Source organism: Hyaena hyaena, unplaced genomic scaffold, assembly GCF_003009895.1.
Source record: "Hyaena hyaena isolate Hyena2069 unplaced genomic scaffold, ASM300989v1 scaffold_271, whole genome shotgun sequence".
Lineage (NCBI taxonomy): Eukaryota > Metazoa > Chordata > Mammalia > Carnivora > Hyaenidae > Hyaena > Hyaena hyaena.
The window spans coordinates 1,690,498-2,267,213 of record NW_024080902.1 but is presented as its reverse complement, the minus strand read 5'-3'; the positions used below and the strand labels follow the sequence as shown (position 1 = coordinate 2,267,213).

General features: G+C 38.1%; 2 protein-coding genes and 2 pseudogenes across 3 annotated transcripts; 2 read left to right on the top strand and 2 right to left on the bottom strand.

The window, feature by feature from the left end:
* Positions 1-156,882: 156,882 nt before the first annotated feature.
* On the bottom strand, positions 156,883-160,545 carry LOC120240925 (annotated as a pseudogene).
* Positions 160,546-233,589: 73,044 nt separating this feature from the next.
* On the top strand, positions 233,590-334,552 carry B3GAT2 (beta-1,3-glucuronyltransferase 2). Its single transcript, XM_039245812.1, has 4 exons — positions 233,590-234,280; positions 303,887-304,031; positions 333,769-333,917; positions 334,003-334,552. The coding sequence occupies exons 1-4, from the start codon at positions 233,672-233,674 to the stop codon at positions 334,087-334,089; spliced, it is 990 nt and encodes a 329-aa protein (XP_039101743.1). The 5' UTR covers positions 233,590-233,671; the 3' UTR covers positions 334,090-334,552.
* A 4-nt stretch (positions 334,553-334,556) lies between these two features.
* SMAP1 (small ArfGAP 1) lies at positions 334,557-516,219 on the bottom strand. 2 transcript variants are annotated; one of them, XM_039245811.1, is made up of 11 exons: positions 515,908-516,219; positions 470,888-471,021; positions 449,258-449,343; positions 442,078-442,153; positions 429,549-429,629; positions 407,742-407,822; positions 363,066-363,156; positions 346,185-346,312; positions 339,227-339,398; positions 338,063-338,376; positions 334,557-335,517 (listed from the first exon to the last, which is right to left on the bottom strand). In XM_039245811.1, the coding sequence occupies exons 1-11, from the start codon at positions 516,023-516,025 to the stop codon at positions 335,383-335,385; spliced, it is 1,416 nt and encodes a 471-aa protein (XP_039101742.1). In that variant the 5' UTR covers positions 516,026-516,219; the 3' UTR covers positions 334,557-335,382. The 2 variants fall into 2 exon arrangements, with proteins under 2 accessions (XP_039101742.1, XP_039101741.1); XM_039245810.1 differs by lacking the exon at positions 429,549-429,629 and having other exon boundaries at positions 515,908-516,218.
* On the top strand, positions 483,445-483,789 carry LOC120240933 (annotated as a pseudogene).
* Positions 516,220-576,716: the final 60,497 nt, after the last annotated feature.

Below are 576,716 nucleotides of genomic sequence, written 5' to 3'. Positions count from 1 at the left end.
CTAAGGCCTATTCAAGAATCACTTATTCAGTAGTTTTCATTTCTACTCAGCTTCCTTTAGACTAGGATATTCTCCTTCACTTTTTGTTTTGTTTTGTTTTGTTTTCTTTTGTTTTTTTTTTTTGCCTTTGATGACATTGACTTAAAAAACTTGGGCCAATTGTCTTCTGTAAGTGTCCCAAATTTCAGTGTGATTGGTTTTTTTAATGATATAATTCATGTTAAACATTTTTGGCAAGAATGCTATTTAGATATATTTCCCACCGCTTCATATCAGGAAATATAGTTATTGGTAATGCTAATGTTGGTCATTTGGTTATGGTGGTATTCCCCAGATGTCTACATTGTAAAGAAATCTCTTACACTTTGAAATTAATATGTAATCTGTGAGATAATAAGTTGGAAGGTCTATGTTAATATTCCGTGCCCAACAAATCTTTACTCAGTGGTTTTGCCATCCATTCGTGATTTTTGCCTGAATGAATTATTATATTGATGTCTGAAAAATCTCAAAATTTCTAATTCTATTATTATTTCTACACTAATTAGAGGGCATTCCTTTGCAAAGAATTGCCTTTCATACCCTTCTGCCTTTTTATACGTATTACTATGGATTCATGGGTTCTTCTTTTGTTAGCTATGTTATAATCCAATACCTACACTATTCTTTTTGATGCTCTAATTGTCCCAGACATGACAAGTGGGATTCTATTAAGACAGCTATTAGATCCTTTTAATAAGCCTCCATGATTCTGGTGAAAAAATGTCCCAGGCTTACCCTGCAGTTTCTTGATCCCTTCTCATAATCAGGTATTTCTGCAGGAAGTCATCTTGATGCCTTTTAGCTGGGAATGTATTTAGAAACTGAAATCAGGATGTTAGGTGTGTTGACGGCTAATGGGAGGTCATTCTTTAAACCCATTCAGTGGACAAAACTGAGAAATATATGTATATGTTTAAGTCAGGAGTTCGCACTGATAGCTGCAATCCAAATCCAAACACTTAAACCCATTTCAAATTAGTATCTTTTTTCTTTCACATTGAAAATGTTGGATCCCAACCACATCAATATATTCATTAATTTTCCCTTTTCTGCAATATACACAAAATATGTCCAGTATTACTACATCAGTACCATTATCAATGACAAAACAAAGTTCAGTATTTCTTGGCAGTTTTTCTTGTACTTAGAGAAAACCCCGTTTATGATATACAGTCAAGGTAATATGTTTAAAATTTACTTGAATGAATTTCTTTTTTCCATATGACTATATCATCAATTTGTTATAACATTAGGTTCATGTGTTTCTATTTGTACCCATTTGTAGAGTACTCTTTTTAAAATTATTTTAAATTTTATTTTATTTCTGAATATGCAAAGCATTTGTGTTGTTCAAAAGTTTAAACTATATATCCTGAGGAGGATCACATCCTTTCACTGCATTCCCATCTACCTTCTATGGGTAAAATTTTTTATTAATTTTTGCCTTCTTCTTCCTGTATTTGTTTTACAATACATACATCTATATTAATATAAAAATGTATGTATATAGCCTCTTTTCTCTTTCTTACGCAAAAGATAGTATACTATACATACTTAGGTTTTTTTTCCAAATTGCAATGTGGCCTCAAAATCATTACATACTGTTTCATAGAATTATTTCTCAATCTTTTGTTTTCACAGTAAATAGTATTCCATGTGAGAATGCACCATAATTTATTCCAGCACTTTCCTGTGGTTGGGCATTTGGGATGTTTCTAGTAGCTTGCTATTACAAATAATGCTTCAATGAATAACATTGTGCATAATTTTTCTCTCACATTTGTGAAAGTGTATCTTCAGGTTTAATTCCTACTTGTAGGAATTGCGGCTATGTCAAGAGTAAACCATATGTAATTTTGCTAGATAATACCAAATGCCTTCCAAAGAGGTTATATCATTTTGAATTCTCATCAGCAATATTTGGGAACTCGTTTCTTGTACTCTTGTATACAAAATATGTTATTGAGATTTTGAAGCCTTATTCTAATAGATAAGAAATAGTATTTCAATGTAGTTTCAATTTGCATTTTTCTTAGAGAAGTTATTAAACTTTTTATATATATGAGGGATATATCTGTATATCTTTTTTCCATTAACTGATTGTTTATATGTTTGCTTACTTTGTATTAGGTTGTAGGGTTTTTTAAAAATCTATTTTAAGAAAATTTTACATATTAGAGAGGTTAGCCCTTTATCTACAATAAGGTAGCAAACATTTTCTGCTCATCTGCCATTTGTCATTTGCCTTTCTTTATGGTAGTTTTGGTAATTTAGAAGTATTTCTTATTGTATTCGAATGTTATCCGTCTTTTATTGTATCTGGATTTGAGTCAAAACTCACCCAGAGGTTATTTAAAACCTTCACCTGTTCTTTTCTCGTTGTTGTGTGGCTTCATAGTTTACAGTAGCTCTCTGCCCTACTTGGAGTTTATTCTGGTCTGTGATGTGAAGTAGGGGTAGTTTCCCAGGTGTTAAATCATTGTGCATTAAAAAGCCTACGTTTTTCCTAGTGATTTGAGATGCCACCTTCATCACCTGTTGAATTTTTTTCTTCTTTTTAAAATTTTTATAACTACTTCAGTATAGTTAATGTCCAGTGTTATATTTGTTTCAGGTGTAAAATATCATGATTTCAAGAACCCCATATATTACTTAGTGTTACTCAAGATAAGTGTGTTCAATCCCCTTCACCTATTTGTTTATCGCCCCACCCACCTCCTCTCTGGTAATCATGTTCTCTATAGTTAACGATAGTCTGTTTTTAGGTTTGTCTCTATTTTTTTCCTTTGTTCATTTGTTTTAAGTTCCATATATGAGTAAAATCATGGTATTTATATTTGTCTTTTCTTACTGACTTCTTTTGCTTAGCATTATACTCTCTAGATCCATCCATGTTGTTGCAAATGGCAAGATTTCATTTTTTTTTGCCTGAATAATATTACATCATACACACACACACACACACACATATGGTATGTATGTATATATATATATGTATATATATACACACATATATCACATCTTCTTTATCCATTCATCTATCAGTGAACACTTAGGTTGTTGCTTCCATAATTTGACTATGATAAATAACACTTCAATAAACATAGGAATGCATGAATTCCTTTGAATTAGTGTTTTTGTATTCTTTGAGTAAATACCAATAGTGTGATTGTTGGATCCTAGGATAATTCTACTTTTAATTTTTTAAAACCTTCATAGTCTCTTACACAGTGTCTGCACCAGTTTGCATTACCACCAACGAAGGTTCTTACTTCATCACATTATCACCAACATCTGTTTCTTGGGTTTTTGGTTATAGCTATATGACAGTGTGAGGATATCGCATTGTGGTTTTGACTTCCCTGATGCTGAGTTATGTTGAGCATATTTTCATGTGTCTGTTGGCCATCAGGATGTCTTTGAACAAATGTCTGTGTCTTCTGACCATTTTTAATTGGATTATTTGTGGGGAAGGGGGGGAATTTGGTGTTAAAGTTATAGAAGTTCTTTTTAGTTTGTTTTTATTTAAATTCCACTTAACATACAGTGTATAATATTAGTTTCAGGTGTACAGTATAGTGATTTATTACTTCCATACAATACTCATTGCTCATCACAATAAGTGCAGTCCTTATACTCCATCACTTATTAAACCTGTATTCCTACCCACCTCCCCTCTGGTAACCATCAGGATGTTTTCTATAGTGAAAAGTCTGTTCCTTGGTTTGCCTCTCTTTTTTTTTCCTTTAGTTACTTGTTTTGTTTTTTAAATTCCAAATGTGAGTGAAATCATATGTTATTTGTCTTTCTCTGACTTATTTCACTCAACATTATACTCTCTAGCTCCATCCATGTCATTGCAGGGGGAAAGATTTCATTCTTTTTTATGGCTGAGTAATATTCCATTGTATATATGTACCACATCTTCTTTATCCATTCATCAATCAATGGACACTTGGGCTGTTTCCATAGTTTGGTTATTGTGGATAATGATGCTGTAAGCATCAGGGTGCATGTGTCTCTTTGAATTAATGTTTTGTATTCTTTAGGTGGTGCACTTGCTGGATCATAGGGTAGTTCTATTTTTAGTTTTTGAGGAAACTCTATGCTGTTTCCAAAGTGGCTGCACCAGTTTCCATTTCTACCAACAGTGAAAGAGTGTTCCCCTTTCTCCACATACTCGCCAATACTTACTGTTTCTTGTGTTGTTGATTTTAGCCATGCTAATAAGGTGTGAAGTGATATCTCATTGTAGTTTGATTTGTATTTCCCTGATGATCAGTAACGTTGAGCATGTTTTCACATGTCTGTTCTCCAAAGTGGGAAAGAACTTACAAAACTCAATACCCCAAAAATGAATAATCTAATTAAAAATGGGCAGAAGACATGAAAAATTGTATAAAGTTCTTTATATATTTTGAATACTAATATTTTATCATAGATGTCATTTGCAAATATCTTCTCCCATTCAGTAGGTTGTCTTTAGTTTGGGCAGTAGTTTTCTTTTTTATGCGGAAGCCTTTGCTTTGATGTAGTCCCAATAATATATTTTTGCTTTTGTTTCCCTAGCTTCAGGAAACATATTTAGAAATATGCTGATATGATTGATGTCAGATAAATTACTGCCTATACTATCTTCCAGGATTTTTATGGTTTCAGATCTCATATTTAGATCCTTAATCCATTTTGAGTTTATTTTTGTGTATGCTGTAAAGAAGTGTTCCAGTTTCATTCTTTTGCATGTAGTTGTCTAATTTTCCAAACACAGTTTGTTGAAGAGACTCTTTTTCCCATCACATATTCTTGTCTCCTTTTTTGAAGATTAATCAAACATATAATTGTAGGCTTATTTCTGGGGTTTCTGTTCTGTTTCATTGATCTATGTAGGTATTTATTACCAGTACTGTACTATTTTGATTATTACCACTTTATTATATAACTTGAAATCTGGGATTATGTTACCTTCAGTTTTGTTTTTATTTTCAAGACTGCTTTGGCTATTCAGAGTCTCTTGTGGTTTCATACAAATTTTAGGATTGGTTTTTCTAGCTCTGTGAAAAATCCTGGTGATATTTTGAAAGGAATTGCATTAAATCTATTGATTACTTTGGATAGTATAGACATCTTAAATATTCTTCTAATCCATGAGCATGGAATGTCTTTCCATTTCTTGATGTTGTCTTCAATTTCTTCCATCAGTGTTTTATAGTCTTAAGAGTACAGGTCTTTCATCCCTTCGGTTAGGTTTTTTCTTAGGTGTTTGAATATTTTGGTTCAATTGTAAATTTGATTGTTTTCTTAATTTCTCTTCCTGCTTCATTGTTACTGTATAGAAATGCAATGGTTTCTGTATATTCATTTGGTATCCTGCAACCTTACTGAATTTATTTGTCAGTGCTAGTGGTTTTTTGGTAAAATTCTTCAGGTTTTCTATATATGGTAACTTGTCATCTTCAAATAGTGAAAGTTTTACATCTTCCTTACTATTTTGGATGGCTTTTATTTCTTTTTGTTGTCTGATTGCTATGGCTAGGACTTCCAGGACTATGTTGGATAACAGTAGTGAGAATGGACATCTTTGTCTTCTTCCTGACCTTAGGGGAAAAGCTGTCCATTTTTTACCATTAAGTATGATATTAGTTGTGGATATTTCATGACCTTTATTATGTTGAGATATCTTCCCTCTAAACCTACTGTGGTGAGTATTTTTATCATGAATAGATATTATACTTTGTCAGGTGCTTTCTCTGCATCTATTGAAAAGATCATATCGTTTTTATCCTTTTTCTTACTGATATGGTGTGTCACATTGATTTGCAAATATTTAACCACCTTTGCATCCTGGGAATAAATCCCACCTGATTGTGGTGAATGATTTTTTAACGTATTGTTTGATTTGGTTTGCTATTTCTTTATCTGATATTGGAATCAAAGTAACACTGGCAACATAGAATAAATTTGGAAGCTTTCCTTTCTCTTCTAGTTTTTGGAGAAGATTCAGGAAAACAGGGATTAACTCTTCTTTAAATACTTGGTAAAATTCACTTGTAAATTCTTCTTGTCTTGGACTTTGATTTCTTGTGAGTTTTAAAATTTCTGATTCAATTTCATTTCTGGTAATCAATCTATTCAAATTTTCTATTTATTCCTGATCCATTTTTTAGGCTATATGTTTCTGGTTAATTTATCCATCTCTTCTAGGTTGTCTAGTTTGTTGACATATAATTTTCCATAATATTCTCTTACAATCCTTTGAATTTTTCTGGATTTGGTTATTATTTCTCCTCTTACATTTCTGATTTTGTTTATTTGAGTCATCTTTTTAAAAACTTTTTGACACATTTGGCTAACAGTTTATCAATTTTGTTGATCTTTTCAAAGGATCAGCTCCTGTTTTCCTGATCTGTTCTGTTGTTGTTTTAGTTATTATTTATTTATTTATGCTCTACTCTTTATTATTTCCTTCCTTCTACTGGTTTTGGGTTTTGTTTGTTCTTTTTCTAGCTTCCTTAGCTGTAAGATTAAGTTTTAGATTTTTCTGCTTCTTAAGGAAGATCTTTATTGCTATGAACTTCCCTCTTAGAACCACTTTACTACATCCCAAAGATTTTGGACTATGATGTTTTCATTTTCATTTGTCTCCATGTAGTTTTTATTTCCTCTTTGATTTCTTGATTGACCCATTCATCTATTTCTCCTTGTATTCTGAATGATATTTAACCTCCATGTATTTGTGCTCCTTCCAGATTTTTTCTTATGATTGATTTCTAGTTTCATTGAGTTTTGGTCAGAAAAGATGCATAGTATAAACTTGATCTTTTTGAAATTGTTGAAACTTGTTTTGTGACCTAATATGTGATCTCTTCTGGAGAATGTTTCATGTGCACTTGAAAACAATATGCATTCTGCTGTTTTAGGTTGGAATGTTCTGAATGTATCTGCCAGATCCATCTGATCCAGTGTGTCATTCAAAGCCACAGTTTCCTTGTTGATTTCTGTTTAGATTATCTGCTGTTGTAATAGTAGTGGGGTGTTAATTTCCCCTAATATTATTGTATCACTGTGAATTATTTCCTATTATTATTAACTATTTTATGTATTTCAGTGCTCCCATTTGGGCATATAAATGTTTACAATTTATGTCTTCTTGGTCATTTGTCCCTTAATGATTATATAAAGTCCTTCTTTGTCTCTTGTTATAGTTTTTATTTTAAAGTCAATTTTGTCTGATACAGGTAATGCAACCCTGGCTTTCTTTTGATGTCCATTTGCATGATCAATGTTTCTCCATTCCCCTACTTTTTTAAAAAAAATTATTTATTTATTTTTGAGACAGAGAGAGACAGAGTGAGAGCAGGGAGGGGCAGAGAGAGAGAGAGCAACACAGAAACCAAACAAGCTTCAGGGTCTGAGCTGTCAGCACAGATCCTGATGCAGAGCCAGAATTCACAAACTGCAATCTTGACCTGAGCCAAAATAGGATGCTCAACCAACTAAGCCACCGAGGCACACCATTCATCCCCTCACTTTCAATTTGCAGGCATCTTTAGGTCTGAAGTGAGTCTCTAATAAGAAGCATAAGATGGGTCCTGTTTGATTTTTACCCCATTCTATCACCCTATTCTTTAGTTTGGTGTGTTTAGTCCATTTACATCCAAAGTATATAATTATTACCATTTTGTTATTTGTTTTGTTTTTGTCTTTATGGATCTTTTCTGTTCCTTTCTTCCCTTACTCTCTTATCTCACCGTAAGTTGACTTTCTTTAGTGACATACTTTGATTTCTCTTTATTTTTTTGGCAAATCTATCACTAGTTTTGATTTATGGTTACAACTATGTTTGTATGTAACATCTTCTTTACATACCATTCTATCTTAAGTTGATGGTCACTAAATTTTAACCCATTCTTTACTCCTCTTTTCCTCACATTTTAGGTATATTGTGTCACACTTTACATCATTTTATTTTGTGATTCCCTTGACTGAATTTTACAGGTATACTTATTTTTACATCTTTTGTGCTTCCGACTTTTCTTACTCTTATTTATGGTTTTTTCTTTCACTCACGGAGTTTCCTTTAACATTTCTTGTAGAGCTGGTTTAGTGGTCATGAATCCTTTAATTTTTGTTTGTCTGGGAAACTCTCTCTTTCCTTGTATTTTGAATGATAGTTTTTCTGGATAAAATATTCTTGGCTTCAGGTTTCTTCCTTTTAGTATTTTGAATATATCATGCCACCCCTTTCTGGACTGCAAAATTTCTGTTGAAAAATCTGTTGATATTCTAATGAGGTTTCCCTTGTATGTAACTTTTCTTTTCTCTTGCTGCTTTTTGCCATTTAAATTGCTATGTGTTTTGGTATTGACCTTCTTTTTTTTTTTTTTAACATTTTTATTTATTTCTAGGGGAGAGAGAGACAGAGAGACAGAGAGACAGCGTGAGCAGGGGAGGGTCAGAGAGAGAGGGAGATACAGACTCTGAAATAGGCTCCAGGCTCCGAGCTGGCAGTCAGCACAGAGCCCGATGCGGGGCTCGAACCCACGAACCGCGAGATCATGACCTAAGCAAAAGTCGGACGCTTAACCTTAACAGACTAAGCCACCCAGGAGCCCTGGTATTGACCTTCTTGAGTTGATTTTTTTGGGCAACCTGTGCCTCCTGGATCTGAATTCCTTTTTTTAAAATTTTTAAAAATTTATTATCGAGAAACAGAGATAGAGCATGAGAAGGGGAGACACAGAATTTGAAGCAGGCTCCAGGCTCTGAGCTGTCAGTACAGAGCCTGACGTGGGGCTCGAACCTACAAACTGCAAGATCAAGATCTGAGCTGAAATCGGACACTTAACTGACTGAGCCACCCAGGTGACCCCTGAATTTCCATTTCTTTCTTCAGATTCAGGAAGTTTTTAGCTATTATTTCTTAAAACAAATTTCCTGTCCCCTTTTCTTTCTCTTCTTCCTCTGGGATCCCTATAATGCAAATGTTGTTAATGCTTGATGGAGTTACTGAGTTCCCAAAATGAGTTCTTATTTTGCATATTTTTTTCCTCACCTGCTCAGCTTGATTACTTTCCATTACTCTCTCCTCTAGGTCACTGATTCATTCTTCTGCTTCTTCTATCCTGCCCTTTATTCTATCTAGTGGGTTTTTAATTTGTTGTGTTCTTCGTCTCTGATTGGTTATCTCTGTGTTAAGGATCTCATTAATGTCCTCCATTCTTTTCTCAAGTCCAGTGAGCATATGTATGATCATTACTTTAAATTCTCTATCAGATATATTACTTACCTCTGTTTCATTTATGTCTTTTGCTGTGATTTTGTCCCATTCTCTCATTTGGGACATATTCCACTGCCTCCTCATTTGCCCAACTCTGTGTGTGTTTCTGTGTGTTAGGAAGTCATTGATGTCTTGCTCCTGAAGTAGTGGGTGGGGCACACACTTCATCAAGGTGGCTTGTGGGGAGATAGGTTCTACTTACATAAATGTGTTAGGAAAAAAGATTAGGGCAGAAAGCTACCACCACAGGGTGAGAAAGTGCCTAAGTCTAGTTAGCAAGATATTGTAATAGGATCATGAGAAACTTGTTATATCACCTGCAGGAAGTTACTTTCCATCTGGTGCCAATGTACCTTGATCACAAACTCCACTTGCCTCCCAGACCCTTTGCTTTTTACACATACAAGTTAATGTTACTGTCTGATTTTTTTTTTCACATTCATGTGTGTAAGATCTTGTTTTCTTCATGTTCACCATGTCGGTAATATCTTATGAGCTCAATAAATATGGAAATGAAACCCCTGTTTGGGGCTCTTGTCTCCTCCTCAGCATTAGCCCCTCTTATATTCAATTCTGCACGCATTCTCTTGCTGGACAAGAGACAACTCCAGCTCATAGTCTGTGACAGTGGCTCTTTTCCTCTTCCACAGGGGCTACACATCTCCTGCCAATATCATGGTGGATGGGGGCCACTCTGCAAAGTGCATGAGGGTGGGAGATGCAGTTTCAAAAAGGTGCACTGTCATCCCCATGAGGTGACTAGCTACAGCTGCTGGGACCAAAGCGTTGCCAAACACACAGTCTTATGATGCAGGTTTGCACTGGTCTTTGATGGAGAGACATGAAGGGGTGAGTGGTGAGGAACCTGCAGTGCCAGAACTGAGGCAGGCCTGGCTGGAAGGGGCAGATCCACCGAATTACAGGGGGAGGAACATGATGTAAGTCAGTCAGATACTGAAATCTGGTGTTGGACTGATTCCTGCAGGGGAGGAGGCAATAGAGGAGAATGGTGCCTTCTAACTCCTTTGTTCCTGGAGAATTCCTTCATTGGACTCTGAGTTTATAGTAACTATCCCTGTCATATGCCCCAGGAATTTTTCAAACTACTCCTTCTACACTGTATCTCCATGGATTGTTTGCCATGCTATATTTTTAAGGGCAGGGACTCAATTTCCTATCACCCTCTGGGCTCTCCCAGAGCCATGCCACTGATTTTTAAAGTTCCAGGCTTTGGGTAACCCTGGTGTCTCAGTCAGGCAAGCATCTGATTTTGGCTTAGGTCATGATCTCACAGTTTGTGAATTCAAGCCCTACTTCAGGCTCTGTGATGACAGCTTAGAGCATGGAGCCTGCTTCAGATTCTGTGTCTTCCTCTCTGTCCCTCTGCTGCCTGTGCTCTGTCTCTCCCTCTTTTAAAAATAAATAAACATTAAAAAAATAATAATAAAATTCCAGGCTTCAAGTTCCACTTTTTAATTTTTTTTTAATGTTTGTTTATTTTTGAGAGAGAGAGACAGACAGACAGAGCACCAGTAGGGGAAGGGCAGAGAGAGAGGGATACAGAATCCAAAGTAGCTCCAGGCTCTGAGCCGTCAACACAGAGCCTGATGCAGGGCTGTAACTCGCGAACTGTGAGATCATGACCCGAGCTGAAGTCAGATGCTTAACTGACTGAGTCACCCAGGTGGCTTTAAGTCTCCCTTTTTGTAGGAACCCATGAAATCCATCCCTTCTAATTTTCAAAGCCAAAGGCTGTGGGGTTTTCTCTTCCCCATACAGGCTTCTAGGAATGATAGACTGTTTCCTTATCTTCTCTGCACCCCCAGCTCCTCCCCTCTGATGGGCAGATCTAGAGAGTACAGCTCACCACTGCATCTCCACCCTTCCTACCTTCTTCAGTGTGGCCTCTTCCCTGAATTTAATTGTAGAGTTTGTTCTCCCCGTCTTCAGGTAGTTTTCTGGGTTACTTAAACTGATGTATTATCTAGTTGTTTCAATGGGATGAGGTGATTTTAGGTCCTCTTACTCCACCATCTTCCCAGGAAGTCTTCATATGTTAAAGTTTTATATGTTTTATAAAATTGCTGTTATTTCTTTTACAGATCTGTCTTTTCATGCAATGGTGCCCCCTATTTTAATTATAGAAATATGTATATGTTTAATAATTGGTAAAACTAATTCTTTCTCAGAATTTTTCCTAGCTTCTCTTGTATATTTTTAAGTGTGAACTTTAGAATGAAATTCTCTAGCTCTAGCAATAAAATTTGTTGTATTTTTATCATATCACATATTTTTTAAAAATAAGAAAAAACATTTTTTAATTTTAAAAATTTATTTAAATCCAAGTTAGTTAACATATAATGTAATAATGATTTCAGGAGTAGAATTTAGTGATTCATCACTTACATATAACAGCCAGTGCTCATCCCAACAAGTGCCCTCCTTAATGCCCATCACCCATTTAGCCCATCCCCCACCCAATGCCCCTCCAGCAAACACATTTAATTTACATAATAACTTAGGGAGAATTAACTCTTTTATGTTTATTCTATTCAAAAATGAAGAATGTCGGGGCGCCTGGGTGACTTAGTCGGTTAGGCGTCCGACTTTCGCTTAGGTCATGATCTCGTGGTTTGTGGGTTCGAGCCCCGCGTCGGGCTCTGTACTGACTGCCAGCTCGGAGCCTGGAGCCTATTTCAGAGTCTGTATCTCCCTCTCTCTGACCCTCCCCTGCTCACGCTCTCTCTTTCTCTCTCTCTCCTAGAAATAAATAAAACATTAAAAAAAAATTTTTTTTTAAAAATGAATGTCTTTTCATTTATTAAAATCTTCTATTGTGCCTTTCAGGTATATTTTAAAGTTTTCCTCACATAGATTTTGCACATTTCTTTTTAAGTTTATGCCTAAGTATTTTACACTTTTTGTTGTTATAAATGGAGTTTTTCTTCCATTATGTCTTCTAAATGGTTATTGATTTTTGTAGGTTAAAATTATATCCTATTACTTCACAGAATTTATGTATGTGTTAATTTTATTTTTTTGATTCTCTCAGGTTTTCCAAGAATACTGTCTCATAAATTGCAAACAGATAGTTTCATTTATTTTTCTAATTCTTGTGCCTCTACTTCTTTTGTTATGACTGGATGCATTGTCCAACACTCCCAATTCAATATGAAATAATAGTGGAGATAGTGGGCACCCTTCTTAGGGCAGATTTTGAGACAAATAAATGTAGTGATAGTTCCATTTTCCATAGTATCATAAGTGCAATCCGCTAGAGCAATAGGCAAGAGTCCCCAGGCAGGAAACCTGCTTTATTTGTGATACTTCAAAAGATGTGTTTCTATGGAGTTAAATTTAAGATCCAATTTTCTTTTAAGGTAGATATCAAGGGAACTTTCTGATATTACCTCAAAGAAATCTTAGAAAAATTCTTTTGAATTACAGTACCAAATTACTATCTTTCTCCTTGTGTTGATGACATACTCTAATAAAAGCCAACTAAGTGCTCTAATAAAAGCCAACGAGGCCCTGGTAATAGAAATAGGATATGTCTTTGTGAGAGCAAGTCTTAGGGCAAAAGCCAGATTCCAGTTAATGGGGATAATGGAAAATTAAATTCGCCTGTGGTTTTATGATTTTAAGGTATTTGCTTCACTCTCTGCTTAAATTTGTACGTGATTGGAAATTATTTGGTGTAGGAAATCTTGAAAAAGATTTTAGTCATAGGACAGCAGAGAATGTATCTTTTATAATATGTTCTGAATAAAATGCATGTGATACCAAACCTGTCATCTTGTTTCAAACTGCTATCACATACAAGCAAACATAAAACATAAAAAATAATATATTGGGATCCTTTGAATCACAAGGACTTTGATAATAAGCACGTAGTAGATTTTCTGAAAATTTTATTTAGTAAGACTTAATTCTTAGGAGTATTTTGAAAAAAAATTATATTACACTGAGGTAGCACATTTTCAAAAGTAGTAATCAAATTTATAGGAAAAATTGCTACAAGATAATGATATTTATACATATAAAGCAACTCAAAGAGAAGTCTTTTTATATCAACTCCAGGAAAACGCTAGCTTAAGAAAAATGCTAGAGTTTTTTCTTATGGATATACTTATAAAAGACAAGTATTTTCCAGGAAGTTGGTCAATAATAAAATTTTGCAGCAATCAAATATAGAAAAAACTGTTCTTGAATGGGAATGTTTCCATCAAAATTTCTCTGTTGAATTCTCCTACTTATTTTGATGGCATATAAAAGAAGTTCCATGCACAAGGGGAAGTCACTATTTTGACAAAGAAAACACTGAAAAGTGAATAGGATAAAATAATTGTTTTATACAACTTTAAAAACCTTTAGTGGTTTAGTGGTATCATTGTGTTTATATTTGCCATGTTAAAATAAATTTTTGCCCAATAAGATTTTAAGTTTTGAGGCAAAGGATTTAGTTTACTGCTTTCATTTTAATCTTGTATTATCTACATAATTGCCTTAGTACTTTACTTTTCACATGTAAACAGTTGTTGCAGTGTTTATCACGTATCATGATGGTGGTTAGATAGAAAATGGTTCCTATTTTTAAAAAGCTCACAAACTACTGGCAGGAACAGAAAAGTAAACAAATAATTGCAATTCAGAGGTTAAAAAAGAGAGCACAGTGATCTGAGAGAGGAAGACAGGATCAATACTGCAGGGAGATACCAGAGAAAGCTTTGTGATTGTGGAGACCTACATAGTAAGAAATGGGTCAAGAAAAGAGCAGGCAAGGTAAAGAGAAAGGAGAAATTCCTAAAAAACCATATGTTTGAGAATGGCAAGTCATTGAGAGTGGTAACTATTTGTTTAACGTTTATCTTCCCAGATAGGTTTTAAGGTCTATAAAACTAAAAACTTTGTCTTTCTTGCTCAGCATATGATATTCCCTTCCAGTGTCAAGAAGTGCCTGGAACTTTTAAGAAATTTAACTAATGTATTTCTATTTTTCTAACTGTTTTTATTAAAAGTTTATTATTAATGTTACTAATCTTAATAACTTTTAAATTAATTTTAATAATAAAATTTATAATATGTAAATGTTCTATAATATAAATATCCATGCACCCACCACTCAGATTAAGAAACAAAATACCTCCAACTCATTTATTGCTTGTTATGAACATACCCACATCTGTCCAACCCATAACTACTATTCTGAATTTTACATTTTACATTCCAGTGCATTTCTTTATAATTTTGTTATATATATTTATGGAAGTGCTTAAACTTTATGTAAATATATAAATATTACTATAATGTATATTTATTATATGTTTTCATTTCTTTCCTCAATATTATGTTTATGAGATTCATCCATGTTGATATTTGTGATTGTAGTTATAACTTTTGAGTGCTTGATAGTAATCTATTGTGTGATTATATACAACTGTTCTTCTTCAGTTTTGCTTATGATGGACATTTGTTTTCATTATTTTGTTCATATAAACAAGGATGCTATGAATGTTCTTGTATACATCCCTTCTGTAAATGTGATAAGAGTTTCTGTATATCCTTTGTTCTATAGGTAAATGCCAAGAAGTAGATTTGCTGGTCAAGGTACTCAGCCTCCTCAATTCCAGATACTTGGAATTGAGATTTTTGTTAATCTCACATGTGTGAATGGTATCTCGTTATTTTATGTTGAATTTGTGGAACTATTTTTGAGGTTTTGTCTTCTATGAGTTACTAGTTCAAATCTTTGGCTTATACATAATTGTGTGTTTTTAATTGATTGAGTTTTCCAGGTTATTGATTCAGTTATCAGTAATATGTGTTGGAAGTATAATCCTTTTTTGTTTTGATAATAGATATAATTGTCAAATCTAATCAAACTTTCTCCTTTTTGGTTTTGGGGTTTTTTGGTCTTGTTTAAAAAACCCTTTAATATCCAGAATTTATCATATAATATCATATCATATATTATTGTTCCTTTCAGGTTTTTAATCCACTTGGAGTTCATTTTTCATATGAAATAGGGATCTGGAATCTGATTTTATTTTATTGTTCCAAATTAATTCCCTAAATAGTCTATTCTTTATGAATTGTTCATCATTTTCTTGCCAACCTATAATGATATATTTATCATCTTTAAGTAATATATATGGGAATGTTTCTTCACTCTATTCTGCTATTTTAATTGTCATCTAAGGAAATTTACTTTTCTTTTCAAGTTGTCTTTATGCTCTTTCACTCCTACTCTTCCATATAAACCTTAACACTGGCTTTTACGTAGTAGTAAGTAAAACTGTCTTATTTTGTGCTTCCTGTTTCCCCTGAATTTGCCACATTTTTCTTTCTTTTCTGACTTATTTATAATTGATGAGACTTTAAAAAAACTAGGTATGAGTTACATGGGAATGCCTATGCTAGTAAATACAGTAATTTTTTATTCTATCACCCTGTGAAGTAGGGATTATTATTGCGTTTAACTTTTGTATCACAGAATTTTCAAACATTTCTAAAACTAGAAAGAATAAATAACCACATATGCCAATAACCCAGCTTTGATAATTACCAGTACATGGCCAATTATTCTCTAGAACTTTATTCATTCCTCCCAAACAGCACAACATCCACCACCATCATCACAGATTATTTTAAAGTGCTCTTCTTTTGATGTAACCACATCATTATTGGGTCTTTAAATTTTTAAAGTGAATATTTAGTATTATAAAATGTTCACTCAATATTCCTATTTCCCTGATGATTTTATACATCTTTTTACTTAAAAAATTAAATATCTAAATAATGTCTATACCTCTTGATTACCATGTGTTCTAAATATCATCTAATCTGTATTTTTTCTCTTCTATTTTATTTATTTTTTTTTATTATTTTATCTCATTTTAATGTGCTGAATGTGCTAGGTCATCTGTCCTATGGTTTCCTATAGTCTGGTTTTGTTGATTGTATTCACATGGTGGTATTAGGCACATTTTTTTCCCCTTGTATTTCCTAAAAATTATTAACTAGACTAGGGCCTTGATCAATTTTGGGTTAGATTTTTTTAAAACTCAGTCTCATAGGTAGTGTCTTGTATTTCATCTAGGACATATATAACATTTTATTTCTCTCTTTTTTTATGGTCTTATATGATAATTGGTGTTTATCATCTAAGTCTATTAATTTATCAGGAATGTTTAAAATAGTGATATTTGAATTTTTTGAAACTTCTGCATTTCTTTTCTGGAATAGGTCTATAAAAAGAAACTCTCAAGACATATAGTTGCCTAGAATGAGGACTCAAAATATCTTTCGGGAAATCTAGGATTAATTCTTTATTTTTAATTCGAGTATAAATAACATACAGTATTGTATTACTTTCAGGTGTACAATATACAATATACACCTGAGAGTGTATATTGTTAAATTCTCTGTATTACTCAGTGCTCATCACCAGAAGTATACTCTTAATCCTCTTCAACTATTTCACCCATTCCCCTACCCATCTCCCCTCAGGTAACTATCAGTTTGTTCTCTAGAGTTAAGAGTGTGCTTTTGCTTTGTCTCTTTTTTCTTTTGCTCATTTGTTTTCTCCTTTTTAAAAAATGTTTATGTATTTATTTAGAGAGAGAAAGTGCACCAACAGGGGCAGGGCAGAGAGAGAAAGAGGGAAAGAGAAAATCCCAAGCAAACTTCAAGCTAGCAACATGGAGCCTGAAATGAAGTTTGATCCCATGAACTGTGAAATCATGACCTGAGCTGAAATCAAGAGTCAGATGACAAATTGACTGAGCTACCCAGGCACCCTACATTTGTTTTATTTCTTAAATCCATGTATGAGTGAGATCGCATGGTATTTGTCTTTCTTTGATGGCTTATTTCACTTACCATTATACCCTTTAGATCCATCCATGTTGTTTCTTTTATTATTTATTTATTTTTCTTAAATAGTTTATTGTCAAGTTAGTTTCCATATAACACCCAGTGCTCATCCCAACAAGTACCCTCCTTCATGCCCATCACCCCCTTTCCCCTCTCCCCCACCCCATCAGCCCTCACTTTGTTCTCAGCATTCTAGAGTCTCTCATGGTTTGCCTCCCTCCCTCTCCCATCCATATTATTTCAAATGATAAGATTTTATTCTTGTTTTCAACTGCATAATATTCCATTGTGTGTGTATATGTGTATATATCACATCTTCTTTAATCATTCATCTATTTATGAACACTTGGGTTGCTTCCATAATTTGCTATTTTAAATAATGCTGCAGTAAACATAGGGGTGCATATTTCATTTCAAATTAGTGTTTTTGTATTTTTTTGGTAAATACCCAGTAGTGGAATTGCTGGATCATATAGGAATTCTACTTATAATTTTTTGAAGAATTTCCATACTGTTTCCCACAATGGCTGCATAAGTTTGCATTCCCACCAGCAATGCAAGAATTCCTTTTTCTCCACATCCTCGCCAACACTTGCTGTTTCTTAGGATTTTTGTTTTAGCCATTCTGACAGGAGCAAGGTGATATCTCATTGTGGTTCTATTTGCATTTCCTTGGTGATGAGTGATTAACATTTCTTCATGTGTCTTTTGGTCATCTGTATGTCTTCTTTGGAGAAATGTCTGTTCATGTCTTCTGCCCATTTTTTAATGGGATTATTTGGGTTTTGGGTATTGAGTTGTATCAGTTCTTTATGTATTTTGGTTACTAATCCTTTATCATACTTGTCATTTGCAAATATCCTCTTCTATTCATTTGCTTGCCTTTTAGTTTTGTTGGTGGTTTCATTCACTGTACAGAAACATTATTTTGATGTAGTCCCAATCATTTGTTTTTGTTTTTATTTCCCTTGCCTCATAAGACATATGTAGAAAAATGTTGCTATGGCTGATGTCAGGGAAATTACTGCTTGGATTTTTATGGTTTCGGGACTCACATTTAGGTCGTTAATCCATTTTGAGTTTTTGTGTGTGTGGTGTAAGAAGGTGGTCTGCTTTTATTCTTTTGCATGTAGCTGTCTTGTTTTCCCCAAACCATTTGTTGAAGAGATTATCTTTATCCCCATTGCATATTCTTGCCTACTTTGTTGAAGATTAATCAAACATATCATTGTGGGTTTATTTCTGGGGTTTCTGTTCTGTTCCATTGATTTATATGTCTATTTTTTTTTCTTAAATAGTTTATTGTCAAGTTGGTTTCCATATAAAACCCAGTGCTCATCCCAACAACTGCCCTCCCCAAGCCCATTACCCTACTTCCCATCTCCTCCACCCCCATCAGCCCTCACTTTGTTCTCAGCATTCAAGAGTCTCTCATAGTTTGCCTCCCTCCCTCTCCCCAATTGTTTTTCTCCTTCTTATCCCTCATGGTCCTCCATTAGCTTCCTCCTAATCCACCTATATATGCAAACATATGGTTCTGTCCTTGTCTGCATGACTTATTTCACTCAGCTTAACACCCTCTAGTTCCATCCATGTTGCTACACATGGCCAGATTTCATTCTTTTTCATTGCCATGTAGTCTTCCGTTGTATAGATAAACCACATCTTCTTGATCCATTCATCAGTTGATGGACACTTAGGTCCTTTCCATATTTTGGCTATTGTTGAGAGTGCTGCTATGAACATTGGGGTACATGTGCCCCTATGCATCAGCACTCCTGTATCCCTTGGATAAATTCCTAGCAGTGCTATTGCTGGGTCATAGGGGAGTTCTATTGTTAATTTTTTGAGGAACCTCCACACTGTTTTCCAGAGGGGCTGCACCAGTTTACATTCCCACAAACAGTGTAGGAGGGTGCCCATTTCTCCACATCCTCGCCAGCATCTATAGTCTCCTGATTTTTTCATTTTAGCCACTCTGACTGGTGTGAGGTGGTATCTCAGTTTGGTTTTGATTTGTATTTCTCTGATGAGGAGGGATGCTGAGCATCATTTAATGTGTCTGTTGTCCATCTGGATGTCCTCTTTGGATTAGTGTCTGTTCACATCTTCTGCCCATTTCTTCACTGGATTATTTGTTTTTCAGGTGTGGAGTTGGGTGAGTTCCTTATAGATTTTGGATACTAGCCCTTTATCTGATATGTCATTTACAACTGTCTTTTCCCATTCTGTCAGTTGCCTATTAGTTTTATGGGCTGTTTCCTTTGCCATGCATAAGCTTTTAATATTGATGAGGTCCCAGTAGTTGATTTTTGCTCTTGATTCCCTTCCCTTTGGGAATGTGTCAAGTAAGAAGTTGCTGCGATGGACGTCAAGGAGGTTGTTTCCTACTTTCTCTTCTTGGGTTTTGATGGTTTCCTGTCTCACATTCAGGTCCTTTATCCATTTTGAAGTTTTTTTTGTGTGTATGGTATGAGAAAATGATCTAGTTTCATTATTCTGCATGTTGCTGTCCATTTCTCCCAGCACCATCTGTTAAAGAGGCTGTCTTTTTTCCATTGGATACTCTTTCCTGCTTTGTCAAAGATTAGTTGGCTGTACATTTTTGGGTCCAGTTCTGAGTTCTCAATTCTGTTCCATTGGTCTATGTGTCTATTTTTGTGCCAATAGCATACTGTCTTGATGATGACAGCTTTGTAGTAGAGGCTAAAGTCTGGGATGGTGATGCTTCCCATTTTGGTTTTCTTCTTCAATATTACTTTGGCTATTTGGGGTCTTTTGTGGTTCTATACAAATTTTAGGATAGTTCTAGTTTTGAGAAGAATGCTAGTGCAATTTTGATTAGAATTACGTTGAATGTGTAGATTGCTTTGGGTAGTAATGACATTTTAATTATATTTATCCTTCCGACCCATGAGCATGGAATGTTTTTCCATTTCTTTGTGTCTTCTTCAATTTCCTTCATAAGTTTTCTATAGTTTTCATCCTACAGATCTCCTAGATCTTTGGTTAGGTTTATTCCTAGGTATTTTATGTTTTTTTGTGTCTATATGTCTATTTTTATGCCAGCACCATATTGTTTTGATTACTACTGCTTTGTAATATCACTTAAAATCTGGGATTGTGATACCTCCAGTTTGTTTTTCTTTTTCAAGATTGCTTTAGCTATTCAAGGTCTTTTGCAGTTTCATACAAATTTTAGGATTGGGTCTTCTAGTTCTGTGTAAAATGCTGTTGGTATTTTGATAGGGATTGCATTTAATCTCTTCATTGCTTTGGAAACTATAGACATTTTCACAATATTTTTTTCTTCCAATCCATGATCATGGAATATCTTTCCATTTATTGGTGTTGTCTTCAAATTCCTTCATGTTTTATAGTCTTTCACCTCATCAGTTAAGATTAATTAAGATGTTTTGTTATTTTGATACAATTGTAAATGATGTTTTCTTAATTTCTCTTTCTGCTGCTTCATTACTAGTGTATAGAAATGCAACAGATTGCTATGCATTGATTTTGTACCCTATGACTTTACTGAATTCATGTATCAGTTCTAGAAGTTTTTTGGTGAAATCTATAGAGTTTTCTATATATAGAAACTTGTCATCTGCAAATAGCGTAAGATTTACTTTTTCCTTACCAATTTGGATGTCTTTTATTTCTTTCTGTTGTCTAATTGCTGTGGCTAGGACATCCAGAACTATTTTGGATAACAGTAGTGAGGGTGGACGTCCTGTCTTGCTCCTGACCATATAGGAAAAGCTTTCAGTTTTTCTCCATTAAATATGATGTTAGCTGTGGGTTTGTTCATATGGCTTTTATTATGTTGAGATATGTTCCCTCTAAACCTACTTTCGTGAGGCTTTTTATCATGAATGGATGCTGTACTTTGGTCAAGTGTTTTTTCTGAATTTATTGAAACAATCATATGGTTTTTATCCTTTCTCTTATTGATGTGATATATCACAGTGATTGCTTTGCAAATATTGAACCACCTTTGCATCCCAGGAATAAATCTCACTTGACCATGGTGATTGATTTTTTTCAATGTATTGTTGGATTTGGTGTGCTATTATTTTGTTAAGGATTTTTGCATTGATGTTCATCAGAGAAAATGGCCAATGGTTGTTTTTTGGTTTTTGGTTTTAGTTTCTTTCTCTGTTTTTGGAATCAGAGGAATGTTGGCCTCATAGAATGAATTTGGAGGTTTTCTTTCTTCTTCTAGTTTTGAAATAGTTTGAGAAGATTAAATATTAACTTTCCTATAATTACTTGGTAGAATTCACCTGTAAAACCTTCTTGTCCTGGACTTTTGTTTGTCTATTGGGAGTTTTTATTATTACTTATTCAATTTTATTGCTGGTATGCAGTCTTCAAATTTTCTATTTCTTCCTGATTCAGTTTTGGTAGGTTATAGTTTCCATCCATTTCTTCTAGGTTGTCCAGCTTACTGGCATATAATTTTCCATAATATTCTCTTATAATCTTTTATATTTCTATGGTATCAGTTACTATTTTTCCTCTTTCATTTCTGATTTTTAGTCCTCTCCTTTTTAAAAATTTTTGATGCATCTGGCTAAAGTTTATTAGTTTTGTTGATGTTTTTAAAGAATCCTGGTTTTAGGGTGCCTGGGTGGCTCAGTTAAATGTCTTATTAATTTCAGCTCAGGTCATGACCTCAGAGTTCGTGAGATCGAGCCCTACATCAGGCTCTGGACTGGCAGTATGGAGCCTGCTTGATTTTCTCTCTCACCTCTCTCTGTCTGCCCCTCCCAACCCGTGTTTTCTCTCTCTCAAAATAAATAAACTTAAAAAAAGTATCCTGGTGGCCAACAGACACATGAAACGATGCTCAGCATCCCTCCTCATCAGGGAAATACAAATCAAAACCACACTGAGATACCACCTCACGCCAGTCAGAGTGGCTAAAATGAGCAAATCAGAGAACTCTAGATGCTGGCGAGGATGTGGAGAAATGGGCACCCTCCTACACTGTTGGTGGGAATGTAAACTGGTACAGCCCCTCTGGAAAACAGTGTGGAGGTTCCTCAGGAAACTAACAGTAGAACTCCCCTATGACCCAGCCATAGCTCTGCTAGGAATTTATCCAAGGGATACAGGAGTGCTGATGCATAGGAGCACATGTACCCCAATGTTCATAGCAGCACTCTCCACAATAGCTAAAACATGGAAAGAGCCTAAGTGTCCATCAACAGATGAATGGATCAAGAAGATGTGGTTTATCTATACCATGGAATACTACATGGCAATGAGAAACAATGAAATCTGGCCATGTGTAGCAACATGGATGGACCTTGAGGGTGTTATGCTAAGTGAAATAAGTCAGGCAGAGAAGGTCAGATGCCATATGTTTGCATGTACAGGAGGATTAGGAGGAACTTGACGGAGGACCAAGGGGGAGAAGAAGGGGGGAAATGGTGGGGGAAAGGGAGAGAGGCAAACCATGAGAGACTCTCGAATGCTGACAAAAACTGAGGACTGATGGATGTGGGGGGGAGGGAGGGAGGGGCATGGAGGAGGGCACTTTGGGGATGAGCACTGAGTGTTATGTGGAAACTAATTTGACAATAAACTATTTGTAAAAAAAATAATAAAAAAATAAAAGTAAAAAAAAAAAAAGTATCCTGGTTTCATTGATCTGTTCTATTGTTTTGTTGTTGATGTTTGTTTTGTTTTAGTTTCTATTCCATTTATTTCTGCTCTCTGCATCTGTCCTCCTTCCCATGCATCATTTTGATTCCCAACCATGTCTCTGCCCTTCTTACCCTCTTTAATGTGGCCTCTTCTCTACATTTAGCCATGGAGAGTATGTTGTGCCTGCCTTTGGGTCATTTTCTGGGCCATTTACGCTGATGTGGGTGTTATCTAGGTGCATTCATGTGATGAGGTGAGACTAGAATCCTCCTACTCCACCATTTTCCCAGAAGACCCTGGGGTTAATTTTTGCTATATTTTAATTTCGAAAATAGTGCGATCATCCTCAGAACCTTCCAAAAGTAACTAATGATTTATTTATTTATAAATCATAAATAATTAGCATCATTTTGAACTTCTGGATTTAATTATACTCATAAATTTTAATCCATTGCAGTTGTTATCCTTATTGATATATAATATAAATTTTCCTTTCCTGGCCAATACAGCCTAATCAGATTAGTTATGAGTCTGTTAGTAATAATTTTACTCCAAAATAAATGTTGCTATTTTTTAAATAAAGTCCATCTTAGTTTAGATTTTCCCTCATGTTTACCTTTTTTTGTTTTTACATACCATTTTTTCTTGAATCTTAGACCTTAGATCTGAGATCATTTTACTTGTGCCTTCAGTACATCCTTTCAAAATTCCTTTAGTGAGATCCATTGGTGGTTAACTCCTTTAATTTGTTTGCCTGAAAATGTCTTTAATCCTCAGTCTTAAAGATAGTTTAACTAAGTTTCTAATTTTGGGTAAACCTCTATTTTCTTTCAGCACATTGAAGATGTGTTTGTATTCTCTGTCTTCCATTTTTGCTGCTGTCACATCAACCTAACTTTTATCTGAAGATAGGTTCTTGCCTATTTTAACAAGTTACTTTTTATCTTCTCATTGATCTCACTTTGACTATAGTGTGACTAGGTTAAGATTAGTTTTGTATTTGTCTGTCTTGGATTTGTTGTTTTCCTAAATCTGAGAATCTGTGTCTTTCCTCAATTGTGGAAAATTCTCATTATAAAAAATATTAATATTTCAAAATAAGCTTTCTCTCTCTATTTCAGTATTCTTTTTATTCTGGAACTCCCATTTAGCATGTGTTAGACCTTTTCATTTTGTCCTCCATATCTCTTAACCTGTTCTCTATATTTATTTATTTAATCTCTACATGCTAAATTCTGCATAATTCTTAAGATTCCTCTTTAGCTTGTCTACTTTAATGTTTAGCCCATCCACGGAGTTTTAAATTAAATAAATATATCTTATTTCTATAGATTCTACTTAGTTCCTTTCCAAAGTTATATAATTGCTAAAATATTATCAGTCTTGGTCTTTAGTCAGATTTATAATATTCTTTTTTTTTTAAATATTTATTTACTTTTGAGAAAGAGTGTGTCAGGGAGGGGCAGAGAGAAAGAGGGAGACAGAGTATCCTAAGCAGGCTTTGTGCTGTCAGCACAGAGCCTTATGTGGGCTTAAACTCAAGAATTGAGAGATTTTGGGGTGCCTGGGTAGCTTAGTCGGTTAAGTGTCCAACTTTGGCTCAGGTCATGATCTTGCAGTTTGTGAGTTCAAGCGCCGCATCAAGCTGTGTGCTGACAGCTCAGAAGCTCAGAGTCTGCTTCTGAATATGTCTCTCTCTCTCTCTCTCCCCTCAAAAAAAAAAATAAATAAATAAAACATTAAAAAGAAAAAGAAAAAAGAATCTGAGGTTTCCACCTGAGCTGAAATCAAGAGTCAGTCAGATGCTTAACCAACTGAGCCACCCAGGTACCCCTATGATATATTTTTTTATTTATAGAAACATTTTAAGCATATTTATTTTATATTTTGCATTAATTACTTTCAACATTCCAGATCCCATGCCAGATCCTAGGACAAGTCTATCTAATTCATTGTTTACTTTTTTGATGACTCTGCTTACTGTAGCTTTTCTTTTTTTTTAAAGGAACCAGTAATCCTTTTAAAAATTTCTTTTTAATATTTTATTTATTTCTGAAAGAGAGAGAGAGAGAGAGAGACAGCTGAGCAGGGGAGGGTCAGAGAGAGAGGAAGACACAGAATCTGAAACAGACTCCAGGCTCTGAGCTGGCTGTCGAACCCGTAAACTGCGAGATCATGACTTGAGCCTAAGTCGGATGCTTAACCAACTGAGCCAACCAGGTGCCCCTGTGGCTTGTTTTCTTATGTGTGAGAGCTTTTATTTGGTTGACCTTAATTTAAAGGAAACAATTGGGGAATGACTTTCACCAAATAAATATGTATTACTTCTGGTAGGTGCTTTACCAATCTGGTACCATACCCACCTGCAATACTATGTATTAAATTGTTAGCATGGTTTTTCTGGAACTGTGCAGATTTTATAAATTCAAACCCTGAGCTCATGTTTAGATAGGCTAGTAATTAAATTTCAGGCAATAATTAGTCCCTACATGAAGCCAAGGCTAAGATTTTTAAAGTTTCCTTTTGACTTCTTTCACCACGACGTGATTTTTTCCTCTAGTTCAAATATTCACTGAAGGGCTAGCCCTTTGAGCATCCTACCTTTATGCATGAGTGTTAGCTATTTGCACATCTTGTTAGACGAAAGGTCTTATCTCCTCTCCTCCATGAAGCTGTCAAAACCCTGGCCTCTATTTCTGATATTACAGACACTCCAGGAAAATCAGGAAATTAGTGCTAGCTTACCACTCTAGTTTCCATTTTTTCTTTGTTTTGAAGATATTCATCTCATAATTTCTACATGCTATTAGTGGGAGAATTTACATAATATCTAATCCAACATAAGTGGAATTTTCTCTAAATCTCTTAAAATTAAAAAAAAGTCCCAACTCCAGAATTAAAGAGCACAGCATAGGGAATATAGTCCATGATATTGCAATAGCATCATATGGTAACAGACAGTAGGTACACTGTGGTGAGCACTGCATAGTGTATAGATAAGTTGAATCACTATGTTATACACCTAAAGCCAATGTAACATTTTATGTCAACTATATTCAAATTAAAAAATAATAATTTTTAAAAGTTTCCTAACTCCATTCTAGCAAGGCTATTTCAATAAATGTTAAAACTTTAGAAGACTAAACCTAAATTCTGTATTTAAACACATGAAATAATCTTTAAAGTGAAATTTGGGTTAATGTTGAGGTAATATCAAGAAATAAAATTTAAGGAATATCAAGATTATCAAGACTAATATCAACATTTTATTTAATAAAGTATCTGCCTTCCTAACCAATATCCTTAAAATATTAGACAAATTATATAGTTCTGATGCAAATTTGAAACTTATCTGTAGAACTGATCAGCCAAATAGCTGATATTAATCATATAGAACTCTTAGAAAACAATAGTAACCTATTTATTCAACTTGATTTAATCTTCATTTTTTATCTCTTAACTGCAATATATGTAATGTTCTGAAAGTTAAGTCATATACTAAAACTACTTTAGTTTAAGCATAAATATGTATTTTTAAAAATCTTTTGGCATTTTATGGGTTTTGGTGTAATTGTAAATGGGATCAATTCCTTGATTTCTCTTTCTTTTGCTTCATTATTGGTGTATAGAAATGCAACTAATTTCTGTGCACTGATTTTATATCCTGTGCCTTTGCTGAATACATGGATCAGTTCTAGCAGTTCTTTGGTGGAATCTTTTGGATTTTCCATATAGAGTATCGTGTTGTCTGTGAAGAGTGAATGTTTGACTTCTTCTTTGCGAATTCTGATGCCTTTGATGTTCTTTTGTTGTCTGATGGCTGATGCTAGGACTCCCAGCACTATGTTAAACAACAGTGGCGAGAGTGGACATCCTTTTCATGTTCCTGACCTTAGGGGGAATGCTCTCAGTTTTTCTCCATTGAGGATGATATTAGCAGTGGGTCTTTCATATGTAGTTTTTATGATCTTGAGGTATGATCCTTCTACCCCTACTCTCTTGAAGGTTTTTATCAAGAAAATATACTATACTTTGTTAAAAGCTTTCTCTGCATCTATTGAGAGGATCATGTGGTTTTTGTCCTTTCTTTTATTAATGTGATGTATCAAACTGATTGATTTGCAGATATGGAACAAGCCCTGCATCTCAGGTATAGATTCCACTTGATTGTGATGAATAATTCTTTTAATGTATTGTTGGCTAGTATCTTGTTGAGAATCTTTGCATCCATATTCATGAGGGAAATTGGTCTGTAGTATTCCTTTTTCGTAGGGCATTTGTCTGGTTTTGGAATCAAGCTAATGCTGGCCTCATAGAATGAGTTTGGAAATTTTCCTTCCATTTCTATTTTTTGGAACAGCTTCAAAAGAATAGGTGTTAACTCTTCATTAAATGTTTGATAGAATTCCCCTGGAAAGCCGTTCAGCCCTGGTCTCTTCATTTTGGGAGATTTTTGATTACTAATTCAATTTATTTACCGGTTATTGGTCTGTTCCAATTTTCTATTTCTTCCTGTTTCAGTTTTGTTAGTTTATATGTTTCTAGAAATTTGATCATTTCTTCCAGATTGCCCAATTTATTGGCATATAATTGCTCATAATATTCTCTTATTATTGTTTGTATTTCTGCTGTGTTGGTTGTGATCTCTCTTCATTCATTCTTGATTTTATTTATTTGGATCATTTCCTTTTTTTTCTGATCAAACTGCCTAGGGGGTTATCAATTTTGTTAATTGTTTCAGAAAACCAGCTCCTGGCTTCATTGGTCTGTTCTACTGTTTTTTGGTTTCAATAGCATTGATTTCTGCTCTAATCTTTATTATTTCCCTTCTGCTGGTTTTGGTTTTTATTTGCTGTTATTTTTCCAGTTCCTTAAGGTTTAATGTTAGGTTGTGTATCTGAGACTTTTATTCCTTCTTTAGGACTGCTTCTTTAGGATCCTTTTATGAGATTGTTCTATACTTCCCTCTTATGACCATCTTTGCTGTGTCCCAGAGGTTTTGGGCTGTAGTGTTACCATTTTCATTGACTTCCATGTGCTTTTTAATTTACTCTTTAACTCCTTGGTTAACCCATTCATTCTTTAATAGGATGTTTTTAATTTCCAAGTATTTGTCGTGTTTCCAAATTTTTTCTTGTCGTTGAGTTTGAATTTCATAGCATTGTGGTCTGAAAATATGCACGGTATGATCACAATCTTTTTGTACTTCTTGAGGGCTGATTTGTTTCCCAGTATGTGGCCTATTCTGAATAATGTTCCATGCTCACTCGAGAAGAATGTGTATTCTGCTGCTTTAGGATTAAATTTTCTGAATATATATCTATTAAGTCCATCTGGTCCAGTGTGTCATTCAAAGCCACTGTTTCCTTTGATTTTTTACTTAGATGCTCTGTCCGTTGCTGTAAGTGCTGAAAACTATAGAAAGCTTATGAAAGAAATTGAAGGATACACACACACACATACACACACAAAGGAAAAGTATTCCATGTCCATGAATTGGAAGAACAAATACTGTTAAAATGTTGATACTACCCAAAGCAATCTATATATTCAATGCAATCCCTATCAAAATAACACCATCATTCTTCATAGAGCTAGAACAAACAATTCTAAAACTTGTATGGAACCAGAAAAGACCCCAAATAGCTAAAGCAACCCTGAAAAAGAAAAACAAACCTGTATGCATCACAATTCTGGACTTCAGGAGGCAGTACAAAGCTATAATCATTAAGACAGTATGGTACTGTCACAAAAGCAGACACTTAGATCAATGGAACAGAATAGAGAACCCAGAAATGGACCCACAAAAGTATGCCCAACTAATCTTTGACATAGAAGGAAAGAATATACAATAAAAGCAGTCTCTTCAGCAAATAATGTTGGGAAAACTGGACAGTGACATGTAGAAGATTGAACGTGGACCACTTTATTACACCATAGACAAATATAAACTCAAAATGAATGAAACTCCTAAACAGAAGATAGGAAGCCATCAAAATCCTAGAGGAGAAAGCAGGCAAAAACCTCTTTGACCTTGGCTACAGCGACTTATTACTCAACACATCTCTGGAGACCAGGGAAACAAAAGCAAAAATGAACCATTGGGACCTCATCAAGATAAAAAGCAAAGGAAACTATCAGCAAAATAAAAAGACAACCAACAGAATGGGAGAAGGTATTTGCAAATGACATATGAGATAAAAGGGTTAGTATCCAAAATCTATAAAGAACTTATCAAACTCAACACCCCCCAAAAAACAAATAATCCAGTGAAGAAATGGGCAGAAGACCCATGAAATGTCTTCCAAGGAAGACGTCCAAATGGCTGACAGACAGACGAAAATATACCCAACATCATTCACCATCAGGGAAATACAAACCAAAACCACAGTGAAATACCACATGACACCAGTCATAATGACTAATATTAACAACTCAGGCAACAACAGATGTTGGCAAGGATGTGAAGAAAGGAACCTTTTTGCACTGCTGGTGGGAATGCAAACTGGTGCATTATTCTGGAAAACACTACGGAGCTTCCTCAAAAAAATTAATAATAGAATTACCCTATGACCCAATAAATGTACTACTAGGTATTTATCCAAAGGTTACAGGCATGCTGTTTCAAAGGGGCACATGCACCCCAATATTTATAGCAGCACTGTCGACAATAGCCGAAATATGGAAAGAGGCCGAATGGATCAAGAAGATGTGTGTGTGTGTGTGTGTGTGTGTGTGTACACAATGGAGTATCACTCGGCAATCAAAAAGAATGAAATCTTGCCATTTGCAAAAGGTGGATAGAACTAGAATGTATTATGCTAGGCGAAATTAGAGAAAGACAAATATCATATGACTTCACTCATATGCGGATTAAGATACAAAACAGATGAACATAAGGGAAGGGAAGCAAAACATAATATAAAAACAGGGAGAGGGACAAAACATCAGAGACTCTTAAATATAGAGAACAAAAAGAGGGTTGCTGGAGAGGTTATGGTAGTGGGGTGGGCTAAATGGGCCAGGGGCATTAAGGTGGGCAATTGTTGGGATAAGCACTGGTGTTATGTGTAAGGGATGAATCACTGAATTCTACTCCTGAAATTATTATTGCACTATATTCTAACTAACTTGCATGTAAATTTAAAAAAATAAATGAAATAATTAAATCCTCTTAAAAATAAAATAAATTTTAAAAAATTAAAAATATTTTCTAAAAGGCCTTTGGAATTAAATAGAAAAGATAATCTTGATATAACATAACCATTTAACTATCTTTCAACAAAATTTTGCCAAAACCCCAATTCTATGATTAGGATCTCTACAATTTCTCTTATAACCTTCTCTAAGAACAAAACTTTTCTGTATCAAAATATTTCTTTATATTTAAGCTAATTTAATCATCTTCAAGTTCAGTGGATGATCACAATGCATTATAGATTTTATTATAAAAATGCTATCCTAGATTCCTCATGTTTAGTTAATTTTACATGCTTTAAGCTAGTTGTAATCATCAAACGGTATTCAATCTCTAATATCTAAAAAGTCTTCTTAAGCTTTTTTTCTATTGGCATTAGCACAGTGTTTACCTTGACAATAAGGAAAGTACAAAAGGAAGAAAAGCCAAAAGGACATAAAGCACCAGGTAGCATTTTCGATATCTTTGGCAAAAATTTCTGGCAATAGCAGTATATAAGCTAGCATTCAAAAAGTGCATTAGCTCTGGTTTTGAACAGATTCCTACAAAGAGAGGGGGAAAGGCAAATTATGGTTGGCAAATTAAGAACTACTGAACTATGGGTCAAATTTTGCCCCACTCAATAAATTATTAAACTCCGTCAAACTCAGCTTACTACTGCATGATCAGCAGTGACCTTCATCAGCATGGTTTCACTGGATTGGTACAAATAAGTGAAGAATTATCTTTTAAAAATATAAATCAGATCAATGCTCATGTTTAAATGCTTGAAGCAATTATATTACTATCCAAATGAAATCCAAATTTCTTATCAAGACCTCATAAAGTTTGGCCCCTACTTTTCTCCCCAACATCACTGCATAACATTCTCCTCCTTTTTCACTACATTCAGGCTACACTGACCTCCTTTCTATTCTCAGAATATGCCAAGTCCTTTCCTACGACAAGGTAATTCCATGGGGGAAAAGTAGTCTTTAACTTGTGCTGGAACAATTGGATTTCTGTATAAAAACTTAGCCTTAATTCATATATTACATCATACATAAAAATTAACTCAAATGGATCATAGACCTAAACATAAATAAAACCACAAAGCATCTAGAAAAAAACAAAAAAAAACAGAAAGAAATGTGACTCGTGTCAAAGATTTCTTAAAATACTATAAACATGACCTATAAAAGAAAAAACTGAGAAAATGTATTTTCTCAAAATTAAAACTTTTATTCTTAGACACAGTTAAGGGAAACAAAAAAGGCAAATTTAGACTAGGAAAAATATTTCCAAAATACGTTTGACAAAGTCTCTATCTAAATATAAAAGAAGACTCTTTCAACTCAATAATTGAAAGAAGGCAAACAAGCTGTTAATAGACAAACATGATTAGAATAGACACTTCCCAAAAGAAGATAAACAAATGACAAATAGGAACATGGAAAGATTCTCAACATCACAAGCCATCAGAGAAATGAAATCAAAACCATGGTGAGGTAACACTACACACTACAACAGCCTAAGTTAAAATATCAGCAGTAGCAAGAATTTATGATGGTGTAGTACAATGACATCTCTCCAACATTGCTGGTGGAAAGTAAAATGGCAGCACCACCTTGGAAGTCATTATTGCATATTTTATAAAGTTAAATATGTGATCCATTCAATCCTACTTTTAGGCATTTATCCAAAAGAAGTGAAAATGTATGTCCACATGAAGACTTATACCAAATGTTCACAGCAGCATTATCCCACAATTGCCCCAAATTGGAATAACCTAACATGGAATGGATAAACAAAGTGTGATATATTCATATAATAGAATACTACTCAGCATTAAAAAAGAATACTAATATACACAACAATATGAATAAATCTCAAAAACTTCTTAAGTGAACGAAAACAAACACAAAAAACCACATATTATTTGATTTCATTATATGCAATTTTTAAAGAAGGTAGAAAGAGGGGCACCTGGGTGGCTCAGTCCGTTAAGCATCCAACTTCAGCTCAGGTCAGATCTCACGGTTCGTGAGTTCGAGCCCCGCATTGGGCTCTGAGCCTGGAGCCTGTTTCGGATTCTGTGTCTCCCTCTTTCTCTGCCCCCTCCCCCCACTCACGCTGTCTCTCTCTGTCTCAAAAATAAATAAACTATATAAAAAAAAAAGAGGTAGAAAGTATAGTGAGATACCAGATCCATGGTTGTCTGGGACTATAAGTTGGATCAGAGTATCAATTGCAAAGGGACTTTTTAGAGTGATGGGACAGTACTATATCTTGAATACAGTTCCCCAAATTCATCAGAAATTTAATTACCAATATTCATCAAATGTACACTTACTATAGGGGACTTTTATTATATGTAAGCTAAATCTCAATAAAGTTGAAAAATTAGCAACCATAATTGTTTAGAACCAGAGCAACTTAATTTTTGAAGGTTGAAAAGTATCTAATTACTTTTAGATAGTTTAGAATTATTACTGCAAGGTGACAATAAAAAATAGATCATCTTTTAGTCATCCCCAGAGGGCAAAGGGAATGAGATGTAGAAATGAAAACAAGATTTAACAGCACTCGACTGCTTCTGTCACAACTGCTTCTAAAACACTAGAAGTTTTCATTCTCTGGGCTTTTGAAGGATTCCTTTCTATCAAAATAACTCCAGAGACAAGTTCTTCAAATATGGACATAGGACTTCACCCAGTGAAATAGGCTTACATTCAACCTCCCTAGAGAAAAGCCCTATAAAGGGCAACAGCACCCAATACGAACAGCTTCCTAGCATCTCATGCAGAAATGCTCAGCCCAGGATCAAGATATGATGAGACCTTGCACTGTGAGTGAGAGACTGAGAAAAATGCACCAAGGACACAGAAATAATGTATGAAACAGGAGGAACTTCAGGAATGACTTCATTAATTCACTCAACAAATGTTTGCAGCATTCTTCCTGCAGTTACACTGTGTTGGGCTTTATACTGTTAGTTAAATTAGATGGAATTAACTTAGTGGAAAAGCACTGAAGTCAGCAGCGTAAGAACTTGTTTCATGTTCTCACTAGTAATTTGCTTTCAGGCTAATAAAATCATTTATCCGATGTGGACCTCAGTTTGCTCATTCCTCAGCTGGATATAGAAATATCTGACTGGGTTGTCCTGTGTGGGCTCTGATATCAAGGGGTGCAAAGGGTCTCGTGCAGTTTGGGTAATGCTTCGTTTCTCTGCTGGAGTGGATGTGTTTACTGTATACTTAAGACTTGTGCACTTTCCAGTATGTATGTTATACTTCAGTGAAAAGGATACCAAAAACATGAATTTTAGTGCCTTTTCCCAAACTGAGTGAAATTCTATGATTCTATGACTGTCTTCAGTTAAGTATTATGATAGAGAAAAGTCTGAACAGGAAATCTTAAAACATGATCCTAGACCCTTTCTGCCAGCTAGTTGTGATCCTTAGCCAAACATCCTACCACAAAGAAACCCCATTTTCTCATATATACATTGAGAGGTGGAATCAATTTAGGTTTTTCTCATGTTTCTCACTCTCTAAAAGACTATGATTATTATTATTATAAACATTTAACTCCAACTGATGATTTATCAAAGCATTGTTAAGTAGGATTGTTTCCAACCTTTCTGTTATAAACACATACTCATCAAGTGAGACATTTTTGGTTTGCAAACTGTGCTGTTAATGACAAGCATGACTTAGTCTTATAATTAAGTTCTGGATCCTACCTGGAATCTTCTTTATGCCATTAATTTGCTTAGGGAACCATTCTCTTAGTAATAAAAAGTTGAGATTAAATTGTTTTACTATACTCTGTAAATATCTTTTAGTGGGCTGCCTCAAAATATTTTTCTTCCCTCCTGCTTGGCTTTTATATTCTTTCCACTCTACCATTTTTTTTTTAATCCAGAGGAAAAGCCTGACCCTCTACCTTTATTCCTCTGCTTGAAAGTCTCATAAAACTTTTTAATTTAAAAATCATTACTGTTTATGTCTGCCTATGAATCTTTATTTGAAACAGAGAAATAACGGGAGTTATTTTGAGTTTTTGACAAAGATTGTAAATTCTTTAATTCTTTTCTCTATAAACCATTTCATTTATAGGCCTAGTTCAGGGATTAATGGATCATTCTAGTGTGAGCTGTTTCTTGCCTCTGGATAAGTGGGTTCTTTCCCCAAAAGTTTAGTAGATGGAAAGTACTTCTTAAAGGCTTAATGTTACTAACGCTAAGAAAGTTGAATTATTCTGGAAAAAAATGTTATAGGCATCTCTCTCTAAGGAAGCCTCTTTGAAACTGTCTGAGGCTATTGTTTGGGTCAGTTATTTATATGCTTCTTTTGAACTCTATTGCTTTCTCTTGGAGAAATATGGACAGTATGATGTTGGCAATTTCCTTCTAAGACCCTGAGAATTTGGACAAAGTATTCCTTCAAGTATGAAATTATCTGTGTCTCAGAGATATTTGGCTTTTCATCATTACCACCCTCTTTAGAGATAGCATTTGGGAAATGCTGTAAGTTAACACTTAAGATGACTAACCTAATGGGAAACTATATAACAGCTTGACAATTAGTTACTGATGTATTTTCATAAACTATGACTCAAATTTTAATATTATTCTTCATTTCTAGAATTCTCAGCACTAAAAAATAAAAATTTCTAAGGAGCTAGAGTTTACTGTAAAAGATAACTTGTCACATTATTCTTGAAGTGGACACACATTTCTGTTTTCCTTCACAAAGTTTATAGACTCAGCAAAGAAATTGAAGAGGCCTTGAAAAGAAATGCCCTTAAGTCATCTCAGAAAGGTAATTACCTTTATTTTTCTTAAAAATACCCAGAAGTCCACCCAGGCCTCTACTGGTAATGGACTGTGTTACCTCCAACCCTTAAACAGACACAAAACTCTTCCCTTTCTCTCTCTACTGTCACAGTATTCTTTCCTTGAGAAAAACCACCCTTACCCCTCTTTGCTGAATAGTGCCCCCTTTGTAATTTTAAGTCCATTTTTCTCAGTTCTCTCCTTCCAAAAGAAGACTGGCCCATGGAAAAACAAGCATTTATCTCTTAGTGCATCTAGAGATTTCTTCTTTTAAGGAGAGTTACTCAGATAGAAGTCTTGTCCGTAGCTGTGTTTCCTTCTGGACCCTTTCCTCATGATCTGGAATAAAAGCCTCTAGGTCCATACATCAGAATTTGCAAATTCAACCTAAGGGGAACCAAAGTTTACCTCATAAGAATACCTTGCTCTCCTTGATTAGCCCATCTCTGTCTCCAGTGAATTGATAGCACTCACCAGCACAGCACACCCTGCACTCGACTGCCTCCTCTGTGCAGGCCACCCTGCCAGGCACTGGGAAGACCACCAGGTCCAGAAGGGTCTACTGTAGTCAAGAAAGCCATTTTTTTTTTTTACTTATGCTTACTCTGAATCTTTAAACCCATAAGGATCTTTCACAAATATTATCACATATGATCTTTACAACAACTTTCTGTGAAAGAAGGACAGAAAAAATAGGTGTTTCCCCCATTTTATAGAAGAAAGAGACACGGCCACCTTTGCGGTTGAGAAAGATGAAGAATCAGAACCCAGGTGTCATTCCTCCAAGTTCAGTTCCTCATTCACAGCCTCTACCTGTGTCCTCCAATCTAAATGCTGGAATATCCCACAATGATTTCACTTGTGTGATTTACCCCTCTCCTTTAATCCTTTCACTGCAGATACGTTACAGTGTCTGAGCACAGTGCCTTTGCTTTTCAACTCAGAACCTAATTAAGCATTTTTTCAAAAAGCTGCTCCCAATTTTTAAGTGGTTAATGGTGTTAAATTCTTCTCTCCAAGAAAAATGATGTGACATTGAACTTACTAATGACACTTGTGCCACCTTTCATTCTATTACTGGTCAATAGTAATTAAAGTCAAAGTGCATGGTGTCAAGAAACTTACCAATCAATTAAATGGCCAAATCCAAAATTATTCAGTGAAGAAAGGAGGCTGCCATTACAAGTGAAGCAGGAGTCTGAAATACTGTGGAGTGACTCTCAGCTTCCTGCTGGCTGAGTCCCAGATGACATCTTTTTTCCTGAGCTAATTGGAAAGCAGATTTTTATTGTGGCCATTGTTATTTCTAACCACTACTGCAAGTAAGTCTAAGGACATCATTAATAAGGAACATCGTCCCAGGACACCTGCCACCTGCCACATCCTACATAATCCCTAGGATGGTTAATAAGTGTTTTTGTCTGCCTTGGCATTCGTCCTTGCCAATGCACCATCAACAAGGGAAATGAACTCTGGGCTGAGCAAATTCATTAGAGTTTCTGGGACAGTAATGTTTGATTTTTAGAATAAATGAGATGATCACTCATCCTAACAATAAAAATAAGCATTTACAATGTATCTGGCATATGCAGGGCATTGGGCTAGGCTTGGGAGTTACAAGGTGGTACCAGGCACAGATTTTTACTGAAAGGAACTGATGATATAGCTGGAAATGTACGACATGGATCTAAAAATGGAAATGACAGTTGCACTATAGTATCTTTAAGTCTGAAATGAGAGTATAGAGAATAAGTATTATGGGGGCTCATAGGATAGAGTGATTCAAAGGAATTATTCTATACCAAGGCAGGGAAGGGAGCCCAATAACTCTGGGCTACAAAACTTTCTGGTCACACTTACTTCTAATTTAGTCCTCATCATGACCATACAAGGCAAAATACTGCTATTGCCTGCATTCCTCCCTCACCTTTCAGATGAAGAAATGGAGGCTTAGAGCTAAGTAACTTTCCTAAGCCACATACCTGGTGTCTAGGTGCTCTCACACCAGAATGCTAACTCTTAATCTGGATGAGGAAACCACCCTCCCTGAACATGAAATTCATTGAGAGAGTGACTCATCTCAGGGAGAAAGACCAGTGTAGTCAGTGGACTCTGCTGACTGGAGTCGATGATAAAACACCAGAGGCCATCTAGGCCAGTAGTTGGCTTTGCCAACCCAACTGCAGGTGGCAGGGTGACTCCATAGAAGACACAGCATCAAGAGAGGAAACTTAAGGTGGCAACACCAACAAATTAAGCAGGCAGCACCCTCTAGGACACATGTCAGAGAGCCACCTAGAATTTAGGGAGAGAGCCCTGGCTCATGGGCAGGGCAAGGCAAATGTCTTAACAGACACCAAGAGAGTGACTCCCATATAAAACATGACATGGATCATGAAGTAATTGACTTAACCAATGCAGGATAGAGAAGGATGGACACCAAGAGTCATCCACTCCTGGGATAGGGTAGGCACTGTGAGGACAGTCAGTGGCAGCTACCAGAAGGAAGGTCAGCATGGCAAGCAGAACTTGATATTCAGAATGATGGCATGACCTTTAAAGCACAAAAACAAATAAGATGCACCCCACCTTCACCTGGCGGGGAAAGGTGCTAGATTTATCATCAGAGTTGGATGCACTCTGAAGGCCAATAAAAAAGTGGGATGCCAATGTCCAGAGATAAGACCCAAGGACAGGGCCCAAGTAGCATCAAAATTAATTTGATGCCAAATTGTATCTTTTCCTGGCAAGAGCCCTGACAACTCTTGTGTTGGGTCACAACCAAGCAAAGAGTCTAAGATAGGATTGAGCCCACAGGTGAGGATCAAGGACTCCTAATTCTTAAGGCTTCCAAAGATGGGAACCAAGCAGCACCTATAATCTTTTGGATTCATTATTGAGTATCTACTTAATAATATACCAAGCACAATTCCAAGATGAGGACCTACTACAGCAAACAGAACAGAGAAGTCTTTCTTTCCTTGGCACCCACATTTCAGAGGGGGCATAATCAAGTCACTTAGGATGAGGCAAGAGAAAAAGAAATGGCTTTGCAAAGGTGCAGAGGCAGGAAATGTCATAGGTTGTTTGAAAGAGAAACAATTCATCTAGTTGCTGCAAAAGGTTTATCAAAGGAGTATAGGGAATTCAGTTATGCACTGTATCCAAGGTCACCAAAGTGCCGTATGTTTGGGCTAGAAGAGCCCATTTGCCCCATCTGTCCCTCTAGTCTGCTAAGGAGACCTCTAGGCACAGAGAAGTGGAAAAAGTAGAAGCATAAAGTACACCAGTCTGAAGAAGGATGAGCTCTGTTGTGGTTACTTTGACAGGAAGTCTCTGAATCAACAGTTCACTGATTTGGAGCGGTTTAAAGAAATACAGATGACCCAGAATTCAGTCAGGAAAGCTATGTCCAAGCCCTCTGTATCCTATTTACTCTTATCCTTGACATGAGCTAGTTCCAGAGCTTCACAGGGTTGAGGTTGACCTTAAAGCCCCCTCATATTCTGAAGCCTTTTAATGCTTTAAAGAATCCCCTCCTGGTTACCAGAAATGAGAATTCCATGACATCAGAGAGGTGGGGAAAAAAGGGAGGCGGCAGGCAAGCAGACACCAGGGTCCAGATTCTGGTCAGGATTCTGGGCTCTGCTATGGCCTGGAACACATAACCCCTCAATGTTCCCATCTGTAAAATGGGGGCGGGGGGGGGGAGGTTGCCAAGCCACCTCTCAGCTCAGTATTCTTTGAGCCTAGAATCTCAGTTTCCTTTGACAGTGAAAGACAAAGACACAGTTCATATACTTTTTAAAAAAAAAGGGGTATCGGCCCTCAATGAAAACATCCTAAGATAGCATTAATTCCCAGCTCCTTTACCCCTCATCTTCCCCACCATGGTTTGTAGTTTTGCAGTCAGTGGTGTGAAGCTTGAGTTTCAATGCTTGCTTTCACTGCTCAGGCAGCTTTTAAGTAAATGCTTTTCTAAGTAAAATGCAAAGGACTGCGTTGTCTTTCTAGAAAGAAGACAAAAGTCAACAAATTATTAAATTTATTTTTCACAAATTAAACTCATTGCACTGTATACACTGAATTCTCATGCACCCAGGACTCCTCAGGCGTCTCCCCACATGACTATAAATGCCATCAGCATGCTCAGCAAGTTTTATAGCGCATAATGAAACATGCTTGTTCTAACAATACCATCAACTGTTTCTGAACCAAAGGCTGTCAAGATTTTCCTTTTCCTTTATTCTACGTGGGAAAAATGGCTCTAAGAGAGACTTGTAATCAGAGAGAAAAGTGACAGGATGTTGACTAATTTGCTTCCCTCAGGCCTCTTGGAAGTCCTCACTTATGGTCTTTTATTATCCATTTTTCTAATCATAGCTAAAATCATAGTGAGAGTTCAAGTTAAATCTTGCAGGTATAAGAATATGTTTTGTTTCTTTCAGGAAAAAGAACCCAAGTGTACTAACAAGGGTGAGAAAATATAATATGCACATTTCTACATACATTCATGGCCGACATGTCTTAGCATTACACTTAAAATACTGCACTTCAACCTCCAGAGTGCATGGATGACATTAGCTGCCATATATTGAGAACTGTGCCAGGCACTGTGCTAAGTGATTTGCATATAGTATCTCATCCAGTCCTCCCAGCAACCACATCTGGGAAGCTGTAAATGTGTTGTCCTCTCAAAGCCAGCTCCTACCTCAAGGTGTTGCTATTTTTGTAAGTAGTACCATTATTCCACCTGCTACTTGAGTCTGAGAACTCAGTTATTCTTCCTAAATGCACAGCCTTATATCAAGAAAGATTTAGGAACTGACCTTCTTGGCTAATGTCTCTCACAAGTGTCTCTTCCCTTCCCTTGCTCACACAGTTCCCACCTGCTCCACTGACCTTTCTTTATCACAGTGCTCTTGGTGCTTAGTCCAGAGACCCTCCTCACTGCTCACTTTCTCTCCACACTCCATATCTGTCCCCTCCATATGCACACCTGCTTTCTAACAGACATAGTCCTGGGTCTTCTCTACCATTAGAACCCACTCATCCCCCACCCTTCTAGCAAGCATTGACTCGATTATGCGATTGGCATTTTTACTTATGCTCATTGTGTATTATCTTTTCATAGGTATAGCTCTTGCCTTTCCAAATAATGTGAAATTCCTTGAGAGTAGGACCATCCTCTGTGCAGCCACTAGCCTCAGACAGGCAAATCGGTAATAACCAAATAAGTCAGGTATATGGGATACCAATAAACTTTGCAGCATTGATAGTATTAATACTTACATATCGTTTCCTATGGGCCAGACATTGTTTTAAGCATTTTAGATACATTAAGAACAATCATAAGAAATATCCACATTTCATTGGTGAGACTATGATACAGAAAGGTTAGATTACTTTCCTGAGGTCACAAACTAGTAGGCAGCGGGGTACGGATTTAAACCAAGCTGTCTCATTGAAATATCTGTGCCCTTATGCCCAAAGAAATGATATTTGGTCTTTCTACCTCCAAAACACCAATATGTTTTCTATTCCTTTTCATTACATTTTCAATATCTGATAAAATAAGAAAAAACAGTTGGCTAGACAATCACAAACACACTAGGGTCTCTTGTTTCCTTGTCAGCAAAATTCTAGCTTTTCATGAGTGAAAGGGGAATTGAAATGTATTCTGATATGGTCAGGCATCTCTCCATTTGACTAATTCTCATTTATTAGTTTGAATCCAAGAGAATGCCCAGTACACAGGCAGAGGGTGCTCAGACCTTGGAGGAAGCTGATACTCTCTAGTGTAGTATACCTTCAGGCCTATTAGGACTTGGCTGGCATCCAAAATTCCACCATGGTAGCATCATCCTTTGGAGGAAGGCTTTGATGTCTGTTAAAACTCAAATTCCCATGGAGAGCAAAGCACCTCACCAGTTGCAGAAATTATCTAGCTAAGGAGCTGAGATTTCACTTCAATTAGTGGGAAAAGGAAGGAGGGCATTAAGTGCCTAATGTGTCTAGAGAGGCAGCCTGGGTTGGGTAAACAGAAGTATTTCAGAATGCCTGAATTCAGTTTCTAACTTTATTACTCACATTTAAAATTTTGGGCAGCCAAGTGGGCCCTCAGGTCCTTAGTGTCAGCTCTACAGGGAGGATATTGGAGTAAGTTATTGGAGGCATCCCACTTGACTGTGTGCTCCCCGAGGCTGAGACCATGAATGTGCTGAGTTGGTTCTAAATACCAACACCCAGATACTAGACACTGAATGTGCCTCTGAGCTGTAAGTGAATAATTAATCTTAATTTAGAGCTCTGAGGATGACTCCCCCCAGAGCTTCAGACCTTTATACTCAACTGCCTTCCAGACATTTTCACCCAGATATCTCATTATCATTTAAAACCTAAAATGTCTCAGACCCAAATCATCACCTTCCTCCCAACAAGATCCATCTCCTGGTGTCCTTATCAGTATTCTTGGCCTAAAATGATCATTTCGATACGTTGAAATCCTACGGCTTAAAATTTTCAGCATGTCCTTCTCTTTTCTCTCTGAAGAGTCCTAAATCCAATTCTTCCCTTAGATTTTCTCAGCTCTGTACCTTCCTTTTTGTCTTCTCTGCCAACACCCTGAATCACTCTTTTTACCTCTTACTGGCGCATCTTACCTCCTGGCTTTCCCTCTTCCAAAGAGTCAGCCGCATTTAACTTTCTGACACAATGTTTTAAGAGCATCTTTGGTGGGGCGCCTGGGTGGCTTAGTCGGTTAAGCGTCCGACTTTCGCTTAGGTCATGATCTCGCGGTTCGTGGGTTTGAGCCCCGTGTCGGGCTCTGTGCTGACTGCCAGCTCAGAGCCTGGAGTCTGTTTCAGTCTGTGACTCCCTCTCTCTCTGACCCTCCCCTGCTCACGCTATCTCTCTCTCTCTCTCTCTCTCCTAGAAATAAATTTAAAAAAATATATAAAAAAAAAAATAAGAGCATCTTTGGCTTCCTCAGAAACCTCCAGCAGTTCACCACAGTGCATGTACGTGTGTGATTCTATTCCATAGGCTCAGGTACAAGCACTGCCTGCATCAGCCAGCGTCCAATCAACAGACAGAAAACATACTAGTCATTGGAGCTGGTAAAATTTAGTATAAAGAATTGTTAACTAGGTAAAGATGGTTAACTACTAAAAGGTATAAATGAGAACTCTTACGTGTACAAAGGTAGCAACTTCACAAAGCAGCTACTACCCTAAGGACTAAATGAATGAGGAGGGAACCTGGCAACTTAGATATCGTATCTATTATTCTTTCCTATAGAATATATGCCTCTTTCCTAGCTTCGTCCATTATATCCATAATAATTCTATATAATTATATGTATAATATAATATATAATAATTACTTATATGACAACTATATAATATATAAAACTAAATATAAATATGTACAATTTATTATTTAAAGATAAAATCCCTCATGTGTTCTTACCAATACTTCCAATTCAAGTTCCATATTTACTTAAACTCTTCTTTCATCCAGATCTCCTTTTGTCCACAGCAAGAATCCTAGATCTCAAAGACAATGGGGACAAATGAATGTTTTTTTTCCATGTCCCAAAACATTCTCAGAATTGCAATATCAGAACTATTACCGCTATAATTACTGATAAGCTATTTTAAATGTTTTTCATATGCTATTCCCATTCTCTCACTTTTTAGAAAATTAGCATGTCTATATTTTCAGAGCAAAGAGCCATTACATGCTACATACATTCTATCCGTTTTGCCCTTTGCTTGTTCTCCACGTAAATATACTCTAATGCTCACTATCAATTTCTACCGCAATGTCTCTCCAGTTACTTTGGTTGTCTGAAGCTCTAGTAAATCCCCAAGGAAAAGCTCATGAAAACAGCATTCCCCAAGTTTCTGCATGTTGATGGCAATTTGCTCCTTTATACTTAAGTCAGTTTAGTTGAATATAAAATCCTTCGTTTCTTTCCTTCAACATCTTCAATATGTTACTCTGTTTTCTTCAGGATAAGGCACTGTTATTGAAAAGCTGATAATCTACTTTTCTTGCCCTCTTAAATCACTAGGTCTATTGCTCAGATATTTGTTCTGGGTTGATATTCTCAGATACACACACACGCACACACACACGCACACACACATGCACACACACAGGATCCTCTCTGCCTGTCTTTTGAATTAATCACACACTTGCTGATACTCTTCATTTCTTTTCTCACTTTTCCTTTCAATTTTTTTATTGTGATAAAATACACATAACATAAATTTTACCATCTTAACCATTTTTAAGCCTACAGTTAAGTGGCATCAAGTACATTCACATTGTTGTACCACCATCACCTGCATCCTTCTCCAGAATTCTTCTCATCTCACAAAAATGAATCTCTGTACCCATCAAGCACTAGATACCCAGTGTACCACACACTCCCAGCCCCAGCCCCCGGCATCTTCCTTTCTTTCTGAGCTTCAATTTTTTCCCTCCTTTTTATCCTGTCTTTATTATAAGATATTACCCATTGTGTATATTTTTTTCTTGTGTTATATTTCTAGTTAGTCGATTTCTGAAACGTTTTCTTTTTTGTCTTATTCTTTCTTGGGTTTTACTACCTTATTCCTGAGTTTTCTTCATTCGGGTTCATCTTTTGAATCTTATATCTTTTTTTTAAAGTTTATTTATTTTTGAGAGAGAGAGAGAGAGAGAACAAACAAGCAGGGGAGGGGTAGAGAGACAGAGATACAGAATCCAAAGCAGGCTCTAAGCTCTGAGCTGTCAGCCCAGAGCCGGACGGGAGGCCCAAACCCAGGAACCGTGAGATCATGATATGATACAAAGTCAGATGCTTAATCCACTGAACCACGCAGGCTCCCCTCATATCTTCTTTTATCTCATTTTGAAATATTAAGTTAGGGTTTTTTTTTTTAATTTTTCAAGAACATTTATATCATATTCCCTCATTATAGGGATTCTACTTCTTATTCTTTCATTTACTCCTATAATAAATTTAAGTGTGATTTGAACTCTATCCTTTTCTGTTGCTCATTTTGACAAAAAATTGGATTTTCTGAACTTTTATGAAGGCGGCTTGGCTTAGATGGTTTTTCCAATTTAATGTGTCTAGGCCACCCTCTCCTGGTTGTCTTTGTAAAGTATTCAACAATATGAACACTTAAATTCTAAGATCTTCTGTTTCTATTCTCCCTTAACACTTTGATCTGGACTTTATATTTCTATGTTCTCTATTGTCCCTGACCTGTTCAATTTAGATTCTCTTCTCAGCAGTTTTTTCTGTTTGGAGTATCACCTAGCTTTGTTCGGGGGTGGGGGTGGTTGGGGGGAGGGACTTTTGTTTGGTAGCTTTGAGAGTGAATGGCACTCATTTTCCTTCAGTCTTATCACAGACCATGCCTCACCACGGACACTTTTGGATCATGAAAATCCACGTCAGTTCCAGTTGCTATTCTTAGCTTGGCTGGCTGAGTTTTTCAGGTAAATGCTTGTTTGCTATTTAGAAGTCATAGATTTGTCAGACATCCCATTCCCGCCTTCTCTTGGACAGGTGCTAATACCCAGGAGGTTCTTCAACTGTTGGTAATTTGTCAGTAGTGCTCATAATTTGGGGTTTGTGGGGATACTTTGTTGCCTAGTTTTGCAATGATTGTGGCCCACTTTTTAATCCTGGTTGTCCTGTGTGTTTTATAGAGGAATTTGGGGAGATGCCACTGCGTTTCTTAAAGAATCCTCACAGCGTACTTTGTAATTTTCTAGTTCAATATACCTTGTACACAGAAGGGGCTTAATAAATATATGAATAAACAAATTTAAAAGTTTGAGGTATTTCCCTCACACATTTTTTAAAGTTAGAGCAAGAAGTGCCAAAATTGTAAAGGAAGTGAAGCTTATTTTTAGTATCAACCCACTAACTTTCCTGATTCTATGCTTTTGACGTCTTTCTCTTGTCTTCTTTTTCTTCTTCTTTCTAAGACACATTCCTCTCCTTCCCTACTTACCTATTTATACATTAGAGGACTCATGTTGCTAATATTTGCTCAAGAGTTTTTCTTCTAAGTTCACGAGTTAGTTTTCTTTCCTAAACTGTCCTCATTAGATTTGATATCAAGATTATGATAACTAAACTCCTACAGTGATTTGTCAAGTGTTCCTCTTTCTCTGTATTGTGGAATAGTCTGTGTAAGAATGTGATTACTTGTTCTTTGAGTATCTGTTTACTATATTGGAAAAACAATCTGTGCCTACACATTTTGAGTAGGAAGACTTAACTACAAAGTAATTAATTTACTGGATATAAGAATATGTTACAAGATAAACAGGGATATTAAAAATCTTAAGTGTGGGAGACCTGGGGTGCTCAGTCAGTTAAGTGTCTGTCTTTGGCTCAGGTCATGACCTTGCATTCGTAAGTTTAAGCCCTGCATCAGGCTCTGTGCAGACAGCTTAGAGCCTGGAGCCCCCTTCAGATTCTGTGTCTCCTTCTCTCTCTGCTTCTCCCCTGCTTGCTCTCTGCCTCTCTTTCTCTCAAAAATAAATAAACAAACATTAAAAACATTTTTGGGGCCCTGGGTGGCTCAGTTGGTTGGGTGTCCAACCTCAGCTCAGGTCGTGATGTCACAGCTGCTGAGTTCGAGTCCTCTATCAGGCTCTGTGCTGACAGCTCGGAGCCTGGAGACTGCTTCCAGTTCTGTGTCTCCCTCTCTGTCTGCCCTTCTACCGCTGACGCTCTGTTGCTTTCTCTCAAAAATAAATAAATGTTAAAAAAACATTTTTAAAAATCTTGAATGTTTATTTGGGTAAAAATAAATTTTTACTTAATTCAAATGAGGCAGCATCCAGTCTAGCAAAAGAACCCCAAAGAGTTATACAATATGAAAGACTACTTTTTAAGATTTTATTTTATTTTTTTAGTAATCTCTGTACCCAACATGAGGCTCAAACTCATGACCCCAAGATCAAGAGCCACATGGTCTTCCAACTAAGCCAGACAGGCACCCCAAAATGAAAGTCTTTTAAGCAACAATAAAGTCATACTGGCAAAAAAGCAGGTTGGTTATTGCAAAGTTAATTCCTTTAGAGGATAGCAGGGGTTATTAGGAAGATTACTTAACTGTTGTCTATCAGGTGATTTCTGATGGATTCATTTAAGATTCCATTTCTGGGAAAGCCAAAACTGTAGTTAAGTTTCAGTTTGATGGCATGGGGCTTAGCATAAACAACTCCATTATTTCTCCCTTGGTCAATTATATTTTTCTAGGAATGTGTCCAAGCCTGTTATAAACAATGCTGCTTATCATATCCTCTTATAATCATTTTTTTCTGTAGCTTTTATAGATATGTCCTTTTTTCCTAATGTTTGCCGTCTCCTTTTTTATTAAGTTCACTGAGGCTTCTCAAGTGTCCTGTTCAAATAATCAACTTTTGCCTTTGCTGGGCCTCTCTGTTAAGTGTTGGTATTATATTTCACCAAATTCATATTCCTTATTATTCTTTCTACTTTCTTTGGTTAATTTTGTTGGTTTGGTTTTTTTCCCCTTAACTTTTGAATAGACATGATTAATGTATTCATTTTTATTTTTCTTCTTATTTGACAGAAGTCCTTAAGGCTAAAAGCTTTCCTCTGAGCACTGCCTTAACTCCAGTAAGCATCCGATAAGTTTTAATAAAAGAATTTCCAAGTCATTTAGTTCTAAATATTTCCTGACTTGTTATGATATGTTCTGATCATAAGTTATTTAGAACTGTGTTCCTTAAATTTCAAACATACAGACTTTTCTTTTTGTTTTTATCAATAATAACTAAAGTTTTAGTGATAGAAAAGATATTTTAGATTCCTTCAATACTTTTTCTCTTTGTTATTAAATTCTAACATAATAGTAATATGGTCAGAAAGTACAGTCTCTATGATAACAATCCTTTGAAATATGTTGAAATTTGCTTCATGGACCAATATTGATCAATTTGTGTAAATGTTTCATGAGTCCTTGAAAGGAGTGAAATGTGTATTCCACAGCTGTTAAGTACAATATTCTTTCTATGTCCATCAGATCAAGCTTGTTAATTGTGCTATTGAAATATTTTATATTCCTATTGAGTTTTTTATCTATATAAAATAGCTCTGAAAGGGTACACTGGAGACTAGTAATATTTGTTGGTTTGAGAGGAGAAACCAGATGGCCATGGAGGAATGTAAATAGGGCCCTCCAAGCTGTGTCCATTTCAGTTAATGTCACATTACTCCAGGCCTGGATCCTGCCATTAAAAGGACCACAGAGGAGACCCCCAGACCACCTCCTGGTCCGGAAAATATTTCCCACCCCAGACATACAACACTCCCCCACCTCACTACAACAGGCTGCTGCTCCAAAGCAGCAATCTTATACTATTCTTGTAAGGAAGACTAGAATTGGAATTTGTGGTACATTTTCTCCTCAGAGAGCATCAGAAGTAAATCCATCCCTCCTCACATCTGTGTTTATCTCAATCACCAGGAGCAGTTCAAAGTGCCAGGTCATCCTCATTGTTTGTCTACCTTTTTCATAAATTCTGTACATCCCCTCTTCGATCCAATCTCACACACTTCCCCACCCCAAATACTTACACTGTGACCTCAGGAACTCAGCAAATTGCCTATATCTTTAGTCTCTTCTCAGAATGTTCCTGCAAATTCTTACTCTGACTGAAACCTGCCACCCCGTTTTGTATTCCCACCTCACAAACAGAAGCTGTTTGTTCTCCTACACCACTAAGTCCATAGAGTCTGGAGTATAAGCATCCTCATTATTGATTCTAGACCATTACCTCCAAATGTGGTCTGCAGACCAGCAATAACCACATTGCCTGAGAGCTTGTTGGAAATACAGAATCTCAAGCTTCTCCTGAGACTTACTGAATCATAATCTGCATTTTTAAAAATATAATTTATTGTCAAGTTAGCTAACATAAGAGCATATACAGTGTGTTCTTGGTTTCGGGGATGGGTTCCCATGAATCATCGCTTACGTACAACACCAGTGCTGCATTTTAATAAGATCTTCTTTTCATGTCTTGCATTTATGTCATAACCCCATTTTGAAGCAAACCACTGAAAGTTAGGAGAAAATCTGAAGTCTACAAAGCTATAGACCTTCTGTCACCTCTATAGGACCAATACTTGTCTCTCCCACTTCTTTCCTTAGCTCCACTTAGTCTCCTCTCATAGTTCCTCAAGCACACCACCATGTTGCTGATCAGAGCCTTTCTACTTGCTGCCCCCACTACCTGGGACACTCTTCCATAAACTAACCTCTTAGCACATTCTGTACCACATTCGGTACTCTACTCAAACCCATTTCTCAGATCACCTTGCATACAGAATTTGCCTACCTCCCCATAATTAGTACCTGCTTTATTTTCATCAGAGAACTTTAATATATTATATTGTATTATATCATACTATACTATACTGTATTATATTTATTATATTATTCTCTCTCTCTGTCTCTCTCTCTCTCTCTCTCTCTCTCTCTCTCACACACACACACACACACACACACACACACACACAAGCATCATGTCGGCAGAAACCGCTTCCGTTTTGTTTACTGTGGTGTCTCCAGCATGGGAAACAGTACCTCCATACTGCAGGTGTTCACTAAAGTGTTTTCTAAGAAGGGAATAAATGAAAAGCAGGAATGCAGAGAACATTTTTTGTTGTATACCTTTCAAATTTTGAGCCATAGGATAGTATTATCTCAAAAAATTTTTTTACTTAAATGTTTTTTAAAGTTGCCCCAATATCTCTTGCTTTCTTCTAGTCAATCTCAGGGAAAGACTTGTCACTTTTCTCACTGAAAGACAACTCATCAGAATGGAATCTTTATCATAGTCCGTTGTAAATTTACATGAACATGGCTCTAGTGATAGTCCTTCTTCATTTCCACAAACACCCACCATCAGCCTTTAAATATTCTTGGGGCTCTCCCACAGAGAAAACAAATAAGCTCCCTGAAGCCACTTGGTCCATTTATACTTGTCCAAATTTCATGTGAATTGACTACACTTAATTCCCACTTGCTTCTCAACTGACTACAATCTGGCTCTTGTTCCCACTAATCCATCAATGTTTTAATATTTCTCTCCTAATGGTGAGATGCAATTTCTGGTTTAATCTTACTGGACTTCTCTGGTGCTCTTCCCAGCTTCTATGACAGGACGGTATCTTGTTGTCCTCCTATGTCATTTTTTCTTATCCTTTTTAAGGACTCTTACTTGTTGGGGTTTTCCAGGATTGTCTCTCCAGTCTACTCTTTTACAGACACTCCTTGAGTGGCCACATTCATTTTACAGTTTCTGCCTACATGTTCATGACCTCCAAAGCTCTCATTCTTCCCCAAACTTCTCCTACATGTTTTTTTCTCATAAGCAGATAAAGATATAGGATAAAATCCAGGCTCCTTAGTTAGCATGGTGTATGAGGTCTTCCATGTAATGCAACATGGACCCCGTTTGTCTCTTCAGCCACACAGCTTCTTATCCCAGCAATTCTCAAATGCAGGGTGCTATTTCTAGCCCCATGCTTTTTGTTCATGCGGGCACATGTGCTGGGAGCACCCTCATGCATCACACTGCATCCTTTTCTTTGACTGACTAAGCATTTCTCTCTCTGCAGGCTGTGCTTAGTGCCTTCTCATGTTTGGCATACTCTTTGCAAACTTCTCTCAAATTGTCAGCTTCACTATGTCAAAATCATATCCTTATGAATCAGTTCTTGCCCTTTACCAGTGAGGTTCCTGAAGGCAGATGTTGGGTTTATTCATCTTAGTTGCCCCAGAACAGGGCCTGCTATATAAAAGGTGCTCAACAAATAGGTGTTGAACTGAGCTAATAATTGTACGGACTGTATCAGGCTCTGAGAAAAACTGGTGTAAAGAGATATAGTTTCCCCTTATTCTTTTGCAGGAACAAAACCATTACAATTAAAGACCTACCAGGTATTTTCACATGGAAGTCCATCTGTTTTATGAGTACTCTTAGAAGTTGTTTGCTGAGGATAAAGTCAGGCTATAAAAAGGGAGACCACGATCAGGGGTAGCCAGAGTATGGCCTTCCTTAGAAATAATGGACAATTCTGGTTATAGATTATTTTTTTTAAGGAAAGGCAATGTTGTTGTTGCACTGTATTACCATAAGAAAGTTGTGTGAGAAAATATATGAATGTTCATTCTTTCCCTCTCAGCATGAAAATGACTTGTGCTTCAAAGAGAGATAGTCTGAGTTTATTAATGAAAATGAAATTCTTCAGAAGACCCCAATAGTACCTTAAAAATGAATAAATGGTAACTGCAATGACAGATAAGATAAATTTTATCCAAATTGTCCTGGAGCTATTTTCTATATATTTTGAAGGATATAAAATAACTAAATACGTGGCTTAGTGTATTTTGTAAAAAAATATTGAAGACACATATTTCTTTACCCTGATTTCCTTATGTCTATTTCATTCTTAAGTTACACAATTTAAAATTACTGTTCTGAGAAGTGGTTTCACATTTTCCCAATGAGAAATAAAAATGAGGTCTTAAACCAGACATAAAACCTTCATTATGTCTCTTTAAATTTTTATACTGTTCCCACCAGCAACTTTCAGTTAGTGGATTGCATGTTTAACATTAATATCCATGTTTAAAGTGATCTCTGGTTACCTAACACAATTTCTCTATTGCTTTTAGCAACTCATTTAAATTTTTAAAATATCAGCATTATTAAAAGCATCTCAAATATTTTCTTGCCTTGCTTTTCTTCTAGTACAATGTTATAAACTTGAAAGCACCAAATTGCTAATATATCTTCCGCTTTTACTTCTTGGAGTTAGAATGCAGTGTATTACTTCCTAGGAAGTAAATACCTTTGAAATACATACCTTGGTCGTAAGATTGGTAACATCGCCTAAATTTAGAGGTTATTCGTAGGGAGGAACATGTTATGCTTCCCTATTAAAGAAAAAAAAGGCATTGTATTCTAACTTACTACCTTGTCATGACCACATCAAATATGAAAGTACAAGATACACAACATACAAATATTGTTTTCAATAATAGAGAATGACTTGAGCTGTTTAGAATCTGTCCTCATCTCATGAGAGTATGCCTTTTCCAACAGATGTTTTAGAACAACAATGACTATGTGTGCAGAGATTCTGAGGCATTATTTATAATGCCTTAAAATGAAATTAGATTCTTTCGACACTAAGCATTTTTAAATAAGAGTCCATCAGTGAATTTCAGAGACTATTGTTACCCAAAATTGTTAGCAAAAATATTTCTATGTGCATTCTCTTGAGGAGAGGATCCATGGCTTACACCAAGAATGTCATTAGGATTAATAAAAGGCTAAATTCCAGTGAAATAAATAGCACCTAGTTATGGGTATTCCTTCTTCATTTTTAAGTTCTATTTATATTTATTTTGAGAAAGAGAGAGAGAGAAAGAGCATGAGCAGGGGAGGGGCAGAGACAGGGAGAGAGAGAATCCCAAGCAGGTTCCTCACATGGGGCTCCAACTCATGAACCATGAGATCATGACCTGAGCTGGCACCAAAAATCAAACGCTAGACTGAGCCACCCAGACACCTCTGGGTATTCCTCCTTCTCTTGCTTCTTTCTTTTCTTCCAGTGTATTCTAAACTCAAAACTCATGGGAAACTGGTAGAACTAGAAGTCCCCAAACCCAGGTTTTACTTCCAATTCTATTATTTACTATAAACCATGTGGCTTTGGGCAAATAGCATTTCTCTGAGATTCAGTTTTATTTATTTGTGAGAGAGAGAGAGTGCAAGCTGGAAAGAGGAGCAGAGAAGGAGAAAGAGAGATAGAGAAGGCGAATCTCAAGCAGACTCCATGCTCAATGTGGAGCATTACACAGGGCTTGATCTTATGACCCTGGGATTATGACCTGAGCTGAAATCAAGAGTTAGCGGCTCAACCAACTAAGCTACCCAGGCGCCCCAGAGATTTAGTTTTCTTATCCTAAAAAGTGAAGAGTAATGCCTGAAGATTCCCCCATAATGGTGAGGGCGTGGCCTGAGTTTCCATAGCCAAGAGCCCCCATCTGATTCTCCTTCACCAAGTAAAAATAGACATATCAATAAGTCAGAATAACAATCTGAATATAAAGAAGGAAATCATTTTCAGGATTAAGGCATTAAAAAATTTTTTTAATGTTTTATTTATTTCTGAGAGAGAGAGAGAGACAGTATGAGCAGGGGAGGGTCAGAGAGAGAGGGAGACACAGAATTTGAAGCAGGTTCCAGGCTCTGAACTGGCAGCACAGAGCCCGACATGGGACTCGAACTCATGAACTGTGAGATTATGACCTGAGCCAAAGTCGGACACTTAACCAATTGAGTCACCCAGGTGCCCCGGATTAAGACATTTTTTTAAATTTCACTCATCATCTCTGTGTTGAAAAAGATGTCAAACCAGGAGAGAAAAGTGTGATCTATTTTGTCATTGCAGACTCAGCCTGGTTGCCAACCATTCTGGCTCAGAGTGACATCAATGGAAGACTGCTCTTAGATAAAGTCCTTCTTGTCAGCATCCTTATAAGATACATTTTGTCACAATTGCATTGAATTTAATTTATATTATAAATGATAGTAAGTCTGTTGTCTTAAAACTTGTCACTTCATCTATATTCTAAAGTTACTCTATTTTATTGCCATTGTTTGTTGTGCTGTCTTGATGAGGCACTGTAATTAATCCCATACGAGGCACATCAGAATAGCAGCCCCCTGGTTTTTTTTTTCATGTGTCACATTGCTATTTAAATTCTAATTAGTTTGGGTGCCTGGGTGGCTCAGTAGGCTAAGCATTTGACTTGGCTCAGGTAATGATCTCACAGTTCATAGGTTTTAGCCCTGCATTGGGCTCTGTGCTGACAGCTCAGAGCCTGGAGCCTGCTTCATATTCTGTGTCTCCCTCTCTCTCTGCCCCTCCTCTGCTCTGCCTCCCTCCCTTTCTCTCTCTCTCTCAAAAATAAATAAACATTAAAAATTTTTAATATAGATTCTAGTTAGTTAACATGTGTAATATTGGCTCCAGGAGTATAATTTAGTGTCCCTCACTTACATATAACACCCGGGGCTCATCATGAGTGTCCTCTTTAATGCCCATCGCCCATTTAGCCCATTCCCCAACCACATCCCTCCGGCAACGCTGTTTGTTGTCTATTGTTAAGACTCTCTTGTGGTTTGCTTCCCTCTCTTTAGCCCTTTTGATGGTTAAAAATGTGAAATAAAATAACAGATCCATAAATATCCCTAAAGTGTTCATTTTAAATAATCATGCACAAAATTCAATTCTTCCTACTAAAGTAGTGGGGGTTTTTTTTGCCTCATTTTCTTATTTGTTTCTTTTTCTCATTCCTTGTCTTAATAAAAGACAAAACTGCAAATTCAATATAATGATAGCTACTACACAGAACTTACTCTCTGCCATCTAGTGTACTTAGCACTAATAACCGTATAAATTCATTTAATGCCCATTGCAACCCTATGAGGTAGATATTATTGATACCTCATTTTAAAGATAGGAAAACTGAGGCACAGAGAAATTAAACCACCCTTGACATAAATGTTAAGTGACAAAGCCAGAATTTAAGCTGTAGTATCAGGTTTCTGAGTCTCAGCTATCAAACAAAATATGATAGTGAAATAAATACAGAACACTGACATTCATTAAATCATCTACAGGTTCTTCTTGAGTGTATAGAAAGTGTTGGGATTCTGTCTTCCAGTACTGTAAATATAAAGGCAAATGAGTTGTAATCCCAGCCATCAAGAGGTTTATAGTCTATTTCAATGCTGTCCAATATGGTGGCCATAAGCCGTGTGACTATTTAAATTTAAATTTTAATAAACAATTTGAATAAATCATTTATTTGTAACTTATACATAGAATTTATATACACTTTATAATCTAAGTTTAAAGAATTTAAATAAATATAGTTAAAATTAAATAAAAACTTCAGTTTCCCAGTCACATTTGCCATATTTTGAGTGCTTAATAGCCACATGCGACTAGTGGCTGCTCCCACACTGGACAGCATAGATTAGAACATTTCCATCACCACAGAAAGTTTTACTGGGCAGTGCTTCTTGTGCTTGAGTGGGAACTGAGGGGAAAATAAAAAGGTTAATTTAAGGGAAGTTGAAGAGCCTTGTGTAAGTGTTCTGTATGGTACCTAGGAGCACAGAAAAGGGAACCTGACTCAGGTCACAGGGTCTAGAATTGCTTTCCATTATAGGCGGCATCTAAGCCAAAACCCAGAAGGTTAACTGGGAATTAGGCAAGCAAAGAGAGAAAACAGACACTCGAGTCAGAGGGAAGGTGTTTCTTGGCATTTTCTAGCATGACTTTCACAACAAACATTTGGTCCTGAAATTCCATCCTCAAAGAACATAAAATATTCATTATACATACCAGGAACCCAGAAGGGAAATGGGCCATGGGATGGGGAGAGGACATGGCCATCTTCATCTAGATGGTTCATGCCCTGCACTGCAGTGACACTGCCACATCACACAGTGCAGGCTCGACTCAACCTTTGATCTGACATCCCCATTAATCAGAGATTTTCTTTTTTTTTTAATTTTTAAATGTTTATTAAATTTTGAGAGAGAGAGAGACAGCACACGAACAGGGGAGGGACAGAGGGAGAAGGAGACACAGAATTCAAAGCAGGCTCTAGGCTCTGAGCTGTCGGCATAGAGCCTGACCCGGGCTCAAATTCACAGACTGCGAGATCATGACCTGAGCTGAAGGCATGATCTCAGGCACCCCATCAGAGATTTTCAACTATCATTTCAAATCACATGAACATGAAATGTTACAAGCTGTGACTCATCCCTTTTAGAATAAGTTCTCTTTATTTTGCCTTAGTCCTCTTTCTTAAAATGGAGAGAATGTCAGAAAGCAGTGACAATTATGAGAATTTTAAAGGTATCTTTGCCCACCAAGCCAGGCTGATAGATTTGTATTGCTTACTGTGTTTACAGGAAAAAATATCATAGCATGGTGCTTTTGCAAGAAAGATTATTGAACACTGAAATGATAATCTTATAACTTCTACGTTTCAAGGGCATAAGTTTGATGCTTTTATTAATATGGCAAAATCATAGATATTAGAAAGGACTTAATAAGCTATACACACAAAAATCCATTCTCAAAGGAAACCACTTAGAAGAATATTATTCATTAATTCGTTGGCAAAGGACTGTATGATTTCACAAAGGAATTAGAACTGAATGACTTCTGAAACAAGATAGAAGGATATACACACTTTCACTTCTAGGTCATCAGTTTTCATTTTTCTGAGTTGAATAAGGATAAGGGAATTTCTGACTAAAAATAAGCTTTAGCATATGAATATGTCTTCACCTAAATTGGCCCCATCTTTTCTTTAATCTTTATTTACCTGGAGAGCCCCACGACTGTTATTTTTTAAAATTAGTTTCTTATGCTTTTTCCTTCTTACATAAAAACACAACAGGAGAGAAAAGACAGGGAGAAAGTCTAGAATTGAATTTTCAAACTTCATTATCTCCTGAAATTTTTTTTTTCATAAATAGCCTCAGCATGTGCATCTCTGGTTATTGTTTCAACCTACTATTCTGTAAACTGCAAGTAGCCTCAATCACAAAACTCATCATTCGCCTTTCACAAGGCAAATAGACCAGGATCCACACAGGAGCTCTGTACTGTAGGTGCAATAATTAACATCACTACTGCTTTAGATAGAGGAAACTAACTGAGAATCTGAGGCTAAAATGGGGACCCAAGATCATTCAACTGGCCCTCAAACCCAGCCTTCTGCCTCCAAACTCAGTGAGTGCTCTTTTCAGTTTAAGACAGTAAACCTAGGAAAATAGAGCAGAGACTAAATGATTCCTGTTGCTCAAGGTCAGTCTGTCTATCTTATGAACACAGGCAGGGAAGGTGCAATCATATGTGAGTTCTTCCCATTGCACTCACATCATTGGTCTAGCTGGTTGTGATAGTGATTGAAAAAATGAAAACTAGCTCTGAAGAGGAATATTCAATCCAGGTACAAAGTAGGAGGGGATGATAGAAAGAAATTCCAATAAAGGCAGTTCTTCTGTAGTGTAAAGCATGAGAGCAGAGTGCAGAAGAGGTGAGGAACACTGTAAGCCTGGAAGCATTGAGTACACACTTCTTTTTTTTTAATGTTTATTTATTTTTGAGAGGGCTAGGGAGCTAGTACAAGTGGGGGTGGGACAGAGAGAGGGAGACAGAGGGTCCAAAGCAGGCTTTGCACTGTGAGCCCAGAGGCTAATGCCATGCTAGAACTCATGAACCGTGAGATCATGACCTGAGCTGAAATCAGTAGTCAGCCACTTAACTGACCTGGCCACCCATGCACCCAGAGCACACACTTCTAATACTATTCCACAGCTCTCATCCTTATACTATACAGTCATTGATTGAGAGAAAATAATGATAGAGCTCAAAAGCACTCTAGAAACCATTTCCTTTAACCTCTTTATAAAGAAAGAAATAGATTCAAGCAGGTTATACACTCACCCAATGTCCTACAGCTCAACAAAGCCAGGACTAAGCACCTGTATCTCCTCATTCTCAGTGGACTGCTTCCAAACAGAGACTCTAAATCAGCACTCTCCAAACTGTTTCACAGAACTCTACTGTCCTGTGGGATGTGAGTAAATAGTCCCAATTGATTAATTAATTATTAATTAAGATGTGAGATTCCACATTCAAGTAATTTGGGAAATCCAGGGTTAATCACAGTTTTAAAGTTTTATTTACTGCATAAATTCTCAGAAGTTTTAACATGATAATATGCACTATGTGTTCCTAAGAACAGAAGATACAGTATACATGATTTATCCAAAATTTTTTTACCATGAAATGTTAACTTATTTCGAGGAAAATCTATTACCGCTTATGTCACATGATATTAAATCTCCACAGAATATGGTTTGAGAAAAGTAGCTCTAATATTGTGAGATGTTCTCAATGGCCTTTTGAGAATAAGTGTTAGTGGGAATTGTTTTGATTGTTTGAAAAAGGTAAAAAAATATAGCTTTGGATTCTGGCAGTACAGTTCTTTTTCTACAAAAGAGCTGGATCTCATAAAATATAATTTATTTACTTTCTAGACTCAAAGAAAGTAAGAAAACTCTGCAAGATGGTTCCTGACCTCTAAAAAGAACCCCTGAACTAAAACCTGAGTGCATGTACACACATCCTTAGATACATGGCCGGAGAGAAGGCAGGTTTATATGTTTGTATATAAAACAAATATAAGAAGAAAGATGCTGGGGCCCGGATGCCTTGGACATTTGAACTTCCAACTCTTGATTTCAGCTCAGGTCATGATCTCACATTTCGGGGAATAGAGCCCCACATCGAGCTAGCAATGATAATGGAGAGCCTGCTTGGATTCTCTCCCTCCTCTCTCTCTGACCCTACCTCCACTCATGTGTGTTCTCTCTCTCTCTCTCTCAAAAATAAACATTAAAAAATCTTTTTTTATGGTATGTGGTATGGTTTGTGGCTCAAACCCAAAGACCAAATGTGAGATCATGACCTAAGCCAAAGTCAGGCACCCAACCAAATGAGCCACGCAGGCTCTCCCACCAAAATCTTAAAAAAAAAAAAAAAAAGGAAGGAAATCAGGAGACTAAGCCTGAGAAAGAGGCAATGAGGAAGAGGTGAACCTGAGCCTAAATTAAACCGAATTAAAATACAGATTGGGTGAATGCTGAAGTGATTCCAGGTAGCATGTCTTGGCATCTAGTAGAAGCTAAAGAAAATTCTCTAAGGAGATAAACATTGTAATTATAAGTCCTAGTCTCAGCTCAAATGAAGATTACTCAACATAAGGAAACAAATGGCAATGAGTGAAAGTCACCATGGGGAAAAAGAGATTTAGCCCTCTAAGAATTTCAAATACAATGTAAGATAAAATTATGAAGAAATTATGTAGTAATATATTTTTAAAAATATTAAAAGAATGGACTTCCAGGAAGATGGTGTCGACATACTTTTTCCTATCCTTCCTCTAATTACAACTTAAGTTTTGGTCATTGTATAAAATAAACATAAGACAAGTGTAGAGAGAAGAAGGCAAACTGTCTAGTAACCTCAGGAATAAGGATTACTATGGTGGTAAGCCCCTTGGGTTTTCTTTTTGCCTCATATATCCCAGTTTTGGAGCTAAAGAATCTAGCACCCAGAGATGCTGATGAGTATGGGGCAAGAGTAGGAAGGGGTAATCTCCTACAAAAGCCTGCTCTCTACAGCAAAAGGCCAATAAAGAGGAAGTTTAGCAAGACAGAAAATTTTAGATAATAGCTGCACTATTCCTGCCAAACACCACAGGGAAAATGTGGTATCACTCCCACCATGCCAGCAAAAGCCAAGTAGGGAGCCTAGACTTCAACATTTCTACTGCCATTATGAGACATTGAAACACCCCTACCGGGATAGTGTCAGAGAAGGCTAAGTCAGGGTCCAGAACTTTTGTCTCAGTTAGCTAGTAACAACTCCCCAAACCTGTGGTATTAGAGAGAAACAAAAGCACTGTTGATAAATCAAAATGGAATTTTAAATTATGTTTTAGTAACCCACAGGAAGGAGGAGTAAAGCAGATAAACAGAAAATAAAATATTAAAATGATAAATCCTAACATAACAATTACATAAAATATAAATTGTCTAAGTACACCAATTAAAATAGAAATTGGCAGAGTAGATTTAAAAACATGATCTATATATGTGTTATCTACATGAAACTTCAAATATAACAATATAGGTGGGTTGAAACTAAAGAAAGCTGGAAGGTATATATTATATAAGCATTAATCAAGGAAAGCAGAAGTAGATTTATTAGTATTATATAAAGTAGACATCAGAGTAAAGAAATTTATTAGAGATGGAGAGGAACATGATATAATAATAAAAGAGTTCAATCCACTAAGAAGACATAAAAAATCTTAAATGTTCATATACCAATGGTAAAAATTATTTAACTATAATAATTACTGTAAATGTAAATGGTCTAAATACTGGTTTATGTCTGGGTTCTTTGCTCTCTTGATCTGTGTGTGTGTTTGTGCTGGTACCATAGTGTTTTGATTATTATAACATTGTAGTATATCTTGAAACCTGGGATTGTGATACCTCCAACTTTGTTTTTTTCTCAAGATTTCTTTGGCTATTTGGTGTCTTTTGTGGTGCCATACAAATTTTAGGATTATTTTTTCTAGTTCTGTGAATAATGCCATTAGAATTTTGATAGGGATTGTGTTGAATCTGTAGATTACTTTGGAGAGTATGGACATTTTATCAATATTAATTCTTCCAGTCCACACACAAAAAAATAAAGACATAAAAAAGTTTAAATCTTCCATTCCATGAGCATGGTATGTCTTCCTATTTGTTTTGTGTCATATTCAGGTTTTTTTTTTAATCAATGTCTTATAGTGTTAAGAGTACAAGTCTTTCACTTTCTTAGTTAAATTTATTTGTGTGTATTTTAATCTTTTCGGTGCAATTGTAAATGGAATTGTTTTCTTAATTTCTCTTTCAGTTACTCATTATTACAGTATAGAAATGTAACAGATTTTTGTATATTAGTCTTGTATCGTATAACTTTATTGAATTCACTTATTAGTTTTAATAATTTTTTGGTGGAGTCTTTATCATGTATAGTATCATGACATCTGCAAATATTGACAGATTTGCTTCTTCCTTATCAATTTGGATACCTTTTATTTATTTTTCTTATATGATTACTATGGCTAAAACCTCCAATACTATGCTGAATAAAAGTGGTAATAGTTGATATCCTTGTCTTTTTCCTGACCTTAGCAAAAAAGCTCTTGGTATTTTCCCCATTGAGGGTGATGTTACCTGCAGGTTTGTAATATATGGCCTTTATTATGTTGAGGTATATCCCATCTAAACCCACTTTGTTGAAAGTTTTTGTCATGAATAGATGTTGAATTTGGTCAAATACTTTACTGCATCTATTGAGATGGTTTTTATCCTTTTTATTAATGTATTGTATCACACTGATTGATTTGTAGACATTGAACCATCCTTGCATCCCTGGAGTAAATCCCAGTTGATTGTGGTAAATGATCCTCTTAATGTGTTGTTGAATGTAGTTTGATAATATTTTGTTCAGGATTTTTGCATCTATGTTCATTAGGGATATTGGCCTGTAGTCTCTTTTTTTGTAGTGTCTTTGTTTGGTTTAATGCTGACCTCCCAGAATGTAGAGGCAACTTCAGTGTCCATTGGTAGATGAATGGATAAAGAAGGTGTGGTATATATACAATGGAAAATTACTCAGCCATAAAATAGAATGAGATCTTGCCATTTGCAATAACATGGATGGACTTGGAAGATATTATGCTAAGAAAAATGAATCAGAAAAGACAAGTAATGTATATTCCACTTATATGTGGAATCTACAAAAGCAACCAACAAAGAAAAAAGTAGAAACAGTCCCACAATGCAGAGAACAAACTAGTGGTTGACAGAGAGTAGAAAAATGGGAGAATGGGCAAAAAGGAGTGAAGGGAAATGGGTGGTACAGACTTCCAGTTATAGAATGAATAAGTCATGAGGATGAAAGGTACAGCATAGAGAATATAGTCAATGATATTGTAATAGCATTATATAATGACAGATGGTGAACATAGTATAACATATAGAGTTTTCAAATCATCATATTTTATGCCTGAAGCTAATGTCACATTGTGTTTCAACTATACATCAATAAATATATAAATAAATAAAGTAATAAAAAAGTGTATGCACCAAACAACAAAAAAGTGAGAAAATGGTAAAGTAAAAACTAATAGAACTAAAGGAGAAATAGATAATCCACACTTACAGTACTTCTACTATAGTATATAGAGCTTATATAGTACTTCTACTATAGTACTTCAGTGCTCCCTTACAACAATTAATAGAACAATTAGATAGAAATCAGCAAGGAAATTGAACTGAACAGCATTATCATCCAACACAACCTAATCAACATTTGTAGAGCACTACACCCAACAATAGCAGAATACACATTTTCAAGGGCTCATAGAACACAGGTTGATATAGACCATGTATAGGGGCACCTTGATGGCTCAGTCGGTTAAGTGTTCAACTTCAGCTCAGGTCATGATCTCATGGTTCATGGGTTTGAGCCTCATGTCAGGCTCAGTGCTGACAGCTCAGAGCCTGAAGCTTACTTCAGTTTCTGTCTCCCTCTCTTTCTACACCTCTCCTGCTTGTGCTCTGCCTCTCTGTCTCTAAAATAAATAAACATTAAAAAAAAATTTTAATATAGACCATATATATAATATGCACCATTCCCTGGGGCCATAAAAACCCCCAACAAATCTAACATGACTGAAATCATATAAAGTGTGTCTTCCAACCACAATGGAATCAATCTAAAAACTGATAACAGATAAGAAAATCTCCAAGCACTTGGAAAGTAACCAATATATTTCTTAATAATCCTTGGGTAATGAGGCCTGTTGGTGGCTCAGTCAGTTAAGTGTCCAACTCTTCATTTTGGCTCAGGTCATGATCTCACAGTTTGTGAGTTCGAGCCCTGTGTTGGACTCTGTGCTGATAATGCAAAGCCTGCTTGGGATTCTCTGTCTCCCTCTGTCTCTCCCCCTTCTCTTCTCACACTCTATCTCTCTCAAATAAATAAGCATTAAAAAAAATAATCTGTGGTTTAAAAAGTCTTGGGGGAATATTTTTTTAAAAATTTTTAATGTTTTATTTATTTCTGAGAGACAGCGTGAGCAGGGCAGGGTCAGAGAGAGAAGGAGACACAGAATCCGAAGCAGCCTCCAGGCTCTGAGCTAGCTGTCAGCAGAGAGCTCAACGTGGGGCTCGAACCCATGAACCTTGAGATCATGAACTGAGCCCAAGTCAGACGCTCAATGGACTGAGCCACCCAGGCACCCATTGAGGGAATATTTTTTAAGTTATGTTGAATGAAAATGAAAATATATCAAAATATATGTGACATAGGTAAAGGAGTGCTAAAAAGGACAGTTACAGCACTAACTAAAGAACTAAAGGAACAAAGGTCTAAAATCAGTCCTTTAAACTTCCACCTCAAGAAACTAAAAAAAAAAAAAAAAAAAGAGGAAAGCAAAACAAAACAAACCCAATGCAAATAGAAGAAAAGAAAAACTAAAGGTAGAGCAGAAATCAGTGAAATTGAGAACAGTAAATGTATCAAAGGACTTGGAAAGATCAATAAAATTGCCAAACTTATAGCAAAAGTGAAAAAAAAATTGAAGACATTTATACAAAAGCTTGCCCACAAATGCTCATAGCAGATTTGCTCATGATAGCCCAAACCTAGAGTAAATCAAGATGTCTTTCCACAGGTGAATGGGTAAACAAATTGTGATACATCCATATCATGGAATACTACTCAGAAATAAAAACAAATAAACTGCTGATAGGTGCAACAATCTGGATGAATTCTCAGACAATTATAGAGTGAAAAAGCTAATCCCAAAGGTTGCATAACATATGATTCCATTTATGTAAAATTCTTGAAAGTGACAAAATTACAAAATCAAGAACAGAGTAGTGTTTTCCAGGAGCCAAGGAGGAGATGAGGTGGTAAGGAAGTGGGTATGGCTAGTAAAAGGGCAACACGAGTGATATTTGTGGTGAAGGAAATGTCGTATATTTTGACAGTATCAATGTCAATATCCTATTGTGATATTGTACTATAATTCTGCAAGATGTTATGATTGGAGAAAACTGGGAGTCTCCTTGTATTCTTTCTCACAACTATATGTGAATTTGTAATTTTTAATTGTAATTTTTATTTCTAGGAGAGAGAGAGAGACAGCGTGAGCAGGGGAGGGTCAGAGAGAGAGGGAGACACAGACTCTGAAATAGGCTCCAGGCCCTGAGCTGGCAGTCAGCACAGAGCCCGACGCGGGGCTCGAACCCACGAACCGCAAGATCATGACCTAAGCAAAGTCGGACGCCCAACTGACTAAGACACCCAGGCGCCCCTGTAATTTTTAAAAAATAATTCAATAGAATAAAATATAGATGATAAAATGATCAAGAATGTTTAAAAATTAAATGGAATTTTAAAAACTATATAAAATTTCTGGGTAAAAATGAAGAATATAATATAAGCATCTACTCTTGCTCCTTCTTTAATCACCAAAATTCCACCTCTGAAAAGTAAGACCTGGAAATTGCTACTAGAGCTTTGCCTGAAGGGACAAGAAGAGCAGAAGAGCTAAGCTACCTCTTCACTTTAACAATTAGAACATATTCTTCTCCTTATAGTTCTAATGTAAATACTTGGTGTACACTTAAGGGCAAAGCCTTCAGCAATGATTTCTTGAACTCAGTTCTCAAAACACTATGCCACTTACAATCTGTCCTAGTTGCTTCTTGGGATTGCTGGGAACATGTGGGATTTAAAAAATATATATGTGTTTGTTTATTTGTTTTTTGTTTATTGAGAGAGAGAGAGAGAGATCAAGTGGGAGAAGGGCAGAGAGAGAGAGAGGGATAGAGAGAATCCCAAGCAGGCTCTGCATTGTCAGCACAAACCCCTTGTGGGGCTCAATCCCATGAACCATGAGATCATGACCTGACCTGAAATTAATGCTTAACTGACTCAGCCACCCAGGTGCCCCAACATGTGGGATTCTTAAACCTCTCACAGACTTAAGCCCCAAAGAACAATTTCTGAAAATTCTCCCCATGTTCTGTAGTGCTACAAGCAATCTGCAGTGGCCCAGACCTGCAATGTCACCAGCAGCAGTTAGTTTATTAGAGACGCAGGGTCACACAGCAGCAGTAGCAGAGGGCTTGATGTTCAGGTTGGGCCCTACTTCTTGCCATCTTCTTCATTTGTGCACATTTAAAAATGTCCCACGGGCTATTCAGCAAGCAGCAGAATGAGAAGTCCATCCAAAGGCACAAAATACAGTTCTCACCATAAATAACCTGGCCAGCCCATTCTCTGTCAGATGGTTCTCTTAGGCACAGAAATCATTCCCACATTACCAGCTTCTCCATCTCCATCCCATGCCTGTTCAAGCCAAACCTCTAGAATTTTTCTACATTAGGAACTAACCAAACCTCTTTTCATTACTATAGGCCCAGAGATGTTATGAACAACATTTACCAGACATTGGAGCCAACATCCATTCTTCTCTGGTGCAGTAGACAGGACCTGGGTCTCAAAAAGAGTAAGGTATAGTGGAAATCATGTGAAAGCACAAGAAATATAAGTATTGTCTATAATACTACAGCGTAAAAAGGGAGGGATTGAATTATTTTAGCATCTTTCATACTCACATTTTTTCCTGATGGTACTTGACCTGAATCAATATCTATTGTAGAGGATGGGGCGCCTGGGTGGCTTAGTCGGTTAAGCTTCCGACTTTCGCTTTGGTCATGATCTCGCGGTTCGTGGGTTTGAGCCCCGCTTTGGGCTCTGTGCTGACTGCCAGCTCAGAGCCTGGAGGCTGTTTCGGTCTGTGACTCCCTCTCTCTCTGACCCTCCCCTGCTCACGCTGTCTCTCTCTCTCCTAGAAATAAAACATTAAAAAAAAATTTTTTTTTAAAAAAATATCTATTGTAGAGAAGTTGAAATGTAAGACCAAAAGGTAAAATCTTATGATTTAGAATGTTTTGCTTTCAGAATATAATTATCTATAAAGGAATCTTCCTTTTGTTCCTGGGGAAAAGAAACCCCACAGAAGGAGGCAGCATCTTCTATTTTTTTAAAATAACATATTAGTAAGCAAAGTAGGGAATAATGAGTTTTATCGTGTAAATAATAATTCACAATTGGATGTATAACCCTTTTAAAATGCTCTTGTTAGAAGTCAGAACTTTCTCTTCATTATATTCTCCAGTGGAAAGTTTAATATTTATTCACGGAGCCACCAAAGAGCATTAACAAGTACATTAGCTGTGTGAACATCTATTACCTGTATGATCACTTATTAGCTCCATGGCCTGAGCAAATTACTTTTCCTCTCTGTCAGAATTTCCAATTGAGTAATATCTGCCCCTTCCTACTTCGTGACGATTATCATCAGGCAAGTCTCCATTTCACACTGATAACACTGAATTTCATATTTCAACCCATTCTATTCCACTCCATAATAGGAGTTAATTGATTTATGACCCAATTCAAAAAACGATAAGAAAAATAAATACATATTCCTTAAACTCGAATTTTGATAAATTATGTCTACTTGAGATAAAATCATGGTAGTTAAGGTTTCAATTTGAAATCATCTCTTTAATTTTAAATAGATTGCAAGGAAATATGGTGCGTGGGTAGAATTTGCAGAGATAAATGACTAACAAGGGAGAAATTCATTTAACGGTAGATTCCTAGGAACTTGGATTTGGAAAAAGACCTTAACATATATTTGGTCCAATTGAAGAATTTGTCTCCAGCAGCTAGAAGAGATAGTTTTCTGGGGGGTTGATGAGTACTTCTTTGTTGGCATAGTTCAAGACCATGTTAAGCAGTTATTTTATTCCTGAGAAGCTTACCTAGAAATGTTTTCCTTGGGATGAACAAATTTCCCCCATTCTAAACACCAAATTCTAATCCTTATTCTGCCTTGAGTTGTAAAATAGAAGGGTTTTCTCCCTTTCGTACATAACAGCCCTTCCAATATTTGCAGACATTCAGTCTTTCTTTCCTGGTCCTCCTAACTGCTTACATAATCTCTGTATGAAAGCCCTGGCATATGCAGACTGCTCATAACAAAATCGACCTAACCACTACACACCATATGCTACTTTGAAAATACCCTCCAGAGGATCAGGGTAAGACCTCAGGGAAGGCATATAATTAGATGTCAGAAAATTTGGAGTTGGGTCGTGGCTCCCAACCTGTTTCTAAATGTGGGGCCTTGAGGAAGTCCTCTTCCTTCTAACTTTTGTACTGCTTTTGTAAGGTTTTGTTATTGAAATTAAGCTAATTTTATCAAATGAGTTCAGTAGTGTTCCCTTTTTTCTAGAATCTGGAAGGGCTTGTGTATGAATTTTGCCTCAAGTGATAAAATAAAGTTCCATAAAGTGACAAAAATATTTTGACAAATTCCTATAGATAAGAGAACATTTCCTTTCAAACCCTCCTTCACATCAATATTAACCAAGAATTATTAGTTAAATTTCTAGACTAATTGGATTTTTGTATGTCCTTGTTAGGCACAGGGAAAATACAAAGTAATTATATGGGGATTTTAATGGAAAGAATTAAACTGTAAGGAAAGCATTTTAAACCATCATCCAACCTGAATGTGAGAAGGAACCATCAAAACCCTAGAGGAGAAATCAGGAAACAACCTCTTTGACCTCAGCTTCAGTAGTTTCTTACTAGACACATCTCTAAAGGCACAGTAATTAAAAGCAACAATGAACTATTGGGACCCCATCAAGATAAAAAGCTTCTGCAAAGGAAACAATCAACAAAACTAAAAGGCAACCAACAGAATGGGAAAAGATTTGCAAATGACATATCACATAAAGGGCTAGTATCCAAAATCTACAAAGAACTCACCAAAATCCACACCCAAAAAACAAATAATCCAGTGAAGAAATGGACATGAATAGACACTTTTCCAAAGAAGACATCCAGATGGCCAACAAACACATGAAATGATGCTCAACATCACTCATCATCAGGGAAATACAAATCAAAGCCACACTGAAATACCACCTCACACCAGTCAGAGTGGCTAAAATGAACAGATCAGAAGACTCTAGATGCTGGCGAGGATGTGGAGAAATGGGAACCCTCTCGCACTTTTGTGAATGCAAACTGGTGCAGCCCCTCTGGAAAAGTGTGGAGGTTCCTCAAAAATTAACAATAGAACTCCCCTATGACCCAGCAAAAGCACTGCTAGGAATTTACCCAAGGGATACAGGAGTGCTGATGCATAGGGGCACATGTATCCCAATGTTTATAGCAGCACTTTCAACAATAGCCAAATTATGGAAAGAGCCTAAATGTCCATCAGCTGACGAATGGATCAAGAAGGTGTGGCTTATCTATACAATGAAATACTACATGGCAATGAGAAAGAATGAAATCTAGCCATTTGTAGCAATGTGGATGGAACTTGAGGGTGTTATGTTGAGTGAAATAAGTCAGGCAGAGAAAGACAGATATCATATGTTTCACTCATATATGGATCTGGAGAAACTTAACAGTTTCTGCAGAAAAAATGTGACATTTTTGAAATTACAAAATTTAGGAATGGAAGACAGATGAATGGCTGCCAGCGTAGAGCTGGAGGAATGGAGGGAGGCTAGTTCCAAAAGGGTAACGAGGCAGTCCTCGTGTTGATGGAACTGTTCTGTATTTTCCCTGTGGCCATGGGCACACAAACCTACACATTTGAAAAACGTATAGAGACATATACAAAAATGAGTACATGTTAACCTAGGGAAATCGGAAGATTAGTGGTTTGAATCAACGCAAATATCACGGTTGTGGTACTTGAGTATAGCTTTGTAACATCTGACCAGTGAGGGAAGCTGCATAAATGGTATATGGGATCTCTCTCTGTATTATTGCTTACATCCAGATGTGAATCAATAATTTTCTCAATAAAAGTTTATTTAAGACTATGCACAAATTGCATGATCTTCATACAATTCTCCATAAATCTCTTCTCCATACACACACACACACACACACACACACACACACACACACACACACGCCTCTTCAAATCAGAGCTAAACTCTCCCCTAAGGCCATCACTTATGCAGTCCTAAAGACCCCAGGTTAAGAATCCTTGTCCCTACTATACCCCTTACACCACTACCCGTGTTTGTTGTGTATACAGTGGCTTGCTCCCTGCCCCCCTCATCCCTTGACTAAAAGCATTCCATGTTTCTTCCCCACCAAATTCATTAGTTACTCATTAATTAAAATAAGCAATCCATTTGAAAAAATAAAGCAAATAGAGAGCAGTATTTGTGGTTCAGTATGTTATAGGCAATCTGGATATCAATGAAGCCAAGTCTAGTGAACAGAGGTTGCTTTCTAGCTGTGTGCTGAGGACTTACCAGGAAAGGAAGAGAACCACAGAGAAGACTGAGGTTGGTGGCTGAGACACAGGGTGAATGTTGTCAGAAGTTGAAGAATCTTGAGCTATGGGATGATGAGTAGGGATTTCATTTCAGAAAGTGTATTTTAGGGAGACATCCAGGATGGCATGGGAAATGGGCAGAGATAGCGGACTCTGGAACAGGACCCTAGAACCCCCCAACTGTGGTCCATATGCCAGTGCCAGTCTTCCAGCTCCTGTTTCTAGTCAGTAAGGAAATTAGTATGGGAATAGAGAGTTCAGATTTAGAAACTTGCCCTTCACCACAGATTGTCTGAGAAGGTCTGCTCTATAAGGCTACCATGGATATCCAGTGGTGAGGTGATGTGTGTCTGGGAATTGGTCAATCTAAAAGAAAAAAAATTATTTGTGATGAAAGTTTGAGCATCTGTTTTGAAGTAGTGCTAAAAATTTGCAGTACAATATAACATCATGAGCTATTATCAGAATACTGGATGAAAAAGAGGATTAACTTTATCACTGAGAAAACATTTCCCCCATAACTACTATAGAAATTTCTGAGAAGAAAACCACTAAGAAAACCACTAAACAATTTGTCTCTCCATTCCAGACAGAGCTGCTATTATTTTTCAAGAGAACATTAACTGAACAAGGAGTTTTTCAAATAAACACTCAGTGAAGGAGGGAACAGGCATAACTGATTTTCTTCAGCCTTTTATATTTCAAAAAAGCCATTAAAAGATTTGGATGCTTGAGGTGTTACATAAATTATCTTATTATTGTAGCAATGAAAGGATTTCACACCCATCCATTTATTTCTGATTTGATTTCCCTCCGTGAAAATTCTTTGTTTTTGGAAAATATTTGTCATGCTGCAGTTATAATTTACATGAACCAGGGAGTATATTTAAAAGGTAAGATTTTTAGTGCTTTATTAGAAGGAAAAAAAAACTTGGCCCTACATAAGCACTTAACAGTTCACTTCTTTGCAGAGTATACTTGCCAGGCACCTAAAATTAATTGTCCTTAGAAACTTATCAGAGAAAGGCAATTTCACTGCATAGCTTACAATTTGTGTCTCTTCTACCAAATGGCCTGTTTGGTAAGTGACAGGGAGCAGATGAATACTTGCTGGTTCCTCAATGCTTGCACACTCTGAAGCTTGAAGGAAAGGCTATCAGCATAGTGCTCTGGAATGGGTCTTAAAAAATGAAGTACACATAAATAAATCCCAGAACTGTACAGAAATGATACTTAGAGGTGTTCTCCCTCTATTTGAGATAGCTCTCTGTGTCTGCCCCTTTGTCACCAACTCCCTTCCCCTCCCATTCAGGTCATGTTCAGTGCCTTAGGGAAGGGCAGGAATGGGCTCTCCAGCATAAATCCAACTTTCATTTCCAAAAGTCTAAGATGATGGGATTGAACAGACATAAATATGAAAAAAGATGGAATTCTCTACGACTAGGAGGATTCCTCAAGGTTGGAAGGAGGAAAAAAGACAATGAGAGTGTGATTCCCAAGAACAAAAAGAAATGGCCAGACCCCAGAGATTATCAGCTGTGCTGTATGTCTAGGAAGACAAGATCATAGACAGACCAGGGAAGGATTTCCATGACCAAGGAATAACACCAAATAGCAGAAAGTTGGATCTAAAGAGGACATGGGCACCAGGACTAATGGAAATATGGGCACCAGTAACCATTCCCTGTCTACCACCTCAACACCTTAAAACTATGCAGAATCTTGGAATTATGGAGCAACACCAGGAACATTGTATGGGGAAGGGGGAACTCCTTGAAAAGCTAACATCAGGACTTTTCTGCCCACTCCCAGCTGGCCAAAACCTCAAAATCCAAATATAAAGTTACATTTCTTGCCCACCTGAGTTTACAAATTGAGATTCAGCCCACCACAAATAAACACAGACGCACGGTATTAGTGTATACTGTGTAATATTGGTGCCACATGACAGACCATCACTTTTCACATTTCATTGTGTGACGGGTGCAATGTGCTATGTCGTTAAAGTAATTGCCATAGATGTCCAAATTCAAAGTGTCTATAAAATAACTTGTATTAACCATAAAGCAGTGTATGTACAACTATATGAATATGTTTATAAGAGAATAGGTACCCATGGGAGCTGAGGAAGGAAAGATGTCAGGGGAAGAAATATCAGCCTTTGAGTTCTTTAATTCAGAATACGAATGCACACCAAACAAGAACTAGTTCTCTCTATTTCTTCATTATCATGGCCTAGAACATCTTTGTTCACAAAAAATCCTTGGAACCAGAATACCAGATTTGCCTGAGTCTCTCATATTTACCAATGGCATGCTTTCTCTGTTATTACACTTTAGTCCTTAATAAATGACTTTCCAAATTGACCTAGAATGGGGGAAGCAAATGATTTTTCATGCCTCACACCTATCCAAGCATACCTGCAAAATATTACCTTCTTCCACAACATTATGCTCTCCCCAACACCATGACACACTTGGAAAACCTAAATAGACAAATCAAAATATAAATAACTACAGGAAAAAGAAGAATGAAAAGCAATTGGACACCTAACCTGCTTTCCTCCAGAGTTCTGAATTCATTATCTGGGAAGTTATCTTGGTCCAAGAGACAAAACCATAGCATAAACAAAAATTTTAAATAAAAGCTCCAGTTTTATATGAAGCTATCAAGTCAAAACAGACCTAAAGAGAATCAGCAAGCTCATTCAATTCCTATTAACAAATATGCAAAAAAGAAATTAAATCAATCAGTGCCCATGAGGTGAGAAACAGGGGCAAACTGAAAAGCACCTCAAGTTTAGGTATAAAGCAATTAAGATTAAGACATATAGCTAAACCTACAGCCTGTTAGATTGTTTCTAAAAACTTGAAAGCAAAATCAGAAAGAAGAATCCAACTTTAATTTATAAGTGGCATAATCAGGGTGAGATAATCAACTGTTCATCTATACCTCTGGCCCCCAAATCATGTTCCTTCCATGTTCTGGACTTTGCTGGTTGAACTTCAGAGCCACAGTCCAGATATTCTTATTACCTTTCTTCTCCTTGCCCTCCCACTTTCATTTGTGATTTGATTTTTCCAGATAGAAACCTCTCTCCAAAATCTGGCCTTCTGTAAGTCTCACCCAAGTCTTACACATGAAGTGAATGTTTACCAAGTGTTGGGATTAAGGGATGCCCAGAGAGATCTCCACAGTCCACAGCCATTGCCGCCACCACACACACACACACACACACACACACACACGTGTCCTAAAATATATCCTCACCAATCCTACAAAATCTAGACTTCTCTCTAGACTTTTCTTGAGCAAAAGATTACATTCAGAAAACTCTGATTAAAGCAAATGCCTCTGGGAAGATGAACATAGCACATGACCTTCATTTGAACCTTATTGGAATATAACTGTGCAGGACAAGGAACTGGTGGTACATTGATTGGCAAAAAGCACATTGGACTTTCAACAATAAGTTGAAAGCCCGAGCACCTGAGGGATAAAGGAGAGCTGAAGGAGAGGTGAGAGGCACCAAGGCCCTTACTACTCAAGAGATTCACTTTCCTTTTGGGAAAAGATTTGTAATATTAATGGCACAGGTTTTGGAATAAAAAAAATCTAGGTTTCAATCTTAGCCCTGTTACTGTGTTACAGTCTTCTCACCTGTTAAATGGGAAGAAAAATGTAAGTAATTCATATGGTTTTAAGAACTCAAGGGGTAATGGCTAGCATCCATTGAACACTTAGTATGCACCAATTACTCCATCCAGATTATATCCATGCTTCTCAAACTTTAATGTGCACGCAGACATCTCAGCATCATATTAAATGCAGATGAGTTGGTCAGTCCAGAGTAGGGACTGAGTTTCTCTAATTCTAATAAGTTCCCAAGTGACTGCTGCTGCTACTGGCTTATAGATCATACTTGGAATAGTAAGGGCTTGTATCATTGAATCCTCACACTAACCCTAGGAAGATAGACTGTTATTGCCTATGCAAAGCCCACCCTAGATGGGCTAAAAAAAAAAAAAAAAAAAAAAAAAGCCAACAAAACCCCAAAAAACCCAAAAGTACTAAAGCTGGCATAATAATGAAGTGTTTTAAAAAGTAAAGAGTTAGGCTGCCTTGAGGGTGGATTCTTATCTCTCAAAGTACAGAGGCAGAGGCAGCAGCAGCAGCAGCCTCCCCTGGAGCTTGTTAGAAAAAATGCAGAATCACAGGCTCCTTACTGGACCCACTGACTCCAGAGCTGCCCTGAAACAAGATCCCATGTGATCCACATCAATAGTAAATAGTTTGAGAAGCCTGAATGATAGGATTAGTCTTCCTTTTCTTCAACAGTTTATTTATTTATTCTGAGAGAGAGAGAGAGAGAGAGAGCAGGGGAGGGGCAGAGAGAGGAAGGGAGAGAGAGAATCCCAAGCAGGCTCTGAGTTGTCAGTGCAGACCCTGATGCAGGGCTCAATCTCATGAACCATGAGATCACGGCCTGAGTCGAAACCAAGAGTCAGACAAAACTGACTGGGCCAACCAGGCACCCCCTTCATTTTTTAATAGGTATGCCTATTGCTACCAAGAAAATTTCTTTATGTAAAGTTAAATTTTATACAAAATAATTATAATTTTAAATAATCAAGGGAAATGATTAAATAAGTTCACACCCTCACCACCCCACCCCACCCCACCCCATTCACACATTCCTAGTGGCAAGTAAAAAACATGTTTCTTGTCACACCCTCTCAGAATAGCTGAGGAGCACTCCTTCCTAAGGTCAACAATCTTGACAAAAAACAAACAAAAAATTATGCTGCCCCAAATAAAAATTTTTTTAACTTTCAAGATAATTTAATTTCCTGCAAGTTATCAAATATGGGGAAAGTTAGTAAAGAAATTTTGTTCCATTAGTAGTACTTGAAAATTCATAGTTGGGAACTATATATGTTCCATCCTACACTTCTGCAAGGATGTTTCTTTCTAGGAGAGCCTCTCCCACAAAGGACACATGAGAAAAATTAATAAGCTCAGACCCTGCGTTCAGGGGTGTTTATTTTATCTAAGGAGATATAATTTGAGAGGAACTACTAACAGAGGTAGAAGAACAGGAATGTAGTCAAATACCAGTTAAAGAAAAGAAACTTTACTACTTATTTATTGTGGAGTCTGGATAGTACTCTAGAAGCAGCCATTTCCTAGCACAATGGTAGCTGACTGTTACACAGGGTCTATGGACCGGTTAAGCCTAGCCAAGTGCCTCAGCAAGCCTCTGCCCAAAGGGCTCCTGAGTGAAGGAGAAAGGGAACGTGAGTCAGAGACAAAGGATATGAAGCACGTGGTCTCTCCCATGCAGAGAAGAACCTATAGCTATTAATTCCATTGTTGTGTTCAACAGATGGGACTCAATAAATACATTTCAGCTTTATAAGGAAAGGAAGGGGCTGAGATTCAGACCATCAATTTGATGTGAGAAAACTGCCCTCCCAAATCCACTGCCAACTTCCCAAGGTCACCTGCCTTTCTTCACCCTGGAAATTGCTGATTTCAAGAGCAGAGAGAAGCAAATTAGACCTACCAACATGCCAGGCTTTAGACACACATACACATTTTTGGCTTTTGAACAAAGTGTGTCAGGCAGGAACTGAGCAAGAGATGCCATCTTTGCCCATTTTGACTCTCTCTATTTTTACCCCTGAAAAACCACTGGAAGTTTATGTATGAGAATGTATGTGTGTTTTTATTTATATTTATGCCCTCATATTTATAATTAATACTATTAGGGTGGCCAATGGAAATTTGCTGTGAAAGTGCAATTTCTACATATAAAAGAAGAATAGGCAAATCTTTCTAGTGCCACATTTCAGTGCTGAGCACTTTTAAAGTGATCTGTCACATACAGTATTAAAATTGCCAATCTGCATTTATTTTGAATACAGAATATATACTAAATTTCCATTTTAATAAATAATAGAAATGAAACCATGGCAGTTCAAATCATCATAGTTCTCAACTTTAATTCAAGTCAATGAATATCTAACACTATGCATAAAGCATAAGTAGTAGTAGGTGCATAAGGTAACCCCAAAAAGTGACCATTCCAAAGTCCACCTGGGGTCCTGCTCTGGAGTACTGGTCTCGTGATCTTCAAGTCTACCACAAAGTGAAAGCTACTTATTTTTAAGAGAAAAATAAGATTCTGGCCTATCTCCAATGAGGGAATGTCTGAATTAGGGGAAAATGTGCATATGCACACGGATAATTTTCAGTGAAGACAGTAGGTGACAGATGCCAAATGAATTCTGCCAATTAAAAGAACTCTGTAAATCCGAAGATGAGATGACTGGGACCCGTGTAGCCATGGGAGGCTTTGTAGAAGAGAGCAGAACTTGGTTTCAGCCTTACAGGATAAGTGGGATTTAAAGTGGGGGAAGAGCACATTCTCCATCAGAGAGAGCAAAGCTGCAATAAAGCACTATCTAGGTGAGTTTGGAGGGCAGTTGGGCAGCCAGAGATGTGATGGTGAAGAGCCCAGACTCAGGAGCCAGACTGGGTTTGAGTCCTGACTCCACCACCTCCTAGCTGATGATCTGGGGCAGGTCACTTACCTATGTGTACCTCAGTACCTCACAGACATGTGTGCAGATTAAATGAGCTAATATCTGTAAAGTGCTCAGATTAGATAGGGTTGGAGCAGACCATTCCTGCAAGTGAGTTCTGGGAAACAGGTTTGAAAAGGCAGACGGGTGTCGGCTTGTGGAGGTCCTTGAATGACTCACTTTGAGCTTGTTCTTCAAAATGACAGGAAGCCATTGAGGGCTTTGAATGGCATAAAAGTCTGAACACCACAGAATATCTCCCCTGATGTGCAATGCAAGGGTTTCTTTCTGTACCCTCTTCTCTAAATCCACTTTTTCTGTGTATCTTAAAAAAATGCTCATTTTCCTCACTTACCATATCTTTTCAGCCTGCCTTTTCATTCCTCTTTGCATCTTTATAATTGTTTTGTTCAAATTTGTGAGGGATTTGCATTCATATTGTATTAATGACCCTATAATTACTAAGCTACAGTATAAGGAAGCCTGAAAATAAAGATGGACCATAACAAAGGACATTTTCCCTAACCTAATTGCTATTAAAAAGAGTTTCTGTTTAAAGCAACCAAGCCTTAATGTATTATATACACATTATCAGCAAAATATTAGGTTCATTGGGTTCATAATTTATAAATGTAAGAATAAAGTGCCCCAGGGGTGTGTTCCAAATGAGGCCAGATTCAGGAATGCACAATTAATCACCCTACCTAATGTTAAAACATCAGATTTATTATATTTAATTAAGTCACTCAATGATCTCTCCAACTCAAATAAGTTGTCTTTATACCAAGTAAAGAAATACAGATATGAGCAGTCAAAGAAAGTGTTCAATCTTCAAATAGGATTATTTTCTTTAAGAATAATTTTTGTCCTGTTTGATCTGAATTTTTTTCTCAACTATACACTGGTAGCCCATGTTGGACATTCTGGAATCTGGCCCCACAGCCTCCTCAGTCTCCTCTGAGTGCAGTCACAATCGTGGGGACAGTTCTTCAGGGACTGCCCACTTCCACCTAACCAGTACTTCTCCTCCAGCATGTACCCCGTGTCTGGTTCTGGTGCCCACTCATGAGAAATCCACAGGGGATTTAATGCCCCGTGGGCAAGCCTCAACCAACGGGGGCTGGGATAATCAAATGCTTCTCCCATCCTTTCCGCAGGTGGAAATACTGATAAGTATCCTGCATGATGCCAAAAGGACCAGGTGGCATCGAGCCTCAGCCACCCACAGCAGTGCTGACTCAGGGATGCATTCTCTCCTGGGTTTTCCCATTTCACTCCTAAGCTCACTTCCCACATTAACTACCTAAACAAGCGTTTTTCTCAGACTCTGCTCTAGGGGCTCCCTGACTACAACAGCCTGAAAACACAAATCCAAATAGATTTGTGGGAAATAGAGTCTATTTTGTAAATTAAAGTGAAGTCAAGTAGCTATAAAAATCCATAACTAAGACCTATAATATAGAAGAGACATGTATTTTAATTTAAAAAATGAATAGTGTTATATAAATATTCCCAGCAGCAGCTTGACTTTATTTCATTCTTTTATATTTTAAAGGCTAATTTGGGAAGCTTTGAATATACAACTGCCATCAACATTTCCCCAGATTCTGCCTGGAAATTCCGTATTAAATCCAAGAATATGCTAGATTGGGTGATAAGGCAGAAAGCTGAGCTTATGTCAGATATAATGGCTCTGTTTTATATCGGGACATGTCAAAGATGACTTTTTTATGAGGATTCTATGATTCTTAAGCAGTACCTTACTATCTTGGCAAACTGATTTTTATACAAGAATGTCTTCTTTTATTGATGTATAATTGACCTACAATATTATATTAGATTCAGGTGTACAAGATAGTGATTTAATATTTTTATACATTATGAAATGATCACAATAGGTCTAGCCACCATCTGTCTCCATACAATGCTATTATGATATTATTGACTAGATTCTCTATGCTGTATTTTACATCCCTGTGACTATTTATTGTTTATCTGGAAGTTTGTACATCTTAATCCCCTTCAACTATTTTGGCCATCTCCTAAACCCTCCTTGCCCAGTGTGTTCTCTATATCTATAAGTCTGTCTCTGTTTTGTTTTGTTTGTTTGTTTTGTTTTTTATATTCCACATAAAAGTGAAATCATATAATATTTGTCTTTCAGGAATACCTTTTAGTAAGAATGTTCAATATAGCATTGTGAGAAGCTTCACTATCACAGGCAGAAATAATACAGAAGGCACAGGAATGAGGTCTAAGATATGAGGACAAAGATCTTTGTTTTAGAAAAATACCATCAAATAGGACTGTGTGTGTATATATATATATATAAGACATATATGTATACAGTTAAAATACCATTAAATAGGACTATATATGTATATATCTTATATATATCATATAAAATACCATTAAATAGGACTGTATATATATATCATGTATATATCATATATATTAAATACCATTATAGGACTGTATATATATATATATAAGACATATATATATATATACAGTCCTATTTAATGGTATTTCTCTAAAGTAGAGATCATATTATATAATATATTGTATATATATAATTGTATTATATATACATTGCTGATAAGTCCCACACAAAAGCAGTTACATTGCTGATAAGTCATCAAGGTGAACCTGAGGGCTGGCTCTGCTAATATTGTAGAACCACAGCATCCGCTATGGCGTACACGGATAAAAGTATCTTACTGATGCCTAAAATGCCTTTAATGGGAAAAGGTTTTAATCCCAAATTAGAGATTAAATGCTTAAAAAGAAAATACTTAGTGGAGATAACCATGCACTGAAAGTAATTGCATATTATACTAGTCCATCATATTATGAGTATAAATGACTGATATAGTGTTTTCTGTAATTTCACTATTTTGTTATGGTTCAAGCTGTCAGTTAGCCATAGATATCACACTGAATGGCCTCTATGAGAGATAAGGCAGTTATCAAATTGGGGAAAGGAGACAGAAAAAAGATATGCAACATGAAGAAATCAGACAGTGAGTTTACCTTAAAGTAGGCCACAGAATAAACAATCAACTCATGGCCGATTTTCTATCAAGCATGGCTTTAAAGACCCACAGCTCTATCTGATGAACTTATGAAGGGTCTTCTGTTTTTCCTAACCTAACATGGTTAGCTTCATTATAAACAAGACTCTTTTTCTACAAGTTTCATTACCTGAAGATGTCAATCAGTTTCCATCCAGGGAAAAATAAAGTTTTCTGGTTATTTGGATGCCGTGATTAATAAAAACAATGTTAAAACAGGATTGTAACAGAAAATTGGTTGCAAAAATGTTGGAAAGACTGGGACGCCTGGGTGGCTCAGTCAATTAACCTTCTGATTTTGGCCTAGGTCATGATCTTGCCATTCCCAAGTTCCATTATGGCATGGGGCTCTATGCTGACAGCTCAGAGCCTGGAGCCAGCTTCAGATTCTCTCTCTCTCAAAAATAAAATAAACATTAAATTTTTTTTTAATGTTGGACAAACTAAAGAAGCAAAATGGGATAGAGGTAGTACCCAGGCTGCAGAACTCCTCTTTCCAAATTGGCACTGTCAGGGAGCAGGGACCCAATACTTGTCATACTCTTGCTGACTCTGCAGGCCTGGGAGTGCACGGTACCACTGATTCTTCAGAATCTATTATGGATTCTGCTTACACCTACCACCATGCTACACAGCACAGAGGTCATCTTGCTATTACATACACACTCTCTCTCTTTTTTTTTTAAATGTTTTATTTATTTTTGAGAAAGAGAGAGAGGCAGCGTGAGCAGGGGAGGGTCAGAGAGAGAGGGAGACACAGAATTGGAAACAGGTTCCAGGCTCTGAGCTGGCTGTCAGGACAGAGCCCAACACAGGGCTCAAACCCACCAACCGTGAGATCATGACCAGAGCCAAAGTCGGATGCTTAACTGACTCAGCCACCCAGGCACCCCTACATATACACTCTCTTAAGTGCTGTCACTCTCAGTTGGTGGGGGCTTCACAACCAGAGAAGGAATCATAGTTAGGTCTGGTGATTGTGAAGTTGATAATTAATTGGGGTATGTTAAAGAAACACTTGTGGGAAAATGGGTAAACAGTGACAACCTGTATTTAAGACAAAGACGTATTGACTTAACAAAGTTTATAATCACTGGTTACTATGTTTGCTGCAGACAGTAATAGCATGTCTATTACTGGCACTACACTGTGGTGAAAGAATCAGATTCTATGCTTAAAGCACCGTTGTAAGTATTCTCTATTTTTAGCCCTAGTAAGGTGACAGGCAAGATTAGGGAGTAGCTTCTGAAGAAGCGACTAGTGTGTTTCTAGTATTACACTGTATAGTTGTATTGTGCTGGGCAGAATATGGCCTTGTTGTTGTCTTTATTTGGAGATTGAGCATAGGTTTAGAAGATGCAAACTGGTGCCAAGTTCATGGCCCTTATAAGGATAATTTTACTTATCATTTGACTGGGTCATGGAGTACCTAGATATTTGGTTAAACATTATTTCTGGATGTTTCTGTGAGCGTGTTTCTGAAGGCAATTAATATTTTAATCAGTAGACTAAGTAAAGCAGATTGCCTTCTTCAGTGTGAATGGGCCTCATCCAATGCTGTGAAGGCCTGAATAGAATGAAAGCCTGAGTAAGGAAGGAAGAATTCTCTCTCTGCCTTACTACCTTCAAGCTGGGACATCAGTCTTCTCCTGTCTTCAGACTCTCACTGGAAATTACACATTGGCTCTCCTGGTGATCAGGCCTTCAGACTCAGGCTGAAACTGTACCATCAGCTGTCCTCGGGCTCCATGTTGCCAACTGCAGATCTTAGACTTCTCAGCCTCCATAATCACATGAACCAATTCCTTCTTGTAAACATATATGCTAGATATATGATTATTATAGAGACAGAGATAGTAAAGGACTAAAACATTCAGTAGATGAATTAAAGACAAGAAGATTCCTATGGAGAACCAAACTAGTGAAATACAAAATGAAGTGGAAGAAATATCTCAAAGGCCAGTGAAAACATATAAAGGCATGGAAATAATAAGGGAAAAGATAAACCACTTGAAAAATAAATACAGGGGACCTAAATCTAAATGTCTAGTTACCAGACTGAAAGACAGGACCAGAATAGAAGGTAGTGAGACAATATAATTACCAGCCCTACTCTGATTAAAAATCTTGGTACAGAAAGAGTGAAAACAGATGAATGGACTTTGGAAGTGCTAAAAAGAGACTGAGTTGAATAGCCAAAGAGAAGATGGAGTTCAGGGAACTCTGTAAGGTGATTAAAATGTTGAGGGAAAGAATTGGAGAAAGGTGTATCAAAGGCAGCGAGAAAACTCAAAAGGTCTTGGATGTGTGTACCTATCTGTGTGCACTTCTGGGCACTTATTCACAAATGATGCAAATCATGTGCTCTCTAATGATGTTGGCCATTACAATGGTGAGTGATGTAAAAAGAAAACTGGAGTCAAGCATGCATGGATTCTGGTCCCTGTTCTGTTACTACCAAACCCTTGGACAAATCATTTAATTCAATTAAAGTTCTTTTATTCAATTAAATATATTTTATTCATGACACACAATCCACAGTCTCTCTAGACTTCTGTGACATACAGATGTAAGACCAGACCACTGATCCCCAAACCAGAATCAACAGGGGAAATTGCCATTCCCTCTACTTTGCTAAATCTAGAGTGAGTTCTGATATGAGTTTTTAACAAGCTCCTCTGGTGACTCTAAAACAGCTAGTTTGGGGAACCACTGGTCTGTATGATCTTTATGATTTTCTCCAGCTCTAAATTCCCACAATGGTCCCTGAGTCACCGAGAACAAGGGACTGAGATGCCCATCATTCATACTTGGTGTCTGATTCACATGAGTCACAGAAATAACAGGGCTGTTCAGTTTTCAAATAGCCTCACATACCAGGCACTGTTAATTTTGTTTTATTATTTGGTTGTGGGGAAGAGCGAGCAGTTGGCATAAACTGTCTGCCTTTGTGTCAACAATGCACCTCCAAACTAAATGATTTAAAGAATTGAAGGGGGCTGAGCACAGATTAATAGATAAGCATATTACAAGATCTAGAAAAAAAATTATACTTTCCCAAGAGACGAAATGAAAGTTGTAAGTATAGAAAGAGCAAATGTTTTCATTTAATATTAACTTCATTTCCTAAAAACCCACTGTGGGCTGTGCAGTGGGCTGGCACAAGCAATGATACACACGAGTGAGAATCTGATTATACTATATCTGAGGGGGAAATATCTCATTTAGGACTGCTCTCATTCTTCAGTTAGTTATATTTACTGTGTACCATATTGTTGAGCTCATACCTCTTTTAGGGGCTTCTTAAAACCACAAACCTGCACTATTCTGACTTATCTAGATTGAAAATTTTATTTTGCAACTAAAAAAATCATTTAAAATATTTTGAAACCTCTACTTGATTTAAAAAATTTTTATATTGTGTTTTCTCATGTAATATCACTTAGGACATAATTCATTATGAAACATACCTAGAACATTTTGAATGTTTAGGAACTCACACTATGTTGATTCTATTTTCATTTATAAGAGTGTGTATTACTAACTAGTCATCCCCATTTCCTAGGAAGCCCTCTTTCTACTCTTAAATTAGAAGACAGGTATGAATTTTAACATTTTTGGTCTGTGATAAAGGTATTTTAAAGGTTTATTTTAACAAACAATATCATTATTTCATTGCTTTATCTAATTTTGCAAGGTATCCAGGGTAATAGAGTATCTGTGGAAAACAAATTAACAACATTTGCTGCCATATATATTTGACAGCTAACTCCTCCCACACCCATTTGGCTCCCCAGTAGCACTACAGCTTCATAGCACCCAATACTCATCCAAATCCAGGGAGCTAAAATGGCAAATCATGAGAGGAGGTCACCAAAAGCAAATTCTTCCATTTTTGGAAGTCAATCTATATTTCTTTTTTAAAATTAATTTATTTTTTAATTTACATCCAAGCATATAGTGCAGCGATGATTTCAAGAGTAGATTCCTTAATGCCCCTTATCCATTTAGCCCAGCCCTCCCCCCACAACCCCTCCAACAACGCTCAGTTTGTTCTCTATATTTAAGTCTCTTACGTTTTGTCCCCCTCCCTGTTTTTATATTATTTTTGCTTCCTTTCCCTTATGTTCATCTGTTTTGTATCTTAATCCACATATGAGTGAAGTCATATGATATTTGTCTGTCTCTGGTTGATTTCACTTACCCTCTAGTTCCATCCACATAGTTGCAAATGCCAAGATTTCATTCTTTTTGATTGCCAAGTAATACTCCATTGTGTATATATACCACATCTTCTTGATCCATTCATCCATCGATGGACATTTGGGAACTTTCCATACTTTGGCTAGTGTTGCTAGTGCTGCTATAAACATTGAAGTGCATGTGCCCCTTCGAATCAGCACGCTGGTATCCCTTGGATAAATACCTAGTAGACCAATTGCTACATCATGGTGTAGTTCTATTTTTAATTTTTTGAGTAATCTCCATACTGGTTTCTGGAGTGGCTGCACCAGTTTGCATTCCCACCAGCAGTGCAAAAAAGATCCTCTTTCTCCACATCCTCACCAACATCTGTTGTTGCCTGAGTTGTAGCCTTTCTGACAAGTGTGAGGTGGTATCTCATTGTGGTTTTGATTTGTATTTCCCTGATGATGAGTGATGTTGAGCATTTTTTCATGTGCCAATTGACCATCTGGATGTCTTCTTTGGAGAAGTGTCTATTCATGTCTTTTGCCTGTTTCTTCATTGGATTATTTGTTTTTTGGGTGTTGAGTTTGATAAGTTCTTGATAGATTTTGAATACTAACCCTTTATCTCATATGCCATTTGCAAATATCTTCTCCCATTCCATCAGTTGCCTTTTAGTTTTGCTGATTGTTTCTTTTGCTGTGCTGAAGCTTTTTACTTTGATGAGATCCCAAATAGTTCATTTTTTCTTTTGTTTCCCTTGCCTCCGGAGATGTGTTGAGTAAGAAGTTGCTGCAGCCAAAGTCAAAGATGTTTTTGCCTGATTTGTCCTCTAGGATTTTGATGGCTTCCTGTCTTACGTTTAGGTCTTTCATCCATTTTGAGTTTACTTTTGTGTATGGTGTAAAAAAGTGGCCCAGGTTCATTTTTCTGCATGTTGCTGTCCAGTTTTCCCAGCACAATTTGCTGAAGAGACAGTCTTTATTCCATTGGATATTCTTTCTTGCTTTTCCAAAGATGAGTTGGCCATACGCTTGTGGGTCCATTTCTGGATTCTCTATTCTGTTCCATTGATCTGAGTGTCTGCTTTTGTGCCAGTGCCATACTGTTTTGATGATTACAGCTTTGTAATACAGCTTGAAGTCCAGGATTGTGATACCTTTAACTTCAGTTTTCTTTTTCAAGATTGCTTTGGCTATTCAGAGTCATTTATGGTTCCATACAACTTTTAGGATTGTTTGTTCTATCTCTGTGAAGAATGCTGGTGTTATTTTGATAGGGATTGCACCAATCTATATTTCTACCTGAAACACAGGTATCAGCTCCTTGTCCTCCTGGGACAAGGAGGGAGCCAGGATTAATGTTGGTAACTCCACCTCTACTTGAAAACATCACTGTGACATGGAGCTGTTCACTCCTAACTTTAAGATCTGTCACCCGAGGTTTCTTGACCTGTTATAATTCCAGAATAGGAATGTTTTGTTTATGGAGAAGAAATATTTTTTGTAAAGTAGTATTGATGTATTTTTTAGAATTTAAAATTTAATGTTCACTGGGGCGCCTGGGTGGCTTAGTCGGTTAAGCGTCCGACTTTCGTTTAGGTCATGATCTCGCGGTTCGTGGGTTCGAGCCCCACGTCTGGCTCTGTGCTGACTGCCAGCTCAGAGCCTGGAGCCTGTTTCAGTCTGCGACTCCCTCTCTCTCTGACCCTCCCCTGCTCACGCTGTCTCTCTCTTTCCTAGAAATAAATAAAACATTAAAAAAATTTTTTTTAATTTAATGTTCACTACAGAAAAACCAAAGATTTTGTTTCACACTATGTTAGTATGTACTGCACATCACATGTTCTTTTTTATGAGCTTTCAAGTCAATGGATTACTGCTTTCCAGCAAAGACAATCTCATATTTGTCTTGAGTCCTCAGCAACTAGCAAATGGCTAGCACATGATGAGTATTCAATAAATGTTTGCCTTAATTAATGACATCTAAGACACCTAAGTAAAACTTTTAGAAACCTTGTCATCCTTAATTAATTGCATAATAAACACTTCTCTAGCCCAAGATCCACCAATGAAAGAAAGTCCAGCTATTTGCATGGAACAAAGGGGTCTTGTGAATATAGCATGGAAGTTCTGTGCTAGTATTATTTCCTCAATAACTTTCCTTTTGTATAAAATCCATTCTTTTTCAGGATAGTATTATTTTTGCTATTCTTTTGATCATTTGTAAAGCCAAGGGCCTCCATCTAAAATACTACAATAGAGGTATATTTGCTTTTAAAGTCCATTTTAAAAATTCTTTTATTAATCAACATATTAATCATTAATTACAATAACAGAAAAATCTTGCAGTTAGACACCTTGCATCTTAAACATTTAGCACTTCTAAAATATATGAAATAATCATCAGCCAGTCTTTATGAGGTCTGTGTAATTCTCTAGCTTTCCTTCCTTTTTTAAAGAGAAGTTACACAATCGCCTTAAAAAAAATTCTTTGACCTAAGAAATACCCCTTGACCTAAGAAATACCTCTTTAACCCACAGTTGCCACACCCAAAACTCCACTGCTATTTCCCGAACTATAGGGAGCTCTGGAGCAAACTTATCTCTGAGATCAAGGCTACTTTGCACCCAAAGATTTAAGAGTGGCTTAGCCAGCCCCACAGAAACCCAAATAGTAACCCCTCATTTCTGTAACCTGTTTATCCATGCTGCAGAGACCATCCTCTACCCTGTCCAACTTTAACAATGAAATTAGGGTAACTTTTGGGTTTATGCAAACTTCAGATCTCTTCAAAACAGGTCAAGCAAACTCTCAAAGTGATGAGCCACAGGAGAAAGTACCCAAGGACAGCCTATTATAACTCCAGCTGATGATCCAGTCCCATCTATTGAAAGGCCTGGCAACTACGAAGGCCTTCAGAATAAGAGCACTCAACTCTAGCCCCAGTGAAGTGATTTGACTAGTGTTGCTGGAAACATGGAAAAAAAGTAGCCACCAGGAATAACTTCATTCCCTTAGTAATATACTCTGCTCCCCCCATGTAACAGGCTTAAATAATTTTTTTAAATTTAATTTTGAGCAAATTAACTTCCTTGCATCTTTCCTCATAGTATGATATTTCTTAGAACCAGAGGAGAATGAAGTAGACTTGTCTCAGGGAAGAAGAAGTATCAGTTTTCAAAATATCTTTTTGTTGTTTCCAGTCTTTTTTGTTTCATCTTCCTCGTATCATATGATTTGGTTAAATCCTTGAACCAAAACTCCTCCCAGGTTATGTTTTTATCAGTTGATATGGATGTTCTTTTCAACTGCCCAGCATGTTATAGACAGTGTGTTTTTTTCATTAAAGATCCCATATTTCTCTTTAAATATAACCAGATTTTGAAACTCATTTGAAAACATTTTAAAATAAAACTGTATAGGTTCTTACTTATAGTGATAAGGGGACCTCAGTGCCACAGTAAATCCAAGGTTCAAACATAAATACTAGGGATAAGTACTAAATTAAGCTATGCTTCATCAAATGGACTTCTATCAACTAAATGTCACAATTTATTGACAGGGAGAAACTGTAAATATGACTTAAAGAAAATTATTGTGCAGAGGTAGAATTGTTAAACACATTACAAATAGCCCCTCTAATGTTTTAGATGTTAAAAGAATAAAAAGTTTCATACACAGATCAAAAAGAATGTATGATAGATTTTCCCTGGAGTTTCTATTTCTATATTTGTTTACCAAAAATTTAGTAATTTAAAATGGTATTTGTATGAACTCATTGCATAGTTATCTTTAGAGAAAGTCAAATAATAAATTTTAGAAGACAGAAGAAAGAAAATAAAGACACAACATAATAAAATTAATGCATAAGAAGAAATAAACAATAGACAATCATTTCCCTTTCCAAATTGGTTCCCAGAAGGGATCTCAAATCAGCTACAAAGTTTGTGTGATAGTCAACAATTTTTTACCTTGAAGCTTACTACACTTCTTACATTTGTGCCAGTCCTGAAGATTATTGGAAGTTATTTCCATTATAAAAATTATTGCATGGTATGGTATAGCCAGTCCATAATTACATAATATATTTATTCAAAACATATTTACTGTTTACCTATGAAGAGCATGGCACTGGACTAGATGCTAGAGATACAACTGAAGGCAAAACAGACCACTATCTATGCCCTAGTGGATCTTTTAGTCTAGATGTAAAGTTAGACATTAATTTCATAAGTATATCATTGCAACTGTGCTTAAGTGTCAAGAGGCAAAAATCCAGGGTATTATGAAAATGGGTACCCAGAGGGACATGATCTGAAGTGAAATGATGACAAAAAGGCTGTTTGTCTTCTGGGTTTGTAGGGAAATAGTACTGAGGGATGCAAATAAAGTCCTAATGGCTTATTTTGTTTTATTTGTTTCTTAATGGTCTGATAGCCTGGTGGATTGGATTTAATCGATTTAATGTTATATTATACTGCCTACACCAGGGAAAGAAAAAATATTTTTAAAATCTTGGTGCTCTCTTGACCTCTTGCAAAATTAGACCTTCAGGTAAAGTATCATGGTGTAGATCTCTTCCTTGAGATTTCTCCATAACTGTACCATGTTTATATAATTGTTAAATTCTTATCACATCATAAAAGAAGGGCTAAAGAGAACAAGGAAAGTGGATGTTGCAAAATAATCACCTCTTGTTTTATATTATAAACTATTCTGATAAATAATCTTGATTTGGCAAAGCACATTAAAGAGAGACATAATTCATATATAGCATAGATTTACATACTGCAGAAACAGCATTACTAATGTCAACCATCATTGACAAAAGGATGGCATCATTTTTCTTGTAGATCTGTATGCCAAAGTAAGAGTGTTCAGATATCCAAAAGTTTCCAATTCTGCTCAACACTACTTAGAAGTTTAAAGATAAACTTAACTTATAAAAATACATAAGGTAAATTCACCCTGAAATTTTCTGCATTTGTTAACTAAAGTGTGTGGATTTGAAAGTTTAAATATTTTACAAATCTAAGATAAGATGTACTCAACTTCCTTCCCTTGTCTTATACCTTGTGTTGACTACTAAGCAACATTGGCGGGGTGGGGGGGAGGTCAGTGTAGTTTCATGTATATTCAGAGAAATGTTGCTTTTGCTTCTATGGTCAGAATGGCTTCACCTTGAGGGAATGTCAACACCTTCCTGGTTCCCTGATCCCCTAGTCCAATTCCTCTTTCCTATTTTGTTTCAGAGTTTGCCAACTCCCACATCTTTTCACTTTCCTAGAAATAAGCCCTGAGAGTACTGACTCACCTTCTGGCTAAGACAAGTATAATCAACCCCAGCTCCATCTCTGAATACCAAGGAAAGGGAGTAGATCTTATTTCTCCTTTACGTGGTCAGAAATCAAGAAATACAGAAAAATTAGGAAATCTCTGACAACATGGCAAACTGTGTAAATGCATACCCTAAAATTCTGGATAAAAAAATAATATCAATGAATGAAATCAAATAACTAAATAAATGAAAATATATCCCATGTTCATGAATACAAAGCCTCAATATTGTCAAGATATCAGTTCTTCCTAATTTGATCTATACTGTCAATGCAATCCCAGTCGAAATCCCAGCAATTTATGTTCTGGATATTCTCAAACAGATTCTAAAGTTTATAAGGAGAGGCAAAAGACACAACATAGCCAACACAATATTGAAGAACAATGTTGGAAGACTGTTGCTGCCTGACTTTAAGAATTACCATAAAGTTACAATAATCACGGTGGTATGGAATTAGTGAAAGACTAAACAAATAGAGCAATGGAACAGAATAGACAGCCAAGACATAGACCCCCTTAAAGATAACCAACTGATCTTTGACATAGGAGCAAAGGCAATACAATGGAGCAGACATATCTCTTCAACAAATGGTGCTGGAAAAACTGGATATCCAAATTCAAAAAAAAAAAAAAAAAAGAATTCTAGACACATATTTTACACCCTTCACAAAAATAACCCAAATAGATCATATACTTAAATGTACAATGAAAAACTATAAAATTCTTAGAAGACAACATAGGAGAAAGTCTAGATGAACTTGGCTATGGTGATACCGTTCTATGTACAACACAAAAGATATGATCCATGAAGAAACTAATTGATAAACTGGATTTCATTAACATTAGAAAATTATGCTCTTCAAAAGATACTTCAAGAGAATAAAAAGACAAGCTGCAGAATGGGAGAAAATATTTACAAAAGACACATCTGATAAAGGACTGTTATCCAAAATTTAGAAAAAAACACTTAATATTCAACAGTAAGAAAACAACTCTATTGAAAAATGAGCCAAAGGCCTTAACAGACACCTCACTAAAGGAGATAGACAGATGGCAAATAAGCATATGAAAAGATGCTCTACATTGTAAATTTTGAGGGAAATACAAATTTAAATGACAATTAAATACCACTACTCACCTGTTAGACTGGCCAAAATCTGGAACATTGACAACACCAAGTGCTGACGAGAATATGGAGCAACAGACACTCATCTATTGCTGGTGGTAATGTACAACAACTTTGGAAAATGATACAGACCTTTGGAAGACAGTTTGGTGGCTTCTTGAAGTAAGCACACCTTTAACATATAATCTAGCAATCATGCTCTTTGGTGTTTACCCAAAGGAGTTGAAAACTAATGTCCACACAAAAACCTGGACAAGTATGTTTATAGCAGCTTTATTCATAATTGTCAAAACTTGGAAACAACCAAAACATGTCCTTTAGTAGGTGAATGAATAAACTGTTACATTCAAACAATGGGATCTTATTCAGTGCTAAAAAGAAATGAGCTGTCAAGCTATGAAAAAGAGGAGCCTTAAATGCGTATTCTAGGTAAAAGAAATCAATCTGAAAAGGCTGCATATTGTATCATTCCAACTATATAACATTCTGGAAAAGGTAAAATTATGAAGATGACAGATCCGTGGTTGCCGGCAATGGGGACAGGGATGGAGGGAGAGATGAATAGGCAGAGCACAGATAATTTTTAGGGCAGTGAAACTACTCTGCATGATATAATAATGATGGGTATATGTCATTATACATTTGTCCAAACCCATAGAGTATAAAACAGCAAGAGTGAGCCCTAAGGTAAACTAAGAACTTTGAGTGGTTACAATGTGTCAATGTAGTTTCATCTTTTGAAGATGTTTGGCTTTGGTGAGTAATGATACCAGGGGAGACTAAGGCATGTCTGGGGGCAGAGGAGTATATGAGAAATCCCTGTACTTCCTTTTCAATCTTGTTATAAACTTAACACTGCTCTTAAAGAAAAAACTATCTTACAAATATTATATCCCAAAACATAGCTTAGGTAGAAAGACAGAAAGGGAATCCCTGAGTGATCAGAAATTATAAAAGAATTCAAAGCCAAGACGTAAAGCAAGAGCTGATAATACGCAGAGACATGAATCCAAAGGAATTCATGGTCATGGTTTTCCTTGACATTTATCTTAAATTTCACCTGTTTTTATACGAACCAGTATTTTCTGTTCTTATCACAAAGCTATTTTTATTTTATGTACCCAAATAATTTTTAAAACATTTGTATTGCTTTGCATGAGAAATGTATTAAGTTTGCTCTTAATATTTTGTAGAAGTTAATCAGAAGAAACATGATTCTGAAAAGAATGAGAGATCTTGTATATTTTCTTTTTATAAGCAATATCATTAACTGGCATGTGTAGGAGAACACACTTTAATAATCATTACAACCATACAAATATAAATTAAAATCCACAGGTTCCAATTTCCACTGACTTGACTATAATCCTGGGAAATTCACTTGATATTTGCTGTCTCAATTTAGACATTTGTAAAACCAACTTAATAATATTCTTAATTTACTTCTAATGGCAGTAAGAGACTTAATTAATGTTAGTAAACTAATTTTCTTTGGTTAAAAAGGCTATATAATTATGCATTACTTTAGTGTTCTTTGAAATTATTTTAAGGTGTCTAAATGATTAAATCTGTGAAATTTTAATTTTTTTAATGTTTATTTTTGAGAGACAGAATGAGAGTGGGGGAGGGGCAAAGAGAGAGGGAGACACAGAATCTGAAGCAGGCTCTATGCTCTGAGCTAGCAGCACAGAGGCCCAACGCAGGGCTCAAACTCACTAACTGTGAGATCATGACCTGAGGCAAAGTCAGATACTTAACTGACTGAACCACATAGCTGCCCCTAAATTTATGAAAATTTTAATGACCTTTATTTTAATTCAATTAATCACCACATACCTTAATTTTTTGTCCTTTTTCTCCTTTTTTTATTAAACTCTAATTGACATATCATATATTTCAGGTGTATAACATAGTGATTTAATGCTTTTTATATGTTACAAAATTATCACCCTAATAAATCTAGTTACCATATGTATTATTAATCATAGTCCCTATGCTGTATATTATATCCCTATGAATTAGTTATCTTATACCTGGAAGTTTGCATACTTTAATTTTCAAAATATATATGTGACTTTTCAGAATGATAAAATTTCTTCCATTCAATTAGATACAAACTACACCAAAATACCCTCTCCTAAAGATAAAACTCTTGGTACTTCATTTCTTACATGTAACCCTTCTTTTTGCTTTTCATTTTATTCAAAGACAATATGATTAAACTAAAAGGATTCACTGTGAATTAAAAATATATACCTGAAACTTATGCAACACTATGTGTTAACTATACTGCCATTAAAATACAAAACTTAAATGTAAAAAACAAAAAATAAATAAAACCATTAATTAAAAAAAAATATATATATCAGTGGACTTTAGATGAGCTTTAAATGCTGACTTCATTCATCTTATTTCTTCAGATATGTTGTGACTATGTGTGGTCATGTGTTTGTGTATATAATGAGTAGAAAGAATATGATCTCAACATAAGTTTGTTAGAAGTAAGCTTTATTACAAATGTATAATTGGTATAAATAGGTCAGGTAAAGCAAAATAGGAATTGGGCATTTAAGAGCAAGAATATATATATCATATCTCTTCTTCTAATAAGTTAACAAAAAAATGTAAAGAAAGTGATTTTTGTCTCTGTTTTATCAGTGTCATTTTTTTCTAATATCTTAGCCTTAGTTTTGCCTAATGCATTTTCCTCGCTTCCTTTTATGTCCCCAAATAATCAGACCTTCTTCTGAGAAAAAGTAATGTGGAGAAAACTGCCTTAAAATTAGCTTTTCACAAAGGATGACATAAAATATCAGTGCAAAGAAAGAGATAATAGATCTAGGAAAACATGTCAGGTTAGGTATTCCAGAGCATTTCCCTGTCTTTCAGGAAGAAAGGTAGAGATTGTCAGTCTGCCAGTAATAATTTTTATGAGATTTTGGTGTTCCAGGAACAGTGCTGAGGGACATTTGCAAAACCTGCCTCACTAACCGAAGAGTTGCTTTTTCCAAGGGCTTTACCCATTCCATGGGTGAGGCCAGCCTATGTATCCAGCTTGTTCCATTTAAGAGCATCTGTGCTCATCACTGGCCCAGTCCCTCTGTTCATTTCCTTAGCCATTAACCTAGCTACATGTCCTTTCTCATTAAATCTCTCATCAAAACATTTGTTGGTGCTTTGAGGAAAATACAAATTTTGGTCAGCTCTCAATTATCCACATAGAGGCTCTGTCTTGTACATTCTCTTTTTATTCCTCCTCTTCTACAGCAAAGGATGAATGAGGAAGAGTTGTATGATATAATACTGGAAAGATGTGTGAAAGTCAATTAGGAAAAATCCCAAATGTTGTACCAAGGAATGTTGTACTTTATGAAGGATGCCAGTGGGAGCTATGGAAGGTGTTTGAGAGTAGAGTGTAATATTCTAATTGTAATGAAAGGAAGTATTTAGAAGATTATAATGATTTCATCTTATCCTACTAAAATAAATAGGTTAAAAGGATAGGGGCTGAAGCAGAGAGAATAATTAAGAGATTATTTTAATCAGTGAAGCAATGATGAGGTTCTACCCTAAAATAATGCTATTGGAGATGGACAGGAAAAGGACAGTTGAGAGGGAGATGTTAGGAATAGAAGTTGGAAGAGTAGAGATGACCCAAGGCATTGACAAAAGTGGCCAGGAAGAGTGGAGAGACAGAAAGAGAAGGATGATCTTGGGTATGCTGAAGTTATAAAAGCCACTGGGTCCCTCAGGTAAGACTAGAAGGGAAAGGAATGAAGGCTGGAGTGCAAGAATCCACAGAAAGTACCCATGAGGTTGAGAGAGGGTGGGAGAGCACAGTGAGAACACAGAGAACAGAAGGAGGTGGAGGGAACAGAACATTCACCATCAGAGGAGTTAAGATGAGTGTGGAGAAGGTAAAGTCAAAGAAAGAGAGTTCAAGAAGAGTTCAACAGTCTCAGAGGTACTGAGAGCACCTCTATAAAAAATGGATAAGGGTTAAAGGGAGGCCATGGAATTTGCCCCAGAGAGTGAGGTCTCTGAGAGTGATGCCCCAGAGAGTGATGGCCCTGATCAGCTGATTAGGTTACCCCGTGTTCAGCTGTCCATGTTACTGCTCCTTTCTCTGGCACAAAGAATTGAAAGTTGACTCTAAAGACACTTTCAACATGGCAGCCTATCATTATAGTCTCTTCTCTTTGTTTATAGCCTATTGTCTTGTTTGTCTTTCAAACCTGGATTATAAAGCCAATGTTTGAGAAGCACATCCACTATTTTGCTCTAAGAAATGCTGGGTACCTGATATCTAAATGACATGAAGGGAATTGCCAAATTAAGTCTTTTTCCAAGATGCAATCCTTGGTTTTTAGCATTTTGGTCCTTTAGAGGAATGAGTAAAATAATTCTTTTCAGACTAGGACTTTAGTTTTCAGGGAAACACTTTTTGTAATAAATCTGCAAGCACCTTTCTAGGAGTAAATGCCAAATGATCTGTTCAGAAGTGGCCATTTATTTCAAATAATTGTGAGTAAGCTATTTTCATCCATCTTACTCTACAGCATCATTGCCCATCAGGCCATTGTTGTCTGCTTTAATACCTAAATGGTAACATGTACCAAAAAACCATGGAAGTCTAGCCAGCAGCCCTTGCCTTGTGGAATGTAAAAGTCACTTGTCCTCTAACAAAGATAATAACCACCATTTGCCCAGCTTATATTATAGTCAGCTCCATAGCTCTGCTTTGTGGCTGGCATAATATTTTACTCTATTTGGATAGATTGCCAGATGCCAGTGTGTTGCATTTTACTATCAGAAGTAGTTTTACTAAGAGACTAATGAGGGTTAAGCTTGCATAGGGCCTTTCCATGTCACACATTATTATAAAATTTGCAAAAATGAGATATTTTAATGATAATCAGCTGTGGGCACTATCTCTTTCCACCTTGACTCTCACCCTTCCCCAAACTCAGTCACATTTTTCCTCCTGTCTGTTGGTGTTCGGGAGCATGTGTGTCTTTGGAATCAGCCAAAAGGAACTTGAATTTAGGACTCAATTAGTTTGAGATATCACTTTCATGTTATTGCTAGCAGTTCTAATAAAGGAATGACTTCAACACCCACTCTTACCAACTCCCCCAGGGGTCATACTGTAAAGTGAATGTGTCCTAGGGAGCCTGGCACCAGAAGCGTGCAGGTGGTACAAAGTCTGTCTGTGGAAAACAAATCTCACAGCTCCTATGAGAAAGAAACTTAACAATAGTTTTCCCAAAATTGACAACAGTTTTAAAAACATGAACAATAATGGGTTATGATGCTGAAAGAACATTTTCTAAGCTGCCAATTAAAAAAAGACAAATTCCTGGGTTCAAGCCCTGCATCAGGCTCCATGCTGACAGCATGGAGTCTGCTTGGAAGTCTCTCTCTCCCTCTCTCTCTGCCCTCCCCTGCTAGCTTTGTCTGTCTCTCTCTCAAAATAAATAAACTTAGAAGAAAGAAATTTTAAAAAGGACAAATTCCAATCAAACATTCTAAAACAAAGACAGAATTATCTTTAAAATCTACCTCCTTGAAAAGATATCACAAAACAGTCATCATATGAAGTGTCAATCCAAGCTTAGACAGCAAAAAATGTAGGAAAAACCTATCACAGAAGGTGGTCCATAACTAATAAAACTATTGCATTATTTTCCCCTGTATTTTGCAGTGCTCTTAGGGCCTGCTTTATGTAATATGATGTGTGCAGTCACATAGGACCACACACGCAGTTGGACCCAGCAGTTGGTTTAATGCTTTGCTGTCTCCATCTTGAAATTCTTAATCTTTGGCCAAGCATCCGTGGAGTTTTCTTTTGCACGATACCTCACAGATTATGTACCTGTCCTGATAATAGCTTCCCCAGTGATGATAAGGATAGAAAAAATTAGCTCAGTAATTGAAACAAGAAACAACACATCCTAGATGTGGAACTATTTCTCAACTTTTAAAAATTTATAATTCTTTGTGATTTCTCATTCTGAATAATTGTACACTCTTGTGCCTATTATTGATTTCATAAATGGGTCTTCTTTTTCATAAAAAATGCTCTTCCCCAACCCTCTGCAATTATATAAGCTTCAGGCCCCACAAGACCTCTACCATGTATGTGTCCTTCAGGCTCTACTTATCCAGAACTGAATAACAGCTGGTAAATTATTCAGACTCCATTCCTTGCCTTCTGTCCAACTTGTGATCATTTCTCAGCTTTTTAGCTTTTATGTTTGGCAGAGGCTAGGAAGAAGTAAAGGAAGGAAAAACACAATTTGGCCGATTCTCATCATTTGTTAAGAACTCCAGAAAGCCAATAGGAAGTAGAGAAATTGAAAAAAAAGATTTTGGTACTGTTTGCCACTTTCTTTTTGAGGCTAACTCTATACCTTCGTTTCTGAGCTCCACCATTGAAGGGAGATGTGTCTAAGAATATCCTTATCTTGTCTTGCCTACAGAGCGCCTTTCAAGTTATGGGAGGACATGTCTCAGTTGTGAATTTCCCTTGCTCTTTTCCTTCACTACACTGTGAACTTGTTATGGACAGAAAGCTGGAGACAGTAGCCAACTCATTAATTCAGTTTTAGAAAGGAGTTGGTGTGGGTGAGCAGAGCCAAAGCTTGGATCTGTGTGACCTTTCTCATACATGTCGTTCTCTCCATCTATGGGAGTGACAGTCCCTATATTCATTCTCACTTTGGTGCAACACTCTCATACCAGTCAATTTTAAGGCCGAATCCACATAAATTTTTCACTTTTATTAATAGGCAAAATTGTTTTCCTACGCTGGCAAAATTTGAAAGCATTCATTTCTTTGGATAATGTGATGAATTGTTTCTTAATATGGACGATGAACCTTCACCCATATTTACCACAGTTAGTATACTCAAAATAAAGGAATCTGAGAAACAGTGATTAAACCCCAACTAATTTTCTTGAAAATTGATTACCCATACATTTTAAGGAATTTGGGGGTGAGCTAGCTAAGTAATACAGGGAATTTCTTCAACATATTAATTTTCATTTTTTAGATGAGGTTTGAAATTAGATTCAGATTGCAAATTATAGCTTTGTATGTGCTTCCCACTGCTAGCTAGTGAAATCCTCTGGCTTCTGGGGATGAAGCAATTTGGCTTCCTGTAATAGGACTGCGAGAATCTTATTTCCCACTGGTAGAATAATATGTCTGCAGCCTGAAATGTAGGAATCCAACATTTGCTCTTCAACTGGGTCACCAGTAGGGCTACATAAACGCAAAGAAAACAGGCAAGGTAAAACAGCGATCTCCCTGTGCATTTCAAATTTATTCTAAAGCCCACCCTCCAACTCATTTTATTCAATTCCTTGGATGTGGTTCACAAAATTGTATTTTCCTTTCTATGAAAAGAATTAACCTTCTGGTGGTTTCTGAGAGTGTGACACATATACAGTTGGCACTTCTCATGCCCCAGATACACAGTGGTAGATACTCCAATTTTTTTTTTCCGGGCATAAAGTAAAGGTTCATTCAGTTGAGGTGTCCAAAACCTATTGCAGACTGCTTGATGACAAAATACATGGTGATTAACTGCTGTAAATGCACCTTATTGGGCCCTTAGGAAGAGCTTAGAAGCTGGTTAACAGGACACAGCTTCCATCTTTACAAGTTAAATATATACAATTGACTGCCTGACTTCACACTCAATCACAAATTTCCCTCTCTCTAGGGGATATTTCCCCAACAGGGACTGTTGATTCAGTCATAGCATCTAGTTTTCAAATACACCTGCTTCCTCAGAGTTTCTTGGAACTTCCTGCACAGTTTCCATTAATTTTACTTCTTCTTTGGTTACTTGGGGCCAGAAGGGGGTGGGGCACTGAGGGATGCAAAAAAAGAGAATAGATTCCATAAGTTTATCAAAATTGTTTTGCCTCATGTGGTTTTCTGTTGCCCTTTCTGCTGTGTCTTTGAGTGTTTGGAAGCAATTTATGTTGCACTAAGACTGTTTTTCTTTCAGAAGTTCCTGCATTTGAAATTCAAATCTCAACTGTCAGCAGGCTGTTTGTTCCAACTGTGCCTTTTCATAAGGCCCTTAGCAGGGTCCCTTATGGCATATTCCTCAAACCAGAAGCTTTCATACTCCAAAGGTCCAGAAGGCTCCTATTCAAGCTGGTGGGAAGATAGAGGTTTAAAATACTGGGCTAATCCTTCTTGCTTTCATTTGTCAGCTACTACTGGGAGTTCTTTGCCTCAAATCCAAGTCATATCCTCTATAGCTTCATACATCTATATGGCTGCATACACTAGTTTTGTCTTGTTCATCCCTGTGTCTGTGTTGGCAGTGTCTAGCTAGAATGAGGACGCAGGCCTGGAAACAGTTCTCAGTCTCCTTCTCTCTCTCTCAGAATCATTCTTCCATTGGCAGAAGGCTCACAGTATTTTCTAACAATAAAAAATATGATATTTCTAAATTTTAAGTAATCACAACTTTAATTAAACTTACCAGTCTACATTATTATATTTGTAACAGTCTCTTGAACTATTCAAATTTGTATAAAACTGGAATTTTCTGTTATATTTGTTCATCCAAAAGAATCATATTTAATACATTCCTCAGGCCTGGAGGCCTGGGGAAGAGGCATGGGGTTGCCTTATGGCACTGGGCACGGAGTAGGGAGATTTTTGTGTCACATATTAACATTATCAGAGAGCACTCACCACAGAAGAGGCAGTAAATAACTAAGAGGACAAAATGACCCAGCCAGTTGCCATTAGCCAGTTTTCATCATTGGCCACCCTGGCTATGAAGAGGACATGAATGGGGGCACCTGGGTGGCTCAGTCAGTTAAGCGTCCGACTTCGGCTCAGATCATTATCTCACGGTTCGTGGGTTTGAGCCCTGTGTCAGGCTCTGTGTAGACAGCTAGCTCAGAGCCTGGAGCCTGCTTCAGATTCTATGTCTCCCTCTCTCTCTGACCCTCCCCTGCTCACACTGTCTCTCTCTCTCTCAGAAATAAATAAAACATTAAAAAATTAGAGAGTACATGAATGGAGTGCAAGATGCACATGGACACAGCAGCATAGACTTCCACTACCAAATCCAAAGCAGTTCTTGCTGCTTCTAAATGCCCACCAGCTAGCAGGAGAAGCCAATTTGAATCCCCAATATGGTTTATCTCTAAAAGACACCAATAGGTCACTTGTGACAAGTTGACTACTTTGGACCCCTTACATCCTGGAAAGGCCAGTGGTTCACCTTCACAGTAATAAATACCTATTCGATGTATGGTTTTGCCTTTTCTGTCCTCAGAACCACAGCAAGCACCGCAATCTGGAGGCTTACATGATACCTGGTCAACAGGCTTGGAACCCACACAACATAGTATCCAACTTGAGGCAAGCGTGAGGAAATGTTAAGAGGAACTGTTACCACCCCCTAGGAAATACTGAAACTATGGATCCCAATGAGGGAAAGAGCTATGGAAGCACATAAACAGATATAGTCATGCATAATTACACCAAAGCAGGAAAGTCTGGCAGAAAAAAAAATGTCCTAAATGTTTTCTCACCTTCCCTTCAATTTTATACTTCTCCTCACACTATCTCTCTCCATTGCCTAAATCCAACCTCGTGATGCCATCTCAAAGGGTAAACCTCCTGGGACATGGAGCAAGGTGTGGCAGAACAGAAAATGGATCTGGACAGAGGGGTAAATGGAGACTACCACACTCCCTTCACAGGGAAATCGGAGTATATGCCCAGGACCAGTGGTTATATCACATATCAGACCTTCCAGAAGTAATCAGCTTCATAGAGTGCAAGAATGACTTTCTAAGAGCAAGTCTGAAGTGCCAGCTCAGAGGCAATACTGACAGATAGGGTGCCATCTTCCATGATACAGCATATACATTAAATCAGAGACCTCAATATGGTACTCCTGCATCCACAGGAGGAATACATTGGTTTGAGAATCAAAAGATAATTCTCTCTTGTTCCATTATACCGTGAGTGCCAGTATAACCCAGTCTAAGAAGGGTGTGATTACCAAGGATTCAGTCCCCTCAAGAATAAAGATTTGGGGTGCCTGGGTGGCTCAGTCAGTTCAGCGTCTGACTCTAGATTTCAGCTCAGGTCATGATCCCAGGGTCTTGGGATCAAGCTCCATATTAGCCTCTGAGCTGAGTGTGGAGCCTCCTTGAGATTCTCTCTCTCTCTCTCTCTCTCTCTCTCTGCTCCTCCCCCCACCCATTCATGCTCTCTTTTTCTCTCTGAAAGGAAGGAAGGAAGGAAGGAAGGAAGGAAGGAAGGAAGGAAGGAAGGAAGGAAGGAAGGAAGAAAGATTAGAGGAGGGGAGGATGAGTCCCAGATGTGGCCTTGAAACCAACTACAGTAGCAGGGTCTTAATGTATCTTTAAGACAAACCTTACCCACCCCTCTTAATTTCTCCTCAGGGAGAGGTCCACTGGAATCATGGAGTTTTCTATTCCCAAACCTGGGTGGAAAAGTAAATCTTGATTTCAGATTTCTGGCCTCCAGAACTACAGAAAGTAAATTTCTGTTGTTTTAGGTCACCAGCTTTGTGGTAATTTGTTACAGCAGCCCAAGGAAATCAATACAAGTGGGGAGAGCCTTCAGGTTACGATGCAGGTTAGACTGTACGAAGAAAAGGATGAAGGATGATTTGGGTAGGAAGAGTCACAACTGCAGTGCAGCTCCAAGTAAGTTTTTGCTAAGCTGGTAGAGAATCCTTACAACCAGGAAAGGAGTCTCCACTTTCTTTCATAGGTGGCTCTACCAGTGAACCAGCACACACAATGCTAAGCAGAATGAGCTAGACATAGGAGAAAACATGCAGTTCTATTTTGTTCATATACTGTTCAAATACAGGCAAACAAGCCTCTGTTGTTCAGGAATGTCCACAGGAGTGGCACAGCTACAAAGCCAGCAAGGTCCTAGTTAGTATAAAAGTTATGATGGGAGTGAGTGCTTCAACTAGGTGAGGTACAGAGAGACTGGCAAAGTTCTGTTTCTTTAACCAACATTGGCCAGAACTCAACCAAATCTGTGGTTAAACCTAAACTTTAGCTTACATGTGGCCAAAAACATTTGACCAAAGAAGTCAACCTCACTAGTAAGCAAATAAATGTAAATTAAACCAAGAAGTACTATTTTTCACTTAACAACTTGAAAAAGATGCAAAAGAATAATTCCTTCAGGTAAGACTAATGATGTGAGGAAATGGGTAAGCTTATACATGCCATTTGGGAGGTGAGTGTACACTGGCACAGTTTTTCTACACAAGCTTTTGGCACTAGGTATCAAAACTTAGAACATATATCCTTATGACCAAAAGACCACAACTCTAAATTTTAAAAAAAGTACTTTAAGATAATTTTATTATTTTCATTTTTAAATTATTTCAATTATTATTTATATACTCTTTATATTTATTTAAGATAATAATTAGACAAATATTCAAATATATGTCTAAATTCATAAATACATTTATAATAATAAATATATCATTATACATCCATATAAAGGGATAATATTTAATCATTATAATTATTGTGTACAAATAAAGTTACCCATTCACAAGGAAAGATGACCACAGTAAATTAAGAATAGAAACTAGGATATGGAGAACAGAGGGTCACTGAAGGGGTGTAGGAGGGGAGGATGGGCTGAAGGGGCATTAAGGAATCTACTTCTGAAATCACTGTTGCACTATATGGTAACTAACCTGGATGTAAATTTTAAAAAATAATAATAAAATTAAAATTAAAACAATATATATATAAATAAAAAATAAAAAAATAGAAACTAGGTCTGAAAGCAATAGATGAAGATGGTGTTTTTGTACAGATATGTGCGTGTATAAGCACATATACTCACACATAACACTGAAAAAGCAAAAGAACAGAAAATACACATAGTTATCTCATGGTGAGACTATGGTCATTTTAATACTTTCCCATATATTATAACTGTCTTAAAATGAACAACTACTGTATTTATAATCATGAAAAAAGTAACCAAAAGTTTGGAAATAGTCATGAGTTCAGACCTGGCTGCACATGAGCCAAAATAAGTTGTCAACTAAATTCTCAGATTTCATTTACTGTAGGAACACCAGCAGATCTACTGTGTAAGTATTTTTAGATGAATATTATTTCTCTTTTCTTGGAAGTTCTCTGTATATCTACCTACCACTTCTAAACATTGGAGAGGAGTTCATATTATTTTCCTTTTCTATGTTATCATAACAAAGACAATTAAAAAGTTCTAGAAACTAAAAATGTTTTAAGGAAGAGCCATATTAATATTCATTCATTTATTCAATAACTAAACATTTATATAGTCCAGTGGGGAGAGAGATGAGCACATGTGACATGATAATAAGGAATGACGAAGTGATGATGCATACAGTATAGCTACTCAGAAGGTATCTGACCTAGGCTTGTGGCTTGCCCATTCCCTCCCCCCTCAGGACTCCTAGCAGAAACTCATAGTTTAGGCTTCCTCCAAATGAAGGAAGAGACTGTTTTCAAGTAACTTCTGATGTAGACCTACAAACAACCCTGTTGTATGAGAGGGAGTAAGAGAGAAATGAAGAGACCGTCAAACCCAAGTAACCTACAGTCTTCCTGATTCTTCATCAGAAGTGAATACACATTGTAATATGAATAACTTATCTTGCCACATGGCTTAAAGGGATCCATGGATGCAGTGCAGAGAGTGAAGAATTTCAGCACATCTGGCTGCTTGATGTATAGAAGTTTTGAGTGCCTTGTTGTATAGATAGATATGTTTTCAATCTATTGACCAACAAGGAAGTTCAGGGAAAGTAACAACTCTTGATTTGTAACAGTCATCTATCTTTCTTCCTACAGCCTACACACTACACTGCATTCTGTAAAATGGATGGATTTTAGCATATGCATATTCATGAGTATTTCTCTAATTACTGCAAAATCTCAAATGTAAATCTTACTGCAGCCTGCCTGGGTGATTATATTAAAAAGCTTCCATGCTCTTTGCAGACTTTCTCACATTGACATTAGTGGTTCATTAATATTAAAGAGACCTGCAGTACTGTGAGTATTAGCTAATCATACTAAAGACTATCTTTGGAATCTGTCAAGCATAGACCTGGCTTCTATTTTTATAGCTTGACATGCACAATAGGCTGATCTATTTTTAAAACTATCTATCAATCTCACGTTGACTAAAAGAAAATTTTCTGCTTTAAGATGCATGCTTTAACCAAAGTAAATATCACCTAAGAATGAAACCACTTAAATTGCTACTTTTGAGAAATAAAAATAGCAAACACATATTCTGTCCAGTTCAGGCTACTGGGCCAACTTTTGTAAATTTAAAGGAATAGGTCTTCTAGAAGTATTTGTATAACATAACTAGGAAGAAGAACATTTACCACCCATCATGCAAACCAGGTAGCTCTGCTTCCACTCACCACTGGGTACAAGTACATCTGAACGTGCACCTGAATATTCTTCTGGGCATAGGGTTAGATCCTGTGCTCCTCCATTTGGCCATGTCCAGAGGATTTTAATAACTGAATAGAAAAATGTCAAAGTCGGGGTACAGAGAATAACATTATATTCTTGATTTTGCCCTCTGGTCAATGTCTAGACATAGAAAAGATATTAAAATTTTCTCATTTGGGGGACCTAGCTGGCTCAGTCTGTAGAACGAGTGACTCTTGATCTCGAGGTTGTGAGTTCAAGCCCCATGTTGGGTGTGGAGTCTATTTAAAAACAAAAATAAAACTCAATTAACATTCAGTATTTACTATGTAAGTGATCTTTGCCAGTTATCTACAATAGTGAGTCGACCATTATCATTTCCCTGTTTTATAAAAGACACCCTGCTGGACCATGTGAGAAAATCAAAACCATGAAGAGGGAACCTGCCCACAAGCCCCTACAACCTGGTTAGGGAGACAAGAGAGATGCTGAATGTGGGCTGATAACCAGTAAAAGGAGACATATGTGGGTGACATTTATAGACACTGGGGCAGGCTTTGTGAGGAAAATCTTTTAAAAGCTGTTTATTTGAGACTAGGCAAAAAGTCCAAATTTTGGTGTTATCTTACACTGTTTCATTCTCCTTGAGTCTTAAGTTTCCCCCATCGGAGGCTAACTACCCTGAACTTTGTTGCATCAATCGACTCAGTGATTTCTCAGATCCTATGCACTCCTTAGTGACTGCCAGGACTACTGTCTGCAATGTGACATTTCACCTAAGTCCAAAAGTGTATGGCCAGCCAGTGCAGGAAAGAAGGAAGAGGCATTATTGCAGAAGTCATGCAAGATTTCTGTCTGGTGATGATGCTTTATACAACACAATTTTCATTTCTCTTAGCATCTTTCATAATATTTGACATAATACCCTTTAAACAGTAAGTACTCTGTAGCTATTGGCTCAGAGAATTAAAAAGACGTATATCTGCAAGATGGTAGCGTAGGAAGATCCTGAACTCACCTCCTCCCACAGACGTAACCAAATCTATAGCTGCTATGGATCATTTTCCTCTGAAAAATATCTGAAAACTAGATGAACCGCTTCCTCTACAACAAATGATAAAAGACCACATCACACTTTTTAGTCTCAGCAAACCGCACCCCCACCCTCCACCTTAACACACAGCAGGGAGGGGTCTCACAAGTACAGCGCTGCTATCCGAGAAGCAGGGGTGTTGCCCCACATCAGGAACACTGACCCCTGGGATCTTCACCAGAGGTATGAGCCCCCAAAATTACTGGCTTAGAAAGCCAACAGCACTAACATCCAAGGGACCCAAAGGGCTGTCGCAAACTGAGATTCCTCCTTTAAAGGGTTTGCATACAATCTCACTCACCTTAAGACCCAGCAAAAATAAATAAATAATAAATAAATAAATAAATAAATAAGACAAAGAAAAAATAGCATTTTGAAGAGCACCTAAACTATATGCGAGAAGAATTCATTTGCTAATATAAAAGCATCTTCTGGAGGGCCAAGGGACACCTGACAACCTCCCTGGAGATGGAAGCACTGGTAGACACCATTTTTGTACTCTGCACCAAACTCAGTGGAAGCACCTTTTTGCCACCTTGCTAAGACAGGACAGGGCCAGCAGTGGTGGTCCACTGCCTTGTTGAACCAGGAGAAGACAGACAGGAAGTTCCAGCACTCCCTGCTCCTTAGCTGGGGCAGCTGAGCACAAATGGTTGCAGCATTCTCCCACTACCTAGTGAAGTCAGTATGTATAGGCAATTGATGAGCACCTGTGGTAGATGCATCTTTCTACTCCCAGCTTAAAGCTGGCTTGTACACGCACACCAGGCATCTCGCACTGCATTCCTGCTGCAGCTGTGGGCTGTACACAGTCAAAATATTTTCTGTTTGCCTTTCTTTTTTTTAAAAAAATTTTTTTTAATATTTTATTTATTTCTGATAGAGAAAGAGACAGCATGAGCAGGGGAGGGTCAGAGAGAGAGGGAGACACAGAATCTGAAACAGGCTTCAGGTTCTGAGCTAGCTGTCAGCACAGAGCCTGACGTGGGGATCGAACCCATGAACCGTGAGATCATGACCTGAGCCGAAGTTGGACTTTTAACTGACTGAGCCATCCAGGCGCTCCCCGCCCCCTTTGCCATTCTGAAGCCATGGACAATCTCCACCCCTTACACTATCCAGCTGTGTGGGTAAAGCCAACAGGTGGCGGCAGTCCACATAGGGGATGCCCTTTCATTGCCTGGCTCTGATGGCCAACGAGGCTGACATTCCGGAGCTCCCTGAGAATGTAATAATCAAAATGACAGTTCTTCACAGGCCACCCCTCCCCCAGAACACTACACAAAGAGCACACTGAAACACAACTCCAGGTTTCCTGTGAAAAAAGCCTATTGACTTAGCCTGGAGCATCAGCCTTAGGCACAGGTTTCAGGTTTCCCATACATCTAAAGGTTAAGGAGGTGCTCCCAGGAAATATAAGCAGGGAGACACCATTCTGTGGACTCCCTTGGCCTATATTTCAATGATACTTCCCAGAAAGGAACTTACAAACTCATCTGGAGCTCCAATTTCTGTAACTGTCACCTATGGGCACCTACAGATCTGGTCTGGAGGCCAACAGAGATTACAGCTGCAGGCCCAAAGGACTGTATATATTTACATATTTTAAAAGCTGCTGTCTGAGGGTCTGACTTCTAATCATCCTGAATCTAGATGCTAAATGAGGTTCCTCCCTTTGGATCACTGACAAGTCTTGGCACATCCTCAACAACGAGGGCATATCAAGAATAAATCAAGGGGTTTAGAGAATCACAAAGGTTCCAAGACAACCAAGAGCTACAACAAAGTTGAACAAGAAGGTTCATCACCTGCATAAGGCTCCAAGACTAAACTTTAAGACTAAGAAAGTTAGCTGTTTCACCTAATTTATAGAAATAAACACAGAGGGTCAAGCAAAATGAAACAGAAAAATATATCCAAACAAAAGACCAAGACAAAAACCTCAGAAAAAGACCTTAATGATTACAGAGAAAAATAATCTACCTGATAAAGAATTCAGAGCAGAAGGTAAGGCTTAAGTTTCTAACAGTTTGGGAAGTACAAGCCCAGGGCAGGGAGTGCAAAGGGCAGAGGATAAAGGAAAGGAAAAGAAAAGATTGAGATGCTATCTGGACTCAGGAAAAGAATGGATGAACACAATGGGAACTTGAACAAAGTGATAGAAAAAAGTACCAAACAGAAGTTACAGAACTGATGAATATAACAACTGAAAAATACACTAGAGGGCTCAACAGCAGACTGTATGAAGCAGAAGAATTAGCAATCTGGGGGACAAAGCAATGGCACCCACCCAGACAGAGCAGCAAAAAGAAAAGAATTTTTAAAAATGATTACTTAAGTTCCAAAAGAAGAAGAGAAAAAAGGAGCAGAATCTTATTTGGAAAAATAATAGTGGAAAACTTCCCTAAGCTGGAGAAGAAGACAGACATCTAGGTTCAGGAATAAAGTTCCAACTAAGGTGAACCTAAAGAGATCCACATTCAGATATGTTATAATTAAAATGTCAAAAGTTAAAGATTTTCTCTTAAAAGCAGCAAGAGAAAAACAAATTGTTAGTTACAAAGGAAACTCCATAAGGCTATCAGAGTTCTCTGAAGAAACTTTGGAAGCCAGAAAAGGAAGCCAGTGACATACTCAAAGTGCTAAAAGGAAAGTACTTCCAATGAAGAATACTCTACCTGGCAAGATTATCATTCAGAATTAAAGGAGAGAGGCACTTAGGTGGCTCAGTTGGTTAAGTGTCCAACTCTTGGCTTCAGCTCAGGTCATGATCTCAGTCGTGAGGTCAAGCCCTGCATCTGGCTCTGCACTGACAGTGTGGAGCCTGCTTGTGATTTTCTCTCTCTCCCTCCCTCTCTCTCTCTCTCTCTCTGTCCCTTCTCCACTCATGCTTTCTCTCTCTCTCAAAATGAATAAACATTAAAATAAATTGAAGGAGAGATGAAAAGTTTTCCAGACAACCAAAAGCTAAAGAAGTTCATCATTACTAAATAGGCCTCACAAAGAAATGTTAAAGGGACTTTTTAACAAGAGTGCCACAAAACAAAAACGAAAACAAACAAAACAATATCAAATTGGTAATTACCAGTTACCAATATTACCAAGAAAAGGTCAATATACCTATTGAACATAGATGCAAAAATAATATTAGCAAACCATATTCTGCATTAGATTAAAAGGAATATACACCATGTTTACATGAAATTTATTTCAAGGATGGAAGAATAGTCAGTATCTACAAGTCAAACAATATGATATACCACATTAACAAAATAAAAGATAAAAACATATGATCTTCATCATAGATATGAGAAAATATTTGACAAAATATAACATCTATTTGTGATAAAAACTGTCAACAAAGTGAGTATAAAGGGAACATACCTCAACATAATAAGGGCCATATATGACATACTGACAACTAATATCTAAAAATTAAAAGCTTTTCCTCTAAGATTGGAAACAAGACAAGGATGCCCACGCTCACCACTTTTATTCAACATAGTATTGCAAATCTTAGCCATAGCAATTAGTCAACTAGTCAAGTCAATTAGCATCCAAATTGGTAAGAGAGAAGTAAAACTTTTGCTATTTGCAAATGACATGATACTATATATAGAAAACCTTAAAGACTGCACCAAAAAAGCTATTAGAACTAATAAATGAATTCACTAAAGTCACAGGATACAAAATTAACATACAGAAATCCATTGCATTTCTATAGACTAATAATGAGGAATCAGAAAAAAAATTTTTTTAAATCCCATTTATGATTACATCAAAAAATTCCTAGCAATAAATTTAACGAAGAAGGTGAAAGACCTGTATTCTGGAAACTATAAGACACTGAGAAAAGAAATTGAAGATGGCACAAATAAATGGAAATATATTCTATGCTCATGGATTGGAAGAATTGTTTAAATGTCCATACTACCCAAAACAATCTACAGATTCAATGCAATCAATCCTTATCAAAATTCCAATGGCGTTTTTCACAGAAGAACAAAGAGCTATAAAATTTATGGGGAACCACAAAAGACCCTGAAGAGTCAAAACAATCTTGAGAAAAAAGAAAACAAAAGCTGGAGATAAGACACTCCCTGATTTCAAACCAGACTACAAATTGATAATAATCAAAACAGTATGGTATTGGCATAAAAACAGATGTATAGATCAATGGAAGAAAATAGCTCAGAAATAAACCCACACATGCATATTAAGTAATCTCTGATAGAGGAGGCAAGAATATACAATGGAGAAAGGACAAGTATGTTCAGTAAATGGTATTGGGAAAACTAGATAGCTACATGCAAAAGAACGAAACTGGACCACTACCTTACGCCATACACAAAAATTAACTCAGAGTGTAAGACAAGAAACTATGAAACATCTAGAAGAAATTTAGAGGCAGCCTCTACAAACTGAAAAAGTTAAGGACTGAGATCTCATCCACAGCCTACAAAAAGGAACATATCCCTGCTGATGTCTTGATTTTAGCCCAATAAGACCCATAACAGATTTCTGACTACAGAACTGTAAGAAAATGAATTTTGTGTTAAGTTTCTAAGTTTGTGCTAATTTATTTATTTATCCATTATTTTGAGAGAGAAAGAGTAAAAGGGGGGAGGAGCAGAGAGGGAGAATCCCAAGCAGGCTCCACGCTGGCAGTGTGGAACATGATGCAGAGCTCACACCCATAAACCATGAAATCATGACCTGAGCCAAAATCAGACCCTCAACCAAGTGAGCCACCCAGGCAACCCTGTGCCAATTTATTATGATAGCAGCAAAACACTAATACAGTGTCTGGTGGGGAAAATCGTGCAGTTTATACAAGGCTCTTCTGTTTACCCATAACAAACCTTAATTCATTCTTGCCATACAATCACTTCTTCCAAGAAATATGACTTGAATGGATATTTTTATATGATTCTGGTTTTACAACCTTTTAGTTTTTTAGAAATATTATATAACTTAGTTTAATGATACAAATTAAAAATGTTCATTAAAAGAGGGAGAAGGAGTAGGTGAATTTTTGAAATAGGAAAGGAGCCTTTTACAAGAACCAAAAGAAAAAGAATATTTGCAAACAGCATCATTATTCTTCAGACATGTTAAATATTGAGGAAAGGGTACTTACTGAGAGGGCAAAGAAAGGAAGTAATTTGGTATAATACAGATTTGACCCAATGTAAGGAAAAATTTTCTAAAATCAAGCTGTTCATGTAGGAAACCAAACTTGGGAGATAGTGAATGTTCAAACATAGTTGGAATAAACTTTTGGTAGATATATCAAAGAAATGCAAGCTTCCAATGAGTTATGAGCTGGATGACCTTTATCATTCCTCCAATCTTGAAATCCTTTGATTAACCTAGGAAGTAAGTTTATGGACTTTATTTATATAAATGATGTAAAAGTGAGAAATATAGAAAAATAGAACCTAAATACCTGGAATGTATCTTTAGGCAAAGGAAGAATAAAAAGAAAAGTCAAGCTGAGATAAGAAGAAAAAAGTAAACTTCCAAATGAAATGTCTATTATACTAACCATTGCTAAAAATATATATTAAGATTGATTCCTATAAGATCTCTTTCTCAAAGAAAAACAAAAATGTTCTATATCCTTGGTATTACAGAGACATAGTTAAAATAAGGAAATGGTAGCAGGGAGGATTGAAAATATCAAAGAGCTGTGTATACAAGAAAGACATAAACATGATAAAGAGGAGATGGGTGACGTTAATGATGATGGATGACATAATATTATAAGAGAAATGATATTAGAGCTCTGGCTGACAAAAGGAAATGGTTTTGGCAAAATTTGCAATTTGGACAAAAATAGTAGAAAGGTAATTCTTAGATATGAATGCATGGCAAGAAATTCCTTTATGGATAGATTTTTCTGAGAATTATAAAAGATGGAAGTGACAATACCATTGATCACAAGAGGTTTTAATTGACCAGAAATTGTTTAGAGACTATGCTACAGAAAAAAAATAAGGAAAATCTGTTTCCTAAATGTGCTGAAATGTGTTTACAGCCTTACATAAATTATTGAACAGTCAACATCCTGAAAGCACATTTACACTTTCGTCCTTGGAAATGAATCAAATGTGTAATGAGGAAGACTGGAGCAGAGATGTTGTAAAATGATTCCAGGCTGTCTACATTTACAGTCTAATGGGCTTAGCAGGATTAAGATGTGGCTTAAAGGTTGGCATCACTAACCTTTTTATGCCTCATCTTTCTCTTTGTGCAATAAAGGGTCTGACTAAGTGGGCTCTGTGTTTCTTGTAGCTCCAGAGTTGAAGGTGATGCTTGTCAGTAATGGCTCTGTAATATTCTATTGATCCCAATCTAATTTTTTTAACTTAAGCCTCAGTATGATAACTCATCATGCTTGTATCTTTAAGCTTCCATTTATAATGATTTGAAACTTTCCTCCTTTCAACATATTAATGTTTACTTATTCCTTGGCCTATACCTACAAATCTCATATTTCACAGATTGTTGTTAGGGTCCTATCTAGTAATAATACACTAAACTAGCCTAAAATTGTTTTCCATCTCAGCTATTCATCCCATCACTCTCAATTCTTTACATTGGATTCTGGACCACAAGTAGATCTTTGAACATATGTGAGTTTTCTGTTGGTGCATAGAACACAAGAGTGAGAGATAACGGTGGGGTGGGAGGAAGGGTTCATTAAAAGTTGCTGTAGGGTCCACTGTGCCCTCCTGATTCCCCAGCCTGACCCTCACTCTTTATCCCCACTCCAGCACTAACACACAGTGAGAACTTTTTACCCTCAGTCAAAATAGAGGGCTCCTTTCCAAAAATATTGAGTTAACCACATGGAAAATCTTAAGGCTTTAGGTGTGGTTACTGGGGTTCAAAAGAAAGCCATCCTCTTTCTGGAATTGAGACAACCTAAAGTTTTCAACCAGTCTGTCGGTGGGCACACCCTACCCCCTCAAGATTTGAGTACACACAGTGTGCCCAGAGTGATACCCTACTTGCCAGAAATCTCCTCCACTGTCAGGAAGCAGGTGTGACACACCAGAAGCGAGAATCACCTGACATCAGCATTAACATAAAAGAAAGACCATGGTAAGCCATCAGGAAGAAAAAGGAGTCTGACAGGAATGTTATTCAGAAGGCAGAAGAGCATTTAAAAAATAAAAACTACTCAACACTGGAGTAAGGTGATAGGAAGCAGAGAGAAATCAGGAAATATCGTCTAAAGTAAAAAACGGAAAACCAAGAGAGATGGATGCTTAACGTGGTGCTATAGGGAATGACTAAAGCAGAAAATGGTGTGAAACAGGGTTACTTCTATAAATTGGAATGTGAAGCAGGACAAATGGAGCAAGAAACTTTCTTTCATCATAATTATTTCTATGCAATTTGACTTACTATGTTGTTTAAATTTTTAAAAATTGTTTTTCAATTAGAAAAAATACTTCTTACAGAAGGATACTCGTGAGGTAGATAGAGGCTCCCAGTTTCTTAGAAAAAGCAAATGGCCCTCTCTGGACAAGGTGGGCATGAGCCACTGTCTTCATTTGCAAGCAGAGACCCTCAGAGGACATATTCGGAGAGAATCCAGCCCATATCTGGGGCCCACTTCAACCAAAGAACACCATCCACTTCAAAGGCCCTGAGTTGAAGGTGGAGGTTCCTCAGAAGGGAACAGAGATGACCAGCTCCTGAGATGTCCGTGGGGGATAGTTGAGACTGGAGGTTTTAGTGGGCTGCTGAGCCTAGGGCGAGATGGCGAATCACAACTATCTAGGCCTTACAGTAAGCCAAGCCTGGTGCTCAAACATTAGAAATAAAGTGAGAAACAGGACAGAACCAATCCTTATCCTTGCTGGGCTAACCCTAAGCCAGGTGGTGTTCTAAATTTCTATACACACTAACCCTATGAGGTAAGTATCTCATTATCCACAAGTCACTTGTCCAAAATAACATGCTAGTGAGGGGCAGAGATTTAAAACAGTCAGGTAAAGGCAGACACAAAACAATGACTTAGGGGTTTGGTAGGTGTCATGAAGAGTTACAGGATATGGACACAGTTGGCAAGGGGACACCCTGTGTGAACAGCCAAGAGAGGCTAATTTGCTCACTTCATTTTTCCTTTTGAATCATCTCGTTCAGCTTCCCCCTCTCTCTCTCCCTCTGCTTTGACAGATTCATTCGGCTATAACCAAAGGGTCTGCAGGGACCAGGAAAATTCTGTATCCCTTAGTACGTCTTACTTTGGAACTCAAATCTTTTCTCCCTGGTCAGTACTTGATAGATCTCTTCCTTGTTACACTATCATCTTCACTGGCTTTTAGTTACTTGGTATCTATTTATTTAAATGATCCCTACAAAATTAGTAAAGCTTGATGATACCTCTTCACCTTACATATTAGCTACTGATTGCCAGAAGAATGTGACTTGTCAGCACAGACTGAAGTCAACCAAATTGGCGAATAAGCCCACCACACAAGTTGGGCAGGGGAAGAGTACCACCCCCCTGAGAATATGGGTTTCTTTGCCCTTCAAATGTTTCATCTTCCCCCAAACTGATCTTTTGCATTGTTAAGAGGCTATAACTAAAGGTTTATAGGTCTGAAATTGCCTTTGGTCAGTTCAGCAGATTTTATGACAAATGTAATTTATTTTCCTTCTTCTCTTCATAATCAGGAAATAGCACATGAAATAAGAGACATCAAGTAAACAGACTCTGAAAGAACTGGTTTGACATAAAGCAGCACTTTACATGCAACGAATAATTAAAATTATCTAAGTGTAGACCCTGCTGCTAAAACGTATGACGCTAAGAAAATTGAGATGTTAGTAATATCCTTTGAGGAAAAAACAACTGTGTACACTAAAAATTATGTTTGCAAAAAAAACCTTACTTTTTTAAAAAAAGGGATAACAGTAAGTCAGGCAGAGAAGGACAGATACCATATGTTTGCACGTATAGGTGGATTAGGAGGAACTTAACGGAGGACCACGGGGGAGAAGAAGAGAAAAAATAGTTGCAGAGAGGGAGGGAGGCAAACCATGAGAGACTCTTGAATGCTGAGAACAAACTGAAGTCTGATCGGGTGGAGGAAAGCGGAAGGGGGGTGATGGGCATGGAGGAGGGCACTTGTTGGGTTGAGCACTGGGTGTTATATGGAAACCAACTTGACAATAAACTATTATTAAAAAAAGAATGATGAAAAATAAATAAATAAATGTTTAAGTTTAACTAAATCTAAAAGAGTTTTTGTAATAAGTATTAACTGAACTTCAAAAGTACAAGATGTGTCATATTTAATTGGCAATGTTTTTCCTTCTATGCATATGATGCATGGAAGGAAATATGATGCATTTTATAAACAATGGAAGTTGCAATGTTTTCTTCTATCACCTAAGTGAATCATCTTTGTGCCCCATTTTGGAGATTGGGATTAAATTAAGAGGGAGGGGTCAATAGAGTGGAATACCTTGAACAGATTAAATAAAATATCATCTTAAAACAATGAAACAAATAGATATAAAGGGATAAGATGTATCCCTTACTTAAAAATACTGATTTAATATTCAGAAATCATATATATATATCCACCATAAACATCTCCAGCAAAAAGAATATCATTTTCCATTAAGCTTTGTAGAAGTGAATCTATTCTTTTCCTAACTGTTATGCAGAGAGGGGGAAACTGCATTCTAAGTGGAAACAGATGTCATCCCCGGATGGGGATGTCAAGTCCTCTTTCTAGGTCTACTCCAGCATGATCCAGAAAGAGTGAAGTTGAGTCAGGGAAACATGGATTCTGATGTGTCTCAGTCAGTAATTACTGAGCAACATTAAACTGTTTAATAGTTATGGGCCTTGTTCTCTTCATCTGGAAAATAAGACCTTTTAATTACATGATCCAATGTAGCCCACTCCAGGTATGCATCAATTCTATCAGATCAGGTCTCTAGTGTTAGGACTTCATTTGACCTCATCTCCTCCTTAGAGAACATTTCTCTAAATATAGCTACAGTGGGAGATAGGGCTTCAACATATGAGTTTGGAGAGGGCACAAATACTTGGTCCACACCAGTAGATTAGATAGATGGATGGATTGATAAATAGATCCATGTCTCTCCCTTCTGTACCTGGCTGACCCCTAACTAATCTTCCTCCTAACCACATCACAGACTTCACTCATCAGTAAAGCCCTCTTTGTCCACCATTTCAGCTGAGCCCCTCCCCTGTACCTCTCTCTATATATGCTCAATACATAATATACTGTATTATGTATATATTGTTGGTTGCTGGGTCTGTCTCACTTTCTAGTGAAGGAGTTCTTTGGGTGAAGAGATGCTTACTGGTTCATTATTTAACTCTATGTCTGTTACAAGCTATGTAGCCACTGAATATTCAATGATCAGATGAATGAGAAGACATAGGACTCAGAATCAGACAAACATGTATGGCATCCCTTTGCCATTATGTCTTAGCTGGGGATCTTGAGCTATTTTTTTAATTTTTATTTATTTATTTTGAGAGAGAAAGAACAAGTGGGGCAGGGACAGAGAGACAGATAAGAGAGAGAGAGGGAGAAAGAGAGAGAGAGAAAGAGAGAGAGAGGGAGAAAGAGAGAGAGAGAGTTCCAGGCAGGCTCCACACTGTCAGCACAGAGCTCGATGTGGGGTTGGAACTCATGAACTGTGAGATCATGACTTGAGCCAAAGTCAGACACTTAACCAACTGAGCCATGCAGGTGCCCCGAGATAATTTTATTTTTTAAACAAACTGAATCTCAGATCATTGTCTATAAAGTGAAGATAATGCTATATAATGTTCAGGGTTGCTAAGAGGATTACATGAAGAGTGTATGAAAGTGCTGAGAGAGGGCAGGGGCAGGAGAGAGTGCCTGGGTCATTCATTTGGCTAAGCATCTGACTCTGAATTTCAGCTCAGGTCATGATCTCCAAGTCATGGGGTCAAGTCCTGCTTCAGGCTCTGTCTTGACAGTGCAGAATCTGCTTGGGATTCTCTCTCTTCCTCTTTATCAACCTTTCCCCAGACATTTTTTTTTTCTCTCTCTCTCTTTCCCTCTCTCTCTCTTTTTCTTCTCTCTTCCCCTCTCTCTCAGAATAAATAAATAAACATTTTTTAAAAAGTGCCCAGCACAGAGCCTGGTGTATCATAGGAGTTCAATAATGCTGCTTTTCCCTTCCTCATAATTTTGAGATTAAATGAATCACCAAATAGGTATTGACTACCAAAACAGTACCAAAATTAGTTCTTATTCAAATTCAGTAAAAATAAATAGAATGTATTTTACTAGCTATGGCTAATCAGGAGAGGGACATAATTTCATATTTGATACTTTCAAGAACTGTGCTAGTCTATTGCCTGCAGAAATAACAGCTTTACATTCAGCAAAGATGAACTTTGTGGTAGTTAGTTAAAGGCATTCTAAAGCATCACTATTTGTTGCCACTAGGTAACCCAGACAACTGAGGCACACCCCGAAGGAGTCATTTAATGAAGTGACTAAAGATTCCCAAGCAGCATTTTAAATGCCTGTAAAAATGAACATCCCAAAGGGATGGATTTTTAACACTTAAGGATGTATGAATGGTGCATAGCACAAAATGAAGTAGAGATTTGGCAACTGTCCAACACGAGCAGCTTCCTGCTGCTGAGCCTCTCTCTGCAGCACAAGCAGAAAGCAGGACACAGGCCTTCCTAGACAGAGGGTCTGAGTGACATGCAGTGTATCCTTTACCCCACTGCCCCCACCAGTGCTAATTAGAATTCTCTGTTACAAATATCAGACATTCACCCTAGTACACCATGATGACCATAGTTAAGAATATTGAATTGTATATTTGAAAGTTGCCAAGAGAGTAGATCTTAAAAGTTCTCCTAAAAAAGCTGCTCAATATCACTCATCACTAGGGAAATGCAAATCAAAACCACCGTAAGATATCACCTCACACCTGTCTGATTGGCTAAAATCAAAAACTCAATGTTTAACAGTGCTAGAAGTCCTAGCATCAGCCATCAGACAACAAAAGGAAATAAAAGGCATCAGAATTGGCAAAGAAGTCGAACTTCACTTTTCACAGATGACATGATACTCTACATAGAAAACCCAATAGACTCCAACAGAAGCCTTCTAGAACTGATCCATCAATTCAGCAAAGTCGCAGGGTACAAAATCAATGTACAGAAATTGGTTGCATTATACAACAATAATGAAGCAACAGAAAGAGAAATAAAGACACTGGTCCCATTCACAATTGCACCGAAAACCATAAAATACCTAGGAATAAACCTACCAAAGATACAAAAATATGTATGATGAAAACTATAGAAAACTTATGGAGGAAATTGAAGAAGACACAAAGAAATGGAAAAACATTCTATGCTCATGGATTGAAGAATAAATATAGTTAAAAAGTCATTACTACCTAAAGCAATCTGCACATTCAATGCAATCCCAATCAAAATTGCACCAGCATTCTTCTCAAAGCTAGGATAGAACAAACAATCCTAAAATGTGTATAGAACCACAAAAGACCCCAAATAGCAACATAATATTGAAGAAGAAATAAAAAACAAGAGGCATCACAATCCCAGATTTTAGCCTCTACTACAAAGCTGTCATCATCAAGACAGTATGCTATTGGCACAAAAACAGACACATAGACCAATCAAATAGAATAGAGAACCCAGAATTAGGCCCATAAATGTATGGCCAATTAATCTTTGACAAAGCAGAAAGAGTATCCAATGGAAAAAAGACAGCCTCTTTAACAGATGGTGCCTGGACAACTGGACAGCAACATGCAGAAGAATGAAACTAGACCACTTTGTTACACCATACACAAAAATAAACTCAAATGGTTGAAGGACCTGAATGTGAGATATGAAACCATCAAAACCCTAGAGGACAAAGCAGGAAACAACCTCCTTGACCTCAACCACAGCAAATTCTTATGTGACACATCCCCAAAGGCAAGGAAATCAAGAGCAAAAATGAACTACTGGGACCTCATCAAGACAAAAAGCTTCTGCACAGCAAAGGAAGCAATCAATAAAACTAATAGGCAACTGACGGAATGGGAAAAGGTAATTGCAAATGACATCAGAAAAAGGGCTAGTATCCAAAATCTATAAGGAACTCACCAAAATCCACACCTGAAAACCAAATAATCCAGTGAAGAAATGGGCAGAAGACATGAACAGACACTTCTCTAAAGCCACTCCTCCAAAGACAGATGAAACGATGCTCAGCGTCCCTCCTCATCAGGGAAATACAAATCAAAACCACCCTGAGATACCACCTCACGCTGGTCAGAGTAGCTAAAATGAACAAATCAGGAGACCTTAGATGGTGGCGAGGATGTGGAGAAACGGGCACCCTCCCACACTCTTGGTGGGAATGTAAACTGGTGCAGCCCCTCTGGAAAACAGTGTGGAGATTACTCAAAAACTTAACAGTAGAATTCCCCTATGACCCAGCAAAAGCACAGCTAGGAATTTACCCAAGGGATACCAGAGTGCTGATGCATAGGGGGTCATGTACCCCAGTGTTCACAGCAGCACTTTCAACAATAGCCAAATCATGGAAAGAGACTAAATGTCTATCAACTGACGAATGGATCAAGAAGATGTGGTTTATCTATACAGTGCAATACTACATGGCAATGAGAAAGAATGAAATCTGGCCATTTGTAGCAACATGGATGGAACTCAAGGGTGTTATGCTGAGTGAAATAACTCAGGCAGAGAAGGACAGATGCCATATGTGTTCACTTATGGAGATCAGGAGAAACTTAACAGAGGACCACGGAGGAGGAGAAGGGGAAAAATTAGTCAAGGAGGGGGAGGGAGGCAAACCATGAGAGACTCTTAAATACTGAGAACAAACTGAAGGCTGATGAGGGTTGGGGAGAGGGAAAGGAGGTGATGGGCATGGAGGAGGGCACTTGTTGGGATGAGCACTGGGTGTTACATAGAAACCAACTTGACAATAAACTATGAAAGAAAAAAACTCAAAAAATAAAAAGTGCTGGCAAGGATGTGGGAAAAAAGGAACCCTCTTGCACTGTTGGTATGAATGCAAACTGGTGCAGCCACTGTGGAAAATGGTGATGGACCTCTTAAAAAAATAAAAACGGAACTATTCTATGATCCAGGAATCACACTACTGGATATTTACCCAAAGAATATGGAAACACTCATTTGAAGGGATTCATGCACCCCTATGTTTATTGGAACATTGTTTACAGTAGCCAAACTATGGAAACCACTCAAGTGTTCATCGATAAACAAATGGTTAAAGAGGTACTATGCACACACACACACACACACACACACACACTGGAATATTACTCACCCATAAAAAGAACAAAAATCTTGCCACTTGCAACAACATGCATGGATCTAGAGAGTATTATGGTAAGTGAAATAAATCACTAAGAGAAAGACAAACACCATATGATCTCATTCATGTGTGGAATTTAAGAAACAAAACAAATGAGCAAAAGGAAAAAAAGAGACGAATCAAAAACCAGACTCTTCACTGTAGAGAACAAACAGATAGTTACCAGAGGAGAGGTAAGTGGGAGTATGAGTGAAGTGGGTGAAGGAAATGAAGACTACTCTTACCTTGATGAGTGCTGAGTAATATACAGAACTGTTGGAATCAGTATATTGTGCACAAAACTAATATAACACTGTAGGTTAACTACAATGGAATTGAAAATAAAATATACTAAAAAATATTAAGTGTAAAAAAAGTTCTCATCCCAAGAACAAAAATTTTGGTAACTATGTAGTGATGGATGTTAACTACACTTATTGTGGTGATCATTTTGCAATATGTACACACAGCAAATCAGTAGGTTGTATGCCTGAAAATAATATAATGTTATGTGTTATATGAAATTATATACTAATAAAAATAATGAAAGAAACTCATACAGCAAGTAGATATTTGGGAAGACTCTACCTGAAGCCCAGGGAACCAGGAACAAAGCAAGGAAAGACACGGCTGAGACTCTACCACCCAAACTGCCCATGTAACGGCTGCCCCTGGACACTGGCCCACCTGGACTCTACACTATACCTCAACCCCTTTCAAAACTATTGTCTAACTGATCTTTGAGCCTCTTTCTCAAGAACTGGCTGTGCTCTTAGGAAGCAATTCATGATGATTTTCAGCAAAATCTCTTTGCTGCCTGGGGTTCTGGCTTCTACACGATGAAAAGAGGAAATATTTTCCCTTTTGTGGAAGAAATATTTCCCCATGGCTCTCACCTATTTTGGGGATCCCTTTGAATTTAAGGGGTATTTGGCTGCTGTTTATCCAATGTCAACTGTCCAGTACAGTACCTTTTATTATCCTTACTTTACAGTTGAGGGACCTTGCCAAGAGAACACAGCAAGCGGAGTAGGTTGGGCTAACATCTCACTTCACACTTTCTACTGCATTCAACTGACTAATCAGTTTTGATTTTTAAAAATTGGTGAAATTTATTAGCTTCCTGCCAAATCACTTCCATTGTTCTATAAGGACATCGCCTAGGATTTATAATTGTTACAGTTCTCGCCACTTAACTGCTTTTCCTTTCCCTTTTAAAGGTATTTCCAGATACTATAAAATCTGGAGTCTGCATCTTCTTTTCCATCCAAGAATAAATCACAGGGACAATACCCTAAAGTTACATGAAAATACACAAGCTGAGGTTCAGCCAAAGAGCCCAACTCACTCAGAAGCAATTGCACTTCTGCGTCAGGATGCTTTATTACATAGTTAAGTGAAGCCAACTACCTCACCCTCTCAAGTACAGAGATCATTTAAATGGATGGCTGTGTGTGTGACTCTAATCACTGAAATCTGGGATCAATTATGAAAGTTAGTCAATCCTAAAATTTTATTTACTACCTGATGCAGATGTTTACCTTCACTTTCAAATTTCATAGTCAGCTGTAAAATTTATTTAACTATCTCTCAAGATAACTATTTCCAGCTGTAATTTTTCATGCCAGGAGTTTGCCGCAGTTCACTACGTGCTATAGATCTTGTTACTGCTAGGGGGAACTAAGTTTCTGAGATAACCCTGCTGTGAAAAAGAACATAGGTTGGCTCACTCAAACCTATTTCAACCTCATTTCCTTTTCTTCCTCTACCATAGCTGCTAAAAACTAAAACCTCACCTTCTCTAATAAAAGTAACCCCGTGACAAAGTTCAAGCCAAAGAGGTACAAGTAGACTTCTGTGCATGTCTGACTTCCTGAATCAAGCACCACCCTTTCCTCTCACCCCTTTCTTCTGGCGTGCGGTCTAAATGTGATGCTAGGAGCTGTAGCAACCCTCTAGGAACCATGAGAGAAGAAATCAAGGAATTGCAAAGAAGTGGACTCTGATATAACTTGAGCCTCTGAACCACCACCTACTCTGGACTTGTTGCATGAAGCAAAAATAATTATAATAACAAATAAGCCAATATATGTTTAAGGCTGTATTTGTCTACTTTTATGCTATTCACAACTAAAAGCAACCCCTCACTTTTAGGTCTGAAAAATAAGAAGTTACTAATCTTTACTGCAGGGCACACTGCAGTGAGATTAAATGTCCTAGGATGGCATAAACAATGTGGTGGTTTTTGCCTAAACCAATAATATGGATTTAAAATGCATTGATTCCCCAAAGCAAAAAGTCATCTAAGTCTAGCATACCAAAGTTAAATACTACATTTAATTAAGGTCCTAATGGCAAACAGATTTATTTTGGAAGCTGGTCTAAAGCCACACAAATCTGCTAATTGAACAAAATAATTTATTGTAGATTAATTGTTTATTACTTATACTTGTCTGGAAAGGCCTTTGGCATATATAATTAAATATTCTATATTGCTTTCTTTGATCTCTTTCCTAAACAAACTGCTTCAAAGTTTTCTTGATACTCATGGAATAAAATCCAACCCCATGTCGTGATCTCAACAGTTTCATATGAACTAACCCCTTTCTCCAACTGTATTGAATACTTCCTACCATTCACACTGTGTTCCAGCGGGTCCACCCCTTTCCATCCCCAAGTCTGTAAGCCCCTACCCTCCTTAGTATTTTGTCTCAGCATTCTCTTCACATGCTTTTCCTATAATAGGTTATTTCTCATCCTTCAGGCATTGGCATGAACATCCCCTCCTCCAAGCAGCCCTCTCTGACCACATGATTATAGCAGCTTTGACACACTGTTCATTACATTCATAGCACCTTATGAATCCACCATTTTAGTCACTTCCTAATGTATTTCTATCTTTGTTTATTCATTTTCTCTCCCCATCCTATTTATATATCAGTTCAGGAAGCCAGGGACCTTGCTGATATCCCTAAAAATGTAACCTATAGATCAGAAAATGATTGTTTAATGGGTTATTTCATTCTTCAGCCAGGTGTTTCTCAGCATATCGACGACATCTCAAACTACCTGTTATTTTTACATCATGCATGAAATAATTAGCAATCATAATAGCTAATGGCAATGTATAGATTACTATGTATGAGGCAGTGCTAGTGCTTTTTATGTGTTATTTTCTTTAATCTCCACAGTTGTGTGAGTTATGTGCTATTATTATAATCCCATTTCACAGATGAGAAAATGAGAAGGTTGCTGAGTCCATACAGCTGTGAAGTGGAGAGTTGGGGTTAACATCCAGACCACTTGGCTGTAGAGTATTTCCTCATAAGCACATCCCTGCTACTGATTTAGGCCCCTAGTAAGGACTCCCTTGCACTGCTATGGTACTTAGCTAATTATAAAGCTGTTTTAAATGTGTTATATTAGATGTATAAGGTTAAATATTTGCCAGGGATGGTATTAATAGTCTTGTTCTACAGATAAGAAAACTAAGATGCATAGATTTTAAATGATTTCTTCAAGATCATAACAGCAATTGATAGAAGTGAGAGATGGCCCAGGAGCTCTGATTCCTTATCCAGGCTTCTTACCTTGGTTCCATGCTGCCCATGGGCCTAACACAAATTCCACATGACCCATTATTCCTCCATAGGAGTCTCTTTAAAGAAGCCATTTCCAGTGGCTGGCTGATTTCTTACTTACATTATGCTAATCAATAGTATATATTTTCTTGTGTGTGGACCTTAAAAAAAATCTTTTAAAGGCAATCTTATCACTACAGGCTTATGTGATATCACCCCACATATAATCATTTTCTTAATGAAATATGAAAGGAATTGGAAGCTATAAGTCATTTTACACAAATTTGAGTATATTAGAAGCCACTGATTTTACATCAACAATTATTTTGATGTGTAACTGTCCTCTATCCCCATTTACAAGTTCTTAAGGACCATGAATTGTGTATAATACTTGTTTGTGCTAAGAGGTCAAGATATGTTCATTGGTACTTATTTAGAAAGGCAGAGAAGGCAATTTTTCTACATGAACAGGTTTTTTTTATGAATCAGAGTCAAAATCCTACAGGTTTTGAGTGATTTCAATTTTTTATAAATTGATTAATTCTGTCAAATAACAAATGGGTTACCAGGCACCCAATACAGTCCAGGCCCATGCCAGGCACCAAAAAATACAAAGGACTGGAAAACACTGGACTTAACCCTGCCACCCTCAGAAAGCTAACTCAAGTTGTGGAGACAAAATTAATGCATTTGAAAATATAAGCAACAACAACACAACATATAATTTATGATAAATGCTGTGGTATAAACAACATAAGAATTTAGAAATATCTGTTTACTATATGGAGAGGGTCCAAGATTGCAACATAGGAAGATCCTGAACTCACCTCCTCCATGAACACAGCAAATCCACACCCATGTAGAGAGCAATTCCTACTGCAGAAGAACTGAGAGCTCACTGAATAGCTTCTGCACAACAGAGCATAGAGGGACCACTCAGAGAATGGCAGGGAGGCAGAGACGTAGTAATGATGAGAACCCCCACCCCCTATACTATGAATTGTGGGGAGAGATAGTACTGAGGGACCAGGAACTGATTTGTCTGCCCTGGGACATGGAAAAAAAGCCACAGTTTAAAAGGACAACTAGAATATAAAGGAGCTAGCCCTCCACCAAATGATTGGCTTCCTACTGGAACTCTGGGTCAGAGAGGCTGGCAAGCACCACTGTTTATAGTCCACATCCACCTTCACAGCACAGGTGGGAACAGTGTCTTGGCCCCCTAACTGGACTACCACGTGGGTGAGCTCTAGCCCCTATCCCACACCAGCCCTTGATGCCTGAGGCACAGCCCTTGGTTTAAAAGACCGAATGGAATATGAAAGAACCAGCCCTCGAAGTCTGCCAAATGGTAGAGGAGCTGCTGCAATTCTCTCCTGGGTGGAAGAGTCAGGAGTTCTTCTGCACCTTGACAATGCAGACAGGAGGAGCATCAGGATGCTCTAGCAGGCTGGCTGTCTTAGTAACCCCCTGGCCATGAGTCCACCCCAGCCCCAGCCTTCCCAGTGAGGCACCCCTAGTACAACACACACCAAACAGTCCTGGACAGCTGCAGGTTCAGTCATCTCACTAAGGCCACACAGACACAATGCATTCCAGGACACACTAGGATCTCACCCACTTCAGCTCCAGATGACTCAGCAGGGTACCCTCTGCATGGAGTACCCATGGATCTCTTGGCCTTTGCCCACTTCAGCTCTAACTGTCCCACAAAGGAATCCCTTGCACAGAATGCCCCAGGATCCCCTAGTTGCACTAATTTCAGCGTCAGCTGTCCTGCCATGGCACTCTATGCATAGAGAGTCCTGGGATACCCCACAGCCTGTGCTCAGTTTTGTTCCAGCCATCCCACAAGTGTGGCCACAGCACAAGGTGCCCCAAAATGCAACCAATGCCTGCTGTAGCACCAGGCAGACAGCCAAAGTTGCCAGGCACACATGGTCTACACAGGGGATATCCCTACACAAGGCCACTCCTTCAAATTTAGGAGAAGTAGCTATTCTGCCCAATTTATAGTCACAAACACAGAAAATCAAACAAAAAGGAATATGCTCAAAACAAAAGAACAACACAAAACCTCAGAAAAAGAACTAAACACAACACAAACTGAAAAAAGACACAAACACATAGATACAACATGATACTAAAAAACCAATATATTTTTAAAATTTTTTAAATATTTATTTATTTTCACAAATAGTTTATTGTTAAGTTGGTTTCCATATAACACCCAGTGCTCATCCCCACAAGTGTCCTCCTCCATGCCCTCTCCCCCCCTCCTCCCCCACACCCATCAGTCCTCAGTTTGTTCTCAGCATTCAAGAGTCTCTCATGGTTTGCCTCTCTCCCTTTCCCCCACCATTTCCCCCTTTCTTCTCCCCCATGGTCCTCCATTAAGTTCCTCCTAATCCTCTTATATGTGCAAACATAGGATATTTGTCCTTCTCTGCCTGACTTATTTCACTCAGCATAACGCCCTCAAGGTCCATCCATGTTGCTCACACGGCCAGATTTCATTTTTTCTCATTGCCATGTAGTATTCCATGGTATAGATAAACCACATCTTCTTGATCCATTCATCAGCTGATGGACACTTAGGCTCTTTCCATGTTTTGGCTATTGTTGAGAGTACTGCTATGAACATTGGGGTACATGTGCTCCTATGCCTCAGCACTTCTATATCCTTTGGGTAAATTCCTAGCAGTGCTATTGCTGGGTCATAGGGGAGTTCTATTGTTAATTTTTTGAGGAACCTCCACACTGTTTTCCAGAGGGTCTGCACCAGTTTACATTCCCACCAATAGTGTAGGAGGGTGCCCATTTCTCCTCATCCTTGCCAGCATGTAGAGTCCTCTGATTTGCTTATTTTAGCCACTCTGACTGGCGTGAGGTGGTATCTCAGTGTGGTAAAAAAAACAATACATTAAACAACATGATACTAAAAAACCAATAGGCCCATGGAGAAATCAAAAAGAAAATCATAAAATACATGGAAACTAACAAAAATGAAAGCACACTGGTCCAAAATCTATGGGACTCAGTGAAAGCAATTCTGAGACAGTTTTATAGCAATATAGGTCTACTTCAAGCAACAAGAAATATCTCAAATTAGCAATCTAACCATACACGTAAAGAAACTAGAAAAAGAACAAGCAAAGCCCAAAGTTAGTAGAAGGAAAGAAATAATAAAGATCAGGGCAGAAATAAATGAAAAATAGACTTTAGAAAAAGCAATAGCAAAGAGCAAACCAATGACTGGTTCTTTGAAAAGATAATAAAATTGATGAGGCTTTAGACTCATCAAGGAAAAAAAAGGACTCAGAAAAATAAAATCAGAAATAAAAGAGGGGAAGTAGCAAACACCTCAGAAATACAAAGGATTGTAAGAAACTACTACAAAAAGTTACATGCCTACAAATTGGACACCTAAGAGAAATGGATAAATTTCTGGAAACATATAACCTTCCAAAACTGAATCAAGAAGAAATAGAGAGGGGCAAGATGGCGGAGAAGTAGGGAGCTTCGTACCTACACTCACGCCCAGGCATCACACGGAAAAGATCTGAAGCCATCAGAAACCACACCACACCCAAGAGATTGGGAGAGAAAGGACACAGACTCCACTGAGAAAGCCTTCCTAACAGCTACCTTGAGAAACAAGCCAGAGTACACAGGGTGGAGAGTCCCAAATATCACTACGAATAGAAAAATAAAATAACCAAGGTCCCAACAAGAGAGACTAAGAGATACTATTCAAAAAACACTCTCAGAAAGGATAGGCTCTGGACAGTCAAAGAGTCTTCTTGGATATAGCAGCGCTCATAGATACAGAGAGATAACAGGTTTTTAAAACCAACAAGAGCCGGAAAGCTAACTAAAATGACGAAACGAAAGACCTCTCCTCCAAAGAAACTCCAAGAAGAAATGACAGCTAATGAACTGCTCAAAAAAGATATCAGCAGCATAACTGAACAAGATTTTAGAATAATAATGGTAAAATTAATAGCTGGGCTTGAAAAAACCATAGGGGCCATCAAAGAAACTATGGCTACAGACAGAATGGAAAATAAAAATAGGCATGAAGAATTTAAAAAATGCGAGAAATGAGATACATAATAAATTAGAGGCCTCCAATGCACGGATTGAAGAGGCAGAAAGGAGAATAAGTGATTTAGAAGACACCATTATAGAAAAACAAGAAGCTGACAAAAAAAGAGACAAACTGATCCAGGAACAGGAAAGAAGAATTCGAGAGCTCAGCGATACGGTCAAACGCAACAATATCCGTATCATAGGAATCCCAGAAGAGGAAGAGAGAGGGAAAGGTGCTGAAGGAGTCCTGGAACAAATTATAGCAGAGAACTTCCCCGACCTGGGGAAGGAAGTAAATGTGGAAATACAAGAGGCTCAGAGGACTCCCCTCAGACGTAACTTGAATCGATCTTCTGCACGACATATCATAGTAAAAATGGCCAAATACAAGGACAAAGAGAGAATTTTGAAAGCAGCTAGGGAGAAAAGGGCCCTAACATACAAAGGGAAACCTATCAGAGTGGTGACAGACCTATCTACTGAAACTTGGCAGGCTAGAAAGGAATGGCAGGAAATCTTCAATGTGATGAACAGTAAAAATATGCAGCCAAGAATCCTCTATCCAGCAAGCCTGTCATTCAAAATAGAAGGAGAGATAAAAACCTTTCCAAATAAACAGAAATTGAAAGAATTTGTCACCACGAAGCCAGCCCTACAAGAAATCCTGAGGGGGATGCTCTGAAGGAAAGGTTGCAAGGAACAAAGATACCAGAGACACCACCACAAACATGAACCCTACAAAAGATACAAAGACTCTAAACCCACATATTTCAATAATAACACTGAATGTAAATGGGCTGAATGCTCCAATCAAAAGACATAGGGTAGCAGAATGGATTAAAAAACAAAATCCATCAATATGCTGTCTACAAGAAACTCATTTTAGACGGGAAGATACCTTCAGATTAAAAGTAAGGGGATGGAGAAATATATATCATGCTACAGGAAATCAAAAGAAAGCCGGAGTAGCGATACTTATATCAGACAAACTGGACTTTAAATTAAAGACAATCACAAGAGATGAAGAAGGGCACTACATAATAATTACAGGGTCCATCCATCAGGAAGAACTAACAATCATAAATGTCTACGCACCGAATATGGGAGCACCTAAATATCTAAAACAATTAATCACAAACAGAAACAAGCTTATAGATAAGAATGTGCTAATAGCAGGGGACTTTAATACTCCGCTTACAGCAATGGATAGGTCAACCAGACAGAAAATCACTAAAGAAATAATGGACTTGAAAGACACATTGGACCAGATGGATCTGACGGATATATTTAGAACTTTACATCCTGAGGCCAGGGAATTTACTTTCTTCTCAAGTGCGCATGGCACATTCTCCAAGATAGATCACATACTGGGACATAAAGCAGCCCTCAATAAATATAAAAGAATAGAGATCATACCATGCACACTGTCAGATCACAATGCTTTGAAACTTGAAATCAATTACAGGAAGAAGTCTGGAAAACCGCCAAAAACATGGAGGTTAAAGAACACCCTTCTAAAGAATGAATGGGCCAATCAGGCAATTAGAGAGGAAATTAAAAAATATATGGAAACAAATGAAAATGAAAACACAACAATTCAAAATCTATGGGATGCGGCCAAGGCAGTCCTAAGAGGAAAGTACATTGCTCTCCAGGCCTATTTCAAGAGATTAGAAAAAGCACAAGTCCAAAATCTAACAGCTCACCTAAAGGAGCTAGAGGCAGAGCAACAAGAACGCCCTAAACCCAGTAGAAGAAGAGAAATAGTAAAAATTAGAGCAGAAATAAACAACATAGAGACCAAAGAAACAATTGAACAGATCAATGAAACCAAGAGTTGGTTTTTTGAAAAAGTAAACAAAATTGACAAACCTCTAGCCAGGCTTATCAAAAAGAAAAGAGAGAGCACCCAAATAGACAAAATTATGAATGAAAATGGACTTATTACAACCAACCCCTCAGAAATACAAGCAATTATCAGGGAATACTATGAAAAATTATATGCCAACAAATTGGACAACTTAGAAGAAATGGACAAATTCCTAAACACACACTCACTACCAAAATTCACACGGGAAGAAATAGAAAACCTGAACAGACCCATAACGAGTGAAGAAATCGAATCAGTGATCAAAAATCTCCCAACAAATAAGAGCCCTGGACCTGATGGTTTCCCTGGGGAATTCTACCAGACATTTAAAACAGAATTAATCCCAATTCTTCTCAAGCTATTCCAAAAAATAGAAGTCGAAGGAAAACTCCCGGACTCATTTTATGAAGCCAGCATCACTCTGATTCCCAAGCCAGACAGAGATCCAGCAAAAAAAGAGAACTATAGGCCAATATCCTTGATGAATACGGATGCAAAAATTCTCAACAAGATCCTTGCAAATCGAATCCAGCAGCATATCAAAAGAATCATCCACCAAGATCAAGTGGGATTCATTCCTGGGTTACAGGGCTGGTTCAACATTCGCAAATCAATCAATGTGATCCATCATATCAATAAAAGAAAAGATAAAAACCATATGATCCTGTCAATAGATGCAGAAAAAGCATTTGACAAAATACAGCATCCCTTCTTAATAAAGACTCTCGAGAAAGTTGGGATAGAAGGAACCTACTTAAACATCATCAAAGCCATCTATGAGAAGCCTTCAGCTAACATCATCCTCAACGGGGAAAAACTGAGAGCTTTCCCCCTGAGATCAGGAACACGACAGGGATGTCCACTCTCACCACTGTTGTTTAACATAGTGCTGGAAGTCCTAGCATCAGCCATCAGACAACAAAAGGAAATCAAAGGCATCAGAATTGGCAAAGAGGAAGTCAAACTTTCACTCTTCGCAGATGACATGATACTCTACATAGAAAACCCGACAGACTCCACCAGAAGCCTACTAGAACTGATCCAAGAATTCAGCCAAGTTGCAGGGTACAAAATCAACGTACAGAAATCGGTTGCATTTTTATACACCAATGATGAAGCAACAGAAAGAGAAATCAAGAAACTGATCCCATTCACAATTGCACAAAAAACCATAAAATACCTCGGAATAAACCTAACCAAGGATACAAGAGATCTGTATGATGAAAACTATAGAAAACTTATGAAGGAAATTGAAGAAGACACAAAGAAATGGAAAAACATTCCATGCTCATGGATAGGAAGAATAAATATAGTTAAGATGTCATTACTACCTAAAGCACTCTACACATTCAATGCAATTCCAATCAAAATTGCACCAGCATACTTCTCAAAACTAGAACAAACTATCCAAAAATTTGTATGGAACCACAAAAGACCCCGAATAGCCAAAGTAATACTGAAAAATAAAACCAAAACGGGAGGTATCACCATCCCAGACTTCAGCCTCTACTACAAAGCTGTCATCCTCAAGACAGTATGGTATTGGCACAAAAACAGACACATAGACCAATGGAACAGAATTGAGAACTCAGAAGTGGACCCAAAAGTATACAGCCAACTGATCTTTGACAAAGCAGGAAAGAATATCCAATGGAAAAAAGACAGCCTTTTTAACAGATGGTGTTGGGAGAACTGGACAGCAACATGCAGAAGAATGAAACTAGATCATTTTCTCACACCATGCACAAAAATCAACTCAAAATGGATAAAGGACCTGAACGTGAGACAGGAAACTATCAACACCCTAGAGGAGAAAGCAGGAAACAACCTCCTTGACCTCCACCGCAGCAACTTCTTACTTGACACATCCCCAAAAGCAAGGGAATCAAGAGCAAAAATAAACTGTTGGGACCTCATCAAGATTAAAAGCTTCTGCACAGCCAAGGAAACAACCCAGAAAATTAATAGGCAACCAACGGAATGGGAAAAGATAGTTGCAAATGACATATCAGATAAAGGGTTAATATCCAGAATCTATAAGGAACTCACCAAACTACACGCCCGAAAAACAAACAACCCAGTGAAGAAATGGGCAGAAGACATGAACAGACACTTCTCCAAAGAGGACATCCAGATGGCCAACAGACACATGAAACGATGCTCAGCATCCCTCCTCATCAGGGAAATACAAATCAAAACCACACTGAGATACCACCTCACACCAGTCAGAGTGGCTAAAATAAGCAAATCAGAGAACACGAGATGCTGGCAAGGATGTGGAGAAACGGGCACCCTCTTACACTGTTGGTGGGAATGTAAACTGGTACAGCCCCTCTGGAAAACAGTGTGGAGGTTCCTCAAAAAATTAACAGTAGAACTCCCCTATGACCCAGCCATAGCTCTGCTAGGAATTTACCCAAGGGATATAGAAATGCTGAGGCATAGGAGCACATGTACCCCAATGTTCATAGCAGTACTCTCAACAATAGCCAAAACATGGAAAGAGCCTAAGTGTCCATCAACGGACGAATGGATCAAGAAGATGTGGTTTATCTATACCATGGAATACTACATGGCAATGAGAAGAAATGAAATCTGGCCATGTGTAGCAACATGGATGGACCTTGAGGGTGTTATGCTGAGGGAAATAAGTCAGGCAGAGAAGGACAAATATCCTATGTTTGCACGTATAAGAGGATTAGGAGGAACTTAACAGAGGACCAAGGGGGAGAAGAAGGGGGGAAATGGTGGGGGAAAGGGAGAGAGGCAAATCATGAGAGACTCCTGAATGCTGACAAAAACTGAGAACTGATGGATGTAGGGGGAAGGGGGGATGGGCATGGAGGAGGACACTTGTGGGGATGAGCACTGGGTGTTATGTGGAAACTAAATTGACAATAAACTATTTGTAAAAAAAAAAAAAAAAAAAAAAAAGAAGAGGAAGAAATAGAAAGTCTGAACAGACTCATTACTAGTAACAAAATTGAACCAGTAATCAAAAACTCCCAGCAAACAAACGTCTAGGACCAGATGATTTCACAGGTGAATGCTACAAAACATTCAAAGAAGAATTAATACCTATTCTCCTCAAACTATTCAAAAATATAGAAGAGGAAGGAAGCCTTCCGAACTCATTCTACAAAGTGAGCATTACCCTGATTACCCAAACCAGACAAAATAATATTTTATTTTTATATTTTATTATTTTTATTTATAATATAAAATATTTTTAAATTATTATTATTATACAGGCCAATATCTGATGATAATAGATTCAAATATCCTTAACATAATATTGGCAAATGGCATTTAATAACACATTATAAAAATCTCTCACTACCATTAAGAGGGATGTATTCCAGGGACGCAAGGTGGTTCAATATCAGCAAATCAATAAACATGATAGACCATATTAACAACATTAAGGATAAAAACCAGATAATCATCCCATTACATGAGCAAAAATCATTTGACAAAATTCAAAATCTGTCCATTATAAAACTTTTAACAAAGTGAGTTTAAAGGGAACATACTTCAACATGAGAAACTCCATTTATGACAAACCCACAGATAACATCATACTCAGTGGTGAAAAACTCAGAGCTTTTCCTCTAAGATCAGGAACAAGATAAGGATGTTCACTCTCACCACTTTTATTCTAAATAGTTCTGGAAGTCCTAGCTGCAATAGTTAGGACTTGTTTATTTCTTAGACAAGAAAAAGAAATAAAATGCATCCAAATTGATAAGGAAGAAGTAAAACTGTCACTATACATATGACATGATACTATACAGAGAAAATCCTAAAGACCCCACCAAAAACTATTGGAACTAATAAATGAATTCAGTAAAGTTGCAGGATAAAAAATTAATATACAGAAATCTGTTGCATTCCTATAGGCTAGTAACAAAGTAGGAGAAAGAGAAACTAAGAAAACAGTCCCATTTACAATTATACCAAAAATGACAAAATACCTAAGAATAAATTAAACCAAGGAGGTGGAAGATCTGTAGTCTAAAAAACTGTAAGACATTGATGAAAGAAATTTAAGATGACACAAGCAAATGGAAAGATATACAATGCTCATTGGTTAGAAGAATTAGTATTGTCAAAATTGGATATTACCCAAAGCATACTACCCAAAGCAATCTACAGATTCAGTGCAAACCATATCAAAATACCAACAGTATTTTTCACAGTACTGTAACAAATAATCCTAAAATTTGTATGGAACCACCAAAGGTCCCAAACAGCGAAAGCAATCTTGAGAAAGAAAAACAAAACTGGATGTATCACAGTCTCATATTTTAAAATATACTATGAAATTATAATAAAGCAGTATGGTACTGGCACAAAAATAGACACATATATTTATGGAACAAGATAGAGAGCCTAGAAATAAACCCACACTTATATGGTCATTTAATCTACAAAAAAGGAGGCTAAAACAATAGGGAAAACAGTCTCTTCAATAAATGATGTTGGGACACCTGGACAGCTATATGCAAAAGAATTAAATGGGACCACTTTCTTACCTCAAACACAGAAATAAACTCAAAGTGGATTGAAAACCCTAAATATGAGACCTGAGGCCATAAAACGCTTAAAACAAAACATACCCAATAATCTCTTGGACATCAGCCTTAGCAACATATTTATGGATATGTCTCTCAGGCAAGGGAAACAAAAGCAAAAGTAAGCTATCAGAATTAAAACAAAAAAGAAAGCTTTTACACAGTGGAAGAAACCATCAACAAAACAAAAAGGCAACCTCCCTATATGGCAACATATTTGCAAATGATACACCTGAGAAGACGTTAATGTTCAAAATATATGAAGAACATATATAACTTAACACCAAAAGAACAAACAATCCAATTAAAAAATGGGCAGAGGGCCTAAAAAGACATTTTTCCAAAGAAGACATACAGATGGTCAACAGGTACATGAAAAGATACTGAACATCACTAATTACCAAGGAAATTAAAGTCAAAATCATAATGAGATATTACCTTACACCTGTCAGAGTGGTCAGTATCAAAACGAGAAGAAATATAAGTATTGGCAAGGATGTGGAGAAAGAGGAATGTTGGCATATTGTTGGTGGGAATGTATATTGGTACAGCCACTATGGAAAACAGTATAGAGTTTGCTCAAAAAATTAAAAATAGAAATGTCATACAATCCAGTAATTACTGGGTATTTACTCAAAGAAAATGAAAACGCCAATTCAAAAAAATATATGCACCCCTATATTTACTTCAGCATTATTTACAGTAGCTAAGATATGGAAGCAATCTAAGTAGCCATCAATAGATGGATGGATAAAGAAGATGTGTGTGTATGTGTGTGTGTGCACGCGCGCGCGCACGCGCATGTGTGTGTGTACACACTCCCTAATATATTAGGGAAATTAGGGAATATTACTCAGCCATAGAATAGAATGAGATCTTGTCATTTGTGGCAACATGGGTTGACCTAGAAGGTATAATGTAAGTGAAATAAGTCAGAGAAAGACAAATGCCTATGATTTCACTTATATGTGGAATCTAAAAAATAAATAACTGACACAAACAAGCATCAATAAAAACAGAATCATAATTACAGAAAACAATCTGGTGGTTGCCAGAGAGGAAGGGGTTATAGGAAGATGGGCAAAATATGTGGAGGGGATAAAGAGATACAAAATTCTAGTTATAAAATAAATAAGCTATAAGTATGAAAAGTAAAGCATGGGGAATATAGTCAATGATATTATAATAACTTTGTATGGTGACAGATGGGAACTATAGTGAGCATACCTTAATGTATAGGATTCTCAGATGACTATGTTGTACAACTGAAAGTAATATAACATTATGCATCAACTACAATTAAAAAACAAATTTAGGAAAAGTAAAGGAGAAATAGAGGAAGAATTCATCAACATACAGCTACCTTCTGCATATAGATCTATAAGTTGTATATAAATTGTTATTTTCAGGCTTTAAAATATACTTTTCATTTAGTTGGTGACTCAAATGGGATGAACAATAAGAATAATGTATGCCTAGGAGATGGGTATGTATTTTAATAGAGCATGTAAGCAGGAGGATAGGGAAAGTGTCTGGCCCTTTGACTAGATACTAAAGAGCAGCATTCTGAGAGGTTCAGTATAGTGTGAGCAATTCCATGGCTACAAAACTCTCACAGACTCCCATCCTTGCAGTCTGAATATGTCCCAAGTATTTTCTTATTTGTTTTATTGTTTTGTGAATCTCATAGCCAAACATGTAGTATTTGAGCTCAAATATTTCTTTAAACATAAAGTTGCATGTGGATTTAAAGCCAAAACTATAGAATTGGAGACTGATGGAATAAGGGAAAGAAGAAAGGAGTTTAAGATGACTTCCTGATTTGGACAGTTAAGGAGATAGTGGGACCATTTCCTGAAATGGCATCTGTAATTAGAAGAGTTGACAGAAATACCGAGTTTTGTTTTGGACACATTGAGTTTGAAACTCCATAGGACACCTACTGGAAACATACAAGAAGCAGGAGATGGGGCGCCTGAGTGGCTTAGTCGGTTAAGCGTCCTTAGGTCATGATCTCGTAGTTTGTGGGTTCAAGCCCCGCGTAGGGATATGTGCTGACTGCCAGCTCAGAGCCTGGAGCCTGTTTCAGTCTGTGACTCCCTCTCTCTCTGACCCTCCCCTGCGCATGCTGTCTCTCTCTCTCTCCTAGAAATAAATAAAACATTAAAAAAAGAAAGAAAGAAAGAAAGAAAGAAAGAAAGAAAGAAAGAAAGAAAAGAAAAAAAAAAGAAAGAAAGAAAGAAAGAAAGAAAGAAAGAAAGAAAAGAAAGAAAGAAAGAAAGAAGCAGGAGAAAATACTGCTCTGGAGTTTAGAAGAAAGGATCTTGAAAACTTGAGCATATTGACGGCAGTTGAAGTCATGAACATGGCTCACCCACAGAAAACATAGAAGATTGAGATTTTAAGGAGTAAAACATTTAAGGGAAGGCATTAAAAGAGAAAACTGAGACACGGTAACCAGAGAAGTAGCATGCAACCAGAAATGAGCCAGTCGAGGAATAAAAAGCAAAAAAGAGAGAGTTTTAGGAAGGAGAGTTCTGTGGGATCAGGTGTGGAGGGCTAACATTGAGTTAGGACTCAGAAGCCAACACTCTAAACACCAGAGTGACCCAGTCATGGACAGGCCCTTACAGGGACAGCACCTCAGCCTAGCATCATTCCTATTTCTTAGATTAAGGTTGTTCTAGGCAGAAGTAAATGCAAATTTTCTATAGAGAATGACACTTATAACATCCTAAGTGTCAATTTTTTCTATAATTTTGCTAATACAGGACCTAGCAATCAAAAGTAACTAGGCAGTTCATATATTCATATATATGAATTCATATATATATATATCTCATATATGAATATATAAGAGAAAGAGAGAGAGAGACCAATATTTTTAGCCACACTGTTTGTTAAAGATCCAAGCTGAAAACTATAAACAATTGAATGCTAAATAAATTATGACATAATCACACAAAAGAATACTAAATAGCAGTGGAAATGAACAAGAGACAGCTACTATAGAAAATAATATTGATAAAGCTCACACACATAATGTTAAGTGAAAAGAAAAGCAAATCCAACAAAAATATATACTTCATTATTTCATTCAGACACAGTCCAAAATTCAGAAAAAACCCCATCTGTGCCATGAGACAACAGAATAATAGTTATTCTTGGGTGGATGGAGGAGAAAAGGAAGAAACCATTTCTAGAAAGGTTCAAAGAGGGTTTCTGGATGTTGATAATGATGATTCTTAATCTATGTATCAGTTACATAGATGTGTTTAGTTTGTAGGATTTTTTTTTAATTTCTTTAATGTTTTATTTATTTTTTGAGAGAGAGAGAGCATGAGCAGGGGAGGGTCAGAGAGAGAGGGAGATACAGAATTGGAAGCAGGCTCCAGGCTCCAAGCTAGCTGTCAGCACAGAGCCCGACACGGGGCTCGAACCCATGAACCATGAGATCATGACCTGAACTGAAGTCGGACACTTAACCAACTAAGCCACCCAGACGTCCCAATTTGTAGGAAATTAACATGCTGTGTATATATATGTACACTTTTCTGCTTGAATATTATACTTCAATAATTTTTTAAAAAATAACATGGTTCACAGGAAATAAAGCAACATGATTGACATGTGCAGGAAAAAAGGGGGGGGTGGTAATATTTGTACCCACAGAGGCTCCAATCAAATATTTTTGTTATCAGACATAGACTTTAAAATAACTAAGGTTGCTTACTTATTAATTTAATTTTGAGAGAAAGAGAGAGAGAGCACAAGCTGGGGAGGGATGGAGAGAGAGAGGGAGACACAGAATCCAAATCAGACTCCAGGCTCTGAGTTGTCAGCAAAGAGCCAGATAAAGGGCTCAAACTCAAAAACTGTGAGATCATAACCTAAACCAAAGTTGACTGTTTAACTGACTGAGTCACCCACTTGCCCCTAAAATAACTAAGGTTTAAGGTTTAATAACTAAGTTGGCTCAGTTGGTTAATTGTCCAACTCTTGATTTCAGCTCAGGTCATGATCTCACAGTTTATGAGTTTGAGCCCAGAATCAGGCTCTGCACTAACAGTGCAGTGCCTCCTTGAGATTCTCTTTCTCTCCCTCTCTCTCTGCCCCTCTCCTGCTCACACTCTCTGTCTCTCTCTCTGAAAATGAACAAATAAATTTTTAAAAACTAAGGTTTTTATTGAAATAGATGAAAGATAAAACTGAGAATTTTTGTAGAGTTCTGGAAACTATACAAAAAAAGAAAGAAATGAGCATTCTGGCCTTCAAAATACAAAACCAAAATGAAGAATTTAGTGAATGGGTTTAGTAGAAGATTGAGCACAGTTGAAAAAGGAATTAATGAACTGGAAAATAAGTAAGAAGAAATTATTCAGAATAAACCATAGAAACTCAGGAAGGATGAAAAATTATAGAAGAGAGGGAAGAGACATAAAAGACACTTTGGGGGTTCATAAATGGGTCCTATTAGGAAAGAAGACGGAGAGTGAGTTAAAAACAGTATTTGAAGAAGTGGTGAAGAGAATTTTCTAAAACTGATTAAAAACGCCAAGCCAAAAACTCAAGAAGAACTACAAATCTGAAACAGGATAAATAGAAAAAGGTTTTTTTTTCAACACATCATAATAAAAACCCCAAAGGCAAAGAGAAAAATCCTAAAAGCAGCCAAAGACAAAAGACTGATTATCTTTTTAAAAGCCGCAATTCACCTGGCAGTTCAGTTCTTAATATAAGAACTGGCAATAAGAAGCCAGAAGAACATAAAATGATGTGTTTAAGTGCTAAAAGAAAATAAATGTGAGCCTATAATTCTATACACTATAAAAATGTCTTTCACAAATGAATATAAAATTAAAATGTTTTCAAACAAATGAGACCAGAAGACCAGTCATCAGCAAATAAAGTAGCAAATAAAATACTAAGAGTTGTTCTTCAGGCACAATAAAAAAGTTCCCAATGAAAGATCAGAGATGTAAGAAGCAACATGAAACAACAAATGGCTTCAACAACGTTCTCTTCAGATAAGACTCATCTCTTCTTTGGGCACCAGTCATGCCTCTGTCCTCATCGGTTGTATAGGGCAAACAATGACCAAGCTCACCTTTCTAAACCACTGCGGACTGCCAGGACAGCCTCCATCATTCAGTCAAATATGTGTCCAAGAAAAATTTTGAGTCTCTAGAATGATTCAAAGCCATGTCAAAAATTCTAAATAAGAGCAATTTCTATATGGAACAAATCAATATCTCTCTGAAATTTCAATCCCATTTTATTGAACAAGTCTTGAACAACAAAGTTGTCTGCCTCCAAGCATGTTAATCTCATTCCAGCTAACTCCATCAATGGGGAGGAGAAGCCTGAAGCTGCTGCTGATGCCCAAGAGACCATGATGCCAGATGCCAAGCATCTCATCAAAGAGGTTGGTTTTCTCAAGCAAGTCCAGCTAGATCTGTGCCTAATGCAGTTGACTTTCTTCACTCTGCAGCCCAGCACCCACTTCTAGCTGTTATGATTTAAATTCTTCATATTCCTTCCAGTATGCTTTTCCTCCTGGTTCAGCTTTTCAGTTTCTACCCAAAGTTCTCAAAATTGCCTGTCACTTTTCTTAGTTTATTTTGACTTTCTCCAGTTCCCAAATCAATCCCAAATCCTCACCCATTCAACTGCATCCATAGATTCTACTTCGCCTACTCATCCCTTAGCATCTTGAGCTCCAAAACACATTTGTAGCTCTGATGCTCACCTTCAACCGCAAGAAGCTGGATGTCTAATCACTCTAAAAAGTTATCAGAGCATTCCTCACATAGTGGATCATTCACATATCTTTGTTTTCACCAGAAGTCAGGGTGTTCCCAGTAACCTTCAGAATGGAGTTACAGACATTAATGGTGCATATCTCTGATTAGTGAGGCTGTTGAGAATTTCTCAAGCACTATCCCCCAACCCCATCCCCATCCCATCTGAGGCCCCACACCCTGTAGGCATCTGGGTTCTCCTGTGCTGCACTGAATAGCAGAGCTGGGAGCTCTTGACATATTGTAAAATCAGTCTTTTGAAGCAAGCATCCAATTTCAGTAGCTGACTATAGCACCAACCAATGCCATGCTCCGAGGACACAGCAATCTCACCTAGACTAACTGCAATCTCACCTAGACCCCAAGCGTCCACTGTCTCCTCAATTCCTGACCATTTTTCTCTGTTTCTAAAGCACAGATCTTCATAGCAGCACTCTCAACAATAGCTAAAACATGGAAAGAGCCGAAGTGTCCATCCACGGACAAATGGATCAAGAAGATGTGGTTTATCTATACCATGGAATACCACATGGCAATGAGAAAGAATGAAATCTGGCCTTGTGTAGCAACATGGATGAACCTTGAGGGTGTTATGCTGAGCGAAATAAGTCAGGCAGAGGACAAATATCATATGTTTGCACGTATAGGAGGATTAGGAGGAACTTAACGGAGGACCGTGGGGGAAAAGAAGGGGGGAAATGGTAGGGAAAAGGCAGAGAGGCAAACCATGGGAGACTCTTGAATGCTGAGAACAAACTGAGGACTGATGGGTGTGGGGGGGAGGCGGGTGATGGGCATGGAGGAGGGCACTTGTGGGGATGAGCACTGGGTGTTATACGGAAACCAACTTGACAGTAAACTACTTGTAAATTTTAAAAATTTAAAAAAAAATAAAGCACAGATCTTCTTTTAAAGCACTGAACCACAATCACACAAATATTATCTCAACACTTTCCCTTAAAACTATCAATGACGCCTAGTTCTCTACACTTTTATATCCTCCTTTACTCCTTCTAATCTGGGGATATTTCTAAAAGGAAAATCTGACCACTTTACTGGCCTTCAAACTTTCTATGGCACTTCTTCTTGACTCAGAGTGATCTTATTTTAAAATGGACATCTGTGATAGCACTCCCAGTATCTGCCTCCCCAGTGCCCTCAAGTTCAAGTACAATTTTTGTCATAATTTGTCATACAGGCTCCTACTTGCCTTTCCAGCCCCATCTCTCTCCACTTAGTCTCCTCTATGCCTCATCCGTACTGAATTGTATTTTAGTTCTTCAAAGACTCCATAGTGTTTCATCGATCTGGAATATTCTTTCCACTCCTTAGCATAGCTTACTCCCACTTATCCTTCACTTAGATGTCACCTCCTCCAGGAAGTTTTCCTTTCCCTCTAAATCTACTTTAGTTACCAGCAAGATTTCTTACAACACACTGTATCTCACTAACACACTGAATTTTTTAAATTAATGAGAGAAAAAAAGAATGAATTAGAAGTAAGGAAGCAAAAAGACTAAGTCTAAATTTTCTTTTCTAAAAGAAAATCCTTTTTATAAAAGGATGGGGAAGGCATTAAAAGTGAATGCAAGGAATATAAGATCACAGGCATGGCAGACTGAAGTTACCAGGGAAAAGGGCTGTTATTGATGGCTTCAGGTCCCTGAGGAACAGGGAAGGGAGCAGATCCAGAGCTCAGAGAGGAGGGTTAGTTTTGAATATTATAATAGCCAACATTATTAACTACTTACCACTAGACGCTATTTTAAGTCATTTACAGATAAAGAAATGCAAGTACAAGATCTCACCCCTGAAAATTGCACAGCTTATAGAGAAAAAACACCAGGGCCTAAATCTTGGCAGGCTGGCTCCAGAGAAAATGTTCTTAATCATTCTATCAAATTAGATTTGAGAAAGGACACCTCCTCTTTAAAGCTGAGGGAGGATATTTATCTAGAAGTTTATTTTGTTCTCTGGAAAAATAGTCTGGGGTTTGGGAGCATGAAGAGAAAGCAGCTCCCTACCTGGTAGCCCCTGCTTTTTCAGGGAGAAATTAATACTATATGATGAGCACAGAGTGAGGGTGGAGAGGAACTTGGTGCGATAGAGAATGCTGAAGTCCCTGCTGTGTTTTTTGCAGACATCTTTTTTACAGGTGCATCTCTTAGACCTGTGATACCCAAAGTGTGGTCCTGGGCAGGCCTGGCTTGCAAACTATTTGTTGCTTTCCCCAGATTGTTAAGTGCAGAAGTTGAGGGCAAACATTCAGAGACTTTTGTAGCAAGTTCACGTTGCTACATAGCCAAGTGCACGATTGGTGGCCTTTCCTCCTTAAAGAGGATATAAACAAGTTCAAATGTCAAAGAACTCACATATGTGGCAAGAACACTGGCGATTTAAAAATTAACAACAATAATAATAACCAGAGAGTTTGAGAAGCACTGATTAAGGAGAGAAGAAAAATAAAGCTCCGGAGGACCACACAGCCAAGTAATTCTTATGATGATCCCACAGGACTTCTAACATCTGAACTACACTCCATGAAAAAAGGAAATGCAACATCTCTGGAAACGGCTCTGCATGCTCTGGGGAATAACATAAATGAGCATGTGCGATTCATACGAAAACCCTGCCTAGAAGTGCTGCTGTGTGTGCTGTGAGCTGCATTACTGGAGCAGAGAGTCCTAAGGAGAGGGCCTGGCCTCAGAATGAGAAGACCTTGGTTCTAGTTTCAGCACTGCTTCTGACAACCTCTGTAATCTTGAGAAAATCGCTTAATCCCTTTAATCCCTGCAAGCCTCAGTGTGCTCATCTGAAAAAAAAAAAAAAGTGTAGTAAAGTGTGTGTGAGGAAGAGAAAGAAGGGAGAGGGGTGTAGCCCTAGATAATACCTAAAGCTTCTTCAAGCTTTTGTATTATATTATTGTCAGCTGTCGATGATTCCAAAAATTTCACCCTTAAGCACTAAAGTACACTTAACCTGTAGCTTCTCAAGAAACTATCATAGAAACACGAATTTTATTTTTTTATTTTGTTTATTTATTTTTATTTCTAGGAGAGAGAGAGAGAGAGAGACAGCGTGAGCAGGGGAGGGTCAGAGAGAGAGGGAGTCACAGACTGAAACAGGCTCCAGGCTCTGAGCTGGCAGTCAGCACATATCCCTACGCGGGGCTCGAACCCACGAACCGTGAGATCATGACCTAAGCGAAACTCGGACGCTTAACCGACTAAGCCACCCAAGCGCCCCAGAAACACAAATTTTAAATAGTTATTGTATCAGGTGGGACCCCACCTAACTAGGATACACGTGTTCCTTACAAATGAGTTGAAGAAATCACTAAGAATTTTCCTAATATTTCTTGAAGTCATAGTAAAGAGTGTGGCATGTAAAATTGTTATCTTCCATATAAGATAGTGTACTGATGCATTTAGTTCATGAGGAGTCTTGCTTACATTTAAGCATATGCATTTTCAACTTCAGTGAAAATCATCATCAAAAAAATAATAATGGCTCCTAATTGTCCTAAATTCCATGTCTAACTGTTACTATATTAAGCCCTACTTAAGCCCATCCAGCTCTTTAAGAACTGGAAGCTAAATATAATATTCGCCTAATAAATACATGGTATATTCACTTAAATATATAGCATCTTTTGTTTAATGATGGTGTTCAGATATTTCTCTACTCTGCATCATCTGCTGCTCTGTAATTTGACAGTTTATTCTTTGTGTATACTTATATAGGAACTGAAGGGCTCTGAGAGCATGCATTATGCTCATTAAAAAGCATGAGATAATGAAGGACCAAACTTGGGTCAGAGCCCAAGTGTTTCTATTTTGGTGAGAACACTTCATTATCTTCTGGTGGGACCTAATAAAGTGATATTATTTAAATATTTCTGAGCAGTTCTTATAGACTATCCTGTGCACCTCCTGTTTTGCTTGATATTTTGAAAGAATGTCTCCGAATGAATAGTGATGAATAGCTACCCAAGACTGGTTCTACAGAACAAAATAATAATCCCATAAGTGAAAATGCTTCCCTTTGTAATCCTGTGTCTTGGCAGGTATTACTAAAACTCTTTGGTTTGCATTTAAATAAGATGCTAATTTAATTCCTTTTCATAATTTTTATGAGAAATAATAACCCTAGAATTTTCAAGATCATTTTCTAATCTGTGGTTTAATATTTGCAGACTTGCAGAAATGCTATTTTGTTGCCAGCATCTGGTCAATGACATACTATTCATTTCCGGATACACTGTCAAGCACAGTTTTAAATGACGAAAGGTCGATTATGTCCATTCTTTTTTAATAAAAGCAAATTGCATAGTTCTTGCTCAGTAATCGTCTTAGAAAAACTGAAATATAATGAAAAGAAATTAATCAATCTTACCATTTACTTTTCTACAGATTATTGTTAATTATACTTAAATGAGATGTCTCTGCTGAGAATTTCTTCCCTAAAAACATATTACCTATGAGACTTTTTTTTCTGGTTTTATTTGGATAATCAGAGGACTAAATTTAATTTTAAAAAAACACTATAATTATTATAGTGACTTGGCAGAGAAGGACAAATATCATATGTTTGCACGTATAGGAGGATTAGGAGGAACTTGACGGAGGAACAAGCGGGAGAAGAAGGGCGGAAATGGTGGGGGAAAGGGAGAGAGGCAAACCATGAGAGACTCTTGAATGCTGACAAAAACTGAGGACTGATGGATGTGGGGGGGAGGGGGGGTGGGCATGGAGGAGGGCACTTTGGGGATGAGCACTGAGTGTTATGTAGAAAATAATTTGACAATAAACTATTTGTAAAAAAAAAAAAAATTATTATAGTGACTCAATATGTTTTATCTGAGACTGTGATTTTACCAAGGCAAGAAGAAACAATCTTAGCTTCTTTCTAATCATTTGATCTATAGCCCTCATTGCCAATTGCCCCTACTTCTTTTAAAAAGGTAAAAAGGACTCTTTCCATAATTTGGCTATTACTGATAGTGCTGCTATAAACATTGGGGTACATTTGCCCCTTCAAATCAGCATTTTTGTATCCTTTGGATAAATAGCTAGTAGTGAAATTGCTGGGTGGTAGGGTAGTTCTATTTTTTATTTTTTAAGGAACCTCCATACTGTTCTCCAGAGTGACTGATGAATGTATATATATCCATGATGGAATATTACTCAGCAATCAAAAAATGAAATCTTGCCATTTGCAACAATGTGGATGGAACTAGAGTGTAATATGCTAAACGAAATTAAGTCAGAGAAAGACAAATACCATATGATTTCAGTCATATGTGGCATTTAAGAAACACAACAGATGAACATAGGGAAAGGAAGGAAAAATAAGAGAAAAACAGAGAGGGAGACAAACCATAAGAGACTTTTGAATACAGAGAGCAAACTGAGGGTTGCTGGAGGGGAAGTGAGTGGGGGGGGATAGGCTAAATGGGGGATAGGCATTAAGGAGGGCACCTGTTGTGATCAGCACTGGGTGTTGTATGTAAATAATGAATCATTGAATTCTACTCCTGAAACCAATACTATACTGTATGCTAACTACTCAAATTTAAATTAAAAATCAAATAAAAGAAAAAGAAAAAGGTAAAAAGGAGACCTTGAAAGCCGGCAGCCGGGGAAAACAAAATACTGAAAAGGAAAAGTTAAGGAAATAATTAAAAAATAAAATAAGGAGAAAAATTGTAACATTCACCAACCTCTGAAAATCTAGCTCATTTTATTTCTACAGCGTTTCTGCTTGATCTCAAATATGTGACCATTAAGTTGTTTTGAACATTTATGACTAAAACTCTAAATGCACCTCATTTTACATTAACTTGGAGCAACACGAAGTTCAACTGCTAGAGTTACTGAGTTTGCCTTTTATATCACAGCTTTTCAGAAGTTTGATTATCCATGATGGCCATATTTTAAGGGAAAAGTTTTGTAAACTAAAGGACCCATAGGATTTGACCAACCCCAGTGCTCACTGCCTGCCTGAGAGGGAAAGCAGGGATTTTACCAACTTGTAGATGAAAAGCCTAGAGTATCAGAGACCAACTTACTGTTTTACCAAAGGTCACACCATCTGTGACAGTGCTAGGACCAGAAAACCAAGCTGGTTTTCCCACCCACATATACTTCCTACCCATTCCCTGGTTTGGGTTTATAAGCTTCTTTCAGTCTTCAACACGATTTGGAGGACATGTAATGATGAGAAAAACATATGCCGTCTTGATCAATGAAAAGGCACCATGGTTGTGCTCAGACAATCAAGTCATTTCAGTGTTTGTGAATCTCTTTTCTCCTCTGCTCCCTGCAGAAGAGGGAGGTATTTAATACCAATTAAAGATGCATTTAATACCTTCCACTGATGCTGAGCCATCTGTTACCAGTTCTGTTCCACTTACATTTCTAGAACAAATCTTCTTTAATACCTGAATTGTGCACCATTTCAAAGTTCATAGTCACTTGCTATCATCTTAAAAATATTACAAGTTTACCTATATTACAATATAGAAAATTATTTTATTTCTCAAATTTAGATTATCATCTAGCCAAATAGCCTCTTGGTTTTAAAAAGGAGCTGAGGGGATAGATTCGAAGAAGATTGCAAAGATGAGAAGGAGCAAAGCCAGTCTGTGGAATTAGCTGAGAGACTAATAAAATGAAAAGCACACCCCTTCCTCTCCATATCCTTAATATCAATCTCCTTTATATTTATATATTTTATTTAATAGTTTGAGTCACTGATTCTTAATTTTTTTCATTGCTCATTTTACTCCAACTTCAATATCCTTTTACAGTGTCTCATCGCCTGTGCTGCTGCCTCATCCCTATTAAACATTTGCTCATATCATCATTTAATATCATTTTAAATGCCTTAGTAAGAAGGGAATACTTAGACTAATCCCTGAAGGTTGAAGTGGATTTCAAATCCTACTTCTAAGGTAAAACCATCCCTAACTCACAAGGAGACATACTGACATAACCCTTAAGGGAGCTGGAATGTGCAAAGAATGTGCGTGACAGGGAAGAAAAAAAAGGTTTTTTTCCAGTTGCACCAAAGAAGAGGGGGGAGGGAGAACCAAGGAGATAGTAGGAAACTGAACACTCCCTAATTAGACCCTTCCTTGCAACCTCAATTCTCAAGAGAGTTACTAAAATCTCTGCAATGTTTGAAATCAGAGGATTTTAAAAATGAATAACTAGAACAGGACTGAGCTTTGCACCCAAGCTAATGTGGCTGTGGCCAAGACTGAGGCAGCACGTGTGGACCCTATAGGAGGGAAGAAGCACAGAGAGAATTAGAAGAACTAAGCCAAAACTGTGGGCCTCACAAAGTCTGCAGAATTGGGTTTGGACCAGGTACAACCAGATTTACAGAAGATGGTGGCTGGCGGGAGACATGATCCCTTCCCCAGCATGGCCCAGCTGCTGTTGTCAACATTAGCTCCACGCTTTTCTCCTCCCTGTCACATAGCTGTTGCTTTCTCCTGTTTTTGAAGCATTTAGCTCAAATGCACTTGTTGACACTCCACTAATTCTTTTCCCTTGGACTTGCAAACATTAATGTGAGAGGGTCCTGCGAGTCATAGGGAAAGGTCAGGAAGGAATAAGGAAGAGAAAGGCAACAGTAAAATCCACAATACTTCATGGATGTCTGCCCTACTTATGTCTAGGTGCCCATGGGGTTAGTATTATTATTACTTAGTTAACATCATCTTTTAGATAATAATTTTAAATACTTTAAGGACATGTATGTGTCTTTAGGAAAAAAATTATATGTGCATATATATTACAATAATAAAGAAATATATTTGCCAAGAAAATGCCCTTTAAATCATGATTTATAACTAGAGAAGGAATGAAATACAGTAGATAATCATCCCAGAATAACCAAGCCTCTGAGTTCTCTCCACCTCCATGCCTTCTAATTGTAGCCACCCCCCCACAACTGGCTTTTGTTAAGGACAATTGTCCTTGGTCACTTCACACATACATAGGGCTATGTTCTAAACCATATGAGTTGGTGCCTTCACCAAGATGTTTGGACCACAAAAACACTAAGGAAAAGCAAATAGTCTGTAAGGCTCCCAACCACCTAGAAAGAAGACTGGTATGAAAGTTCTTCCTAAATCAACAAAACAAGAATATGGAGTTTAGATGAGCCTATCAGAGTCCCTCTCACAGTAATTTAATTTCAATTATAGGGAAAAGGGTGGGCAGTAGGTAGGGGCAAGTAGAAATCAAGGCACACAAGAACAGAAAGCAATGTGCAGACTCCTGCTATAAGGAAAAGATATCTAACAGGGAATAAAAGGTCAAGTGGATGTACAAAATAAGGAAGAGTAAAATCCAATATATCAAAACTAAATAGCAATGTGTTCAGTGAGTCTTCTTTCTAAACTTGTCTTCAATTCTTTCCTACATACCATGATGTGATATTCCGGGTGGTAGATTGCTTCTGCTTCTTAAGCTACATATTTTAAAGAGGTGGAGTGATTAGGCATACCATGGGCTAATAAATGAGAGCCTAAATCTCCCTTTAGAAAATGAGCAGTTTAATTATTTCCATTGTTACTGTTAATCTTACAAGGAAATAAACAACTTTATTTGGACATTTCTCAATGAAATTTTAAATAAGATGCTTTGTAGCTAATCAGTTTTGTATGATTGTGCCCATATGCAACACAGAAAAATAGATGATTGTCCAAAATTTAATTATTGTTCCCACATTCAAATTATCATCTTCCTTAAGGGTCTCACTAAACTGCTCCTGCAATATTATTGAGTGTTCAAAGTCAAGTATAAACCTGACAATGTTTTCTTGTATATGAGACTGCCTACTCCTCTTCCATGGGGAGTTGAATTTACTTAACAGATATTTACTGAGCATGCATATGTGAAAGGCACTCTGCTCAGGGCTTTAGAGGTTTCCCAAATTTATCTGATATTAAGAATCATCCAGGGGCACCTGGGTGGCTCAGTCAGATAAATGTCCAACTTTGGCTCAGGCCATGATCATGTGGGTTCATGAGTTTGAGCCCTGCGACGGGTTCTGAGCTGACAGCTTGGAGCCTGCTTTAGAATCTGTGACTCCCTTTTTCTCTGCCACTCTCCTGCTCACACTATGTCTCTCTCTGTCTCTCAAAAAATAAATAGATGTTAAAAAAATAAAATAAAGAATAATCCATAACACTTTTTTCAGAGTCCTTGAAGTCCAATCCCAACTCACTGAATCAAAATTCCAGATAACAAGAGCCCCACATTTATTTTTATCTCCAGGAATTTGGAAGACAGAGGATACAAAGATAAGCAAAGCTCAATCCCTAGATCCCAGTAATTCAAGAATGAGAAGAATGAGATAAGTATATAAGAAGCTGCAACATAAGGCAGAGGAGGAAGAGATCACATGCAGTGGGGAGGAGGTAGTGGTGATGAAAGACATCACAAATGAGTTGATGGATTTCATGTGGCAGACACTATGCGATTTCACTAAGCATGATGCAGACAGCGACAGGTGTGCATGCAGGAAGGTGTGATACTTGCCTAGCAAATGGGGACATAGCCAGCCTAATTGGACCATAGGATCTGAGTTTTGCAGAGAGCAGGAAAACAGAAACAGTGGGGGATATATTGCAGAGGCTCTGAGTGGCAAGGTGAGGGAAACCTTTTTATGCAGGATAGTAATGTGATTACATCTGTTCCTTAGAAATATTAATCTACCAAAGGCTATTAGAACAGGTTGAAGTAATTCAAGACAGTAAACCAGAAGCCCCAGAAGGATCTCATTTCAAAAGATCAAAGGACAGGTAGTGAAGAGTGGTGAGAGGGCACTGGAAAGATTATCATTTATGTGAGGTTATTAGAGCAATGTTTATATTTCATTTTCTCTGTCCTATTTCTTTTTTTAAAAATGCAAACGTATTCAATATTTACTCAACAAATATTTAGTGAACAGGTACTATGTGTCAGACACTTTTTAAGGCCCTGGGATCCCAGCCTTCACCACACTACTAATAGGTTAATGTGGCAGACAGAGAAATAAATCAACCACCGCAAGCGCACTGAGAGGAGCTGGGGCAATGGTTAGGGGGAGCAGAAGCAATTACTTTATAACATTCTTGTTGTGAATGTACTGCATAGGTGTTTTCTGCACTCTGACTTGCAGTAAGAATGTCTTAGCTCTTTTCACTGAACATATTAGTCTCAATTCACTGAAGCTGAAAGTCAAGAGAGAAGCTTTACCAGAAAGAACCTTGGAGAATGACTTTGCAGTTTGTGGCATTTCCAGAGAACACTACTGTCTTCAGACACCAATTTATAAGGGCTGCAGCTTACCTGGTCTGTCCATGCTGGGCTCACATTGACCACAACTGTATTTAAATTCCCATGATCCACACATACTTCTGAGCCACACATGAGTGTATTTTAATCCTGATCTTGAAAACAACAAACCAAACAAAAATAAGGGATGGGTTGAATCCATGAAAAATGTCAAATGTACTAAAATTCTCCATGTATGCGTTTACATGCGTGCGCGCGCACGCACACACACACACACACACACACACACACACACACAGTAACCACATCTTCTATCCCAACATATTTATACAGGGGGTAGGGTATAAATTACCAGTCCCTCTAATTAGAACACTAATAAAGCCCCTAGCTTGAAGTAACCCTTAGTTTAAAAAAAAAAAAAATAAAACTAAAACTAAGATTCAGTTTGGGTCAGTATGCTGTTTCTGTCATTGTGCAAAGCTCACCACTGATCATCGCTCCATTTCATACCAGCATATATCACCACATAGACTCAGAGTTTTCATTTATTAGAGCTGACAGGCTAACCATACAGTGTTCTCAGTCTCTGCATACAACTGTTCAAATCTCCATCCTTCCAGATTTAATAAAATTCTGCACAAGTCCCCCTCAAGGTGCCTATAGTAAAATACTTAACTGTCTCTTCCATGTCCTTATCCTGCCATGGTTTGTGTCAAAAACCAAGAACCTTCAGTCCCTAGAAGTCACCATTTTATAGTGACCTCCTATGTGTGACCATAAGATGTCCCCCCTACTGCAGTGGCCAGAGTTAGAAAGTTTCCAGTCAAAACTTTACCAGAGTGTGCTGTTTAACCATTCCTAGGTAACAAGGAGTTAGACTTACAGTTAAGAATAAGCAGCATGAAGTGGTGTAACTAAAGGTAGCTAACAATTCCATAGATGGGAAAATTACTCCAAAATGTTTCTTATGGATTATCTAGATATTAGATCTTTTTTTTTTTTTTTTTTACTTTTCTAACATGGTTCAAAATTTTTAAAAGCCTTCACATCTTCATAATATGTTTTTAAGAATCAGACTATAGAGGTGTCTGGGTGGCTCAGTGGGTTAAGCCTTTGGCTCTTGGTTTTGGCTCAGGTCATGATCTCACAGATTAGGAATTCAAGCCCCACATTGGGCTCTGTGCTGAAAGTGTGGATCCTGTTTGGGATTCTCTTTCTTTCCCTCTCTTTCTTTGCCCTCTCCTGCTCATTCATTCTCTCTTTCTCTCTCTCTCTCTCTCTCTCTCTCAAAATAAATAAGTAAACTTTAAAAATTAAAAAAAAAAAAAGACTGTGTGGGGCACCTCAGTGGCTCAGTCAGTTAAGCATCAAACTATTGATTTTGGCTCAAGTCAAGATCACACGGTTTGTGGGATTGAGCCCCCCGTCTGGGCTCAGTGTTGACAGCATGAAGCCTGTTTGGGATTCTCTCTCTCTTGATCCCTCTGCCCCTCCCCTGCTCACTTTTTTTCTCTCTAATAAATAAAAAAACAAACATTTTTAAAAAAGCATCAGACTGTGTTAAAAGGATACATATTGATTTTTGCTTAAATATGCTTGAAATTTATGCATAAATACATAAGAAAGCAATAATATGATTGCCTATGGAGAGGGAAGCTGGGTAGATGGAATATACTGCATACTCTTCCTGTGTCTTTTGAATTTTGAACCATGTTAATGTATTACTAGTCAAAAAATAAATTAAAAACCAAATCAATTATATAAGTAGGAGGATATGAAAAAAACAAAAGAGGATAATGAAGAGAGAATGTATTAATTCACACATTCATTCAGCAGACATCACTGACTATATATGCCAGGCACTGTGCTAGATGCTAGGAACATAAAGATGAATGAAACAGTGGCTGTCCCCACAGCTCACGGTAACCCAGACTTGAATATGATGCTGCCATAGCACCTTTTTTATTACTGTTTGAAAATTAATGAAGAAAGAAAGCTTGGAGAATTTCGATGTCACTGGTATAGAAATAGTAATGCTTTTTCCCTCAATGCTAAATTGCCTGCTTAAAGGCAACTTGCCCTTGAAAGATTAAGCTAACTTCTCTATGACCAAAGAGAATTGTATTTAAGATCCTGGTCTTTGAAATCAGATGAGATTTGTGTCAGACTCTCAACTTTGTTTCTCACTACTAGCTGCTATGTAACCTTGGGTAAGTTACTGAACATTTCTAAGCCTCATATTATCTGCAGAACAACGATTCTAATGTTACCTACTTCATCAAGTTGTTATGAAGATTACATTTTAAGTATATGCAATGCACTTTTTATAGTTAGCGTTATTATTACCTGGAGAGGAATCTTGGTTTTTCAACAAAGGTTTTTGTTAAAGAAAATAAGATTCCATTTCTGCTGGCAGATTCCTCTTTAAACTGCCTATTTTTGTTCTCCTACATCTTTTGCTCCCCAAAAACGAACATTTTGCTGAAAGCTTAGCCATAATGCAGAATGGCTCCCAGGGAGGGGAGGAGCACCTTCCAAAAATCCATGATAAATATCTTTTGGCTTTCTAACTCTACAGGCTTAAATCCCACTTTGTAGCCAAGGCCGAGGGCATTAACCTTCTTGGCAGTTTCAAGTCACACACTGTGCGGAAATCAATTTCTTTGGGGAAAATATAATACACATTGGAGCAGCTTAAAATCTATGATTTTTATGCATCTTCTGCCCAACTGTCTTTTCATACGTTTTAAGTGTACATTAAAGGAAGTCCATGTGCCATAAAATAAAAGATCCACGTATTTTATTGCATAGCACCCCAAAAAAGCACACCTGCGTAGCAAAAGAAAATATGAAGCCAACTCAAAAGATAAATTGAGAAAATATTTGCCACAAACATAACTTACAAAACTAATCTTAACATATAAAGAATTCCCACAAACTGAGAAGAAAAACCTGAATCCAGAAGTAAAAAGGAAAGAACCTGAGCAGGCAATTCACAAAAAAGAAATACAAATCACTCTTAATATGAAAAGATGAGCAACCTAAATTGGCGTATGAATTTTCATTTACGATATGGACAAGATCACTATGACACTCACTTCATAAGATTGCTCTGAGGATGATACCATAGTACATGCAGAGCACCAGATGAGAGCCTGCACTTCAGAAGCCACAGAAAGCACTTCCTAGGCACAACAGAATTCCAGGCCAACCCAGAGCCAAGAGGTGGCATGACCAGAACAAAAGAAACTCAATACTAAAGCAGGATGTGATTCTTTTTTTTTTTTTAATGTTTTATTTATTTCTAGGAGAGAGAGAGAGAGACAGCGTGAGCAGGGGAGGGTCAGAGAGAGAGGGAGTCACAGACTGAAACAGGCTCCAGGCTCTGAGCTGGCAGTCAGCATAGAGCCCAACGCAGGGCTCGAACCCACGAACTGCAAGATCAAAGTCAGATGCTTAACTGACTAAGCCACCCAGGCGCCCCAAGCGGTATGTGATTCTAATTAAGGTGTCTATACACCCTCTTTGTTTTCACAGTGATGGAAGCATGTGTTCACTTACTGCTGTAAAAAACAATGCAATATGTGGTCATCATATCCTATTTAAGGTAAAAACACCTAACTCTCCTCAAGCAATATTACTCTCTCCATCCTAGCAAAGTCATCACTGCTCATGTTTTAAATGGAAAGTAGAAGTACAAGAATAGAGATGATTCAGAATAGTGACTAATCCATCATCTTTCCATCCACTTGCCTCAGGACACAGAGACTCAACGGGGAAACCTAAAACAAGACTGAGGACAACTTCATATTTTGGACCCAGAGGAACTAAAAGGATCTAGTTGCTCAAGTAGGAGACACTTCACCTGCCCATTCTCATCGGTGAGTGCACGTTCATAGTCTTTGCTCTCAGCAGTGTCTGCAGTTTTTAGTCCTGCAGATGCCAATGTTCAGGTCGAGCGTTGATATAGCTGATATATGACTGACTATGAAAACAAAATGGGAGGCCATTTTTTGGGGGGGCCTTTCAAATTACACAAAATTCTGACTCATACTTTTGTTTTAATGTGTACAACTTTTACTGTTTTAATGTTCTGTGAGTTATATATCACATGCAGATTATAATAAAGGTCGAGCCAAACTAGTATATCAAAATTGCCATAATAATACAGTGAATAATATGCATTCACATAAATAAAGTTACAAACAGAAGTTGCAAAAAAGTCTGAATATCATTTGGAAGTGCACTGCAGCAGCTGTGGCATCAAGATACTCTCCAGAGAATAATATCTCTGGATGAACTCTGTAACCTTATATGCAGCTAATGATACCTAATGGAAAGTCATTCAAATGGTCCCACATTCTGTTATATATTGAAATCAATAATCAGAGACAGTATGGGAAACAAGTAAGTGGTTTTTAAATTACTGTGTAGGAAGATATTATTTAGATTTACCCTGCTTAGATTTTCTGATCAATTAACAGGTCATAACCAAGCAGAGCTAACATCATTCCAAGTGCTGCAATGAACCATTTCCCTCATTAATAAAATGCAACAGTCCTAAGTTCATTCAAGCAGCTGTTGCATTTATCATACTTATATTTACAAATGACTATAATGATCACGTAATGTTGTTGTTATCACTTTTTGGAAATGGTCCAGGATTTGTTTTCTGAGAACTCATGTGGGTCCTTCCGTTTCAAACATAGAATATATAAAATATTTAGTGCATTTAAATTGAGGAGTGGAAGTACATCTCACCAATTATTTTAGATGTAATAAATATACAACAAGCCAGACATAGAAGCTCAGTCCTTTCAAGTTCCATTTATCCCAATATAGTGTCATAAGAAAGATTGAGAGCCAAAATTGGAGAAAAGATATTCACTATTATACTTTCTGATAGCTAGTGATCAATAATTTCAAGCAGTTTAGATCAATCCAAACCTCACAAGTGAATTTATCTTATATCATGATTCTTTTTTTAAGTTTATTTATTTATTTTGAGAAAGAGTGCATGCAAGTGGGAGAGGGGCAGAGAGAGAGAGAATCCCAAGCAGGCTCTGCACTGTCAAACCCACCAACTATAAAATCATGATGTGAGCTGAAATCAAGAGTCAGACGCTCAACCAACTGAGCCACCCATATTCCCTTCTTCCATCAAAATTCTTGACCCTAAGTGTTTATCCCTAAGGAAATGCAGTTTATCACTCTCCTTCACTTCCTCCCCACCCCGGAGCAACTTTTGTTTTCTTCTTGTGAACTGACTGAATTAAATGATTCTAAGCAAACCCTGAGAATTTCAACACTATCATAGTCAATTTCACCAGGAAACTGGAAATGTACAATAGCACATTATGCATATCTTCACCTCACCCCCCCCACATTAACATCTCTACAGCCTGAATCCATGAATCAACATTTCCTCTTTAAACTAAAACAAAGAAACTTCAAAGATAATGGAGCAATCAGCATTCAAAGCCTTCTTTCTAAGTCTTAAATAATTATCTCTTGTGTGGCTTTAAATTAAATTGTGATGTGCTTTTACACCTACAGTGTAAAAAAAATAGCTTTATTGTAGTAAATACAGCAATTCAAGAAGAGAGGAAAGAAGGTTTAAAGTGTTGTTTGTTTGGGGGAAACAGAGGGTGGCAGTGAGAGTCCCAGAATTCCTACAAGAATTAACAAGATATAAATTCCTTCCATAGTGGTACTATGTCTCTTTCCTGTTCCTCTTCCCTTCAGCCCCTCAACCACCAGCAGCGTATTCTCTCGTATTCCTCCATATGTTCAGACAGCTGTTCAAGACAGGCTATTTTGGATTTATTGATTTCTTCATAAATTAATCACTCTGAAACAAGAATATATCAGATTAGATTATTCAATCCATATAGGCTTCTGTGATAGAAAAAAATATACAAAAAGAGAGGGAGTGAGAGAGAAGCATCCTCTTTCTCTCTAGGGTTTCCTTCCTATGTAATGAATTATTTGTAATTATGCATCAGTCAAGACACTTCAATAATGAAAATGCCTAAGCAATGGTATTCCAAAAAGTGTTTATGGTAGTTTTTTTTACCAGAATGGTTTTTACCAGAAAGATGGCTTTTGGCCCTTGTGTATGTAGTGCATTATAAATACCTCTATTTCAAGGCTTTCTAACTTGGGACACTTCACATGTATGTAGTATTAATCCGAAAAGAAAATGTTTGAGAGATGGTCAGAGTAGTATTGCTTTCCCAAAAAACAACTCATCAAAGCTGATTTTTGAAAGCCAAGGTACATATGCATTTGTTTATTCATAATTTTTTCACAGTTGGGACATGATTTTAAGCTAGTAATTAAGTAGTGACTTGTTCTTCAGTCTGGGTTCCTCAATGACATTTTATTATTCAAATTTATTATTGGTCTTACCTTTAGAGTTAGGGAAAATTAAGGCTACAGAACAAAAAGGCTGGTGCCAGCTTAAGGGTACCAGATGCACTTGGAAAGTAAGCACCAGTATTTAATTTATAGAATGTTACACAATTCATGTGAGAAAACTGATATAAAAGGGAGATAAGTTATTTTTGTCTCCATAGTGCCTCTATGGGATACTAACATGTCTTTAAAAAGCTAGTGCCTAAGAAAAGTAGATCAGTTATTTTGTAATCATTTGAAATACAAGAAATGGGGAGAAAAGAATATACCCAGAAAAAACAAACTTTGATTTGTTTCATTTTGTTTCTAGGTACTGCCCAAAATGTGAAAAAATGAAAAATAGTAACATTATGAAAATGGCATTATAAATGACTTAAACACCAACTGTTACTTTGACCTACAAAATGTACAGATTCAAATTTCTTACGATTTTATTCAACTATTATTGTAGTTACTATAAGTACTATTCTGTTAAAAAATTCTATATTCCTAGTTACAATGAATAAGTTTTAACATAAGACCCTGTTGAGTTGTAGAAATGCAAAATTTTATAGCAATGTTGGGAATATGCATACATGAATGAAAGCTGTAAATAGAAGTTGCAAAATAGGATCTCAAAATCATATGAAAACTTGCTCCACTGGCTATCTATACCTACATGTTGTTCATTTATCCTCAAGGAATAAATGAATACTCCTGAGGAAATTCCATACCCCATACAGTGCTGATGATACATAAATGAATGCTTAGATATAGCCCCTTCTCCCTCCACACGGCCACTCTGAAACAGTGGAGGCATGTATATTATGTTCCCACACACATAGAAACAAGGAGCTCTAGCAGGTTGGCACATTGGTTGGTTCGTTGTTTGGTTGTTGGTTTTGATGGGTTTCTAATAGAATGTTTTTCCTTTATGGAAACTTGTCAGTAAAGTCTCCAAGAAAGGAAATATAAATAATTACCTGAGGAAAAAAAAGCCACCAACTTTTGCCTTTGAGCAGATGTCCTCTCTGTGGCCTTGAGCAGGCCCCCTAATGTCTTGGAGCCTCAGTTACTTTGTTTAGTATAAGGAGTTGGACTTTAATCTTTAAGCTTCCCTCCAGTTCTGCGGTGCTAAATCTAGATCTCTTGCCTCCTTAAATGTGTAGATGGCCTAATTACTTGCTCAAGACCTAAAAGAAGATCAGAATTCTTTCAGAACTCTGATTTCTCATTTTATACCCAAGGGACTACTTTGTCCCATCTTTGGTGGAATGTAGCGGTGAGTAGCATATGCCTGTGAGTGCTGTAAGGAGCCACTTGGGTCCTAGGATTTACAACTAAGCTCTACTTTTTAGATGAGCAAAGGGGCTGAGAGAAGACTCCCTTTAATTATCTGAGACTGTGATAATTTCCAAGAACCTACATTCATCAGTGCACATATTGGAAAGCAGGACTTCCTACTTTCCAGATGGCACAGAGGGTGATTGGGGATAATTCTAGAGAATAACACAAGTTACACTCAAATGGGGCCCTTCCAAAGACGGGAGGGGGCAAAGTAATATTTTTCCTCAATTATAGCTCTATATGCCAATTCCTGTATTTTACATACCACAAGTATGCAAATGCTCCTTTAGGGAGAAATGTTATTAAACATTTTGGCAAGAAAGGATGACAAAGCTGGGATGTAGATTAGCTATTTTAATAATACAGAGAGCCAATTGCTTATTCTTTGGAGAGTGACTATAGCGGCAATTAAATTGCAGAAGTGTCAATAAAACAAATGTTGATTACACCCAACCTAAGAATCTGTAATAAAACAGAAACAACTTTTTTTCTAGCATATATTTTCAAGCCTGTGGCTTTGGAATTACATATACTTATTTTCTATTTTCATAGGATAGACTTGTTTTCAATTATTAGTGTGAAAATTTTAATTCTGGTTTCAAAAGAATTATCTTCAAAGATGCTGAGTTTCCTCTGAAATAGTTGTAGTTTTGCTTTCTCTTTTTAAATTTTTTAAAGTTTATTTTATTTATTTTGATAATGAGAGAGAGAGAGTCCCAAGTAGGCTCCTCACTATCAGCACAGTGTTCGATATGGGGCTTGAACTCATGAACTGTGAGATCATGACCTAAGCTGAAATCAAGAATTGGATGCTTAATCAACTGAGCTACCCAGGCACCCTGTAGTTTTGCTTTCTATCCCCCAACTCTTAATGTTTTATAAACATGGCTGAGACTTGTTTTACCCAATGTTCCAAGTCAGAATTTCTACACTTAGTACTTGAATCAGTCACCTGAGACACGTCAATTTATTTTGAAGGGATCTAAGAATTTTGCAAATGTTTCATGACTCAAAAATGAGGTAAGATATAATACTACATATTTCATCCTACTCGCTCCAAAAATGTCCGTCTAAATGCATGTTTGTGTGACACTCCAAATTAAGCTATGTGGGTAATTTTGAAAATAAAAATGTCTTGTGAGACCAGAAATAATAGTTAAGGGACAATTATTACAACCCTAAGAAATCCTAAAAAGCCTGGAGTACTTTCCTATTAACTTATTGGCTGATGTTGAAGAGAACTGCCAGCTAAATCTCCAAAGTCAATATCCAAAATATGGACATATGAAGCAGAAGCTTTGAATTCCCATGAACACACTAAATATAGTGACTGTCCCATACAGGGACTCAAGGGTGCATGAATCGCAGCCACCTGGAAATTTGGTGGTGGTGGTGGTGGTGGTGGTGGTGATTGTTATTGTTGTTGTTGTTGTTTTCTTAAAAAAAAAAAAGTGGCCTGAGATTGAAAAAGTTTTTTCAGTAAGCATAATATGAACACCATAAGTGACAATTGTTGTTTTTAATGGTGGCACTAGAGTTTATTAAGCTGTGCCTTAGTTCAGGTGCTGTGGCTTGCCCATGGTGCTCTTGATGTATAAAGCCCAGATATTCTGCTGATTCTTCCAGAGCAATGACACCAGGAAATTGACAGCCAAGTAGATATTGTACACAAGCTCATCATCTATCATCTTCACAGACGGCCAACGGCCACTGCCAGACACAGCACCTTCTTCATCTGGGGTTAGATCGTGGGCTTCGCTTCATCCACTCTGGCCACCATGTTCTCATTGTGGGTCAGCAAGAAGGGAACTTGCCAACCTTATTCAGGCCAGGGTCCAGGATTCATGGGATCTGCCTGATCAGAGATTCTGAAGCCAAAAAGGCATTATACTTCTTGGCCAGCTTCCTGACCAATTTTCTTATTTTTGAGTTTCTTTAGCACCTCAGTCTCCATGTGGGCAATATCCACAGCCTTGGCCTCATCACAATACTGCTGGTTCTCCAAAACACATACAGAGACCTTGGGGTGGGGAGTGGACTTAAGCCTGAGGGTGCCCAAGGAGTGTTGGTCCTTCTGAGGGTCATAGCTCTTCAAGCTGATCTGCAACTCCACCATCTCCAAAAACTTGCCACACTTATGCTGGTTCCCATGCAGGACTTCCAGCACTGCCTAGAACAGGGCACCTCAGAAAACTGCTGCTCATGGTGCCTTGTGCCACAATAACCAGGACAGAGAACTGGAAGTTTGCATTAAGGCAATGAAATGAATTTTGTTTGACCTGAGCTTTTATTAATGTCAACATAGTCTCTGTGTACTGATCTTAGAGTTTGGATATTTTAAGAATCTTTCACAGAGCAATACAAGTATGATAACACACAAATGACTTTGCAGTGCTAATAACATTCATTCTGTGTTATAGGGCAGAGTGTTCAGATCTTTATAGGCATTCTCTCTTCAATTTTCAAAATCCCATGAGGTGGACAGGAAGGGTACTCTCACCTTTGTTTTACAGATCAGGATGCTGAGAAGCATCAAAGTTAAGAAACTAGCTCCAAGTGACAGGACTAGTAATAAGTAGACCAGCAGTCTCCTGTTTCCACTCCAAAGTACTTTTCATCACCCTTCCTTGCTTCCAAATGTCTCAAAGGAGTCATTCTCACCTTCTCCACAAACAGAAAGCTCTAAAAGAACCAATGTATGTGGGGAAAGGTAGGAGTTGGAACATCCCAGATTCTCACTCCCTTTTACATTCAAGCCATTTGTCTAAGAAGCAACTTGAGCTCCGTTTCCAGTGACCTGATTCCAACCAACAAGAGAATTACAGTTCTGTTTCACAGCGTTATGTTTTATAATATTTTCATTTCAAAAGCTTTTCTCCGTGGTCAGGTATAAGCCCTGGTGGTAAATAAATGATATATTTCTCTGTGTCTTCTTAAAGGTAGACCCATTCAATGCGTTTCCCAGCGGCTTATTAGCCAAGAAAGACTGTAAGGCTGGGGGGCTTGTATGACCTCATTTTCAGGATGCACTGCCTTCTAACTCATTAGCTATCTAAGCCATCTCATTGTAAGACTAACTCGGGGCATGGGTTGGGCATGAGTGTGTTAGGCAGAGTGTGTTAGGCAGCTGCATCCTACCAGTACACGTGCTGGTTAGGAAACCAACAGGTCAGTGCAAGGTGGATCTGAGCAGATGGCATCTTTGGCAGAGCTTATGGCAGGAATCTATAAAATGCTTGGTAATTGGTTCCAGCAGGATTATCTGGGGTAGGTGTCTAAGGGTTGAAATAGCCAAGGCTCTCATTTCTCTGTGCTTGTTCCAGCAAGAGCCAGCACTGTCAGAATCAAAGCTTGCTCTGTATCAAAAGGTGCTCTGTCTTTCAGTAACTTATTTTTATCACTTGCCATTAGTTTTCAAAGAGCGATTCCTTTTATTCTCACCCTTTACATTCCTCCTTTGCTCCTGAAACTTGTTATGCTTTATACCTGAGGACAAAAGCAGCTGGAAATGAGTCATTTCCACTCTTCCACATCCCTCCTTTTCAGACATAAAACACAAAAAATGTTAAAGCTCTGTGAGTTGTTGCCACAGGAGTGTGATAGTGATGATTCCCTTGGTCATAATTATAACAACACAGGGATTTGATGACACACATGCACACATACCTACACTCCCACAAATATATGTTCCCTGTAAGTAATACCCTCTAAAATGACTGCCAGTAGATAACACATAACCTTTTCAAGAAGAAGATGAGACATTTTTAAATGGAGCATTTTCAATACCTCTTTGACATCTCTGAAGCAGATTTTGTCAAAAAGATTGAGAGTCAGCCTAAAAGCACCCTTCTACACATGCATGTCCTCCAAAAGTCTTCCTGGTTCTGTTTATTCTCTTGCATATTCATAAAAAGCACTATTGTCCTACTTCAGGGAATTTTCTTTGCTTCATTAAATCCCTGTATGTCAGAGCTGAAAGAGAACAGATTAACCATCTTATTTTCCACACAAGGAAACTACAGCCCAGAGGGGAAATGACTTTGCCAAGGCCATGCTTTGGTGGCAGCTGGGCTTGGATCTCAATCCAGTTCTTTTTTCCATCAGGCCATCTTGCTTCCTAGGGACTAGAGTCTGAAACATGTCATTCCTTCCTTGGAAACTTATTGGCCACTATTGGGTGTCTGGACCAAGACAAGGCTGTGGGAAAGATACAAAAAGAATAAGAAAAGAGCTAGTCCTTGAGGGTTACTCAATTCTTAATTTTTTTTTAGTATGTAAAGACAGACACTAAGTAATAAATACTTTGTGTTAGGTGAAAATTTTGAGGTTATGCTTTTCTTTCCTATGTTTATTATTGTTAGGGAAAATGAACATTTAATATCCTTATAGACAACACCCATCATGTAGCTACTGTTGAAACAAAATGAAGGGCTTTGAAGGTCAGAAAGATTAATTTGACATCTTAGAGAGTTTGCATAAATTTAAAAAAAAACTTTCACATTCTATTTGGAAATCTACCACTAAATTCACTCAACCTCATTCAAGCGTCTTCCATTTTATAACCCCATTATATCTTAAAATATATTGACATAAAATGTTAACAGATTTAACTTGCCATGTTGTTTCCTGTTCCAATGTATGGAAAAGTAGAATGCGTTAAGCCCATTAAATTTAGAGGAAAAAAGGTAGATGAAACAAGTTTTTCTTTCTTCTCTCTTTTTGCATTTTTAAGTCCCTTATAAACAGATATGCTTTCACTGTTAGAGATGATGTCCAAAGCCTTGCAAAATGGAGGCGTTCATTCTCCTCAGGTCTGGCAAACAGAGACCGCCAATGGAGTCAGGTTTGAAAGACATATCTTGTGACTTCCCTTTTATCTGTATACTCCACTTTTTGATCATCTGTAGTTTCAGCTTCACTTTTGAGTGGCCTTGGGTTCAGGGAGATAGGCAGAGCATTAAATTCAAAACGGGAACAGAATCTGAATAGGCCTTGGGTGACTGACACATAACCTAGGGATGCAATCTATTTCACTGCAGAAAAAAAATGGCACTCACTCTATCTCCAGGCTCTCCGAAGGTTTTCCCATGAATAAAATCTGGCTACTGAGTACCTGTGATATCTGGTGACCCGCAGCAAAAGCTTACATATAAATGCATTTTCCCCTGTTCATGCTTTGCTTTTTTCTCCTTCTTTCTATCATGGTCCTTTACCATCCTCACAGCCTTTCCTTTTTTTATTAGAATAATAATAATAGTGACTATTCATTAGATATTTGCTCTGTGCTGGACACTGCTAAAACACAGCATTTCACTAAACTGCACATCAAGTATACAAAGAAAATATTTGTCTTTCAGTTTCAAAAAAAAGCTTAAGTAACTTACCCAATGTCCCTTAAGTAGCAGAGTGGCAGATTCAGATCCTGGTGTCCATGCGCATAATCTCTGCTTGTCTAATAGTAAAGCTTTTTTAGGTGTTTCAAGTCCCAGGTTTACTTTCTACGTAACAGCTATGTTTTAAGACTGCCTCATCCACTAGTGGGCTCAGAGTAATATTAAATGAACCTAAGGAAAATCCAATTAATTTAGGAAGTCTAGGAAAAATCCTAGAACACACTTGAATTTATTTTCTATTGCTATATAACAAATTACAAATTTAGCAGCTTACAATAACACAGGTTTATTTTCTCATCATTTCCAAGGGGTCAGCAGTCTGGCACATTTTAGTTGGGTCCTCTGGTCAGGGTCTCATAAGCCTCAAATCAAGGTGTCAGCTAGATATGTCCTCATCTAGAATCCCAACTAGGGAATGGTTTCTTCCAAGCTCCCTTGGGTTGTCAGCAGAATTAATTTCCCTGTGGTTGTAGGACTGAGGTTCCCACTGTCTTATTGGCTATCCACCAAGGAACACTCTCACCTCCTACAGGCTACTCTCAGGTCCTTGCTATATGTCCCCCACCCCCACCTATCTCAGCAATGGAAAACATCCCTCAGAGATATTCTACCTGCCACAGCAGTCAGCTTACTTCTTAATCTAGTCTATTATTTTCTTTCATTATTTGAAGAGCCAGTAAGTACTAAAGAAGAAAAATTGACCATAATGGAATGTTCACTCATATATTTTAAAGAAAAAGGTAGATTTGCATCCAAGAGGAGTGAGGAGAGCCTTTCTCTCCTGGCACTTCAGTCATACCCCTGTATGTATATCATCCAACAGGATTTTATCTTCCTGCACATACCTCTAGGTCCTCTACAAGGATCAGCCTCAGATGAACCTGATTACTCCTTTTGTGAAAGACAACAAGAAAATATCTCTATTGTGAAATCAGTACCTCTATCATTTGGTACTTGTCCATGTTTTACATCAATCATAGGACACATCCTCTGAGAAAGGTTTTACATCTCCCATTTGCTAATAGATGTGTTTTATGGAAGGCCATATTTTTAAAGGTACATGATTTTAGAATAAAATAACAAATTGTTATGTCTGTATTTAGCTATGTTTTTATTTCAAGCTGAATTTTTTAAAGAATGGATTTTTCTAGGGCTATCTTATCACTTTACTTCATAAATTCTCATGAAGGCAATGGGACCATTGTCTCATGTCTTATGTCCCAATTATGCCAAAACCTATGCCAACACACTATCTTTACTATTTTCCTCAATCTTTGAGTGTTACGTTTGGTTTTCTACATACTGTGAGATAGACTTGGAAAGTAAAGTTCTTTAAAGGAGAAAGAACTAGAATATGCTTTTTTTTTTAATTTTTTTAAATGTTTTATTTATTTCTAGGAGAGAGAGAGACGGCATGAGCAGGGGAGGGTCAGAAAGAGAGGGAGTCACAGACTCCGAAACAGGCTTCAGGCTCTAGCTGGCAGTCAGCACAGAGCCCGACACGGGGCCGAACCTACGAACCGCGAGATCATGACCTAAGCGAAAGTCAGACGCTCAACCGACTAAGCCACCCAGGCGCCCCAGAACTAGAATATGCTTTAAAGATCTAGAGTCTTGGGGTGCCTGGGTGGCTCCGTTGGTTAAGCGACAGACTTCAGCTTAGCTCATGATCTTGTAGTTGACGAGTTAGAGCCCTGCGTCGGGTTCTGTGTCTCCCTCTTTCTCTGCCCCTCCCCAGTTCATGCGCTCTCTCTCTCTCTCTCTCTCTCTCTCTCTCTCTCTCAAAACTAAATAAACAGTAAGAAACTGATCCCATTCACAATTGCACAAAAAACCATAAAATACCTCGGAATAAACCTAACCAAGGATACAAGAGATCTGTATGATGAAAACTATAGAAAACTTACAAAGGAAATTGAAGAAGACACAAAGAAATGGAAGAACATTCCATGCTCATGGATAGGAAGAATAAATATAGTTAAGATGTCATTACTACCTAAAGCACTCTACACATTCAATGCAATTCCAATCAAAATTGCACCAGCATATTTCTCAAAACTAGAACAAACTATCCAAAAATTTGTATGGAACCACAAAAGACCCCGAATAGCCAAAGTAATCCTGAAAAATAAAACCAATACGGGAGGGATCACCATCCCAGACTTTAGCCTCTACGACAAAGCTGTCATCATCAAGACAGTATGGTATTGGCACAAAAACAGACACATAGACCAATGGAACAGAATGAGAACTCAGAAGTGGACCCAAAAGTATACAGCCAACTGATCTTTGACAAAGCAGGAAAGAATATCCAATGGAAAAAAGACAGCCTTTTTAACAGATGGTGTTGGGAGAACTGGACAGCAACATGCAGAAGAATGAAACTAGATCATTTTCTCACACCATGCACAAAAATCAACTCAAAATGGATAAAGGACCTGAATGTGAGACAGGAAACTATCAACACCCTAGAGGAGAAAGCAGGAAACAACCTCCTTGACCTCTACCGCAGCAACTTCTTACTTGACACATCCCCAAAAGCAAGGGAATCAAGAGCAAAAATAAACTGTTGGGACCTCATCAAGATTAAAAGCTTCTGCACAGCCAAGGAAACAACCCAGAAAATTAATAGGCAACCAACGGAATGGGAAAAGATAGTTGCAAATGACATATCAGATAAAGGGTTAATATCCAGAATCTATAAGGAACTCACCAAACTACATGTCCGAAAAACAAACAACCCAGTGAAGAAATGGGCAGAAGACATGAACAGACACTTCTCCAAAGAGGACATCCAGATGGCCAACAGACACATGAAACGATGCTCAGCATCCCTCCTCATCAGGGAAATACAAATCAAAACCACACTGAGATACCACCTCACGCCAGTCAGAGTGGCTAAAATGAGCAAATCAGAGAACTCTAGATGCTGGCGAGGATGTGGAGAAACGGGCACCCTCCTACACTGTTGGTGGGAATGTAAACTGGTACAGCCCCTCTGGAAAACAGTGTGGAGGTTCCTCAGGAAACTAACAATAGAACTCCCCTAGGACCCAGCAATAGCACTGCTAGGAATTTACCCAAGGGATACAGAAATGCTGATGCATAGGAGCACGTGTACCCCAATGTTCATAGCAGCACTCTCCACAATAGCTAAAACATGGAAAGAGCCTAAGTGTCCATCAACAGATGAATGGATCAAGAAGATGTGGTTTATCTATACCATGGAATACTACATGGCAATGAGAAACAATGAAATCTGGCCATGTGTAGCTACATGGATGGACCTTGAGGGTGTTATGCTGAGTGAAATAAGTCAGGCAGAGAAGGACAAATATCATATGTGTGCACGTATAGGAGGATTAGGAGGAACTTAACGGAGGACCAAGGGGGAGAAGAAGGGCGGAAATGGTGGGGGAAAGGGAGAGAGGCAAACCATGAGAGACTCTTGAATGCTGACAAAAACTGAGGACTGATGGATGTGGGGGGGAGGAGGGATGGGCATGGAGGAGGACACTTGTGGGGATGAGCACTGGGTGTTATGTGGAAACTAATTTGACAATAAACTATTTGAAAAAAAAACTAAATAAACAGTAAAAATTTTTTTTTAAGATCTTAAGTCTCAAATGTATCTAATCTGTTTGATCTGTTTAGAGAGTTTGAGAACCTATTAGTAAAACCTAACTTAAAAAAAAGAAAAAGTGGGTAGGCTGGGAGTCAAGAAACCTGGATTTTATTTCTGGTTATTGTCAGTTACCTCAGCTATAAACTAAAAGCATAAACTTTGATAGCCTCCAGGGGTTAAATGCAAATTATCAATTTGGGATGCATGATGCAGTACTGCTGGATGACCAAATGCCAGCCCTCAACTTTAGGCTTCTCTGTCAATGAGAATGATCTTCAGACCCAACAAAGATAGAACAAATGTTGTAAGAGGGGCTGGAAGCTTTAGACAGACAAAGAGATTTTCAGATAGCCCCTGTCTGCTCTAGACAGGTTTAGGTCTCAGGCCTTGACAAGTAACATCCCAGAACATGGAAAGACTTGCAGACAAAGGTCCCTGATGCACTGCCTGGGCTGGAGCTCTGACAATAGGGAAATATTGTTTTAATATCTGTCAAAACTAGAAATTCTATAAATTTATATACTTTTTTATTTATAGATTTATATAATCTATATAATAGATTTTATATATATCTATAATAAATAGATTTATATAATCTATATAATAGATTTTATACATATCTATAATAAATAGATTTATATAATCTATTTATATAGATTCTGTAGATTAATATCTGTAGACATTAATCCTATAAACTGCAGATAGATTCTAGGATTAACTCCCAAAAAGATGATTTGGGAAGGCTTAGGAAAGGAAGCTTGGATCACTAGGATCCAGTATGGGTTCAGAGTAAGAACAATTATTGACTGGCTGATCACATTTCTTTTGCAGATTGGGTACTAGACTGATAAGGAAATAATATATAGTCAAATCTTCCTTCTGTGTAACAAGAGTCCCAGAGAAGGGTGGGATGAGAAGGGTAGTGAATAGAGAGACAAAGAAAGAGACTGAGAAAGACAGAAACAGGGACGGGGATACTGGTAGAAGTGGTATAAGTAGAAGACAAGAGAGAAGACTCAACCCTAGAGAAAAGGAGCATAAGAACAGCTCCCTCTTCAGAGACCATATGACTTTTCCCAGCACCAGGACCAAGATTGCAGCAAGGAGAAAGCCCCACTCTCTCAGCTGGTGGGTGACCCAGTAGTTTTCCCAAATGGAGGTGTCAGTCCTGGCACCTGGGCACAACCACACTGCACGGAAAGGAGAGGCACTTTTAGAGAATTCAGGAGCCACCACAGCCCAAGGAGCTATGCAGCTGTGGGCCAGGCTGCAGGCAGCAATCAATGCTGTGGCACCTGGGTCTCCAGTAGAACACCTTTGGGCTTAAGGGAAGAACAGAGCACTTTTTTATCTGAAGACATACATTCCCATTTGTACCCTCCCAGGAAGTGTAAAGCTCCTCAGTGGAATGAGCAAGGACAAGGTTTCTGAAGTCCTGCCTAGGATCGAATCTCGCTCTTCTATATGCTAGCTGACCTTCTGCAAGTTACATCTCTCCATAAGCTTTACGCTAAGACAGTGATACTAAAATACCTCTCTAATAGGGATGTCCAGAGGATTAAATGACAATTATCCATCTAAAGCACTTAATATTAGATATTAATACATTAACACATTAGCTCAAGCTAATGGTGTCTGAGGAATCTTCAACAAAGCCTCTCATGACATATTTGTGGACAAGACAGAGAAATGAGGAATAGGCATAAATACAATTTTGTGATTTATAACTGGTTAAGTGACAAAGCAAAAGAATGCAAATTAATTTAAGGATATTCAGTCAGGAGAATTGCTGTGAATTACAAAAGACCTCCTGAGGGGCGCCTGGGTGGCTTAGTCGGTTAGGCGTCCGACTTTCGCTTGGGTCATGATTTCGCGGTTCGTGGGTTCGAGCCCCGCGTCGGGCTCTGTGCTGACTGCCAGCTCAGAGCCTGGAGCCTGTTTCGGAGTCTGTGTCTCCCTCTCTCTCTCTGACCTTCCCCTGCTCACACTGTCTCTCTCTCCCTCTCTCTCCTAGAAATAAATAAAAATATTAAAAACAAACAAACAAAAAAACAAAACAAAAGACCTCCTGAGAGTCTTGAAAGTCTTCCCAAATTGCAGGGCCCTGCTTTGACGCTCAGAGACAAATAAATGACAAGCAATTCCATAGACCTTCCTTTTAATATTCTCCAAAATGTTACTTAGAGTAACTTGCTAAATTAGTTACTGAAGATTACTAAAATTTGATATTCACAAGCTAACTGAAATGAGCCCAATACTAAACTTACTGAGGGAGCTCATTCATCATTCTCCAGGAGGCCTAGAGCTGGCTAATACGAGGCTATACTGAAACAGTGTGTCACCTGAGCACATGTGCAAATTTCTGAAATGTTGCATCTTTATTACCACGTCATCAGGTTTATTCTGACTTGGTCGTAGTTTTCAAGAGCTGCTATATGTTGAATCAATTGATATATCACATTACATGTTAACAAAACCCATCCATCTCCAGTCACTTCATGAGTATTCTCTGTATGTCCTGGCCCTCCTGGATTTCTCCAGAGGACACAGACTCCCTGCTCCAGGAGATCCCTCAAGTACAAGCTGCACTCTTTGCAATACCTCACAAACCTGGGACTCAAAAGACAGGGTGGGCACTTTCTTTGCTCCGGTATCTCATCAAGAACATGATTCATCTATCTTGAATAAAATTCCAAGCAGGTTCCATTAGGGCACCTGCCTTCTGGCTCTATCACCCTGAACACTCTGCATCTTCCTACCCTTCACCTGTTATCTCCCTTCACTTCCCCTTGATTCCTTGAGGACTCTGGCATCTGATTCACATTCTTCCTCTTTGCACAATCACCCAGGGAGATTGCAATGTTCATGTGGGTAACCCAGCCACAACCCTAGTCTCTCACTTCCTTCATCTCCTCAACTCCATCTCTGAAATTTAGATTCTTCCTGACTACAACCACCTCTCCAACCAGATTTCTCTCTCTCTTGCTCTTGTATTCCCAGGACCTCACAAAGGACACCATTTCCTTCCATTATAGCCAACATCTCCTTACCTCTGCCATCTTCTATATGTAACTGAGGCTCCATGTCCCCCACTTCAGCTACCCTCTCATTGTATTAATTTCCTGTGGCTGCTATAACAAATACCACAAACCTCGAGTCTTAGAAGAAGGGAAATTTATAATCTCACAGTTTTGGAGACAGAAATCTGAAATTAAGGTGCCACACTCCCTCCAGAGTCTCTGGAAGAGCATCTACTCAGTGCTTCTCTCCTTGTTTCTGGTGTTCCAGGCCTTCCTTGACTTGTAGCCACATAACTCCAATGTCTGCCTTCATCTTTATGCTGCCTTCTCTTCTGTGTTCATATCAGAATTTCCTGTGCCCTTTTGTTATAAGGATACATGTGATGACACCAGGGCCCATCTGGATAATCTAAGATAAGCACCTCAAGACACTTGCCCACATTTTTGCCATATAAAATAATACTTACAGATTTCAAAGATTCGAAAGTGAATATGTTTTATGGGGCGCCTGGGTGGCTTAGTCGGTTAAGCGTCCGACTTTCGCTTAGGTCATGATTTCGCGGTTCGTGGGTTCGAGCCCTGCGTCGGGCTCTGTTGCTGACTGCCAGCTCAGAGCCTGGAGCCTGTTTCAGTCTGTGACTCCCTCTCTCTCTGACCCTCCCCTGCTCACGCTGTCTCTCTCTCTCTCCTAGAAATAAATAAAAACCTTAAAAAAAATTTAATAAAAAAAAAGGAAGTGAATATGTTTTTGAGGGCACTATTTTTTTTAGCCTACTATGCTCATCAATATTCTCAACATCTTTGCCTCTCTGGTCCTTCTCTATTATCCATCAACCTTCTTGCCATTACCTGGGCCATTGATTTCTGCTGAACAATATCATACACTCTTATGGATAGATGCCACTACAGATGTACAGTTTCCAATCCAAGAAATCAGATTTCTCACTTCCCTTCTGGATTAGTCCATACTATACAGTCAAGTCCAGAGTTATAAATGGGCAAGAATGAAACCTTGAATTGAGTTTGAAGTTATTTTTACTTCGATATATTCCCACAAGCAGTGTAAAAGATACAGATAATATCCACTAGATGTGGGAAAACATGGTTCCTACTTCCTTTTACCTCACGGAGGCATACCAGTATTATGGTTTCAGTGGCTTATGTAGAAGGAGAAGACCACGGGGCTGGAGGGCCAAAGAACTATGGACTCACATGCCTTTCAGATGCCCAATGAAGTCAAGACCAAAAACAGTTTGTATTACCATATAAAGCTGTCTGAGGAAGCTCCACAGGAAGCCATGTCACCCAGACCCAATGTCTGTGCTCTGGGTCTTATCTCTGCTGCACTAACACAGGGGTCTGGGAGTTTTCCATTTCTGCTCTCCTAGAGGCTTTCTCTTTATGCTCAGAAGAAAATCCAACCCCTTGGCAGGAGTATGTTTATTCCTTTCAAGCCTCTTCTTTCATCTCTCAGCACTCCCCACCATTAACATTTAAATACTTGGAGTCCTGTGCAGATATTTATTTTTCTCTCTTGCCTCTGAGTCTTGGCACTTGCTAATCTCCCTGCCTGAAATGCCATTCTTCCCTCCCGCCTTTCCCCTGCTTACTCCTATCATTCATCAGGAGCCAAGCCCAGCTCCAGGTCTTCCCAGAAGCCCCACCCACCCCCCTGGTCCTCTCATAACACAGTTTCCATCACCACTACCGCCCCAGGCTGGTTTAGGTGCCCTCTTTGTCTGACTAAACCCCTACCCTTTTCCCTGTCATAGCCTTTTTCAACCACTATCTCATTAGCCATATTTATAGTAATCTGTCCTATTATATGTTACAGTCCTTGCAGGCAATGTATGTATTCCCAGCACCTAGCACAGTGCCTGACGCATAATGAGTGCTCAATAAGTATTGGATGAATAATATTAATGATAATGATAATCATTTCATCGGTACGAATCATCTGTAGGGTTTAGAAGCCAAAGCTGTTCACTATTCACACAAAATGAAATACCGGGAGTGAGGAAGCTATTAGTTCGACTTTACTCCTCAGTGTTCAGGCTGACCATATTTCATGTGTGGGCACCACCCTTCAAGAAGGACATGAATAGCAGACTGTGTCTGACAAAGGCCAAACAGAAAAGTGAAGGGTTTGAAACCATGAAATCAGAGGAACAACTGGAGAAAGTAATGGTGTTTACTGTGGAGAAGGGAAGATTCAGGACCTGCCTACATGAAGGTAATCTTCACTACTTAAGATGACGCTATGTGGCTACAATGGAACTGAACTGTTTCAGAACTGCCTTCCAGTCATGAATGGAATGGCTGCTTTCCTCAGATCAGAATGGGCTGCCTTGCTGGAGAGGGATTCTGAGCCCAAGCATGCAGGAATTGGGGTTGCAGAAGAGTTGAGAGCATCATGGGAGTGGTCACACTAACTGTTTTCTGCAGACACTCCAACCCTGGCATTCCAAGTCTCAAATTAATTAGCATGTCAGGCACTTTGCTACTTAGCAGTTCTGGAACATTCTTTGCTCTACGTGCTGCGTGGGAGTACACGGCATTGACAAATGCACTCCCAGCCAGGCCAATCTCTGTTCGTTGAGTGGAGACAATTCTAGCCAAATCTTTCAGCATGATTGGATTTCTTCTCCCTTCCAACTGTCTGTCAATGATTACAAAATTGTATATTCTGCTTTGTAAGACTGTAACAAACTGCCTTAAGAGGGATGCAAAGAAACAAACAAACAAACAAAATGGAATTACTTTTCCTCAGAAACCCTGGGATAAGTTTCTGACCACTTCCTCAGCTGATAGCATGCTTTCTTGTTCATATATAACATCATCATTATTCTTCAGCTGACATGTTTGATTTATGGCTCTTAATATCTTTGAAGTAATGCACTTGGTAATTATAGTCACTCTATCGATTTTCATAAAACTACTTTATTCACTATGAAGCCACCTCTAAATCCAGTGAATCATGCACTCTCTATCTCCAGCTGTTTGGGTGGTAATATGGGTATTCAAATAGGACTTTTTGCCAGCTTTGGACACCATTTATTCTGGAACTATATATTTAAATTCCTAATGAGTCTATCCCTTAATAACTGGGTATTGCTAACCAATCCATTCAAACTTGTTTTTAACTATCTCTAGTATTTTATGTACATCAAAGGTTTCCAAATAAAAATGATCATATGGAGCAAGGAAAGAAATAGCTTGCTTTCCAAAACACACATATAATTATTAACTATGTTATGAAGGGAAGGCCAAAACTGCTAAGAGAAGAAAATGATAAAACAGACACGACATTTAGCCTCTTTCTGATAGAGGCCATAATCCTTGCTTCAGGTAGGTTTTCTTGATGGGTTTCTAAGGTACTAAGCTGTTGGGTTTGGGTTTCCTTTTATCCATGTGTGTGTTTTTCCTGCGAGGCCCATAAACTGCTTTTAAAAGTGATCATTTTACTCATGCTTAATGGGCCTGGTGTATTTGCTGCTCTCTGTCCTGTAATTTGCTTTGCTTACCACCATCAATATTCAAACACAGTTTTAAGGACTGTGAAGAACAGATCATTGATCAGTTCTGCTAAGTGGAGATGACTGGATCCCTATGGTTATGTTACAGAAATCCTGTCCAGGTTAGGCATTTTCCAGTCTCTGCAGCTTCGCTCAAAGCTTGTTGATTTGTTTTGCTCTGCAGTGCCATGAATGGAGCCATGCTTTAGGAGTCAGAAGGATGAGGTTTGAGTCCAGCTCTACCACAGACCAGCTGGGTAATAATGATAAAGCCAACACTTCCCTAAACCTCTGCCTCCTCTCTGTAAAACAGAGGTAATAATTCTTGTATCTGCCTCACCAAATCATCATGAGAATTAGGTAATACAGATAAACAAAAGCACTTGATAAGTAATGTCACTGATCAAATAAATGGTCATGGTATCATCCAAGATGACTATAAGGAAATAGTTCATATTATTCAAAGTAGCTAATGAAAATGTACATACACACGGGAGAAAAAGTTTCGCATGTAAACACATATAGGTCTATGTTAAGTTTATAGGAATTTAATGTAATTTAAAGCACAAATTGGGTCATAAAATAGAGCAGAGGCGCTTGGGTGTCTCAGTCAGTTAAGTGTCCGACTTCAGCTCAGGTCATGATCTTGCAGTTTGTGAGTTCGAGCCCTGCGTTGGGCTCTGTGCTGACAGCTCAGAGCCTGGAGCCTCCTTCAGATTCTGTGTCTCCCCCTCTCTCTGCCCCTCCCATGTCATGGTCTGTCTGTCTCTCAATAATAAATAAACATGTTAAAATTTAAAAAAAATAGAGCAGTCTAATATGAGACCTTCATAAGCAGAGAATTAGATAAGCTTCTCCCAGATTGTGCTAATGACAAATATAGGAATATGTGTATGTAACTACACACAAGCAAAAACATAAAAGGGGAAGGATCAAAATGGGAGTATTCTCCAGATGAATTTAATAGTCCCATTACACTGTGTGACATTGGATTGTTTACTCATCCATTTCTCACACTTGTTTGTGAACTCCATGAAGGCAATGATTATATCTGTTTTACTTATCCTTGCTCCTTGGAAAGTGTAATTTCTTAGGCACCTGTGAACAGAAAGTGTAATTTCCTAGGCTACCTGTGAACAGAATCACCTGACTCTGTGTTTAATGAAACTAAGAGGTGTGCATGAGGCCAAAGTATAGTCTTAGAGGAAGGGTGGCCAAATGTAGTGAAGGTCAGATTGGGACCCTAGAAGATGCTGATGGACATGTGGGTCTACTGAAATGGCAGAATTCCCAGGCCTCAGACTCTCTAGTAGTGGGATCTAAGAATCCCTATTTTTTAACTGAAGTGTAGCTGACAAAATATTATATTAGTTTCAGTAATCTTTGACAAAGGAAGCAAGAATATGCAACTGGGAAAAGATAGACTCTTCAGTAAATGGTGTTGGGAAAACTGGACAGCTACATGCAAAAGAATGAAAGTGGACCACTTTCTTGCACCATATACAAAATTTAACTCAAAATGGATTAAAAACCTAAATGTGAGATTGGAAACCATAAAACTACAAGAAGTAAACATAGACAGCAAGCTCTCTGATCAGTCTTAGCAACATATTTATGGATCTGTCTCCTCAGGCAAGGGCAACAAAAGCAAAACTAAACAAAGGGAATTACACCAAACTAAAAAGCTTTTGCCCAGTGAAGAAGCTACATTTTAAAAGTACATTTTTAAAGGTCATCCTCACAAACCCTGAAGTTTGAGAAGCACGTTGGAGAGTATGTTTTAGAGGCTGTTGTAGTCAATTTCCAAACAACTGAATAGTCACCTCAGTAGAGTGAGCACAGAAGAAAGGGAAAGACTTGGGTTGAGAAAAGCTTCCACTTCTTACCAGTAGCACAACTTCGGGTGAGTCACATAAGTCTCATTTGTAAAATGGGAGTGACAAGGCCCTTACCACAAAGTTGTTGGAAGGGGCAAAGAGAAAACTGTATATGAAAGTGCTACATAAATTACAAGAGTTAGAGCAAACGCAGGTGCAGCTGTTTTTGATTGTTGGTGGTGTGGCTCTCTGAGCCTTCAGACACCGGCTGGCAGAGAAAGGCCAGACAACTGAGACACTGCAAATCTGTGAGATCAGATCTGCTTACAGCTGTGTGACAGCTCTTGCAAGTTCCTCTCACCTGTGCATCTTCCTCTTGAGCCTCAGTATTAAGAACGGGACCCTCCTCATTAATATTTCATTAACATGATAAGATTAAGCTTTATCATAACATTAACAACATGTATTTACTAAGTACTACCTGCCAGACACTATGTACATTATTGGCTTTATTCCTCAAAAACAAAATTTTATCACCATATTCTAGGCATCTTTATCCCCTTTTTAGAGAATACAAAAGCAGGGACACCTGGGTGGCTCAGTCAGTTGAGTGTCTGATGTCAGCTCAAGTCATGATCTCATGGTTCATGGGTTTGAGCCCCACATCAGGCTCGCTGTTGTCAGCCTGTCAACACGGAGCCCGCTTCTGATCCTCTCTCTTCCTCTCTCTGCCCCTGCCCCGCTTGTGCTCTCCCCAAAATAAATAAATATTAAAAACTTAAAGTTTTTAAAAAGAGGAAAAAAGCACGGCACATAGAAAGGAAGAACTTGTCAAAAGCACACTTTCAGTAGGCAGCAATGCCAGGGCTTGAATCCAGGCAGTCTGGTTCCAGAGCCTGAGCTCATCAGTACATTATATCATTCATCAGACTGAAAAAGTATCCTATGCACCTTCCTTCCCTCCTTTCTCTAAGACACATAGACAACCAAGGCACAAAAAACAAAAACAAAACAGAACATGGACTAGTCGCTTATCAGCCTGGCCAATTTTCTTCCCACAGCACTAAGCTGACAGCTACAACTGTGCAACTCTTCCTTTTTTTTTTTTTTCTCCTTAATTTAGACTGTGGTTACATACATGAGTCATAAAAGTTTGATCTTGATTGTGTTAGTCCTAGTTTAGGCAGTCATCGATATGCATTCAGAAAAGAAAATTACTAGAGATTCCATCATGAGTTTTGCAGGAAGGATGTGACACCTTGAGCGCAGGAAATCACTGGAGTGTGAGCCTCTGGATGAAGTGAGATAGGAGCTGAAAACTGAGCATTTCTCAAGGAGAAAGCTGCAAGCTCTTCTACTGCTAGATATAAAGATACAGAGCTTTCAGATCCCATAAGACTATTTCAGTATCTAATTAGGTTTCTCAAGAGTAACTAAAGGTACTGACACATTTTCTCTTCTTTTAAATGGCAAATTTTATCCATCAACACTGATGGATACCCAAAGGCATTCTTCATAGGCCCATCCAGATGTCAGTGATAGCAACCCAGGTGTCACAAGGCTGGAAGTGCAATTTTTCCTGAACCAGAATAATGGAGACAAGTCTGGAAGATAGAGCAGAGCAGAAGATAGGCCCAGAATTAGACCATTCCTATAACAAAGTAAGAAGCCCATAGCAAAGTTTTTAAATGGCTGAGTCAAGGTAGTATTTTCACTTTCTTCTCTTAAAGCAATAAGGAATCTGTGAGACAGAAATGCAAATTTTATCTTCAGTGAAACTACAAGGTGTATACCACCCCAAACTATAGTAAAGAGCAGTCAGATGCAGTGAAGGTCAAGACAGGCACTGAAAGATGCTAAGATCGAATGCCCATGGCTACAGAGCTGAAATCAAAGGAGAAAGCACAATTCCATAAGGTTAATGGCACCATCTGACAGGCACCATCTTTTACATGGAATAACAAGGAAGGGTGTGTATGGGAGGGGGGCGGGAGCTTACACAGACCTGACTTGGCACAAAGGAAAATTCAGGAATGTAGGAATGAGGAAAGAATCATTTTTAGACAGGCTAAAAATGTAGGAAGTAATGGGTCAGGAAGACAAGATGGAGAAGAGATATTGTGTGAGGAAGAGTATTGCAGCTGCCAACATCAATGAAGAAGAGAAATCAAGACCAAAGCAATTCATACATATAATTCTATAACATGAGAATTCCTGACAATGTGGAATTATGAAAGTGTTGCCATGAGACAGATGAAACTGTGAGCAAGTATATCAGCATGAATTCATAAATTTATCAAGAAGCAATTGTTGGTATAAAGTGGGAGCTTGAGCAGAGATACAAGAACTGAGATAAAGCTGGTGAGACAACAAAAGGAGTGGCAGCATTCAAGAAAGATGAGCAAAATAAAATCATTACAAAAATGAGGGCACACTGAGAGCAGTCCAAAAGATAACATACACTGCTAAATCTACCAGAAAGGTAATAGAGAGCAGGGTTGAGAAACAGAAGTGAATAAATGGAAATGAAGAATACAATTAATTATAAACAAAATAATAAATATAGAAGACAGAAAAAGGAGATTTAACACAGTTCTCTCCTGCCCACCCAAAAAACCCACATTTTTTTCAACTGAAATAATAGAACAGGAAAAATCCTTAATGATATTATTCAAGAACACTTTTTCAAAATGAAAGCTAGACTTGAAACTGCATGTAAAAGTGCATGCCATGTTCTACCAAAAACCAAACAGACAAACTAACTCAAAAAGTGTCACAAAACTGTCAACCATGTAACATATCTTGGTAATGTTACTGGACTTCAAAGATAATGAATGAATTATTTGGACATCCAGGCAAAACCTTTAATTCATCTATTAAAGGAAAGAAATAGTTTCGTCTGAGATCCTAAAAAATGATATAATCTTCCAAAAGCCCCCCAAAATACTAAAGAAATAACATATGACCCAAAGATTTGTACTCAACAAACTATTTTCCAGGAAAAAAACATCTCAGGGAATATAGCTGCCATGAGTACCTGCTGAAGAAATTATTAGAGAACACATTTTAGCCAAACAAAAGATGACAAAACCACAAAAACTGACTGGCAGTAAACTCTAACTATAGGAATGAAACTAAAACAAATCTAAGGCTTGTGGTTGAAGAACAGAATCTAAACACTATTAACAGGGACAATATTACTCTGATATAGCTAATACAACTTGGGAGGAAAAGAGAAATAGATAGTGAGAGAGAATGTAGTACAGACAATTCCTCATCTTTTACAGATATGAATAAAAATATCCATTAAAGATAGTAAATCAATAAGAAGATGTGTAAATGTAAACATAAGCCTATATCATCAACAAAAATGGTAGTGGAGGCAAAAGAGGGAACAATAGAGAAGATTTTAGAAATAGAGTAATTTTTTGGAAATATATAAATTTATCATTTCTCACAATGATAAAAACTAAAGATTAAGTATAAATTCCTTGCTAAAGTAGGAATAGAAGAGAACTTCTGTAATCCCATTAAGAGTATATACCCCTAGGGGCGCCTGTGTGGCTCAGTCCATTGAGCATCTGACTTCAGTTTAGGTCATAATCTCTTAGTTCGTGGGTTCAAGCCCTGCGTTGGGCTCTGTGCTGACAGCTCAGAGCCTGGAACCTGTTTCAGATTCTGTGTCTCCCTCTCTCTGCCATCCCCTGCTCACACTTTGTCTCCCTCTCCCTCAAAAATAAACATTTAAAAAAATTAAAGATTATATATCCCCCCAAAAATAGCACATAAATTTTATCATGGAATGTTAAAAACATTCTTTTTAGGATCAATGATAAGATGACAATACACACTATCACCAATTCTAATCAACACTTAGGACTTGAAAGAAAGAAACAAATCTGTCATTATTTGCAAATGATAATTCTCTGTGGAGAAAACATATGATAATGTAGCAATCTTACTAGGTGCCAAACCCATATTAAGAAGCCAGTTGCTTTTCTGTTCACCAGCCACATTTAGTTAGAAATGTTTTTTAAAGATACCATTTTCAATAGCAAAAAAATATAAAGCATCTAAGGAAAGTTCATCATGAAAAAAGGTATAAAATTTTATTTTAAAACCTTTAAGAATATATATATATATACACATACATATATATGTATATATATATATAAAATTTGTATAAGAAGGCTCAAAATTTTAAAGTTGCCAGCTCTTTCCCAGTTGACTTATAGATTAACTGCAATTCCACTGAAAATCCTAACATGATTTGATGGACTCTCAAATTTATATGAAAGAGTAAAACACTAAAAGAATATGGTGGAGGAATTGGTCCCATGAGATCTGAAGACTTGTCATGAAACAACAGTAATTAAGAGAGTGCTGGCTGGGGCAGGCATGGACCAGATGGCCAATAAGAGAGAACAGAGAGCTCATAGTAGACCCACACATATATGACAACTTGATTCATGATAGCAAGAGAATTACAGACCAATGGGAAAAGGAGACACTATATACCGTACAATAAAAAGTAATGGGCCAATTAGTTATCCATATAGTAAATATAAAATAGAATTCCTACCTCTCACCATATAAAAATTTAATTCCAAGCAGATTAAAGACTTCAATATGAAAGGCAGAACTGTAAAACTTTTAGAAGATACTGTAAGCATTTTCCATTTTTATATTACATTAAAGCAGGGAAAGATTTTGTAAATAAGCATACAAGGCATAAATAATAAAATTCAGGATTGATATATTAAACAAATTTAAAATTAGGAACTTCTGTTGATGGAAAGATGTCTTAAGGACAGTAGAAAAACAAACCACAAATTTAGGAACAATTTTTGCAACACATCTAAATCAGAAAGGACTAATACCAGAGGATTTTAAAAAATCAGTGCAAAAAAAAAAAAGACAACCCAATAGAAACTGGCAAAGGATACCACCTGGCATTTAATCAATGAAGAACCAGGAATGGCCCAGGAGCACAAGAAAAAATTTTCAACCTTAGTAATTAGGGAAATGCAAATTAAAACCACAATGAAACATTAGTTCCCCCTCATCTGTTGGAATAAGTTATAGATCTAATAATACAAAGTGTTGGGAAGGATATAGAAGTCAGCCCCATACATTGACATTACCTAGTGGATTCAAATGTATCTGCACTCCATGATCCTGCACATCTACTCATAGGTAAAGATGCTAAAGATACTATTTTCCCCTGTCGGAGTGGCAAAGAGCAGTCAAAGATCCACTATGTTCATGAAGTTATGCAAGCTTGCATGCTTGCTTGTGGGATTGTAAACTGCCACAGCCCAAATGGACAATAATTTGTTAATACATTTCTAAATTTAATTTTTTAATATTTATTTATTATTGAAACAGAAACAGAGCACGAGTGGGGGAGGGGCAGAGAGAGAGGGAGGCACAGAATCTGAAGCAGGCTCCAGGCTCTGAGCTGTTAGTGCAGAGCCCAACATGGGGTTCGAGCCCACAAACCATGAGATCATGACCTGAGCCAAAGTCAGACACTTAACCAACTGAGCAACCCAGGTGCCCCAATATATTTCTAAATTAAGATGTCATATTCTCTTAGATCCTGTAATGCCACATCTAATAAATATTCACAAATGTGTGAAATTATATGCAAGAAAGAAAGTCACTTCAGCATTGTTTGAAATATAAAAATATTAGAAACACTCTCAATGTCTTTTAGACTACATGACCTACTGTGTAGCCCTTAAAAGAATAATTGAGCCCAGTATGTACTGATATGGAGGAATCTCTAAGATATGTTCTTTTTTTTTCTAAAGAGAGCATGAGTGGAGGAGAGGGACAGAGGGAGAGAATCTTTTTCTTTTTTTTTGAGAGAGAGAGACAGAGAGGGTGTGAGTGGGATATGGGCAGAGAGAGAGGGAGAATCTCAAGCAGGCTTCACACCACTAGCTCAGAGCCTGACGTGGGGCTCAACTCACAAAACTGTGAGATCATGTTCTGAGCCAAAACCAAGAGTCCAATGCTCAACCAACTAAGCCAGCCAGGTGCCTCTATACTCTTAAAGTTAAAAAAAAAAAAGGTATATATGTATTACTTGTGTTTTTAAAAACATGAATATATACACATATATGTGTGTATGAAAACATTTATATGCATATATGTTTACACACATATACACACACACACATACACACACACAGAATGTCCCCAGAAACACATACAGAAAAACTGATATGAATAACTGACTTCAGAGATCAGTACAAGTAAGTCAGAGGCAAAGTTCAGAGAGAGTTTTACATTTCATTGTCTACTCTTTTGTATCTTTCGAATTTTGTGTGATGTGTATGTATGACCTATTCAAGAGTCAAGTGGTTTTAAAAAGTGAAGCCATCATTGGTTATGGTGGACTGGGGAATCTGGAATCAGGGAATCAGTAGAATAGGAATGTACACTGCTTCTCAAGGTCAGAGCCAGGCAGTAAGGCTAGAAGACCTAGATAGCAAACGTCAGTGGTAGCAGCAAGTCTACAACTGGCGGAGGCTGCAAGGATAAGGAATCCATGCTCCATGGGGGTAGAAGGCAGAACCCATATGGTCTCACCCTAGACACCAGCATCACTCAAGTTCTTTATACTGTTAAAAAAAATCAACTGAGTATATTTTAAATATCTTGCCAGCTTTATTCAATGATTCATAAATCGGGCAGCATCCTATGTAGCAAATAGAAAGGAGCTCTGGAGAGCTGTACAAAATAAAAGACTTTAATAGGCAGAAGGGGGTGGGACAAGGAATTTATACTATCTAAGTGCTAATTGTTTGTGTCACAGTCAGCTTTCTTGAGGGGATGGCAGACATCTACCAGGCAGAGTGCTGACCAGGTAATTCAAGATGGACTGGTTTAAGATCCCATTCCTTGGGGAGGCTGAAACTTTAATTAGGTTAGGTATTAAGTTAGGTATTAAGTCTCAGTTTGTTGACAGGGAGATTAGCACAAGAAACTCCATTTTGGGACTGTTGTTTCTTTTCTAACAATATTGAGCCAACACTTTGTTTTAATCAGGAAGCTTTCATATGACTCCAGGACCAGGCATGGGCACGTCTTCACTCTAGATAGCCAGGGACAAAGCAGTGGAGAAAACTCAGAATGGTCAGCTGGGACAGAAAAGTAAAGAAGCAGGAAATTGGCCAGTGCTAGCAGGCTGCTGAGACATGGTTAATTCAGGCAGGGCCAGTTATGTAATCTGAGGGGCCCAGTGCAATATGAAAATGTAGTGTGCCATTAGAGGTATTAAAACATAAAACTTTTTCCTTCTGCAGTCTCTCTCTCGACCTATTATGGATTTGCTGGGTAATATCATTCTAGGTGAAGAAAAATTAAAATTTTAAATTATTATTATACATTCTACTGTTCATCTTTAGATTGTGGGATGGCAGTTTAAATGCAAATATAAAAGCATTTAACTCATATGCAGAATTGCTGAAATTACGCAATGCATATTTTGTGGCTCATACATACATAAGTGTTTTGTTCCTACAAACAGTAAAAATGCTACACAAAATTAACTCAACTGTTTTATTTCACTTCTTAATACTCATATATTCTACCAACAATCTCTACCTTCAGCTTATTGATGAATAAGGAAAAGAACTGTGGGTTGCCCTATCTTTCCCCTTCCTCTGTCATTAACTGCTCTGTAAGTGAAAAAAGAAGTAACATGGGTGAAAAAGGATATGGCTGGGTTCCTTGGTCATTCATGTATCTTAGAATATCCTTGTCTTCTTTCTATACTTGAAACAAGCTGTGGTTCAAATGGAAAATGTGACCTGTTGGGACTATCAGCTTTCCCATTTAGACATATACATAACACATTTACCTGTATTCCATTAAATCTCCTGAACTCCCACATGCAGTGGGCCCACTGGAATTCTATGTTCACGGAGCATCACAAATGCTGCGTGCAGATGGGCATCAAGGAATGGTAGACATGCATATTATATTGTACACATCTCTGCCTACATACATGTTCCATTGTCCCATCTGACTTAATTTACAAAAAGCAAGTTCGGAGATAAAATTATTAAGAATTTCATGATAAAGACAGCAGAACATTAAAGCAGGTACAGGGCCCTTCTGAGCCTGGGTGTTATGTGACCGCACAGCTTCCATAGCCATAAAGCTAACCCTGTATCCAGGAGTTTGCTATTAAGGAGAAAGTCTGGGGTGCCTGGGTGGTTCAGTCAGTTAAGCATCCAACTTCAGCTCAGGTCATGATCTCACAGCTTGTGGGTTTGAGCTCTGTGTTGGGAGAAGCAGGAGCCTGAAGCCTGCTTCAGGTTCTGTGACTCCCTTTCTCTCTGCCCCTCCCCCATTCATGTTCTTGTTCTCTCTCTCTATCAAAACTAAATAAACACTGCGAGGTCTGGGGGGTTCAGTCTGTTGAGCGTCCAACTTTGGCTTAGGTCATGATCTTGTGGTTCGTGAGTTTGAGCCCCACGTTAGGCTTTGTGCTGACAGCTCAGAGCCTAGAGCCTGCTTCGGATTCTGTGTCTCCCTCTCTCTCTGCTCCTCCCCTGCTCACACTGTCTGTTTCTAAAAAATAAATAAAGGTAAATAAACAAACAAACATTAAAAAAAAATTTTTAATCTTAAAGGAGAAACTCTGGATAAGCATAGCTGACTCTCTTTTGCCAATATTTTCCTTGTCTATTTAATAGTATAATTAATGCTTACGAGGTACATTATTAGAGCCATCATATTGCAAACATGTCTGACTGACAAGTATTATGATGTACATTTTGATTTCTTGAGGTTCTATTTATCAGTTCATTGTCAACCTGTCTCTATGTGAGAGAACAGAATGATCTTCTGAGGGCTCTTGGTGACATTGCTACTGAATTCTTATGATTATTAATGCATGATGTGAAATTTTCCCCTAAAGGATTAAGACTCAATTCTTCAGTCTGGAATTATTCTTCAGGGAATAAATTCCAACTGATAAATTCTGGGATTAGTATGCAGTAGGGAAACAAATGGGATTTGGAAGTGTGCTTGCTCCCATTGTCGATGTGCAGCTTGTCGAGAACGTCTTGAGATTTTCTGCATCATTCTCTGCTGTGCAAAGATACCAGACAATTGGAAGAAAAATATTTCAATCATTGTGATGCCTGTTCTAGTGAGAACTTTTAAAATATATTTGACTTCCGGTTGTCCCAGAAACAAAGTTGGCTCTATTATAGAAAGTGACCAGATACCCAAAATGGGGAGAAAAGTCTCTCCCTTTTTGATAAACTGGATTGAGTGCAAACATGTCTTAAAAAAATGCCCTTGCAAGTGACCTGAGGCAAATCACTTAATTCCTCAAATGTCAAGGGGATGATAACAATAGTATTTAGCTTATGGGTTTTGTATGATTTAAATTAGGTAAGATATGAAAGTCTTAGCATAGTGACTGGGCACAGAAAGTGCTCAATAGCTGTTAGCTATTTTAGAAGCTGTTATTCCAGTTGTTTTGTTAAACTGTTAAACTGTTAAAAGTCATGGAGGTAGAGAGGATGACAACAACCCACATGCTGATTTTCCGATAAAAATTGCTTTTATCCGATAAAATCCTGAGGGGTATTTATAGCAAAATCCTCTGGGCAAATCCTCCAAAACTTCACTGTCCTGTCTGTGTTCTCTACTCTGTTTAGATAACTCTACTGGACTTTATCAAAAGGCCTAGATGACTGGCAGGCTGAGTAGCTAATTCTATAGCTCCTTTCCCCAAACCTACAACTGGGCACTACCATAGAAGCTCATTCCTTTAGGGACCATCATGGTCCCTGAGGACTCCTCTTGTCTTAACCCATATCAGAATTTCTTCCCCTTGGAGAAAGGAAGATAAAGCCTAAGTCCCTTAAATTTTTATAGCAACATTTACAATAGAGGTGCCAGGACATCTTCTCTGTCTCTAGTTGTGAGGCTAGTCCCAGAAACTATGGATAAAGATCACAGTATTGAGCACAAAGGAATTTTTTCAATAAAAAATATGTCATCTGAATTGCATAATCAGCTTAATAATTATTCTTAAAGCATCACCCCTGTCCTCCATTTCTTAAATAAATGCAAAAGAATTGCAAGTGAATGGGCTGAGGGACCCAGGAAGACTGCCCAAAGGGGAAAAGTCAGCAATCCATAGGAAGAAAACTATTTGGAAATTGAATGCACTGTTAAATGACCCATTGATAAAAAAAAAAAAAAAGAATCACAAAATTAATAAGATAACACTTTGAGCTGAATGAAAACTAAAACACAACCTATAAAAATGTGTGGAATGCAGCTAAAACAGTGCTTCGAGGGCAATTTATAGCTTAATTTGCTTATATTTGAAACACAAAATGCCTAAAAATTGGTGATTTAAGCCTCTTCTTTAAACATTAGGGGAAAAAAAGCTAAATATTAAACCAAAAGTAAATAGAAGGAGAGAGATAAGAAAGATAAAGCAGACATCGATACATCAGTGAAACCAAAAATAGACAAATAGTAGGGAAAATCAACAAAACAGAAATGTGGTTCTTTTAAAAGGTAGCAATATGTATAAATCCCTAGCAAGGTCAGTCAAGAAAAAAAAAAAGAAAATACAAATTACAAATACCAACACCCTAAATGAAAGCAGGAGCCTTATTATAGAAAATACATATGTTTTTAAAAAAATTATAAGGAACTATTATACAAATTTTATAACAATATATTTTACAACTTATAATAAAAGGGAAAATCCCGTGAAGGACCCAAATTACCAAAATTGACACAATAAGGAACTTTAAAAAACATGATTAGCCCTATAACTGTTAAAGAAATTGAATTTAGAATTAAAAACCTGCACACCAACAAAACTTCAGGCCCAGATACCTTCACAAGTTAAGAACAGCCAAAATCACTTTGAAAAAGAACAACATTGGAGAACTTGTACTACCTGATTTAAGAATTAATATAGAGACGGCAAGATGGCACAGAAATAGGGAGTTGCATACTTCCCACCTGCATCTCTCAAACAAAGAAGGGCTGAAGCCAAAGGACTCTGAACGGCAAGAGTCTCAGAGGAAAAGAGACAGAGTCCACTAAGAAGACAGCTTATAAGTGCGTGGTTGCAAACTGGGGAAGATAAAAACGGGGTGGGACTCAGAGGCATGGAGGGGAGGGAGCCCCCTCTGTGGAGAGGCAAAAAGAAGAAAAAGAGCGTCTGGGGAATGTTAGAACAGTCCCTGGAAAAGAGAAAAAACACAGCTCAGGTTGGAGAGGGACCATATCATCCCATCTCTAACTGTAGGGCTCTCAGAGAGAGATCTTATCTCTAACTGTGGAGCTTTCTTTGGGCTGAGTGCCCTGGTCCCAGAAATTCCCTCTGAGATAGATGGTATGCAAGGGATCGCAGTTGCAGTCAGATTCAGGAGGAACTAGTCCCCTACTCTATCTTATGGTAGGAAGTACCCCAGTTTACAGGATTACATTTCAGGAGGTATTAATAATGTGCACCAGAGTAACAGCTGGAAATGAGGCTGGGCGCTGGACATAGAACATGGCCCACCGTGGCTGCACCTGACACAGTGAGATCAGACCCAGAAGAGTGTTTTGCAACACCTGGTTCAAGAAGGTACTGGGGGGTTTGCCGTTTTTCTTCCCACAAGCACCAAGGCAGGGCCAGGGGACCCACAGTGGAGGCAAGACCTGCCTACACCAAACCACTCCCATCTGCACTGCACAGCTGCTTTGGTATTGGAGCCTTGATGGGAAACAGCTCCTCTCCCAAGATCAACACTGATGCATTGCCGTGATTGACTCTAGATCAATTCTTGCTATTCAGATATATTCTCCCTTAATTCATTCTTATCTCACCCCTCCTCTGGACCATGTATTCTGGTTATAGATTTGCTTAAACAGGCAGATATAATCCATTCACTTGATGCATGTTCTATCTTCATCATTACATTCCTTTCTCTCTCTCTGAAATAGCCAGACTATATAGTTTCTCTGGGTAATAATATCTTCGTGTTTTTTTTTTTTTAATTTTCTCCTCCCCTCCTGCCATATTCTCTTTTTTCTCTATCTGAATTAGCCTTTTAGTCTCTCTGCCTGGACAATGTTCAACTTGTCTTTCTCCCCACCCCTGTTATTTCTCTCTTTGTATGCGCTCTTCCATCAGCACTGCCTCCACTCTGCTCTTTATTTGTAGCTGGGATTTGTTTTATGCTTTTAGATTGTCCTTTGTCTTTTGTTGCCTTTGTTTTTGTTTTGGGGTTTTTTTCTTCCTTTTCGGCTTGCTTGTTTGATCTGTGCATTTGCATGCTTTTGTTTCCTATTTGTCTTTCTGTTTTCCTTTCCAGGGCTACCTCAAGAAACAAGCCAAAGTACACATGGTGGAGAATCCCAAATATCACTACGAGTAGGCAAATAAAATAATGAAAGTCTCAACAAGAGACACCAAGGGACACCATTAAAAGAACACTTCCTGAATGGACAGGCCGTGGATGGTCTATGACCCTCCTTTAATAAAGCTGTACTTGCAGTTGCAAAGTGCATAACAAGCTTTTAAAACTTAAAAGAGACAGAAAGCTAGCCAAAATATGAAATGGAAGAACTCTCCTCTAAAGAAATTCCAGGAAGAAGTGACAGCCAAAAATTGGTCAAAACAGATATAAGCAACATAACTGACCAAGAATTTAGAACAATTGTCATAAAATTAATCGCTAGGCTTGAAAAAGGCATGGAAGACATCAGAAACGCTATTGCTACAAAAGTTATGGACCTTAAAAATACTTGTGATGAATTCAAAAGTGCTATAAATAAGGTGCATAATAAAAAGAGGCAGAGAGGAGAATAGGTGAAATTAGAAGATACAACTATGGAAAAAGAGGAAGCCAAAAAAAAAAAAAAGAGAGAGATAAATTGATCCAAGAGCACGAAAGGAGAATTAGAGAACTGAGTGATGCAATCAAATGGAACAGTATCTGTATCATAGGAATTCTATAAGAAGAGGAAACAGACATCGAAATCCAAAAGGCACAGAGAACTCCTCTCAGACATAACTTGAATCAATCTTCTGCACGACGTATCATAGTGAAACTGGCAAAATATAAGGATAAAGAGAGAATTCTGAAAGCAGCTAGGGATAAAAGGGCCCCAACATACAAAGGGAGACATATCAGAGTAGTTGCAGACTTATCTACTGAAACTTGACAGGCCAGGAAGGAATGGCAGGAAATCTTCAATGTGATGAACAGAAAAAATATGCAGCCAAGAATCCTCTATCCAGCAAGCCTGTCATTCAGAATAGAAGGAGAGATAAAGGTTTTCTCAACAAACAAAAATCTAAGGAATTCATCACCACTAAACCAACCCTACAAGAAATCCTAAGGGGGACTCTATGAGGAAAATGTTGCAAGGAACACAAAGTACCAGAGACACCACTACAAGCATGAATCCTACAGAGAACACAATGACTCTAAACCCATACTTTTCAATAATAACACCAAATGTAAATGGACTAAATGCTCCAATCAAAAGACATAGGGTATCAGAATGGATTAAAAAAAAAAAAACAAGATCCATCTATTTACTATCTACAAGAGACTCATTTTAGACCTGAGGACACCTTCAGATTGAAAGTGAGGGGATGGAGAAATACCTATCATGCTACTGGAAGTCAAAGGAAAGCTGGAGTAGCCATACTTATATTGTACAAACTGGACTTTAAAGTTAAGGCAGTAACAAGGGATGAAGAAGAGCATTATATAATAATTACAGGGTCTATCCATCAGGAAGAGCTAACAGTTATAAATGTCTATGCACCGAATTTGAAGGCACCCAAATACATAAAACAATCACAAACAGAAACAATCTTATGGATAAGAATGTGCTAATTGCAGGGAACTTTAATACTCCACTTACAGCAATGGATAGATCAACTAGACAGAAAATCACTAAAGAAACAATGGACTTGAATGACACATTGGGCCAGATGGATCTGACAGATATATTTAGAACTCCTGAGACTATGGAATTCACTTTCTTCTCAAGTGCATATGGCACATTCTCCAAGATAGATCACATACTTGGACATAAAGCAGCCCTCAATAAATGTAAAGAATTGAGATCATACCACGCACACTTTCAGATCACAATGCTATGAAACTTGAAATCAATCACAGGAAGAAGTCTGGAAAACCTCCAAAAACATAAAGGTTAAAGACCACCCTACTAAAGAATGAATGAGCCAATCAGGCAATTAGAGAAGAAATTTTTTAAAAATTTCTTCATGGTAACAGATGAAAATGAAAATACAACAATCCAAACTCTCTGGGATGCAGCAAACACAGTCCTAAAAGGAAAGTACATTGCAATCCAGGCCTATTTCAAGAAACTAGAAAAAGCACAAATACAGAATCTAACAGAGCACCTAAAGGAACTAGAAGCAGAGCAGCAAGAACAGCCCAAATCTGGCAGAAGAAGAGAAATAATAAAGACCAGGGTAGAAATAAACAATATAGATTCCAAAAAAACAGTTGAACAGATCAATGAAACCAAGAGTTGGTTTTTTGAAAAAATAAACAAAACTGATAAACCTTTATCCAGGCTTCTCAAAAAGAAAAGAGAGAGCACCCACATAGACAAAATCATGAATGAAAATGAACTTATTTCAACCATCTCCTCAGAAATACAAGCAATTATCAGGGATTACTATGAAAAATTATATGCCAACAAACTGGACAACCTAGAAGAAATGGACAAATTTCTAAACACACACACGCTACCAAAATTCAAACAGGAAGAGATAGAAAATCTGAACAGAACCATAACTAATGAAGAAATTGATCAGTTATCAAAAGTCTCATAACAAATAAGAGCCATGGGCCAGATGGCTTCCTTGGGGAATTCTACCAGACATTTAAAACAGATTTAATACCCATTCTTCTCAAGCTATTCCAAAAGTGGAAAACTTCCGGACTCATTTTATGAAGCCAGTATCACTTTGATTCCCAAGCCAGACAGAGACCCAGCAAAAAAAAGAAAACTACAGGCCAATATCCTTGGTGAATACAGATGCAAAAATCCTCAACAAGATACTGGGAAATCTAATGCAACAGCACATAAAAAGATTTATCCACCATGATCAAGTGGGATTCATTCCTGGTTTACAGGGCTGGTTCAATATTTGCAAATCAATCGATGTGATATATCACATTAACAAAAAAAAAGATAAAAACCATATGATCCTGTCAATAGACGCAGAAAAAGCATTTGACAAAAAAACAACATCCTTTCTTAATAAAGATCCTCAAGAAAGTTGAGATAGAAGGAATTTACTTAAACATTATGAAAACCATTTATGAGAAGCCTTCAGCTAATATCATCCTCAACGGGGAAAAACAGAGCTTTCCCCTGAGATCAGGAAAGCGACAGCGATGTCCATTCTCACTACTGTTGTTTAACATAGTGCTGGAAGTCCTAGCGTCAGTAATCAGACAACAAAAGAAAATAAAAGGCATCAGAATTGGCAAAGATGAAGTCAAACTTTCACTTTTCGCAGATGACATGATACGCCATATGGAAAACTCAACAGACTCCACCAGATGCCTACAAGAAATGTTCCATGAATTCAGCAAAGTCACAGGGTACAAAATCAACGTACAGAAATTGGTTGCATTTTTATACACCAATAATGAAGCAAACGAAAGAGAAATCAAGAAATTGATCCCATTCACAATTGCACCAAACACCATAAAATACTTAGGAATAAACCTAACCAAAGATGTAAAAGATTTGTATCATGAAAGATATAGAAAACTTATGAAGGAAATTGAAAAAGACACAAAAAAATGGAAAAACATTCCATCCTCATGGATTGAAGAATAAATATTGTTAAAATGTCAATACTACCCAAAGCAATCTACACATTCAATGCAATCCCAATCAACACTGCACCAGCATTCTTCTCAGAGCTAGAACAAACTATCCTAAAATTTGTATGGAACCACAAAAGACCCCAAATAGCAATGTAATATTGAAGAAGAAAACCAAAACGGGAGGCATCACCATCCCAGACTTTAGCCTCTACTACAAAGCTGTCACCATCAAGACAGTATGCTATTGGCACAAAAACAGACACATAGACCAATGGAATAGAATAGAGAACTCAGAATTGGACCCAAAAATGTATGGCCAATTAATCTTTGACAAAGCAGGAAGAGTATCCAATGGAAAAAAGACAGCCTCTTTAACAGCTGGTGCTGGGAGAACTGGACAGCAACATGCAGAAGAATGAAACTAGAGTACTTTCTTACACCATACACAAAAATAAGCTCAAAATGAATAAAGGACCTGAATGTGAGACAGGAAACCATCAAAACTCTTGAGGATGCAGGAAACACCCTCCTTGACCTCAACTGCAGCAATTTCTTACTTGACACATCCCCAAAGGCAAGGGGAATCAAGAGCAAAAATGAACTATTGGGATCTCATCAAGATAAAGAAACTTCTGCATGGGAAAGGAAACAATCAACAAAACAGGCAACCGATGGAATGGGAAAAGATAGTTGCAAATTACATATCTGATAAAGGGCTAGTATCCAAAATCTATGAGGTACTCACCAAACTCCACACCCAAAAATCAAATAATCCAGTGAAGAAATGGGCAGAAGACAGGAACAGACACTTCTCCAAAGAGGACATCCAGATGGCCAACAGACACATGAAACGATGCTCAGCGTCCCTCCTCATCAGGGAAATACAAATCAAAACCACACTGTGATACCACCTCACGCCAGTCAGAGTGGCTAAAATGAACAAATCAGAAGACTAGATGCTGGTGAGGATGTGGAGAAATGAGCACCTTCCTACACTGTTGGTGGGAATGTAAACTGGTGCAGCCCCTCTTGAAAACAGTGTGGAAGTTCCTCAAAAAATTAACAATAGAACTCACCTATCACCCAGCAATAGCACGCTAGAAGTTTACCCAAGGGATACAGGAGTGCTGATGCATAGGGGTACATGTACCCCAATGTTCCTAGCAGCACTTTCAGCAATAGCCAAATCATGGAAAGAGCCTAAATGTCCATCAACTGATAAATGGATCAAGAAGATGTGGTTTATCTATACAATGGAATACTACATGGCAATGAGAAAGAATGAAATCTAGCCATTTGTAGCAACATGGATGGAACTTGAGGGTGTTATGCTAAGTGAAATAAGTCAGGCAGAGAAGGACAGATGCCATATGTTTGCACGTATAGGTAGATTAGGAGGAACTTAACGAAGAACTATAGGGCAGAAGGGGAAAAATAGTTGGGGAGAGGGAGGGAGGCAAACCATGAGAGATTCTTGTATGCTGAGAACAAACAGAGCTGATGAGGGTGGGGGAGAGGGAAATAGGGTGATGGCCATGGATGAGGGCACTTGTTGGGATGAACACTGGGTGTTATATGGAAACCAACTTGATAATAAACTATAAAAGAAAAAAATAATGAAATAATAATAAAAGAAAAGAAAAAAATAAAATAAAATAAAATAAAATAAAATAAAATAAAAATAAACCTTCAGATGCCTAGATGGCTTAGTCAGTTGGATGTCTGACTTCAGCTCAGGTCATGATTTCGTGGTTTGAATTTGAGACCCAGGTCAGGCTCTGTACTGACAGCTGAGTCTGGAGCCTGTTTTGGATTCTATGTCTCCCTCTCTCTCTGTCCCTCCCCTGCTCATACCTGTCTCTCTCTGTCTTTCAAAATGAATAAATGTTAAAAAATTCTTTAATTAAAAAAAAGTTTAAAAAAAGAATTAACATAAAGCTAGCATAATCCAGACAGTATGGTATTGATCTAAAAAATGGACAAATCTATAAAATGAAATAAATTCAGAAATAGACCCAAGCTCATATAGTCAATCAATTTTTAACATATATATACTAAATAGTTTAATGTAATAATTAGTGACCTTATGAGGTAGCTACTTTCCCATTTGATACATGAGGAAACTGAGGCACAGAGTGGTTATATAATTAACCCAGGGCCACAGTTGGCCAGTGGCACAGCCAGACTTGAAGACCAGGGCCGTCTACCCCAAAAACATATCTCTTTACTTACTACACTGTTCTGTTTCCATGGCAAGTGTTTCATTATTGAGTCTACATTATAAAATCCCTGGAAATTTTATAATTACATGTATAAAGTGGTGATATAAATCAAACATATTATTAATATTTGGAGCTATGTTTAGGGAAAAATAGTGAATATTTGGTACTTTAATTATTTATAATGTTTAATGATATATTAAAGTAATTAACAGATAAGCCTAGGGACAACTTAAATTTGCTGTTTTTATTTGAAAAGTAAATGAGAATTTTCCTAAGATTTTAAGTAGTTTTGGAACATTCAATAAAACTTAAGATCTGGATAGATCTACCATGGAGCATGGATCATTGGAGTCCCAGCACTGAGGACTGTTTTATCACAGATATTGTTAGCATGTCAGTACATAGCAATAATAAAAAGCAAACTAATAAACATTTAATTGGTTTTATTATTGTTTTTAAATTATCTACAGATAATGCACCTCTTTGTTGTCTGTACACAAATTAGACCACATTTATCATTCCCATTACTATCCCACTCCTTTAGATCCCATAATTGTAAGTTTAACATTTTAGGAGCTTCTGGGTGGCTCAGCTGGTTGAGCTTCCAACTTTGGCTCAGGTCATGACCTCACAGTTTGTAGGTTTTAGTTCTATGTCAGGTTCTATGCTGACAGCTCAGAGCCTGGAGCCTGCTTTAGATTCTGTGTTTCTCTCTCTCTCTACCCCTCCCCAGCTCATGCTCTGTCTCTTTCTCTCTTTGTCTCTCTCAAAAATAAATAAAATATTTTTTAAGCAAATAAAGTTTTAAATTTATTAGAATTACTTAAGTACTTGATATCATATGTTTATAGACAACTGAATTTCTTAAAATAAGGAGGACTGGATTTATAAATGCAATTTAAAGTGTATATGACAAATTAAGTTGTGATATTATGGTTTCCAGTAAGAAATATATATTTGTTCTTTGTCCTGGGTTCTGGCACAGAGATCCTAAAACCTTTGGAATCTATTAAGTGAGGAGAACCTCAAAGGTGTCTTTTATTATGTGAATGAGGTGACTTGTGAAATGCCTCTGGGTCTCTTAAGAAGATGGCTGGTCACATGGAACCATCCAAGTGATTAGAGAGTTGGAATTTTCAGTCTCATCCTCAATGACCTCCAAAAACAAAGGAGAGAGTGAGTTCAATCCCCAGAGCTGGTGATTTTAATCAATTGTGACTAGAATGAAGCCTCTGTAAAAACCTGGAAGTACTAGGTTCAGAGAGCTTCCGGGTTGGTGAACACTTGGAGGGACCAGAAGAGTGGTGCACCAGGAGAGGATGTAGAAGTTTGCAGCCCTTTGCTCACTCTGTAACCCACACATCTCTTCATCTGACTGTTCCTGGGTTATATCCTTTTTCAACAAACTGGTGATCTAGTAAGTAAAGTGTTTCTCTGAGTTCTGTGAACTGCGCTAGCAACTTAGTCAATCCCAAGAAGGAGGTCGTTGGAACCTGTGTAGCCGATCAGTCAGAAGGTGATTACTTGCAGCTGGCATCTGAAGGGGGGCTGGAGGAGCAGTCTTGTGGGGCTGAGCCCTTAACTTGTGGGAACTGACGCTATCTCCTGTTAGATGGTGTGAGCATTGAGATGAATTGCAGGATACCCAGCTGATGGCCAAGAATTGTTTGGTTGGTTTGCAGAAAACTACCACAAACACACACATATACCCACACACCCTCACTGGTGGCCAGAACCAATTTTAGTTGTAAATGTTACTTTACAAAGGATTGTCAAATTTTGCTGGATGTATAAACAGAAAGCTAAGAGTTATGAGTTGCACCTAAAGGCTTAAGGACTGAGTGATACAAGGTCTTGTGTGAGCCAAGATTTTTCTAGGTGATTTTCACACATAAACTCAATTATTTCTCACAGGTCCCTGTTAATATTCCTAGTTTAGAAATGTGGAAAGGAAGCCCCAGCTGGGGATAATAGTGGCCCCTCTACAGGTTATGGTAAAGATTAAATGAGTTGATGTGTACAAGGTTAAGTCACTGGTCTAAGGTCCCAGAGTTAGTAAGTGGTCGAACTGTAAGGCCACAAGTCTAAACGTCTAAACCAAACTGACTCCATGACAGGCTTTAAGTTTCCCCTCTGAACTAGAAGGCCTGAGTTTCAGCTTTCCTGAAACTATCAGGCAGTTACACATTGCCCAAGGCAGGAGAAACCACCCTTGCAACACCCAATCAGGAAAGTCCAGTGACCACCCTCCACATTACTAAGGGAGAGGCCTGGAGATCGAAACTATAGATAGGACCCTGTTACCTAATGTTAAAGTTAACCTGTTAGTCGCCAGACACGACCCTAGGCTCTCTCTGTGATTGGTTGAATTTAAAGGTACTCTAAATGTTGTAATTGGATCCCGCCAAAAGTAACGAATACTCTAGACAATGTGTATGGTCAAACGCGCTGTCAATGATGTTGAATTATTATGATTGGATCACTGTTCCCATGTCACAACTTCTGTAACTCCCCCATCTCAAACCCCATAAAAACCCTACTCTGCTCTTGTTTGAGGCTCTCAGCACAGATCCATACGCTGGTGAAGTCTGGGAGTCCGAGCTTAAGCCCGTAATAAAGCCCTTTGCTTTTGCATACGTGACTCGGACTCCTTGGTGGTCTTGGGATTTTGGGGAGATCGTGATCTGGGCATAACAGAACAGAGTCTCAAACATAGCAACTCCTGAGCGCAAGCCCTTAATTTTTTTTGAATCTGTAGCTTAAATTAAGTAATAAATTTTAAGACCAAAATTATCCCTGAAAAAATCTTCCTTTAACAAAGATTAACTTCAACCCCATCACCAAGCCACTAGTTTCATTAACTTTAACACAGGTACTACCTTTCTATTCTCATTCATTTTCCTTTTTTTCTTTCTTTTTTTTTTTTGCAATATTTCAAAATTAATCTTTCCAAAACTGAATTGACCATTTTATTTCAAAAATTGCTCTTTATCTTATAGCATCTCAACGTGTACCAAGACTTTCCACCCAGGCACCCCGGCATTATCTTACAGACCCATTCTCAGCTCCTCTTTCACTTTTTACATTCAATACTGTCTCTAATTACAATTGATTCTACCTCCTAAATCTCTTTCACATTTGCTCCCACCTTCCATAGCCTTAGTGAAGGCTCTTACTGTCTATCACCTGGGCCATTGAAGCAGCTTCCTAATTGCTTTTCCTGTTTGTGGTTCTCCTCTCTTCAAAGAGTAGACAAATTTCCTTCCTAGGAAACAAATTTGATCATCTCACTCTCCCAAAAAATCTCTGATAGCGCCATGTTGCTTATGGGTCAAGGTTCAGACTCTGAACGTAGCACCCAAAGCCCTTCAGAACTGCCCTAGTCTGCCACTTGGTCCTCTTACCCTTCCCCAGTCAGTGCTCTGATGATCCTGAAGGCCTCACCAACACTCAGATGTGCCGCCTTTTCACAGCAGTCTCTGCCTAAAGTGTTCATACCCCTCTCTGTCTTCCAAACTCCTAACATTTATTACAAGTCCTAGCAGAGATGTTACCTCCTCCATGGAGCCTTCCCTAGTTCTCCAACTCCAAATTAGTGGTTCCCAACAGCATCAGAAACTTGGTAGAAATGCAAATCTTCAGAATCCACCACAGACCTACTGAAGTAAAGCCTCTGGCCATGGGGTACAGAAATCTACTTAATGGGCCCTCTGGTGACTGACAGATGTTCAAGTCTGAGAACTGCTGTAAGGCCCCATGTTCATACCACTGGCTCTCCTCACACTACACTGTAATTGCCTACTGTTCTTTCTCCCTATTGCTTGACAAGGAGTGCCTCACATGCAGGGAAATTATCTAACTCACCCTTATTTTCTCAGTGTCTGGAGCATAGAAATCTATCAACCACTTCTGCAAATCATATACCTGGCTTTTTAGAGTCCTATCCATGTTTCTTCTCACCACTTTTCAACCTTCCCTAAATTACCAGATTCTTCACAGATGTCAACCCTTTCGAGGGTTAATTTTGGTTAGACAACTGCTCTTGTTCCCAGGGAACAGAGTGTGAAATCTCTCTTCTGGAGACAGCTAGGCATACCCCAATACCAAATCTCTTTCTTTGACAGTGTACCCCAGGAGCAAGCTTTTAGGAACCTATACTTTGTCTAAGGACCTGATGACTTTGTAGTTATTCATCTGAAATTGCCTCCAGGCTGGCTCTAACAGATAATTACCATGAGAAAACTTTGTTGAAGGCCCAAACATTTACTGTTCTCAGTAAGGGTAATCACATTATAGACCGACACAGGAGAAAAATATAACAGCTAAACTGAATGTGTTTAGTTATTGTTTCTCTTTTAAGAAACATATTTCATACCATAATTGCATTTTAATATAACTCTGAAGTTCATTTTTACAAGATGAGAAAATTTCGTTCCAATTGTGAATGCACCCTATGTCTATATCACATGACACAGGGTATTAAACACTAATATGAAGGGCATGGATTTTAACGTCTATTTCCTCTAGAGGAGGACCTGGTACTAGGCAGGCACTTGATAAATATTTGTTGATTATTGATTTTTTTTTCTTGGTCCTAATAATTTCATTTTCAGTTAAGCTGAAGAACCCACATTTCATAAATATGTAGTTCTTACACTCTTTTTATGTAAAGAGAATTAATAATGACTAGCCCCATTTTGAAATACAAAATGCAAATTAGTTTTGTGTTTTATTTAAAATTCTTCAGTCTCCTTCAGCCCTTACTCTGGATAGTTTAGGATCCCCTATCTTTTAATGACCTGCATACCGAAGCCAGGGCAGAGTTGCAAGTGGATAACTTCCCAACACCTTGATTGTTAATAATAATCGCTGATACACTGCTTTCTCGCTGGAACTGTGCTGGGAAATCAATGGTTCTTTGTTGATTAATAACTGATTTCTCCATTGATCGAAATGCACAGATCAATACACTGCTTCATGTGGTGGCAGCCGCCCCGCCCTTCCCTACAGCTGCACTGCAGCCAGAGTTACTGCCATCTTACTACTCCTTCCTGTTTCACTCAGCTCAGGGTGTGACTAGGAGTCTCCACAAGGGACACGAGGGTTGGGCCATACCTGAAATTTGACTTTCAAATTCTATAGCTGTCTGTGCACTACCCCCACTTCCTATCCACTAGATGGTGCTGCAGAGCCGTGTTTGTAACAGTTCACTGGGCTTGGAGAAAGGAGTGAAAAATATAGACAGGTGAAATGCGGTGGAATGCTTAAAATTTATGAAAGTTAATCCCTTAAGCATTCTGCTCTGTGCATGTGTCTTGGGAGGCACTTGAATAAAAGGTCCATCCAAATGAATGGAAATACGCAATATGCCCGTTTATTTATTACCTCTAGCACCCTGGGCATACACGTTTTCAGGACAAGTACCTCCTGGCACCTCTGTGTATAAAATAAAGCAGCTGTTTACTCAGTGCATAATAATTAATGTGCTCCTTAAAGAACATAATTCATGGCCCCGAATACATAAGAGAATGTATTGTGATCTCCCATGACACTGCTCAGTAGAATCAACTGTTGTCATGTCTCAGGTTCATTAATTGCTCTAGTAACTTAAAACCCAGTAGAAAATTAGTAGGAATTTAGTCAGAGGTGAACCTTTATATTTCTAGTAATCACCTTTTCCTTAGGACTGAAGGTCAAATTCAAGGAAGGATCTCAGTGAGTCAAGGAAATCTTGGCATTTCTTGTGACTATGCAAGATCATTCCCTCTGGTTTTCGCTACACACATTTTGCTGGGAAGGGAAGAGGAGGTTAACTAGTAAATGTGGCCTATTTGGAGAGTCATCTAAATCCTCTTTGGTGAAAAGGCTAATTTTGTTTTTCTGTTGTGTTCTTTCCATTTGTGGCACTGAGAACCTCTCTCGGCGATAACATAAATCAAGCAGATTTGGCTTGGAGGCAGCCATCAGCTTCCAGTCCACATGACAAAATGCAGTTAACCTCATTTGCAATTGACCGCCCCCTTTTCACTGATTTTGAATTGTTTGGTTAACTCGCTTTGGGACGGAGTATCAATAATTCAACATTAGCCAGTTGGCATGTCACCTTGACAGATGGAAACAGCGACAGGGTTATTGATTTGGTTACTCCCTCTCAGGGGACAGTAGTGAAATCCTCCGCCCACCCCATCTCCATCTATGGGATCAGTGAGAGAAAAGAAAATGGTTCCAACACAGTCATTAAAGCCTGTCCAAGACCTCCAGAGGACAGCCAAATATGCAAATTTGCTGGGATGTTTTCACCTCAGGGAGAAAACAGGAATGAGGAAACAAAAGCAAAAGATTAACGATGCACCTGAGAAGGGAATTGAATGCCTGAGGGGCAGGCAAGAGGTGGCCCAGAAAAAGTTATGAGCTCAGATGAGCCCCCTGCTTCTGCTACAACCTGTCTCTCTGGCACCTGAGCAATGAACTGATGGTAATGGGTGTGTGTGTGTGTGTGAGAGAGAGAGGAAAGACAGTAAAATTATAGAGTTCATTGTAGATCACATTTACTGTGGATTTTTTGGCCCCTGGTTTGTCAGCTTCCGCCACTAAGCTATGCTTAGGAAGGTGAGGGACTGTAAGTATGACCAGTCTGGCACATCTCACTAGTAGTGAAAGGCCTTAGTTAAGGGATGAGTAATGCAAATGTGTGGTTCGTTGTCCATAGTAACAATAAACCTGTGCCTACTTTCTGTTTTATCTCTTAGTTGTCTTAGGATTCATACAAATGATCATCCGTAGACTTTGATCCTACCTCCTAAGTTTTCTACTCTTCGTCCCCCAAAGCAGTGTCTTTGAAAGTGATTAAAACGGATGAGGATATGAATATATTGCTATAAACAAAAACAACAAAAGCTATTATTTCACCAAGGTGTTGTCTAGTCTGTCTTATTTGACCAAGATGTGGTCCATTCTGGGCACCTGGACATCCTTACATTTGGTTGTCTCTTCTAGGTACTTTTGCAGTGTCCCCTCTGATTTCGTGTTCCTCAACTCCAGAAGCACATCTCTGTTTCTGTTACCTGCAGGGCTGTGCCCCAGCATCCTGTCAGTGACTGACATGGACATGTTGGTCAAGCCCTGATTCCAAATGTCTCTCCAGCCACCTGTGCCGTCCCAGCCTACTGCTCCCTCCATCTCAGCTCTTTGTAGGATGTCTCAGTGCCTGTCCAGCGCCTCCCTGTTGATTTGACAGCCACGAACATAACTCCCTTGGTGCCCTTTCCCTCAGGGAATGGTTACTGGACTTGACAGGTGACACTGATGAAATCTCTAAAGATGTTAAAAAGAACAACCATACATCCATGTTATGGAACTGAAAACAACAGTGTACAAGTGTACAAAGAAAGTTCAGTCATTTCATTTGGTGTCGGTCACAAACCTCCCCTAGCCTCCCAGTCTTATTGATGATTTGTTCCAACAGACTAAGCAGTCTTCCTTCTCCTTAATACTAATAACCTATATTTACATAAAGTTTTTAAAAATTTGCAAAAACTCCTTGGTTCATATTACTTGATTTAATTATCACAAAACCCTTGGATTGCACATTACTTTTAAAGGTTACAAAAACTGAGGTTTGATGGAATGAAGTGATTTGCCTAAAGTTTCATGGCTGATCAATGGCAGGACCAAGTCACTTGAGTCTAAATCCCATAGTCTTTTTCCGGCCTGTGTCTTAATAATGGGATTCACTGGCTTTATCTTGCTAATGAAGTTAATTACCTGACTGTACTGGAATGATATTGGAAGTAAATTCCAAAAAACTATACATGCTGTCCTATCTCCTTGCAAATCTATGGAGGTTCAGCAAGAATAAAGCAGAGTCAGGGCACCTGGGTGGCTCAGTTCGTTAAGCGTCCAACTTTGGCTCAGGTCATGGTCTCATGGTTGTGCTATGGGTCATAACAGAGTGGAATAAAGAATAAAGCGAGGTCAGAGCAGAGTTGAAATAGCAGAGGATTTAAGGTATGTCTTGAGTACCAACACACGCTACCTATGTGCAAAGTACTCAACAACCCTAGGCCTCAGGTTTTTTTCATATATAAAATGGAGATGATAATCCCTACTGAATACACTTGTGAGAATTATAAATTCTAACAAATATAAAATAATGCCTGTTATAATAATTGGCACCTGATAAATACTAGCTTTTATAATTTATTATGATTACTTTTATTAACTACAACCTCGTTATTGCTGAAAACAATAGGGACTTAATACAATTGCAGAATAATCTGTGAGTTTGGGGCAATGACTTTAGAAGGTATAATTGTACAGAATAACAGAAAACTGATCTCTCATCTTTATGGGCGATACATATTGGTTGGTTAGCTCTTACTAACAACCTAATGTTTTTCCACCCTTGGATACTGAAAACTGTTTTATTGTCTGTGAAAATAAGTTTGATCATAGAAACAATTATTTCTAGAAATATGGAAACTCTGGAAGACACTGGGCAATTTGTCTTGTTAACCATCTGCCATTGATATACTCAGTTTTGCAACTGATTTTCCCTTGTCCCTGTCATTGTCAATTACTTTGTACAATATCAAGATTTGGAAAACAGTTAATCATGTTGGATTGCTAGGTAGCCTTGAGCCAGCCTTTGATTTAATCACAAACACATGCTGCCGCATTCATCAATTTTCCTTTTATGTAAGCTTCTTCATTATTGCGATGCTTTACCTTTGTCCACGGCAGACGTGTTTGCTGATTTCCATGTCGGAGAAAAGAAATGTGATATAAACAGAAACCCTCATGGGAAAGGGCAGCCAAAACAAAAATGTGAAGTGAATTTAAAGATGTAACTTAGCAGAAAATCCAACTAGTCCAAATCCATGAAGTCTGTGTAAGAAAATGTTTTCTCTCAAGAGATGGTAACAACAATGCCTACATTCCACCAGGGTAGAAATATAGTGAAAGCAATATAATGAAAACCCAAAGAAACATTTCAAGGATAGGCTGAAGATATGAATCAAAGAGCATGACAACGATTGCATAGAGAACAATAGACACTGTACACTTAAAAATGTGTTAAGAGGGTCTCACGTGAAGTGTTCTTACCCCAAAAAACGGGGGAGACACAAGAAAACTTCTGGAGGTGATGGGTATGTTTATTACCTTGATTATGGTGATGATAACATGAAAGTATACATATGTTCAAACTCACCAAATTATATACATTAATTACATGCAGGGTAGGGTTTTTTCATTTTGTTTGTTTTGTATTACAATTATACCTCAGTAAGCTGGGAGATAAACATTTACTGAAAACTACAAAAAAAATCCTGATTACATGAAGACACTGAAGGTAAGAAAACAATGGCAATATTTTTTCATTATGATCTTCTCCTTTAAACTAAGGGCCATTCTGTTTTTATAAGTCAATCTGATGACAGAAACTTTGTAGAACATCTCTGTATGAGCCAGGAAGACTCACACTGACTGACTCTTGATGACTTGTGGCCAGTGCCAGCTGGAAAAGTGGAAATGGAAAGACTGTGTTCCCATCAGTGTAGCGAGTCCAGGTAATGCCTACCACTTGCTGCAGGTGTGCCTGATGCTTCCCTGAGTCTGTTTCTATGTCTAAAATGGAGAGCTTAGATTTCTCAAGTCCTTTCCAACCCACCACTTACAAATTTTGTAGCATTTTATATTTAATTCATTTATTAGTTCTTGTGACACCAATTTAGACTTTTAAGGTGAGGTAGGCCAGGAAGGTATTCTTATTTCCATTTAACCCATGTAGGAATTGCTCTCCAGAAGCCACTGCCAAGTCAATTGGCCATCATGGGGAGGACAGGCAGTGCTGCTGAAGCTCAAAACATTGTTGGAAGTGTCTTTAGAAATTGCAAGACACACAAATTCTGTCTAATTATGGTCAGGCGATGCATGTAAAGGAGTGTGTTCTTGCATGTGCTCTCGTGTGTGTGTGTGTGTGTGTGTGTGTGTGTGTGTGTGTGTGTTACCAAAAAATATTTACCCAAACTTGATCATTCACTATATTCACAAGAATTGGTTTTGGTTACTCTAGAAAGTATCCACAATTCAAGTCCACCTTTATTCAGAAGGAATATCATCAACAGGTGCTATGCGTTTGAATGTGGCTAATTGAAATAGATGCAGTATAGCCTCTGGAGACAGCAAGAGTCTCTCCTGCTCTTTCTTGCTCTTGCGTTTTGAGGCACTTTTTTAAATGTTTATTTATTTTTGACAGAGAGAGAGAGAGGGGAGAGAGAGGGCAGGGGAGGGGCAGAGAGAGAGGGAGACACAGAATCCAAAGCAGGCTCCAGGCTCTGAGTTGTCAGCACAGAACCCAGCACAGAACCCACAGACCACGAGATCATGACCTGAGCTGAAGTGAGGTGTTCAACCGACTGAGCCACCCAGGCACCCCTTGAGCCGTTTTATTCTTAAATGGGAGTGGAATACTTGTTGAATACCAGAGAGCACAGATTAGTACACTTCCATTTGGTACTCGAGTCCCCCTGAGAAGTAGGCATAATCACCACCACTTAATAATTAAGGAAGCTGGGGGGCGCCTGGGTGACTTAGTCGGTTAAGCGTCCGACTTTCGCTTAGGTCATGATCTCGCGGTTCGTCGGTTCGAGACCCGCGTTGGGCTCTGTGCTGACTGCCAGCCCAGAGCCTGGAGCCTGTTTCAGAGTCTGTGACTCCCTCTCTCTCTGACCCTCCCCTGCTCACGCTGTCTCTCTCTCTCTCCTAGAAATAAATAAAATGTTAAAAAAAAAATAATTAAGGAAGCTGGGGCATCTGGGTGGCTCAGTCGGTTAAGTGTCCAACTTCAGCTCAGGTTATGATCTCGTGGTTTGTGGGTTTGAGCCCTGCATTGGGCTCTGTGCTGACAGCTTGGAGCCTGGGCCTACTTCTGATTCTGTGTCTCCCTCTCTCTCTCTCTCTCCCCCTCCACTGCTCATGCTCTGTCTGTCTGTCTCTCTCTCTCAAAAATAAACATTAAAAAAAGTTTAAAATAATAATTAAAGAAACTGAGGCCCAGGTAGGTACTGTGGCTTGGTAGGAAGTGGTGATGCTAAAATAAAGGCCTAACGCATTTAGACTTAAAAGCCAGTACTTTTGACCATACTGCCACAGTTCTGAAGGTGACAAAGTTCATTTTGGAGGTGTAAGTTCCAATACTAGATATTTTTGAAATAAATTAAATTTATAATCATTCTTCTATTTCAGAGATGTCATATTTATGGGGACTTTGGGGTATATATAGTTCAATTTCATTTCTTTTCACAGCAATATGTTCTTGGTTTCTATTTATCTCATATGGCTTATATGCTGTTATTTATATCCTTTCTTCTGAATTAGCTAACAGGAAAACCCAGAGCAATTCTTAGCAATCTAAATGATGTTTGTCATTAAAAAAATGGAGCTATCAAAACTATACCCTAAGTGTGAGCAGACCCTCCTAACCTTACTACTTCTCTACCTTCTGAGTTGCCACAATACATTTATCCAATTAGGTTTTTCCAGTGGTTGAAGAAAAAGGGTGAACACTTTTTTTCCCTTTGCCGTGATCAATGTTTCATTACATAAAAGGAAAATATCAAACCGATTTGGTAGAGTAGTAGCTTTTATAGAAGGAAATAGGGCACACAGTGTTTATCAGGCAGAACAGAGAACTTGAACAAAGGCAGGAGGACTTGGGGAACAAAGAGTGTGTTCTGATTAAATACGCATTACTCACCAGCTCAGCTCTAGTCTGTTATTAACCCCCATGAAGGCCTTTCAAATGACACACCTGGAAATGAGTGAAAAGAAACATTCTCCAGAGATGTCAATTTTTAAAATCAAGACAAATGTTTTAAAAAAAAGATTTAAATTATGCCAGATGTCAATCAGTGCTTTTTTTTTTTTTTAGACCTTGCTTACTCAGTTTACTATCTATGCACAACGTAAACATCCTAATGCCTTTTGGAGGGAAGCTGTGAAAAAAAAATTTTTGGCGTGGTTGGATATGATTTTCACAAACAGGCATACTCAGAGGTATGTAGAATTTATAGAATGTTAGGCATATTTTTTCATGCATATTTTCTTCTCCCTTGAACATTAAAACAGTAGTAAACATTCTTTTCAGAGAACTTACCTAAAGTGTAGTCTACTTGTGTTTTTCATAAAGGCAGGAAAAGATAATACTCTTACAACATATGTACCATTTATCTTGAAAAATACATATATCCCATATATTTATTATTATTATTAAGAATGTATCAGGTGCCTGGGTAGCTCATTCCATTAAGTGTACAACTCTTGATTTCAGCTCAGGTCATGATCTCATGGTTTGCGGGATGGAGCCCCGAGTAGGGCTCTGCACTTACATTGTGGAGCCTGCTTGGGATTCTCTCTCTCTCTCTCTCTCTCTCTTTCTCTCTCTCTCTGTCCCTCCCCCATATGTGTACATGTGCGCTCTCTGTCTCTCAAAAAAAATAAGCCTTAAAAGAAGAATGTTATATTTAGATAATTAAAGTTTGGGAAAACAAAGATTATACCTGAGATGATAACACTTAAGCACACATGAGCACATACAGGCACACTCGCTTTAGAAAAAGATCTGCCTAAAATGTCTTTCACTTGTCTAAGTTATGAAAAGAAGTATGGGCATATAACCTCTGCTTGAAATGTCATGCTATTATTATAGACTTGGGTTTCAGTATATTATGTATTGATTCTCAGTGGTGACTTTCAGAGCTATATTGTAAATACTTTTCATTTTCTAATGAAAATTAAATATTCATTTGTTTTAACATCTTAAAGAACTCTCTGGCTATGGAGTTACTGCCCCTCCCAGGGCTAGCCAATTCTTTGAGACAGCAAAAGGTCCAGCTGGGAACATGCCATTGACTTGCAAACTAATTCATCAAGAGAGCCATGCCTCCTCTCTCTGGCCTGAATACTCCAGGAGGCAATATTCTTTGTCTTACTCATCCCAGGGCCAGTTACCAGACAAATACAGATCATCCTCCTAGCCCAAAGCGCACCAAAATTAGTCAAATTAGCCAATCCTAAACTGTTGATCTTGCCTGCCTTACCTTTCCTGAGGAAATTCCAATAAAAGTAATGACTTCAGTGTTCCCCTCTCCTGTCATCTGCCTGCTGAGCAGCCTGAGGTCTTTCCCATGTGGTCCTACATATGCTGTGCCTCCTGCTTCTAGAACTTGTGCACGCAATAAACTGTTTTCCTGAGTCTCTCCTCTGTCTCCTCTTGTGACCCCACCTGACCGAGCAACTCACAAAAAAATTACAGAACACGTGCCGAGGAAGTATGTGAGTGAATCTTCCTAGGTGACTAGACACTTGAAGATCCTGCTCTTGTTTGCCATTTCTCAATATGCTGACTTCCCAGTCAAGCCTTCCGACAGCACATCCTCTGATACGCATGCACACTCATGAGATCAGCAGACCCATTCGTCTCTACCCATCTCTTCCCTCTCTCTCGTTCTCTCTCTCTCCTCCTCATTGCATCTAATTCCCTGCCTTCTAAAACCTAGAAAGTACTGAAGATCACCAGAGAAACCAAGCAGGCTTATTAAATCAAGTTTTACATAATACAAAGTATACCTTGAAGCAGGTTCCAATCCCATCCTATAGAGTTTCCTCACTAAAAGAGGCCTTTCTTATTTTATTTTACATGTGTGTGTACCTATATGGGGAATCATTGAGAATGCTAAACGTCCAACCACCACATAGATGAGGCGTGAATTTTCTACCTCCAACAGTAATTCAGTTAAAATTTCTTTCTTTATTAGAGATTAAATATTCTCACTAGGCTCTAATTATCCTGTACTTCAGCAAACAAGATTCCTTTTTTATCCTCTTTCACACAATTTTAATGTATTGTTTCTACCAGAAATACATTCATTTTCTTTTTCTTTTTTTTTTTTTTTTTTTTTTTTTGGGAGAGAGAGAGAGAGACAGCGTGAGCAGGGGAGGGTCAGAGAGAGAGGGAGTCACAGACTCTGAAACAGGCTCCAGGCTCCGAGCTGGCAGTCAGCACAGAGCCCGACGCGGGGCCCGAACCCACGAACCGCGAGATCATGACCTAAGCGAAAGTCGGACGCTTAACCGACTAAGCCACCCAGGCGCCCCAATACATTCATTTTCTTAATTTAAAAATTCCCAATCAATACTTTGCTGAATTTTTCAAAGACAAATTGAGTATGAGCGAGTCATTCCAGGTTTTTCACTCCATTTTAGGAAGCAGTGATCTCATCCCTAACTGTAGTGCGATGGCACCAAAGCTGTAAGTAATAAGGTCTCGATCAAAATTATTCATTAAATTACTCACATAAAGTGACCTCAGCATCAAGTCTAATTAAATATTGTGATCTTTTGTGAGGGAGTGGTTAGGGGGATTTTGTTTGCTACCTGTCACTATTAGGGAAAAGAAGTGAGTGACTGACAACCAAACTGAGAAAAGAGATTTCTTTTTTTTTTTTTTTAAGCGACTTACAATTTGTCCTGGGGTCAGTATAAATTCAGCCTTCTCTCTTAAATCTTGTATGTCTCCGATTATGGTCTAATCCAAATTAATGTTCACAATGCTATCCCTGGGCCATTGTGACAGCCTTAGTCACCTAAGAAAAAATCAATTATGTTCAGTACATTCCATTCACTAGACTAAAGCAGCAGCAAGATCATTTCAGGAAGATTCTTAACAATAGTTGAAACAGCCATTTTCTGATTAGCTCTGACTTAACCAAACATTCACTTGACCAGAATTGCCTCTTTACCAAATTAGAATTAATTAAAGTTTTATCAAATATTTATTCCCTCTTGGAAAAATTTTCATATGGTCCTTTAATGTGAAAAACTATTCTGTTTTTGCTTTCTAAAATTTATGTACAATCTACCTTACATCCAGAAAATATTTAATTGCTTATAAAATTCAAGGAATACAACCAAATCAAACAAATTCAAAATAAGTTTAAAAAAAAAAACAGTATAGACATAGATATAATAAAGTAGAAAGTTTATGCAGGTACCAGGAATGAGGTAAGCACAGAAAATAGGCTATAAAACCCTTCATATTTGCTAATGTAAACTATACTTTTGTCTTTAAGTCTTTAATAGCCAAGCATTTGTTGTATAATGTTTCATTTAACAGAAAACCAAATAGAGCTATTGTGCTCAAGGTAGTAACTTTTATTAAAATTAGACACAAACCAGCCTCTGAGATTCTAACAGGAAAATTAAAGAGGCCAACAAATTTTTAATAATCTTTATAGATCATAAAATGTCAGAAGCAGAGTGTGGGTTTGAGGTGGGGCTCATGTCTCTAGGAGCCAGTCTGTTCCAATCCACAAAGACCTAGTCTTAGCAAATAAGAGTGCAAAGGGAAGAGACATGAATGCATTACTTTGCCCACTGGGTACCCTTTACCTTTACTCTTGTCACTGTAAAACACTCTTACTCTAGAAGATTGTGTTGTCTGTTTTTCATACAGTCTAAAAAGAGCCTCAAGAGTAAAACCCTAACCACCAGAAACTAAACTAATGCAGAGTAAAAAAACAAATAATGGGGCGCCTGGGTGGCTCAGTCAGTTAAGCATTTGACTTCCACACCAATCATGATCTCACCATTCATGAGTTTGAGCCCCACATCAGGCTCTGTGCTGACAGCTCAGAGCCTAGAGCCTGCTTCAGATTCTGTGTCTCCCTCTCTCTCTGCCCCTCCCCTGCTCATGCTGTCTCTTTCTCCCTCTCAAAATTAAAATAAATATTAAAAATTTTTGTTTAAATAATAATGTCTATGTCTGGAAAAAACATTTATTAACTTTTACTTAGAAATCATAATATTGAGATATTAATATCATTAATTCCAAAATTAATGAATTCCATTAATATCACTTTGAATATCATCAAAATTGAGATTCCCTCCCTTGGTAAGAAGGGTCAGGGGCTCTGAAGACAGAGGAGGGACTTCCTAAGAAAGCAACAGGTTAGATTCTGACAGTCTAAAATCCCACTATGAACCTAAATGGTGCAAGGCAGAAGGGTGTGGTTTCTAAATGGGGTATCTCTCAATTGGACAGGAGCCCCCAAATAAAAGGTTATGATGGGTGCAAGCTGGTGGCACAGGCCGTGAAAGAATTCACCTGAGGCTTGACAAAGGCTATTGTAGCACCTGCAGGCAGGACTGCAGAGGAGAGGCAATCTGCAAGGAGGTAGTGGGTGGGGCTGTTTTCAAAGGGAGAAGATGAGGAGGTATGGTGACAAAAAAAAAACTTTCCTCTTTTGCTAACTGTGTCTAGTTGTAAGTAGCCCATTGTGCCAGTTAAGGCCTATGGATATTTTGAGGTGAGTCACCTGTTGGGACTGTTTATATAAAGCCAGGTGCTTACTGAGGGCACTTTCAACATTCCATAGCTCAAGGCTTTTAGGCTCAAACTGGCCTCTACAAGGGGGAGGGAAAGCTTGTAGTCAAACAAGCCAGAGACAGAGGGGAGGAGAAGATGAAGTCACTAAAGGCAGAAGTACACTATTAGACAGCAGTCTCTCTTTGTCTGTTCTCTAAAACCACTGCTGTTGGCTAAATGAGAGCCTTTAAGGAGAGCAAACAAATGTGAGTGTTAAGAGCCTCCAAATGTTGGGGTGCCTGGGTGGCTTGGTTGGGCGGCCAACTTTGGCTCAGGTCATGATCTCACAGCCTGTGAGTCTGAGCCCTGAGTCAGGCTCTATGCTGATGGTTCAGAACATGGAGCCTGCTTTGGATTCTGTGTCTCCCTCTGTCTCTGCTCCTCCCATGCTCTCTTTCTCTCTCTCTCTCTCTCTCAAAAATAAATAAACATTTAAAAATTTTAGAAAATGAGCCTCAGAATGCAACCCAAATGCTATCTCACACAAATACATACACACACACACACACACACACACACACACACACCCTTATACACACACATGCACACCTTTAGCAAGACAGTGGGCTTACAGACTGTAATAGCAATCATCTCATAATGGTTTGGGGTTACAAACTTTTATGTCAACTTCATGGACACACAAAACTCCGCTTGTAATTCAATTAACCATTTTGACCACCTTCTATGTGCAGAGCCCTGGCCTGAGTGCTGTGAGGGTGACAAAAATCCACAAGACACAGCTCTTCCCACAATGAACTTACTGAAAAGGGGAAGCTGGGAGGAGGCTGTGAGGAAATGATGGATACATATAAAATGCAAGGCTACACTAATGAGCATAATCTCCAAAGCACAGAATAAAGGAGAGAGTCTACCTGGGATTAAGTGTAAAAGACCCAGACCTTGCAATTATTGATATGGAATCTAAGCATTGAATTGTGGATAGAACCCCAGCAAGAGGATATAGGGTGGAGCTGTAGGAGGACATGTCAGTGCAGCAGAAACAAACTTAACATAGCAGGAAATTCAAAGGTGTGCAAAGAAAACAGAGACTTGATATGTTATGGTGATTATTGGTCATGTGATTGCTGTTCTAACTAACCTATTCAATTGTCTTCAAACTTACTTCCAAAAGATCAGTGAAACCTTAAGTAATTAATTTTAATTCTTATGGCAAAGTCACAAAAGACTCAGTGTTTCACATATAAATCTTTCATGGTTTTTAAGAACATTGACTCCTCTAATTTGCAGAATTCTGTTGCTGTGAACCCTAGTTACACTGACAGATATCCGTGAGAAACCATCACAAAGGTGTTAAATTATTCCCTTTTACAGTATAATCACATTTTAGCTTCCTAATCTAGGTGTGGCTAAATTGGCAATTGCAGTCTGTGCTGTGGTAAGTTTTGCATTTAATAGTTATAGTAGCTACCTTGTCATGAAATAACCAATTTATATACAGGGGAGTAAATTGGTTTTGCAGCCCAGAAGTAGTACAGTAAGAAATGAAGCAAAATGAAACTTGATTATAACAAATCTGATATGGTAGATGACATATTTAATAAAACTCATTGCTCTTCATAGATAAGGAATCCCTAATATAGATGTGTCAAATAAAATGTTAATTATGCCATGGGAGAAATTATACAATATCTCATCTTTAGTAGAAAAGATAGGAAGACTACATAATTGCTTCATTGAAAAATTAAATAGTATTATCTTTTTTGTAAAAAGTTATGCCAAGAATCTTAATGAATTCTTAGCCTACCTTTTCAGAAAAAGTATATTATTTTTAAGTGGTAGAAAACATTTTAAGTAGATGAAATAAGTACTGCAGGCAGAGTATTCAAGATTCATATTTACAAACTGCAGAACAATTGTGAGTTGAATTCACTTCTTTAACATACTTTTCCAGTTGATGAATCAATGCTATTCCATTGAAGAGATTAAAAAAAACTTTTTACTTGAAAAAAATCAATTACTCTTCTGGGTTTCCATTCTAAGTGAATGTAAGTTAAGGTTGAAATTTGGATAACAGAGAGTATTTGTTGGTATTTGAATCCCGTATGTCATGTTCTTATTCTTCCTGTTGAAATTAATTTGGTACTTAGAAATAATTTCTTTTCCTGGAGGTCCATTTTAGTTTGCTTATATCTCAGTTTTCCCCCAAGATTATTTGCATTGATTCAAAAAGGTACATAAAAGACTGTAAGATAAAATAAAAGTTGAGGAAGAGAATGAAGCAAAAGGAAAATGAGAGGAAAACAGTTATGAAGCCAGAATGAGGTTAATGCACACAAGGCTGTCATGAAGTAATGGAACCTCATTGAAGAGGCTGCAAATTCACCTCTAAGGTTTCTAAGTAGTTAGCATATGGGGTGGACCATATAAAGTCCTGTGGCCAGTCATATTTTCCAAAAATGGACATAGCAGTATTTCCATTTCTTGTATTTCTCTGGAAACTCACTGCTCCCTTTCAAGAGGTTGGCTCTATTTCCCTTCCCCTTCAACCTGGGGAATGACTTTGTGACTGCCTCAACAAGTGTAAAGAATAGAAGTGATGCTATGTGATGTCCATGGCTAGGTATAAAAAATGACACAGTTTCTACCTAGCTTTCTCTCTTTGAGGATGATCACACTTGGTATGTGGCCACCATGTGTGAAGAGTCCCCAGGCCACATGGAGAAGCCATATGTAAGTCTACCAATAGCCCCTGTGAAGATTTTAGCTAAAGCCAGCCTCAGACATATGAAGGAATGAACCTACAGAAGATTCTAACTCTTGGCATTTGAGTCTTCCTACTAAGACCCCAGACACTGTGGAACAGAGACAAGACACCTCACCTTGCCCTATTGGAATTCCTGCCCCACAGAATTCATGTGCATAATAAATTATCATCTTACACTACTAAGTTTTAAGGTAATTTAGGGGCGCCTGGGTGGCTCAGTCAGTTAAACGTCCAACTTGGGCTCAGTTCATGATCTCACGGTTTGTGGGTTTGAGTCCCACGTCAGGCTCTGTACTGACAGCTAGCTCAGAGCCTGGAGCCTGTCTTCAGATTCTGTGTCTCCCTCTCTCTCTCTGACCCTCCCCTGCTCATGCTGTCTCTATCTCTCTCAAAAATAAATAAAATATTAAAAAATTTTTAATAAGGTAATTTATTATGTGACCATAGAAATTGCAATGATCCTTTAGATAAAAACAAATCAGGAGAAACAGAACCATCCCCAGTTCTGAGAAACTAGAGACAAATTCCTCTTGTAGGTCTTCACGGAGAAAACACTGTAAAGAAATGAATGACGTTTTCAACAGTATCTGTACAGCAAACATGGATATGGTTCCCTGGTTTCACCTTATAATAACTCTGGGTAGACTGATTGCATCTGTACAAAGGGCAGTGTGGCAAAAGCAAATACAGGGAGGGAGCGTAAATGCAGTCACGTTTACAGCTCTCTGGTGGTCGAAACTGCTGCAAAGACAAGTTGTGGTGGGTAGAAGATGTACTCTCACCTGGCGTTCAAAGACACTAGTAAGCTTAGTACAGAGGGGTGGAGCCTAAGGCCCTAGGGGCAGCAGAATGAAAGTAGAACGATAGAGAATTTTACTTCTACTCTTCATTGCAGTTTGAAAATTGACCCTGATCATGTCCTTACTTAAAAAATATTTTATTTATTTAGTTTTTAATGTTTATTTTTGAGAGAAAGAGAAAGCACAGGGGAGGGGCAGTCAGAGAGGGAGACAGAGGATCTGAAGCTAGCTCTGCACTGACATCAGAGAGCCTGACGTGGAGCTTGAACTCACAAGCCATGAGATCATGACCTGAGCTGAAGTTAGATGCTTAACCGACTGAGCCACCCAGGCACCCCTAAAATTTTTTAAGAGTTAATGAGTCTTCCAGTCTTGTATGAGAAATTCATAATCTTCCAAATTTGGTTTAGATTTTGTTTTGGGGTTTTTTTTTTCCCCTTTTGTAAATTTTGCTATGTATTTTGCCCTTGACATGCTCTCTCCAAATAGAGCTGTTTGGGGATACATATAATCCTTCCCACACCCCATATTTGTCATACATAACCTCAGGCAATTCTCCTTTTTAGTTGATCTGTATTGCTACACAGTGTTAATTACCACTATCCTTTAGTTACTGAATTTTGAGAGCTGGCATCTGTGTGATGACCAAGGAGTAATCAGGGCATTGTGGTGCTCTGATTGGTTGAATTCCCTGGTGTTCTAATTAGTCAAACTCTCAATCTGTGATGCATCTTCCCAAATGAGTAGGTTGTAGTAACAGCACTACCAGTGACATGATGTTAAATTTATTTTCTATTTTATATAGCACATAACAGTATTTATTTATTCCAAGTAGCTGGCAATGTCTAGTCACATAGACCCTAATGGTTAATAGCACAGTCTCTCTCCATAAGATAGCATATATTTTATTATGTATGCTCTCGTGTGGCAGAGATAGAAGGATGTCTATATGAGACCCTGGGCCAGGCAATGTCTCCAGAGGTGACCTAGCTTGCTTTATGGTATGTATGGATTCGATCTGGCTATCCTTCATGAACATCCTTTCTCTCAGCAGAACTGATTCATGAAGTTACCTGAAGTACAGTTACTCTATGTTACCAGTTAAGTTCATAGCCTAAATTATGGTAAGTTTTATTTCATCTTAGGGAAATTGGAATGGGATGGGGTGGGATGCCAGTTATGTGTATGCCACCCAGACACTGCTGCCTTCAGTGATACACCATGACACAGATTTTGTCTTGGTAACTGGATTTAACCTTGTTGAATATGTCTAGCCTTTGCCCTTGGACCCTGAGAGATAGTCTCAAAACCCTTAGAATGCCTTGCCTGATGGAAGTGTATTTGTTTACCTGGGGGCTTTGAGCCATAGCAACAATGTGATATAGGGTAGGTGCTTCACTCAGGTGGTATCAGCTCAACACCCCAAGTAGCTGCAGATTGAGGTCAGCCTTGTGGGTGACTAGCCAGGTTTATAACAGAGCCCCTATAAAGAGTCTGAACACAAAAGCTTTGGTGAACTCCCCTGGTTGGCAATACTCCATGTGTATTATCACATATCAATGCCAGGAAAGAAACATCGTCTGTGGTTCCATGAGGAGAGGACAATTGGAAGCTCCATCTTTGGAATGTTCCAGACTCTACCTATGAGCTTCTTCTCTTGGCAGAGCTTAATCTGTATCCTTTCGATCTAATAAACCAGCACTGTGAGTATAGCAGCTTTAAGTGAGTTTTTTTAGTCATTCTAGTGAATTGTTGAACCTAACGATGGCCTTGGATCTCCAAATTTGCAATTGGTATAGGAAGTAAGGGCAGTTTTATGCACTGAGCTCCTTCTATTGTTGCAACAACAGAGAATCCTGTAGCCTTCTCTGGAACCATATCACTGGCAGTGGGGTGTGCCAGGCAAACAACAAACATTATCAAGGATTATGGGGAAAATAAAATAAGAGGAGGACAATGGACACGGGTGAGCTGAAGAACAGTTCCTTAGTGAGGACTAATGGGACTTTCTGATGCTGGGTGGGAGGTTTAAACAACCAAGTTAAACAGAAGCCAATCAGACAAAGCCTATCATAATGACAATCTTGTAAGGGGATCCACATAACTATTGGTAGAAAAAGAAAAGCACCCAAGCAGGAGACTTGGTCTAATCTCTTTGAAGGGACTTCAGGTGCTCTCACCTTCTTTGGTAGGCTTCCAAAGAGAAACCCAACTTCAGATGTCTCCCAGAATCCTAATGCCCTTCCTGCCTTGCCTTTCATTTATATCCCAGTCACCTGAGAAGGTTTGGAGAGGGCCAGTCTAGATCTTAATTAGTTCAGAAAAATATCCAGCATAGCCAGAACTGATCTACTTATTCAGAGTTAACACTCACTCAAACCAATTTCTCTTGGACCCTCATGAGGAGAAGAAACTGAGGGAGCCACATACCAAGACCAACTATTATGGTTTTGCCATTAAAGGAGGTTACCAATGTGGAATTAGGCCACTGTCAAAATGATGCTCAGAGTCAGGAAGGTCCCTACAGTACCTGACCTGGCCGTCCTCCGTATCTATCTCTATCTGTAAGTGACCTCTTCCTTGCTCATCGGACTTTGCACTCTGGTTCATGACATTAATTGACACATTGCCCAAACTTCAATGACTTTGTGTACCAGAGACCAGGCATTTTAAAATCACAATTGATATGATTTTCAGGGAATATCATAGTTCCCTAAGAACAAAAACCCACCTAGACAGAGATTTACACCTGCAAGTCTCCCGAGAACCAGTAAAGGAGTTTGGGAGAAAGTACTCTGAACATGGTTAGAACTGCACAGAGCAGTGCCTCCTGAACTGTGATCCCTGAACTAGAAGCACCAGCATCACATGGGAACTAGTTAGAAATGCCAAGTCCCAAGGTCCACACAGAACTGCTGAATCAGGAACTCTGGAGATGGGGCTCAGCCGCCCTTATTTTAGCAACCCCTCCAGCCAGGTGGTTCTGATGCAAGCTCAAGTTTGAGACTCATTGTCATTGAGGGGATGGGAGACCCATTGCCAGAATGGGGGAAGAAGAGGACATGTATGACCTTACCACAGTCACCACACCTGTATTTCTACCATTGACAGTTAAAGGCTACTTTTAAAGAAAAGTGTTAATAGAGTAGGAGGAAGGGAAATTTTTACATAAGATAATAGAGGAGGTAAATTTATCAGAGAAATAAAACAAGAACAATGAGAAGGAGAGAAAACTGAAAAGGAGCAAAAAGTAAGTAAAAGCGAGATGGAAACAGGCAGCCTGAACTGGAAAGATTCAGGCAAAGTCAATGACACACCACAGTTGGAGCTTAAAAACCTAAGCTTAGTCAGTTAAGTGCCTGACTTCAGCTCAGGTCCTCATCTCGCAGTCCATGGTTTCAAGCCCCACATCGGGTTCTGTGCTGACAGCTCAGAGCCTGGAGCCTGTTTCAGATTATGTGTCTCCCTCTCTCTCTGACCCTCCCCTGCTCATGTTCTGTCTCTTTCTCAAAAATAAATAAGCTTTAAATTTTTTTTTTAAAAACCACCTGTCATGAATGTAGCCAGGCCTGTGGCCGTGTTATTGCTCCACCATCTTCTAGTTAAATGACCTCTCTAGGCCACAGTTTACTTATCTGTAAAATGGACAGTATTGTTGTGAGGATTCAACGACATAACTCATTTAAAGTGCTCAGCACAGTAGCACATAATAATTACTAAATAAGTATTTGTTTTCTATTAGAAATAAAAATCTATTGCTAAAGCAATGGCATCACTAAGCTGGAAAATTCTGATGTGTGTAAGAGTATATTTGTAATGAAACAACTAAAAAGAAGCAGGGAGAGGGGAAGAGGGACAGCCAAGAAAAAAAAGGAAATTAAAAAATAAGAAAACAGTTGTAAGAAGCGATTAGGTAATATGGGATTCTTATTGAAGTCTTCGTTGGAGCTGGTTGTGGGTGTCCGGCCTCTCAATGTCCAGGCTCCATCCAGACCATTTTTGTCAGACCCTCGGAGGAGGACGACAACATCCCTTTCAGCTGCGCTTTGCCTCTAGGCCCATCTGGGAGGGAAACATGTCAGCCACCTCGCTCAGAGCTGCACCTCTCGGCCTCCTCTCTTAGTTCAGCCCACTCAGGGGGAGCAGTTGCTCACCTGGTTGGCCTCAGACAGGAACACGCTGGGACTACGGATTACTAATGGGCAAGCCCTGCACCCCAAGGGCACAATTAGTCTCTGCCTTCCTCTCTCTCCTCCTTCAGCTTCCTGCCTCCACTGGGAAATCCAGCCTGGAGGAGCAGCCCTGCTGGGTAGGCAAACCATCCCCACCCCCCACGCCCCCTCTCACGCTTGGGCGTGGTACCTGCAGCTGGTAGATAAGGGACTAGATTTTTCTTGGATGCAGGCTTAAGTCTCCTTCCTGCCATGCCCTTCAAATATGCCTATGCTAAAAGTTCCTAGGTTTACGTGGACGGGAGAAAGGGGCCCTTTTTAAAATGTTCAACCTAGCCGTGTATTGGAGCTCAGCTCGGCAGTATCAGTAGTGGCCCAAGTACTAATACACATGTGTCTTCGCATGTTGCTTCATGTGTATTGTTCCCTTGGGTATCACAGAGGTAGGCAAGAGTTAGGCTTTTGTTGGGTTCCTGGCCTGAACACTGACAAAATTTCACCTCTAAGCCTAATAGCAGAGGCTGGCCCTTTTTTTTAGAGAGAGGGGAAGGGGCGGTCTCTGTCTAGGTGGTTATGTCCTCTTTAGTAACCAGAATTCTACTTTTGTGCAGGAATCAAAGCAGCAACAGTTGGTCAGTTGTGTGCCTGTGAGCTTGGCTCATTTATGAGTGCTTAGACTTTAAGCTTCTATTTTTAATACTTATAGGATGCATCTATATAGTGGTTAAACTCATTATCTGAATGTTTCTAAAATAGTCATTCATTCAACAGGCATTTGTGAAGCACCTATGAAAAGGACAAAGTAAGCATACTAATGTGCCATCTCTGTGCTTGGTTATGGGGACAGGAAACCAATCATACACGGGCCTTATTCAAAACTATTTGGAGTAGGTATAGTTTGGTTCACAGCGTGCTTCTCAAGGGTGGTGTGGGTAGCTAACAAGAAGAGAGCATACGAACAGTGCCTAATTTTAGGAATTGTTAGGAAGTTCTGACCTGTGGGCCAGATCTAAAGTTTTGATTTCATTTCATCTGGCTCCAGGAAGGCTGGGAAAATACTGTGGTAGCCTTCCTATTTGTGCCTGTCCAAAACGAAGCACTACCATAAATCCTCAACACTTCGTTCTCTGCGAACATTCTGTGGATCTATTTAATTCCATGATTGACTACATTCTCTGCCCCCTACATTCGTTCATGTGCCCTTATCCACTTCCCCCTTTTCTGGAGCCCAGCGCTGTCCAACAACAACAAGATGTAAGCCACGTATGAATTTTAAATTAGTAGATTAAAAAATAGAAAAGAATGGATAAAATGAATAATGATACATTTTATTTACCCCAGCACATCCAAAATATCATTTCAACCCAACATCAATATACAAATTAATGAGCTAATTTACATTCTTTCTTTTGTACTAAGACTTTGAAATCTTGTATGCAGTTTACACTTATAGCAAAGCTCAGTTCTGACTAGACACATTTCAGGCGCTCAACAGCCACGTGTGGCCAGCAGAGGGCTTCCCTACCAGCCAGGACAGTTTTAGCACCGTCTCCAGTTTTCTCTCTTTCCCCACTTCAACTTTCCTTCTACCAGTCCCCCTTCTCTTGTATAACTTATATATCTGGGGCGCCTGGGTGGCTTAGTCGGTTAAGCGTCCGACTTTCGCTTAGGTCATGATCTCGCGGTTCGTGGGTTCGAGCCCCGCGTCGGGCTCTGTGCTGACTGCCAGCTCAGAGCCTGGAGCCTGTTTCGGTCTGTGACTCCCTCTCTCTCTGACCCTCCCCTGCTCACGCTGTCTCTCTCTCTCTCTCTCCTAGAAATAAATTTAAAAAAACATTAAAAAAAACCTTATATATCTGTCTATAGCTGTTCAAAACCTTAAAGAATACATAGGTTTTATTGTGTCAGAAATGTAAGAAATGTAAGTGAAGTTAGATGGCTACTTACTTCACTATTATTTATGAAGTATGTCCATATAACATTAACAAGTATGACCTCCATATCAACACTATGAAGTAGGCAAAGCTGGATGGTATTGTTCTCCCTCAGTCCAATCAGGCTACTTTAACAAAATACCATAAAAGAAGGGCTTCCCAACAAAAAAAAATGTATTTCTCACAGTCGTGGATGTTGCAAAGCCAAGATCAAGGTGCCAGCATGGCCATGCTGACTTACTGTATCCTCACATGTTGAAAACAGAATTCTTTGTTCTTCATTCCCTTATAAGGGCCCCAATCTCATTATGGGGGCTCCATCCCTATCACCTCATTCAAATCTAATTACATCTCAAAGGCCCCACCTCTAAATATTATCATATTGGGATTGGGTTTCAACATATAAATTTGGAGGGGGACACAAACATTCAGTCTGTAGTCATAGATATTGACTATAAACAAAAATAACAATAAATAATACTAGCAAATACACATAGCATTTCACAAATGCAGGCACTGTTTGAAGAACTCCATATCACCAAACAACACACTAAAAGAATTTTTAAAAATTTATTTTAGGGGCGCCTGGGTGGCTTAGTCGGTTAAGCGTCCAACTTTCGCCTAGGTCGTGATCTCGCGGTTCGTGGGTTCGAGCCCCGCGTCGGGCTCTGTGCTGACTGCCAGCTCAGAGCCTGGAGCCTATTTCAGAGTCTGTATCTCCCTCTCTCTCTCACCCTCCCCTGCTCACGCTGTCTCTCTCTCTCTCCTAGAAATAAATAAAAATATTTAAAACAGAAAAAAATAAAATAAAATTTATTTTATTGGCGGGGCGCCTGAGTGACTCAGTCAGTTAAGTGTCCAACTTTGGCTCAGGTCATGATCTCACGGTTTGTGAGTTCAAGCCCTGCATCGGGCTTTATGCTGATGATTTAGAACCTGGAGCCTGCTTCAGATTCTGTGTCTCCCTCTCTCTCTGCACCTCCCCTGCTTGTGCTCTCTCTCTCTCAAAAATAAACATTAAAAATTAATAAATGAAATAAAATTTATTTTATTGAAGATGTCTTTCTCCTGTTGTCAGTGCCCTTGTTAAAAGGGAAGAGAAAGAAAAGAGCTAGTTCTTTGAACCTGCAGTTGTAAGCCGTATTACATCAGTTATAGTTGGTCTAGTGAATACCCCTTTGTGTCTCCAATTACCAGGAATCTGATGCTGGCAGCAACAAAGAGGAAACACAGAGTATCAATAAATCCTTAGGTCCAAAAGAGATTACTTTCTCTAAATATTGACTAGCATTTTCTAAAAATTGACTAGCATTGTAATTGTGCCAATTACAATTAGGATTTCACACACACTGTGGCAGTTAATTCTCAGGAAACCACCCCTACCCCCAGGTAGTCCTTACTGTTAAGAGCCACAAAATGGAAGGGGCCCAAACTGGGACCCTGATTTTCTGACCTCAAACCCTGACCTCTTTCTTCTACCAGTTTGCATTTTTGCATAACAATGACCACTTGATTGCTCATTTTTTTAAATGTGTGCAAATCAGTCCTATTCTGTCATGATTCATTTCATGTTCAGAGGCCAAAAGTGCACCCTGCATTACCATCATCATAATAGTGTCAGCCAATGCTTACTGAATACTTACCATGTTGTTGTTCTAAGGGTTTTACGTATATCAACTCATGTAATTACAAGGACTTCAAGTTCTGACATAACTTCTACATCTCCTATTGTCCATTCAGCTCTTTTACATTTGTAGTAAACAGCCATAGTGGAAAGAATGTTGGCTTTGAAATTAAAACAAAACAAAACAAAAAAAACTGGGGTCAAATTCAGTCTCTTATACTGACTGGCTGTATGATCTTAGAAAAATTTCTCACTCTCTGTACCTACTTTGCAGGGTTGTGGTGTTAAAGTATTTTTAGCGCATTGAACGGAAACTTGGTTCATTTTAGTTCTTGTACAGCATCTCTTAGTTTTAGGAGTGATGGCAAGAGGTTAAGTATTGGGATCCTACTCACTTAGCAAGTGAGAAAGATGTTTCGATAGGTAAACTGTGGGTGGGTATCTAGGACATGGACTCACCCAAGTCTCCTCATTCTGGGACCCCTCTTTTTCCCCAGTTGGGGAGGGGCATGTTGCCAGCCTCTTGACAGAATTGAATTGGGTCTCAGGTAACTGTGCCTGGCAAACAGCATTCCCACACTTGGGTTTCTTTGTCTTCTTACTGCACCTTCTAAATGATAGGGTGCATCCAGACCTAGAAAGTGACATCACCTCAACAGTGCCGGCCTTGACACCTAGTTGGCTTGGAGATTATATTAGGACATGGACTTCAGTTGGAATTTGAGGGCTTTTGTTTTTAGTTAGTTGAAGTGTGACTCTAAGCAATTATACCACAGTTTGAGAATGATGATTTTGCTGGCTTAATTGCATTTTATTTGAATAGAATTCTAAACACTTTTCTTGTAAAATAATGGACTCAATTTTGCAGCCTTTATGCTATTTCTGCTTCAGAATCAGGCGTTCTTAATGAGCTCCTTTTTTGACTAACTCTGTGTGGGTAAATTCTTAGGCTGAAGCTATAAACTCCTGATGGGCAAAGGAATAAGGGAACTAACCCCTTGTTCGCTTTGTTTGAGGGAATCATATTCTACTTGGAACACTGAATACATGACTAAGCCACGTCCTACATAATTTGAAACTCAAAGAATAGAAACTAATAAATGTAGGCACTTCAGTTGTCCAACTGTAGGCTCATAATTAATTTTTTACAAAAATAAAAAGCTAATTCAAGTCAACGGACTACCACATTTAGGAGAAATGGCACCTAAAACATTGACAATGTTCTATTTCTTATATTTTGGAGGTAGGATGCTCATAAAACATGTGTTTACCTACAGGGACTAGATTTATCTATTTTGAGATAAATAGAGATATATTTCTATTTTGAGATACTTTTTTATTTAAGAAGATACAGTAACACTTCTTTAACCCTATGCAATAGACTAAATGCTTGTGTCCTCCTAAAATTAAAATGACAAAATCCTACCCTCCAATGTGGTGGTAATTTGGAAATGGAGTCTTTGGGAGGTGTTAGTTCAGGAGAGTAGAGTTCTCTAGAATGGGATTAGTGCACTTACAAAAAGGACCCCAAAGAGTTCTCTCATCCTTTCTGCCTGTGAGGACACTATGAGAAATCAGCAGTTAAGAACCCAGATGAGGGCTCTCACCAGACACCAAATCTGCTAGCACCTTGATCTTGAATTTACAAGTCACCAGAACTGTGACAAATGAATGTTTCCTATTTAAGATACCCAGTCTCTGTTATTTTGTTATAGAATCCTGATGGGTGGTGGAATATGCCACTGAAAAATATACCAGTTTGGCATAAGAATTATTTTGAGATAAAGGCACTTGAAAAACAAGAGGTAAAAGAAGGGGCCTCTGATGATTCCCTTTCCTTCCTGGAAACAGGAGATAGAACTCCCATGTGAAAGACGTCTTCACCATACAAGGAGGAAAGAAACATTCTTATCACCAAAGACCAAGATTTGAGGCTGAGGAAATTCTATACAAACAGGCCTTGTTAAAATAACTCTTATCTTCCTTTAGCCTTTTCCACAATGGGCCTCTGTGTTCAACCTAGTATAAAAGCATAGGTTTTGCCATGTCTCCGGGGTCTTCATTCCCTGATGAGGGCTACTATGTCACACAAAACATATTAAATAAATTGGTATGTTTTTCTCCTGTTAATCAGTTTTATGTCTTTAATTCTCAGAGCCAGCCAGAGACCCACAGCTTTGCCTTCCCTACAGTTTCTGGACAATAGGATGCGATTGTAAAAGGCTGAGATGCCCCACTAATACTCTCTCCACAGCCTGTGGATGGGGTCCTGGGAGAACTGATAAAAGTCCGAGAAGAATTCTTACTATAGTCAACATTCCCAGATCTCTTAGTTCTAGTCAAGAGGGAAGGAACAATTTTTTCCTTGTCCCTTCTTTTCCAGGTTCAGATTGGCAGGAGAAAAATACTTGTTTAAAAAAAAAAAAAAAGCATAGTTCTTTGGATTGAGACTCTTGTGAATTTTATTTTGGTTACCTATTAGTTATTGATCCCTATCAATAATAACAATTGTTATCAATAATAGCAGGTAGGTATCCTACCCTCCCTGTTCCCTAACAAAGTCAGTTATTGCTTTCCTTTTTGTCTCATCTTGTGTACTGACAGCTTGGCTTGGCTTGTTCTCTGCCAGGGCATACACATTGGGCCTCTGGCTACAGGCAGCCAGTTGTCAGAGTGGGGACCCTGAAAATTTGGTGGAACGGTACTGTGGATTGCACACCATTTGTGGCCAGCATCTTAACTAACAGTTACTGGTTCTCAGAGGGGGTTATCTAAGTCTTTCTTTGGCTGTCTTTGAGAGTGGCTCTGGATCTTGCCAGAGAGCTGCATCTTTTGTAACCTCTTTGCGGGTGCGTTTTGAGATCACTGTTAGTTCATTAAAAGGCCCAGTGGTTTTAAGCCATAAAACAGCTAACTGGTTTGTAGTCACATTGAACTACAATGTGCCTTGGAAGATTTGGACCTTTATATCTAAAAGGATTTTTTAGAGATTTCTCATCCTAAACAAGTGACTTATTATTACCTGTGAGAAGATCAGATTGAAAGAAAAAAAATAATAAGGCAAAAATGAGAACTGGCTCTAATATAAGTTAGTAAATTGTGTGTTTTTGTGTTTACCTAACTCATGGTTAAAGTTTAAAATTAAAACTATAGGCTCTCTGTTTGATCTGTCTGTATGTTTATGTCTATATATGTTATGTACATGTGATCTTTTTTTCTATCTCCAGAAGATATTGGCAAAATTAATTTGTAAAAGAGGTGTATTTAATTGGCTTAAGAAAAATAATTACTGTCTTAATCTAAAATAAGCACTTAACTTATAAGTTAAGTATTCATAAAACTCTCAGAAATATAGAAACTAACCCCAATATTTTTCAAGTCCACATGATCTGGGATAATTGTCAGTAAAGAAAAGCTAGTTTAAGTTTGTTGGCTCAATAAAAATAGGCACATCTTCAGAAATATCAACATTAAATATAGTACAGGCATACAAATTCTTCTACCTGGGCTTACTAGTCAAATAAGGTTATGTTATCTCTGCTAGATGTTTAAGATTATAAAATATAAATTCAACCTAAAAACAAAACATACAGTAAAAAAATAAGTTGCTTAAGGTATGTCAAGCATGACAGGAAAAAAAATTTGGAGAAAAAGATATGTTTCAACTTGTAATGAGTAATTCAAGTATAAGTAAGGTGCATAATTAAGTAAAATGGAAAATAAGTGATTTAAATGGAGGTAAGTGGGGTAAAAGTTTATATATAAACTTTTTCAATAATGATTGTTTTGTAAAATATGTCTGCATAAAAACAATTTTTAAAATCTTTTGGTATCTTGAAACCTTGAAGTTAAGTTAAATGATGGATATTCATTGAATATCTAGATCCTTTCCAAATAATATAAAATTTTTTAATTTTTTAAAATGTTTATTAATTTTTGAGAGAGAGAAGGACCAAGCACGAGTAGGGGAGGGGCAAAGGGAGAGGGAAAATCCAAAGCAGGCTCCAGGCTCTGAGCTGTGAACACAGAGCCAGACATGGGGCTCGAACGTGTGAACTGTGAGATCATGACCTGAGCCAAAGTTGGACACTTAACCAACTGAGCCACCCAGGCGCCCCCCCCAAATAAGATAAAATATTAAAACACTAATTGTTAAACATAAGTTTATCTATGACTTCTTAAGTTTTACAAAGACAAAAGATATTTGAGTCTTCTAATAAATATGTCCTTTTTTGTCATACTGGAAAATAGTATTATGAAAAAAATAGGTACCTATAAATTGTGAAATAGTATATTCATAAAATTTGCTAGTTTGCTACAGAATGCTAATATATGACAAGAATCGATATTTGGAAATGAAACTACTAGAAATCTTAGGAGTGAAAAGAGATAATTCTGTATGCAAAGTTTTCAAGGAAAGTAAGGTGTATTTTTGATCAAAAAAGAAAAAAAATGTATGAAAGACATGTTTTCATTAAGGGAAAAAGAGACTAATTTTGTCCTAAAATGAAATGACTTGATTTAAGAAATGGAAAAAGAAGGACAGTACATAAATGATTATAGAAAGTTGCAGAAGGTTTATGGGGGAAAAAATTAGTATGTTACAAAGTAAAACAGAGATTAAGTGAATTTATTTATTTATTTTTTTAATTTTTTTTTTTAATGTTTTATTTATCTCTAGGAGAGAGAGAGACAGCATGAGCAGGGGAGGGTCAGAGAGAGAGGGAGTCACAGACTGAAACAGGCTCCAGGCTCTGAGCTGGCAGTCAGCACAGAGCCCGACGCGGGGCTCGAACCCACGATCCGCGAGATCATGACCTAAGCGAAAGTCGGACGCTTAACCGACTAAGCCACTCAGGCGCCCCTAAGTGAATTTATTTATATGTTTAGAAAACTTTTTAATGTTTATTTATTTTTGAGAGACAGAGAGACAGAGCATGAAGGGCATGGGACAGAGAGAGGGAGAGACACAGAATCCCAAGCAGGCTCCAGGCTCTGAGCTGTCAGCACATAACCCAAGGTGGGGCTCAAACTCATTAACTATAGAGTCACTTCACCGACTGAGCCACCTAGGCACCACTATTTATACACTTTAAATATGAGCTCAATAGGGGTGCCAGGGTGGTTCAGTCAGTAGAGGGTCCAACTTCACCTCAGGTCATGATTTCATGGCTCATAGGTTGGATCCCTTCTTCAGACTCTACACTGATATTGAGGAGCCTGCTTAGGATTCTCTCTGGCTGCCCCTCCTCAACTTGTGCTTTCTCTCTCTCTCTCTCTCTCTCAAAATAAACTGGAAAAAATATATTAAAATTAAAAAATGAGCTCAATAATATACTGATACAAACCAGTGTTTAGTTTTCTCTCTGTGTTAAAATGACAAAGTTTCTTAGATTATTGGTCTCCTAATTTAAGAGATTATAAAAGGTTTTCCTTTACCTTTTGAGTAATCTGCCTAGGACAAAGATTGTGTGTCTTATCAAAAAGACTTCCTGTGATTCATATTAGTTTTATCAGGTCTTTGATTACTGAGTCTTCTTAATATTTAAAATACTACAGTTTTCTCAGCTGTATTTACCTTTAAAATCTTTTATTGTCACTTTGGTTAGGTTGATAAACTAGATAGTTTTCATAGAGATCTGTGATTTGCTTAATCAAGTGTTCAAACTTTTTAACATTTTGACAAATTTCCCCAAATCAAATTCTGAATAAAATGTTTTTGACCTCAGACTAACTTTGGGATTTCTTAGAAGATCCATGGAAAAATTCAAAAGATTTGTTCTCTATCCTTATAAAAAGAGAGATGTGAAACTAATTAGGCTTACTTGATATGTTATAATACATGGAAAACATTGTCAAATAAAAGTTCTATTTAATCATCTTTAGGTTATATTTGAATGAGCATGTGGTACTAATACTAATATTTCAAAGATTGTATACAATTCCTAAAAATTTGTCAATGTCCCTATTATCTGCATAAACAACTATAATTCCAGTTAACATCTTAAAATGTTAAATGCCACAGAAATAACCATGTTTCCTTGTAAATTACATCATAATGAACTCCCACCAGATCTTTAACCATGGCTATTTTGGAGTCTTTCGTCACTCACAGATAGTTATTTTTCACTCTGATGCTTCTCTGAAAGAGAAGAGAAATCAAATGCAATCAAAGGTACTTTAAAGAGATTCATAGAAAAGACTTGGACAAGTACCCTGGAATACAGGTTTTTGATAACTTTAAAATCAAACCACTGAACTAGATAAGATTTTCTAGAAATCTGAGGTGCTTGGCTGGCTCAGTCAGCAGAGCATGTGGCTCTTGATCTTAGTGTCATGAGTTTGAGCCCCACGCTAGATGTAGAGATTGCTTAAATAAATAAACTTAAAAACAGATAATTTCTAGAAATCTAATAGAGTAACTGATTGATTCATAGAACTGCTAATCCAAGATCAAGCAAAAACATAGGACTAAATAAACATCATATTTTTAAAATTAATTTTTGTTAAAGTATGAATTTTTTTTTATACTTTGTTTGCCAGGATTTAAAATTTTCATTTTCTTGGGGTGCCTGAGTGGTTCAGTCAGTCAAGCGTCTGACTCTTGATTTTGGTTCAGGTCATGATCTCACAGTTTGTGGGATTGAGTCCTGTACTGGGCTATGTGCTAACAGCACAAAGCCTGCTTGGGATTCTCTCTTTCTCTCTCTCTGCCCCTCCCCTCCCCACCCTACCCTCCAAATAAATAAACAACATTTTGTTTCCATGTTCTCTTTTCTCTTAAACCATAACTTAAGCAATTTTATAAATAGAACTGAAGCATTCCCTTTTCTCTCTACCTGATCCTCTCAGAATTTGGAAATGCTTATAAAGTATTCTTCTTTTCATGACAATTTAGTTGTTTGCATAAACTCAATAATAATCTGTTCTCATAACAGGACATAATTGGAAATATGGTTATATTACCAAGGCTTTGACTGGGACGTCATACTTGAGAATGACATGCATAGAATTAGATAGGGCCAGACAGATTTAGGGAACTAAGGTTCACTTTGTGGAGCCAATGGTTATAAAGTCTTTCGAAATCCCAGCCTGGTATCATGCTTACAGGTGAGTAGGAAGGTCACTACCTGGCACTTCAGGAAAATTAAGATATACTGGGAACCTTCAAAAGAGAAGAATTCACCCAAATCTATAGGCATTGCAGGCAAAGTCTGGTGGAAAGTTTATGACTTGGCTTATTAACATCTATAGGCTTTTAAATATTCAATCTGAGATTTTTTTTTATTACAGTTCCAGCAAAGCAGACTTAAAAAGAGCCTATATGATAATTCACTATTCTTGTTGCACTTATATAAATAATCAAGCCAAACTTAATGAGAGTAAACTTGTTTTACAAATTAGTCTTCAATTATCTTTAATAAAAATGGGGGTAATTTTAGGCAGGAAATTCTGTTTATAATAAACTGCAACATTTCTCTTGTGGGTTGTTGAATGTTGCTATGTTCTTGACTTAGGTTTTTTTTTTTTTTCCTCTTTGTAAACTGGCTCTTGCTGGGCCTATTTTTTTCTTTTATAGTTTATTGTCAAGTGGTTTCCATATAATACCCAGTGCTCATCCCAACAAATGCCCTCCTCCAAGCTGATCACCCCCTTCCTCTCTCCTCCACCCCCATTAGCCCTCAGTTTGTTTTCAGTATTCAAGAGTCTCTCATGGTTTGCCTTCTTCCGTCTCTCCAACTATTTCATCCCCTTTCCCTCCTCCATGGTCCTCTGTTAAGTTTCTCCTGTTCCACATATGAGTGAAAACATATGGTATCTTCCTTTTTCTGTCTGACTTATTTCACTTAGCATAACATCCTCGAGTTCCATCCACGTTGCTACAAATGGCCAGATTTCATTTTTTCTCATTGCCATGTTGTATTCCATGGTATAGATAAACCACACCTTTTCTAAAAAATAGTTTATTGTCAAGTTGGTTTCCATATAACACCCAGTGCTCATCCCAACAAGTGCCCTCTTCCATCCCCACTACCCCCCTTCCCCTCTGCCCCACCCCCATCAGCCCTCAGTTTGGTCTCAGCATTCAAGAGACTCTCATGATTTGCCTCCTTCCCTCTCCCCAACTATTTTCCCCCATCTTCTCCCTTATGGTCCTTTGTGAAGTTCCTCCTAATCCACCTATACGTGCAAACATATGGCATCTGTCTTTCTCTGCCTGACTTATTTCACTTAGCATAACACCCTCCAGTTCCATCCACGTTTCTACAAACGGCCAGATTTCATTCTTTCTCATTGCCATGTAGTATTCCATGGTATAGATAAACCCACATCTTCTTGACCCATTTGTCAGTTGATGGACACTTAGGCTCTTTCCATGATTTGGCTATTGCTGAAAGTGCTGCTATGAACATTGGGGTACATGTGCCCCCTATGCATCGGCACTCTGGTATCCCTTGGGTGAATTCCTAGCAGTGCTATTGCTGGGTCATAGGGGAATTCTACTGTTAATTTTTTGAGAAACCTCCACACTGTTTTCCAGAGGGGTTGCACCAGTTTACATTCCCACCAACAGTGTAGGAGGGTGCCCATTTTTCCACATCCTCTCCAGCATCTATAGTTCCCTGATTTGTTCATTTTCGCCTCTCTGACTGGTGTGAGGTGGTATCTCAGTGTGGTTTTGATTTGTATTTTCTTGATGATGAGGGACACTGAGCATTGTTTCATATGTCTGTTGGCCATCTGGATGTCCTCTTTGGAGAAGTGTCTGTTCATGTCTTCTGCCCACTTCTTCACTGGATTATTTGTTTTTCAGGTGTGGAGTTTGGTGAGTTCTTTATAAATTTTGGATACTAGCCCTTAATGCAATATGTCATTTGCAACTATCTTTTCCTATTCCATCAGTTGCCTATTAGTTTCCTTTGCCGTGCAGACGATTTTTATCTTGATGAGGTCCCAATAGTTCATTTTTGCTCTTGATTCCCTTGCTTTTGGGGATGTCAAGTAAGAAATTGTTGCAGTTGAGGTCAAGGAGGTTGTTTCCTGCTTTCTCCTCTAGGATTTTGATGGTTTCCTGTCTCACATTCCGGTCCTTCATCCATTTTGAGTTTATTTTTTTGTATGGTGTAAGAGAGTGATCTGGTTTCATTCTTCTGCATGTTGCTTTCTAGTTCTCCCAGCACCATCTGTTAAAGAGGTTGTCTTTTTTCCATTGGATACTCTTTCCTGGTTTGTCAAAGACTAGTTGGCTGTACACTTTTGGGTCCAAATATGAGTTCTCTATTCTATTCCATTGGTCTGTGTGTCTGTTTTTGTGCCAATATCATATTGTCTTGATGATTTCAGCTTTGTAGTAGAGGCTAAAAGTCTGGGATGGTGATGCTTCCTGTTTTGGTTTTCTTCTTCAATATTACTTTGGCTATTTGGGGTCTCTTGTGGCTCCATATGAATTTTAGGATTATTTTTTCTAACTTGCTGGGCCTTTTGTCAATACTTGTTCCTAGTTTTTCTCCCACCCTCCTGACTTGGCATCACTAAAAACTCATATTGCCCTTTTTTTGAAGCCTTGCAATTAGAAGCTGAATGACTTGACATAAATTTCAAAGAAATCACCACAACAGATCATGTATGGACAACTTTCTGCTGCTATGTAGGTCACTCGGAAAGTTCACTGGAACATCTGATGCCGTCACCAGAGACAGTCAAATAAAAACAAATATTCAAGGGACTGCTTGTCCTTACTCCACCATCTAAAGCTGCTTCAGGCCCAACATCTACAAATCTTCTCACCTGACTGCCTTCTGGACTCAAAAACTGAGTAGTTTGCTTTATAGTTTGTTTTAGTCATTAGCCTTTTTTTCCCTCTTGTTTCCATAGAAAGGCCCTTCATTAAAGCCTGCTACTCATACTATGTAAGGCCTAATTTAGATGCCCTCCTACTTCCACATACACCATTGACCCCTGAAATAGGACATAACTGTTTAACTGAACTGACCTATTTTCAGGGCTAAGAGACTGATTCAATGAGTTATGGAAATCTACCAACTCCGTTTCTGGACTGTAGCATCAGTATAATCCCAGTAAACAAACTGTAATATGTAATAGTCTACTTTATGTATCTTAATTTTCTATAACGGAAATTCTGAAACATGTAAAAATAGACCCAATAATATAGGGAACCCCATGTGTAATTTCCTAGTTTCAATTATCAGCTCACGGCCAATCTCCTCTATTTTATATGTATAAACCATAGTGTTTAAAATACTTCCATCTACATTGTCTCCTTTGATTCTTGTAACAACTGTGAAAAGTAGATTGTGTAGTTTTACAGTAAAATTCTATTGCTAACAAATTATCATTTTAATGTAAATGCCAATTTTTAAGATAGTGAGGGAAAAGATATAAAAGATGCTAGTATGCCTTTATATGTGTTTTATTGGGTTTGTGTACCCTAATTCATTAACAAAGGGTAAAGGAAGAACACTGGCATGTTTTATTTCAGCTATTATTCAAACTGAATAGAATTATTTTTCAATGAAATTGTTAGGATGAATTGCCAACTTCTACTTTTCTAGAAAACCACTTTTACTTAAGAGCCTTGATCCCAACCCATCATATAAAAATGGGATTTTACTGAACAAATTACTTCTAACATCACATTTTGTACATAATATCTGCAAAAAGTCTAAAATTTTAAGGAAGCATTATAATTTAGAACAATTCTAGGCCAAACATGATATTTGTAGAGGATCCAGATGCAAGAAAATAAACCAAATGAGCCATTTAATTTGTGGTTTGGATGTCTTTTTCTGACAATTATCAATGAAATTGTCATGTGCCCCTGAAATTTGGGGCTATTAGAATTATTTATTTTGATGTCACTCTTTCGCATAACTGTTTGATATTTTAACAGAAAGTTATGTTCACATTCATGGGGGTATTGATTATCAATACCTTCACATTACACTATTACTTGCACATGAATTAGTTCTGATTATCTTCACAGCCTGATTTGTATACCCATATTATCATATATTTACAAATAATTGTGTATGGATTTTTTTCTCGATCTCATTCTTACTTGGCTAAGAATATTCAAGATGTCCCCAGATGCTCATTTGAAGGTTGATTTAGTCACACTAGCAGGACTCCAGGCTCAACTGTCAAATGGGATCAGTTCTCTACAATGCACTAATCGTGCTGCAAGCTTTTTGCTACAGAAGTTATAGTTGCATATTACTCATCAAGGCAAAATGTAAATGTTTACTGATTATACGATATGTTTTTGTTAACTCCCCAGATGGGATTTTTTTTTTTTTTACCTTTGTTTATCTGAGAACAACAACTGAATGCTAATGAAATGCTGTGGCTGATGCCAGCAATCTAAGGCTTCATTAGTACAGATGAAGCAATGCTCACTTTGTTACACAAATAATTAGAGAGATTAAATGAAAATAAACACTGAGAGGATGTACGGAAGCTCTGAAGTTAGGTAATTATTTTAATTACTCTAGTGACTTCCACCAACCTTCATTATCAGCCACAGATCAAGTTTAAATTGTTTTATGTAAAAATATCATAGACTATATGGAAAAGTACTATAGCTACCCAGTGATTATGCTTCATAAAAATAGCATTTTCTTCAAGCTTCCACTAAAAGGAGTTGTTTCCATACTGGTGCCTCATAAACTCTCTAAATATTTTTAAAGCAGGATAAATTTTTGCACTTAAAACTGTTTTACCCTGGTTTTATGCTTCAAATGGACATTCTTAATAATTCTGTATCTTTATCTTTACTCAGAGTTGATTACAAAAGATGTGGGTCCACAGTTTTGAGCCACTGAATGTAAAACAATATGGCATATCCAGTCTTTTGAAATAAATGTCACTTGGAATCAAGTCATCCTTATTGCATGACAAGCTGTACCTTATATTTGGGGTAAATTGATTTCTTTTTTCCCCTCCCTACCTCAGCTGGGTAAGAAACACACCGACACCTTCCCCATAGGTGGGAGCCCTGTTGGAGGCATTGTCAGTCCTGTTCAGAACAGATCTCATTTTTATTCCTGTGTGATGATTCTTCAAGATCTCCTGGGTTAAGGTCATCTTTTGAACAAGTGTTACCTGCATTTAAATGCCATTCATTGCCTGTATAATGCCAGTTCCTCTACAAAACCATACCTAATTTATCCTTTTTATCCTTACAAGTTCCCATGGAGTATGTATTATTAACTACATTTTCCAGAGGAGGAAACTGAGGCTTTGAGAGGCTCACTGACTTTCTAAAGTTGCTCAAGTGGCCCAGCTGTGAATCAAACCACCATCTGGGTTGCCTATGAGAACCATGATGCCCCCAGCAGATGAGTGGATAAGGTGAACCTGGATGCAAATGCTGCTAAACATAATAGAAAAGATGAAGTGACCTCTTTGATGTGAATGTGCTAGTTAAGTGTTGTGTTGTATGACACCTGTGAATGCTGAGCACCAGTTAAAATCTCAAATTCCAAAATTTGTTTGATTTTAAAAGTGTCTCATCTGTGAATAACCCTGGTTGCTGGAGAAGAAGCAGTTAGGAAATGGGTCTTATGGTATAGTAAGGAAAACTGAGAATTCCCAACTAAAGAAAATTAGTGAATCCTTTTTATACAGTTCAGTAACCACTGGCTCTTCCATCCAGCTAACACACAAGGCATTTCTCTTCTACTGCATTAAAAATTCCAACAGAATGAACGAGGCTTCAGTAATCTTTGCAAGGGTGGTCGGGTGTGTGTGCTGCTTTATAGTATTTAAGAAAAGCCTTTGCTGAGTTCCCTCCCCCACCTTTCTGCCCCAGGATACTGACATTGATTTCAGGGCGTGAACCCCTAGACCAGACCAAGACACATTTCCCGGAGGCTGTGTTATATTTACAGTCCCATTAGGATAGCAGACAGTGGGGAATGGGTGCAAAGGATTCATTGTTCCCTATGTTAGGATGCACTGATCTGCAGAGTTTATAGTATGAGTTGTGACTGAAAGAGGGAGGTTGTGGGGACCGAATGCTAGCCCTTGGGTGGGGGAACCAGGAGTGCATGTAAACTATACATTTCACCCTCAGGTTTCAGACTCTGAGCAGGAAGTTAGGGAAACTCACAGACGCGCCGACGCCTGATGATACCTGATGATAGTCGGAGCAGCAAGGTTAGGCTAAGAAACTGAGGAATCTCAAAAAGGCTGGAGGGGGTGGAGTGAGATGGGGGATCAGCTCCACAGCTCTACAGCGCACCCTCACACCGAATGCGCAATCGGAAGGATGTATTTGTGAACAAGACTAAGCAAGACAAACAACCGAGAGAAGATGGGCTAAGAAATTATTTATCATGGGCTGGCGGGGGGCGCGAGGAAAGGCTTTCCTGGTGCTTTTGCAAGCATCTCCCTGGGACCTGACTATGAAGCCTGGCCCCTCTGCTTTCTTCTTGGTACATTACAGACAGCCAGGGACTCAGCTAGTACGTCCACTAGATAGAAAAAGTCCTAAGTAAGCACCAGTTGTTTACTCGTGGTTTTCCAGACATTGTCGTGTTCTGTAGGTCTCCGCACGCTCTGTTTGATTTTGATTGCACCTTGTCTACATCTCGGAGGGCCAGCCCCGCCCGGCAGGGCTGTGTCGAAAGTGATTTCTTCAAGCCACGCAGCGAGGAAGCCACTGGCTAGGCTCGGGGGACCCACGTTCTATTTCCACTTGGCCACTTGCCACTGACCGCGGAGCAATCACTTTAAATCCTGAGCCTCAGCTTCTCATCCATAAAATAAAGGTGACTTTTACTTCCCAGGCCTCTTTAAAAGGATCGTCGGGAGGGTCAAACGGAATAATTCTGATGACGGCGAACTGTGAGGAAATGGGACTCCAAATGACTGAAGGAAAAATAAGTTAAACGTACTCGGCTGGAGTTTTAGAAATTCCCCCCAGTGATCTCACTGCAGCCCCGAAGCAACCGTTTGGATGGATTCTTCCTTGTGGACCATCTCACATGCCCAACACCTATGCGTGGTACCCCCTCCGTGTCCCCGGCGCTTCCATCGATCGCTGCCTTTCAGTGAAAGCGCTTTCTGCGGCCGCTGTTGGGCACACACCCCAGCACATCAACCCTGCAGCTGGGGACCGGAGAGAAGGGATCCTTTACCCTCCCCGCCTTTCTCCCCTCAACTCCCACCCTAGGTCTCTCGAGTTCTCCGCACGTGAATGGGGTTTCCCGGATGATCTCTGAAGACCTCACAGTATTTCGGAAAGCGAAGCGCGCGCGACCAGCCCACGAGCATCCAGCCCTGCGCGGGGGGCGTGCGGCCCCGCGGGGACCCTCCTCCCGCTCCGCCCGCGGTGCGCGGCCGCCCCCGGAGCCGGCTCTCGGGGCCGTCAGCGGCGGACCCCGCGGAGAGCCGGGGCCCCCCTCGCCGCCTCCCCCTCGCAGCCCCTCTCCGCCAGTCGCAGCGCTGCTGTCTTCCCACAGGAGGGCTGCGAGGACGCCGGAGTCTGCAGCGCCCCCGCCCCCTCGCTTTTTCTTTCTTTCCTGGCTTTGGGATCTTGCTGCCGGAGCCGGGAGAGGTTCTGAGAAGAGAAGAGGAGAGAAGAAGAGAGAAGGACGGGAGTGCAGGCTTCCGCAGCGGCGCGCGAAACATAGCATCTCCCGCGTCCCCTCGCGGTTCCCGCCGACGCGGCTGGGATGTGACGGAGCCCTCAGCGCTCGCCTCCGCCCGCAGAGAGCGCTCGGGGAGCCCGCCGCCGGAGCCCCTTCGCCCGCAGCGCCGCGGGACGGGAGTGGCGAGGAGCCCCGGGGGCCGGTTCCCAGCTCCCACGCTTCAGAAAGAGCGGCCGGGGATCCCCGCTCCCCTGGCGCTGGGCACAACTCCGCGGCCAGCAGCGCGCGGCTGGACACAGCCCCGCTCCCGCCGGCCGACTCCCCGGGACTGGGGGACGGCGCCTACTCACCTGCACTCCCTGTGAGCCCCAGCCCTTCGGCGCCCGCGCCGACCCCCCACGCCGGGAGGCTGCGCCCCGCGGCTCCCGGCGCCCCGCAGCGTCCTCGGGCCCCATGGAGAACGCGCCCGCCGCGGCTTCCTGAGTGCGGGCTCCGCCGCCGTCCAAACTGCGCTCTGGGGTCTTCAGACTCGCTCCTCTTCGGGGCGTCCGAGGGGCCGGGGAAGAGCGCACCATGAAGTCCGTACTGTTCAGCCGCTTCTTCATCCTCCTGCCCTGGATCCTAATCGTCATCATCATGCTCGACGTGGACACGCGCAGGCCCGCGCCCCCGCTCACCCCGCGCCCCTACTTTTCTCCCTACGCGGTGGGCCGCGGGGGCGCCCGACTACCGCTCCGCAGGGTTGGCCCCGACAGCGGCCCCGGGCGCCGCTGGGCGAAGCGCAACGAGTCGCGGCCGCAGCCCCAGCCGCGGCCCGAGCCGCCTCTGCCCACCATCTATGCCATCACGCCCACCTACAGCCGCCCGGTGCAGAAAGCCGAGCTGACCCGCCTGGCCAACACGTTCCGCCAGGTGGCGCAGCTGCACTGGATCCTGGTGGAGGACGCGGCGGCGCGCAGCGAGCTGGTGAGCCGCTTCCTGGCGCGGGCCGGGCTGCCCTGCACGCACCTGCACGTGCCCACGCCGCGGCGCTACAAGCGGCCGGGACTGCCGCGCGCCACCGAGCAGCGCAACGCCGGCCTCGCCTGGTTGCGCCAGAGGCACCAGCACCAGCGCGCGCAGCCCGGAGTGCTCTTCTTCGCCGACGACGACAACACCTACAGTCTGGAGCTGTTCCAGGAGGTAGCGGCCGGCCCGCCCCAGCTTGGGGGCAGGGGGTGGGGGCAGGACCGGAGGGGGCCTCGGCCGGCCGGGCTGCAGCTGCACTTGTGAGTTCTCACGTCTCTGTACGCCCATTCGGGACTACAGGTGGAGCGCTTTTCCGGGCCGCCTGCAGCCTCCAATGGCCCTGGCTTCCTTACACCAGCCAGGGGGATAGAGTATGGACGAGAGGACCACTGTGGCCCGAGGGAGGGTGGCCAGGGGCTTTGCAGTCCACCTGGTCCCGAGATTGAGCCCGGGGAGTAGCACAGGTGAGGCGCGGGGGTATTTCCAGGAACAAGGTTGGCCTGAGGAAGGACCCCACGTTGTTGGAAGGGGGGGGTTCGGTGGGGGGAGGTACCCAGCTCGGTGAGGAGGCGGGCTTGGTGTACTCCCGAGGCTTTTCAGGGCACACAGGTGTAATTCTGAGGCTAGACTCCTATGGAGAGGAAGGTGGAGATGGTGTCTAAGTCAGCCCAGAGACAAATTTCTATCTTATGGTCCTTGGCACGGAAATGGTTGTTAGTGAAAACAGTGACTTCTCTGGGCTGTGTGTGTGGGTACAACCTTTATTTCTTAACTGCACCTCCACAAAAGCCCTTTCTGATTCTGAAGATTTTATCAAGGAAACCCACTGGTAAATGGGTTGAGAGTATTCTGCCCTATGGTTACGTCTCCCTCCCCCACCCCCCCAGCCCGGAGTATCAGGTGGACAGCTTGATTCTTTTTTCGACCTCTTTTTCTCTAAGGCCTCTCTTTGGCTAATTAGCCAGGCCGCTCTTGTACCTGCCCATTGCATCCTGGTCTTCTCTGTGGGGTCCTGGGTGTCACCTGGTCCCCTGCTGCTGAGATGGCTCTCTTTCCCTTTGGAAGGCCACACGTGGACAGAGCCAGCAGGGGCTTAATTCTTGAGGCTGGTATTTTGCAATCTGTGTGTGTTGTGCTAAAGAGCCCAGATTTCATGGTTTTCACTTTTCTTCCTTGTACACAAATATACCTGGGAAACAAAACTAAACAAACTTGTACTCTTTGTTGCTTCATGGGACTGTTGCTTTCCTCTACTCCAAATTCCTTGACCTCCAATCACACCCCACCCCTCCATGTAACAGGACAATCTATGTGTCTCCTAAACATAAATGCACCACATCTTCATCTGAACATCTGTTTGGCTTTCTTTTAACCTCAGGACAGAGTTACTTTGTACTCTTTTAGTTTAATTTTTCTGCCTATATTTTTTAATCCATTTTTTAAGGGCAGTTGCCACATTCATTTCTATTCATCGTCTCCTTCATGAATAAAAGGACCAGTAATTGCTTTCCATCTTTTCCCTGTGTAGGGCTTTCTTTTCATGTTTCTTCAGAAGAAATAGTTAAGCTTGACATTGTAGGGTGTAGTCTTTATTATAACCAAGATTCGAGATATAATCCAATCTTTAAGGTGGCCTTTAGGGTTTTTTTTTTTTTATTTTAAGAAAGAGGGAGAACTGGCATGCAAGCAGGGGAGGGGGGGAGAGAGAGAGAGAGAGAGAGAGAGAGAGAGAGAGAGAGAGAGAATCCCAAGCAGGCTCTGCCATGCTGTCAGCGCAGAGCCTGCTGTGGGGGCTCGAGCTCTCTACCTGATCTGTGAGATCAGGACCTGAACCAAAATCGAGAGTCTGACACTTAACCGACTAAGCCTCTCAGGTGCCCCAACTTGGGCTTTTATTTTGATTCTGCTTCCATACTCTTTTCCCAAAAGAAATGGTGGTTTGTATTCTGAGCAAAGACCTTTACATTTAAATACACCATAATTTTAAACTCCAGTATCTTTTTTTAAAAATCTCCTACAACTTGGAAGTTGCCTTACCTGTAAATATGTGTAGTCTTGTGTAAGTAAAGTAACGCACATCATTATTAATTAACCTTTTAGGGGGATGGACTGTGAAGGAGGAGTGATTTTTTCCATTTATCTCCAGGTGCTAGCCCATTGGTGTGAGGGGTTAGATTGACAGAAGAGCTGGCACTATAGCCATTGAAACAATTCAGAACAAAGTATCAAAAGTCTTTCTTTGATACTTCCCTAAGGGAAAGGAAGGTTTGTTGGTGGGGGATATTAAGCAACAAGAGAAGAATCTAGCAGATTCATTGGGCCATTGGAAAAAGAGAACATAAGAAGGAGAGGGTGAGGGGAAAAAATAGCATTGTCCTAGAGGAAACTATAAAGGGAAAAACATGAAAAACTTTATAAGACACTAAAATTTTGTACAGTTGGAATGAAAAAAAATCAAACTTAATTTAAGAGCATGTGCAACTCTTTTTTATGGACAGGTGCCAAGTATACAAAATATATGACAGAAGGAATGTTTAAAAAACGTCATACACATGATACACTTGAATTTAGATCCTGTAGCTCCCAGGAGCTACTCCCAGACAGAAATTTCAAGACTAGACTCTTTCTCCACCATCTCTTATCCTCTCCCCCACACAGTGTTTTTGGTTACAGTAGGCCTCTGTTCTCCATGCATAGATGTTGATTCTTTCAGTTTTCCTTTTTGCAACACATTCTTTTCCTTGTAAGGTAAGCAGTATTGAACTCTATACAAAGTCAGATTAGTTAAATTTATGCTTCCTTTGTTTCATACATTAATGGTCTGGTCTACCTTCTACCAATTCTAGGATTAATGATTCCATGTGGATTTTAGTCTAGACATTGCTTTCATGGAGAAAAGGTAGGACTAGATAAACCATCTAAGAATGGCAGCTCCTTTGGGGAAGAGGATGCTGTAAAAGTGAGGCATATGTATCTCAGCCCTTTATATTGTGCATACAAACAAATTCGTTTTTAAGTAATTTACAGTACTTAAGGAGAGAATGTCCCAAGTCAGGCTTCATCTTTTATTCATAGTGCTTCTAATTTCCATGGTTGATGTTAATGTAGATAAGATAAAAAGAGGAGAATGAACCAGGTACAAATTAGCTCACTAAGCATTGGCTGCAAATGAAGGAAACTAAAAGATGAAAGGTCTCCAAATTAAATTACAAGCGCAACAGGCAATCTGTGTTCAATTATTCCTCCCTGGTAACTGGAGTGCTGCTTTCTTCTTCCATACAGCTAACTAATTTTCAGCCTCCCCTCTCAGCTGAGCCATGCTGCCAAGAGAGAAATATTTGCATTAAACAATGCTACATTAACAGCCAAATCCATTTGTAATTGAAGCTCAGTGTGAGTAGTAGCCCCAGAAACTGGACTGTCCATTGGATGAAATGGAAGGGTTTTTTCAGGTTTCCAGGATCTCAGCTGCTACTCCCACAAATCCTGTGGTATTGATGGGGTTTTACACCACAAATCACAGGTAATCCTGCCTGCCTGAGCACCCTTCTCCATCTAACCCTCCGGAAAAGCTTATTTGTGAAGGATTTAAGCTACTTTAATAAAAGTCACAACTACAGATGTCACAATGTGACTCTGTGTCTGGTCATATTTTCGATAACACTATTGATCAGATTTCTGTTCTTTACTAGAAAACCTTCCAGTCTTTCCTGAGTCTCAAGCTGATGCTTTTCAGGTGAAGTTGCTTTCACCTTTGGAAATCAATTGAATCAAAAGGTTAAAAAAACAGCGCTTTCCAAGCATGAGAAAAAAACTTAAAAATTTTTAACTTTAAATTTAATGAGGGAAGACTGGAAGTCAGGCCGACTGTGAGACATTTAAGGGGTGCGTGAAAGGACTCTGTTAATGAGAAGGCATCTTGAAGATGCATTTCTGGGAAGCAGTGAACTAAAGAGGCCCTTTGTTTCGATTTTTCTGTTGGGTGCTGTTAAGCTATTTGTGTGCTGGGCAGGTGCAGGAGTTGAGGTTTAATTTTCTGTCTTGTTCTTTTTCTGATGCCTCAGTATGCTCCCCTCTTTATATGCAGCTTATTGGAGCCACAATCCAAATAATATTGGTGCCACAATATTCAAATTTACATCATTTGGCACTTCCCTCCCAAACAGTAAATTCTGCCTGTGTTTCCTAAAAGGAGACAAGAGATCTACTTTTTACTTTTATCTTTGATATAGTTACTTAGTGTAGGATAATTATTTTTTCCAAGTGAAGAAACCTAGAAGAATCTCTTAGGTGTAGCAATAGAATGACTATTTTTCCTGAAATGTGCCCTTTGTGTTTCATTTCTCCCCATCTAAAAGCATATTAATAATCATGTAAGTCTGATAAAACGTGAGAATTTTCTAAAACTGTGTGTGTAAAGCTACAGCCAATTTTCTTAAACTGTCAATGTTAAATCTAAAGATTTTCTGTATTCTCTCTGGGTTTACAGTACTTGAATTATGGTTAATTTTTGAGTTTTCTATGAAGAGCAGTTTTCATTTGGATTTTGATATTTTAATGGACTAGAAATAGCAATTTGGGTTTAAAAGACATACTCCCTTCTGCCTCTTCCTATTGTCTTTTTCCATCCTTCTTTGTCCTCCAACCTACTTTTCACTGATTATCATTTCTTTTGAATAGACAGGAAGACATGTCTGGATTATCATTTGGTGCAATGAGTATGTGTCTTTTAAACATTTAGACTGTTGTTTCCTACTTCTTGGATACTATAGTGGGTGACTCCATTTTCTTCTGTCTACTCCACTTGCCTCTAAATTACAAGCTGGTAAATTTTCTCTTGTGTGAACAGTAATGGAATAGTAATTGCTTTTAAGGCATGCTACAAAAGCAAAATAGAAGAACCAGAGTCAGTGGTCTTATTCATTAACTATTCCAGGTGGTATTCAATTAGTGCGTTTTTTTTTTTTTGTTGTTGTTGTTACAGAATTCGATAATGTCCAGACACGTCTATCCAAATGTTTTGAACTCTGATGAAATATTTGCTTAGCCTATACAGTTAATACATTGTATACTTAATTTGCAATGCTGTTAAAGCAAAAGCGTGGCATGGATCTCAAGTCTTCCCCCCCAAAACACAAATAAAATTGTTATACTAGTCCACAGATAGGTAGGTAGATTTAGAACAGATTTCCAAATCACAAAAATAAACTAAGATAATCCATTGTTCATGCCTTATAGTTCTTGTGCACACTTTAAATGTTAAAATACTCTTTACCATGGGTACAAGCAAAATGTAGTTGACCTCCACTGAGCACTTTACAATGGCTGAGGAAACACCCTTAGAGTTTTATGTGTTTTAACTTTGTTCCTCACAACAGCCCCTGAGGTAGGTAACATTTTGTTCCTATTTTCTTTTTTCATCCTTCTGCTGATATTTAGGTCTGAGTACCGTACTTCAGAGACCACAGAGGTTTTTAAAAGTGCAGCATGAATCTAATATAGTTGTTTACTCTGGTATAATTGGTATCCCTATTTCATAGTTGACTGTAAGTAACGTGAAAAGGTCACACAGCCATTCAGAGACAGGATTTTGAACCCAAGTACCCTGGTCCTAGAGCCTGTACTTTTGACTGCTCTAAAGCTCATCTCATATAACATGTACAGTCAGATGGAAATAGGTCATTGTGGTAAGTAAAGCATTTGATAAACAAGAGTTTTCTAATATTGTTGCCTTCTCCTGCCACACTTAAACTCAGGTCTGTCTTCTTGGCTATAGCAACTTCTAATTTTCCCTTTTACCTTTTTTCCCTAATATCATTTGATCTTAAGAAAATTGTATTTCGCAAATTAAAACCCACTGAGATACCACCTCACGCCAGTCAGAGTGGCTAAAATGAGCAAATCAGAGAACTCTAGATGCTGGCGAGGATGTGGAGAAACGGGCACCCTCCTACACTGTTGGTGGGAATGTAAACTGGTTCATCCCCTCTGGAAAACAGTGTGGAGGTTCCTCAGGAAACTAACAATAGAACTCCCCTATGACCCAGCAATAGCACTGCTAGGAATTTGCCCAAGGGATACAGAAATGCTGATGCATAGGAGCACATGTACCCCAATGTTCATAGCACTCTCAACACTAGCTAAAACATGGAAAGAGCCTAAGTGTCCATCCACAGACGAATGGATCAAGAAGATGTGGTTTATCTATACGATGGAATACTACACGGCAATGAGAAAGAATGAAATCTGGCCATGTGTAGCAACATGGATGGACCTTGAGGGTGTTATGCTTAGTGAAATAAGTCAGGCAGAGAAGGACAAATATATGTTTGCACGTATAGGACGATTAGGAGGAACTTAACTGAGGACCATGGGGGAGAAGTGGGGAAATGGTGGGGGAGAGAGAGAGAGGCAAACCATGAGAGACTCTTGAATGCTGAGAACAAACTGAGGACTGATGGTTGGGGGGGTGGGGAGATGGGCATGGAGGAGGGCACTTGTGGGGATGAGCACTGGGTGTTATATGGAAACCAATTTGACAATAAACTATTTGTAAAAAAGAATATTTTGCTTCACACTGTCTCGTTTATAGACCATTTGATTTTTATTTTATTTTTAACGTTTATTTGTTTTTGAGAGAGAGAGAAAATGTGAGCAGGGGAGAGGCAGAGAGAGAGGGGGAGAGACAGAATTTGAAGCAGGCTCCAGGCTCTGAGCTGTCAGCACAGAGCCTGATGAGGGACTTGAACTCAGGAACCATGAGAACATGACCTGAGCTGAAGTCAGACACTTAACTGACTGAGCCATCCAGGTACCCTGCAGACCATTTGATTTTTAGATTTTTTTTTTCAAATCAGGTGAAAACTGCTAAGTTAGTATATGAACTATAGTCTTGTGTGTATATATGTGTGTGTGTGTGTGTGTTATATAGGTGCTTTTTAACAATGTATTCTTATGAACAAGAAAAAATTGATCATTTCTGCAAGAAGATCCAACATTAAAATTAATTTTTCCCCTCACTTGATATACATCAGCAACAATGGCTACTGAGCATATATCTTTTCAGAACAGGCAGATTGAATGGAAGAATAATTGGGGGACGGAATGGGAACTAGGGACAGTACTGACTTGTTTCACCTGGGAGAAGCTGGGGACCTGAGTCCATTTGAGCTGAAGCTCATTTGGGAGACAGATACTTGCCGTTTGTTCTCCCACAGAGATGTTCTTGTAAGAACCTTCAGTCAATGTGCTGGTAATGCTGGCTATTGATGGCCCACATTGTCAGGTTCATCAGACTGCTCATTGTTGATAGATGGCTTAATCTTTTGTTTTAAAAAATGTTTATTTATTTTGAGAGAGAAAGAGAGCATAAGTGGGGGAGGGGCAGAGAGAGATTCTCACGCAGCCTTTGCATTGTCAGCACAGAGCCTGACATGGGGCTGAATCCCACAAACTGAGATCATGACCTGAGCCAAAATCAAGAGTTGGACATTTAACTGAGTGAGCCACCCAGGAGACCCTAGAAGACTTAGAAGTTTCCCTGGATTAAAAACAAAATTGGTTGACTCTTTTTGCATGTTAGGAAAACCTTGGAGATATCTTTGTTGGGGTGGGGGGAGGTGATCATATTCTCTCCCACAAGTCAGATTATGTGGTCTTTTCCTCAAAAGAATTGGAAACTCAGTAGTTTCCCTTCCTACCCCCCCCCCCAGAAGTGGAAGAAAACTTTAAATAGTAACATATGCTACAGGAAGAAACTAAGACTGTTGTTCCTTCAATCTGAAAGGCAGGTATTTATGGGTTGTATCTTCATCCCTCTCATGAAAGCTGACTGTGCTAAATGCTGAACATTCTCTATTAACTGAGATCTCTGTTATCTAAGATAATTGCATATTAGCAGTAATGGTGTAGCGCTCTGCAAGTTTCCTTCTACCTACTTGAGCTTAAACATTACCACATTCAGAAGATACTTGAGGGGCACCTGGGTGGCTTAGTCGGTTAAGCGTCTGACTTTCGCTTCGGTCATGATCTCACGGATCGTGGGTTCGAGCCCCGCGTCGGGCTCTGTGCTGACTGCCAGCTCAGAGCCTGGAGCCTGTTTCAGTCTGTGACTCCCTCTCTCTCTGACCCTCCCCTGCTCACGCTGTCTCTCTCTCTCTCCTAGAAATAAATAAAACATTAAAAAAAAAAAACTTGAATATACTTAGGCCGTCTCCTCCACTTAACAAATGTTAATTGAACATCTCTGTGCTAGGCTCTGTGCTTTGTTAAGGCAGGGAGTAATGCAGCTGTGAACAGAGAGAGTGCATCCCAGCCCTCACAGGTCACATGGCTGGACTGAATACGCCCCGCTAAGATCTGTGCATGTTAAGAGAAATGTAGGTGCCTGGGAGTATAAAGCAGAGATGGCTAATTGAGTTGTGTGAGTGACTGTGGAGGAAGTGACATCTGAGCTGAGACCTGAAGGACAATAGGGTCTAGTGGGTGACCAGCTGTGGTGCAGGGAGCCATGGCTAAGAACCTGAGCAAAGAGGGTGTGTGAATATCCAGAGAACAGAAAGATGCCCTTGACTGCAAGGATGGAGGAGTAGGCAATCACATCCCCATCTCCTGCATGTCAAGTGAGAGACTTAGTTCTAGGGGAAGAGTTAGCACCTCCCCCAAGCCTGTCCTATAACGTAGTATGTTTTTTGGTTGACCGTTTCTCCCATTAGAATCTAAACTCCATAAAGGTTGGAATTTTCTTTTGTTTACTGTTGTATCTTTAGTGTTCTGAGCCTACCATGTAGTAAAATCTCATTAAACATTTGTTGAATAAATGAATGAATTCTAGGAAGTGTAGAAGCTGAGAGACCCTTACAGAAGAAATCTGTTCCTAGAAAGGAGCTCTGAACAGAGATTGTCAGATAACTCTTGAAGTCTGTGCTGTGAGTCTAGGATTCTATTGAGCCTTTTAACTAGTAACTTAAAGATAAATGTGGCCCCTATGCTGATTCTAAGAGCTTTCATGCTAAAAAGGAGAGTGAGATCAGGTCTATGCATAGTTGTATGTATAAGCAAAGTATTCCTGGAATTGCCCCTTGAAAGGGCAGGAGATATGTCAAGATACATGTGAACCAGTTGAGTATTAGGCTTCCTCATACTTGCGAAAAGCTGGAGTCTGGTGGGGACCTCAAATAGGAACTTAGGAGTTAAACAGCTCCGTGTTCACATCTAGCTTTACCACTCAGTGGTTGCATGATTTTGGCAAGAGCTGTCTGCCTCATATGATTGCCATAAGTATTGTGCTATTGGCAAGTGGCAAATGTTAGTTCTTTTTCCCTTGTTCTCTCCTCTGTGGGTGACTGCCCCAGTTGAGGGGTAGATCACATAGCTGCTGCACTGTTTTGTTGGTTAGATGCCTCTAAATACTCGGTTTCTGAGATCTGGACTGTGTTTCTGGAGGCCTGAAGGGGAGGAGGAGGTACAGGTGCTTGACTTTCCCAAATTAGTCTGTGCCCAAGTAGAACTGTGTAAATTGAGTGTCTTAATTACACCACTGGGTGTTACCACAGTGATTAGAGGGACAAGAGTTAAATAGGGCTTGTCTACAAAGAGTCCTGGGAGGATGTGAGAGAGCGAAGCATCCGAAGGACATTTTAGGTTCAGGGGAGGTGGAAGGCCGTTCTCCTGCGGGTTAGGAGGTCTGAAACTGATTAATGTGTGTGTGAAAGCTAGGAAGTTGGCCTACGTGTGGCTCAGGGCAGGGCCTGGTGTGATTTTTAGCTACTTAGCTTGGACCCAGAGCATGTTATAGGATAGATTATTTCTGGCATGAATGACAGAAAAAAGAGATAGTATGTTACAAAGGAAAGGGCAATTTAAAGGGAGGAATGAAATGAATCTATTTTTAAAGCACACGATTAGAAGCAATAGCTTGATTTTTAAGGTCATTTGCTGGAGGTGGGGAGGTTAGGAGAATTCCTCTTTCCAGCCCCTTTTGTAGAAAGGGGATCCCCTTTGACAGCGTCACCTTGTGGCCAGCCCCCTCAAGCCTTAACTGGGACACTGAGCTGGCCTTCAGCTGACTGGCAATTATTGGGAAATCTATCTTGAGCTTGTTTCTCTTTTTTCAAATGTTTCTTACATTTTCATAAATAAAAACATTTGAAGCTTATTTTCTGCCAGAGTGGGGAATGTAGCAGTTGGAGTGGTGTGTGTGTGGTGTGTGTGTTTATGTTTATCCACAGGATCCCCTGATTGCATCCTTGCCTGTGAGTGCAGTGAGGACTGTCCCTGTTGTTTTTTCACAGACCCTGTACCCTCCCAGTCAGTCTCTCACAAGAATCCTGGTCCACCCCCGGGGTCTGATGCAGTGATCCTCACCATTTTCTGTACATACAGCTCCTAAATGAGTTTAGTAAAATTACACACTCTTGGGGATATTTTCAAATTGATGTCTAAATATTTAAAATCAGTTAAAGTGGTTGCAGAGCATATGAGTCTTAGTAAATTATGAATACATTTGTCCATGAAAACTAAATACAAATAATGTGTATTAAAAATACTCTAACAGTTTTATATTCAACATCGTTTGATAAATATACTTTTCGGGGCGCCTGGGTGGCTCAGTTAGTTAAGTGTCTAACTTTGGCTCAAGTCATCTCACGGTTTGTGAGTTCGGGCCCCTTTTTGGGCTCTATGCTGCAGCTCAGAGCCTGCAGCCTGCTTTGGATTCTATGTCTCCCTCTCTCTGTCCTTCTCCCACTCACGCTCTGTCTCTTTCAAAAAGTAAACATTAAAAAAAATATATACTTTTCAATAACATCTGAAAATTTTACTTTGTTCCTTTTTTCTGTTTGTATTTTTTTTAAAATTTTTTAATATCACCGCGGATGTGGTTTTTTTTTTTTAATGTTTTATTTATTTCTAGGAGACAGAGAGAGAGACAGCGTGAGCAGGGGAGGGTCAGAGAGAGAGGGAGTCACAGACTGAAACAGGCTCCAGGCTCTGAGCTGGCAGTCAGCACAGAGCCCGACGCGGGTCTCGAACCCACGATCCGCGAGATCATGACCGAAGCGAAAGTCAGACGCTTAACCGACTAAGCCACCCAGGCGTGCCTTTCTGTTTGTATTCTGTCAGAATTTTATCTTTGCATAACATTTTGAGGTGCAGGGTCCTTTTTTGAGCCTTTAGTCACACACATCTGCAATAACAAAAATGATTATAGATGGAATTTAAATTTAAAAAAATTTTTTAATGTTTTTTAATTTATTTCTGAGGGGGGGGGGGAATCTGAAGCAGGCTCCAGGCTCTGAGCTGTCAGCACAGAACCCAGCACGGGGCTCAAACCCACGAACTATGAGATCATGACCTGAGCTGAAGTCGGATGCTTAACTGACTGAGCCACCAAGGCACCCCAAGAATTTAAATTTTTTTTAATGTTTTTTTTTTGTTGTTGTTTTTGAGAGAGGCTCTGTGTTGACAGCAGCGAGCCTGATGCAGGGCCCAAACTCATGAACCACCAGGGAGATCATGACGTGAGCCTAAGTCAGACACTCAACCGACTGAGCCACCCAGAGACTCCTGGAATTTAAATTAAAAAAAAAAAAAATTCCTATAGCTGTAACCTTCAGTCTTAAAAACTCTTTAAGACTAAGTCAACACTACAGTTAGTAGCAGTAAACAAGTAATCAAAACAACATAAATGTCATGCATATGAGTACATATCATTTTTATAAAATTGTTAGTTGTAATAAAAAACCATAAATGTTACCAATTTGGATAATTAACTCTTAAGCATAAAAGCTATGTTTATTGGAAATTGGTTTCTTAGTGATATGGATGGAGCATTTTGTTGTTGATAACTGTTCACTGATGAATATTACTGATTGCCAGAAAGAGATGGAGTTTAGCATAATTATGTTCTCATTGGGTCAACCTGGTTTATGTAAAGAAGTAAAGAAAACGGAAAGCATTTCTTCTTGTAGTGGTGTTCTTCAGTTTTTGAACTCTCAAGCTCTAAGCCAAAAACTGTATGGTGATCTTGCAGCAAAAAAACACTTAAATGATCTATTGATGACTTTAGGTCTCTTTCAGTATTGAGGAAAGCAAGTAATTAGAAACCTCTTGTCTTCCAAGGGGATTTATTACCCATTCATTAGAGACTTTAACTTTCTTGATAAAAACAATATTTCTAATTACCTTTGTTCAAGCGCCCTAGAGGCTTCACCATGTTGGGACAGTACATTTAAAATATGATTCAGAACGGGTAGATGTTGGCTCTTTTCTGTGAAGTGGGAGAAGAGCAGAAGGAAGGGAATCTGCCCCCCTACCCAAGAATTCAGGTGTAGGAAAGCAGGTAGGAATGCTGAGAGCCTGGGAGTTTATTCCCTTAAAGCTATCTGCTCAGACGTTCTATGGAGAGTCTTTATGTATGTTCAGGGACCATGCACCCCCAGTCCGAAAAGTGCAGTTTCGGTAAAAAGAGCACTAAGTTAGGAACTGGAGAGAGTATACTCCAGGGCTGGGTGAGCTCAAAGTCCTCCTGTCTCATGACCTCAGGGGAACTTGACTAATGTTTTCTGATTGTTTGCTGTGCAGTAGGCCCTGCCCTAGACATTTGGATGGGTGCACTGCTGTTTAATTTTCAATAGTAACTATGAGGTGGCAACTATGATGTCTATTTTACAAATGAGGAAAAGCCCTAATATTCAGCTTCCTTACAGGGCCTGATACAAATGTATATAGTTGTGAGATTTAAATGAATTGATCTACCTGTAAAGTGGGCAAATAGGGCAACTTTCCTATCCATTTGGACACCTGCTTCTATCAGAAGCTGGTGGCCCCAGGAGCTGTGGAAAGGCTCCAGAAGGCAAAATGCCACGAAACCCCGGGCCGCCATGGCTGTACCAATCCTGACAGGCTTGGTAGCCTCAAGATGCTGCTGTCAGCCAATGGGAATGAGAATTTAAGTATGATCCATGTGTGGATGTGTTGTTTATCATCTAAATAAACTTGACATTGCAGGATTGAAATGCCAGTGTCATTTTTAAAGGTCAAGTGACAGTTTGGGGATATTTTTGTAACTTTGAAAAGTTCCTCAGCTACATCTGTTCACACTGGTGCAAGTGCTAGAGACCTCCCTGGAGAGTTTGTTTCTGGGGTAGGGGTGGGGGTACTGCAGTCTTGCTTTGCAAATAGTTCTATTCAACACAGTCATTGGACCTGGTGTTTGGGGCTCATGTCCTAACTATTCATTGTTCTCATTTTTCTTGAATGGTTATATTTAACTGTTTGCCTATTACCTTTCTTTTCTGCTAGGCATATGAAAAAGACAGGCTCTGTGATTTTTAACTTTATGGTATTGTTTTCCTCTTTGTTTAAGGATTTTTAAAAAGTTTTTATTTAAATTCCAGTTAGTTAACATATAGTGTAATATTAGTTCCAGATGTGCAATGTAGAGATTCAACACTCCCATGCATCACCTGGTGCTCATCACAGCAAGTACGGTCCTTAATCCCTTCACCTGATGAACCCAGCTTCTTGCCCCACCCCACCCCCAGCTCCCATCTGATAACCATCAGTTTCTTCTTTATAGTTAAGAGTCTGTTTCTTGGTTTGCTTCTCTTTTTTTCCCCCTTTTTCTGGTTTCTTTGTTTCATAAATTCAACATATGGGTGAAATCATGTATTTGTCTTTCTCTGACTTATTTTGCTTACCATAATATTGGTAGCTCCATCCATGTCATTGTAAATGGCAAGATTTCATTGTTTTATGGCAGACTAATATTCCACCGTATATACCACATCTTCTCCATTCCTTAGTCAGTGGAATTTGTTTATTGTTGATAATGCTGCTGTAAACATTGAGGTGTATGTATCGCTTTGAATTAATACTTTTGTATTCTTTGGGTCAATAGTGCCATTGCTGGATCATAGGTAGATCTAATTTTAACTTTTTAAAAATGTTTTATTTTATTTATTATGGAGACAGAAAAACAGAGCATGAGCGGGGAAGGGGCAGAGAGAGAGGGAGACGCAAAATTTGAAGCAGTCTCCAGGCTCTGAGCTGTCAGCACAGAGCCCGATGCGGGGCTCAGACTCAAGAACCATGAGAGCATGACCTGAGTGGAAGTCAGACGGTTAACCGACTGAGCCACCTAGGTGCTCCTATTTTTAACTTTTTGAGGAACCTCCCTACTGTCTTCCAGAGTGCTGTACCAGTTTGCATTCCCACCAGCAGTGCGAATGTTTCCCTTTCTCCACATCCTCGCCAACTCCTCTTGTTTCTTGTGTTGAGTTTAGCCATTCTGACAGGTGTGAGGTGATATCTCATTGTGGTTTTGATTTGCATTTCCTGATGATAAGTGATGTAGAGCATCTTTTCATGTATCTGTTGGCCATCAGTATGTCGTCTTTGGAAAAATAACCTTTCACGTTTTCTGCCCATTTTTTAATTGGATTATTTGTTTGCTGAGTATTGAGTTTTATAAGTTTTTTATATGTTTTAGATACTAACCCTTTGTCAGATTATTTGCAAAGATCTTCTCCCATTCTGAAGACTGCCTCTTAGCTTGTTGATTGTTTCCTTCATTATGCAAAAGATTGTTATTTTGATGTATTCCCAATTGTTTATATTTACTTTTGTTTCTCTTGCCTCAGGAGACATACCTAAGAAAGAAATTACTGTGGCCATTGTCAAACAGGTTCCTGCCTGTGTTCTTGGATTTTTATGGGTTCCTATCTCACATTTTGGTCTTTAATCCATTTTGAATTTATTTCTATGCTTGCTGTAATACAGTGGTCCAGTTTCATTCTTCTGCATGCTGGTGTCCAGTTTTCCTAACATTGTTGAAGAGACTTATTTTCCCATTGGATATTCTTTCCTGCTTTGTCAAAGGTTAATTGACCGTATAGTTGTGGTTCATTTCTGGGGTTTCTGTCTTGTTCCATTGATCGAGGTGTCTGTTTTTGTGCCAGTACCATACTGTCTTGACACTATAGCTTTGTAATATAACTTGAAGTCCAGAAGTGTGATTCCTCCAGTTTTGCTTCTCTTTTTGAAGACTGTTTTTGCTCTTTGGGGTCTTTTGTGATTCCGTACAGATTTTAGGATTGTTTGTTCTACCTCTGTGAAAAATGTTGATGGTGTTTTGATATGGATTGCATCAAATGTGTAGATTGCTTCGGGTGGTACAGACATTTTAACAATATTCCAATCCATGAGCATGGAAGGTCTTTCCGTTTCTTTGTGTCATCTTCAATTACTTTAATCACTTTTATAGCTTTCAGAATATAGATCTTTCTCCTCTTTAGTTAGGTTTATTCCTAGGTATCTTATTATTTTTGGTTCAATTGTAAAAGGGATTGATTCCTTAATTTCTCTTTCTGCTGTATCAATATTGGTGTATAGAAATACAACAGATTTCTGTACGTGAATTTTGTATCCTGCTACTTTACTGAATTTGTTTATCAGTTCTAGCAGTTTTTTGGTGGAGTCTTTTGGGTTTTCTGTATAGAGTATCATGTCATCAGCAAATAGTGAAAATTTGACATCTTCCTTGCTGATTTGGATACTTTTTATTTCTTTTTGTTGTCTGACTATATGGCTAGAACTTTATTACTATGTTAATAACAGTGGTGAGATTGAGGAAAAGCTCTTTTTCCCCATTGAGGATAATATTAGTTGTAGGTTTTTTATATGTGGCCTTTATTATGTTGAAGTATGTTCCCTCTAACCTACTTTATTGAGGGTTTTTATCCTGAATAGATGTTTTACTTTGTCAAATACTTTTCCTGCATCTATTGAAATGATTATATGGTTCTTATTCTTTATAAATGTGTTTTGATATGATATGTAACATTGATCGATATGCAAATATTGAACCACCCTTGCAACACAGGAATAAATCCCCATTGATACAATTTTTTAACATATTGTTGGATTTGGTTTGCTAGTATTTTAATGAGAACTTTTGCTTCCATGTTCATCAGGAATATTGGCCTGTAGTTTTCTTTTTTAAGTGGAATCTGTATCTGGTTTTCTTATCAGAGTAATGCTGGCCTCATAGAATGGATTTGGAATTTTCCTTTTTTAATTTTTTGCAATAATTTGAGAAGAATAAGTATTAACTCTTCTTTAAATGCTTGGTAGAATTTGCCTGTGAATCCATCTGGCTCTGGAGTTTTGTTTTTTGGGAGTTTTTTGATTACTGATACAATTTCTTTGCTGGTTGTCAATCTGTTCAAGTTTTCTGTATCTTCCTTTTTTCGCTTTTGGTAGTTTATGTGTTTCTAAGAATTTATCCATTTTTTCCAGATTACAGATTTGTTGACATACAGCTTTTCATAATATTCTGTTTGTATTTCTGTGGTGTTTGTTGTGATCTCTCCTTTCTTATTTGTGATTCTGTGTTCTTTCTCTTTTTAATAAGTCTGGCTAGAGGTTTATCAGTTTTATTAATTTTTTGAAAGAACCAACTACTGTTTTCATTCCTCTGTTCTATTGGGGGGTTTTTTGTTTGTTTGTTTCTGTATCATTTATTTCTGCTCTAATCTTGATTATTTCCTTCCTTATGCTGGCTTTAGGCTTTGTTGTAGTTGTTTTTTTTTTTCTAGTTCCTTTAGGTGTAAGTTGTTTGAGATTTTTGCTTCTTGAGGTAAGACTGGATTGCTATATACTTCCCTCTTTTTTTTTTTTTTTAAAAGTTTAATGTTTATTTTTGACAGAGAGAGAGAGAGAGATAAGGATATACAGAATTGGAAGCAAGATCCAGGATCTGAGCTGTCGGCACAGAGCCTTATGCAGAGTTTGAACCTACAAACTGTGAGATTATGACCTGAGCCGAAGTTGGATGCTTAACCAACTGAGTCACCAAGGCACCCCACTACTCCCTTCTTAATACAGCTTTTTTCTGTGTCCCAGAGCTTTTGGATTATTGTGTTTTCATTTTCATTTTTTCCCATGTATTTTTTAAATTTCTTCTTTGATTTTCTAGTTGACTCATTCATTGCTTAGTAGCATGTTGTTTAACCTCCATGTATTTGTGGTCTTTCCAAATTTTTTCTTGTGGTTAACTTATATCTTCATAGTGTTGTCATAAATGGTACTTGATATGATTTCACTCTTAATAGTTTTTGAGGCCTATTTTGTGACCTAATATATGATCTATTCTGGAGGATGTTTCATGTGCACTTAAAAATATATTTTCTGCTGTTTTAGGATGGATGTTCTGAATAGATCTGTTAAGTTTAACTAGTCCAGTGTGTCATTCAAAGCCATTGTTTCCTTGTTGATTTTCTGTTTAGATGATCTGCCCATTGATTTAATCAGGGTGTTAAAGTCCCCTACTATTATTGTGTTATTATCAATTAGTTCCTTTATGTTTGTTATTGATTTGTGTATTTGGATGCTTTCATGTTGGGTACATAAATATTTAGAGTTGTTGGATCTTCTTGTTGGATTGTCTACTTTATGACTATGTAGTGCCTTTTGTGTCTTTATTTTAAAGTCCAGTTTGTCCGATATAAGTATTGTTACTCCAGCTTTCTTTTGACATCCATTTGCGTGATAAATATTTCTCTACCGCCTCACTTTCTTTTCTTTTTTTTAAATATAGTTTATTGTCAAGTTGGTTTCCAAATAACACCCAGTGCTCATCCCAACAAGTGTCCTCCTTCATGTCCATCATCCCTTTTCCCCTTTCCCTCATCCCCTATCAACCCTCAGTTTGTTCTCTGAATTTAAGAGTCTCTTATGGTTTGCTTCCCTCCCTTTCCTTAACTGTTTTTTCCTCCTTCCCCTCCCCTATGTTCCTTTGTTAAGTTTCTCCTGTTCCACATATGAATGAAAACATATGGTATATGTCTTTTTTCTGCCTGACTTAATTTCACTTAGCATAACACCCTTGAGTTCCATCCATGTTGCTACAAATGATCAGATTTCATTGTTTCTCATTGCCATGTAGTATTCCATTGTATAGATAAATCACACCTTCTTGATCCATTTGTCAGTTGATGGACATTTAGGTTCTTTCCATGATTTGGCTATTGTTGAAAGTACTGCTATGAACATTGGGGTACGTGTGCCTCTATGCATCAGCACTCCTGTATCCCTTGGGTAAACTCATAGCAGTGCTATTCTTGGGTCATAGGGGAGTTCTCTTGTTAACTCTTTGAGGAACCTCCACACTGTTTTCCAGAGGGGCTACATCAGTTTACATTCCCACCAGTACTATAGGAGGGTGCCTGTTTCTCCACATCCTTGCCAGCATCTAGAGTCCTCTGATTTGTTCATTTTAGCCACTCTGACCGGCATGAGGTGGTATCTCAGTGTGGTTTGGATTTGTATTTCCCCAATGATGAGTGACTTTGAGCATTGTTTCGTGTGTCTGTTGGCCATATGGATGTCCTCGTTGGAGAAGTGTCTGTTCCTGTCTTCTGCCCATTTCTTCACTGGATGGTTTGTTTCTCGGGTGTGGAGTTTGGTGAGTTCCTTATAGATTTTGATATTAACTCTTTATCTGATATGTCCTTTGCAACTATCTTTTCCCATTCCATCGGTTGCCTATTAGTTTTACTGAATGTTTCCTTTGCTGTGCAGAAGCTTTTAATCTTGATGAGGTCCCGATAGTTCATTTTTGCTCTTGATTCCCTTGCCTTTGGGGATGTGTCTGGTAAGAAATTGCTGCAGTTGAGGTCAAGGAGGTTGTTTCCTGCTTTCTCCTCTAGTGTTTTGATGGTTTCCTGTCTCACATTCAGATCCTTCATCCATTTTGAGTTTATTTTTATTTTATCATTTTGTGAGAAAATGATCTAGTTTCATTCTTCTGCATGTTGCCGTCCAGTTCTCCCAGCACCATCTGTTAAAGAGACTGTCTTTTTTCCATTGGATGTTCTTTCCTGCTTTGTCAAAGATTAATTGGCCATATATTTGTGAGTCCAATTCTGGGTTCTCTATTCTATTCCATTGGTCTGTGTGTCTGTTTTTGTGCCAATACCATACTGTCTTGATGATGACAGCTTTGTAGTAGAGGCTAAAGTCTGGGATTGTGATGCCTCATGTTTTTGTTTTCTTCTCCAATATTACTTTGGCTAGTCGGGGTCTTTTGTGGTTCCATACAAATATTAGGATAGTTTGTTCTAGTTTTGAGAATAATACTGGTGCAGTGTTGATTAGGATCGCATTGATTGTGTAGATTGCTTTGGGTAGTATTGACATTTTAACAATATTTATTCTTCCGATCCATGAGCGTGGAATGTTTTTCCATTTTTTTGTGTTCTTCAATTTCCTTTATAAGTTTTCTATAATTTTCATCATACAGATCTCTCATATCTTTAGTTAGATTTATTCCTAGGTATTTTATGGTTTTTTGTGCCATTGTGAATGGGATCAGTTTCTTAACCCAGCAAAAAAAGAGAACTACAGACCAATATCCCTGATGAATATGGATGCTGAAATCCTCAACAAGATACTAGCAAATCGAATTCAACAGCATATCAAAAGAATTATCCACCATGATCAAGTGGGATTCATCTTTGGATTACAGGGTTGGTTCAATATTCACAAATCTATCAATGTAATTTATCACATTAACAAAAGAAAAGGTAAAAACCAAATGATCTTGTCAATAGACGCACAAAAACATTTTACAAGATACAGCATCCTTTCTTAATTAAAACACTCTAGAAAGTTGGGAAAGGAACTTACTTAAACAGCATATAAGCCATTTATGAAAAGCCCACAGCTGACATCATCCTCATCGGGGAAAAACTGAGAGCTTTCCCCCTGAGATCAGGACAGAGAGATGTCCACTCTCACCACTGTTCTTTTACAGTAGTACTGTAAGTCCTAGCATCAGCAATCAGACAACAAAAGGAAATAAGAGGTATCAGAATTGGCAAAGATGAAGTCAAACTTTCACTTTTTGCAGATGACATTATACTCTACATGGATAACCCAACAGACTCCACCAAAAGTCTGCTAGAACTGATCCATAAATTCAGCAATGTCGCAGGGTACAAAATCAACGTACAGAAATTGGATGAATTTTTATACACCAATAATGAAACAAGAGAAAGAGATACCCTCTCACTTTCAGTTGCAGATGGTCATGAACTCTTATTATTTTTCTGGGAAACTCTTTATCTCTCCCTCTATTCTGAATGGGCCTTGCTGGTAGAGTATTCTTGGCTGTAGATTTTTCAGGGTCAGCACTTTGAATGTATCATGCCATTTCCTCCTGGCCTGCCAAGTTTCTCTTGAGAAATCTCAAGCTAGCCTTATGGGTTTTCCCTTATAAGTCAAGGACATCTTTTCTCTTGCTGCTTTATAAGATTTTTTTCTTTATGACTATATTTTGCAAATTTAATTATAATATGTCTTGGTATTGCCCTGCTTTTGTTGATTTTGAATTTTTTTTTAATTTTTTTTTTTTATGTTTTATTTATTTTTAGGAGAGAGAGAGAGAGACACCGTGAGCAGGGGAGGGTCAGAGAGAGAGGGAGTCACAGGCTGAAACAGGCTCCAGGCTCTGAGCTGGCAGTCAGCACAGAGCCTGACGCGGGGCTCGAACCCACGAACTGTGAGATCACGACCTAAGCGAAAGTCGGACACTTAACCGACTAAGCCACCCAGGCGCCCCTGCTTTTGTTGATTTTGATGGGACTTCTCTGTACCTCCTGGATCTGGATGTTTATTTCCTTCCCAGATTAGGTAAGTTTTATGTTATTATTTCTTGAAATACATTTTCTGCCCCCTTTCTCTCTCTCCTTCTTCTGGGACTCTCATAATATGAATACTATTATGCTTGATGAAGTCTACTTCCCTAAGTCTATTCTCAAGTTGCATAATTCTCTCTTTTTTTTATCTTCATTATTTTACATTATGTCTTCTAGGTCACTAATTCATTTGTCTGATATTCCCAGGCTGTTGTTCATCGTATCAAGTCTGTTTCCAATCTCATTTATTGCATTCTTCATCTGATTCTTTTTATTTAATCTCTTTTATCTTTGTGGTAATAGTCTTCCTGATACTTTCTATTCTTTTCTCAATGCTTATGACTGTTTTTTAAATTCTCCATTGGACATGTTACTTGTATCTATTTCTCTCAGAACTCTGGTCATGGCCTTATCTTGTTCTTTCATTTGGGATAAATTCCTCTGACTTGGCATTTTGTCCAAGTCTCTGCCTTTTTCAATGTGTTAGAAAGCCAGTTATGCCTCCTGCTCCTGAAAGTAATGGCCTTATCAAGAAGAGGTCATGTAGGGGCACCTGGGTGGCTCAGTCGGTTAAGTGTATGACTTCGGCTTAGGTCATGACCTTACAATTCATGGGTTCGTGGGTTCGAGCCCTGTGTCTGGCTCTGTGCTGACAGCCAGCTCAGAGCCTGGAGCCTGTTTTGGATTCTGTATCTCCCTCTCTCTCTGACCCTCCCCTACTCTCTCTCTCTCTCTCTGTCTCTCTCTCTCTCAGAAATAAATAAAACATTTTAAAATTAAAAAAAAAAAAAAAAAAAGAGGTCATGTAGTGCCCAGGGGCTGGTGCTTGAAGACTTGTCTTTGGTGTGTGCTGCATTCACTCTGCTGTTGTGTTTTGGCTGCTCTATCCTTCAGGCTGGTTGTCTGCAGAGGCTCTCCTTGCCTGCTGTGGGCAGTGTTTGGTCCTTGGCCTGAACGTGGTGAGTTTTAAGTAGATGTGCTTGTGAAATGAGAAGTGACACCACTTCCATGAGGACTGAGGCCTTGCAGAACTCTCTGGTTGGGAGACACAGTGTGGGCAGGGGTTTGTGCTGGTCTTCTGGGGGAAGCCCTTTCCACCCTACTGTGCTGTGGCTGAAGCAGACATTGAAAGGGGCATTCCTACTCAAGCACAGGACGTCAGGCTTGGTGTAAGCAAGTTAAGCAGCCATCGTTTGCACTGTGCTGCTTCCTGCAGGTGGCTCTGTGTTTATGCTGAGGGATGAGGGAAGGAAATGGCACCAGCCAACTCTTTTGTTCCTAGAGAGGGGTTTCTGAATGCTGCCTCTCAGGGACATGGTCCGAGAAGAGCAAATAATCTTTCCTCTCTGTGCTTCAGGCATTTTTCAGATGGCTGTTTCTATACCATGTACCCTCAGGTTATCTACCTGCCTTCTTTCTAGGAGTAGCAAGGTGTCTGTAGGCTCTGTCTCAGCAAGCCCATTGAGTTCTAAATCTCCAGGCTTTAAGATTCACTGGTTTTAAGAACTAATGAAATTTAGCCCCTCTTAGCCCTCTTGTTTTCCAGTCCAATGGCTTTGGGGAGATATTTCCTTGTGTGTGCTCCTGTGTGCTCCTCTCCCTCTCACCTTCTCTGTGACCGTGACTCCCTTCCCGCTGAAGCACCTGGGATCTTTTTCTACCTTAATGCACACAGCTCTGCACTTCCTACCTTTTTTGATGTGGCCCTTTCTCCCCCTTTAGTTGTGGAGTCTGTCAGGCTTCAGGTTGATTTCTGTTCTTTAAATCCTTAAGCAGAGAAATGTGGGGCATCTGGGTGACTCAGTTGGTTAAGCATATAATTTGGCTCAAGTCATTTCAGGGTTTATGAGTTCAGGCTCCACGTCAGGCTCTGCAGACAGCTCAGAGTCTGGAGCCTACTTTGGATTCTGTGTCTCCATCTCTCTCTGTCCTCCCCTACTCACGCTGTGCATCTGTCTCTGTCTCTCTCAAAAATAAACATTAAAAAAACAAAAAACAAATATTAAGAAGTTGGGTGGTTGATACATGTGGTTTCTGTGGATGATAATGACGTTTTTATAGCAACCCTGGGTTTCCTCTGAAAATCAGTTAATTGCCCTATAGTTTCAAATCTAGGTGTTCATTTGGTTGGGTCTTGTAAATCCAGTGACATTTAAAAGTAAATGCCTATTATTGATTTCTTGTTATCTCTTGTCCCTAAATGTGAAGGGAAATAGGGGAGAAGCAAAAATGGAATGTACATAAAATTTGTCATTTTAACTAATTTTAAGTGTACTGTTCAGTGGCATTAGGTACATTCACTTTGTTGTGCCAGATCGCACAGATACCCAGATCGCAGTATCCTCACCGACCAGAGACCACCAGGGAGACCGAGTCACGCATGCAAAGGCAAAGGGCTAATTATTACAGGCTCAAGCTCGGGCTCACAGACTTCACCAGTGCGTGGATCCATGCTGAGAGCCCCGAACAAGGGCAGAGTAGGGTTTTTATGGGGTTTGAGATGGGGGAGTTACAGAAGTTGTGACATGGGAACAGTGATCCAATCATAATAATTCAACATCATTGACAGCGGGTTTGACCATACACATTGTCTAGAGTATTCGTTACTTTTGGCGGGATCCAATTACAACATTTAGAGTACCTTTAAATTCAACCAATCACAGAGAGAGCCTAGGGTCTTGTCTGGCGACTAACAGGTTAACTTTAACATTAGGTAACAGGGTCCTATCTATAGTTTCTATCTCCAGGCCTCTCCCTTAACAATGTGGAGGGTGGTCGCTGGCCTTTCTTGATTGGGTGTTGCAAGGGTGGTTACTCCTGCCTTGGGCAATGTGTAACTACCTGATAGTTTCAGGGAAGCTGAAACTCAGGCTTTCTAGTTTAGAGGGGAAACTTAAAGCCTGTCATGGAGTCAGTTTGGTTTAGATGTTTAGACTTGTGGCCTTACAGTGCAACCATGATGGCCTCCATCCATCTCCAGAACTTGTGCATCATTACAGACTGAAACTCTGTACCCATTAAATAGTAAGCCCCCATTTCTCCCTCACTGGGAAACTGTAATCTACTTTCCCTATGAATTGGAGTGTTCTAGATACCGTATATAAGGTAAAATCATACAGTATTTGTCCTTTTATGTCTGGCTTATTTCACTTAGCATAAAATGGTCAAGATTCATCCACATCATAGAATGTATCAAAATATCATGCCTTCTTGTGTGTGTACAGGGACGATTGTGAGTGCTGCTTGGAATATTGTTGTATGGATATCTGTTCAAGTTTCTGCTTTCAATTCTTTTATGTGTATACATACAGAAGTGGAACTGCTGGATTATATGATAATTCTATGTTTAATTTTTTGAGGAACATGCATACTGTTTTAGATAAGAGCAGCACCATTTTACATTCCCACCCACTGAGGAAATGCAGGTTTGAATTACTCTGTATCCTAGTTTAAATGCTTGTTATTTTCTGCTTTTCCTTTTGTTTTTATAATAGCCATCCAATGAGCATGAAGTGGTATCTCATTATGGTTTTGATTTGTGTTTTCCTAATGATTAGTGATGTTGACCATCTTTTCATGTGCTTTTTCACCATTTGTGTATTTTTTTTTGAGAAATGTCTATTCAAGTTCTTTGCTCATTTTTTTTAATTCAGTTGGTTTTTTGTTGTTGAGTTTTAGGAGTTCTTGTTAATTATGTATGTTAATCCTATATCAGATAATGTAATTTTCAAATATGTTCTCCCATTCTTAATGTTGCCTTTTTATTTGGGTCCTTTGCCCTAAAGTTTTAAATTTTGACAAAGTTTATTATACTTTTTTCTTTTGTTGTCTGTGTCCTGCCCAAGAATTTGTCACCCAGTTTATTATCATAAAGCTTTTCCCCTATGTCTTCTTCTAGTAGTGGCATAATTTTAGCTCTAATATTTAGATAGTTAATGTTGATCTATTTTGAGTTAATTTTTGTACATAGGGTTAGGTGGGAATTCAGCTTCATTTTGCATGTGTGTATCTAGTTTTTTCCAGAACCATTTGTTGAAGAGGCTGTCCCCTCATTGAATAATCTTGGGACTTTTGTCAAAAATGAATTGACTGTCGGGGCGCCTGGGTGGCTTAGTCGGTTAAGCGTCCGACTTTCGCTTAGGTCGTGATCTCGCGGTTCGTGGGTTCGAGCCCCTCGTCGGGCTCTGTGCTGACTGCCAGCTCAGAACCTGGAGCCTGTTTCAGTCTGTGACTCCTTCTCTCTCTGACCCTCCCCTGCTCACGCTGTCTCTCTCTCTCTCTCCTAGAAATAAATAAAACATTAAAAAAAATGTTAAAAAAAATGAATTGACTGTATATATGAGGGTTTATGTCTGGGCTCTCTATTCCATTAGTCTGTATGTCTGTCTTTATGCCAATACCACTAGTTTGATTTCTATTGCTTTGTAGTAAGTATTTAAATCAGGAAATGTGGGCCTTTCAACTTTATTCTCTTTCAAGATTGTTTGGGCTACTTGGGGTCCCTTGAGATTACAAATTAATTTTAGGGAGAATTTTTCTATTTCTGAAAAAAACTCATTGGGATTTTTATAGTGGTTACATTAAATCTGCAAATGTTGGGGGTGGTATTTGGTGTTTTGACAATAATGTATTTCAGTCCATGGACATGGGATGTCATTCCATTTATGTTTTTAATTCCTTTCAGCAGTGTTTTGTAGTATTCATTGTGCTATTATTTTGCTTCCTTAGTTAAGCTTATTCTTAATTATTTTATTCTTTTGATGCTACCAACTAGGTTTTAATAAATTAGTTTTGGTTTCTGTCCTAGACCTGAAAAAATGCTAGTTATATACTACTAATGGAACTAAAAAATCCAGGACTGAGGGAAACTTTAGGTACACAGAGCTACATAAATAGATCTTAAAAATATGATACAACATACAAAAATGGGGAAAAATCTGTTCTGCAGTACCATTTATGTATACTTAAAATGATGTACACAGAGTGTTATCTGTTTCACAAGGACACATACAAATGGAGTAATTTAGGGTTTGCTGAGTTGTCCATAGAACAATCTGATGAGACATTTCTAGGCATGATTTTAAATAACTTGAATCTTATTCATATTTATATCCAGGCTGACCTCAAATATGTGCCAGAGGCTAAACCTATAATCTCTGAAACACAAAAGGAAGGGCTCCTCTTATTCCAGGCCTGGATTTGTAGAATTTATGTAGTAACAGTTTTTCTTAGAAAAATAGATGTCATCTTAAACATCTAAGAAAAGAGTTTTCCTACTGACAGGTCCCAACATCTATGCCAAGGTTGGAAAATCTTTGCCCCTGAGCAACAAGTGAGGATGTCAGTGACAGTGGACTCTAATAGAGCACTTAGTAATATACCAGAATCATAAGTACTTTAAATATTTTAACTCCTTTAATCTTCCAAACACCCTCTGAAAAGCTACTATGTTGTTTTGCACATTTATGTATGCAGAAATAGGTTTAGAGAGCCTTACAAACTTTCTTGAGACCACACAGCTAGTTAGTGGTAGAATGGAGTTTTGAAAGCTGAAATTTGGGTTCATAGATCCAACTTTTCACTTGTGTTTTTCTGTGTTGTCAGTTTCTAATCTATTGTTTGGCTCTTTTGTTTTCATTTTTATTTCATTTTCCCTCTTTCTTAGTTCTTTGAGATAAAAACTTATATCATTAATTTTCTTATCTTTCTAAAATATGCTTGAAGCTATATAATTCAATCTAAGAACTCTTTGAATTGCATCCCACAGATATGATGCTGTATTTTCATATTGTTCCTGTCAAAATAAATTCAAACTCCTACTGATTTATTTTTTCATATTTTTCTATAATATTACAAATTGTTTAGTTTCTAAGTTCTTAGAGTTTTTTTAATCTTTGGTTCTGATATATAGATTAATTTTTAGTAGTTTGAAAACACAGTGTAGTTTTACTCAATTGAGATTTATTGGGATTTGTTTCATATTCTAGCATACTGTTGTTTGGGGGCTTGTTCCATGTGTACCTAAAAAGAATGTTTATTCCAAGTTGTTGAATATAGAGTTCTCTATGTATCAACTGAGTACTGCTGAAATTCTCTAGATCTCTAATGATATTTAGTGTTCTCACTCTATCAAATACAAAGAGCGCTGTGTTTAAATTCCTGATTATGATTCTGAATTCTTTCTTTCTCTCTTTAATCAAAGTATAATTAACATACAATGTTATATTAGTGTCAGGTATACCACTCTTTTTAAAAATTTGAGTATAGTTGACACACAGTGTTACATTAGTTTCAGGTGTACAACATAGTGATTGACAATTCTGTACATTACTCAGTGCTCACCAGAATAAGAGTAGTCCTCATCTGTCTCCAAACATTATTAAAATGTTATTGACTATATTACATTGTAATTTTTATCTTTGTGACTTATTTGTTGTATAACCGGGAGTTTATACCTCTTAATCCTCTTTATCTATTTTCCCCATCTTCCCACCACCCACACTGGCAACCACCAGTTCATTCTCTGCATTTAATAGTCTGCTTTCTTTCTTTGTTCATTTTGGCTTTTTTTTAAGATTCCACATATATGTGAAATCATATGGGATTGCTCTTTGTCTTATTTCATTTAGCCCATTATCCTCTAGGTCCATCCATGTTGTCAAATATAGCAAGATCTCATTCACTTTTGTGGCTAATCCTCCATTGTATATATATACCCATCACCTCTTCTTTAGCCATTTATCTATCAGTGGACACTTGAATTGCTTCCATTTCTTCACTATTATCAATAATGCTGCAATAAATATAGGGGTACGTATATCCTTTCAAATTAGTGTTTTCACTTTCTTTGGGTAAATACCTAGTAGTTGGATTACAGGATCATATGGTATTTCTATTTTTAATTTTTTGAGGAACCTCCATTCTGTTTTCCACAGTGGCTGCATCAATTTACATTCCTACTAACAGCACACATGGGTTCCTTTTTCTCCACATCCTTGCTAACCCTTAATATTAGCCATTCTGAAGACTGTGCAGTGATACATCATTGTGGTTTTGATTTGCATTTCCCTGATGTTTAGTTGATGATTGAGCATCTTTTCATGTGTCTGATTGCCATCTGTAGGTCTTCTTTGGAAAAATATCTATTCAGGTCCTCTGCCCATGTTTTAATTGGACTGCTTGGTTTATTTTAGGTTTTGTGTTGTTTGACTTTTTTTTTTTTTAATGTTTATTTATTTTTGAGAGAGAGAAGACTGAGAGTAAGCAAGGGAGAGGCAGAGAGAGAGGGAGACAGAATCTGAAGGAGGCTCCAGGGTCTAAGCTGTCAGCACAGAGCCTGATGCAGGGCTCAAACTCATGAACCATGAGATCATGACCTGAGCCAAAGTCAGAGGCCTAACTGACTGAGCCACCCAGGCGCCCTGCTGTTTGACTTCTTTTATATATATATATATTTCTCCAATAGTTGATTTTTGCTTTTGGTTCCCTTGCCTAATGAGATCTATCTAAACAAATGTTGCTAAGGGTGATGTCTAAGAGATTCTGCCTGTGTTTTCTTCTAAATGTTTTATGGTTTCAGGATTCATTTTTAGGTCTTTGATCCATTTTGGGTTTATTTTTGTGTATGGTGTAAGAAAGCGGTCTAGTTTCGTTCTTTTGTATGTAGCTGTCCCAGTCTTCCCAGTCTCTTTATTGAAGAGACAGTTTTTCTTTTTTCTTTTTTAAACTTAATGTTTATTTATTTTTGAGAGAGAACGTGCAAGTGGAGCGAGAGGGAGACGCAGAATCCGAAGCAGGTTCCAGGGTCTGAGCTGTCAGCATAGAGCCCGATGTGGGGCTCGAACTTATGAACTGTGAGATCATGATGTGAGCTGAAGTCGGACCCTTAACTGACTGAGCTACCCAGGCGCCCCTGAAGAGACTTTTTCTGTACATTCTTGCCTCCTTTGTTGTAGATTAATGGGACCTCTATTCTGTTTTGTTGATCTTTGTATCAGTTTTTGTGTCAGTGCCATACTGTTTTGATTACTGTTTCTTTGTAGTATAGTTTGAATTTGGCATTGTGATACTGCCAGTTTTGTTCTTTTTCTTGAGATTGCTTTGGCTGTTTTGGGGTCTTTTGTGATTCTATACAAATTTTAGGATTATTCTAGTCCTGTGAAAAATGCCATTGGGTATTTTGATAGGGGTTGCATTAAATGTGTACATTGCTTTGGGTAGTATGAACAGTTAAATGATACTAATTTTATAATATTAATTTTTTTAATATCTTACAGTTTTCAGGGTATAAGTTTTTCACCTCATGATTTAATATATTCCTAGTGTTTTATTTTTTTTGATAGGAGTGTTTCTTCTTTTTTTTCATTATAAATGTATAGAAATGCAGCAGATTTCCGTATGTTAATTTTGTATCCTGAAACTTATATCCTGAAACTTTGCTGAATCATTTACTCATTCTAATAGTTTTTTTAAAGTTTATTTATTTATTTTGAGAGAGACAGAGCATGAGCAGGGAAGGGGCAGAGAGACGGAGAATCCTCAGGAGACTACATATGGTCATTGTGCTGAGCCCAATATGGGGCTCAAAGCCATGAAGCTGTGAGATCATGACCTGAGCCAAAATCAAGAGCCAGACACTTAACCAACTGAGCCACCCAGGCGCCCCAGTTCTAACAGATTTTTTGGTGGAGTCTTTAGGATGTTTCTCTAGATGGTATGTCATCTGCAAATAGTAACAGTTTTACTTCTTCCTTATCAATTTGGATGCCTTTTATTTCTTGTTTGATTGCTGCAGTTAGGATTTCCAGTACTACGTTGAATAAAAATGGATATCCTTGTTCCTAGAGAAAAACCTTTCATTTTTTTTCTCATGGAGGATGATGTTTCCTGTGAATTTGTTATATATGGCCTCATTTTGTTGAGGTATATTCCCTCTAAACCCACTTTGTTGAGAGTGTTTATCATGAGGGGATGTTAAATTTTGTCAAATGGATTTTCTGCATCTATTGATAAGATCACATTGTTTTTATCCTTATTCTTGTTACTGTGATATATAACAGTGATTGATTTGTGAATAGGGAACCACCCTTGGGTTCCTGGAATAAATTCCACTTGATTGTGGTGAATGATTGTTTTTAACATATTGTCAAATTTGAGGGCACCTGGATGGCTCAATAGGTTGAGCATCTGACTCTTGGTTTTGGCTTAGGTCAGGATCTCATGGTTTGTGGGATCAGGGCCCCACATTGGGATCTGCACTGATGGCTCAGAGCCTGCCTGGGATTCTCTCTCCTCCTCTCACTCTGTCCCTCCCCCATGCATGTGTGCTCTCTCTCTAAATAAGTTAAAAAATGACCTATTGTTGAATTTGGCTTGCTAACGTATTGTTGAGGATTTTTGCATACATGTTCATTAGGGATATTGGTCTGTAGTTTTCTTTTTTTTGTAGTGTCTTTGTCTGGTTTTGTTACCAGGGTAATGTTGGTCTTATAGAATGAATTTGGGTTTTCCTTCTTGTTTTTTGGGAATAGTTTGAGAAGAATAGGTGTTAATTTTTCTTTCTTCATTTTTAAAAATATTTATTTTTGAAAGAGAGAGAGAAAGAGAGAGCACAACCTGGGGAGAGACAGAGAGAGGGGGACAGAAGATCTGAAGTAGGTTCTGCACTGACAGCAGTGAGCCTGCTGTGGGGCTCAAACCCATGGATCATGAGATCATGACTTGAGCCAAAGGTGGATACTCAACAGACTTAGCCACCCATGCATCCTGGTATTAATTTTTCTTTAAACATTTGATAGAATTCACCTGTGAATCCATGTAGTCCTCAACTTTTGTTTGTTGGGAGTTTTTGAGTACCAGTTCAATTTCATTACTAGTAAATAGTCTGTTCAAATTTTCTGTTTCTTCCTGATTCAGTTTTCAGAGATTGTGTATTTTGAGAAATTTATCCATTTCTTCTAGGTTGTCCAATTTGTTGGCCTATAACTTTTCATACTCTTTTATAATCCTTTGTGTTTCTGTGGTATTCGTATTTCTTTCTCATTTGTTTATATGTGAGTTCTCTCTCTTTAGTGATGTCTAGCTACAGTTTTATCAATTTTACCTTTTCAGATAACCAACTTTTGGCTTCACTGATTTTTTTTTCTGTTTCATTTATTCCTGCTCTAATTTTTATTATATCCTTCCTTCCTTTGGGCTTTATTTATTATTTTTTGTCTAGGTTTTTTAGGTGTAAGGTTAGGTTGTTTGAGATTTTCTTGTTTTTTGAGGTAGGACTGTATCACTATAAACTTCTCTGTTAGAACTGCCTTGTTATGTCTCAAAGATTTGGACCATTGTGTGTGAGTGTGTGTGTGTGTGTGTGTGTGTTTGTGTGTGTGTATGTGTGTATGTGTGTGTGTGTGTGTTTTAATGTATATTTTTGAGAGTGAGAGAGACAGTGCATGTGTGTGAGAGCAGGAGAGAGGAAGAGAGAGAGAGAGAGAGAGAGAGAGAGAGAGAGAATCCCAAGTAGGCTCCACACTGTCAGCACAGAGCCTGACAGGGGGCTCGAAGTCACAATGCATGAGATCATGACCTGAGCCAAAATTGAGAGTTAGGTGCTTACCTTACTGAGCCACCAGGTACCCCTGTACTATTGTGTTTCATTTGTCTCTGTGTGTCTTTTAATCTCCTCTTTGATTTTGTGATTGACCCATTTATTGTTTAGTAGCATGCTGTTTAGCCTCCATGTGTTTGTACTTTTTCCAAATATTTTTTCCTAAAATTCATTTCTGGTTTTATACTATTGCAATTGGATCAAATGCTTGATGTGATTTCAGTCTTTTTAAATTTATTGAGACATTTCTTTGTGGCCTACTGTGATCTATCCTAAAGAATGTTAAATGTACACTTGAAAAGAATTTATATTCTGCTCTTTTTGGGTAGAATGTTCTATATGTATCTGTTAAGTCCATCTGGCCTGGTGTGTTATTCAAAGTCACTTATTCCCTATTTTTCTGTCTGGGTGATCTATCCATTAATGCAAGTAGGGTATTCAGGCCCCTTATTATTATTGTATTACTGTCAGTTTCTCCCTTTATGTCTGTTTATATTTGCTTTATATGTTTAGGTGCACTTATATTTGGTTTATAGGTATTTAGCATTGTCATATCTTCATTTTGGCCTAATCCCTTTATCAGTATGTAGTCGCCTTCTTTGTTTCTTGCTACAGTCTGTGTTTTAAAGGCTATTTTGTCTGATAATGTGTATTCCTACCCTGGCTTTTTATTCATTTCTATTCATTTTTATTCATGGCATTATGTTTCTCTACTTTCAGTTTGTATGTATCTTTAGGTCTGAAGTGAGCTTCTTGTAGGCAGCATATAGCTGATTTTTTATTTTTATTTTTAGTCATCCTGTATCCTTTGGTTGGAGCATTTAGTTCATTTATATTTAAACTAATTATTGATAGGTACATATTTATTGCCATTTTGTTAACTGTTGTTTGGTTATTTCTGTAATTATTGTCTGATCCTTTCTTCTCTTGCTCTTTCCATATCATTTGACCACTGTTTTTTTTAGTGTTCTGCTTGGATTCCTTTTCTCTTTATTTTTTTGTGTATCTGTTATAAGTTTTTGATTTGCAGTTACCGTTGGGTTCTTCTATGACATCTTATTGTATAGCAGTGGGTATTATTACATTGATGGTCATTTAAGTTTGAACACATTCCAAAAGCACTAAATTTTTAACCCCCCTCCACATATTATGTATATAATATCATATTTTACATCTTTGATTTTGTGTATACCTTGACTAATTTTTGTAGATGTAATTGATTTTATTCCTTTTGTCTTTTAATCTCTACTGTTTCTATAAGTGATTAATTTACTACTTTTACTGTTTGCTTTTACCTGTGAAATTTTTTCCTTTCATAATCTTCTTCAAATTATGGCCTTTATTTCCTCTTGTAGAGTTCCCTTTAATATTTCTGGTAAGGCTAGTTTAGCAGTGATGAATTCCCTTAACTTTGGTTTGACTTTATCTCTTTTATTCTGAATAAAAGCCTTGCTGGATAGATTATTGTTGGTGTAGGTTTTTCCTTCATCACTTTGAATATATCTAGCCATTTCTCTTTGGCCTGCAAAGTTTCTGCAGAAAAATCATCAATAGCTTTATGTAGCTTCCCTTGCATGTAACAGTTATCTATTGCTGCTTTTACAATTCTTTCATTACTTTTTATAAGCTTAATTATGTTAATATAGGGCTTTGGGGATTTATCTTGTTAGGGACTCTTTACCTAGGTTAAGGATATTTTCAGCTATTATTTCTTCAGATTAGTTTTATGGCACCTTCTCTCTCTTCTCCTTATGGGATCCCTATGATGCAAATTTTATTATACTTGATATTGTTGAGTTCTTTAACATTGTCTCCTTTTTGTTTTTCTTTTTGCTGTTTGGTTTGGTTGCTTTCCATTATCCTGTCTTCCAGAATGCTGATCCATTTGCATCCCCTAAATCTACTGTTGATTCCCTCTACTTTATTTTTCATTTCAGTTAATTAATTTTTCAATTCCTCTGACTGTTCATTATTTTAAAAATACTTTCTTTGTTGACATTCTTACTGAACTCATCCACTTTTCTCAGATTCACTGAGTATCTTAATGACTATTGGTTTCAGTTCTTTACCAGGTACTTTGCTTATCTTAGTTTAGTTTACCTATTTTACTTTGATTTTGTCTTTTTTACTTATTTATTTTTTCCATTTGGGACATATTTTTCTGTCTCCTCATTTTGTATAATCCTCTGCGTTTGTTTCTTTTTTTTTGTAATTTTTTTTTTTTTACAAATAGTTTATTGTCAAGTTGGTTTCCATATAACACCCAGGGCTCATCCCCACAAGTGCCCTCCTCCATGGTTTGTTTCTATGTATCATATAGGTTAGTTAGATTCCCTGGACTTCAGAGGAGTGGCCTTGAGTAGGAGAGGTCTTGTAGTACTTATAGCTCAGTGTCTCCCCTGCACCCTCACCCAGTCACCAGAAATAGGAACTCTGTTGATGGTCCTTGTGTGGGCTGTATGCAGCCTTCAGTTGTGGATGAGCTGCCATTGCCTTTAGCTCAGCAGGCTGCAGTGATCTGCTTTGCCTGTGCACACTGGTCAGGTTTTGTTCCCCAAGCTGTCATGAGGCCTGAGGCCACCATAGGCTTGTTGGTAAATGGGGCCAGTAGTCAGCCTAGCTGTCTGCAGTCAGCGCCTCCACTGCAGTTGTGGGTACACCAAAGGGCAGAGCTTGTTCCCTGGTTGGCCAACTGAGAGGTTCTCATTGGTGGACGGGGGTGGCTGTCAGTCTAGCTGTTTGCAGTTAGCTTCTCTGCCACAGGTATAGATTCACTAAAGGGCATGGTTTGCTCCCTGTGCTATCAGTTAAGAGGCTGGGCTACTCGAACTTTGGGCATGCTACTGTGTGGGGTTATCTCCTCCACTCTCCAGAGCAGGAATTACTTTAGAGTGATACTGATCCTTGCTGGGTATGGTGGGTAGGATCAGCTTTGAAGAGGTGCCTGCTCAGGAAGGTAGGTTGGATGGGGCAGTCTTCAGGGGGAACACAGGTGGGGCATGAGGAGGCAGTAAGATAGATGGAGTTAGTCCTGCCTTTTGCAACTGTCAAGCTATCTAGGCTGGAGGAAAGGGAAGAGAAATGACACCTGCCATCACTTTTTTCCCCCCAAAGAAATCTCTTAAAGATCCCTGCTTCTGTAGTACATGTTCTAAGATTATTCAATAAATCTCCTTCATGTACACCCCAGGTACTTTTCAAACTGCTATTTCTGTGTTATGTCTTGGGCCAAGTTACATATTTTCTTGGCTCTTTAGGAGCAGGAACTCAGTTTCCTATCACCATCTGGGTTTCTCAGAGTTAAGCCAGCTGATTTTTCTAGCTCCTAAGTTAAGCCTCACTGGTTTTCAGAGCCAGATGTTCTGGGGATTCATCTTCCCAGTGCAGTTCCCTAGTTCCAAAGGTTCCTGGTGTCGAGTCTGATCCTTTTGCTTCTCAATCCTTATGATGTCCCTCTCATTTGTGGTTAGTCCTGTCAGAGATTCAATTATCAACTGTGTTTTGTTCCTCCTACCCTTTTCCCTGTGGTCTCCTCTCTACAGTTAATTGTGGAAGGTCCATTCTACCAGTCTTTGAGTTGACTAAGTTGCATAACTGTAACTGTTATCTTGTGTCTGTGGGATGAGGTGAGCTCAGGATCCTCCTGCTCAGCCGTTGTCCCCAAATTCCTTTTCTCTTTTTTGATTGATTTATTTTTTGCTTCATGTATTTTGAAGCTATGTTATTTGGTGCATACACCTTTAGACTTTTGTACTTGGTGAATAGACCATTTTATCATTATTAAATGTTCCTCATTATCTCTGATAATGTTTGTCTTGAAAACTACTTTGTTATTAATATAGCTGCAGAAACTTCCATATGCTTACTGGTTACAGGATATACCTTTTTCTATTCTTCTACTTTTATCCTATCTCTGTTCTTATATTTAAAGTATGTCTGTTGTAATTAGTGTAGAGTTGGTTCTTGTTTCTTTGTACATTTTGCCTTTTGATACTGTTCTCCCAAGTTAAGTGCTTAATGTGTAAACAGACTTTATTTAAATAAACCATGCTGTAAGTCTTGTACTGAGTAAACAGCTTCTGCATTTTGTGTGTGTGTGTGTGTGTGTGTGTGTGTATACACACATGTGCTTGCATGCAGGTGTGGGTGTGAGAAAGAGAGAATTGGGCTTTCTTAGTAAGGTCTTTTTTTCCCCAAGATCCACCTATATCTTTATTTGGGGGTGGTGGTAGATGTAATTTAATTCAGTTCCTTCAGTTATTTTAGACATTTCCCTCCCTCTTTTATTCATTTGTTACATCCTGAGTATATTTTCCGCCAGCAAATCCTGAAACAATATTTTTCTCTCTCTTAGATTTCAGGTACAGAAATAGAGTTGGGGCGCCTGGGTGGCTCAGTTGGTTAAGTGTCTGACTTCGGCTCAGGTCATGATCTCACAGTCTGTGGGTTTGAGCTCTGCGTCAGGCTCTGTGCTGACAGCTCTGAGCCTGGGGCTGGCTTCGGATTCTGTGTCTCCCTCTCTCTCTGCTCCTCCCTCACTCAAACTCTGTCTCTCTCTTCTCAAAAATAAATTTAAAACAACATTGAAAAAAAAAGAAATAGAGTCGATCATACTTACCAGATTAATCTGCTGTTGCCATTATTGCAAGTTTTCTTCCTTGTTCTGTTTATTTCTTTTACCGTTATATTCAGGCATCTATTCTTAGGTATGTGATAGGTTGTTTCATTTGTATGTATCCTTGTGAAATGTGGAGTGTTTTGTGTGCAGTACTTTTAGTGTATACAAATGACATTGTGAAATAGATTATTTTGTATTTCTCCATGTTGTACCACATTTAAAGATCCATGTTTATAGCAATATACATTTCTTTATTTTAATAGTTTATTGTCAAGTTGGTTTCCATATAACACCCAGTGCTCATCCCAACAAGTGCCCTCCTCCATGCCCATCACCCTTATTTCCCTCTCCCCCACCCTCATCAGCCCTCGGTTTATTCTTGGCATTCAAGAGTCTCTCATGGTTTGCCTCCCTCCCTCTCCCCAACTATTTTTCCCCTTCTTCTCCCCCGTGGTCCTCCGTTAAGTTCCTCCTAATCCTCCTATATGTGCAAACATATGGTATCTGTCCTTCTCTGCCTGACTTCTTTCGCTCAGCATAACACCCTCAAGTTCCATCCATGTTGCTACACATGGCCAGATTTCATTCTTTCTCATTGCCATGTAGTATTCCATGGTATAGATAAACCACACCTTCTTGATCCATTCACCAGTGGATGGACACTTAGGCTCTTTCCATGTTTTGGCTATTGTGGAGAGTGCTGCTATGAAATTGGGGTACATGTGCCCCTATGCATCAGCACTCCTGTATCCCTTGGGTAAATTCCTAGCAAGGCTATTGCTGGGTCATAGGGGAGTTGTTAATTTTTTGAGGAATCTCCACACTGTTTTCCAGAGGGGCTGTACCAGTTTACATTCCCACCAACAGTGTAGGAGGGTGCCCGTTTCTCCACATCCTCGCCAGCATTTAGAGTCCTCTGATTGCTCATTTTAGCCACTCTGACTGGTGTGAGGTGGTATCTCAGTGTTGTTTTGATTTGTATTTCCCTGATGAGGATGGATGCTGAGCATCGTTTCATGTGTCTGTTGGCCATCTGGATGTCCTCTTTGGAGAAGTGTCTGTTCATATCTTCTGCCCATTTCTTCACTGTATAGTTTGTTTTTTGGGTGTGGAGTTTGGCGAGTTCCTTATAGATTTTGGNTTATAGATTTTGGATACTAGCCCTTTATCTGATATGTCATTTGCAACTATCTTTTCCCATTCCATCGGCTGCCTATTAGTTTTATGGATTGATTACTGCTCGCTTCGGGAGCACATATAGTTTTATGGATTGATTCCCTTGCCGTGCAGAAGATTTTAATCTTGATGAGGTCCCAATAGTTCATTTTTGCTCTTGATTCCCTTGCCTTTGGGGATGTGTCAAGTAAGAAATTGCTGCGGTTGGGGTCAAGGAGGTTGTTTCCTGCTTTGTCCTCTAGGGTTTTGATGGTTTCCTGTCTCACATTCAGGTCCTTTATCCATTTTGAGTTTATTTTTGTGCATGATGTGAGAAAATGATCTAGTTTCATTCTTCTGCATGTTGCTGTCCAGTTCTCCCAGCACCATCTGTTAAAGAGGCTGTCTTTTTTCCATTGGATGTTCTTTCCTGCTTTGTCAAAGATTAGTTGGCTGTATACCTTTGGGTCCAGCTCTGAGTTCTCAATTCTGTTCCATTGGTCTATGTGTCTGTTTTTGTGCCAGTACCATACTGTCTTGATGATGACAGCTTTGTAGTAGAGGCTAAAGTCTGGGATGGTGATACCTCCCGTTTTGGTTTTATTCTTCAGTATTACTTTGGCTATTTGGGGTTTTTTGTGGTTCCATACAAATTTTAGGATAGTTTGTTCTAGCTTTGAGAAGTATGCTGGTGCAATTTTGATTGGGATTGCATTGAATGAATGTGTAGATTGCTTTGGGTAGTAATTACATTTTAACCTATTTTTATTTTTCCAATCCATGAGCATGGAATGCTTTTCTATTTCTTTGTGTCTTCTTCAATTTCCTTCATAATTTTTCTATTGTTTTCATCATACAGATCTCTTATATCTTTGGTTACGTTTATTCTTAGGTATTTTATGGGTTTTTTTGTGCAATTGTGAATGGGATCAATTTCTTGATTTCTGTTTCTGTTGCTTCACTGTTGGTGTATAAAAATGCAACCGATGAGCACTGAGTGTTATGTGGAAACTAATTTGACAATAAACTATTTGTAAAAAAATAAATAAATAAATAAATAAATAAAAATGCAACCGATTTCTGTACGTTGATTTTGTATCCTGCAACTTTGCTGAATTCATGGATCAGTTCTAGTAGGCTTCTGGTGGAGTCTGTTGGGTTTTCTATTAGAGTATCATGTCATCTGCTAAAAGTGAAAGTTTGACTTCCTCTTTGCCAATTCTGATGCCTTTGATTTCCTTTTGTTTTCTGATGGCTGATGCTAGGACTTCCAGCACTATGTTAAACAGCAGTGGTGAGAGTGGACATCCCTGTCGTATTCCTGATTTCAGGGGGAAAACTCTCAAGTTTTTCCCCATTGAGGATGGTGTTAGCTGAGGGCTGCTCATAGATGGCTTTTATGATGTGTAAGTAAGTTCCTTCTATCCCCACTTTCTCAAGGGTCTTTATTAAGGCGGGATGCTGTATTTTGTCAAATGCCTTTTCTGCACCTATCGCCAGGATCATATGGTTTTTATATTTTCTTTTGTTAATGTGATGTATTACATTGATTTTGTGAATATTGAACCAGCCCTTAACCCAGGAATGAATCCCTCTTGATCATGATGGCTAATTCTTTTTATGTGCTGTTGAATTCGATTTGCTTGAGTATTTTTGCATCTGTATTCACCAAGGATATTGGCCTGTAGTTTTGTTTTGTTTTGTTTTGTTTTGTTTTGCTGGGTCTCTGTCTGGCTTAGGAATCAGAGTGATGCTGGCTTCATAAAATTAGTCCAGAAGTTTTCCTTCGATTTCTATTTTTTGGAATAGCTTGAAAAGAATGGGTATTAATTCTGTTTTAAATGTCTGGTAGAATTCCCCAGGGAAGCCATCCGGCCCTGGGCTCTTATTTGTTGGGAGATTTTTGATAACTGATTCAGTTTCTTCCCTAGTTATGGGTCTGTTCAGATTTTCTCTCTTCCTGTGTGAATTTTGGTAGTGAGTGTGTGTTTAGGAATTTGTCCATTTCTTCTAAGTTTTCTAATGTGTTGGCATATAATTTTTATAGTATTCCCTGATAATTGCTTGTATTTCTGAGGGGTTGGTTGTAATAAGTCCATTTTCATTCATGATTTTCACTCTGTTTGAGTGCTCTCTCTTTTCTTTTTGAGAAGCCTGGCTAGAGGTTTGTTAATTTTGTTTATTTTTTCAGAAAAACAACTCTTGGTTTTATTGATCTGTTCAACTGTTTCTTTGGTTTCTATATTATTTATTTCTTCTCTGATTTTTATTATTTCTCTTCTCCTGCTGGGTTTAGGGTGCTCTTGTTGCTCTCCTTCTAGTTTCTTTAGGTGCAGTGTTAGATCTTGTACTTGCACTTTTTCTAATTTCTTGAAATAGGCCTGGAGTGCAATGTACATTCCTCTTAGGACTGTCTTTGCTGCATCCCATAGAGTTTGGATTGTATTTTCATTTTCATTTGTTTCCATACATTTTTATTTCTTCTCTAAGTGCCTGATTGGCCCATTCGTTCTTTAGCAGTGTGTTCTTTAACCTCTATGTTTTTGGAGGTTTTCCAGACTTCTTCCTGTGATTGATTTCAAGTTTCATAGCATTGTGATCTGAAAGTGTGCATGGTATGATCTCAACTCTTTTACATTTATTGAGGGCTGCTTTATGTCCCAGTATGTGATCTGTCTTGGAGGATGTGACATGTGCACTTGAGGAGAAAGTGAATTCCATGGCCTCAGGATGTAGAGTTCTAAATATATCTGTCAAATCCATCTAGTCCAATGTGTCATTCAAGTCCATTGTTTCTTTAGTGATTTTCTGTCTAGTTAATCTATCCATTGCTCTAAGTGGAGTATTAAAGCCCCCTGCTATTAGCACATTCTTATCCATAAGATTGTTTCTGTTTGCGATTGTTTTATACTTTTAGATGCTCCCATATTTGGTGCATAGACATTTATAATTGTTAGCTCTTCCTGATGGATAGACCCTGTAATTATTATATAATGCCCTTCTTCATTTCTTGTTGCTGTCTTTAAAGTCCAGTTTGTCTGATGTCAGTATGGCTACTCCAGCTTTCTTTTGATTTCCAGTAGCATGATAGTGTTTCTCCATTCCCTTACTTTCAATCTGAAGGTGTCCTCCAGTCTAAAATGCATTTCTTTTTTTTTTTTTAATGTTTTATTTATTTCTAGGAGAGAGACAGCATGAGTAGGGGAGTGTCAGAGAGAGAGCCACAGACTCCGAAACAGGCTCCAGGCTCCGAGCCGGCAGTCAGCAGAGCCCGATGTGGGGCTCAAACCCACAAACCGCGAGATCATGACCCAAGCGAAAGTCGGATGCTTAACCGACTAAGCCACCCAGGCGCCCCTAAAATGCATTTCTTGTAGACAGCAAATAGATGGATTTTGTTTTTTTTAGCCATTCTGCTACCCTATGTTTTTGTTTGGAGCATTTAGTCCATTTACATTCAGTGTTGTTATTATTGAAAAATATGGGTTTAGACTCATTGTGTCCTTTGTGGGATTCATGCTTGTGGAGGTGTCTCTGGTATCTTGCATTCCTTGCAACATTTTCCTCATAGAGTCCCCCTCAGGATTTCTTGTAGAGCTGGTTTCGTGGTGATAAATTCTTTCAATCTGTGTTTATTTGGAAAGATTCTGATCTCTCCTTCTATTCTGAATGACATGCTTGCTGGATAGAGGATTCTTGGCTGCATATTTTTTCTGTTCATCACATTGAAGATTTCCTGCCATTCCTTTCTGGCATGCCAAGTTTCAGTAGATAGGTCCGTCACCACTCTGATAGGTTTCCCTTTGTATGTTAGGGCCCCTTTCTCCCTAGCTGCTTTCAGAATTGTCTCTTTGTCCTTATAGTTTGCTAGTTTCGCTATGATATGTTGTGCAGAAGATCGACTCAAGTTACATCTGAGGGGAATTCTCTGTGCCTCTTGGATTTCAGCGTCTGTGTCCTTCCTCAGATTGGGGAAGTTCTCTGCTATAATGTGTTCAAGGACTCCTTCAGTGACTTCCCTCTGTCTTCCTCTTCTGGAATTCCTATGATACGTATATTATTCCATTTGATTGTATCGCTGAGGTCTCGAACTCTCCTTTCATGTTCCTGGATCAGTTTATCTCTCTTATTCTCAGCTTTCTCTTTTTCTATAATTGTGTCTTCTAATCACTTATTCTCCTTTCTGCCTCTTCAGTCCATGCATTGAATGCCTCCATTTTATTTTGAATCTCATTTATAGAATTTTTAAATTCATCACAACTGTTTTTAAGCCCCATAGTCTTCGTAGCAATAGTTTCTCTGATGTCTTCCATGCCTTTTTCAAGCCCAGCGATTAATTTTATGACCATTGTTCTAAATTCTTGTTCAGTTAATTTGCTTATATCTGTTTTGAGCAGTGTTTTAGTTGTCAATTCTTCCTGGAATTTCTTTGGAGGAGAGTTCTTCCATTTCATCATTTTGGTTAGCTTTCTATCTCTTGTTAGTTTTTAAAGCTTGTTATGCACTCTGCCCCTGCGAGTACTGCTGTACCAAAGAAGGCTCTTTGACTGTCCAGGGCCTGTCTGTTCAGATAGTGTCTTTGAATGGTGTCTCTTGGTCTCGCTTGTTGAGATCTTGCTTATTTTATTTTCTGATTCATAGTGGTATTTGGGACTCTCCACCATGTATTCTTTGGCTTGTTTCTTGAGGTAGCCCTGGAAAATAAAACAAACAGACAAACACACAGGGAACCAAAGGCACACAAACACACAGACAAATCCCAACAAACACGGAAACCAAAAGGGAAAAAGAAAAAAAGGAAGGGACACATAAAAAAAAAAAGAGGAAGGAGGGAAGATGAATAATAAAACAAAAATACATTAAAAAAAGGAAAAAGAAAAACCCCAATAGACAAAGGACAGTCTAAAGCATAGAGCCAGAATTCCCAGCTACAAATAAAGAGCCGGATGTATGCAGTGCTGGTGAAAAAGCATATGCAAAGAGAGAAATGACAGGGCAGGGAGCAAGAGAAATTGGAAATGAAATGAGCAGGCAGAAAGACTAAAAGGCTTAATTCAGAGAGAGAAGAGGGGAATATGGTTGGAGAGGAGGCAACAGAAATGACAATAATGCTATATAGAAAAACTATATAGTCTGATTACTCCAGAGAGAGAGACATTAAAAAGGTAGCAGTGGAGGTGTAGAATTTACATCTAGAGAATGGATTAAACGTGACTATTTAAGCAAGCCAGTGACCAGAATTAATCAGGGCACTGCATCCATGTTGGTCTTGCCCCAGCTTTGGTAAAAACAAAAACAAAAACAAAAAAGAAGAGGGCAGCTCTCTAGAGGGGATGGGCATGGTTTGGTCCAGTGCACCCATGGGGGTCCTGACTTGGTGGTTGTGGGGAGAAAAGTAGCGGTGCCCCAGTCCCTTCTTGAACCAAGCGTTACAACTCACTCTTTTGGGTGTGATCTCCCTGTGCCAGGGGTGTTGCCAAGGTGGGCAATGCTATATATCCTAAGCCAGGCCTCGTTTCCAGGTCTCAGTCCGTGTGCCCCATTGGTACTGCCCAAAATATAAACTCGCAGGCGAGTCCCTCAGAGCAGTTTCAAGCCTCTCGCCTCCCCCCTGGGGATCCAGCCGAGCCAGAAGCACAGCCAGAAGCACAAAGGCATGGCTTCAGGGGCCACTGAGGCCCCCTCCAGGTAGAGCTTGCCAGCGAGGAGCAGTTTCTCCCGGGGTCCCCTGGGACCAGTGCATCCGCCTAGGGTCAGCTGGACAGCAGGAAACCGGATCCCTCTGTGACCTGAGCAGAGTTTTTTTCTCTTCTCCAGCGATAGGGAGTGTCTTGAGCAGTTTTAACCACTCTTTCTTTTTTCCCTTAGACTCACTGCAGCTCCCCGCAAAGAGGGATGTCTCTCTCTCCCTCCGTGTCTCTGGTCTCGGCCGATTTTATCTTCCCCAGTTCTCACTCACGCTATAAGGTTTTCTCAGCAGACTCTGTCACCTTTTCCTCCCAAACTCCTGGATTCTGTAAGGGTTCCTATGGCTTCATCCTTCTCTGTTTGAGAGATGGGGGTGAGTGAAATGTATGGAGCTCCCTACTCCACCATCTTGCCTCCTCTATAGCTGTATACATTTCTTATCTATGACGTCTTACTATGTAACTTTATTTTTTCAAATTGGAACTCTCATGAATGCTTTATTTGGGAAACTAGAATTTGCCATGAGTTTACTTCACTCTGTTGATCATCATAGCACTCTAATGCTTTATTAAAAGTCCAGATTTGCTGCTCGAAGGGACTGTTTAGTCAAAGACTATACCAAAATGGAAGTTTCCCACTTTATTGTGAATTAGGTCTATGTAAATGTGAATCTTGCACAGAAATGACTAGTATCCAGTTCCTGGGGAATATGTCCCTGATGCTCCTGACTGTCTTTCATTCAGGCACATGCCTTCGTTAGATGCCTTAGATTTATCTTCTTAAATTCATACCACACTTCTCCCTGAGTCAGCAGTTAAAGATTTTATAGCACTGAACCAAACCAACAGCCTAGAATAGTTATGGCTGAGAGAACTATTGTCAGGGATCTTTACTTCAGGCATGAATGTCAAGAGTCCTGTATACTTTTGAGACATCTGGTCCAAGAACATGGCATATGTAACAAACAGGAAACTTTTAGGTACAAGTTACAAACTCCCAACCTAAATAATAAAAAATTGGCTTAAGCAATAAGCATATGACCTCGCTTTACTAGCAGAATAACACTGGTTGCTGCAGCAGGCAGAGCCCAACATCTGATAAGCCTGATAGAGTAAAAGCTTGTTGATTGGCCCTACAAAGTTTGCTGTGGGTTGGTGACTCTTCTGGATAGAGTTGGTGATTTTGACATCCCAGTGCTTTCATCTTGTCATTACACTAACTGAAACACATGGCTGCTGCTGCTGCTTTTTTTTTTTTAAGAAATAGTGTTAAAGTATATTTAAAAGGCAAAAGTCCCATGCTCTTCAGAACATGTTCTAAATATAAAATGTTATCATGAAATGATTTGAACATAGAAAAACATTTACAATTGGTTGGTCTCCTGCTATTTAGATCAGTCTTGCACATTTGGGTCAGAACACATGGCTTCTCCTAAAGTCACTTTAGTAAGGGAAAAGGGCTGGTCGATTGCCCAAGCCTTTTTGTTGTTATATACTCAGGCACTACAGTTTCCAGCTCCTTTTTTTTTTTTTAATTTTTATTTTTACTGAAATATGGTAGATACACAATGTTACTTTAGCTTCTGGTGTACCACGTTGTGTTTGATAAGTCTGTACATTTTTCTATGCCCATCACAAATGTGTTTACCATCTATCACCGTACAATGCTGTTACAATACCATTGACTGTATTTCCTATGCTGTTCTTCTATCCCCATGATCTATTCATTCCACTACTGGAAGCCTGTATCTCCCACTCCCCTTCATGTATTTTGCCCATCTCCCCACACCATTCCCCTATTGAAACCATCACTTTTCTGTGTTTATGGATTTGTTCTGCTTTTTATTTCTAGATTTCACCTATAAGTGAGATCATATGGCATTTGTCTTTCTCAGTCTGACTTATTTCACATAGCCCTGTACCTTCTTGGTCCATCCATGTTGTCACAAATGGTAAGATTTAATTCTTTCTTATGGCTGAGACATCTAATCACATGATGTATAAACCACATCTTTATCCATTTGTTTATTGATGGATACTTGGGTTGCTTCTGCGTCTTGGCTTTTGTAAACTGCAGTATACATAGGGGGTGCATATTATCTTTTCAAATTAGTGTTTTCATTTTCTTTGAAATACCCAATAGTGGAATTACTGGATCATATGGTGTTTCTATTTTTAAGTTTTTAAGCAACCTTTATACTGTTTTTCACATGGCTGTACTAATTTACATGGTTACCAACACTGCATGATGATTTCCTTTTATCCATATCCTCAGCAACACTTGTTATTTTTTGTCTTTTTGATTCTAGCCATTCTGATGAATATGAGGTGATATCTCATTTACATCTCTCCAATGGTTAGTGATATTGAGCATTTTTTTCATGTGTCTGTTTCCCATCTGTATGTCTTCTTTGGAAAAATGTCTGTTCAGGTCCTTTGACCATCTTTTAATTGGATTGTTTGTTCTTTTGGTGTTGAGTTGTATGAGTTCTTTATATACTTTGGATATCAGCCCCTTATTAGATGTATCATTTGCAATACCTTCTCCCATTTGCTAGGTTGCCTTTTTGTTTTGTTGATGGTTTCCTTGCTGATAGAAACTTTTTATTCTGGTGTAGTCCCAATAGTTTATTTTTGCTTTTGTTTCCCTTACCTAAGGAGGCCAATCTAGACCAATGTTGCTATGGCTGATGTCAAAGAGATTACTGTTTATGTTTTCTTTTAGCAGTTTTATAGTTTCAAATCTCACATTTAAGTCTGTAATCCATCTTGAGTTTATCTTTGCATATAGTGTTAAGAAAGTGGTTTAGTTTCACTCTTTTGCAAATAGCTGTCCAGTTTTCCCAACACCATTTGTTTCAGAGACTGTCTTTTCCACATTGTATATTCTTGCCTCCTTTGTCATAGATTAATTTACCATTTAGGTATAGGTTTGTTTTGGGCTCTGCACTCTATTCCATTGATTTATGTGTTTGTTTTTGTGCCATTACCACACTGTTTTGATTACTAAAGCTTTGTAGTATAGTTTGAAATATGGATGGTAGTAACAGCTTTGGTCTTTCTAAGATTATTTTGTCTATTTGTGGTTTTTTTGTGGTCACATACAAATTTAAAAAAAATATTTTTTAACTTTTTATTTTGAGAGACAGAAAGAGCACAAGTGGGGGAGGAGCAGAGAGACAGAGGGAGACACAGAATCTGAAGCAGGCTCTAGGCTCTGAGCTGTCAACACAGAGACCGACATTGGGCTCGAACCCACAAACTGTGAGATCATGACCTGAGCTGAAGTCAGAAGCTTAACTGACTGAGCCATCCAGGCACTATGGTCCTATACAAATTTTAGTGCTATTTGTTCTAGTTCTGTGAAAAATACTGTTGGTAATTTTGATAGGGATTGCATTGAATCTACAGATTACTATGGGTAGTACAAATATTTCAACAATATTCTTCCAATCCATAAGCATGGAATATCTTTCAGTTTGTGTCCTCTTCAATATCTTTCATTGATGTTTTATAGTTTTCATAGTATAGGTCTTTTATCTCCTCGGTTACGTTTATTTCTAATTATTTTACTATTTTTGGTGCAATTTTAAGTGGAACTGTTTTTTTTTAAATTTCTGTTTCTGCTTCTTAATTATTAATGTATAGAGGTGCAACAGATTTCTGTGTATTAGTTTTATATCCTGTAACTTTACTGAATTTATTTATTCTAATGGTTTTTTGGTAGTCTTCAGAGTTTTCTATATATACTATCATGTCATCTACAAATAGTGATGATATTCCTTACTATTTTTTTCTTCCTTTCTTCTTTTCCTTTTCCCTTTCCTTCCTTCTTTCTCTCTCACTTTCTCACTCTGGAGCCTGTCAGTATGGAGCCTGATGCAGGGCTTGAACTCACAAACTGTGAGATCATGAGCTGAGCCAAAACCAAGAGTCTGGACACTTAACCGACTGAGCCACCCAGGTGCCTTTTTTTTCCCCCAATGCCTTCGTTACAAATTTCATTGCCTTTTTTTTCTTTCCTGATTGCTATGGTTATGACTTCCAGTTCTATGTTGAATAAAAGTGGTAAAAATGGATATCTTTGTCTTGTTCCTAATCTTAGAGGAAAATCTTTTAGTTTTTCCACTATTGAGTATGATGTTATTGTTGGGTTTTTCATGTATGGTCTTTAGTATGTTGAACATATGTTCCCTTTATACCCATTTTGTTGAGAGTTTTTATCATGAACAGATGCTGAATTTTGTCAAATAGTGTTGCTACTTCTATTGAGATGATCATATAAATTTTATCCTTCATTGTGTTAATGTGGTAAATTATGTTGACTTTGTGGATATTGAACAATCCTTGCATCCTTGGTATAAATCTCACTGGAGTGTGATGGATGATGTATTGTTGAGTATGTATTGTGGAATGCCATCTGCCAGTATTTTTTGGTAGACTTTTGCACCTATGTTCAGCAGGAATGTTTACCTGTAGTTTTCTTCTTTCTTTTTTTTTTTTTTTTTTTTGTATTTTTCCAATTTTGATATGGTAATGCTGGCCTCACACCTTTCATTCCTGCCTCAATTTTTTTTTTAATAGTTTGAGGAAAACCAGTATTAACTCTTCTTTAAATGTCTGGTAGAACTCATCTACACTGGTTGTTTCTAAGGACCAGACTTGGATCTGACTTATATGAGTTCTGTGTGTGTTTCACAGTCCAAAATCTGCCGTTTGACTCCATCCTAACTGTAAGGAGTACTGAGGCCTGGATTCTTCAAGTATGCCTAGGAAGAGGACAGGCTGTAGTGAATAAGGAGCCACATTCTCCTATCAGGAAGTCTAGATATAAAGCAGGTTTCAGGGTTGTCTGACTTAGTTAACTCCATGATGTCCTCAAGGGTCCGGAATCTTTTCCATCTAGGTTCTCGCTGTCATCCTCAGACTGTCAAGTTTATTTTTTATTTTTGAGAGAGAGAGGGAGAGGAAGAGAGAGAGGCAGAGAAAGAGGGAGAGAGAGAAGCCCAAGCAGGCTCAGCGCAGAGCCTGACACTGGACTCAATCCCATGACCCTGGGATCATGACCTGAGCCAAAACTGAGATTTGGATGCTCAACTGACTGAGCCACCCAGGTGCTCCCACAATGTTAGTTTTGTCTTCAGGCTGTCCTTCTCTTGGTTGCAAAATGATTGCTACATTTCCCACCATCACATCTAAACATGGCTATATGCTGAGGTGGAAAGGGAACTTAGGCCCTTAGGAGCGAGGGAACCCTTCCCAGAAGCAGTGAAGCATAGTTCCTCAGACCAGAATTTCTAGTACTCAAACTAATCACTGACAAATGAGAATTTACCCCTGGGGTGGAACAGGGTCACCATCTTCTCAGTCATGTCAGCTGGTCACCATCTAAACCAAACTGAAGCTCAGCCATCAAGGAAGAGGAGAGTGGATTTAAAAAAAAATTTTTTTTTAATGTTTTATTTATTTCTAGGAGAGAGAGACAGCGTGAGCAGGGGAGGGTCAGAGAGAGAGGGAGTCACAGATTGAAACAGGCTCCAGGCTCTGAGCCAGCAGTCAGCACAGAGCCCGACACGGGGCTCGAACCCACGAACCGCGAGATCATGACCTAAGCGAAAGTCGGACGCTTAACCGACTAAGCCACCCAGGCACCCCGAGGAGAGTGGATTTTGAGTAGGCAGCCAACAGTATCTGCCACAGTCATTCTTTGCACTCATTTACATCGTTTCTGTTCCCTAATAAAGTTTTTTTTTTATTTTCTTCATATGGTTCCTGCATTATTCTCAGTAAGTTTATGCCTAACATTCCATATTTGCTCTTGGTGTGATAATGCCAGTTTCCATGATATTTGCTGATGTATAGGAAAGCTATTGATTATCAAACATCTCTGTTTAATTTTCTTTTGTGTTTCTCTATAAATATCTTTAAATCCTTTTTTGAAGTAATATTAGATATTAATTAAACACTGGGAAAGACACTTTGAGGTAGAAAGATCTTAAATGGAAAAGGGGACAAGGTGACAGGGTTGAAGAGTAATAAAGCAAAAAGTATTTTATTATTTCCCACTTCTATGAAAATAGAGGTTATATCTTATTACCTGGGAAAGAAACGGGAATATGTGTTTTTCTCAAAACTTGTCTTAAAGGAGTAGTGTGTGTGTGTGTGTGTGTGTGTGTGTGTAGGGGAGAGATATCTCTTTAATGTCCCAAAACATACTTAATGCTGAAATTGGATACCCAATAAGTGGCATCTTTTAAGAATACCTTAGTACTTTGGGGTGCCTGAGTGACTCAGTCAATTGAGCACCTTACTCTTGGTTTTCAGCTAAGGTCATGATCTTAGTTTGTGAGATCAAGCCCCATATTGGGCTCTGTGCTGATGGTGCAGAGCCTACTTGGGATTCTCTCTCTCCCTCTCTCTTTACTCTTCCCTGCTCACACATTCTTTCTCAAAATTAATGTATAAACTTAAAAAAATCACAGTACTTTAATGACCTTCCCCCACCACCGCAGCTATTTCCCCCAAGGATAATGGGCGATGGGTAGTTGGTTTTCATGTGGAGAAATTAAGACATAGAAATGAAGGAATTGGAGAGGGTGAGAGAGAGAGAGAGAGAGAGAGAACAAGCAGGGACAGGACAGAGAGAGAGGGAGACAGAGGATCTGAAGTGGGCTCCCAGCTGACAGCAGAGAACCCAATGTGGGGCTCCAACTCATGAACCTTGAGATCATGATCTAAACTGAAATCAAGAGTTGGAGGCTTACCAACTGAGCCACCCAGGCTCCCCAAGTGCAGGTTTTTATATGGACATACAATTTCCTTTCCTTACATAAATACCTAGAAATGCAATTGCTGGGTCATATGATAAGTATATTTTTTAACTTTGTAAGAAACTGCTAATTTGGTTTCCAAAGTAGTCATACAATTTTATTCTCTCACCGAGAATGTATAAGAAGCCCAGTTACTCTACATCTTTGTCATCACTTGGTATTGTCAGCTTTTAATTTTAACTATCCAAGTGGGCATATATTGGTATCTTATTGTGATTTTAATTGCTAGCTTTAATTTGCTGATTTTACTTTTTTCTTTTTTTTTCTAATATTTAATGTTTATTTATTATTGAGAGACAGAGACAGAACGTAAGCATAGGACAGGCAGAGAGAGAGGGAGACACAGAATCTGAAGCAGGCTCCAGGCTCTGAGCTGTCAACACAGAAATCGATGTGGGGCTCGAACCCACAGACTGTGAGATCATGACCTGAGCTGAAGTCGGACACTTAACTGACTGAGCCACCCAGGTGCCCCTGCTGATTTTATTTTTAATGACTGATTAAATTGATAGAACATCTTTTCATGTGCTATTTGGTCATTCATTTTTCTTTGATGAAATGTCTGTTCAAACCTTTTGACCCATTTTTTAATCATTTAATATTAATAATGGTTAATGCTATTCATCCCTTGGGCTTTTTTATAGAACTGTAAGAATTCTGTATATCCTGAATCTAAGTCTTTTTGTCAGGTATATGTATCGGGGCATTTTCTTCCAGTCTGTGACTTGCTTTAAAAAATATTAAGCGTATCTTTTCAGAGAATAGAAAATTTTAATTTTGATTTTTAAAAAGTCAGAAATTGAACTTCAATTTCATATTTTTAGGTACTACCTGAGGAATCTTTGCCTACCCTTAGACTTCAAAGATTTTCTCTTGTATTTAGCTTTTGTATTTAGGTCTATGATTCAATTTTTTTGAGTTAAATTTTTTTTTTATTTTTATTTTTGAGAGAGTGAGAGAGTGAGCAGGGGAGGGGCAGGGAGAGAGACACACACAGAATCTGAAGCAGGCTCCAGGCTCTGAGCTGTCAGCACAGAGCCTGACACAGGGCTTGAACTCATTAACTGCAAGATCATGACCTGAGCTGACGTCAGACACTAAGCCCACTATGCCATCTAGGCACCCCTGAGTTAATGTTATGAATCTGTGGGACATGGGAATTGAAGTTTTAATATCCTTCTGCTCCCTCCCCTCCCCTCCCCTTCCCTCTTTCAACATAGATGCTCAATTCTTCAAGCATTATGTGTTAAAAAAAAAAAAAAAAAAAAAAAAGTGACCTCTCCCCCATTGAATTGCCTTCGCATCTTAGTAAAAAAACAAAAAAATCCCCCAGCCATGTGTGGGAATATCTTCTTCTGAACTCTGATCTCTTTCATTTATCTGCATGCCTGTCTTTATACTAATATCACATTGTCTTGATTAGTGTAGCTATATTTTTTTTAGTGTTTATTTACATTTTTTGAGAGAGAGACCATGTGAGTAGGGAATGAGCAGAGAGAGAGAGAGAAAGAGAGGGAGAGAGAATCCCAAGGAGGCTCCATGCTGCCAGCACAGAGTCCAACAAGGGGCTTGTACACACAAAACTGAAATCATGACCCAAGCCAAAATCAAGAATCAGACGGTTAACTAATTGAACCATCCAGGCACCTGATGATTAATGTTGCTTTATAATAAGCAGAGCCCAAGCTAGCTATTCCTAGACAATCCATACCAGGATTCACTGACTCATGTTTTCAAGCACGTAGTATACTTAAGCTGCCCATGTGTAAGCAGTTACTTAATTTGTATTAAAACTTAAAGGGCTGAAACTACAACCTGGTTTTATGTATTAAAGTTTTTAATTATGTTCCTGTTTCATGTATTTCTTTGTTTATTTTTTGAGAGAGAGAGACAGAGAGAGAGAGACAGAGCATGAACAGGGGAGGGTCAGAGAGAGAAGGAGACACAGAATCAGAAGCAGGCTCCAGGCTCTGAGCAGTCAAGCACAGAGCCCGATATGGGGCTCAAACTCACAAACTGTGAGATCATGACCTGAGCTGAAGTCAGGTGCTTACCTGACTGAGCCACTCAGGTGCCCCTCATGTATTTCTTGTGGTACCTATATTTCTAATGGTGACTTTTATATACCTACTTTGCATATTAAACATGCATACACCTCAATTCTCAATTTCTCAATTTCATGCATACAACTGGTAATAATGATGATTGACCCTGAGACACTCACCATTGAGGAGGTGATGGCAGTGGGGAGGAGGGACTGTGGATAACCGGGGAGGGCTGGCACTGCTGAAGGGACCCCTTGGTGCCACTGTTGGCATATATAATACTAACCCAGTTTGCCAAAATTTTAGAGAGTCCAGAAATCTTTGGATTTGAACATGTCTCAATTTTAACACACAAAATCTCTGTGCAAGCCAAACTAAACTTTCCTGCAAGACCACATTTGGCCACATGCTCCCCTGGTCTGCACAATAAATAAGAGTACAAAAAGGGAGAGAAAAATTGACCCCAGGCTAGAGAGTAAGTCTGCACCATATCTGACAGGGGTGGGTGGAAAGGAATGATTGCCTTAGAAACTCTTGAAAAACTTATTTTTAAATAGACTTTATTAGTAGATCAGTTTTGTTATTTTTAATTTTAATTGAACTATAGTTGATAATAGATCAGTAGTTGATAATAGATCAGTTCCAGGTATACAGCAGTTATTCAAAAACTATAAATATAAAAGGCTCACCATGTTAAGTGTGACAATTCAGTGTTGATACAGTATTATTGACTATATTCCTTATGCTATATTTTTCATTTTTGTGACTTATTTATCTTATAACTGGGAGTTTAAATCTCTTAATCCCCTTCACCTATATCACCCATCTCCCTACTCCTTTGCCTTTAGAACCTACCAGTTTTTTCTTTGTATTTATGAGTCTGTCTGTGATTTTTATTAGGTTGAGTGGTTTTTAGAGTACACATATAAGTGAAATCCTAAGGTATTTGTCTTTCTCTGACTTACTTCACTTAGATATTACCTGATAGGTCCATCCAGATTGGATGGCAAAAAATGGCAAGATTTCTTTTTTTCCCATTGGCTGGGTGATATTCTGTTGTGTATATATACCACATCTTCTTTATCTATTCATCTACTGATGGGCACTTAGGTTGCTTCCATATCTTGGCTATCGTAATTAATGCTGCAGTAAATATAGAGATACATACATCTTTCCTAAAAAGTCTTTAGTTTTATTCAACTAAATATAGAAGTGGAATTACTGGATTCTGTGGTACTTATATTTTTGGTTTTTTGAGGAACCTGTGTGCTATTTTCCACAGTGGCTGCACCAATTTACATTCCCACCGACAGTACACAAGGGTTCCTTTTCTCCACATCCTCACCAAAACTTGTTATTTCTTGTCTTTTTGATACTAGCCATTCTGAGTGTGAGGTAATATCTCCTTGTGGTTTTGATTTGCATATCCCTGATGATTAATGATGTTGAGCATCTTTCATGTGTCTTCCATCTGTGTTGACTTTAGAAAAATGACTATTCAGAGCCTCTGCCCATTTTTAAACGAGATTGTTCAGTTTATTTTTGGTATTGTAGGCGTTCTTTATATATTTTAGATACTAACCCCTTATTGGATATATCATTTGCAAATATCTTGTCCCATGTGCTAGGTTGCCTTTTCATCTTGTCTATGGTTTCCTTCACTGTGCAAAAGCTTTTTAGCTTGATGTAGTCTCCACTGTTTATTTTTGGTTTTGATTTCGTCACTTGGGTAGACATAGCCAGAAAAGTGTTATAAGGGTGATGTCCACTAGATTACCACCTGTGTTTTCTTTTAGCAGTTTTATGTTTTCAAGTCTCACATTTAGGTCTTTAATCCATTTTTAGTATTATTTATGATTTAAAAATTGATCTACTTTTATTCCTTTCCTTGTAGCTGTTCAGTTTTCCCAGCACCATCTGTTGAAGAGACTGTCTTTTCCTCATTCTATGTTATTGCTTCCTTGTTAAATTAATTGACAGTATAAATGTGAGTTTATTTCTGGGCTCTTTATTATATTCCATTAATCAGTGTGTCTTCTTTTGCTAGTACTATACTGTTTTGATTACTGTAATTTTTTAGCATAGTGTGAAATCTGGTATTGTTACACATTCAACTTTGTTATTCTTTCTTAAGATTGCTTTGACAATTTGAGGTCTTAAGATTGCTTTGACAATTTGGAAACACAATATGGTCTGTCTTTCCATACAGATTTTAGGTTTATTTTTTCTAGTTCTGTGAAAACTACTATTGTTTTGATGGGGATCACATGAATCTATAGATTGCTTTGGATCAAATGGACATTTTAACAGTTCCTCCAGTCCATGAACATGGCATATTCCATTTGTTTTATGTCATTTTTTTTTTCAACAATATCCTAGTTTTCAGACTACAGGTCTTTCAGCTCTTTGGTTAAGTTTATTCCTAGGTATTTTATTCTTGTTGATGCAATTGTGAATGGTATGGTTTTTTTAATTTCTTTTTCTGCTACTTTATGATTACTGTATAGAAATGCAATAGATTTCCATCTATTGATTTTTATGTCCTGCAACTTTACTGAATTTATTTGTTCTAACAGTTTTTAAAATAAGTCTTTAGGGTTTTCTGCATATAGTATCATGTTATCCACAAATAGTGATGGTTTTACTTTTTCCTTACCAGTTCAGATTCTTTTTATTTCATCTGATTGCTGTGGTTAGGACTTCCAGCACTATATTGAATAAAGTGAAGAGAGTGGGAGTCCTTGTCTTGTTCCTGATCTTAGAGGAAAAGCTTTCATCTTTTCACCCTTCAGTTTGATGTTAGCTGTGGGTTTGTAATGTATGGTCTTTATGATGTTGAAGTATGTTTCTTCTGTACCCACTTTGTTGGGAGTTTTTGTCATGAAGAGATGTTGAATTTTGTCAAATGGTTTTTCTGCATCTGTATGATTTTTCATTTTGTTTATGTGGTGTATCATGTTTACTAGTTTGCATATATTGAAACCTCTTTGCATCCTCTAATAAATATCACTTAATTGTGATGAATGATACTTTTAAGGTACTTTTTAAATATTTGTTTATTTTTTGAGACAGAGAGCAAAGCATGAGAGGGGGAAGGACAGAGAGAGAGAGAGAGAGAAGGAGACACAGAATCAGTAGTAGACTCCAGGCTCTGAGCTGTAAGCATAGAGCCCAGTGTAGGGCTTGAACTCCTGAACTGCGAGATCATGACCTGAGCCAAAGTTGGATGCTTAACTGCTGGAGTCACTCAGGCGCCCCACTTTTAATGTATTTTTAAATTTGTTTTGCTAACATTTTGTTGATGATTTTTGCATCTAAGTTTATCAGAGATACTGGTCTCTAATTTCTTTTTTTTTTTTTTGTAGTGTCTTTTTCTGGTTTTGGTATCTGGGTAATGCTGATCTCATAGAGTAAATTTGGAAGCATTTCTTCCTCTTCTGTTTTCTGGAATAATTTGAGTTGGATGGTAATTAAGTCATCTTCAGTTTTGTGAAGCCATCTGGTCTTGGACTTTTGGGAGTTTATTAATTTAATTTTATTACTAGTAATTAGTCTTTTCAGATTTTCTATTTTTTCCTGATTATGGATTATCATGGACTATTACGTGTGTCTAGAAATTTATCCATGTCTTCTAGGTTGTTTAATTTGTTGGCATATAATTTGTAGTAGTCTGATAATTCTTTGTTTTTCTTTGGTGTATTTGGAGTATGTTTATTTTCCTTCATTTGTGATTTCATTTGAGTTTTTTTTCCCCGAGTCTGGCTCAAGGTTTATCAATTTTATATTTTCAAAGAACTACCTCTTAGTTTCACTGATCTTTTCTATGTTTTTATCCCCATTTATTTCTTCTTTGATCTTTATTATTTCTTTCCTTCTACCAACTTTGGGCTTTGTTCTTTCTCTAGCTCCTTTTAGTGGTAAGTTTAGATTGTTAATTTAAGATTTTGTTTGTTTCTTAAAATAGGCCTGCATTGCTGTAAATTTTCTCTAGAACTGTTTTTGCTATGTCCCAAAGATTTAGAAGTGATGTGTTTCCATTTCCATTTGTCCCAGGTATTTTTTATTTTTCTCTATGACTTCTTTGTTGATCCATTGGTTGTTTAGTATCATGCTGTTTAGTCTCCACATTTTATGTTTCTTCTAGTTCGTTTATTATAATTTCTGGTTTTATACCACTGTGGTTGGAAAAGACGAACACATAATTTCAGTCTTCTTAAATTTATTGAGACTTGATTTGTGGCCTAATGTGTGGTCTATCCTGAGGAATGTTACATGCACACTATTTAATAAGAATGTATATTCTGCTCTTTTGGGATAGAATGTCCTTTGTAAAATTTTGTTTTGGATGTTGAATTTCTTTTTCTTTTTTTTTTTTTCCTTTTTAAACATGTATTTATTTAAATTTTAGTTAGTTAACTTACAGTGTAGTATTGGTTTCAGGAGTAGAGCCCAGTGATTCATTGCTTGCATATAACACCTGGTGCTCGTTGCAACACGTGCCCTTCTTAATGCCCATCATCCATTTAGCCCTTCCCTCCACCTGCCTACCCTCTGGCAACCCTCAGTTTGTTCTCTTTATCTGAGAGTCTCTTATGGTTTGCCTCCCTCTCTGTTTATCTTATTTTTCCTTCTCTTCCCCTATGTTCATCTGTTGTGTTTCTTAAATTCCACATATGATTGAAATCATACTAGATTTTAAAACAAAGACTGTAACAAGAGATGAAGAAGGGCATTGTATCATAACTAAGGGGGTTATCCATCAAGAAGATAGAAGAATTATAAATATTTATGCCCCCAATAGAAAGAACCCAAGTATATAAATCAATTAATTACAAACATAAATCAATTCATCAATAATAATAGCATAATAGTAGGAGATTCTAATACCTTATGGACAGCAATGGACAGATCATCTAAGCAGTAGATCAATAAGGAAATAGCGGCTTTGAATGATACACTGGACCAGATGAACTTAACAAATATATTCAGAACATTTCATCCTAAAGCAGTAGAATACACATTTTTCTCAAATGCACATGGGACATTCTCCAGGATAGATCACATACTAGGTCACAAATTAGCTCTCATCAGGTACAAAAAGATCAAGATTATACCATGCATATTTTCAGATCACAACACTATGAAACTTGAAATCAGCCCAAGAAAAAATTTGGATGGGATGTTCTTTATATATCTGTTAAGTCCATCTGGTTTAATGTGTTATTCAAAGCCACCTTAATTTCCCCCAAAAAATTAACAATAGAACTCCCCTATGACCCAGCAATGGCACTGCTAGGAATTTACCCAAAGGATACAGAAGTGCTGATGCATAGGAGCACATGTACCCCAATGTTCATAGCAGCACTCTCCACAATAGCTAAAACATGGAAAGAGCCTAAGTGTCCATCAACAGATGAATGGATCAAGAAGATGTGGTTTATCTGTACCATGGAATACTACATGGCAGTGAGAAAGAATGAAATCTGGCAGTTTGTAGCAATGTGATGGAACTCGAGGGTGTTATGCTAAGTGAAATAAGTCAGGCCGAGAAGGACAGATACCATATGTTTTCACTCATAGGTGAAACAGGAGAATCTTAACAGAGGACCATGGAGGAGTGGAAGGGGAAAAAAATAGTTAAGGAGAGGGAGGGAGGCAAACCATAATAGACTTAAGTACTGAGAACAAACTGAGGGTTGATGGGCATGGAGGAGGACACCAGTTGAGATGACTACTGGGTTTTATATTGAAACCAACTTGAAATAAACTATAAAAGAAAAAAAAAAAGAATTTGCTATTGCTGGTGTCAAAGAAAAAAAAAAACAAAAACAAAGCCACCTCACTTATCTTTTGTCTGGGTGATCTGTCTATTGATATGGATTTGGTATTAAAGTCTCCTACTATTACTGTATGACTGCCAATTTCGCCTAAGTCTGTTAATATTTGCTTTATATTTTTGTGTGCTTCTATGTTGGACATATAGGTATTTATGAATGTTGTATCTTCTCATTGGGTTGGTCTTTTTATCATTACATAATACCCTTCTTTTTCTCTAGTTACAGTTTTGTTTTAAAGTCTGTTTGATATAAGCATTGCTACCTCAGCTTTTTTTTTTTTTTTTTTTGCTTCTATTTGCATGGGTAATCTTTTTCCTCTTTTTTTTTCTTTCAGTTTTATGTATGTTCAGATTTAAAGTGAGTCTCTCGTAGGCAGCATATAGAGAGGTCTTGTTTTGTTATCCAGTCACCGATCGTTTGATTGGGGTATTTAGTCTATTTACCTTTATAGTAAGGATTGATAGGTATGTACTTATTGCCATTTTGTTTTCTTTTTTTTTCATTTCTTTTTTAAATGTTTTTTTTTATTTTTTGAGAGAGGGACAGAGACAGCATGAGCAGGGGAGGGGCAGAGAGAAGGAGAGAGAGGATCCCAAACAGGCTTGTCTCAGCTTGCTGAGAGGCCCAGTTGCAGACACTGTGTGTGTGCTGTTGCGTGGGGGTTAGCTACTCCCCATTCTGGGGCAGTAGTTGTTTGGGGAGATACCGGTCCCATCTGAGGGTGCTTGCTGGGTGCTGGGTGTGGTGGGGTGGGAGCTGCTTTGAGTAGCCTGGGTAGGCAGATTGAGTGAAGTGGGTCTGAAGGCGAGTGCCAGAGCAGGGCACGTGGTGCTAGCATGGTAGGTAATGTCAGGACTGGCTCCCACAAGCATTGGGTTATATGGGCTGAAGGAGGGCAAGAAAATGATGCCCACCAGCACTTTTGTTCCTGGAGAAAGTTCCTGAAGATCCCCACCTCTGTGGCACAGGTACTAAAATTAGACAGTAAATCTCCTTCATATGTAACCCAGATGCTTTTCAAGCTTCTACTTCTGTGCTGGGTCTCCAGCAGGGTGATACAGTCTGCTGGCTCTTTAAAGCAGAGATGTGGTTTCCTTTAGCCCCTCTGTCTCTCCTGGAGGTCAGCCCTGCTGATTTTTAAAATATTTCAATATTTATTTACCTTTGAGAGAGAGTGAGAGAGAGAGAGAGAGACAGAGCGTAAACGGGATAGGGCAGGGAGAGGGAGACACAGAATCTGAAACAGGCTCTAGGCTCTGAGCTGACACGGTGCTTGAACTCATGAACTGTGAGATCATGATCTAAGCCAAAGTCAGACGCTTAACCAACTGAGGCAACCAGGCACTCTGAGCCCTGATGATTTTTAAAGCCAGACTTTATGATGACTTATCTTCCCAGGGCAGGTCCTCAGGACCAGGCATCCCTGGTGCGGGGCTTGATCCCTTTGCTGCTCCCTCCTGCTTGTGGGTAGCCATGCTGGGGCTTTGGTCCCCGGATGCATCTCTGCTCCTCCTCTGCTATTCAGTATGGCCTTCTTCTTATGACTTTAGGTGTGGAAAGTCTGTTCTCTCAGTCTTCAGGTCATTTTCAGAGTGAGTTGTGGTATATTTTGTTGCCTTGGCTTGTCCCTGAAAGGTGATGAGCTCAGAATGCTCCTACTCCCTCACCTTTCCTCTTTCTCCAAAACAAAACAAAACAAAACAACCCAGAGCAGTTTTCAGTTTTTTTTTTAAATTTTTATAGGTTGTTTTTTGTTTGTTTGTTTTTTGAGACAGAGAGGGACAGAGCGTGAGTGGGGGAGGGGCTGAGAGAGAGGGAGACACAGAATCTGAAACAGGCTCCAGGCTCTGGGCTGCCAGCACAGAACCCAGTGCAGGGCTCGAACCCACAAATTGTGAGATCATGACCTGAGCCGAAGTTGGACAAAACCGACCGAGCCCTTCAGTTTTTGATTAACAGAAAAACTGAGGAGATACTAGAAAGTTCCCCTATACTACATACCCAGTTTCCTCTTTTATTAACATTTTAGATTAATGTAGAACAGGTATTACAGCTAATGAACTAGTATTAACTACAGTATAATCTTTATTTAGATGTTCTTGGTTCTTATCTAGTGGCCTTTTTCTGTTTTAGGGTCCCATCCTAGATACCACATTACATTTAATTGTCCTGTCTTTCTAGATTCTTCTTGACTATGACAGTTGCTCAGATTTCCCTTGTTATTGATGACCCTGACAGTTTTGAGGAGCACTAGCTAGGTTTGCTATAGCATGTCTCTCTATTGGAATTTGACTGATTTTTTAAAAATTCATGATTAGATTGAGGGGTTATGGGGTTTTGGGAAGAAGGCCCCAAGGTGGAAGTGCTGTTTTGTTAACATCATGTCAAGTGTACAGAGAATCAACATTATAACACAAGTTGTTCTGGTTCTAGCCATTGGGTGCTCTTTCATTTGGCTATGTCCTTTCAACATACCTCCATCAGTGTGAGTTTGCTTGAAGTTTTTGTATACTTACTTTCTGGTGCTTCCAGATGCTCAGGCTCACCTTGTGTATATTCTGCCCCACTCCTAGAATCGGCCATTTCTCCAAGGAGCCCTGTTTCCTTCTATTGGAGAGTGGTATAAGAAAAGACCACACATGTAAAGTCCTTCTCAGTACATCTTAAGGATACATAATTTATCATACATATTTATTAGTGGTGATGTTAACTTTAATCATTCAGCTGAGGTAGGTTTTATCAGACCTCTTTACTGTAAAGCATGCCCCCCACTCCAACCTTCCAGACTGTTCTTTTGGGAGGAAGTTTCTGGGTGCAGCCCATACCTAAGGAGTGGGGAGTTTTGTTCCACCTCCTTGGAGAGTTATCTACATAAATTATTTTGGAATGCTTCTGAATGGGAGATTTATCTATTGCCCATTTACTTACTCAATCATTTATATATTTCAAGTTATATTAGTATTTAGTATTTATACTTTAGGGTATAATCCAGTACTCCTTAATTTGTTGCTCACATTGTTTTCAGCTTTGACCAATAAGAACTTTTTCAGTTGACTTGTGTGCCTTTTATATGGACCCATCAGTGTACAGCTTTTGCTTTTGTTTTGGGGCACTTCCTTAGTTTTTGGCTCGAAAGATACCCTGGAATATGCCTTGTATATTTTCTGCCCCAGACCTAGAATCAGCTACTTCTCCAAGTACTTTTATTTTATGGTTCCTTTTATTAAAGTATAGTATTAGAAGCCAAGGTTGATCTGGGCACCAGGTGGGCTCATTGTTACTGGGGTGTCATTGTTTCTGGGCCCTGTCAGCTAATAGAGCAAGGAAATGTATATCTGGTACTAACCCATGTGTACATACATATCTGTATCTGTATAACCATCTCAATGTACAATTAAACATGAGTTCATATTGATGTCCCCAGCTCTAATCCATAATCACGTGGATCATTCTAGCCTTCTCTTCTGCTTATCTGTAAATTCTTTCTTCTACAGTGAGAAACTCGACTCCTTTCATCCACCATCCCCAATAGATCCTTATATTCATTTAGAAAAAAAATGTTCATTTTTGAGAGAGAGAGCTCAAGCAGCAGAGGGGCAGAGAGAGCATGAGACACAGAATCCAAAGCAGGCTCCAGGCTCTGAGCTGTCAGCACAGAGCCTGATGCAGGGCTCGAACCCAGGAGCCATAAGATCATCACCTGAGCTGAAGTCGGATGCTTAACTGACTGAGCCACCCAGGTGTCCCTATCTTTTTTTTTTTTTACAGAATGCAGTGGAACGTTCCTCTCAGGGACATGTACCCCAGTTACCTTCCCCCTGGAACATTTTTGGTATTTCTTTCCACTGTGGTTAATGCTTCAGGCTTTAGGCTTGGCTCATGCTAATGTCCTCAAAGAAACTTCAGCAGCTCCCAGATCATGTGAGATTGTCTGCAGCATGCTCTCGTGGCACTGGACACTTCCTTACCGCCCTCATCAGCATGGAAATTAAGTAACTAAATTTCCAATTCGATGCATCATTGCCTTTTCTCTTCTGGAATGTTGGCTTGCTAGGCAGGGAGCTTGTCAGCCTTGCTCAGGGCCTAGCACAGCACTGGACATACATTATGTGATAAGTATGCAGTGAAAAAATACAGCAGGTATGGAAGAAATGTTAGATTTGATCTTCAACCCAGTGACATAGAAGATGGGTTTAGAATGTAACATTAAGAACATTTCTGCTTTCTAGAATTCTTATATACATTAAGTAATTAGCTATGCACCTTCAAACTTCATGCTGTGGAAATGGGGGTTTATGGAAATCAAAATAGGCAAACAAACGTCCAAGGCAATATAAAGTTATGTGAGGGATACTGTGGAATTAATAGCATTGAGCCAAGTATCAGTTAGTTAGAAATAGTCATCAGGGCACATGCAAGAAGGAGAAAGTACAAATACAACATTAATTTTCTAAGTTGTTACAAAGTAAATTTATGGGTATTTTGGATTATGTAATACAGTTTCTGTGTTAGAAAATATCAGATGATTATGGACAGTGAAATTGGAAAGGACCCTTGGCTCCAGGTTGTCATTTCTGTATCCTTTCCTTACATTTGCTCTGCTCTTTCCTTTGTGTCTTTAGTTCATTGGATCCTGGTAGATTTTGGGGGTATTTTTCTCTCCCATTGAAATTGTTAGTTTAAAAAAAGCAGGATACAGCCTGTAACATTCATTATTGTAATTGTATTCTTTGAGGTTGCCTATAGCGTTTTAAATTTCAGAAGATCAAGAACTTTATTCATTTCCCTTTGGACAAAATAAGACAAGATTTCACTTTAGTGGTATGTCTTGAAGCTAAAGGCATTTGTTTTTCTGTTTTACTCTAAGGACATTTTGATGATCACCTACGTGTGATCTTCTGAAGTGTTCCAGTTCCTGTAGCTGACCTTCAGCCATACCCCAAGGAGGGACCAAAAGGATGCAGCTTAAAGCTGCAGAAAAAATAGTTGGCAAAAAAACCACCAGTGGATTGTTGGTAAGGGTCATGAGACACAGGCATGGGCAGTAGTTACCTGCCTCCCTGCTTTCCTGGAGAAGATGAAGATAAACAAGCACCAGCTGCCCTGGGATAGTTTAATGGGCATTTAGCCTAGAAGAGTATGAAGATGTACCAGATGTATCTTTTGTGTCCTTTGTAGCCATTGGGTCTATGGAAATTACTCTGCCCACAATTTTGGCTGGTTAACATTGCTCTGCGAGTCCTGTCTATTTGATTGGGGTCGTGGTGGGAGGAATAAATGACAAATTATGACTTTGGCATTGAATAAAAATTAAGAGAATGCTTTGGGGACCAGACCTATTAGTCATAGTGTAACTGTTAAAAATATGTGAATTGCTTCCTCTTTATCTTAATATCTAGTGCTGTAGTCCTCTGTTTGGAGCTTATACCAGGCACTTGAAGTTGTGTCTATTATGTAACCACTATTTTGTGTTAAGGAAGTAACAAAGCTTTTAAATACTGAGAATATTCTGGTTCTAGGAAGTGCTTTTGGGGTGGGTGGCTCAGTTGGTTGGTGTCTGACTGGCTCAGGTCATGATCTCGTAGTTTGAGTTCAAGCCCCACATTGGACTCTGTGCAGTTTCTGAGTTCAAGCTGCGCTCCCGTCGGGTTCTGTGCTGATAGCTCAGAGCCTGAGCTTGCTTAGGACTCTGTCTCCCTTTCTCTGCCCCTCCCCCACTCATTCCCTCCCTGCCTCCCTCCCTTCCTCCTTCTCTCTCTCTCTCAAAAATAAATAAACATTAAAAAAAAATAAAAAAAGGAAGCGCTTTTACTTTTAATAGTCATTGTTACATTTCCCTTCCTTCTCAGAAAAGAAGGTGGCTGCCAAGGAATCATTAAAGAGCATAGATTGAGTGAAAAGGACACGGAACAAAGGATAGATCCCAGGGGTGGGATGAAGAAGTTCTGTAAATAGCTGTGCTATTTTCCTTTGAAATGTCTGGCACACTCTATGTAGTACAGTGGTGGTGTGCCGAGGGGCTGCGTGTATAACTCTGATGAAGCATTTCACGTTGACTCAGAGAGCAGTGCCCATGTGACAAGGCCCTCTGGATCTTTCCAAAGTATTATACTCAAATGACAAAGTTTTATTTAATTTAGCATACTTGGCAGTATAATCCTGCCATTTCACCTGCATTCAAATAGTTACCCTTCACCTTTTAACACCCCAGTTCTCTGAAAAAAAGTCAAACACAAGTAAGTGTTAGCTTGGAATGTGCTAAGCTAAACTTTCATTTTCTAGCAAGAAACTGGCACAGAAATGTGAACTTTTGCTTCTTTGTTTCATCTCATTACTTGGAACTCGACGCTATTCTGCAGTCTATGGGCCAAATCCTACACGTCTTCCGTGGCCCAGTGGAAGTGAAAAGCCTGCTACAAAACTCGCTCAGCCGTGTTTAATCCCCTTACTACTGGTCTCATGGTTATGGTTTATTCTCTTTAATGGTGATTTCTCTCTTCCTATTTTACTTTTATTTGAGAGAGAGAAAAGGGGAGAGGAGCAGAGGGGGAGAGAATCCTAAGCAGACTCCACACTCGGCACAGAGCCCAGTGGATAGGGGTATGGTGGGGCTTGATCTCACACCCCTGGGATCAAGACCTGAGCCGATAACAAGAGTCAGATGCTTAACTGACTGAGCCACCCAGGCACCTTCTTCCCATTTTAAAAACAGTTTTGACTTCTGTTCTTTCATTGTCTGTCCTCCTCTCTTGATGGTGAGTTTGTCCCCTGCCCTGCACAAGCATATACTGCTTACTTGTTATGTGTGGCCCACATTTCAGTTAAGTGCTTACGCACTTAAGAAATCTTTGTCACCTGATGTATGTAGGGCACAACCTATGCATTTTTAAAAAAAATTTTAAATGTTTATTTTTGAGAGACAAAGAGAGACAGAGTGCAAGCTGGGGAGGGGCAGAGAGAGAAAGAGACACACAGTCCAAAGCAGACTCCAGGCTCTGAGCTGTCAGCATAGCTCAGAGTTCAATACAGGGCTCAAACTCACAAACACTGAGATCATGATCTGAGCCAAATCAGATGCTCAGTCAACTGAGCCACCCAGGTGCCCCTCAATGTATGCATTTTCAAGAGGACACACAAGTCTGAGATAGGGTCTGTTTCCCAATGTGTAACAAATTTGAAAATTTACTGCTCTGGGCAAGAGCAGTTTAGGTGCTGAAAAATCATAAACGTTTTAAGGAACTATCAAAAAAGAACAGTACTGTTTTTAGTACCTTAAAGATATAAGGCCATTGTGTCAATTGAAGAAAAACACGTTAGATTTAATTAGATTTCTTTGTATGTTTGGCGTGTTTGATACATAAAACAAATAATCAAAATGTTTACATTTTCTGCAGTGGGTGAGAGAACAGGAGTTTGAAAGTGGAGTGATTTGGAGAAAGGGCTGTATTTTATGAAAATTTTAGCAAATTTTCTGGATTTTTCCCCTCATCTATGGAGAAGATCTAGGACACAAAAGCATTAAATGTTAATATTGATTCATGAATTAAATCATGAAAACATCACTGAGAAAATTAAAGATCTGGAGCTCCTGGGTGGCTCAGTCAGTTAAATGTCTCACTCTTGATTTCAGCTCAGGTACGATCTTATGCTTTGTGAGTCTGAGCCCTGGCATTGGGCTCTGCACTGACAGCACAGAGTCTGCTTGGGATTTTCTGTCTCCTTCTCTCTCTCTGTCCCTCCCCCACTCACGTGCATGTGTGTGCACACTCTCACAAAATAAATAAACTTAAAATTTTTTAATGAAAAATTAAAGATTTAAGTAAATGAAAAGCTATATCATGTTCGTGGGTTAGAAGACTCCATTCTGTTAAGCTGCTTTCACCAAATTGATCTATAGATTTAATGCAATACTAATCAAAATTTGCTGAAATGAACAAGGTGCCTGTGAAACTCCTATGGAAAGGAAAAGGACTTAGAACAGTCAAAACTTTGATGAAGAACAACAAAGAGAGCTAATGCTACCTGATTACCAGAGGTACTATAAAGCCACAGTAAATCACAGCAGTATGTTAGCATCAGGATCACCAAGCAGACAAGTGGATCAGAGGAGAAGGTCCATAAATAAGCCCACCCACATACAGCAACTTACTTTTGACAAAGGTGCAACTTACTTTTGACAGTGGAGTTGTTCTGGGACAGTCACACATCCATGTGCACATTCCAGTTGGAATGATTGGACATCTTCTGCAAGAAGGAGAAGGAAAATCGCTTCAGTCTGTCATACCATACACACAAATTAACTCAAAATCATAAACTAAATGTTAAACTACAACTATAATACTTGTAGAGAGCTTAAGTTAGGCAAAGATGTTTTACATACAGCATCAAAAGCATGATCTGTGAACAAATTGATGGATTGGATTTCATCAACATTAAAGGTTCTGTTTTTCAAAAACATTATTATGAGAGTGAACATTATGATAAACCACAGACCGGGATAAAGTGTTTGTAAATCAGGTATCTGTGAAGGGATTTGTATGCAGAATATATAAATCTCAAAACTCAATAGTAAGGAAATAAATAATTTTAAAAATAGACAAAATATTTGCACAAATATTTCATCAAAGAAGAGATTATGGTTGGCAACTAAGCACATGAAAAGATAGTCAACATACTTAGTCAGAAAAACGCAGATTGGAAGCACAATGAGATACTACTAATCCCTGTTAAAGTGGCTAACACGAAACATTGACCACACCAAGTGTTGCTAAGCATGTGCAGTAAGGGGGACTCTCATACATGGCTAATGAGTATGTAAAATGGCACAACTAGTTTGGAAAATAATTTGGCCGTTTCTTAAGAAGTTAAATGTACGTGTACCATGTGATCCAGCCATTCCACTCAGATATCTATCAAAACAAACAAACAAACAAACAAACAAAACTAAATGGGGGGCTCCTGGTGGCTTAGTTGGTTAAGCATCCAACTTCAGCTCAGGTCATGATCTCACAGTTGATGACTTCAAGTCCCATGTCAGGGTCTGTCCTGACAGTTTGGAACCTGGAGTCTGCTTCAGATTCTGTGTCTCCCTTTTTCTCTGCTCCTCCCCCACTCATTCATGTTCTCTCTCTCTCTCTCAAATAAACATTTTTGAAAAATGAAAGACAAATGAAGTGCATATAGACTTGTACACAGATGTTCATAGCAGCTTCATCTTTAATAGCCAGACATTTGAAACAACTCAACTGTCCATCCACAGGCAAATGGAAAAACAAAGCAAAACAAAACTGGCACATCCATACACAAAATACTCTAGTAATACAAAGAATTAACTATTGACACACATTATAGCATGGATGAATTGTTATATAGGTTCATGGAGCCCAAGAAACTAAATAAAGAAGAGTATATGCTGGCCGCACCTGGGTGGCTGACTTCAGTTCAGGTCAGGATCTCTGAGTTCGTGTGTAAATTCAAGCCCCATATGGGGCTCACTGCTGTTAGCTCAGAGCCCTATTTGGATCCTCTGTCCTCCTTTTTGCCCCTTCCCCACTCACACTCTCTCAAAAGTGAATAAACATTTTTTAAAGATTATTTTTTAAAAAATATATGCTGTATGATTCAATTCATACTGGCTCTGTGAGATGCAAACTAATGCCTAGTGACAGGAGGCCATTGGTTTGGGGAATGCACTAATAGGGGGACGGGAACGTGGAGAGCAATGGTAGGGATGCATTTAAAAATGAGCACAAGGGAACTCTGTGGGATGATGGATATCATTGTGGTGATGGTTTTGTGACTATATACACGTATCAAAATATATCAAGTTTTACACTTTAAAATTACATTTTAGGGGTGCCTGGGTGGCTCTGTTGGTTACGTGTCTGACTTTGGCTCAGGTAACAGTCTCGCAGTTCCTGGGTTCAAGCCCCACACTGGGCTCTGTGCTAACAGCTAAGAACCTGGAGCCTGCTTTGGATTTTGTGTCTCTCTCTTTCTCCCTCTCTTTCTGCCCCTCCCCGACTCATTCTCTTTCTCGCTCTCTTTCTTGCTCTCTCTCAACAATAAACATCTTAAAAAATTACATCTTATTCTTTCGGGGGTCCCCCAAGACCACCCCCACGTCTGGTGATCTACTAGGTCTGGTAGCATCCAGCATATAGTTGTACTTGTGGCTTGGACTTGTTACAGTGATGCAGTATGGATACGTAGCCAGATCAGCAAGGGAGAAAGATTCCAGGAAGAAGGATCTGGAGGAATCCATGTGCAGACTTCCTATGTTCTCTCCCTCCCATGAGGAATCCCATAAGCACTTCTTCCCTCTAGCAGCAAGGTGTGCAACCACAGGTGTGCAACGTTAATGCCCTGGGAAATCCATGTGTAATGTTCAGGGTTTTTAATGGGGACTGGTCACATAAGCACCTCTTGCCCTCCAGTGTTTCAAGGTCCCCAGAGGAAAACAGGTGTTCAGTGCCCAGGCAGGCAAAACAACTTAATCAGCATAAGGACCATTTCAAAAGCCAGGTTCCCAGATGCCAGCCAAGGGCCAGTCTTATAAGCAGTCTCTTAGTAATCTCAGAACTATTCACTCTTTTCTGCACTCACTTCTACCTCAGTAGAATTTTTATAAGCACAAGGCAATGGTGATTAATTTATTGAGAAAGTAATAAACTGTAAAACAAATTCCAGATTTGTGGAAGCCTGATATGATGAGATCTTTATTACTTGGAATGTTTCATGCTCTTAAATCTTTTTTTTTTTTGAAGTGAGGTGAAAGATTAATAAATAAGAAAACATGGAATTCCTGGCAAATGGGAGCTTTTGGTTACTTTTATTCTTTAACAATATGGCTTTCATTTGAATTGTATTTGAAAATATTTCCCAAGTATATAATTTTTCTAAAAAAAATCCTTGATTGATAATCATTATTTTAACCATTGGTTAACTGATCAGGACCCAGTTCTATAGTAAATGAAAGATAAAGCTCTGGTGTTGAAATTGTAATTACAACAGGCCCACCAAATGCAGCTGTGTACCTCACACCCAAGGACAAACCCAGCTGAGAGAAAGAGTGAGCTGAAACCAGCCTGGACTTTAATGACTAAGCCACAGGCCCCGGCACATGTGTGTGCTTGAGAAATGGAAACCTTCTGGTTTGTGCAAAGGTGCCATGTGGGCTGCCTATGGCCATCGTCAACACATGTCCTGAAAGGTGGTGGTGGTGGTGGTGTTTTTCTCAAAAATGCTGCCTGCCCAGTATCAGGAGGCTTTGTTGCAAACATGTCTTTCCCCTTAAAGAAACCCAGCAAACAAGTTTGAGTTGAACATGGTCTGATCAGAACTTCACTGGATACAACAGGGTGTGCGGGAAGAAGTGCATGAGGCACTTTCCTCTCTATTTGAACTCAATTTCCCTGGAAAGGGAGAATGTAGGGTATGTTTTTCTTTTTGTCACTCTGGAGAATGCCTAGTATCTGTTCTGTATCTGGATGCCATTATTATTATTTATTTACTTTTGAGAGAGAGAGAGTGCTGGAGGCCGAGCCGGCTCCGGCAGGTCCAGGGGTCCCTGAAGGATGGGCGGTGTCAGTGAGAGAGAGAGTGAGAGAGAGCCCGGTGCGGCTCCCGGCAAGAGAGAGACAGTGAGAGGGGGAAAGGGGCAGAGAGAGAGCGAGTCTCAGAAGCCAAAGCAGGCTCCAGGCTCGGAGCTGTCAGTACAGAGCCCAACGTGGGGCTTGAACCCACTAACTCTGAGATCATGACCTGAGCCATAGTCAGATGCTCAACCAACTGAGCCACCCAGGCACCCCTGGATGCCATTGTTAATGCCCTTGGCCAAGATTTCTGTGTCGATAACAATAAAAAATTCATAGAAAGGCAACTCCTCTGGCTTCTCTGAGTAAAATATTTGCTGCTACTGAGTTTCCTAAAGGGAAGTCAACCTTCTCACTTATGAAGATGCAAGGTACCCAGATCCAACTTTGAAACAAATAGAAAATACTTTTGATAGTACAGCTTAGCTTCAAATAAGTGCTGTTCTGATATTGACACCCATTTTATTTCTCTAAAGCCTTGAGCCGCCTGCTAAGCTTGTGACTGAGGACAGCGGATGGTGCCAAGCAGCCCAGCAGCAGCGAATCGGGCAGCAATCTGCCAACAGCAGGGTTCTTTCTGGAAACCTTCAACTTTCGAAAATCTACACTCCCTGCCCCTCCCCCACCCCATTTTTTCCATGTGGCTCACATTCTTTTCCTCCCTTCAAGGTATTTTCCCTAAGGAAATTTAAACCACATCTCTTTCCCCTTCTTATAGATGCGAACTACACGCAAGGTTTCTGTGTGGCCAGTTGGCCTGGTTGGTGGGCGACGCTATGAACGTCCGTTGGTGGAAAATGGCAAAGTCGTTGGTTGGTACACCGGCTGGAGAGCAGACAGGCCCTTTGCCATCGACATGGCAGGTGAGGAGTGTGAATGGTGATGCTTGCTCCTCCCTGATCGTTCTTGCCAGTGCTGCTGTTTGTAACCATGTACTGGAGGGAGGAAGCTTTGAAGGACCACTTTGGTTAAAACCCTAGATCATATTCTGTTCAGCAGATGACCTATCTGAGTAAACTTTCAAAATAGGCTTTTTGATTAATTGAAGCAGAAATAGATTTTGTGGGTGATTAGAAAATGCTTATTCTGTTCAATTTTTGTCAGCTATCTCTGAGGTTGTCCCTTCATCCAACAAACATTTGGGCCAGTGCTGGGTTGGGTGTCGGGTCAGTGGTGAGACCGAGGCTAGGCTACTGCCTGTACCTTTTGGTGCCCTCTTCTCTAGGAAGGTTGGTTGGTTTTGGTATGTCACGTGCTTATTGATAAATTTAATAGTGATGTGAAATTGACAAGCTAATCCTTTTAATGCTTATTAATAAATTTGGTAGTTACTGACACATTTAATAGCTGGAACATAAAATTGGATTACTGGTCTTTCATACACTTATTAACTGAGTATAACTGTCTTTTAAAGTTTTTATTCTCTGACTGGCCAACTGAATTAAGACCCATAGTAGTCGACAAGTCCTAAAGTGCTACGTTATCATAAAGTGACTCATTTTCTGTAGGTTATATAAAATGATGCCCCTGGCAACTGGAAGAATGCAGTTTAAAACATGAGGCTCAGAGGCAAGATTAATCACTGACATCTATAACCTAGAAGATGGAGGCAGAAAAGCTTCAAAATTAATCTCATCAATCTTCAGCTTTGGAACACAGCTCTGTCTGTCTATCATCCTGTGCTTGGCCAGTCTTTTGTGTGTATTTCCCAACTGCAGTCAAAACCTCTACAGTCAAAATGCTGATGGGATGAGAGCTGTGTTCTGAACGGGATTCATCATTTTTAGTCTGACAATACTATAAATTTGAAGGAGCAAGATTATGAAGGATACCAGGAGGAAGAGTTGTTGGGGGAAGTTCTTGCATGCAGCACGGTGGCATCTGCATCATGGGAGGTGACAAACTAGGATATTTTTACTCCACATTTAACAGATATTTCCCGAGTGCCAGTTTTGTGGAAATGTGTGTCATAGTCTCAGACCCCAAGGACAGAGTGGAGCTCTTCCCCTTCCCTGGTCGCCCTGTCCTGGGCTCCCCTCTCCAACCTTGGCCTTGGCCTTTGGTCTTCAGTTCTTGCTGCCTTGGAGCTGAGTTGGCCTCTCAGCCAAAGCATTTTCCTGAAGGCAGACAGAGAGTAGGTCAGCCATATTTGGAAACCCTGAGGATTCCCATAAGAGGCCTTTCCTCAGTCAAGTGTGAGTTCATGGCTCTGAAAATAGAAGGCTGACCATAATATGTCTTTTGAGAATCTGGTTTCTTATTGATAAGAAGTGTGACTTTGACCAAAACCTACAGAACACTAGGCAAAGTCTTTTGCTTCCCTGGGACTTAGTTTCCCTGTGTCTGGAATGAGCTGTAGCAGGAATGACCACTGAGGTCTTCTTTAATGTACTCTTCCTTTTCCTGGCTTCCATCAAAGAGCTCAAAAAGAAGCCAGGGCCCCTGAATTTTAAGTGCAGGTTCATGGCTGCTAACGCAGTCTGCTAACAAGTGTTTGGTCTTTACCTTTCCCAGAGTCTTGCTTCACCACAGGCTGGGCAGACCTTATCTCCTTACACACAAGATCTCTGCCTAAACCCTGTATGGTAACTTCAAGGTGAGGGCAACTTGGATAAGTCTTCCTGGATTTTGTTATAAGACCCTTACATAGAGGATCAGGTATCTAGTAAACCCACTGGAGATCTGCATTGACTCCCCTCAGAATCTGGATCTAAATAGACATATTTAAAATTCAAGAAGGGTGCATGGGATTTATACATTAGGCCTGGCCTGTGACAAAATATGTGCTACCTTTTCCTGCTCTGGGAAACTTTGCCATGACACGACTGACGTTTGGCTTTTTCTAAGCATTTCAGTATATTTTCAAAGCATCATATAAGAACTGTTATAAAATATGAATGATTTGCATGTTTCCTAATTATACTTGTTTCAAAAAAGGAATAAGATTTTTGTCTCGAAGAAAACAACTTTTGCCACACTAAATTATTTTCTTCATAAATGAACTTGCTTTGCAAATTAGTGTTCAGTAAATTATTAGTACTTTTGGAAGCCTATAAGTGAGCTTGATTTAGTTGATAGGATAATCTGATTTGGAAGGAGTTCTCATTATAAGACTTGACAATTCACAGCTTTGTTTACATTTCATTTAAGATTCACGCACTCTTTGTGGGAAGAGGGAAAAGACCTTTTGGACCTTCATGTACAACTGGTACTTCCCACTTCATTTTTGAATTGTAAGTGCCCACAGTCCAGAAGGAGAGAGAGAAGTGGGAAGCCCAGTTTTCTGCTTCCTCTGGACAGTTGGGGAAGCTCTGTAGAAAACGGTCTGTGGTGGCTGAGGGAGGGAGAGGGCTGTGCCAGAGCCTGGGTCTCTCCTGGATTTCCACAAACCAATTAAGAATAGTGAAACTTAACCAACAAGCAACATTTCCCCAAGTGTCTTGCTTTGAGGGGGTGAGCACATTCTGTAGAAGCCCCTCAGGGCCTGTCCTGCCTGTATTTCTGGGAAGTCACAGCCTTGCCCATCATGAGAAGCATATTTGAGTATCAGACATCAGAACTGTAAGCTTTCATGTCATTCAGGGAGACAGACTCTGTCCATCTTTATTTTCCCATTTTGGACTTTGTAGATGCTATTTTTGCTCTCAGATGAGGAAATGTTGTTCTGGAATTATCTTGTGTGCACAATGTTAATGGCAGAAGTAAAGATTATTTCCATTGCCCTGGGGGAAAGTTAAAAAACTTTCTAATTACTACTAACAAACAAACAAAACAAGTTAAAGAACCACCCACAAGGTGGAAGAGAGTGTCGGAGACAGTCCTTGGCTTGGAAGCTGCCCGCAGGTGGCTTCTGCAGTGGGTTGGCAGCCACCTTGCTCTGCCAAGCCAGGGAGACCTAGAATATGTCTGCTTGTCTGAGCCTTGGGCTTCAGCTCCTGCACCTGGGGCATCTGACCACTGGCTGGTTCCTACAAAAGGCAAGGCAGCCCACACAGTTTTAGCTGTTTTGAAGTCAGGGAGTTACTTTCAAGTGACAGACTCACATTGACTCCTTCCAGGGAGGTGTCAGTAAGAGCCATTGCCTGAGTTTAGCAAAGAACTGAGCTTAATCCTGACCCTTGCCAGGAGGTGTAGACTTGTTCAAATTCAGAACTTAAAGCTGAGATTTGTTCTGGATTCTCAACGTGTGCATGCACTTTATTCTTAACGCTGAGAGGTGGCAGGTGGGCACTGTGCTTCCTTAATTTCAACCCACGTTGAAATGGGCCCGGAGCGAGAAGAGGTACACGCTCAAGCAAGGATTGCTGATTTCTCGAGGCATGGTCACTAAGCTCTTGGATAATTGAGATCCAAGTTGGATACAATTATCCAATAAAGTGTTTGTTGATTAAATCAGCCTTATGCACGTTATACACTATATGTCTTATGTAATATCATGAATATATTGTACATGCTTGATATTCATGGGGACTATCAATTAATGCACGATATACATAGTATGCCCTAATACATTACAGTTATATAGGTACTTTATATCCATGGGGACTATCAATTAATGCACGATATACATAGTATGCCCTAATACATTACAGTTATATAGGTACTTAATATCCATGGGGACTATCAATTAATGCATGGTGTACATGACATGTTTCAGTACATCATGCTCATACGGACATGTTAATGTTTGCAGGATCATAAACCACGTGCGATGCGCATGACATGTTTTAGTACATTGAATCTGCGCGGACATATTGTCGCTTAGTGGGGTGGTTGGTTGTGTGATCTGTGTGGTGAGCGTGTTTGGTGGTTGTGGGGGCTGGTTAGTTAGTGTGTTAGTATGGACGGTATGTTTTGATAGCGTAATGCTTGATTATTATTGTTAATGTTTTGGTATCTATGAATACTACGTGATTGGCATGGAATATGTGTATTGTGTTCTGGCAATGCTGGTGGCTGGGCGTTTGTTTTGGTATTTGTGGCATTGCGGGTTGCATGGTTTTTGGTGTTTAGGGGAGTGGGGTTTGCATGGAATAGTTTAAATAGAATTTCAGCTTTGGGTGCTGATGGTGGGGCTGTTGCTTCTTCCTTGAAGCCTTAGGGAGGGTGTGTTCTCCTTTTTTGGTTTACAAGACCAAGGTATTTTATGTACTACAAAGGCTCTTCATTTTAAAAGATGGTTTTCGATAATACCAGAGATGGGTATTAGAATTAAGATGATGGAGAAGTACATGATGGAGGCTAGTTGGCTGATAGTGATGAATGGGTGCTCCACTGGTTGTCCTCCGATTCATGTTAGGGTTAGTAAATCTGCCACTAAGAGTCAGAATAAACATTGGCTGATTGGTCGGAATATTATTCCTCGTTGTTTTGAGGTGTGTAGTAGTGGTACTATTGCTAGGATTAGGATTGATAGAATTAGGGCTAATACGCCTCCTAGTTTGTTAGGGATGGATCGAAGAATTGCGTATGCGAACAGGAAATATCACTCTGGCTTGATATGTGGTGGGGTGTTTAGGGGGTTGGCTGGTGTGTAGTTGTCGGGGTCTCCTAGGAGGTCTGGTGAGAATAGTACGAGGAGTATTAGTATTAGGATCAGGAGTAGGAGGCCTAGAATATCTTTGATGGTGCAGTAGGGGTGGAATGGGATTTTGTCTGTTTCTGATGTCATTCCTGAGGGGTTATTGGAGCCTGTTTCGTGCAGGAATAGCAGATGGATGATTGCCAGGGCCAGGATGATAAATGGGAGGATGAAGTGGAAGGCGAAGAATCGTGTTAATGTGGCTTTATCTACTGAGAACCCTCCTCAAATTCATTCTACTACATTGGTTCCGATATATGGGATGGCTGATAGGAGGTTGGTGATAACTGTGGCACCTCAGAATGATATTTGGCCTCATGGTAAGACGTAACCTATGAATGCGGTGGCTATCGCAGTAGAATTCCAATGTTTCATGTTTCTGGGAACGTGTAAAATCCGTAGTATATTCCTCGGCCGACGTGTATGAATAGGCAGATGAAAAATATGGAGGCTCCGTTAGCGTGCATGTATCGGATAATTCAACCATAATTGACGTCTCGGCAGATGTGTGTTACTGATGAAAAGGCGGTTGTTGTGTCTGATGTGTAGTGTATGGCTAGAAATAGGCCTGTCAGGATTTGTAAGATTAGGCAGATTCCTAGTAGTGACCCGAAGTTTCATCATGCTGAGATGTTGGATGGGGTGGGGAGATCGATGAATGATTCGTTGACAATTTTAATGAGTGGGTGAGATTTTCGAATGTTGGTCATTAAGTTCTTGTAGTTGAAATACAACGATGGTTTTTCATGCCATTTGTCATGGTTAAATTCCATGTGGGAATAATGATAACATACATTGTATTTATCCTAAGTACTATTTTTGTGGTGAGCTTACGTATGTGTGCTTGATGCCCACTCCTTTAGGTCGGTTAGTGATTTAGAGGGCATTTTCACCGGGATGCGGAGACTTGCATGTGTAATCCTGTTAATAACTAATGGAAAGGCCAGGACCAAACCTTTATGTTTATGGAGTCTGACGACTCATCTAGGCATTTTCAGTGCCTTGCTTTGCGTGTTTAAGCTACATTAACGTTAATTTTATTTGTCTGGGTCGTTGTGGTTTGTGTTACGGTTATTGGAGGTTAGATAGGGACGAGCTAGAGCGAGCAACATATATCTATAGATATCCGCGAACAGCTAGGATAATGCAGATGCTTAGATTTGGTATTTATTGGGTTGTAGGGGTCTTAGATCTGCGCTCGGGCCTTATGATTGAATATGTGTTTAGTCTTGTTTTTGGGGTTTGGCAAGACAACAATAGACGCATTTCTATATTGTAGGGTTACGGGGGGTAAGGGGGGTTTGTTTAAGCTAGTTGTTTATCTGTTGGAAAAACGCGCGTGCGTACGTGTGTACGTGTGCGTGGGTGTGCATGCGTACGTGTGTACGTGCGCGTGGGTGTGCATGCGTACGTGTGTACGTGTGCGTGGGTGTGCATGCGTACGTGTGTACGTGTGCGTGGGTGTACGTGTGTACGTGCGCGCGTATACGTGGGTGCGCCTTGCCTGTCCCGGTTGATCATTGGGGTTGAGGTATATGTCCTGTAACCATTGACTGAATAACAGCTTATATGACAAATGTAAAATCCTAGCATAGTGAATAAGTCCAGCTACAATACCGCTCGGCGTGTCGAGACCGTTTACGGTCATAGTTGAGTCATAGCAAGTTGAGTCATCCCAGTTGAGTGCCTGGCATTAAGGAGGGACTCTATTCCAGTAAAAATCCAGCTGCGTGTGCTGTTTTTCAGCTCTGCCACTCACCACCCAGAGTTAGCTCCGACCCCACTTGGCTGCCTTTACTTAACCAGCAGCACTTTGGGGGGCCCCCAGGCCACCTGTACTCCTGATTGGCTATAAATTTGTTGTTTTTCTCTCAGGTTTGGCAATTCACTAGAGGGGCTCCTAGAACTCAGAGTCGATTGTGCTCTAGTTACTACCACAGTCCTATTACAGAAGATACAAATTAGGACCAGCCAGATGAAGAAATACATGGGGTGAAGTCTAGTAGAGAACACAGAGCTGCTCTGCCTTTCCCTTGTGGAATCAGAATATATCCCCCTCCCAGCACATGAATGTGTTCACAGCTTGGGAAGCTGCACTGGACTCTGTGTGTTCAGAGTATTTAGTTGGAGTTGCATTATATAGGCACAATTGATTGAATCAGTGGCCAGCACACAACTGAACTCAGTCTCTAGCTTCTGTCCCCAGAGGGTCAGTGGTGTGGCCCAATGTTCCAACCCTCTGCTCATGTGTTGGGTTTTCCCAGTAGCCAGTCCCCACTCCGGGGCTGTTGAGGGACCCACAGCTGCCACCTCATTAGCATAAAAAAGCCACTCCCATCACTCAGGAACCACTAAGGCTTTTATTAGCTGCATGATGAGAACTAGGCACAAAGACCAGATGGATTTTTTTTTCTATCATACCACAGGCTCAAAAAGGATAACTTTCATATCATAAAGAAGAATGTCTATTGTATCTCTGCTTTCCTAATGCTTTCATCTACAAAAGCAAAGGGTACATTAGGTGATGTCTCAGGGTCACTTTCGGCTTCATCTGTGGACGATTTCATGACTCCTAAAAACGAGATGTGATTGTGAAGTCATACAATAGTTTCTCACCTGTGGATTACAGAGAGCGATCAGAAGTTTGGGCGGACTCTGTTTCCTAGTCCTGTGGACATGAGTGTGTTGAAGCTCTGAACATAGATAAGTGCCCACAGATGGCATCCCAGGGAGCAGCCATTTAAAGTGGCTGCAGAGGGGTGGAGTTGGGGAAGGGAGCAGGGCCCAACCTGAGGGTGAGGAGGTAGACAGGTGGGAAGAGGTGGGTGAGTCATGAATTTGATTGTTGGATGCCTTGTGTCATGGATGTGAAAGAAGAGGGTGCTTGGTGATTGTGAGAATGTGAGAGCCAGAAGCACGTAGATGGTGTCATGGAGATGGTTGGTAGCTGTTAGGACCTTGTAGGCTGTTCCGCGGAACAAGGGCTATATGGGAGAATAGACGGTCTGAATTCAAGGGAAGTAAAGGTTTGACAGAAATGTCTGAGGAAAGTTAGACATCCAGAAGACAGAGAGGAAGAGGAAATTCAAATCATGAAAGGATCGAGGAGGTTGCACTTGGGCAGGAGACTGATTACAGAGGATGTCATGGAAAGAAGTAGCTGGGAGACGTGCAAGGAGATGTGTATAAGGAACAGGGTGGGAGTATTTCTGAGTTCCAGCTCTAAGGTGGTGCCGGAGGCCGGCCCCAGCAGGTCCAGGGTTCCCTGAAGGATGCACGGTGTTGGCGAGAGAGAGAGTGAGAGAGCCCCGAGATCTTTCTGATCACCAGGCAGGCATCTCTGCTCTGACTGGGGCTCAACTTTATTTTATAATTTAGTGTTTGGGGGATGTCACAGAAGTGGCATTTGCCTTAGACAATGATTTCTGATGACAAACTTCTTTGATATGTAAGAATTTCCCAGAACATAGATTGGTAGAAGACTCCTGCATAACCTTTATCAATAGTGATTGAGGTAGGGGATTTAGATGCTTATCCTATGGGGAAGGAAGGTGTCTTTAGCATACAAGACAATGTTTTTAGCATAAAAAGATTGAAGTTAGTTCTTTGTGAGCAGGGGTCAATAGCTTGTAAGTTTAAGGAGAAGTAATAAGAAAAACACGTCTTTCAGTAAACAATTGTGCTCCCACAATCACAAAAGAAGAAGTTCCTCAATAGGTTCCTTCACCTGGTGCAATCAGCATATTCAAGGCCAGGATAAGTCACTCCAAATACTGATCACAAATGCCTTGGGCTTGTGCTCCAAGCAGAAACAATTGGGTGGGGGTGGATATCAGTCCTTAACTCTAAATTAGGCTCTTTGTCTCAGGGCCAGGTTCAATTATAACTCTTGTGTTCTTAACCCCCTTTATTATCTAAGTCTTGGATCTGCAAGGCCCATAGGAAGAGCCTTTTGACAATCAATCACAGTGCTTTCATCTGAAATCTTTTGAAAAGGCAGGAATATGCTTTTCCTTATGAGGAATCTGTGTGGGGCATATCGGTTTGATCTGTAATATTGTTAGGCCTGGTCAATACCCGCAGGCTCATTTCCAACATGAGCCAGTAGTAGCAGAAGATGATACCAGTTTTGCTTCTCACAGCAGGAGCTGTGCAGATGCTACCATCTCCTCGCTGTGACTTTCATCCAGTGAGGCCGGTGCAGCTCCCAGCAAGGTGGTGTGAGTTTCAACAAGTTCTGATTCTAGGGATTGAGGTCGTATGTGGTGCACTGTATTTATCCTTTTTCTGTTGACACTTAGCATCTCCATCCCTTTATGGTTTATCACCATTTCTAGCATATAGTAGTTTCTAGGTCTCTAGAAATGTAAAGGCCCCTTCATAAAATGAAAATCCCATCCATGATTTAGAAGAGACCTGTGGGGGAAGTAGGGTGAATGTAGGGTGCAGGGGAGGAGTGGTGACCACCATGAAGAAGAGGGCCGGGAACAACTCTTTCAAGAAATATGGCAGGATTGAGAAGGGATGAGAGACGGTAGCAGTGTCAAGGGGTAGGAGAACTGCTTTTTTGCTTCCCTTTAATGTAAGAAGAGAAGTTGAAATTTTGAGAGAAAAGAGCTGTGTTGAATTTCCAAAAGAAAGGAAACTGAGGGGCTGGTTGGGATTGAGATCTTAGACAAGGTTGGGATTGAGATCTTAGACACCTCCTAATAAGGAGGTGAGGTAAGTAAGGAAACCAAAACCTAGGAAGGTGGAGGGGCTGGTAGTTGGAGGCTGGCCATCTGCCAAATATTAATGGTGCAGAAGGAACACCATAGCCTGAACTCTACAAACACTGAATGTGGGACTGTGTGGAGCCTATAAGGGATACACAGCCCCTGGCCCCAAGTAGTTTTATATCCAGCAGAGAGAACAGGTGTGATAAATACATAACTTACTGTACCATGAGATACAAAATGAGGTGTGAACGGAATGTTTTAGGTTTACATTTTAAGAGAAAGGAGAACTGCCATTGAGGGCACTTTGGGAAGGGCCATGGAGGAGGTAGCCCTTGAGAGGTGCCTTTCAGGCAGGGTCCAGGTCAGGGTGAGTTTAGGGGACAGCAAACCTCAGGGTATGTGCAGCTGTTAGGGTAGGGGCAAACTGGGGTCAGATTGTGAGGATCGATTGCTGAAATAAAAATTTGTCCTCATTTCTGTGGATGTTGGAGGATTTGTGACATTTTTGAGTTAGGGGCTGATGGAATTGGTAGTGTGATTAGAGAACCATGTGGTGGCAGGTGCAGAATGAATGAATGAATGGGGGGGGCATCCAGGTGCGGGTATGGGGTCTGAGGAAGGGGGTGGGGTGATAGAAGGCCTTATACATAGATATTAGTTATTTATGAAAAAAATTTTAATGTTTATTGATTTTTGAAAGAGAGAGACAGAGAGACAGAGTGCAAGCAACGGAGGAGCAGAGAGAGAGGAAGACACAGAATCCATAGCTGGCTCCAGACTCTGAACTTGGAGCACAGAGTCCATTATGAGGTTCAAACTTAAGAACCATGAAATCATGACCTGAGCTGAAGTCAGATGCTTAACCGACTGAGCCACCCAGGTGCCCCCAGGTATTTATGAAATTTTAGCAAGCCATTTCAGACTCCGCCCACGAATTACAATTTTAGGTCTTTTTAACACTGCTGTGTGGTAGGGTGATAGTGGATATCTTAAATTTACTTTTGGTTTTAATTGGTATAATTTGTATTTTGAGTTGTAACATATATGCAGAAATATATGGTGATTTCAGGTAATTAGAACATTCCGTTAAACAAAATACCAGTTTTATAAAAATAGAATAATAATAATCATAAGGATCTGTGCATTAGGAAAAAACAAAATCTATTCTTTGCCAAGTTTCCAGTCTCCGGATTCATTGTGGCTGTGCTGTCCTTACAGGGGGTTGTGGAGTTTGGTCTCTTGGGAAACACCAATTGTACAGGGCTTTCTTTCTCTTGATGTTTGTTGACAAGGAATTTTGCCTGGTTTAATTTATTTGGCAAACTCTTTCTTGGTAGATATTGTAGTAGTAAACTTTAGCCCAGTTGGGATCAGGTGATCATCAAAGCCAAATGAGCATAGCCAAAATTGGCAACATTTGCTTAGCTTATTTAGTATAAATACTGCAGGAAAAGAGAGGTAATAACCTTGTTGCCACTTTGAAGCCATTTGTAAATTAAGTGTGCTGTTTGCAATGCATGACGGTTTTGTATAAGGAAGATAGTGTTCTCAGTAGAGTGGCAATATGGTGCCTTTCCGTGCAGGATTTGAGGAGGGACTTGGGACCTTGTTTTTAGGTTGTTGCAGTGTGACTATCACTGGAGTGGTATGTGGGCCCTCTGGGACAGAATTGCAGCTGCAGGGGCCTGGTCATTCTGTCCTGAGAACTTACAGCACAACAGGCATGGTGGTAGAGTGTGAGGGTAAAATGTCGCTTGTGGCCATTTCTTAGCTATTTCCAGAATGAGGTGCATTCTAGAGACTTGCAGGTGTTTAATGGCCCAACAACATGTTCGGTTCTGTGCACATGTACTGTGTCTATGTTGGGTAAGGTCGGGGGGGGAGGGGTAAGGAGCACCTGTGTGCTCATATGCAGTGCGTTTCTCTAGATGGTAGCTGATGATGGGGTGGTCATGTTCAAGTGGGGCTTGGTGGAAGTGGAGTGGTCTTCTGCAGAATTTCCGTGAGTAAAAATTTCATTCAAAACTAAGAATTTTAAAAATCAGAAGCTTTCCCTTGTATCTGGGAAACCCAGCAGACTTGATGATTCTTGTTTACTGAGGATTTACCAGGCATCAGGCATTCTTCGGCACTCTGTGTGCATTCTTATTTAATCTTCACTCAGTTCTGTAAGGGATGTGTGAGTATCATTATCCTCTTCTAAATATAATGAAATTGAAGCCTGGACATACTAAGCAACGCACCCAAAGTTGCATGGTGATCAAACTCAGGTTAGTGTGTCTCTGGAGAAGGCACTCCCACTTGACTTTGAATCCTGTGTCACCCACTTACATTCAAGTAACCCACTTGTTCTCTGAGCCTCTATTTTCTTCAACTGTAGAACAGCAGAATTGAACTCCTTACAGTATAAGATATTAAATGCAAAGCACTTGGTACAGCACTGGAGACACTTGAGTGACTGGTCTCTTCCTCAAGAGGTGAAATCAGTCTGTGTCTGTGTTCCCCTGTCATCAGAGTTCATATGGCTCATGCATTTGTCCAGGGGACTCAGCTCAGTGCTGTGTGTGGCTGAATATCAGAGTAGCCAGATCTCTACAGGCAGCTGTGGGGGAGGGGCATCACTGCTGCCCAGGCTCCGCTCCACACAGCAGGCTGTACTAGCTCAGTTTCCCCACCTGTAGATTAGGGATTAGACCACCTGCCTCTGGGTTATGGTGAGGTTGAGATGAGAACAGATAACTGCAGAAGTTCCTGCTGTTCTGTGAATATTTGAATTCTCACCGCATATATCTATTTCAGATCATTCTTGAAGGTAATACTTAAGAACATGCAAGCTCTTTGCTTTGGGCTCATGATGGATTTCATTTCTCTCTTGGCTGGTGGACCTGTGCTCATTACCATTCAGTGAACTAACTCAGTGTGCAAGATGGCATGCAGAGATAAACACTGGCCCTTGATGTAGATAAAATTTTCCAAAAAGAAACTGATCAGTAAGACAAAACAAAACAAAAGATCATTAGAAAGTTTTTGAGAAGAGGGAGCACCTGGGTGGCTTAGTCGGTTAAGTTTCTGACTTGATTTTGGCTCAGGCCATGATCTCATGGTTCTTGAGATCCAGCCCCATGACAGGCTCTGCACTAACAGTGCAGACCTGCATGGGATTCTCTCTCTCTGCCCCTTTCTCCCTGCTCATGCATGGGTGCCCTCTCTCTCTCTCTCTCTCTCTCAAAGCAAATAAACTTTAAAAAAAGTTATTGAGAAGTATATATATGTTCATTTTTATAATTTCCCAAATGAAAAATCATTTCATAATTACTGATGGCATGTGGGGAGGATATCAAAGAATGATTCACACACTTTCTAATCAGGTCACAAGAGGGTGAGAAATGTCCTTTTCACCACCTTGACTTTCCTAGGAGCTTTTGGGAGAAAGATCATCTATAGATAGAATTTTCATTTGGAACCTATTAAAGAGGCAGACAGTTTATTAGTATAAATAAGTGTTAAGGACAGTTGCTCTGCAGCTAACCTGGGGGCTTGCACACATGCCAGCTTTCCTTGGCACATGGTTGGTTGCTGTGACTAGCACACAAGTCAGTCCTGTGACTTGATAAGCTGACCTTAGCTGGTGTTCTTCCTGGGCCCCTTAAGCAGCCATGTGACCCAACCCCAGACACGCTGCGCTTCAGTCCAACTCATTTCAAATCCCTTGACCACAGCCAACCCCCAGGGTCAGCCAGGCATCGCCACATGCTCACGGGCCCGGTGTAATTGAGAGTGGCACACACTGTCTTGCAGAAGAGGGAATGTCACTTTATCTTCCCAGGTTTGCTTCGCTAATTTTAAGTTACCTCTCCAGAGTCATTAATGGTAGAGGAATAGCTTTCTCTGGGATATTTTTCATGCTTTTCCATCCGGCATAGCTGCTGTTCCCACATGTCCCCTTATGTACTTGTCTTGGAGGTGGTGCTCCCATCAGTGTCCTGCCTGCCCTGGGCTTCTCTTGCTGGCCCGGAGCTCTGCTGGGACAGGGGTCATCTCTTCTGCCAGCACCTACAGGTGGGGCACCGTCCTGACGGCAGTAGCTTCGAGAAATGTTTGCTGAATTCATGAAGTTTAACTTTTTTTTTTTCCTAGTTTAAGGATCATCAAAAGCAAAAGTTGGACAGCTTCTTATTCCTGACTGAGCCCTAATTCCCATTCTTTCTTAATGGTGAGAGTTTAAAAGAGGGCTGTTGAGCTGTACTCCAGAGAGCTTTCTAAGGAGTGACTAATTCGGTGGGTCTCAACCTGGCTACACATCAGAATTCCCTGGGGAGCTTTGAGAAGGTGTCCATACATGGGCTTCGTCACTGATCAATGAAACCATAATCTCTGGGTGTCGTACCTCGTGTTGCAGTGTGTATGTATTTTGTAAGTCTGAAGTGATTATAAAGTGCAGCTAGAAATAAGAACAGCCGGTGCGGGTGGTCAGAAGCTACTTTCCTGTCTCTTCCTGTGACTCACAGTAGCCCTTTAGTAGTCATGCCCCTGCCATGGCACCCATAGATCTAGTCTGGAGGTAGGATGTGGGCTAGCCTCAGGCTGAAAAAGTTTGAGAATGTTCAATAAATTTATCTCCATAGAAAACACTTCCAGTGGTCAAGCAAGAAGAGAATTTGAGCATAGGAGAAGAGTTTTTAAAATTATAACCACTGAGGGGCACCTGGGTGGCTTAAGTCGGTTAAGCATCCGACTCTTGGTTTTGGCTCAGGTCATGATCTTAGGGCTTTTTGAGTTTGAGGCCCGCATCAGGCTCTGCACTGGCAGCTCGAAGCCTGCTTGGGATTCTCTCTCCCTCTCTCTCTGCCCCTCCTCCATTCATGCGGTCTCTCTCTAAAAATAAATAAATAAACTTAAAAAACAATACAATTATAATAACTGAAAAGCACCACCAACAATATAAAAGACTGCCTGTTTTACTGGGAATGCAAGTTTAACCTGTTTCTGTTTTTTATTGTGGTAGAAAGTACATAACATGAAATTTACCATTTTAACTATTTTTAAGTATACAGTGGTATTTAGTAATACATTCACACTGTTGTGCAGCGATCACCACTATCCAGCCCCATAACTTTTTCATCATCACAGTTACAACTTTGTACCCACTAAACACTAAGTCCCTGCTCACCCCCCACCCCTGCCCAGTTCCCAGTAGCAATCATCTACTTTCTGTCACTATTTATTGGGCTATTCTAGGTAGCTCATGTAAATGGAGTTATGTAATATTAGTCCTTTTTATTTAACTTAGCATGATGTCTTTAAGAGTCATACATGTTGTAGCATATGTCAGAATTTCATGCCTTTTTAAAGCTGAATAATATTTCATTGTACATAGAGACCACATTTTCTTTATCCCTGCATCTTTTGACAGACATTTGAGCTTCTATCTCTTGGCTCATATGAATAATGCTATGAACATAAGTGGGCAAATAACTGTTTAAGTCACTGCTTTGAATTCTTTGAATTGCTGAACCATACAGTAATTGTGTTTGGCTTTTATTTATTTATTTATTTATTGAGGAACGACTAATACGTTCTATAATGGTTGCATCATTTTACATTCCCATCAGCAATGCACAAGAATTCCAATTTCTCCCTAGCCTTGCCGACTTGTTATTTTCTGTAACCTTAAAAATGATTTACTTGTAGGGGTGCCTGGGTTGCTCAGTTGGTTAAGTGTCCAACTGTGCTGATGGATCAGAGCCTGCTTGGGATTCTTCCTTTCTGCTCCTCTCACACTTGCACTCTCTCTGTCTCTCCCTAAATAAATAAATAAACTTTTTATTTTTATTTTTACTTCTTTATTAAAAATTTTTTATTGTTCACTTATTATTATTTTTTTAAATATTTTTATTTATTTCTAGGAGAGAGAGAGAGACAGCGTGAGCAGGGGAGGGTCAGAGAGAGAAGGAGTCACAGACTGAAACAGGCTCCAGGCTCTGAGCTGGCACTCAGCACAGAGCCCGACACTGGGCCCGAACCCACGAACCGCGAGATCATGACCTAAGCGAAAGTCGGACGCTTAACCGACTAAGCCACCCAGGCGCCCCTAACGTTCATTTATTTTTGAGAGACAGAGTGAGACAGAGCCTGAGCAGGGGAGGAGCAGAGAGAGAGAGGGAGACACAGAATCCAAAGCAAGCTCCAGGCTGGAAGCTGTCAGCACAGGCCTGACTTGGGGCTCAAACTCACAAACTGAGATTATGACTTGAGCCAAAGTCGGATGCTTAACCAACTGAGCCAACCATGTGTCCCAAAAAATCAACTTTTAACAAAATGATTTACTTGTGCTAGGGTTTGAGAAATAGGAGCACAGATCCCTTCTCCTGTTGGGCTGTATTTCCTGGCTTGGAGTAGAGTGGCTTAGTGACACATGCAGTAGTACTCATGGATAATAGGAAGCAGAAGATGTCGTGGGTGAAATAAAGCATGAGACAGTGATTCTTACTCAGGTGTTGTCCACCCTGTTGATTCTGCCATTCCCAGTACACACAGCACTTCATTTCCCATCAGTCTTTCTGGCTATAGAACCACTTTCCCTTCTGAATGAACCTCAGTGTTAGGCGTGCCGTACTTCTCTGCCACCAGCTTACGAAAATCTCTTCATGGATATTTTTAGTATCCAGTTAATTAAGCCTTCTTAATTTATCTTTCATTCTATTCATCCTTATTCAGCATCCTGACTGTTTCCTTAGAAGATTCAAGTTTCTGTGATGGTTTGTTTTCAGAGTAAAGATTTAAATAAATTGCTTATAGATTAAGTAAAGAACACATCTTAGCAATGAAGAATGTTTTTATTTTTTCCCACAAGAACAGTGACTGCTAAATGGCTTTTGAGGAGTTTTCAAAACTAAACAACAACAAAAAAAGTGGGGGTGGGGGTGGGGTTTACCCTGAAGCAAACATAAAGGGTCAGTCAGTATTCTGGAGCAGATTAACAGATCCATTTAGCAGCCAGGCCATGCTTTTTCTTTCTTTCTTTCTTTTTTTTTTTTTTAATGTTTTTTTATTTATTTCTAGGAGAGAGAGAGACAGCGTGAGCAGGGGAGGGTCAGAGAGAGAGGGAGTCACAGACTGAAACAGGCTCCAGGCTCTGAGCTGGCAGTCATCACAGAGCCCGACGCGGGGCTCGAACCCACGAACCGCGAGATCATGACCTAAGCGAAAGTCAGACGCTTAACCGACTAAGCCACCAGGCGCCCCCAGGCCATGCTTTTTCATTCCTTTCCTGCTCTAGAAGAAAATCATTCTAAGGTATAATTGGAAGTAAATGTGGAAAGTTGTAGCTGTGTCTGCCCCTTGGAAGCACACATATCACTTGAGTCAGTCTTAGGACCTCGAAAATCTCTACTTAAAGACTGACGTGGTGTAGTGGCAATTTAGAGATGATAGTCAATGAGTAAAAGACACGTTCCTTTTATCCAGTCCTCTTTTCTGCCTTCTGTAACTGATTTAAGTAATGTAAGTGTAGTGAAAATGATTCCTCAACCACTACCATTAACACGTCTATTTTTCAGTTGGATAGTTCACAGATGCCAAGGCTAGAAGGTACAAGATTATGAAAAATTACTTAAGTAGCAGTTTTCCATTTTTTAAATTGATATATACTTGTCATATAACACACTAGTTTTGGGTGTACAACATGTTTTCATATTTTACATATTGCAAAATGATCACCACAGTAACTCTAGTTAATATCCATTACCACGTATAAATGTTTCTTTTGTGATGAGACCTCTCTTAACTTTCAAATATACAATCTAGAATTATTAACTGTAGTCACCATGCTGTACGTTACGTTCCCCAGGAATTCTTTGTTTTATAACTGAGAGTTAGTACGTTTGGACCACCCTCCACCCTCCTACTTCTAGCAGGCATCAGTCTGTTCCCTGTATCTGAGTTTTTCTTTTTTTAGATTCTGCATATAAGTGAAATCGTTTTGCATTTGTCTTTCTCTGACTTACTTCATTTAGCCTAGTGCATTCAGGATTCATCCATGTTGTTGCAAAAGGCAAGATTGCTTTGCAAAGAAAGATTTCTTTCTTTTTTATGGCTGAGTAATATTACATTGTGTATATGTGTAACACATCTTCTCATCCAGTCATCCATCAGTGGACACTTAGGTTGCCTCCATGCCTTGGCTGTTGTAAATAATACTACAATGAACATGGTGGGGGGGAGGGGTACATATATCTTTCTTAGTCAGTTTTTCATTGTCTTTTTAAATACCCAGAAGTGGTATTGCTGGAGCATATGGTATTTTTAATTTTTTGAGGAGCTTCCATGTTGTTTTTCATAATGGCTACACCAGTTTACACTTCTAGTGTACATGGGTCCCCTTTTCCCCATGTCCTTGCCAAAACTTATTATTACTTGTCTTTTAGATACCAGCCATTCTCACATAGGTGGTATCTCATTGTGGTTTTGATTTGTATTTCCCTGATGATGAGTGATGTTGAACATCTTTTCATGTGTCTGTTGGCTGTTGTTTATCTTCTTTTGGAAAAATGTGTATTCAGGTCCTCTGCTCATTTTTTATTCAGATTGTTGTTTTTTGTTATATGAGTTCTTTATATATTTTGAGACTTCTGCCCCCTGTAGGTACATGACTTGTAAATATTTTTTCTCCCATGTGGTAGGTTGCCTTTTTATTTTGCTGATGGTGTCCTCTGCTGGGCTGAAGCTTTTTATTTCTATATAGTCCCATTTGTTTGTTTTTGTTGCCTTTACTTTTGGTATTAGATCCAAAAAGTCATCACCAAGATTTCTGTCAAGGAGCTTACCACGTATGTTTTTGTCTAGGAATTTTATGGATTCAGATCTTATATTCAAGTCTTTAACCCATTTGGACTGGGCTTTTGTATATGGTGTAAGATAGTGGTTGAGTGTTATTCTTTTGCATGTGGCTGTCCAGTCTTCCCAAGACCATTTATTTATTGAAGAGTCTGTGCTTTCCTTATTGTACTTATTCTTGGCTCCTTTGTCTTAAGTTAATTGACCATGAATGATGGGTTTGTCTCTGGGCTCTTTTCTCTGTTCCATTTATCTGTTTATTTGTTTTATGCAAATACTCTATTGTTTTGATTACTGAAGTTTTGTAACATGGTTTGAAATCACAGAACATGATGCCTCCAGCGTTGCTGTTCTTTCTCAGTGTTGCTTTACCTATTCAGGGCCTTTTGTGGTTCCACACAAATTTTAGAATTGTTTGTTCTTTTTCTGTGAAAAATGCCATTGGAATTTTGATAGGAATTGCATTGACTCTGGATTGCTTTGGGTAGTTTGGAGATTTTAGCAATATTCTTCCAGTCCCTAGTATGGAATGATTTCCCATTTATTTGTGTCTTCAGTTTGTATCCTTATTTACAGCTTTCAGCATTCAGTCTTTCACCTCCTTGGTTAAATTTCTCCCTAAGCATTTTATTCTTTCTGCGGGAATTGTAAATGAGATTGTTTTCTTAATTTTTCTTTCTGATAGTTCATTACTAGTGTATAGAAATGAGACAGATTTTTGTATATTGATTTCATATCCTGCAATTTACTGAACTCATTTATTCTAACAGTTTTTGGTGGAGTCTGCAGAATTTTCTGTACATGGTATCATGTCATCTGCAAATAGTGATAGTTTTATGTCTTCTTTTCCAATTTGAATGACTTTTACTTCTTGTCTGACTGCTGTGGCTAGAACTTCTGGCGCTGTATTGAATAGAAGTGGTGAGAGTGAGCGTCCCTGTCTTGCTCCTGACCTTACGGAGAAAACTTCCAGCTCCTCACTGTTAATTAAGTATGACGTTAGCTGTGGGCTTGTCCTATCTGGCCTTTATTATGTTGAGGTACATTTCTTCCATATCCACTTCATTGAGAGTTTTTATCACAAGAGGATATTGGATTTTATCAAATGCTTTTTCTGCATCTATTGAGATGGTCATATAATTTTCATCCTTCATTTTATTATCTGCTGGGTCACTCTGATAGGTTTGCAGATATTGACTCATCCTTGCATCCCTGGAATAAATCCCATTTGATAGTATGATTCTTTATTATTATTGAGCTTGCTAATATTTTGTTGAGGATTTTGCATTTGTGATCATCAGAGATACTGACCTGTGGTTTTTTTGTGGTACCCTTGTCAGGTATGGTATTAGGGTATTGCTGCCTCATAACGTGTTTGGAAGTGTTTCCTCCTCTTCTATTTTTGGAAGCATTTGAGAAGGATAGGTATTAAATCTCCTTTGAATGTTTGGTAAAATTCATCAGTGAAGCCATCTGGTCTTCTATTTTGTTGAGAGGTTTTTGATTACTGATCCAGTCTCCTTACTAGTCATTGGTCTATTCAGATTTTCTGTCTTTATGATTCTTGGTAGGTTGTATGTTTTGGGGAATACCCATATTTTCTAGGTTGTCCAGTTTGTTAATGTGTACTTGTCCATAGTAGTTTCTTATCCTTTCCATTTCTGTCTCAATAGTTATGCCTTCTCTTTTATTTATTTAAAAAAAAATGTTAACACTTTGAATTTTTAAGAGAGACAGAGTGTGAGCGGGGGGAGGGGCAGAGAGAGGGAGACCCAGAACCTGAAGCTGGCTAGGCTCTGAGCTGTCATCTCGAACTCACAAACTGCAAGATCATGACCTGAACCACAGTCACTTAACTGACTGAGCCACCCAGGCGCCCCTTCCTTGTTTTTTTACTTATAATTTTATTTATTTGAGCCCACTCTTTCTTGGTGATTCCAGCTGAAGGTTTGTCAGTTTTGTTTATCTTTTCAGAGAACAAGCTCTTAGTTTCATTTATCATTTTGATTATCTTTTAGTTTCTATTTCACTTATTTCTGCTATGATCTTTGCTATTTACTTCCCTATTCTAATTTTTGGTGTTGTCTTTTTTTCTTTTTCTAGTTTTTTGAGGAAAAAAGGTCTTTGAGATCTTTGTTTCTTGTGTAGGCATTAGAAGGCATAAGACCTTTCCCCTTGGAACTGCTTTTGCTGCATCTCATAAGTTCTGGTATGTTGTATTTCCATTCTCATGGTATTTTTCAATTTCTCAGTTTTCCATTTTTAACCTTCATACCCTCATTACCGTGGCTGCCTCTTCCAAACTTACTCATCAAATGGTGACAGTGGGATTGGGAGTTTGAAGAAGAGAAAGGCAGGAACATCATTGGTAATGGCAGTAAGGACTTCTGAATACTGTCTTCTATAAAAACAGTGATTGTCAAAATCAACTTTCTCACAAATGTGGAAATTAACCCAAAGTGTACATCAATCTGAGGAGGATTTGTTCAAGAAAAATGGTTAAATGTTAGTAATAACAGTGAGTATTACATTGTGTCACCTTGCCCTCTTTTGTCCCTTCCTCCCTAGCTCCGCAGTGGCCTTGGCATCGGGGGTGAAAATCAGCAGCTACTTATCCTAGCAGTCACTAGGAGGAAGGACAGGGTTGGAATTTATTCAAAGCTTCATTGTAAGAGAACTGCCATTATTTGACCTAACAGGTCTGTAGAAAATCTCATTCTCCAAGCTTGTCTTTGTCTGACCTCACTCAGATCTTGCCTCGTACAAACAGCCTTTTCCTGGAAGCATTTAAAAAGAAAAAAAAAATAGGAAAACAGAAACCTCAGAACAAACAAAAACTAGATAAAAACAAAAGCAAAATGTTGATTGTTTACCATTACAGATCCCTGAGGCAATGGTAATAGTTATGGCAAACAATCATCTAATTGGAAAGAAAAATCTTGGATAATATTTCATTCCATAGGGGCTTTTAAAAGCCACCTGGGTGGCTCAGTTGGTTAAATGTCCGACTCTTGATTTTGGCTTAGGTGTGATCTCATGGCTCATGGGATTGGGCCCCTGCATCAGGCTCTGCAATGACAATGCTGAGCTTGCTTGGGATTCTCTCTCTCTTCCCTCTCTGTCCCTCTTCCCGCTCATAGATGCACTGTCTCTCAAAATAAATAAACCTAAAATAGCTGGCTGAAAAGGAAATAGAAAATCTGAATAGACCTATAAGAGATAGACTGAATTTAGTAATCAACAAAACTTGTATAGAGAAAAGCTGAGTTCCAGATTTACTGGTGAATTCTAACAAGCATTTAAAAAAGAACTAAGACTGATCCTTTGCAAACATTTCCAAAAAACAGTAAGGAGGGAACATATTTGAAGTCATTCTATTAGGCCATTATTACCCTGATCCCAAAACCAGACATCACAAAGCAAAAACCTACAGACCAATATCCCTTGTGAATATAGATGCAAAAATCCTAAACAAAATACTAGTGGAGTTAATCCAGCAGCATATAAAAAGGATTATACACCATGACCAGGTGAGATTTATCACTGGAGTGTAAGGTTAGTTCATATACAAAAGTCAGTAAATGTAATGTACCTTGATCAGTAAAACAAACTTGCAAAACCATGTAATCAAATCAGTAGATGTGGAAGAAGCACATGACAAAATTCAACATTGTTTCATGATAAAAACACTAAACAGATCAATAAATGAGGAATGGGAAAGAACATCTTTTACCTGATGTAGGGTATCTATGAAAAAGCTAACGTACTTAATAGCTGAAGACTGAAGGCTTTTCCCCTAAGATCATGGACAAGGATGACCCCTCTTGACAGTTGTAGTCACCATTGTAATACAGGTGGTAGCCAGGGTAATTATTGAGAAAAAGGAATAAAAGGTATCTATGTTTGAAAGGAAGAAGTAAAATACCTTCATTTATCAATTACATGATCTTTTACATACAAAATCCTCAAGAATACATACATAACTATCAGTGCTAGCAAATAAATTAAGCAAAGTTGTAGGGTATAAGGTCAACATATGAAAATAAGGTGCATTAAAAAAATTTTTTTTAACATTTATTTACTATTGAGAAACAGAGACAGAGCATGAGCAGGAGAGAGGCAGAGAGAAGGGAAGACACAGAATCCGAAGAAGGCTCTGAGCTATCAGCACAGAGCCCAATGCGGGGCTTGAACCCACAAACTGCAAGATCATGACCTGAGCTAAATTTGGATGCTTAACCAACTGAGCCACCCAGGTACCCCTGAAGTGCATTTTTAAAAAGTTTTGTTTATTTATTTATTTTGAGAGAGGGAGAAAGAGTGCATGAACAGTGGTAGGGGGGCAGAGAGAGGGAGAAAATCCCAAGCAGGCTCCATGCTGTCAGCACAGAGCCCTATGTGGGGCTCAGTCTTACTAACCATGAAATACTGACCTGAGCCAAAATCAAGAGTCAGATGCTTAACCAAATGAGGCACCCAGATGCCCCCTTTATACACTGGCAATGAACAATCTGAGAAATGAAACTAGAAAATAATTTTATTCACAATAGTGCCAGAAGTAATAAAATGCTTAGTAATAAAAAAAATATCAGACTTGTATACTGGGAAGTGTAAAACATTATTTAGACAAATTAAATAAGTGTACAGACATTGTTCCTGGATTAGGAGACAGTTGTTAGGGATTAGAAGCATATTGCTCCAATGGCAATATTCCCAAATTAATCTATAGATTTGGGTAATTCCTATCAAGATTTTGGCTGCCCTTTTTGCAGAAATTGACAAGATCATCCTAAAATTCATATGGGAAAGCAAGGAACTCCAAATAGCCAAAACAATTTTGTCAAAGAACAAAGTTGGAATATTTATACTTCCTGATTTGAAAACTAAGTATATAAAACTACAGTAATAGTGTGGTGCTGGCATAAAGATAAGCATATGAATCAATAGAAGAGAATTGACCGGAAATAAGCCCATACATTGTGGCCAATTGATTTTTGCCAAGGGTGTGAAGACCATTCAATAGAAAAAGATAGTTTAAAAAAAAAAGTACCCAGGGGCACCTGTGTGCCTCATTCAGTTATGAATCTGGCTCCTGGCTTTGGCTCAGGTCATGATCTCCTGGTTGGTGAGTTCGAGGTCTGCATCAGAGCCTGCTTGGGATTTTCATTCTCTCTCTCTCCTTCACCCTCTCCCTCCCTCCCCTGCTCACCCCCTGCCCTCAGAATCAATAAGTAAACTTTAAAAGTTTAAAAAGTGCCCAGAGTTACAAATATACTAAAAGCCACTTAATCATATCCTTTAAGAGCAAATTTTGGCATGTATGAATTTTATCTCAATAAAGGGTATGGGTGGGTAGGGAAGATTCACACACACACTGCAAAAGGCGGATGTGCTCGGCTAGGAAGAGAGATGAAAGGAGATTGGGTGGCCTCAGGAAGAGTTAGGAGAGGAGGTATTCCCCACACATCTTCCTCTCTCCAGCAATTCCCGAGACAATTGTGTGTGTATACATTTTAAGTTGGAAATGGATAACCTTTTTTTCCTTATTTCAAGTGAGTAGAGACCAACTTTTGAAATTACCAGATACCTGTTGCCAGTAGTAGATGTGAGTCAAGAGTGCAGTATTCCGGTACCACTAGCCAGAGCTGACTGTCAGGGGGAAAAAAGGCCATTAGTATCTTTATTGGGGCTGAACTATAATGTTGCCAAAATCTATCCTGTGAGAATTGGAAATAAGTTTGGTTTGTAACACCTTCACTTTTAAGATTAGATTATGTGTAATTAGAAAAGAATACCCCAGTGGGACAAGTGTGTGGAGGACCAAGTTGATACACCACAGAAGGAACCGATAAGCATTACTGATGGGTTTATCTATAGATGAAAGAGGAAGAGATTTGCTGGACTTGCTTTTTCTTTCTCCAGTCTGTCTGGTTTTGGTTTTTTTCCTTATTGCAATGGCTAGGATCTCCAGTACACTGTTGAGGAAAAGTTGAGACCAGACAGCCTTGCCTCATTCCAACCTTCAGGGGTTTTAACACCATCTCTCACCATGAAGTATATATAATATCGGCAGTAGGTTTTCTGTAGATGTCCTTTACCAGGTTGAGGAAGTTCACTCTTTATTAGTTTGCTGCATCAGGCTTTTTAAAAATCTTGACTTGATGTTGGATTTTGTCAAATGCATTTTCTGCATTTATTTATTTATCTATTGTAATAAAATAGATTTTTTTCTTTTTTATAACACCTTAACTTGGTGAGTTACACTGACTGATTCTGAAATGTCAAATCAACATTGCAGTCTTGGAATAAACCTCATTTGGTCATGATTTATTGTTGGGTTCAATTGGCTAAAACTTTTAAGAATTTTTCTGTGTTCATGAAGGTTGTTGGACCTGTAGTTTTCTTATCTTGTATATATATATATATATATATATATATATATTTTTTTTTTTTGCCTAATACTTGTTTGGTTTTGGTATTAGGGAAATGCTGGCTTTAGAGAATTTGAAATGATCTCTCCTTTTTTATTTTCTGTAAAAATCGTAATACTTCTTCCTTAAACATTTGGTAAACTCCACCAGTGAAATTATGTGGGCCTCGAGGTTTTCTGTTTCTTTGCTTTCTGTTTTATTTTGGTTTGGTTTTGTGTGTGTGTGTGTGTGTGTGTGTGTGTGCGTGTGTGCGTGCACGTGTGTGGGGTGTGGGTGATTTTGAACTATAAATTTATATAGTATCGGGTTGTATAGATTATCTATTTCTTCATGAGTGAACTTTGATAGCTTGTGTCTTTCAAAGAATTTGTCCATTTTTATGTAAGTTGTCAAATTTTCTGCCATAGTGTTCTTCCTAATATTCCTTTATCATTTTATGTTTGTAGAATCCATACTAATATTCCTCTCTTATTCTCAGTATTGGTAACTTAGGTCTCCTTTTTCCCCCGATAGGCGTGGGTAGATACTTATCAATTTTCTTGACTTTTTTTCTCTCTTTTTTAAATATTTATTTTTGAGAGAGAGAGCGTGAGCAGGGGTGGGTCAGAGAGAGAGAGGGAGACACAGAATCCAAAGTAGGCTCTGAGCTGTCAGCACAGTGCCTGATGTGGGCTAGAACCCAAAACCATGAGATCATGATCTGGGCTGACGTCAAGATACTTAACCGACTGAGACACCTAGGTTCCTATTGACTTCTTTTTTCAAAGGACATAGTTTTTATTTCACTGATCTTCTCTATTTTCTATTTCATTAATTTTGGTTCATATGTTTATTAAAATTTTTCTATTCATTTTGGGTTTTATTTACTCCTTTTTTTTTATTATTAAAAAGGTGTGGGAACTTAGATCATTGATTTGAGACCCTTCCTATCTAGTAAACATTTATAGCTGTCAAATTAATTTTTCAATCTCAGTATTGCGTTAGGTGAATCCCACTGTTTTTATTCACTTAACCACTTTTTCATTTCCCTTTTGATTTCTTAGATCCATAGTCTATTTAAAATTACATTGCTTGGGGCGCCTGGGTGGCTTAGTCGGTTAAGCGTCCGACTTTCGCTTAGGTCATGATCTCGTGGTTCGTGGGTTCGAGCCCCGCGTCGGGCTCTGTGCTGACTGCCAGCTCAGAGCCTGGAGCCTGTTTCAGTCTGTGACTCCCTCTCTCTCTGACCCTCCCCTGCTCATGCTGTCTCTCTCTCTCTCTCTCCTAGAAATAAATAAAAACATAAAAAAAAAAATTTAAAAAAAAATAAATAAAAAAATAAAATTACATTGCTTGGTGTCCAAATATTTGGAGATTTTCAATATCTTCATGTTATTGATTTCTATTTTAATTCTGTTGTGGAATTTAATGCTGTTGAGAAGTAGTTTGTACAATTTAAATTTTCATCTTTGAGATTTGATTTCTGGCCCAGACAATGTGGCCTATCTTGATCATATGACATGTACTTGAAAAGAGTATGGTTTATTGTTAGTTAGGTGGTATGTCCTATGTCAGGTCAAGTCTTACATATCCTTACTGATTTTCAAGTTCAGTAAGTTTTCAGTTGTTATTTCTTCATTTTTTTTTATCACTCTTTCCAAACCTTTCATTCAGTTTCTTTGGTGTGTGTGTGTGTGTGTGTGTGTGTGTGTGTGTGTGTATTGGTAATTTCCTTTTTGTGTTTCCTTTTGGTAGTTTCTATTGTTCATTCTTCAAGTTTACTAGTCTTTTATTCTGCAATGATTTATCAGCTGCTAATCCCAGCCAGTATATTTTTCACAACAGTGAGATCACTTTGGGTCTTTCTTTTTTTTTTTTTTTAATATTTTTAATTTATTTCTACGACAGAGAGAGAGAGAGAGAGAGAGAGAGAGAGAGAGACAGCATGAGCAGGGGAGGGTCAGAGAGAGAGGGAGACACAGACTCTGAAATTGGCTCCAGGCTCTGAGCTGGCAGTCAGCACTGAGCCCGACGCGGGGCTCGAACCCATGAACCGCGAGATCATGACCTAAGCGAAAGTCGGACGCTTAACCGACTAAGCCACTCAGGCGCCCCTCCTTTGGGTCTTTCTTATATCCTCCATCTCTCAGCATGCTTTATCTTTCCTCTACCTTTTTGAACACATGGGGTATATTTGGGGTTGTATTTTCCTGCTTATTTGTACATATGGTAATTTTTGTAGCTCAGGCATTTTGAATTTTATGTTGCTAGGTATTAGAAAAAATGTTAGACTTTGTTTATATGTGTCTAACACATTTACTACACATATCCACATATGTATATACACACATACATGCATAGGGGAATACATACATACATACTTACATTAGGGACCATGTCTCCACTCTATCTCTACTTCACTTGAACAAGTCATTCACAGTGAATAGCCAGTTTTCATTTGCATGTTATTTTTTATACAACTGACCGGGGACAGAGAATCCTAGTCCCATGATTTTTGTAAGGCTCCCAGTATCTCAAAAACTACCACCAACATCTTTAAAGCTAAATGAATTTCACTAGAGAAAAGGAAGGGTACATAAAATACTTGAGGCATAAATACTTGGAAATGAAGAAAACCCAAGATGGAGATCTTGGGTTGGAAGCAGTGGTTTAAGGAGCTCAAGAACTTGTGCTGCTTTCATAGGGAGAACTCTCTGACTCCCCAGCTTCATAGCAGGTCACATGATTCCCCAAAAGGCGACCAAGGGTTTGGGCCTTGGTAGTGTGTAGTCCCGTGTGCTGCCTGTGACCGGCTTCCTGTGAAGAGCTCAATGAGCTGGGGCCTGGCAAAGAAAATGGAGGAGGTGGGAGATTGCAGCCCATCTGAGTTGCCTCCCTCCGCCTTTTGTATCAGAACATAGAAAATCACTTTGCTGCTGCGGTGAGCCAGCCGCCCGCACTCTCTCTCCAGGGTGCTGGCGCACCAGGTGCACCTGTTCTCCAGGGAGGCCAGGAAAGGCCAACTTAAGTTATAGACTGTGCTGTGTAACTCTGCTTTAAGAGCTAGAAGGGTATTCCCGAGCCAGGGAAAGCAAGAAACTACACTTCATCTGAATCTTTGAGTGGTCACCATGATGAATGTGTTAAAGTTTTCAGGGAAAATGAAGGAAATCAAAGTGGCTTCATCGCGGTTTTAGAATGGCTTCTGTACGGTTTGGATCCTACTCTTTTTATTATAAGAAAGGGGAAATACAGCTAGTACCTGGACGCCATGTGAAAAGTATACCAGGAGCTTCAGTGATGGAGAAGGGCAGACTCTCAACTGAAGAAAAAGTAAGAAACTTACTTTTAAGTACATGAAAAAAAAGCAAGGCCTCCTAGAACACAATAATCACATTAGAAAAGTTACTTTTTCTGTGCGAATTTGAACCTCTGGCTTTTTACTGAAGAGGTCTGTGGCTGTGTTGGCTGTCTGGGGAAGGCTTCAGACTCCTTAGCCAATAGGTGTGAAATGCAGGTGGCCTGGTTCTGCCACCACTCTCACAGGCCCTTTCCCTGTGAACCCTGTTCTGCAGCCATAGATGGTGGCCGGTGCCCTATTTCTAACAGTATTTTTAAATATATGCCATAGCACCTCATGAACAGTGCTGTGCAGTTAGTGGGGTCCTTCCGTTCGCTAATTTTACACGAGACACTGAGTTGAAAAGATGTCACACCTCTCTTGCAGATGAGGAAATGGGGAAGTTTTAGGATCAAGAAAGGTTTCGTGACTTGGCCAGTGTCCCAAGTACAAGGATCCAGGCAAAACCAAAAGGCTTGTAATTCTAAATTCGGTGTTCTTTCTGCTAGAATGTGCTGCCTCCCTCCAGGACTGGTGGAGGTACCGGAGCCAGTCCTCAGGCTAACGCTTTACGATTATTTTTATTTGTTCGCCTCACTCAGCATGTGCTGGGCCAAGTTGTGTGTGTGGGGAGCTAGCTTAGTGGGAGGGTTTCCTGCCAAGAAGGCAGGGTCTAGGACCTGGAAGTGGCCCAGTCTGGCACGTGGAGTGACTAGAATACTGGCTGTGGTCTTCTCACAACTCCCCACTTACTTCCTACTATCATTTGGAACTTATCTGCTAACTATGTTTTTGCAAAAAGAAGCATAAATCAATTCAGTCAATGTAGAAAAGGGCAAAAAGTTGCCGAGAAATGTTCCTGGAGGTTGGCCCTCACAGGAGGGTGTCTGACTTTACATTGTCAGCTTCGTCATAAAGAGCAGAGGTCCAGGGCTTCAGACCTTCAAAACCACCACAGAGGTTACAGTAGCTGCTTGCTGAGAAAGCTAGCAGGGTGTGTAACAGCCAAGCCTTTAACTAGAGTTGCTAAACAGAGTCAATAGTAATGATTTTTCACGACCAAACCATTGAAATGGACAGTAATTTCGTTAAAAAAATTAAACCCCAAAACCAAATGGCCGGATACCTCCTGCATAGACTTCCAAACCTCCCCTCACCCTTGTTGGATTGAACCAAATTGGAAATTTAAACCAAATGATTATGGATTTTTTACTTTCTAGCTAATTGACTTGTACTTTTCAGTCTTCTAAACTCAGAGTAAATCACAGCAGTGCTGGTTGTGAGGAGAGCACACATAAAGGTGAAGAAGAGGCAGGAGACCCAGGCAGGCGCTCTCACACCCTGGGGACAGTCAGGGGATGTCTGTATGCTCTGCGGCTGCATTTACGTTTAGTTCTCAGTTCCCAGAGTGTCACATGCCGGGCTGTGATGACCTCTAGGAAACAGCAGCTTACTGTCACTAGCCTAGACTCCGTCTAACAGCAGCTCTTGTCCCCTACCCCTCGCACCGTGCACACCCCCGTCGTGGCCCTGGACGCACCACACTGTCACGGTTGCTTTCTACACGTAATGCTCCTATTCAGCTTTGAGAACCAAGACCTGGCACATACTTGGCATGTAAAAGAATTTCTGATGTGTCCAACATTTTACAGAAAAAAGAGAAGTACACCAATTGTTTTAAAGTCTTTTTTTTTTTTTTTTTAACTTTTCACAAAGGATTTGCTGTAAGTCTTCAAGTCATCTTGTCCAATCCAAAAGCCGTATTTAAGCGTCGTGGATCCCAGCCAGGGATGCAAGAATCTGATTTTCTAAAACAGATAACAACAGTTGAAGAACTGGAACCGAAAGCAAGTAACTGCACCAAGGTATTCATTTCACTTGTGCTGCTTGACCTTGTTGAGTGTCAGCGTTAAGAAGCGTGGCTACCCAACAGATTTCCCTCCCCTCTAGGTTCTCGTGTGGCACACTCGCACAGAGAAGGTTAATCTAGCCAACGAGCCAAAGTACCACCTGGACACGGTGAAAATTGAGGTATAAATTGAAGCAGCAACTGGTGCAGCCTGCCTGGCTGGTGGACGCGGGAGAGCACGCGTGGAGGTTAGGCTGCCCGGCATTCAGGTACTGTTCACTTTACTTCAGCACAGCAGCCTCTACTGTCCTCTGATGGACATCCATTTGAGCAGAGCTTGCCAGTTAACACGGCTGACTGGATGGTATAAAATGTGTGTTTTTGTCTTCACTTGTTCTGCATGTTTTCCCTACAACGAAACTGGAAGTTCTTTGTAGAGTACATCTAGTGACACTGCAGGATACCGTTGTGAGTGTCTCGTATACTTTTTCCCATTTGGCCTTAGAATTGGTGGAACTGAGCAGCTTTTAGAAACAAATGACAGATATTTTGTTGACTAAACGTTCCCAATTCCTCACTTTGCAACATTAAGTAATTTTCGTATGGTTGGTGGCAGTATTCGTTGTAGGAAATAAAACCCACAAAAATAAAAAGGTCTGTGGATTCATCTGTTTAATATAGGGATATAACATTTTGTCAATACTAGGCACCATAAAATGTAAACACAATTACTGTCATAAACCTGGATATACCTTCAAGGATTGAAAGTGGCTTTGTTTAGTTACCCTGTTTGCATATAGTGCAGAGAAAGGTCTTCATGTTATTAGCACTATGTACATAAGAGGAGGTCCAGATTACGAGAGGCAGATAAAATTTGAGGTTTTTAAACATTTGCTAAACTAAGTTTTGTAGTAACATCCAGGTTTATCTTCCTTTCACTAACCACGTTCCCTGTTAAGCACATCATAACAACAGCACAGTGAAGTGAATGATGAAACAAAAGATTTTGATACACTAGAAAACAGTGCTCAGTGACACATTTACATTCTATTTATATGATTAAACATTTGATCATACAGTACTTTCCTACAGGATTACCGGCTAATTTGGGGGTGGGGTTTATACTGTTAGAGGTATTACTAACATGATAACTACTTCCCTTATATGCAAACATTAGAGCTATAATTTTATCCAGAGTAAAACTGATTATGCAAGTTGACTGAGCAGCTTCTCAAATAACGTGGTTTACGAAATCATGGGAAATGAGCGAAGCTGCCCTTGACATAAAATGGTTTCTCAACCTGCTTTTCACATCAAATTTAATCCGTACGGACCAACACGGTCAGTCAGATAATTCCTAATATGAACAAATGGGGAAAAAGAAAAAAAAAATATTATGTACATGAATAAACAGGGGAACTAGATGCGTTTTAGCAAGGAATGTCAGGTGGTAGTTCTGGATGAAACTTGCAGTGCAGTTTTCATTTCCACAGCTGTGTGCTGAGAGTCTGACCCGACGAGCTTCCAGACCAGCCTGCCGTTGTGCTGGGGGGCTGGCCAAAACCCACTGCGGGGTTCGTACTGCTGATACTCATGCCGGCCATTTGCTGATTCATCTGTGAAACATGAAAAACTTATTTTATGAGGTTTGCTTCACTTTTAATTCCTGTTTAGACATTTTTAAGTTATCCTGTTTTCTTGGAAGCTGCCTTTATTTGAGGTTAATTTAGTCAAAAAGATAATGAAGTTTAATAGCAATTACAGAAGTATTTTTCATAATTATGAAAAATAAAGCACAGGGGTAAAAGGAGACTACCAATTATTTCCCTAGAGAATGCAAATAGCTATTTATTTTTTTTTTAGCATTGTCCATAAAGTGATCTCAATCATATTTATTCATTTTTTTTTTAACATTTATTTATATTTGAGAGACAGAGCATGACTGGGGGAGGGGCAGAGAGAGAGGGAGATATAGAACCCAAAGCAGGCTCCAAGCTCTGAGCTATCAGCACAGAGCCCCACGCGAGGCTTGAACTCATAAACTATGAGATCATGACCTGAGCTGGTCAGACGCTTAACTGACTGAGCCACCCAGGCGCCCCATATTTATGCATTTTCAAGAGTCTATTTCTTGTCCCCCAAAGATTAACCGCAACTGAAAAAAACACCAAAGCAAAGCAAGGTTTGAATTTGTATCTGAGTCTACTATTCTGAGTTTCAACTATATCAGGATGTGCTTTAACAAAAGGACTGAGGAAATTTTAGAAAGCCAAATACTCCAAAACTATGAAGCGTATGGGACAGCTATTATTCTGTCTTCATTAAAATCTTAAATGGTTCTATATACTTCCCATGAAAAAAACAGCATAAAGCATACATTTTCTTTTGCTTAGTTAACCACTAAACATCTAAAATTAATTTTCATTATATAAGGTATAAGACAACCTGTATTTTTCTTCCAGACTAGAATCATATATGTATATAAGCATCCTAACCCTTTCCCTATGGTACTTACTCTTACTTCTAAGACTGATAAGGAAAGGCAAGATTTATCACAAAGTACAGAGTGGATTTAAAATCTGTGCTCAGCGTTGGAATGTATTCTTAATAAAGGTCATTAATTGTCTTGCAAAGACATTGCTGATGAAGCATAAGTCTCCATGTCTTCATACCAACTAAAGGATGTCATTTACACTTTGTTGGCCAACAGATTCCACTGAGAGGTGCTGGAAAACACCCCTCAGCAAGCCAAGCCTAAAAGTAACTCCTTGCTGGTTCATCTAGCACCTTAACTTCGAGCTGGGTGTGCCTCAGCATTCTGGGTACACAAAAGCTGTTACTGACATTTGGTACTTGAGGTTCCCAGAGGGTAGACACCAATGTCATATAGATAATTCCTTTAAACAATGACAGTAGGGGCACCTGGCTGGCTCAGTTGTAGAGCATGTGACTCCTGGTCTCAGGGTTGTGAGTTCAAACCCCATGCTGGGTGTGGAGATTACTTAAAAAAAAAATCTTTAAAATAGCGATAGTAAAAGCATTCACAGGATATACAGTGATTTTTGGTAATGTTAATTATCACCATAGACTATTCTCTGAAGCTCTCAAGGTAAAACAGCTGAACAGAAACAAGGATCCCCCTGATGCTAGAGGAACATCAAATCAGAACTGTAAAGGGAAGAGGAGCTGGAGCATGAACCTAAATCTAAGCGTCTTTGTCTATGCAGAAAAGTCAGAATGGAGTGCTAAAACAGATGGAAAGAAGTTTTACTAGAATATTAGCTCTTGGCTTTAAATTAAGAAGAAATGGGATTTTGTAATGTAAGGGGATGTCTGAGGCAAATATGGACCTGTCCATAAGGAAAAAGGAAACCCAACTTTACAAAGGGTTTTTTTTTTTTTTTAAATTTATTTCTAGGAGAGAGAGAGAGAGCGTGAGCAGGGGAGGGTCAGAGAGAGAGGGAGACACAGACTCTGAAATAGGCTCCAGGCTCTGAGCTGGCAGTCAGCACAGAGCCTGACGCGGGGCTCGAACCCATGAACCGTGAGATCATGACCTAAGCGAAAGCCGGACGCTTAACTGACTAAGCCACCCAGGCGTCCTTTTACAAAGGTTTTTAAACGAACAGTTTTTATAAAGCCAGGGGCAGTAGTAGGCATATGACATGGAGAAGAGCCTAGATACATCCCTTACAAAACAGTGCTTTGAGACTAGGAGACTGGATATTTTCCAAATTTGCCAAAGTTACCAAAACAAACCCAAAATTAGTAGTGAAAATAGGCTGGTCAAAGTGGACTATAAAAATGCCCACCAGGGAGCTGGGTTGAAGCTTGGTGCTAATTTCACAGGTAGCAGAGAGGCAGTCTCTCAAGATGCCCAAGATAATTTCTAGCTGTTACAAATGGGATGTTCACCAGTATTATAATCTGAAATGAAAAAATGCTTAACACTGCTTTACAGAATACTTTAAACATAGGGTCAGTGACTGCTCATTTGTCCCTCTGATGTAACTTCATAATATCTACAGCCAGTTCTCATCTGATACAACATGACCTGTACGCACATCTTTCTGTCACGTTGTTATATTTAAATAAAACCATTCAGAAAATGAATCCCATTTCTTTGATTTCGGAGATGCTGGAGAGTAAATGACTCCCTACCTGTGAGAGGTTCCACTGGGGCTGCTGAGCTTGCGGCAGGCCAAACTTACTCTGGGGCGCACCCATCTGTCCCACCATTCCTCCGTGGGGGCCGACCACATTTGGAGGAAGTGGCATCACACCAGTTTGTGCATTTCCCATAAACCCATTGGGCATGGGCACGCCCACCATCATGCTTGCACTCTGTCCCATCACATTTCCTAGGAGGCCAGGAGCTGCAGGTGCAGGCACAGGCACGCCCATTGGTGGAAAGCCTTGAAATGCAGTCGGTGCTTGTGAGGTAAATGGTATATTTGTGGGTCCCATAAACACACCTGCATTTTAAGAACCATGAAAAGAAAATGAATGAAGAAAGCAGGCCTACTATATACAGCTACACTCACTTCTATACTCACAGAAAAAGGATCGCCATCTTCCTGAACAACCCACAGCAAAAATTTTAATTCCAGTCTATTCCTACTGCTCAGACCAACTCATACCTACACCCTCAGAGCTGGTCACTTCCCGAATGCACACAGATCAGTTACAAACCTGACCAAATTGAATGAGGATAGATAGATCCTATGCAAGAGCCATATAAACTCCGTGGCATGAGATTATGTGCTGTTTGTGCTGACGTGCACGGCTGGTCTCCCACTATCAAACATGCAACTGAGAGATGACGGTGTCTAGCTTTAATGGAAGCAAGTGTCCTAGAATTCCAGCTCCTTATTTAAGAGGGAGTGGATCTGACAGATTCATACTATGTAAACAATAGGTCTTATTGTGCTAGTCTTTCTTTATAATTATTAACTCAGTTTTGGCATTCATGTGGTAATTCAGACTGCTTACTGTTTACTTACAGAGAAAATACCATACTGTACACAAAGTTGTAAACTTCATGCAAATCAAAATTCTTCTTCAAAAACAATCATTGTCCTGTAAGCTTGTGAAACAATATTAAGTGATACATGAACAGCTTGTTACTTCTAAATGAATAAAGTTTTGTGAATCCTGTATGTGCTTTTTAATTCTAATGCTTCATATCAGTTTTGTAGTTGCACAAATTGCAAAGAAGCACCCAGTACACAGAAAAATAGCAAGAAATAATATTATAGCACAAAGGATATATGCTTCTAGTAATGTTATTGCAATTCACTGAAAGCAGATTTGGAAATGAATTACCAGGAGTACTCTGCTGCTGAATGGTTCCTGTGCCGTACAGAGATAAGATGGAATCTTTGGAGAGTTGTTTCTTTGCTACCTCTTCTGACTTTGTAGCTTGCTCAGTGAACAGATCCAGATCCCCAGATATTACTGTAGACAGAGTGGCAGCTGCAGGTATAGAGGGCGTTCCCTGAGACGAATACCAAAACAAGCTGTCAAATTCTGCATACTAACATATAGTTCTTCCCTTACTTAAAATGTAAATGAAATTAGAAATTCCAGGGCTGTAGACAGTAATATGGTGACATTAGAGAGGATCATTCACAAGTCCACACAAAACCAACATCTAGGATGAAGGTACAATGTTTCCTATTTTGAATCTGTTAATGTAAGAGAGGTAAATCGAAGCTCTTTCATAATAAATTGTGTTTACCTGTTAAACTGACACTGCATTCTTGCCCGTCACACCCTTGACCACAGTGGGTTTGACAACAGTATGTGGCTGCTGTGTGAGGACCACTATTCGTGGGAGAGGCTGCGGCATCCCCTTTAGCAACTACTGTTTCAAGGATCTGGTATCCCTTAGAATAAAGAACTACAGCAGACTGCAAGAGGGTCCTGCAAAGGCTGATTTTATCTTTGGAAAAAAAGAAAAGCCTTTGTTTTTCAAAAGCTGTGAAGAGCCAGAAATTAAGTCCTCCATTAAGAGAAACCTCGGGCTGCACGCAGTCCCAGTCCCAGGAAAAGCCTCAGACTGTTCAAGGCTAAAGCCATCCTCAGACCGCCCTCAGATCAGCTAATCAAAAAGTAAAAAGAAACGTTCCTATAGTCTGAGTGAAGGCTGGGAACTGCAGATACAAACTAGCCAATTTCTCACCATTTGTCTGAACCCCACGTGGGCCCTTTGAACTCACTTCACAATTGGTCATTTTCAAAGGATTCTCAAAAGTCATGATTGGGTCCCACCAACAGTAATGAACACCTCACAGATACTGTATGGTCAAAGCTGTAATTGTAACTGGTGCTTATGTGATGATGCTACATGTACTGTAACACCCCCATCCCTTACTCCTTAAAAACCCTGTTCGCTATTGTTCTTCGCTTCACTTTGCTGCCATGACACTGGTAGGCTGGTGAGCCCCTGCTAGAGCTTGCGATAAAGACCCTTTTGTACTTGCATCGGTGCCGGCTCCTTGGAGGTCTCTGGGACTCGCGATTTGGGCACAACAGCTGCATCACGTTTTTGTAAACCTAGATCAGTTTTAACCACATTAAAATGTTTCTAGTCTATCCAGAAATGAAGTACAGCAAAACTTCATCCACCTATGCTCTCAACCATATCTTCATTCCACTTTTGGACAAATACAAATAAATATTCAGATACTTAATATAAAAGAAAAATGTTAACCTATATCTACACACAGATTATACAATCACAGCTAATAATCTCACTTTAATGACCTCTGCAGTCATTATTCAATCACACATTTGTTTACATGAAATTGTTTTAGATATGAAGAATTTCAAAGAATTCTAAGAATGGTAAAAACTGGGTAAGGGTCTTCTCAAACTATAGAATAAGGTGAGTAGTAGGCAGAAGTTAACGATCATGTAAATAAATTTGCCTTAGTTTTTAAAAAACAAAAAATTTAACATTTTGTCTAAAAAACCTAGCAATAAATTACCATCCAAGCACTGAATTCACAAATTTAAGAACAGTTGAATCTACTGTGACAAATTAAGCAATACTTGAGTTTTGAGATCAAAAAGTCACTTAATTTTGCAAAAGATCTGAAATGTGTAAAAGCTGGGACACAGTGGAGTACCGAGTATGACAGCGCACTGGAACAACATCCTACCTGAGTTACCAGGGATGCAGGAGAAACTCACAGAGACTTAGGGCAAGCGTGCTGGAGCCAGCCTGCCAGGACCAGAACTCTAGTCCCACTGCTTGCTACACTGTGCCCTTAGACTGTCAATCTCCACCGCTGTCTCTCTTCTGTAAACTTGGGAGATACGACTTAACCTTACAGAGTTGCTTAACGACCACAAGAAGTGCTCTGCACAATGGCAGAATTAAGCACACAATGTTTATTGTTAATGCTGTCAGGTAATGAAGCAGCCATCACACTAAGTAATCTTTTCATAATGTTTAGTTTCTGTTCAGACTAAGAACTTACTCAAAATCCTGAGCTCTGTTCCCTGTGGAAGAGATGAAACTACAAGAAAATCCAAAATGGCTGGGAAACCTATTACAGTAGCCTCCTTGCAACCCCCTACACCCTTTCCAAGATATAGTACAAGTACCCTGAGGATGCCGGAATGCTGGGAGCCACACTGGCCTCGCTGGATGACAGTCACAGCAAGGAAATGGTAGCATTTGCACAGCTCCTGCCATGAGAAACGAAAACTGGAATCTCCTTCTGCTACTACTGGCTCATGTTGGAAATGAGCCTGCTGGTATTGACCAGGCCTCACAATATTCCAAATCAGACCGATATGCCCCACACAGATTCCTCATAAGGAAAAGCATATTCCTGCCTTTTCAAAAGATTTCAGATGAAAGCACTGTGATTGATTGTCAAAAGGCTCTTCCTATGGGCCTTGCAGATCCAAGACTTAGATAATAAAGGGGGTTAAGAACACAAGAGTTGTAATTGAGCCTGGCCCTGAGACAAAGAGCCTAATTTAGAGTTAAGGACAGATATCCACCCCCCACCCAACTGTTTCTGCTTGGAGCAGAGACCCCCAGGCATCTTTGTTGATCAGTATTTGGAGTGACTGATTCTGGCCTCGAATATGCTGATTGCACCCTGTGAAGGATAAAAATAAAAAGAACTTCTTTTTTCGTGATTATGGGAGCAAAAATGGTTTCCTGAAAGACCTGTTTTTCTTTTTTCTTTTTCTTTTTATTATTAACCTTTTTTTTTTATAATTTATTCATTTTTGAGACAGAGAGAGACAGAGCATGAGTGGGGAAGGGTCAGAGAGAGAGGGAGACACAGAATCCGAAACAGGCTCCAGGCTCTGAGCTGCCAGCACAGAACCCGATGCGGGGCTCGAACCCACGAACTGCGAGACCATGACCTGAGCCAAAGTCAGACCTTAACCGACTGAGCCACCCAGGCGCCCCAAGACCTGTTTTTCTTTTTTTTTTTTTTTTAATGTTTTTTTTATTTATTTCTAGGAGAGAGAGAGACAGTGTGAGCAGGGGAGGGTCAGAGAGAGAGGGAGTCACAGACTGAAACAGGCTCCAGGCTCTGAGCTGGCAGTCAGCACAGAGCCTGACGCGGGGCCCGAACCCACGAACCGCGAGATCATGACCTAAGCGAAAGTCGGACGCTTAACCGACTAAGCCACCCAGGCGCCCCAAGACCTGTTTTTCTTAATACTTCTCCTTAAGCAAACAAGCTATTGACTCCTGCTCACTAAGAACTAACTTCACCCTTTTTATGCTAAAAACATTGTCTTGTATGCTAAAGATACCTTCCTTCCCCATAGGATAAGCATCTAAATCCCCTACCTCAATCACTATTGATAAAGGTTATGCAGGAGTCTTCTACCAATCTATGTTCTGGAAAATTCTTACATATCAAAGAAATTTGTCATCAGAAATCATTGTCTAAGGCAAATGTCACTTCTGTGCTGTCCCCCAAACACTTAATTATAAAATAAAGTTGAGCCCCAGTCAGAGCAGAGATGCCTGCCTGGTGACCAGAAAGAATTTCTCTCATCCTTCCCACACCGACACCGTCCATCCTTCAGGGACCCCTGGACTGGGGCAGAGCTGGCCTCTGGCACCAGAAACCATGGATAGTACTGAAACCTGTATATACTGTTTCTTCCTATACATCCACACTTATGATATGTTTAATTTATAAATTAGGCACAGAAAGAGATTAACAATAACTACAAAATAGAACAATTATAATATACTATAATAAAAGTTAGGTGAATGTGGACTCTCTCAAAATATACTGCACTCTTCTTACGATGTGAGGTGATAAAATGCCTACATGATGACTGATGAAGTGAGGCCCTGTGATGAGCAGGAAGTTACTACTGATCACCTGGCGATACATCAGAAGGAAGAGCATCTGCTTCCGAACTGTGGGCAACTAAAATCACAGAAAATGAAACCACAGTCTCATAGTAGAGGAGCCTAATTAATATCTGCAAGCTCTAAATGTGTATTTCTTCTGATGAAGGTACATAAAATGGAACATCTACCTTTTAGACTATGGTCATAGTCTAAAAACAGACAAACCAAAGAGCATGCCTAGTAATCACTCCTATGTCTATTTTTTATTATTTTTTTTTTTGGTGCTCCATTTGACAGCAGTGCAACTCCAGGATTAGAAAATAAGTTTTGTCTGTCAATTTACACTTTGGGAGACTGCAGAATCCTAAACAAAAGGTTCTCTCTGGCTGTCGGGATCCTAAGGCTGATCCAAGGTCATGGCACAGCACCTGTGCAGGTCTAGATACTGTTGGTTTAAGTGTATTATAGATAGAAGGAAAAGGATGGCTCCTGTAAGTCACCTTTGGGAACCCTGGAATGATTCCCTGGGAACTCCCTAATGCACATGTGCATTCTGTTCAGCTGAGTATTTCCAACCTCCTTCAGAAGACTACAGAGCCAAACAAGTAAATCTCTCTCGTCTTCACACGAGTAGGAAATCTTTTAATAAAATTTTTACTATGAATAAAATCAGTATAGGGTTCAGAGTAATTCCTATTTCTGTCTGATCAATTTTACGTAATAGAAACTCACCAAAATTAGTAAGTTACATAGCTAGAGTGTATGTATAAATTGTGTAATTTAACCTGCCTTTCCCCACTCTCCATTTTTAAAGACATTATTTTGAAAACATGTCTGCATTTTACATGTAGTTCAGATGAAAAATAATTTTGTTCACCAAATATTATATAGGGCTCAATACAACTGGCACGGTTTTGGTCCAAAATCAATGTTCTAAAAAAAGAATTAGATGGGATTTAAAAAACCAACTCCGTTCCTCTTAGTTGTTGATGCAGAATGCACAAACCATGAAGGCCAGAACAACAAATCCCTCATAAGGGTAGAAGCCGCACCCCATATTGCTGGTTGTGGTGCTACTTAAGAGTTAAAAACGATTGTCTGCATTGTTCCACCTGTTTTGATACCCAACAGAACACATGAAGTACACCAACGCCTTAGATGTGGGTTCTATTCTCTACGCGGCTGCAAGGCAACTCTCATACTCCAATGGAATCAAAAGAAGTCGAGCAGATAAAACAGCCTCCCTAGAATGCTAGACCAAAAGAAACTGCTCTTCGTGCTCAGATTGTCAAATAACCTAATGCTTCTTTCTGAAGCCACAACATTAGCATTAGACAATTTTTATTGTCACATGCATGCCCATGCCTGCACAAATTCATAAGGTAATTAATGTTAATTGAAACAACAGTAGTAACAGTCCCTCTTTTTATGTTTTGGGGTAGAGGAGAAGAAGGAGCAAAGTCATAAAATAAAGCTATCTTTTCTGAAAATAAACATTAATGCTGCAATTTTGATAATTTAAGCTAATTCCTAAGAAATTTATTTGTTCAATTCTAGTGGTAATTATAAAATGACTGTCATAACAAAAATATACATACTAAAAGTGTAAGCAATTAGTCTTAATAAGATATAGATTCTTATTAAAACTTTCCACCCAAACAATTTTCATTTGGCTCAGTTTTTCTAGAGAAAAGGAAGTATTTTACCTCAAAAATTATGCTGTACCAAAACAGTTACTTACAAAGTATAAATTTAAAATAGAATTTTAAAGTTGTATGCTTCAGAGTAACCTACATTCCTAAAAGTTAATATCTTCATCTTTAAAAAAGATAAATACTTCATGGGATCACTTGTGTGTGGAATTTTTTTAAAAAAGTTGAATTCATAGAAAGCAGAATGGTGGTTACTAGCCCATGGGAGTGGAGGAAAAACGGAGGTTGGTACAAACTTCCAGTTACAAAATGAATAAGGTCTGAGGACCTCCAACGTGACCTCTAACATGTATTGTGTAACTGAAATTTGTAAAGAAAGAACTAAAGTAGAAGTTCTCACCAAAAAAGGTAAATATGTGAGGTGATGGGCGTGTTAGTTAACTTGATGGTGGGAATGAAATATACACTTTAAATATTTACCATTTTGTCAATTATACCTCATGAAAGCTGAGAAAATATTTAAAATATTAAAATTTATAATTTTAAAAAAGGAATGAAGGCAAAAAAATTCCATGTAATGTTAAGAATGCAATTCAAAATTTCTTTATCAATATGTGAAAAAAATCCTGATCATTAATATTATCCTAATTATTTTTTAAAAAATTTAAAAGTAGAAACATTGTATGTACACTATACTTCAATAATAAAACAATTTTAAGGCTAACTTAAAACAATTTATCTTCATAAAAAAGGAGTACTGAATTTGCTACAATTTCTTATTCTTGGTTTTCCTGCAACCAGAAATAAACACTATCTTGAGCATGGCTCAATAGAGCATAAAAAAAGAACTACTGGCTTATACGATCAATATTTATACACCTATGGTTAACTTTAAAACCTCTGAAGTCACCTTGTTAATCTTAGGTTGAAATAGTCGGAAATCTCCCACTTGTTCACTCTAAACTGTTTGCCTCAAGCAAGAGTCAGCACACTTCAAACAGTGAATATTTAGGCCTTGTGGGTCAGTGTTGCAACTACTCAATTTGCTTTTGTGATAGAGAAGCAGCAACAGGCAATATGTAAACAAATGGAATGGCTGTTGTTCCAATTAAACTTTATTTGCAAAATCAGGCTGCAGACTTAGTTTGTCAAGCCCTGGCCTAAACAACAGGAAGCTTTCAAATCAGAGACTGCTCAGACACAATTCTTCCAAAACTGAACTTTCAAGGCTTTTCAAAAAGGAAGTAAGCAGTGATCATGTAAACATGTTATTACTACATACCTGAGCTGGGGGTATGACAGTTGCAGGTAAGGGATTAGAAATCATTGGTCCAAAGATGTCCAGATCATCATTCAGGGATGGCACCGTGGTTGTGTTCCCATTGGTCACTGGTGCCTCGGCAGGGCCATCTGAAAAGAACATAAATTCTCACCCTAAAGTAGATTCTCTTAAATTACTTGAAACATGACATTATTTTTAAAATTAATATATGGTTAAAAAACAGTTCAAAAATTGACAACAATATATATATCCCCCTTCTACCCCAGGCTTCTCTTTCCCAAAGAAACTATTTCCAGTTTTGTTTATTCTCTCATAAATACCCTTTATTCACCAGTTTCTACCTACAATATATCCAAATCCTGTTTTAACAAATGGTATTACACTGTTCACATTGTTTTGCATCCTGATGCTTCCTTATATGCCAGGCACTGTTCTGAGGACATACATTAACTCATTTAATCCCCATAACCTTACGAGACAGACACTACTTTTGACATAACTGACTAAACTGGCATTTCAAACCATGTTCTTAATAAATAAGAATGCCCGCATGTGTGTGTTATGGATGACAGCATTTCACATCATGTTTACCTACGCTGGAAATAAATTTTGATGATTTAAAATGTTTGTAATATTGAATTTTGAAGTTATAATGTGGGGGAGGGTGTCTGGGTCGCTCAGTCGGTTAAGCGTCCGACTTAGGTTCAGGTCATAATTTCACAGTCCTTGGTTTGAGCCCCACATCAGGCTCTGTGCTGATAGCTTTGGAGTCTGCTTTGGATTCTGTGTCTCCCTCTCTCTGGCCCTCCCCCACTTGCACTCTGTCTCTCTCTCAAAAATAAACATAAAAAAGAAAGTCACAGTAAGGGAAAAAACTGCACAGAAAGAAAAGCGTACACTGTGTAAACGGATTCTGTAGGAAATATGCACAAGATTTTGAAATAAACTCACTGTACACACAAGCATGGCCATGTTCAGTGATGGCAGTACCAAGCCACTGAGCTGTACCGGGAAGGGAATTCTGACAGAGTGACAACATCTTAGATCAGCTTCTTACTTAACCTACCATTCAAAAACCTTTTTTCAAAGTTTGCCTCTCCTTTTTACATTAGTGCAGAATTTACCAAATGTAAGAGGTGGGACTTGGAGTGGGTTGCAGTAGAGAGAGTTTGCGAGCAAAGTGCAGGGATTGGGACACCTCAGTTTACTGTGGCCACAACCAAGTAACACTTGAGTGTCCCCACTCCAATCTCTGAGAGAGCATAAGGCAAGCTGACAGGCCACAAACAACCGCCCCCCCCCCCCCCCCCAGCCCTCAGACACAAACACACTACTTGGGATATGGGTAATATTCCTTGGGCACTCCTGGCTGCCCAAGAAGAAAGGAAAGGGGAAAAACAAATGTTTAACTGATAGAGATCATATCATCATCATCAGTCCTACAAGACCTGAGTCTCCATCTCCTTATGAATATCTTAGTACGCCACAAGAAAAAGGGAATTCTATCAATAGCCTAATCTCCAGAAACCTACAGACTCCGTTTCCTGGAGCCCCAACATCACCCATCCATAGTGGCTTGGGAAACAAAAGCAGAAGGAAAAGGCATACAGAACTATGTTTCCTTGTTACCTGCAACCCATTGACAAATACTGCAGGCTGGTAGAGTAAAACATTTCTCCAGAACTTTCTGCTGTCTTAATGCCAATGCTTTGCTACAGGGAAAACAACCTTAGCTTGACAAGAGCTCAGCCTCTACTATCCTGGGAGTCTTATTTAGCACATGAAAATCTCACTGGAAACTTCCCCCAACTCCCAAGTATATAACCAGTCTCTCCTCAAAGTCCTGGGACAGCTCTTCCTGCCCACGCTCCTGTCCCCCTGCTTTAATAAAATCACCTTTTTGCGCCAACGACGTCTTCAATAATTCTTTCTTGGCCGTCAGCTCTGTACCCCATGAACCGCACTGTCATCCCCAAAAACCTCAACATCTTGGGACTCATGTCCTAATCAAGCTTCTATTTTAACAATTTATAATTTTTTTGATCTCTCTTTGCTTCAAAGGCAAATTAGCCATCTTTCAAAATTTCTTCAACATTGAGTGAGAGGTTTTGCACAGAGCAGGTTTCAAATATTTGGCAAATCTAATGGAAGATCTACCACATACTAGTACTAGGTATTTGTACCACAAATCACAGAAACTCAAAGGTTTCTTTTCTTTTTTGAAATATGACTATCGAAACTGTTATATTTTATTTCCCAGTTTAAGCCTCAGTGATTCACAAATTGTCATTAGTTTCAGTGCAGTCACAGTGAAATATTTTTTACTACTTAATTTCTAAAAGATATAAAACCCACATAAGATTAGTTTGTAAGAGATCAACTGCAAATATTTTTTAATCATTTTCACAGATATATTATCAGAACAAAAAATAATATATGTTTACTATATATGTATATGTGTTATATATTCTGTCTCTATTAAGCACTAGGGACAATTTAAAGGTGAAGCAATAAAACAATTGCACAGATAATACTAATTTATGATATACAGAATTTTAAGCTAAGATACAGCTATGACCTAAAAGAATTCAAATATGACTCATGAAAGTTTTAACCACAAATGGCAACATTCATTTTGAAGTCAGGCCTCTTTAAAGAACTATTTCATGTCTTCCAGTCCATTCCACATTCCATTCACATCATGTAAATATGAACCAGAAACAAAATATTTTAAAAGGACAAGGTATTCTAGATTAAAAACACAATTAAAGGAACACCCTCTTTGTGGTATCTATAACACGTCAGTTATAGAGGTGTTACATAGTTATATAGAAACTCAACAAGGACATGTGAGCCAGCGGTGCCGTCCCCCATGAGCTACAGAGCTGGGGACAGGGACACAACTCCATCCAACAGACGTGTAATTTTATCATAGGAACAAAACTTATTAGCAGAAAATAAATCTATATAACTATATGTGTGTGTATACAGACACAGTTTAAATTCACCAACAGAAGCATATGTCCTTTAGAACAAACTACACCAAGAGGAAAACAGGTAAAAAAGCAAAAACCTGACAAGTTGAATATAAATATGTATTTCCAGCTTTTTCAGTTAAAGTTTTTTGTTTTTTCAAGTAATAGCAATCACTATCAGAACAAATTTATGAAAAAAATATCTTAAACTTGAGAAAATATTATCTTTTATTTTTTGGTAGAGAAAATATCCTGAATTGATTTTTACCACAGGACATGTCGATCCAGTTTCCAGAACACCAGTGTGCCAGGGTAACTGTGTGAGAACCAAGAGGCTCACCTATTGCAGGCAAATGATCTGTATTCGTTACTTTTATAAACTATACATTTTTCAGATTTTATGTCTGTTTGGGGGCACCTGGGTGGCTCAGTCGGTTAAGCGTCCGACTTCGGCTCAGGTCATGATCTCTTGGTCAGTGAGTTCAAGCCCTGCATCGGGTTCTGAGCCTGCTTCGGATTCTGTGTCTCCCTTTCTCTCTCTCTCTGATCCTTCCCCACTCGCACTCTCTCTGTCTCTCAAAAATGAATAAATGTTTAAAAAAAGTCTGTTTTTAGTACATTATATTTCATTAAGAATATTAATTTATTTATACTTTCGAATCTAAACCCTACTCAGAGTCTAAACTATAAAACAACATGCAGCACGTTATGTGGATTTTTAAGTCTCGTTTTACCCTTCTCACCCTTAGGATCACATATGTAACGAACAAAAATAACAGCCAACACTCAGTCTAGTGCTTGTTTCACGTCACACTACAAAAATACAAATACATCAGCATTTATGTACACTATTTTAATCTTTATAATGATGCTGTGAGAAAGATACTATTAATTATCCTCATTTGCATAAGGTAAAAACATTAAACTTGTTTATGGTCACAGAGCTAGTGCAAAGTCTTAGGTTATAATCTAAGTCAATTTTTATAATAAGATCAACATATTCTTGTAAAAGATGCAAATCATGCAAAAACGAATAAACTTAAAAGTTCACTACCATGGATGATGGTAACGGCTGCACAATGTGAATAAGTGTACTTAAAGCCACTAAACTGTACATGTAAAACTGGATAAAATAGTAAGCTATATGTTGTATTTTGTTACAATGAAAAAGTTCCTATATTTTCCATGCTTATAAACATACGTGTAAAACAATGTATATACAAAAGTTGTTTTCTTTACAGAAAATTATGTATGTGTGGGTGAGACTGAACTTCATTCTACATTGCGTAAACTTAAAACAACTTACTTAGTCAATCCTTCACTACTGGGCATGTAAGTAGTTTCCAGACTTTCACCATTACAGAAGCAGTAAATACCTACAGTGCTTAATATAAGGCCTACATAGCTCATTTCCTTCCCTACAAGGTAACGTGACTTCATGTTCTACTACCGCTCTGTAAAGAGCTTCATTTTCTCATTCCATTAAAAATACATATACATTTAAAATCTGACCTTTTGAAATCTCAGAAAGGCATTCCATACCAACAACAAAGTGAGGCTCTCTCTTTATAACCACCTACCACAGTGGAGGTACCAGGAAAGTCAACTTCGGAATTCTTTAGAATAAGACAGAGGAAGCATTTGCTTAGGAATATGATCTTTATGGCAAGGATGCCATTTTCCAAGTGAATAAAGAAGGGAAGTGTATTAACTCCAAAAAAATTAAGGCACTTTCTCTCCCAGGTCTGACCAACGTTTCCTATCCAGCCTTGTGACAGACACAGTGACACTTCTCTGCCCTCACATCTACAACACACCTGTTTTCTCTCTATACCAGTCTTCTCCTCTTATAATCCCCTAATATAATGGATTTTACCCCCATCAGTTTTTGTTGTTGTTACTACAAAAGCTAAGCATTCACAGAATTGTTGAAAGACCTTAGCCTAAACAAAAACTTCTCAGCCACAATCAGTAAATACAAGTTCCCAAAGGGTTTTCCTAATGGATTTCAATGTTTGCTAATTTGACTTACTATACTGTGTTTAGCTTGCTAAACGCATTTTTTAAAAAGGACTGTTTCATTATGAGGGTTGTATTTTTGCTTTTCAGTATTTAAAAAAGGACAGTTAAAGACTATTTGTCATATTACCATCATTATAAACATCACATTTCCTGGATGTTTTTTCTTAATGCTTATTTTTGAGGGGGGTGGTGGTGCATGTGCTAGTGCTTGCTCATACATGGAGGAGGGGCAGAGAAAGAGGGAGACAGAAGATCCAAAGCAATCTCTGCTCTGAGAGCAGAGCTGAATGGAGGGCTCAAATTCACAAAGATCATGACCTAAGCCAAAGTTGGAGGTTTAACCGATTGAGCCACCCAGGTGCCCCTTCCTGGAAGTTTTCAAAGAATGTTTATACATGTTTCCATTTTTGTCTCTGTGAGAGACAGGAAAGTCATCTCCTTCCATTATCCTCAGTTACAGAAAGGAGGACACAAACACCTTTTAAAAGACTTGTTCAAATCAGGAGACTATAGATGCTGGCGAGGATGTGGAGAAACGGGCACCCTCCTACACTGTCGGTGGGAATGTAAACTGGTACAGCCCCTCTGGAAAACAGTGTGGAGGTTCCTCAAAAATTAACAATAGAACTCCTCTATGACCCAGCAATAGCACTGCTAGGAATTCACCCAAGGGATACAGGAGTGCTGATGCATAGGGGTACATGTACCCCAATGTTCATAGCAGCACTCTCAAGAATAGCCACAACATGGAAAGAGCCTAAGTGTCCATCAAATGACGAATGGATCAAGAAGATGTGGTTCATCTATACAATAGAATAAATACTACATGGCAATGAGAAAGAATGAAATCTGGCCATGTGTAGCAGCATGGATGGAACTTGAGGGTGTTATGCTGAGTGAAATAAGTCAGGCAAAGAACAGATACCGTATGTTTGCACGTATAAGTGGAGTAGGAGGAACTTCACGGAGGACCATAGGGGAGAGGAAGGGGAAAAATAGTGGGGGAGAGGGAGGGAGACAAACCATGAGAGACTCTTGAATGCTGAGAACAGGCTGAGGGCTGATGGGGGTGGAGGAGAGGGGAAGGGGGGGTGATGGGCATGAAGGAGGGCACTTGTTGGGATGAGCACTGGGTGTTATATGGAAGCCAACTTGCAATAAACTATTAAAAAAATAAATAAAAGGCTTGTTCAATGTCACTTCCCTAGTTAAGTAGCAAAATCTCCACTAGAATAGTCTTCTGTCCCCTAGGCTAGTGAGTTCTCTTTTCTTTAAACCACATTTCATCAAAAGTCATGTAATTACAACTATACAATTATAAATAGGTCACTTAAAATTCTGAAAATACAAAGTCAACTTTTATATAGTTTATAATTATTCACACTAAGAAAAGCAGTGACATAAAAGGTTCAAAAACCATTCAGTACCACATGCACAGTCCTCTTCATCTCCCCACTCCACTGTCCTACCAAGCCCAGTTTCTTCTCAATTTATAGGAATGGATACAGGTGGATGTAGTCATCAATGAGCAAACTGGACTGAGGGAAGCAAGTGTGAGGTACAGTCAGCCCTAGGTCAACAGAGTATTCACATATCACGAGTTCAATGAATCCTTTTGATCAAGGGTCCACTAACAGCACAGTCTTTGCTGACTGAATAAAAGCTGAGAGGCCACAAAAGCAACAGAGAAGCGGATGTCTGTGCAAACTAATCAGAATTCACTGCAGACATGCACCTCAGAGTGAGTGTTGTGTTCCTTGCTCAGCTAGAAATGGTGGTGGGAGCAGCCGGCAGCAGGAGGAGGGAGACGCCCCCCTTTAATCAGTATGCAGAAACAGTTGTTGGTGGACAATAAAAATAATGGGAGATCCAGAGTACAAGAAAAGCCTAAGGCAAATGGGAAGAAATTTAGCTGGGGACAACATCATAAAAAACGATAATGAAGCACAAAGGACCCCTTGAAAAGGCAATGAGCAAACTGAAGAAATGAGGACAATGCAGTAAAATGAAGAAGGAATTTCAATCTTGAAGGCAAGGGATCAGCCCACAGTTACTTTTCTTTCAACATTACCATAAAGTTTCAAACCAGTGTTTTATCTGAAAACCAAGTTTGTAGATGATCATTTTAAACTACACACATACCACAAATTTGCAAAAAAAAAAAAATGTTAAAATGTTTTGAGCTAAAAAAAAAAAAAAAAGTTGTCAGAACCAGTGCTACATCTCACAGGAACATAAGGCATGCCCAGCATGCATTTACGGGCCTTCTTTACATCATGACACTGATAGATGCTTAGAAAGAAAGTAACATTTCAAATATGACAAAGTCATGAAGGCCAGTTTCTGTCATCTAGAAATCCTCAATATGGTGAATGAGACTGCTGATTCTATTAACTGTGGCTATTCCAGAACTCATCTAACACCAATAATCCAAATGAGTAAAGGTAAAAAGGAAAAAAAAAAGAAAGACAATATTTAGCGTCTTCTTTTTGGCTCATTCCAAGTACCTTTGAATGACAATTTATAAACTAAAGAAAGTAAGAATATAACACTTCACATTTTAATAATACATTTTTAACACTAATATTTTTATTTAAATTCTATTGCCAGGTACTTTGATCAATGTTTTTTATAAAGTATCTCAGTTTAATCATATCACCTTAAGAGATTTTTACACACAATTAGGCCTAGGATTTCAACAGAATTCTGTGGTGCACCTACAAAACTCAACTGCTATCACCAGTTTGAGAAGCTTTTTCTGGAGCCCCCAAGCAGAAACAGGTGCCCTTTTCCCATCTAGGGTTAAAACAGTTTATGTGGCAGTTGGCCTATCTCCTTAATAAAAGTGCCGGGGGTGGGGTGGGAGGCAGGGCTGGCTTTACTACCACCAGGCCCAAGCATAGTATTTGGGACAAGCTCCTTTTCTGAGGCAATTAATTACATCTGAGTCCATAAGACCTGGCACTACTTCCATTGTAGACCCGTCACCCACATCTGGTCAGCCAGGCCTACTGACTTTTCCACCTCAAATCCAGGGGCTACAAAAGTGGCAGCCTTCCCAAACACCTCAGTATTTTTGGTTTTTAGTGGCATCTGAATATACTTAGATTGACAGGCAATCCCCATAGGCTACAGGCCTCATCACTGCACCCTGGCACCATGTTTACAGTCCAGACCCCTTGTCCACTCCCTCCTGTCATCTCACTGGGAAGACACGGTGGAGCCACCTCCTTAATTTGATGCTTAACACAGAGCCCTATCCTAGGGGCTTCCTCTCTCCAGTTCACCAATGACAGTAAGGTTGGAATTCTCTCTCCAAAGCAGAAATACGTCCTCCAGAGTCACTCTGTCCATAGGCCTGTGCATCACTGCTGCCATAGCATCACACACCACTACCCACACACAGGCCAGTTTCCTCCACCGACCGCCTAGTGAGCAGGAAGCACATCTTACTCCCCTCACCTATGGTTCTGTTCCAAGTGTGCTATCACAGCACCTGGCAGGTGCTCCAAAGATGACCTCCACAACACGCTGGATCTTACCTGCAATAAATTTCCATAGGAAAACAACAACAACAAACCCAAACCCGAAACAACTCATTTGCTCCTCCTCCGACCACCCCAGCAACAAGAAATTAACCTTTGAATTGAGGGAAATAAATTTTAAATCAGGAATTTTAGCTTTATTCCAGATTTCAAACTGAATTCTCACAACCAGTTCTCTTACATAATCCCACTCTTCCCTCAGCAGTAATTCTCTATCTTCCAGTTTCCAAACTGCAACCTCATCCCCAACTTGTATTACTACACACACAGAAGCTGCATTTTCTGATATTTACTAGGGTTCCATGAACTCTGCTGGTGCTCAATAAATATTAATTAAATTCATCCTTTACTTGAATGTCAGATGTATTAGCTGGTCATAATCTATTTGCACAAATAATAAGAAATGTCAAAGAGCAACATGAGATTTTATGTATTACTAATCTAGTTTAAGGCAGATAAGACCATAATAAGTAAATGGATGTTATGTTTTTCATTACCGTTTTTGACTGAGCATGAACATTCAGCCTTGAGTACACCCTTGCTACAATGAAAACTGCCAAGTCTAATTCTTCATCAGTTACTACTGAGGCGTCATTCTAAGAAGGAATGAATTTAAAGTGGAAATAGCATTGATTAAAAAAGGCTGCTTTCAGGAGATGCAGTAATGTTCCCCTTAATGGCAAAACTCCTTCTTAAAGCTTTATAAATTTTTATGTTACTCAAAGAACCTTTTTTATTTTCTACACAAGAAACCATTTAAAGCTTTCTTTAGTAAAAGTGTTATTTGGAATTCCTTTGTATTAAAACACATGAATTGCTTTATGAAATGAAATAAACTCCCATATGTGTTACTTTGTAAAATTCAAGTCACGAATGTCCATTTGAAGCATATTAAAATTTTGAAGCTTCATATTGTTTTCAAATGCTTTCTTAAAAAAATAGGTGCCTGAGACTTAAGTGGAGCTTTTTGTTTTTATTTTTTAATTTTCTTACTGCTAAAAAGGCGGTATTTAGGCTACTTTACTAAAATGACTGAAGTGGCCTTAAAGGATGATCTTAACCCTCTTGCCCTATTTACTGTCCCTTTTGAGCCCCTCCATACTACACTTCCCTGCAATCTATCTGACCAACTCTGGAGCAGGGGATGCTGTTGTGAATAGGAACCACAATACTGTGCAGCAAGCCCTCCAGTGTCATCCATCTTTCAGGACACAAATACATCAATTTAGAGCCGCTTTCTGAGACTACTGAGAAATGCTTTAAGGGATAAATGTCATAGAACTGTTTAAAGAAACACACACACACACACGTGTACATATGGACACACAAATGTGTGTGTATATATACACACGTTTGTGTGTATATACATATGTATGTATGTACGTGCGTATGTGTATATATATATGTTTGTATATGTAAATTTAAAACCAAATTTTAGGGGCGCCAGGACGGTTCAGGTGGTCAGTCAGTTAAGTGTCCCGCTCCTGATTTGGGCTCAAGTCCTGATCACACGGTCCATGGGTTCAAGCCCGATATCGGGTTCTGGGCTGGCAGTGTGGAGCCTGCTTGGGATTGATTCTCTGTTTCCCTCTGTCTCTGTCCCTCCCTGTACATGCTCTGTCTCTCAAAAATAAATTTTAAAAAACTGGACAAATTGTATAAGATAAATTTCTTTCTAAATGTTTAAAACATGGTGAGAGACTAGATTTCTTTGAGGCCACCCAATTTCCTCAGTACTTTTCAGGAAGCTGCAAATCTTCCCTCAGTCAACGACCATGCTCTGTGACGAGTCTGCAGGAGTCCTAGTTACACAGTAAATCTGAGTCCCTCCCCTGTACATCCCCTTCAAGGGCTTGAGCTATCTCTTACTCATCTACCCTCACCTGGTAGTCAGACTACAGTCTCAGCACAGCCCTGCATGCAAGTTACTGTGCTGTATGCTTCACATTTATTTCTTCTTTTAGATTCCAGCCATTAACCACAGAGAGTGGTTCTTATTTCCATTTCCCAGATGAAAACACCAGAGCCCAAATCTAGTTGGGCTACAGGTCACTGCCTCTAAATCCAGTGTTCTTCTGACACAATGCCACCAGCTATCAATATGACAAGGATCCAATATCTGTTCTGTGTGGCACAAGGTCACCTCAAAGTCTTTTGAGTTGTATTTTGTGCTCCAGTTCAACACAGTAACAGTTAAGAACATGGGCCTGGCTCTATAGTCTACTAGCTATGTGCTTTGGGCAACTTAACCTCTTTGTGCCTCAGTGTCTTCACCTGTAAAATGGAAATAATGATAGATTACCATCCTTAGGTGATTTACCCTTCACTTCTCCCCAGTATAGACTCAGGATCACTTTGCAAGGATCTGCTTACTGCCAGTTTTCTTACAGCAATATATTCATCTACCTGCATTTTGTTTCCTTCACAGGTAGGGTTACACAAAAATAAAACAAATTCCTTCTTTTTGAAAGGGTAATATAATAGCTTGCAATAGTTCCCCGAACATACGCTTCTGAGAAGAAGCAATACATGTTTTCATTAGGTTTAAAACCATATCTGAAAAACCTAACAGACTACAAAATTATTTAGGGTACTTATGCTAGAATATTCCTTCCCTCTGCCCTTCTCCCTGGAAAAATGGGGTGTGTACGCAACTGCACAAACATCCTCCTGATCTGGTCAGTGCACAGTTCACGGACACTGGTGATTTTCCAGGGCCACAGCTGCTACATCTGGCATTTAGTCAGCTCATTCCCAAATTTGTTTTATTTTACAGTAGATGAGCTTTGAAGAATAGAAATTCCCCCGTAGAAATTTTCTACTTGAAACGTGAGTAGAGTGCTTTTTGTGGGGGTTTTATCCTTTAGTTGGTTTCTGTCTAAAAAAAAAAAATCTTTTAGAAATAAAAAACTTAGAAAAAAAAGAGTAATATATTACTCATCTCTGTCTTCATGTACAACTGGAATGTATATGTTACTAGAAAATTAAGTAGGGCAGGGTGCCTCAATGGCTCATTTGGTTGAGCATCTGACTCCTGGTTTCAGCTCAGGTCATGATCTCACGGTTTGTGAGTTCGAGCCCCATGTCAGGCTCCACGCTGACAATGCAGAGCCTGCTCGGGATTCTCTCTCTCTCCCCCTCTCTCTCTGTCCCTTCCCACTTTCTCTCTCTCTCTGCCAATCAATCAATAGGGAAAAAAAGAAAATTAAGCAAGTTATGTATTGATAACTACATCTAACTAGCACTGTCAACTCATTTACACTTGACTATTGTGAAAAGTTGTATGTCTTGAAACACAAGCATAAGTGAGAAAACTTTAAAACTTGCCCAGAGCTGAATGTTCCTTTTCAATTAAGAAAAACTGAGGGAAACTCCATCTATTCCTCTATACAGTTAGGCATTTAAAATCATTTAAAAATAAAACTGTGAAATGTTTAGCCAGAAATTTCTCCAGATTAAAATGAGTAAGCATAAGAATAATTTTACCGAAGCAGTAAATATTCCCTGAGCTAGATTTTCATGACCAAGATCATATTGATTCTTTGCACGATGCCTTTTGGAGCACCGAACTCGATCCTCTCAGACACCTTCTATGGTCCACCCCAGCCACACAGCAGGGCACATGCAGTGCATGGATGACCACAAGACAGAAACCCTGCAGGATGGCTTTCTACCTTTGGTGGCAGATTGAACTGAATCCTGTAAGGTCACGTTTAACACCGGGAGTTTATGATTCTGCTCAAGCCTTTTGTTTCGAGCATTTGCTCTGCCTTGAGGATTCTATGCTCAGATGAGGTTTTCTACCAAAAAAAAAAGAAAAAAGAAAAATGTGCTACTGGATGGAAGTATTAGTCTGGAGGGATTCTCCTAACCAACTGCTAACCAGGCTGTCTGTTTTTACCATGTAAAAACTAAGCAATAATCCACAAAAAATGGAGACTAGCAAAACTGCCTAATTCCCAGTCCTAAAATAACTAACTACACAGGTAGTGAAGAACACTACGCTCACATGCCCTAGAAACTGATTTCAATTCTCTTCTCACATTCAAGTCAAGATGTGTCTGAGACTGGAGTCTGATTTGAGTCTAGAGCATTCAGGGATTTTCAGTCTAGCCCTTAGTGAAAAGGAACCATAAGACACTAGGTAATTTCCACTTCTGGTATTAGAGAGTAAAGCACTGAACAAATCGTATCTGTACAGGCTTCAAACTTGAATACTTAAATATGAAGCAGTTCTTTTTTTTTTTTTTTAATGTTTTTAATGTTTATTATTTTGAGAGAGACAGAAAGACAATGCAAGTGGGGGAGGGGCAGAGAGAGAGGGAGACACAGAATCCAAAGCAGGCTCCAGGCTCTGAGCTAGCTGTCAGCACAGAACTCCATGCAGGGCTGGAATCCCCAGATCACTAGATCATGACCTGAGCTGAAGTCAGACACTTAACCAACTGAGCCAACCGGGTGCCCCAATCTGAAGTTCTTCCAGGTACAATCAAGAACATAAGGCAGAAGTCAGCAAACTACAGCCCACTGCCTATTTTTAAATATTTCTGAACACAGTCATGCTCAATTGCTTATATATGTGCTTACAGCTACCTGCATATTCAAAGGCAAGTTAAGTGGTTGCAGAGACCATGTAGCTTACAAAGCCAAAATATTTGGCCTTTTTCATAAAAATTTCACTGACCCTTGCTATAAAACAGATAGAGAGCATTTTACGTTTGACCTTGGGATGGGGAGTAGATCAGGAAAGGTGAGCTGAAGAAAATATGTTTAACTTGAGTCAGTAAGTTGAAAAAAAGAACACGGACTCACCAAAGTGTCATTCAAAAGGAAGATCAAATTACTGAAAAATGATCTTAATGATTACCCTATTATGAGATTAGAAGTGTAAAAGTTTACAAACAGTAAATTTTAGGATTCATGGTCCCTCTGTGGCTGGTAACTACACTAACTATGTGAGGGTTTTCTGTGTATTTTCTGCAAATGCTTCAAGTTAATGCCTGTTCCAGTCTCATTCACTTGGGCATACGCTGTCAGTTCTGCATAACCATAAATCATACTTTAAGGCACCTGCTTCTACTCCTCACCATATTTCAATTAACAAGGGAAATCCAGAGTCCCATGAGGGGAGAGTGGCATGCTTACAATGGGCAGCAGAAAAATAGTCTGCTGCCCAAAGTAGATACCAATAATCAATACTGATTTAGGATCACTCTTTGTTTTGAGCTGCAAGAGACCTTTGATTCTCTGTGGTCTCCTAGACTTTCACAAACTCATCAATGTCATGCTTTAACAGAACTTTAAAAAAAACAGGAAATATTTTTAAAAAGACTTAAAATGTTGATAAACCAGCAAGAGTGAAAAGGGGTACGTACTCTGGGTATGACACCTGCCATTTTCTGCTACTAAAAGCTCCATCAGCAAAATATCTCTCTCTCTGACCTTATCTCGTATCACTGCCAACTTTGGAACTTTTCCAGTATATGATCTAAAACTGTCAGTCACCAGCAAAATCCCCTATATATATCCTTAACAACTTCTGCAAACATTCCCTTCACTTTCCTGCACTAAATGAATCTTGGCTGTCCCCTAACAACACCGCTTATTGAAGCTCTCCACTGTCGAAAAGAGAGCTGTCTCAGGAAACCCACAGACCATGAGTGAGAGAAATAAATGTTAACTGACAGAAACCAAGGAGACTCTGGCATTGTTTGCTATGTGGCATGGGAAGCTATCACAAAAAGTGATACCAGAAGAGGGTTGCTGCCATCACCAAACCCCAAGATCTGTTACTGGCTTTGAGACTGGGTGGCAGAGGACAGGGAAACATAGGATCTTGAAAAATGGAGACATGATATGTGACAGTGCAACAGTTGGTAAGCAGTCCCCAGCAGTCACTGGGAAGATGGGAAACATATCAAATGAAGCTCTAGCAGAGATGCCCTAGGTAATACAGACCTGAGAGGAAGAAAAATAAATGCATACTGACATAACACTGCTGAGTTCTGGAGGGTATTTACTATACAACAGTACTGCAGCCACAGTTGGGTATTTAAAGCCAGTCACCCATTTTGTCCACTAGATCCCACCAGCTATTCAAGACATTGCTGCAGCCATTTTTCTTGTCTTGAATCAACAGATTTTCCCATCCTACCAGTTCGTTCCCAAAGGTAAACATCCTATCATTTCAGCTGGTCAGCAAATCCTACTGGCCTCATCTTCAAAATATATCTAGAACCTAACTACTTCTTTTAACTTCCAATGCCACCACCTACTCTAAGCCAGAGCCATCTCTCACCTGTATCACTCTGACAGTCTCCTTACTGGTCTCCTTACTTCCAGCCTTGCCCTGCTACAACGTTTTTGGTTTTGTTTTGTTTTTTTAAACATTTATTTATTTTTGAGAGAGACAGACACAGAGTGTGAGCAGGGAAGGGTCAGAGCAGAGAGAGAGACACACACAGAATTGAAGCAGGCTCTAGGCTCTGAGCTGTCAGCACAGAGCCTGACGTGGGGCTCAAACCCACAAACTGTGAGATCATGACCTGAGCCGAAGTTGGCCGTTCAACTGACTGAGCCATTCAGGCACCCCAAGGATGTGTCAGAAGTGGGAACATATTCTTTTTTAAAATTTATTCTGAACATGTAGTTACAATAATTCTTTAAAATCTTAAGCCAATGTATGTACATTTTTGCTGAAATGTCTCCAATATATTTCCAGGACACTCAGAGTAAAAGCCACAGTCCTGTTACAATCTACCCCACACCTTCCTCTCCCCATAACTACTCTCTCCAAACATCATTCCACTCTGGCTACACAGTCACCCTTGCTGGCCCCTGCACACGTCAACTAAGCCACTACTGTGGAGCCTCTGCACATACTCTTCTCTCCTGGAATGTTCCTGTCCTACACATCCATACATCCATAATTCCTTCAGGTCTTTGCTCCAGTGAGACTCAGTGAGCACTCTCCACACCCTGGCCACCCTATTTAAAATTACCACTACTCCAAAAGGTCAGGTACTTTTACCAGTTTTCTTTCCTAGCTATCTCCCTAGTGTCTACAGTGGTGCCTAGAAACACAGGAGACACTTAATAAATATTTATTCAATCAATGAATGAATCTCTAGGATAAGGATCGGGTCTAGCTTATATTTTACATTTCTGAGTTATAAAGTAAACCAGACACTTAGATTGGAAAGGAAATGCTACAGGTAAGACAAAGATGCATATAGTTTTAGTAAGATATTTTCTTACCTTGGTATTAAGTCTTTTTTTCTTTTCTCTTACTTACAGAAAATAAAATACAGAAATTATATGGACTAGAATTCAACATAATTATTTCAGAGCCCCTGGATTGAAGCCCTGTTTTCAAAATTACAGTTATATATACCACTTACTTTTACCATCACAGAGAACTTTTACCCATTAGGATGTATTTATTTGCACACTATACCAGTTTCCTAAGAAATGAATAAAACATTCAACTGTAATTCTTAAAACAGAAAACAATTTACTCAATAAGAACAAAGCTCAAGTTTAGAAAACTAATGTATGAAGTTCAACACTAAGTATCTTTCATTTTTTTTCCTTTGTTAATCTTCAAACTAAAAAAACCTTTTATATTAATCAGTGCTGAAGGCTCAGATATTACTAAAAACCACCATTTATTTAAAGCTATTTTTGTAGGAAGAGAAGAAAGATATCAAAAGAGCTGGCAGTATTTGTAGATAAGTACAGTGTTAGCATTCTTTGAATGGAAGCCTGTTTACTTACCAGGCAGACAACATGTACCTGTCAGCCATAAGAATAAATACGATATTCAATTAAAATGAGCACTTCTTATTGTCATCAAATATATGAAATGAATGTATCCACTAGATCTAGGTATAAAGAGCATTGCTTCAGTTAACCAATATTAAATTTTATTTTAAACCAGCATATATTATAAAGCTACTCCATAATTACTATGCTAAGGGAATCTCCCCAACAAAACTAAATAAAGAGAAGCGGGGGTGAGAGGCAGAGAGGAGAAAAAGAAATCTACTCTTTATTTTAAACGTTGAAATGTCAGTGTACTGAGCCTTTGAAGATTTCTTTGATATCTCTTCTTCCCCCAAGGAACTCATTACTTGTGTTTCAGTGGAGACAGTGCTGACAGATACTAGCTCTCTTATTAAAGACTCCCCTTTTTGTGGGAACTGAACACACTAATCATACCATTTTCAAATTCAGTTAACAGGTATCTTTTGGCATAATGATGATAAAGCTATTATATTCATTTCAAGTAAAGATTTCAATTTTTTTTATAACTCGTAAGGTGACTTGTTACTACTTACCAAGTCCTAAAAGATCAACAGTGGGCTCTGCAGCTTTTTTAGGGCTGGTACTTTTTTTAGGCTCCAACTGCTGATCTTCTTTCTTCTGCAGCTTTAAAATAAATAATCAGATTTATTAAGTTTTCTTAAATAAATTCAACAAGCCTTTTAAGCCGCAATTAATTATGCTTATTTTTGATAATAGTGTAATAAAATATATGAAGCATACAGTAATGAAGCCCAGAGAATTTATTATTGTATTAAAAAAGTAAGCATGATCACTGAGCCTGAAATGACGTAACTTACATATTAGGATCCCAAATAGTAAATATATACTTTCAATATTAATGTAATTGTTCTTAATCATTCAAATCCTTTGTACGAAATTGCACTTTCTTTTTAATTTTGTTTTTAATATTTATTTTTGAGAGAGAGAGACAGAGTATGAGTGGAGAAGAGGCACAGAGAGAGAGACAGGGACAGAGACTTCGAAGCAGGCTCCAGGCTCTAGGCTGTCAGCACAGAGCCCCACATGGGGCTTGAACTCACGGACCACGAGACCTGAGCTGAATTCAGATGCTTAACCAACTGAGCCACCCAGGCACCCCGAAATTACTGTTTTTAAAAGAACTGTATTTCATATTACTTGCTAGCTACTGTTAATGTGCTTTGTTAAGATGCTGGACAGGCCTCAGAATCTTTGTGAGCACGCTGTTACTCCCCTCCTCCACACTGCCCACATGTGAGACACCTCTGTACCAAGAAAAGTCTGATGAAATATTACCTGATATGTTTTCCCCTGACTCTAAACTATCAGTTACATTTTAAATATAATGTTCTTCTAGTTCTCAGAAGCCCAGCTCGCAGTTACACATTCTAAACTTTATCTTTCTCATTCACACAGAAATGTGTAGAACAGAATGAAGAGACATACATCTTACTAGACACTCAATTCGAAAACCTCTTTTTCCGCTTATTTTAGTGTAGATGTAATTGGCATATAATATTATAGTAGCTTCAGGTGCACAACATAAAATGATTCCATATTTGTATACATTGCGAGATGATTACCATAGTAAATGTAGTTAACATCCATCACCACACAGTTACAGAATTTTCTTTCTTAAGATGAAAACTTTTAAGACCTACTCTTTTAGCAACTTTCAAATATATAATATGGCATTATTAACTATAGTTATGATGCTGTATATTACACCCCTAGGAATTATTTGTAACTGGAAGTTTGTACCTTTAACCTCCTTCACCTATTTTGCCCACCTTCTACCCCACTCCTACCTGTCTCTGGCAACCACCCATCTGTTCCATGATCTGTTCCAAGATCTGATCCAGGATCTTGTTTTTTTGTTTTTTCTTTTTTAGATTCTACATATAAGTGAGATCATATGACAGGTGTCTTTCTCTAACTTATTACACTTAGCATAATGCCCTCAAGGCTCATCCAAGTTATCACAAATGGCGAGATTTCATTCTATCTTTTGGCTGAATAATATTCCATTAAATATACACCCTACCTCTCTTAAACCAAGAAAATAAAACATTCATTCATTCACTCACATTCATTTCTCAAACTATCCTTATACGATCATTTCTTCTGGAACTACCTAAAGAATTCATAACTTAATTGTTACATGAGTGCATTTTTGTTACCTATACAGATATAAAATTTCTAAGAACTGGTTATATCTTATTATATCTACTCTTGTTTTTAGTCACTACTGTCTCCTCAGAATTATTATATTATTTACTTAATTACCCTACCATCTCAAGTATCAATTCTTTAATAACCTTCTCAAATACATAATTATCAGCCTGTAACAATACATAATTCTCAGGGGTTTAACATAATCCATTTAACATTCTCCTTTATTTTTCACTTCCAATATAGGTAAGACTTACCTTGTGTATAGCAAAGTAATTTGAAAGAAAGCACAGTTTATAGTATCCAAGGAGGCAACTCCTTCCAACTAAATACTTAAACCACTAGATCTTCCTTCCTTCTTCTTTTTCCTTCCTGGACTGCTTGTATTGAGTGTATAAGCACTCAACTCTGCAAGAGAACCTTAGGGTTAAGTGGCCATAAAGCACTCAAACTTCAAATACTCCCAAGCAGGGTTCTAGCAGCTTCTTCCAGCAGGTATCACTGATCTTCACTCACACCGCTGCCTGGAATACTCTAAATGTTGAGATACAGGTGTCTTATGATTAACAGGCACATAAAAACCTAATTCCTGATTTAACTTAAAATCAGAAAGGCTTAAAGTTGAAAATAAACTTAATAATCTGGCAAAACTCATTCACTTTACAGATTAATTGAGGCTCAGATATTATATGCCAAATAGAGAAAGAGTACTAACTAAAGCTTATTTTTTGTTCCTCAATTTAAAATTTTTTGTTTGATATATTTCACTGAAGCTTCTTCCCTGGAAAGAAGCATGGAATAAACCTGTCAGGGATTCCTTCCTATTTACTTTCTGTGTTCTAATAATGTAGAATCTTTTCAGGCCAAAATGACTTCTTTTTCAGTTTATGAGTTATTTTCCCACCAAATTACAGGTTCCTTTTAAAATATTGCTACGTACGGGGCACCTGGATGGCTTAGTAGGTTAAGCATCTGACTTCAGCTCAGGTCATGATCTCACAGTTTTGTGAGTTTGAGCCCTACATCTGGCTCTCAGCTACAGGGCAGAGCCCACTTCAGATCCTCTGTCTCCCTCTCTCTCTGCCCCTCCCCAGCTCCCCCACTCTCCCTCAAAAATAAACGTTTTTTAAAAAGTTTAAAAAAGTAACAAAAATTGCTGAGTATGCAATTACTCACTGTTTGGAAAGGAGGGAAAAGCTAAATCAAACAAACAATAGATCCTCTGGTAATCTTGACTCTCATCTTCAGAACTACTGAAAAAAGTTTGGAAAATATCTTTTCCTTTCAGATGTCACACATCTATACGTGTCCCAAGAATTTTCTTCTTTCGATTGCAATTGCATCATAACTTAAATGGTTGTTTATCAACCATGTCCACAGAAAACTACGTAAATACTGAACATGTGGATAGTTGTGCAGGGTAAAAAGAAACATAAAGGTAAGAATAAGGGGTATATCCTAAACACAGTTTATTAAACTGGAGACATGGCCCACTATTGGGCTTTGAAACCAAATTTATGGACAACAATTAGGGTTTTTTGGCATTTAAAAAGGTGAAATAGAAAACAGAGTGCACTGTACAAAGTAAAGGTTAAGTATTCATGGATTGTTTTGCATATTTGTGAACATATGTGAACACACGTAGCCTGGATCAAAATGTAACATATATTTCTTACCAGAATCATGGGCTGAGAAACACTGCTCTAAACAGTCTGCTCCTTTGCTGCTATCTATAAGTGGGTCAACATGTATGAATGCGGAATGTCTATGCCCTAAACCTTACCAACTACTCCAAATAGAGGTGGTTATTTCAGATGGATTTTAACAACTCTTACAGTTGGCATCTCACGGGTTGTCCCACAAGTTAAAAAGGTAAAAGGGTCAATCACTTTAAAAACTATCTTGTATCTCTTCATCTTCAAACCATGAACACACTGATAATATGGCAGAGATAATTTGAGATCACTCTTTTATATCTTTATAGTAATCCAAGTACTGCCTTATATATATTAGTAAGGCCTACAAAGATTGAATGCAGATGATACTCTGTTCATAAATGTAAACTTAAGAAATTAACCTCATTAATAAACTTAAAAAGAGGCGGGGAGGGATGCCTGGGTGGCTCAGTCGGTCAAGCATCCGACTCTTGGTTTCAGCTGAGGTCAATAATCTCATAGCTCATGGGTTCAAGCCCCACACTGGGCTCTACACTGACAGTAAGGAGCCTGCTTCGGATTCTCTCTTTCTCTCTGCCTCTCCCAACTCGTGCTCTCTCATTCTCTCACTCTCAAATAAACTTAAAAAAAATTAACCTAATTTTTAAAATTTTGAAACATATTGGGAAAATTCAAGGATACACCAAAATACCAAACTACATAGGTAAGAAATCTTGAAACTCTAGCCAGAATAATATTTAATCTTTCAGAGCTACATATCCATAAAAGATACTAATTTTATATTCAAAATCTTTGAGTGACTTTCTAAAAACAACTGAAAATTTATTCTCATTTATACTTATAATTATTTTTATAGATCTTTGTGTAAAATGATAGAAATAAAGCATTTATTTTCCTTGGATGAATTATAATAACTAAAAAATATAGACGAGGGATAAAAACATCTTTGCTTATATAGTGCTATTAAAAGGGTTTTAAAAAAATCCTCTAAAGCAAAGACTCAATATTTTAAAAAACACGAACTAAAAATATCCATGTCTTGCATTTTATTCCATGATAATGTACATTGAAGTCCAATACCATCAATAATAAATTGAAAGGCAGAGTCTATTTCAAAGAGGTCTTACTTCTAGCCATTAAATCATGTCCACTGCTATGGCTTCTTGACACTGCCATATTCTAAAAGCTGACAAGACACTCAGTTTTTGTCTAAAGAGGAAGATTACAGAAGGCCTCAGACACTGAACTAGGAAGAGAGTGTCAAAATAATAAATCTCCTTTCTTCACCATAAAGCATAATCTAGCACTTCAAAAATGAAACATTTAAAATTATCAAGATCAAATCTCAAGAAATAAGATAGGAAGTTAGGAATAGTCTTTTCCTTCTGCCTCATTACAATATCCATATTAAGAGGCAATGTGTACCTTTTAGATAGCCTGGATTTATCAAGAAAGAAGCAAAAGCATCCTGTGTTTAGCCTAAAAACACCAACTTCATGGTCACTCTGAAGTTTACTTAGTTTCTATAGCAAAACATATTTTTCACTCTCTTTATATGAAAGAATGTATATGTACATATGTATACAATACATATACATATCTCACCAGATTAATATTAGAGAAGAACTATAAGTGGTTTGCCAAAATGTATTCCAGTTAAACATTTTGTTTAACAAGTGTATAGATTATGCCTTCCTAATAATCTCTTCTAAAATGAAAAAAATCATTAAGAACATATCTGATTTGTATCAGATTTATATATAACACTATTTATACTAAACTTACATTTAACGCTAAGTACTATTTATCAAATATTTTCAGGATACAAAGATAATAAACGTTAAACAAAAATATTAATATACAAATTATTAATTTGTCCTTTTGTTCTACAGCATACCAATTCTGTTGTACTTCGCAAAGAATTAACAAGATGATATTATTTAAGATATTTGAAATGTAGCTATCATATAAATCATGTAATTTTTGAAGCCAAATTTTAGAAGATTTAAGAATAAAAATGCTATTGGGGCACCTGAGTGGCTCAGCTGGTTACGTATCCAACTTGTGATTTCGGCTCCGGTCATTATTTTGTGAGATTGAGCCCTGCCTAGGGCTCTGCACTGATAGCACAAAACCTGCTTGGGATTTTCTCTTTATCAAAATAAATAAGCATTTTTTAAAAACGAATAGAAATGCTACTTATCTTGTTAGGATTTGGAGGCAAGGATATAATAAAGTGTGATAATAGTTCATCAAGACCTTGTCTACCCCATTTTCCCTCATGTAACTATCACTGCTTTATTTCACATTTACCTTAGACATATCAATCAGTATGTAGAGAATCAATCCACTTTAAATTCTCCTGCTACTAAAAACATCATATGTGGAATTTGTGTTTTAATAAGTGAGAAATGCAGTCAACTGCAAATGAATAAAATTAGGCAATTTATAATACATTAAACAACATTTTCTAACAAGCAAGAATACTGGTCTTAGATAAAGAAATTGTATCCTTAGACTTATATTAAGCAGATGTCTCATTCAAATTATCAAAACTTTTATTAGCAGAAGCTTCACCAGCCTATCTTTTTATAACACTACTCCACAGGTTAAAAATACATAAAAAAAGACTTAGTTTCCAACTCCTACATTTACCACCCTTTTAAATAACAGAAATAACAGCTGAGCTCCTAGAAAGTGATTTACTATGCTTTAACTGACCAATACATTTATCTATTAATGTAGAGAATAGCATTAATACATATTGTAAGAATAGGGAAGCTATATAATTTTCTAGGTTCTACAGGTAATTAAAAACTTTTATTTAAAACTGATTACAACTCAAATTATGCCTTAACTAGTTTATCTATAACCAGTTTCCTTTTACATTTACAGAATCATACAACTAGAAGGGACATAAAATATATTATGTTCAACTATCTCATTTTAAAGTTAAGGATATTAAAGTGATGTGATTTGTCTAAAGCCTCTATAGTCACCAGAGTGGCAGGGGTTAATCTCCTGATAGGGCTCCTTCCCCCCTACCATGGATACCTTTTCCTTAATAATTTCTACTTATCACAAATTGGATTCAAAATTACTCAATGTTTATTGTACATGGATATTATTTTTCCAATGACACAAAGAGAAGCTGCAAAAAAAAGGAACCACAATCTGATAGAAGGGATAAGGCAAGTACACAAATAACTTCAATACATGGTAGAGTATAAAGAGCATAGAAAAGGTGTGTAAGATACATCTTATGCCCATGAGGGTGGTCATGGGATAATTAGAACTTTAAAAAGGAAGTAAAATTTACTCTCAAGTTTGTAGGAAAGACAGGAAGGAGTCCAATGGGTAGGAGCTGGGTTTTTTTCATGTTTTTATTTTTGTTTTTGAGAGAGAGAGCATTAGCAGGGGAGGGGCAGAGAGAGAGGGAATCCAAAGAAGGCTCCAGGCTCTGAGTTGTCAGCATAGAGCCTGACATGGGGCTCGAACTCATGAGCAGTGAGATCATGACCTGAGCCAAAGTCAGATGCTTAACCAACTGAGCCACCCAGGCACCCTGGTAGAGGTTGGTTTTAAAGGCACCATGTGAAGAAAACTGAGTATGGGAGTGGACATACCTAACTAACCTATATGTCTAAATGTACATAAAGAATAAAAGATAAATTTGAAAAAATAAACTAGAGCTACACTGTGGAAGGACGTGAACTAACTAGCGCTTGTAAGTAGTTAGACAGGCCACCAATTTTCAAAGGGAGTTGCCAAAGTAAAGCTATTACTCCTAGGGAAATATGTTATACATATGAACTGTACCGAGAAAGAAATTTTGATTACTATCATATGGGTATGTTGGCTGTGCCATGGTCAAAGCAATACTTTAGGAGTGTTCAGCAGGAGCCAGATAATGAGCAGAAGGAACCCTCTGAGAAAAGCCTTATGGTCAAGAAAACTGGTCATGTTACCCACAGAATAGGATGTAACAGCCTAGAAAAACTGTCCCTAAAAAGATACTTGTATAGTCCAGGAAAAACGTGTCCCCAGCTTGACCTTTACCTAGTTATACACCCATTTACATATATTTGTTTTGTGGTTGAGACTCTCCCCTTATGGGCTTTTCAGATATATTACGAGAATGGGCATGTGTAGTAAGAAAGTGGTTATATAACACTGAGATACCACCTCACGCCAGTCAGAGTGGCTAAAATGAGCAAATCAGAGAACTCTAGATGCTGGCGAGGATGTGGAGAAATGGGCACCCTCCTACACTGTTGGTGGGAATATAAACTGGTACAGCCCCTCTGGAAAACAGTGTGGAGGTTCCTCAGGCAACTAACAATAGAACTCCCCTAGGACACAGCAATAGCACTGCTAGGAATTTACCCAAGGGATACAAAAATGCTGATGCATAGGAGCACATGTACCCCAATGTTCATAGCAGCACTCTCCACAATAGCTAAAACATGGAAAGAGCCTAAGTGTCCACCAACAGACAAATGGATCAAGAAGATGTGGTTTATCTATACCATGGAATACTACATGGCAATGAGAAACAATGAAATCTGGCCATGTGTACCAACATGGATGGACCTTGGGGGTGTTATGCTGAGCGAAATAAGTCAGGCAGAGAAGGACAAATACCATATGTTTGCACGTATAGGAGGATTAGGAGGAACTTGACGGAGGAGCAAGGGGGAGAAGAAGGGCGGAGATGGTGGGGGAAAGGGAGAGAGGCAAACCATGAGAGACTCTTGAATGCTGACAAAAACTGAGGACTGATGGATGTGGGGGGGAGGAGGGTTGGGCATGGAGGAGGGCACTTGTGGGGATGAGCACTGAGTGTTCTGTGGAAACTAATTTGACAATAAACTATTAGAAAAAAAAAATAAAGGGAGTCCCATCACCTTTAAAAAAAAAAAAAGTGGTTATATAATCTTAGCTGTCAATTAAGGAGCACTCAGCACCACTCTACTGAATGGAAGTCACAGGTCACCACGGCCAGAAAAACCTAGTACATATCCAACCCCAAAACAACCAAGGGGCCAGTTCCACCTCACGGAACCTGTATGCTCTCTCTTAGAGACTGTATTGTGCTTTAATAAAACTGCTCTCTGCTTTCACTTTGGGCACCAATCTCTACGTTTTTACTGCCTAAGTGCCAAGAGTCAAGGCACAATGCTTTTTGCGCTGACAGGAGAATTAACACTAATCTACTCCTTCATTACAACTTGAAATCTGAGATATATTTTCTAACAAGTTACTCAATAACATACAGTTCCCAGAATACTACTCTCATCTGGGTGTCTGCTGAAATCTTCATAGTAGGATTTCAATTTTTACTAAATTTTTGGTAAAAATTTATGAATGACAGGTTACTCGAAAGCTATTGGGTTGTACGTCATCATATATTCTACTGTAAAGTAGAAAAAAATGCAAAGATTGAATCATATTTATTGTTGACCCAGTAGTCATTCAATTGTCTAATATCAATACATTAATAAAAATCACTCAGTTTTAATTCCTAGGAGATATTGTTATAATTACTAATATGCATTTATATGTGCATGTTGTCACAACCAAATTCTATACAATCTTGTTTAAAACTATTTTGTGCAGGAAATAATCTTGTACATAGCTTGTTTATTTCCAATATCTCATTTTGTCTTACTCAGAATCTTGTTAAAGTCTTCTTTTTTCTTATCATTCTTTATAATGTACTTATATTTTTCACATTACACTTATCAATATATGGTGTACTCTGTTTTCTAATTTAATATTCTTTCTTAAATTGTATTTTTAGGCTTCAATTTAGAACTGTAATTTATATTTTACTTCCCGAAGCATATGGACATCTTCTGGTAAATGGCTCTCTATATAGCCTAGGGACATTACAATCCCAAACAATATCTGACTGAGCTGGAGAAATACCAAAGATTTATATAAATTTCAGAACAGGATGGGGACTTAAAAGACACTTACTCAATTCATTATGTGAGGCATAAAATACCACTGTAACATCTCTCTTACATGGCCAGTCTCTCTGTAAGAAAGTTTTCCAGTATTATGGAATCACTGGATATAGAAATACAGCACACTCCATATTCAGACAATGCTAACTAAATATTAGAAACTTTTCTCTTCAGGTGGCTTGTAACATCTACTCACTTATCCCTATTCTCCATGACAGAGCCATGCAGAAACAAGTAAGAAATGATTTTAAGTGGAACCTTGACCCTCTCAGCAGCCATAGCACACCATTAATTCACACCAAGCCCTCAGACATCTAAAATTCCCTGACATTTTCCTTTGTGCTATTATCTTTAGGGCAGTTGAAGTCTGGATACACTTATTTCAGAATTTTACTTTCGTCCAACTTGTTGGAATTTTTGTATTTAAGATTATCTGAGGAACTGTTCTGTCAAGTAATGTCTTAACTAATCTTTGTCGCTTGGTTATTTGAAAATTTGAACAACATCACATTGATGTGCTCAGTTAATAAAAATGCCAAAAAGAACAAAGTCAGAATTGAGCCCTGAAGAATGCAGCTAACTCCCTTGACAATGACATCAATTCTATTAACTCGATTTCTCTGGTACAGCTGTCCATCCAGCTCACAATCTATGTACAATCTGCTCATCCAGGCCTACCTGTCTATATCATTCCCAGAAAGATATCTACGAATCTCAGACAGTAAGCTGAGTCAGACAGGAATTATTCTTAGGGAACTCATGTAAGCACCTAGTAAGTGATGTTAACACTCTGAAAAAAGAAGTAAACCATAAAAGACAATCCCATTTGAGGGTGCCTGGGTGCCTCAGTCGGTTGAGTGTCCTCTTGATTTCAGTTCAGTTCATGATTTCATAGTGTGTGGGATCAAGCCCCAGATCGGGCTCTGCACTGACAGGACATAACTGGCTTGGGATTCTCTCTCTCCTCTCTCTGCCCCTCTCCCTCCCTCTCTTTCTCAAAATAAATAAACTTTTTTTAAAAATCCAATTTGAATTTTGAATAGAATTCATGTCAAGCACAATGATGTACAATCATAATCTACATACATTTTCCTTCTAAGAATCTGGACATTTGCCTATCTCTAATCTCCTAGCTCCTGTCTCAGTTTGTACACTTTTTCTAAAAATGACCTACAGTGCTTTATACATTAGTTCCTCAAGGTTTCCCATTATTTAAACACAAAAATTGAATGCCTACATTGGTAAAATAATAGTTACTTTGCAGGACTTTTGTGAGTATTAAGTAAAAATATAGAGTCCCTTTCATAGTGGGGGACATATAATAGGTGTTTTAAAAATGGCAGCTGGTGGTGGTTATGGTGGTAGCTTTTACAGTTATGTGCCAGGATCTGTATAGCACTGGGGATACAAAGACGGGTAAGACTTGGTTCTTCATCTTCAGAGGCTTATATTCTAGACAAGCAAAAAGACTCAAACATAACTGTGGTTCAACGTGAATCAGCACAATGATGGTATTAAAAAGGATTAAAGGAGATCTCTTAGAAGCTCACAGGAATGTCATGCTTAGGCTCACATGTGTCTGAATAATGCATTATGAGATGGGTGACTGTATGTCTCGGTTTGCTCAGGACAACTGCAGTTAATGCCAGTTATTTCAACTTAAGTGTTAAGAGTGTCTAGTTTCATTCTTAAAAGTATCCAGTTTGAAATACCCATCACAATTATACTTAGAGCCTTTGTCTAGAGACAGGAATTGGTTACAGTATTGCTGGACTCGGGTGTAAAGGAGTTTCTCTCCTTCTAGCAATGGCAAACTCCTTGAGAGCAGAATGATCTGTCAAAGTTCTGTAAGACTGTGGATTGCATGCCAATGCCCAGTCAGCTTCTCAGTAATGAATTAGCAAGACAGGAAGAAAAGTCAGTAAACCCAACAGAAGGAGCAGGCTATATCTGTATCTATGTCGATAACATTCATTATACCATTGTTATTTTTCCCTTACACAGTCTGGAGGTTTACAGGGAAGGAAAAAGAGGCTAGATTTTGATAATTACTACTTATTAGCAAACTATAACTAAAAGAAAAAATTGGGGTATAGTTGGAAAGGGGCCAGCCTCTTGCCCATCACACAATACACATCCATGAGGAACCAGGTGCTAAACCATTCACAGATGACCTGCTTCTAGGCCAGGGTTTTATATGTGGCTAAATACCTCCCTCGTAACAACCCACTGAAAGTCAGCCCTCAAAATAAGAATATGTAACAACAACAACAAACACACAAAAAAGGAAAGAACATTGGCCAAACATCTAAGTTTAAACCTAGCTTTGACACTTCTCAGCTGTGTGACTTTGAACAAGTTACATGATCTCTGAGCAGGGTCAGCTTCGTGAGTGTAACCTGTGCAGTCCCATAGTGCCCCTCAAAAGGTTTAATAGCTATTGCATCTTTAACTTCTTCATTTTATCTTTAACTTGATTTTGTAAACCCAGTGAGACAATGAAACATAAACTTAAACACAGGAGACACGTGCAATATGTGCCCTTGCTGCCTATTTGCATATAGTGGTCATGATGTTTTATGAGCACAAAATTCCTAATATAATATGCATATTAGGTCTATAACAGGGTAAGTAGGGTATCACCAGCCCTAAGAGGCCATGCTTTCTGTTTCAACAAGAACTCAGAAAGCAGAAGGCGGCAACACATTCTAAAAAACAAGAAAGAACAGGAGGGCACCTTGGTAGCTCAGTTGGTTAAACATCCAACTCTCAGTTTCGGCTCAGGTCATGTAACCTACAGTTCATGGGTTTGAACCTCACATCAGGCTCTGCACTTGCAGCACACAGCCTACTTGGGATTTTTCCTCTTTCTCTCTCTTTGCCCTCCGCCCCTTTACCCAGCTTGTACTCTCCCTCACTCTCAAAATAAATAAACTTAAAAAAATAACAAAGGCCAAAAACTCCTATTCTTTCTTATTTATGTCATTTTCTATACCAATCAACCATTTATAGTGAAAATGACGACAAAGTAGTGAAGAGAAGTACAGGGCAATGGATAGTATTTTCCCTTTCACTCCTTAAAAATAGAGAATGTTCATGGAATATGTGCATTATTGAGAAGTAAAATTAAAACAGTATAGTTTTCTGCAGTATTCCCATTATTCTGGTAAGAACTAAATACATGAGTGTAGAAGCTAAGAAATACAAAGTGTGGAAATTTGATGATTCCACATATGAAGTAAATGTTCTTATGAGTGCAGTAAAAATGTGAACTACAAGATAAAGATGAATATAATTCATGTTAATGATGTAAATTTCTATTGACCTAGAATAACATTATTTTATTATTTATTTTTTAAGGTAAATTATACCCCCAATGTGGGGCTTGAACTCATGTACTTAGAACAACATTAAATAGCAAATAAAAGAAACCTTGACAAGTTGAGAGAATGTGGAAGAAAAAAAGCTTTGATTTTTGGTACATTTAATGGTAGTTTTTTCTTGTTTTGTTTTTTTTTTTTTCTTTTAAACAAGACCCTCCAAGTTATATAGTTGGCCTTGTTTCTGAGCCTCAGTTTTCAATTTGTAAAATAATAACTGTAATATTCACCTTATGACTACTAAAATAGTAATTAAGATAAATAAAACAACATTTCCAGTTTCTGGTCTTACAAATAAGCAGCTTGAATGTCACTACTTCACTCTAACAAGTAAAAAATTGAAACTGAAAAATGAACAACTCTTTAGATTCATCAGAAAAGTGAGATCACAGGGCAAACAGCAGCGCCCAAAATTGGAGACACAGACAAGAATAGAATGCAGAGAATTTCAATTTCCTGGAGCAGAAACCCAATACCATTCAGGGTAGAAAAAGCTGAATCGTATGTAACTGACCAAGTGCTGAAGTCTCTATCTGAGAGTCAAAAACCACAGAGGGATCCGGTTATATGGGGCCCTCACATTTTTTTAAGTTTTATGTTCAAAAGCACTACCAAGGGGCACCTGGATGGCTCAGTAGGTTAAGTGTCTGACTCTGGCTCAGGTCATGATCTTGCAGTTCATGAGTTTGAGCCCCGCATCAGGCTCTGTGCTGACAGCTCAGAGCCTGGAGCCTGCTTCAGATTCTGTGTCTTTCTCTCTTGCTCTCTCTCTCTCTCTGCCCTTCCCCCACTTGTGCACTCTCTCTTTCAGAAATAAGCAAACATTTAAAAAATAAATAAAAACAACAACAACAACAAAAGCACTACCAAGATTCTCTTAGTAAAGACTGGAGAAAACTCCCTTTGCTTTTGTCACAGAGTAGGGAAATGTAGAGCCCAACTGGGAGTTTTAGCAGAACCTAGCTTAGCTAGGGGAAAGGGAAATACTCAAATTCAGCCCCCTCCAGCCATCTGGTTCCATCTGAAGTTGAGAAGTTCATTCCCCAGGGACATAGGCTCACCACTAATAAGACAAGACCTAATCATAGGAATACTGAATGCTTCCCTTCTTTGCACACTTCACCACATTACTAAAGCCCTATTTACCATGCTCAGATATAGCAGAGATGCAAAATTATCAGACTGAATTTAAAACAACTATGATTAATATGCTAAGGGTTCTAATAATAGAAGTAGACAACATGCAAGAATAGATGGGTAATGTAACAGAGAACTGGAAATTCTAACAAAGAATCAATGCTACAGATCAAAACCACTATAACATAAATGAAGAATGTCTCTGATAGACTCATTAATGGACTGGACATGGTGGAGGAAAGAACCTCTCAGCTTAAGGATATGGCAATAGAAATTCCCAAAATGGAAAAACAAAGAGAAAAAGACTGAAAAAGAAAAAGGAAACAATATGCAAGTGGGACAAATATAAAAGGTATAATATATATGTTTTGGAATATCAGAAGGGGAAGAAAAAGAAAAAGGAATAGAAAAAAATCTGAAGCCATAATGACTGAGAATTTACTCAAATTAATGTTGAACACCAAACCTCCGATCCAGGAAGGTCAGAGAATACCACATAGGATAAATGCTAACAAACAAAAAACCCTCCACCTATCATAAAATTTTCAATCTACAGAAAATCAAAAAGAAACAAATTCGGAAAGAAGCTAGAGGGGTAAATTTTACCTACTGAAGAACAAAATAAGAATTACACCCAATTTCTTCTTAGAAACCATGCAAGTGGGGCCCCTGGGTGGCTTAGGCGGTTGGGCATCCGACTTTAGTTCAGATCATGATCTCATGGTTCGGAGTTCGAGCCCCATGTCAGGCTCTGTGCTGACAGCTCAGAGCCTGGAGCCTGCTTCAGATTCTATGTTTGTCTGTCTCTCTCCAGCTCTACTCGCACTCTCTCTCTCTTTCTCACAAAAATAAAGATTAAAAATTAAAAAAAAAAAAAAAGAAAGAAACCATGCAAGCAAGAAAAGATTGGATTCATATACTTTAACATATTGAAAGAAAAAAACCTACAAACCTAGAATTCTGCAGCATACCAAACTACCAATCCAAAATAAAGGACACATAAAGACTTTTTCAGACAAACAAAAATGGAGGGAATCTGTTGTCAATAAATCTGCCTTACCAGAAATGTCAAAAGAAGTGAAGGGAAATGATATAGGTAAGAAACTCAAAACTACATAAAGAAAGGAAAAACATAAAAAGATGAAAGGTAAAGGTAAAATGAGGTAAATATGACAACAGTGCTTTGTAAACTGTAAAAATAAAAAACAATATAAATATTTGGGATTTTAATGTTACTATTATAATTTAACTCTTCCATCTCTCCTTTCTTCCTGTTATATCAGAAGCTGATGGCTTCACATACTATCTTATTACCAGGCTCTATGACCAGAACACAGCACTGCCACTAACAGGTATTTATCCAAGGGACAGAAGTATGTTGTTTCCAATGGGCACCTGCACCACAATGTTTATGGCAGTGCTATCAACAATAGCCAAAATATGCAAAGAGCCCAAATGTTCACTGATGGGTGAATGCATAAAGAAGAGGTGGTATATATATATGTATACCACACACACACACACTGGAGTATTACTTGGCAATCAAAAAGAATGGAATCTTGTCATCTGCAACTACATGGATGGAACTAGAGGGTATTATGCTAAGTGAAATTAGAGAAAGAAAAATATCATAAGACTTCATTCCTAGGAGGACTTTAAGATACAAAACAGATGAACATAAGCAAAGGGAGGCAAAAGTAATATAAAAACAGGGAAGGGAGCAAAACATAAGAGACTCTTAAATACGGAGAACAAACAGGGTTGCTGGAAGGATTGCGGGAGGGAGTATAAGCTAAATGGGTAAGGAGCATTAAAGAATCTACTCCTGAAATCATTATTGCACTATATGCTAGCTTGGATGTAAATTAAAAAATAAACTAAAATTAAAAAAAAAAAAGAAAATGTAAAAAAATAAAACAGAACAGGTGTTCCAAGAAAAATAAAAAGAACACAGCATTGTCAAACATATTTGAATGCTAATATGCATTGTCAGCCTGCTTGATCAGCACCTTATACTGTTTCAAGGTTTCCTTTATAGCCAACTGTGAATTCTAGAAATCATAGCAACTTACTACTAGATCACAAGAAATCTAGTAGAGAATTTCATCCTTTCACTGTTTGCATTTATATGGTACAATAATTCTACAATGAAAACCCACTCAATTCTCAAACATAGACGATGCTTATGTATTTAAAGTTCCTGGTTTTCATAAAGTAAAATACCTAATATTAAAAAAAAATCACTCTTAGTAAAAAACAGAATACTTTATAGCAACTTTATTTCAGAATGTTATTTTATATGGTTATTAGAAAGATTACATTATTTGACACTTAATATGTCTAAATTCATGTTTTAAGTATTCTAGTAATTTGGTAAGAATTCTATCCAAAGATATAATTTGGTGTTACCACAACCAACACAACCACAATAAGTTCACAGTAAGTTATGGAATTCACATGTAGTTAATCCGTATTTTTATTTTTGACTTTTATTAGCTAACAATAATCAATCTAAGAGTCATCTAAATATATACAGGTTTGGAGACTGTACTTTCAGACAAGGCACAGTTAATTAAAATGTTGTACTGCTACTATAGTTACTACTACTAGCACCCCTACTACAAACACTACTACTATTAATTACCTGTCTCCTTCTTCTCCACTGCATTAGCTTCTGACCCAAGCTGGTCTCTTTCTCTTTTGAACAATAGAAATTCTCTCTCTGGCACTTAGTTGTAGCTATTTCAGAATAATACAGTCCTATCTTCCAATAACTTACTTCTAGCTTTATGGCTTCTTTTTAAACTAAAGAAAAAGTATGTGACTCCAAGCTCAAATCTTAAGAGGTTCTACCAGAGAAATATGAGCCCTCAGCTTAGTGATACTAGATAGGGAGGAGCAGAAGGAAAAACTTTCAATTGAACACATTATACAAGTTATCAGATATTTCACCAACCAATGAGCAGATTACTTGTATGAAAAATAATTTCTAAAGTCAAGACAAAAACGAAAGTTCGAAGTATTTCCTGCAGGTTTTGGGTAATCACATATAGCCAACTAATAAAAGAAGACTGCACCCATCACTGGATATGCAAACTAATCAATTAAAGACAACTATTAAAAAGAAGGTATTGTTATGTAGAATGAGCAAAGGAAGAAAGTCTTTTGTCCTTCAAGGGGAATGACAAAGACATGAGCTGGAGGCATGGATGGTGATAAGTAGGCTACACATTAAGAGCCCCAGGGCACATCTTGACACTGTGGCTACCAAGACCTGGGGCTGACAGATCCAGAGCAGATCCAGAGCCACAGGTACCTAGCTTGTGCTTTTCCTCTTCCACCTCTGCCCCAAGGTAATCCCTACAGTCATTATAATACATTTGCATTGCAGGTACAGCACACCACTTCCAACAGAGAAAGGCTACCAGGAGGTTCTCGTAAGGAGCCTGTAGGTCAGAACTCCCCCTCCCAAACTGCAGGAGGAGTTCTGAAAATTTTGGAAGCAGCCTCCATTAGAGAAATCACAGCTCCTCCCAGCGCTGAAAATACCCAATAATATCCAACCCAAAACCAAGCAGGGGCTGCTCCTACACTGGTCCTACCTCTTGGAACCTACCAGGTCTCCCCACCTTGAGAGAATACTTTTGCTTTTATAAACTGCTTTGGTTTGCTACTTTCCTTCTGGCTTTCTTATTAGAGTGCAGATCTCCATGTAAAGCTTCTCATGGGGAATCCAAGGACTAAAGCATCCATTCACACAACACAGACACTCCCATTGGTAACATTATCACTGGCAAAGATTCAGGACAGGAGCTACGGGATTTGAATTCTGGCATCACTTAACAGGCAGTATAATCACACTCCGTTCCCATTTCTTTATCTGAAGAATAAGGTGGTTGGATTAGATTGCTTATGTCCTTACCTCTCTAAGTGTCTCTAAAACACTAAGAGACAACAAATAAAGTCTGATGTGGGCCCTAAATATATCCTCTCTATATAATTGCCTGTATGAGTATGGGTGCTACTGAGCCTCACCAAGGGCTAGTGTATACATTTTCATATAGCCTATCAGCTACTGCACCGGAATCTTTAGTGCAGGGAAATATCTTTTTAAATGGCAAGGCCTATATAGATATTCTAAGATACATCATGAAGGTATTAATCAGTTTAGTTATCAGCACTGTATTAACTAATGCTCTCAGAATTACAGATTTAATGATAATAATTCATTCACCAGGACCTTTTTGCTATAATAGCAATAGATGTTAATTTTAAAAATACTTCTGTATTTTGATTTGTAAAATAAAAAAAACTTAAATTTAAGAAAAATTTTTTAATGTTTATTTATTTTTGAGAAAGACACAGAGAGAAACAGAGACACAATGTGAGTAGGGGCGAGGAAGCGGCAGACAGAAAAGGAGACACAGAACTCCAAGCGGGCTCCAGGCTCTGAGCTGTCAGCACACAGCCTGATGCGGGGCTCGAACTCACCAACCGTGAGATCAAGACCTGAGCCAAAGTCAGACGCTTAACTGAGCCATAGGAGTGCACCTAATATTTTTTATTTTAGAGAGAGAGAGAGCATGCAAATGGGGTAGAGTAGCAGCAGGATAGAATGAGAATCTGAAGCAGGTTCCATGCTCAACACGGAGCCTAACATGGGGCTCAATCCTACAATGCTGGGGCTGTGAGCTGAGCTGAAATCAAGAGTCAGATGCTCAACCAACTGAGCCACCCAGTTGCCCCTGTTCTTCCCTGATTTTTAAAAAATTTCCCTAAGATAGGTTATTAGAAATATCAGCTGGAGGGAAAAAAATATATATCTTGAATACTAAGCTATTTATACATACTACTGTAGACTCAGTTGTTGTATTACTTGTTTTAAACCTCCTAAGGATGATTCATCTCCTCTGGCCTGTATTCATTCAACACTCACTCCATAGAGTAAAGTGACCTAATAATGAGCTGTATGCATTACATGTGAGGTAAACAGCCAAGAATTTGGTCTTATGTAGCAATTACCCTTCAGTTCTCTTTACTCACCTAAATTATGTCAGTCTTCATGTTCAACTTTCCTAACAGTACAATCATAAAGAGGATCATTTTTGCCAATCATCATTTTCCACAATGACTGCTTACTCCACTGATAGTCATTTATTTGATAATTAAGCTTCCACATGCTCAGCAACATTGCAGACACTGACATCCTACACTTAGCATTTTGAGGAAGTCAGGGGTGGGAGGCATGCAGAGGGGAGAAACATACAATAAAACAATCTCAAATAAAATGGAAACATTAAGTGCCACTGGGTAAGTTAAAATAGGGTGTTGTAATGAACAACTGGGAGCTACTCTAAATCAGGTGTGCAGGGTAGGCCTCTCTCTGGTGCTATTTAAAGTAAAGACAAGAACAAGGAAGGCACCTTTGAGAAGATCAGGGAAAAGCACCGTAGGCAGCACAAATAGTGCAAAGGTCTTCAGGTCACAGTAAGTCTGATTTGTTCTGGGAACACACACAAAAAAGAGATGGCTAGAGCAAAGTAAATAAGGGAGAGTAGAAAGAGGTAAATCTAGAGGCATGGGCAGGGGCATCAGACTTCACTGTATGACTATAGAACAAGGTCCATGGAGCTCGATGTCATTCCAAGTGCAACAGGAAGTCACTGGAAGGTGTGAAGCGAAGAAATAAAATGACCTGATTTACCTCTAAAAAAACAAATCAGAGAAAAAGAGGAAATATTTAAGACACTATTGCAGAGGAAAGGTAATTGTGGCTTGATGTAGGATAGTTAACAGTGAAGATGGAGTTATTAGGATTTACTGCTGGAAGTGATGTGTCAGAGGCGATAAGGAAAAGAAAAAACCAAATCAATGCAGATTTTTGCCTTAAAGCAACTCAGTGAGCCTACTAGCGATGTGGTTTCTTGAAATGGGGAGGCAGCAGATAAAGGATCAAGAATTCTGTTTTGGGGACACCTGGGTGACTCAGTGAGTTGAGTGTCAGACTCCTGATATTAGCTCAGGTCATGAATTTATGGTTCAGGAGACTTAGTTTGGGATTCTCTCTCTGCCTCTCCCCTGTTTACTCTTACTCTCAAAAATAAAACACACAAAAAAAAACCTCTCACTCTCAAAATAAAAAATAAACTCTTACTCTCAAAAGAATTTTTAATAAAGAATTCTCTTTTGGACATCATCGGTGTAGGGATGATAGGAAGGCCGCTGAATATACATGTCTAGAGCTGGGTCAAGCTTAGATTTGGATTTGGGGGGCACTAGTGTATCCTTGATCACTAACACTATGGGACTGATTGGGGACATTTAGGCAGAGAAAGTACAAAAGAAGGGAGCCCAGCACTGAACTTGGGACTTACACTTCGGGGTCTAGCAAAGGAGATGAAGCCAATAGAGAACATTTAGTAGGAACAGGCAATGAAATGAGAAATAAACCCAAGAGAATGGAGTTCATGAAAACCAAGGAAAAAAATGCTTCAAGAAATAGGGAGTGGCCATGGTGCCTGGGTGGCTCAGTTGGTTGGGCGGCCAACTTCAGCTCAGGTCATGATCTCCCAGTCTGTGAGATCCAGTACCATTTGGGGTCTGTGCTTGCAGCTCAGGGCCTAGAGCCTACTTCGGATTCTGTGTCTCCCTCTATCTCTGCTTCTCCCTTGCTTGCTCTCTGTCTCAAAAATAATAAACATTAAAATTTTAAAAAAAAGAAAAGAAATAGGGAGTGGCCATCTGTACAGACAACTGATAAGAAGAAAGATAAGAAATGAAAAATCCTCTGGATGTGATAACATGAATGTACTGGTAAGCTTAACTGGGGGAGTTTCAGGAGAGGGAACAAACAAAAACTGGAGTAGAATGCAATGAGAAGAAAACCTTGAGTAAGAAAATGTAAACAAATACCAAAGATGACCCTTTCAAAAACAGTGGTAGATAGAGGACACTCCAATAATAATTGGAGATAATAAGCTACAGTAAAAAGGAAGAAACCAAGGAAGCACGGAAGGGAGTAAATAAAAAATGAAGTTGTAAGGTAAAATATCTAGACAGCAGTTGAAAGAACTGATTTCCCACAGGGTCAGGACCTGTTTATTTCAGAAAAGACAGGCACAGATGCGAGCTGTTTCCGTGTGAGAAAATGAGGGAGTTCCTGTATGACTGCTATTTTCTTGATCAAACATGAAACAAAAACATTACTGAAATGGACTGTGTATTATGTTTACAGAGAGAAGAGAAAGCATGACAAACTCTGGAAAACTAGAAAGCAAATATACTAGAAAAAGGAAAGGGTAATTGGACTGCAAGGCAACATTCAATACCCTTTTGAGATTTGTAGCCAGGAACTGAAAGTCAGACCAGTCAGCAGTTAGAATCTCTGCTCAATGGAGAGCACGGAATGAGACAATAAGTGGATTCAATCAGTACCTGATTTAGGTACAAGACTACCACTAAGGGAAGAGTAGGGAGGTCACAAGGGAGTGAGTAGAATGAGACTGGAATTCGTGAAGTCGGGGGGACTTTTTAAATAATTCTGTTCTGAGGCACATCTTTAGCAATTTTCTCCTCTTTGTTAACCAGCTTACCTCTATCAAATTCTCATTTGACAGTGGCTTTGAATGTAATTAAAGTAGTTTTCCAACATCATCTATTTGAGATCTTCACATATTCTGACTCAACTGCAGTGATTGGATAGTGAAAATTTTTCAATAAGGACTTCCTACATATTATTGTGCACGTCCAAACACCAGAAAAGAGGGAAGATATGAAAACATCATTGAAAAATCAACTAAAACCCGATGAACCAGAAAACAAAATATGCATGTATCTGGAAATATACCTTCTTTCTTTTCTCCCTTCAATGAATACTTGAGGGATCACCATGGGCCTAGAAAAGGGAATGAGTGCGGTTAAAGAACTTATTAACACAATGAAGCCTTACACTCCCACTTGTAAGTTCTGACTAGTTTTTATGGAGGAAAAGAACAGAGGGAGGGCTTGGGGAGGAACCACATGCAGAAAACAAAGGGGAGTTCCTCCTTCTCCCTCTGCTCCTCATCTTTCTCCCAAACTATAAGCTCCCAGAGGATACATACTTTTTCCTGATGTCACTTTGCACACCCAATGCTAGAATAGGACTCATCACATAAAAGATGCTCAATATGCATATTCAACCTAGAACACCCATGCAAAGATACAGAAGACTGATGGTCCTCGAGAAAGCTAGTGCAGATAGGACCTAATAGCTTTGTTCCTAGAGGCTCTTAGAAATGAACTCTATCTGGTACATAAGCCCCTAACCTATTAGGTTGCCAAATGGAGAGCAAGGAGACAATCAAGAAGATTACAATTTCCCAAGAGCAAATCACAACTAAATAAACATGACTGGACTGTAAGCTCCAACGGGCAGAGATATATGTCTTATTTGTTCAATGCTATATACCAAGAGCCTATTACAATGTCTATCACACATCAGGCACTCCATACATTTGTTGAATAATCTGGGTGTATCTTCAGGAATAGGTAGATGAGTGGCCCACCCAAAAATGCTTACAAATTATGACTTTGGGGCACCTAGGTGGCTCAGTTGGTTAAGCATCAGACTTTGGCTCAGGTCATGATCTCACGATTCGTGAGTTCAAGCCCCACATCCTGTGAGCTTGAGCCCTGAGTCGGGTGAGCTCAAGCCCTGCTTCAGATGAGCACGAGCCCTGCTTCAGGTGAGCCCCACTTCTCTCTCCCTCTCTCTCTGCCCCTTGCTCACTTATGCCCCCCCCAAAGAAAATTATGACTTTGAATTACCATTTTAAAATTAAACTTTAATCATAAACACCAAGGTTCTTCTGACTCCAAAGTCCATCTTCTTTTTAGTGTACCATGCTGCCATTATTTAGAGTAGAGGTGTTTTGACTCACTTCAGGAATACTCATGCTAGATATTTTGTGCTAAAGATATAAACAGCTTGCTACTTCCCAATGGATAGCAGCAGCTGTTTAAATTAATCCATATCAGACATTCATGTGAAGATAATAAATTCCTATCAGTGGCCTCCGTTTTAGAAAGGTTTGTTCTACCAGTTATGAGATATGGAGACATGGGTAAATTTCACTCTCTGAATCTTATGTTTCTGTTTTGTGTGATGACTGTATTAACGCTGCCTAGGGCTACTGCTGAGAATTATTTAACATACATAAAATGCTCAACACGATGCTTGCCACTTAGAAGGAACTTACTTAACTCCTGGCCTTTCTTCCTTCTTTTTATCTTCACTTTTGTCTATAATACTCATACACTGAGAGACCATACTGGTTAAGAGTTCATATTGATTAAGGCATACTGATTAAGAGTACATATTCTGAAAGCAGAGTATTCATATTCAAATACTAGCTTGGCTACTTAATAGCTGTGTGACCATAAAGAAATTACTAAGTCTCTCAGGTTCTCATCACTAAATAAGGATAGTAATAGTATCAATCTCATGGAGCTGTAGTGAAGCCCATGAAATAATATATGTATAAAGGGCTTAAAACAATGTCTGTAATAGTTAAATATCAAGTAAGAACTTTCTGTTTTTATTACCTTCATGACCAGTCAAATCCAATTGCTGACCCTTTCACCTTGGCTCCAACACTCTTTTTTTTTTTTTTTTTTTTTGGCTCCAACACTCTTAAGTAAAGTCTTCAACTTAGTGAAACTACCTTTTATCAAAGCATTTACTGAGGAAATATTTTTCTTATCATCTATTTAAGGAAATTTCTAATTTACTGTGAGGGACTGTAAAGCTTGCATGCTTACTGAACAAAAGTCTTTCTTTCTTTCATTAAATAGGAAATGAAAGCTTTGCACATAAAGTAATTGGATTTCTTCCCTTTTTATTGCCTCACTTGCAATAAAGCTTTAAATGACTGCACAAATATTTTAGAAATTCCATGAAGAAAAAAATGTTTCCAATTTACTATAAGCCTGTAATAGAACCTAAAATATGGTTTTCTGCAACAAGTTATACACTCCTTATCATCACAGTTACTTTAATAATGAGTAAGTATTAAAAAGCTATTATAACTTTAGCTGGTTCCTTTTTCTTTTAGGCTTGAGGGCATTTTAGGCTACAGTTATTTAACTAACAAAATAAGGTCACTACCATCTTGTTAATGCTTTCTGTAAGACAATGATTCTTATTTTCACTCCTCAGTTCTTTCTTTTTCCAATTAGGTAAAACAGTAAGAAGAGAACAAATGTAGTAGTAGACATGTAGTAGTCACAACTGTCTCAAGCTAGTTAAATTACTTACTAATTTCAAGATAACCTCTCAACTGCCAGGGCATTATACATACTTAATTAGCACCAATAATAAAAATACTAGTTTCTATATCCATCAGATTTTTTTTTAATGACAACACTAAATTTTGTGAAGAATGCAAAGCAACTGTAACTATTAAACAATGTTGAAGATAATATAAATTGATACAATCACTTTGGAAAACTTTTAAAACTAGACATACACATACCCTATGATCCAGCATTTCCTCTCTCAGGTACACATTCAATAAGCTATGTGTATATGTTCACTAAAAGGCATGTACAAGAATGTTCATAGCAGCTTTATTTATCAAAACCCTATACAAAAAACTACCCATGTCAACCATCAGGAGAATGGAAAAATTAAGTATGGCAAATGTAGACAATAGAATACATGGCAATAAGAAAATAACATAAAGTAACATGGATGAATCTCACAGACACAATCATAATCAAAAGAAATCAGAGAAAAATACCATATGATTGCATTTACATGAAACAGAAAATCAGACAGAACTTACCTATATCCAGAAACCTGAATATTAATTAACTTTGGGAAAGTGCTCATTAGAAGGACCAAGGGAGTGCAGAAGTATTAGTAATGTTCTGTACAGTGACCTGTGCACTGACTACACAAGTGAATAAACCTATAAATTTACCTATAAATTTAACCTATAAATTTAAGATCTACATGGGGCGCCTGGATGGCTCTGTTGGTTAGGCATCCAACTTTGGCTCAGGTCATGATCTCACAGTTCGTGGGTCCAAGTCCCACACTGAGCTCTGTGGTGACACAGCCTGGAGCCCACTTCAGATTCTGTGTCTCCCTCTCTCTGCCCCTCCCCTGCTTGTGCTATCTCTCTCTCACACACAAAAAAAATAATAAACATTAAAAAAATTAAATTTAAGATCTACATGCTATATTTCAAAGGTTATAAAAGGGTTAGGAAGTTTTTAAAAACTAATTTAACTTCTAAAATAAAATCTCTATGGAGTTAGAGAATAAACTATCCCTTTCAGATACATAATATAATAACATAATAACACAACAAAAGTTTTTAAAAATTCTCTTAATTTTCTCTTTAAAAAATAGGACACCTTGAAAACAAATGAAAGAAAAATCCCGAAGGCAGCTTCAAGTGCTACTTGGAGTGATATTTCCTAACAACGGTTTTACTGAGAAGAAGGATAAGTCAAACTTTAGAGTCTACAAAGACTAACTTCAGCAGCTACTGATTACTCCCTTGAACCACAGTTTCCGGTTGTATTGATTAGTTCTCTTAAGGGTGATAGTTTAGCCTATTCAGAAAGAAGAGTCTAGGGGCACCTGGGTGGCTGAGTCAGTCAAGCATCAGCTCAGGTCATGATCTCCCAGTCTGTGAGATCCAGTACCGTGTAGGGCTCTGTGCTGGCAGCTCAGGGCCTGGAGCCTGCTTCGGATTCTGTGTCTCCCTCTCTCTCTCTCTCTGCCCCTTGTATCACAGATACTTCCATTTAGCAATCAATTTAATTATGAGCTTTTTAGGATAAACAGTTCCCATCACTTACCATCTGGGTCTAAGCAACCCTTTTAATTTTTTTATGTTTTCAAGTCATTTTATGCTTTCTTTAGAGAAATATAAAGAGAGTAGAAAGCTACATTAAAAATTTCAGTACGAACTGAAACACAGTCCACATGTTTCTGGTTTTGACAATATATAGACCTTAAATGGGCAATATTCTCTGAATGAAACATGTATTGACATAGAACTTATGGGTCTTGTAAATACTGATTCCAGATTTCAAATGTCTCCTTAATAAATGGCTACTTCTGGTTCTTCCTATTCTTGCATCATTAAAATATGATATTTTTTTAAACCTCTGACAGCTCACAATTTTGTTGATGAGAGAACAACCATTTCTTTGCTCCATACATTACAACAAAATATACTGCAAGAAAATAAGGTACTGTCACATGCTATGACATTAAAAACAAGATGCTACTGAGAGAAGCCAGACACAAAATGCCACATGTCATAAGATACCATTTATATAAAATATCCATAATAGAAATCCACAGAGACAGAAAGATTAGTGGTTGCCATGGGTGACCCCTAATAGCTAAGGGGGATTTTGGGGGTGATGAAGGTGTTCTAAAATTGGACAATGGTTATGGCTGCGCAACTCTAATAATATAGTAGAAACCACTTATGTGTTTCTACTTATGTACATATGAATAGGTAAATTCTGTAATATGTAAATTGTATCTCAATAAAACTATTATTTAAAAAATAACATGGTAGGAAAATTTCTAATTGGAAACTGTTACCAGCATGGTTTTTCCACAAACTGGAAATAAAAAGACTATCAATGTATTACTTCAGTAGTAAATATTCCAGCACAGTTTAAAGAATGGAAAGATTCTTTGGGGACACACTTCCACTACCACAGATCTAGTGTCCTCCAGCCCAGCTTTTCTTCTTCCTGTTAAAGAATGCCAGGTTCTTAAGTTAGGAAGCCAGGAAGAAAGAGAAAACTGGGGAAAGCAGATCTGATAAGCAAACCTCTATCTCAACATCCTACCCTAAAAGCCAAGAATATCTCCTGGATGCCAATTCCTAAAAAAGATCTCTATTATAACACCTTACTGTGTGCTGTTTTGTTTGCAAATACGTTTGTGGCAAAACAGCATAAAATAAAAACCAGAGCAATAGGTTTTCATTACAAACAAGATTTGAGTATACTCTATCAATTTTTAATGTACTAGCATATTTAAAAATAGGATTTACAAAGGGAGGAAAAGTGGAAATAATGGAGAAATGGTAATGTAAATAGACACCTGCTGCCTACACTTAAGCAACAGGTCACAAATCTAACAAAGTCATTGTTGGCTATTCAGTTTGGGGACCCATTATCTTTTTAACTAAGAAAACAGTAAACTATGTTCTAAATTCAAATCCACAATTTGTTCTTCATTTGCAATCACAAGTTACAACATCTTTTTCTATAAAATGACAAGTGGAAAGAGTAAACAATTTAAATTTGAGAAACTGTATGTATACACACACACACACACACACACATACACACACAGACTGACAATGAACACCTATAGGACCTACACTGTGGTAATTAAATACCCATTTCCACTAAAGGGAACCAGGGCTCCCTAGTTAAATGGCTGTTTACAGGTCTGGGGCAGGTGATGTACACGATGAGCTTAAAACAATTATCATACCAAATACCAAGGAAAATATCATACTACTTACAGTAGCATCACAAAAAAGAAGGCTCAGGAGCCAACCTGAAGGCTTCTCATCAAAGGATAATAACTTCAGGATAGACCACACCCTTTATATTTAATTAATGAATACATAATGAGACCAAAAAAAAAAAAAACCAACCCCTACTTGTACACAACTGAAGGATGCTAATGAATCAACTCATTATTTTAAAAACTGTTAGATTAAGGGAAAGAATGAAGCTGCCTTTCTTATATGAATTATACAACTAGGTAACCAAAATTAGAAGTATTTCAATTGCTAAATGAAAAAGAAATAACAGAACTAGGATATCACCATTTTGCAGCCTCTAATAAATTCCTGGAAATAGGTATTAAGGTAAATGGGCTAACATCTCAAAAGGAGAAACAGCCAATATTATTTCCTGATGAAAAAAAATTATAACTATAAATCTTAAAAAATAAAATGGGCATCCAACTACCTAATTATAGGAAATACAAAGGCCAAAAGAACTATGGAGATGCAAATCAGCAAAATTCATATTGTGGGAAGAAAAAGACACCCTTTTCCCCCACAGTAAGTAAACTACAAGGAAAAAAGAAGAGGTGAAGAAGGAATAACTAGTTTAAAAAGCTTCAAAGACATACCAATCTGATCTGCATTTTGATACAAACTAGCAAACTGAGAAAAAAATTATGACTTATAGGAGGTAATTAGAAATCTGAACACTATAAGATATTTAATGAATAATAGAGAATGACTCTTGTCTTATAGTATATGTGATGGCACTTGATTGGTGTTTTTAAAGAGACTTTATCTTTTAGATATATAATGAATCCATATATAATGAAATATATACGGATGAAATGATGCAGGCTAATTTACTTTTATAAAGATAGCACTCTACATTCAAACCTCAATAATCTCTGGCTTGGACTATAGCTCATTCCTGCTCTTTCCTTTAGTACATCTTACATTCTGCAGCCAGTATCATCTTATTAAATAACTGCTCAAATCAATATACTTCCGTATTCAAAATCAGAAGTGATATACTGTTTATCAAGAAACTTAAGGTTTTCTCAATATTATCTTTGTCTTATACCCCATTATTGTCCTACACTTCGCTTAAACCAGATTATTACTGCCAAAACATGCCTTACAATTTGTCATTTTTTCATGCTATTCCCTCTGTTTATTACCCTTTCCTCCTCTTTCCTCACAATCTTCCAAAAGCTCATGTCAAATGTAACCACTGCCATGAAGACTTTCCTACTCATTCCAACATGTTATTTCTCACTTCTGTAACTCTACACCTCTCCTGTTGTACTGTATCAGCCTTTTGTTAATGTTATTTTTCATATCATTTCTCCTTTCAATCACTTGCTCTTTCTGAGTTTTAAGATTCTTGACGGTAAGCTCAGTTTTCATCATTTTTCTATTTCTTCCAACCCGTCGGTGTGACTAAACACTGCAGAGATCCTAGTGACAGTTGCTACCTTCAATCCAAATACTTCCAGAAATTTTTCAAGGTATCTTTCTAAATCTCTCTCTCTCACTTATTCACTAAATATCTGGATGCAAAACAGTGGTAGCATTTAATATACTTGAAAGTAACCAAACTGTCACCCCAAATCCATTGTAAGATTACTTTTATCAACCTTACACTTAAATATTTTTTTTTTTTTATTATTTATTTCTAGGAGAGAGAGAGAGAGACAGCGTGAGCAGGGGAGGGTCAGAGAGACAGGGAGATACAGACTCTGAAATAGGCTTCAGGCTCTGAGCTGGCAGTCAGCACAGAGCCCGATGCGGGGCTCGAACCCACGAACCGCGAGATCATGACCTAAGCGAAAGTCGGACGCTTAACCGACTAAGCCACCCAGGCGCCCCCAACCTTACATTTAAATCAGAATATCATGGTAGCCAGAACAGAACTCCCACTTGGCCAGCATGCTTTATAAGTGAGGAGGGGCTGGGTGTGGATGAGATTAAGAAGTCAGATGGCACCCTCAGAGAACAGGAATTCAGGTGAACTGAAGAAAGAGGATGTAAAATATAGAGCATACCTCAAGGTTCTAATGATATCTGATCAAAGCTGTACAGCCTATGAAGCTAAAAGGTAAAGTTTCAAATGATGAAAGGTCTGGAGAGTACAGGGTACAGACAGGAAAAAACAGACTGCATAGTCATCTCTATAAGGTTATGCTACCAATGTCCTCATCAGATCCTAAGGATATTCATACCAATGTCCTCATCAGATCCTAAGGATGTTCCTACCATGTAGTAACTATGAAATGATGAGACTTGTTTTCATCATCTACAAATAAAAACCACTCAGGATATTTGTAGAGTAATAACTCAAGAATGTTTACCATTGCTACCAAAAAAAAAAGTATTTCTCTAGATCCACAGCTAATAATATTAACTATAATAATAATGATGATGCCAGGATGGTAGCAGGCGGCTATAAATCAAGGCAAGAATGAACTCTAAAAGAGATGTGAACAGCCATCTTTTGATAGGCCACAAAACAGGGAGAGCTGGAAACCCCAAGGCCAGGGATTCCTTTTATACATATAAGTGAATACCCTTTAAAAATCAGTGCATGAATGCCTCCCATGTGAGTGGAGAAATACCTTGTCCCTTTATCATTGCATAGTTTTTTTACTTTCTAGTCAGACGATACTGCTTACAGTCAAATGCCACCAGATGAATTAAGGAATAAATAAGGTAAAGAAGGGACGCCTGGGTGGCTCAGTCAGTGAGTGTCTGACTTTGGCTCAAGTTGATCTCATGGGTTGTGAGTTCAAGCCCTATGTTGGGTTCTGTGCTGACAGCTTGGAGCCTGGAACCTACTTCAGATTCTATGTCTCCCTCTCTCTTTACCCTCCCCCGCTGCGCTCTCTCTCTCTCTCTCTCTCAAAAATAGACATTAAAAAAAATTTTTTTAAAAAAGCATGCAAACTAGAAATGTTTAAAAACAAATAAGGTAAAGAAAAAGAAGAAACAAAGTGAATGTAAAGAAACGATCTTTAAATTAATTAAGAAATAGGTTTTGAAACTTTTCTTGGGAGTTTCTATGCTCTTAGAGAATTATTTTTTAATTAAAAAACAGCAAACAAGTATATCAGGAAAGTATGCTTTACTATTTCCAGGGCATTACAAGTTTAGATGTTGTCCTAGACAAATATTTGTAACTACTACAAAAGTAATATTCTAGAAGATGAAAATGGTATCAAGACCCAGTTTCATGGATACAGAATGTGAATTAGTGATTCTGAAAGGAGAAGCAATTTTGTCCACAGGAGACATCCAGCAATGTCTGAAGACATTCTGGATTGTTAGGACAATCCTAGAAGACACAGGACATTCCTGTACCACTAGCTCTAGTTCCTAAAATAGTGTTTGGTATGTGGTAGATACTAAAACACCCAGTGAATTGGGATGCTTGGGTGGTTCAGTCAGTTAAGCATCCAACTTCAGTTCAGGTCATCTCATGGCTCATGGGTTCAAGTCATATGCCAAGCTCTGTGGTGACAGCTCAGAGCCTGGAGCCTGCTTTGGATTCTCTGTCTCTCTCTCCCCTCCCCCCACCCTCCCCTACTCACACTCTCTCTCTTCCAAAAATAAATAAAAACATTAAAAAATTAAAAAAATAAAATGCCCAGTGAATTGATAGATATATTTTTGAGGAAACTGAGCTCAGAATGTTCAGATATTTAGAAAATAGCAGAACTGAGAATCAAATTAAAGTCTTCTAACCAAGTCTAAATTCTTCCATCTTTATTTTCAAAGGATTTGTTAATATTTTTCAAAAGACTTTTTACAAGTCCATATTCCTTGATTTAGCAATTCCAGTTTTAAAAACTGATCCTAAGAAATTATCACATAGGTGTACATTGACTATATATACATGTTTTCATTACTCAAGAGATACATTTTTCTTTTGAATGTTTATTTATTTTTGAAGGAGATAGACAGAGAGAGCAGGGGAGGAGCAGAAAGGGAGACACAAAATCCAAAATGGGCTCCAGGCTCCAAGCTATCAGTACAGAACCTGATGCAGGACTTAAACTCACAAACCATGAGATCATGACCTGAGATGAAGTCAGATGCTTAACCCACTGAGCCACCCAGGCGCCCAAACTCAAGAGACACATTTTTAAAAGAATCTTACTGTACTCAGAAGAATTACTATATATCCATTCAATGGAATGTTATTAAAGATTTAAAAAACATGTGTGTATTTATCAAGAAGAAAGAATATTCAAGATTTAACAAGACATCGTTAAATGACAGAGGAACAGAGATGACAAAATACTATGTACAGTATGGTCCCATGTAAATGCACATATTTTTTTTTAATGTTTTACTTATTGCTGAGAGAGAGAGAGAGAGAGAGAGAGAGAGAGGCAGCGTGAGCAGGGGAGGGGCAGAGAGGGAGATACAGAATCTGAAGCAGGCTCCAGGCTCTGAGCTAACTGTCAGCACAGAGCCCGACACGGGGCTCAAACCCACGAACCATGAGATCATGACCAGAGCTGAAGTCAGACGCTTAACCAACTGAGCCACCCAGGTGCCCCCATGCACATATTTCAATAGGAAACAATCAGGAAAGATAAACATCAAAATGTTAGTGATAATTTTTTCTAGCTAGTCAGATGTGTGGTGATTATTATTTTTTTCTTTTTCCTTATGCATGTTTTTTAACTTATTAAAAATATATATGGTATGGGGGCACCTGTGGGGCTCAGTCAGTTAAGCATCCTACTTCAGTCCAGGTCATGATCCTGCACTTCGTGGGTTCAAGCCTGAATCAGGCTCTGCTGGCAGCTCGGAGCCTGCTTCAGATTCTGTGTCTCCCTCTCTCTGCCCCTCCCCTGCTTGCATTCTGTCTCTCTGTCTCCCCAAAAAGAAATAAGTATTTTTTAAAAAGTTTTAAAACATATGGTATGGATACTATAGGGAGGCAAAAGGGAGAGGCTATTAAAAATCCAGTAAGTTTTTTATCTACCCTTTTCTTGGTTAATGAATAGTAACTATAAATTTTTTACACAGAACATATGATTTCCTTTTACTTAGGCATGGCACTGTGACTTTTCTTTTTCATTGAGAAAATACTAATTTTTAAAAAGGTACTTAATAGCTAAACAAAGATAGGAAGTTGTCAATAGCAACTAGCAATCTATACCTTAATAAAACTTAGATAACAGAAACTGCACTAAAATGCTTTCTAAGCCTAATGTACATTGATACTGCACCTATTACTGTTTTTTAAATCTACAAACAAAACATTACTATCAAACTACTCTTTAAGGTTGAGCCTTAAGCAGGGAATAAAATAATTTGTGGAAAATGTAGGGAATCTTTCAAACCCACTTATAAAAATACTTTGTGAGGGGCACCTGGGTGGCTTAGTCGGTTAAGCGTCCGACTTTCGTTTGGGTCATGATCTCGCAGTTCGTGGGTTCAAGCCCTGCATCGGGCTCTGTGCTGAGTGCCAGCTCAGAGTCTGGAGCCTGTTTCAGTCTGTGACTCCCTCTCTCCCTGACCCTCCCCTGCTCACGCTGTCTCTCTCTCTCCTAGAAATAAATAAAACATTAAAAAAATTCTTTAAAAAAAAATACTTTGTGAGACATCTGCTATGCTTATTCACCTAGACCATATGTTTCCATGATCTCTATAAAAACATTAAATACTGGATATATCTTATTCTCAAAAGCACTCATATATCACAAGGTGTATTTAGCTTTAATTACATTTGAGAGCTTGGTGGCTGAAAATGTCTCAGTCAGATTGCTAAAAATAAAACCTACCAATATAGCATCTGGCAATGAACCACTTAATTTAGCTTTAATGTTTTACTAAGAACAATTTCTATGATTTACAACTGCTGCTTATTTTTACATAGTTGTACTGAAATTTCAAGTTCAAAAGATTAGCAATTGTGCTTTTTGCATATATTGGAAGATTAAATCACTTATATTTAGCAAGTAAAAGTGTATTTTTAAGTTTTAGTAACATAAAAGATGTGGTCCAAAAAAGCAACTTTGCTGCTTGGTTCCTTTACCAACTAATTTAAGAAATCACTCTCCATTTATACGATCTTAATAGTCAAATACTTTTCAGATCTTGAGAAAAACTTTTTAATGATAGTATTATTAAAAGTAGGAGCCATCTTTTTCCCATATATTACTGCTTCTCTAGAGAACTTTCTGGGATTTTTTTTATTCTACATTGATAAACTTTGTGAACTGATTTTTCTTTCATGACTTTCAAGAAGCCAGTGGCAAATATCTTCTTCGCAAGAAATACTTTTTAAGTCTTACATTTAAAAAATTATATAACACATACTCTGGGGATCACATGCCATTGTCAATATTCTCTTTTAAACTAAAGTATCCCCCCAAGGGATATACCAATAAGTATATACACACATATGTACACAGGCATAGAAAATTATAACACAAATTGGGGGTGCCAAAATAACTCAGGTCATGATCTTGCAGTTCATGAGTTCAGGCTCTCTGCTGTCAGTCCTGAGCATGCTTCCAATCCTCTGTCCCCACTGTCTCTCTGCCCTCCCCTGCTTGCTCTCTGTCTCTCTCCTTCTCTCAAAAATAAATGTACATTAAAAATTATCATGTAAATTGTTTATAACAGTCATCCTTGGATAGAGGGTCTATGAGAAATTACATGTTTTTTAAATGTTTTGCTTGTCTGCATTTTTTTTTCTATTGAATAGGTAATACTGTACTTAATAAAGAAACAGTGGTGCTTGAGTGGCTCAGTCTGCTGAGTGTCTGACTCCTGATTTCAGCTCAGGTCATGATCCCAGGGTCATGGGAATAAGCCCCACATAGAGCCTGCTTAAGAGTGACTCACTCACTCCCTCTCTCCCTCTCTCTCTGTCTCTCTCTCCACTCCCATTAACCCTCTCCCCAACTTGTACTCTTCAACTAAAATAAATTAAGTAAATAAAACAAAATAATTTTAATAAAAGACCCATAACCAGCAAAAAAAAAAAAAATCAGGAATCAAATATCTCCCAAAAATCAAGAGTCCTGGGCCAGATGGATTCTCAGAGTAATTCTACCAGACATTTAAATATGAATTAATACCTATTCTTCTCAAACTGTTCCAAAAAAGAGAAACAGAAGAAAACTTCCAATCTCATTCTATAAAGCCAGCATACTTTGAGTTCAAAACCAAAGACCCCACTCAAAAGGAGAATAACAGACCAACATCTCTGATGAACATGGATGCAAAAATTCTCAACAAAATACTAGCCAATCAAACTTAACAGTACATCCAAAGAATTATTCACCATGATCAAGGGGGATTTATTTCTGGGTTGTAGGTCTAGTTCAATACTTACAAATCAATCAACATTATATACCACATTAATAAAAGAAAGGATAAGAACCATATGATCCCCTCAACAGATGCAGAAAAAGCATTTGACAAAATACAGTATCCATTCTGGATAAAACTCTCAACAAAGCAGGGATAGATGGAACATACCTCAACAACACAAAGGCCATATATGAAAGACCCACAACTAGTATCATCCTCAGTGGGGAAAAACTGAGAGCACTTCCCCGTATGGTCAGGAACAACACAAGGGTGTCCACTCTCACCATTACTATTTAACACAGCACTGGAAGTCTTAGCCTCAGCAATCAAAGAAAAAGAAATAAAAGCCATCCAAATTGGCAAGAAAGAAGTCAAACTTTGCAGATGACATGACATGACGCTCTGTGTAGAGAACCTGAAAGACTCCACCAGAAAATTGCTAGAATACATAAATTCAGAAAAATCACAGGATATAATATCAACATGCATAAACATGTTGCATTTCTATACAGCAGTAACAAGAAAAAGAAATCAAGTAATCGATCCCATTTGCAACTGCACGCAAAACAATAAGACACCTAGGAATGAAACTAACTAAAGAGGTAAAAAGATCTATACTCTGAAAACTATAAAACAATGATGTAAGAAATTAAAGAGGACACAAAGAAATGGAAAAACATTCCATGCTCATGGATTGGAAGAACAAACATTGTTAAAATGTCTATGCTACCCAAAGCAATCTACACATTTAATGCATTTTTTATCAAAATACCACCAGCATTTTTTGCAGAGCTAGAAAAAACATTCCTAAAATTTGTATGGATCCACAAAGGACACTAAATAGCCAAAGCAACCCTCAAAATGAAAACACTGGAGGCATCGCGATTCTAGATTCCAAGCCATATTAAAGCTGTAGTCATCAAGACAGTATGGTATTGGCACAAAAACAGATACACAGAATTAATGGACCAGAAAAGAGAATCCAGAAATGGACCCACAACTATATAGTCAACTCATCTTTGACAAAGCAGGAAAGAATATTTGATGGAAAAAAGTCAGTCTCTTCAATAAAGGGTGTTGGGAAAATTGGACAGCGACATGCAAAAGAATGAAACTGGACCACTTTATTACATCATACACAAAAGTAAATTTAACACAGATGAAAGACCTAAATATGAGACAGGAAACTATCAAAATCCTAGAGGAGAATACAGGTAGCAACCACTTTGACCTCGGCTGCAGCAACTTCTTAACAGACATGTTGCCAAAGGCAAAAGAAACAAAAGCAAACAGGAACTACTGGGATTTCATCAAGATAAAAAGCTCTGCACAGGGAAGGAAACGATTGAGAACTAAAAGAGAGCCTACAGAATGGGAGAAGATGTTTGCAAACAACATTTCTGATAAACAGTTAATATCAATCCAAAATCTATGAAGAACTTATCAAACTCAACCACCAAAAAACAAATAACCTAGTAAACAGATGGGCAGAAGACATGAATAGTCACTCTTCTAGAGAAGACATCCAGATACCTAACAGACACATGAAAAGATGCTCAACATTCCTTATCATCAGGGAAATACAAATCAAAACTATGATGAGATATTGCCTCAGACCTGTAAGAATGGCAAAAAGTAAACAAAACAAGAAACAGCAGGTGTTGGCAAAGATGTGATTAAAGAGGAATCTTCTTGCATTGTTGGTGGGAATGCAAACTGGAACAGTCACTCTAAAGAACAGTATGGAGGTTCCTCAAGAAACTAAAAATAGAACTATGCTATGATCCAGCACCTGCACTATTAGGTATTTACCCAAAGGATAAAAACATACAGATTCAAAGGGTTACATTCACCTCAATGTTTACAGCAACACACTCAACAAGAGCTAAATTATGCAAAGTGCTGAAATGTCCATTGACTGATGAATGTATAAAGAACAGCTGGTACATATATACAATGGAATATTGCTTAGCCACCAGAAAGAATGAAATCTTGTCATTTGCAATGATGTGGATGGAGCTAAAATATTTTATGCTAAGCAAAATAAGTCAGCCAGAGAAAGGCAAATACCATATGATTTCACTCATATGTGGAAATTAAGAAACAAAATGCATGAAACAAACCACAAGAGACCCTCAACGATGGAGAAGAAACTGAGGGTTGATCGAGTAAGGTGGATAGGAGACAGGTTAAATGGATGATAGATATTAAGGAAGGCACTTGTGATGAGCACTAGGCACTGTATGTGATGAATCACTGATTTCTACTTAAACCATTATTGCACTGTATGTTAACTAAAATTTAAATTAAAAAAAAGGAAACTGAACAATAAGAGAATTTTAAGTTCATAAAACTATAAAAATATTCCAGGATAGGTACATAATTGTGTTCTCTCATTATAATTACCTCAGAGAGGAACTTTAAGAAAAGTCCATGAAAATATAATATCTTCTCTTTGATAGAACAATCTAAATTACTGTTAATATATCCACTGCATATAAAAACAATGGTGCAATCATCTGGCATTTGTCTACTGTACCCTTGATACTAACATTACACTGTATGTTAACTAACTGGAATTGAAATAAAAACTAAAAAAAAAAAAGATACAATGGTGTGATAACACTTAGATAAATATTTAAACAGAAATAATACCTAAATACATTATAATTGTTTCCAAATTTTATATACATACGTGATACGTATGTTCTGTATCAATACAAAGGTAACTTGCGTTAGGAATTACTACCATGCCTCCTAAATTAGACTTTGTGTTTTGAAAGTAAAATAACTGATTAAGAGATCAGAACTATGGTGGGTGAAAAACTAGTCTGATATAGTCAATATGATATGGAGAAATCGCTGACTAAAGACCAGCTCTGAAGAGTGCTGAAAGACATTTTTAAGGATATTTTCAAATGACTTTTGGAAACTGTCCCAGTGTTTAGCAGATGGAATAATTCTAAATTTAAGGCTATTATTACCAAGAGGACCTCTAGAGATCGTTTATGAAACCTTGTCATTAATAAAGAACAGGACATTCTATAGTTAACTGACTTTGCCAAGGAGACAGTTAACCACAGACCAAGGACTTGAATCTGGCTCTCTTCCTGACTCTGCTTCTTCCACTGCAACTAATTCTCAGTTATTGGGGAGGCAGAGAGAGAAGGTTCTCAACAAATTCAGCTGAGTGTTTCTGTAAGTACAGTTTTATTGGAACATGTCATTTACTACTTTTGTGTTACAAAGAAAGAATTGAGTAGCTGTGAAAGATACCTTAGGGTCTACAGTCTAAAATATTTACTATGTGGTTCTTTATAAAAAAAAGTTTGCTCACTCTACATTAAAGATTTTTTGCCATTCAATTCAAAGTTTCAGAACTTGACCCCTAATAACCCATATGATGGGTTGTAATAATTAGCAATAAAACCAGAAGCATTCTGGCAATTATGTTAAAAGGGATTACCACCACCACCACCACCACCACCAAGGAATTGACAATTTGCCCATTTTCCATATTTTGACATGAAGATCTTTTAAAAAAGAAAAACTATAAAACTTAGAAGCTTGCAAAGGAGAAATTAAGACTGAATAACCGAAGAAGAACTCATATACATTCCTATACTATAAGACTACTTCTCATCTACATGAACATATTTATAGATCATTGGCTACTTGGGAGAGAGCCTAGTAGATAAATTTAAACTAAATGAATTAGATTATGTCAGATGTGGGATGCCTAGGTGGCTCAGGAGGTTAAGCATCCAACTCTTAATACTGGATCAGGTCCTGAGCTCCTAGTCGTGAGATTATGCCCTGCGTCAGGCTCTGTGCTAGCAATATGGAGCCTGCCTGGGATGCTCTCTCTGCTACTCCCCCACTCTTGCTTGGTCGCTCTCTCAAAATAAACATTTTAAAAGAAAAAGAAATGTCAAATGCATGACAATATTATCTTAGAGTCAAATCTACACACATTTTTCTAGCAGAATATCTAAAGCACAAAGGATATCTATTTAAATGTCAAAAGCATCTACCCTATTAATCACCTGATTCATTAAATGTTTAGGTTTTATCTTTCTCCCCTTAGAAAAGAAAGCAAATTGGGCTTCAGCTGACCCTGCTAGTAACAGATACATACCACAAAAAATGTAAACCTCAGTAAGATTTAAATATGTACAAAATACAATATAAACAAAAGAAATAGAATGCTCAAGGAAAAGAAGTTTATTTAAAGAAGAAAGAAGCCCTACTACAGGCTAACAAATAAATAAAAGTTATAAATTCACTAGTCAGGATAACATGGGAGGAGATTACATAAAAACACACAGTTCTTTTTTAAGGAACCCTGGACAGTTTGTTATAAATCGATGTAGGGCATACAATAGAACTAAAAATTACAGGGGCGCCTGGGTGGCTTAGTCGGTTAAGCGTCCGACTTTCACTTGGGTCATGATCTCGCGGTTCGTGGGTTCGAGCTCCGCGTCGGGCTCTGTGCTGACTGCCAGCTCGGAGCCTGGAGCCTGTTTCGGAGTCTGTGTCTCCCTCTCTCTCTGACCCTCCCCTGCTCACGCTGTCTCTCTCTCTCTCTCCTAGAAATAAATAAAAATATTAAAAAAAAAAAAAAGGAACTAAAAATTACAACACGAAAGAAACCTGAAGACATATATGTCATACACATGACTTGGGACTTAAGTCAGAAGAGCTGTTTCAAATCTCTGAGCTGTCAACAACTGTTCATACTGATTAAGTTACTTCTTGGTGACTTGGGGTCCTTCTAGGATTTAGCTTACTTCTTTATAAAATAAGGGATTTGGACTAGAGTAGTAAGGTTCCTTCTAACCCCCAAATTAAGTTATTTTTAAGTAACCATTTATTATCATGGCTATGTGTCAAGAACCTTAGTAATAACTTTAATAGCTTATTAAGTGCATTTAGAGAAAGTATTCTAGAATAAATAACTACCAAGCCTCATTCTTTTAAACACATGAAGAGATAAGAGATGAAGTTTAATATGTGCTGCCTTAAAAAAAGAAGTAAAATTCTTTTTCCAAATTGACTAAAACTAGGTGACATTAAGCAAATCATATATTCTTTCTGAGTTTCGGCTCTTCCACTTATAAAATGGGACCACCAACAATAACTGTAGTTTTCTGTGAGAAATAAAGTTAGCACACAGGTGAAAAGTTGAAAGCTTTCCCTTTTATGTCAGAAATAAGACAAGGATGTTCTTTATCATGAAAAAGGCACTTGACCTAATTAGTAATGAAGGAAACTGACATTAAAAATACAATGGGAAACCATTACATTCTCACCAGACTGCAAATAGTAAAATCTCTGAAAACATCACACATTGTAAAGAATGTGGCAAGACCAGAATATAATTACCATACAATTTGGAAAACAGTTTCATCATATAGTTAAGTTCTAGATACAGATAGGTTATGACCCAACAACTGTATTCCTAAAAATATCCTAAAGAAATGCATGCTTGGATACAAGTACTAAAGTGTTCACAGTAGCACTATTTATAACAGCTAAAGCCTGGATATAATCCAAATGTTTATCAACAGTGAAATGGATAAATAAAACAATGAACATATGTATATAAAGTGGAATACTATAAAACAATTAACTGAATAAACTATAATTATGACTAAATACAATATGATTAACCTTTATAAATAAAACGTTGACTAAATATAAAAATATATTAGCAAAATATAAAAGAGTATTTGTGATATCACTTCATTCATATGTTTAAAAAATAAAAAGGCACACTACTTAGAAATGCAAAGATAGAAGATAAACTATCTCTAAAATGCAAAGAAATTATCACCTCTGTGGAGAAGGGAAGTGATTTTTTATTGGGAATCGTATTGAGTGGGGCCAGTTTCTGGGGTGCTGGCCATGGTTTACTTCCTGACTTTGATGGTGAATACATGGGTGGTCAATTTATATGTAAACTGTATACCGTATGCGTAAATTGTATACTTGTAAAGTTCCTGGCAAACAGGAGATAGTTAATAAAGCCAACTATTACTTTATATTGATGATTTTATTCTGACTACTATTGCTACTACTTACATCAATATTACTGCTAATTTCTCCTCTGCAGATTATATACGCTTGTTTAACATATCAGCTTATAGAGAATATAAAGAAAAATGCCTATCTACGTATGAAAATATACATATGAAAATGCCTATATGCTATAAAGCTTTATTTGTACTATTTTCCTTTCAGTTTTCCCACTGTTATGCCTTTTTTAAAGTTTAATTTATTTTGAGAGAGAGAGAGAAACAGAGAGAGAGGGATAGAGAGTGCGCACACAGGAGCAGGGTAGCGGCAGACAGAGGGAATCCCAAGCAGGCTCCACACTATCAGCATGGAGCCTGCCGTGGGGCTCAAATTCACGAACTGTGAGATCATGATCTGAGCAGAAACCAAGAGTCAGATGTTTAACTGACTGAGCACTCAGGCCCCCCTCCAAATATAACACATCTAAATGTGTTATATCTTCCTTGGGGCACCTGGGCCAGACAACTGAGTGTTCAGCTTTGGCTCAGGTCATGATTGTGTGATTCATGAGTTCGTGCCCCACACTGGGCTCAAAGCTGTCAGCACAGAGCCCGCTTCAGATGCTCTGTCCCCTTCTCTCTCTCTGTCCCTCCCCTGCTTCCACTCTCTCAAAAAAGTAAACATTAAATAAAATTAAAATAAAATAACTATATCTTCCTTCTTATACACTCTGCACTATCTTAACCACAAAATTTTGATACAAACTAAAGTGTTTCCTTCCATGTGATTATTCTTTCAGCAAGGCACCCTGAAAGCAGGAGTCCTAATGTAGGCTGAGGAAGAATAACAGATGATGTGTGAACTGAATTTAATAAAACTTAAGTATCAAAAGGAAATAATATTGGAACCAGGCTAGATTCTCACTGTTCACACACCCTGAACTGCTCTTCTCAAGCTCCCAACCCACAAATTCAGTTCTCAGGTAACTTGTGGCCCTTTTTCAAAGGAAGCAACAGAAGGCAAATATTTAATACAAGGCTACGAAATGACTTCACTACATCAAAATGCTCACTATATTTCAATGGTAATGTCTTTTTAAAGAGAGAAAATAAATAATGATAATGATCTACTTTAAAAGTAGATATATTTTTGTCAAGTACCACAAAAACTACTTTGATATTTCCAATTTCTGGGGGAAAAAAGATAACATTTACTAGTGATTTTAAAATTCCTTTGTAATGAAAAAGGAAATTGTAAGAAATTTCTCTTAAAGCTTACTGATGCATGCTACAGAGAAAGTTACCAGAGGAGAATTAAAGCTACTTAAGTAACAAAGTTATAATTACCAACTTAATCACAACTTTCAAAAAAATGTAATATTTAACATCTAAATTTAATATGATGAAAGGTAGGAATTTAATTCATTAAACTATCATTAAAACAAAGTGATACTCAAAAAAATTAACTTTAACTAAAAAGTATTCCAAATAAATATGGCAAAGAATTCCATTTAGCAGAGGTCTTAACAACCTTAATACTTAATAAATCAAATTTAGTAATAAGCCACAGTTTATTAATTGTTCTGCATGACCTTGGAATCAAAACACTAAGAGATGAAAAACATCAATGAATCAATGTACATATATTTATCCTAAAGATCTACTACACTCAAGAAAACATTAGAAATACAAAGAAACATAAGACTTGGTCCCCATCTGACTGATGCATAATCTCAAGAAACATCTATGCATCTTTGTTAGATAAGGAGACTTATCTGAAAATACAATTAAACAATAATATAAATAGGAAGTATGACAATGTTGCCAGTATTCTGAGGAAGGGAAAAATGTTATCTAGTTGAGATATTTAGAGACGCTTCAGGAAAATGCAGAATGAATAAACTGTAGGTAAAAGGTGGGGAAAGGAAAGGACATTCTTGGCAAAGCAATTTAGTGAAGAGACAGAAAGTATGTTTAGGTGACAATGGACAAATCTTACTGGTATAAAGAATGGAGAGAGACCACTAGGAAGGGAGGTGAAAGGTTAGTGGAGAGTTTGATTGCTATAGGAAGGACTGAGGAGTCTTGGGATACTTGGTACATTTTAAGTGCTGAAGTCATGTTTACAACTCTTTGAAGGTAGAGATTGCTTTAATAAATGAGAGAGGAGTGTCTGGGTGGCTCAGTCAGTTAAGCAACAGACTCTTGATTTTGGTTCAGGTCATGATCTCAATCGAGGTCCATGGGTTCAAGTGTCACACTGGGTTCCATGCTGACATCGCAGAGCCTGCTTGTGTTTCTCTCTCTCTCCCTCACACACACTTTCTCTTTCTCAAAAATAAATAAACTTAAATAAATAGGGGCGCCTGGGTGGCTCGGTCGGTTAAGCATCCGACTTCGGCTCAGGTCACGATCTCACAGTTTTGTGAGTTCGAGCCCCAAGTTGGACTCTGTGCTGACAGCTCAGAGCCTGGAGCCTGCTTTGGATTCTGTGTCTCCCTCTCTGTCTGCTCCTCCCCCATTCATGTTCTGTCTCTCAAAAAAAAAAACAAACATTAAAAGCAAAATTAAAATAAATAAATAAATGGCAAAGAACCAGTATGTATCTGTGTTGTATGCTTTAAATGGATGCACCTGGTATATGTAATTTATGCATGCATTAGGTCAGTTTTCAAAATTTCAACAACTATCAAGGATGTTCCCTTTACTGATAATTCCTTTACCAGGTTTCCATATTTTCATTATCAAACACATTCAAAGCCAAGCTACCATAATTATGTAACCAATGCCTTTTAAAAAGATAATGCTCTGGGGGCACCTGGGTTGCTCAGTCCATTAAGCGCCCGACTTTGGCTCAGGTCATGAATTCGCGGTTCATGAGTTTGAGCCCCAAGTTGGACTCTGTGCTGACAGCTCAGAGCCTGAAGCCTGCTTTGGATTCTGTGTCTCCCTCCCTCTCTGCTCCTCTCCTCTCTCTCTCTCTCTCAATCTCAAAAATAAAAAGGATTTTAAAAAATTAAAAAAAAAAAAAAAAAAGCTAATATCTGGGGTAGTGGCTCAGTTAAGCTTCCAATTCTTGACATCAGCTCAGATCATGCACTCGCGATCATTATATCGACCTCCAAGTCAGGCTGTGCCCTGGGCGTGAAGCCTGCTTAAGATTCTTTCCCTCTGGCTCCTCTACCACTTGCATGCATACAAACATGTATGCTCTCTCAATAAAAAAATAAAATAAACAAAAAATAAAAAGCTAATGGTCTCTTTATCTCTAGTTTGCCTAGTCACATCTATCTTGTACACTGCTGCCAAAATAATCTTCCAAAAGAACCATTCTGAATTAGGTGTATCTCTACTTTATAAACTTGGAAATGTTGCCCATAGTCTTTCCTCCAGAAAACAATCAACCCAGACTTTAAAGTCTTCTACAATTTGAGCTCAATCTACCATACTAGTCTTATTTTTCACTACTTTTCTTTATATAGACATACATCTTTCTTCAAACTCCACTACTATTTTTTCAAATATACTTTGTCTATTTTTAGTTTCTATGCCTGTCCTCAAGGTGTTCTCTCCAAATGATATATTCTTGCCTTCAACCTTAATCCTACCTACAATTCAAAATCTACCTCAAATGTTTATCCCTATGGATGGAGTCTTTTCTGAAGGCCCCTTAAAGCATGATCTCTTCATTCTCTAAACTTTCACTCAAGTCGGTGCATGAAAACTAAAAACACCATTCTTTATGTCATTAACAGAGAATGACCTTGAGGTCATATGATCTATATTCATATATATGTAAGTGACTAAAAGTTATATAAGACAATCTAGAAGGACATGCTTAGCACACATATTTATTCAAAACATACTTACTGACAGAATGATTATTCACACATTGTAAATCCCCAAAAGACATTCACGTAAGAATACAAAAATAGGATGGTAATCTTAATAGATTTTTTTAAAGAAACTTTACCTTTTCAGTTGTAAGAGGTTTTGTAGGCTTTTCTGGTTCCTTTTCTCTCTTTTTCTCTTCTTTTTTTTTTTCCTTTTCTTTCTAAAACATAGACCAAAGTTTTGATAAGTTCACTTTTTAAAAGAATGTCAGCTCTTAACACATTTTTATTTATTTCAGTAATTAATTAAGGATTAAAAAATGACAATATCCAGTGATACTGAAATATAAAAGTGAACACAGCAACTTCATACTCTCATTGAGATTGCAGGTTCTTAACACAACAAAGAACAATTTTTAAGAAATTTAAAAAAAAAGAAATTTAAGATAGAGGTGAAACTATTTACAACTTCTTTGAAATTTTAGAGTTTGTTTTAAACAAATAAAACTTCTAGTCAATAGATTCTCATTGCATCTTTACAGAATATTAGGCCTCCTAATACCAAACATAATGCTGAACGTTGAGCAAGAAGATCACAGATCTTCACACAGATGAAGACATTACAACATGTAAACATGAGGCAAAAAGGAAAAAATACTTTAATCTAAAAATTTTTTTAATCTTTATTTCTGAGAGAGAGAGACAGAGACAGAGCACAAGTGGAGAAGGGGCAGAGAGGGAGAGGGAGACACAGAATCTGAAGCAGGCTCCATTTCTGAGCTAGCTGTCAGCAGAGAGCCTCATGCAGGGCTCAAACCCATGAACTGTGAGATCATAATCTGAGCCGAAGTCAGACACTTAACTGACTGAGCCACCCAGGCACCCCAAAAATACTTTAATTTTTAAAAAATATCACAAAACAGGGCACTGCGTGGCTTAGTCTGTTAACGGTCCGACTTTAGCTCGGGTCAAGATATCGCGGTGTGTGAATTTAAGCCCCATGTCAGGTTCTGTGCTGACAGCTCAGAGCATGGAGCTTGCTTCAGATTCTGTGTCTTCCTCTCTCTCTGCCCCTCCCCTGCTCATGCTCTCTCTCTCTCAGAAATAAACATTAAAAATAAATAAACAAAAATATCATAAAACATGTTTAGTCCATTACATAATGGGATTTTATTTAAAACAATTTTTTTTTATGTTTTATTTATTTTTGAGAGAGATAGAGACAGTGTGAGCAGGGGAGGGTCAGAGAGAGAGGGAGACAGAATCCGAAGCAGGCTCCAGGCTCTGAGCTAGTTGTCAGCACAGAGCCTGAGGCGGGATTCAAACCCACAAGTCATGACATCATGACCTGAGCCGAAGTCGGACGCTTAACCGACTGAGCCACTCAGGCGCCCCCATAATGTGATTTTAAAAAAGAAAAATACAATAATAATTTTCTCATTTAAAAAAATGTTAAAGCTAAACGACTAGTTAGTGTATTTACTCCAATCCAGTCTAGGTAAAATGTAATTGTACTATGATGTTCACAATCAGCATTTCCATGAAGGATAAAACAAGATAAAGTATTAAAAGCTTAGGGGCCCCAACCATGTCAAAAAAAGGAAAATTAAATAAAAGGTTAAACAGTGACTTGGGGTACCTGGGTCATTCAGTCAGTTAAGAGTCTGACTATTGATTTTCAGCTCATGGCATGAACTCACGGTTCATAAGTTCGAGCCCCACATCTGGCTCTGTGCTGATAGTGCAGAGCCTGCTTGGGATTCTCTCTCTCCCTCTCTCTGCCCTCCCTCCTCTCAAGCACTCTCTCTTTCAAAATAAATAAATAAACTTTAAAATAAAGATTAAACAGTAAGCATTCATAAGGCATTTAAAGGAAAGAGATGCCTAGAAACCTATAACTCAATCACTACAACAAATGAGTTTTAGTTAGTATCTTAGTTTCCTAGCAGTAAATGGTTAAAGATAAACTGATGAACCTCAGAAAGGCAGAAAAAGAAGCACATAAAACTTAGTCAAAATGCCTATGGGTTTGTTTGTACCTGTGCCTTTAAAATGGTATTTGAACAACCTCTCTCATCAGAATTTTTACTGTTTGTAATTAAGAAAAAATAATACTGGCAATTCCTAGGCTATAACATAAGGCTTATAATAAAAGTTCCTATGGGCCAGGCACTGTGATAAGCACCTTATTTTCTAATTTAATTTAATCAACAGGTGATTATTATCATCTTACAAATGAAGAAAAAAAATAGGAAAGGGACAAAGCCACACAGCTAATCAGCAGGAGGACCTAGGGAAGACCCCAGTTCTCAAGTCACTATGCATTGACATCCAGTGGAGCACTGCTATTTATTACTATTCTTCCCTAGAACAATGGTTAATATTTCCTGAACCTTACTATGTGTGAGACACTGTTTTCACTCATTTATTCCTTACAACACTCTATGAGGTAACCTTATCCTCTTTAATAAGAATAAATGAAATATGCAAAAATCCTTTATTATGAAATGTTTGCTGAAGAAAACAATTAGTGATTGTCACTAATATGCTGGGGATGAATTATTCTATAACTTCCCAGGATTGTTAATTTCTCAAAGAGGCACTGTCATGAGAGTGGAGAAACAGCTTGTCTTTCCAATCACTATGACTGTCAGGCACATACAAAATCACCAAAAATGAATTAGATTATTTAGCTATGTTTAATAAAGAGAGAACACAATTCAGTTCTCTTTAACCCTGGAATTTCAGTTGCTAAAATACGGCTGTTACCTAATCTGATTCCAGCAGGGGTATTATAACACAAGCTTTGAAGAAACGTTAAAAACATGGGTTTGGTTAGAACTAGAAATGACTCCCATGTCTAAAATCAAAAGCTGCTGAAAGATCAAAGAGGACTGTGAGAACCTAATTTGTTTTAAACTATTTTCTCAGCAAGAACAAAATAGAGCAGTGCTTAGTATTCCTGAAACTTGGTTGCTATATATACACAAATGATATAGTGAAATAGACCTGTGTAAAAATAACTATAATAAATGTTCAGTTCCTATAAGATAGAGATAAGCACATAGTGGGCTCATTATACTGAAATGATACTTGAGTGATTTAATTAAAGATATGGTCTTCAAAAATTTTTATTATGTACTCCTACTTTAAAAAGTTACAAGCATATATATTCTACCATATGTATGTATTTATAAAGTATATATAGCACTACATTATGCACATTATAAATCATACATAAAGGAAATGTTGAAAGGGTAACAAAAAAGCACAAATAGACATAAATGAACTGCTCTGGGGTTCTGTCTAATATCTAATGCTATAGACATTAGACTCAAAACTACTGAATTAGAACAATGCCTTTAAAAAAAATGAGGTATAATTTATATATAACATTAACTTCTGGTGTACAACCCAATGATTCAGTATTTATATGCACTGTGAATTGATCACTACTATAAGTCTAGTTTCTTCCTGTCACCATATAAAGGTTACATAAATGTAATACAGTACTGTTGCTCTAGTTACCACCCTATACACTGCTACCCATAGCTTACTTTATAACTGAAAGTTTATACCTCTTAATCTTCTCTAATTCCCTCCCCAACCCCAACCCTGGCAACCACCACTATACTCTTTTCATCTGTGAGTTTTGTTTTCCTTCTTTGTTTTGCTTTTTAGTTTTCACATATAGATGAAATTATATGGTATTCATCTTATTCTGCCTTATTTCACTTAGCATAATATCCTGAAGTTTCATCTATGTTGTCACAAATGGCAAGATTTCATTTTTTCATATGCCTGAATTGTATCTGTTGTATATATATAAACCACATTTAAAACTTTTTTTTGGAGAGCACACGCAAATGGGGGAGAGAAAAGAGGGAGAGACAGAGAATCTTAGGCAGGCTCCACACTCAGTGTGGAGCCCAACATAGGGCTTCAAACTACAACCCTGGGATCAGGACCTGAGCCAAAATCAAGAGTTGGGACACTCAACCAACTGATCCACTCAGGCATCCCTTACCAACATCTTCTTTATCCATTCATCCACAGATGGACACTTTGGTTGTTTTTATATCTTGGTTATTGTGAATAATACTGCAATAAACATAGGAGTTCATATATCTTTTCAAATTAGTGTTTCCAGTTTCTTCAGATACCCAGATGTAGAACTGCTAGATTATATGACAGTTTTATTTTTAGTTTTGTGAGGAACCTCCATACTATTTTCCAGAGTGGCTACACAAACTTATATTCCTACTAATGGGGCATAATGGATCCTTTTTCTCCATATCCTTGCTAACATTTGTTATTTTTTGTCTTTTTGATAATAGCCATTCTAACAATGATATCTCACTGTGGTTTTGATCTGCATTTCCCTGATGATTAGTGATGCTGAATATCTTTTCATGTGCTGATTGGTCATCTGTATATTTTCTTTGGAAATACGCCCATTTTTCATGGAATTGATTTATTTTGTTATTGAATTGTATGAGTTCCTCATATATTTTGAATATTAACCCCTCATTAGATATATGGTTTCCAAATATCTTCTCATTCAATAGGCTACCTTTTCCTTTTGTTGATGGTTTCCTTTGCTGTTCAACATCTTCTTAGTTAGATGTAGTACCATTTATTTTTGCTTTTGTTCCCCTACCCTTTAAAGTCAGATGCAAAAAAAAAAAGCCAAACAAAAACACATCACTAAGACCAATCTCAGGGAGCTTACTGCCTATGTTTTCTTCTAGTAGTTCTATGATTTCAAATCTTGCATTCTTTAATCCATATTGAGTTAATTTTTGTATACAGAATAAGATACTAGTCCAGTATTTCCGAACCATCTATTGAAGGCACTATGCTTTCTCCACTGTATATTCTTGCCTCCTTGGGCATAAGTTAATTGGCCATATATATGTGGGTTTATTTCTGTACTCTCTATTCTGTTGCACAGATCTAGGTATCTGTTTTTATGCCAATACCATAATGTTTTAATGATCATACCTTTGTAACATAGTTTGAAATTTGAGGCCTTCACCTTTGCTCCCCTTTCTCAAGACTCCTTTGGATATTCAGGATCTCTTGTGGTTCCATATAAATTTCAGAAATATTTATTCTATTTCTATGAAAAATGTGATTGGGATTTTGATAAGGATTGCACTGAAACCTATGAACTGCTTTGGGTAATACAGACATTTTAGCAATACTAATTCTTCCAAGCTATGAACATATAATAATTTCTATTTAATTGTGTCTTCTTCTGTCTCTTTTATCAGTATCTTGTGCTTTCTAATGTACAGGTCTTCAACGGCCTCTGGTTAAATTTATTGTTAGATATTTTATTATTTTTGATGCAATTTTAAATGAGATTGGTTTCTTAATTTCTCTGTTGTTAGTACATAAAAACAACAGATTTTTGTATATTGATTTTGCATCTTGCAACTTTTCTAAAATTGTTTCTTAGTTCTCACACCTCTTGGTGGAGTCTTTAGGGTTTTCTATATATAAAATGTTATCCCCAAATAATGACAACTTTACTTCTTCTAATTTGGATTACATCCTTTCTAATTTGGATGCATTTTATTTCTTTTTCTTGCCTAAATACCTAACTAATACTATGTTGAAAGTGGGCACCCTTGCCTTCTTCCTGATCTTAGAGAAAAAAACTCTTAGCTTCTCATTGTTGAGTATGATGTTACTTGTGGGTTTGTCATATATAGCCTTTATTATGTTGGGGTACATTCCCTCCATACTTGCTTTGATGACAGTTTTTATCATAAATGGATTTTGAATTTTGTTAAATCCTTTTTCTGCATCTGTTGAGATGATCCTGATTTTTATCCTTACTTTGTTATACATGGTAGATCATGTAGACTGATTTGAGGATGTCAAACCATCCTTATACCCCTTCAATAAATGCCATTTGATCGCAGTGTATGATCTTTTTAATACATTGTTGAATTAATTTTGCTAACATTTTGTTGAGGATATTTTTCATCTGTGTTTATCAGGGTATTGGCCTGTAATTTTCTTTTTTGTGTGGTATGCTTCTCCGGTTTTGATATCAGGGTAATGCTGGCCTTGTAAAATTAATTGGGAAGCATTCTCTTCTCAATTTTTTGAGAAGAGTTTGAGGTACAATTTACCAGTGAACCCAACTGGTCCTGGACTTTTGTTGGTTGATTACAGACCCAAACTCCTTGCTACCAAATGGTCTATTCATATTTTCTATTTCTTTATGATTCAGTCTTAGTAGATTGTATATTTCTAGGAATTTATCCATTTCTTTCAGGTTGTCCAATCTGTTGGAAAAGAATTGTTCATAGCAATCTCTAATAATCTTTTGTATTATCTTTGGTATTACTTGTTACTTCCCTTCTTTCATTTCTGATTTTATTTCTTTTTTCTTTTCCTTGATGAATCTGGCTAAAGGAGTATCAATTTCATTTATCTTTTCAAAGAAAGAGTTCTTAGTTTCACTGATTTTTTTCTATTTCCTTTTAGTCTGTATTTTCTTTATTCCATTCTAATCTTTATTATTTCATCCCTTTTACTACCTCTGTTTTTCATTTGTTCCCCTTTTTTCTAATTCCTTTGGGTATAAAGTTAGGTTGTTTATTTGGGATTTTTCTTATTTCTTAAGGTAGGCCTATATCACTATGAACTTCCCTCTTAGAACTGCTTTTCCTGAATCTCACAGATTTTGCTCTGCTTCATTTTCATTTGTCTCAAGTAATTTCTTAATTTATCTTTTGATTTCCTCACTGACTCATTGGCTGTCTAGTAGTGTGTTGTCTAATATCCATATATTTGTGTCTTTTTCAATTTTCATTTTGTGATTTATTTCTAGTTTCATACCATTGTGGTATAAAAAATGCTTGGTATTACTTCAATCTTCTTAAACTGAGACTTTTCATGGTCTGAAATATGATCTATGCTAAAATACATTCCATGTGCTCTTGGGAAGAATGTATATTCTGCTACTTTTGGATGGAATGTTCTGTATTTATCTATAAATATATCTAGTCTAATGTGCTGTTTAAGGACAATGTTTCCTTATGAATTTTTTGTCTGGATGATCCAGCTACTGACATAAGTGAAGTATTAAAGTCCACTACTATTATTATATTGCTGTCAATTTCTACTTGGAGGTCTGTTAGTAATTGTTTTATATACTTAGGTGCTCCTATGTTGCATGCATAAATATTTACAAATGTTGTAACTTCTTGCTGGACTGCTCATTTACCATTATGTAACGCCCTTCTTTGTCTTTTTTTTTTTTATGGTTTTAAAGTCTGTTTTGTCTGAGAATAACCATCTCTGCTTTTTTTGGTTTCTATTTGCATGAAACATCTTTTTCCATTCCTTCACTGTCTGTGTATCCTTAGATCTGAAGTGAATCTCTTGTAGGTAGCATATAGATAGATACAGATTTTTTATCCATTCAGCCACCCTGAATAAGACTTTTGATTGCAACATTTAGCCCACTTACATTTAAACTTATTACTAATAGACATATTCTTATTGCCACTTTGTTAACTGTTTCCTGTTTTTGCAATTCTTTGTTCCTTTCTTTTTCTCTTGCTCTCTTCACTTATGGTTTGAAGGTATTCTTTAATGTTAAACTTGGATTATTTACTATTTTTGTCTGTATTACAGGTTTTGGATTCGTGGTTACCAATGAGTTCATATATAAGAATCTAACATATATAGCAGTCTATATTACATAGATAGTCACTTACACGTGAATACATTCTAAAAGCACTAAATTTTTACTCCCACTTCCACATTTTACAAGTAAGAAGTCATGTTTTATATCTTTTTATTTTGTGTATCCCTTGGCTAACTTTTATAGATATAACCGATTTTAATCCTTTTCAGTTTTAATCTCAATGTCGGCTTTATAAATGATTAACTACTTTTTACTATGTTTGCTTTACCTGTGATATGTTCCTTTCATAATTTTCTTCTAGTTATGGCCTTTTCTTTCCACTTAAGGAGTTCCCTTTAACATTTCTCATAAGGCGGATTTAGTGGTGATAAACTCCTTTAACTTTTATTTATCTGGGAAACTCTTCAGGGTTTCCTTCAATTCTGAGTAATAACCTAGCTGGGTATAGTATTGATAGCTGTAAGTTTTTTCCTTTTATACACTGAATATATCATGCCACTCTTTTCTGGCCTACAGACTTTCTGCTGAGAAATTAACTGATAGTCTTATGGGCATTCCTTTGTATGTAACTAATTGCTTTTCTCTCGCTGGTTTGAAGACCTATCTTTAATATCTGACATTTTACTATGTTTTTTTTACATATTACAATTTACATATTACTATGTGTTTTGGTGTGAACCTCTTCAGGTTCATCTTCTTTGGGGCTCTCTGTGTTCCATGGACCTGGGTGTCTGTTTGCTTACCCAGATTTGGTAAGTTTTCAGCTATTATTTCTTCAAATAAGTTTTCTGCCTTTTCTCTCTCTTCTTTGAATTTAGTATGCTTAATTTTGTCCCAGAGGCTTGTTCACATATCCTGGGTTGTTGTTGTTGTTGTTTTTAATGTTTATTTAGTTTTGAGAGAGGGAGAATGCATGCATGAGTGCAGAGGAAACAGTGAGAGAGGGAGACTGGATCTGAATCAGACTCCGTGCTGACAGGAGAGCCCAATGTGGGGCTTGAACTTATGAACTGTGAGATTATGACCTGAGGCAGAGTTAGATGCTTAACTCACTGAGCCACTCAAGCACCCCCATATATCCTCATGTTTTAAATTCTTTTTTCTTCCTGCCATTCAGCTTGGATGATTTCCACTACCTGTCCTGCAGCTTACCAATATGTTCTTCTGCATCCTCTAATCTGCTGTTGATTCCCTAGTATAGTATTCTTCAGCACCAAATCTTTTTTGTAGTTCTATCTCTTTAATGAAATTTCTCAGTGAGCTCATGCATTTTTCTCTCCAGTTTAGTGATCGTCTTTAGGACTATTACTTTGAACTCTATTTGGCAGACTGCTTGACTCCTTTTTGTTTAGTTCTTTTTGTGAGGTTTGATCTTATTCTTTTGTTCAGGACATATTCTTCTGTTCAATTTGTCTGATTCTCTGTGTCTGCTTTTATATATTAGTAAGATCAGCTACATTACCCTGTCTTGAAGGTAGTGGTCTTATATAGTAAGTATCTTTTGGGGCCCAGAAGCTTCCCAGTCACTAGAACCAGGTGGTTCAGGGGTATCCTCTGTGTAGCTGCACATGCTCCCCTCTTGTGCCTGGGTCATGAATGCTGGGGGCACACTGGTGGGTGGGACTGGCTGCAATGCCTGGCTGTTACTGCTGTGGGCACAGTGGAGGGGTGGAGTAAGCCTCCAGCCTGGTTGGCTAAGAGGCCTGGCTGTGGTTGCTTCAGGCATGCTGGTTGGTGCAGTGAATCCCCAGGGTGGCTGCTTTAAGGTGTGGCCACAACTGCTGCAGCCATGCTGGTAGGCAGCACGATTCTCTTTCTATGGGGCATGAATCACCACGGAATAGTGTCAATCCCAGCCAAGAATTTCCCCTGGGTGGGAGTGGGAGGGTGGAACGTGCTTCAAATGTGGCACTGGTCCTGACTGAGGCTGCCTGCCAAGATGTGGTAGGGTGGGAAACACTTGGAAGGATGCCTACAGGGATATGTCAGTCTACAGGGGAACATGAAGGTGGGATGAGTGGTTGCTAGCAAGGTTGATAGAGAGTGTCAGAATAAGGGTCTGCCAGCATCAGGGCAGCTAAAGGAAAGCTAGAAAATGATGCCCTCCAATGTTTCTATGGTTGGAAAAAGTTCCTACAGATCCCTGCCCCTTTGGGACAGGTGCTAAAATTAGTCAATCTCCTTCATGTATGTTCCAAGCACTTTTCAAATGGCTACCTCTATGCTGGGTCTCCAAGTAATGGAACTGTTCACGGGCCCTTTAAAAACAGTCTCCATCCCCCATAGCCCTCTAGCCCTCACACAGTTAGGCACCACCGATTTGAAAAGCTAGATGTTATGGGGATTCAACTTCCCTGGTGCTAATCTCTGGGGCAAATGGTGCCCAATATGGGCCTTAAACCCCCCTCACATATCAGAGAGAACCTCGGTACCTTGATATCCCCACAACTTCTGCATTACTGCACTGGGAGTTTGTTTCCAATCTAACTATGTCCCTGTTCTTCCTACTCTTTTGACAAGGCTTTTATAAATATCTTTAGTTGTATAATAGCGATTATGCTAGTATTAAAGTCATTCTCAGAGAGTTGCTTTATATGTAGATCCAGCCTTGGTGTATCCACGGGAGATGAGCTCAGGATCTTCCTACTCCACCATCTTCCCAAGAGTCTATCTTTAGGTTTTAACATTTAATTTAACAGCTTAATATTTAACATTTTAATCCCTTTGTGTTGCCAGGGATCTCTTGGAGTTAAGACTTTTACTTGGAACTCCCTGGGCTTCCTGAATCTGTATGGGTGGTTTCCCTTCCAAGTTTAGGAAGGTTTTCAGCCATTATTTCTCCAAATAAGTTTTCTGTCCGTTCAGCTCTCCTTCTGCAACCTTCAAAACATGACTGTTACTCTGTGGTGAAACTGATACTGTCCCATAAGTCCTTTAAGTTATCTTCATTTAAAAAACATTTCTTTTTGCAGCTTTCGGTTAAGTTCCACTGCCTTGCCTGCCAGGTCACAGATCCCTGATCCACTTTTCTGCTTCATCTAGTCTGTTGTTGATTCCCTTTAGTATAGTTTTTAGTTAAGTTAAGGTATTCTTCAGCTTTGTGACTTCCATTTCAAGTTTTAATTTAAATTCTAGTTATTTAACATACAGTGAAATTGGTTTAATAAGTACAATTTATTGTTTCATCATTTACATGTAACACTCAGTGCTCATCACAACACTGCACTCCTTAATACTCATCACCCATCTAGTCCAACCCCTGGTCACCTCCCCCCTATCAACCCTAAGTATGTTCTCTATAAACCCTAAGAGTCTCTTATGGTTTGCCTCACTCTCTTTTTTTCTTCCTCTTTCCCCTATGTTCTTCTGTCTTGTTTCTTAAATTCCATGTGAGTGAAATCATATGGTATTTGTCCGTCTCTGACAGACTTGTTTCACTTAGCATAATATACTCTAGCTCCATTTACATCAGTGTAAATGGCAAGATTTTATTCATTTTTATGGCTGAGTAATATTCCATTTTGTGTTTGTGTGTGTGTGTGTGTGTGTGTGTGTGTGTGTGTATTATACACCATATCTTCTTTATCCATTCAACAGTTGACAGACATTTAGGCTCTGTTCATAATTAAGTTATTACTGATTATGTTGCCATAAACACAGGGTGCACATGCCCCTTCAAATCTGCTTGTATCCTTTGGGTAAATACTTAGTGGTGCAATTCCTACGTTGTATGATAGTTCTATTTTTAACTTTCTGAGGAACCTCCATACTGTTTACCAAAGGAGCTGCACCAATTTGCATTCCTACCAATAGTGTAAGATGGTTTCCCTTTCTCTGAATCCTTGACAGCATCTGTTGTTTCCTGTGTTAACTTTAGCCATTCTGACAAGTGTGAAATGGTATCTCATTATAGTTTTGATTTGTATTTCTCTGATGATGAATGATGTTGAACATCTTTTCACATGTCTGTTAGCCACCTGGATGTCTTTCATGGAAAATGTTAACCCATGTCTTCTGCCCTTTCTTAACTGGATTATCTGTTTCTCTGGTGTTGAGTTTGGTAAGTTCTTCATACAGTTTGAATCCTAACCTTTTATCAGATATGTCATTTGCAAATATCTTTTCTCGTTCTGTAGGCTGCCTTTTAACTGTTTCCTTTGCTGTGCAGAAGCTTTTTACCTTGATAAAATGCCAAGAGTTCATGTTTGCTAGTTTTTCCCTTGCCTTCAGCAATGTGTCTCTTAAGAGCTGCAGCTGAGGTCATAGAGGTTGATGCCAGTGTTCTCCTCTAGGAGTTTGATGGTTTCCTGCTTCACGTTTCGGTCTTTTATCCATTTGAGTTTATTTTTGTGTATGGTATAAGAAAGTGGTCCAGTTTCATTTTTCTGCATGTCGCCGTCCATTTTCCTAACACCTTTTGTTGAAGAGACTGTCTTTTTTCCATTGGATATTCTTTCCTGTTTGTTGAAAATAAGTTGACCATATAGTTTGTGGGTCCATTTCTGGGTTTTCTATTCTATTCCACTGATCTGTGTCTGTTTTTTGTTCCAGTTCATGCTGTCTTGATTACTACAGCTTTGCAATATAGCTTGAAGTCAGAATTGTAATGCCTCCAAGCTCTGCTTTTCTTTTTCAAGACTGATTTGGCTATTTGGGTCTTTTGTAGTCCCATACAATTTTAGGATTGTGTGTTCCATCTCTGCAAAAAATGTTGGTGGTATTTTTGATGGGGATTGCATTAAATGTGTAGATTGCTTTGGGCTGTATAGACATTTTTAACAATGTTTTTCCAATTCATGAGGATAGAATGTTTTTCCATTTCTTTGTGTCTTCTTCAATTTCTTTCATATATGTTCTACAGTTTTCAGAGCACAGATCTTTTACCTCTGTTTACTGTTAGCTATCTTATGGGTTTTGGTGCAATTGTAAATGGGACTGATTCTCTGATTTCCCTTTCTACTACTTCATTATTGGTGTATAAAAATGCAACCAATATCTGTATGTTGATTTTGTATCCTTGGCTCTTTGCAGACTTCATGTATTAGTTCTAGCAACATTTTGGTGATCATTCAGAATTTTTACATAGAGTAGCATGTCACCTGTGAATAGTGAAAGTTTGACTCCTTCCTTGTTGTGGATTGCTTTTATTTCTTTCTGTTGTCTAACTGCTACAGCTAGCACTTCCAATACTATGTTAAGTGACAGTGGTGACAGCAGAAATCCCTGTCTTGTTCCTGACCATAGAGAAAAAGCTCTCAGTTTTTCCCCATTGATGATAACATTAGCTGTGGGTCTTTCGTATACAGCCTTTATGATATCGAGATATGCTCCCTCTATCCCTACTTTGTTAAGGGTTTTTATGAAGAATGGATGCTGTATTTTGTCAAATGTTTTTTTCTGTATCTGTTGAGAGGATCATATGGTTCTTATTCTTTCTTTTATTGTGGTGTACCGTACTGACTGATTTGTGAATACTGAACCATCCCAAGAGACCAGGAATAAATCACACTTGGTTGTGGTAAATAATTGTTTTAATGTACTATTGGATTTGATTTCCAAGTAGCTTGCTGAAAATTTTTGCACTATGTTCATCACGGAAATTGACCTGTAATCTTCCTTTTTAGTGGGGTCTTTGCTTTTAGAATCAAGGTAATGCTGGCCTTGTAGAATGAGTTTGGAAGTTTTCCTTCCATTTTAATTTTTTGGAACAATTTGAGAAGAATAAATATTAACTCTTCTTTAAATGTTTGGTAGAATTCCCCTAGGAAGCCATCTGGCCCTGGACTTTTGTTTGTTGGGAGATTTTTGATCAGAGATTCACTTTCTTTGCTGGGTATGAGTCTGTTCAAATTTTCTATTTCTTACTGTTTCAGTATTGACAGTTTATATGTTTCTAAGAATTTATCCATTTCATCCAGATTGCCTAATCTGTTGACATATAATTTTTCATAATATTATCTTAACATTATTTGTATTTCTGTGGTATTAGTTCTGAGCTCTCTTTCATTTGTGATTTAATTTTGGGGGGTCCTTTCTCTTTTCTTTTTGAATTTTATTAATTTTTTCAAAGAACCAGCTCCTAGTTTTGTTGATCTGTTGTACTGTTTTGTTGTTGTTGTTTCTACATCATTTATTTCTGCTCTAATCTTTATTAGTTCCTTTCTTCTGCTTAAGTTTTATTTGCTTTTAAGTTTTATTTAAGTTTCTGACTTAAGTTTTATTTGCTTTTCTTTTTCCAGCTCTTTTTAAAGGTGTTAAGATTAGGTTGTATATTTGAGACTTTTCTTGCTTCTTGATATAAAAACCTGTGTTACCATGTACTTCTCTCTTATGATTGCTTTTCCTTCATTCCAAAGGTTATGGATTCTCATGTTTTCATTTTCATTTGTTTCCATGTATTTTTTAAAATTTCTTCTTTAATTTCCTGGTTAACACATTGGTTCTTTAGTAGAATATTCTCTAACATCCATATATTTGTTTTTCCAAATGTTTTCTTGTGGGTGACTTCAAGTTTGATAGTATTGTGTTCTGAAAATATGCATGGTATATGATCTCAAACTTTTTGTCCTTGTTGAGGTCTGATTTGTAACCCAGTAAATGTGAACTACTCTGGTGAATATGCACTTGAGAAGAATGAGTATTCTGCTGCTAATGTAATATTCTGGATATATCTATTAAGGCCATCTGGGCCAACAAACACATGAAACGATGCTCAGCGTCCTTCATCATCAGGGAAATACAAATCAAAACCACATTGAGATACCACCTCATGCCAGCCAGAGTGGCTAAAATGAACAAATCAGGAGACTCTAGATGCTGGCAACGCTGTGGAGAAATGGGCTCCCTCCTACACTGTTCGTGGGTATGTGAACTAGTGCAGTCCCTCTGGAAAACAGTGTGGAGGTTTCTCAAAAAATTAACAGAATTACCCTATGACCCAGCAATAGCACTGCTAGGAATTTACCCAAGGGATGCAGGAGTGCTGATGCAAAGGGACACATATACCCCAATATTCATAGCAGCACTCTCAACAATAGCCAAACCATGGAAAGAGCCTAAGTGTCCATCAACTGACAAACGGATCAAGAAGATATGGTTTATCTATACAATGGAATACTACATGGCAATGAGAAAGAATGAAATCTGGCCATGCTGAGCGAAATAAGTCAGGCAGAGAAGAACAGATACCATATGTTTGCACGTATAGGTGGATCAGAAGGAACTTAACAGAGGACCATGGGGGAGAAGAAGGGGAAATATAGTTGGGGAGAGGGAGGGAGGCAAACCATGAGAGACTCTTGAATACTGAGAACAGGGTGAGGGCTGATGGGGGTCGGGGAGAGGGTAAGAGGGAATGATGAGCGTGGAGGAGGGCACTTGTTGGGATGAGCACTGAGTGTTATATGGAAAGCAACTTAATAAACTATTTAAGAAAACAAATAAATAAACTTTTAAAAAAATGGCCATCTGATCCAGTGTGTCATTTAAAGGCATTGTTTCTGCTGATTTTCTGCTTAAATGATCTGTCCATTGCTGTAAGTGAAGTGATAAAGTGCCCTACTGTTATTGTATTATTATCACTGAGTTTATGTTTGTTATTAAATGACTTTTATATTTGGGTGCTTCAAGTTGGGGGCATAAATATCTATAATTAGATTTAATTATATTTAGAATAGATTTAATTGAAATTATATTTCATTCTTGTTGGATAGATCCCTTTATTATGATACAGTGCCTTTCTTCATCTCTTATTACAGTCTTTGGTTTATATTCTAGTTTGTCTTATATGTGTATGGCTAATCCAGCTTTCTTTTGATGTCCATTAGCATGATAAATAGTTATCCATTCTCCCACTTTCAATCAGGAGGTATCTTTGGGTCTAAAATAAGTCTCCAGTAGGCAGCATATAGATGGGGTCTTATTTTACCCATTCTGATACCCTATGTCTTTTGATTGGAGCAGTTAGTCCATTTACATTCAGAGTGATTACTTACAGATATGAATTTAGTGTCACTGTATTACATGTAAAGTCAGTGTTTCTGAATATTTTCTCTGTTTCTTTTCTAGTCTGCTGCTTTTGGACTTTCCCACTCAAAGAGACCCCTTTAATATTTCTTACAGGGCTGGTTTAGTGGTCATGAACTCCTTTAGCTTTTGTTTGTCTGGAAAATATTTATCTCTTTTCTATTCTGAATGACAGCCTTACTGTATAAAGTCTTTTTGGCTGCATATTTTCCCCATTCAGTACAGATGAACATATCATGCCACTCCCTTCTGGCCTACCAAGCTTCTGTGAAGAAATCTACTGCTAACCTTATCTGTCTTCCCTTGTAGTTTAGGAATTGCTTTCCTTTACTGCTTTCAGAATTCTTTCCTTATCTCTGTATTTTGTAAATTTTACCATGATATTATTTGGTATTAGTCTGCTTTTACTGATTTTTATGGGAATTTGTCATAGACTCTGGGTCTAAAGTTCTTTCTTGTCCAGCAAGAAAGCAGGATGCAGAATTAAAATGCAAGAGATGGCTAAAGTCTGGGAAAAGACTAGAGACCCAGTTAAGGGTCCTTGCTCCATTTTTATTAGGATCAGAAGGCTTAACAAACACGGTGATGGAAACGCATGAAGAGACAATAAATCTGTGAACAATAACTCATGGGAGTGAGGGAAAAGGGGTTTTGTATGGTGTTAGGGGTTTGGGTGGATATAAACCAAAATCCTGGCGCCAGGTAGAAGGATGCTAATAGCAGACAGGAGGTGCAGTGGTCTATTTATCTTAGGCACCCTAGGGGATACGACAGACAAAGCATGCTGCCTCAGGGATAACAAGGCACTTTTCTTTTGCTAAACAGCTCCCCTCTGGCAGCTTCATCTGTGAAGAGGTCTATGCCCCTATTTACCTGTTTACCTAATTTGGTCCATCCTTTCTGTGAAAGCAGCTTTCTGCTACACTACTAAACTGGGGGTGTTTTTGCCCTAAATATCTAATCCTGCTTACCTCATATACCTTACCTTTGTACTGGGGCCTTTGCCCCCCTCTCTATCCTGGGGGCCTTTGCCCTGCTCTCTCTATCCTAATTTGCCTAATCTTGTTTACTCAAACTTAGATGTGAGCATCCTATGGCTCTATAATTCTTTATGCCTTGTTAACCCGTTGGTGCAAGCCCAGGGAATTCCTAAACTTATTCCCCACAGGAGTTCTCTGTGACTCCCGGATTTGGAAGTCTGTTTCCTTCCCCCAGATTAGGGAAATTTTCAGCTATAATTTCCTCAAATACACTTTCTCCTTTTCCCCTCTCATTCTTCTTGGTCTCCTATGATGTGAATATTATCTAATATTTTTCTTTCCCTCTTCTTTTCAACTTCATTTTCCATAATTTTATCTTCTATATCACTCTTTCATTCCTCTGATATTTGGCTATCACATTTTTTATTTCAGCCAGACTAGTCTGTAACTCTTTTATCTCTGCAGTAAGGGACAGATATCTTTTATGCTTTTCTCTGGCCTAGCCAGTATCCTTATGATTGTTGTTTCAAATTCTGGTTCAGGCATGTTACTTGTATCTATTTTGATTAGATCCCTGGCCATGACCAATTTTTGTTCTTTCGAGATGAATTCCTATATCAGGGCATTTTGTCTAGGTCTCTGTCTTCTGTGTTTTAGGAAAGCCTGTTATGCTTCCTGTTCTAAAGAGTAATGGCTATATTAAGAAAAGGTCATATACTGTCCAGAGCCTGGTGCTTCAGAAAGTTTTTCTGGTATATGCTGTGTACACCTTGCTATTGTGTTTTGGCTATTCTTTCCTTCACGTCAGTCCTCTGCAGTTTCTCCTGGCTTACAATGGGGAGTGTTGGGACCCTGTCGACTTTATATGTGTGTGTGGTGAGTTCTAACTAGGTGTGTTTGGGTCTGCTTGTTAAAAGAGGCTAGATTCTATTTTGCCTAGAGCTAAAGCTTTGCAGAACTCTATGGTCACTAGACTGGGTGTGTGCACTGGGGGTTAGAGGAGGGCGGTTATGCTAGTCTTCTGGGGTTGGGGCTTGCTGCTCTGAGTCTCAGGCACACTTCCCCAGGTTTTTAAAAAAAAAAAAAAAAAAAAAGTACCTGCACAGCTCAGGGGGGCAAGGTTTGGTGTAAGCGACTCAAGCCTCCACTATGGATGCTGTGCTGCTCACTGAAATCCATTTATGCTCATGAGCAGTAGTAAAAATGGTGTCAGCCAGCTCTCTTGTCTCCAGAGAGGGGAGTTTATGCCTGCTGCTGTTTAGGAAGCTTTCAGAGATGAGTGAACAATCTCCCCTTGTGTGTCCCAGGCATTCTTCAGATTCTTGCTTTCACCCTGTGTTGTAGCCATCTGCTCACCTATTGGCACAGTGGTCCTGTGTTTTATCTCAAGTACATGAGCTGAGTTTCAAAACTCCAGATTTTAGGGACCTGGGGTGGCATCCAGGGATGCCATTTAGGAATCCATTCTGATCATCTGGGGGAGGGTCTTATCACCCTGTGGCTGGTGACAGTTTGTCCCAGAAGGGCAGCTGTACCAATGTGCAGGAGCTTGGAGTTCATGGTATAGCACAGAGAAAGTCAGCATGCAGGTGAGCTGCCCTCAGCAGGTGCCTCTGTTCTACGCTAATACACAGACCAGCTCAATGGTGCCTACCAGCTATTTTGTCCCCTGAGAGGCAGTGCCACCTTTCCCAAATGCACTCAAAGAAGGGGAACTATCTCTCCCAGGACAACCCAGGGGATCCTCAGACTACACTGCCTGCTCTTGGGCTTCTGCCCTCCTTCTCCACAGGAGCAACTGTACACCTGTCAGGCTCTACCCCAGTGATGGCACAGATTTCTAAAACTTCAGTTTGCACTCTGCTGCTTATAAAAACTTGCAGTAATCAGCCCTTCTCATTTCCCCCGTCAATGGTTTTGGGGAAGTGTTTTTCTTGTGCAATGCCCTGGCAACCCTGCTTGCATTCTTGCTCTCTCCCCCCTTTCTCCCTGATCAGAGCTCCATCACTTCCGCAGTACTGGCAATTCTTTACTCCCCCACATCAAATCTCTGCACCTACTACATTCCACAATACGGTTTCTCCCTCTAGGTGTGCAGCTTGTTTTCTGAGTCCTCACATCGATTTCCTGGGTGTTCAGATTGATTTGATATTTATCTAGCTGTGTTCGAAGGACAAGGCAAGCGTTAGGTCCCCCTTCTATTCTGCCATCTTAATTCCTCGGCTCAGCTCTGTGATTTCCATTTGGTAAATGTTATCATACTCTTATTTTTGGATCATATTCCCATTCCCTCATTTTGCCTAATTCTGTTTCTATGTATTGGGCAAAATAGTGACCTCTCCCAGTATTGAAGGAGTGGTCATAAGACGACTAAGAGTGTGTTTCAGTCAGCTCTTTGTATAGTGCCCTGGGGGGGGGGGGGGGGGGGGGGGGGGGGGAGGCATAGCCTGTCACAAACTGTGTCTCCAATTTGTTTCAGTCCCATAAGGACCAAAAATGCCAGGCCCACTGGCCACCAGAGCCAGGCATTCAAGGGGTGTCCCCTGTGTGAAAAGCATGCATTTCTGGGCTTTAGCAGGGTCACAGGAGGGCACCAGCACAGGAAGAACCAGCCCATCCAATGTGGTAGGGTGGGACTGTGGAGGTGTGGAAGAGTGGGGCAACCAGCACTGGCAAGGCTGAGGTAGTACAAAAATGTACTAGCACCTACTTCAAAGAGAGATCCAAGTGAACCCTGTCCAACAGACACTTTAAAATTAGGCATAAGTCTCTTTCATATATGGCCTGGGAGCTTTTTTTCAACCTGCCCCTTTTGTACTTTCTAGGACAAGTGAGTCACTGTTCATGTGCCCTTTAAGAGTAGAGTCATATTTTCCTACAGGTTTGTTTTTTTTTGTTTGTCTGTTTTTATTTTTTGGGTATCCTGACATAAGACCTGTTGGTTTCTAAAGCAAAATGTTTTGGGGACTCATCTCTCCAGTTCAGGTCTTAAGGGTTGGGGTGTCTGATATGTGGCTCAAACCTCTCACTCCTCAGGAACATTCTCCGTATTTGTGAGATCCCTTTTACCTGTGGATCACAGCACCAGGGGTGGGTCCATGTGTCTGCCTCACCTATGTATCTCAATGTGGCCTTTTTGTCCTTTGTTGCGGAGGAGCTGTTCAGCTAGTTTTAGCATCTTTTTTAGAGAAAATCATTCTATGTGTAGTTGTAGATCTGTTGTGTCCATGAGAAAAGGGGACTCTCAGGTCTTCGTATGCCACCATCTTGAAATCACCAATGTCTACTACTATCTAAGACTTGCAGGCAGGAACCACACAGTACAAAAATATATTCAGGATTTCTACCGTTTTTCTTATGTAAAAGCCTAGCTTCAGAGCAAATTCTGAAAAGGCAAAATTTGCCTTTGACATTCTTCCACTTTCTCATGGTAATATCCACCCTCCTAGAGTGCTTCTTTCCTGGGTCTGTGTGCTGACTTAGTAAGATACCTACAACACTCCAACCATGTACTTCATGCTTTAAAACTGTCTCCTACAGACTCCTTTGAATTCCCTTTGCTCTTAAGTTCAAGTGTACCCACCCAGCTTTCCATCTTAGGACTCTCTTCTTATCACTCAACACACTTTTCCTGGTCTGATTTATAATCTTAATCCTTCTCTCAATCTCTCTCTATCTACTCCCACTTCCCCCAGCCTAGATCTTTCCTCCGGGATATAGAACTGTATATCCAACTACCTACTAGATACCTGGATATCCTACAGTCATATCTAACTTTTAATTCATCCCCCTTCCTCCATTCTCCTCAAATCTGTTCCTCACCCTCAGCTTGTATCCCTTTCTCCCTGAATAGATCCATCAGGCACTGAGATACTGAGGCCAGAAACTGGAAGCCATCAAGGCTTCCCAAAGCACTGTCACGATCCACTCATTACTAAATCCCATGGATTCCATCTTCTCAAAATCTCTTAAAACTACACAAGCCTTTATATTCCCTCTGCCTCCAGGTTAGCACATGCTCCCAACATTTTATTCATGGATTAAAGCAAGTTCTCATGCTTTTTCCACACCCCACAACACAATTTATTCTTCGCAGAGATGAAGGATAGTGTAAAGGCAAGAATAACAGATCCCGTTACCTTTTCTACCCTTAAAATTCATCATTAAAGTATCAGGGCCTTCAGAGTAAAGACCTAAATCCTTCAGAAGGCTCAGAAGTGGGCTGCTCTCTCACTTCTCTCCCTATCCAATGCATGTTCTAGCCATGCCATCTACCTACAAATCTCCAAACAACCCACTTTGCCCACAGGGTTTTTTTCACCAAAATGCTTTCTCTACTAGGAATGTCATCTTAGGGGCGCCTGTGTGGTTCAGAGTTAAGTGTCTGACCTCAGCTCATGTCATGATCTCACTGTTCCTGGGTTCAGGCCTTGCGTCAGGCTCTGTGTTAACAGCTCAGAGCCTGAAGCCTGCTTCGGATTCTGTGTTTCCCTCTCTCTCTGCCCTTCCCCTACTCATGCTCTGTCTCTCTCTCAAAAATAAACAAACATTAAAAAAAATTTTTTTAAAAGAATGTATCCTAATCCTTATAGCTAATGTTTATTAAGAATTAAAGATATTTCAAAAGTATGCCTCCTGTATTAAAGAGCATAGTGAGTGAATGTCAATCACAGCATGAAAACTATATTGCATTAGGAACTTCCATAAAGTTATGTTTTCCTCCATTAGGAATCATTATCATTCACTCTAACCACACCTACCACAAACACATTCTAATGATTATCACTGATGATTCTATAGTCATAACTCTGTATTAAATGCATTAGTGTATCTGTATGATGGCTACTATTGCTTAAAAAAAGAAACTTGACATTTTCTTCAAATACTTAAAACAGCAGAATCTTCTAAAGAAAACATTTTCAATGAAAGATTTTTTTAATAGATCAAAGAATTCAACAGCAACTATAAAAAAAATTCTAGAAGTATAAAGTAGTAATGCAAACAACAAAAAAAACTGCTTCTTAAATGTTGAGATATATCTATAGTACCAATAAATCTGTCATTCTGAAATGAAACAGATCAAACTTCTTTAATCCTACTCATGGCATAGGGAAATATTCTAGAAATTGTTATATTTAATATGTACAATACTGGAGACCATTCAAAATATAAACAACTAATACACCACTCCCAAATTATGGTACAGAGTAAAAGGAAGCTCATTTACCACTGAACACTACATAATGCAGCTGGCTAGAACACTACCATACCTCCAATTTGTTTTTCTCAACAGCAGCTTGTAGAGAAGGAGAGGACACCAAAGGCTGAAGAGGAGCATCAGAGGAGGAAATCTGTGGAATGCAGATGAAAAGTCAGAAGAACAAAACGAAAGGAAGTAATAGAACTGACAGGCACAGGAAAAACATAAAGCCTACCTATTCTTGAGATATAAATGCACTTAGAAGTATGTTAACCAAGAGAAATAATGCATCAAGAGAGTATTTTTGTGGGGCGCCTGGGTGGCTTAGTTGGTTAAGCGTCCGACTTTCGCTTAGGTCATGATCTCGCGGTTCTTGGGTTTGAGCCCCGCGTTGGGCTCTTTGCTGACTGCCAGCTCAGAGCCTGGAGCCTGTTTCAGAGTCTGTGACTCCCTCTCTCTTTGACCCTCCCCTGCTCACGCTGTCTCTCTCTCTCTCTCTCCTAGAAATAATAAAAAGAAAATTAATTAAAAAAAAGAGTATTTTTGCTTTTTTTAAATTCCTTTTTTTAACGTTTTATTTCTGAGAGAGAGAGAGAGAGAGAGAGAGAGACAGCACGAGTAGGGGAGGGTCAGAGAGAGAGGGAGGGAAACACAGAATCCGAAACAGGCTCCAGGCTCTGAGCTGGCTGTCAGCATAGAGCCCGACGCAGGGCTCAAACCCACGAACTGCGAGATTATGACCTGAGCCGAAGTTGGATGCTTAACCGACTAAGCCACCCAAGCGCCCAACTTTTTTTAAATTCCTATATGCAGTTTCCAAAAATGTAAATATTTATTACAGAATATTGTATAATTTAAAGTAGAGTTCACTAGGGGCACCTGGGTGGCTCAGTCGGTTAAGTGCTGACTTTTGCTTAGGTCATGATCTTGTGGTCCATGAGTTCGAGCCCTGCATCAGGCTCTGTGCTGCCAGCTCAGAGCCTGAAGCCTGCTTCAGATTCTGTCTCCCTCTCTCTCTGCCCCTCCCCTGCTCATGCTCTGTCTCTCTGTCTCTCAAAATTTTTTTAAATAAAATAAAATAGAGTTCACTATGATATAAAATATATTCAGGTATGATCATACCAAAAGTATGTGAAAAATAATTAATTTTCTCAGATGGTAAACTTTTACTCAGCATTACTTTTGAAATACTAATGCTCTGAAGCATGAAGACACATTGTTTCAAATAGCAGGAGAGCACAAATGAACTTCTGCTTTTACTTGTAATAACTATTTTAAGAATGGAAAATAAAACAGTGCTGAAATAGTGAAAGTTAATTATTAAGTTTTAATCAGCTGTTTAAGAAAAAAAAAGTATGGAATAAAAAAAAGAGTAGGTTAATGCAATATAACAGCTAAGCAGCAGCAGGACTTAGCATAAAACAATTTATATACTTCCTTCTTTAAGATCAGTATGTACAAACACCAATACCAGTGTTGTATTTGCTGAATTACTCCAAAGCATTATGAGACAGTTATATATGCGGCAGAGGCAATTTATATATGAAAATGGATTTCATCTAAAAGCCTTTTCACACATCTTCCTACCCAATTTCTACATGCATAGTTGATCACTTTAATGGAAGCATTATCTTCCTGCTCTCTTTACTGCCAAAATATAACTGAAATATGTTTACAAAATGCATAGTAGATCTTTGAAGCCATAAAACTGACATCTATATATATTGCCCTATCATATCAACAATGCCTCTAAGAAACTGTTTAAAATAAAAGGTGCTATTACAGAAAGGTTATTATGTAATGTCAAAATAACGTTGGGAGATAAGTCCTCATTCAATCTGCTTATTATTAAGTTAGTTACGGTTGTAATTCTTGAATCACAACCCAAGACCATAAACTTTAGAGTTTTTTTTCCTTGAACACTGCTTGTTGGCTCTGTCATAATTGTGCAAACTAGCCATTTAGTAACTACTAATGGGAATTACACACAGAAGAAAAGATTTTAAAAGAAAAATGTCACCTTAAACCCTGGCTTCAAAGTTGCTTTATCCCATTGGACATTTACTTGCTTGAGATCTTTAATTGCCTCTTTATGTAGAAAATAACAGATTAAAAAGCACACAAATTCACTTAAGATGACAGCCTGTATCATAAAGACCTCTTTGCCCAAACTCGTGTAATAGCTAAATACAAAAACATAAAAGAGAAATAGGTATATATTTAGCAAGTCAAGAAGGGTTACTAATTCAAGATAATTCACTGTAAAAGTGTTTGTTCTCCTTTTGACTGATTTGGCCACTTTTAAAGCTCAGAAGCAGGAATATAAAACTATTTAATAAATAACAGTAACTAGGGGTGCCTGAGAGGCTCAGTCAGTTAAGTGTCCGACTTCTGCTCAGGTCATGATCTCACGGTTCCTGAATTCGAGCCCTGCATCGGGCTCTGTGCTGACAGCTTGGAGCCTGGAGCCTGCTTCAGATTCTGTCTGCCCCTACCCTGCTTGCACTCTGTCTCTCTCTCAAAAATAAAACATTAAAATAAATAACAGTAATTTAACAAAGCATTTTAATGCTCTCTCCTAAAAAAGCTTTGATACTCTGTTTCAGCTAGAAATAAACAGGGAGTTTTTCAGTAGGAAAGACACTTGAAAAATCAATGGAAAAATTAACACGTGAACAAATAAATTGTGGTATATCCACAAAATGAACTATTATCTGCTAATAAAAGAAGAATGGCCAAAGAGCACTCATAAACACAGGGATGAACTTCAGAAATATACTGAAATAAAGATATCAGACACCAAACAGTACATATGTATGATATCATTCATATGAAACTCCAGCAAAGACAAATATAATGTAAAGTTAAAAAAAAAAAAAAAAAAGTAGACCAGTGGTTACCTGGGTCGGGGTGGCTCAGGAACCTTTCAGAAAAAAGAAAAGATTCTATATGCCCTCTGTGGTGGTTACACAAAGGTATATATTTTTAAAAAATCAATGAACTCTATCTTAAATTGTCTGCCTTTTACTGCACATAAATTTTATCTTCAATAAAGTTCAGTTTTAAAAAGTTAATGAGAGGGTTAAGATACATATATCAGCAAGGAATGAGGAAACAGAGGTCAAATACTGACAATCAGAAGCAAGAGACACCAAAGAACACAGAGACAGATGAGGGCGAACAAAAAATGGGGGTCGGGGGGCAAGAGAGAAGAAAAAAATACAGAGGCAAGGAAAACTAGGTGCTTTTGAGTGTTCTAATCTCTCAAAACTACTCCTTGCCATCTCCACTAAGCACCCTAATAGGAAAGTACCATCATCTGTCACCTATATTGGTCCTAACTGGCCTCCTTGTCCCAAGTCTTACTCTTCTCCAAACTATGGCATTCTCAAATGCAAATCGGATCACTCAGTATCCTTAATTAGAAGCTTTAAATAGTCCATACATATTATATTATATAAACATTTCTGAATGTTAAAGGAAAACAAAAAAGGAGGAAGGGAGCATTTCAGAGGAAGAATCAAAAAGAGGCTCAATCTCAGCAGTTATTATTGTCCTTTCTTGCTAACATACTATGCTGAAATCTCATAGTAAGTTATTGACATTTACTGTCAAATTCAGAATTTATTTTATAACTACACATTAGCACCATTTCACTGGATTCTAATATTTTTATATAGAGAATGGACAAAGACTTGGACCTTAGAAAATTGCGCTAGAAATTGGTGGCGTCAGTAAATTCAGTTGTTATGACTGAACGACCTCTATTCCTTACCCTTCTCCTGCTCAAACCCTCCATCCATGAGAGAATACACAATGGGAACCTAGTAAAAATATCCTTCGGGAATAAATAAGTTACAGTCTTTCTTTCAATTATTCTTAAGCCCAGAGGTTCTTCTCTAGGCCACCACCAAAGTAAATTGTACGTGAAAAAGTCCTAAAGCAATACAATTGCATAAACTCACCTCCTACAAAAGAAAAACTGATCAGGCCTAACAGGTTTCCAACTCCCACCTACCAGAATAAGGTGAGCAAATACATTTGGCAAAGGTATGAAGTATTATAAAAATACCAATATGATTATTTGAAGGCCATAAAGCAAAATGTTTACCTTTTCAAGAAAAAAAATCACATTATTTTCTTGATCAATTTTTTTCCACTACCACCTTTTTCAACACAATAAAATAAAATCTGGTGTTCCAAAACACTGAAAAATGTAAGACCACTGGGAGTTGCCTTATGGATTAATTACTAGCAATACACTGCTTGAAACTCATTTCAGGCACTCTTGGATGTTTTTCAAGTGGAGATTTTATCATAGCAATTTCGAATGGCTGTCTTATGAGCTCTCAATATATTGTAAAGCTCAGGTGTTTCCGTAGTCCAGAAATCATCTTAAAAGTATGATTTCCAATGTCCATATAATTGACACAAAACCTGAAAATACATTTACTGAACCAATAAATAAATCATACAAAACATACCATCAATTAAACTCATCAATAGGCCACTTAAAAGACTTTGATAAAACTTAACGAAATAACGGTAGCTACCAAATATGTAGAAGGTACATTTTATTTTTTATTTTTATTAAATAGTTTATTGTCAGGTTGGTTTCCATATAACACCCAGTGCTCATCCCAACAAGTGCCCTCCTCCATGCCCATCACCCCACTCCCCCTCTCCCTCTCCCCCACCAGCCCTCAGTTTGTCTCAGCATTCAAGAGTCTCTCATAGTTTGAAGAAGGCTAAATTTTAATATACTAACTTAAAAATCTTTGCATAAGTAACTAAGAAATGTAGGATGCTGGAAAACTTTCAAAATATAAGTCCTTTTATTGCCACATCAAGTCACTGGTAGATGTTAATCAAAGGAGAGACTAAAACATGGAGGGATTAATCATAGAACTCTAAGTCAAGGGGCGCCTGGGTGGCTCAGTCAGTTAAGCGTCCAACTTTGGCTCAGGTCATGATCTCACGGTTCTTGGGTTCGAGCCCCATGTCGGGCTCTGTGCTGACAGCTAGCTCAGAGCCTGGAGCCTGTTTCGGATTCTGTATCTCTCTTGCTCTCTGACCCTCCCCTGCTCGCTCTCTCTCTCTCTCTCTCTCTCTCAGAAATAAATAAAACATTAAAAAAAATTTTTAAAAAAAGACCTCTAAGTCAAAATTGTACCGGTGATCTAAAGTCTTATAAATTTGAGTATTCAAATTTCTTAATTATCTACCTGCTTCAAGTCATTTGTTGCTTCCAATCTCCCACCACCTTCCTCCAATATAATCATTACATTATAATTATTAAGCACCCTAAATATGTGTGCCAGGCACCCTTTTAAAAATGCAGCATGCCTTCTCTTACTTAACTCTTACAATACTATGAAATATAGACACCATGATCATTTCTGTTCCACAGAAAAGGAAACTAAATTATAATGAAAAGGAATAACAAAGAAAGCCAACTTGAAACTGCTATTTTTATACTAATTCTAACTTACTACCTAATTATTCACCTAAGTTTCTCATCCCTAATAGAGAGCATCTAAACTGTATTGCAACTTAGTCTTGGAATTACTTATGTATCTTAAATAACTAATTATATAATCATCAGTTAATTATACTGATGATACTAAAAATTACTAGTGTTAACTCACTTTTAAAGTAATATAATATAGAAACATTGTTTCTATAATAATTTCTAAGTTGAAATAATGAATTTTATTTTATTTTTGTTGTATTAAAGTATTAGTCTTTATACACATACATATATATAACAAAACGAGTGAAATTTTATTGTTTTTAAACTCATAATATTCAATTATATGGCAACTGATTAGAAAAGTAATTTCGTGTGAAATTAAGACTGGAAAATTAAAATCTTCGTGTGCTACTAATTCAAATTCAAATAGAGCTCAAGAGGTTGTTTCTGAGAGATGAGAAGTGGTAAAAGAGGAGAGTACTATGTAAGATAAACTGAAACAAGAACAAGCAAGTGCTCACCAACTCCCAAAGATTATTAACTGTTTCCCGAGACAAAATTAAGGAAGTCAGGCAGTCAGTATTAAATAGCTACAGTTGCCTACACATTTTACTCCTCTACTAGACTTTTTGTTTCTGATCATTATGATGGCAAATAAATAATCTGAATATTAAAATATATGTGGGGAATGAGGGAGGGTGAACAGAGGGGAAGGAGAAGGCAGGGGGAAGACAGAAAAGCTGATGAAAAAGAGCAAGTAATATGGCAGAGTTCAGCTCCATCTACTCAAGACCCGCTAGATCTTCTAGCAACTCAATCACTGTGCTTCCAGCTTTGATTCACTACTGGTTAGGGAGGGGAAGGAGAGAGGAAGAGAGAACGGATTTCTGTACTAAAAATTTTCAAATTCCCCTATCACTCATTGAAGTAACAACCATAGAGGTCAGATTCATTGTGTACCACTGTGGTAAGAACTCTAGGATGGCCAAAACCCCTACCCCTTGGTATACATACCTTATATAATGCCCTTTCTTGAGTATGGGCAGGAGTGGGAATATGGTGGACTCTCTCTTGACTAGCATATTATATAATAAAGGTTAGAAATTTGCAGATGTAATTAAGATCCCAATAGTTAGTGATGGATTAATCGAAGGGGAGACTATTCTGGGTATGTCTAGCCTGATCAGGAGAGTCCCTAAAAGGGGGTGGTGGGGCCTTTCCTAAAATAGAAGATTTACAGTGTGAGAGAAATTCTTCAATGGTCTTGAAGAAATAAGCTGCCACGCATAAGATGGGGTTAACTATTAAGAATCAGGATGGCCCCTAGGAACTGAGAGTGGTCGCCATATGACAGCAAGAACATAGGACCTTAGTCATACAATCACAAGGAAATGAATTCTGATAACAATCACAAGCTTGGAAGACAATGAGCCTCAAACAAGACAGTCCCCCTGGCCAGCCCTTTAATTTCAGCGTGGTGACATCCAGAGCTGAGAACTGAGCTAACCTATGCCCAGACTCTAAGCCAACTCTAAGCCAACAGAAAACTGTATGAAAACAAATCTGTACAGGGGTACCTGGGTGGCTCAGTCAGTTAAGCGTCCGACTTCGACTCAGGTCAAGATCACACAGTTCGTGGGTTCGAGCCCCATGTCAGGCTCTATGCTAGCTTGGAGCCTGCTTCCAATTCTGTGTCTCCTTCTCTCTCTGTGTCTCCTTCTCTCTCTGACCCTCCCCTGCTCATGCTGTCTCTCTCTCAGAAATAAATAAAACATTAAAAAAAAATTTTTTAAGAAAACAAATCTGTACTGTTTAAAGTCACTAAGTTTCCAGACAACTGCTAAATAAGAAGAGAAAATTAATACAATAACGTCTTACTAAAAAAAAGTAGAAGTCTGGCACTCAAGTCTTCCATACAATCTCTATCTGCCTTTCAAGAGTTATTTCCTCATACATTTATTCTCTCCTCATCATTTACCTATCCTGCATAGTCTGTTTCACACTGACTAGACAAGACAGTTTCAGAGACTACTCAACAAACACAAACACCAAATAATATATCTGAACTCCTTTCTTCCTTATCTTACTTTGGCACAGAGGAGATATAATGTCCCTTCAACCTGAAATGTCTTTTCTGCATTATTAACACTCAGCCTATTTTCTCTTTGCTGAAATCCTACTTTTCTATTAAGGTTAATTTCAAACATGCCTCCTTTAAAAATTCTCCCAGTGAAAATTAACTAATGCTATCTAAATTTTGTGTTCCCACAGCACTTTTATTCTATTATAACAGATACTACTTCGTGCTTTAGAATATAGTTCATGTACATGTATATTACATGTGGATAGTGTTTGAGCATAAGCTAGTATTATACAAAGATTTTATCATTTCAATCTCAATGCCTTTACAGACGGTATATATTCAATGCTTGTTTGTTGCATGACTAAATGAACAAATAAAAGAAGAAACAGTCCAAGGACACTTCAATAGCCAATCTCTGAATTCCACATCTAGTTTCAAAATGAGAGGCTAGCACAGATCACAGGGGTGAGGAAGGGAAGTACTGAGGGTTGATATGAACACCCTATGCACACCCACACTGGTACCCAGCACCATGCAGTTACTTTAAAAGATACAAAACAGGGGTGCCTGGATGCCTCAGTCAATTAAACATCTGACTTCAGTTCAGGTCATGATCTTAGTTCGTGAGTTCGAGCCCCACATTGGGCTCTGTGCTGACAGCTTGGAGCCTAGAGCCTCAGATTCTATGTCTCCCTCTCTGCCCCTCCCTTGCTTGCAGTCTGTCTCTCTCTTTCAAAAATAAACATTAAAATTTTTTTTTAATAAAAAAGATTTAAGATAAAATAAAATAATTTTTTTTGTTTGAGAGTACAAAACATTACAAACTATAGTACCAAATATACAAATACAAAATACAAAGGAATATACTTTGTTTTTGTCTTATTTTCCATTAAACTTCCTTCCTTAACTCATACTTATGTTACCACATAGCACTCAAAACCACATATCCTATACCATAAGTTCCCTCCACAAAGCAGCACATACATCCCTTCCTGCTCTCAGAAGCACCATGCTTATATGACCAGGTGCCATATTTATTAACTGTCTCCTGAAGCCAGTTTTTACAACTATGAATAAATCCCTGGGGATGAAGGAAGTTCCATGTTAGCTTCTCATACTCTACATGATGGATTCCTATGGGGCTTAGTTCACAGACTCATTAAATAGCCTGGCAGGGAGAGGAGCAGTATCACAGAAAAATGACAAAACCCTTTGCCACTGTTCTCTTGTAGTTTATTGTACTATATTTTGCCACAATATTCTGAAATATTTGTTTCAGAAGGGCAAGAAATGTATCAGTTTTCTTTTTCTTTTTTTTTTTTTTTAAGAGTCAAGAAGGAAGGCACTTGTTGGGATGAGCACTCGGTTATATGGAAACCAACTTGACAATAAACTACTTAAGGAAAAAAAAAAAGAGTTAAGAAATAGGGTACCTGGGTGGCTCAGTTGGTTAAATTTCCAACTCTTGGTTTTGGCTCAGGTCATGATCTCACAGTTTGTGAATTCAAGCCCTATATCTATGTGCTAGCAGTAAGGAGCCTCCTTGAGATTTCTCTCTCCTTCTCTCTCTGACCCTCCCCAGCTTGTTCCCTCTCTCTCTCAAAAAATAAACATACTTATACTTTGTCTCATGTTGTTTTAACCTAATCTCATCCCCACTATGAAATTAAATCTCTCTAAATACAACTGTACATGCCCTTTTTGGTTTAATATACTAGGAGACTGTGACCATAATAAGTGATCAGAAACGATCTGAATGAATGTTTAATCCATTACTGAAGACAATGGATGTAAATATATAATGTAATTCTTAGTGATATATAAGATTAGTTGCTTACACATTAATTACTGTGAAACAGAAATGTTTTAAACTTGCTAGAATATTAACTTTAAGAAAATTATCATTTTGTGTATAGATGAGTAGGTGGAATACATTTATCCTTGGGCTGAATGTGAATTTTGTAAACTTTTCTAAATTTTCATTGTATGAATAATATAAACTCAAGAATACACAATCCTTCACCTTAAAATTTTCATTCTCAAGCCTACAAAAAAAACATAAAAATAGAAAATGAATTATCTCTATAAACTTTACCAATATCATCAAATGTTAACATTATATCATGCTTGTTCTCTCTCTCCAGACAGGCACACATATACTCAGCTGCCACGTTTCACTGAACCATTTAAAAATGAGTTAAGAGAGAGAGGAGTTAAGATGGCGGAGAAACCCTGAACTTTCCTCGTCCCAAGAGATTACTTGGAACATTCAGGAAATCAGTCTGTGGAGTGGCAGAAGGGTCTCCACAGGTGGAAGGAGACAGCTTGGCAGATGAAAGGTGTGTAGATGTGAACTGGGGGAGAGAAAGACAGCAGTGCCACAGAGGGGACAGAACCCTTCCCACAGAGAGACAAAAGGAAGAGAAACAGATAGGAGATAGTGAAGCACTGAGTTAGCAGAAGAGGAAAACCTCCCTGGACCATGGAGTGGGTGGAGAGCGAGAAGTAATAAGGATCCAAGTTCTTTTTTGCAAAGAGCCTTTGGAGTTAAACTCTGAGGTTCTGCAAGTGCACGAGTTTCTCTGGAGTAAAGCTGTGGTGTACACTCCCGGGGAGGACAGAGCTGGCCCCAGAGAGAATAGCACGGTGTAATGATCTCTGGCATGCATTGAAGAGAACAGTCCCCTTCCTGGACTACTTTTGGAGGAGAGTTTATTGCCTCCCTAAGGACAAAAGACCCTGCAGGTGCCAGCCAAAGGCCTTTCATCAACAGGGCAGAGAGGCTCTATTCCAGAAGAGGAGAGCAGATCTGCACAATGCTGGTGGTCCTTTAAGACTTTGGGATTTAAATCCCAGCTGCATGCCGAAGAAAAGACGCAGCAGAGTTTTCACACAGGACAAGCTGACTTCCCAAACTATTCTGTGAGGGCTGCCTGAACAGTGGGGGATGAAATCCCTGGTCCAGGATGAGAGATTGGGGTGGAGCCATTTCCCCTCAATGTCAACACAGTGGGACTTCAGAAAGCAACACAGTGGCCTACAGTGGAGGCAGGACCCACTTACACCAAACCGTGCCCCTGTGTGCCTGGCAACTGCTTATTTACTGGGGTAAGACAACCCTGAGCCAACATAGCCCGCTTCTCCTCCAATCCAGCTCAGCCAGCACCCCCCAAGCACCCACAGACACTCTTTTTGGTTTTTCTCCTCCTTTTTTTTGTTTGGAATCAGGCTTATAGTTCTTTGTTTGTTTTGTTTCCTTTTCTCGCTGTATTTATTTATTCATTCATTCATTCATTCATTTGGATCAGGCTTCTGTATTCTTTCCTTTTTCCTTCTTTTTTCTCTTCCTCTGCTTTTTCTTTTCTATTTTTTCTTTCTTTTTCTTTGGAATCAGCCTTAGTTTTTTTGACTCTCTGTATGTTTGTTGTTTCCTTTTCTCTTTTTTTGGGTACAGGCTTTCCCCACTCCTTTTTTTTCCAGGGTTACTTCAACAAACAAATCAAAGCACACCTAGTTAAAGTCCAAACACTTCCCCATTGCAAGCAAGGAAGAGCTCTGCAAAGGATTGACCGACCAGTGGGAAAGAGCAGCCAAAACGCAACAGCAGAGTGCACACAGCATACACCTGAAGTGCCAGGCCCTGGACAGCGTATGACTCCTTTTTAACATGGTAATATTCTCAGGTGCAGTAAACTTTAACAAGCTTTTAAAAAGGAATCACAGATATCCTGGCACTCAATCCCTAAATATTTTATCCCAGTACATATCTCTTAATGAAGGAAGAAATTCTCTTAACTGAGCATATAAGTACCATTATCACACTTAAGGTCGGGGGATGGGGGGGAATTCAATAGCAACAGCTACCATCCAAAGATAAAAATGTTTTCCTATACACTACTACATAAAAATAATTTCCAAGTTATTGTCAAGATAAAATAATACTATCAATATAAAAGAACAAAAAAGTTTAGTTTTTTTAAAGGGTATTTAATGTAAAGCCATAAGTTTTTAAAAATAACCAAATGATCTCTTAAAATTTCATATGAAAATATATCATTTACGTTTTAAAGTTAGCCCATTTTCCTCCCCCATAATGCTAACAATTAGACTTAGTTTTACGGATATTATAAATATCATTCTCAATACTGTCAATTCTTTCAAAAGATTTCCTCTCTAGTGTCCAATGAAGCCCAAACTCTATACACAAGGGTGTCTTGTTTCAAAATACACATTAATGATACTTTAAACATTTTTAACAAGACTTTTTCATTATCAGAGACAATGTATTAAAATATCCTTATTTTGTTAGTATTTGATTAATTTTTTAGTATACTGCTTCTCCATATGGACTGGAGACAAAAACCCAGTTTGTATACAAAATGAGATGAAATTATTGTCTCCAAATTGCTTGACAGAGGACTTAACCACAAGATTATTCATAGCTTGCTTATTAATCTAGGTATCAAAGGCCAAAAAACATAACTATAACAGTGAAGACAGTAGGCCTTAAACTATAATTAATGGAATGAGAAAAATTAATAAAAAAAACTAAAAGGAAACAATGATACAATATTTTGATTACTACAGTAAAGTCTCAAATATTAGGAATCAAAATGTTTGATAGTAACCAATTAAAATGCCATGTCTTAATATACATATGTCTGGGCGCATCTACTAGAGCCAAGGGGAGGATAAATTGCCTTGTTTCTTTTTCATTCATTTCCAGAATTGAGTGAAACAATTTTCTCTTCCCTCTTTTTCAGTTAGTGATTTTATCTTTTTGTAAACTTCATAAATTAACTTAATAAATGACATTTAATAGTTATTAGACTCTTACTTAGAATGTGTTCTTTTCTGAGTCAAGAGTTCTGCTTTGTGAGAGCTCATCAACATTATGTGACAAAAAATTCCAATATTAAAATTTTTAAAAGTATTTAACTAAGTAGAATTTTACAATGAAAAAATTAAGCTGTATTGTATGTTAAAAGTCTGAGATCTATACAACAAACATCAATTGGTAATAGAAATGAAGATTTTACTTACATTTGAAATAGCTATTGCATTTTTATCGTAGTATTTCTTCTTTTCATATTTATCTCTGATGAAAAATTCCACTGCTCTGAAAACAGATAACTTAAGGAAAAGCATGAGTTCAGTCGCACATACAATCCCCTTTATTCATTCCTTTCCACAAAGCCTACACTCTAAATTCAATTTTCCTTCTCCCTAGTCTGTGCCTTCCTCTCACACTATTTCTGCAACTAAATTCTGTAACCTACTTTTCTTTCTGCCAAAGAAAGTCTATCCCATTCAGGAAGTTTTCTCCATTCAACAAAACCATCCAAGCCAATTCCAGGAAGAAAAACAACCACATATCTTAATACCTCCACACTCTCAAACCTCCTCCTTCAACCAAACTCAATTAAAGTTCATTTTAAGCTCACAGTATAATAGTCATGTGGTACCTACAACATACCAGACACTGTGTGCTATATATTGTTCATAGTTTGTTTCCTTTAATCTTTCCACAAATCAGTAATGTGTACATTATTTCTGCATCACAGAAGAATAATAGCGACTTGGAAAAACTAAACAACTGCGATTTCAATACGTCTGTTCTTTCACACCATACATGGCTTCTCCTGGTTGCATTACAGAGAATTCCCTATGTATTAGAAGAATAGGGGCCATTTTCTTTTCTTTCAAAGCTAAGGAATGGAGAAGTCAAGAAGCTACAGCCAAAGTTAGTACTATTTAATTTTCTAAAGTTGGCTGGACTAGCCTTATACATAGAGTGAATCACTTCTAGTGGGATCTGAGGGTTTTGAGTGATCAGATACTGATGACTTCTCATACCTCTCAATCACTGCTTTACTGAATTTCACTAGAATGGGAATTCTTCCATCACACAGAGATTCATAACCTTTTTAGTACCATGAACTCCAAAGCCTGGGAACTCTTTCCTGGCACAGTGCTTTTAAATGTATAAAATTAAGTACAAAGAATTACAAAGGAAATGAATTACACTGAAATACAATCCCTCTGTAGATTCCCATTAAGACAGCCTTCTGTTCAAAAGAAAAGTTACCTGAAGCAGTGAAACAATACATTTTCAGTTAATAACTCCTTATTTGAAGTTAATAAAAGTCTTTTCAATTGACAGTTGAGGCAATAGGTAATAGAAAGAGTTGACAGACCAATATCCAGTAGACATTAAAAAGTTGGGGTATTATGAAAGCACTCAAGGAGGGCGAGGGAAGACAAGACTGGAAATCTAAATATTTAATTTATTAAGTAAACTGAATGATTGAAAGCTATTTTTAAAAACAGTTTATGAGGGGTACTTTATGTGATATTTATCTCCTTTTCTCCTCTTAGCAACAGATAAGGTGGGTGCCATTTCACAACTAAAAGTGAGACACAGAAAGTTTTAAAAGTTCTCTGGGATTTTAAAGTACAAGAGAGAGCTATGATTCAAAACCAAGAATGTCTGGCATCTACCTTTCAGAATGTTCCTGATCATCACCAGTTCATTTGTGAACCATTCAGTTAGTTTGTGCTAATGTGAATACATACTTTAAAATCTAGAGAATGTCAAATTTAGATGGTATTTTCAAAGTAGCCTGGGAGACCCTTTGAGTAAAAGGCCCCAAAGCTGCCATCAAGCTGCTTATTTAGATTTGTGAAAATTTTAGCAGCCAATTCAGTACCAAAAAATTACCACAAATATGCCAAGATTTTCATAAAATGCAATAATTTTATTTTATTCAAACTATTTCACATTTAAATCAGCTAAATGTTAAGTTAGCTCATGACTGTAAGCACAAGTTCAATATTGACACTTTTAATTTTTTTTAACAGGAAAAATGAAACAATAAAAAAATCTGGCCCTTTGGATTAGGTGTATGAATGTGGATATATTGAGCAATTTTCATTGTAAAGAAACTACATACCTCCATGAAAAGAGAAAACAGACTTCACTTAGACTGAAGTCATTTTCATTTCTGATGACATGAAGTATATTTATTATTCATATATGTTTATAAATTTGTATAAATATTTTAGTAGCAATTATATTTACAGTTAAATATGAATTATATAACACAGAATATAGCATATATATATATATATACACACACACACATATATATTCTTTTAACTACAGAAAAATTTTAGGACTCTAAATTCTTAAAACGTTTATGTTTAAATATCAGAGAGGAGGATAATACTAATATTTTTCCTTCTTAAAGATAGAAACAATATTCATTTTAGATATTGTTTAGAGTATATTACACCTTAAAGCTTGAAAAAATTTAGTACTCTTATCTATGAAATGTTTATGACAAAGATCACTGTTTATAATTTAAAAAATTACTATTAGAAAATTCATTAAGGTTAGAAAAAGAGTTTATAAAAGTTTAACCAACAGTAAAAGTAAAATACTGAAAACTATGATGGTTTTATAAATATTAAATTTGATAAAGACAAATATTTAAAGTTTAAAAGTTTTTGGAGTGAAAACAATACAAACATCTGGCAAAAATATATGTTGCTGTGAATTTTCAAAAATAACAGATATCAGTGAAATCTTAATTTATATTTAATGTATTTTATATAAAAATATTCAAATATAGGTGAATCTGGCTCTGCTTATAAGAAATCTTCTCAGAAATTATCTAAAAAGTAAGCAATTCCTAAAATTCTGAGATTAAAGTTGATCTGTTTTCCAAGGATATTAAGATTAGATTAATTAAATTAATTAAATTAAAATAACCATTAGGGCAGGAGAACTTACTTGGGTCATCTTATTATTAAATATTACTTTTCAAAAACCAAAGTTAACCAAGTCAACTTTTTAAGTTTCTTGGGAGTCATCTGAGAAAGGACTGTTATTTAGGAAACATGCTATGTCCTCAATGGGTATTCTTTCCTACATACCTCCTATAGCAAGAACATATCACATGGTCTTTATGTATATTTGTACAAGGTCCCCAGTGTACGCCAATTCTTCATTGTTAACTCACCTAAAGAAACAATGATTTATTCCCTGGATCAGCAAATTTTTTCTTCGAGGGCCAGACAGTAAATATTTTAGGCTTTGAAGGATAGTTGGTCTATGGTGTAACTATTCAACTCTGCCTTTGTAGCGCCAAAGCAGTCTTGAAAATGCATACATGAATGGGCATGGCTATGTTCTAATAAAACTTTATTTACAAAACTGGAGTTGGCTCATGGGCCTGCAGTTAGGGATTCCTGAATTGTATTCCAATTTTGCCCAACAGGGCAAAGAAAAGTTGGAGTTATAGAGTCTCTCTGTGTCTACAAACTGTCATTATAGACAACTTAAGGAAATTTCAATGGATATTTTGACAATAGTTTTGCATCATATGTAGACTCTGGTACTAAGTCTCAGAGAAGAGGGTCTCCAACATACACACTCATTTCTGGTACCAGTAGGAACTTGTTATTTAACTGGCAATTATTGTTATCTTGAAGTCAGCTAACCTCCTGAACCCATACCTAGGTATTAAAAAAAAAAGATAATAACACTCAAATCACAAAGTCGTTGAGAGTTACAGAAATAATATATATAAAGCATTTAGCTTAATACCTAACAGACAGTAAGCATTCAATAAGTGAAGTTAGGTTTTTTTGTTATACAACTTTTACCTCAGTTTCCTCAACTTTAAACTGGAGATAATACTAATGACTCACCTCACAGGATTATTATATGAATTAAATAAGCTAATGTGTATAGAGAACTAAGAACAGTGCGTGGCATATAATTGAGTGCTATTTAATTTTTATCTCTTATTATCATAGTAGAAGGAGGAAATGAACAGCAACTACCATGTTCAGGGCTAAGATGGCTTGCACATCACCAAGTTTAAATAGATGAACCAAGAAACAACAATAAAAGGACAAATGAATTTGGAAAACAGTCAATATTCATCTTCATTTTCTAGTCTCTATGTGTCATGAGACATAAGGACTTAGTTATACTAACAGAGATCAATAATGTAATTTCCAAAAAAATTAGAAACAGAACAGTATTTTCAGGAGATCAAGGAAAGGAATATATTAACAATTCAAGTTTAAGTGGTTGATTTGAGATTTAGTAAACAAACAAAAACAAATACTTCAGGCCTATAGTTACAAAACATTCAGTACATCCCCTTAATTGTTCCTATCCTTAAAACTAACAAATGATACTATACGAGCCTCACCAAAGTTTAACATTGCTTTGTATTTTATCTTTTAAAATTTATTTGTAATTTGAGATTTTTTTTCCTTTTCTTAAAGATACCATTTTAAAAGACAGATTAATATTTACTCCCAAAAACAAAATCTTCCAATTCTAGACACATTCCCACTGACAGCAGTAAAATCTTGAAAAGCTCAAAGGAGAACTGCTGATTAGTTTTGGTGCACAACAGACCTCATGGAACTGAAGTAATTAAAGTTTTTAGATAAGATGAAATATCCTAATAATGAAAAGCTTAATGTAAAGCTTTATCATTTGTCATGCACTAGTACATGCAGCCTATAATTAACCACATCCCACATGAGAAATTATACTTTTCACAGCAGCTTTTGCATAACTTTGTAAATTGTAAAGCTTTTAAAAAGTGACAAATCTTGTTAAGAATGCAGTAATGCCCCATACTATGAAAGTTTTACTCAGTTTGGTTCCATTTGCCTCTAGGGATGAGGCAACAATATTTAAATCAATAAAAATGCAGCGATTATAGGCTTTTCTAAGAACAATGAAATTTAGAATGATTCGTGAAATAAAGAGAGGGGACTAGTTTTGTTACTAGTTTCCCTAATAAATGAACAATGTTTCATAATTTAAAAAAAAGGAATAAAATGATGTTGCTGTAATATTTAAGGTAAAAAAAATTTTAAGGCCATATTATTATATTAGATATAAAGACTGGTCTCGTGGTCTAGGACATATCATCTTAAACTCACAGCAGTCATCTTTGTGTCATCAAATTTGTTTAGATAAAATCTCTCTTTAAGTAGTTCCTGACAACCATTAAATTATCTTTTTGTGAATAGTAAGAGGTCAACAACTCATATAAACATGACCATTATTTTTAAATGCTATAAAAGAAGGAACATTTAGTTTGAAAAATCATATAAGCATGCTTGAGCACACATTAGCAAAAATATACATAATTCAAAAGCCTGAAATGCATCACACCAGCTATTTACAAGTTAAACTCTACACCTAGACCTTATGATCTAGCTGCAAAGAATCCCAAACCATAAGCCTATCTATTGTTAAAGGCCATCAAGACTCAAATGTGGTAACAATGATTTTACTCAGACTATCATCATTTAAAAATATTCAAGTGCCCATCTACAGGAGGAGAAGTCTGGAAGCTTTGAGAAGTTTCTTAATAACTCTCAAAAGGAAAACATAATGCTCTAGTTCACTGAGCTTTTTTGAGAATTAAAAAAAAAAAAAGATAATGTACGTATGCCAAGCTCAATGCCTGGCAAACAGCAAACCTTTTTTAAGCAGTAAAGCTACTTCAGCTGTTGTTCACAACATTGTATCTTCGGTGTGTCAAAGGTCAAGGATGTAATGGTACCAAACACCAATCAATTCACTGTAGAAATCTTATCTCTCTTGAAATTTTTAGGTATATTTAACATTTAAAAATATATCAGCAAAAATACCAGAATTAATCTCACTAACTCATTAATCCTTTATTTCTATAAGGTTCATCATAAAATTAATGGCAATTACTTGAGAAGAAATAGTATTCCTATCAAAATAGTGCATAGAACAGTTCAGTGTAAGGGGTGGCTGGGTGGCTCAGTTGGTTAACTATCCAACTCTTGATTTTGGCTCAGGTTATGATCTCATAGATTGTGAGAATGAGCCCCGCATTGGGCTCTGCACTGTGAGCACAGAGACTACTTGGGATTCTCTCTCTCCTTTCTTTCTGTCCATACCCCATTCTCTTTCTCTCTCAAAATAAATAAACTTAAAACACACACACACACAGGAACAGTTCAACGTAACACCAAAAAAGTACATACAGTTCTTTCCTGAATATCTTCAAGGCTTCTTTGAAAACAATAATCATGATGATACATTAAATAACCTGGAAGCCACTCTCACCCACAAAGTACCAAATACAGGATACTACCAAAAATTTCAAGAACTTCAATAATTTACCTTGTAATATTCAAGAGAAGTCCAAAAAAACCAACTCAAATCAAACTAACCCCAACACACATACACACAAACTTCCACAGAAAGGAAATTCTTCCATTTGAGGGATATGTCAACTCAGCCTGGGGGGTGAGAACCAGAGAGAAGAGGAAGAAATACAACTAGCGAGCAACTGGTAAAAACCCAGGACATTACCTGTTTGCTCTACTCTATGTCCTTCTACCATGCTCTATTTCCCAGGGTTCTGCCCTAGGCCTCCGTTTTTCAGAGGAGAAAGAAAACAGCACTCCCAAGATTTTTAATAAAACACAAAAAAAGAATACAGGATCACTGCCCTGGGTAAGCATAACTTCACTCAACATTTTCCTATCACCTACATGCTAAATTACTCTATAATCTGCACTGAATTTCCTTCTTTCTTCTAAGGTCCAGACCCATGTTTCCAGCTACTAAATGGGGATCTCCATGTTTATGTCCAACAGACCCCTCAACCTGTCCAAAGCATAGCTCGTTACCTTTCCTTTCTGACCCTTCAACCTTCATCTGGTACTAAAGTCTTTCTCTCTGGGAATACGCTTTACTTCACCATAGAACCTCGACCAAGCTTTAAAATCTGGGGTCATCCCAGTATCTTCTTCAGAAACACAGCCAGTCTTAATCTAATCCAATTGCTCATGCTTTCTCAATTTCTTTTCAATCTGCCCAATTCCTTCTTGTCCATTCTTAATGCACTAATTTATAACTTCACCATTGCTTATTTCAAGGCTGTACTAGTATTTTACATGGTCTCTCTGATCTCCAAGATCTGACAGTACAAATTTTGCTTAGGATTCTCTCTCTCCCTCTCTGCCTTCTCTCCAACTTGTGTTGGAGCGCATGTGTGCGCTCTCTCAAAATAAATAACTAAACATTTATACATAAATAAATAATATGATAAAGTTTACAACTTTCTAAATACAGACAGTTAAAATGAGTATAAAAATGAGTTAATTCTTTTAAAACCCACAATAAATTAAGTTTAAAGGATACTGATCTGTCTGTGGTCTTCGAAAGTTCTCTGGAAGATTGGCTTCATACAGTAGCCTTGCTTTAGTATTTCCCATATCTTGCATGCACTAAAATAAAAAGAAAAATCAAGTATTTTCATTACTCATATGAATATTAAAAAGTAATTCCCACAAATACATATATATACTTACACACATACATACAAATACCAGGCAATATTTATTATTTGCAATATATATTTTCTCAGAAAATAATATAAATTCCAAATATAAAATTACTAAAGTTCAAAGTATATTTTAATTCCTCACATTTACTCAACTTATGTGGACCCACAGTTTTCTAATGTCTTTTTCTGTGAAAACAATACCATCTTTATTTATATTTACTACTTCCTAAAAGTAATTTCCTGGTAGTACATGGGCAGTTTTATGATTTTTAAATACACCACTTGAACAACACTGCCATTTCCAAGGGTAATAACTCAAGACCAAATCTTCTTTGTTTTGAGTTTCAAAATACCTGTGGATTTTCATGATTTACAATCAGGATCACAATGGAGAGCAGATAAAAAAGAAATAGTGCTAACCTAATACTCTAACAAAGGGGATTAATTTCCTTGGGGTTAACGTCTTTAAGATTTTGCTGAAAGTTATAGATCCTCTCCCTACAAAAAAACTCTACTTTAGGGAGTCCAAAGTCTCACTAGAATCTATTAAGCCCCCAAAATAAGAACTAGTCAGGAGGCATAAAATAATCTGACAATCACTTCAACCAGTTTAACTAAATTTCAGTATCTTCTATGAGTAGGGATTAGCCAAACAGTACTTTCTGAACATTCTATTACATGAGAAACTAAATTAACATTTACGAACAAAACATTATTCTATTGCTATTTTACATCATTTACATAGAGCTTGGGTTCCTTAAAATGTTTTAATTGGTAGAAAGATCAGTTTGTATAATCCCCTATTTTTCCTTCTGATCTCCTAGACACACTCCACATCTCTGAGAAGACAGTCCAGGTCTAACAGATTTCCAGACATCAACCTTGAGTTGTAACCCTCAAGTGGACACAGAATCATCTTCCTTCAAATAAAAAATACAGTTACCATTTTTTCCCCAATTAAGTTGTAAGGTATGCAAAATACTAATATACACTCATTTCTGGATACCTATCCCATCCACCTCAACATACTCTCTCAGAGTAAATAAGAGAGAGCATAAGAAAGTGAAGTAACAGGGGACTGGGGAATATATGGGATAGTAAACTGAAAAAGAAATAAGAGTTTTTGTTAAATAGCTTGGAGAGAAAACAGAAACTAAGATAAAATAACACCAAAGATATATAAGGTAAGGGGGAAATATTGTATAAGGTGAGCTGACAGTACAAGGTCAGAGGCACTACTACATCATAACATATACTAGCATGAATATGAGGAGAGCTAATATATAAATTCTGTGTGTGGGGAAAAGAGCTTGGAAACTTTCAGTATAGCTCACCCTTATTGAAAAAAGAAAAAATGTTTGCCCTATCAAGTATTCAAATGATGTTTCATCTTCATGTCATGGTGGGAATTTAGAAGTAAAGATGATACAAGTTATGTAATCATAAAACCATTAAACATTTAGGAAGAACTAAAACAAGAAAAACTGTCTCTTACTTTTTATAATATCTGCAATAAAGCAAAAAGTAACTCACAGAAACTATGAAACTAAGAACATTTGAAAAGTTTTCATCAAGCAAACAAGAATACATGGAAATTCTAACAAAAATTTAGTAAGATTAAAAACAGTATCTACTATATTATCTCACTGATTCTAAGTTACATTTTTCTTCATATTTTAACAGTAATGAAATAGGAATACATCTTAAAGTTGATGGTGTCTCATAACTGATAGCTTTTTTCTTATTAGTCCATAAAATAGAGATGCTTTTTATAGAAATACCTTATGTTCAATGAATATGATTTTACACATTGTATGTAAAATACTCTCTATTTAACGTAGGTCATTAAAATTTTGACGAAATAAAAAATAATTAGGAACAAGGCATACATGTATTTAACACCAAATTATTCAATGTTGTTCTAAGGATGCAGGTGAGAAAAACAGAGGTATAAAAATCTGAAAGGGAGAAGTAATGTGAAATAATGAGCCATTACTATAGGAGGCCACTGCCAAAAAGTGTGACTGGGTACAGGTGCATGTGGTATGTAGTTGGGATTAGAATAAACAAGGATTCAGTGACATCACAGATGTAGAAAGATCATTTTGTAAGAAGACATTAGTGGCTCAGATAGTTTCTAGGTTTCTAAAATGTAGACAGAGTAGTGAGGGAGGAAGGTCAGCAATGAAAGGATCAGTGATGATGAAAAAGTTAAGCAATTTGGAGATGGTTAAAGCAAGGGGAAGAAAACAACAGAAGCTGGCACTGGGGAGTTGATAAGTAGGTATATAGTACAAACTAGCTGTCCTCTGAGCTTCAAAACACTATATTTAAGGGCCATATGCCACACTTTGGAAAATTTATTCTATTGGCCCTAAAGTGCAAACTCTGTTTAGTAATCAGAATAATGAAAATAGCCTAACAACTATAATAACAAGCTTTATATAATACTTTATTTTTATATATAAATTATATATTATAAATTGGATATATATTACAGAAATTGCATATCGATACATATATATGGCATTTTAAATTTCAAAAAACCTTGATTTAGACATTATTACTCAACTTTGGCAGGAAAGGAAACAGAAACGGCGAGATATTAAGTAACAGGTCCAAGATTATTAGTCTTCATGAGTATTCAACTCCTGATACAAACATTAGCCATCAGTAGTAGTTTTGATATCTCAGCTGCATCCAATGGAACTGGAGACTATGTCCTGCAAGACTGACAAACACCAAGCTCTTTGCTTTAGAGCTCAGTTTTCATTTTACAGATAGAGAAATTGAAGCACAAAGGAGTAATACAATGAATCAGTTACAAGGCTGAGACTAGGTTCAAATTCCCTAGTGCCAATCCTTACCATCAGGTAGGAGCTAATCAAAGTAAGTATCCAGGAAGTTTCACCACAAGATAGAAGAATACTTTAGGTATTGCCTCCATTATTAAAACATCATTACTGTTATTAAATATTACTGCTTTTCTTTTAGGTTCTCTCAATCAAAAAGCTTTAGCAAAATGTACTGTTAGAAAGGACAATTTTAGTTGCTTATTCTTTGGAAATTTATGATTCAGTTTTCCAGAGCTGAAACGAATGCACTCATTGCAAAAAAAGAGGTAAGGAGAGATGATAAAGGACATACATTTCTTAAAAAAATAATACTTTTTTTAATTATTTTTAACTACAGTGAGAATTAAGTTATGGTTAATGAACAAGCTACCTTAACTTCTACCATCTAGTTTCTAATCAAGGCAGAAATACTATGCACCATTCTGAAAAACTTAAACTTTCAAACCTATTTTCACTTCTCCAAAAGGAGGAATACTTATAAGGATGTCAAATAGACTATTAAAATTTTTTTAATTTATCAAATTTGAAAATTCTTTGGCTTTACAGAAAGTACGTAATTCTGTCAATTTTTTTTCTCTCTCTCACACTTCAAACATAAAAAAATGGAAGAGGACTCAATTACTTAACTCAAATTTTCTACAAGTTTGGTTAAAAAAATCTTTTGGGTGGGGCGCAAGTGAGTGAGGGATAGAGACAGAGAGAGAGAGAGGAAGGGAGGGAAGTACAGAGGGAGAGAGACACACACAGAGACAGACAGACAGAGAGGGAAGTGGGGCTCACCCGGGGCTCATGTTTTATCCAAAGCGGGGCTCATGTTCACCTGACGGAGGGCTCAAGCTCACCAGAAGTGGGGCTCTGCTCACGTGATGTGAGACTCGAAACCCACAAACTATGAGATCATGACCTGAGCTGAAGTCAGATGCTTAACAAATGAGCCACCCAGGTGCCCTAAAAATATCTTTAAGTAGGTATTTACTTAATAAACTATAGTTGGCCTCAAAATTAAATTTAAAAAAAGTCAGTGAGCAGAAAATATACTGAAATACTTGACAAAAAAATTATAAAAATATATTTTTAAAATGTCAATATGCATTATTACTTTAAAATATATATATTGGAAAGTAAGTGAAATGGGTATTTCACAGTTATGACAAATGCCGTTTAGGTAGTACATATTTAAAAATTAGTGTTATTTACTGTTCTTTTTAAATTATCTGTCCTCATTTTATACATTGTATGTTCCTAGAAACATGAATTTTATATTGTACTTTTTGTTTGAATCATCTTCATACAAAATCACTACCATTATAATTGCAAAGGAAGGTCTCACCTAAAAATGGTAAAATAAATCACGCTCAAGAATCTCAGGCGCTCCTGGGTGTCTCAGTCGGTTAAGTGTCCAACTCTTGATTTCAGCTCAGGTCATGATCTCAACAGCTCATGAGTTTGGGCCCCACAACGAATGCTTGGGATTCTCTTTCCCCTTCTCTCTCTGCCTCTCCCCCACCTAAAATAATTAAATAGAGTTCGAGCCCCACATTGGGCTCTGTATTTTGTCCTTGTCAATCCATAATCTATATGTTTTTAGTTTCCCCACATAATCCAATACAACAAACAACACCTGCCCAAAGACTCACAGGTCACCTGAGATTCAATTTCAAAAATTACTGTTTGAACTGGAATCCTGAAAAACATTTACAGGCTAACATACCTACTTCACAGTCTAACACAGGTAAAATATTTCTATTTCTGAAACTTTCTAAGTAGAAAATATTTCATCCATTGAGTGGTTTTGCACTAAAAACAATAAAATCTATATTCCACAAGAGTTCTAAGTTTTTTAATGTTTTACAGAGATTGAAGTAAATTGAGGTTGTCAATTTAAAGTTTAAATTTGCATTTACTTATGGTATTTGTATAATTTAGTAAACTGAAATATACAAAAAGTAAACTGGTAACAGATGGTAGCTATACTTGCCATGAATACTGCAGAACTTACAGAGTTGCCAAATCACCATGTTGTATGCCTGAAATTAATGTAACATTATAAATCACCTGTACTTCAATTAAAAAAAAAATAAAAAAACTAAAAAAGTAATAAATATAACAAAAAGCAGGAATAGATATAAACAAAATAAGCAGAATCAAGGAGTAGGCAACAAATGTACTAGGAAATTTTATATTTATGTAACAGTACTGTAAAAATGTTTTTTTTTAATCACTGTTTATTACAAATCAGAACCACACAGAGATACCACCTCACTGGTCAGAGTGACTAAAATTAACAACTTAAGAAACAATGGATGTTGGCAACCATATGGAGAAACGGGAACCCTCCTGCACTGTCAATAGGAATGCAAACTGTTGCAGCCACTCTGGAAACAGTATGGAGGTTCCTCAAAAAATTAAACACAGAACTACCCTATGACCCAGCAATAGCACTAATAGGAAATTATCCAGAGGATATAGGGGTGATGATTCATAGGCGCACATACACCCCAATGTTTATAGCAGCACTATCAACAATAGCCAAATTATGGAAAGAGCACAAATGTCCATCAACTGATGAATGGATAAATAAGCTGTGGTACACACACACACACACACACACACACACAGACACACACAGCAATGAGAAGAATGAAAGCTTGCCATTTGCAACAAGGTGGATGGAACTAGAGGCTATTATGCTGAGCGAAATAAGTCAGTCAGAGAAAGAGATATCATATGTTTTCACTCATATGTGGAACTTGAGAAACTTAACAGAAGACCATGGGGGAAAAGAAGGGGAAAAAATAGTTTCAAACAGAGAGGGAGGCAAACCACTAGAGACTCTTAAATACAGAGAACTAAGATTGATGAGGGGTCGGAGGGAAAGGAGAAAATGTGTGATGCTCACTGAGAAGGGCCTTTGTTAGGATGAGCACTGGGTGTGCATGTAAGCATTGAATCACGGGAATCTATTCCCGAAACCAAAAGCACACTGTATACAATGTACCTTAGCTACCTTGACAATAAATTATAATTTAAAAAATCACTATTTCATGTCAACAGGGGCATCTCTAATGAAAAAAATAATAATTAAGCCTCACACAAAATCAGTTTTAGTGAAAAAAGAGCCTTGAAATAAATGTGAGGATAAGAAATTAACAGGAACAGATAGAAACAAAATGTGCCTATGCTTAAGCCTTTATCAATATCAGGAAATAATAGTAAATGGCAAGATAAATGACTGGCCACCTAAAATTCCAAGTTAATGATTCATCCTCCTAAGAATAAAACTTGCTAATCTTTTTCCTTTCTTTAGTCTTCCAAAATACTGGAAACCAGAGCACTTTATGGAATCCAACTAAGTAATACAACTACTTCAGGGTATGACTTCTACCTGCTGTTAGGCCAATTAAAGCCAAATACAGTCAAGTCTGGTCAATAGCTATGTTTAAGAACTATGGCTCCTTGGACGACCCCTCTCTTTTACCTTGTGCATCCTTTCTCTTTTCTCAGTACCTACCTCCTATCTGTCCCCATGTTTCCTACACTTTCTCCCTCAGAGACTAAGAATTACCTGGTCAAAAGCCATTTATAATTAAGCTAGAATTCATACTAATGTATTAATACAGAAAGCTCCCCTCATAGTCTTCATAAATGTTTATGTGTGTACTGAGTTGCCCTTTGGAGTTTACTGGCTACTTTTAAAAAATGGAGTAAGTGGGGGAAAGAATAGCAACTACAAATAAAGAACTGAGATTGCTAACTGCTCTGTTTCAAATGATTAGGTTACAGTGTGACAATTAGATCTTCTAAATTCCCAATGGCAAAAATGCAAAATATTAAACTGATCAACAGATCTTACAAGTTAGTGAGTAAGGGAAAGGTGCTACATGTCTACATCAAACCTAGAGGAAAAAAGTAAAGCTATATAAATTAAAACTCATCTGAATTTTCTGAGGGGTGGGGAAGAATCTCACCTCCAAGACCAAAGATTATTGTATAAGGATATGAAAATAGTTAAAAATGTATATTACCTGTATGTTTGTATATACGCATAAAATACTTCAGGAAAACTATACAAGAAACTAATAAATATGGTTGTTCCTATGGAGGAAAACTGGATGACTGACGGATAGAAATGGGAGGAAAACTATTTTTACACCTTTTGTACCCGTTGAAGTTTGTGTCATGTCCATGTAATTCTCATTCCCCAAAACAATAATTATTTAGGAGGGGGCTACATTAATCCTGCATTGCTTCTAAATAAAATATTATTCAGAGAAGCTTAGCTAGGGTATCCAAGCAGCATGTGAATGAGAGCAAGAAGACTTCTTCCTAACTGGTAGCATCCACTCTTACTAGGAGAACAAAGTGTTCCAGTGATCAAAGAGGTTATGAATCAAATTAAATTGATACATTAAAAAAAAAATCCCATCCAAGTATAATCCTACATTCCAAATATAAATATGACATTTACTTATCATATCTTTTCCCAGTATCATCATCTTCTTAAAGAAACAGAACTGCTGCTGAAAATTACATCACTGAATGTATCTGCTTTTGCTTCTTATAATGTCAACATATATATAATTTTATGTGGGCAAGGGAATACTATTTGTTCCATTATCTTTTCATTAAAAATTTTAGAACACAAAGACTAAGATTTTCAAACTGCCTTATCTGAATGTGTATATTTTTAAATTGTTAATAAAAAAGAGAAAATGAATACTTGTAGTCCCTGGATAAATTCTTCATGTCAGTGACTCACCTCTACTACCACTTGATATTTTCCAGAATAGTTCTCTATCTTCCTCTCAAAAGCCACCAGGATTTCTTGCATAGGAGCAAGCTTTTCAGGACTGGTTTCAAGATCTTTTGGATTCCAGCTGCTGGAAAAAAAGGGCCACCATTTTTGGTCTCAGGAACTCTTTGTAAATATTTAACACAGAGTCCATTCCTTCAGCTTTCATGAAATTGTGTTTTAGGGGATTTGTTCTCTGTTTTAATTATTGTTTTTAGGAACAAAGTAAGTAAACCACGCATATTTAAAAACTAAAAATTTTAAATGATGGTGTGGAATTAGAGGTACCAATTTTCATATTTTTCACAATTTCTAGATATTCTCAGACCATGATTTATCTGTTGCAGCACTTGCTAGTTCTTACAAATTCAGAGAACGTATTTTTTAAAGCAATAATATTAAACACTGTTATGACAAAATTGGAAACCACTTTACATCACAGTCTTTAGTAATCTGTACTTACTATGAAATCCATACCATTTGAAGTCTAGAAATAAACCACTACTTTCATCCTAGGTGCTTAAGCCCAGCTCAGGAATCATCCTGGACTCTCCTCTCTTCTGTCAGAAGCCTTAGGGATTCTCTCTTAAATATATGTTACAGCCTTCTCCTCTCTCCCCCTTTACCATCACTTTAGTTCAAGATTTAGCCACCCACTGCCTTGGCCATTACAGGAACAAATCAGATGTAGGTTCTTAAATGGAACATAACATTAAACATCACTCTTCAATTTAAAATATTTTAAGAGTTCCCTGATGTATCCCTATCCCCTTGCCCTATCAGTGACAGGATCAAAACCAAATGAACTAACTCCCCATTGAAACTTTTGCCTTCATTCCTATGACACATAGAACTGCACCCAAAACTCTGGTCACAGAAAACCACTTCACTTTCTCAAATATGACATGTTTTCTCCATCGTTCTGCCTAGAAGGCCCTGTGTACTCTTAATATGCTTCTAGAAATTCATAAACAAATAAAGGTCACTATAAAAATAGTAATGATATCTTTAAAATATATTTAGTACCTAGCACAGTACTAGATACTGATGATTTTCTTTTTTAAAGAAAAAGGAGCCACTACTAAGTGATTTTCTGAAGATTACCCACCATTTAGTTAACAAAGCCAAAACTAGAACCCAGGTCTACAGAGTCCCAGTCTTTGACTATGCCTGACATCTTTTATCATTATTATGGTCATACAACGCAGAGAAGAGCAGAGACTACACCTATAAAATATTATATGTAATGAAATTAATAATAACTGTGTTTTCAAATGATCGATTCATACAGATATTCATTCATTGCCACATAATAATTTCCTTCCAAATACGGCACTCTATATGAAGATACAAGCCATTTTCTTCAAATAGTTTAGTATTCCCTTAGTTCTACTCTCTCAGTTCTATCTAGACTAGGCACTGTAAAATGAAGAGAGTTAAATTACTGAAGACTTGTACTAAGTAATATCTTAGTAATATCTCGTATCTAAGTAATATCTTGTTCACTGCTTTGACCCAAAGAACTATAGACACTTACTAGGAAGAGAATTCTAAAAACTATTACTGACTTTTTAACCTTAAAATGTTAACCTCAAAAACAATTTAAAAAGCAAGAAGAAAATACAGGGCATAATCCTGCACAAATTCAAAATACATGTGACTTTTTCTCAAATGTATTGCTTAAAAAATGGAAAGCTCTTATTAAACTTCACAGATTAAATTGTTACAGACAGTATCACATTTCTTTCTTCATCTCACTCTGAACATATAGGCAATACATAAACCCAACACTGTAAGCTGCCCCATTGCACGGCTCTTCTTTGAGGACACGTTTAATGATCCTGGCAAGGAATCAACAGAAGTTGAAATTCTTTTTTTTTTTTTTTTAAATAGTTTTACTTATTTCTAGGAGAGAGAGAGAGAGACAGCGTGAACAGAAGAGGGTCAGAGAGAGAGGGAGACACAGACTCTGAAACAGGCTCCAGGCTCTGAGCTGGCAGTCAACACAAAGCCCGAAGTGGGGCTCGAACCCACGAACAGTGAGATCATGACCTAAGCGAAAGTCAGACGCTTAACCGACTAAGCCACCCAGGTGCCCCAACAGAAGTTGAATTTCAATCAACTTTAAAAGTATGCACATGAAGCTATGATGGGAGACATTTCATCAGTTTGAAAGAATTAGTAACAAACACTCCTCAAACAAAATAAGAAAAAAGTTATTTGACCAAGGTTTTCTTGAATAAATATGTACCAAGAATTGTGGACAGAAAAATTTATTACATGTCAGGTTCTATAAAGCACTATGAAAATTTACCTAAGGGTCAAAACCTTGAGAGATTAAATAATGTTCTAACACATAACAGGTCAGATGTAGTTAAATCATGGGGCTCTTCAAATTCACTTTATTTACCTGGAATTTTATTCTATAAAATATTGCTTATCACAGGAATTCTCTAATTCTCAGTTTTTAAAGCTCCCAGAAGCTTCTCGCCAAAAACAAACAACAAAAAAAGAATAGATAGAAAAATCAAAAACCCATGGACAATATTTACAACAAAAACCTGGTGATGAAGTATCACCATACACCTCATAACGCTATCTGGTACAGACAAGGCAGTAACAACCACTGTCCTGGCATGATGCCTGCCACTAATGGGGAATTGAGTGGATCTGAAAACAGAACACTAAAATAGTGAAGACATACAAACTGGAAATTACAATGAACCAGTCTGAAGAAAGCACACAAAACTGAAAAGGAGTTTTACCCAATCCAATAGCAAATAAGTACAAAAGGTCTACAATAAGCTTGAAATGGGGGAAAACAATCTAGCTTCTATGAATTCTCGTAACATATCCACCAAATTTCCCTTCTGACCAAAGCCCCACCCTGAGGAGAAAATCCTGGGAAAGGATTCAAAATTGAACAGGACCAAAAAAATGGAACTAAAGAAAGAAAAGGTTCAGAAAAAAATGGGAGAAGGGACCAGAGCAAAAAAATCTCAGAAAACAAGTAGGCTTATTTTTAAACATTACACAAAAACCACTGAAAGGTGTTTGTGCAACCCCTTTAGAAAAGCGATCTTGAATCTCAATTCCTTTTAAAAGTAAAGAAAATACTACATAAAAAATGATCAACAGAAAAAGAATCAAGGTCAAATCTCATGCAGTTACCAGAAGAAAAAGAGAATAAGCAGCAGAATAACATCTCTACAATGAATCCACACTAGAACAAATATGCTCAGAAAACAGATCAAAACTGTACACCTACTAATTCAGAACAAACCAAAAAACATATGTAACATATTAAAGAACATGTAAAATTAGTTAAAAGACATGAAGTTATGAAAGAACTAAATCAGAATTTTGAAATATTCAGAATTAAAATAAAAACTCAGAAAAGAATTAGAAATAAAAGGAAAAATTTCAGAAATGAATATGAAATAAAATGGAACATGAGAAAAAATAAACACAACAAATAATGGCCTATAAAAACTGGAGAGGTAAAAGGAAAAAGAAGGTTTCATTGGAAAAAAGTAAAGAAAAGGATCTAAGAGTAAGTGACAAATACTGGAGTTAGGCAATGAAGATCTGACATACATGTGTTTATTTATTTTTTTAAAGTTTTATTTATTTTTGAGAAAGAGAGACAGATCACAAGTGGAGGAAGGGCAGAGAGCGAGGGAGATATGGAATCTGAAGCAGACTCCAATCTCTGAACCGTCCGCACAGAGCCTGGTGTGGGGTTGAACTCACAAACCGTGAGATCACGACCTGAGCCAAAGTCAGACACTTCACTGACTGAGCCACCCAGGCGCCCCAATCCAACCTACATGTAAGAGAGTCACTAAATAAGAAAACTCAACGAGGAGACAGAACACTCAAAAACTAATTTTAAAAAGTCACTGAAAGGAGCGGCTGGGTGGCTCAGTCAGTTAAGCGTCCCACTTAGGCTCAGGTCATGATTTCACAGTTCGTGGTTTGAGCCTCACCTCAGGCTCTGTGCTGACAGCCAGCTCAGAGCTTGGAGCCTGCTTCAGATTCTGTATCTCCCTCTCTCTCTGACCCTCCCCTGCTCATGCGGTCTCCCTCTCACACACAAATAAATAAAAACATTTAAAAAAAAATTTTTTTTTTTTAAAGTCACTGAAAGGGCGCCTGGATGGCTCAGTCAGTTAAGCGCCCGACTTCGGCTCAGGTCATGATCTCATGGTTTGTGAGTTCGAGCCATGCAGGAGCCCTACGTCGGGCTCTGTGCTGACAGTCAGAGCCTGGAGTCTGCTTCAGATTGTCTCATTCTCTCTCTGCCCCTACCCCACTTGTGCTCTTTCTGTTTCTCAAAAATAATTAATGTAAAAAAAATTTTTTTAAGTCACTGAAATAAAAAAAAAGTGAAACTACATACTGAAAGAGCATACCCCAAAGCATTCCTTGTCTAAAAGAAGCCAATATACGTCAGTTAAACATAAAAATGAAAGAAGACATACCATGCAAACATTAAGCACGGGAAGGCTGTGGTGACTCTACACCAATGCATAACAACTATCTTACACGTATACCACCGCTGTGCAACAAAAAGATAATCTGCGCCGAAATTTTCATTAAGTAGTCTCATTAACAAAAATAAAAACAGGTAAAATTAATCTTAACATTGTATTTCCTTTAATGCATCTTTCTCCTCTGCAGAACTCCCATGGAAAACATAGTAACTTATCTCACCTTCCTTTAGTGACTTAAAAATGGTGTCATAAATTAAAACAAATCTGCGTAACTGCACAATTCAAGTTGAATTTAAGTCAAAATTCTAGCTACAGGTTTCTTTTTTAAAGAAAAATGGCAAAGATTCCTTCTATCAACTACAATCTTATCACACAAAATTAATATGCTTTTAAAGAATAAAATGTATCATAACTTTAAATGAAATATACTGTGTCAGAGGGTCAAAGAGGAGAAAATTTCTTCAATCTATTTGCCACTTTCATCCCCTACTTTTTATAATCCTTTACATCCCAATTTTACTACTGAACATGGGCACAATATGATCAATATAAGAAGTACCTGTAACTTTTTTTTTTAATTTTTATTTATTTCTAGGAGAGAGAGAGATAGACAGCGTGAACAGAGGAGGGTCAGAGAGAGAGGGAGTCACAGACTCTGAAACAGGCTCCAGGCTCTGAGCTGGCAGTCAGCACAGAGCCCGACGCGGGGCTCGAACCCACGAACCGCGAGATCATGACCTAAGTGAAAGTCAGACGCTTAACCGACTAAGCCACCCAGGCGCCCCAAGAAGTACCTGTAACTTTATGTATGCCTTGGTGGCTCAGTTAAGTGTCTAATTCTTGATTTCAGCTACGGTTATGATATCACGGTTCAGTTGGTGAGATCAAGCCCCAAGTTGGGCTTGTGCTGTCAGTGCAGTGACTGCTTGGGATTCTCTCTTTCCATCTCTCTCTGTCCCTCCCCTGTTTGTTCTCTCAAAACAAATAAATTTAAAAAAACAAAACAAAGGAAGTACATGTAATTTCAATTACTTTTTTAGCTATACAGAAATATTTAAAGTACCTTCCAATTCTCTTTCACCTATTCTCACTGTATTTAGATTAACTGATTAGGAATTCAAGCTAAGGCCTCAGAACACAATAAAGCTTACTGATGAATATTAGTGAAAATCTGTAATTTTAACTTCCTAAGGACATTTTTTTTCTAAGAGAGAACAAAAGTTTAAATTAAGACAAGAAGGTCAATACTATGACACATCTATTACTAAATTAAACTAAAAGCTACCAAGCTACCTGATAGCAGGTATTTCTAAGAATAACAAGGTTAAAATAGAAATCTATATCCATTTAGCTATTGATTTTTTCCATATGAAAGTATAAAGAACAAAATACTTGTTCAAAACACTTCTTGAACTTGTCTTTCAGACTTAATCTGAGAATCATGTGTCCTTCTTATGATTTATCCTCAAGTGCAAGAATTATTATCCTCTAAGGTAGAATTTGACTTTTAGGAAAAAGTTGAATCACATCTCTAACTGTAATATACCATTCTTATTCAAATGCAAACAATGAAAGTGGTTTTTTAACTGCTGTGGTAACCAAAGAAGACTGAACATACAATCAAAGAATTTCAAGATCAAGACTGGAAGAGACTTCAGAGTTTTCTAAATCATTCCTTATCTGCCTATTCAGACCTTAATTCTCAGCTACAGATTTCCAAGTGGTTGCCCACCCTCTGTACAAACCATTCCAGTAATGGCAAATTCATCACTTTCCAAGGCAATCAGTTTCAGTTTTGCATGGTTTGAAATACTGGAGAGCACTGCCTTATACCTGCATATATTACCTTGGAACTTCCACGCACTAGCTTAAGTTATACTCCCTACAGCTACTGTATTTGAAGAATTTAAAAGTATATAGGAACATGGGAAGAAAAGAACAAAGGTAAAGAAATTTAAAAATACACTGTATAAATAATACAGGACAAATTGAGAGCATATGCTTGATTTTTCATTTTCTCCAGCGCTAACTATAGCAAACATTATCTCACAGAATTATATCAAACCAAAGATTGTTCTCAGTGTGCCATTACAAAAATTGAGCACATACTGTATTCCCAGCACTGCAGAGGCCATCACAAGGATTACAAATACACATATGATAAAGTTTCTAACTCCTGGAAGGTTACAATTAACAGACATGCACAAAGGTAAATAACAATATATGGTAGTAGATAATTAGGCACACCTCAATTTAGAAGAATTTAGGAGAAGCTTTATTATAGCAGGGATTTATTGGGTTTTAAAGAATGGAAAGATTTGGTTTGAAAAAAGGAATATGCAAAAACATTTCCAACAACAGCAGAACCAAAACAAAAAACACACACACACACCGCCAGAAGAACTCAACAGAAACAGTTGTCTCTGTACAGCCAAAGCGATCTGCTGTCAAGCATCTGGAGTAAGGTCATAGACACACAGCAAAGCCAGATGGCAGAGGTATATGATTACCAATTTAAGGAAAATAAAACTTTTATGATTCTCAGAGGAGAACCAATATAAATCTCTTAGAAGAGAAGTCAAATGACCAAAGCAGTGTTCCAGAAAGATTATTCTGAAAGTGGTATGTAAAAGTGATGTAGAGGTCACAGTGATAGGAAGATCAGGAATAAGCTAGAGCTGTGGACATGACAGGAGAAATGAAAATGGAAAGCAACAGAAACCATAAAAGAATTAAGAACTGACTGATGGAATATGGAGGCACACAAAAGAAAGAAGAACCACAGGACACCACAGGCTTTTAAGATTAACTGGAACAATGACATTAACTAAGAAACCAGCCTGAATAACCAGATAATTATTCAAATTTTAAATGTGTCATGTTGCAGATTAGTAGGCATCTACCAACCTTAACATTTACAAATGCTACACATTAATAACTAGGACTGTAGGCCAAAATTTCTACAACGAACACTGAAACAATTTTATAAATCCTTTTGTCCTGTTTCCAGAAAACATACAGAGGTTTTTTATTGGTACTGCTATAGAGCAACAGTTAATGCTGATATTCTATTCTTTATTCTCTCAAAAGCATTATGTTATCTGGCAAAAAAAACAAACAAACAAAAACATGCCTGGTCATATCTATTCATTTCACTTCTATCACTGCATTAATAGCCAGCTTTCTTTGCTTCATAGCAAAGTATTTTTCATAAAGCAACAAGATTTTTAGTTACATCAAAGAATTACCTAATACATAAAGATGAATAGATATGTAAAACCATGGTGAAATTCCAGTGCAATGGAATCAATCGAATTGGCTAACTCCAGCCTCACAGAACATGCAATTAAAATGGATGCCTGGGAAAGTTACCAATCACTTCACATCAAAGATATCCAAAGATACCAATTACTTCTTAAGAATGAAAAATCCATGAACACCAAAGGTCTCTAACAGGCAATCTAAAAAAGAACTGACATCCACTATAGACATCACTACTGGAAAGACAAGGGAGAACCATCTGCACAAAAAAGTAACAGGTGAATCTATGAGAGTAAATGAGTTATCCTATGGAGAAAGATTGAAGAACAGAGCTAAAGACAAAACTGTAGAAGATGTCCAAGAGGGGGAAAAAACAGAGAAAGAAATAGTAAAACAAAAACAAAAACAAACCTAAATAAACCAAATAAAGGATGTGGATGAATAACTTCAGCTTCTTTTACAAAGAAAAAGCTTCAAGAAGGCAGTGGGTAGTATCATGTGAAGCAGGAGAGTTGGATTTGGTCATTAGGGATAACTAGTATTCTTTATGAGTGCAAACTTAGCAGAATGGTGGGACCAAAAATTAGTTAAAAGAGGCAGAAGTAAGGTAAAGATGGAAAATGGGTAAAGATCTTGCTCAAGAAATTCAACTGCTAAAGAAAGATTAAAGCCAGTCACTAGAATACAGTGGCTGGCACACTGTGAGTACTTAATAAATGCTCAGTGGCTGAACAAGCCAAGAGTTGTATGTTGAGGGAAAGATGGTATTTTAAGAAGATTTTTATGGCAGAAGGGTGTGAATAATACGTTTCAAAGAAAAAGAATTTAAATATGCCTCCAAATGAAAATAATTCTTGGGTGGAAAAGCAGGAAGGAATGCTGCAAACGAAAATAAAGGTAAAGAAACTAGCAGCCATCCCCTACTATTCTGTCCCTAAAACAAAACAGAAAGCTGGAAGTCAAAGCAGAAACACTTAGGTTGGATGGAACGAGAGGAAAGAAAGCTTCAATTTTTTTGTTACAAGAGGAAACAACCATGTGAAAAGAACTGGGTTTAAACACCTTTCCTTCTAGCCAAAATATAGTCAAAGCTAAAGTAAAAATGGTACTACATTTGCCTACAAATGCTGAAGGCAAGTTCACTAAGGACAAATCATATATCTATGGAGACTGGCAATTTCAAATGAAGTTCTCCACGATATATTTTATAAATGAATAAATTTTAGTTGTGTGGCTTTGGTGTTCCCAAGAAAATAGTAAGTACCAGATAAATAAATGACACTAGTCAGTAGTAAACAATCTGAGAGAAGATTGCTAAAAGATTTACAGATAAAGTATTAAAAGTGGTCTAAAAGTTATCAAGATAAATACCAAATATATGGAGTATACTTTATAATAGGGACAAAATCTCACTAAGATCTTTTATTAGGCAGCACAATTTACAAAACTCTACACAAAGTAAGCTAAGAAACTTAAGAGCACAATTAACCTTCCTCTGTAATAAAATTTAGGCATTCTTCATTTTAACTGCCTCAATAAGGCACTGAAAAATGAATAATTTTAAAATGTACGAAATTAGAAAAATGGTAATACTTAGGATTATTAAATCAATACAAAATAAAAAAATAAAGGCTATGGTATTTATAAAAGTACAGAGTAGTCCTTTTCAAAAATTTGAAAAGTGTCTGATAATAAACTCAAAATCAAAGACATTTAATCTGACCATGAACCACAGTTCAAAAAAGAATTTTGATTAAAATGTAAGATGAGTAACTCTATTTCCATGCTAATAAAAATCAAAATAAGTTTTGGTAGATAAATTATTTTCTTTTAAAAATAAGCATATAGCTATTTTAACATAGTTATGATATATGGTAGATGTCCTAAAACTTGATTCACACACTCACAACATGTATATAAGTAACTGACATAAATATGGTGTACGTATAATATCAGTTGACAAGAAGCTTTGAAGCAAAACTTAGTAAGTAGTTACATTTTACAGAGATACCAAAAAAAGAACATTTTTATTTATAACTTGACTGGGCTCAGAGATTAAATCATGTTTCCACATTTACTATTAAAGATCTAAAAATATGTATGTAACTACCCAAAACTAAGTAGTATCTTGGAAAATTAGAAGCATGATTTTCATGAAATGTTGGGGAGGGGGAGTGGTAAGGGAAGACACAGGGTAGAACTATATGCAGTAGAGTACTTCTCTACAAATAATAATTTCCCAAGTTTTTTGTTAATATCAACGAAATTCTTATAAAAAGTCTTATGAATAAAGAACACTAAATTACACTGTGATCTTCACTCTTCCTATTCTTTACTCAAAAGATAAAAATCTCAGTGTACAGCAACCTAAAGGTACAGACAGCAGTGTGGTGGTTGCCCCTGGAGAACTTGACTATAAATTGGCACAAGTAAATTCTCTAGGGTGATGGAAATGCTCTGTATATTTACACTAGAGTGTTGGTGACACAGTACAGACATTTGCCAGGACACATAAAACTCACATCTGTAAATGGTTGTCTATAATTACACTTCAATTTTGTATGTAAAAAAATAAAATAAGATGCATAGGTATAAATAGAGTTGGATTAAATGGAACATACCTACCATTACAGGGAAAAGGATATGCTTAAATTTGAATAAGTAGCAACCTCCACAGACAACCAATATGATCACCTAACCATCTCAAAATCCCAAAACATCCAATATTACTAAAAATGAATTATACTTCACAAATATTCTCAAAAAGTAACTTATGCTAATAATACCACACAATGAGTCAATCTGCTTATTTACTCAGTAGTACATTGAACAACCAATTCATCACAGTGGATTTACTAAGAAGCTATGTTGCGTGGATCAGAAAGATATTCAAGGCAGCAGTACTGAGAGTTTTACATAATGAACAAATGAACTAACACTACTAATAACTGATAAGCTAACATCGAGTATTTAAAATGTACCAAGTACTGTTCTAAATGCTTTCCTCATATTAACGTATTTGGTCCTCACAGGAACCTACAGAAGGATATACTCCTACTATTCCATTTCATAAATGAAGAAATTGAGGCACCCTGAGGTGAAATATCCTGTCAAGTTCATCCAGGTCTAACTCTGGCAACCTAACTATTTAGAAACAACTTTCTAAATCACTTTGTTCTACTGCCTTTTTAGAATCAGTTGCCTTAAAATTTTCTAGGTTATGATAAAGGCTGTGCTCTAGAGAATGGAGCCTTGGGGGATTTTTATTGAATATTAGTCCCAGAATGATTTTTAAGAGCAAGTACTTACAAGGCCCACCACAAGAATATTAGATGATGTGCTCATCTGTCTGTGTGATTAGCTTCTCTATACTTTTTTCCTCTATATTTTTTTTTATTTTTTTTTTTTATGTTTTATTTATTTCTAGGAGAGAGAGAAAGAGACAGCGCGAGCAGGGGAGGGTCAGAGAGAGAGGGAGTCACAGACTGAAACAGGCTCCAGGCTCCGAGCTGGCAGTCAGCACAGAGCCCAACGCGGGGCTCGAACCCACGAACCGCAAGATCATGACCTAAGCGAAAGTTGGACGCTTAACCGACTAAGATACCCAGGCACCCCTCTATACTTTTTTAAAATAAAACTTCATTGTCTACTTATTTTTTAAAAAATTAACATTTATTCATTTTTGAGAGAGAGACATAGAGTGTGAGTGGGAGAGGGGCAGAGAGAGAGGGAGACACAGAATCCGAAGCAGGCTCCAGGCTTTGAGCTGTCAGCACAGAGCTTAACGCGGGTCTCAAACCCATGAGCAGTGAGATCATGGCCTCAGCCGAAGCTGGACGCTTAACCGACTGAGCCACCCAGGCGTCCCTACTTATTCAACGTTTAAGTGAGCATATCCTAACCTTATTTCTTATCACAGAACACCTGATCTTTAAGAAGAGCAGTGTGGTCTATGAACTCATACAGAGCATTCTCTAGTGATAAATACTCATCAAAAGTCTTGGCTTCCAAAAGAATAATTCTTATTTCAAGAAACTGACAGCTGAAACCATACAAATCATGTTCAAATACAAGCTCAAGACTGTATATTACTTAATAATTATTTTCAAAAGCCTTCCACTTTTAATAATTCAGTATCTTGATGTGTAACTATAACTTATTCCCCAGAAAACGAGTGAACTGTAGCCCTCTGACTGGGAAGTTCTGCTCTAAGCTACAGGAAAAGAACAGCTGCCTACCTCAAATAAATTGCTATTCAACCCCTTTTAACAGCCTAGTTGGGAAAAATATTATTTTGGAGAACTGAATTGTCCATGGATTTCATGTTTTATCCTTAGTGTGAAGTGAACCACTAAAAGGCAATACACCTTGGGTCTTGAATGTTTTGTACCTTCTAACCCAGTACAAACACCAAACTGCATTTTTAAGATACACTTCACATTTTCTTGAAGACAACTTAAAAAACAACATTTGAGGGGCGCCTGGGTGGCTTAGTCGGTTGAGTGTCCGACTTTCGCTTGGGTCATGATCTCGCGGTTCATGGGTTCGAGCCCCGCGTCGGGCTCTGTGCTGACTGCCAGCTCAGAGCCTGGAGCCTGTTTCAGTCTGTGTCTCCCTCTCTCTCTGACCCTCCCCTGCTCGCGCTGTCTCTCTCTCTCTCCTAGAAATAAATAAAACATTTAAAAAAAAAAAAAAAAAAACAACATTTGAAATCTGTTACCATAGTTACTATAGAGATGTTATCAAGAACACTGCCTTATATGCAATGTTCAAAAAGCTCTGCTTCCTTGATAGAACAAGTAACTTTTCTCCTCAAGGATAATGAAAATACATATAGTGTCATATTTCCTTTATGCCTTAGCCAGCAAAAACCTCAAAAACTTAAAAACGAACTAAATAATGTTTGACTTTACAGCCTGAAGATCTATTTTCAAGTATTTCTAGGGTTTATTTTAGATATCTAAATCTTGGTTCTATCTAGAATTTACTTTGGCATAAATAGGTCTTTAGTACAAAAGTTTCACCTTCTTTAACAAAATCTTTTTTTATGACCTATTTCCCTCAGCATTGTATTCTATTCTTTCATCCTTACCTCACCCTATCCATGCCAATTTTTGTATTCTTTTTGGTGTTTTCTGATTGGAGGTATGAAGGAGTATCACTGAAGGTCAACAATATATATTTATATATTTACCTAGTTCAAAAAGGGCCTAAGAAAAAGTAGTATAAGTTCACTGTGAATTACAAATTAAAACCAGAAGAAATAAACATTTTTATTTTAGCAGTTAATCTTAAGGATTAGAAAGTAAGATTTTGAGAACTTAAGACTGTCACACTGTAAAAATGGGAAGCCCTTAAAATTACAAATTTATTTCTAACAATGCTAAACCACTCAAAACAATCCAAATCAGTCATTAGAACATTTGCTAACTGGGCTATCCTCCAACTACTGGGCCCTGTTTGAGAATGAAGAACATTTCTGTACAAAAGAGAAATCTTTCAAGTCAGTTCTTAGGCAAGAGGTGGTTTATTCTTTATCTTTACCCAGGCTCCCTCTACTGACAGAAAAACAAAACAGACTATGGAATTATACTGGCTAATTTCATCAACACAAGGAAAAGGAATTCATTATTTAAAGACTTCAAATCAACATTTTAGGTTAAGAATAGACTAAAATCTGAGTTCACTATAGACCCAAAAAGAAATAAACATTTGTGAGTGGACAATTCAAGTAACATTAAAATTTTATATGTGGCATATATCATTTCAATATACTACTTTTCAATGTTAACCCTTGGATATAAGAAGGGTTAAATATTTGAAATTCATTTTAAATATTTTTAAAAATTTTTTTAATGTTTATTTATTTTTGAGAGAGAGAGAGAGAGACAGCGGGAGCGGAGGAGGGGTAGAGAGAGAGGGAGACACAGAATCTGAAGCAGGCTCCAGGCTTTGAGCTTTCAGCACAAAACCTGGAGATCATGACCTGAGCCGAAGTCAGAAGAAGCTTAACCAACTGAGCTACTCTGGCACCCCTCATTTTAAATATTTTAAAAAATCTCTCAGTAAGGAAATGTTTACCTGTATCTGTTCTGGTGTCCATTGGTCAAGGTTGACTGACTTGACCCTGGATATATGAACCCCAAGATTTCTATGGATTCCAGCACATCTGATGCAGATAAACACACCAATATTCCAGGAAGCCCATCGAGGACCTAATTAGGAGAAAAAACAAAGATAAACAAATATTAAAAACTAAAATATTATGACAGCATTTAAATGAAGCATTCTGATTTTTATATAATTATAACGGAGCTTTACAAAATTCTACATGCTCAAAGTTTCAAATGGCACCAGCAGTAAGGTTATAAATCAACCTTTAAGAACAGTAATGAGTTTACTAATTTTGCTTTTCTAGAAACTTCCCAAACCTGTCTAAGAATTTAAAACTAATATATGTGACTAGTGTTTTCATTCAGCATACTTAAACCAGGACCAGTAACGTTCTCAAAGTATAAAGTAAGTTCTTTATTAAATGTGTAAGGTATCGCTCAAGTCATCATCTCACGGTTTGTGAGTTCAAGCCCCACACTGGGCTCTCTGCTGTCAGCATGGAGCCTGCTTTGGATCCTTTATCTCCCACTCAGCTTATTCTCTCTCTCTCTCAAAATAAATAAAAACTTAAAAAGACTGCCAACAAATATAAATTACGAGTTTTCTTAGTAAGAAATAGACAACCAACCAAAAAGAAAACTGTGCAAAAAGATATGAATGGGTAATTCACATAAGAAGAAATGTATGGACAATAAACATATAAAAACATGCATGATCTTACTAGCAGTTAGGGAAAATGCTCTTTAAAACTACAACAACCCCCATTTTACATTCAACACACTGGAAAAAATGTTTTTAATCAACTATTAGAAAGAATGAGGAAAAATAAGGTCTGCCTCAAGAAGTCTATAACAACATGGATAAATCCCAAATATAACCCTGAATTTAGAAAGTTTATAGATGACTAAGTCATGTTATGAAATATTAGTTCTTGGGATCATGGTTTAAAAATTCTGAAAAACATTGTAGAATATAAGGATACACTAAGGATACAAGAATACAAAGCCTTAGCTGTACTATTCTTTACATCTTTGAATGTATTTTCTCAATAATTTTAAATATACTTATAATTATTTTCATATATTGCTTATATAATTAAAGTAAAATGGGAAAATAAAAGTAATATCTGGCAATTATGTCAACTATTCAGAAGCTTATACCTAACTGATTTTTATAAATCACTTGATTATGAAAAAACTATATACAGTAAAAGGTATCAATAAAAACCAAGCTTTTTAAAACATCAGACTTGTGTTTTAAGTACATAGTTTTTATCTAAAGGTGAGAGTTAAATCTACAAAATAACACCAAGCCCAGGAATTACAATGCAGTAAAACTAAACAAATTCTCTCAAAAATTCCTTAGGAAGTAGTTTATGCATGTACAATTATGCCAAAATATCCTTTTAAATTTCAGAAATGACACCTCTAACCTGTGAAACATCTGGGATATGTTTTATTTAAATATTTGATGGCTAACAGCACTGAAATGAATTAGAAACCAAAAGACCCATCATATTCAACCTACTCTACCACCAGTGAACTGCATAAACTTTCCTGGACTAGTAACAAACTGAGCAACAAGGTTCTCATATGTTAAGCAGAGTCAAGATTGGCTGCCTCATTACTTCGGAGAGTCTTGTACGGAAAATACTTTGAAAGTTTTAAAGCACTACTGAAGTGCAAGTTATTGTCATATTAAGAAATTTTGAAAATCAAAATACAATACTTTCCTCCTCTAGAAAAGTTTCTACATTGATCTGCAGAACAACTGTATCCTAACTTTTATCAAAAACAACTTCCAAAACTGCAGTGAATCCAGAGTATGATGGGAAAAAAATTTCAACACTCTCCAAGTGTGGCTTCATTTTTGTTCTTAAAATAGAATGTTTCCCCTCAGAATATGTTAGACCCAGAGCCAAATACAAATGGAGACTTTATAGCACAATTTTTTTTGATACAGTAAATGTTATGACTGAATGATTTAGAAAGCATCAATTGCACAATGTGATAATGACTGTTCATGCAGGTAAAAAGTTGTAGCACCAGAGTAGTGCATTTTATAATAACCAAAGATAACAAAGAGATCAAATGTATAAAAGCACTATACAAGAATCACGCTAGCAGTAATAGAAAAACAATGGCCATTTACTATTGAACAAAAAGCTAAATATAATTAAATGTTAAGTGTTGTTCAGGTTTTATACAGCTTCACACAACTATAAAAACCATTTTATTGATTCCTGCAAGGAAAAAATAAATTGCTATCACTTACTGGAAATGTTAGCCCCAATCATTTTTTACCAATGGAAATAATAATGCAATTTTGTCAGTGCATCTTTCTTTGGAATTCAGTTATCACATCTTAACTAATAATAGTGGGATCTTCAAAAAGAGACTCTTATTTTATTTTTAATTTTTTTAATGTTTATTAATTTTTGAGAGAGAGCAAAGACGAATAGGGGGGAGACACAGAAACCGAAGCAGGCTCCAGGCTCCAAGCTATCAGCACAGAGCCCAATGCGGGGTTGGAACTCATGAGCCGTGATATCATGACATGAGCTAAAGTCAGAAGTTTAACCGACTGAGCCACCCAGGTACCCCCGACTCCGAAAACAGACTTTTAAACCCTAACCATGGGACGCCTGGGAGCTCAGTCGGTTAAGCAGCCAACTTCAGCTCAGGTCATGATCTTGTGGTTTGTGAGTCCAAGCCCGTCGGGCTTTAGGCTGACAGCTCAGAGCCTGGAGCCTAATTTGGATTCTGTGTCTTCCTCTCTCTGTGCCCCACCCTGCTCATGCTCTGTCTCAAAAATAAATAAACATAAAAAAAATTTGTTTTAAATACAAAATAAATAAATACCTAACCAAAATTACAATTGGGTTATTTGTTCTATAGAATTAGCCTTGTAAAATTTACCTAAAATTGATAAAAAAACAAATAAATAAATAAATAAATGTTCAACATGGCAGTCATTCCAGTATTGGTATGAAATCCTAATTTTCATTCACCAAGCTATTCAGTGAGTACTTACCAACTTTGCCAAAGTAAATGCTGTCATAAGACCATACACACAAAGGTAAAATGCTAAATTCCCAGACTGAGGAGGCCAAGCCAAGTATAAATAGATATGACCACTTAAAACAAACAATTTGGTGAAATCTAGTAAAAGTTCTAGATAAATAAACTTTTCTACCAGGCAACTGATTCACACATGCTTAGACACACATATACATATGTTTACCAATTTATATATGTAATATGGGATATTTAGTACACATACACACTCACATATAATATACCCTACAGCAGCTATTTTATATGGCAGGTCACAACTCATTAATTTAATCTCCGTAAGTATATTTAGAAGAGAAGGAAAAAGGATTTACATGCATCACACAAAGGGTAAATTTAGTTTGTTAACCTTTTTTAAAAAAATCAGTAACATACAATATGAATACAGACACATGTACAAAGAAAAATCAAGTCATGCTGTAAAATGTTTCTCAGGGTCATGGTTGAATATGGCTGAAAAACACTGCAAAGAAACTAATACATGTTTATGTAAGAAGCTTGTATCACAAAATTTATAGCTGCATGGTTTCTAAAATAACTGGAAATAACTTAAATGTTCACTAGTATGATTATTTCACCATACAATTTGACAAAGAATAACCTGCACGTATCGACATGGATAAATCTTAATTATAACATGGAGTATCATTTTTAGCATAAGGTGATATACAGAGCAATATCTCCAAGTAAGGAGACAAAATCTGCTGGAAGGCACGCAGGTCTCACATAGGCGGCAAAGCTTGATCTGAAATTTAAAGGCTGACTAGTAGGCAGTAGGCACAGAATATACCAAGACACATTCTTGGCATAGGTTAAAAAAAAAAAGTGAGGTACGGTAGAAGACTTTGGTATGTATGACTGAGAGGGTGGTGTATTAAAAGTGTTTGGGGACAGCTTCAGGAGATGATAGCAGGAGGCCTTATACGGCAGGCTCAATGGTTTACCCTGACTCCCGTGGAGAAGGTTCCTAATAGCACTTTCAAGTCCACCATGGCACTCCCACTCACATACTATGATTATACATGCCCTGTCCTGCCTTCATGCTTTTATATTTGTTGCTGCTTCTGCCCCATATGTTTTCTCCTTAGGTCTTCACATGCCTGGATCACTTTGTTGTATAGGCCTCAGTTCACACACTACCTGCTTACAGAGGACTATCATGACTGATCTACCTAGAGTTGCCTCCCCTATTCTCCATCATTTATAATACTTCCAGCAAGTTGTTCTGAAGTTTATACAATAATCTAAGATAAACAGATAAATACAAATAGGTAATTAGCTGGAAGATTTAATTCTTTTAGCAGCTGTATCTCAAACTAAGTTACAGAAAGACAAAGTCAGTTCTAGATCAGGATCTTTCAGACTCTAATGTGCATACACAACCCTAGGGATATTGTGAAAATGCAGATTCTAATTCTGTAGCCCTGGAGTGGCATCTGAGATCCTGTATTCCTAAGAAACAACCGATGATGTCCATGCTGCCATACACAAAGCACAATTAGAATAGCAAGATTCTAGAATATACTTGACAAAGTCTTTAACTCAAACATTCAGCATATTTCTTTATGTTTTCACTATTCCTACTGAGTATATGACTCAAATTGTGAAAAATTATTTTAAATTGTGAAATTTTCTTTTAGTAATCAACTCTGCTGAGAAAAAAAATCCAAGGTTTATTTAGGATTCAAATCTGGGTTATTCTGAGTTATCCATATCACTGTCTCACTAAAAGCAACAAAAATAAGCAAGCATCAACTAAATTAATATTACTTATCTCATAATCACAGATCTTACTTATCTCATAATCACTTATCTCATAATCACATCATCCAATAACAAAAGAGGTTATTTGGCCTCACTAATATTAGCACCTTAAGTCATATCCATATTCAGTGAATATACTGAATAAACTTGTCATGCAGCTTTCGTACCATTTGAGAAATAAGATGAAACTGCATTCTCGTCTGAGAAGGAACTTCTCTTAAGTTTCTGATTACCATGACAGACTAGCAAAAAGAAAAACTACTTTGATTTTTTTTTATGAATAGAAAATAAAACAAGATAAGGAACAGAGAATATAACATTAACTGCTAAATGTAATTTCTTTTTAAGACTAGTTCTTCTATAAAGCCTTCTCCAATTCCCCCAAAATGTTTTTAACATTTATCACAATGATTTACAGTTAATTGTTTTAGCTATCTTTTCTGAGAAACCATTGGTCTTTGGATGCTCTGGATGCAGCACAACATCTAGTATAAAGTGTAGGCAGCCTCCAGCTTACAAATGAGAGCTAAGACCTTGAGCCACCTAAGTCACTGCTGCCAAAATTGCTAGAAGGTTCTTTTAAAGGGAAACCACTACCATACTGAATATGTAAGACATCATTCACCATTATTTCCAGATACACTGTCTGATGAAATCCTAATAAACGTGAGGTAGGTAATATTACCACACCAATTTCAGAAGTGAGAAATTTAGGGTTTTAAATGCTAGAAAGGGGGAGAGAAAGAGCCAACACTATACCGTGGGCATATCTCAATATGCAACTACTGAAACTTTGCATCTCATACTATAATTCCAACTTTCCAAACCAAATTCCCTTACACTGGCTGATTGCTTTCACTTTATTGTGTCAACTTTTTGAAATGCCAAGTCACTTACTATTGAGGCCAATAATATAGATCTAAAGATGCAAATTATCATTTCAACTCTCCAGAAGTATCAATGCTTCTCACATGATTCTTTCTTTCCCCATCATACCCAAGATTTGGGGCAGTAGAACTGGATTTGGTTTGATCTGTTGAAGAAGAAAATTGCAAAGGATAGATCATTTTGATCAAGGGGGAAGGAGGGGAAGGGGAGGGCAAAAATCAACTGAGTAATAAAGAGTATTTTCTTAACACAGCATCACAGTAGTAGGTGCCTAGGAAAAAGAAAGGGACACACAATAAAAGGATCCTAAAGATAGGGTGCCTGTGTGGCTCAGTTGGTTAAGCGCCTGACTCTTGATCTTGGCTTAGGTCATGCTCTCACAGTTTGTGAGTTCGAGCCCTGGGCTGGGCTCTGCACTGAAAAGGCAGAGCCTGCTTGGGATTCTGTCTCTCCCTCTCTCCTCTCCTCCCCCACTCGCTCTCTCTCTGTATCTCTCTCTCAAAATAAATAAATAAACTGAAAAAAAAAGGAGTGGCGCCGGGGTGGCTCAGAGGGTTAAGCATCTGACTCTTGATTTCAGCTCAGATTATGATCTCAAGGTTCCTGAGTTTGAGCCCCGTAGTGTGAGATTCTCTCTCCCCCTCTCTGCCCCTCCCCTGCTCGCTTACGCTCTCTCAAAGTAAATAAAACTTTACAAAATAAAAAAAAAGATCCTAAAGACAACAGTCTGCATCAAAATATTATCCACAATCAAACATGAAACAAAGGAAGAAGCCTTTTCTCTTTTGCTATCACAAACTTCTTTACCCAAAAGTTCTGATTAGCCTTTCATTGCTCATGGTCAGCTATGTTATAGATTAGGTTCACTTGTTGATCAGCAAGAACACCAAGTAACAACCCATGAAAACATGTTTTCTACACTGTAAACAAGTGAACTACAACTTGCAAAAGAACATGTACATGTGTGTTGGAGGGAAGGAATCACTGCAAATAAGCATGAAGAGGATCTTTTGGGAATGACAGTATGTTCTAAAACTTTATTATGGGGATTGATAGTTGCAAAACTCTGTTAAAATATTAAAAATCATTAAATTAGACACTTAAAATAAGTGAATTTTATAGTATGCAAATTATATCTCCATAAGGCTGTTTAAAAAAAAAAAAAACAACCCACGTAAGGGAGCCTGGGTGACTCAGTCAGTGGGTGTTTCTCTTTGGCTCAGGTAATGATCTCACAGCTCTTGAGTTCGAGCCCCACGACAGGCTCTTTGCTGACAGGTCAGAAACTGGAGCCTGTTTTGGTTTCTGTGTCTCCCTCTTTGCCACTCCACCACGTGTGCTCACGCTCTCTATCTCTCAAAAATAAACATTAAACAAACAAAAAAAAACCTGTACATCTTTTTAAATGTAGCCATGAACATCACACATGATTTTTATTGCTTTTCCCTTACTTTACCAGAAAAAAAGAATGGCGGCCAGTAGTGGAACCAGTAGTTGAAGTTAATGATCTCAGGATATAGAGCCCCGACAGATACACAGAAATGTCAGGCAAGAAGGAAATAAAATGTTCTTTTAAATATTCCTTTTTTTTTTTAAATCTGAAAGTAACATATATTGGTATGACATAGTCACCTATGGTTGATCTACCTCAAATACACGTTTTTCTATAAAGTAGCATCAGTAATGCTGATACTGACATGTAGGGATGACATTTGATAATCACAGTTCCTAAGTGACTTTACAAGCTTCAAAGAATCACTACAATGCTGATTAGAAGAATCATGCTGTTATAATTAATCATTTCCTGGAGGCTGGAATATGAAGCATTAATAGAGGCCAAGCAATTGTGATTACTAAAAACTGAGCTTAAAGAAATTTCCTATCTTAAAAAAACAAAACAAAACCAAAAACAAAACAAAAACCTCAAGCAAAAAAGCCGTATAAGTGCAAAGATCACCTACAACAATGTAAGTAATTAATTTCTTCTACAATTCGTCTGAAACAAGATTGACATTAAATGGTAAGAAAATAATTTTTTTTATTTTAAAAAATCAACTTTTAACACACTACAGTCCTCTCTTAAGTATCTTATTTGCTAAGAACCTTATGTACAACCAAATCAATAACCAAATAGAATATAAAACCTTTAAAAGAAAAGTTCTAGAACAAAGAAATTTTAAAACCTCTCTATTCAGAAAGAACATTAAAGTTATAACATTTAATTCCCTCAGAAATGTTTTGTCTTCCTTTTTTAACTCTGTAACACTCAGAATATCAGTATACATATTTAACCAACAAATATTTACTGAATGCTTACTATTTCAAGGCACCATTTAATACTATTCAATACTCTGACAATTCAGTGATAAAGCAGATAAACTCTTGCCCTCATGGAGCTTATAATCCGACAGAAAGCTGTACAGAAACATATAAAAGTAACAGTATGCCAACGGCAGTGAATATTATGGAGAAAAATAAAGGAAAAATGGAGAGATGGAAGGGAAAGGTAATTGTTATTTGGTCAGGAAAAGCTGTACTTCACCAGATATCTGAAGAAGATAGTGGAATACACCATACAGCTATCTGGGCAAGAGGAATTAAGGCAACAGGAACAATAAACACAAAGGACCTGAGGAAGTGTATACGCCTTAAGGCATACCTTAAGAAATGTTTAAGACATGTTTAAGAATTACCAGTGAGGGATGGTGCCTGGGTGGCTCAGTCGGTTAAGTGTCCAACTTCGGCTCACCAACTTCGACTAATGTCCTGATCTCACGCTTTGTAAGTTTGAGTCCCACCTAGGGCTCTGTGCTGACAGCTCAGAGCCCGGAGCCTGCTTCGGATTCTGTGTCTCCTCCTCTCTCTGCCCCGCCCATGCTCATGCTCTCTCTCTCTGTCAATAATAAATAAACTTAAAAAAAAAAAGAAAAAAGAATTACCAATGAGGGGTGCCTAGGTGGTTCAGTCCGTTAAGTGTTGACTTCGGCTCAGGTCATGATCTCACCGTTTGGTGTGTTCAAACCCCTCATCAAACTCTGCTGACAGCTCAGAGCCTGGATGGAGTCTGTTTCAGATTCAATGTCTCCCTCTCTCTCTCTCCACCCTACCCCTGCTCACACTCTGTCTCTCTCTCAAAAATAAATATTTAAAAAATTACAAAAAAAAAAAAAGAATTACCAATGAAGTTTTGTTTGTTTTTTAACGGTCTATAAAGAGCTACTTTTACATCTCTACATCAACTATAGTAATAAAACATTTCCTATGAAATATCTGTAAATGCCTGTTGCTCAAACTATTTGTAGTCCCTAAGAATAAACCATCATAATCACAATCACTACATATACAGACTTCCACCATTTTAATTCAGTGCCCAGCACATACTTAGTTAAGTATAAAACAAAGACAAGAGAGAAACAGATAAAGCTAAATAAGAAAAATAATGCTAAGATTCCTCCAAAGAATGTTTGGGGCATGCGCTGCTATTCTACCAGGCATGGGAAGAGGTTATAGGGCAACAACATAAAGTAATCTACCCCCAATCTCTACAAAATTCAAACTCTAATTGCAGGACACAGAGAAGACAACTATACTCAGACTTATGTCCATTAATTATCTTAAGAAAGCAGACTGTGTTGGGGCGCCTGGGTGACTCAGTCGGTTAAGTGTCCGACCTCAGCTCAGGTCATGAACTCACAGTTCATGGGTTCGAGCCCTGCATTGGGCTCTGTGCTGACAGCTAGCTCAGAGCCTGGAGGCTGCTTCACATTCTGTATCTCCCTCTCTCTCTGACTCTCCCCTGCTCACGCTGTCTCTCTCTCTCTCTCTCTCAGAAATAAATTTAAAAAAAAAACATTTAAAAAAAAAAAAAAAGAAAGCAGACTGTGTTTACAAAGGCTCTGACATCAATCTAAAAGTCTGGTTATTTTCCTAACACTGTGTTTCATTCATATTTGTTGAATCTGACAAATCAAAAAGTTATCCCTCACATTACTGGGACAATTGGTGAAATTAGAGTAAAATCTATAGATTAGGTAATAGTATCAAGATAATTTCCCATTTTGGTAACTACTTTTGTTATATAAGAAAGTCCTTGTTTTTAGAAGATAAACACTGATGTATTTAGGAGTACAGAAGCATATCTCAAAGAGTCCAGGAAAAAAATTAAAGTATACATACAGGAAAAAGAAAACAAATGTGGTAAACTGTTAACATTTGAAGAGTGGAAAAAATGGTGGGGGAGAGTACTGCATAAATAGTTTCCTTCATTTTATATGCTTTTATTTGTAGACGTGAATAATAAATGAGCACAGTAGAATGCTTGTGCATGATCCATCATTTCACAGACAACTATAATAAAAATAAAGAAAAAAATTATCCCTGTATTTACACTTCTTTAAATGTCAGTTCTTCACCTGAAAATGAAAATACCACCATCTTCCATATTCAGATGACTACTATGAACCACAAATGACAAAATCCATATGAAAGCACTCTAAATTTACAAATCATTTTTGTAAGACTAGCATGGCTTTTTCTCTGCATCCCACACTTTTCCTTGCTAATTTCATCTACTACTATTAAAAGGCCAAAATCTACACTTCCTATTTCACTGATTACATGATATGAAATAATAGTTTTCGAGGAGAAATAACACACTAAAGGTACACAGTGATTATGAAACTTCTCAATATCAGAAACACAAAGAAGTATTTTTTATAATAGAGAAAATGTGGTATATCTATTCTCTAAGCAATAGATTTTTTTAAATTTATTTTAATGTTTATTCATTTTGAGAGACATGGAGTGTGAGTGGGGAAGGAGCAGAGCGAGAAACACAGACAGGCTCCGAGCTGTCAGCACAGAGCCCAATGCAGCGCTCAAACTCACAAACTCGTGAGATTGTCACGTGAGCTGACTTTGGATGCCCAACGACTAAGCCACCCAGGCACTCCACTAAGCATCAGATTCTTAATAACCAACTTGGACACCATAGCGTCACCAATTAAACATGTCCACGATGGAATTCACCTCTCCACTTAGCTCTTCCCTCTTCCCCTCCTTTTCACATAGCTCTTCCTGATTTCCTCCAACTCAGCTGGTAATAACACTACCCAGTTAATGACTTAAGGGGAGAAATAAGAAGTCATTCTTAACTCCTCTTTCTTGCATCATCCATAACCATTCAATCAAGCAAACACCCTAATCATTTTATTTAAAAATTTTTTTTCAAATCCACAACTGTAATCTCATTCCAGCTGGATCTCTGCCCCAATTCAAGATCTCATCAGCTAGAGTCCTAGACTACTACAATGTTCTCTGAAATAACCTCCTGGATACAAATACTGCTTTTTAGATTTATAACCCATCAGATCAAGTTTAATTCCCCTAAGCATCACTTACAAGGCCCTTCATGGTCAGTTTCACCTACTTCCCTAGCCCAACTTCTAGAAATGCTGAAATTTTTTTTTTAAGCTTTCTCCTAACCACTTAAGAATTATTACATTTTGGATTTTGTCACCTTGTTTTAAGTTGTCCGTTTCTTTCTAAAGTTTCTAGTTCTAAAGTTTTTAACAGTACAATTTTTTTTGCAAATCTCAGAAAGAGATTTCCATATATATTCCACACATATTCCGTAGCCAAGACAAAAAGGAAATTTTCTAGCTCTGAGCCTTGTGAGAAAAATGGATCATAGTTATCAGGAAACAAGATTAGTCTAGACTTGCAGGCAAAAAGTGAATGAGGCAAAGGGAATCAACTTACACTCAAGAATTTCCTTATACGTTAATACTGAAGTAAGGCTATATGCCTAGCCTTTTACTGTTGAAAAAGAAAGTCTTAAAGTTGAAATGGGAGAAGACTTTATATATTTACCCTAGTACCAATGACCAAGAAAAAAAATCTTCTACAAAGAAAGACCTGGTTTTGAAACACCAATTAGACATTTATGACTACATAACTATAGAACGATAGTCTATAAATATCAGTTTCCACAACTACAAAATAGGGTGAGTTCATCTACCTCTTAGGGTCCCTCAAAATTAAAGGGGATGAAGTATACAAGTACTTAGCACAAAGAGAACTGTATATATGAATTCCTGTCCCCTTCACTGACAAGGCCAGCCTGTCACTCCATAAACATTTCAAGTAATAAAATTCTCCCAATTTGGGACCTACCCCAATCATGTGCAACTATCTATTATAAAATTCTCTCTGACACTGATATGAAAATGCCATGAGTTTAAAGGAGGAAAAGATCATGATGAGCTGAAGTAGTTGGGAGGTAGCTTCATTCAAAGGCAGTTTCATGAATGAAGTATAACTTGGAAGTGGGCCTGGAAATATAGATGAGATTTGGATGAGTAGAAAAGACTTAGAAAGTTAATTGCTCATTCACTCATTCACTGATTTACTGCCATCAAAAATGTGCTGAATGCTTACTATGTGCCAAGAACTTTCTAGGTGCTAGGGATCGAGCTGGGAACTAAAATAGATTAAAGTCCCTTCCTTCAAGAACTATATATCCCAGTGGAACAAGACAGAGGGAGAAGCAAGTTATAAAATGTATAAGATGTCAGATTTTAAGATAAAGCAATAGAGGAAAAAATTAAGTAGGTAAGGAGGATCGGAAGTGCTTAGAAAAAAGAATGGATACTATTTTAAGTACGGTGGTGAGGGAAGACAACACTGATAAAGTGGCATTTAAACAGAGCCTTAAGCACTTTCTATAGGAGAAAGTGGGCAACAGACTGTGCATCCCCACCTCACCAGGAAACTACTAAAGTTCCTGTAGAAGTAGAATTTCATAAGAACATAATGGATAGAGAAGAGAAAACCTATGGTGGCTGTGAAGGCCCTGATGCCATGTATGTAAAATTGATAATCTTTGGATGGCCATGAATTTATTGTCGAAAGAGAACATGTACTAACATCTGAAACAATAAAAGCTATACTGAGTGGCCCAGGTCAGTTTGCAGAGAACAAAAGTAATTAAGACAATTTTAGATGGATCCTTTCACGTGCTATCAAAAGTATGCATGTATTTTTTACAAGATTCACTACACTGACAACTCCATGGAGATTCCAAAATGCACAAGTGAAATTTTACTAGAACTGCTAATGGCTGCGAACTTCCCAAATTGTTAAATAAATTATAATTAATTAATACATATATAGATAGGTAAGTAAATAAATAAAGCCCTAAGGCAAGGAGCCAGTTAGAAAACAGCAAAGTTTTCTTTGTGTAAGTGCAAAAACCTGATGACAAAAACCAAGCACACATGTAGAGGTGGGAGCTCACTGTATCTGTGATCAATAGTACCGGACAGAAAACAAGGGAGGATGGCATAAGTGAAAATACAGCCTGAAGACACTGCAGAGACCTGACTTCTAAATTTGATTTTATGCTATTGGCAAGAAGATCGTTGAACAGCCCAGTGAAATGAATGAAATCACACAGAAAACCATATAATCAATAATCAAACTTATTCAGAGTTTGTGCTTTGTGCTTTTTGCTACTTTTATACAAAAAGTAATTTGGGGGCACCCAGGTGGCTCAGTCAGTTACGCATCTGACTCGATTTCAGCTCAGGTCCTGATCTCAGAGTTAGTGAGAGCAAGCCCGGGGTAAGCCTATGCACTGACAGTGTGGAAGCTGCTTGAGATATTCTCTCTCTCTCTCTCTCTCTGTCCCTAACCTCCTTGCACACTCTCTTTCTCCCTCTCAAAATAAATAAATAAAATTTTTTTAAAAAGTAACTTGTGAGGCATCTGGGTGACTCAGTTAAGTGTCTGACTCTTGGTTTCAGCTAAGGTCACGATCTCTTAGTTTGTGAGTTGGAGCCCCACATTGGGCTCCATACTGATAGTGCAGAGCCTACTTGGGATTCTTTCTCTCCCTCTTTCTCTTCCCCTTCCCTGTACAAATGCTTTCTCTCTCTCAAAAATTTAAAAAAAAAAAAAAAAACTTTAAAAAGAAAGAAGAAACTTGTTTTTTTCTTCACTTTCTTTAGATGATGGTTCAATTAATAACAATTTTCAGCTTGAAGTAGAAAAAATAATTTAAATAACTAGTGACTATATACAGAACTGTGACTAGTGACCATATACAGAACTGTTACTTTAAAAAAGCTTTTGATATGGTAAAAGCAGAAACTGTTGGCTAAAATGATATTCTGAATTAGCTACAAGAGTTCAACTACATTCTTTCAAGTTCACAAATAATAGAGATAACTAAATAAGCCCATTTAGTATCTTTTGGGCGGGGGGTTGGTTTCTTTAGTTTTTTAAGGCTCCACGCCCAGCACGGAGCCCAATGCAGGGCTTGAACCCTGAGATCAAGACCTGAGCTAAAATCAAAAGTCAGACACTTAATGGACTGAGCCACCCAGGCACCCCATTATCTTTGATATCAGTAATAAAACAATAAAACATTAATATATCAATATTTTTAACAAATAGCACTGTGGAATATATTACCCCTGTTTGCATGTTTAGCATAAAGAATAAATGTAAATATTAAGCCAAATTCTTTATCACTTTGAGAAAAGAAGGCTATAATTAACAGATGTTTTCAACAATAGAAAATAGAATGAGATGATCTATGAAACATGAGATATATACTAATATGAAGAGTATCATCAAATGTTTTAATTTTCTTTTAATTTGTTATAAAAATGTTTCCAAATTATTTGAAAACCATAAACCCCAAAGAACCCTAAAGACAATAAACATGAAAATCATCCAAGGTACATCAAAACAAATGCTTAAAACTACAGAACAGAAACATCTTAAAAGCAACTGGGGGGAAGAAACGCATGATGTACAAAGGAACAAATATAGTGATGACAATTTTCTCATCAGAAACAATGCTAGCTAGAAGACCATGAAACAGTATCTTAAAAGTACTGAAAGTAAAATACTGTCCTCTGAGAACTGTTTACCTAAAATATCTTTCAAAAGCAAAGGTGACTTAAAGAGGACAGAAATCAATGAAACAGAAAATAGGGAAACAAAAAAGGTCAATGAAAATAGAAGGTGATTCCTTGAGATTATGAAAACTGATTATAATTATTGTTTAATTAATCAATTATATAAAACTGATTTAACCCAAATGATTAGGGAAAAGAGATAAAACACAAATGACCAGTAATAGGAATGAGAAAAGTGGCACCACTACAGATTCTACAGATATTAGAAAGAGAAAAGGAAATATTATAAACTTTATGCTAATAAATTTACCAACTCTCTGAAAGATCCAAATGATCTCCTTGCACAAGAAAAAGATAACATGATTAACCCACTATCTATTTAAAAAAATTGAATCCATAGTTAAAAATCTTCCAGCAAAATTTCTAGGCCCAGATGGTTTCACTAGGGAAATCTACCAACCAACTAAGGAATGATACAAATTCTACACAAAGGCTTCAGGAAACTGGAGGGATAAAAAGGTAGGAGGTAATTCCTAATTCATTCTATGAGGCCAACATAACCCTGATATCAAAACCAGACAAGGAAATCATCAGAAATGAAACTTACAGATCACTTAATAAAGTTTTAACAAATCAAATCCAGGAATATATGAAAAGGATAATAATTCATGACCAAATGTGGTTTGTCCCGGGAATGCAGGTTAGTTTAACATTCAATCAAAATCAAATGTAATTCCCTATACTAAAGAACAACAACAAGAACAACAAAACTAGGACCTCAATAGATACAGATAAAGTATTGAAAATATTCAACATCCATTTCTGATATTTAAAAGTCTCAGCAACTAGGGGACGCCTGGGTGGCTCAGTCGGTTAAGTGTCTGACTTGGCTCAGGTCATGATCTCACAGTTTGTGGGTTCGAGCCCCACGTCTGGCTCTGTGCTAACAGCTAGCTCAGAGCCTGGAGCCTGTTTCAGATTCTGTATCTCCTGCTCACGCTGCCTCTCTCTCTTTCTCTCAGAAATAAATAAAACATTAAAAAAAAGTCTCAGCAACTAGAAATAGAGTTCAAGTCAACAAAAGAAAATCTGTGAAAAACCTCTGGCCAACACATATTTAAGGGTGAAAGTGTGCATGCTTTCTCCTTGAACATCACGAACAAGACAAGCAAGTCAATCCACTGTCACCACTCCTATTTTGCTAAAGGATGGAGCTAGTGAAATAAGGTAGGAAAAAGATAAGTAAAGGCATCCAAACTGGAAAGGAAGTAACAATTGTCTTTATTTGAGGATGACAAATCAGCTATGTAGGAGATCTAAATCTATTTTTTAAAAAGGTACTAAAACAAATATAAGAGGTTAGCAAGAATACAAGATAAATATGCAAAAACCTACTGTATTTCTATATTACAACAATAATCAAAAATTGAAATGTTGAAAAATCCATTTACAATAACATTTAAAAATAAAAGCTACTTAAAAATAAACCTGACAAGAGGCACCTGGGTGGCTCAGTTAGTTATGCGTCCAACTTCGGCTCAGGTCATGATCTCACAGCTGGTGAATTCGAGCTCTGCACTGGGTTCTGTGCTGACAGCTCAGAGCTTTGAGCCTATTCAGATTCTGTGTTTCTGTCTCTCTCTGGTCTTCCCCGACTCTTGAGGTCTCTGTCTCTCTCAAAATAAATACACTTAAAAAAACATTTTTAGGTGTATTTAAAAAAAAAACTCAACAGGTAAAAAAAAACTCTATTAGAAAATGAAAAACATAGATATTTCACTGAAGAGAACATACAGATGACAAAATAAGCACACAAGAAGATGTTCGGAAAGCATGAGCTCTTAGGGAAATGCAAATCAAAACTAGTATCACTATCATTACACCTCCAAGGATGGCTAAAGTAAAAAACAGTGACAACACCAAATGCTGGAAAAGATGTGAAAACAATGGACCACTCATACACTGCTGGTGGGAAAGGAAAATAATACAGCCATTCTGGAAAAGCTTTGCAGGTTTTTTTTTATGTTTCTAAGAATGCCATTACCATATAACCTGATGTGGAAAACAAAAGCAAAAGAAAAAAAAATTTCTTTACAACTTACAGCCCATTGACAAGTCCTTGACACAGGCAGAGTGACCTTCCTCTAAGAACTCAACTACCTAGATGTTAATACTTTGCTAAAGGCAATCTTAGCTTAACATTATCCTGACCTCCAGGATCCTGTAAGTCTCCTTTAACATATAAAAATTCCAGGGCACCTGGGTAGCTCAGTTGATTAAGCATCCAACTCTCAACATTGGTTCAGGTTGTGATCTCATGGTCATGGGATGGAGACCCACACTGGGCGGCCTCCATGCTGACCATGGAACCTACTTAGAATTCTCTCTTCCTCTATCTCTCTCAAAATAAATAAATAAACATAAAAAATACTTTATTAAAAACATACATGTATTTCCTCTATATATCTCCTATATGTTTCCTATATATATTTCCTTTATTAAAAATATATATGTAGATGTATACATATATATAGTATATGTGTGTATATGTGTATACATATATATACACATATGTGTGTATGTGTATACGTAAGTATATATGTATATATGTATGTATGTGTGTGTGTATATATATACACATATACATATATTTCCTTTAGAATCTTCCTTTACCTGTACCTCCCAAGATATACGTTAGCAATCATCCTCCAAGCATATGGTCCACTGACATACATCTGAAGGGTCTCATGACTGAGGTATTAAGCAGTAACAAATTACCTTTTCCTAACAACAGCTAGCCCTCTCAAGGTCCTGGAAATCTTGCTTCCAAAATTCCTTAGAGATTTATGCTATTCCTACCACCTCCCAACTTGAAAGTATATAATCAATTGCTCCTCACAATCCCACAATCCACAGTCCCAATCCCAATCCCAGAAAATCAATCCCCATCCCAGAAAAACTTGTACACAAAGGTATAGCTTTACTCATAACAGTCAAAAACTAGAAACAGCTCAGAGGTCCTTCAGCAGGTGAATGGTTAAACAAACTATGGTGCATACATATACATACCATAAAATTCTATGTATTAATAAAAAGGAAAGAACTATTAATATATGCAACAACTTGGATGAATTTCCAAAGAATAACACTAATAAAGCCAATCCTAAAATCATCATATAATTCCACTTATATAACACAGTTGAAATGACAAAATTTCAGAAGTGGGAAACAGATAAATGCTTGCCAGAGGTTAGGGATGGGAGGAGGGGGTCAGATGGGAGGAAGGGGTGTGTGGTTACAAAAGGGCAATGCGGAAGATACTAGTGGTGATGGAACTGTACTGTATCTTGACCATGGTGGCAGATATATGAACCGACACATGATAAAACTACAAAACTAAATACACACACATATATATACAAATTCACACACACAAGTACAAACAAAATTGCTGAAATCACAGTAAAACTGTGATGTTACTGATTAGCAATATGCTAATTGTAATACTGCACTATAGTTTTGCACTATAGATGTTATCATTACAGGAAGCTGGTAAAATGTCTTTTAAATCAACCTACATACATTAAACTATGATTCACACCATCATAATGTTATATCCAGATCGCAGTATCCTCACCGACCAGAGACCACCAGGGAGACCGAGTCACGCATGCAAAGGCAAAGGGCTTTATTACGGGCTTAAGCTCGGGCTCACAGACTTCACCAGCGTATGGGTCCGTGCTGAGAGCCTCGAACAAGGACAGAGTAGGGTTTTTATGGGGTTTGTGACAGGGGAGTTACAGAAGTGGTGACACGGGAACAGTGATCCAATCATAATTATACAACATCATTGACAGCGGGTTTGACCACACACATTGTCTAGAGTATTCGTTACTTTTGGCGGGATCCAATTACAACGTTTAGAGTACCTTTAAATTCAACCAATCACAGAGCGAGCCTAGGGTCTTATTCGGCCACTAAACTTTAACGTTGGGTAACAGGGTCCTATCTATAGTTCCTATCACCAGACCTCTCCCTTAACAATGTGGAGGGTGGTCGCTGGCCTTTCTTGATTGGGTGTTGCAAGGGTGGTTACTCCTGCCTAGGGCAATGTGTAACTACCTGATAGTTTCCGGGAAGCCAAACTCAGGCCTTCTAGTTTAGAGGGGAAACTTAAAGCCTGTCATGGAGTCAGTTTGGTTTAGACGTTTAGACTTGTGGCCTTACAATAAAGTCTCAGTTTTTCTACATATGCTCTAATTTTTAATCTTGCTTCCACCCACACCAAAGAGAGAAAGAGGCTATTACCTCAATTAATAACAGAGAAAATATGACCATTATTTTTTTACTTTAATCTGCCATTATTTTTTTTACCAAACACTAGAAATGTTCAATGCTCTTCACTGAGAAAATTGTACTGTAATCATTTGGCAATTAATATGTATATAAGGTACAATAAATTACACGGCTCAAAAAATCTTAATAAAGTAAAATCCTACTAAATTGATTCCCGTATTTAATCAGGGCTCTTTATGGATTACTGTGTTTATCTGAAAAAGGTACATGGCAAGGAAAGAAATTCACTGCAAATGTAAGAACAACTACTTTATTAAAATAATAATCCTAGTTATTTAAAATTTAAACATTAGAATAGCACTGTTGATAGAACTTTCTGTGATATGGAAATATTCTTTGCATTATCCAATATGGTGGCTACTAGACAAGGTGGCTATTAAGCCTTTATACATGGTTAGTAGGAATAAGGAAGTGAAACTGAACTTCAGTTAAATAGATAAATATGGCTATTGACTACCATATTAGACAGAACAGGTCTAGAACTTACAAAAAAACTCAAAAAAGAATACAAAAACCAACAATGTAAAAATAATCATTAGTATATTGGGTCTGTATTTCTCACCCACAACACTACTGGCCTTTTATGAAGAATAATTCATTATACAGGACTGTCCTAAAGAAAATACATTTCTTTCAAATGATAAATATATTTTTTCCAAATGTAATCTTATGGCCACTCTTGATATTATGGAGTATTGCTTCATTCTAATAAATTACTGAAGCTATTAAGAGCAATAATGCATTTTCACCAGCAGAGGGCATACATACATATATATGTAATAAACACACTTTACACCAATTTCAAACGTTCCAGAGGTACAACAACACTGAATCAGAAGACATTAGTACATTAACTTACACAAAAGAAATTGTACTTCTTGGAAGTAAGAGAGAAAATTTGCTAAAAATAAACATTTTTCAAAAAGAAACAGAAAGGTCACTTCAGAAACAAGTTTTTGTGAATTTTATCAGTTGATCCAAGAGTTAACTATAATCCTTCAAACAAAACAAAATAACCCTGACAAAATGTCAGTCAATTCTTATTTGCAAGGCCATTTACATATATATTAACAATATTCCTTAGGCCAAAAAATAAATTCTAAAGAATTCTCCTCACAGAATATAAAAGTTGTCAAAATCCCATGAAAAAACAAAGCGTTTGTTTCAAAAGTAAACTAAATTCCAAAAACAAAAGAAACAATGAAATTTGGCAAAGGTGCTGATGTAGTTTGAAGTAGTGGGGTTTGCAGTCACCAGCTAAGAATTCTTGAGACTTCATTGGTGCAAAAAGGTGGTTTTATCAAACAATGGGGACAGGACCCGTTGGCAGAAACAGCTTCACTGGGGTTGTGAAGTGACAGATTATGTAAGATTTTCTATCCTATGGAGAGGTTGCTGATGTTAGGGTTCCAGGAAATTGGATCTGCAGGTTTCTGGAAATTGCTTTCTTCTTTTAAACCATTAAAACAGTTGTAAACTGATGGAAACTCTGTCCTGTATGACTGTGATCTCTAACCATTTCATTTTCCCTTTCCTTTGTTCTTGGACATCCAGGAGTCCCTGAGGAATGTTACACAAATCCCACCTGGGGGAGTGGTGGGTTAGCTTATGCTTTGCCCTCAGGTTGCCTTTTGCTTCCTCATCAATGCTTAAAAAAAAGGGGAAAAAAAGGCAAATGTTTGCCTGAGAAAAACTTGAGAAACGGTGCCAACATACTGAAGATTCACTTTCCTCGACTCTCACTGTACAGAGGGTGGAAAACAAACTCTGAAGCTGTTTCATAGCACACAATTTCATAAAGTGTTTAGAAAACAGTTTTAATGTCTACCAAAATTAAATGCTTTTTTAGGAACAAACAAAATATCCAGAAACGAAAAAAAAAGAGAGAAGAGAGGAGAGAGAGAGAGAACTTTTCTAGCCCCTTTTACATCCCTATTACCATTAATTTTTCCTTTCTCCCTATTACATACCTCCTTCTGAAAGCCCCCTTTTCCTGAAGCTTCTCTGTTCTGGTTTTCCTTGCAGTCTTTCAGGTCACTATTGAGTTCTTTCAATGATTCTACTTCTGACTGCTGCCTCCCCCGTCTTAGTTACTGACTCTGATCTGTAAGTGTCTAATCCATGTATTGCTTTGATAAACACTTTCAGGCAAATGATCCCAAAACAATACTCACTCCTTTGTCTATCTGCTCTCCTAAATTTCTGCCTGATACCTATACCTGCTTCTAGGAACGTGAAAAGCATATGCACTAAGTATATGAACAAAGCTGCTTCCAACTTCTTCCTACCTAGAATAACTTAGCCACTCTTCTTTTCAAGAACTACCTTTTTTGTTAAAAGCCTTCCCCAATTACTGCTCTTGGTGATTTTTACTTTCTCTGAACCTCTGTAACACTTAATGTCTGCACTACTTCCTTCACACAGGTATCCAGACTTTATATACATATATAGTATAAATACACATTACAAATGTATTTATATATATAATATTTGTGTGTATGGCCTGCCTTTCTCCTCAAAGTAAAGACTCCTAAGTGGCAGAGCAGGGCTGGGCCTCTGTTGTATGCCTCTAATGTCTACTCTAGTGGACCAGCCCATAAAGGGGTAAAAGAAAAAAAAGATAACTACCTTCTTTTCCTGAACCTTCCATGAAGAACTCTTTATGCTCAGAATCTGCTCAATTACATTATTTACCAAGCAAAATATAATTCACAAATGCTTCCTGTAAAGTAAGAAAATGACTAAATGACTATAACTGTTAAAAAAAAAAAAAAAAAACCCTGATATAATTATCACACCCTTATCATTTATCAACCCTTATTTTGTGCCAGACATTACTTTGTTAACTCTCATAATCTTGTGACAACAGGTAGGGCCATTTTACATACAGTGACACTGAAGCTTAGAAAGTTTAAAATACCACACTCCCATTCACTACAAGGAACGAAGGAGAGAAGGGAGAAAGAGAAGAGAGGGAGGGAGATAATGAAAAAAATGAAATCACAGAGGCAGCAATGGGAGAGCTGAGATTTTAACCCAAAGCATTCAGCCTTCAAAGCCCATGCTTTTAGCTACTGAAGTAGTGTCCTCCCATGGATAACAGCAGAGCAAGCAATCTGCCAACCCACAGTCAACTAGAGGAAGAATACTGTAGAGGAAGTTATTATATAGTATATAGTTTTGTTTTATCTTAAAACTTTTGAAGAAGGAATATGTACATAGTTCAAAATATCAAAAGGACACTGAAAAACTTCAAAATCTACAAAAACTACAAAAACAAAAAAGCACTCCCCTGCCATTTTTCAAATGTTGATTTGCTGTGACATAGAAATTAAATGGTGGGAATAATTTAAGGATTCACTAGTCATTAGAATGATACAAAATAAAAGGAGAAAATGAAATGAAGCTTAATTTTAAGAACAATCCTTGTTTCACCTGACTGTCCTAAAATTTAAGCCTTGTCAAACCTGTTTCTTATTCAGGTGATACTGCATCATTAAAATATTCAAAAGTTTGAGCAAGCATATTACAGCTTTCCTTTATTTTGTTCACTTTCACAAATATTCTAGTGCTTTGTATTTGCAAATTTTCCCTCTAAAGCACAAAGATATCCAATATTTACAGAAATCCCTCTTTTTAAAGCTTATTCTCAGCACCATTTAGACATTTATTTCATAAGTTAATATTTGCTTTTAGATAACACTGCAGACACCAACAAACAGCATTCTAAGCTTTGAAATATGTTTACATTTGTTGCCAAATCAGTGTTTAAAAAAACTGGCTAAGTAAATAACATGTATTAATTCCTTGCTGTGATTACCAATTTTTTTCTTAACGTCCTATTCTTACACCGACAGAGTTTGGGTAAGCATAAAAATGCAGAACTTACCACCCTTCTCATTGTATAGATTGTGAATGTGAAGGAAATGAAAAAAATTTTAAAGTTTAGAGTTACCCTTTATAAAGGTGAAGGGTAACACATTCATTTATAGATTTAGAAGGCAACAGCCCAGGTAACCTGGGTTCACTCCCAACTTCTCTCATTGTTAACAAAGTTCTGAGTAAGTCATCTAATCTCTCTTCATAGGTTTCATTGCTCTACCAGGAGATCCGACTAGGCACATGATAGGTCTCTTCTATCTCTAAACTTTCTATAATTTTATGGTCACCAAAAAAAAAAAAAAAAAGTAGATAAGGGCCTGAAAATCTTCCCAAAGTGCTCCACCATCGATTCATGAATCTTAAGATTCACTCATGGTTTATAAAATCTAGGAGGGAATGGTGTGGCCTACTGCTATACTTAGAGGAATGAATGTTGCCTGTAATTGTTGTGTTGTGGCCCAATGACTGATCAAGAGAAAAACGTGAAAAAGGTAGTCAACCCCTGCTCCTAAAATATAAGGACAAATCATGAAAGAATAAAAATGACCAGTAAGCCCATTAAAACTGATTAATTTTAAGAAAGAAAACAGTGTCATACAATTTTAACCAACCATGTTAAGAAAACTTTTCAAAAACATAAACAGCCAGTGAGCAGTAGGGTGCAGAGGGTCAGCCGGTCTTTATACACTATTGGTGAAAGGCCCCAGGACTCCTGGCAATACAAATCAAACACACTTTAATAAGCATACTCTAACATACACTTTTTACACAGAAGATCTTACTGTGAAGAAATAATTTTGTGTACACAAAGCTTTGACAACAGGTCTCTTTGTAACCACGTTAGAAAGCAAATGCCCATCAATAAGGGAACAGATTAGTTTAAAATACTTGTAAATTACTTTAAAATACATACTATTAGCAAGTTTTCTATGCAGAAAATAGATTTAAACCCCCCTACAAAGTCCCACTATTCTTAGTCTCAGCAAATGACTTCATCACCTAATTGTCCCTTAGATTTCAGACCCCCTCTTACTCTCCTTCCACATAAACTGATCTGCATTCTTCCTGACTTTTTTCTCCTGCCCAAAACTAACCATTTCATCTGTGTTTTGAATCAAATTTCCCTCTAAATCATGCATTAATATTTTAACTAAATATACTACTCTTCCTTCTTAGAAAACTTTCCTGCTCTTAGCCATGGAAAAGAAACTCCTACTTGCTGTTCTTGCAGCTCTCCTGCCTCTGATGAGGGAGCAAAAGGCAAGCTGACGGCAAAGTACAAACACCCCACAACCACTACCCACCAAGGTGGTAAATCTGTGACATTCCTCAGGCACTCCTGGATGCCCAAGAACAAAGGAAAGGGGAAAACAAATGGTAACTGATAGCGCTCCAGGTCATGCAGGATACAGTCTCCATCAGTTTGCAACTGTCTTAATGACTTAAGGGAAAAAAGCAATCTCCAGAAACCTACTGACTCAATTTCCTGAAGTCTAACATCACCCTCCCTTCCAAAGGATAGAATCTTATATAATCAGTCACTCCTCACAACTCCAGTAGAGCTCTTTCTGTCACAGGTCCTGTTGCCATTGTTTAATAAAACCACCTTTTTGCACCAAAGACATCTCAAGAATTTTTCTTGGATCCAAACCCCAACATTTCAAACCACATCATTTTGGCACCCAAACTGAGGCTTCAAGTCTTTTCATCTGGACTCTCAGCCTCAGTGCAAACTTGATGAATACTTTCTTTCCTCTCCCTTTACTTTCTTCTCAGGAGCTTTTCAAGAAGCATGGCCTTTTTTTTTTTCTTTTAGTGTTTTATTTATTTATTTTGACAGAGAGAGAGATAGATAGAGCACAAGCAGGGGAGGGGCAGAGAGAGAGAGAAAGAGAGAGAATCCCAAGCAGGCTTCGTGTTGTCAGTGCAAAGCCCAGTGTGGGGCTCAAAATCAAGACATGTGAGATTGTGAGCTGAGCCAAAATCAAGAGTCTGCTACTTAACCAACTGAGCCATCCAGGCATCCCAAAGAGTATCGTCTTATTGGAACACTTTCATGTCAAGTACTCAGGCTACAATCCTCCAGCCCTTGGCTTCTATACAGGGAAGAGAAAGCCTGTTTTTTGGTTGGAAGTTAGTACCCTGGCTGGAATGGTAGTAAGATCCAAAACACTGATGCCCTCTCTTTATTTCTGTCCTTATACAGACAGTTGTCTGTCTTGAGAACAGGACGGCCACCTAAGTCACCAGAACAGCTGGCAATCTTAAAACTTCCATGTGAGGTTACATCCTCATTGATCTAATGTGATCCTCTCTGTGCCCTGGTCTAGCCACTTCTGGCTGCAAGACCTCCACTTGGAAATGGCCAAAACCAGTACCCAACTGAATTAAAGCCAAGCTAGGCACCATTTCCTAGAGAAGTTGGCTATAAAAGGCTAGTTATCTTTATTGTTTTCCATCAATGTCCCCTCCTAACTACTTAAGTTACAAAATTAGGTAATTCCTCCTTGTAAAACTTTTCTAACGTTTTCCATAGGTTAAAAACGACAGATTCTTCACACCCTTCATGGCACAGCCTATACTGCACAGCATAGCATGGTATTTTTTTGTATACAGCATGTACCCATTTGTATTCTAGAATGCAATGGAGAAGTGGGGAGACACCAGTAATCCCTCATACAGGGTCTTTACGGTAGAACAGTAATAATGGTTTGTTCGTGGAATACCTCTGGTCATTTGTGACACCAAGAACCTCTGACATATCCTGCAAGGTATGCCACCCAGGAGTCAGGGAGGATTTTTGGTAACAAACCTTCTCTAGGCCTCTTCGATTCCCAAGGACTCCCCCATGGAATGCCTTTTAACCCACTGGAAACAATTCAGATTGCAAAATTTAAGAAAGGACTGTTCTCCTGTAATACTGCATGGACTTAGTAGGATCTATCCATTATATCTCTCCTGCAGGAAACAGGCCAAATAGACAGAGGTACCCTAGGTTCAGAGCTTTAGGGTTCTGAATCAGGGTCCAGACCTAAGGAACTCTTGCAAAACCAAGCTGATAAACTCCCTCCTGACATATTGGATTTATAATTGTCTAAACAGGCCTCCACCTAATCGAATCTGGGTTGCTACAGGAAATACAGTCCATCCCTAAAGGAGGGGGACGCTATCTCTCACTGCTCCACCTAAATAGACCCAGGTTAATTTAGCTGTATGTAGGGGGCTTCTCCTTCATTCATTTCCCAGGCTAACAGCTATAATTGGAGCCAACTGTGGTTAGTCTAACTTGGGACACGGTCTTTAAGGAATATTTCCAAGCAACTGCCAAAACTCCTTTTGTTCCAGGTAAGTTCCCTATCTACTCAGGCCTGACATGGTCTGCCCTAAATTCCATTTGTTGGTGGAAAAAACTTGCAACTGCTTATCTGTCTGAGCTGACAGGCTTTAAGACCAGGAAACCCCTCTCTCTGCCCTCTGGTCTTTCATTGGCTTCCAGCCATCCTGGGAGCACCTCACCTCTTTTGGCATTCCCCTCTTCCTTCTTCTATCGTTTCTGAACCACCTGGGCTCCTATACCATCCTTGGTGCTTTCAGCACCATTGGCCCCTCTTCCCACCTTCAATGTCAAGGAGCAAAGAACACGCCTTTAGGCTTAACATCACCCACTTCAGAATTCCCCACAGGTGCTCTAGGTAAAAATCAAGAAAGGGGAATAAACTGATTGACTTTTAAGCGGACCCAGGTGGAACATAATTTAGTATTTAAACTAGTTGAAACTTTTATTCTACCTAGGTTTACTGAAGGTCAAATGAGCTTGTGATATCTGTATTGTAATTTGTTAGCAAAAGGATGACTTTAAATGATGGTTAATTTTGTTGGTCTCCAAGTTTTTATGGATAATTGTTAAGATAGCTTTCAAAGTCTTTGATAACCTGAAACTTTAAAGTTTTGCTTAGATGACAAATTGGATTGAATTCATTGGACATCTAGGTCTTTCTCAAATGAGATAAAATAAAGGGGCTAAGTTTTGCTAACAGCTATATAACCCTACATACTTGCCTTTGGAATCTCTTACTGTCACCTTGATAAAAATGTTTTTGGCTTCTTACTGCAGAAAACTAAAAATATTTAAATCAGTAGGAAAAACAAGCTTAACTGATTCATAATTTGCCATCTAAAGAATTACAGTTATAACAGTTCAGAACTGGTTACTGTTTAGTTTTCACTGGAGACTAAGTTTTTTAAGAGTTAAAATTCTACAAAATATAATTAAGACTGATGGAAATAAGGGAAGCTACTCTGCATGTATAAGGAAGATCTAAGAAATGGGAATACATTTTTGTTGAAGGTAAAAGAACATTATTTTGTCCTCAAATGAGACTGATTGTTTAGAGGGGAAGGCTTGGGACAAAAACTAAATGCAAAGGAAATTTGTAGAAGGTTTGTGAAGGGAAATCTTTGGAAAAGGATTTCATGTGTGGTCAGGACAGACTAAGGTTGAAATGAATGGATTTTAAAAGTACACGGGTATTAGATTGAAAGTCGGCTTGCTTTTTATCGGTTCAAAAGACATTTTTCTTGCATTGCTGGTCTACTCTTGATAAGAAAATATAAACAAATATTTTTTCTCTTGGTTTTTATCTGCCAAATAAAACCCCACTTTCTCTATTTTGTCTTTATGAGGTCTTTGATTTATTAAGGTTTAAACTTCTCAATATTAAAGGGGCTAAGTTTTGCTAACAACTATATAACCCTATATATTCGCCTTTGAAATTTCTTATTGTCACCTTGATTAAATAAATAATTTGAAGTTTTAAAGTTTCATAATGATCTGTAATCTTTTTCAGGCATGTGCTTTAAAACTTTCTCAGGTTCTTCAACAAACCTCCTCAAGATTTAAATTGTAAATGAAGTCTTTCTGACCAATTAGGACTTTTTATTTGGTACGTTAAGTTACTTGGAAAGAACTGTCAAACAAATCATGCTAAGCCCTAGGTTGTATGCTTGAGTAAATGCTATAACTATTCAAGTGTGTGTGTGTGTGTGTGTGTGTGTGTGTGTGTGTGTGTGTGTGTGGTGTGTGTTGTGTATAGGTATATGAAATTCCTGAAGTTTTAATGTGTTCTGGTATAAGGTCCTTAACATTTTGATTATTAAAATGTTCTGTGTCACAGAAATAACTGAATTTCCTTATCAATTATCATTGTCATTTGCAAAATGAGTTTCATCTTCAAGGGGACTCATAAAAAGGTCTTTTTAAAAAAAAATACAGGTTTTTTATATTTTTGAAATCATAAAACTGAAATGGGTAAGAATTTCCAGAACTAATTAAAAGCTGTGTTCAAACTGAACAAGAATTAGCAACATGAAATTAAATGAACTGAAGAAGATGATTATAACTTCTGTGACTCTTGTCTGAAACACTGCTGATTCTCTAATGTTTGCTCTTCAAGATTAAGGAAACTTTCTCTTAAAATATCTATGATTTACAGAAACGTGATAAAGTATTCATTTGTAAACAAACTGAAGCATTTAACTTTTCTCTCTACCTGAACCCTCTGAAGTTCAGAAAACTCTCAGTGAGTATTCTTTCTTCCATGGCAATCATAGTCATTTGCAGTTCAGTTAAGAATCTGTTCTCCTTGCTACAGGACACCACTGGAAACATTGATTATTTTACCTAGGCTTTGACTGGAATATCATTTTTGAGAGACAATGCATAGACTTGGATATGACCAAACAGCTTCAAGGAACTGAAGTTGACTTTATGAAACATGAAAGCATAAAGCCCCTTGGAAATGTTGGCCTGATTCCTTGCTTACAGAGTTCCCAGGTGAGTAAGGAATGTCACTTTTTGGCAGGTGCAGGAAGCTCAGGATATTTGGGAGACCTCAAGAAGAGGAATTTGCCCAAGTCTACTGGTACTGCAGGCATGTGTGATGGCAAGTATTTGGCTTGACTTCTGGCCTAGAAAGGCTACTATAAGTTCAATCTAGATTCCTTATGAAAAGTTGCAGCAAAACAAATTTTAGAAGATCTATATGGTCAATCACTATTCTTGCTGAGTTTACCTAAGCAATTAAACTGGACTTGTTTTATAAACAAAATAGTCTTGATTTGGGTATCTCTGGAAATGAGGGTAATTATAGGGAAAAATTATGTTTCAATAATACATCTTTATAGATAGTAAAATTTAAAACTATTTATTATAAACTAGAGTATAACCTAAATTCTTCTCATTTCCTCAAACATTTGGCTATGGCTCTCCAACAAGGCTTCCAATCTTCTCCCATTTTCTTAACTTAAAGTCATTAAAAACTAAAACTGCCTTTTCTAAGCTCTAAAAACTGAAGTTGGACAACTTGGAGTAAACTTCAGAGAAATAGCTCACGTACTGACAATCTTCTTGCTTGTTATTCTGTGGAGATAATAACAAGACCCCATGGGCATATGATTACTTGAACAAGTGGAAAGTGGGATGGATTCCCCCAACAATTGAGTATGAAAAGCCTTTTCTCACTGTAGACCTATCAATAAAGACTATAGTGCTTTTGTAAATGATTAGCTTGAGGATGAATTCATAAATCTCTAAATGAATATGCAAAGCATATCCTATACCTGATCTGACAGTTATTAGCAACCCACCCCATATAAACCCAAGAAATATGGTTTATTTAAAAGACTGAAAATCTACAGCAGGGGATTTACTCCAAAAGGAAAGGCCCCTACGAGGTCATATTATGTACTTCCACTGCAATAACTTTAGAAGGGCACTCTTCACAGGCTCATATATCTAGAATAAAACCTGTAAATCCTTCACAGGAAACCAATAAGCAAACAAACAACCGTTCTTGTTCTGTGAACCTATGGAAGACCTCAAATTTCTCTTCAAAAGAAAATGATGGCAGTACTTTTTCATTCTCTTTTCCCTAATTTATACTGACAATTCCTTCTTACAACAGGCCTTTCAAAGTATCACCAGATACATTTGAGTTACAAACCAGAAAAATCCATCTGATTCCAGCTGCCTGTGCCCATTCCATCTAAGGATGCTTCAAGCCTGACATTTAAAAATCTTTTCAGGGCCCCCAGGGTGGCTCAATCAGTTAAGCAGTCAACTTCAGCTCAGGATATGATCTTGCAGTCTGTGGCTTCAAGCCCTACGTTGGGTTCTGTGCTGACCGCCTGGAACCTGCTTTTGATTCTATATCTCCCTCTCTCTGTCTATTCCCTGCTCATGCCCTGTCTCTTTCTCTCAAAAATAAATATTAAAAAAAATTTTTTTTCACTGGCAGCGTTCGATGGGAATGCAAACTAGTGCAGCCACTCTGGAAAACAGTATGGAGGTTCCTCAAACAATTAAAAATAGAACTACCCTACAACCCAGAAACTACACAACTAGGCATTTATCCAAGGGATACAGGTGTGCTGTTTCAAAGGGGCACATGCACCCCAATGTTTATAGCAGCACGATCAACAAAAAGTATGAAAAGAGCCCAAATGTCCATCGGTGGATGAATGGATAAAGATGTGGTGTATATACAATGGAGTATTACTCGCCAATCAAAATGAATGAAATCTTACCATTTCCAATTACTTGGATGGAACTAGAGGGTATTATGCTAAGCGAAATTAGCCAGTCAGATAAAGACAAATATCATAAGACTTTACTCATATGAGGAATTTAAGATACAAAACAGATGAACAAAAGGGAAGGGAACAAAAATAATACAAAAACAAGGAGGGGGTCAAAACATAAGAGACTCTTAAATATAGAGAACAAACAGAGGGTTGCTGGAGGGGTTGAGGGAGGGGGATGGGCTAAAATGGGTAAGGGGCAATAAGGAATCTATTCCTGAAATCACTGTTGCACTATATGCTAACTTGAATGTAAATTTAAAAATAAACTTTTTTTAAAAAGTGCAAAATTCTAACAATGTGGAAATTATCAATACATTTGTCCTACTCTTTAAATGATGTAAATTTAGCATTTGCCAAAAAAGATAAATGCCAAGTAGTTATGTTTCCTAGCAATAAGATTTTGCAAATGTGGTATTTTAACTATTAGACTTTGTAAAATCTAATTTATTCTCATGTTGTGTCGACTGATTTTGCATAATTTCATTGTAAACGTTAAATCTGTGTCACTAAAATAAAAAAATCTTTTCACTGGCAGCATTTGAGACTCGGACACTGGATTTATAATTTGCTCTAACCATTAACTTTTATTTTTCTTTTTTTCTATATAAGTGCCTCTTATTAATTATCTGATGCTTACATCATACAGACAAAACCTAGTCTACTCGATGGCTAACACCACTACTACACAATTAATACCTTCAATGACTCTCAAAACAGCATTACATTATTAAACAGTAAAATAAATGTAGAGGTAATTGGGTCACTCAGTCAGTCAGGCATCTGACTACTGATTTCAGCTCAGGTCTTGATCTCGCAGTTGTCAGATCAAGCCCCACATCAGGCTCCAAACTGGGCATGGAGCCTGCTTAAAATTCTTTCTCTTCCTCTGCCTCTGTCCCTTCCCCATTAGCATGCACATGCATGTTCTCTCTCTCCCTCTCAAAAAGAAAATAAACTCAAATGCATAAAACAATTCAACAATATAGAATGGCACTAGATGTTTTAACAGCAATACAAAGTGGTATATGTGCTATTATTAAGAGACTGATATATATACTCCAGATTATCATAAAAATGTTACAGGGTTATTAAAATATATGAATACCCAAACTGAGGCTCTATAAAATCCTTTCCTCTCTTTAAATAACCGGTTAAGTTCCTGTTTTGGAGGGGGGATTATAGTCAACTGTTAGGGGTCTCTGTTGGATTTCTTATTCTTATAGCCATATTAATCCTAGTATGTTGCCTTTCTCAGTGTCTCTACTTGGTGCCAAGACTCTTGTCACTACAATGACTTCACACTGATGATCCTCACCACCCACAGAGACACTTACTGTCCACAGTGGATTCAGCTGCCTCTGCCTTTGGTAACTCATATATATATAAACTACCCAGCTGATCAATGTTGACTCATAGGTAGGGACATCTCTGTGCCCTACTCAACAGAAAGAAGCTACTGAACATGAGACATTCCACCTTCAACAACCTTGAAGATTTAAGGGTCAAAACTGTTCAGGGGAAATGATGAGGGAACAAAAGGCAAGCTGAGGGCAAAGCACAAGCTAACACCACACAATCACTAATCGCCCCCCAAGGTGGGATATATGTAACATTCCTCAGGCATTCCTCAGACTGCCCAAGAACAAAAGAAACACTAATTGATAGAGATCAAGGTCATGCAGGACAGAGTCTCCATCAGTTTGCAACTGTTAATGATTTAAAAGAAAAGAGCAATCTCCAGAAACCTACAGACTAAATTTCCTGGAGCCCTATTATCACCCTCCTCTCCACAGAATAGAAAATCTTACAAAATCAGTCACTCCTCACAACCCCAGTAGAGCTCTTTCTCCCCGCAGGTCCTGTCCACATGCTTTAATAAAACCACCTTTTCCCAAAGATGTCTCAAGAATTCTTTCTTGGCCATTAGCTCTGAACCCGACTACTTCAAACCACATCACCTCCATGCCACAATGATCAGAGGTAGGCATATGGCCCAGGTTGTATCAGTTCGTCTCACCCAGGAATATGGTATGTCATCCAAAGAAAAAGTCTATAGATCACATAGACTTAGGAACTACTCAAGTATAGGCAAGCATATGAATAAGGAAAAGCAGTCAGTAATATGGTGGGAAGCATTCTATAGTTCTATGATTAGGTCTCAGTCTTTCAGTGAGCCTCTGCCTCTGTGCTATGAGCTTCACAAATCTCAGTACCCCCTACCATGGCTGTCCCCCTTCCCCATGGGACAAGATGGCTAGAGTAGACTGGAATTGGCATTTCACTTCTCTCCTGAGAAAGGCTACAGGTGGCTAGAGTTAGGTATTTCCTTCCCCCAACTCGGTTAAGCTCTAGTAAACAGTTTCTCCAGGAGGCAGACCTTGCTAAAAAGAACAGAATGCTCTGGTGTATTTCAAAATGGTTCCTTTTCTCCTTCCCCTGCCAGAAGCATAGATTTTTCTCCCATATTCACTGTGCTGAGGTCCTGGTGGTAAAACTCACCAAAGTGGGGAGACCTTACCCGTAATTGTGTCCTCCTGGACTTTCTGACTCTTAGATTTGTACTCAGTGAGCCTCCGGCAATTTGTCAATTACTTTTCCTACCCCAGTACTGGTTCCCACAGAGTTGTAATTGAGTTGTGATTCTCTATATTCGCCTGTCTCTCCTATTTAGGGGACAGCAGTTTGCCCTGTGATTTCACTTCTCTGAAGATCTAAGAAGAAATGTTGATTTTGCAGTTTGCTGCAAAATCTTTTTACTTGTTAGGATGGAGACTTGAAGCTCCTTCCAGTCTAAAAGCCAGACTAGAAACTGGAAGTCTCCTCAACTATTTTTTTTAAAAGCTAGACAAACATTTATTTTAGGTAAAAATCTTTGTTTCCTATTGTTTACAGGCATGCTTTACCAACTAAGTTAAAAACAAAGTATAATGGCCATAAATTTGAGACAAGAGATAAAAGGCCAAAAAAGAAGGCAATCACCTGACAGCCTTATCTACAGAAGTAAAATCATTGTCCCCACTAAAAACCAAATCCCAAATAACTAGTTTTCAGTAAATAAACAGAAGGGAAGCTGCTTCTGTACAATAGCTGAGCAAAATTTCCAAAGTGAAAAATAACTTGTGATCTCATAATATGGGGAGGGTAATTACAAAAGAGACTAGTAACTTTTGCTTACAAAAAATAATAATTTAATGCAAATAGAAAAGGAAACCAAATTACAAAAAAGAGAATGTGTCTCTATCAAATATTTGGATAGTTGTTTGTTTTTACTTCCAACAATAATTGCATCCAAAAGTTAACCCTCATAATCAATTACAACTTCTAAGTTAAAAAAAAACACTTAAAATTCAGAAAAATTTCACAACAATAAAACTTAGGGAAAATCTGGAGGAGGAAGAAGTTTTCTTACATCTGACATCCTGAGCAATTCTCTTAAAAAGTAATTGGAGGAGGGGCACCTGGGTGGCTCAGTTGGTCAGGCGTCTGACTTCGGCTCAGGTCATGATCTTAAGGTCCGTGAGTTTGAGTCCTGCATCAGGCTCTGTGCTAACAGCTCAGAGCCTGGAGCCTGCTTCTCCCTCTCTCTCTGCCCCTCACCCGGACACAGTGTCTCCGTCTCTTGAAAGTTAAAAAACATTAAAAAAAAAAAAAAAAAAGTAATTGGAGGAGCTAGATATATGCTATATATGCTATAATGCTAAGGGAAATAAATCAGAGAAAGAAAAACAGCATATGATTTCATACATATGTGTAATTTAAGGAACATAACAAACAAGCAAATGGAAAAAGAACAAACCAAGAAAACAGGCTCTAAACTATAGAGAACTGATGGTTATGGGGGGGGTGTAAAATAGGTGATGAGAATTAAAGAATACATTTATCATAATGAAAACCAAGTAATGTACACAATTGTTTAATCACTACATTGTACACCTGAAACTAATATAACACTGTATGTTAGCTGAACCAGAATTAAAACACTTAATAAAAAATTTAAAAAATCACTTACATTGATAATAATAATAATAAAATAATTGGAGAAAAAAGAAAACAAAAATGTTTGTAGGTCTTATCATACAAGACTTAAGATTCAAATGCAACATTTACTACCTACTATATATCAAATTCTCTATAAATGCTTCATATACAGTATATCATGTAATAGTTATACAACTATTAATATATCAACATTTAATATTACACAAATTTATATATTAAAATCAAAAAAAAAGGAATGCTTCAAAGAGAAAAAACTGAGGAATATTCACCTATGGCCTTTCATCATTAGAGACAATATTTAATTTTAAGTAGAACAGTTTGAAATGCAGAAACTTTCCTTTGTTTCTTTTCTTTAATGAATCATCATCAAATGAAATTTTGAGTAATGAAATTCTTGTTTTCCTAAGAATAATTATACTCAGTTGAAGACATAAAAATCATATAAACTATTCTTTAACGGGTTTTAAAGCCTAGGCAAAGCTGATGTTAAATTTTAACCATCTATATAAAATGTGATTTCATACTCTTAAGTCTAGAAGGTGTAGAACCAAACCAAAATGAAGTCACTTATGTCAAGGACAAATTGTCCACAGTCAACACCAATGCATAAAGGAAACTTAACTGAATCTTATAGGAACTTACAGCTCTTCTCAGAAATAAGTAAGACACCAACGAATCATCAAACACCAAGTCTGTTCACACCATCCATGAACTTTCTTGTTCCCGACTAAGCTACCCAAAGTCAAATAAGAAAGACGACCACTAGGCAACCAAGTAACTTCTGTATTTATCCCATAAAAATCCCTTAGTCTGTGAGCAACTCTGAACCCACTGCTCCCAGAGCCTTGAGTTTCTTGACTTGCAGGTAAAAAGACTTATAATAAACTCATCTTTCTGCTTTGTTTTACCCAGTGTGCAGACTTTTGGTTTTTGACAAAGATATAGTGCACTAGTGAAAGATCATATTGTATAAGGAATCAAGTTCATGCTCCACTGTTTGCCATTAAAAACGATCCACAGCTTTGTTCTGATTCATCTATTCAAATATATGTGCTACTATCATGAAGATGGTGGAAGGCGCCATGAGGCAAACATCACAGGTGACTTCCAGAAGCTAGAAAAAATAAGGAACAGAGTCTCCTCTAGTGCCTCTAAAAGGAATACATTTGATTTTAGCTCAAAAGGAACACATTTGGATTCTAACCTCCAGAACTGTAAGATGACAGTTTGTGTTGTTTAAGCCACTAAATTTGTGATAATTTTTTATAGCAGCAATAGGAAATTAATATACTAGTGATGATCATTTCACTTCAAAACTCACACTTCTGCTAGTTTTATGGCACAATCCACCATCACCGTCCTACATTAAAAGCAACTTTTAAGAGTAGAAATGCATCAACTAAAAAACATCTAAACTAAGCCATAATTTTTAATGAACGTTCCTGTATTGGAAAATAAAGCTATCCTAATGATAATTTCCCAGAGAAGTTTTTATTTCCCCTTATTTTCTTTTTAATTTTGGGTTTAGCTGATCATTGGTCCTTGAAATGCACTCTTTACGAAGGATCAGTGATAGACATCTGAAAGTCCATCATCGATCATTCCTAAAAGCAATCACTTGGCTCTCTTGTGAAATGAAGGGAAAAAAATTGTTTGGGGAAAGGTGAGGACACACAGAGAATGGAGATTAGACTCTCAAAGTCCTCATATTTACCACTCAAAATATACATGAGCATGAAATTAACACATATTTCCAACAGCACGGAGCCAAATGTGGGGCTCAATCCCACCACGCTGGAATCATGACCTGAACTGAAATCAAGAGTCAGACAATCAACTGAGCCACCCAGGCACCCCCTAAGCTCTGTGCTAAGTGAAATTTTTTAAATCATTTCCATATGGTACTATGTATGACTAAATGGTATGTCTATATGATACTATATATGACTAAATATATGGTTACTTATGGCTCTACAGTCCTAAAGTATGGCTTTAGTAGATGACTAGAGCAGGTGGTAGTTTCTTTGATCTTATTCTAATTAATCCACGAAAGTATTAAAGGGAAAAAGTTTCAAACAAAAGGATTCCTCAATCTGTGAGGAATATTCCTGTGAGTTATATGATATAGCTTAAGATAATTAAAGACAATACCAGATAAATCTGCTCAGAAAGACCTAAATCATCAGTGAAAAGCATTAAAAGTATACAGATTTGATCAAGATCAAAGTTCTAGAAGACCCAAAATTAAATTACTAATTAATGTAAAAAAATAGCATTTTAAAAATCAACAATAATAAATACTGACTTAGAAGTGATAGAAGACATGGGTTTCAAAAAAGAACACGGATCACATCAGAGCTGAAATAAATCTTTGCAGTAAGGTTCAATGAGGACAGGGACAACTGGTCACCGACTAAGTCAAGAGGCAAAAAGCAGGACTCAAACCTAGTTTTACCAACTTAATCCAGGTCAGTGCTTTTTCAAGTCCATCAAGTTGTTTCTGTGGTTTAAAAAGCCAAGGTATGGGGGCACCTGGGTGGCTCAGTCGGATAGGCGTCCAACTTTGGCTCAGGTCATGATCTCGTGGTTCTTGGGTTCGAGCCCCGCATCGGGTTCTGTGCTGGCAGCTCAGAGCCTGGAGCCTGTTTCAGATTCTGTGTCTCCCTCTCTCTCTGCCCCTACCCCGCTCATGCTCTGTCTCTCTCTCTGTCCCAAAAATAAAAAAACTATAAAAAAAAATTTAAAAAGCTAAGGTATGGGCACCTGGGTGGCTCAGGTCATGATCTCAGAGTTCATGAGTTCAAGCCCCATATTAGGCTCTGTGCTGACAGTTCAGAGCCTGAAGCCTGTTTCTGATTCTGTGTCTCCCACTCTCTCTGCCCCTCCCCTGCTTATGTCCTCACCCGCCCCAAAAAATAAATAAAAATATTAAAAAAAAATAAAAAGACAAGATAGATGATCCATACCTGACCTAAGAACAGAACTGCATAAAGAGAAAATAAAGTAGCTACCTGGAAGACCAAAAAACCACACACACACACGCACGCACGCACAAACACGCACTCACGCACACACACACAACTAAAGGACTCCTCAAAAGATTCAACTTGTAGAATAAAGTTTAGTGATCAGAAGAAAATTCTGTTTTGTTTATGTTAGTATTTTGAAGTTTTGATGGTTCTCTGATTAAAAGCAGAGATAATGGGGCACCTGGGTGGCTCAGTTGGTTAAGCGTCCAACTTCAGCTCAGGTCATGATCTTAAAATTCATGAGTCTGAGCCCCATGTGGTGGGGCTCTGTGCTGACAACTCAGAGCCAGGAGCCTGCTTCAGATTCTGTGTGTGTCTTTCTCTGCCCCTCCCCTGCTCATTCATTCATTTTCTCTCTCTCTCTCTCTCAAAAAAAATAAATAAATAAATAAAATAAAATAAAAGCAAGGGAGATAAGACAAAGACTTAGACAAAGACTAAGACTTTGATAAGACAAAGACAAAGACTGTCCATGCTGGAACATATTTGGCAATAATCTCTCTGAGAAATACACTGTCAGCTTTATGGTTATATAGAGTCTCTTCCCAACAACAGTCTCTTCTATCACAAAATTTCAACTGCAAAGACATGTTTCATGCCATCAAACATGCAGTTAATAGCGCTGAAGCTAGCTCCTAAGTTCAAATCATACTCTACAGTCCAGATTCCTCCTTCCACGTCATCCCAGGAAAGCCAGAATTTCCTCTAATGCTAACACTGGCTCCTCTGGGCTGTACCCCTGCTGGTAGGTTAGGGTCTAGAGCTAGCCAAAATACACTGAGACTCCAACATGTCCTGTACACTATACTGGAGGAAAATATATATTATCAAATATGCTGGGAGGTTCCCAAGATCACCCTCAGGTTTGGTGAGTCCTTTTAGGACTCACAAGTCTCAAAATACAGTTGTACTTAAGACTGTAATTTATTTATTACTACAGAAAGTAGAGGGATGCCAAGCATAATTAGCAAAGAGAAAAGGTACGTGGAGCAAAGTTTACAAGAAAACAGGCTCAAATGTCCAGGTGTCCCCTTCCGGTGGAGTTGCACCAGACACAATTAACTGTATTAGCAATAATGTCTGATAAGTGTGAAATACTGCCAACCAGGGAAGCTCAATAGAGACTCAGTGCTTAGAGTATGCAGCAGGGGGTAGACTGGTCACATAGGCACCCTTGCCTAATACTATGGAAATTCAAGACTCCCAGAAGGAAAGCAGGCATTTAGCATAAACCACACTGTTTGTACAACTTAGGCACAGTGACTGATTCTTACCACTTAGGGTAGTGAGACCCTCCCCAAATCCAAGTTCCCTGATACCAACGAAGGGCCAACTTTGCAAGTCAGGCCTGCTTGCAACAGACTAACAGACTAGTAGATCTTTTAGAGCTTGGACTTTATCCACCTATTCCCTGCTTAATCCCCAGTTCTAAAAATGCCTAAAATATAGCAGCCATCCAAAGCTTTTTCTTTTAATGAAGAAATTCCTGGCTCTACCACTTCTTAGCTGTATAACTTTATGAAAGTTAAGTTCTATGTGCCTCAGTTTCCTCATCTGTAAGATGGAATAATAATATTACCTACCTCAAAAGTCTGTTTTGAGGATTAAATAATATATGTCAAATGTTCACAACACTGCCTAGCAAGAAGAAAGCACTATATAACTTCTATGTATACGTGTATATTATTACTTGCCTTTTCTTTTTTTTTTTTTAACTTCTAACCTTCTAGTTCTACCTTCTCCAAGTCACACTTATTTTTCTCATCACTAAGCTTTTAACGAATCTACAGTCTACACATAGGCTAAAGTTTAACACATCGTTGTCTCATGTCTACTGAGATCCCCAACTACTCTGTGGACCATACCCAAAACTTTTTAGAACACACAATAGTATCAGACATGATACTTAATCTTTGCAGTGTCCAGAAAACACCGATTTATCAGCAAAATTATATATCTATTAAATCAATTCTTTACAGTGGTCAGAATGTAAGGTGGTCAACAAACAAATGGCCTCCAACTTTCCTTCATCTTCTCTTGAGAAATGGAAAGACTATTAGCAGAAGGAAAAAGCTTGAATTTATAAAATATTTAATTAGAATGTCAAATATTTGAGTTTACCTTAAAAAGAGCATGGGTTCAAGTCCTCACATGTCAACAGGGTTATACATAGCTTGTACAGCAAGAATTATGTTTCCTTAACATAAAACATAAAAAAATCCTTAATCCTTAACATAAAAACATATTTCCTTAATCAATGAAATCAAAGTAATAAAAGAGTATTTTAATCTTTTTTTAAAAATGACCAAGAAAAAGAACCGAGAGGCAATAAAAGGAAAGGGACAACATGCACCCCAAGCTGTAAACTGATGAGTCAGAGAGAGACCAGTGGTGTCTATCCCGGCTCTGACACCAGGCTCTACACATAATCATCAAAGAAAATCTCAAGATCAGCAGAATTGTAAGAACAGTGGACCAATCAAACCTGAAAGTTAGCATTTTGAGGGAACTTTCAGATTTGCTGGTCTCTTTAGGTGAAGTATAGTCAAAGATTTTGTTTGTATGAATTTATCCTACATGCATCAACATCATTATAAACATAAGTAAATTTTAGTTTTTAGTGTGAATTATTTTAAAATAGGTTATATAAGAACTCTGAAATAGTACACACTTAATGAAAAATGTTCCCCATCCTCACTGCCTGTAGTGGATTCTTGGAGTAGGTCTCACAACCTTCACTTCATGTTTCTACTTTTTGAAAAGGTTAGAAAGCTAAGAGAAAGACTCCACTGAAGGCAAAGTGTTGGGACATTAGTCTGCCAGTCATTTGCACGTGGAAGGCACAAGTTCAGCAAAGGCCTTCCTATAGTAAGGGCAACTCACAAAAATGTCTAACAGACATTGAAGGGTGGCAGTAACCACAGTCCTAATTCCCCCATCAGCTTCCCAGCTCCACCTGTGAGCAGCAGCCACGGCAGTGGTGGTAACAGTAGCAGTGGTGATAGTATGTGGTCTTGAAACCAGAAATCCAGTAATGGTTTCCGATTTTTGCTCCTCTAGCCCTTCCAATGTAAACACCCTATCCTTAAAATAGCTACAGCTGTCCGGTTTCCTGCCCTATACCCCAACATTAAGTGAGTTCAGGTCCTCACACTCTTGCTTGGACTACTGTGATAATTAAGTGACATGTCTGGAATCTCTCACCATTTCAGTTCTTCCTGACCTGCCACTATCAAATCTGATCATGCTTAGAGAAAGCTTACCCCAAAAAGTTCACATTGAAACCTCTTATGTTATTTTATATACCTGCACCTTGTGTGTGCAGCTATGTCCTTTAATTCCTTCTCTATCAGCTAAAATCCCACTCCATCTTCTGAACTTAGCTCAAACAATACTCCTATAAATATTTCCCAACAGGGTTACTCCACATGCCTATATGTGAGCTCATTTCTACATACGCTACTGCCTGTCCTCGGCTCTGTACTCATTCACATTCATTCATTCAAAAGATATTTGTTGAGTTACACTAAACCTACAACATGTCACCCATTGTGTAGAAGGCAGGGAATACAAGCCTAAACAAGATAAACAAGGTCTCTTCTCTCTTACAGCTACAATCCAACAGGGATATAGACTACCCAATAAATATCCAAGTAATGTTTAATTACAATTGTACCTAGTGTAATAAAACATTCAGGATATGTCCTACACGTATAAAGGGAAGTCTAATATAATATAGGAATTCAGGGAGAATCATTTCCCTTCAAGAGACATTTAAGCAGAAAGGGGATGATATGTAAAACTAATCAGCAAAAAATTGTTAGAGAGCTTCACAGACAGAAAGAACAGCATGTGCAGAGGCCTTGTGGCAGCATTCTAGGAACCACGAAGACAACCAATGGACAAAAGTCAGATGCGATGGGGACAGTAACCCAGGATAAGTAGAGAGGGAGACACTTCTTACAACTACTATCATAACACTTGGTACACTGTTTTGGAATTATGCATTTGCAAAAATGCAGTCCTCTCTGAACCAACTCCTTAGGTCAAGAACCATGGAATGCAGAAATAAATGCTTGATCTGGGCAAGGAACTTAACTTCTTAATAGCAGACAAGTGGAGGAAAACAATCTCTAAGTGTTCAAAACCCCTATGTTTCTGACTACCCCAAAACTTACTGGGCAAAGACACAACATTTTCATGCCAACTTATACATGGTCAGAACCAAAACTAGAACTAACTGTGGATGAAATTTCAAACACTAAAAACTAACTTTAGATTGGCTAGGGGCTCTAAATCCTCACTCCTCCCCAAAGTGCCACCAACTAACTAATAATCAATAGAATTGTGTTAAAACTCCCACAGAGTCACCAATGAGGCCAGGGAGAGGAAGTGCAGCTCCATCTGCCTGTTTTATTCTCCAGTTGCTCAAAAGATCTAGTAAGTGTAGGATTAAGAGCAGGAAACTGGCACCTAAGCCATCCTTTTCTCCTTCCTCACTTCTTAAATAATGTCAACTCGGGAAACACACACTGGTGACTCAGTAAGAAAATGTCAAAATCCAATTGATATAACTCTGCCTACTACTACAAGTCAACAGAATAGGGCAATCTTTAACCCTACACTTTAACTTTAGTCTTTGGTACCTGTTCTCAAAGAGCAGTGGAGGAAGTATTTTTCGAAAAAAAACTGAGTTAACTAAGAAATAGCTTCAAAATAATGAAAAGCTTGATGCAGTTTATTAGTGAAGAAAACATTAATACATATATAGAGTATGGAACTCTTTATAATAGCTAAGCTATAGAATAAGACCCTTAGCATATCTTTTAAAAATACATTTAATCAGAATTTCACTATCTACATTTACTATGTCATCTGGCATGTATAATAATGAATCCCAAATCATTTAAGAAGCCAAAAACTCTACTAAGACAGCTCTATAATGGGATTCAATCAGATCAAAGACTCAAAACTTGCACAAAATATATTTAATTATATCAATAACCCAATCATATCAAATTTTTCAAGTAATACAACTATGAGATCAAGTCTAATTAAACCTAACTGTGATCTTTTTTCCTGGAGGATCAAAACAAAACAGTGAAATAATTTAGAAAATCAATTTAAGGGGCGCCTGGGTGGCTCAGTCAGTTAAGCCTCCAACTTCGGCTCAGGTCATGACCTCACAGTTCGTTGAGTTCAAGCCCCATGTCAGGCTCTGTGCTGACAGCCTGGAGCCTGCTTCCAGTTCCGTGTCTCCCTCTCTCTCTGCCCCTCCACTGCTCATGCTCTGTCTCTGTCTCTCTCTCAAAAATAAACAAACATTAAAAAAATTTAGAAGATCAATTTAATATCATTCAAGATTTAGTAGTAACAAGGACAAAATAATCTTTCTAAATCATGACTGGAGTCTATGCCCTTCACATTGCATCCTTGAACTCTTGATACTCTCCTCTCCCACTTTCTCCATTTCTCAAAAAAAAAAACAAAACAAAAAAACCCAGAAACAGAAGACCAAACAAAACCAAAACTAAAAACATTCATTCAGTATACATCTACGGACCTCAGTGGCAATACAAATAGTGAGCAAAACCAATGTTCCCTTTTCCTCAGATTAAAATAAATTTTTTGTCTTAATTTAGAAAGTACATGATTCTCCTCTCCTCACTTCCAAAGGTAGAAATGAAAATGTTACCATGTGGCAAAAAATGGGTTTTTAAAAACCTATAAATTATTTTAGGAAGCATTAGTGAAAATCTGATTTTATAAAGTACTTTTTTGGGGACAGAAATTTAAACAAACATTATGTTTCAATTATTTATATACCTAATGAAGGTAGTTACTGGAACGGTTACTATTCAATTTCTAATGAATAGGTTTAAGTAGATTCTCTTTTTAAGAATGTAACTTATTACCCAAAAGGCAGCTCATTTCTTTTTCTGGCCTTTTAAACGCCCTGTTTTTCAGTGTTTTAGTAGTACAGTGATGAATAATTGAGCCTCCATTCCCCAGAAACCCACAGACATAATCATATCAGGTAAACAAGTTTTACTACAATAATCAGGCATTTTTAACTTATCACCTGAAAGGTGACACAAAATAAATATAAGCTTGGGTGAGCCAAGTTACTATAGAAAAAGTGCTTCATAAAATGGTCTAGTTACAGTATTCCCACATGATCTTCCAGTAATCTAGTACCTGTTATGGTAGTATGGTAGTGAAGGTAGTGAAGTGACTTCCTGATGCAGTGTGGCTGAGTCTAATCAAACATCAGCCGCCCCCTGAAACGTGCCTCATATACAATATTGAAAAGAACAGTAAAGCTTCAAGAAAAGTCTAAGTCAAATAACAGAAATCTTAAGTGACATTCTCAAAGCCTGACTCCTGCTCTGGAGGACTACCTATTTCTCACCAAATAAACAAACGAATTTACAAATAAGATCTTTTCCTAAACACATGACAGGTTTGTTTTTAAAAACCTGAAACATTTTTCTCATGAGAACTTAGAAGACGTTAAATACAAATCACACCTCCAAACCCAAACATATAGGCTAAAAATAGTGTATCTATTTCAAAGACTGAAGCAGAAGCCCTCCAACGAACAAACTAAAATTAGGGGGTTTTTTCACCTCTGGATCTTTACAAAATGCACCTTCAACGTCTATGGGCCACACAAACCAGTGTCCACATTTTTCTCAAAGCAACTGGTCAGAGACAATCTAATTATTAAAAGCTTCGGGAACATAATAAGCCCACTGTCCATGGGACTCATGTAATGAAATTCCTCTTCCTTCTGGCTGATATCCAAATGAAAAAAAAAATAGTTGTCACCACCACTACTAATACTAAAGACCCCTCCCCAATGGTTTCACTCAGTAAAACTCCAACCCAGCAAAAAGGATCACCATACTCTTTCTCAGGAAGAAGCCAAAGCCCCGTACAAAGCTGTCAGGTGGGCAGGCAGGCGGGGCTCCACCTGGGATATCGAGCCTCGGAGCCCCGAGGAGGACGTGGTTACGGGGGAAGGGTCGAGGCGGAGACCGAGACCAAGGGTGGCCCCACCCACGGATGTACCTGCGAGCTGAGGCGGGTGGAGGGCAACCCTTTAACCCTAAACACTGGCCAGGCCGTCGCCCCGTTCCGTGCTCCCGGCCCGGCTCTGGCCCCGGCCTTCCAGAGGGGCTGAGCGTCGCGACGCGGGCACGGCTCTGCCCCGGGGCCGGGACCAGTGCCGGTGCCCACGGGCCTGACCTCGCCACCGCCTCTGGCGGAGGTGAGGGGCCACTCCAGCCTGCGCCCGCCCTCCCTCCAGGGCCGGGGCCGGCCGGGCGCAGCCGCGGCGTCCGCTCGGGCCCCGGGAGCCGCGGCGACAGGGAAGGTCACCGGCCGCAGGAGGCCCCGACTAGGGGCGGCGACGTCCGCGCTACCTTTGGCCTCGCAGTCGGCGCAGTACTTGTTGTCCTCCTCCCTCAGCAGCTTGGACAAGATGAGCTGGTGCTGCTCATTCAGCTTCTGAGCCTTCTCCCGGCAGGAGCGCGTCGCCATCTCTGAAGCGGGGCGGGAAGCCCGGGAAAGCTACGGCGGCAGCGGACTCCGGCAGGAGCTGGGCGGGATGAACACACCTAGAGCCGCCGGGACCGCGGACGGACTCAGCCCAGGAAGCCGCGGCGGCGGCGGCAGCTGGAACAGGAGGAGGAGCGGCGGCGGCGGTGGAAGCGCCGACGTGTCCCGCCTCCTCGCCGGGCCGGCCCCGCACGCACAGCCGGAGCCGGCGAGGAAGGGGGAGGGGGGAGAGACTGAGCTGAGGCTTCCGGGTGGCGCTGCAGGAAGGAACCCGGGCGCCGGAAGCGCTGCGCATGCGCCGAACTTCCCGGGGGAACTGGCCAGGCGGGGCTGTCAGCGCTGGGCCATTCGCCCAAGGTGATTCCGTGAAGGTACTTCGCGCTGCCCGCTGTGGGCTTCCCCACCTTGGCGATCAAATTGTCCCAGAGGGCCCTCAGGTGAAACCGGTGAAGAAAGACCTTTACAAGGAGGTGACTTTGACTTGCTTCCTTGCCTTTGCACTTGACTGGCACATTGGAAATGGATAAATAAAAGTGATTGAATGCATTCATTTATTCATCCCGTGTTTATTCACCTGCAGTTTTGAAACAGGCACTATCCTAGAAGTTGGAGACACAAGCGGAATAAAATAGTCAAAACAGTCCCAGAGAAATAGTCTGGTAGTGACATGTATTAAGGGCTGACATTGAGTGGTTACTCTAGGCCAAGAATTATGAACTCATTAACCCTTATCACAATCCTGTGATAACGTTATTCTCATTATACAGATGTGGAAAATGAGGTATGGAGGAGGCAAGTAACTTGCCCAGGTTACAGAGCCACCCAGTGGAGTTAAGATTCAAATCCGAAGCAGTCTGGCTTTGCTCCAGAGTCCAACAAAACACCTGAAAATAAGGCCTTTCATAAGGAGGATAAAATATGGCCAAGGAGGCAAATACTGGGTGATGTCACTTTAACAAGAAGCTGTATAAACAGTGTTCTTTAATTCGTGAAAAACTAGGGAAAGAAAACACTTAATTCGAACCCAGAGCTCCCCAATCTGGCCTTATGGGATTTGAACCTGTGTGAGGCTATTGACTATTTTGGCATATCATGCATATTAGCAATTTCTCATGAAGCTTTTGTAATCAGCTTATATCAGAATAAATGTGGCCCTTGTCTATGGTGGAGTAGATGCTAAGAAAGGCAATGAGATGAGGCCTGTGTCTCTTACTTTTCTATAGGGCCAATTCCTAGCATAGGCCCTGCATAAAGGTGACCCTCATGCTCACCTATCCCTGTTCTTGGCACAGGATCTCAAAAATGCTTGTGGAATTCAATTGAATGGTGATATCAGTGAAGATGCTGAGTAAATGAACAAATTAGAGCTTAAACTGTGTGTCTCTGACAAATAGTAACTAGTAGGATATCAGAGTGAGTTCCAATAAACAGAAAAAAACACCATGTGGGAGGTAAAACTTTTAAGTCACATCTTAATGACTGGCATTATTTAAATGGGGACCAAGAAAGGAAATACTGAGCAAGAGAACCATTCTCCAAAGCACAGACTTTAAGGATCTTGGAACACAGACTAAAGGTCAAAGGTACTACTTAAGATGAGTGAGAGATAAGGCTGGGTAAGTGAGGTGCAATAGAATTAAATGTTTGGGGAACCAGACAGAGCAATGTGGCCTTGATACAGCTGACAACAGAAAACATGCAGATTCTTCAAGTAGGATAGTAGCATGAAAAAAAAAAGGATGTTTAGGGAAAGTTAGTGCAACAATACCAGTTAACAGACACCATTTTCCCCTCCCAGGAAATTCTGCTTACCATGCAAAGATTAAGGAAAAAAAAAAAAAAAACAGAAGACAGGCTTACCACCAAGAAATGATTCACATGATTAAAGGGGCACAGCAATGTCTAATGGAAATATAATCCACACCACATATATACTTTTAAATTTTCTAGTAGCCACATTTAAAAACAGAAAAAAAAGAAACAGGAAAAATTTATTTAAATAGTATATTTTATTTAATCCAATATATCCAAAATGCTTTCATTTCAACATGTGAGTAATTGTTAAGATAAAATTAAAAATTATTAGAGATACTTTACATTCTTGTTTTCCTACTGTTTTCAAAATCCAATGTGTATTTTATACTTAAAGCTTGCTTCCACTTGGACTAACTACATTTCAAGTGCTCAATTGCCATATGTAGCTAGTGTTTACATCGTTGAACGATGCTTCTTTAGATGGTCATCCTGGAGGCTATTAAAAATCTAAGTTTAAGTTGACTGTTTATTAGGGATGTAATAGAAAGAATGAAAAAGAAGAGGGGCATCTGGGTGGCTCAGTCGGTTAGGCGTCCAACTTGGGCTCAGGTCACGATCTTGCCATCTGTGGTTTCCAGCCCCTCTTCGGGCTCTGTGCTGACAGCTTGGAGTCTGGAGCCTGCTTCTGATTCTGTGTCTCCCTCTCTCTGCCCCTCCCCACACTCACACTCTGTCTCTCTCTCTCAAAAATAATAAATAAACATTAAAAATTTTAAAAAAGAAAAAAAGAAGAGACTGAAACCAAAAACACCTTGGGAGGAAAACAATGTTGCATTAATGCATCAACATTTATTGAACTTCTGGTCAGTTCTCTAACAACAAGAAGCTTACAGTTAAATGTAAGGTGCAAACACATAAATAGAAAAATTAAAAGTCACACAGTAAAGTCTGCAGCAAATATAAAGTGCTCTGGGAACAAAAGGAACGGAACACCAATACCTGGAAGAATTGGGAAAGGCTTCACAGAGTACATGATGCTTAAACTAGATGTTAACACCTGTAGGAATATTTCAAGTGAATACAGATGAAGACGAGGACAAGAAATATCCTGAAAAAAAATATATGTTATATATATGTGTATGTGTATATATATATATACACATACACATATATATATATGCATTTAAACATAGACTTCTGAAAGCATGGTTTTGTGCTGGAAGTAGTGAGAATATGAGGCAGTAGAAACCTAGGATGTTCACAGAGAACACAAAGGCAGGGAAGGAAGCCAGGAGCAGAGGTAGAATGGAATAAGGAGGTTAAGCAATTTACAGCCAGACTACCTAGTTTGAACTTTGCCCCATGGGCATATGGAGCCAGGAGAGTCTTTTACACAGAGAAAAGACTTGGTTAGCTTTGTTTTCTATGACTATAACGGCATGCTGGAGAATATGGAAGGGAAGAAATATTGTCAGGGATCAGGGAAACAAATTATAGGCAGGGCTGTTGTAATAAGTCCGAAGAAGATATGCTGAAGGCCTATTTTAAGCCAATAGCATAGAGTTTAGAAGAAACAAAGTCAAATGATGTTTTAAAATTAGAAGCAGTAAGATTTGGCAGCTGACTGTATGTGGGGGTTGAGAGAAAGGAGGTGAGAATAACACCAAGGTTTCTAAGTTGGGAGACAGGTAAATGGTGATGCCATTAACTCGGATCAAGATAGAAGGGATAGTACAATTTTAGGGTTAGAGAGGAAAAGGTGTTTACTTAAGGACATGTCCATAGGATATCCACCTCCATATGTCTAATAAGACATTGCATATCTGCTCCTAAAGCTCTAGAGAGAAGTTAGTGCTAGTGAAAGTCATTTGGGAGTCATCTACATTTAAATGGTCATAGAAGCCATAAGGGTAAATGAGACTCCTCTAGAGATATGTAGACATGTCGACAAAACAGAAAATAGTCCCAAGGACAAAACTCTAGGGATTTCCAGCTAAACTGTGAGTAAATAGAGAAAGGTGAACCTTTTAAATGAGAGATAAAGTATGTCCAGAAGAGAACCAGAGGCCATAGTAGGAGAGGTTTCTGAGAAGTAATAGTGAGCACTAATGCCAAATGTCCAGAAAAGTTGATTATTTCAGTTTTAGATAACACAAAGCATGTAGTCATGGGTCTGTACAGTTTATTGTTTTCCTTTAGCCCAGGAGCAAGAGAAGAGAAATCAGCTGGTGATACTTGCCAGGGACTGCAACTATCTGGTGCTTCAATAAAATGTTGAGGGAGGGAATGAGGATGGTTAGAAAGGGCAGGGAGAAGAAAATATAGGTACAGGGGTAGAAAGCATGGCTACAGTAAACTGTAGACTATAAAGTAAGTGTCCAAACTGTGTGTGTAAAAGGTGAGGTCAGAGCAGTTAAATGACTACAGGTTCCTTTGAGGCCAAAGATGATTTGGTGTCCTTAGGAAATGAATGCTAAGAACAAAAAAAAAAAAAAAAAAGGAGTACCTAGTGACCTAGAACACCTAGCTCTCTGGGAAAAAGTAACTTCTTTCAATGAAGTCCAGATGGCAAGGTGTTTATGGATATTTGATGGCTGGAGAGTAAGGTTGAAGGTCTCTTTCTACAGATTCTTAGAGAAATGAAGTCCCTTTTAACTCTAAAATTCTGTTTCCAGGGGTGCCTGGGTGGCTCAATCATTTAAGCATCTAACTCTTAGTTGTGGCTCAGGTCATGATCTCACAGTTCATGGGTGCAAGTGCCACGTCAGGCTCTGTGCTGATGGTTCAGAGGCTGCTTGGAATTCTCTCTCTCTCTCTGTCTCCCTCTTTCTGCCCCTCCCCTGCTCATGATTTCTCTCTCTCTATCAGGATAAATAAAATTTTTAAAAAATACAATAAAATAAATTCTGTCCCATTTGGAGAAAAAAAAGATAAGAAGCAGGTTTAGAGAGTTTGACCAAATTGGAGCTGGTATTCCACAGAAGACAAAGAAAAGGAGTTGTAAAGTTGAGATGGGGGGGTGTTGTAGGTAGGTGGAGCAATGAAGAATTATGGGTGGAGTGAAATGGACAAGAGTGAGCCACGTATGAGTTTGTGGTTGGAATGTCTGATAAGAATGGTAGATACAGACAGATGGCAGGAGGGGGGTAATAGTAATAAGAGCCATGGCTTTCTTTTTTAATTTTTTTTTAATGTTTATTTTTGAGAGAGAAAGAGACAAAATGCAAGTTGGGGAGGGGCAGAGAGAGAGGGAGACACAGAATTCAAAGCAGGCTCCCGGCTCTGAGCTTTCAGCATGGAGCCCAACACTCACAAGCCTTGAGATCATGACATAAGCAGAAGTTGGATGTTTAAGCAACTGAGCCACTCAGGCGCCCTGAGCCACTGCTTTTTAATTCTTTACTGTGGATTAGTATTCTCACACCAGCTCCTTGAGGTAAATCTTATAATCATTATTCATATTAGGAAACATCAGCCAGGATGGGATAATTCATGTTGAGTAACAAACAACCCCCAAATTTAGTGACCTTAATCAATAAAAGTTTATTTCTTGGTCATGCTATGTGTCCATTGGGTTGGTACACATTCTACGCCATATCGCCCTCACTGAGGGATCAGATGATAGAGTCTCTGTCATGTTTTAGGGGCAAGGCAACAAGATTAGTTTATCACAGACTTCTCCTCAGGAATAACACATGTCTACTTCTATTCTCAATCCATTGACCATAACAAGTGAATGACATGTGCTAATAATATTAAGGGAACCAGAAGTGTAATCCTACCATGCACCCGGAAAGAAGAAATGGAAATATAACTGAGCAGCACAGAAACTGTGGCTCAAAGATGTTGAATACTTCGTTGAAAGTTGTCTAAGTATAAAATAGCATAACTGGCAGTGAGGCTAGGTCTTTTAGGCATTAAGGCCCTGCTCTTTCCATAAACCATGCTACCCCCTGAGATGGAAAGCTGAGTAGGACAAGTTAGATCCAACAATGGGAAGAGTTAAAGAGAGACCAAGTGTATTAAAGCAAGAAAATACACAACATGGAGATATATAAACAAATACAACATACAATATGCAGAGAGGAAACCCAGGAAAGACCTAGATTTTATTTTTTTTCAAAAGTTAGATCAGGAAATGTTAATGGGTTTGTGGTTCCTAAAAACGCTGCCCAACTGGTGTGTGGAATACTCTTTTGATCAATGCTTAAATACCAGTGAACTCTCCTCAGTGTGGGGAGAGTTTGGATTTTGTTGAAGGTACATGACTTCCACACACTTCTTCCCTACTTCCCTTCAGAAGGGAGTTATTTCAAACCTACAGTATTGAGCGAGTATCTATTTTAGAAGAATGTACAATATCACACCACTCAATGTAGGAAAAAGTAATTTTCAAATTCTAAATGCCTCATTGTTTTACTCCCAGTACAGAGACAAGGAAAAAATTTTAGCATCATATGGGTAACCAGTGTCCCCAGTCACAAAAAGCCTGATTACAAAGAGCCAGAAGGGTACATCTAATTCTTGCAGTCTTTGCTGCAGAGAAGGTAACCAACTTCTGTCTGTAACTGAACACAGAGACTGATGGAAATATAGAGAGATAGCCAGTCCTCAAGTTTGGGCTTTGGCAACTCTAGCCCTCATTCTTCTAAGAGTTTTGTTGAAGCAGAATTAAACAACTCGAAGAAAATTTTCCAGAACTTGTCCCATCCTATTATCTCCTATACTTCCACCACCATCAGTTGACCGCTCCCTCCATTCATTTATTCATCCATTCAACAGTATACGTTTAAGTCCCTTCTATTTTTCAGGCACTGTGCTAGTTACTAAAGATTAAATTAGTGAACAAAACAGTCAATCCCATCCCTCACTCCTATCATAGTTCATCGTGTAACTTCATGAATCAGGTTCTTTCATGATCTTATCACAGATCTCCAGAGACCATGCTGCTAATGCACATGGCAAGCCCTTAATAAATGTCTGTGGAATGCATAAATGAGCCTGAAGGTTGAATGTAGGAACCTGTCTATAAAAACATAATATCTAAGAGCAAAATTAAGAAACATAACTCTTTTAGCAATTTTTAAAACAGGGAGTCTAATGCATAAAAATTCTGTTTGTATCACTTTCAGTCCTAATTTACTTCCAATCTGGCCAAGTTATAATTTATTTAGGGTTATCCCTTTTCCCCCACTTAATATTAGAGTCCTCAGAGTTTCTGCATCTCAATTTAGAAAGAAAAATTCTAAGTCATCAGAAATACACACTCTACTTCAAGATTTAAAACCACAGAATGACAAAACTAACCTGGGATGAGCTTTGCTTTATGAATTTGGCCTTGGAGGTAATGTATCTCAACTCAACCAGGCCCAGTTATTTGAGGGAAGACTCAAAGATGAGTGAATAAAGGCAATTTCATTCTGCTTAAAGCAGGAAACACAAACACAAATTGAAAGATATATGTTCTGCCTTTTTAAGGGTGTTGTGGGTATATTTGTCTTTGTAGAATCCATCCCCCTTCTTCTAGTATCAGTGCCCCAATTTTCCTCTGGGGAGCTATCTCCTTTTTCTATTGAATCCAGTTTTCAAGGAGGGACTTTCAGCTGAGGTCCCCTGGGCATGTGCCCAAATTAGGTCATTCGGATACTTTCCCCTAGAAAGCTGAACTTGAACAGAGTGGCACAAAGACAAGAACAGCTGGAGATGGTTCATCCCTACTGAGATCTGTTCATCTATCAGATCCTGCTCCCTTGATCCTCACAGCTACTTCAGCTTCTGTCTTTCTGAAGCCTGCCTTTTTCGTTTCCCTTTAGGTTCTTTAATCACCAGTAAGTCTTCTAAGGATTCTTCTTTTGTTTGTTAGAAATAAAAAGTCAAACTAAAATTGATTTATATAGAGCACCAAAATTATTGATAATGAGCCATGTGCCATTTGATGGAAGTGGAAGGGGCATGTTCTCAAAGAATTTCCCTACTCTTTAAAGAAACTTAGCCCTTTTCTTCTAGACCTTTGAGGTTTTGTAACCTTGATGAGATGAGACACTTTATACATGGAATTTTCTGCTGTTCTCATTCTCGACCTTCTTACCAAAACAGTGTGTATTATCTTAGTAATTTTAAACCAAGAGTGGCATCATTTTGGGGAAAAAAAGGGAAAGGAAATAAGCATAGATTTATTATAAATCATTTATAATGTTATTTATCCCTTACTACTTTAGGGTAGAGAGAGGTTTTTAAAAAAATTTTTTTTTGTAATGTTTTATTTATTTCTAGGAGAGAGAGAGAGAGAGAGAGACAGCGTGAGCAGGGGAGGGTCAGAGAGAGAAGGAGTCACAGACTCTGAAACAGGCTCCAGGCTCTGAGCTGGCAGTCAGCACAGAGCCCGACGCGGGGCTCGAACCCACGAACCGCGAGACCGTGACCTAAGCGAAAGTCGGACGCTTAATCGACTAAGCGACCCAGGCGCCCCGAGAGAGATTTCTTAAGACACAAGATACACTATCCGTAAAAGAAAAAAATTAAAAACCAGATTTCATTAAAATAAAAAACTTATGCTCAAAATTCACTATTAAGAAAATGAAAAAAAGCATTGTACACTTTAAATTTACACAATGTTATATTTCAATTATATCTCAAAAAAGCTAGAGAAAAATATAGAATTTAGAGAATATATTTTAAAAAAGAAAATTAAAAGCAAACTATAGATTTGGAGAAAATATTTGTAATATATGATAAATACAAAAGACTTAAAGAATATGTGGGGAACTCCTGCAAATCAATGATTAAAAAGACAACTCATTTAAAATGGCAAAAGGCTCTCTGCAACTTCTCTGTAAACCTAAAATCACTCCAAAGTAAAACATTTATTTTTTAAAAAAATAATAATATAAAATGGCAAAAAGAAGATACATAAATGACCAATGAGATAAAAAGGTGCTCATTATCATTAGCTGTTGGAGAATGTGAAAAAAATAAAATAAAATCAATGAGATACCACTTTACACCCATTAGAATGACTAAAATTAAAAAGACCAACAATACCAATACCAAATATTAAAGAGTAACTGGCATTTAATATTGCTTTATTGCTGGTGGGAGCATGGAATGTTATAATCACTTTAGAAAACAATTTGTCCTATAAAGTTAAATATACACTTCTCCTGTGACCTAGCAATTCCACTCCAAGAGAATGAAAAAATATATTCACAAAAAGAACTGACATAAGAATGCTCATGACAGCTTAATGTATGATATTCAAAATCTAGAATCAACCCAACTGTCCATCAACAAGGAAATGGATAAACAAATAATTGTGTATATATACAGTGGAATACTACTCAACAATTAAAAGAAACTACTATATACAAAACAAAATGGATAAATCTAAAAATGTTATATGGAGTAAAATAAGCCTGATACAAAAGAATACAGACTGTATGATTCCATTTATATGGAGACACAAAACTAATATATGGTCATAGAAAGCAGAACCAGTATTGCCTGGGAAGGGAGAAGTGTGGAGACTTACTGAAAAAGTGCACAGGGAAACTTTCTAGGGCGATATAAATGATTGGTATCTTAATTGGGGTGATGATTTTACACAGATATATACAGTTGTCAAAACTCATTGAACTATATCCTTAAAATCTCTGCATTTTATTATAAATAAATACAGATAGAAATAGAAAGAAGATTAAGAAATAGAAAGAAGATTGAGAAAAGGTATTGGGTAACATTATATAATATAGGTCCACTGGAAAGTTTAGCATAATTTGTTTTCATTTGTTCTCATTATTCCTGATCCTCTCCTGAGGAATTCCCCTTCTTCCTGGAAACAAACTCTTGGCACTGCTGTATAAATACATTCCAATTCTCCTTGTTAAGCCTTAAGAAAACTCCACTTTGATCCTTTCCCTCATTGGTAGTGTTGAGTCCTCAACAGTCCCCTTGCTGTTCTCTCCTAAAGCACATGTATTCGTGTCAGGGGCTATGCATTGCACAACTTCACTATCACTTCTACTCTAAGGAACTATAGAGGGTCTATCCTTGTACCTGCCACTCAACAGGTTTTGACTGCTTTGACAGCTGCTCTACCCCAGGATAAAGGAGTCTTTTCCAGGTTGTAATTTCTGTCACCCTCTTCAAAATTTCCATCTCTCCTGGAGCCTCATTTTCCATTCAATCAGCTCCCCACAGATTCCACATCTCTGCCTTGACACTTTGTGATGGGAGTTCCTCTAACTCCTTGGCTTAGAGGTCCTAAAACAACACTTTCCTTTTGTCCGTTGCCTCTCAGGTTATCTACTTATTCTCTTCCCCATGCGGGTTCACTGAACCCAGACTGCCAGGACTCTGGGACTCAGCAACCATGTCAGATCATTAGGAAGAGACACTCAATGGACTTCAAATATCTCACATCAGCTTCACTTCTACATCTCCAGTGCCTCACTGGCCATTTCCACTAGGAGAACCTCATTTCATTTAGAAATCTTCATCTTCAGGGGCACCTGGGTGCTTCAGTCAGTTAAGCGTCTGACTTCGGCTCATGTCATGATCTTGCAGTTTGTGAGTTCGAGCCCCGCATCCACCTCTGTGCTAGCAGCTCAGAGCTTGGAGCCTGATTCGGATTCTGAGTCTCCCCCTCTCTCTGCCCCTCCCCTGCTCATGCTCTGTCTCTCTTTGCCTCTCAATAATAAATAAACGTTAACAAAATTAAAAAAAAAAAGAAATCTGCATCTTCAAAATGATGGCAAGGGATTTAATTGACATAGAAGTAAGATGTCTGAAGTAGACTTTATAACCACGATTATAAGAATGCCTGCTGGGGTTGAAAAAAGCATAGAAGACACCAGAGAATCCCTTTTTGCAGAGATAAAAGAACTAAAATCTAGTCAGGCCAAAATTAAAAATGCTATAACTGAGATCCAATCTCTAATGGATACTGTCACGGCAAGGATAGAGGAGCAGAGCAGCAAGTCAGTGAGATAGCAGATAAAATTATGGAAAATACTGCAGCAGAATAAAAGGAGGGAAACAAAGGCAAAGAATCATGATACAAGACTTAGAGAACTCAGCAACTTATTAAAGAGGAATGACATTCATATAAAGGAGTTCCAGAAGATAGAGAAAAAAGGGGCAGAAGGTTTATGTGAGCAAATTATAGCTGAAAGTTTTCCTAATCTGAGGAAGGACACAGACATCAAAATCCAGAAAGCACAGAGAACCCCTGTTAGATTCAACAAGAACCGACCATCACCAGGCATATCATAGTCAAATTCACAAAATAGACAGACAAGGAAAGAAATCATGAAAGCAGCAAGATAAAAGCATTCTTAACCTACAAGATCAAGTTTGCAGCAGATCTGTTGAAGGAAATTTAGAAGGCCAGAAAGGAGTGGCAAGATATATTCAATGTGCTGAATCAGAAAAATATGTAGCCAAGAATTCTCTATCCAGCAAGGCTGTCATTCAGAATAGAGAGAGAGATAAAGAGATTCCCAGAAAAACAAAAACTAAAGGAATTCGTGACCACTAAACTAGTCTTGCAAGAAATTTTAAAGGGCACTCTTTGAGTAGATTGAAAACAATACAAAACAAAAAAGACCAAAAGCAGCAAAGACTAGAAAGAAACAGAGAACATCACTAGAAACACCAACTTGACAGGCAGCACAATGGCACTAAATTAATATCTTTCAGTAATCACTCTAAATGTAAATGGACTAAATGCTCCAATCCAAAAGATATAGGGTATTAGAATGGATTAAAAACAAAAACAAAAACAAAACCAAGACCTATCTATATGTTGCCTACAAGAGACTCATTTTAGACCCAAACTCACCTCCAGATCGAAAGTAAGAGGATGGAGAATCATCTATCATGCTAATGGGCATCAAAAGAAATCCAGACTAGCCATATTTATATCAGACAAACTCAATTTTAAAACAAAGACTGTTACAAAAGATGAAGAAAAGCATTTAATCATAATTATGGTGTCTTTCCACCAAGAAGATCTAAGAACTGTAAATATTTATCCAACTTGGAACACCCAAATGTAAAAATCAATTAATCACAAACATAAAGAAACTCATTGATAATAATACAATAATAGTAGGGGACTTTAACACCTCACTTATAGCAATGGACAGTTCACCTAAGCAGAAAATCAACAAGGAAACAATGGCTTTGAATGATAAACTGGACCAGATGGACCTAACAGATATATTCAGAACATTTCATACTAATGCAGCATACACATTCTTCTTTAGTGCACATGGAACATTCTCCAGACTAGATCACATAATGGGTCATGAATCATGCCTCAACAAGTACAAAAAGTTTGATACCATACCATACATATTTTCAGACCACAACGCTATGATATTTGAAATCAACCACAGGAAAAAACTTGGAAAAACCACAAATACTTAGAGACTAAAGAACATCCTACTAAAGAATGAGTTAAGGAATAAATTAAAGAGGAAATTTAAAAGTAAATGGAAACCAATGAAAATGAAAACACGACAATCTAAAACCTTTGGGATACAGCAACTGCAGTCATAAGAGAGAAGTATATAGGAATCCAGGCCTTCCTTAAAAGGAATAAATGTCTCAAATGCACAATCTAACTTTCTATCTAAAGGAGCTGGAAAAACAACAGCAAATAAAGTCCCAAACCAGCAGAAGACAGGATATAATGAAGACTAGAGCAAAAATCAATGATATAGAAATAAAACAAGAAACAGTAGAACAGATCAACAAAACGATGAGCTGGTTCTTTGAAAGAATTAATAAAAGTGATAAACTTCTAGCCAGATTTGTCAAAAAGAAAAAGGAAAGGACCTAAATAAATAAGATCATGAATGAAAGAGGAGAAATCACAACCAAGCACAGAAATACAAACAATAATGAAGGAACATTATGAACAATTATATGCCAACAAATTGGGCGACATGGAAGAAATGGATAAATTCCTAGAAATATATAGAATACCAAAACAGAAACAGAAAGAAATATAAAATTTGAATAGGCCCATAATCAGTAAGGAAATTGAATAAGCATAAAAAATTTCCCAACAAAAAGAGTCCAGGGCCAAATGGCTTCCCAAAGGAATTCTACCAAACATTTAAGGAAGAGTTAATATCTATTCTATTGAAGATGTTCCAAAAAATAGAAATGGAAGGAAAACTTCCAAAATCATTCTATGAAGCCACATTACATTGATATCAAAACCAGACAAAGACCCCACTATAAAAGAGAATGACAGCCTAATTTTCCTGATGAACATGGATGCACAATTCTCAAGAAGATATTAGCAAATTTAATCCAACAATACATTAAAATAATGATTCACCATGATCAAGTTAGATTTATTCCTGGGCTGCATGGATGGTACAATATCTGCAAATCAATTGACATGATGCATCACATTAATATAGAAAGGATAAGAACCACATGATCCCCTCAATAGATGCAGAAAAAGCATTTGACAGTATACAACATCCTTTCTTGACAAAAACCCTCAAGAAAGTAGGGATAGAAGGAACATACCTCAAGATCATAAAAGCCATATATGAAAGACCCACAGCTAATATCCTCCTCAATGGGGAAAAAATGAGAGCTTTCCCACTAAAGTCAGGAACACGATAGGGATGTCCACTCTTACTACTATTGTTCAACATAGTAATGGAAGTTCTGGCATCACAAAGAGACAAGAAAAAGAAATAAAAGGCATCCAACCCAGCAAAGAATAAGTCGAAATCTCACTCTTCGCAAAGGACATGACACTGTATGTGGAAAATCTGAAAGACTCCATCAAAAACTTCTAGAACTGATCCATGAATTCAGCAAAGTTGTAGGATATAAAATTAATGTACAGAAATCACTTGCATTTCTACACACCAATAGTGAAGCAGAAGAAAGAGAAATCAAGACATTGATCCATTTACAATTGCACCAAAAACCATAAGATACTTATGAATAAGCAACAAACGTGGTAAAATATCTGTATGCTGAAAACTATAGAGAGCTAATGAAAGAAATTGAAGAATACACAAAGAAATGAAAAAATATTCCATGCTCATGGATTCGAAGAACAAATATTGGGGTTTTTTTATTTAATATAATTTATTGTCAAATTGGCTTCCATACAACACCCAGTGCTCATCCCAATTAAGCCCTCCTCAATGCCCACCACCCACTTTCCCCTCTCCACCACCTCCATCAACCTTCAGTTTGTTCTCTGTATTTAAGAAAACAAATGTTGTTAAAATGTTTATACTACACAAAGCAATCTACACATTCAATGCAATCCCTATAATATCACTGTTCTTCAAAAAGATAGAAAAAAATAATTCTAAAATTTGTATGGAACCAGAAATGATCCTGAATAGCCAAAGTAATGTTGAAAAAGAAAATCAAAGCTGAAGGCATCACAATTCCAGATTCGAGCTGTATTACAAAGCTATAATCACCAAGACAGTATGGTACTGGCACAAAAACAGACACTCCGATCAATGGAACAGAATTGAGAACACAAAGACAGACCCACAAGTGTAGGCCAACAAATCTTTGATAAAGCAGGAAAGAGTATTCAATGGAAAAAAAGACAGTCTCTTCAGCAAATGGTTTTGGGGAAATTGGATGGTGACATGCAGAAGAATGAACCTGGACCACATTCTTATACCATACACAAAAATAAACTCAAAATGGATGACAGCACTAAAAGTGAGACAGGAAATCATCAAAATCCTAAAGGAGAACACAGGCAGCAACCTCTTTGACCTCAGCTGCAGTAACTTGCTAGACAAATCTCTGGAGGCAAGGGAAACAAAAGCAAAATGAACTATTGGAACCTCATCAAGATAAAAAGCTTCCGAACAGCAAAGTAAAAAAAAAATCAACAAAACTAAAAGGCAACCAATGGATTGGGAGAACATATTTGCAAATGCATATCAGATAATGGGTTAGTGTGCAAAATCTGTAAGGAACTCAACACCCAAAAATCAAATAATCCAATGAAGAAATGGGCAAAAGACATGAACAGACACTTTCCAAAGAAGACATCCAGATGGCCAGCAGACACATGAAAAGATGCTCAACATCACTCATCATCAGGCAAATACAAATTAAAACCACAATGAGATGCCACCTCACACCTGTCAGAATGGCTAAAATTAAACAGGAAAACAGCAGATGTTGGCAAGGATGCAGAGAAAGGAAACGCTTTTGCACTGTTGGTGGGAAGGTAAACTGGTACAGCCACTCTGGAGAATAGTATGTATGTTCCTCAAAAGATTAAAAATAGAGCTACCCTATGACCCAGAAATAGCACTACTAGGTATTTATCCAAAGGCCAATCACCAAATTATGGAAAGAGAGCAAATGTCCACTGATTGAAGAATGGATAAAGGGGGTGCCTGGGTGGCTCAGTCGGTTAAGCGTCCGGCTTCGGCTAGGTCATGATCTCATGGTTCGTGGGTTCAAGCTCTGTGCTGTGTTCGGGCTCTGTGCTGACAGCTAGCTCAGAGCCTGGAGCCTGTTTCAGATTCTGTGTCTCCCTCTCTCTCTGACCCTCCCCTGCTCACGCTATCTCTCTCTCTTCCTCTCTGAAATAAAATTAAAAAAAAAAAAAAAGATGTGGTATACATACACAATGGAATATTACTCAGCAATCAAAACAAATGAAATCTTGCCATTTGTTATAACACGAATAGAATTAGAGTGTATTATGCTAAGTGATATTAGTCAGTCAGAGGAAGACAAATACCATACAATTTCACTCATATGTGGAATTTACGACACAAAACAGATGAACATCAGGGAAGGGAAGGAAAATCATTTTAAAACAGAGTGGGAGGCAAACTATAGGAAACTCTTTTTTTTTTTGAAATGTTTATTTATTTTTGAGAGAAAGAAAGAGCAGAGTGGAGAAGGGGCAGAGAAAGAGGGAGATACAGAATCTGAAGCAGGCTCTAGGCTCTGAGCTATCAGCACAGAGCCTGATGTGGGTCTTGAATCCATAAACTGAAATCATGACCTGAGCCAAAGTTGGATGCTTAACTGCCTGAGCCACCGAGGTACCCCATAAGAAACTCTTAAATACAGAGAACAAACGGAAGATTGCTGGGGGGTGGGATGTTGAGTGGGGGGGATGGGCAAAATGGGTGATGGGTATCAGGAAGGACACTTGTTGGGATGAGCACTGGGTGTTTATGTTACATGATGAATCACTAAATTCTACTCCTGAAACTATTATTATACTATATTGTAACTATCTTGGATTTAAATTTAAAAAAAATAAATAAGAAAAAAAATCTATGCCTTCAAAATCAACTCATCTTTCTCCTTCCTCACTATCTGGCCTCCACCTTCAATGCCTCTGACATTGGCATCTCCATGATCCCAATCACCTGACTTAAACCTTAGACTCAACTCTGATTCATTCTAAATAAATGGAATATCCAATAAGGGGTTTGCTCCCTTCATTTCTTGCTTTATAATGTTGCCTCTAGTTCATTTCATCAGCTCGTCACTCTCAGAAGTGAAGAATTGTTTCCATATTGTCCTGATCCTAATTCACCCAATGCCTTCCTTTTACGAATTGATAGACCTCACATCAAAGGGCAAGGTTATCAACTTTTCATCAGCTCCAAGTAGATAAAGTCACTGAAAAGACCAAACAGGCCCAAGGACCAGCGGATCAAGGATATGAGTCACCTTGCTTCCATCCATCCATCCATCCATCCATCCATCCATCCTCCATCCAGGAAAAATATTTTGAGCAGGTACTATATGCTAGTCACTGCAGATATATTTACAAGTAAAAAAGATACACTTTCTATTCATAAGTACCTCATAGTCTAGGGGAGAAGACAGACAGTAATCAAATATCACACAAATAGAGCTATGAGGGTATGTAAAGGGGAGATTTGTCTCCAATTGTGGAAATTGTCTCTAAGCAGAGACAATGGAGCTGACAACTAAAAGATAAATAGGAATCAACCGATGTTTGTGTTGGTGGGGGAGGGGTTAGAAACATGTCACGTTCATGTTCAAATAAGTAACAAAAGACTTGTAGGGATAGTATAAGATCACAAAAGGCAGCATAGTACAAGGTGAAGCTGGGAAAGTGGACAGGGGTCAAGCCACACAAGGCCTTCTGGTTATTGTGAAATGCACCACCCTGAGCTTCTGCTGCAGGGAAGCAGAATTGACTGACAACCTGAGGATACTACCATAAGACAAGAGATTCCATTAATTTGCAACATTAGTGCAGCCAAACTTTCTCAGACCTTCGCTGGAATCTGAGCCTTTTCCTGCCCAGTCCTTCTTTCCTTCTCTCTTTCATAGGTGTTAGACTTGTGTCACAGTTCCAAAGCTCTCCTACACTCTGTCTCTCTCCCTTATTCTTCATAGGCCTTTTTCTTAATAAATATATTTCCTATCAAATCCTGTCTTTGCACCTGCAGAATTGGAACTAACACAGACTTTTAAGCCACAGTTGTCATTTTGGGTTTTTATCTCAACAGTAATGGAATGACATGGCCAGATTTTATAAACATTCCTGGCAGCAGTGTGGGGAACAGATTGGATGTAGGCAAGAGTAGATGCAGGAAGAGCAGTTAGGCATCTTTGGCAGTGATCTAGATGAGATGATGATGATTGGATTTGGGTGGTGATTATGGAGATGGTAAGAAGTGGGTGGATTCGAGAAATGTCCAGAAGGTAGAACCACAAGACATAGCAATCAATAATAGAGTCAGTAAGGGAGGAGATGTTATCAAGAATCGCTGTGGAGTGAGTAAATTCTGGAGATGTAACATACACCAATATGATTACAGTATAAAATATTATATTGTAAACATGAAGTCTACTAAGAAGGTAGATTTTAAGTGTTATCACCGCGCACGCACACACTCACACACACACACACACACACACACACACACACACAGAAAGGTAATGGGAACTATGTGAGGTAGTAGATAGGTTAATTAGCTTGATTATGGTGAATGTTTTGCAATGTATACATATATCAAATCATCAAGTTGTACATCTTAAATATATACATTTTTAGGTGTCAACTATATCTCATTAAAATGAAGTGTTAAAAAAATAACTGAGATTTCTGCCTTGTGCAGCCAGGTGGATGGTGCCATTCACTGAGTGAGACAATGCCGAAACAACGGTATGTTTTAGGATGATCATAAGTCTGAAGCGCCTTGGAGACACCCACACGGAGCTGTCAGGCAGGCAGTAGCATATTTGAGTCTGGAGCTCAGGGCAGAGGTCTGAACTGGGAGTATAAACTAGCAGTTGACAGAATATAAGTGGTATACCTTATTACATTAAAGAAGGTATGGAAATGGATAGAAACACACGAGGAGGGAGAATTGAGGGAAAATAAAAGGTGGCCTAGGATTGAGTCTTGAGTAACATCAATATTTACTGAATATTAACATAGGCCAAACATGATGAAACTGTACAGGTGACCAAGAAAGAGCAGTAGAGAGATAGGAGAAAGTCTTTCATCCTACTAATTTATTTATTATTGTGTAACAAACCAACCCAAAACTTAGCAGCTTAAAACAACCATTACTTTACTGCTTCAGTCCTATCTATCAGCAATTTTGGCTGGTCTCAACTGGACAGTACTTCTGCTGTCTTATTTGAGGTCATTTACGCAAATGTACTCAACCCATGCCTTGACTAGGGATGGATGGCCCATGAAGGCCTTACTTCCATGTTTGGGGCCTCACCTGGGATGACTGGAGTGACAGGCACTGCCAGCCTCTCTCTCTTCATGTGTTTTCTCTCTGTCTACCCATGGTCTCTCATTCTCAAGTTGGTTAGTCTGGGCTTGTTCACACTGCAAAGGCAGCATTCCAAAAGGTCAAACCCCAATACATTAAAATCATGTTGGCAGATATCCTATTGGCCCAAGCAAGTCACATGTCTAAGCTCAGAGTCAGTGTGGGAAGAGAGACAGGAGAAAATCTTCATCTATATAAAAGGGTAGAGGCTAGGAGGAATGATTTCTTGGGAATAGGGGCTCAGAGGTGGGTGACAATATACCACAATAATCCTCTGCTTAGGAACTTAGTGATTTCTTATCCCCCATCAAGTCCAATCTAAATGACTTATCGTCACAGTATACTACTTACTGTTCTGTCTAGTTCTTTCCTTGTGCTTCCTTCTTCCTATGATGTCTGCCTGAGCTCCTTCTCTATGTCTCAGGTTTCTCAGAGAAACTGAGAAAGAAGGTTTGGATGAGCCTAACCTAAGGTTAGGCTCATCCTAACCTTAACATTTTTCTCACTTTATTCTCTCAGCCTATAACAGCCCCCATGTCGCCTTCCCTCAGCCCTACAACAAAGGCAATATTAGGCTAGTTCTAATCTCAACTTCCCTTGAAGCCTTAGATTGTTACTGCCTTCCTCATTCAGTCCTGTCTCCAAATTCCTGTGTATCTAATAAATACATCAAACAGTTTTGATCTTAATTATGTATATTTTTTACATAGATATATCTTTTTGTCACAACTGGGTTGCAAATTCCTTGATGAAAGAAACTATCTTAGACTAACATAATGACATATTAAAGATGAACAAAACAGTGTTCTCAAGAATGTTACCAGCTACTCTAATTCTTGTCATTTCCCCTCTGCTACTGGCTTTAGAGTTTATTTGCTGCTCTTTTTCTAGCTCCTTTTGGCGTACAGTTAGGTTGCGTATCTGGGAACTTTCTTGCTTCTTGAGATACGCCTAAATTGCAATATACTTTCCTTTTAGGACCACCTTTGTTACATCCCAAAGGGTTTGGACTGTTGTGTTTTCACTTTCATTTGCTTTTTTTTTTTTTTTTTTTTCAATTTCTTCTTTAATTTCCTGGTTAACTCATTCATTCTGTAGTAGGATGTTCCTTAACCCCCATGTATTTGAGGGCTTTCCAAACTTTTTCTTGTGATTGATTTCAAGTATCATAGAGTTGTGATCTGAAAATATGCATGATATGATCTCAACTTTTTGTACCTGTTGAGGACTGATTTGTAACCCAGTGTGTGTTCTATGCTGGAGAATGTTCCATGTGCACTCTGCTACTTTAGGATGAAATGTTTTGAGTATGTATGTTTGGTCCATCTGGTCAAGTGTGTCATTCAAAGCCATTGTTTCCTTGTTGATATTCTGCTTAGATGATCTGTCCATTGCTGTAAGTGATTAAAGTCTCCTACTATTTGATTAAAGTCTCCTAGTATTATGGTATTATTATCCACAAAAAAAAAAAAAAAAAAGGAAAACACTCCATGCTAATGGATTGGAAGAATAAACTACCCAAATGTTTATACTTCCCAAAGCAATCTACACATTCAATGCAATCTCTATCAAAATAACACCACCATTCTTCACATTGCTAGAAAAACAATTTTAAAATTTGTATGGAACCAGAAAAGACCCTGAATAGCAAAAGTAATGTTGAAAAAGAAAACCAAATCTGGAGGCATCACAATTTCAGATTCAAGGTGTATTACAAACCTGTACTCCTTAAGACAGTATAGTACTGGCACAAAAACAGACACTCAGATCAATGGAGTAGAATAGAGAACCCAAAGACGGACCCATAAGTGTAGGGCCAACTAATCTCTGACAAAGCAGGAAAGACTATCGGATGGAAAAAAGACAGTCTCTTCAGCAAATGGTGTTGAGAAAACAATATGGTGACATGCAGAAGAATGAACCTGAACAACATTCTTACATCATACACAAAAATAAACTCAAAATGGATGACAGACCTAAAAGTGAGACAGGAAATCATCAAAATCCTACAGAACAGGCAGCAATCTCTTTGACCTCAGCTGCAGCAGCTTCTTACTAGACATGTCTCTGGAGGCAAGAGAAATAAAAGCCAGAATGAACTATTGAGACCTTATCAAGATAAAAAGTTTCCGAACAGAAAAGGAAATAATCAACAAAACTAAACAACTGACAGAATGGGAGAAGATATTTGCAAATGGATACTGGATAATGGGTTAGTATACAAAAATCTATAAAGAACTTATCAAACTCAACACCCAAAAATCAAATAATCCAGTGAAGAAATGGGCAAAAGACATGAACAGACACTTTCCAAAGAAGACATCCAGATGGCTAATAGGCACATGAAAAGATGCTCAACATCACTCGTCATCAAGCAAATACAAATCAAAATCAGGAGATGCCACCTCACACCTGTCAGAATGGCTAAAATTAACAACTCAGGAAACAACAGATGTTGGCAAGATGCAGAGAAAGGGGAACACTTTTGCACTGTTGGTGGGAAAGCAAACTGGTACAGCCACTCTGGAAAATAGTATGTATGTTCCTCAAAAAATTAAAAATAGAGCTACCTGGGCGGCTGGGTGGCTCAGTCAGTTAAGCTTCTGACTTCGGCTCAGGTCATGATCTCACGGTTTGTGAGTTCAAGTCCCACATCAGGCTCTGTACTGGCATCTTGGGGCCTGGAGCCTGCTTCGGATTCTGTGTCTCCCTCTCTCTATCTGCCCCTCCCCTGCTCATGCTCTCTCTATATATATCAAAAATAAATTTTAAAAAATATTTAAAAAAATAGAGTTACCCTATGACCCAGCAATTTCACTACTAGGTATTTATCCAAAGGATACAAAAATGCTGATCTGAAGAGGCACACACACCCCAATGTTTATAGTAGTGCTATTGACAATCGCCAAATTATGGAGAGTCCAAATGTCCATCGATTGAAGAATGGATAAAGAAGATGTAGTATATGAGTGTGTGTGTATATATATATATAATCTTGCTGTTTTCAACAACATGGATGGAGCTAGAGTGTATTATGCTAAGCAAAATAGAGAAAGGTAAATACACATGATTTCACTCGTATGTGGAATTTAAGAAACAAAACAGATGAACATAGGGGAAGGGAAGGAAGAATAAGATAAAAACAGAGAGGAAGGCAAATCATAAAAGACTCTCAAACACAGAAAACAAACTGAGGGTTGCTGGCAGAGTATTGGGTGGGGAATGGGCAAAATGGGTGATGGGCATTAAGGAGGTCACTTGTTGGGATGAGCACTAGGGATTATATGGAAGTGATGAACCACTTTGTTCTACTTCTGAAGCCAATACTGCACTTATGTTAACTAACTTGAATTTAAATAAACACATAAATAAATATAAAGAATGTTACCAGCTAACAGAGGAGACACCCCCTAGTAAATAGGTGATTCTAACAAAGTATAGGAGCTATTTAAAGCTTAGGAGCAGGATGCTGTGAGAAAACAGTCAACAGTCTCTAAATTTGCCATTGCTGTTATGATATTTGTGGTCTTCTGTTTGTTTGTTTGTTTGTTTGTTGGGTTCCAGTGAGGCGAGGTGTGGTCAGGGAAACTGACCTCTAAATGCAAACTGCAATTGGAAGGGTGGTGTGTGTGAAAAGAGCCAGAGAAAGGAGAGTGGTGGAGGGAAAAGCAGCCTGCGGCTGAGGTTTGACAAGTGTAAAGACAAAAGAGAGATCCTGGTTCTTTAGGAATTCCAAGCTAATTCAGACTAGTTAATCAGAAAACTTAATCTAGCTGGAGGCTAGTGAGAGAAGTGCACTAATGAGATTTAAAGTTAGAGACTTAACCCTAAAAAGGCCATTTCTCAGTGTTCTTTTGTGTTATTCATGAAGCATGTTTTGGAGGTAGGGACCAGCTCAGGGTTGGCCTGGCATTGAAAGGGCCTCCTCAGGGTGCCTGGGTGGGTCAGTCCGTTAAGCGTCTCAGGTCATGATCTCACGGTTCGTGGGTTCGAGTGCCGCATGGTGTTCTGTGCTGACAGACCAGAGCCTGGAGCCTCCTTCAGATTCTGTGTCTCCCTCTCTCTCTGCCCCTTCCCCACTCGTTCTCTGTCACAAAAATAAAACAAACAAACAAACAAACAAACAGTTTTGAAAGGGTCTCTTTGTCAGAGGTCAGAATGGGACAAGACAGTGGAGAGGGGCCTTTCATGGTCATTGTTCCCTCAAATGCAGCACTCTTGTGCTGTACCAGTCATCTCTGTTCAATCCCCGCTGGAAAGGCCTGCAAAGGCACATTAGTCCTAGCCTCTACTTTGGAAAATTAATTAAGACTGAGGTCAAGGTTCCTGTTACCTCTTGCTTCAACCTGTGAAACTGTAAAATCATGTAGTTTACAATAAGCCCAATTTCAAACAATGATCAAGAATCATGGGCTTTGTTCCAATGTAAAAGCCGACCGTAATACTGTGGTTAGTGAAAAGTAATTTTATAGCAAGCCACCAAACAAATGCTTCTCTGTGTGTGACTTTTTAAATAAAAATAGATGTGATCTCTAATCAACCTACAATACTAATTAGTCCCTTCTCAAATCTCGTAAATGGTTCGTCAACCTCATTTTAGAAAAGGCCAGCTGTTTTGTGGAAAACTCATGAGAAGAGACAAAAATAAGTTTACTCCACCAGGCCGTTTTCATTTGGGCTCCTGGTGAGACAGTAAGCATTTCAGTGATGCATCTAACATAGAATTTTCTGTAGACATATCTGAAGCTCTAATAAGCCAGATCCTGTTGGGGGAGGAAAATAATCCCAAACACAGGAAGGCATTTGCCAAATGCTTTAACTCCTTCACGTCTCCTGACCACAAAATAAACAGACTGAACGGAACAGAGGACAAGTGAAATATTCCTAGTTAGAGTGGTCATTTTGGGGAAAATCTAAATGTGATTCCAAATGACCCACTTCCATTTAAATAGTTTAGAGGTGATAGAAAACTGCTTATTATATCTGGCAGGGATCCTCAGCTTGTTTCCAGCCTGTGTTCTCTCCGCCAATGTTAACCCAACTATCACACAATATCTCAACCTTTGCCTTTCCTCTCTGCTAAGAAATTCTCAGGCATTATTATTGTGTGGCCATAAAACAGAAAATAAATTCATAAAGGTAATTTCCTGTGGGGTTTAGGCTTAGTGTTTTTTCACCTTCTAAGAATAATTTTTTAATGCACAATGGCCTTAGTAACAAGACCTAAATACGTCAATGACTCACATTTTTGTGTTTGTTAAGAAGAGGGGTACAGGCAGAGAAATGGAAGATGATTAAAGTTCATTTACTTCTAGAAATATTTTAACTGGAAAGGAGTTCAGTGATGAATCTTCATGTAGTTATATAAAATTACAAAAACGTTGGAAACTACGTAAATGCCCAACCATAAATAAATGGATAAGTCATGTACGACAGAGCCACATAATGGACAATCATGCAAATATTATAATGATTTTTATGAAAAATTTATATAGCATGTAACTATATGATCACACTTAGATTCTAATTATTGCTGAGAAAAAATCTGGAAGAAAACATATCAAAATGATAACAGTAATAGACTTTGAAAGAAGGACCTGTAATTTTTTTTTCCATATAACAAAGTTTTCACATTTTCCTCAAAGGCCATATGCCGATTTTCTAATCTGGATAACTCCACTTTAATAAACAAAACTACATTTTTAAAAATTCACATTTTATAGATCATTTACTAGAACTCAATTTAACAACTATAGTACTTATAATGCTTTACAGTTTATATGACATTTTTACATTCATTCTCTATCGTCTACAGCAGTTGAGACGTTAGCACACCATTTATTTCATATCAAGTCAGTCTAACTGTATTCGACTTTTCACAACGTGATATTAAACCTAGCAAATGCTTTGGCAAAAATAGGATAATCCCAAATGGAATTTTCTTTATGATTGGTCATAAAATGCATATTATAGATGTAGTAATTTTCAAAAGCATATGGAAGTTATTATATTGAAAGTATTTTAAAACCCCCACACAATATGCTATATTCCCTTACTGATTCCCCCATTACATCTTAAATCTTTATATTTTTTAATGTTTATTTATTTATATCTCAAAGAGAGAGAGTGGGGGAGAGTAAAAGAGTGAGGGAGAGAGAGAATCCCAAGCAGGCTCCACAATGTCAGCACAGAGCCCAATCAGGAGCTTGACTCACAAATTGTGAGATTATGACTTGAGCTGAAATTAAGAGCTTGACACTCAACTAATTTAGCTACCTAGGTGTCCCAATTTTAGATCTTTAAAACTTTCCTTGAAGCCCACACTCACAACACAACTTCCTATTCTCCCTACTCTTCATTGTCTTGCCTCCAACTTTCCAGAAAGAAAAAAAAAGAAACTGAGTATATTAGGCCTAGGCTTCTTCAACATCCCATACTCACACCCAGGTTCAGCTATATGTTTTGCAGGGCTTAATGCCAAGTGAAAAACAGGGCCCCTTATTTTATTTTATTTTTTTAAATGTTTATTTGCTTTTGAGAGAGAGAGAGAGAGGGAACATATGAACCAGGAAGGGACAGAGAGAGAAGGGAACAGAGGATCCAAAGTAGGCTCTGTACTGATGGCAGACAGCCCAATGTAGGGTTCAAACTTGTGAACCTTGAGATCATGACCTCAGCTGAGGTCAGATACTTAACCGATTGAGCTACCCAGGCATCCCTGGGGCCTCTTATTTTAAAAAGCAAGAAAAAAAGAAAAAGTGCAGTTATGGGTACTAAAATATAAAGCTTTATCCATAGTGATATACAAATAAAACATAAACTTTCAAATTGCAAAAACAAAACAAAACACAAAAACCTTTGGTATCATAGCTTTATATAATACAATAAATAACAGTATTTTATTAGCATGATATCCTAGTCACAAGACTATTATGGCTCACTTTTCTGCAAGTTCATGTATTAGGTTGGCACAATTTTTACTTTTAGCAATTTCATTTTCAATTGATATACCTGGAAGCAACGTCAGTAGCTCTTTTCAAATGCAAGATTGAAAACAATTTTTGATAATTTATAATTTTGAGAAGGATTTTTCTGCTGAAGCAACTATTATTGGAGCTCTTAAGACTGTTTTATAGGCTGTGACAACATTAAAATAAATTTCTGATAAATTATTCTGAAGTATAAATTTTAGTACATCTACGTGATGTTCTAAACAACTTTTCTAAAAAGATTTAATTCTTCATACAAATCAGTTTCCTGTCAAGTTTGAATTTAATTATAAATGTAAATTTATACAATGGCAATTTAACAGACATTTGCTTGACCACGTTGCAGTAGTTTTCAATACCAGAAATTCTGAACTCTGAAATAGTCTAATAACTCTCTGACATACATCATTTCAATGCCCATGTATAAACTTCCATTTTTTAAAAATGTTTTATTTATTTCTAGGAGAGAGAGAGAGAGAGACAGCGTGAGCAGGGGAGGGTCAGAGAGAGAGGGAGTGACAGACTCTGAAACAGGCTCCAGGCTCTGAGCTGGCAGTCAGCACAGAGCCCGATGCGGGGCTCGAACCCACAAACCGCGAGATCATGACCTAAGCGAAAGTCGGACGCCTAACCGACTAAGCCACCCAGGCGCCCCTAAACTTCCATTTTGAATTAACATCTTTTTACCAAGTTTGTTGTCTGCGCACCAACAGTTCCTGTCCCAGCGCTCATGTAAAAAGTTCATATTTGTGTAGATGCTGTGGAGTTGCGGTTCTGGGACAGACCCAAGCCTGCTTCTCACTGTAGGTCCTGATGCTGCCTCCATGTCGAATCCCTCCTCTCTTCCCAGGCTACTGTTGCATCTGCTGCTACTGCCACAATCACCGCTGAATCTGGACCCAGGTCTCAGCCCCAGTCACCTCTTCAGTAGCTCCTTGGTCTGTGTCAGGTGTGTGCATGTGCTCCAGGCAGCCTGTGAACTGTCTGCTGCCTCCCACCTCTATGGGCTTAAACTTGAGTGTGTGCACACGGCCACTAGGCAGATCTTCTCATGCTTTATAGTCCCAATGAATTTCACAAATGACATGCAAGTTCAAAGAGAACATTATTAAGAATTTCTAAGTGGTCAAAGCAGAGATTAAATGAAGACTAGGGCTCCTTCTGAGAGTGACCCCTAGGCCACTGCACGGGTAATGCACCCAGAAAGCTAACCTTGCTCACATTTGCATGTTTACTTTATCTGCCCCCAAACTTACTTCCTCTTCTCTAATCCCAGCAGAAGTCTTTCTTCCAACTCTTCTTTCTCTTGGTACAATCCTCTTCCATTACCTGAATGACTGCTCCATTCCTTGAGATGAGTATTCTCTGCAGTATTTTAAGAGTGTCAAATTATTCTTTACTGAGCATACTCAAATCTCTCCATGTTAAAACAGCTCTGCACCCTTCTCTAAATACATTCCTCTTTTTCTCCACTCCTTTGAAGGCAGTTACTGGGAAATTAGAATGAGACCATTGTCTTGGCTTTCTCTGCTCTCAGACTTCTACACTCACAGTTTTACCAAGTTTTGTTCTGACAAAGGTCAGAAATGCTTCTTCATTTTCATTTTATTTTATTTTACTTTATTATTCTTTATTTTAGGGAGAAAGAGAGAGCACACGAGCAGGGGAGAGGGGCAAAAGGGGGGGAGGATGGAGAGAGAGAGAATCCCAAGCAGGCTCCATGCTCAGTGCAGCACCCGACATGGGACTTGATCCCATGACTCTGGGATCATGACCTGAGAAAAAATCAAGCGTCAGACAATCAATTGACTGAGCCACCCAGGCACCCCTCTAAGGGACTCCTTTATTTCTTTATTATTTTAAAATTTTTTAATGTTTATTTATTTTTGAGAGAGACAGAGCATGAGTGGGGGAGAGGCAGAGAGAGAGGGAGACACAGATTCTGAAGTAGGCTACAGGCTCTGAGCTGTCAGCACAGAGCCTGATACAGGGCTCGAACCCACGAACCATGAGATCATGACCTGAGCCGAAGTCAGATGCTTAACCGACTGAGCCACCCAGGTGCCTTTTTTAATTTTTATTTAAATTCCAGTTAGTTAACATAGGGTTATATTAATTTCAGGTGTACAATATAGTGATTCAACAATTCCATACATTACTTAGTGCTCATCACAACAAGTATACTCTTACTTCCCATCACCTATTTTACCCATCCCACACCTACTTCCCCTTTGGTAACCATCAGTTTGTTCTTTATAGTTAAGAGTCTGCTTCTTGGTTTTCCTCTCTCTTTCTCTCTTTTTCCCTTTGCTCATTTGTTTTGCTTCTTAAATTCCACATTTGGGTGAAATCATATGGTATTTGTCTTGCTCTGACTGACTTATTTTGCTTAGCGTAATACTGTCTAGCTCCATTCACATCATTCCAAATGACAAGTAAATCCAGTGGTTTTATTGATTCAGCAGCACCACTAAGCACAGATAATCATGTTTTTCCGTGATGTAGTTTTTCCGTGATGTAGTTTCTTCACCTCTAGGACGCCAGATAGTCCTTGTTTTTATCCTTCTCAATCCTTTAACTGGCTTCTCCTTTCTCTCTGACTGCTTTATGTTAGAGGACCCAGGGCTTATTTCTTGGCCATCCTCTCTTCTCTGGCTACACTTATTCCCTTTGTGGCTTAAGCTAGTTTTGTGGCTTCAAATACCATCTATATGCTGAACTCCCAAATGTATATCTTCCCAGTGCCCAGACTCACATAGTGAGTGGTTTACTCAGCTTCACCATGGGATTGCTTAATGGAGTTCCCAAAGTGGACATGTCCAAAGCCAGATCCCTGATCTCCACCCACATACCCATTAACACACCCTATCCTTCCTGCAGTTTTTCTCCTGTCAATTGATGGCAATTTCATGATTCTGGTTCCGCAAGCCAAAAATTTTGGAGTCATTCTGATCTTCTCTTTCTTTCCCACCTCCCATCTTCACACACAACTCATACATCAATCACTCCCATTAACAATCAGTGTACTTTTAAAATATGTCCAGATTCTGGCCAATTGTCAGTACCTCTTCTGCTATCAGGCTGATCCCTGCCACCACCATTTCTCCTCTGGTTGCTGTACAAACTTTGTTACTTCTCTGAACTCCTCACGAGCTGCTGTGCCCAACACATGCTCCATTCTGGCCACACAGGCCTCCTGACACTCGTCTTCCACCAGGCCAGACATGCAAGAACCCTAAAATATCTAGGAATAAACCTAACCAAAGATATAAAAGATCTGTATGTTGAAAACTATAGAAAACTTATGAAAGAAATTGAAGACACAAAGAAATGGAAAAAACATTCCATGCTCATGGACTGGAAGAATAAATATTGTTAAAATGTCAATACTACCCGAAGCAATCTACACAGTCAATGAAATCCCAACCAAAATGGCACTGGCATTCTTCTCAAATCTAGAACAAACAAACTTAACATTTGTATGGAACCACAAAAGACCCTGAATTAGCCAAAGTGATATTGAAAAAGAAAACCAAAGCGGGAAGCATCAATCCCAGACTTTAGCCTCTACTACAAAGCTGTAATCATCAAGACAGTATGGTTGGTTCTATGGGATTCCTTTAATCCTTGTTATGGGCTTAATGTTTGTGTCTCCCCCAAATTCATGTGATTAAGCCCTACCCCTCAATGTGATGTTATTTAGAGGTGGCGACATTGGGAGGTAATTAGGTTAACATGAGGTCATGAAGTTGGGGCTTCCATGATAGGACTAGTGTTCTTAGGAAAAGCAGAAGGGAGACCAGAGCACACTCACTCACTCTCTCTCACTCTCCCCTACCCCACCCCAAATATAAGAACACAGCAAGAAGACAGCCAACTGTAAGTAAGTAAAAGAATTCTCATCAGGAACTAAATCAGCCAGCACCTTGATCTTGGATTTCCCAGCCTCAGAACTGTAAGTAATAAAAATTGGCTGTTAAAGACGCCCAGTCTCTGGTATTTTGTTTTAGCAGTGTGGACTAAGACAGTTCTTAATGATAACTCCCCTTCTTGAAATTCCTCTCTGAATTTTTGAGACACCACCTCCTCTTGTTTCTCATCTACTTCCAAACATTCTGAATGTTCAGGGGCTTCTTTTTCTGTGCACATACTTAATATTGTCCTCGGATTATTTTTCTTCTCCCTCAGAGTACCATCGCTGAGCAATTCACAATGCCCAGGGTAGGACAAAGTGCTGTGTTCAAATAATTCCTAAATTCACATCTACTGCCCAAACCTCTCTACAGGGCTCCCGGCCCACAAAACATACAACTTCCTGAACATCCTAGGTCCCTGGACCTAGCACCTGGTCTGTCCAACAGAAATTCGCCATCTGTCCTCTACACTTGTTGCTGTGGTCTCCTCTCTCAGATAGTGGCACTGCCATCCACATACCCACAAGGCAGAAAACTGGGCATTGCATTTGACTCTCTCCTTTCCCCACATTCAACCATATACCAGGCCTAAAAGATTCTATATTTGTAAGAGTTCTCAGCTTTGTTTTCTCTTTCTCAATCTCCACAGGCCCTACTTTATTTCAGGTCCTTGTCATCTTTCTTCTAGGCTATTGCAAAAGTTCTTCTTTTTGATGATCTGCCCTCCACCCCTTATCCCAGCTGTGTCCCGTCTACCTTCTCTTCCCCTTTGCTGTAATAGTGATCTTTGCAACACAAATCAGCTTGTGTTCCCTCCTACTTAAGACTTTTCAACTCCTCATTGCCTGCAAAATAAAGTCTACCCTGCCTAGTAAATAACAGAAGGCCTTTCATAATCTGGTCCCTGTATACTTTTCTAGGCTTATCTCTTACATCTTTTGCTTTAGCTATGATGAACTACTAGTAGTCCTTCAAATAAAATGGGTAGCAGTCATTTTATTCTTCCCTGATTTTATTTTCTTTTGCTTAGGAAACTTCTCCTTATCCTTTTACATCCACTATTCTCCTCCACCTGCTTAGGGCTTCTCAAATACTGTATTTCAGACCAAAGGGCACAATATATGAAACCACTAAGTTAGCAGCAGTCAGGGGAGACTTGGGGAGGCCCAAGAAGGTAAGAAATGGGCACATTTTCTTTTTTTTTTCTTTTTTTTTTTTTTACAAATAGTTTATTGTCAAATTAGTTTTTACATAACACTCAGTGCTCATCCCCAAAGTGCCCTCCTTCATGCCCATCCCCCCCTCCCCCCCACATCCATCAGTCCTCAGTTTTTGTCAGCATTCAAGAGTCTCTCATGGTTTGCCTCTCTCCCTTTCCCCCACCATTTCCGCCCTTCTTCTCCCCCTTGGTCCTCCGTCAAGTTCCTCCTAATCCTCCTATACGTGCAAACATATGGTATTTGTCCTTCTCTGCCTGACTTATTTCGCTCAGCATAACACCCTCAAGGTCCATCCATGTTGCTACACATGGCCAGATTTCATTGTTTCTCATTGCCATGTAGTATTCCATGGTATAGATAAACCACATCTTCTTGATCCATTCATCTGTTGATGGACACTTAGGCTCTTTCCATGTTTTAGCTATTGTGGAGAGTGCTGCTATGAACATTGGGGTACATGTGCTCCTATGCCTCAGCATTTCTGTATCCCTTGGGTAAATTCCTAGCAGTGCTATTGCTGGGTCATAAGGGAGTTCTATTGTTAGTTTCCTGAGGAACCTCCACACTGTTTTCCAGAGGGGCTGTACCAGTTTACATTCCCACCAACAGTGCAGGAGGGTGCCCGTTTCTCCACATCCTCGCCAGCATCTAGAGTTCTCTGCTTTGCTCATTTTTGCCACTCTGACTGGCGTGAGGTGGTATCTCAGTGTGGTTTTGATTTGTATTTCCCTGATGAGGAGGGATGCTGAGCATCGTTTCATGTGTCTGTTGGCCATCTGGATGTCCTCTTTGGAGAAGTGTCTGTTCATGTCTTCTGCCAGAAATGGGCACATTTTCTAACACATTGAATCTGAAATGCAAGACAGAGAAGAGTCAAGGATGACTTCAGGGCCTTTGCCCTAAACAACTGGAAAAGTGGAGTTGCCATCAACCATGGAGGAAGAAGATGGGTGGTTTAAGTTTAGCAGAGATGAGAAAATGTCAGTTTGTGATATGCTAGATATGAGACACCAGTTAGACACTCAAGTGGGGATGTTGCGTAGGAAGTTGTATAGAAGCTTGGAATTCAGGAACAGACCGTGGTCAAAGACAAAATCTGGGAGTCATAAGCATATATGTGGCATTTAATGCCATGAGGCTGAATCAGATGACCAATGGAGTGAATGGAGATATAAAAGAGAAGTCCAAGTATTGATATTCAGAAGGGCCAGCCAGTGATATAAAAAAAAAAAAAAAATCAGAAAACTCTTATGTCCTGGAATCCAAGTGAAGACAAGAATGAAACAAAATGAAATCTCTGATAGAGTAAAATGAGAACTGAGAATAAATAACTAGATTTTGCAATATAGAGTTTAAGTGGTGGTAAAGAAAGGCCAGGCAGATTCCAAGAGAAAATGGATAGAAAAGATTTGAAATCAGTGAAAGAAGTAACTGTTTTAAGAGGTTTTTTTCTTTTCCTATACAGGGAAAGGGAGAAAGCATAGTAGTTAATAGGAAAAGTAGGATTTTTAAAATGGTGTTAAGATGAGAAAAATTACAGCATGTATTGTATAATAAAAGAAAAGAATAGAAAGACCATTTGAGGAAACTGGGGGTGGAGGTGGGGAAGAATTGCTAGAGCACTGTCCCTGAGCAGTGACAAGGCACAGGCAGGGCAAGGGACTGGAAGCAGAAGCGATAGTCAAGGGGCTGTGTATGATTGATGAAGATACCTGAGCCAAATAAGGAGGGAATTGAAATAGGAGAGCAGTGAAGGATAGATAAAAGAAGATAGTAAAAAAGTTGTAGGGATGGAGTGGAGGATTGCTAGGATTTGGGTACTAGATGAAATAAGCTAAAAAGTTGCAAAGTGGTAGTCAGAAAATGGAGAGCTTGAAATTGAAATTATGGGAGGGTGGCCTTTTCATGTAAATGATAAGGTCTAGGGTATCATGGGAGTAAGTGGAGGAAAAGATAGAGTGTTAGAAGAGGAGATCATTGGAAGAGAGGAGAGCAAGGAACTGAGAAAGAAGCCAGAGTATTGGAAGAATTATGTATGTGGATACATAATTTTATCAAAGTTTTGGAAAGTCATAGTGACCCAAGAGCTATAATCTTCCTTAGTAATATCCACTCTCCAACTCTTCAAGGTGACTATTTTACACATTTTCTTTCCTCATTCTTGCAACAGTCCCCCTGTCCTTGTCAGAAGATGGCTTGTTTCTTATTTCACTAAGAAAGTTAAATCAATCTGAAGAGAACTTCTAAATGCCCTCACCAACCCGCTTCCAACTCACTTGCCTCCATGCTGTGTTCTTTGACTTTGCTTCCATATTGAAATGGAAGCACAATGTGGGTTCCTATCTAAGGCAACCTCTCCACTTGTCACCATATCCCATTCCTCTCACTACTAGACTCCACACTGCCCTACAGATATCTCTAATTCCTCTGTTCCTCTTTGTAGCAAAACCCAAGGATGGACTTGAATCAGTGTGTCCTCTTCCCCAGCTCCCATCTCTCTTGTACTCATTCATATCGGGACTCATCTCCACCACCACACCGACAATTTTCTCATCTACATTTTTAAATCCAATGGTTAATTCTCAGTCCTCCACAAATTGAATCTCTTAGCTTCATTTGATAGAGGTGATCACTCCCAAATTCTTTATATACTTTCTTCATTTGACTTCTGAAATATTACACTCTCATGGACTTTTCCCCCCAAAGATTCTATTTTTCCCCCTTAGTGCTCCTAGGCACAGTTCTTGGGTTGCTTCTTTCTCCACCATTCTGATTTCTAAGGTGATCTCATCCAGTCCCCAGGCTTTAAATATGATCCAAATGTTTATGTCTCCCATATTTATATCCCCAGTCTTGTCCTCTCTTTTTAACTGCCACCTAGACACCTCTACATTTATTTCTAATAGACACATTAAACTTAGCATATCCAAAATTGAACTCCTGATCTTCTATCACCCAAACTTGATTTTGCTCCAACCTTCCCTAGCTCAGCAAATGGCACCTCCATTAACCAAGATACTCAAGTTCAAGCCATAGAATCACCTTGATTCCTTTCTCTCATATCCCTCTTCCAGTTTATCAGCAAGCAATGCCAACAATTGGAAACACAATTGGAAATATATCATGTATCTGATCTTTCGTCACCACTTTCACCCTAGACTCCAAACCAGTGGTATTTAATAGAACTATAATATAACCACATGTAATTCTGAATTTTCTAGTAGTCATATTAAAATAGGTAAAAAGAGAGGCACCTCGCAGGCTCAGTCGGTACAGCATGCAACTCTTGATCTTGGGGCCATGAGTTTGAGCCCCACATCGAGTGTAAAGTTTAAAAATTATTTTTAAAAAAGGGTGAAAAGAAGCAAGTGAAATCAATTTTAGTTATATACTTTATCTAACCAAATATATCCAAAATGTTATCATTTCAATGTGTAATAAACAAAAATTATAAGTGAGACATTATACCATTTTCTAGGCTGTCTTCCTAACCCTATGTGTATTTTACATTTATTCCACCTCCAATCTGGACTTACCACATTTCCTTTTCTTTTTTTTTTAAGCTTTATTTATTTATTTGATGGGGGGAGGGGAAGAGAGAGAGGGAGAGAGAATTCCCGGGGCTCAAACTCACCAACAGTAAAATCATGACTTGAGCTGAAACAAAGAGTCCAACACCCAACTGACTGACCCACCCAGGTGCTCCTGGACTAGTCACATTTCAAGTGCTCAGTAGTTATATGTAACATGTGGCTATCATATTGAACAGCACATCATCTCTTACCTGGACTATTAAGTTGTATTTTAGTTGGTCTCCTGCCTTATGTCGCGTCTCTCCCCTGCTGTCCTCCCACAGATACTCTCCCCTTATCAGTCAGAGTGATGCTTTACAGATATAGGCAAGTTCGTGTTCATTCCCTGCTCAAAATTCTCCAATGACTTCCATCACACTTAAAATTAAGTCCAAATATTTCATCATTGCTCACAAAGCCCTAAGCGATCTGATTTCCTTCCCCCGCTGCCCCTCCCCCAGACCTTTTCTCCCACCACAGGCCCCTCATCACTCTTTATCACCCTGTTGGCTTCCAGCCTGCTCTTTTTTTTTTTTTCAAGAATAAATGACTTTATTTATTTTTTTGTTTTTTTGTTTACAAATAATTTATTGTCAACTTGGTTTCCATAGGACACCCAGTGCTCATCCCCACAAGTGCCCTCCTCCATGCTCGTCTCCCCCCTCCCTCCCCCCCCACCCATCAGTCCTCAGTTTGTTCTCAGTATTCAAGAGTCTTTCATGGTTTGCTTCTCTCCCTCTCCCCCACTATTTCCCCCCTTCTTCCCCCCTTGGTCCTCCATTAAGTTCCTCCTAATCCTCCTATACATGCAAACATATGATATTTGTCCTTCTCTGCCTGACTTATTTCGCTCAGCATAACACCCTCAAGGTCCATCCATTTTGCTACACATGGCCAGATGTCATTCTTTCTCATTGCCATGTAGTATTCCATCGTATAGATAAACCACATCTTCTTGACCCATTTGTCTGTTGATGGACACTTAGGCTCTTTCCATGTTTTTCCCGCCTGCTCTTTAAACATAACAAACATATCCGACCCACCAGGGACTTTCAACTGCTATTCCTTCTACTTGGAATTCTTTTCCCTCAGATTTCTCATGGTTTGTTCCCTCACTTTGTTTAGACTTTTGCTCAGACCACCTCAAAAGTGACCTTCCATGCCCACCCTACCTAAAACAGGACCCCCAAGGCACCTGGGTGGCTCAGTGGGTTAAGCGTCCAACTTTGGGTCATGAGTTTGAGCCCATGTTGGGCTCTGCACTGACAGCTCAGAGCCTGGAGCCTTCTTTGGATTCTGCATCTCCTTTTCTCTCTCTGCCCCCCCCTCACTTGTGCTCATGTACTCTCTCTCAATAATAAACATTAAATTTTTAAAATTAAAAATTAAAAAATTAAATAAAAAATAAAACAGAACCCCTGCCACTCAGGCTACTCTCCTTGCTTTATGTTTCTTCATGGGGTTGACATTACCTGACCTTGTATACTTATTTGTTTGTTTAGTTAAATGCCCACATTAGATTATAATCTCCAGAAAAACGTGGGCTGTACTTTATCCACTACATTCTAACTTCTTTATCTGCATTTTTAAGTAGTTGCTCAATAAATATTTATTGGCTGAATAAATGCTTAAAGCGGAAAGACAAAAAGCCGCATGAGACAGTGGGGCACGTTATATTCCTATTAGACATAAACTATCTCAGAGATCAGCAACTTCAGACAAGCTTTTCATGAGACTATGAGGAAATGAGACAAGTAAGGCCACTTCACAATTTTGTCTAAGAACAGGCAAAACAAAAACAAGGTCAATGTTATACTCCCAGATGCTTTCTCTCTTGGACAAAATGAGTGACTGCTTCTTTATGAATTTCAAATTCATTCTCATTTGGGTGTACCCTTCTTATAACTAAAATTTGACATAGCCAATCACAGAACTGCCTTGTTTTCTAACAGAAACCACATTGGAAGGAAACTCCTTCTCCTCTTCCTTAGGTCTTTCACTGAATCACTCAACCAAGACACAAATTCTGTAATACCTTTTCTCTGAGACACTGCCTTACTGACAGACCCTGTGATTTGCCATGATGTTTATTTTCCCTGACTGCAATGGTAATAAGTAAGTCCAACTTACTCAATTTTGGCTATGTTCCTGGTGGTCTTTTGTAGTGAACATTGACAGAATGAATGAATGAATGAATGAATGAGTCAGTCTTTGCATTTGGAGACTATGGATGATCTTTAGTCTCTTCTTCATACTTTCCTACTTTTTTTCTGTACTGTCTAATGTTTCTATGAAGAACAAGTATTTTTGGGGGATCAGGAAAATTCGAACATATATTTAATCTTAAAATAACAATTAGTATTGTATCTCAGAGATATACATTCTTTATAAATAGGAGAACTGGTTTTAAAACCAACTCTGATACTTTCTTGCTGGGTAAATTTGGGAAATTTATTTAGCCTTTTTGGATCTAACTGCTAAAAGGCAGAATATATCTTGAGATCCCTTGCAAATCTAAGAGCTTTAATTAAAATTCTTTCAAAGTAACTGTATTTAACTTGACACAGTGGTGTTCAAGAATGGAACAGTGAGGTGAGTGTTAACATGCGATCATTTGCCAATTTGTTCTACTTTTTTTGTGTTATATTGGACAAATTATCTTAAAATCTTGACTTCTTTATTCTTAGCTATAAATTTTAAGTTGTAACATCTCCCGTTGTATCAAGATTTCCTACATATCATTTTGTAAATATATGTGTCAGTTGGAGTATCAGGCATGCACATCCTCCATTTCTGTCAAACTACTAATGGAGGCCAGTTATGCTATGTGTTGGAAACCCAAAATTGCCCTAAACTTAAGAAACTCAAAGTCAGGGCACCTGGCTGGCTCAGTTGGTGGAGTGTGTGACTCTTGATATCAGGGTCATGAGTTTGAGCCCCACGTTGGATTTTAAAAATAAAATCTCAAAACAAAAAAAAGTCCAGTTGGAATATTGTCTGATGCACTTAATAAGAGACACATGGCAAGATCGGAGGACAGAACTGTTCGGGTATCAGGAAAGGTTCTACATAAGACGAATAACTGAGAATGTAGGAAGGGTAAGAAAAAGTAGATTATGTCGGAGGAGAGAATTCCATACGAATAGCCATTCACGAACATGAAATAGCACCGTATATTCAAGGAAATATAAGCAAGTTAGTATTACTTGAGTAGGGTATAAGGAGTGGGGGGAAGGAAGCAGGGTGAGAGGAGGCATTAGGAGGTAAGGAGGCAAGATTAGAACTCTTAGAGGTAGTGTATTCCAAATTTCAGCCCAATGCAGGAATTTTTTCTAAACTCTATATCTGTATCTTCCAATATGGTAGCCACTATGCCCATATGGCTGTTTAAATTTAAGTTATATAATTACTTAAAATAATTCAGTTCCTTGGTCACACTAGTCATATTTCAAGGGCTTGTTGGCCCACGTGGTTTAGTAACTACTGTTTTGACAGGACATATCTGGGACATTTGTATCCCTCTACAATGTTCCATTAAATAGCACTGCTCTATAGTGTCCCTAATCGGTGCCTGTTTATCTTCTACTTGAATGGTGGGGAAATAGCTATTTCCTAAGACAGCATATTCCATTTTTAAATAGGTCTATTTGCTAAAACATAATTTTAAATAATTTACCCCATAATGTACTTCCCTCTGATCTCTGCAAGTTCTGTGGATAAATATAATACGTTCACACTTTCTTTCACTTAGTAGCTCTTTGTCTATTTTCACACCATTGTCCTGTGTCCTTCTTTTGTTCTCCTCCTTAGGCCAATCCTCCCAAATACCTTATGTGCTCCCTCACACGCCTATTTCCAGATTCCTTCTATTCTGGTGGCCCTCCTCCATATTTCTTCTAGATTATGTTTTCCCAAATTGAACTCTTTATCTCAGTGTGTGGTTTGATCAGCAGAAAACAGAATTACTACTTTCCTGTGCTCCTAGAACTTTATTTCCATATATGGAATCTAAACCTATTTTGCCTCTTGGGTTTTTTTTTTTTTTTTAAAGCATCTCTCAGTCTATTGTGTGTTTTAAGCTCATTGGCCACTAATACCCAGTCCCCACTTTCTTTTTAACATATGTTCCTGTTGTAATAAGTCTCACTATTCCTGTATCAGACAAGTATTTTTTTTTCTAAGATCTCTAATTTCTTGTTGTTGATGAAATTCTGTTATGTGTTCCAGGGAAAAGGAGCAGCAGAAGAGTGAAAAAACTCAGAGGTAAAAACGTAATTAAGAAATATCTCACAATTCATTATTAAATTTGTCCCATAAAAATATTAAAGCAGATATAAAAGAAAATATAAAAAAGAGAAATGATAACCTTTGACATAAAATGGTAATAAAATTGCCAGTTGAAAATGGGCTGGCAGCGAATTGCTCATGCCAATAAATGACTTTTAAACCCTTCTTAGGTTAATGTATGCACTGAATTATTAAGCAATACCTTTTCACCATACTAATAACTTTTTAATGCTTAAGAGTTTTAGTTCATCTTTGGAGATACAGGCTTATGTGTGAATGTAGAGCGGCAAATTGCAGGGGAATGCATACACTGTGCTCCTCCTACTGCCTCTGAATGAAGCCTGCGTGAACTGCCCAGAGCTGTTCCACCTGCAGGCTTGACCTTATTAAAGGAAAATGCCCTTGGTTCCTTTCCTGTGGGATTGCATGTGGAAAGAGCATTCCTAACACCATTAATCTGAATTATTAAAATTACCTTTTAAAATTTCTTAATGTTTTTAATTTATTCTTGAGAGAGAAAGGCGGGGGGGGGGGAGAGAGAAAATGAACAGGGGAGGGACAGAAAGAAAGGAGGCCAGAGGATCCAACCAGGGCTCCGCGTGCTGACAGCAACAAGCCTGATGCAGGGCTGGAACTCACAAATTCTGAGATAATGACCTGAGCCGAAGCCAGATGCTCAACTGAGCCACCCAGACACCCCCATAAAATTGTCTCTTGATTAGGCCATCTTTCCCTACTCTTCTTGTATCACACTTGGAAATAACAGTTTTCCTAAAGGAAGATGTAGTGGTATATTTGCCACAACAACTGTGAGTCACTGAGGTGCCAGTAACTTAAGTACTTTAATCTTACCCTGAGCATTTCTGTACCACCCCATGATCCTAAAAATCAGGTATCTGATAAACAGCTTCCTCTCTCATGTTTCATTATGGTATCAGTTTCCACACTTAAGTGAGCACTGTAGCCTGCTGTGTTCTGAGCCAGCACACGGTGGCTGCTCAGTTGATTTGTCTTCTCAGAAAACTTTAGTAAATTGACAGTTGAATATCTGGAAACTCCTTTTTAGGATGTTTTCAATACATGGTCTACATATGCCAAGTAGTGAAATTATTAATAATCTCTTAGTCTTGATTAATTTCTTCATATCCATTATCTCCCTGGATCCCTGCAACCCCTCATGAGACCAGCAGGGAAGAAGTGATCCCCCTTTAATGTAAGAGGAATCTTAGATTGCAAGAGACAACATGATTCGCTCAAGATCACACAGGAAATAAGTGGTAGGCAGGATTCAAACCTTAGTCTGATAAAACAACAACAACAACAACAACAACAACCCAGCAATGTACTTTCTACCATGATGCCTTCTCTACCTTTGGAAACATAGAATTCATCTAAAACTTTTCCACCTATTTCAAGAAACTGGTCTTTGTAGACTATTTATTTTAATGTGGAAAGAAGTAACTAGACTTACTCTATGGCACATTCTATGATATACGATCCTCTGGTGACAAAATAAAACACATGGTTTACAAAATATTCAGCAGTACCTAAGTCTCAAATCACATAAACAATCAGTTTATACTTTCATACTTCAATTTATACTGTATTCTTGGAGATTCTCTGTTGAACAGTGTTATTCAATATGATGATACAATAGAATTTGGGGCTTGGCAATAATTTTCATGTATTAAACCTTTTAAAATTAGCTCTTTGTTAAGTAAAAGATAATTCATATAGGAAAAATCCAAATAGTGTAAGAAGGTATGCAGATATAAACCTTCTAATATATAAATGTACCTACATACCTTCTTGCACTATTTGAATTTCTTACTCTACTTGAATGTTTGAATATTTATATGTTAAATATTATATATATTTATTTAAATCTCAACCTACAGTTCCAATTCCCTAGTAGTCCTCCCCAAAGGCTATAAATAGATCCCCCAAAAGTTGTCTAAACATATGCAATATAACTTGAAATGAAAGCATGCTGTACATACTGTTCTGTATCTTGCTTTTTTTTTTTTACTTAACAATATATCTTGGACGCTGTTCCTTAGCAATGCTTTATTTTCCAGGGTTACATGATATTCTATTATATAACTTATTCAACCAATCCTAACGATAGAAATTGTTGGGATGGGGGAACTGCATTCTTGTTTTTGTTATTATAAACAATATGTAGTCACAACCTTCACATACATCTTAACTAAAAGTGTAATTCCTTGGCTAATCTGTAATGCATTTTAAAAAACTTTTAATTAATTTTTAAAATTTACATCCAAGTTAGTTAGCATATAGTGCAACAATGATTTCAGGAGTAGATTCCTTAATGCCCCTTACTCCCTCCTGCAACCTCTCTAGTAACCCTCTGTTACTCTCCACATTTAAGTGTCTCTTATGTTTTTGTCCCCCTCTGTTTTTATATTAATTTTGCTTCCCTTCCCTTATGTTCATCTATTTTGTATCTTAAAGTCCTCATATGAGCAAAGTCATATATTTGTCTTTCTCTGAGTAATTTCGCTTAGCATAATACCCTCTAGTTCCATCCACGTAGTTGCAAATGGCAAGATTTCTTTCTTCTTAACTGCTGAGTAATACTCCATTGTGTATATACACCATATTTTCATTATCCACTCATCTGTCTATTGACGTTTGGGCCCTTTCCATACATTGGCATACAGCAGTTGATAGTGCTGCTATAAACATTGAGGTGCATGTGCCCCCTTTGAAACAACCTACCTGTATCCCTTGGATAAATACCCAGTGGTGCAATTGCTGGATCATAGGGTAGTTCTATTTTTAATTTTTTGAGGAAGCTCCATACTGTTTTCCAGAGTGGCTGCACCAGTTTGCATTCCCGCCAGCCGTGCAAAAGAGATCCTCCGTCTCTGCATCCTTGCCAACATCTATTGTTGCCTGAGTTGTTCATGTTAGCCATTCTGACAGGTGTGAGGTAGTATCTCAGTGAGGTTTTCATTTGTATTTCTCTGATGATGAGTGATGTTGAGCATCGTTTCATGTGTCTACTGGCCATCTGGATGTCTTCTTTGGAGAAGTGTCTATTCATGTCTTTAGCCCATTTCTTCACTGGATTATTTGTTTTTTGGGTGTTGAGTTTGATAAGTTCCTTATAGAGTTTGGATACTAACTCTTTATCTTATATGTCATTTGCAAATATCTTCTCCCATTCCGTTGGTTGCTTGTTAGTTTTGCTGCTTATTTCCTTCACTGTGCAGAAGCTTTTTATTTTGATGAGGTCCCAGTAGTTCATTTTTGCTTTTGTTTCCCTTGCCTCCGGAGACGTATTGAGTAAGAAGTTGCTACAGCTGAGGTCAAAGAGGTTGTTGCCTGTGTTCTCCTTTAGGATTTTGATGATTTCCCTGTCTCACATTTAGGTCTTTCATCCATTTTGAGTTTATTTTTGTGTATGGTGTAAGAATGTGGTCCAGGTTCATTCTTCTGCATGTCACCATCCAGTTTTCTCAACACCGTTTGCTGAAGAAACTGTCTTTTTTCCATTGGATAGTCTTTCCTGCTTTATCAAAGATTAGTTGGCTCTACAGTTGTGGGTCCATCTTTGGGTTCTCTATTTTGTTCCATTGATCTGAGTGTCTGTTTTTGTGCCAGTACCATACTGTCTTGATGATTACAGCTTTGTAATACAGCTTGAAGTCCAGGATTGTGATGCCTCCTGCTTTGGTTTTCTTTTTCAAGATTGCTTTGGCTAGTTGGGGTCTTTTCTGGTACCATACAAATTTTAGGATTGTTTGTTCTATCTCTGTGAAGAATGCTGGTGTTATTTTGATAGGGATTGCATTGAATATGTAGGTTTCTTTGGTTAGTATTGACATTTTAACAATATTTGTTCTTCCTATCCAGGAGCATGGAATATTGCCCCCCCCCTTTTTTGGTGTCTTTTTCAATTTCTTTCATAAGCTTTCTATAGTTTTCAGTGTATAGATATTTCACCTCTTTGGTTAGATTTATTCCTAGGTATTTTATGGTTTTTGTGCATTTGTAAATGGGATCAATTTCTTGATTTCTCTTTCTATTGCTTCATTGTTGGTGTATAGGAATGCAAATGATTTCTGTGTATTGATTTTATATCCTGCCACTTTGCTGAATTCATCTATCAGTTCTAGCAGTTTTTTGGTGGAATCTTTTGGGTTTTCTATATAGAGTATCATATCATCTGTGAAAAGTGAAAGTTTGACCTCTTCTGGGATGATTTGGCCTGTAATGCATTTCTATTGAGCCCTTTAATTTATTGTAAAATGACCTTCTTTGTCTAGTTTAATACTTTTTCCTATAAAATTCAACCTTGTCTGATATTAATATTGGGGCTTCTATTTTCTTTTAGTGTGAATTTGATGTATCTTTGATCATTCTTTTACCTTCAAACTCTGAGTCACTTTTTTATGTGTGTCTCCTTTTGGTGATTATATTTAGGTTTGCTTTGCAATCCAAACTGAGATTTTTATGTTTTAGTAAGCAAGTCTATCCATCTTACATTAGTTATGCCATCTAATTCTGTTATGTTGTCAGTTTTCAATGCTTCATTTTTCACTTGGTTGGTCCTCAAAATTTTTCTTTTCTAAAAGAACCTAGGAGGGGCTCCTGGCTGGTTCAGTCAGTAGAGCATGCAACTCTTCATCTCGGGGTTTGGATTTGAGCCCCTCATTTCGGTGCAGAGATTATTTAAAAAGAAAATCTTTGGGGCACCTGTGTTGCTCAGTCAGTTAAGCATCTGACTCTTGACTTTGGCTCATGATCTCACAGTTCGTGGATTTGAGCCCCAGGCCAGGCTCTGCGCTGATGGGGCAGAGCTTGCTTTGGATTCTCTCTCTCCCTCACTGGCCCTCTCTTCCTCCTCTCTCCCTCTCTCAAGATAGGCAAATAAACTTAAAAAAATCGTTAAATAATAAAATTAAATCTTAAAAAAAAGAACCTTAGGAAATATAGTAAGAAACTAATGAAGTTGGTCATATATGGGGTATGGGTGGGAACAAAGTGGGAAGAATAAAGGAAGGAGCAACGCTTGTGTGAGTATAACGTGTATAGTTTCTATTTTGGAAACATAAATGTTTTAAATATTCAAAAATAAAATTAAATGTGGGTATAACTCTAAAACTGAATATAAACAGAAACAAATGAACCTATTTGTATTTCAAATGAACATAACTTTAGACAGAAAAAATAATCTAGGTAATTCTGAACACCGTACTTCATCTACCCTCAATGTAAAACTAAAAAAGGAAATGACAACAAGTCTTAAGCCCTAAAATTGGTTGGAAATTTCAGTGTTTTGGTATTTCACTTTAATAAATGCATACTTAAAAAAACAGCTTATGATGATATAATTACAACCATACAATTTACACATTTAATGTATGCAATTCAGTGGTGTTTAGTATTTTCACAAAGTTGTGCAACCATCACCATGATCAATTTAGAAGATTTTCATTGCCCCAAAGTGTTAATAACACACACTCCCCATCCACCTGTCTCCATCCTACACTTAGGCAAACACTGATATACGTCTTTCTCCGTACATTTTTTCTAGACATTTCATATAAATGGAACTCTACAGCATGTGATCTTTTATTATCAGCTTCTTTCATGTTATCAGCTTCTTTCATGTAGTTTTCAGGGTTCACCCACATTGAAGCATGTATCACTGTTTCATTCCTTTTATTGCTGTGTAATAATATTCCATTGTGTGCATATACCACAGTTTATTTATCCATTTATGAAATTGGAATTTGGGTTGTTCCCACTCTTTTGAGAAGAAGCATTGTTCCCACTGTTTATTTTGTGAAGTACAAGTGGTGAGAGCAAACATTCTTATTTGTTCCTAATTTTTCACTATTCACTCTGGGTCAAGTACTACAGTGGATCAGACCACCCCACCCCTCCTGTCAAATGCAACTTATTTTTGGTAAGGCTTGCTTTACATATAGATCAGTAAGAAAAAGAGCCTCTGAAAGAAATAAAATGGAAAAGTAGGCAAAGACTTAAATGAGAAAACCAATGAAAAAAGTAGTAAACATAGATAGAAGTATTCTACCTGTCTGGAAATCAGTTAAAAGCAAACCAAAGCACCACACTTGCTAATCAACTAGCAGAAATCCAAAACGTGACAAATTTATGAATAATGCTGCCAAGACTATACACAATTTTTTGCGTGGTCATGTTTTTCATTTCTCTTGGCTATATACCTAGGAATGGAATTGCTCCTACATATGGTAACTTTATGCTCAACATTTTGAGGAACTGCCAAACATTTTTTCAAAGTGGCTATGGTTGAGGTCAAGGAGGTTGTTTCTGGCTTTCTCCTCTAGGGTTTTGATGGTTTCCTGTCTAACATTCAGGTCCTTTATCCATTTTGAGTTTATTTTTGTGTATGGTGTGAGAAAATGATCTAGTTTAATTCTTCTGCATGTTGCTGTCCAGTTCTCCCAGCACCATCTGTTAAAGAGGCTGTCTTTTTTCCATTGGATACTCTTTCCTGCTTTGTCAAAGATTAGTTGGCTGTATACTTTTGGGTCCAATTCTGAGTTCTCTATTCTATTCCATTGGTCTATGTGTCTGCTTTTGTGCCAATAGTATACTGTCTTGATGATGACAGCTTTGTAGTAGAGGCTAAATTCTGGGATGGTGATGCCTCCCGTTTTGGTTTTCTTCTTCCATATTACTTTGGCTATTCGGGGTCTTTTGTGGTTCCATACAAATTTGAGGACTGTTTGTTCTAGTTTTGAGAAGAATGCTGGTGTAATTTTAATTGGGATTGCATTGAATGTGTAGATTGCTTTGGGTAGTAATGACATTTTAACTATATATATTCTTCCAATCCATGAGCATGGAATGTTTTTCCATTTCTTTGTGTCTTCTTCAATTTCCTTCATAAGTTTTCTATAGTTTACATCATACAGATCTCTTATATCTTTGGTTAGGTTTATTCCTAGGTATTTTATGGTTTTTGTGCATTTGTGAATGGGATCAGTTTCTTGATTTCTCTTTCTGTTGCTTCATTGTTGGTGTATAAAAATGCAACCAATTTCTGTACATTGATTTTATATCCTGCAACTTTGCTGAATTCATGGATCAGTTCTAGTAGGCTTCTGGTGGAGTCTGTTGGGTTTTCTATGTAGAGTATCATGTCATCTGTGAAAAGTGAAAGTTTGACAACCTCCTTGACCTTAACCACAGCAATTTCTTACTAGACACATCCCCAAAGGAATCAAGAGCAAAAATGAACTATTGGGATCTCATCAAGATTAAAAGCTTCTGCACGGCAAAGGAAACAATCCATAAAACTAATAGACAACCAACGGAATGGGAAAAGATAGTTGCAAATGACATATCAGATAAAGGGCTAGTATCCAAAATCTATAAGGAACTCCCCAAACTCCATACCTGAAAAACAAACAATCCAGTGAAGAAATGGGCAGCGGATATGAACAGACACTTCTCCAAAGAGGACATCCAGATGGCCAACAGACACATGAAACGATGCTCAGCATCTCTCCTCATCAGGGAAATACAAATGAAAACCACACTGAGATACCACCTCACGCCAGTCAGAATGGCTAAATGAGCAAATCAGGAGAGTATAGATGCTGGAGAGGATGTGGAGAAACGGGCACCCTCCTACACTGTTGGTGGGAATGTAAACTGGTGCAGCCCCCCTGGAAAACAGTGTGGAGGTTCCTCAACAAATTAACACTAGAACTCCCCTATGACCCAGCAATAGCACTGCTAGGAATTTACCCAAGGGATACAGGAGTGCTGCTGCATAGGGGCACATGTACCCCAATGTTCATAGCAGCCCCCTCAATAGCTAAAACATGGAAAGAGTCCAAGTGTCCATCAACTGATGAATGGATCAAGAAGATGTGGTTTATCTGTACAATGGAATACTACATGGCAATGAGAAAGAATGAAATCTGGCCATGTGTAGCAACATGGATGGACCTTAAGGGTGTTATGCTGAGTAAAATAAGTCAGGCAGAGAAGGAGAGCTACCATATGTTTGCACGTATAGGAGGATTAGGAGGAACCTAACGAAGGACTATGGGGGAGAAGAAGGGGGAAAATAGTGAGGGAGAGGGAGGGAGGCAAACCATGAGAGACTCTTGAAGGCTTGGAACAAACTGAGGGCAGATGGGGTGGGGGGGTGGCGGGAGAGGGGTGATGGGCATGGAGGAGGGCACTTGTGGGGATGAGCACTGGGTGTTATATGGAAACCAACTTGACAATAAACTATTTTTAAAAAATGAAAAAAACAAAAACAAAAACAAAGTGGCTATACCATCTTACATTCCCAAAAACAGTGAATGAGGGCTCTGATTTTGCCACATCCTCACCAACACTTGTGATGGTCTTTTTTTCTTTCTATTTTTTGTTTTGTTGTTTTGTTTTTCATTACACACATCAGACTGTATGTGAAGTGGCATCTCATGTGGTTTTGATTTGCATTTCCATAATGGCTACTAACATTGAGCATCTTCTGACATACTTATTCATCATTTGTATATGTTCTTGGAGAAATATGTATTCAGATCCTTTGCCTATTTGTATTATTATATTATTATTATTTTTTTAATCTTTAAAAAGTTTTTTAATGTTTTACTTATTTTTTTAGAGAGAGAGAGAGAGAGAGGTCAGGGGAGGGACAGAGGGATAGAGGGAGACACAGAATCCGAAACAGGCTCCAGGCTCTGAACTAGCTGTCAGCACAGAGCCCGATGCAGGGCTCGAGCCCATGAACCATGAGATCATGACCCGAGCTGAAGTCGGACGCTAAACCAACTGAGTTACCCAGGCGCCCCTGTATTTTTATTATTAAGAAGTGTTCTTCATATATTCTAGACATAAGTCTCTTGTCAGATATATGAATTGCAAATATATTCTCCCATTCTGTGGGATGTCTTTCACTTTTATGTTTTTTAACAAAGATATTTTGGTATCATATCTAAGAAAACATTCATTGCCTAACTCTGGGTCATGAAGATGTATGCCTATTCTCTCTCCTAGGAGCCTTATGCTTTTAGCTGTTACATTTAGGTCTATGATCAATTTTAGTTAATTTTTTGTTTATGGTGTAAGGGACAGGTACAACTTTATTCACTTGCATAAGAATACTCAGTTCTCCCAGCACCATTTGTTGAAAAGATTATTCTTTCTCCACTGAATTGTCTTGCTACCATTATCAAAAATCAATTGACCATGTGAGGGTTTCTTTTTGGTTTCTCAATGCTATTTCTTTGATCTATATGTCTATCCTTATGACAGTACCACAGTGTTGATGCCTGTACCTTTAGGTAAGTTTTAAAATCAGGAAAGGAAGCATGAATCCTCCAAGTTTGTTTTGTTTAATTTTTTGGCTAGTCTGAGTCTCTTGCATTTCCATTGGAATTTTGGAATCAGCTTGTCAATGTGTTCAGAAAAGGAAGATGATATTTTGAAGAGTTTGTATTGAATCTATAGTTTTCAATTTGGAGAGTATTGCCATTTTAACAACACAGTCTTGCAATGCATGACCAGGGGATGTCTTTCCATTTATTTAGGTCTTCCTTAATTTCTACCAGCAATGTTTTGCAGTTCTCAGAATACAGTTTTCATCTCCTTTAAGAAATTTCTTCATAAATATCACTTTCTCTTTGATGGTATTCAAAATGAAATTATTTCTTAATGTCATCTTGGTTTTTTTGTCACTAATATATAAAAATACAATTGATTTTTGTATATTGATCTTTTATCCTTCAACCTTGCTGACTCATTTATTAATTCTCATAGCTTTTAGTATATCCCTTCATCTTTTCTATATACATGAGCATATTACCAGCAAATAGAGATTATTTTATGTCTTAGCTGTGGAATTCATAGATTAACACTAAGTATTAGGGGTAACAGCCATCATGTCTGCCATTTACTCTCTCAAGGAGTATAGAAAAAGTAATGATGTGTGTGTGTGTGTGTGTGTGTGTGTATGTATGTATGGTAGAGAGAGAGAGCAGAGAGATGGTGAATGTAATAAGGTCAATGTGGTTGATAGGGACTGAAGAATTCTAGAGTGACACATTCTCCAGTGTGTTTTCCCTGAGCTCTCTTTCCAACTGAAAGGATTTGCTGGGTGTCACCTCATCCATTCATTGAAGTAAACCATGAGTTTGACAGCGGTATTCTTTGTTTGATCCTTGCTGCAAACTCAAGTCAGTTCTTAGTTTTCATTTTTTATTACTTGGAGTTAAGCAGCCAGTGCCTCTTTCAGTGCTACAAGATGTTTCAATGTTTTAATGCCTGTAAACTAACAAAGTTATTTCTGAACTCATCTATCTTATAATAATTTGTGAAATGCAGCAAATATTAACCCATCTCTTCCCCTAAGATTGCAATTTTAGAGGCACATCATTTGTCTTCCAAATTATTAGAGGCAGTAGTATATGTTGCCACAGGATAACATGAACCACCATTTATCCTCAAAATGTTTCATATTTGACCAGTGGGAGATCTTTGAAGCTGGCTTCTATCCCCTTCTGCTTATTATTCTTTGAACACATCCTTACTTTATGGCAAAACTAGATATTCCAGGCTTATTTTGTACTTTCCTTGCCCGAGCCTTATAATCAGCCATTTCTTCAAGAGCCCTAGTTTCTTGAATTGAAAATAGTATTGAGAAACAAGGATCTTAGAGTTCAGTGTGTTCATTGATACAGAAATATCAATACTTCTAGGCCTTCTCAGCAGAAAAAGCTAAGTGATATATGCATGTATATACACACATAAGAAAACATGTACACAAATACCTATCAACTATGTACCCACCTACCTTGAAAATCAAACATTCATACTGATACCTCTAGTCCCAATTCCAGTTTGATACTCTAGCATTTATTCTGGTCTTCCCCTTTACTATAATTGCACCTCTTTTCTCTAACAGTAAGAACCCTGGCTCTTATTATCCTCAATATATTTACTTAACTGCTCAGTCCCTCCATATATAATCAGCCTTCCAAGCATCTTAGGCAAGATCTTTGGCTCTACCTCTTCTGGACACAGACCACAATGACCAAGTTCCCTTTACCCTGCTAAGCACTTGAACCACATCAGCTGAGTGTCCCTACCCAACTAAAGGAAGAGGGAAAGGATCAACTAAGTTTTTGAGGCAGTAATGCTCTCAAAGAAATAATAATCTTGGCTAAAAATGTTTGCGATTGTTGGCATCTTAAAAAGACCCATGGGTCCCCAACCCAAGGGCTATTTGTTACCTCAGCAGATGCCAGTCTATCCTGCCCAATACAACAGCCAATGCACAGGGGTGCGGTGGAACTGTCAGGGGTACCATTTCTTAGGAGTAATTCCCTGCTCAGCTTTAAGAATCTAACTTTTGTGGGGCGCCTGGGTGGCTTAGTCGGTTAAGCGTCCGACTTTCGCTTAGGTCATGGTCTCGTGGTTCGTGGGTTCGAGCCCCACGTCGGGCTCTGTGCTGACTGCCAGCTCAGAGCCTGTAGCCTATTTCAGAGTCTGTATCTCCCTCTCTCTCTGACCCTCCCCTGCTCACGCTGTCTCTCTCTCTCTATCTCCTAGAAAAAAAAAAAAAAAGAATCTAACTTTTGTATGGGTGATGGGCATTGAGGAGGGTACTTGTTGGGATGAGCACTGGGTGTTGTATGTAAGCCAATTTGACAATAAATCATATTAAAACAACACCACCACCCACAAAACATGATGCCTGTTTCACAGCCCCAGAAAGTCTAACTGCGTTGAATGGAAGTACAGCCTGGGCAGTGCATTTTAACTCCGAAGGCAATGCAAATATGCTGCAAGATTTGAGAACCTTGTCAAGGCGGTAGTTTGAAAGAGTGAAAAATAAAAACAAATCCCATTTAGACCAGTGTAGGGAAAAGTAAGACCATAAGGAAAAAAGTAACTGGAAAGATGCAAGGAAAACTAGATGGGTTTTTGTGTTTTATAAGCCAAATCAGAACTCAGTGAAATCACTTCTGACTTGAGACTCCAGAATATAAGAGAATAAATTTTTGATGCTCTAAAAAAAAAAAGAAAAAAAAAAAAAAGGATCTAACTTTTCTGGGGGCGCCTGGGTAGTTCAGTTGAGCTCAGGTCATGAACTCTCATTTCTTGAGTTTGAGCCTTGTGTTGGGCTCTGTGCTGATAGCTCAGAGCCTGGAACCTGCTTTGGATTCTGTCTCCCTGTCTGTCCCGCCCCGGTCCACACTCTATCTCTCTCTTTCAAAAATAAATAAACATTGGGGCGCCTGGGTGGCTCAGTCGGTTAAGCATCCGACTTTCGCTTAGGTCATGATCTCGCGGTTCGTGGGTTCGAGCCCTGCATCGGGCTCTGTGTTGACTGCCAGCTCAGATCCTGGAGCCTGTTTCAGAGTCTGTCACTCCCTCTCTCTCTGACCCTCCCCTGCTCACGCTGTCTCTCTCTCTCTCTCTCCTAGAAATAAATAAAAACATTAAATTTTTTTTTTAAAATAAACAAAAATAAATAAACATTAAAAAAAGAATCTAACTCTTCTGTTCCTAATGTGTGTATATGTGTAAATATGTGTATTTATCTTTTTGAATGTATTATATATGCATACATATATATATGATCCTAGTAGGCGAAAATTATAAAATGTATTCATTTTTGTAATTCTAAGAACAAAAATGGATACAAAGCAAGTAAAAGTAGCAGTCTATTTTTAGTTTTATAATCGTTTTAGTGTGTCTTGTTTTCAAGCTAATGCTGGCACTCTCACAAATTGATATTTAATTCTGCTTGGAGTTAATCAATGTGTTGGTTCAAACTGGTAATTTGCTTTTCATATTTGAGATGATCCTACCAAACATATTAATGAATGGCAGTGAAAGCATAGTTTCCAAACTACGTACAGAAACAGTAAGCTGTTCTATGTATAGTTTGACACATAAATAAATATATCCATATTTCATTTGAAAAAGGCTATTACTACTAGGGATTTATTCAAAGAATACAGGGGTGCTGATTCGTAGAGGCACGTGCACCCCAACGTTTATAGCAGTGCTACCAACAATAGCCAAATTATGGAAAGAGCCCAAATGTCCATCAACTGATGAATGGATAAAGAAGATGTGGTATATATATACATAAGGGAATACTACTCAGCTATGAAAAAAGAATGAAATCTTGCCATTTGCAACAATGTGGATGGAACTAGACTATTATGCTAAGTGAAATGTGTCAGAGAAAGACAGATATCATATGCTTTCACTCATATGTGGAATTTGGGAAATTTAACAGAAGACCATAGGGGAAGGGAAGGAACAATAAATTACAGACAGGGAGGCAAAGCATAAGAAACTCTTAAATACAGGGAACAAATTGAGGGTTGATGGAGGATGGAATGGGGTGGGGGGCGGGGAAAAAGGGTGATGGGCATTGAGGAGGGTACTTGTTCGGATGAGCACTGGGTATTATGGAAGTGATGAATCACAGGAATCTACGCTCAAAGCCAAGACTACATTGTATACACTGTATGTTAGTTAACTTGACAATAAGTTATTAAAAAAAAGAAAAAGAAAAATGGAAAGGGCTATTTCATAATTATAGGAAAAAAGTCAGTAAACGAGAATCCAGTCCAATTTCTGAAAGCTTCCTGGGACATGCGCCAGACAGTTTCTTGGTGGATAACTATTTGCCACCTCTCAGGTGGTCAGCTCTCTGACCTTGATAATGGGCACCCTGATGAAGGAGGCTGAATCATGGGAGGCTGTTTTGGTTGGCTGAGTTACTTTAGTCTTACAAGAGAGGGTAGGAGACTGTGTGATCTTGTGTTGCCAGCACTTACTCTCTCAAAGCCTGAGTTTTCTTATCCATGAGATAAGAGGACTGGAAACAGCAAATCTTGTTTATTCCAAGTCTATGATTCTTCTATAATTGGAATTATTTATTTCTTAAGAAGGCTTTCCACCTTGACCAGAAATCTTATCTTCCAAAAGAATTTGTTGAGCCCGAATTCCTGGCTTACAGGAACTGAATGGAGAATTCATGTACTGTTCATGTTCTTATCTAGCTCTAGCAATTAGTTCATAAACTGAAGTATAAATTATTTAATTTCCTAATTATTCTCCTCTGCTCTGGATAACATCTGGGATATATAATACATAGGCAGTGTCCAGTTCTAACTTCTGATCAATGAGACTAGAACTGGTAGTACCTCCAGTGAAGGTGGAAGGGTAGTCACAGGCTCTGTGAGAAAGTGTAGAGCTTCCCACCATCCAGCCAGCTCTGCTGAAGGGGACTCCAGTCTGGCTTTGGCTTGTGCTCCAGGCCCTGCGCTCGGTGTACAAGGGGTGTTGTCCCTGTGATACAGACAAGAGGTGGGTTTCGCAAGGACAATGGGCAAAATGGCCAAGAGCGCTACGTGAGAGTGAGTTGGAGGGAATTTTGTCCATCTTTAATATCACCACCTTGATGTTGACAGGAGACACCAGGGTGCTCTATATATACAGGGGACAGGCTTGTCTCAGGTGAGAGAATAGTTCCAAGGAAAAGCAACCATTATGGGGAAGGTGATGAATGTGCCATTCTAAAAACCTACCATATTATTATACTACATGATCATCAGCCAGCCCCAAAGAATTCTGTCCTTAGTATGGATGCTGGGATACTAAAAGTGAGGAGTCAAAATGAATGCACTATATAATCACTATAAAAATTTCAGGTGGTAAATAAAGAGTTGATCATTGAGTTTCACCAGTTACTTGTTCTCAAGAATATGAATGACAAATGAGTTTGGTTTGCACCAGTGATATTTTTCAGAGTGGCTTCTAATAATTTACATTGAGTATCTTAAATATTGACTCTTCACCCTGTTAACACCTTGGTTTGACTTCCGAAAAATGTAACAAGTATGCTGTTTTGTTTTGCTTGGGAGTAGTTAAATAAAGGAAAATGGATGGTTTCAAGAAACAATTATCGGTATGTAATTTAGTTTGTATCAATACTGTCAAAGAAATAACTCATAAACTTTATGTAAATGATTTGTAACTAGCCATTAAATGCTTGTACTTCCTGATGTGAGAGTATGATGTACTGCTAGATGTCTTTCAGAGGGTAATGGATTGTGTGGAGAAACGAATTCAAGCTGATAGCTGCTGGGGCAAAGAGGGAGTTGAAATACTAATAGTGTTACCCAGATGCGGGAGGCCAGGATAATACATTCAGGCAAGTAATCCTATAACGCTGTTCTTGACTGTGCCCCTTTAAGTTCTAGAAGCAATTAAGTGATAAATAGGCTTGCTGAGAATCTCTGGAATGCAACTATTTCTGAAGTTAAAAAGATATTTACTGGACTATCAGTTTCATCTACATTATATGTCATACTTTGAAATGGCTAAATACAGAGGAAAATAGAACATCAGTGATATAAACCTCAAAACAAATTCAAACGGGAAACTTCTAAGTTAGGCATTTTAAATTTAGTTTTAAGAGAAGCAATGAAGTGGGGGAGGTGTAGGATGGGAGCAGGGGAGAGGGGAGGGTAACAAGCACGGACTTGGAGGTTAAGTACTGGCCCTGGAGCTACTAAGCAGAGGGTGAGCTCATCTAGGTCACTTATTAGTCTCTGCACCTTTTACTTGGCTGAACATTCATACTCCAAGTACTTCCAAGATCTAAGACCTACGGTTAGGGTCTAGAGGCCATGATTTTAAGATAAACATCTTTACCCTCGTCCCAACACCCTTCCTCAAGTGCATCTGCCCCACTTTGGTTCTACTCTGCAACAGTACACTCCAGGCACTGCTCTCAGTTCTTAAACAATAGTTCTTAAACCAGGCATCATCCTCTGGTCCCCACCCCATCTCTTTCCACTTACATTTTAATAGGTTATGTCTAATAAAGCTTTAGGTAAATAAGTCAGTGAATCACAGTAATTTTCCCTGGGCTGGCTGTAGGTATATTCAGGCAATGGATCACAAATATTCATGGCCATGAAGAAAAATTATATGTACATATATGTATTTTAAATATTTATTTTTGAGAAAGAGAGAGAGTGCGAGTGGGGGAGGGGCAGAGAGAGAGGGAGACAGAGAATCTGAACCAGGCTCTGTGTGGACAGCAGAGAACTGGATGTGGGGCTCGAACTCATGAACTCTGAGATCATGACCTAAGCCAAAGTTGGAAGCTCAATTGACTGAGCCACCCAGGTGGCACACATATATGTATTTTAAAAATAAATTGATTTCACTCTTTCTCATTGCCAAGTAGTATTCCATTGAATATATAAACCACATCTTTATTCATTCATAAGTTGATGGACATTTAGGCTCTTTTCATAATTTGGCTATTATTCAAAGTGCTGCTATAAACATTGGGTACATGTACCCCTATGAATCAGCACTCCTGTATCCCTTGGGGAATGAAATCATGCCATTTTCAGCAACGTGGATGGAAATGGAAGGTATTATGCTGAGTGAAATAAGTCATTCAGAGAAGGACACATATTGTATGTTTTCACTCATATGTGGATCTTTAGAAACTAAACAGAAGATCATGGGGGAAGGGAGAGGGAGGGAAGCAAACCACAAGAGACCATTAAATACAGAGAACAAACTAAGAGTGGATGGGGAAGTGGGGGAGAGGGGAAAATGGGTGATGGGCATTGAGGAGAGCACTTCTTGGGATGAGCACTGGGTGTTGTATACAAGCCAATTTGACAATAAATTATATTCATTAAAAAAAATAAAAGGGGAACCTAAAAAATTAAAAGTAAAAAACTAAAAATAAATTGAGGGGTGCCTGGGTGGCTCAGGTCATGATCTCACAGTTTCTGAGTTTGAGCCCCATGTTGGGCTCTGTGCTGACAGCTCAGAACCTGGAGCCTGTGCTATCTCCTGGAATCTGTGACTTCCTCTCTCTCTGCCCCTCCCTTGCTCACATTCTCTCTCTTTCTCTCTCACTCTCTCTCTCAAAAATAATGAACATTAAAAAAATTAGAAAAAATAAATTGAATTATTCTTTGTAAAGTGATCCTTTATTCAGATTGTTAAAACTGCCTTAATAATTTTCTATTAAGGGAGGGTAAGGGCAGTTTCCTATAGCCCCACATTTTCATTGTTTTAAAGGGGAGTTTTTTCAATATATGTATTCAATAAATAAAATGGTTTAGCAATTTTATTGGTAATCAGTTGTACTATGAAATATAACTAAAATGCTTTTACATAATAGTTATATGCTTTTGTAAATATAGTTTGCCCGTCGTTGCCTTATTTCTGGGACTTCTATGTGCAATTGTGTGAAGATGCTTTGATTACAGAGCAGTGTACAGAGGTTTCCATTTTGTCTCTGAGTAGGAGGTTGCTATTTATGGGACTTAAAAAATTGTAGACAGATTCTAGTTTTAAAACTAAGGAAAAATAAGAGTGGTGATATCTCAAATGAATTTGAACAGATATGGGGCATTTGTTTGATTTTTATATAACTGGGAAGAAGAAAAATCCAGCCTCTCATATTCTCAACCCTTAGGGACTGACTCCATGAGGAGAGGAACATGTTTTTCTATCTCTTCCCTGCTGCTTACAGGGTCTAGTAGGGGAATAAGATCTTTTTACAAATTTAATATATGATGTATTAAAGAGAAATTGTCATGGCAAAATGCATTATTACTAAGGATTAGATGGTTCCTTTTGAATAGGAAGCGATCTTCAGTTTTTTGCCTATGTGTACATAGTCCACAAAAGTTTCAAATGGAAAATGAAAGTATTCTAAAGGTAGAACACAAGGATTTATGGAAAGTAAATGAAAGAATGAGCCACTAGGAGAGAAAAAGCAGCCAGTGAGAAATGGCTAGAGGAGGGGATAGCCCAGGGACTGTTAAGAACCATGATGTCAAGTGCAATTGTCTGAATAAGTTTCCATGCACTCAAGTGCAGAATCAGCATATCTGTCCCCCCAGAGTGTACAAGCACAATCATATTATTTGGAATGGTGGAGGTGGAGTAAGGGAGGCTTCCTTACCCTCTTAAGGTTGTGTCTTTAAATGTGTACACAGCTTAGATGCCCTCTGGTCTTTGGTTGGTCAATGCTGAAAACACTCATTATTCAAACCTGCTTGGCCTATTCAAAGGCTGGTGGTTGCCTCCTCCATAGCAGGCGTGGTACAGGTATCTTGTACCACAGCTCTTGTTATGGGTTGAATTCTGTCTCTCCCCAAAAAAGGTATGTTGAGGTCCTAGGCCCAGTACCTCAAAATATGACCTTATTTGGAAAGAGGGTCATTGCAGATGTAATTTGTTAAGATGAGGTCATACTGAAGTAGGGTAGGCCCCTACTCGAATATGACTGGTGTCCTTATGAGAAGATGGCCACATGGAAACAGACACACAATGAGAATGCCATGTGACTACAAGGGCAGAGATTGGGGCTGTGTGCCTGCAAACCAAGGAACGCTACAGATTGCTGGCATTCCATCAGAAGCTAGAAAGAGGCAAGGAAGGATTCTCTTCTACAGGTTTCAGAGGGAGCATGGCTCTGCTGACACCTTGATTTCTGACTTCTGGCCTCCACAATGGTGAGAGCATAAATTCCTGTTGTTTTAAGCAAAGCAGTTTGTGATACTTTGATGTGCCAGCCCTAGGGAATGAATACAGCTCTTAAGGCTGGAACACTTGGCATTTGGTCCCCAGGTTTCCCCACTCCATCCCCTCAAAGGTGCTTCTAGCAGGGGTGCTGCTTGGGGTGGGGTACAAATGGGCCACACTCCCTCATTAGGCCAAAGCCTGAGCCCTCCTCCCCTTTCCTTCAGAGGCAGCCCAGTTTAGACTCCCTCAAAGGATCCGAATCACAATAGCTTCCTTGGTGGAGTCAGAGAGGTGTAAAAAGAATTTGGGCCTTAAAAACACAAGACTGGCCTCTTCTTACTGGATTGGTGGAGGGGACAGAGAATTTATGCTTCTCTGGTGAGGTCACAAGGATTGAAGGAAAGCGGTAACAACAAAAAAAAAAAAAGCCCAGTGGATTTTTCCATAATAGCTTACCTTATCATGTTAGTGTGCCCTGTCTTGTGCCACCCCCATCACAATCTCAGTCCCCTCAAACCTTGAAAGGATGGTGTGAGAAACAGCGAGTATAAGGTACACAGAGGTTCAGGGAAGTATGGTCTTCTCTCTTTGCACCCTGCATCATGTCGTGACTGGCAACATCAGCATCCCACTAAGACGAGGCAGGGGTGATGGTGGTACAGGCAGGACTATGAGCCACAGATGGGCACCAAGTCGGCAAGTGGCAAGGAGGTCACCTCTGCAGTGAGGAACATGATGTTCCTGGAATAGCCCAGCCCCCCTTTCCCAAGCATGCTAGCACAAGGAGGACTTAGTCACTTGGGTTACAGTTATATTTAAAGATAGACTAGGAACTTCCTGAAGGACTATATGGTAAATATTTGGAAATAGAGACTTGCTTAAGGAATAGTTACTAGTCCCAAAGTTTAACTGCCACTTCTCCAAAGGAAAACAAATGGAAATATACTACATAATCAAAGAGAACTGAAAGAATAATAATAATTTCCCTGTATGTAAAAGAGGGTGAAACTTTTTAATATACTTCCTAAAATTTGTGAAATCACTGTTCTTGGTCTTTAAGAATAGGTTGTGAAACTGAGGAACTGAGAACCAATGGGTTTCCATCCTGCCTATAACGGGATGTTTAAACTCGGTGTAATTATGAGTATTTTATTTTATTTATTTATTTATTTATTTTACAAATAGTTTATTGTCAAATTAGTTTCCACATAACACTCAGTGCTCATCCCCAAAGTGCCCTCCTCCATGCCCATCCCCCCCTCCCCCCCACATCCATCAGTCCTCAGTTTTTGTCAGCATTCAAGACTCTCTCATGGTTTGTCTCTCTCCCTTTCCCCCACCATTTCCCCCCTTCTTCTCCCCCTTGTTCCTCCACCAAGTTCCTCCTAATCCTCCTATACGTGCAAACATATGATATTTGCCCTTCTCTGCCTCACACCAGTCAGAGTGGCTAAAATGAGCAAATTATGAGTATTTTAAGTGTAAAATAAATATCTTGAAATAAATGAAAATATAGACATAATATTCCTATACTTAAGATGAAACAAAGCCTTAAAATAAGACCATTTTTGTTTGTTCGTTTGCAGCCAAGAACAATTGTTTCTTTCTCAGAAAACATCCATTTAAAAAAAAAACAAAACCTCACTGACCTTCCAGTACCCCAGTACTGGACTAGTATCTCCTTCCCGCTGACAACCTCTGATAATGTCACCCTCTGACGGCTAGACAGGCTGTCCATCCAGGACTTATTCTCTGAAATTTGCTTAACTCCACTCTATAAGATAGTACACATCCAGTCAGAAGTTTTTTGCCATAAAATATCTCAGAGGAGAGAAAAAGTATGTATAAGGGGATAATGAAACAAAAGTAATAACTGTTGATAAATATTAATAATTTAATGGGTGATGAGTACATACATGGGGGACACATTATATTATTCTTTCTACCTTTGTGTATTTTAAAAATTTCTATAATAAAAGCTTAAGCAACAATAATAAAGATGATATCTGGTCTCTTTCCACAGGAGATTGCTTAATGCCAAGTAGCAATGAATATATCAAAAGTAATTAACACATTCTAATGAGTTATACACATGTTAACGTGCACTTTAATACCTTTAACTGTGACAAGTAGACAGCCTTTTGGGAGTGGCTCTAACGTAGGAATATTACAAAGTGTAGGGTGGAAAAATTTGGAGAAAACCAAGTTTTCTGAGGGGGCTTAAATTAAATCATGATATGTAGGTCTTGAACTGGTTCTGTGTGTGGCCTGAAAAATTTCTCTACTACTCACATTGTGAAGGGGAAAACAGGAAATATCTCATATTTTAATTACTGAAATAGCTATGACATTTCTCGCCTAAGCATCTTTTTAGTGACTTGACCCTGGTGTGGTGGTGACAAGGCCTGCTCGGTTGCCTGCAGTGGGGGTGTCATGTGGGGGTGGAAAGGCCTGGCAGGAAGTCAGCAGGAGCTCAATCCCCCACTGTGATGGGCTAAGTCAGGCTCCTACATGCCAGAAGAGGAGCTCTGCTTTGGCAGGGTATCTGAAAATGTCAGCATTATCCTCTTCTGAAACTATTTTTGCCTTTTACATTTTAATTATTCTAAAATTTGGAAAGCATCTGAATATGGTAAAGAATCTTTATTCTGTTATTTTGGCACTTGCTGCACTTACAGATTCTTATTTCTTTTTTTTTTTTTTAATGTTTATTTATTTTAAGCAGGTGGGGGGCAGAGAGAGAGAGAGAGAGAGAGAATCCCAAACAGGCTCTGTATGGGACTCCATCTCATGAACCATGACATTATGACCTGAGCTGATATTAAGAGTCGGCTGCTTAATTGACAGAGCCACCCAGGCGCCCCTACCGATTCCCATTCCTAGTAAATTCTTTTTAGATTTCCTTAAAAAATTAAACATAAATAACATGGGTAGTTAAGTGAATTTAGTGTTTCTGAAAGATAAGTGGGGTGTGCCTTACACAGCCTGAAGTTCTTGGTTCATTTACAGAAAATGTGGCTTTTGCCGTGGCCTTGTGGCTCAGCTTATATCCTTACAAAAATGATGTTAAGACCAGGCCCAGTCTCAGACATTTTGAGACCAAGTCTGTTACTGGCTTAAATTCCTCCCCACTTGGCCCTTCCCAGGCCTTCCAGCCCTTCTGTCTTCCCTCAAGCAGCACATTAACTTGACCTGCCCTAACTTCATTTTTCATAATCGCTGCCTAATTTTATACACCACTTGCCTCTGCAACTCAAGTGGAGTTTTTGCTACCTGTCATTTATCAACATTAGAATTCTTAGGAGATTCCAAATCTTTTTGTATTTTGGGTGGCTTTATAAAAAACCACCCAAGGGGCTCCTGGGTGGCGTAGTCGGTTAAGCATCCGACTTTCGCTTAGGTCATGATCTCGCGGTTCGTGGGTTCGAGCCCCGAGTCGGGCTCTGTGCTGACTGCCAGCTCAGAGCCTGGAGCCTGTTTCGGAGTCTGTGACTCCCTCTCTCTCTGACCCTCCCCTGCTCACACTGTCTCTCTCTCTCCTAGAAATAA

What these genes read in the sequence shown, in the direction of transcription:
- SMAP1 (XM_039245811.1), bottom strand. Translation starts at nt 516,025, where the DNA reads ATGGCGACGCGCTCCTGCCGGGAGAAGGCTCAGAAGCTGAATGAGCAG. An exon ending in TTGAGAAAAACAAATTGGAG is followed by an intron (nt 407,823 to 429,548) that starts GTATGGTAGTGT and finishes TCTATGTTTTAG; the next exon opens with AAAGAAAAGGAAAAAAAAAA. An exon ending in CCCAGTGGAACCTCTCACAG is followed by an intron (nt 335,518 to 338,062) that starts GTAGGGAGTCAT and finishes CATGTTTCACAG; the next exon opens with ATGAATCAGCAAATGGCCGG.
- B3GAT2 (XM_039245812.1), top strand. Translation starts at nt 233,672, where the DNA reads ATGAAGTCCGTACTGTTCAGCCGCTTCTTCATCCTCCTGCCCTGGATC. An exon ending in GTCTGGAGCTGTTCCAGGAG is followed by an intron (nt 234,281 to 303,886) that starts GTAGCGGCCGGC and finishes CCCTTCTTATAG; the next exon opens with ATGCGAACTACACGCAAGGT. An exon ending in CTTTGCCATCGACATGGCAG is followed by an intron (nt 304,032 to 333,768) that starts GTGAGGAGTGTG and finishes CTTTTCACAAAG; the next exon opens with GATTTGCTGTAAGTCTTCAA.